This window comes from Furipterus horrens, unplaced genomic scaffold (genome assembly GCF_987537825.1).
Source record: "Furipterus horrens unplaced genomic scaffold, mFurHor1.1.pri manual_scaffold_4, whole genome shotgun sequence".
NCBI classification, from domain to species: domain Eukaryota; kingdom Metazoa; phylum Chordata; class Mammalia; order Chiroptera; family Furipteridae; genus Furipterus; species Furipterus horrens.
The window spans coordinates 26,643,047-27,219,762 of NW_028327174.1; the positions used below are offsets into that span (position 1 = coordinate 26,643,047).

The following is a 576,716-nucleotide window of genomic DNA, read 5'->3' on the forward strand; positions in this document are numbered from 1 at the left end:
AAATCTACATTGTAATGATGTCCCAAATATCTGATAAGTCTAAAAAAGAATTGTTTACTGGTTAAGTAGCACCTGGTAGTCCCATACCTCTTTAACATTAAGTGTGTGTTGGATCATTGGGCACGCCCTGTGGAGGTGGGAAAGTATAATATATAGAACAATTCAGCTAAATTGGAAGATTAATTAAACTGGAACAGAGAACAGATCACAACGGTAACTTTTTATTATCATAACATTAATTCAATTGATCTTTCTAGTTGCCCACTCAGTAACCTATAATGGAGGAGAAGCATCAGTCTTCCATTTTCTATTGAAAAAGTCTTAGTCCTACAAAGTATTAAACTTATAAATTCATAAGCTACATATTCATGTGACTGATTCTTGCAAATAATTCCTAGCTAGGAGTCCTATTCCTATGTCACATGAGCATTAAGTAAAAGCAGGTGGAGGATGAGATGGTTTAAATGTCTTTATACTCTAGAACCTGTGTCTTTACTCTCTACTCTGTTACTCTTAGTGTTCTTTGCTTCCTCTCTCTGTCTTCTCCTGTATCATTACTTTATTTTCAGGAAAATAAATGAGAATCCTAATGTTATACTAGGTGTTTCAGTGTATGAATCCCTAATATGGCTTAATATATCTCCTTTCCTGGTTTCATTTACATGACAGATGAGCAGTTCAGTGCTAAAGAAGTAAATCTGTGTGAGAAGACATTAGTGGGAGAGGGGTAGCGAATGAAAAGGGAAGGTCTTCTCAGGGCCTCTGAAATCACACCACGGACCATACACCATTTGTAAGGCCAGACCCATTCCAGTAGAGCTGTCCACTTTTAGCTGCTTCTCATCCATAAAGAATTCCTTAGACAGGAAGAAGAGTCTCTGACACTCAAGTGAAGAAAGCAAATGCTCTACCAAAGTATTTGGCAGTCTACTGAGTACACATTTTTTATATGGCTTTGCACTCGGAGAGCAAATAATTTATGGCCACAATACCTGGAAACACCTGATGCATTCATCAATAGCACTGCAGTTACAATATTTATGCACACATATATATCATTCCTAACACACCAAGCAGACACATACAAGGTGTCAAGCAATGGCAGGGCTTTTTTTTTTTTTAGAGATATGGGGATTAAAAGAATAAAGTGAGTTTGGGAATAGTTTTTTCCAAAGGCTATATATAGCCCAAACCATCTCGTTATTCCATCCATAAATCTAGAACTAACTAAACCAACCAACCAACCAACCAACCAAACAAACAAACAAACAAAAAAACCCCAAAGAACTCTAGTGGCAGCTAGACAGGGCAGCTTCCTTCCAGAGGAGGATGCGATGTGCAGGTGGCCAGCACACTGCAGTTTTGGTTGCACAGTTTCTTCACCTCCCATGCAGAGTATTCCACCATGGGAAACTTTAGATGGCCACAAAAGACTGGGAAGATGACAGTCACTTACTTATAGAGATGACTCTTATATTATCACACTACACATGCATTTTGGCACTACTGACACCAGCAACATTTAATGGAATCATCTGGGATTTTCTTCCCCCCAATCACAACATGGGAATCCAGCACAGGGGAAGGCACATCAAGGATGTTTCCCGCTTTCTGGCTGAGAATACACAGTGACATACTTTGAAATACAAGATCCACTCTACATGCATCACTCTGAAGGGTTTGCACATTCTTGACTCAGGCAAATTCAAGGGTCAGATTTTCTGAGGTCAGCAGAAATGCTGAGATTTAAGTATCCCACAGAAAGGAGTGATACAGGACAATACCCACCAACCCGCTTCCACAGTGGAAGGAAATGATAGAGGGCAAAGAGACAGAAAGCATAGACTCTGAAGGAAATCGAAATAATTGCTGCTCTTGAGGATGTCTGTGGAGTCTCGCAGTTTTGAATAGGTTGGATCTTTGTCCTTATGTAAAGTAGATGGCACTTACTGATGAATTCATCCTCCTGCATTTTACTGGTTTGTTATTTTGGAATGAAGTAACACCTAGAACTTAATAATGCTCAGTCGCCCTTTCTTTAAGATTTCTTGAGCAGGCCATAAATATCTTATTTGGTCCCAATTCAAACATCCAGTTGAAGAGAGGTGACCAACTGGGGCCAAAGGAGGGGTTTAGAAAAATAAAATCACTTAGCTGACAGCTTTGATGATGGAGGATAGGGGAAATAAAGTAATGTAATCTCTTGGGTAATTGGATTTGGAAATTTCACCCTGTGGTGAAGAAAGAGAGGCTACTGCCGTTCACAAAGCCAATAGTTCACTGAAAGAAATTCTATTTGCCTGGCTATACCAAGGTCAGGTTAAGAACACCTGGCTAGAGGCAAACACCACCTTTCTGATGGCAGAAATGAGGACAGGCAGATATAAAGTCACTGTTGGCACCATTGCTCACACACCTGCCCTTCCACCTCTAAAAACCAACTTCTGCAAAACTAAGAAAATCATCTGGCCACTGAGTTTTGAGCAGATCTGGTAATCTTTTCAGAAAAGCATATAACTTCCCTATATCCAGATATCACATGTTTTAAAAAGTAGACCTAGTGGGAATTTTTTAGGTGTAATCGCAGTTCTGATTTCCAAGGAGGGATGGAGAGGGCAGTGAGAGGGTTGCTGCCCAGGTATTTGGAATAAGAGTCAGAGTGACTGAGATGGTTGTTAAACACCAGGGAGGGCTGCTGGGATATGTCTCAGTATTGAGCTTCCTGAAAGCGCTCAGCCACAGCAGGAACGGCAGGTTAACATGACCTCAATTCTAGTTTAAGCCCTTTTGGGAATCGTTCCTACCCTAGGTTCTGACAGGGAAAATATGCTACCACCAGCTTGACTTTGCATGGAATGCTGATAATCCATAGTCTACTGGACCCGCAGTTTGCTTAGAGCCAAATTGGACCCTGTGCCAAGTAAGCCCAGGCCAATGAGCATAAACGCTTCTCACAGACCAGTAAGACCAATGAGGTGGGGAAGCATAAACACAAATTACTTTTCCTGGCTTTTTCACCACAGTGGCCTCCATTCGCATTCATTTTTTTCCCAGACACCCTGAAGCAAAAGCCATACAAAACAATCTCCCCAGTGGAAAATGAAAACCCATAACAGGACACTTTCCCCCCTTCATTCCCATCCCCACCCCACTCCCTCCAGCCCAACACCCTGAATACTCACAAGAGAACACTTTATCTATACAAAATTAATTAGAAAACAAAATATTTACATGTGAAATAAACACCATCTTGATTTCTGTCAACAGTGGAGACTGACAGAGCCCCCTTTGTTCTAGATTGCTGTTCGCTAGGTTAGTTGGTTTGGTTTTTTATTTAAAAGGGGTGAGGTAAGAGGAAGAGTGAGGTGAGGGGAGGAGCCCCTGACCTTGGACAGAGTCAGGGTGAAGCAATGTTTATATGGCCCTTCTCCTTCTTCCTCCTGGAGACAACTCACACCCTCTGTCCTCTCTCTCTGTCTTCCCTTGAATCTAAAATAAAGCACTCCGTGCTCCTCTCTCCAAGTTTGTGAGAGGTTCAGCCCCTTGCCCCCAGGCTCGTTTTAGAAAGAAAACAGCTTTACAAGGCCTTCTGTTGGCTTTAAAATGAAAGATACTGAGGTAAAAAATCAAGGAGGAAGGTGGGAACAGCAGTCAAGGGTGGGCAGGGAATGAGGAAGGGTAGTGAGGGCAAACAGAAGGCAGAGAGCAGCCCTGGAGGATGTGACTTGAAGAGACATGGCAGCTTCCTTCCAGAGGAGGATGAGCACCTTTCTGGTTTATGTGTCCTGTGTGCAACATGGAGATCCTGCAGTCAAGCTTCCGAACAGACCCGGGGCTCTCTGGGTGCCACCTGTGTAAGGGGAGGATGATGGCAGGACAGCGGAACCGACCCACAGAACACCACTCACTACCCCAAGTTTCAGGACCGGCAGTGACAAATATTCATTTCCCTTCTCAAGTTTCCAACTTTTAGTGAAGGGGGCATCACATCTGCCAGTACCCTCATTCCTGGAGTTTTTTCATATATATATTTTATTCTTGAATGGTACACTCTGGGAGGGAAAGGAGGTGTTGCAGGAAGGTGGAAGGGCTTCTACCGAGAGTGTACACTGGTTCAATGTCACATTCTCAGGGATCCAGACCCAATGGGGTAGCGGAGGTGCCCCTCCCCACTTCCCTCACCACTTCCAAATCTCTTCCCTTCCCTCCATGCCTCCTGAGATGTACTCATGTGTAAGCTCATTTCTCTTACCTGTCTGTGCCCTATCAGTTGTAATAGATTCTGGGGGAACAAGCCTGCTCTCTTAGCTCCAGGTTAAGTAAGAAGGGATCAAAGCATTGGAAACATCCCCCTCTCTCACTTACCCTACTACAAACTACTCCCCTATTTTCCAAAGCCTTACTTAGCTCCTCCCTAAACCTTGACCAGCTGAAGGTCTAAAGCTCAAGAGAGCATTATAGAATCTTTTGCTCTCCATTGTAGGCAAAAGAATCATGGCTAATTCTGTTTCCCTTTGGCTTTCCTGGAAAGTTCTTGGCCAATACCAGTCGAAAGTATTGGTAGCTGGAGAAATGACTTTTGTACATTGCTCTTGTATGATTGTTTACCACCTTTTTGTCTAGGTCACAGAATTCTCTGTCAAGAACTTCCATTCTCTTCATTCAGGAAGGGCAAAGGGATGAGACAGCCAAAATTTTAGATAACATATAACCATCTCTGTTTGTATATAAGCCAAAAAACAAAAAGCAAAAAACCAAAAAAACAAAAAAAAAACAACCCCCCACATTGCTGAAGGATATTGAGAGAAACATATGTCAGGTATGCTTTTCTACATTTATAGGCCCCTAACTATATACATGTATAGATTAGATGTGTGCAAGTGTATTTGGACACACATGCACACACAGCGCATCCTTTCTTGCTTCTAAGTCATCACGAAAGACTGCTATTATGTACTTTTCATCATTCACCAATGACCTTGTGTTCACTACTAATGAGTTTCATGGAATTGAAGCAAGCATTTTTTTTTGGCTTATATACCAACACACATGGCTTCCCCTACCCCCACTTGACATGTGATCCCTAAACAGATGCCATCAAAGCACCAAAAATTTAGCAAAAGCCTGTTTTCATTCACAGGCAAGTATGCTAAGTGGTCTTATTTGAACACTTTTGCTGCCTCACCTAATCATAAAGATTGGTTAGGGAAGAGCTACACTGTGCACACGTGGCCTCCTTTTGCTTCTCCTTGCTTCATTCAAAGTGGGTGACAGAGTCCTTCCATGTTAGGAGGAAGCTCACGAGCAGCCACTTCCTTTCTCCACTTTGGCCTCCCATGCTGAGCAAGCCCACTGCATCCTCTCCTCTAGTGGGAACACGAATGACTGATAGATGCGGGAAGGAGAGGGGAACTGGAAAGGGAGGTGAGATGATGCTGGTCACCAGGGTTGCCCTCCGAAAGAATCAAAACTCCAGGATCCCATAAATAAATTAAAACAACAAGAAAGGATCAAATGGGAACCAAGTTCACCCCCGTCACCCTCAGTGACATGCGCACCGCACGCCCATAGCCCTACCCTCCCATACCCACCTTAACCTCTCTCTTCCCTCACTCAGACATCAGACTCGATACTAGAAAGTTTCTCATAAACATGACCGTTGCTGGAGCCATTGAAAGCCCTGGGGTTTTTGTTGTTAGGCACACAGGGGTTGGACTGGTTCCCTATACAGATGTCTTTCTGGAAACGGCCTGGCACAGCCCCATGAAGGGCCGAGACCACCGGCTTGCTGGTGACAAGGGCGCGGAAGTCCGGCCTGGCTTTCGGCGCCCCTGCCACCGAGGGCTGCCTGAAGAAGTAGGATTTGCTGCCATGGAGCAAGCACTGGTCGTCCCCGAAAGTGGGGATGAAAGGGTTTTGCGTGACCCGGTCAGGGTAGAGCGACTTGCTGAGCATGTAGCCGCTGCCGGGGTTGTTGTGGTGGTGGCGTCCGGCAGTGGGCACCGAGGACTTGTTGTTGGCAAACGTGCTCTCACCAGCTGGCATCTCAAACATGTGGGCGTAGGGGCTGCCATCCACGAACCGGCCCTTGTCTTTCAGGCTCACGCTGCGCGGCGCCAAGGCGGCTTCTTCCTTCTGCAGGTCCACGAAGGTGTCGTACGAGTGCTGCCGGCGGAGTTTGTTCCGGTTCTTCTTCTGGGCCTTGGAGTTAGTCGGGCTCTGGGGGTACTTGGTGGTGGAGGCGTTCGACGTCACCGCCACGGGGGCAGCCGGCTGGTCCAGCTCCTGCAGGGAGTTGTCCTCGCTGATGTCATACAGGTTCCCTGCTTTCTTGCAGGCCTCGCAGCGGATGCATGCCTGCCGACCCGAGTTCTGCCCTGCCACCGTCGTGGAGTAGTTGTGCAGCTTGGAGGGGCAGCTTCGGCAGAAGTTGCCCCCGGAGCGGTCCTCCCACTCCACGTTGGTCAGGTTCTTCTCCCAAGGGGCCGGGACCCCGCTGACCACGCCGTGTTTGTCGCCCGTCCCATGTTTGAGGTGAGACCTGTTGGTACAGGGCCCTCCTCCGCTGATGGAGTCGCTCCGCTCCTTGTAGATATCGGTCAGGTCCACGTGCTCCCATTGGGGTGAGTTCTCCTTCGTGCGGAACTGGTCCAGGTAGAAGTCCCGTAGCCCTTCCTTGTCCCTGAAGTAGCGCTTGTGGTCCGGGGAGCGGGGTGGCCGGCGACGGTAGGCCAGCTCGATCTCGTCAAATTCGCGCCGGGACTTGGCCGAGGCCGGCCGCTTCTTCAGGCTGTCCTTATATTGCTGCTTGCGCCTCTTGGCGGCGTTGCCCTCGATGTTGCCGTAGGTGACCGTGTGGGTGGAGATGTCCGACACGTCTGAGCGGATCAAGTCATCGTGGCCACTGTAGCGGTCGCTCTTGAAGGAGAATTTGCCATACAGGTCACTTAGCTGGCTGTGTTTGGAGGATGGGAGGCCAATGTCCAGGGGCTTCTTGCTCATGGACCTCGGCTGGCTGGTGAAGGGTGGGTTGTCACAGTCGTAGAGCCCGTCGATGGAGCTGGTGCTGCCGATGCTGTGGGGCCGGTGGTGGTGGTGGTAGTGATCCTGGTACACGTTGCTGTCCTTCAGCTGCAGGTTCCCAAAAGTTCTCTCCACCTCACTGATGTAGTCGCTGAAGAGGTTCTCCTCGCAGGGAGGGTTGTTGTAGGACTTGCAGTCGGAATGCGTGAAGCTGCGGCGGTGCTCAGAGATGTCATAGACGGAAGACTCGCGGCGGATGAAGTCCAGGGCACTCTGTGGGGAGCCGTTCACACCAGACAGGTTTGCCATGTTCTTGGCTGTGCGGAGCAGGCGCAGGATGTTGGAGTGTGTGTTATTCATGGTCGCAGTGGGGGAATTCATCACGGATTGACGCTCCTCAATAGCTACTCCGTGGATGCAGCTGTAGATACCCTGAAGGATAGGATGGGAAGCATTAGGTCTCCAGTGAGTCCGAGAAGTGACTATAAACAACCCTAACCCCCACTACTAATGGTCTATCTAATGATAAGAAATGTCAGTGGAAAGATGAACCAAATAGTCTTACGAATTCATAAAAAGATGTGTCTAGACGCTTGCACGATTTATCCCCTTGCATTTAGAAGTCTCATACCCTGAGCTAAGGTCATTGCCTGGCTATCTGAGAGGATGTATGACTATACCAAGTGACTCCAGCAACTAGGATAAAATCACAAGACATGGCATTGTTGCCTTGACTCCCTCACTGAATTGCACTGATTTTCCTTCTATGCCCAGGTTTCCACATCTTAAAGATGATGCCATGGTATCAGCATCACCCAATAGCAAAAATATTGTCAGCCTCCTGGAAATCAACAGTGATGCTCCACAGATTTTAAGACTGCTGTGCCCTGGCTTGCCTTCCATGGCTGGCAGTAAAGCACAGGGTTGCTGAGTAGCTCACAACTGCCACTGTTTTCCAGCTCTGACAAATTTTCAGCTTTTTAGAATTTTGATGACCAAATAAATAACAGCTGAGTAATTCTCTTTTTGAGCCAAGCATGAATGAAATTCACAAAGAGAATTAGGAAGCCCTAGGGTCAAAGATGGATTTTTCTCTTGCTGTGCCCCACACTGCTGGAAGGAAGAATTGGAACAGATATCTTGTACTAATAGGAATAAATAATTTCCTTCTTGAATTCTCTCATTTATTCTCGCTCTAGCTCCTGGTTTTCTTCTTATAATTCCTCATTCAATCTTATAATAAATAATTAATATTTTAGAAAATTAGTATTGGTTGAGAACTCCTGGTGTATAGGGTTTTAAGAACATCATCCAGGAGAGGGGATGGGTTGGGTTCAGGTCTAAAGTCAAGCCAACCTCTGGCTAATATTTTGCTTCCTGTCTTGAAAGCTGGACAAATTTGGAACTTTTCTCCCTGGCAAGGGAAGGTATTTGAAGAGGAGGTAGTCTGAATTTTGTCTTGAAAAAAAGGGGGTTAATTTGAAAAGGGATATTGTCCCACTGGATGGGAATGAGAGGAGAGAAGGTTAGGAAGGAGAATGGCAGCTAAATAGCATAGAAAAATGGTTGAGATGAGGTGAGCCTCACTGTCCCAGAGGACAGCAGCAAGATAGATCTTCAAGGTAGGGTTATTCTATTTTCTTTCTCAGGCCTCTTTTCTAGCCCGTCTTCTTTATGGCCAGGAGAAAATGCCAAGCGTTGTTCCTGGACAGAGGCACTGATTAGGTAGAAGGGCTATGAATAGGATTTCTATTACAGGTCACCAGCTCCCATTGTTTCCACCATCACCCTACCTAGGACCTTAGAGAAGGAACACACAAGGAAAGAACCTGACTCTGGGACTGTAAGTTCCATCCTTCTGCTCCCACATTACTGAATAGCATGAATGAACTAAGAACTGGAGAGGAAATTGTTCTCTAGCACTAAAACACTACAGGAAAATGATCAAAAGATGGAACAATTTAATGAGAAATCCATTTTCTTATGTAACTCCATTTGAGCCAAAGTTGGTCATATCTGAAACCCAGATCTCTATTATAAAAGGACATTTGAGTTCACCTCTCATGAATGAGTCCCATAACCTTATTAACAAACTCAAAAGAAACGCTCCTCTTTTAAAAAACTCTTCCCCTGTGACCTTCTATTCATATTCAAAACTGTTCTAAATCCTCAGTTAGGACTCGAAACACAGAAGAAGCCTAAATAAAGAATAACTTCAGAGTAATATTTTGCACCAATTAAGGGAGCCTCTGTAATGTAAATTTCCTAGAGATCAGGACTTCTGAAGTTTCTGTTAAGTTCTTTAATTTACCATAACTCATGCATGGTTAAAACATATAGGGGAACAATGAAACAATAATATACCTCTGTATGCTAGAATAGGAGAGGACATATTACATTTCTCTATTTAAATAGAAATGCAATTTTTTAAAAAAAGGATTAAATGATTATTATAGCCTGTGCAGAATTAACTAATGGTGATGAAAAGCATTTGGTAAAAGGCCCAATTCTTTATTTTGATAGACTTGCCAGTTCTTATTAAGAATCAAATTCCCAAACCCCACACAGATAGCTATCTCTTAAAGGGAAGAGCCAGTTGTGTTTTGAGCCAGTTGAAATTATATCATGCAACCCTGTGGGGAAACATACATGATGTGGTTCCTTGCTTTAGCAGCAGTCCAGGCTGAAGTTAGTGCCCTCCTGGGTCTCTCCACTTTGCACAGTGGTGGACTAAGCTGCCTTTTACAGGCTTCAGGCACCTAAATCAGTCCTACTTACTCTGCTGATAGAGAAGACCATGCCAGGCTTGCCGGAACAGACACCCATAAAGCAATGCCGGAACTGCCAATAGAAAAGGTGTTCACAGATGAAGGTGATGAGGCTGAGAGCCATGGCTGCCCCCAACATGTAGAAGACTCCTGCCATATTATCAATGTCCAGCTGGCTGCTCATGACCTCATTCTTCTCATTGTGGCAAATGCCAGTGAGCCAGAGAGCTTCCAGTTCCTCCATCTCTCCTGGAAATGGGGCAGAAAGAATAGGTAAAGAGAGAAAAGAGCAGAGGAGTAAAGATGAGGAGAAAAAAAGGGTGTTGGGGGAGAGAGAAAAATATGAGAGAGAAGGAGACAGGGAGACATAATGAAAGAAAATTAATAAAGTTAACAGTAATTTTATTAATAACATTATACATAGTCTTCAATCTATTCAACAAGTATTTATTGAGAACTCAATGATGGTACTGCAGATAATACAAAGATATGAAACATTAACCCTGCTCTCCATTATTTCTCTAGTGTAAGTTAGTATATAAATAATCAATATGCTGAGCTATATGCAGGTAACAAGAGTTCAAATTAGTGAGAGTAACTGTGTGGGTGGGGTGGCCAGTAGGTGTTTGTAAGAAAGATAAGACTTGGAGGTGAGCATGGTGAATGGGTGAATTTTAATTTATATTGTATGAAAAGGCACTCTAGGCAGCAGGAATTGCATGATCAATGGGAGGAAGGTGGGAAAACAGAAGGCTTGTTTAGGCAAAGGCATACAGAATAATTTAAACAGAATACAAATAGGCAAAGGAAGCTGAATAGAAAAGGTTAATGCAGGATTGCTCAGGGCTTGAGCATCAGACTAAGCACTTTGCACTTTATTTTATAGACAGTGAAAAATAACATCATCAAACAAGTGATTCAGAAAAGTGCTCTTAAAAAGTGTGCAAAGCTGATTGGTTGAGGAGAGGAAAAACAGATCAGCAGAGAGATTGACTGATTCCCTAAGGACTCTCAGACTTACTGGTCTTGCAGAGGAAACTATAAACATTAAGAGTAAAGGGGAGTAAGCTTGAATAAAATGAGAGCACCAAATTCAGATCTGCCTCCTTTTAACACTGTAGAAGGGAGCTTTGATGAACTCAATTTATGTCAGGTTTCAATAATCTTTATTCATTTCACTGGATACCAGGACTTAGAAAGATAGAAAACCTAGACAAAAGGAACAGGAAAGAAACCATGTGCTCTGGAATGCATCTAATTCTAGGTGAGCAAAATTCTTAAAATTTTGTGAAGGAAATCACATGTTCCAATAGTTCTGGTTTAATTAAAAATTTGAACTTTGTATAATCTGACTAGAGCATTGGTCATTTTTACAAATCATCTCTACTGTTGCTCTTCCTCAGAGATAGAGCTCCGTTACTGCCTTTAAGTGACAGCTATGCTAAAAATAATAAAAGCTCTTACACCAAAATGTGCCGTTAACACTTCAGCTATCACCTCTCCTCTTTCCAATGTTAATCAAATTACTTTTTATTCATTTCTTTGATCAAACTATGATTTTCCTAACTATTGGAGCAACCAACTTCACCTGGAGTCTGAAAAATCCAGCTGTGCTCTTCTGCCTCTTATCTCATCCCTAACAGCAAGATTCTGCAGATGTAATTTAAAGAACCGCTTGGATGATGGCCTGTGGGGCCAAGTAGACTCAAGTTGCTCAACCATAACTGGATTAGCTTCTGTGAGGCTAACAGGAGGAGGAGGTACATTGGGTAATAAAGTGAAAAGAGATGCAGAAAACATTCTATAATGACATAAGAGATGAGCTTTTCTCAAAGCAAGTTGGCCACTCAGTCTGCTGCCAGAATGGCGCTGGGGAATACCTCATGGTGTCTGCCTCCTACCTCTTCTAGCTAAAAGCAAGAGAGGGGAGAGGGAAGAATGAGTAGATGGCCACAAGTTTATTTCTCTGCCCTTTCTGTGGGCACATAAAAAGCAGACACCTTTCCCAAGTTCCATCCACTTTGGCCACATTAGAGATGATTGTTTGGAACATCTAATAACAGCCTCTCCTATTCCCTAAGGTTTTGATCATAGCCTGCAATTCCAAAACATACCTCCTTAATCAACTACTTTAATCTTCTGTCCCATCTTTCACCTTGTTATAGGTTGAACTGAGTCCCCCAAATTCTTGTGTTGAAGCCCCAACCCCTAATACTTTGGAATGTAAACTTTATTTGGAAATAGGGTCATTGCAGATGTAATTAGTTAAGATGAGGTCATTTTGGAATTGAATGGGACCCTAGTCCAATGTATCTGATGACATTAAAAAAGGGGAAAATCAGACACATACACATAAAGGAGAAACATGCACACAGAAGAGGCTACCTGATCATGAAAGCAGGGATGTGATAATGTGTCTACAGCCACGGAACTCTAAAGATTGCCAGCAACCCACCATAAGCTAGAAAGAGGCATCTAACAGATTCCCCATAGCAGCCCTCAGAAGAAACCAATGAACACTTTGATCTTGGTCTTCTGGCCTCCAGAACTATAGGACAATACACCTCTGTTGCTTTAGCCACAGAGTTTTGTGGTACTTTGTTATGGCAGCCTTAGGAATTAATACAAACCCCCCAAATCTCACAGTATATGGTGACATGTTTTCCTGGAAATGTGGGGGTTAGAGGAATGGAGAAAAAAGAAGGGCTGATGGTTTGGATTGACCATCAGAAGAGGCCAAGAAGGCACTTCCCCCTTTTTAACTCACCATCTCCAAAGAGTTGCAGGATAGCAAGGTCCACCTGGCGCTTCCACCCTGAATCTTTTTGGATGGCAATGCCATAACCGGTAGAAGCAAAGACCTTCCCGCTCCCAATAGTCACCAGCTTGCAGCCTTCATCTCTGCCTGCCATGTAGTTTAGCACTGCTGCATCATAGATGAAGGCATCCAGTTTCCTGTGTGAGAAAGAAGCACACAAACCAAATCCAGTGGAGGAATTTTAGTTCAAAACTACCCATGGGGCCATTAACATGAAACAGCAGGGTCCAGAAATCTATGGGGAGAATTGGTTCAGAGAAAGGCTCAAGTTGGAACTCATACAGAATCTAAAGCCTAAATCCTAGGCTATTCTTTGTGTGATTTCAAGTTGAAAGGAGGAGTTCTTTCCCTCCTACTGGGAATGATGAGAATGTAACTTGGGCCTGAAGCCAACTCGTAAACTGTGTCTGAAAGGGAGAGGAAGTAAAAAGGAATCAATAAAAATAATAACAGAAATAATGAAAAGTAACCATCACAATGATAACAACAAATAGAATGGATTAGATTTATATAACACTTTTCATTTTTCAGTTCATTACAGTCCAGAGTGGGGTAAGTGTGGGTGTATGTGTTTCAATAGAGGTGCAATGCTATTTTTATGGTCAGAAAGGTTTCAATATTCTGTTTTGCCACACAAGGGAAAACGCGTACTTCGGGTGGTGGCAACACAGGGTTCTGTTAAGAGCAAATGTGTGAAACTGACAAGAGAATGCAACATGTAAAACTCATACCTCTCAAATTCCTAAACATGTATAAAGACCTCATATTATAAAGGGGTCATTAAAAGTAGGTTTACAGTTGTTTGTATGGTAAATAATACAATAATAAATAAATAATGCAAAAATAAATTCTGTGTTTTGATACTCACAACTGTAAAATCTACTTTTGCCCTCTTCTGTACATTGTGCTTTGCAAGAAGGGAATAGATAGGGAAGTGAGTAAGACTAAGGGTAAGAGCAGGAAGGCATAAATCAATATTTAAAACCAACATTTAAGCACATCAAAGGTAGAGAAGGAAATTCAGACATAACCACATGAGCAACAGAGAGGTCTTCAAGAAAAGTATGCATTATCCCCTTTACTTACATAAGTAAAATTTAGCTTTATTCCCCCTTCAAGAAAAAAATAAGCCCTTTCTGGTATGATAAGGCACAACATATTTCAAAAGGTCCATGAGTACCCTATAGAAAAGTTACACACCAAAAACCAAAGCTCTGATACGATTGATAACTGTGCATGTACCAAGGGCCAGACTACCCAAAGTAGTCCTACGCCGAAGCTCAAATCTCACTTTCTAAAATCTGTTGTGACTTTCTGGTAATAAGGTAGAGTCATATTATAAATACTGAAATTCTTAAATAACAGTCTTTAGGTAACCAAGCATCTGGGGGGCTTTTCCAGAACTGAAGCCACCAGGAGGTCCAAGTGCTGCTAGTCATCATACAATACAGGAAATCAGCTACAGGACCCTTTGACTGCCACATCCCAACATATATGATGCTCAGCTGTCTGTCTTATTCGACAGCTGTGATTTCTGAAGGCCAAATGAGTAAAGAGATCAGTGTGGCTGCGATTATACAAGACACACATTTGCAGTCTATGAGCTCCTTTTAATGAACAAATACTCCTAGAATATAGAGCTAAATCAAAGAATAACAAAAAAGCTAGAATGGGAGATGGGTCAACATATCCTTATTGTTCGTTGTCTAAAATTGTTTACCCTTTTTTTCTTCTATTTCTCCCTTGTCTATAAGATACTAGAATCATCATTTTCACCTTTTAGTCAATAGGTTTTTATTTATGTGTAGGACATGAACCTTATAATTGACTCTTTGCTTCTACTTTTAAATTAATTTAATTCCTGCTTCATGGTTACATTAGAATTTGTAAAAAAACAAAACAAAACAAAACAACAACAACAAAAAAAACACCAAACATAAAAATAAATAACAGCATAGGAATCTTTCTGCACTGGCCTGAATTATATTGTCAAATTTAACTTGGAAATCCACGAAGAGCAAGTGACATCTTCTTTGCTGTAACTTTGTATGGCACCCAAAAATGGTACCTCTGATTGAATGTACATTTTATAAATGTGAGAAACATCACAGACTCTAGGCTTGAAAGAAGTTCTTACCCTGTTTTCAAGGAGAGCAAGGCATCATCCACACCCCTCTGGTTGAACTTTCCCATGTAGGCATGCATTTCTGCATAGTTATTGCGAATATTCCTCTCTGTGCTGCCATTGGGCACAGTCCCGAAGCGAAAAGGGGGTGAGAAGTCATTAGGTCTCTGGAACTGGAGAGACAGAAAGGTAAAGAAAGAGAAAGAAAATGCTTCAGAAAATGTGAACAGATATTAAGTTAGCATTAGTGGATTTATAATGGAACGGACCCAACCATAGTTCACCAAATATATCAGCCCTCACACAGGAGAAACAATTGCTATCTAAAAGTGGATTTCAATTCAACTTAGTTTAATACATGTTGTTGAAAGCTTTCTATTTGCCTAACCCTGACTTTAATCTATAATCTGTGTGCTCCATTTGTGCATACCACACAATACCAGTGATAACGGAAACATGCTGTTAGTTTAACTGTGGTGCGCTGTTCACCTTTACTTATGAAAATTGTGTAAAATCTTCTTGCATGGCTCTTATCTAGGGGCCTAAATATATTGTCACTGCATTATCAAGATCTCAGGGCATTGATACGTTGTACTCCTAAAAATAACTTGTTGGGTATCAAATATGATTTGCTAAGAAATTTTCTCTTGACCTTCCCTGATGCATTTATAGCTCATATTTATCCTACATAAGTTGCAGAATAAATTTAAAAATCAAATACTGTTTTAATTAGGTTCCTTCCCTTGCTTAAGAACTCAGAGTGGCTCTCTAGTGCCTATCATAATAAAGTGAAATCTCTTGGATTTTCACCCCTTTGACATCAGCTTTATTTCTGGCTATTGCCCTGCAATGACTAAGTCTGTGTGTTGCTCCCTGGACACATAATTTGTTCATTTGCATCTTTATAGTCTGTCTCCTCAGCACGAACTCACCTTTCTCTCCAGGCCAATTCACGTTCTTTGTCTCAAAATGCAAAGCAATTCCTCAGGAAACTTTCCATGAATTCTTTCTTCCATTAAGTCTACCCAAAAGTGACCCATCAGTGCTTAGTGTTCTTGGTTTAGGTCACTGTAATTCATACTACAAATTCAATTACTCTCTAAATGAGCTGGCTAAGTTATGAAAGCTAGTTTCTGATGTAGTCACTAAGAATTTAAGCTCTATGATTGAGACAGATATAGACTGATGACCAGCTCTGCCACTTAACTACTGTGGGACCTTGTGCAAGTGACATGAACTCCCTGAGCATCAGTTTCTCATTTGTAAGAAGGAGACAATAATTTTGAGTTTTCAAGATTGTTGGGAGGATTAGATTATATAATGTATAAGAAATTCTTCACACAGTGCCATGCATACTTAATAAATAGACTCAATAAGTGTTCTTTTTATTATTTTAATTCACACTTATATTCTGTACTCTCTAGAAAACTTAATGCTCTCCAAGCATCTCATTTTGTTGTTATAGCAACGAACAGATAGAATATGACCAGAGTAGCTCTGTTATGCCTTGGCATAGGAAAAAATACAAATATTTTTTAAAGTCTTATAGGTTTCAATATTATTCCATGTACTTTGGAGATACATTTGAAAATCTAACCTGCCAATTCGGGAATACCTGAAACTTTGGAGTAGCCTAGGCTTAGAGCCGTACTCTTAGAGCCATTTTTTATCCTTCCCTTGACCCGAGAAGCTCAAGAGTGTCTCAGAATATGGGTGTTCATGGACCACAACATGGCACAGTATCAGAAACCTTAAATATATCTTAATTGCTCAGAGTTGGCCATAGTCCAAAAAAGAGTCATACAGTGGTATTAAGCAATTTCTAATGCATCAAAGACCACTACTCCAGTCTGACTTATCACTGTGCTTTTGGTCATTAAGAATTTTTGTTTAATTATTTTGAAAAAAGTTGTGATTTTTAAGTGAATGAAGACACTACAAGAGTCAACAAGTTTTTGGAGTTGGATGAGCCACTCAAGGTTACCTAGTCCAAAATTTTCCTTTTACAAATGAAGAAACTGAAGTCCAAAGAGGACAGGTAGTTTGCTAACTGTCACACAGTGGCAGTGATGGCTAACATTATCAGGAATCAATTAGCTTAATGGCACTCCTCCCTGGCTCCAGCAGATAGCAAATTTAAAGAGATTATGGATATGCTTTATTGGAAGAGAGAGACACCAAAATGCTATGTATATCACTGTCAACTGTAACACTTCAGATGTTTGAATAAAGGTATCCTTCAAGTCAAAAGTAGAATAGATACTATGGCAGGCAGCAATGTAACCAAATGAACCCCTTTAATCAGTAATTTTCTGCTTTGCCAGGACAATGACAACCAATGCTCACAATGACTAAGATACTCTAGGGCCCAAAGTAGCTTCTCAAACATCAATGAAAGTTGAAATCATGTTCAATACACTTCCGGTATAAATTATTATATTCTAGTTTTTTGAAAATTGGCAATCCATTTAAGGTATATGGAACACTTTTTGATTAACCAAATGCAATCTAGTACCCAGGATGCCTGACTTCCTGGTGAAGCTAGATTCCATACCACTCTTTAGTAACTTTGAATCTTAAGTTATGTTTAGATTTCTAGATGCTATTTTATAACCATATGCCTGAAAGCTAAAGAAATGATAAAGGACCTCAAATATTCTAGAAAACTTTGAAAAAGGAAAACAAAGTTGAAGGATTTATATTATCTGATTTCATGACTTATTATAATACATGACAGCATGACATTAGCATAGAAACAGTAAAGAGATCATTGTAACAGAATAGTGTCCACCAACAGACCAACACATGTACGTTGCAAAAGTAATTCAGTGGTGATAGGACAGTCTTCAACAAATGCTGTTAGAAGAAAACCCATAGGCAAAAAAAGAACTTCATTTCACACCTCACAAGATATACAGAAATTAACACAGTGGATTGATTATCTAAATCTAAATCCTAAAATGATAACATTTTTAGGAGAAAAATCGTTGTAACCTTAAGTTAGACAATGATTTCTTGAACACAATGCCAAAATCACACACACACACACACACACACACACACACACACCATAAATTGGACTTCATCAAATTAAGACCTTCTCTGAAAAACACAGGGTCATGAAAAGACAAGCCAGTGACAGAGAGAAAATATTTAAAAATAAATTAAAGCAATTAAGAAACTAAAGCAATTAAGTAATAACATAGCAAGACTCTTACGGTTAAAGTACCTTCCATAAAAAATCATCAGAGAAACCAGTCAGCAATGGAGGAAGAAGAAGACACAGTCCTGTGGAAAGCACTGGCCTTGCGGGTAGACAACTTGGATTTGAATTCTAGTTCTGTCTCTGATTAGCTGTATGAACATGGGCAAGTTACTTATATTCACAAAACCCCATTTTCCTGAAGTATTATTTTTAATGAATAATAAGATAGTATATAAGAAACCACTTAACACAATATCTGGCACATGATGGACTCTCAAAATTATTAACTGGTTTTATAAGGATGAAGTTCTAATATCTAAAATTGTCTTATGTTAGGCAATGTTCCCTAAGACTGAAAACTCTTATTCTCTAATTTATTCCTTAAACTAGGCCAGTCTGGGGAGAGTGTGTGTTGCCCCAGAATTAGCCAAAGCAGAAGCAGAAGTGAGCTTGCCTTTTCCTTTGAAAATTCTTGTCCCAGCTAAATGAGGTTTAAATAAGACATAGGTTTATAAAAATAATCTTCCATATACCTAGATGCTTCCAAAAAATGCCTTGTAATAAAACTCACTTCAAGCCATGAGGCATTACTTGGCATTTCCTTAACCTGAGAGACAATCAATGCTCTCTGGGGTTCTGGGAAGGACAAAAATTTAGTGCTGTCAAGAACCAAAAGTCTTAAAATCCATTTAACAGGGAGAACCTCAAGAAACAATAAAAAAAAAAAATTTAAACCCAATACACCAAGGAGACTAGCACTGGATTAAAAAACCCAGTATAATTTTAAAGTAGGGAATTTTATATGGTACTTCTTTTATTTTTTACTCTTCTATCTTTTATTATTTATTGGGGTGACATTGCTTAATAAGATTATATAGGTTTCATGTGTACATTACTATTGTATTGTGTGCCCACCACTCAGAATCAAATTATCTTCTGGTCTCCTTTACTGTTTACTACCCCTCACCTCTCTTCCCTCTGACCCACAGATAAACGAAAAGATTTTCAACTTTACTAGCTATTGGGAAAATGCAAATGAAAACTACAATGAAATGCCACCTCACACCTGTTAGAATGGCTATTATCAACAAGACAAGTAATAACCGGTGTTGGAGAGGTTGTGGAGAAAAAGGAACCCTCATTTATCAGCTGATGGGAATGTAAACTGGTACAGCCACTATGGAAAACAGTATGGAGTTTCTTCAAAAAATTAGGAATAGAGTTACCATATAACTCAGCAATCTCTCTTCCAGGGAGCTACTGAAAACTTTGAAAGCATTTATTCTCAAAGATATATACACCTTATATTCATAGTGTTAGTTCTGGAGAGAGTGAGAGGAGAAATGACAGAACAGGCCACGAGTCTAAAAGATTTATTTGGCCAGCTGCACAGGTGGGCTGAGACCAGGAAGGCAGGAAGGCAGAAAGGCAGGAAGGTGTCAGCAGCAAACAAAGAAAGGCAGGGGTTTTTAACAGGGGAAGGGGGAAGGGAATTGAAGGGACTCTCTGTTGATGGCTTTGAGGAAGTTGGCCCTGGGAACAGAGAGGCTTACTAAAACAGAAAAGTTATTAAGTTCTTGCTGACAAACTAAGATATCTTTGAAGGACACGGGCAGTCACTGTCATCAGCAGTTACTGCGGGGCAGCAGATTTATTGGGGGTTAGGCAGTCCTTGACACCAGCAGTTACTATGGGGGCTTTGCTAAAACCAGACACAGGTTCTCAGAACGCAGGTCTTATGCCTAAGACATAGCAGCATTATTCACAGTGGTCAAGATATGGAAACAACCCAAGTGTCCTTAGATAGATGATTGGATATACATACATTGGAATACCACTCAGCCATAAGAAAAGACGAAATACTGCCATTTGCAACAACATGGATGAAACTTGAGAATATTATGCCAAGCAAAATAAATCAGTCAGAAAAGGCTAAGAACCATATGATTTCACTCATATAGGCCTTCCTTAATCTTAGAATCTTTTTCCAGAGTTACCCAGATTAGGATTATTTTTAAAAGCAGATGTAGATAGGGAAATAAAAACACAAAAAGGAAGGTAACTTAGAGCTCAGTCCCATTTCACAGAGGAGGAAACTGAAGCCCTGAAAAGGCCAAGGTAATTGTCAGAGGCCATGTGGTACAGTAGGAGGACTTGACCCCCGGGAGCTGAGCCTTTCCACTGCAGCTTCAAATGCTAGCCCATGAGTCTGACTCCTGCTTACTGGAGAGTGATGGTGTATTAAATGCCAACTTCCACCCCCCCTCTGGATTCTACACATGGCTTTAAGCACTTACTGCAAGCACACACTTGCACAAGGGCAAAACAATGCCAGAGTGTTAAGAGAACTATTTCTCACTTGATCCTCCTGGAGAGCAGCAGAAAATCAGAGTCCAGCTCTCTGAGCTGTTCAGATCATCATCTCAGCCCCAGTCTTAATGACCTCCAAGTGAATTAGTCTTGGTGGTCATGCTAGACGAAAGGTGGCAGGAGTAAAGGTCCCTGCCACCACCTAAAGATGATCAGACTGGAGGGCTCTGGGCTATTATGGCTGCTGCCTTCTCCCCAGAGAACCTCTTAATACTGCCTGTTACAGAGAGAAAGGGAGAATGGAAGAAGTCGGGGCAGTGGGGATCTGGTCCCTTTCATTTTACTTATTAAATAAATATATGAACTGATTTTCCTGTGTATAAGGCATTATTAATTCAACATCTATGTATATGCTTGGAATAAGTCAAAGTATCTCCTTTAGTTATATTAATTAAAGTGCTTTAACTCATTTGGCAAATATTCACCGAACACCTATTAGTGTAGATGACTGTATCAGGAACTGAAGACACAAGATGAAAAAGACAGAATCTGTTTTTAAGAAGTTTTCTCACCAGAGTGTTAGATATCTAAACATTCATTCAATTTTTTATTCATTTAGTTTTTCATTCATGCATTTTCCCAATCATTTATTATTTAATTCATACAGACACTCAGAAAGTATTTACTGGCATCTATCATGTGCAGATCCTTTTCTTGGTGTTTAGGATGCATAATTACAGAGAAAAAGATCCTGCCTTCAAAGAATTCACATTGAAAAGAAGGGAGGCATACAAGCTTGTTTTTTCATTAAAAAAAATTTAATGTAATGAACTAAAGTCAGCCACAAATCCTTTGCCACTCCTCGCATCAGAAGGTTAGGTCTATGACCCCTTCCCTTGATTCTGACCTGGGCTTGGTGACTTGTTTGACCAAGAGAATGTGCAGAAGTAACACTCTGGGACTTCTGAGGCTAGGTTATGTGAAGCTTTGCAGTTTCCACCTGGGTCTCTTGGAACCTTGCTCTAAGGGAAGTAGTCCACCCTCTGAGAGGTTGAACAACCCCAAGGCCTACAGGCTGGAGTCAGCACATGTAGGTGCTTCTGTCTATAGTCCCAGCTGAGCCCAACCTTCCAGCCCTTCCAGTCAGGGCACCAGACATTAGAGGAAAGCTATCTTGGACCTTTCAGTCCAGCCACCAGCTAAATACTGAGTGACCTCAATAGATGCCACGTGAAGCTGAATAACCACTCAGCCAAGTTTTACGCAAATATCTGACCTACAAAATTGTGAAATACAATGAAATGGTTCTTGCTTTAAGCCACTAAGTGTTGGAGTAGTTTGCTGTGCAGCAATAGATAAGTGGAACACAGATTATTTCAAATGGTGAAAACAAAGTGCTGTAAAGAAATGGAAATAGCTATTATATAGAATAGAGAGTGATTGGTAGGAGAACAAGTTTAGAATCGCTGTCCTGAAAAGGCCTCTCTGAGAAGGTGACATCTGTACCGAGACCTGAACGATGAAAAGGAGTCAGACATGCAAGGATCAGGGGAATGTGTATTAGACCCCGGGAACAGCAAACACAAAGGCCTGATGGGGACAAGCTTGGTATGTGATGGGTGCTACGGAACAAGATGCCCATTGGACAGTGGGTGCACAGAGAAAAGGGTGCTGTCCTTAACAGGGTCACAGAGGCTGTAGCATGGGGCTGAGATCTGAAAGACACATTTTACAGTTAGACAAGAGGAGCCAGGAGGTTTCTTGATGGAGAAAAGAGCCTGTGCAGATAGGACAGTGAGTGTGCCTGGGCATGATCAGAGACCATGAGAGCTTGTCATCGCAAGAGCCTAATGAGGGTGACATGGCTGAAGAGGGAAGCAGGGCGTGCATCACAAAGGGAACTGAATTCTGTACAAAGGAGTTTATCATTCATGCTAGAAGGGATAAGAAACAGCAGGACCTCTAGAGTCAAACTTCCTGACATTGAACTCCAGCTCTGCTGCTTGATAGCTGTGTGACCTGAAGCAACTCATTTAAGTTCTCTGTGCCCCAGTTTCCACATCTGTACAATGGGGCTAATAATAGTGCCTACCTAATAAGGTTTATAGTATTCAACCAGTTAATCTGGACAAAGTGTTAGCACAGTGCTTGGCATATGATAAGTACATTATATTAGCTTTTATTACAGCACTGTCATCATCATCATTACTAATATCAGCATCACTATTATCAGAAGTAACTGAAGAATTCTGGCAATGTCAAAACTGTTTTGTGTGTGTGTGTGTGTGTGTGTGTGTGTGTGTGTGTGTGTGTGTGTGTGTTAGAAAGAGCCCGGAGAAAGAAAACAGAACAAAAACTCTCCTAAATGTTGATGGCATCCAGGCTTTTGTACTGACCACCAGGTGCTAAGGAGGTTAATCAGAGTTAGATCTTGTGATTGACAGCACACAAATGAAAGCAGCTCTCCTACAATGAAGAGGGCAAGGAAATGCCTTCATGGGTAGTTGGTTCCTCTGAAAAATGGCTCTTCTCATTCAGTCAAAGTCCGATCAGCACATGCAGATTAGGACAAACCGGCACAGTGACCTCGTAGAGATGCATATTGTATGTCCTGTTTGCAGGGTCCATCTGCATGAGATATGGAATCGGAATCTGGGGGCTGTTGTCTTCAAAGTTTGACAATTCAACACATAAATATTCATTCTGTTACTCCTGATTTTACATTTGAATCACAAAAAGAATCAATGCCCAAATGCCACTCAATTCTCTGAGGCATCCAAGAGAAGCAGTGGGAAGGCTTAGGACGCAAGGGCTGCTTTTGGTCTGTGCTACCCTTGAGGGGGTGGCAGAACATCACAATTCTGTAGGGACCATTCTTTCCCCTCCCCAGCACCCTCCCTTATCCTTATTATTACCGCCAGTGCCCTCTGGTTTCAGAGTACTTTTTAATTATTAATTTACTACTTTTATGTATAGTTCTATGAGTTCTGTTATTTATCTATATATTCATTCATTCAAATTGTGATAAAATAAACATAAGATAAATTTACCATTTTAAATATTTTTAAGTGTACAGTTCTGTGGTATTTAGTGCATTCACATTGTTGTTCAACCATCACTGACTTCCATCTGCAGGACTTTTTCATCTTCCCCAACCGAATCTATGCATTGACTAAACTCTAAATCCCCATTAATTATATAAATTTTAATCATGTACAGAATCTTGTAACCATTACCACAATCAGGACACATAAGAATTCCATCACCCCCGAAAGTCCCTTGAGCTACTCCCCTTAGAGTCACCTTCCCCCGACCTTTAACCTCTGGCAACCACTGATCTGTTCTCTAGTCCCACAGTTTTGTCTTTTCCAGAATGTCATATAAATGGAATCATACAGTATGTGACCTTTTGAGATGGGCTTTTTCACTTATAATGCCTTTGAGATACATCCATGTTTGGCATGTATCTGTAGGTCATTACTTTTTATTGGGGAGGAGAATTTCATTGTATGAATGTATTAGTTTGTCTATTTACCCATGGAAACACATTTAGAAGGTTACTTTCAGTTTGGGGTAAATATGGACAGAGCAGCTGCCCATGTTCATGTATCAGTTTTTGTATAAACATAAATTTTCATTTCTTTAAGGTAATACCCAGGAGTGGGAGTGCTGGGTCACATGTCCCCCACCCCACCCCAAAGTACATCATGTTTTGTATTTCTTCTATCTTTAGGTCTTCTCAATTTTCCCATGAACTATTAAGTAAGTACAGCAACTACTACCTTACTCTTTCTGCTACTCAATCTTCCCACAATAATATCCTCCAGCCTAACTGTGTGTGTGACTTCAGACTCTGAGCAATGTCTGAAGACAGGAGAAGGTCACTGGAGGAAGTGGCCTCCCTCCTCTCCCATCATGATCCCTTGTTTGCCCAAAGGGGAAAGGAGAAGGTCAGACCAGGATACAAAGAGCAGACTTTTTGAAGACAGGATCTTCTTCACCATTCCATAGCTATAAATGTTTGGAACAGATGGCTAAAAGGAGGTAGTCTATACTTACACTGAAAGGGCAATTTAATGATAAAAACAGTAAGTAAACACATGACTTATGGGTTCAAAAGATCTAAGCTCAAATCTGAGCTCTACCATCTATTAACTGAGTGACTTAAGAAATTTTGAAACTCAATTTCAACAGTGTTCTATGCGGAGACATACAATATAGCATTTCATTACAAATCCTCCATTTTAAAACCTGGGGCCCAGGATAGGCACTCAGAACCCTATCTGTGGAACAACATAGGTTGTGGAGACAGCAATAGATTAGAAAGTCAGACTCTTCCCTTTTATGAAAGTTACGATTGGGGATGGAGGTGGAAGGAAAAATTATGATTTTTACATTTAATTATACATTATTCATAGGAAACAGTATTGTTTAAAGTCATTCAGAGTAGGTGACTGAATTGTGATAACAACAACATTATGGAATATAGTTAGTAGATACAGGTATAAAAAAATATTGACAAAATTTGTTCGGTCCCCTTCCTGGGCTCCTGGAGAATCCGATGGTATTTTGTTACCACCCAAAGTGAGTTATCATAGAGCAAACACTGAATGAACACCTTAGTTATTGCTGCTCTTTTTTCCTCTTAATATTAATATTAGTGTTATGATTGTCCACAGTGGCAAACACACTGAAGTTTCCATGTGAGAAGACTGGTATATCTTCACAACTCTGGGCGCTGTGCTGCCGGGGATGGAGCCCCTCACCTCTCTGAGCTGAGGTGGGATCTGGGGCTCCTCTGACAGGCTCCAGCGGGGAGGAGGTGATGGACGGGATGGAACTTCCTCTTCCCTTGTCACTACTTCTCCTGCTGTGGCTAAAACAAGAGCTTGTAGAAAATAAAATACCAGTTTTCCTCTTAGTAAAGCAATTATTTCTTTTGTATTTTACAAAATTTGGGTACATAGGCCTTAATATTTCCTAAAATATTTCATAAAATCAGATAATGGCATTACAGTTCATTCTAACTAACTGAGGTTTGGTCCTGAGCTAGTAGAACAAGTGGGTTTATTCCTGTATTAACTTTCTAAAGTCTTAGGTGTTTTGAAAAGTCTTACATCTGGCCATAAAATAGCATCATCAACATACATTTAATGGGTATAATCCATGCATAAGTCACTGAGCTCTGAAATGAATATCTGAAATGAAATGAGGCAACAGATATAATCCCTAAATTAGAGTTCAGTTGGAAACAACAGTAATATAATAGCAGCAACAGCTAACACTTCTATGTTAATATACCATACATTAAGTAAATCATTAATCTTCCCACTAACCCTAAGAAGGAGGTATTATTACCCCCATTTAACAGACAAGGAAACTGATGTACAGAGAGGTGTATAATTTGAATAAGGTCATGCAGCTAGAAACCAGCAGAGAAAAAATTCAAATCCTCACACTTAACTGTAAAATACATCACAGAGTTCTTTCTACATAGAACAGATGCTCAACTAACACAGGCAGAATAGAAAAATCCTATGACTAAATGAGTATGCCAAGTTCCAAACAGGGCATAAGGAAAAACAAGGCGATGGAAGTCCAGAGGGAGTAGAGATCACCATGTGAGTACGGAGATGGGGAGGTTACAGACAGGAAGAAGCAGGGATGGAGCTGACTCCTACAGATTGGTGGGGGTTATACAAGCAGAGGTGTGAGCAGGGCACTCAAGGCAAGAGGAATGACACAAGCTAAGATGTAGAGGGACCCAAGCACCATGTCTTAACCAAAGTTGGAAAGAATGTAGATACATGAACGTTGAACATAGTTGGTGCCCAGAGAGAAGCCACACTGTAGGGCATGCTGAACAGCAGGCTGGGAAAGGACGTGATGTGCACACCACAATACTTAGGTATCATTATTCGGCTCAAGCATATGGCTTGAAGAACAGAGAGGCTGAAGCAGGGACATTCACTGGAAATGACTAAGGCTCTGGCCCATTTTCAGGGAGAATATAATGGGAGGAATATATGAAAAAGACCTCAAAATGGGAGCCTGGGAAAAATCAAATTCAGAAGAAGGCAGGAGAGGAAGCAGCAGAGTTGAGCTCATCCCCACAACCTAATGTCCTACTACTCTCCCTTAGTAGCTATACTGGCCTCTTCATAGTTCTAGAAAACACCAGGTAAACTTCTGTCTTAGTCTACTCTCCTCTCTGCTTGGAAAGACCCTCACTAACCTCAGGTCAGACCTGATGGTTTTCCACTGATGCTTTCCCTGACCACACAATTTACAGTTGCAATTCCTCTGCCAACACTATCTCCCTTCTCTGCTTTATTATTTTTTTTTCTGTAGCAGCTAACACCTTCTAATATTGTATATAATTGCCTTTTTAATATGTTTATTTTGTCCCAGCTCCTTCAGAATGTTAAGTAATATGAAGGACAAGGTATTTGTCTGTTTTGATCACTGCTGTCTCTCTAGTGTCAAGAACAGTACTTGGCACTTAGTAAGCTTTCAATATGAATGAGTGAATGACTAAATGAATGAATGAATTTAATAGCACAAATATAAATACATTTATTATGTAAAAAATAATTTAAGGTACCATCCTTACTGGTTACTGCATTATTATGCAACATACAATTGAGCATTAATAGTTCTCAGATCTAGTGCTATCCTGTTATTCCTGGTGAGCAAGGAGTTAATATGTCTTCATGCCTGCTGAGGACATCTTTCTTGGCGCCTCCTCCATTTTCCCTTCAAAAAATATATCAGATCTGAGATCCCAAAAGAGCTTGTCAAATTTAGGACCTGACAAAGCATATGAATATTTCTTTGGCACCAAAAATGTGATAGAGTTGAAGATAATTATGATAGCATGGAGAAGGAATGAAACAGAGGATTAAGGATTAAAGCATTTGAGTTTTATACTTAAGTCACCCTGTGCATTACAGGTGGCTGTGGTTGTGCTCCCTCAACCTGCCCTTAGGTGAGACTGTTCCAAAGATGTGTGGTTGCCATTGAATCCACTCCACTCCACTCCAGACCTACCAGTGAGAGTGCAGAGGTGGTTGCGGGTATTTTATGCAAGCTGTGGGAGCTAGCGAGGAGAAATGGTCTTAAAAGAAGATTTAAAGTAAAGAACACAGATGGATTCACCATGGAAACTGAGATTCTAGCACTTCACGACCAGTTCCAACAGCTTATATACAGTTTTGGGGAGAATACTGAAGCTTACTACCAGGGTTTCCATATGTAAGACGCCCCAGTGAATTTAGGGGTCCTCCAGTTGTTGGCATGATAACCCAAGGTTCCTGTCACAGTGGTAATATCGTCAGAGTTGAGGCAGGAATGCCTAAGATCTCTGCCAAGCAGGGGTAGGGCGAGTGAGGGTCCAGGGAGAGGCACATCAGGGTGACAGGCAAACTTGTGCTTTCCTGGCAATCAGTTGGATCAGTCAACCCCATACTGAGAGATGAAAATTCCAGCCTGTGCACACATGACCACATTGTCACCCATTCGTAGCACAGCAGAACTTCTTGCTCTGGTCAGTAATGTCAGCCCTTTGTCGGGGCACTCCAGTTTACAGAATGTCAGCACTGGGAGGGAGGCTCAGGGATCCCACTGTGTGGACTGCATCCCCTTCTGGGGTTCACAATGGACCCTTGCAGCAGAGGGCTCTGACAAGCCCTTTAGGGGAAAAAACACTTATTTAGACTTGACACAGCATTTCCTCAACAAACTTTACCATATATATATATATATATTTTTTTTTTTTTTTAAGAATATGCATCATGTCTTTAAGACTGAAATAGAACCCTCTCTGCTGTGGCTCAGTGGATTGAGCATCAGCTCGTGAACCAAGTGTCGCTGGTTCGATTCCCAGTCAGGGCACATGACTAGGTTGCACGTCAGGTCCCCAGTTGGGGGCATGAGTGAGAGGCAACCACACAGTGATGTTTCTCTCCCTCTCTTTCTCCTTTTCCATCGCTCTAAAAACAAACAAACAAACAAACAAATAAATAATTTAAAAAAAAGACTGAAATAGAGTTTGAAAAAGCTGATTGAACAAATTTCCTCCCTGTAAGAAGCAGGAAGCAGAGTCCTGGACAGTTCATTGGCTATCCAAGAGCAAGCAGACATTCTCTGTTCCTGTCCCCTCCATCCAGTCACCACACACACACTGAGTGCCACTAGACACCAGGCACTGCACTAGAGTCAGTGACAAGAGAAGGCAGATGCTTTCACACCCCAGTCCTTTTGGGATCATGAAAGTCCAATGTGCCTAAGTCATTCTTATTGGGACTCCAGTTGCAATGCTAACACAATTATTATAAGGTGACAGCCACAAAAGTAAAAGATCAATAACACTATTAGTGGAGGAATGGAATTTAATTTTTCCAGTTGACTGAGGGTTAAGTCTAAAAGTCCCTTTACCTTCAATGCTATTGAAAGTCATTCTAAACGACATTGTTCACATTCCTCTTTAGGCTGACCCTTCATTCCGACATATTCAATGAGCACTTGCTATGCATCATGCTATTGGGATGGGAGTGCTACAAGGTATTCAGATACAAAAGACCACAGATGGTTTAAGAGGTTGTGTTTAATATTTACTTATTCCAGGAAAATATTAGAAACTGTTTTGTACTTTTAATCATTCATTTATATAAGCTTGTTTTATTATTGTTTATCTCTTTTCCCCTCTGAAGATGGAAAGTGGCACCATGATAGTTATTTCAGGGTGGCTGGCTACTTCTTGTTAAATGAGTGACCGGAAAGTAGAAAGCACTCAGTGAACCCCTGGCTGACTGAGAAGCTGAGGTCTCCCACTCAGAGAACTGTGCAGGCTTGGTGCATGGACACGGATAGGGGCCTACTGTACTCTTCTCACACACGAGCTGAGGAGCAATCAGGGGCTATAAAGAAATGAAGAATCTTGCCAAAGTCCTGAAATCACTTTATGATGTAAGATCTGATAAGCTACAATAGTAGTGCAGTTGGAAACCCCATTTACTCAGTATTCTTTTTAAATACCTGCTTGATTTAGAAGATTTAATAGTAGAAACCATAAGCAAATTTTATCTGAGACTATGAATGTCAAATATTTCTTATCTATATTACCTTCTCTTCCTTTCTCCACCTATAATACTCCCATGGCTTGTCAAATTCAAATGGCTAATAAAGAAAGAAAAGTATTGGCTTATACTATGAATACTATATGAATTATATAATTGTCTTCTCACTCACTCATTTATTTATTCATTGACTAAATGGTTCATTAATTCATTCTTTAACAAATATTTGAGCACCTGTATTTGCCAGACTATTATAGTTACTGTGGATACATCAGTAAACAAGGACAAAAATTCTTGTCCCCATGGAGGTTACAGTCTAGTAGGGAGAGGCAAATAGACATTGTAAATATGTTAAGTATTAGTACATCACACCATGTAACATAATTTCCATTAATGCAAAAAAGAGAGAGAGAGAGAGAGAAACAGTGGGATAAAGCTATTTTAGGGTCTCTTCCAGATCTTAAATAAGATGCTTAAACTTTCACCTTGAAAGTTGTCTCCTTCTCCTTTCATCTCCTATGGGCTATCCTGAGCTTTAGACTGTCTTTTAGGGACAATGGCACTGTTCTCTGGAACCTCTTGTCTCTGACAATAAATTGCTGTAAGTGCCTTCCTCTTTGAAACTAGCTCCATAAGCTTGGTCTCATGTGCATTTTCAGTGGGACAACTTTGAGTTTGCATCAGATAAACACATTAAAATTTATGTTTACAATTAAAACAAAAATGAAGGTTTATTTCATCCCAGGTTTGGAAAAGCTACTTTTCCTAGAATAAGCAAATGGCTGAAGAGATAAGATTACCAGCAAGATAGCTTGCCTATAAATTGCAACGCATATTTTGGAAAACAATCTAGGTGAATCCATTTCACAATTATATTTTTAAAATCTTTGTCTAAGTAGACATAATTAGAGGGAACTATGCACAGTAATAGGGATACTTTCTCAGCTACCTAGTAGGACAATTTTCAAAGGCTTCCATAGTGAGCTCTATGATGATTCTTTTAAGATACCAGGCCTCTGGGTCCTTTTAATGGTTTCAAGTGCGTGTGTCATACTTACTTTGTCAATGGGTTATAAAGAAGTTACTCTACTTCAAAATTATTCTATAATTCAAAATAAGGAGCCAATTAACAGAATGAGAAAAAGTCTCTAGTCAATGCCAAAATAAGATGTAAAGAAAAAAGTTTCTCTTTATCAAATAAGGGGCCTCTCTGACTAGGCAGGTGGGACACTTGGGGAAAGGGTGGACATGACCAGCTTGAGTTGGGAGGAGGGGGTAATTATGAAACATGCAGGGAAAGACCTCATTTTCTTTAATAACTTAGATGATGGGATGAAAAACTTGCTCTTTAAATCTGCTCATGACACTAAATTGGATTGGATAGCTGGCCATTTGGGAAATAAAATTAAACATCAAAACAATATGTCTAGCATGATGAAGAGGACATTAAAGGATGAAGTTCAATTAGGAAGAGCACGAAGTAACTCTCACAGGATGCAATATCACGCGGCCCCAGAATAAGAAGAGACAGGCACTGTCTTTGTCAAAAGTGTGGTCAGAAGAGACTGTGGAGCCTTAGTGGACCACTGCCTGAGTGGACAACATGGGGCTGCTGTTTAAATAGGCAGCCTATACGGGGAATCTTAAGAGCAACGTGGCAGGTGGGAAGGACATGGCCAGGCCCTGTACCAGTGGGCGGACTTTCCGTTCACTGTGTGCTCTCTTCTATAACTTATAAAACTCACAACTAAAATTTAAAAAGGTTCAGAAAATAATTTAAAAAGTGGAATGAGTCTTACGGTAAAAGTTTAAAAGGCTTAGTTTAGTAACCCTGAAAGGAGCACCCAAGAAAATGCCTCTGTCACTAGACCTGCCATCTTACGTTTTAAGAACCATGTGTGTCCCCCTCACTGGACTTTGACACTGAGACCTTTCAGTACATCTCCAGCGCCTCACAGGCATGGTTTCCATGAAGTTTCAGGACATACCTTGTAGCAAAATTATATTCATGGTTCATTAGAAATTCAAATTTCAGTGGGTGCTCTAAATTTTTATTTTCTAAATCTGGCAACCACATGTACAAGATAACTAGTAATCATCCAATAAATAGTTGTTGAATTAATTGATGTCATATACTAAGTATTATGCTAAGTGCAGAGAATATAAAAATGTAAATAAAAAGCCAGGCAGATGATATGACAGACGCCTTAGTTAATCCATAGAACTGTGGAGAGGAACAGGGTTATGTTAGGAGGCAGAATCCAGGTTGAACAAAGGGTCAAGAGTAGGAGGGGTTTCTGGAGACACTATTGGTTTTTCAAACTCCAGGGCCTCCAGGCCTTAGCCAGAGACAGTGTGGCAGCTGCTAGGACTCCTGAGATTAACTGTGTGGTTGGACTCTGAGCTCAGTGCAAACAAATGTTTAGAGATAACGTGCTTGCTATCCTATCCTGTCTCAGTAAGTGGTTTATGGTAGCTGTTTGAGGTGTATTTGCTGAGTGAATAAATGAAGATTAGGTGATGAGACTGAAAAGCAATGAAACAGATTATGAATAGAAAACCACTGTGTTATAGTTGTCGTATAGACAGGCAGGATAGGCTCATTAAAACAGTATGTGTTAAGCAGGAATGGGCCAATAGAGACCCTAAATGGCATGGAAGATGGAAAAGAGCTCTCTGGGCTGGGAAGTGAGCAGAGAAGCTTCAGGGACTAAAACCACCGGGTCTCAGATTCCTCCAAACCCACACCTAACTTGACATTCTGGGGACTTCCCAAATGGCAAGGGGTCATCAGGGTGCCTCAGTGTTTCCTTCATCAGTATACAAATTATTATAAAGTGACAACTACTTATCACAATACGAACATATTTTTCTATGGCTAATCAAAATGAGCATTAATGATGAACTCAGAAATGTTATAAATTCTTTGTTTCATCAATAATTTGCAGTGAAGCTAAAGCTCTTTTCTAAGTTTCCAAGAGAGCCTGAAGTAGTAGTTAGGCTTACTTAATCCGGGAGTCTGAAAGGGCGGATAATTCTTTGGCAATACAGACCACGCAGTTTTGTAGTTTGTTCACTGCTGGAATAAATTGTTCAGAGGAGGGCCCAGTAGTAGTCAATAAAAACATAAAGTAATTGTTTTCTATCACAGCAATGGTAACAGATGCAGACTTAGAAAGTTCAATGAGCTCTTACTCTGCACCTAGGAGGATGCTAAGTGCTTTCTCTCAAAAGACCCACAAGGATGGTTGCAAAGAGGGAGCAGACACTTGTTGTCCATGGCAGATACCCTTCTCTGAGCATCCTTGGATTCAGAGCTATTTTAGGGTAATCTAAGCACTGACAGTGACTCTTCCATTTTCCCCTGCACACCTTTCCAGCCCTGACATATTCACATTACTTGTACTCCACACCCCTCACCTTTCCTGGAATCTCACTGAAATAGACAAATGCAGGGAGCAGGGTTGGGGGTGGGGTGGAGGGAGGACCACATGTGGGTTCTAGAGTAGATTAGTAGAAGTTTTTTATGGTTTTCAAGGTACATGTTAATCATAAACTGTAAACAGCATGGGCTTTGTGAGATAGAATTAAGCACAAACTCTGGGTCTGCAGAAAGATCTGAGCCCTAACATTTAATGCCTGGGACACTGTTCAAAGCACTTTGCAGGCATTATATATAAGTCTTTAATAAGCACAATCTATAACGTAAGCAACATTTATCCTCATGTTATAATTAGGAAACTGAGGCACCAGAGGGTTAAGGAGCCTATCTGTATCACACATTTTCAAGTGACTGAATCTTAGTTTTCTCTTCTGTAACGCAAAGGTAGCATCTGCATAAAAGGTTTGGAAGGAGCAGTAGATACAGCAGAGAATGTAAATCGTCTAGTCTAGGGAATACCACCCATTATCACTAATGACTGGTCCACTCTTTGAGACTGTAACTGTTGATGTAGTTTCATATAGTGATTACCATGGATGAGGGCCATGGTTGCTAACACTGCAAAAGAACACATCATACAAAGGTTAATTTATCTTTGGCTTTGGAACTGCAATTTTTAATAGGCAGGCTCCAGCCTATGAACACATTGTCCTCAAGTGTTCATTTATAAATCAGCTGTTCAGAAACAGAAATACATTTCCCCAGAGGAACAATACTGTAAGTGGTTAGCTCATTAAAGGCAGTTGCATCCACAAGAGAGCAGAACTTTTTGTGTTAATATCGAAGTTTATGTTCTGGGAACACTCATTCACTTAACATACTTCTATGAGATGGCAGGCACTGTCCCAGGAGCTGACTAGACAGAGTTATTGTAAGCATGCATGCAACCTCAAGGAGCTCACAGAGCAGTGAAGGAAATGGACATTTGATCAATGGTTCTAGTGGAGGGCGACAGAGGTGGGTTCTGGCTGTTGTAGGAGGATAGGGGTGAGTATCTGGGGACCAGGGAGGGGCAGGGGATGAGCAATGAAGTAATGGAGAAAAGGAGAAGGGATTTTCTGGCTTGGATCCAGGGATGACCCTTGCACTTTACTTTCTATATTAATACCCCAATTCCAGGGCCCTTCTCCTTTCCTAAGATCCTCCCCAGGGCATCCCAATCTGACAATCCCTATTTTTCTACATGACCCATGTCCACAAAATCAAATGCCCCATTTTTTCCATCCAAAGGGATCACATCTACAGAGACAACCTTAAAAAAAAAGTCTCACTGATTTGTGATGGAACCATCATTCAATGTCCCCAAGATATATGCATTTTAAGAAGCGGATAGTTCGATTTTTTTCTGTTTTCTGTTTTTATATAAATGCTTAAACTAGAGGTAGAAGCATATGAAAGCATTCCAAAAGAGCAGTGGCCAGACAGACCAGTCAGCCCGGTTTGGAAACTGCCTGAAGTCCATTTCCTTTCAGTGATTCCTCCTTCCTCACCAAACCACACATCCGTCAGCTGCTGTAAGGATGTCGTGTTCTTCCTTTCATGTGTATACAGTAACCCACGAGGAGTGCTGGTACCAACAACAATGGAGATGGTGGTAGAATGGCCGCTGGTGTGCGTCCTCTGTACCCTAGAGGGACTCCTCACAGAGCACGAGTGTGTTAGATGATGGGTAATTTCAGGACACTCCAAACCGAAAACTGAAGTCACATTATGTAGACTGCCCAATTTCCTAAGACCAAATTCCTCTTAACCCTACTCCGTGTCAATGAGCCCACAGCTGCCAGGCAGAAATGCCCGCACTGCTGTGTGCTGTGCCTGGCTTGTACCATCCCCTGCAGAGAGAATCAGGGTGACAATTACATAATTTTGTTGAACGCCTTTTTTCGATGACTTGAGTTTGAGTCAAAGGCAAGATTTTAATTCCAATGCAAGAGGAGATTCTCAAGTGCTGGGACAAGGTAACAAGGTGAGGCAGGCAAGAGAGAAGTCCTCACAACTGTGATTACTTAGGAGTGAAATAAATAACTCTTCCTTTGCAGATAGTAGCTCCCGAATGAACAAATGGCTGAATGGTACAGGCCTTTTCCAAATAAAATAGTCTCATAATGTGAAATATTAGTGTTCATTGAATTCTGCCTCTGTGCATGTGTGCATGTGTACGCGTGTGCATATTGATTTTTCTGTGCACGCAGGATCACATTGGCCCTTGAATGCAGGTATTCTGAGTATCAGTACGTTTATGGCCACACCTGACCTCATGCTTACAGATGCCTACCACATCCCACAAAATGTTCTTTATGGTTGTCAGAACATAGGGGTATTTTAAAAATCAAGCCATTCTCTCTAAACTATTTGGACTCCCAATGGTCCTGAATCTTATCAGACCTAGAGGTGACCTTACATGGCAGGGCCCAGTTCCCATCGGGTGGCCCATACTTTGGGTCGCAGCACTGACTTGGATGCTGCTCCCATCACCACTTGAAGCCTTCTCAGCCCTCTCTCATCATCATCAGAAGGTTAAAGCAACTCCTCTGGCAGCAGCCTCATATTAGCAGCCTGAAATCACTGCTGTGCTGAAGTATGCATTGTTCTTCAGCCTTTGAATATCAATTTGCATAATGAAGTAGGTGAGAGCGCCTCTTTCCTGTCAGGCAGTCCTGATTGGCAGACAGAAAGGGATTTGTATGTAGCTGGCCATAATTAATTTGACGCACTTTTATAAGGAGAAAAGAAAAAAGCAGAAAATTGCTCAGCGCTCCTGGTCAGTGTCGCATCTGCACCCTCTGTGGTGTGTGCGTGTGTTTGCAGTAATGGGTGGGTGTGTCATGTAAAGGCTCATGAGTGGATAACCTTGTGTGTTCAAGTATGATTTTTTTTTTCTGGGAGCAATAAAAGGCTCATTCCCCAGAGGTTCTTCTGCCTGGGAGGTCCGTGGCTACAGTGTCTTTCATATCGCAATGCTGTTAGCCAGCTTGTTTAACTTGTATTTGAGGCCACTAGGAGACATTGTTGGACATCACAGCATTCTTTCTTTAGCACCAGGATGACGCCCAGCTCAACATCTCTTTTGAACTCAGTCCAAAAAAGGCTGAGTCCCAGCCATCTCTGGGTCCACTGGCAATCAGTTCTTGGAAGAAACGAAACTGGCTTATACTTAACTCAGAATGTAATACAGTGCTAGAGATAAACTGAGAGATTGTGAGGAAGTTTTAAGGAATTAAGCATTTAGTAAATTTAATATTTAATATCGAGGTGGTTTATAGACTTAAGTTACTCATGGTCTCCTTGCCAGACGTACTTGAGAAACATCGATACTGTTCTTGCTTTATTTCCCTAAGATGAAGATGGAGAGACAGAGGAGAGTGCATTTCCCTCCTCTCTAATTCTTTCCTCTCTGTCTTCCTTTCTTTTCCCCTAAAGGGAAGGCTCCTGAGAGTGGGCTCTTTTTCTCTCCAGCTGGATTAAATAAGCCTATTGGTTACTTCCTAGAAAAGAGAAAAGATGGCACCTGACAACATTCCACATCTCTTGGATCATTAATAAATGACTCTTAAATGTGGAAGAGGCCATGGGTACAGAAATGAAGACAATAGAGCCCACGTTAAAGCTACTCTTAGATTCCAATAAACAAAAGTGTCTTCTAGGCTCCTGTGCACTCACAGCACCCCTTTGAGAATCCAAGAAGCCAGGCCAGAGAGGGTCCCTATGATAGGGGGCTTGGCCAACACCTCTAGAACCATGCACCTCCTTTCCGTGTTCACGTAAAGACAGAGGGCTAGAGCAGAGCACTATAGTGAGAGAGTTGTGGGCCATGGAGTCAGCTTTCCCTGGATCAAATTCAGACACTCTCACTTCCTAGTTGTTTTACTTCAGTGAATTTGTTTAATGTTTACATATAGGCTTCATCTGTAAAATGAGGTTAATAATATCCATTTCAAAGGATAGCCATGAGGATTAAAAGTAGCAACAGATATGAAGAGCCTAAAAATAGGTCTGGCACAGAGTATATGTTCATTAAGTAGTTCAGTAAATATTCAGTGATAAGGGAAGAGAAAACCAGGAAGATATGGCCCCAGGAATCCTAATGTTAATCAGCTAGCCAAGAAATAAAAACCAAAGTGAAGCCAGCTCTTATAGATCCTGTGTTCTAGCTGCTCTCCTCCCATTCTCTGGGGTGGGGTGAAAACAGTGGGGGCAGGAGAAGGAGGACCCACAGAGGCAAGAAAGCACTCACTTGAGAGACACTGTAGTGATGTAGCACCGATGCTCTCTAGGCATGGCTGGAGTTCAAAGCAGTTTCTTCTTTCTGTCAGGCAAGTTCATGGGTTCCCCAGAGAATCTCTCAGTGAGGACTTTGGTCTACAACTCCCTCAGTGCAGCTGGTTGCTTACATCAGTCCCTTCAGCTTCTCCATTGAGTGACACCCCTCCAGAAAAATTTGTTTTAGTAGCCTCACCCTGGGCAGGAAGTCCTTTGGGTGGGGTACTTTTAACTACCTCCCTCCACTCTAGGCTCAGAGTTATTCTCTTCTTCGCACGTGGCCTAATCTGCTCTTAAAAAACAGACCTTTCCTGCCACTGACTGGAGTCTGGTTCATCTACTGGGTGATCTGTTCTAGCGAAGACCTGTCAGGCTTGGTCTTCCCACCTATGGGTCAAATGCCATCCCCTTCTCCAGTCCAGCTGCAGGGGGGTAAATACCAAACTCTCCAAATGGCCTCCTCAAAGCCCCATCAGTAGGTTTTAGGGCACTGAGAGAAATGGGGGGATGTCACATCCCTCCAATTTCCTTCCCCACAAAGTACCAAAAGAGTTCTCAAAACTCTTGATACTTTTGGTTTTCTGGCTGCCTCCTGGCAGACCAGCTCTGATGGGAGCTTGCACCACCTGTACCTTTATTTCCAGACAGGTAGACAGAGTCCTGTGTAATTTGAAATGGTTCCCCAGGTGACTTTGATATGAACACTCTGCTCTACCCCACCCCTTCCGAGGCAGCCTCTCCTTCTTGTGTCCCCACAACAGAAAGAACTACTCATACAGACTAACCCTATAATTTTTAAAGTGAGGACATGAAACCCTGATCTCTCTCCTCCTGACTCTTCTTCCTGAAAATCTAAGTAGCCTGCACCCGAGGGAGCTTGCTTGCCTGCTTTTTCCTTCTCTCCACTACTGCAACTCACAGTATCTTGTCCTAAAGCTCATGTCCTTGACCCCCAAGTCAAAGCCCCTGAATAGAACTGGAATAAAATACCAGAGGAAATGCTTGAGACAATAGTGTTTACAGTGTGTGAGTGGTCTTTCCATGGCCCTCAGTGACCTATGCTGAAAGGGAAAACTTGATATCAAATTGTAAATGAAATGGTTGGGTTTCCTCAGGCCTTAGGCACTCAGGCCCTGACTGGCCCTAGTATAGGCCCAACTATGCAGAAAAATTCCAAAAATATAACAGGCTGCACACAGTCCACTGAGACCGTTGTCCACTCTTGCCATCATTACAGAAAGGGGCACTAGAAGGACAAAAAGGCTAAAGATCCACAAAAGCCCAGGGCCAGTCAGTTCATGCCACAATTTTCACTATGAATACAATTCTGACTTTTCCAAAATCTGATTCATTTTAAGCCTGATGACTTTGGCCACATATAAATTTTCATGGATGCATTAATTGTCTCAAAGGACTTGAACTTTGTTGTCCAGAAGTAAAACACTGATTGTTTAAAAAATCCTTAACTCACAAGCTAAGATTTAGTGAACATATAGAGCTTAGTCCCTTTGGATTAAACCACTTATTTCTAATTCTTGTTCTCACAAGAGAGAAAAGGATGTTGAGGAGCTCACTTTTCCTGGTGTAAATAAACTTCAGAATGAAGAAACTGCCTTCAACAGCCAGCTAAATGGGATAGCTCTCTTCTCTGAAAATGAGAGAGTTGGCTGTAAGTAGATTCGAACTGTGGCAGTCCGCAGAGCCACCTGCCCTCCCCAACCTGGGATAGAAGGCCCGACGGGGAGAGGCCCCACAGGGAAGCCACAGGGAAAAGTCCTATGAACCTCCTAGTTTAAAGAAATTCTCCCTAGCTTCTCCTTCTATCAGAGAGCCTGGAGTTCAAGTGTGCGTGCCATGCTATGTTTTGATTTTTATTAACTAAAATTGTTGTGTATTGCTGACTTTCATTTGGGGCTCAGTTCAATTTGATGCAGGTGGGGAAATTGTGAATTTATACTCATGCTAGTTTGTATAATAACATTAAAAATATTTTATGGCTCCAGAAAGGCTTTCATTCCTTTAATGTCTTGCATAATAACACCTTTCTAAAAAGAGTTATACAGAGCTAATTCATCCCAAGACTGGGTTTTGATGCTTTTCTTCCTTCCTCCCTCTCTTACTCTTCACTTTGTTTCATTTCACAAAGATGGTTCCACTGATGTCAGCAGAATGAGGCAAATCTTTCTTATTTTTTCAGGTAAGGCAGACAACTTTCCTGAGGTCCACTTTGTGAAACTTAAGTTCAATGCACATGGGAAACTGGTGTTCTTTATGAAGCTTTGTAAGTACCAAGTTCTTAATTACTCAGTTATCTTGTTATCTTTATGTAGTTTTGGAGGATAGAGATACACATGCACACAAACATATGTTGAGTGTACATTCCTATGTAACATGTTCATCTACATGGAGAGGTCACCTGGTTGCCTTTGATGATAGTGTCACCTCTTCCGGGTAATCAGATAAATTCCCTTCCAGTCCTGTGACTTGAACAACACAGCACAATCCAGAACATGAGGGATGCATTAATAATATTTTCCCTAGGAAAGATTTGTGAAAAAATACATCATAGAAAAACATGTTCATTCCTTTTGCCAGGGACATTACTACTAAGAGGTCTAGAAGAAGGTTGTGTGGGAAGTGTGCAGACAAATAACATGCTATATACTGTGAGAAACTATCATTAATCAGGCTCAAGGACAGAGCAAAAGGGAGCACACAATAGCATTTAGGTTTTTATGATCTCCCTAAAATCAACCATCGTGGAGAAGACTCTTTCTGCAAGTAAAACATGTCTCCGTAAATCTTCAATGTGATGTGTAGGTAAGTTCTTCCAAGCAAATGAGATTGTTGAGAAGAGGAACTGAACCAGATCCTGCTGTAAGAAACACCTACTTTGGAAGGATGGGTTGGGTGGCTGGTGAAGGAGATTGACATGAGTAGGAGAAGCACCAAAGTCTGAAGGATACACCAAGCTTGGAATACAGGTTATAAAAGAGTCAGTATTAGTTAGGGTGGCTAGTTTCCTGTGGCTGCCATAACAAATCACCATAGATTTGATGGCTTAGAACAATACAAATTGATTCTCACAGAGTTCTGGAGGCCAGGAGTCCTAAATCAAGGTGTTGGTAGGGCTGTGCTCCCTCCAGAGGCTGAAGGGCAGAATCCATTCCTTGTCTCATCCAGCTTCTAGGCATTCCTTATAGCCATAAGGCTACTACTGCCTTCTCACGGCCTTCTCCTCTTCTGTGTCAAATATTTCTCTGCCTTTCTCTTATAAGGACACTTGTCACTGGATGTAAGAGCAACCTGAATAACTCAGGATGATCTTATTTTGAGATCGTTAACTTAATTATATCTGCAAATATCTTTTTTTTCCAAAAAAAGGTCCACATTCAAAGTTTCCAGAGGTCAAGATGTGAATGTATCTTTTTGGGAGGCCACCATTCAACCCACTACAGTCCTCAACAGTATAACAGAGCTGGGAGGTGAGTAATCCTATGTGGGAAGTCATAGAATGTCAGAAAGCAAGGGGAGAAAAGCCAAGTGAAGCCAGATGTTGTGAAGGGGTACACTAAAAGGGGAAAAAGAGGATTCTGGGGCCCCCTCAGGAGCACAGTAGTCAACACTGGGGCATCTGTATCCTGGGTCTAGGAGCGATTACTGCTAAGCTCCACTGGATGCTGAACTGAGGGTAAGGATTTCCTGCTTCGGTCAAGACATTATAGGAATTAGGGTTCAAGAGGGCCTGTTGAAGAGATATAAATAGTACCATTCTCAAATAAAACCAGAGAAGTGGTTATACTGGGCTGACCAAGCCCCAGGGCTTTGCTCTGGATCCATTTGGATGGAGGCTGCCCTGGCAGGAATGAAGGAGCCTAGCACTTGGGGCAGTGGTCCATGCACAGGGTCAGATCAGCTCTGCTAAGTAAGAGACAAAGGAGAAGGCGTCCCTTGCCCCACCCATGCATGTTTTGTACCTCATATACTCCAGGGTTAGAAGTTTTCTTTTCTTGTCTCTTCCTCCAGATCTGCTCTTGACCAGCTGTTACAAGATGACCAGTTGCTTGACAGCTCCAGATATAATAAGTCATATCCTTTCATTTTGTTCAACTACCTGGAGGTCCGGCCCAGGCCCTCATTTCTAGCCTCCCCTCAATGCCCCTGCTAGTTAGTCATGCTGGTCGCTTTCCCTAGTAAACTATTTTTAGCCATGTATTCCATGGTCTGACCAAGATGTTCTGGGTCAGGACCAGGTTGTGACAGATCAGGCTTGAGGTCAGCTGTCTCCCACTGGCTTTCAGCCTGAAGTTAATAGGGCAAGAAAAACACATTTGTACAATGGAAAACATGGCCCATTTCCTAACACATGCTCAGATATCATCCAAACATTTCAGTGTAGTTGTAGTGTAAAATGCTGATTTGCTTCCAAAATGCTTATTTATTTATTTATTTATTTATTTGCATGTTGATTAATCAAAGTCATACCCTGCCTATATTCCAAAAGGGTATGAGGTGACTTCCAGACCCTATGGGACTTCTCAGAAATGCTGAATAATCATTACCTAGCACAGCCATGGGGTCCTCACTCAAGTGTCAGTAGACCATCCTAATTGTACTTCCAATGTTGCAGGCAAAGATGGTAGCCCTCATTAGATAAGCACCTTTGTGACATTTTGAAGTTAATAAAGTTCCTCTAGTTTCATATAGAAAAGAACTGCAAAATATAATGTGGGCATATGGCCCACTGGTTGTAGGAATGTATGAAGCAGGACAGAGCCAAAAGACTTGGGAGCCCAATGGCCAGATGGCAACCTCCAATGAACTTTGCAGCCTTTGCCTCTACCGCCTGACCTCATAACTGAACTTGCTCTCTCCTGCTGCCATCCCTTCTTTACCCTCTGACAGTGGCTTTAAGCTCAGGGTCAAAGTAGGTCCAGATTAAAGTCAATTTAAGGGCCATTAGCTTGCCCAATTACTAAAAACCACCATTATTCTCTGTTTAAAGTAATGCCTCTCAAAGACATTATATAAAGTGCAAATGTAAAAATACTCTCTAATTATTAAGGACCCATTAACCAGATAGCTACTTTTTAGTAGAGGAAAAGTACCCAATTTGTTAAACTTTGACAAAGTAGATGGGAGGGTAGAAAAAGAAGGGATTAACTGAAAAAAACCATTGATATCTGAACAGGGTGGCATGCTGCTTAGGGGCTATAGGCGGCCAGGAACACCAGAAGGACAAATGACTTAACCTCTCTAAGCTTCAGTTTTTCTCATGCACAAATGAGGATATTGATAACACCATTAGAGAAGGTCATCTTTGTAATGTATTTAGCATTATTCCTGACTCATAAGAGCTGAACAAATGTTAGCAGAGGTAGTATTGTTGAGGTTATGCTAACAATACTGATAACTGTGATTAGTATCAGTAATAGCAGTAGTAGCCTTGGAAGCGGTAGTGCACTGTGCCCTGAGAAGGGTTGGGTTAAGTGGAACTGATATAGAAGTAAAATAAGAGTCGAGGGAAATAAATGAGAAAGTGGGGGCAGGGGTGTGAATACCAATCCTTAGCTATGCTGTAGCTTTGTGTGGGATTAGTTACAAGGGGGACATCCTGGCAAAGTGATTTTAGAGCCAAACACACAGGCACTCAAACCTCGACTCTGTTACTTGATAATGTGTGACTTTAGGGAAGTCACTAAACTTGCCAAAGTCTCAATGACCTTATTTGTAAAATGGGAGTAATCATACCTGTATGAAGATTATATGTATAACATATATGTAACATACTTAATGTACCCAGGACCCAGCAAATATGTCCCATCTTTCACCTGGCCAAACTCTCTCCCCCCACACCGTGGTTGGCACACTGCAAAAGGGGAAATCCATCTGGACAGGTGAGAAACAGGAGAATTAGCATTGTGGGCTCTTTGCTAAGGGAAGAAAGATGTCAGCAGCTTCCTTACATCCTCCTCCCACTGGGGGAGCTGATGGAATGTACAGTAGGGCTGCTAAATGTTAGAACTCACACTTGTATTTAGTTACAGCAAGTAGTGGAGTAATTTTGAATTCACTGAAGGAATGTGCTATTGCAAAATGGAAGTCATCCAGTAAAAAGCAGCCCCACAATAGGTTTTCATAGAAATTTAATTCTGATCATTCTGATTTTGTATGTTAACATAAATAAAATATGAGAACATTTTTCTGCTATAAAATTGAAGATAATTTCTCTAACATATATAAATGTAATAGTTACAAATATCTTCTCATCATAATTCTAAAATATTTATCATTTGATCTGAGTTAACAGAAGACATGTCATCTGTCACAGTTAAAACAAGTTTAGGAATCTTTCTCCATTTCCCCATTTTAAACATTACTTTCTTTGATTAAACTTTAATTACATTGAGAAAAAAATTTAAAAATCACCTCATATCTATTTTCAAAATTATTGTTTTGAGGACTTTATTTCTTTCTTTCTCTAAATTCACAGAATGTAATTCTTCTCATGCAAAGTCAGTCCCATGGCTTTGTTTTCTTTAGGTGTTTTGATAACTGTTATTGTAAAAAAAAAAAAAAAAAGTACGAATTTTGACATTTTAAGTGTATTTTCAGAAAACTCTCTTTCTGATTTATATGTTCCTGACACTGATATGTAGTTCTATGTCATTAGTTACTAAAATATTTTCTATAATTATGTAAATTATGTTGACACTTTCTGGTAGGATGCGCATACTTTACTATTTTGTCATTTCAAAAGTTCTAAAATGAATCAGACATAATCATTTGAAGTATTTTCAAATTAAACAGCTGTTAAAGGGTCTGGCTCTCTTGTTGCTTTCTTTGCCTATAATGCTTAGTATGCTGCTCTGTATAAGAGGCTCTTAAGTAAATATACCCTCTCTCCCCACAGACTTAAAAAAAAAGATAACTAAGTTATGGTCATGGACATTTTGGAGTTCATGGCCAGATACATACAGGTATAGAACTACAGATTATTACAGTACAATGTAGAAGGCAAGTGTTATAATAAAGGTATGAATGATTGCCATGACAGATGAGAGAATGATTAACTGCCCAGATGAGCCAAGGAAAGTTTTACAAATAAAGTGATCTCTAATCTGGGTCTTGAAGTTTCAGTTGGAGTTTGGTGAGGAGAAGAACATCCCAGGCAGATGCACAGATAGAGACATGGTTAGGGAGGATAAGGGGTCGACAATGCCTAGAATTGTAGGACACAGGAATTTTAGCACTGACTTAAAAGTTAGAGCACATGGGGAATCATCTGTAAAAGCTTTAAAAATACATATGAAAAAATTATCTTTATTCTATAAGCAGTAGGGCCACTTAAGTTCTTTAAGCAAAGAACTGATGGGACCCAACTTTTCAGATCATAAACAACATGGTGTGGAAGACAGATAGGTGAAGTCTTTCTGGTTTAAGCAACCTAGAATGATATGTCTTTCAAGACCATGGGAGGGAAAACAATCTCCCTCCATCTCAATTATGCTTAGTTCAAATAGAAGATCATTCAGTTGTTGCTGGGTGGCCCACAAGGATCTGAGAAAGATAAATACAGTGTCCTAAGCAATTTTCAGAGACATTTGAAGAAAACAACTTGATAAATATGGTGGATTTTTTGCTTTACAGTCCAGAGCCCCAGGGAGGGCTGTGACCCACCACACCTCTACCATGTTGTTTATTGCCATACTCTATGTGGGGACATGACCCACCACACTTCTGCCATATCCTGCCTCACGCCTGACTAATCCACAGGTGGAAACATGCTCTGTCACGCTTGTGCCACATTCATGACTTAGGATGGGCATGGTATACCTCAGCCATGCCACATCCAAGTATGGAGCCCTGAGGAAGTAGCTGTTTGTAGCCCCACCACTGCCCAGGTTACAGAAAATGGCATAAAAGGTAGTGCTTATAATATGGGTAAAGAGAGATAATGACGAAGGGTGTGGACAGAGGAGCAATGAGAGAGAGGTTTAAAAATAAGTTAATAAATGAATGAATATAAATAAATGCATAATAAATCATGAATTAGAAGAGAGAAGTTAAAAAAAAATCTTAAAAATAAGGGAGGAAGAAATACCAGAAAGAAAATATTTTCTGAAATAAGAAAGAAAATTAAAGTAAACAGGAAGACAAATCAGAAAACAAGATAACATGAAGAGGTAAACATAGTGAATGATCCATATATGTACAATATATACCCTGTAGTTTTTTCATTCCCTTAAGAAACTTGTTTATCTTCCTCACATGCTTTTGAATGTTCTTGGTGAGCAGATGGAGATATCAGAATTGAGTCCCCAATAAGAATATCTCCTCCTTTCACTCTTCTCAAACCACGTGTTAAGTCTTTAAAGTTTTATCTTTGGGAAACCTCACCCATGTGATAAATCAGTTACTATCTGACCCGTCTGGTCTAAACACACATCTGTCTGTCTCTAATTCATAGCTTCATCATGGTGGAAGGGGTAGGAAATCAGTATTTCCTAAATTTTAAGGAAACATAGAATAGAAAACTGATTGTTAGTGAAAGTCTCCAGAATTATTCTGGGGTTACCCATGAGATTTATTGGAAGGTAGCTCCTATCACTAGTCGTGGACCACCTGGCTATCATGGTTTCAGGAGACAGAGCTCCTACAGAAACTATGAAGATTCTGGCATACTAGAGAGTCAGATGCATTTAGAATGGGTTTCGTACATCTGCACCCAGAAAAGATGGAAACCAGCAGACACTTTCTTTCTTCTCAACTGCACAGGCCAGCAGGGAGGCCTGCAAGTGGTATGGGAGCAGCCGTTCACCAGCATCACACAGGGCAATCATCAAGTTAAATAGCCGTTCCTTCTCTTCAGGACACAAGGAGAATAACCCTCCTGCTCAGCCCTGGGAACACATGAGTGTGCAGAGGCACAAAGGGAGAGCCCACAGCCAAACCCCTTTGGTGAAGGCCATAATGGGCCAGCGCCCTCAGAGTGGGTTCACAGGCGGCTCTCTAATAACACACCAAATGGCAGCCCTATGTGGATAGGCCACCCAAGTGTGTCCAACAACAGGTACCGTGTACTCAGAAAGCTGCTAATGTACCAAGCCCCTTATTTGCAGCCCAGGGTGTACTTGTGACAATCTTTCACAAATCAGAAGGCGAATGTGAAGAAATATTATTTCTGTAGGGATACTGATTTCTACTCCCATTTAAGACCTCCTCCAAATTAAGGAAACATAAGAAAAAACTGTGGATTCTAAAAATTTAGAAAAATTAACAAGTACGTTTGAACTTTGAGTATAGTTCAGAATGGGATTGAGGGAAAGATAGAAAGCTTTAAATTGTTCTCTTACCTTTTTGTCACTCAGGCCGGAAACCTGATCCACATACTCCTCTTGGATCATGAAGGCAGCTAAGTTGGCAGTGTAGCTGGCCAGGAAGATGACGGCAAAGAAGGCCCACACTGACACCATAATCTTGGAGGTGGTCCCCTTTGGGTTTTGCACGGGTACGGAGTTGTTAAACACCAGACCCCAGAGTAACCAAATAGCTTTGCCAATGGTAAAAGACGGGCCACCTGGTTCTGCAATGAACAGAAGACAGACAGAAAGTTAAGACAGAGTCACTGGTTCTATTGAAACTTCAAATACACAAAGCTGGTAAGTTCCTGCTCAGAGGAGCAAACCCTCCAACTAAAACCCACCCCTAAATCCAGCCCTTTCACAGAAAGCTTTTATAGTTGAGAGCTTGTGTCTCTCTTCTCCTGGGACCCCCAGGAAGACACAAACAAGTTCCTTAAGAGAAAAACCAGAGGCCTCAGGTGTGTGTGGGATCCTGCTCCAATTAATGGTCATGACTCAGCGAGGGCACTGGAGGGGCCAATGTTCTGCCTCCAAGACCATATCAAATCAGAATAACAAAAGCAACTAGCCCATTATAGTCACACACACATGTCCCTATTCCCATTGTTCCTAAAATTTATATTTGTATCTACCAAGAAAGTATTTCCACTTCAAATAATAAGACCCCGAAATGTGTGGGGTCTTTTTCTACCATTGTAATAGATCTCCTCCAATTTTATTCACACTGATACGAAATGGCTTTCAATGTACTTTATCTTAATTTTTCTTAGGCTTCTAGAATTTGGCATTGAATGTTTCAAGGACAACTCTGACCCCACTCCAATGCCAACACTTCCCAAATGGTTTCCTACAGTAGCAGGAAGACCAGATAGGTGGTCATAACCCCTGGCTTTACGACATGTATCTGTGGGCACTGAGGAAGGCTCTCTTTGACCTCCCTCCCCTACCCTTCACACAGATAGTGTCAAGACCTCTGCCGATAATTTTCTTGTGACCTTTCTGCTTTCTCCGCTGGGGGATGATGAAATCTTGCCTGATGTCTGGGTCTGTGTGTAGCCCCTCCACTGCAGAAATGAACATCTGCCCGCACAGTTTTACAATACATTAGCACAGGTCTTATGACACTATCTGTGATCCCGGTAGCATCTGCTCAGCTAACTAAATCGTCGGTGACTACACATGTCGAGCCTGATACCTAACTGTGCGCACACATCTGTGCATATGGACCTTATTTCATAGAACAGATGTGTAACTAAGAAGATATTTATAAATCAAAGTTTTTTACATTGTAAAATGCTTTAAGGATACTTGATATTTAAAGTGGCCCTGCATTGAATTCCTTCGTGAAGACAAGCCTCATTTGGCAAAGTGAGTAATTACAAAGTAAGCCCTTGCTCTGAATTTTACCTCTGAATTTTGGCCTCCTTGATTTTCTTCAAGAGTAGGGGACGGGGCACAATAACTTTAGCTCTTGACATAGCCAACATATGTATATATTCATGTGCTTCTCAGATGTTTCACTTGTTACTGGTGCCCATCAGGATGGGGAGCAGGTCATGGCTTTTGGATGACCCTTTGGCACAGGCAGAAAGCCCTGACTATACCATATTGTGGAGATATCTGAACTTCCACCCAGAATTCACACACCAAATAAGAAGGTTGGTCAGCACCTGGGAATACTTCAGTGCAGTGGTGGTTCACAGCATGGACTGTGAAGTCAACAGGAGTACTAGGGGAGCCATTAAAAAATACAGCATCCTGGCACGCATCTCCAGAGATTCTTTTTAAATTGGTGTGAGGTGGGTGGTTATTCTAATATGCAACCAAGTTGGAGAACCACAATTTTGAAACATACAATGGTCCAAGCCCCACTCTGGACTTAGTGAATCAGAATATTCAAAAGTGAGGTCCATGCATCTTTGTTTTTTAAGGGTCCCATAGATAATTCTTATGTGTTGCCAGAGTTAAGAATCGAAGAATCTTTCATCTTGAAGGCATAATTCCAGGATAAAGCTCACATTCTGAATGGGAGAACACTCAGAAAAGATATAATATTTTCTAACCCTAAGGTTCTCAGGATGTTTTGGAAGAGCTATTTATAAGGATCCCATGCTACCTTTATAAAGCTAGTAAACTTTTTGTGAAGTCTCAAAAGTGCCTCAAACATATGGGCAGTTCTCACACCTCTGGACCTACCCATCCAGGAAATTGGACTGCCTCCAGTAGTGGCTGTGGGAGAGAACTGTTATCTCCTGGCCACTGCATTTCAAACATCCAACTCCTAAACTCCATGGCAGAGCATTAGAGCAGGACACGTGCTTTTGAAATGTTGTACTTTAGTGGTGATCTGTTGGCTATGGAGAACTGTCTTTTTAAAAAAATTAAAAATACATTTACTGATTTTAGAGAGAAAGAGAGAGAGAAACATTGATGTGAGAAACATCAGTTGGTTGCCTTCCATATACATCCTGACAGGGAATCAAACCTGCAACCTAGGTATGTGCCCTGACTGGGAATTAAAACCCCAACTTTTTGATGTATGGAATGATGGTCCAATCAACTGAGCCACACCAGCCAGGGCAAACTCTTTCAGCCACAACTACCCTGCTATACCCTAGGGCAGCCTGTTTTTCCTTATTCTTAATATATGGGTATAGTTTAACTTGTTAGTCTATCTGATCAGACATACTGCTCTTAGCCTAGGGTTATCAATTAGCTTCCTCTTACATGTCTGTGCTATTTTACATGCATCTCCTAACAGCTGTCCTCTCATTTTCCTAGGGCTGGAACTGGGTTTGGGGTCAGGCTTGATCCAGGGAGGGAACACAGAGATTTAAACTAACATCTTCATTGGGATATTTCTAGTGAGTGATCAAGCTGGTGGCATAGAAAGCTGAGGGTTTAAGGCAGATAGCAAATGAAGGGTACAAACTGAGAACGAGAAAAATGCTGAAATGTAATTGTTGTGATGGCCTTACCTCTACCGTCCGCGAGGCACCTGTTATAACCCACAGGGCTGAAGTACTCAAAGACAAAGACAGCCACTGCTGAGACAATGAGCAGCATCACAAACATCATAACCCAGACATCAGCACTGAAGGGCTCTGGGGAAGGAAGAAAAAAAAATCAGTGCTGAAGGTTAAAAGAGAGAACAAAGAGATTCTAATTAATTTACTTATTTATTCACTCATATAACATGTATTTTTTTGGAAAAAAACTACAGAAAAAAAATCTGTACCTCCCTTCAGATAGCCAGGGCCTGAGTTGGGGAGGAGTAAGAGGCTGTGTATCTCCATTTCCTTGAAGGGCATGTCAAGGTTTATTTCCTTTCAAACACGTGAAAAGGACAGCTTCTTGCCTGTGGACTTCTGAGAGTGTAGAGGTAGTTTCTGCCATTGGACCAGAATCTGGGTCTTTTGGTAAGTGGTACAACTCCACTAGCTATGGAGTCAAAGGATCATATTGGACTGATTTTTGGTTTATGGTCTCAGCTATGTGGCCACACCACACAGTGGAGACCCAAAAAAGCTTTTACCAATGCTTCTGAGCCTTACAGCCAAATTGATTCTCCACAGCACTCAGTTACTAATTCAGGCTTGTTATTGGTTCTGTAATAATTATGTACAATGAATATCTTTCTTCCCTTACTTCTCTGAAACTTTCCTAGATTTACTTTTTTGACACACTTTGATGTATATATTTTATTAGACATAATCAGGTTATGAGAATTTAAGTCGGTGTTAAAAAAATACATCCACATTGACTATCAGTATCTACAACAGTGAGAATTTAGCAGATGACAAGGGAACATGCTTTGGCTATAATTAACTAAATGACTACAAACTAGTCCCTATCAGTAAGTCACATCATTGAAGGGACAAGATCAAACAAGAGGCAATAATGTTCCACAATGCTTTCTTTGATTTCTTTAATCATTTTTGATGAATTCTTTCCAGTTGATCTGAATCTCTCTGGCTTAGAGGTGTCCAGAAATTGAACACTATATTCCAGAAGCCATCGCTCTGAGGCCCTATAAAAAGGGACAATTGCTATTCTGTTCCATGATACAATGCTCCTTCAATTGTGTCTCAAAATAGTTCTGGCCTTTTTAGCTATCACATCACATTGTAAACTCATAACTAAGTGAATTAATAGGCTGCTTTCTCTACTTTCCAAATCATTAATAAAGATGAAGTTGAAAAAGGGAAAGATGGCTGAAAATTAGAAAATATTTTCTTACTTGTAATCTTTACTTGTGAACTCCCAAGAGAATTATACAAGCCTGGCCACTTAATCAATTTAAAAGGACTTTGATAAGGTGCATGCCAACTGTGAAATACAAAACCTTTCAGTGGCAGCCAGAGATGGGAGGGTAGAAAGTATAATTCAAAGCCTCTATGTAGTAGAGTGGAGAAGACATCTCCCTGTTTGTTCTAACTGATTGAAATTCTACTTTTCACTTTTATTTAAGATTAGGGAATGCTCCCCCCCCCCTTCCAGTAAGCCTAGGGAAACCTTCTGTATATGTAGAAAAAGAAAAAACAAAAACAAAAAACAACCACCACATCTGCATTGGTCTTTACAATTTAGGAAGTGCTTTCCCCACATATTTTATACAATCCTTGTAATGGCTCTTTCATTATGGGACTACTATATTTATCTAACAGAGTAGTAAACTAAGACTCAGAGGTCAAGGTCCTTTCCAAGTTCATACTCAGTAAGTGGCAAGGCCAGGTTATGAAGAAATCCACTGAGGGTAGAAGTCAGTGCTTTCTCATTGTATTAAATCACTTCTTAGTTTCTGACCACCACATTTCAGAGATCAAATTGTGTATTAGAACACAGGCTCTGAAGTCAGACACATCTGAGTTTTAATCCTGAACCTGCCCATTATTAGTTGAGAGACTGTTGATAAATTGCTAACCTGTGGTTCAGTTGTTAGGTCATAAGTGGGTATAATGAGAGTATCAATGAGATCACATAGTGAAAGTTTGTACAATAATGCCTGACACATCACATAGTGGGTGTTCAATAAATATTGTCTCCTCTCTCACCTGTAATTAACTAACTGCTCCTCCTACACACACACGCACGCGCGCGCGCACACACATGCACACACCCCTGCCTGGCATTTCTATGTCATTCTAGGGCTATCCTAATGTGTGGCTGGCTCTTCCAGTTCAGAAGCTAAGGTTAGATCTCTACCGACAGCGTTAGAATTAGAATGTGGTTTTGTTTGTATATCTTAATGTTCCAATTATCCTTGTAAAGGAAAATGTACATAAAGCTGCTATAAGGATTAATGCATACATAGAGCGCATGATATCTAATAACATTTCATATAAAATTGGCAGAGCCTGAATTTGCTTCATATGAGAAAGAAATTTGGCTGAGAAACTTAAGTAGTTTATAGGAAAATTTCTTCAGAACCTCTAACATCACTTTATGCTGCATTAATTGAATAACTCTCCGCACCCCGCCCCACCCCGACCCCTGGATAGAGCTTAACAAAATGTTATTCACTGCCTATGCCAATACCCTCATAAAAAAATTTAAAAAAAAGATGTCGTTTAGAACAATTGTGACTATCCAACGGCTCACAGCTTGTTTATATCCAAATAAGGCTTCCTGTCTCCTAGCCCCATGCTCTGTTTTCAAGATGACATTTTATTTTCCAAGCTCTTTCTCTCACAACCCCTGAAAAAATATGGGATCTGAGCTCACAAAGGAGCTTATCTAATTGACATCTTGACCTTCACTCACCCAACCTTAAATCATACCTAAGGCTTGGGACATTTAAGCAATGCTGGAGAGTGGGGACGTACTGAGTGGTGTGGGAAAGGATGGAGTGGAATGGCGAGAAGAATCAGATCAGCTTTATCTGACAAAACCTCAGAAAACTCATGTGATCACAGAAAACCCTTTTAGGTAGCACTGAGCTCAATTCTTGAAGAAAATTTAAAATCATAGGTATTTCAATGATATTCACAATTAGAAATTGCTAAAGTAGGAAGGAGCTTCAAAAATCAGATTGTTGAAAAGTCTTTTATGGTTGAGGAAACTGAGTCCCAGGATAAAGCATATTTGCTTAAGGTAAGTAGCAGGAATGGGACTCAAGTCCTGAACTGTTTCTTATAAAGTACCATGCCTTTTTATTTGGGGGGAGGTGTGTTCTTCAGTTTCCATTTTGGAGAATAATCAATGTTGAAGCCCCCCAAATGAAATCCTGGCTGAGCTAAGCTTATAGCAAACCACTTCCTGGCTGAAAGAGCCTGACCATGTGCTCCTTCACTGTGCCTCACTCCATCTACCTGCCCTTGCGGCTACTTCCTTCACACCTGCAAGCATGTCATGTACCTAAGAAGGCAGAAGGTGAGACGGTCCCATTGCTGCGTGACACCATGACACTGATGCCTGTCTCTATGAAGGGCACGGAGAAGTCAACCACCTCAGATCGCTCCTCGTTGATGGTGAGTGACCCCACAGCCATGTAGGCCCTCTTCATGACCACCTGGGGAGAAAGGCACAATAAACCAATTAGAACATTCAGGAAGGCGAGGGGCCTCCATGAGGAAAATAACTCAGAGCCCTACAGTCGTTTCCTTTGTACATGGGAACAGTATATTCTATTTACTATTTTATACTTTCTAAGATTTGTAAAATGAGTGTTTTTGATATCTAAATGAAACAAAAATAATGAAAAATGGAAATGGTCCTTAATTCCTGACACTCACCTCTCCAATCATACCATTCCAGGTTCCATTGATTTTCTTCCCATGCTTGCCATTGGTAACCAGGTAAAGATCATAGGTGAACTTCACAGATTTGGAAATTTTCTTTAGGATGTCAATACAGAACCCCTTGCAGCATTTTTTGATGTAACCAGGCTCTTCATCTGTTTTATTCCTAAGCAGAAACAAACAAACAAAAATAAGGTGTTATATAAGAAGCAAATTACCCTTTGCCATTAAAACTCCAACCGCTTTCACAGATCAGAACCATTTATATCAGACCTAAGTAAGGGAATAAATCAGACCACAGAACTGCAATTCTCTCATTAGCTCACTGCAGTAAACCAGGTTTTCTCATGATCCTTTGAAGTATAATATACATCAGGAAAGGGCATATATCCTAAGGGTTCAGTTGGATGAATTTTTATACACTGAACCCATAAATTAACCAGCACTCAAATCCAGATACAGAAAAGCTACTAGCACCTTAGAGGCCTCTTATTCTCCCTTTTAAGCACTTCCCACCCTCACCAAAGAGAACCATTATCCTGGCTTCTAAATTGTTTCTAAATCTTGAAATTCCAGGACATGCTGGTCCCCCAGAATATATTTCAACAGCAATGTAAACTTGAGTCCCCATAAACTGTAGGTCCTAGTCATTGAGAACAGGCAATCAAAGAAGTGTTAGTATAATGAGCAGAAGTTCTCCCAAGTCATGATCTGGACAGAACCAAACATCACACTGCAGGGCTGCCAGTAATTCCGTTACTCAACGGAAACGGAAACTCAGACACGGGGCTCAATTCATTCTATGCTTTAGGTCCCAGGCCAGCCAGGTGCTAACAGCTGGGTCCAATCTGAATATCCTACGCCACCCGAAGCCACTGGGGAAGGTGCCGTACTCAGAGACTATGCGTTTTTGGCAGGGGACTGTGTTCCTCATGCAGGTTCCACTCAGAGGGTCCACACTTTCCACAATAACAAATGGAGCCTCCTCCAGCGTTACAATGCTCAGATGGTCATCCTCCTGCTCTTCTGTCTCAGGACACATTCGGGGCCACAAGTAGTACTTCATCTGCAGGGACTTGTCTTTCCACTTCCCCACCTGCACAGGGATAAACAAAAGACTCAGGAACTTTTGGTGAAGACATAGCAGCTTCTCCTACACGCACCTAGGAAGATTTACACAAAGGCCAACAGATGCAGGTATTTTGCATAACAGAGAGAAGAATTGTTTTTAAACTATATGCTTAAAATGAGGCCACTGTGTGCAAATCTAAGAAAGGTAATCTATTCATTTACTTACCTACTTACCAAACATTAAAAAGAGGACCTACCATGTGCCAGGCACCTGCTAACACCTATGGCTTATAGAAGCATCATTCTGACTTTCATCAGGCTCACACTGAGTGAGGAGTCAGAAATGTAAACAAATGCTTACAGTGCTCTGTGGTAAGTGCCAAACCTAAAGCCTGCACCAAGTGCTGGGAGGATGCCAGAGTTTCCTGCCCTATGTGGCTGTTGGTTTTTTCTACTTAACTATAGCAAGCAGCACGATAGTGAGAGCAGCAAATAGCTTTGGAAAGGTCAAAGAATGACTGAAACAAATGAGCCAGAAGGATGTGTTCTGGCTTGTAACAGAGGTCCAGTGGGAAGCCATGTGGAGAACTGGGTAGGTCTGAATTGAAATAAAGTGATAAGTCAGGATTAAAGAACACTGACCCAGCTTGGCTGGAGGAGGAAGTGTGGTTGGGCTGGTGATGAATGCCACAGGTCAGTGCAGACATGCACCTGCTGGGATGAATGAAAGCCCCAGGTCTTGCTGTGAGCTGCCACATATGCCCACACAGGCTGTGCACCCCAACTTCAGGGAGCACCGTTCACACAAACTTCAATGTGAAAGGTGGGTGCCCCCTGGAATCACACTTATGGTGGCCCTGCTGCCAATCTTCAGGAAAATGTGTGGGTTCCATGATCTTTTATAAGAGCCATTCATTCCTGTTTTTATAGTAGAATCTGCATGACTTGGTTGGTGGGTTCTCATTCTCACTCTGTCATTAAGTTTATTGAAGAAAGAGGGAATACCTTTTAATTTTCTATAAATGAACATCTTCCATTATTACAGGGAATTATGGATTGCAAGCTCTTGCATTTTCCCAGTCTATAATTTCCTCTATGCAGCAATGCAAATTAGATGCACAGGTAAGATCTTAGGACTATAAAACTACTTAATGTATTAACTCAATGAAATATATTAAATCAGTAAGGAGCAAATAAATGGGCAGAACTTCATAAATTTTCTAGCAGGCTTAGATGAATGGGCTTAGATTTCCATATTCATACAAAACCAAAATTTCATCCTTTGTTTCTGCTTTTGTCTACACTTAGGTTCTATCCAGTACCTCCCTAGGTGTGGTTTGTACCTCCCCTCAACCTGTGTATTTAGCAGGTGCTGCCTACTTCCAGGCCCACTTAGTGCCTACACAGCCACTACCCCCATTGCATTGTCACTATAACACAGGCAGTGACTTGGTGTCCTCGGTGATCTTGTTTGGGATTAACCCTGATGCTAGTTAGCCTTCTCCCAAGTGTGTCAGTCATATCTTGCTCCTGTGCTCAGAATCATACACAGAACCCAATGTTTGCTTTCATGTACCTATATATATAGTCTTTTCCGTACTGTTGACCCTCATTTTAGTGCCATGTCTGCTTTTCCTCTTATTGCTAAGATAACTTATTTCTGAAGCAGAAATGTTCAGATAGCTTCCCAGGCACGTGGAGATATCAGTGTCTTCGGTCTGTGGTTAGGGGGAGGTGGGGTCTGGGGAAGAGAAAACCGTGCCCTGCGGAGCCATGATATGGGTTACCTCCATCTCCAAGCAGCCCTAGTTACCCCAGTGGGCAAACTGATATCCTTTTCTGCATATTCAATGATGTGAAAAAGGTTGGGAGCCCTAAAGTACCCGTATGTATGTATGTATGTATGTATGTATGTATTTATTTCACTGCTGTCTTATTCCTACAATAGTCTGTTTGGCTTTTTTTTCCTTTTAAATCCAAATTTGTTCTCTTCCATTTTTATTGCTACTAGCCTGGCCCAGTAGTCCAGCAGCCCATTCTGGGATAATTTCAGGCAACTTCAAACCTCACATAAGGTTCCTCCTAGAGGAACTGCTGCCAGATGACTCTTCTTAAAGCATCACTACATCATATGATACCTACTCAAAAAATTTCAACAACCTTCCATCACCCTCAGGATTGTGTCCAAACTTCTCATCTAGGTCCATGCATTGAACCTAATCTACCTTGATACAGTTAACTTCACTATTTTGAAACATGAATCTGTTGTTCAAGTTGGAAAGTAAGTTGTTGGTATTGGGAGCGAACAAAGGTTAATCAGGAACAGGTTTCAATAAGCTCATTACATTTTCTTTTCTGATAGACTTTCTATATCTGTGAAACAAAAATGCTGCAGACATAGCATTTTGGCAAAGTTTTTCATGACACCCTTATGAATAAGATGAAATATAATATAGATCATTATATACTTCGCTAGATTTTAAAGGAGGGTAAAATCCTATTTAAAAAAAAGATGTTTTTAATGATTCAATGCCAATATTGAAAGAGGTCTCTAGTGACATGTCAAAGAGCTCTGTTCTTAGAAGTGGCCTGTATAGTGTTTCAGAAAACAAAATAGAAGTCATGATGATAAAACTGCAGATTCAAAGCTAGACAGAATAGAAGATATACTGCATTGCAGACTCAAGGTTGGAAGCAATATGAATTAATTGGCATAACAAAGTAAACCAATTGGCACATGGAATGAAATGTAACAGTATTTATACTTAAAGTCTAGCATTTAGATTTTTCAAAAGCAACTGCACAGTACTGAAAAGGAGATACTGGAATTTACAGCAGATTATACAAGCTATTGCAATAACAAATGGTGTACTTGTAGACTTACAAGTGTCAAGCACCTGTGATGAGGGGAGGGCATAGATGATCTCACTCTGCTCTGTGTTCATCATACCACAGCTGGAAAACTAGGTTATGATCCTATAATTCTATGATCAACTGATTCTTATTTACTATATCATTCTCATTAACCCAACAATAATCTCTTCATGCAGTCCTCTCTAGCACATTCTTCCCCAATTTCCTGTCAAGCTAGCTGGAGCATGTCCTTGCTTGCTTCACTTTAATGCAGTTCAGCCAACAACAACTGTGCGCCAATTCTCTGCCAAGCACACTGGTTATATGCTAGAGGTAACAATATCAAGTAACATTAATTGAGGGCTTAGTATGTTCTAGTCGCTGAACACATCTAGTAATCTCATAAATCATCACAGAAAACTTGTGAGATGGAGACTACTGTTTAATTTCTCCTTTTACAGAGCACAGGAGAGGGGTTTGATGACTTGCTTACAGTCTTGAAGTGAGTGAGTGCTGTGTCAAGATTTGAAGCTGAACAATCTGGCTCCACAGCTTGGGCTCCTACCCATCACACAGTATTGCTTCTGCTGCAATGGAAGAGTAACACACAATCCCTGTCCTCCAAGGACAGACTAGTGGGGCAAGACACTATCTATTGACAGTAATTCAAGTTAGGCTTTGATAGTTACCCAAATAAAAGGTATATATAAAGTACTCTGGGATTCAGAGTCGAAGTGATTATTTCAGAAGGGTTCAGGGCTAAGCTTGACGAAGATCCTCATCTTTGAACTGGGCTTTGAAATGTAAGTAACAGCTCATAATGTGAAGGGTACTTTTATCCACTGAGGCAACAGCAAGAGCAAAGTTGCAGTCCTGTAGGTGCCTGATTCAAAGACCAAGGATGATCCTTCACAGCTGAAAGGCACGATATGTGAGGAGAAATGGTCTAGCTCAGTTCTCTTCCTCCTTAAAGACCTGATCCCTCTAGCCAGACAATCTCTATCACTCTCAAGAGCCAACTGGATTGTACTCATCTCTTCCCAACTTGTTGGCATCAGGTTTGTAGCTTGATATTGGCCCTGGGCACAACTGGCAAACAGAACAACCCAGGGCTTCCTTTCTCCATGCCTGCCTCCAGTTGTTAAACATTCACCAGCTTCCCCTATCCAGAGTAATCAAATCATTCATTATTTCATGATATTTACCATTTTATTTAGTGACTTTTGAATTTGTCTCTTAAATTAAATTCTAAAGATGCCCTTAGTGTTTCTGTGATCAGGGATATGTTTCTAACACTCTCTGAGCCTCTGTTTCCACATCTGTAAAATAAGAGAGTGATTTCTAAGGTGCCTTTCACATAATCTCGTAATCCCAGGATCTCTTCAGGACAGAGACTTTCTACTACACTCCATCTGATTAGAACCAATGAAAAGAAAGGTGTTATTAGTGGTTAATTCCTGATGGAAGAGAAGTATCTGCTTGTTTATACAAAAGGCTAGCTTGTCATAAGTCATGATTCTTTTTTGTTGTTTCTTCATGGATTATTGCAGCGAGAAGAAAACGTAACAGATTCCTTGAAGATTAAAAGCAGAAACAGTTTTGAAAAAGAAGCTGCTATACATACCAGATTCACAATGGCAATACACAGTACTCATATTAAAGAACATGTTTACCTAACTCAAATTAGTTAGCTCGGTTTTTTTATGGGGCAAGACAGTTAGAAACAAGTGAACAACTAAAATTAAATAAAATGAGGACTATTTATGTAGAAGAATAAGGTATGTTTTAAGCAATTTTTCTTTTAGGGGGAGGAAGTACAGTGAAAATATTAAAAATGGGAAATTTTTTAAGAATTATGAAGAATAGTAAATAGAAAAAGGTGAGCCTGAGACTCAAAGGAAAAATCATGAATGCTTTCCTAGGATGTGTGAACTGGTGTTGAGTTTATAATACTGAAAACGCAGAGCATAGTAGGAACTGAGGTTAACAGGAGGTCTTTCAGAGAAAATTCAATGAGAAAAACTGAATGAAAAAGCTATAGTCACAATTAAAATATGATCAGGAAAAAGAAAACCTTAAGAAATAATTAAGAAAGTGGCAGTAAAGTACTCTGAATTCCATAGAGATATGCACTAAACAAACATCATTACCACAAGCACATTGAACAACAACATCTGTCCATAAAAAATGCAGTTATCTGCCGTACTAACCTTTAAAAAGATCTCTGGAGGACTGAAACCATCATTCTCAGGAGACAAAAAAGTATCTCTGCTTAGTTTTCTCAGAAAAACATGGAGTCATTTTAGGGTTTCTGGTTTGGTTTCTCAGTAGAAGCTAAAGACCTGTTCAGCCGGGAATCTCTCCTCAGAAGGAAGCCTTTCTCACAAACCTAGAGCCTTCTCTAAGCCTTGCCTTATGAAATTCCAGAGAACCAAGCTGTGGTGCTTTTAGGCTGCAAAGTCTTCCTGGGAAGTGATCAGATTTTCTCCGTTAGTGGCAGTGAAACAGGCACCAGTTAGCACTCTGACAAGGCCACTCGTAAGAAAAGGCCACAGAGACAGTGTGTCCTCTGAAAGCCCCTGTGTTGGTCCACCCCTCCTGTGGAAGTCTCATCGCAGAGAAGGGTGAGAGGACCCGGGTGGGGCAAGGCTAGTGTGAGTGCTGCTGCGGTCCTTGCACAGGGACCAAAGGACACCAGTCTCCCCAGGCTGCACCTCTCATCTGCACAGAAAGTCATTTTTTTAAAGATCCTGGAATAAAAGCACTCATTAGAGTCTCTTTAGACATCAAAGGTTGTTTTTCAAAAATCAAAGCATTTTTATTTCTTGCCTGAGTTGACATCTGGACTGAACACTAAACATTTGCTGCTTATTTTAAGCCTTCGTCTGACTTGTAAAATGCAAAATTCAAAACTACATGTAATTTTCCTATGTAAACTAAAAGGACAGTCAGAGGCTCTGCAAGGCAGCCTGTACTGCATCCACCTGTCCCACAGCAGTGTCACATCAGACAGCTGACCTGGGCTGGCCACATGTTGGTGTTGCTCATGCTCAGGCCCGAGACTCCCAACAGGGCAGAAATCTGAGGGTAGGAGGGCACTCCCATCTCTCCTCCTCCAAAAGCTGCACAACTTAGCTCTGAGGACTTTGAGAGTTTGGGTGTCTGATAGTACTTCATTTTGCTCAATCTTTATTTTTCCATATCCATCCCCCTATCCCTTGTGTGGCTATTGATTCTCTATATTCATACAAAATACATATGCATATATATGAAGAAGAGGATATGTGTGTGTATATATGTGTATGTCTTTCCAAAATCAGATCATGATATACACATGTCTCTGCAACTTGCTTTTCCCACTTAAGTATACATCATGGGCTTTCTTCCAGTTCAACAGATGGCAGATCTAATCCCTTTTACTAGCTGGATAGTAATCCAAAACAATGAATGTGCCTCAATTTATTTAGTTCTATTCCTACTGATAAATATTTATATTTCAAAAATTAATTAACAAAAATACATAATACACATCTTGGTATTTCCAAAGCATCAGTCCCTAACAATGAAAAAGTAGAATAGAAAGATACTTGTTTTTCAATGTTCTTGATGTTGCCAGAAGACTTTACCAAAGATGTACAGCAATTGAAATTCCTATCAGCAAAGCACAAGAGGGCTCCTTGCTCACATTCTCACCAGCACTAGACTTTTATCATGATTAAACATTTGTCAATCTGAGGGATAAAGAAGTGGTAGTTAATGGCTCTTATTTTCATCTCCTTGACTTGCAGTGAGCTGGAGCACCTTTGCACATCTGTTCACCATTTAAATTTTCTCTTTTACCATCTAGCCACATCTCTTATCCATATCCTATCAAGTTGTTTGTCTTATCTATTCCTATAGAGCTCCTGGTGTAGTATGATAGGTACACTGTATCTATCAGATACGCTTGAAATACTGTTTTCACACTGAAATTTGTCTCCTAATTTTGGTATCTTTTATGCACAAAATTTTACTTTTAGTTTTTTTCTTATGAAGTAAAATATGACTCTTTATATAGAATGTTTGGTTTCTTACCTCACTTAAAAAAAAAGATCCATTCCACTCTCAAACTGCTTATTGTTCTTACTTGTACATAGAGCTGTTTCTGTGCTGTGTGTGACCGACATGCAGCTTTGCTTTGTGTGTGTACACAGTCTTCCCTCTGTCTTCCCCTCCCATGTTTCTCAAATGCTCTGGGTCCTTCTCACTCTTTTTAGGCCTCCTCACTTCCACGATGCTGCCCCTGGCCACTGCTGCCCAGAGAAAAAGCTCTATTTGATCTTCTGTAATCATCTCATGGGTCAACTGCTGCCTTTGGCTATCATACTAAAATGTTAACCATAGTTGATATACAAATCCTGTCTCTGAATATCTTTAAGCTCTTGAGGGCAGGGACTATATTATTTTGCCTTTTTTTTTGTCCCTTATACGGGCGTGAACAAGTGTGTTCTCAGTAATAATTGACTGATGTCACTGGAGGGAAGAACACATCATGCCCTCCACGAAGTCTCCACTAGACATAACTCAAGTGTTCTTTCAAGAAAAGGCCACAGGAGGTAAAGTCTGCCTCACATCCTGCCTCTCTTCATTCTGCCTCTTCAGCCAGGCAGATTATAAGTGGTCCTGGATGGACTCAGTTCCATGTGGATTGCTGTAAGTACAATGGCTCAACCTGCTGCACCAAATATCTAACAATGCCACTGGGGCAGCCTGATGATCCTTCTCCTGATCTTTCACATACTCAGTGATGCTTGAAAATAATTTCCATATCCCAATTTGATCCATGGCTACCTTGGCCTATTACTGCTTCAGCACTTACTAAGCTGGGGACTAATGGCTCTGGGCACACACACAGAAAGGAAGCCCATCCAGCCATCTTGCCTGGCACCTGTGTGGCTCTCTCAGTGACACTAAGACATCGGCTACCTTTGCAGGCCTCAGCTGCTAGCCCTGGTTGACCCCTGCCTCTCCAAGAGAGTCTGGTTGACCACTGGGGCTGTGCAACCTCATTGTTGCTACCAGCCATCGCGCTCTGAGCGACCCCTGTTCTCCACTTGTTTTTTCCTCCACATATCCTGCTCTGCAGGGTAAAAGGATGGGAAAGTAGTGAGCTGGGGCAGAATTGGGTTTCAGAAGTGGAAGTGGATGGCTGATTTGTTCAGCACCAGAGGATGGTTATGGTCATTTCAGCTGACACCGTGAACAAAGATGTGATAATATGAGAGTAACTGTAGCTATTATGGGCCAGGTGTGTCACATAGAATTGTGGTATTTCATTGTCACTAACATCTCAAAAGGTAGATATTGTTATGCCCACAGTACAGATAAATAAAACCAAGGCTCACTGAGGAGTCAGGATTTTATCTTTGAGCTCTTTGCCTCTCAAAGTCCATGTTTCTTTCACCATGCCACGTTATTTAGAGAATATTTCTGACCTCTTTGTTCCTTACATTGCTGTGATCTGAGAGAGAAGTCTTTCTTAGCTCTTGTAGCCTCCTACCCTCACCTCAGCCTCCCAGAAGCTGCAATTGATGGTTGTGTCCAAAGTCTTCATAGCAAGTGGCAACTGAAGTTCACATGGGAGCCAGACAGGTAAGATGGTAGCAGGTGGCAGGAGGAGTCAGGGTGCTGGCAAGATGTGTAACCTTGGTGAGTTACTTCATCTCTGTGTGCCTGGTATATATTAGTTTTATGCAAGTATGTGCTATTTTTTCTCCTTCTCTCCCTCCTGGTTATTACTATTACTCCTCCTATTGAAAACGTCAGTGCAATGCCTAACTTCCTTCCAGAAACATAGCTTTTTGCTTACAAATGGCAAGGGGGAATACTTAAAAAACTCCAAGTTCTCAAACTTTTAAGTCAATTTGTTTCAAAACATCAGGGTAAGCTTCATGCAGTTCTTTCAGTTCTGTGCAACATTTCCATTCAGGTGAAAATAAAAACAGAAATCACAAAAATAAAAATGCTATGACCCTTTTAGATTTACCAAAGGCCTTGAACTGAGTTCCATTGAGCCAGGTGCTCTCTCTCTCCATAAACCCTTCCTGGGGCAGAATGGATGTTTCTTGTAGGCCAGAGTACTTTGTAAATAGTTTGCTAAACGGGCTCAGAAAGGCTGAAAGGTTCAACATGTTTTCTTCCCAAGCTCCCAGCTCCCATCCTTGGACAGAAATACAGTCCCATTCTAGGACTTAGATGAGTTCAATTACTGAGAGCTGAGCTCACCTTTCTTCTCTGATCTACCTTCTTCCAAGAAAGACCCCTCCTCTTGAATACCAAAACTGAGCCCTGAACCATCTTCTGGGATGTGCAGGATGCAAGCAGGGACCTCCTGAACTTGCTCTGAATAAACTTTCATCCTATACAACAGGGCTATAGATGTGTATGCAACATGCCCAGGGTTTCTGCTTGCTCCAGAGCACAGCTCAGCAGGGATGCTGATGAACTGATTGATGGATGTGGGTGGGCTCTAGAGGTGCTATTGTAATCTTTTTTGGGCATCTGGGTCACAGGCTTTTGACACTGACACTGCTCACCATCAGCTTATCTTCTCACTACTCCCTACCTTCATCCTCAAATGACAAGTTTTGTTGTCAGGGTAGAGCAAAAGTGCAAAGTGTCTGACCATTCTGAATGTGACTTCTTGGATCTGAGCACTGGATTGGCAAGGACTTCACTAGTATTTATGTATGAGTTTATGCATGTGTATGTGTTATGTAGTTCTGTATGTATGTATGTATGTATTCACTTACTCCACTACTTTATCCTGCTTTGTCATATTAGTGAAGTGCACAATCTTAAAGTCTGAAAGGCCTAATTTGAATTCTGGCTTTGGCTGTGTGTGACTATGGACAGTTACCTAATGTTTTAAATTCTATGTTGTAGATTCCTGTCATTTTTTCTACCAAATAGCCATCCTCTCGCTTGATAGCTCTTACTCTCCCCCACCATCACTTTTCTTAGCTCAGTCTCTCCTTTTGTGAACTGCCCCTTCCTCAATCCCACCACATGGTACCATGAACGCTGCCATGTTATTACAGCTCCTAGTCCATCTCTGACCCAGCTACAGCGGAGTGGTTGAGGGGTGGGGCACCTGACCTGCAGGGTCAAATCCGTGGGAATTTAGGCCTTATTACTAAAAAAACAATGTCAAGTCAGTCTCACTCCAGTAGCTTAAGCTATAATATGTAAAATTGACAGGCTATGGGTAGCCATGTTTTGTACCCTGTGGAGGAAACTGACCAGACAGAAGAAGGAAGCCAGTGACTAAAGAAAATTATATACAAGTGAGAGTGAGCAAGATAAATGAGAGCATCAGAGTTCTGGCTTGTGGCTATTCTAGAGGCTCAGCAGCATTCTTGTTCTGGATTTTGGTAAGACAATCCAGTATCTTTATAATAAACTTGCCTTTTTCTTAAGCTAGTTCAAGCTGGGTATCTATTTTTTAAAATCAGAGCAGTCCTCTTAATGCACTCTTTATCTCATCTATCAATGGTAATAGGTAATAATTATAACTATCTTCATGGGGTTTTGGTGAAAAATTAAATAAAATAATGTGCACAAACACTTTGTGAAATGCCTGGAATGTGGTGAGCACTGAGTAAATGGCAGTGGTTGTGATGGTATTTATCATCAACTTTCTGTGAACACATTAGGCACTAAGAAGTAGGTTGGATCATCAGTGACAGGCTGATGCTGCAGCCAGTCCTTAACAAGTGCCTCCCTGCACTGGGGCCAAGGGAAGGAGAAGCGGGAGGCCTCCATTCAAGCTCTCAGAGTCTTTGTTTAGGTAGATCCAACCAACTACAGTTTCTGTTGTCAAGTCAAACAGTGACTTGTGACTTCATGCCCTACCCAGCCCCAGGCCTCGTGAGGATCACTTGGATAATAGTCACAGTGTTTATAGTTGCAGCCAGTCTCACTCAGCAGGTCACTTGGCATCTCCTGGCAACTGGATCACAGGCCAGGCCCAGTCATTTCCATGCCTCCCATCTCTCTTTCCACTCCTGTTCACCCCTTTACAAGTCCTTTCCCAAGATTAAGAGCTCATAACAAGGACGTTCCTATACGATCCCTGTGAGAGTTCCCCAAGTCAAGCAAGTAGACTTGAACCCAGGCAATCTGACACCAGAGCTTTTTCTTTTCACCACTCCTCTTATTGTCCCAAATATTAGATGACACATAAGAACAGCATCATGCATGTAGTAATAATTCTCAACATATGACCCAGAATCGCCCACCTGTCCTGTTCTCCTTAGGCAGCCCCATGTGCCTGGGCCTGTCATAGCACTAGTGGTCCATGGGTCTAGAGCAGCAGGATGATGAAAGACATAAAGTGGAAGCAGTACCACCATCTTGAAGTCATCAAATGATCATTGAAGACCCTTGGGAGCCAAAAATGATCATATTTCTCCTCAAACAATGCTTCCTGGACTGATTCCAGCTCATTCTACCTTTTGCCTCTTGATGAGTCTTATTGCATCCTCCTCATGATCCTCCTCTGAATTTTAAAAGTATGTAATATGTTTAAGGACAAGGTTATCTGCAAAAATGTAGGAATCTATCTGTAAATCTTAGACACACCAGGCTAGCATCTCTCTCAAGTGTATCTGAGGACACTAAGAAATATGATGTCAATTGTTGCACATTCAGTAAACCAAACAACCCAACAAGCAAAATCAGGTTCTTATGTAAATTTTCAGGAGCTAGAAAAAATGGCCAGGACTGGAGCAGGACCTCATCAGGTGAGATTGTAGAGAGCTGTTTTTAGCACTTCAGGATGCTCATGCACAAGGGCTGAATAGAAAGTAACAGGAGAATTCTGAAAAAGGGACATATTGAATAAGTATAATGACAGTGTTTTCCAGACCACAAATCTGAATGTAAACTATGATGATTATGAATGTGTTTTCTGGGACAATGAAGCAGCATAGTTGAGAGCATGATCAACCAAGAAATCCAAGGTATAAGGTTGTGAATATATATGAAAAGAAACAAGGCATAAACATTGAAAATACACATAAAAATTACTGAGGCAATAAGGGAGCACAAAGAGAAGAGGTCAAAGTTATTGAAAATACATCATACTTTAGAAAAACTAGAACTCAGGGGAAAAAAGTCATAAAAGATGTGAGGTGTGTCCAAGAAGGGATCTCATAGAACTCATAAATAATTTCCTCACACATCACTAAGGCCATGCAAAAGAGCACTAAATCCCTAATAATAACACCCATCCTCAGATTTCCTGGCATCTATCACCCATCTCAATCACTGACCTTGACATAGAATACTATATTTAATTCCTTATATGGCTGGCCTCCTCTAGTAGGCTATGAGTTCCTCAATGGCAGGGGAATAGTACCACAATAGCACTCAGTAAATGTTAGTTAAACAAATGAGTAAATGAGAGTTCAAAAGGAGAATGTGCTCTTGGCAGATAATAATAAATAATGGCGATTCTATTAATAATGGTAGTTAATATTTATTGAGCATTTACTATGTGTTTGTCAAGAACCATGCTAAGCAATGAACATGCATTAACAAATTTAATTATCAGAATAGTCTTATTAGGTAGATATTTTTATATCCATTGGCAGCAGGTTATATTAGTGGTGCCAAGTGAATCCTGTATCTCAGTATCCATGCCTTGTGTAGTCCCCTCTTCACTGACTCTGGGTTTGACCTTGCAACTTCTTCTAACCAACAGGATAGCAAAACATATGACATATGTAGAGACTTGATGAGTGACAGTGCATTGGACCTTGCCTTCCTGGAATGGTGCTGACAACTCTGAAAAAACTTTGGCCATCCTCCTTGAGGATGAGCAAACGTGCAGATGTGATCCAGCTGATAGCCAATACCAACAGCTAGACACAGGAGTGAGACCACTTTGGATTACCCACCCTCAGTCGAGCCACCAGATGACTACAGCAGATGAGTGACTCCATGTTAGACCAATCCAAGAACCACCCAACTTATCCCAACTCAAACTTCTGACCCAAAGAATTAAGAGTAACAATTATGGTAGTGGTTTCAAGTCACCAAGCAGAAGTTAACTAAAGTATATCCACCTTGGGAAAAGGCTACACATATTAGACCAAACGAAGGAAGAAGAGAAGCAGCAAGGACAAAGACCAATAGAGATAGAATTAAAAGACAAAATAGCTCCAGGGAAGGAACGAAGGTTGTTTTCCTGAAAGATAGCTAGAAGGGACCTTAAAGCACAATGGAAAACCTGAAGGACTTGGAAAAGACAGATGTTTATAGGCAAGGCTGAATGGCAGGTATGTGGCTCAGCTTCTGTGCCCTGAAGGGCAGACTGAAGGTCACCTTAAATGTTCATTGTGTAAGTTCCAGCAAAGCAGACTTAAAGATCATAAGTGATCATTTGCTGCTCTTGTTGTGTTTATGCAAATGAACAGGATAAATTAAAAATGGACTTAATGCAGTCCCTTTAATAACAAGGAGGGTAATCTTATGGAGAAAAATCATGATTCAAGGAAAATCACAATGCCTTGTGGTAGACTATAAAGAAATGCAGCTAACTGTCTTTAAAGTTTATTTTCACTTAAAATTTGTTTTCATTTGAAAGTTAAACTAGGTCTGTGGCATCATCAAAGATGCTTAATTTACAGGCAAGAAGAATGTCAAATGACTTGCAACTGGATGACTTTCCAATAAGACAGTCTTGCAGATTTAGAGACTGGTTTGTGGGTTATGTTGCATAAATTAACATGTATTTTCTGTTTTCAAAGGCATAAGCCTATAATCTCATTACCTGAGTGATTGTCTGTACATATAGGCCTTACTTACTCCTGTCTGCATCGCTGCTTCCTGAGACTCAACAGTTTGGCTAAACTAAGTGGCTGGGTTGGTGAAGAATGGGGTGGTCTGTGGGCTTCACTTTAAAACTGGTTTCTCTTTTCTATCTTAATGGCTTGGACAGAAAGGTCCCAGAGGTCTGAGAGGGGGAAAACCTAAAATATTTCCCTCAGCCCAAACTAAGTATAATGGGCAAAAGGGTTTTGGGCAAGTATGACGTGCCTTGCACACCTTCCTCCAAAGAAGCCCTTTTTTTCCCTAATGTGGGACATTGAAAAATTAATACCTGCTTTTTGTCATCTAGTGGTTATGGATTTAAGGATGCCTTTTAACCCTGTTGCCAGATCTGTTGCCCCCAGAATACAACAAGGATGCCAGCCTGTTAAACCAAGCACGCCATTGTCCGGGGACAGCCAACTGACCTGGAGTCTGCAAGATCCTTCCCCATGTGGGAAGGCCACCCTCCCCCCCACTCCTCCACTCTTATTAGGGATTTCTGGACCAAAGGGTAGGCAGGACGATGACCATGTCCTGCTTGAAGCAGCTAGAGGAGCACGAGACCTTCACCCATTGTCCTTTATAAGATTATAAAGGGTCTTAAGTGTGAGGGGGGCATTGTTATTTTTTATTGTTATAAAAAATTAATTAATTAATTAAAAAATTTTTAAAGAATAATACAGGAAATGGTGAACCCAGAGAACTTGTATGCATGACCCATGGGCATGGACTGGGGGTGGGGGTGGGAGATTGCTAGGGGAGAGGGGGTGCTGGGCAGAGGGGAGCAAAGGGGAAAAATTGGAACTATTGTAACAATATAATCAATAAAATATACTTTAAAAAAAGAAATAAAAAAAGCACAAAATAGCACAAACTTCTTTAGAGCTCTTTAATATAAATAAATAAGTATAGTGCTGACGTAAGTCCTTCTTAATTGTAGTACTATTGAGATAGTGCTAAACATAGAGCTGGAGGTTCTGAATTTCAGGCCCAGCCTTACCACTGACAAGCTCTGTGAATGTGACAAATCACTTAACCTCTTGAAATCTGAGTTTGCTTATTAGCAAAGTGGAGAGATATGTATGCATTTATATATGTATGCATATTTTACTACTACGAGTCTCACAGGGCTAACAGGAGAATCAAACATACATCACACTGTCTAAAAGTAAGTGTTAATGTTATTGATATTAGTTAATAAGTTTGGGTTACAACAATTACTAAGAATTTACCCATGAATCAACAAAAGCTGGTAGGACAGTGAGGGAGAATGCTATAGAATGAGAAATCCAGAAGTTAAAGTGTCACCATGTTTCCATGTATCAAGTAATGTTTCTCTAATAGTTATTTCAGCACATTTAATTTCAATGGTATCTTATCATTTTCTTTTATAAGGTACTCTTGCAATATCTTGTGTAACTTTTTTTTTTTCAGTGTTTATAATCTATTTGCACATCATCCATTAAAGCTCAGTGGAACACCTGGTCTCAAAACAAGAGTACTAAGTCAGGGGTGTGAAGATGAGTTTAGGCTCTGCCTCTAACCAGCCCTGGACCAACCATGTCCTTAAACTTTGATGAGCTTGATTCTCTAACTGTAAGTTACAAGGATAACAGCATTCACCAAAACTCCCTACTGGGGTTCATGAGCGGCCAATGTGATAATGTATGTGGTTGTATCTTGAAAATGGGAATATGGTATCTACTCCCTGCACAAAGGCAAGGTAGTATAAATGCTCCCATTCAGTAAAAAATACCCAGTGCTTAGAGGTATTTCTTTATTTAGTGGTATTTATACTGTTGATGTGCCAGACACTGGGCTAAGTGGTAGGTTTTGCAGGGGAAAAATCGGGAGTGACATTTTGAGATATGAGGTAATTTGCCTGTGGTCACATAATTAATAAATGGCTAAATTGGATTCAAATCCTTATCTGCCTCTCTCCTAAGCCTGGGCTTCGTGTACGATGCTGGGAAGCTTCCAAATGGAAACTTCTCAGCCTGTAGGAGAGCAAAATTATTGGCCAGGTAGTTTACCATTAAATGGGGTCACCAGCTTGTGGTTAAGAAACAGATGATGAAAAAAGTGCTGGAGGAAAAAATACCTGTTTACAAACACAGCTTAATTAATTAGTCAACTCAGAAGAGGCCAAAGAGGCGGGTTTCCAGATGCCTGACGTGTAGAATTAATTAGCAGAAAAGCACAAGTCCTCGGCCTGGGAGTCCTCTCCAGACACATGGTAGAATTAAATTATTGGTACTAAATTTCCACAGTGCCCCTCACCTTACCTAAATTGATCCTCAACTGAACTAAAGTAATTTTATTGGGGAAAAAATAATTTAACTAAAACCTTACTGAGAATGAAAACCAAAGCTAAACGGATCCATCAACTAAAGCTTCAAGTGCCCAGAAAAGAAAGAAAAGAAGTTTCCAGTGTTTCTAGTTCTAGTTACAAAGGGTCAGAATAAAATTCAAATGAAGTGAAGTTATACCCCACTAACCCTGGGAAATTACAAATGTGTACCAACCAAGGGGGGTAAAGTAGAAGAAAACCAAAGCAACACTCGAATTCTTAGCAGGCAAAGCCACCTCCTTCACGTGGGCTTTCTTCGCGGCTGCGGTGGAAGTGCTTGGGACAGCCAAAGTGCCCACACCACTGCCTAAGCTTTCTGGCTCATTTCGCTTTTTAAAGGATAAAAGGTTATTTAGGAAGTAGAAAAGTCCCTTCACCTGAGTTACTTGTTATAAATATGAAGTATGTGTGAAATCTGTAGGCATCACAACAAAATGGGGTTGGGCCAGCCGAGGAGAGTAAATAACCTGGAGCCAGTATTAAATGAAATGTGTGCTGTTCCAGCTTGTGTGACTTTGTATCAAAGTCATTTTCCAGGAATGAGTACCTTCTCTGCTTCCGCAGTTAATATTTTCTGCGGGTTCTAAAAGTACTTCTAGTTTGTTGTTTGTGTTTTTTTTTATCAGTGAATTTCCATGTATTCTGCAGTTGTTTGGGACCTGTCTTCTTCCTAATTAAGCAGAGGAAGTTAATGAGGTATGAAGTGACTTTGTGGCACATGGTAAACAGAATACAATGTGCATAGAGAGAAGTAAGTGAGGGGTCAGGGCAAAGAGTCAAGTGAGACTTGAGGGTTAGACAGACTGGAGCCTGGGCAGAGGGTGGAGGAACAGCAGACAAAGTGGGATTCCACTTGGGTGGGGAGGTCACACATAGACTCTCAGATGCAGAAGTGATCTACAGAGTCCCAGTGGTTTTGCAACTGGGCTCTAAACTAAAATCACCTGTAAATCCCCTAAATGCTGACTCTTGGGCCCGGTTCCAGGACGGTTATGTTGGAATCTCTAAGCAGGATGTAGTATAAACAACACAATTAGAGGTATCTATTTGGTGATTCTAATGGGTAGCAGGATTGAGGACCATTCATCTATGGCGACTTCTTCATTTTACTAATGGGGAAATGAGGGAACAAATTTGGAGACAAAAAAGACAGAGTGTGGGACAATGGTGTTAGGTGATATTTTACTGAATTGCCCTGAGCAACTCTACTCTTTTTTTTTTTTTTTAGGTTTCATTTATTTTTAGAGAAGGGAAGGGAGAGAAAGAGAGAGGGAAACATCATGTGGCTGCATGGCCCCAGCTGGGGACCTGAAACACAACCCAGGCATGTGCCCTGACAGGGAATCGAACTAGCAACCTTTCACTTTGCAGGTTGGTGCTCAATTCTTTGAGCCACACCAGCAACTTTACTCTTGATTCACAGCTTCAATCTGGCTTTATAGGAAAGGGGATCTCACTATCAGGGGTCCTTCACCTTGTCAGGCTGTCACACTTGTGCATGCTTGCAGATTCCTTCATTAACATGGAGTGAGGCTCAAGAGGCTTAGATTACAGGTGCTCACAGTGTGGTCCTGAGACAAGCAGCATCAGCATCACTGGGGAACTTGTTAGAAATGCAAATTCTCAGACTTTACTCCTGACCTACTGAATCAGCAACTATGGGGGTAGAATCCAGAAATCTGGGTTTCAACAAGCGTGATGTATGCCAAAGTTTGAGAAGCACTAGTTTAGATCATCATTTCTCAATAGTGGTCTTCAGAGGCAGGGAGCAGAGTGGGAGGTGATGCTGGTAGGAGCTTCATGAGGACACTGGTCCCTGCAACTGAGAATGAAGGCTGGCAGGGTTTTTCTTACTGGCATTAAAACCGACATATAGGTCAGTGGAACAGACTAGAGTCCAGAAATAAACTCATACCTTTATAGTCAATTAGTATTTTTCAAAGGAGTCAAAAACATACAATGGCATAAAGATAATCTATTTAATAAATGGTGTTGGGGAAATTGGACATATACATGCAAAAAAGAAAAAACGAAGGAAGGAAGGGAGAAAGAAAGGAAGAAAGAAAAAACAAAAAAAGAAAGAAAAGAAGGAAGAAAGAAAGAAAGAAGCTAGATCACCTTCTTTTACCACACACAAGAAGAAACTCAAAATGGATTAAAGACTTAAATGTTAAACTCTAAACCATAAAAATTCTAGAAGAAAATATAGGCAGTAAAATTTTGGGCATTTCTTGTAGCAACATTTTTTCTGATATATCTCCTCAGGCAAGGGAAACAAAAGAAAAATATAAACAAATGGGACTATATCAAACTAAAAAGTTTTTGCACAGCAAAGGAAACTATCAACAAAATAAAAAGACAATTCATGGAATGGGAGCACACAGTTGCAGATACATCTCATAAAGGTTTAATATCCAAAATTTATAAGGAACTTATAAAACTCAACATAAAAAACAAATAAACAAGCAATCCAATTAAGAAATGGGCAAAGGACCTGAGTAGACACTTATCCAAAAAGGACATACAGATGGCCAATAGACATATGAAAAGATGCTCAACATCACTAATCATCAGAGAAATGTAAATTAAAACCACAGTGAGATATCACCTCATATCTGTCAGAATGGCTATCATCAATAAATCAACATAAAACAAGTGTTGATGAAGATGTGTAGAAAAGGGAACCCTTGCGTTCTATTGGTGGGAATGCAGATTGTTGTGGCCACTATGGAAAACAGTATGAAATTTCCTTAAAAAATTAAAATGAAACTGTCTTATGACACAGCAATTCCACTTCTGGGACTATATTCAAAGAAACCCAAAACACTAATGGGAAAGAATATATGCACCCCTGTATTCATTGCAGTGTTATTTACAATAGCTAAGATTTATAAACAGCCCAAGTGCCCATCCGTCAGTGAGTAGATAAAAAAGCTGTGGTATAATTACACAATGGAATACTACTCAGCCATAGAAAAGGAAGTCTTATTTTTTGTGACAGCATGAACCTGGTGAGTATTAGGCTAAGTGCAATAAGCCAGTCAAAGAAAGACAAGTACCATATGATTTCACTTATATGTGGAATCTAATGAGCAAAATAAACTAACAAAGTGGAGACAGACTCATGGCTACAGAGAACAGACTGACAGCTGTCAGAGGGAGGAGGGCTGGGGGCTTGGTGAGAAGGGTAAAGGAATTAGTCAAAGAAAAACAAGAAAGACTCATGGACACACCACAGTATTACCAAAGGGAAGGGAGTGTGTGGGGGGGGGCAGGGGGGAGTTGAAGAAGGTAAAGGGGAAAGGGGGAATGAATGGTGATAGAAGGAGATTTGACTTGGGGTGGCAAACACACAATGCAATATACAGATGATGTAGTATAGAATTGTATACCTGAAACCTATGTAATTTTATTGACCAATGTCTCTCCAATAAATTCAATTAAAAAAAGAAGTATACATGGACATGGACATGGACATGGACAACGGTGGGGGGGACTGACTGTGGGAGAGGGGGCAGGTGGATGGGGGAGGGGAGAACAACAGGAAAATGGGATAACTGTAATAAGACAACAATAAAAATTGAGAAATAAAAAGTATAATAAAAGAAAAATTGATTCTAACATTGAAAAAGAAAAGAATGTCAGGTTTTTTTGTTTGTTTGTTTTTTGAGTAACCAAGGACCACAGGGTAAAAACCATCTACAATGAATATTTTGATGTTTACTACATGTCACCTATCTATGCCTTTTGTTCCCTTAAAGAGATCTGATGTCAAACTGATAAATTCCTGCTATGAAAAAGTTCCATTTTTTTTCCCTAAAATGGGGGTTTATTCAGTACCCTAACTGGTATTAAGTTAAATATTCCTACTGTCAACTCTTGATTATGCCTCAGTTAATAGGAAAGATCCATATAATAGTAAAAAGATAATCAACATTCTTGTTTGCTGTATGTATTCACCACTCAGACCCAGCCAGTGGCACAAGCACCCACCCCCAAACCCACCCCCACCTGTTTCTCATTCTCACTTGGCTCGGGGCCCTTCTCAGTGCCTACCACACAGCTGTTGACAAGAGGAATGTGCCAAAATGATGGAAGAGTGGGTCACAGCAGATAATCCATTTATGGATGACAAAAAATGCATGTCACACTTCGCTGACCATATTAGTTCTGAGCTGCTAAACATGCATAAGTTATCCTTCATACTCAAGATGGATTTCAAAGCAAAATGACAAACCCACATGATTTTGCCATGTTCCTAACTTATGCTTTAACTTACGCTCGAATAAGAGGTAGAAATAAGTTTTCTGACCAGTAACTACTCATGTGTCCTGTGCCAGGCTCGCTGTGAGGCTTGCAGTGGGTACAGAGGGCATGGATGCAAATTCTGCTTTCAAGATGCTTATAATAAAGTGAAGATGAAAGAAATACTCATTTTGAGAAACAACTTATAACCTCTGGTGTATTAATACAGTAGGGTACCTGCTGTATCAGATAGTCTGTAAGATGCATTAGAATTCCAACACAATAGAATTTCCTTTCTAATGTACTGAGGTTGGTAGGACAGCCTCCTCCATGCAGTTTTTTGGGGACCCAGGCCAATGGAGAATGTGCTATCATCAACATGAGTCTTTCAAGGTCCCCATGGAGGTGTCTCCACTCCAGCTACCCAGAGACAAAATGAGTGTAGTTGAGTTTGTGTGCAGCGTTTTATGGGCCAGGCCTGGAAGTGATACCCATCGCTTCTGCTCACATTGTACTGGTCATGCCTAATTGCAAGAGAAGCTAGAAACAGAGCCCAGTTCTATACCTAGGAAGAAGAGCAAACACATTTTGGTAAATAGCTATTGCCTCTGCCAATATTAGACATGGTTGGGGAGGGTATGTGAGACATAAGGGAAAGTTAGTTATCTTATTTTCTATTATCATGTATCACTTCTGTAACTTCTGAAATCCTATTACCTGTACTCATATACTCCTTGATTTTTCCTTGAGTTCTGTGGGAGACTACACTGTATAGTCCACTCCAGACATGAGCGTTATTAGGAGGTTATGAAAAAAAGCAGCAAGAGAGGGGCAAAAACCTTTAAATGATGCTCCTTTGGCCTCTTTCTGTCCCACCTTTTAGCCAATAACTCACTGTTTAATACCAATTCCTGAAAAACACTGTGATGCTGGCACTTATCAGGAAGTGATACATTTGACTCAGATGCCTGGACAAAGAGAGGCCCAGTAAGGTAGGACACCAACTGTTTTACTTAGCGTGAATATTTGTTCCAGGATCTGATGGGGTAGTAATACTAAAGGGAGGCTTAAAAGAATTATAGAATGGGGCAATTTCTCTTCACAGTGAGAAAAGCAGGTTGGTGAAATAAAGTCAGGCATTCTAAATGGATTAGTAATGGAGAGAGGGCCGTTCGCATTTATTCCTTTTTTCTATTAAGAAGGGAACTCAAAAGACCCTCTTTAAGAGCTCCCTCTGGGTGAAGAATAGTTACCTATATCATTTCCCTTCCTCATTGCCCTGCCAGCACTTTCCCAGACATTTTATTAGTTCAGGGAGGAGCAGAGGACGATGGAAAAGCATCATGCATCTGGACTTACAACCCCCCCGCTGCTTTTCTGCAAAGATGATTTTCTAATTGGAATCAACAGACACGCAGTGTCTGTTGGAAACAGCAGATGTAAGTAGTAATCAGAAGGTTGAGTGTGAGCACAGAAGGGTTAGCAAATATGTAAACCTGGGATCTATAACTTGGTGCCTGAATCTAGCCATTTATTTGCTTTAAGCAAGACATCCTGCTTCATTTAGGCAGTTAGCAGCAGTGAGGAAATGAGTATGTGTTTGAGTTCCCACACCTTATGCTGGAAAAGGTATGTTACACCTCTGGCATTTTATGGCACAGACATAAGCTCAGGAAGAACTTTCATGTACTGATACCTGTAATCGGAATACAAGTTTTATTATTTTATTCATTCACTCAACAAATATTATTATATACTTATCAGAAGAAAAGCACTTTTCTGGGTGCTAGGGATAGAGATGAACAATCCAGTCCCTGACTTCCAGAAGTTTACAGTCTCGTGAGGGAGAAAGGTAATACGTAGATATATACTAAAACGTCAGCTAGAGAGCTGCTATTAAGAAAATCAATCATGGGAGAAAAGATGATGTGTTGGGAATATCTGAAGAAGGAGGATTTCAAGCAGAAGGCTCTGCAAAGGCAGAGATTGTGCGATGGGATCTTCCTTGCAGGGTGTGAGGAATAGCATGTCAGCCAGTATGACTGGAGAGGGAAATCCAAGAGAAGAGCGGCAGGAAATGAGTCTGGAGAGGGAGGGAGGAGAGACACCATTTATTCAGTAAGGCTCTGAATTGTTTGTGTTTGCTGGAAAGCCATTGCAGGGTTTTGAGTAAATAACTGTCATGAACTGTTATGTCCTGAAAGTAACACTTTGGCTTCTACATGAAGAATTGCCTATGGGGAGCAAGAGCAGATGCAGAAGGTGAGTGAGAAGATTGTGGTGACTTTGTCATGGTGGCAACAGAGGAAGTATGAATTGGTTAGTTTCAGGATGTATTTGGAAGGTAGAGACAACAGAATTTGCCGATGAAATTAACATGTTCTGAAAGCTAAGAAGGAAAGGCAGGGTGGCAGAGTAAGATAAAGAGGAGCTAACTTAGACTTGAGGGACAGGGAAAGCTTCCTTGAGCAACTCATGTTTAAGTTAAAACCTGGAGGAAGCTCACTGCCCCTCTTTGTAAGCTTTTCGTCGTAACACTCATGGCCCATATCGAGCAGGTTAAAAAATATGAGTACAGAAAAGGACAATGATAAATTAATTGTGCACTGTGTACATTTCCTTCAGAAAAATGTCAATTGGTCTTCTTATGAGATGTTCTGTCTTCAGTAAAGTTCTAGTGTCTACTAGTGAAAGGGAATACATTTTGCATTTTCAGAATGTAAAATATCATTCACGGCTTGGTCATCGTTTTCTCAAAATGATAAAAATAATCATGACACAGGGACCTACCTAAGTAACAAATCATTATCCTGCATAACCTAAATGTAAACAGGACCCTGATGGAAAGGTTTTCTCACTGTTCAGGACATTAGACCCATGGTACATACATAGAAGCTCTCTATATTAATATGTCCATTCATACAGTCCACCAAATATTTTGACACTCCTTTCCCTTTACTTTCTACTTTGTGTACCAAATAAGTAAAGTCTATGCTGCATCAGTAAATTGTTTCAACAACTCAAACAGAGCTTGGTTAAAAATCTAGGCCAAAATGATATCACTGACCTGTAAATAAGTGTTGCAGGTCTGATTGACAAAGGGGATTAAAAAGACACAAGATTAGATTTCCCACTGAAGTGGAAAGGAAGGTTTCTACTCTTCAGAAAGACCTGCTGTCATCTTTCCACTGTCCCAGATGGTGAAAGTTATGTACTCCTTGACCTGAGCCAAAGATAACATAAAAGAAAACAAAGAGACAAACAAGATCTGCTCAAAGAACCTGAGCAAAAGCCCATTGCTAGTGGCTTTAAATACAGAAGACATAATTTCCAGACAAGGACACCTCACCTGACCTTGTTTTCTACGCTGTGGCTTACAAGGTAACTAAAAATAACCTCATAAGAGACTTGTCCAAGGTATCCCACAATACCTGGACATGACAATAATATACTTAAAAGACTTTAACTTTTTTTTTTACAAGGAGTAAACCCAGACCAAGATATGTCCATACACCAGCTTAAGTGCATGCTGAATGACATATGTGGGCAAGTGCATGCAGACAGAAGGAGGTTGCTGACAGAAGCAACAACTGGGCACCAACCACTGATCTGGGGAAAAGTAATATCTGGGGAAAATCCATGCCTTCTTTCTAAAGAGAGTCAGAATTGGAGTTCGTAGTTTTCAATTTGGCCCTCAGTCAAAAGCACATGAAATAGTCTTTCTAATTTGCAAGTTAAACGCATCTCCCCTGTGTAGAACTCCATCTTCATTTATGGGAGGGCACTTGAACTCTCATTTCAAAATGGTCTGTCTTAATAATGTAAGAATCAGAGCACAGATGTCAGCCTTTAACACCACAAAACCACTTGGCAAATGTGGAGGCAGGGATCTTCTAGCAAGTCACCACACTCAGAGAACTCTGTACTCCCAGTGACCTTAGTAAAACAAGCTTCATCCTATCCCTGTCTATGAAATGGAAATGGGTCTGAATTTTCTGGACATAGGACATTACCCCTCTTCTTATCCTAATTAGTCTACTCTTGGCTCTTGTACTTAATGACAGCCCATGGTGAAGATGAGACATTCCCCTCACCTCTGTTGCACCCCATGGGAAGGAAAAGAAAGTGAGTTAACATTTATGGAATATCTCCCAAGCCCTGAAGAAGGTCTCCATACACAGTGAGGTAAGTTTTATTTTCTCCATTATACTGAGGAGGGAATGATGTTCAGGAAAGTTGAGTAACTTGCCCAGAGCCATTGGGCCAATAAGTTGCAGTATCAAGCTTGAAATCCAGTTTTCTCCCCCAAGCCACGTGCTTTCCAGGGAAGACAGTCTGGTTCTGATCATGCCTATCCTACTAAATGTCCCAGCAAAATTTCAGGAACAATGCTTCTTGATTCATACACTGTGGCAGCCAGTCAGGAGCAAACCCTAGTGCCAGCTAATGCCTTGGACAGATCATAAAAATAAAAAGAATTCTGCAGTGGTAGAAGCAGTAAAAGCTGTCACAGTGTTCAGACATTGAGGAGGTGTGCTATCCTATCGGATAAATTCTGCCATTTTCAGCGGTCAGTGTTAATAGCTTTTTCATATGTGAAGACCATTAATAGGTCACTTCTCAATGTTCAATCTCCCATTTTCTTTCAAGTTCCCACATGTGCTCTATTTACTGCCCTTTTAATCATTCTCTTGTTTTCCAAGAGACACTCACTAGGTTCTCTTTAATGTCTGTGAATTCTGCAATTCTCAAGGAGACCCAGTACTCCAGGAAGACTGAAAAATACAGTATGTCTTGGAAGAAAGATGCCGCTATCAACATTCAGGACACTCCTGTCAGAAGCATACTGCGTCCTCTGCTGGGGTTTCACAATTCTTTTTCTTTTACTGCAGCCTTTTATTTCCTCTGTTTCTCACCTACAGCTCCCTGTCATTGTTCCTTCCTTTCTTTCCTTTTATCCTGCCTCTACTCATTCCCTGTCTTCACCTTTCTCTCCCTATAACTTCTTATATTTCCTATGTGCTTTTCCTCACACTCTCCACCTCTTATTTTTCAACTTCTGTTCCTCTTATATTTTTAGAGGCAAATCACTTGAGTTGAAGTCATACAGACCTGGTTCAAATGCTAGTTGTTGTAGGGTGCCCTTAGATAAGTAATCATTCTGCCCCCTTTCTTCAATCTTCCTATCCATAAAATATGGACAACTGCCTTTATGTTTCGGTATGAATATTAAATGAGATAACCTGTGTAAATTCAGTTCAGGACTTCGTGTGAAAGAACATAAAAAAATCATAGGCAAAACCCCTATTCCGTCCTGTCTCTCGTCCTGCTGTTGTTAATCCTACCTTCTCTCTGTTCCTCCCCACAGCTGTTGTGCCTGGTCCTGGCTCAGCACCCAGCTCATGTACCCTCCCCATGCTATGGTCTTTGAATGAATTCACTTCATGGCCTATGCTCCTCTATTACACCCTTATATGGAAGTTATTAGACATTACAGAATTTTTGATGTAGACAAAATGTTCAAGCATCTCAGTGACATGCTGATTTTAAAGACTGGTAATAAAAACAATATTAAGTCCTCTGGACTGTCTTCAATTATCTATTAAGAATGAGGAGCTCAGGGCCAAGAAATGGTCAGGTTGCGCCATACCTCCAGGAACCAAATATGGACTGAAAATGAGCCTACCTCGTAGGTAAGGACCACACTAGGTACAATACCTACTCAGCCAGCCAGAAAACAATGAAGTTTGTTTTAACTGGAAGTTTAAAAAATTTCTGAGCGGTGTTAACTACTATCTCTTACACCAAGTTCCTTTTTTGGTGGACATAATTCTATTGTAAGGAAAACATTTAAGAGGTAAACTTTCCACAGAAACTTTAGTTCTCCTTACCATAAAATTTAGGACTTCAAATACGTACACTGACTTACATTGTTGCAAAGGGCTTCCTCTGCTACATAGTTGCCTCATGTTTACTTTGAAGTCCACTGTAACCCACAATCTTTTGGTAGTTCTCAGCCTGACCTGCCATTTCTATGTCTCAGACTTTTCTTGTCTTTATTTTCTCTGAGTTCTCAACTTCCTTTTGCCCTTGTCTTAACTGAACTTCATCCTGTTAGTTTCTGATTACTTGTCCAATTTGTTGAGGTCATTTCCAATTCTAATTGCATCCCCCAAGGCTTTAGCCTCCACTTTAAATTCAGTCTTGTCTATGAACTTAATGAGTATGCTGTTGTAGCATCTGAGACATTGAAGACAATCTTAACTAGAAGTGAATCCAGGCCGAGCCTTGTGCTACACCATTTTTATGTGTTTACCTGTCAAAAGAAATGTATGTGCAGGTGTTTTTAAACAAAGTTCAGTTTAGAAAATATATGCCTCTCTCTTCAGAATCTTGAATCATTCAGGTAGAATTTCTGACATTTTTGGCAATTCAAGGTTGTAGTTCCATACACATAAAATTAAATAACCAAAGTCACTGTTCAAAAAACAAAAATGTTACATTCTTTTATTTGGAAAAAATATCGCTATTTTTTTTTTTTTTTTTTTAAATATCGCTATTTTGAATGTAAAAGTCAGTACCTATTTTCACCTTTCTTCACTGGGAATTACTCAAATGCACACTATGCTTGACTGGGGCAGGGGCCACTGGTACAGGAGCCACTGGGCGGTAAGGGCAAGGCCCTAGCTTTTAGTTCCATCTCTGCCTTTCAGTGTATGACCTTGGGTGAGTCACCTAACCTCTTTGAGCTGAGACCTTATCCTCATGAGTAAATGAGGAGCTTTAATCAGATGACCACAAATATGCCCTCCAGGTCTGAGAGATGGTGATTCTCTCTTGATTAAGAACCTAATTATTCTCAGTAGCAAATTACTACATGCATTCTTTGATTATAAGCTTTTCCCATGACACTTATATATAATATTAGAACTTTGAACACATTTAAGAAGTAAGAATTTAGACTAGCTCTGCACATTGTCTAGGATTTATTTGCCAAAAATGCTTATTTATTTGCTTATGTATTCATTTTCCATGTATTCTCATATATTTGAATGATAGCTATGTGCAAGGTACTCCGATGCACGTCATTTCTTTGTGATATCACTAACAACCAATATTCTATTTCAGAATCCTCACTTAAAAAGTGAGGAAACAGATGCCCAGACTAGTTTAATAACTGTTCAGGGTCATAAAACTTGCTTGTGATAGAATTGGTGCTTGAACCTGCGTTTCTTGGCACAGAGTTCTGAGCTCTTTCCATATGGCATGTACCCCTCCCTGGTCACCTAACTTACTGTTCAAGCTCAGTATAGCATATGCTATAACAGAGAATACTATCGATTATATCAACAATCAACTAAAATGCCTCATCGCACAATAATGAAGGACCATCAGCTCTACCCCTGGAGACAAAAGTAATATTAAATTTTCTTACATGGGGGATATGTAAATAATTTTCTTTAAGAAATATATAAAGGTTTTTTCTAAAAATACTTGGCTGTAAGTCTGGAAAACAATCATAATACTTTAAAAGTTAAATTCTTGGTACTAATTTATTCAAAAAAATTAAAAATTTCCTCTTCCTCCTCTTGTTCCTTCTCCTTCTCCTTCTTTTTTCTTCTCAAGCCTTAATTTTTCATTTTCTTTCCCACTTCATACTGGATTAGTCCTCCAGGTGGAAGGAATGCCATCAAAAGCCCCCTTCCCTGACCTTTCTCAACAGTTCGACCCTCCAATTAACTGATTTATCTGATTCACTCAAATTTTCTTGCAAAGCAAGCTCTACAAAAATAAATGTTTAGATCTAGTTGAGGAATCTGGGGAAGAGTAAAGAGAAAGACATATATTTGAAACAAACAATTAGAAGAAACTCAAAAGCTTCATTTCACCTCAGAAATTTGTTTAACTTAACAAATTAAGAGACTGAAAGCTTTATTTTTTTCTTTTTTTAACCCCACCAGACAGCACTCACTAATAAACAAGGGAGCAGTTTGCAATAACTGCTACATGAAACAAGGACCTATTACAGCAGCAAATCAGAGGAGGTTAATGATCAGAAGTTCCTCTTTCTGAACTTACACACACACACAATCCAAACAGATATACAGATATGTAAGCTTTCTAATGACATGCTTATGAACAGAGCTATCTGCTTGTTCCTTGTTGTGTTCTTCATTTATTATGCATTTTTCTTCTGTTAACTCTAGCCATTGTTTTTGCCTCCTCTTCTTTAACATTCTCATGACACCTGCCTCGGTGTGTCTTCCAGATAGGAAGAAAGCAACTAATATTGTTTTCATATGTTTTACATAGACTACTTCATGGATCCCCATTGTAACAGATGTTGTAGACATTGTTGTTGTGAATACACTCTAAGGTGACCCCCACTGAGTTCCTACTACATTGTATAATCTCCTCCCTTGTGACTTGTTTCTAACCAATAGAATATGGCAAGGATAATAGCATGCTACTCCCTTGATTAGGTTATACTAATAGCAAAGGTGATGTGATTATTACTCCCATGTTTATATTATTTTATAAAATTTCTTAACAGATTTTCCTACAGGCCTTGAAGAAACAAAGCCATGCTGTCTACTACACACGGAAAGGGCCACATAGCTGGGAGCTCAATGTGGTCTTTAAAAGCTGAGGGTAGCCTCTAGCCAATACTCACACTCAAACAGCCACAAACAAGTGAATTCCGCTTGGGAGCAAAGTCTTCCTCAACCACGCCTCCAGATAAGAACAGCATGACTACCCTTTGATTGTAATCTTGTGGGACCCTAAGTAGAACACCCAGCAAAAGACACGCCTGAACTCTTGATTCTCAGATACTGCGAGATAATAAATATGCACCGTGAAAACCACCAGGTTTGTGGGAATTTGTTATGCAGCAATAGAAAACTAATAAAATTGTTATCTCTATTTCATGGAAGAGGAAAGCAAACTTTGGAGAATATAAGTGTGCAAGCTTTGGAGAATTTAAGTGACTGTGTTCAAGTTCCCATAACCAGTAAGCAATAGAACTTACATTTAAACATAGGTCTCTTTAAAGCTCAAAAGTCAAATGCTCTCCAATATACCATGTTGCCTTACCACACTTCTCTCCTCATTACCTGACATTATGGATGAGATATTACCAGGTATGGGTTCCAATATGACTTCTGGCAGTTATGAACCTGTAATGTACATGATCTTGAAGTTAAAAAAAGAACAGATGTCATGTGTTCCTTCCTCCATTCCCCCCTCCCTGATCATCCAGCTGAAGAAGGCTGCCTACTCCTCAGCCCTGGGAGAAGAGAGGATACAAAAAAGACGGAGTAGAATGGAGGGGGCTGCCTGACTAGTACTGGAGAGAGGTTCTCACCCACTCAAAAGGGAAGGTAAATGAACGTCCTCTAGAAAAGAACTGCACCACCTAGGAAAAAGTTCTGAGGATACAATTATAAGCCTCCCGCCAAGAATAGCCAGAGGCAGAGGCCCAGAACTGATGAATAAGGTTCCATACTTGGGGTGGATGCTGGGCAACAATGAATCCTGCTGCTTTGCTTCAATAAAATTGGTTTGGGTTAGATGAAAGAACACCAGCAGCAGGCTAACTTTGAGCTTGAAAAGTCAAGGAGCATTGGTTCAGTTATCTTAAGAGTTGTCTGTTTGATCTGGTTTATAAAGACTGAAATTTCATTGGTTAGGCTTGGCTGGGCCTGTCTGCTGTTGGGCAGATTTGGACTGTTACTTTATATGCGCCTCAGTTAAATTACTGGAACGGTAATAAACTAGGCATATCAAAATTTTGACATGCCAAATTACATGGGAGCATATATAGGAAGTAGTATAAACCTTAGCTCTAGCTAGTCGATCATAATGCTCAATTTCTAAAGCATAGCTTCAGAAAGAGCTCAACAAACAGTTGAGAATCTCTTCCATGCCAGGCCCAGGGCTGAGTGCTAGGAGGAAAATGGGTGAGACACAAGCCTCAGCCTCCCAGAGTCTATAATCCTGTAAGACAGAGAAGCATGTCCATCAATAACCAACCAGCCTTCCAGACATTTGGAGACCAGGTGGCAGGTGGGAAAGGCCTGAGAGAAAACTGTCATTTGCTATAAGGGTTCCTAGAATTTTAAATCCCCTCCCACTGCCACAAAGGAAACAGCTTCTCCTTTGATGGAAGATCTTACTGCAGTTACTTCCTATGATAACAGGCAGGGTCCAGCTGAAAAGGAGTGTGATATCGATGAACACTTTTCAACTTTATCATCTTTGCCTTTTAAGTAAAAGGCAAGCACAGACAGTGTGGAATGAGGACTTCAGAATACAGATAACAAATCCTGCCCCGGAGGATCCTGCAATCTAGTTAAAGAAAACTAAATTACATGCTAAATTAAATACCTAAGAGGCATGGGAAATGTAGGAGCCTTCTTGTTGCATTTCCTTTAGAGTCCAGTATCTCCCTGAACTTACTAGGATACTGGTTTTAACATTTATACCTTGTGTGGTTGGCATTGCAAGGGAGAGAAGGAACAGGGAAAGGGGTAAGAAAAACGATAGTCAAAAATACTAGCTTTAATTAAACACTAGTTTGAATCTGGGCTCTGCCACTAATTTCCTTGGGCAAGTTACCTACTATTTCTGGACTCAGTTTCCTCATTTGGACCTTGCCAGAGGGTCGTTAGACACAACCAAGATAATATATATGGTTTGCCGATAGTGAACACTCAAAGGTTATTTTTTGAAGGAAGAAATGAAGTCAGGAAGGCAGGCAGAGAAGACATAAAACAGAAGGAGGAGCACTGGCTTTTCCTCTACTCTTTTATTTTCCTTGATTATTTTTAAGGCTTTCCTCTGAAACTTCTCTGATTTATTTACCTTCCTCTTCTTTTAACAAGACACCAACTAGTGCTGAGGACTGATTGCTCATGGTTTCTGGGGGCAGTTCCAGAGGATTATAAGTGATTAATGAGGAAAAAAAAAACCTCAAAACAAGAAACATGATGAAATATGTTTGGTGAAATGCTGCAGAAAAATTAAACAATTTTATTTGCTATAAGAATTTTTAGGTCCTCTTTCCATTGTCTTTTTGTGCCACCATAATGGTGCACATGAATATCCTGGCTGATGCTCTCTGAGTATCAACAACACTGAAAAGAGAGACAAACACCAGGTTCTTATTAGGCTGTGCTCCAAAGTCATTGTCTAGTTTCTAACTGTGTTGAAGCATGGATACATTGGTGAATTTGACATTATTGATGTCAACGGAGCTAGAAAAATTGCTGTGAACCTCACAGGCAGGTTGAACAAGTATGAAGTAATCATCCCCAGACTTGATGTGGAACATAAAGATCTAGAAAAATGGCAGAAAAACCTGCTCCTGTCCTGTCAGTTTGGTTTCATTATACTGACAACCTCAGCAGGCACCGCGGACTATGAAGAAGCAAGGCAAGAACACACAGCAGGGAAAATCCTGGAATTCTTTTTCTAGGAATGTAATACATATGTGCAAATAAAATGCCTCAATGGACAAAAAGAAAATTTTGACCATATATTTCTAAGGTGCATCTTAACTCTTCCAGCTGATAATATAGACAGCATCTCCCGAGTTAACTTGACAGAAACTAGTGTTTCCTACTTGATCACCTGAGGCTAGGGTGCCATGGCACACCCTCTTGAGGAATACTAATATACAGCAAGATAGCATACCAGTTGGCACCAAACTGTCTGCCTGAGGGACTAAGTCCTCAGAAGAAGCTGCTGGGAAAATAAGCTGGTAGAAGAATCCCATGTCCCCCATCAACTAAGCTGCGCTAAGCATTCGAAACCCTCTGGTCCTCTATTTTCTCATTTGTAAAATAAGAGGTTGAAGATACATAATATAAGTATCCTTCTAGTTCTAATAGTTTAACATACCCACGTGGGCATGAACTACATAATTCAGGATTCAAAAAATGTACGCATTACCTTGTTCCTTCTTAGCTAACCAGCAATTCACTCCAATGAAGTCTTCATGGTGTTAACTGGGCACCCACCACAAGCTGTGCTCTGTGATAGATGCTTCACATTCTTTTAAGTTCTTTAAATTGATAATTAATGCAAGGACTCTCCTCACAAACAAAACAGAAATGGAAAGCAATCACTTTGGACTGGCAGTGAAAGCTTGCCAGCGTCTAGCCATTTTATGATCTTTCTCTCTCAGTAATCCTATGCCAACCTTAGGCTCTCACTCCTTCCATTCTTCCATGTGGAAGCTCTCCTCCTGTTCAGTTATGCTATTCATCTTCTCATTATGCCCCATGTATGTACTTTCCTCCTTCCTTCATATCATTATCCCGCCTGCAATACCCTCCTCCTCCTCTGTCAACATAAGTTCTGTCCTTCCTTCAGAACACCAGTCAGATCACAAGAAATCCTCCCTGACTCCACAGGAGGGGTTCTCTCCCCTCCCTCTCTTTCTCTCTCAACTCAACAGACTCTAATGTGTACATTTTCCTACGATGACAGAAAATTCCCTTTACACGAATATTAATTTATCTTCCAATGAAACCCTAAGGATTAGAATTTAGGTCTACCAGCTACCCCCTTTCTCCTCTCAAGTTCTAAACAAGGAAGTGCATTCCATAACCATCAATAGGTAAGTGGGGAGAAAGTGCCCCTTCATTCAGTTCATTCACTCCCAATCCTCTCCTTGATTCCTTAGATATGCCACTCTCTCAGTGAGGTCTTCTTAGACTGCTTACCTAAAATTTTAACACCCTCCCTGCAATATTTCATCCTTCCTTACTTTATCTTCATTTCTTTAACATTTATTTCTCTCTAACATGCTATATAATTTACTCTTTGCCAATGTTTGCTGTCTCTCCAGCTAGAATACATACTACATCAGATCAGAGATTTTTGTCTTTTTTGTTTGTTATTAAATCTTATTGTTAGAGTACAAGATAAGGGCTGGATGGATAGTATTGCTTAATAAAATTTTTGAGTGAATAAATTAATACAGAGAATGTCATTTAACCTAAGGGCTTAATATGGCCTCTTACTCTCTGTTCTTTTATTTCTCACATCTTTCTACTAAGATGAGGTCTTTCCACTAACTGAGAGGAAATTCCACTAACTGAGAGGAAATTCCAGTTTGAAACATATCCACCAGTACCAGAGAAAAGAGAATAAGAAAGACAGCATGAACATATTATTTCAAGGACCTAGACCTAAGCTAGCCTAGACTTCCTAACTCAAGGTAGGAACAGTACCCCAGGCCAGGTTGGCATGTGATAGAAAAGAGAAAGAATGACAAGACCTGATTTTCTTATAAGGAGAAAGGGCGATATGGATCCAGAAATGTAAAAAGAAACCAGACAGTATTCAGGCAGAAGCACAGGTCTTTGACAGTGACTCTGTCCTCCATTAAAACAGGGCATGTGACCAATAAAATTAGCCATCAATCATGTGTGAACAGATGGACCTCCAACATCTTTTCCCAAGCCCAGTGGGGAGAGGAACCTAGGAAGAAATTTAATTTCCTTTGAGGGAAAGATAGAAATGAGAGGGGCCGGGGGAGAAAAATATTCCAATGCAAATTTCTTTAAGAAATGGCAATATTAGTTTTATATTCTCCAAAAGCCAAGTGTATAACAGTGGTTCAACAAATGTTAGCTGATTGGTTGGCTGGTGTTGATTTTATAGGCATTTTTAGAAATTCTGGGACTCAAATAGAGGCCAGCATAAAATCCATCTGTTTCACTGGACTTCACGATCTAGTGCTGATTTTCCTGTTGGCTTCATGTTGACCCTACTATCACTTTCCTAACCATGCTGGAAACCGTTCTATATAAGAAGTTGTTTCAGAGTGCTAGTAGATAGAAGTTAGTCCACTATCCCATGCAAAGTTTCCATGAGGTTCAAATGGACCCACATTACATTGTGACTTGTTATTTGTATGATCTTGAGCAAGTTATTTAACCTCTGCAGATCTTGGTTTCCTCACCTATAAAATTGGAATAATACTTACCCAATGGGAAGTCATATGGATTAAATAATAAAATTTAGGATTTTACTTAGTCATTCATTTAACATTTATTGAACATTTACCATTTTCCAGACTGCATTAAGCACTAAGGATACAGAGAAAAAAGACTGAGTTTCTACTCTTCAGGAACTCAAGAGTCAGGAGAAAACAAGCAAGTACAACAGAGTGTGATGGAGTATGGACGAAGGTATGTATGTATCAGTTGGTTTAGGAACATGCATACTCAGTTTCTAATCTAGCCTGCAGGGAGGTCAAGAGAAGTCCATCAAAGGAGGCGGCATCTGAACTAAACCTTGAAGGGTCATTAAGAGTAGCCAAGTGGAAAAGCTCTGACGTATGAAGAGAACAAGTTGACCCTTCTAGACAAAGGGAAAAGCATATATAAATACAGGGAGGTAAGGATATGGTAGAAGAGAACTGTAATCGATTTCTTATAAATAGAACTTTGGGCTTAAGTTGTGGAATGATAGAAAATGAAAATGAAGAGGCAGGCAGGAGTCTGCAGCCAGAAAATTAAAATCAAAGCTTCTTGGCATGGTTTTTGAATTTTTATCTTGATTTCACTGCAGAGCTGTTGCAGAATTTTAGTCAGGGAACTGACATGAATAATTTTGTGTTTTAGGATGATCGCACTGACACTGTGTGAAGGATAGATTAGAATAGGGCTTGATCATAGTCAGGGAAAGAAGGCAATTGCAGCAATTCATGTAATAAATGACAAAAGCCATAAGAGAGGAAACAAATAGAAGCAGGTACATATAGGAGACAGATAGATGAGAAAGAGGAATCACCTAGAATGACTCCTAGGTTTCTACCTTGGATAATTGGGTAGATGGTGGTGCCAAGGTTAATACAAGAAGAAAAGAATATTGGAAAGAGAGGGGAGAAGATGTGAGTTTAATTTTGAGTTCGGTGAGCTTGGGGGTCTCTTTGGGACATAAAAGAGTAGTTTTTAAGAAGGTGGTTGGGCACATAAGTCCAGGGCTCAGGAAAAAAATCTGGGTACATAGATTTGGAAATCATCACTTTCAGGCATGGGTTGTCCATAAAGTCTATGTAGATAGGTCTATGAGAAGATGAGAAGATTAAGAATGGAACCCTGGAGTTCACCAATAAATATGGGAAGCCAGAGTGAGAATGAGGATGAAAGGAATGAGAAACAAACAAAACAGAGGGAAGTTGACAGAATAGGGGTCACTTATGTCAACTATTAAAGAGAGATCAGAAAAGTAGTAAGTCAATTTCTTGGATTGAGAGCTAGGATGTCAGTGACAGTAGGAAGGGCAATTATAATGGAAGCACACCTGACATTAACTTACTAGGCAACTTCCATTCTGCTTATCAGGTACATACAACGTGACTTTAATCATTTGAAATAAGTCTGTCTCTAAAACTTTTTAAATTAAAAATGTTTTAAATTATTATATGTGGTAAAAACAATTAACATGAGCTCAAGCCTTTCAACACATTTTTAAGTGCCCAGTATAGTATTGTTAATTTTAGGTTAAATGATGTACAGCAGACTTTGCCGCTTATTCATCTGCACAACAGAAACATTTTGCCCATTGATTAGCAACTGCTCATTTCCCACTACCCCCTAGCTCCTGGCAACCACCATTCCACTTTTTGAATCTATGAATGTGACTATTTTAGGTATCTCATGCAAGTGTAATCATGCAATGTTTGTCCTTATGTGACTGGCTTTTTCACTTAGCATATGTCTTCCAGGTTCACCCATATGGTCGAATAATGCAGAATGTCCTTCTTTCTTAAGGTTAAATAATAATCTATTGTCTCACGTAAGTAGGTCTTCATCCACTTACAGTGGCAAGTGTGTCTATAACCATAAATTCATTAAATTAATTAGTCATCTTCTCACTTTTCTGAAACATGGGCCTACAGTTCCTTTACTCTAGAATTTCTTCTTGGGCCAGAGACAGTGCAGCATTCCTCTGCTTTTGGGTCAAAAAGGGAAAGTACTAGAAACACAAGTATGGCTCTTGCATTTTTTGAGAGTCATGGGGAAGTACAGGATGGAGATAGCAGAGTTGTGCAGCCATTTTGGGGGGTGATTTTTGACTAAACCAGATACTGAAGAGCCCTCACTACTACGGGGCTCAATGGGAACCCTCAGATAAAAAGTACAATAGAAGAGGTAAGTGTTATTCCTTGAATGAGTATGATGAGAAATGCAATAAGAAGCTCATTGCAGGGCTAGATAGAAAGTGACAAGAGAAAGAAAACCTTCCCTGGTGTAGAAAAATATTTGGAATGTGTGAACGCTGAGGAGTCAGAAACTGAGGAATAAAAGACCTAAGTGATGGTTAACTAATCCCATGGACTTGTTTGTATCTAAAAAACCAGAGTGAGACTCTTGACATAAAGCACATCTTTTAAGAAATCTGTTGCTGACTCATAGACACAGAGAACAGACTAGTTGTTGCCAGAGGGGAGGGGGGCTTGGGAACTGGGTGAACAAGGTGATGGGATTGGGAAGTACAGACGTGTGGTTACGGGGATGTAAAGTACAGCACAGGGAACATACTCAATAATACTGTAATAACTATACGGTGCCAGGTGGGTACTGAAAACATCAGGGGAACACCTCATGGAGTTTATGATTACTAACCAGTATTCTCTGCACCTGAAACTAATACAAAATAACATTGACTATAGAATGTAATCAAAAAATAAAATTAAATAAAAAATATGTTGCTGATGCTTTACATCTGATGGTCTCTGCTTAAACTTTCAGATAATAGCCTTGCAAGGTAATGCTAATTCGAGGATGTACAGGGCATTCTTAGCACTGGCTCCCCAAACTGCCTGGTGCCAATGAGTCAACCGGTTCTGTTTCTGACAGTTTATTTTCGTTTTTGCCAAGTGCCTGTATACAAATGCTGACTCTGTTCTCTTTTGTAGCTGAAAATGCTAAGAGCTCTGGAGCCCAGTTCTGGCCATGCTGCTGGTGTGTGTTGCACTTCTGGGCTGGGACTATCCAGATAAATAAGGTCCTGACATTTCTGTCCACCTACTACAACGGCAATTAAAGTGAAGTAAAGCTAGAGTTGCCTCCAGTTTTTCAAAGCCCAGTCAGAGGCTTAAGAACAATTAGGTTGAAGATGATGTTCTGCCCCATGTTCTGGCTACTTTCCTGAAAGTTTACAAACTAGAGAAAAAGAGGCTCCCAGAGAGGGTACGAAAAATAAGAAACAATATTTCCACTGAATTATGGAATTGAAATTGTCAGGCTTCCACAGCAACCACCACCATCACCACCCCTCTCCGCCCCCAGTAAAAGAAATAAATTAGTAATTACTTAAATTAGGTCAGTTGTTTTACTTGTTTAGTTTAATGCACTTTTGAGACATCTGGAGATGCTAGAAATTAGTGGGGAGTTATAGCTGCATTATCATTTTGAAGGAATCACCATTCAAACAAGAAAAACCGCCAGGCACAAGATATCCAAGGTATTCAAATGCCACATAATACTCATATCTCTTTCTAGGTACCAGTAAACCTGCAGGCCAAACGCCACGGCTTCACTTGGGTTTGTTCTAACCCACCTCGGCTCAGGAGAGAACCACAAAACCCAGCCTGTGATGACTATACTCAACTCCTGAGGCAAAAGCAGAATGCTGGACAGATTTGACAAACACTGAGCATGAGGCTTGAATTTCAGAGCAGCAAAAATTGATGGGAAAGGGAAGCAGGCATCAGGCGAACTCGGGAGCTAGTGCGCATGAACCCACTCTGCACCCCCAACAGAACGTGCATGGGACCAGACCTTTTCCTACGCTGCATTCAGTGGCATGCCGTGGTCAGTAGAGTCTCTGGAATCTGACTGCACAGTCTAAATCCTGACTCCTTCACCTTCCAGCTGTGTGACCTTCAGAAAACCACTAAACTCCTCTGGGCCTCATGACATTTTTTGTGGGGGGGGGTGTTTTTTCATCTTAAATACCAACATCATAAAGACATTATGAAGATTAATATAAGTTAATACAAGTAATCTGCTTAGAACAGTGCCTGACTTACAAACACTGACCTATTATAAAAGTGGTAGGTAGCTATTACTAACACTTTATTATCTCTCAGCCAGGGTTCCTATTGCTTCAGAGAATCTTCTATAGAAGAAGAATTGGTACTAACTAGGATTTTGACTCCCTATATCTTCTGAGGCCTTTCCTTTCATTTCCCCTGTTTTCTGTCCTAGGTAGAGTCTTCACTGTTCCTCATCCATTTTGAGAAATTTCCCCAATTATGTAGTTTCTCTTGGAGCCTCTTTCTTTTTCCTAATTTTTCTCTCTCCTCATCTATCTGTCAATTTTCCCTCACACCCCTTTCTTGGAGAACAAAAGTCAGCACACTGTAGGCATTAATTAAAAATTGGCTGAACAAATGATAAACCAGAACATGAACATACAATTTACAATAATGACTTCAAATTACAAAGAAGGGGGGAAAAAAAGCCCTATAAATCATTTGTAATTTTTGAAGAAAGGAATCACACAGAGTGGTCATTTGCAAACCAAGATCCAGAAACACAGAATAAAACAATAATAATGAGGCTGCTTTGCAGTGGGCACTTTTGGTGGTCTGTGTGTGTGCACCTGTGACTCAGTGTCTGACTCCAATCACCAGCCTCTTTCATGAAAGGGACACAAGTGATCCACCTGCATAAGGTGAAGACAAAGGTTTTTCTCTGATTGCTCAGTAACAAGGTTCCAAAGAAGGCTGCTCTGGATCATTAGTACTGTAAATTACTAAAACAGCAACAGAAGCGTGACAGTGGAAAAATTCAACCTTCCTTCCTAGCCCCCTTCCTGGAGGGTAGCTGTTAACAAAGCCTATGGAGCCAAATGACTGAGCTGCACCATCTATGACATGAAGTTCTAAAAGTAAGCAATTCTTATATCTAATTAATGGATAAATAGTTGTCATTAAAAATATGCCATAGTCAGAACAGTGTGGAAAATCCAAAAGTGTACTTGAAACCACAGATTGTCTGAACTAGAAGAGATCTTAGGGATTTAATGTAACTATCTCATTTTATATATATATGGAAACTGATGCCCAGGGGTATTAAGTGACTTGCCCAAGGTCACTCCGTAGATTGATGGCAGAGCCAAGACTTGATAAGCCAAGTGGAATGGACTCCCTATTTCTCCAATACTAGCACCAAATTGAATATGGACATCTTGCTTGAGTCATGCAGCAGCAAGGAGAGGCAGGATAGAGAAAGAAAGCAGGGAAAGGGATTGAGTACATCCCTGCCAGCAGACTGGTTACACAGATTCAGTGAAAATTGAGTCCAGGATTGAAAAAGCAACCCAGAGAGGAGATAGAGCAACAAGGCGCAGACACATCATTTGCTGCCTAGAGCGACTGGTTATTAAATGGTGTTCTGGGGAATTGGGGATGTTCCAAGCATTATCTCTAAAGGGCCAAATGGCCTTTTCATGTTCTAAAAACTGCTTGCACTCTCCTTTGTGAAGAAGAGCCCAGGTGCTCATCTATTATTGAGCATGTTTAAAAAGACATTTAGGAAAGAGCACCAAGAGGCAGATTTGCAACTACAACGTCAGTCCCAAGAGAGCTGCACTGGCTTAGGAAAGGAGCAGAGTTCATGTTCAGTGATATGGGGAGAACCAACAGAGGCAGGTGTCCTGGCATTCTCCAGAATGCCTGTTGGTGTTTGTTCCCCGCTCCAGTAGTTCACCAGGAAGTGATCGATACAGAGAGAAAACGCCAACAAAGACAGATCTTCCTCTTCCTACTGCCAACACACTCAGACCAATGAACCATGGCCAAGATTTTGCACCTTGTGCATGGGGATAGGGGTCGGGTGTCAAATTTTATAACATATATACACACATACACAGTTTCTAAATAATAGATAGCACTAAAAATTATGTGGTAAATAAATAATAAGAAATGGATAAATATTTAACAATATACTTTATATCATATTTATATTTTTAGATTTTAATTTCTTATACTTAAAATATACCATTCACAACACTGTTAAAGGAAAATATAGATTATAAAATAATATGTATAATACATCTCAATTTTATAAAATATGTCTTTATATTTATAAAGCACACTTATAATAGATGAGAGCATAATAGAAAAAATATGGGAATGATAGAGACCAAATGTAAACAGAAATTATCTCTGGGTGGTAGAATTTGAGGTGAATTTTATTTTCTTCTTTATGTCATTCTCTATTTTATTACCTTTTTCTTAATGACAAATGACTATACTTTTGTAATCAGACAGAAATGAAAATTATTATTACATAAAAAAGAGGTTTTATTACTCAAGATGGAACAGGAGTCCTCTAGTTCTGAAAAAGAGAGCCTGTAACTTTATGTGTGATACATTTAAAATCACAATTTAAGGCATTTCATCCTCTAAGATGTTATACTTAAGTATAGTATTTTAAGTATCCAATAATCCATGGAGGATAAAAATATAAGTGCAGATCTTTGGGGGTCATCTCGGTGGCTGCCTACCATAATCATATTCTTCCCTGTATAACATCTGTGTAACAAGAGGGTACATTTCTTGAGACAAGGGTGTCTCGTGTACCTTTATTTCCTCTTAGCAGCTAGCACAGGATTCTTCATTCAGAAGCCCATCAGTATGTGTTTCTTGCACTGGACTAAAGCTGTCTGATAAAAGATGTGATAATTCTAGATACAGGAAACAAAAGCAATGCCTTCTGGTGGATTTTGAGATGATGCTTTCACGTGGACAGCAGAAATGCCAATAGGTTTATCTGAGCTCTGCAGAGTAGAAGAAAACGCGATGTACTCAAAGTACTTCTTTGCAAATAGGAAGTTCCATTCTGAGATGGAGTGTTTCCAACTTCTGGAGTTGGGTGGGGTGGGGAGTTGGGCATCTAAAATGCCATTTCTCCAGAACAGAAAGAGACCCGAGCACTCCCCTTACATCCTTACCAGCACTTGCACAAAGATAAAGACACACATGCCCTTACTTTCATTATTAACTCCCTTTCCTTCTATCCTGAATGCTGAAAATTTCATCTGAGTGTGGCTCTTCTCCTACCTGGACAACTTCAACCTTCTCTCTTCTTGACTGTATTTTCCCCTTCTTTCTCTTTCCTCTAATTTAATCAGAATAGTGCAATTGAAATCATCTTGCTCTTTCTCTCCACTCAGACTCCGTCACTCTTTAATTGCTATCAGCAGTCAGTTTTCTGCTCTTAAGATGTGACATTTGTCCTGCCCTCAATTCTAATTTCAGTTTTTCCCATTCCACATCTTTTTCCTTTCATTTGCCTATCCCCTTCCCTTCATTTTCCTGGTCTTCTGGCTGAGTTTTGTTTTTGTCTGCTGAAGCCTTCCTTTCTTTGCCAGGTAATTGCCCTTGAATCACTCAAATTCCTCTTGAAAGGTCATGCCTATGAAGCCTTTCCAGGATATTCCCCCACTACAGAATAATTTGTTACTTAGCCGAGAAAAAAAGAGAAATTCATACCCTCTCTATGCCCAAGACCTTTTAGCGCATTACAAGTTTACATTTCTGTGTTTCACTGTCTGACGAATAGAAAGACCTTTTGACAGGTAGTGCCTTTTGTCTTCTACCATTCTGAGGTGAATTGGGGGTTTCAGTATAACATAGAACTGATTTCCCTGTGTCCTGATGCATTAAGACAGCACATAGAATTCTCATTTGTTCCCTGGAGGCTCCATGGTGAATGATAGCAAGCAATCCAAAGGCTGTGTCTGCTCCATAAATACCTGAATGTACTCATTTCCAAGGTATACATTTTAGATTTTAAGCAGGGACTGAATCTTTCTGAATTCATCGCTATTCTGGGAGTTGCAAACTACAATGTCTATAGAAACCAGGTAGATAATTAATAAAAAGGATGGGACACTGGGGAGCTGTGTTGAACTGGAGAGCACGTACTCCATCCAGAGAAGGTGATGCCCTTCCCCCCAAGCCCCAGCGGAAGGTAAGCCCAGTGTTGTTGCCACTCTCCTGATTTTCAGGAAATCCAGAAGTGTGCAGTTCTAATGCAATCTCTAAATTTTGCAGCGCTAAAAAAGAATTTAATCTTCAATATGTCTCTCTTAGGCCACATAGAACATGTGTGTGATCCAAAAGCAGTTTGAGGACTGCTAGTTTGTGACCTTTCCTAATCGTCTTGACCAGGTCTTCACATTTTGACTCCAGGATCAAGTGGAGACAATTCGGGAAATGAAATAATTGCCACAATTTTTACAAAAGAATGTCACGGTCACTTAAAATAGCAGGTAACTTACAATATGCAGTTCTTACTAAATGACGAAAGTTAATGCTTCTTGATTTGGGGGGGGGGTTAAGTGTAAACATTGGAATGTTAATAGCCTGATGTGTCAAATTAGAAAAAGTCACATTCCTATGTTCTAAAAACTAGCAGAAATGGGAAACGGGGAAGATAAAATATACACACATTTCTCCTGTGGCTCAGGAGTGGGTCTGTAGTCTCTAGATAAAATTTGTGTAAACAGCATCTATATAAAGTTTAAGCAGATAACTTGTGGGAATTATTTTATTTTATTTATTTTTTACTATAAATAAGTTACCAGTTAAAATTCTAACAGCAGCCATTGGGCAAACTCCTTAGAAATTTAACCGGCAACTTACTCCAAATAATAGAGCCATTTCCAAAAGCTCCAGTGGGGGCCGGCATGCCACGGCAGGGAGCCACTGTAGCCTGTCTCACCACCTCAGCAGCACTTGGCGTCCCCTGAAAAGACCGTGTTTATTTATTTGTTGATATGTTTGTTGTGCAACTCTCCTCACCAAGGCATAAACTCCTTGAGGTTATTTGCTTAAACTTTATATAGATGCTGTCTACTTTACAGAAACTTTATATAGAGACTACAGACCCTCTTCTGAGCCACAGGACGGATGTGTGTATATTTTTATCTTCCTCTTTTCCCATTTCTGCTAGGACTTATTGGTCTTATTCAGTACTGTTTCTCCAACACCCAGAACAGTGTCTAGCACTTAGCAAGGGCTCAGGAGATATTTGCTGAACGAATAAACCCAGACAGTCAGCCTAATATCAAGGAGGCTCTACAGCAGTTGCCGAACACCACAGGTAGTTCAGAACCTGCTAGAGTGAGTGAGACAGGCTTTAACTCTTTCTTGCTGGGGTTGTGGCTCTGTCCTCCAGTTCATGGAGGAATAAAGATTCAGTTTTCTTTCAAAGTTAATGGCCAAAAAATAAAATGAGAACAGAGAACAATGACAGAGTGGTGGTCTTAAATATCCATTAAACAGACACTTCTCTTCTCCTCGTGAAAAGGAAATATCTGTGATAAACTATCCCTGCATTTTATAGGTCAAAACTCAGATTGCTGGCCCTCAACCTTAGAGCTTCTGGGGTGGGACCGGAGAATTGACTTTTCATATAAATTCCCCAGTGATGCTCATGCTGTTTGTCCAGGGTTCCCAGTTCAGGAATCATTGGTGAAAACTGTAAAACACTATTCGGGTCTCAATTGTTACTATAATTCACTCTCCATTTCACCAGTCCACCTTGACTGTGACATATTTTTTGACATAAACCACTTTCCTTTATGGGAGGATTTCCTTTAATGGTTGTGGGCCAATCTACCCACCACTCAATAAGGGAGCCATAAACGGGAGATTGGCAGTTCTTTATTTTCAACCACAAAGTTGCGGTTTATTACAATGAAACAAACCCAAGGAGATCAAATGGCACAAAGACACATTACGAGGTTTCATAAACTGTCATTATTGCTTAATTTGTGTTCGGTTGTTATGTAATGGTTACTGAGAACCCACAACTTGCTAAATCTAAGCTGACGTTTTGAATTCCCTGATTTCTGGGGGATGAGCCCAAGCACAGAATGCTGTGCTGTTGTGGACTTTGCCACTATTTTCTTATAAGACAATTTTTTAAAATCCCTGTGGAAAAAGTTGTTCAAAAATAAAGTAAGAAAGCCTGCTCATTGCTAATTTATCACCAAGTACATGAAGAATTCTATTTGCTGTCTCCCAGCTTCTTCCATTTAGTAACTGAGGCCAAAATCCAAGATTGTTCTGTTGTGTGGTCATTTCCCTCTATTTCCTTATTTCTGAACACAATTTCAACTGCATTATCATAGGTTCAAGTGAGCTCCCTGAACAAATGCATAACACTTGCTACATGCTAGATGTTGTGCTAAGAATTTTACATGAATTAAAACTTATTTGATACTTATAGCAACAGTCTGAGGTATGCACTATTATTCTCCTATTTTACAGATAAGGAAACTGAGGCACAAAAAGGAAGAGCCACATCTATTTACACTTCAGATAAATCACTGTGCCTCAATGAACAAGTTCAAGGTTAAAGGGAGAGCATAAGCCATGATATGTAGGCACAAAGTACAAGAGGTATTAGAGAAGGATTAGTTGCAATTATGCTGGCATGTCAGGATAAATGCAGAGAGATGAAGGGGAAAAAGAGGCATGGGTACGTTTGAACACCATGACTTGAAAGCCAGGGTTGGAAGCATTTCCCAAATTTCACTCATTCAAATACCACTGTAACAATTTTTGCCACATCTGTGTACCACCTACACTATTTTTAACTTAATATATAAAGTAACCTTCATTTTAAAAATGTATTTATTTAAAAAATCATATTATTGTAAATGTGAGAATAGTGTCACTAGGCAAAGACAGAAAATGACTATAAAAATAAATGGATGGTTAGTTAAATAAAAAATACTCATCCTTCTTAAATTAACTCACATACCACAATGAAACCCACAATCACACTTAGGGGAACATGGATGTAGCAATGAGAATCACAGATCAGTGTTCCTACTCGCTGAGTTTTGCTCTGACTTTCTATCATATATATAAAACGACACTTCATCCAGTCTTATGAGATTCCCAAAACTCCTCTTTAACTAGTTGAGTTCACAAAATATTTGGCTTGTTGTGTTTTATGAAAAACAAAGTTAAAATTTCACATCACTCTCCTACTAAGATTTAAGAACTATTTTGTAGGTCAGCTATTTTAAATTCCCCCTGGTGTTCCCACATTTTTTCTGCACCTCCAGCAGTTGTCTTGATCAATGGGGCTGTGTGGCCACAGTGCACCAACCATGGTGGCTGCACTTTAGAAGAGCTTTAAGGCAGATGATAACTGTTTCCTAGAGAACCCCCTCTATAAACTCAGGACCTAGATAGCTGTTTCTGTAGGTAGTTATGGCCTTGGTTATTGAAAGAAAGATATTCTCAACTGAAAAGAGAGGGTGTGTGTGTGCATATGTGTGTTTAATAAAAGATAGTGAGAAGGTATAGGGATGTAGGGATGCAGAAAAGCATCCTTATACCTTTGTTGTCTTTCTCGCATTTCTCCCTCCTTCCTTCCCTCTTTCATTTTTCATTTTTGTTAATCTCAGGAAAATGTTACACTGAAACAGCCAGTAACAGTATGGGCTAACTACTCTCCTTGCCCCATGCAGGACCATTTTCTCATACAGAGTTTAAAAACTCTTAAGTGATAGAGCCCACATGTCTTCATGGTGAGATGTCTTCTAATCTATAAACTTATTCCCACTGATATTGGGAATAAGTACTTTCATACTCTGTGTATTAAGGCACAAAGAATACTGGACTTAAATAGAGCTAGACATAAACAACTATGCCCAGCTCAGCCACTCCTCAACTGAGTAAATTTCAGTAAACAGTGAGTCCTCTCTGAGCCTCAGTTTACTTTTTAATACAAATATTGATCAAAGATAGGAACAAGGTGATATATGCTAAAATTCTTCATAAAGCATATTGCCAATAAGGTGTTATGTAAGTGTCAGATATGCTAATGGCCAAATTTTCCTAAAATCCCTTAATCCCAGGCTAGACTATTCTAGAAATTTACATGTTTCCCAACTCCTATCCGGAAAATAGCATTTTTCCCTGTTCTATGAAGGGAATGCTGAGGTGGCTTAAATGTCCACCAGAAGTGCTATCTGAGAGCTGGTATTCTGTTCTTTTGCCAGAAAGCTCCCTTCCCTGTGGGATCAATGAAGAAAAATGGCACATATTATTATAAGAATAGCCAAAGATGATGATCTTAGAAGATGCCCTACACCAAACCCTTGAAGTAGAAGAAAATGAAAAGGTATCTAGAGGAGTTTCGTGTGAACAGGGAATGCTGTGCACCTGGGAAATACAGCAGTGAAGAATGGTTTTCTTCCTCTTTGAGGTCTATCACTGTTCCGACCACGGCCTTCTACATGAGCCCTCTCCTCTTTATCTGCCTCTCCAGCATCACACTTTCCTTCTCACCATTCTCCTGGCACAGAGTCACTTCAAGTTTAACCATTCAGGATAGTTAGCTGATAGCTATGATCTGAAATGCCTATAGGACCAGCAGTGGGACGTCTTTATGGGCAATGGATACCTGGATCCTGGGTCGCATGAGCAAGGTGAGAGCTTCCAAGCCATCTCAAGACTCTCTCTCTCTCACATGTGAGATTATAAATATATGTTTTTAAACAATATATATAATTTGTTTAAAAATATATATATTATAAATAGAACTAATTCTAATAGAAAAGATATCAATAATAAAATAACCCAAAATAATCTGAGTTCTTTGGCTATTGTGAGAGATTTGTATCCATGTTTTTTATTAATGGCTTTAATCCTTTAAGACAATTTATTTTCTTAAGTGGCCAATGCCTCCTTTCAAATCTTTGTACTGCAGGCTTATTAGCAGAGTTAACATGCCAAGATCAGAGCCTTTCTCCCTGCGTACATGAATTACTTTTACACTGTTCCTGGCTAGCTCTTATAAATAGGGATTATGGAGAGAGATTGTGTGTGGGCTAGTACCAATCCATCAATACTGAAGGAAAAACTCACAGCAGAAATCTTCCTGTTGCTAGGTCAATAAAGTGTTGCTTGTATATGAAGGATATTCAGATGTTATACTTTAATGTAAAATTTCAAATCTCAGAAAAAGTCAATATGCTATTAATATATGCACAAAGTAGCTTGTTTGGTGAGAAATACATAAAGGTATGAAAACAGTAGTACGCTGGTATTATGTCCCAGGCAGTCTTCAGGCACATCAGCCTGTGGGTACGGGAGTTAGCCAGGTGCTCTTGCCACTGGTAAAAGAAGAGGGCTGCTCTCCTTTCTTCCTGGGTCACTTGTGGCAGAAAGAATAGAAACAGCACTAGAAAGAATGTCACACCAAGCATAAGCCCTACTAGTTTCTTGAGAACATGGGCCTAAATTTTACAGGGTTCCAACCATTAAGAAGATGATCCCAGTATGATGAGGATTACAGACACAGAACACATATCCAATCCCATTTTCTGTGTGATGTAACTACCCTAGGGAAAAATACTATTATCAGCAAAGTTAGAGGACAGCACATTCAGTCAGATGATCAAAAAGAGAAAACCCTCCAGGACTCCATAAAGACCATTAATCACAAAGTAGAGTCTTCCCCACAATTGCACATGTGTCTATTGGTTGTTAGTGAATTAATATTACCCAAGAAATTCTCAAATTAAGGCTGTCATTTTTTAATGTTTAGGGATATTAGATGACAAAAAAAGTGACCTTGAAAAGCAGTCTTATGGCATCAAAGTTGGACTATCAAAAACTCTGAAGTTGTTTTCATATGATAACCAGAGTCTCTATTTAACAAACAGATGAGTGTCTAATTATGAGGCATCAGTTTAAAGAAGCATGCTATATCCAAATAATGGACTATTAGGCAGTCATTAAGTTTTATGCTTTTGGATAATATTAATAAAATAGGAAAATGTTTACAATATCATAGTAAGTGAAAAAAGCAGATTGCAAACTTCACATATGGGGTGGGGCAAAAGTAGGTTTACAGTTGTTCGTATGGAAAAATAATACAATAATTAATATAGTAGTACTAGAATAAACTCTGTGTTTTGTGAACTCACAACTGTAAACCTACTTTTACTCCACCCTGTATTATATTTCCTGTTCTATTGCATCACAACATGCACAGAAAAAATAAAAGCACTGGTAAGAAATAGAATAAATGTAAATGCTAACTCTTTGTAGGTGTGTATATAGGTAAATTTTATTTTATCCCTCATAAGATCTTTAATAAGCATCAATTACCTTTATATAGTAATAAGAAAATCATAAATGTATTTTAACTTGTTTATTAACATGAGTTCTCTAGCCTCTACTCTCCTATTTATTTCGATAGCACTACTGATAAAATATTATAACCTAGGAAGTAGAAAGATAGTTTAGAGGACTCAGGAGCCAACCACAGTTAACTGTCATGAAATAAAAATCTCAATAAAATGTAAACAAGATGGATGAAAGCCATATTTTGGCCCCAGAGATACTTCCCTCTTTACCGTGTTTCATTAAGCCAGCACTTCAGTGGCTGGGTTCAATTCTGCTTTTTCTCCCTGTTGACATGTGCAGGTTTCAAAATTAAAGTCAACCCATATTATCTTGTTGTTTTATCCTTTCACTCATTCATTTGGCCCTGGCTGGTTTAGCTCAGTGGATTGAGCGTCGGCCTGCGAGCTAAGTGTCGCTGGTTCGATCTTCCAGTCAGGGCACATCAGAGAAGGAAAACTCTGACTCCAAAAAACCTCCGCTGCCTTGTGGCATACCTCTTCAGGGGAAAGGCTAAGGGAGTAAACCCCGACAGAAAATCCGGAGCCGGAGTCCCTAAGGCGGTTTGACGTTGTAGTCAACACCGGCAACTCCTGCGGTGCACCTGAAGCCAAGCTGTATTGACTCCGTCTTTCCCTTGGACCCTTCAGCTGCGAAGAGAGGGGGGGTCTGCTGCATGGGCAACAGCAGACCCTCCATATCACCCTGCCCAGGCTCTGTAGCTTCAGCGTCATCGCAAGATGTCGATTCAACACGGGAGGAGACAGATACCGTGTCACTCCCGAGTCGGACTGCACAGCCATTCTCGGCGGTGCAGATAGACTCTTAAGAAGCTACACCATCGTCTCTCGAGACGGACGGCTGCCGACGATATCCTTTCATTCAGTGGCTGACAACAGGCACATGAAGACAATCAGCCTTTCTGAAATTATGTTTCTGAACTCTATTTTCTCAGTACATCCTGCTCTTCTCCTTAAATTATTTTACAAACATATATGGGGGTAGAAGTTGCACTTTGTGGGTTAAGTCTAACAGCAGTGTTGAGAGTTTGTGGGTTAAGGGCACACCTCCTACTCTGAGGGGCTAGCCCCTAATGGTTTCTTTCTGGAACCCCAAAACCAGTGTAGGCAGAGGGGATGGGCTTGGTTCTTGGAGCTCAGGGAACGAGAAGAATGGAACACTTGAATGTGAGAATGTATCAAAACCACAGCTCAGAAAGATAGACAAAAATATGTAATCTAGTATGCCTATCTATAAATCATTGTCATAAAGAAAATACTTATTAGCAGAATCTTTATTAACCAAGAAATATGAACTATCCACCCAACTGTTATTCCATATCCAATAATAAAATTAAAAATCAACTTAGGTTTAGAAACTTTAAGTGTCACAATAAGAACTTTTCTCCTTGTAATACACTCCCGTCCCCTGCCCCCAGACACTAGAAAAACTACACTGGTGACGTCAATGCTTGGCTCATGGTAGGTGCTCAATAACTATGTGTGGGAGGAAAAGGAAGGGAGGAAGAAAAACTCTCCACGCCATGTACAGTTCGTGTGTTGGCTTTGGGCAGGACTGTACATTACAGAGCGATAAGAATATATACAATTTTTAGGACTTCCAATTTCATCTCCTCATGGTGTTAACAGCTCTGATACTCAACACTTTTCTCTATTATGAAATTCTCCCTATAGCTGATATTAATCCTCTTGGCTTGATCTTAAGCTCCTCTATCTCAGAGGAGCAAGTGAATAGCTGGTCTCAATATTTGGAACAATCATTCATTGTTCATACATTTAAAGAGAGTAAGTCATCACCTCATTGCCTTTTCTTCTTCCCCTTAACGACTCTAATTCCCACAGCCTTTCTCTATAGATCTTGTTTTCTAATCCCTTAATCCAATGATGCCTATTAACACTCAGTTCTAAGTCAGCAAAAATAGCATGTTGTGGGATGGTGGTTTCAGGAGCTCCACAACAAACACCTCTGACATGAGGAGCTTCTGTTTCACCTCCTCAGACCCCCTCTGTAGAGTCTGGAGAGAGCAGGGATACTCCCTGGCCTCTCCTCTGAGGCTGGGAAGTGGGACAGGGTTTGCACAGGCGTGTCTGGGCCACCACCAAATATGTACTGGCTTACTTTACAATCTCACCCTGTCCTGGGCACAGATACATAGTGGAAAACCAAATAAATGTGGTCCCTGTGTTCACGAATAGTCTGTCAGTTTTTGTGTATGCTTGCATGCAAGGTTGTTTTATTTTGTCAGTCAATAGCTTTCAAGGGGACTATGTCATAGCAGTGATTGGCTTCTGTAGTATTGTCACCAAATGGATCACTCTAGTCTTTGGGTGCTAGTACCATAGAGCATCTGTACCTGGAGTTAGTGTGGTCTTCTGGATATTGCTAGCTTAAAATAGTGACTGGAAACCCAAAGAAGAAGCCGCATATAATCTACATAACGAAGGGTATCTTCTGGTAGGTGAGGCAGGGGAGAGGCAGTGGGCTTATAAAATACACATCTTGCCTCTTTGGGGAAAAGACAAGCAGAGATGCAAACCATACATATTTTTCAGTCATTCTGGCCCAGACAGTTTCTTTAAGGCCTGTTTACATCTTATAGCCTGAAAATGCACTATCATCATTTCTTGAAGTCATTACTCAGAACACACCCCCACTGCATTTCATTTTTATTATCCCCATTTTAGGAACGATTAAATGGAAGCAGAGAGCAGTAGCAATGAAGCAAATCATGAGAGGCTCTGATAAAGACAGAAGCCTGAATGCTTGTTGGAACTGCGCCAGACTGTTTTTAATGCAAGTTTATGCAGCTGTCCCCCACTTACAATGGAACCTGCTCTGCACACAATTATTTTCCACCATTCCAACTCGCTATGCTATGCCTGCATGTGTATGTGTCTGTGTTTCCTTTTTAAATGTTCTTCTCCACATTCCTACATACCAGAGAACTGTGCTTGGCTTTCTGTGAATATAATTCTGACCTAGAGATCTCTTTGCTATTCTAACCCCACCCCCATGCCACCTCACTGGCTACTTATATAGTGTCCCATTAAAGGTTCAGAAGAGCAGTTTCCACTTGTTTTAAAAAAGGAGGATAATGAGTTATATATAAAATTTGTATATGCTTGGAGTATTTTCAGAGCAAATACACAAGACATTGGAAATAATAATTGCTCTGGGGAGGGGCCTGGAGGAACAAAGGAGCACAGATGATAAGAAGACACTCTTTTTACCATCTGACTTTTTAAAAAATATCATTTGACTTTATACCATGTGCAAATATTACCTTAAAATTACACAAGGAGGGTGGAGACTACCAACTGATATTTGCTGGATATTGGCTGTATTTCAGTCACTATTAACTGTCGTTTTACTATAAAATCTCCTTTAATATTTATAACAGCTTTATGTAAAACCCTATTTTACAAAATGGAAATAGACTCAGGTGATATCAGTCGCTTGGTTTACCCTGCTGACAAATGACAACATGAACTCGGCTCTTTCTGATTTCCAAAACCACGCTCAGTTCCATTGACTATATGGCCTGGACTGCTGAAAGAAAACTCATGAGTAGCATTGAGAATGCTTTTGAAAACCGTGATGGAATACTATGAAATGCCATCACATGGCTCACACCAACAATTTAATGAATGTTCCTTGGCCTGCTCATTGAAGCTGTTTCAGCGTGCCCCTCCTGGAAATGGAGTCTCGTGGGGGGACTGCCCGCCAGTCCTTTGCTGGCGCTGAGGACTCACTCCAAAGGTGGGAGTTGTACCTGCTCTCACACTCCCTTCAGTAAACTACACTGTCTAAATGGGAGACTTTCAGGTAGAAGTAAAGTGGCTGGTCAATATTCTAAATCTCCTAAGCATACAGACTCTTCATTTATTTAACAATTATCTTTTGAGTGCACACTCTTCTTAAGTGTAAGAATTATAGAAAGCAAGAACAAAGTCCTTCTTCCCATGGAGTGTTCATCCTGGTGTGAAGAGACAAGCAATAAATTAGCAAGCAGGCAAATAAACAAAACATCAGATAATGAGTATATTGAAGAAAATGAAAATAGACTGTTGTGATAAAGTGACTGGGTGGCTATTTTCTCTCAGGTCAACAGGGGGCCTTCTGAGGAGACAGCATTTATCTAAATGGCAAGAATGACAAATGTACCCTGGGAGCTATTTCCCTTAAAAACAAACTCCAGTTTCTTTTGTATGCTCCAGCTCTCTTCTGATTTTCATTCCAAGCACCTATTTGTTTACAATGTGCATTTGTAATCCCAGAAGTTAGAGCTAGAAAACACCCTACAAATGTTCTTACTCTCAGGCCATGATTTTAGGCACGAGGAAAGAAAGATCTAGAAAAGTGAAAAGAGCAGGTCACACAGCTAGTTAGGAGCATGACTGAGAGCTCAGTCTCCTAGTCCATGTTTTTCTATAAATCTAGATTCATTCCCTACTTATCTTCTTTTTTCCTTTCTCATTGAATGTATTGGGGTGACACTGGTTAACAAAATTATACAGGTTTCAGGTGCACAACTCTACAGCACATTATCTGTACACTGTATTGTGTGTTCACCACCACAAGCTACCTTCCCAGTGTTATTTCCTCCCTGTTCAATCCTACCCTCGTAGCTGCCTCTTGGAGTCCACAGACACTAAATCTTCCCTGAACGAAGGGGTGCCTTCTGGAGTGGTATTGGGAATCCTGAGAGTGCAGAAGGGCTCTGGGGCCGGGGTAACAGTGGAAGAAAAGGTGTAACTTCCCACAGTGCAATTTCACCACATCTCAGACATGCCCTGGAGCTGTGCCTGGCTCCTGCCACCCCTTCTAGCCCATAATTAAGCCCTAACAAGGGTTTCCAGCTTTGGAAGCTGTGTGGCTCTGTGAACTCAGTGAACACTAAAGGCTACTCTCTTCAGCAGTGTTCTCTGATTTAACCAAGTCAATATAAAAAATGTTCTATTCTATGATTTCAACTCCTCCCAAAATGCTTTACAAAATGATTAACCACATAATTTCTTTATATAATAAATTCCCTCAGTACATTAGAAAATTCAACCTACATAAAGATATTATTTTCCCCTCACCAAAAAAATAAATAAATAAAATAAAATAAAGAAAAAAATAAAGAGAGAAAAAAAGAAAAGAACAGCTACTGTATTACTGTATCAAGGATAATAGCACACACTTGGATTCTTAATGATGGATTTTAGACTCTTGTTATTATGTAATGGTTCTCACTCATTCAACACCCATCTATTGAACTGCTCTATGCAGCACACTCTTCCCGGTTGCTGTGAGGACACAGCAACGACACAGCCTCTGTCCTCTGGAAGCTCTAACCCAGGCAGGTGTGAGGAGCGCCAGAGCAGAGGTATGGGCAACAGCTACAGGGGACAAGGCAGTGAGAGATTCAATCTCAGTCAAAGGTCAGGGGAGGAGACAGCAACATTTTAATTGAGTTTCAAAGGAGGTTCTGATTGGTATAATTGTACAATTCATCCCAGGAAAACAGAAATCTCATGACGTGCTGTATGGGCATGGGCACACTCTCAGAACAGAGAGGAGTCCAATATAGCTTGATGGGGAGACAGGAAATGAAGAAGAGAAAGACAGGAGTTAGAAGGTGGATCGGAGCCTTGAATGCAAAAATAGATAAAGTTTGGATTCAATCTGTAAACCACAGAAGCTTTGAGTGGGTTTGGGGCAGAAAAAGAACATAATCAGAATTGTGCCTTAAGAGCCTATTCTATAGCCATGTTTAGGACTGATCTGAAAGGACAAAGGTAGGCATCAAGGACATGGAGACACATCACATTGCTCCCCAATCATATAAAAAGTAAGGAATAAGTTCAAGAGCTAGAATAAAGGTAGAACTGATGAGGAGAAAGGGGATCCAAATTCCAAGGGAGGAGGATCTAATTTTGGAAAGGAAGGGAGACCACAGGCCTCAGATTCCAGCCTAAGGCGGAGGAGTCAGCACAAGTGACAGTAAGTGGTGTCTCTTTAATAAAGGAGAGTTTGAGCCTTGGCTGGTGTGGCTCAGTGGACTGAACCCTGGCTTGCGAATGGAAAGATCACTGGTTCAGTTCCCAGTCAGGGCACATGCCTGGGTTGTGGGCCAGGTCCCCAGTTGGGGGCAAGGCAACTTGATCAATGTATCTCTCTCACACAGTGATGTTTCTCTCTCTCTCTCTCTCCCTCCCAACCACTCTCTCTAAAAGTAAATAAGTAAAATCTTAGGAAAAGAAGACATATGAAAGGACAGTTTGAGATGCCCCATACTTGAGACACTAATCATGAGTCTACTACACAAAAGCTACACCAGCTGGACATCTTCTGATCCATGAGTCCTCAGTTATTAATAACTCCTCTTCTGGAGATATACAGAAGTGCCTGTTATACACGAGGGTCCCAGCACACATCTTAAATTATTTTTTCTCTACAAGAGCAGTGAAAATCAGCTTGATTGGGATGAAGAAAAGGAACCAAGTGAACAACCACTTCTGAATAAAAGATAACTCAGAGAAAGGAGGGCAACTTTAATCAAGAACACCAGGCATACTGCAAGCCTTATACTGTGCCCTGAAATGAGGAACAACATGACATGTGGAGGTCTTTCAATGTGAAGAATAAGGTCCTAGGTTCTACTACCTGAGCCACATAGGCCCAGTTCCATAGGTAAGCAGTCACATATTACCTGTCTAGGGTTCTCTGTGACAAGACTGTGAATTTCAAGTTTATCTCTGGCCTCTTTTTCTGGCTACTCTCTCTAGAAATAGATAGTTTGGTTTCCATCCTAATAAGAGTCATGCTGACATCTGAAAGCCTGTTCTTAGCCAATTGGACCATGGAGTCTGTAGAAATTGCTTTAAATCAATGTTTCCCAATGTGTTTCACAGAATATGAATTTCAGGAACAAAGAGGTGCCATGTTAAAATAATTTTGGGAATTGCCAAATTGAGTAAGATTAAATGTTTCTTTGTTATAAGATACCTCTGAACTTTCAAATGCTAATATGCTCTGAGAATCTCTCAGAATAAGAAAGAGTAGGTAGCATCTCCCAGCCTTACTTATTTGCAGAACCATTTTTCAGCAAAGCATCTCAAGGGAACAGTGCCCCACAGAACACATTGAGAAATACCAGTGATGACATTGCTCTCAGGAACCTTTGTAGGTAACTAGGAATCAGGAATAATAATAAAAGCTAAGACCTATGCAGTGCTTACTACGTATCAGGCACCTTTTTAAGGTTTTTACATATAATAATATATTTAATCTTCATAACAACCCTGTGATATTGATGCCATTATTATTCCCATTTTACAGAAGAGAAATTGGAGGCACGAGTAGATAAGAGATCTGTATAAGGTCCTAAGTAGACAAGTTAGTGAGTAGGGGACCTGGGGGTTAAACCTAGGCAGTCTGGCACCTACAGAAATTAATTTCTAATGGTAGCATTTCAGACACTGTGATCAGGTACCAGTGAGACAGACCCCGAGAAGAGCCTGGCATGACAAGCTTCCAATCCCAGTAAATCCATACCCGCCCACTCAAAAGTTGGGCCTCCCCGGTATGCCATGCAGGACACAACTTCTAAATTGTACCACTGACACAGTTTCTTCACCGAATTGTGTTACGTTGTACACGTGTAACCTTCCATTAAAACAAAGTTAAGATTCAGAAACACCATAAATAAAAATGGCAATACATAAAGAAAATAATCTCTTGATTAACCAATGCAGTAGTAAAATGAAGATACAAATTTGAGAAATGGTTTCTCATGTGTTCTCCAAGTATTGGTTTCTTGCTTCCCACCTCAGAGACCAAAACCAAGAAACTGTTTTCATTTCATGTATTGCAAAATTTCCCACCCCTACCCCTCCAGTGTGCTTGAGAATTGCCAAAGAGATATCCTACCCTTTCCCACTTCCTCTCCTTGTTCAGAAGGATTATCACCAGTTTTGGGTGCATCTGGTAGCCATCTTCGCTGAAGGACAGATTCCTCCCCTCAAAAGTGACATTGATCAGATACCTGCAAAGATAAAATAAAATGAAGGTTAAAAGTATGAAGAAGGTATGTCAAGAACAAGATAGCTAGGAAGATAGAGAGAAAGGTGGATGGAGATAAACATGTAGATAGTAAACAAACACCATGTGAAATGTGATACTCCTCCAGCTTCCACTTGATTACTCAGTAGAGCCATCAAATTTTCACATAATAGGAATAATATGAGAAGATAATATAATAATTTAAAATAAAGGCACCAAGTTTGAGTTTAGTATATATAGTTATAACTAAGTCAATTACTTAGCCTTTGGACCATCACTCTTTTTCTCTTTCTACAAAAACCGGGGTCATAAAGAAACCTACTTTATTAGGTTTATAAGCCTTAAGTGAGATAATTTTCCCTGGGGCCTGGTGCATAGTAAACCTTCATTGTATTAACAATATTTTTTTAAACAGCAGTGGATAAAAGGGAAGAGGTGGTAGAAACAAGAAAAGAAAGTGGGAGTGTACCAAAACAACTCTCTGCTAAGAAAGATGGCATATTGGTGTTTAGGATCTCTCCACCTCCCAGAGACATGCAGAGGCTTCTAATCTCTTGCTAAGATCCTGCCTAGCCCATACTTCTAAGAGGTGCAAGATGAGTCCAGCAGTAAGGGTCCTGGTTCCACAAGACGTCTTCTGGGAACCACAGTTATTATGCTGTGTATAGTGAATAGAAAATACTAGGGGCAAAGGAAGAACGAGGGAGGGGAATTTCACAGAGAGGTGTAGGTATAAGCTCATAAATTACCAGGAACTCTGGAAATAACTAGTCAGACCAATGAAGTTGCCTTCCTCCACAACACCTGCACCTCCCACTCACCCCATCTTACTCTGTTGGCTGCTCTGATCTAATGAAGATTTCCCTCATTGGGAATTCCCACAGGCGTGCTCATTACAGCCAAATTAGTGCAACTGTGCTGACGGTAATTAATGTCCCTTTACCATAATGGCCCAAGGAATCAATACTGATTAGCTCTGTGTCCACAAGACATGCTACTCAGGAGCCTTGGGCCGATGCTACTGTGAGATGTCTTTGCTAAGAAGCAAAAGGGTTATCTTGTCATTGCCATGAAGGTCCTGAAGGGCTGAGATGTGACCAACAATGATTTCCTAATACTATATTAAAAGAGAGAAGAAAGCATCAGGAGGCAGCTTAAAGGTTCCTCTTTTAAGTCTTCTCATTCAATGAAACTGTGAAACTCTTCCTTTGTTTCCCCATTTATTTTATTTTACTGTTGTTCAATTACAGTTGCCCCAATTTTCCCCTCATTGCTCTCCCCTGCCCTGTCCATCTCCCCACTCTCAGGTAACATTAGGTTAAGCAACAAGGTTGGTAAGATGCACATCCTTTAGACAGTGATAAAGTTGACTAGGCATCATGAGCCAAACTCTCATGGACCACTTCTAGGGCTGCCTGGGATTTTTAAGCCTCTCATTCTCTGGTCTTGTGTAGCTTCACAAATGCAAACATGAAGAATTCTGAAGATCTCAGAAAGTAGAGATCCCCAGAGTCTCAGAACTCAAAGCAACCTACATAATCAACTAGCTTATCACTTCTTGCAGTTTATACTTACCCTCTACAGAATCATAGATTGGGCCCCTCAGCTCTTCTTTAATACTCCTGCTAATGGGGAGCTTATCACTCTGCCCTTAACCCTCAAGGTAGCCATCTCACTGCTGCCCTGCAAGCCCTTGATCCTGGTCTCCTCCTTGGATATTATACAGTCTTGGTCTAATCCTTCTTTCACATGAGAGCTCTTGATGTATTTGAAGACATTTATCATGTAGCCCTTATAAAATAAAATTTAATCTTTGAAGAAAACTTAAGCTCATTTAAATTGACAATTTCAACTTCATGGACAAGGAAACTGGAGTACAGAGAGGTCCAATTATTTGCCCAATGTTCCACAGCTAACGGGGAGCAGAAATAACATTTTAAGCCACATTCCCAGTCCCATGTCCTCTCTACCATACCACCCTTATCCTCATATGCCACATTGGGTTTAATATCTCCAGTTCCTTCATGTAGTTATCATATGTTTTGGCTTCAATTTGCCTCCCATTATCCCCTTGGCTGCTCTCTCTGGACATTTCCAATTGATAAAACTGTAGCATCCCTAATTCAACCCAATGCTCCAAATGGCTTGCATCTGCTCCATACCCTGCACTGCTTCTCACCTCTCACCCAGTGATGCTTGCTCAAGCCCATGTCTCCTATAGTTTTCAACAACTTCAACACTCCAACCAAAGCCTTGTATCATTCATTTCATGGACTACAACTACAAAAGTATAAAACAAAATATTTTAAACAAACAAACAATAATTAAGTTGGAAAATATGTTGTTAACTACTATACTGAATTGCTTAGAATAATTTCTAGAAGTCTTCAAAGAAAGTTTATGAGACACACACAAAATTTAGTCTCATCTCTTTTTTAGAAGAAAGCAAGCAAGATGGGAGAGGAAGAATGAAGGAAGAAATGGAGGGAAGAAAGGAGGAAGGGGAAAGAGAGAGGGAGGAAGGGAAGGATAATGGGAGAGGGGAGAGAGGGAACGAAAAGGAAGAGGAAGGGAGAGAAACAACTTACCTCCATGGTTCTGAATAATTTTGACTTTATTTAAAGAACCATTAAGAATATTTAAAAGAACGTGTCCATTTCAGAAGGCAGTTATAAAAGTGAAGTTCCAAAAATAACTTAATAGGCAGTATGAATGGAATAAGTATATGGCCTCTCAGGATGATTTCTTTGAAGGGGACAGCATTGAATTCATTGTGTAAGTTGAGAAATTCAAACTGAGAAAATAAACCACACTAATGGGTAATGCAATTGCTCTATAGTTAAATTTCTTTAGTTATCTCTGCTCCATATACTTCTGATTTTCCTTATAAATTTTCTCTTTCTGGGATGTTCACCTTTTTCCAGCTCTACAGGTTCATGTAATTTTACCTACGTACTTCTCACATATTCTATACTTATCAAAAATATTTTAAAAATTTTATGACAATATAGAAAATATTCTTCTCCAAAGTATCCTTTAATGATTGATATCCTTTAGCATTATTTAGATTAATCAATCACATTGTGTTTTTTCTGAGTAATTCCTTCTGACATGCCAACATTTAGCTATTAGTGAAGAGTTTACAAATGTCCACCTGTCTCAAGCAAAGATGCCCGTTGAATAACAGAACAAACCATCCGTTCATTGGTAATGAGAAGTGTGAAAAAAATAATTAGGAGTGTGGTCATTTCTAGACATGTGACCTTGGCACCTGAACCTCAGTTTTTCCTCTTTAAAATAGAAATACCATTTTTACCTCCAATTTATCAGATAAGGCTGTTGTAATGACCACATAAAACAGTGAATAAAAAATACATAAAATATGATATAAAGTTGTACAATAAAAAGATTCAGAAAAAGAAGAGATGAGCATGATTTGAGTACTTGCCTCAGTTTGGGCCTCAGGAAAAGTGTGATGATTACATTTAACAAAACTCAATTATCCATGAAACACAATGGAGGAATGGAGATTGCCTTCCACATATGGAGGATAAACTAGGTCAAGTGGTGATATTAATCAATTTAACTTTCCATAAGACATGAAATTACCCAACTACCTTTGGATCTGACTGAACTTTGTCAATTTGGATATTAATTAAAACCTTAAAGTTCCCATGTGTAAATCTTCAGTAAATGATTAAACTATAAGGTTAAAGGACACCAGAACTCCCTTGTTTTACTTTAAATGTTGTCCTCAAGTATAGAATCAGAAAGTCTAGCCTCAAGTGTCAGCCACATTCAGAAGTTCTGCCCATAATACTCTAATCCCCTAAAAGCCCCATCAAGGTTTGGTATACAAAAAATATTGCTTGACTTGTCTCTGGAATGTAGTTTGACTCACAAGAAACATGATGGCCTGTCTCATAAAGCTCTAATATTACAAAAACCTCAGATTGTTAGAACTAGGAAAAAACTTAGAAACTATCTACTGAGAACTCTCATTTTAGAAAGGAGAAAATAGACCCTACCATAGTACCCAACTCTCCAAGGTAACCTTGACCTGCCTGTTCAGGACTGGAGTTCAAGTCTCCTGATTTTCAGTTCAGTGTTCTTTTTGCTACATCACTAAGTAAACTGAAATCAGTTTTGCAGAGCCTCAGAGGTGCATTTTAGTAATCTCATGTCACATATGCCCTGGACTATGTAGGGTCCCTAGTACAGACTGAATAAAATAAAATCCATCTCATTTCCTGCTTGACTCCTGCTTGTTAAGAGCCTCAGAACCCTGATGGGCTCAGAGCCAATATATTTGCTCTATATGGCCAAAGTCATACTCCAGTGAGTTTAATGGGATCAAGCTGAGGTAAAAAGCCCTTGGGCCTCTTTGACTTTGACCGTGACACTCAGAGTTCATCCACTGTACCGTGTTGATACCTAAAGCAATGATTAGCAGTATGCCCTGTGTGGGAGGTGTCCCAAAGATCTCTGCCAGAATTTTCCCTGCAAACTGAGAGCCCTGGCACCAACAATACTTACTTTGTCCTCCATATTTTTACAAGGCACTAGATATTTTTTTTGTTAATATCTGTTTATGCGGTAATAAGAGAAATAAGTCACTTATCTTAGCCAATCCTTTCATTTTCAGATATAGCAGAGGATGTCCAGAGGGGTTTTGTGCTTTGCTGGAAACAGGATCCGGGTGCCCTCCTGCCCCAGTGCAGCACTCTGTCCACTCACCACCATCCCTCAAAACGGTGGAATTCTTCACAGCTCTCAGTTTCCATTCTCCAGTTATTGAGAGCAAAGTAATAGAGAAACACAGTTCCAGGCAGGAGACTTGAATTCTTGACCTCTAGCTCTGAAAATATATTACTCTGTAATTGTGTCCTCGGTGTGTCGCTTGCCTTTTAAAGCCTTCAGCACCCTCATCTATAAAATACTATCTTACTTGCCTGATGAGGGAAGCTCGGAGATGCTGCTTTGATATGCTCTCGGTTTCTACATTTCATCTGATTAGTACTATGGCTACTACATTATTAGACTCCCATCATCTGAATGGCAAAACCTCAAATTTTTCAAAAAATCTTTCTCTGGTCTCCTTTAAGAAATTACTATTTTCGCGTACATGTTTTCTCTTGAAAGAGTAGAAACAATTTCCTACAGGATTAGAAACAGTGCACCTTACATCATTTGAAAGCTCCCTGATTAGAGATCAGTGCTGGGGGAAAAAGGTAAAGATATTTAAAAATTAGATGTTTGATGTTACAGTTTGGTAGATTAAATAGAAATTTCTCACTTTTCCTAAACTTAGAAATTCATAATTATTAAAATGCAGCCCAAATGACCAACAGTGTAATGTGGCCAATGTGGCAAGGAACAATTCTCCTCTGGATGCACCTGTGGGCTCTTCTGGATCAAACCCAGAAGAAATATCTCATTAGTAAGACATCTTACATTCAAATGACTGACATAGGCAATGCCCCAAAATGCTGAGAAAGCAAATAAGGAGAAACAGAAAAAAAGAAGTTACTGGCAGAGGAAAGGAATGCAGCATGTACCCTGCACACCCTCCATCACCACCACCACCACCAGGAGCAGCAGCAGTCAGTGTAGCGTGCTATTTAGGAACAAGGATGCTGCGGTCCGACCACCTCTGTTCAAATCCTTGATCGACAAGTTTGTAAGTGATGTGGCAATGTTTTCAAGGCACATGAATTATTGTTGCCAATCACAGTTTTCTTCTTGAGAAAAAAGGGATTTTCAGAAGTTTTGAAGGTTCCCCTTGACATATAATGTCATATATAAAACTATTAAATCATGCTGCTGAACAAACTAATTTGAAATAACAGTCCTTTTCTTTTATTTTTAAAAAATGATACTTAGTAGGGAACTTCAGGAAAAACTAATTTAAAGAGCAGATTGTAATATTAATTTATAATTACCTGAGGCAGGTTAAAATAGTTTGTCTTCCAGTGTATTAAAATTTTTCTCGACTTCCGGTCAAGATGGAGGCTTAGACGGACACGCTAGGTCTCCCTCTACAACTAGAGAGGAATACAACTACTTCAAAACAAAGGATAACTAGAAATTCCAGAAAATAAAACTACACGGAAGTCCAACATATGAAGTTATAAACCAGCGGTGTCATTTGGGCAGGTAAGAGTTAAAGAGGGCAGTGCTGTTTGCGGTGGCACCCGGAGCGGCGGGCGGCGAGGAATCCCGGCTGCGCAAGCCCCTGGCGGTGCGCGACCCCGGCGAGGAATCCCGGCTACGCAAGCCCCTGGCGGTGCGCGACTCCGGCGCTGGGGAGAGCGGCCGCCGCATCGGCTTGAACAGTGAGGCCCAGGGGGGCGGGAGGACGGATCCCGGTCTCCTAGCTGAATAACTGTGTGAATCCATCTTGGACCCCCGCCCCCAAAGAAAGCACCACAGGGCTGCGAAATAGGTCGCGGACAGGCAGGCGCCGGTCGCTAATTTGTGACGCGTACACAGGCACTGCCCCCGACAGCTGGCCCAAGAAAACAAAACGCATCTGTCAAAATGAGGCAGACAACTATAGAAATCCCGGTGGCACAGCTCACCAGGCAACAGATAGAGAACCTGACAGATGAACAGATAAGAAACCTGTCAGAGGCTCAGTTCTGGGCCATTGTTATCAGGTGGCTTACAGAATTCACAAAAGAGCAGGAAAAAGATATGAAAGAAGCGAAAAACTTTCATAACGAAAGGAACAAAACCACATACGAGACAGAAGGAAAGGAAATAAAATCCAGAGTTCATTTCAACAAACTGGAATATGGAGAAGGAACAAGCAGTCAACCAATGCAGCGAGAGGAAATGGGAAGCAACAATGAAAGGATCAGAAACCTCTGGGACAGCTATAAAAGGCCCAACATAAGAATCATTGGTTTGCCAGAGAATGAGGAAGATGAACTAGAACTTGAAAAATTGAGTGAAAATATAATAAAGGAGAACTTCCCAGACTTGGGGAAGGGAATAGACCTGCAGGTCCAGGAAGCAAGGAGAGTTCCCAAGAGACTGGACCCAGGGAGAACCACTCCAAGACACATTATAATCAAAATGTCAAAAATTAAAGATAAAGAGAGAATCTTAAAAGCAGCAAGAGAGAAGAAAAGAATTATGTACAAAGGGGTCCCAATTAGACTATCAGCTGACTTCTCAAGGGAGACCCTACAGGCAAGAAGAGACTGGCAAGAAATATTCAAAGTAATGAAAATCCAAAACCTACAACCACGAATACTCTATCCAGCGAAATTGTCATTCAGAATAGAAGGACAGAGAAAGTGTTTCCAGGACAAAATAAAACTGAAAGAGTTCATTAGATCCAAACCACTGTTATATGAGATGTTAAAGGGGCTGGTTTAAAAAAAAACAGAAGCTAGGGAGATGAAACAAAGGCAAACTAAATAGGCAACGAGAGTGGAAGAGGAACTGTGGGTACGGGAAGCATATTGGGGGGAGGTCAACAGGGAGGGGGAATGGGGAAAGGGAGGGAGATGATATAGGAATTGGGGATCAAGGTAGGAGGGAATGGAATAGACGGAGAGAGGTTGGGAGGAACTGTATGCACAACTAATGCACATAATCTAAAAGGGGGGGACAACTGGAGGGAGGGGGGCCACCGGGTGGAGGGGAGCAGAGGGAAGGGAAATTGGCACAAATGTAATAATTTAATCAATAAAACACATTAAATCTGAAAAAAAAATATTGCAACAAAAGAAAAAAAAAAATTTTTTTCTCTGAAATGGTATTATACCATTAATTTATTTTGGTATAAAATAATTCTTTGCAAATCATAAAAGGTTCATGTTTGGGCTAGTCCATATCTGAGTTATTTAAATTCTAAATTCATAGTGTTAAATTAATTAGATTTTAAAATATCTCAAAGACTGACATATAAATTTAATATCCTCCCTCTCTCCTTCTGGTAGTAAGATTGCGCTTTGGCCCCTTAGCAGTTTAGGCTGAGCTGCTTTTGTGTAAGGGGCAAATGGCGATGTGTCAGTTCACCATCTGTTACCAGGAAAAAGCCTTCTCCTGACCCTACACCTAACAATGAAAATTTTCTGGGAGTTATTACCTGGATTCTGTTTCATGACTGAATGCCATGAATTACTTTTATCTGAAATGCAAGAACATAGAGAAGTATTATAGAGAATTTCCCAACAATCTCTGCTGGAATATAAGAAGGTAGAGTACATCAACCTTCCTCCATAAAGATTTTACATCAATGAGAATTCTGAGTGGCTCACTCAGATATGAAGACACCAACTGTGATGTCCTCATATCTGCCCATCTGTATCCTTTCACCAAATGAGGTCAGTGTGGCAGGCCATGGCCAGGGAACGGTTCTCCTCTGAGCTTACCTATAGGTCCACCTGGGATCAAGTCGAAACGCTTGTTCTCATTGATAAGATATATACTACACTCACATGAATGAAAAAGTCTGGACAATGCTTCCAAATGCTCAGTGGTGAGAAGTGAATAGAAAGAAAATAAAAGGGAAAAAGAGAATAAGGTAACCGAAGAGGAAAGGAATGCAGTGTGTATTAAACACACAGAACAAGAATAAGGACAGGCAGTTGTAGTGTGGTGCATAAGAGCAAGGACACTGCACTCAGGTGACCTCTGCTCAAGTCCTCGTGCCACTACTTGGAAGCAGTGTTATCTCACAAGTTATTTAACCTCTCTTAGCCTTAGTTTCTTCACCATGAAACATATGCATAATAACAGTACCTATTTCATAGGATAGTTGTGAGGATTCAGTGATTCTATGTACATAGAAGACTTTGAACTGCACTTATCTACGTCTATACATAATGAGCCTTATGTTTTAGCTGCTGCTGTTGTTATTGTGATTACCTGTTTTTCTTTTAATATCACCTAGATATCAGAGAATGTTAGAGTGTGCAGGAAATTTTGGATCACAATCTAACCTTTCATATTTGGAGCCGAACACACTAAGGCCTACAGAGATGCTGCCAACTCTTTGGTTCACTAAATTTGATTCTCCCAATTCCTAGATCCCCATCTTTCCATAATACAGTACCCCCCCCACCTCATTATCTGCAGTTTTAGTTTCTTTGGTGTCAGTTACCCACAGTCAATTACAGTCCAAAATATTAAATGAAAAAAATCCAGAAATAAGCAATTCATGAGTTTTAAATTGCACAGAATTCTCAGCATCATGATAAAATCTTGCACCACCCTGTCCCATTCCACCCGGGGCTGTGAGTTGTCTCGTTGTCCAGTGTGTCCATGAGCTATGTATGCTCCCCACTCATTAGTCACTTACAGCAGTCGCTTCAGTTACCAGATCGACTGTCACGGTACTGCAGGGCTTGTGTTTAAGGAACCCTTATTTTACTTAATGGCCTCAAAAGCCATTCACATAACTTTTATTATAATATATTGTTACAACTGTTTTATTTTATTATTAGTTACTGTCGTTAACCTCTTATTGTGCCTAATCTATAAATTAAACTTTAACATAGGTGTGTATGAATGCATAGGAAAGAACATGGCATATATAGGGCTTAGTTCTACCTATGGTTTCAGGCATCCACTGGGGGTCTTGAAATGTATCCCCTGCAGATTTGGGGGACTGCCGAACCACTAGGCCAGCACGTGTCCTCTCATTCCCACAATATTTCAAACTATTAAGGCTTGGAAGCATGTGACTTTTCTACTATGATTAGTGACCTCTGTAAGGTATTTTGCAGTAGGGAATCACTTAATCATACTACTTCAATATAAAGTTCACTTCCTGAGGAAGGTGGAAGATGAGCTCATATCCCCATCATTTTAGTCTAGAATAAATGACTCCTCAAAATGACCCCTATTCTGACCTCCCAGAGCCCTGCTTTAAACATTATGTAATTCTCTTTAAAATTCTTTGGAGGGGGCACATTCATCTTGTGTTCCTTAAGGAACTCGCGATTCTGCAATTTTGATGTCAATTAATCAAGTGTGCTGAACACCAAAGTTATTTCTCATTCAGGAAACTATGCACAGAACTCAGTGATGAAAAAGGAACCTTCCTTATCCTCAAGTCCACAACCCTTAGTCACCTCTGCTGGGGGCAAAACCTGCTAAGGTGTTATGGGAAACCCATTTTCTAGAGGCAGTTAGGTAGGTGACTCTCCAAAGTAACTCTTATGCATAATGTTATTGCCACTGGATCGTTTTTCCTTTTAAGTCCATACTTCGCATGCTGTCCATAAGTTAAAAATCACTTTCTTTTAAAAAAGCACTGAATAAAAATCCTCTTCCACACATAAGGTACTCCGTATGCTGCAATACAGTCCAGTACAGGCTATTCAGACTCAGTGGTGGGACATTCCCAGAGAAAATGCCATAAGAGCTCCATGGCTAGCTGATCGCTGAGCATACTGATATTTCTCTTTTGATGCCTACTAATGAAGATTTGCCTTTCTGTCACCCATGTTAGCTCACAGCTGGCAATGCTACTCAGGGGCTAAGCCAAAACCAGTCAAACAATGACTGGCAAAGATGTGTCAAGGACATTCAACTTTTACTGGAAGTCTCTTCCTTCTTGTGAGTTTTCATATTTATTGAAGGAAACCTTGGCCATATACAGGGTGGGGCAAAAGTGGGTTTACAGTTACTTGTATGGATAATAATATAATAATTAATAAATAATAACAAGAATTAACTGTGGTCTGCGTACATGGAACTGTAAACCTACTTTTGCCACACCTTTTATACCCAAGAAGCCCTTGGTCTAGACAGTGGCCTGAACATGCTATCAAAGGAAACAAATAATGGGGCTTTTCTCTCCCTTTTGGCCTTTCTCCAATTTCCTTAATTTGCTTTTCTCTACACTGGGGCCTTCTCTATTCTCTCACCTTAGGCAACCAACAAAATCAGCACACTGGCAATACCTCCGTATTCACAGCTCCTACACCCTCTCTATAGCTACCATATGCTTAATTTCAAAATTCTCTCCAATAGCTCTACTACAGGGTAGCAAAAGAGGTGAAGAAATGAATTAGTGAGATGGCTTCAGTTACAGGAACTGAGTGGATGTTATGAGGAATTGACTTCCAGTAGTAATTACATTGACTGTAAGGAGACAAGGGTCAAAGAAGAAAGGTATTCCAGGGACAGAGGACAGTTTCCAACAGACAGAGGACTCAGGATGCCTGGTTGAAGATTAGGTATTTTGGGGAGATGGGCTTCCCCATCATGCTACAGATGCAAGGCAAAGAGTAGTAGAGGCTATTGACTCATTCAAAAACACATCTCTGTCTTCAGAAAACCCAGTCATGAACCACACCTATCACAGGACTTAAGCCATTTCACACAGGTGATAAAATTATTTATTGAGTCTAGGGTCCAAGGAATGACCAGTGCAACAAAACACAGATGCATCCCAGCTGCAGAGTAGAATATAATATAGGAATAGAGAAGCTGAACTGTCAGGACAGTTAGCAACAAGGAGTTTGTTAATGTAACTCCTGTAGTATTCTGGAGAACAGCTTTCTGGGGCAATAGTTCAGTGAGAGGACCCATCCCTAAAAATATGGGTGGGTTTGAACATACAGGAAAAGTATACTAGTCAGTAATAAAAGGGATATCATCAGCCTGAAAACCATGAGATGAAATGTATATTGAATCAAGGAGAATACACCAAGATGGAAACCATAATGCAAAGGTGCTGGTCAAACGCCCATCCTATGTTTCTAGAGTTTTTGTTTAAGTGTCGCTCTAAATCATGACCCTTTATGGCACTGTTTCTAGACCAGGTTAGAATAGAGAGGTCAGAGGAAGATCAGATCTGTTTGTTTTATTTATTCATTTAATAGATTTTAGTTATTTACTCAAAGACACCCATTGGTCTTTTCTAGTGTTCTAAAATGGGCTTGACCCTGAGTCAGGTTTTAAAAGCAAGGTGAGAGCAAGAGAGTTTTCAGCCAAACACATTTCCCTCTTTCCTGTCCTCAAGAGGACAGCACCGCGAACCCAACTGCATCTTCACAGGGAAGCTGAAAGAAACATGTAATCATCTCTCCCTGCTGTACTGTGTGGGGGTTAGAACTCTGCTGTTCCTTCTTTGTCAGGGAATCCTAGTTCTTTCTCTCTCCCTGTAGGTTGATGTTTCCATGGAAACATGATCTTTAATGCTTCTGAAATTACTGTGCATTCATACCATTAACTCTTCGTTGACCAGGGCAGGTCACAAAGAGATTTATTTTCCAACTTTTGAAAAGTAACTCAATTTTCTACCTCTTTTTCCTACAATTACTTTAAAAAAAAGTAATTGACCCCTGATGCTCCTATTTCCTCACCAGAGCTCACTCCTTTTCCCTCTATCATTCTACTGAAACTGTTATTACAAGGCCATCAATAATCAAGACAAAATCAACAAAAATAAAATCAGTAGCCTTTGCACCATGAGTGTTCTCCTTGGTATTACAGAGCTTCTAAGAGCTGACCCTCCCATGTCTTCAGCAACCCTCCGTACCCTTCTGTATTTGTTGTTTAAAGTAGGATAATTTTTGGTTCTCCTTATAATTTGCAGGCCAGTTCTCTCTCCTTTTTTATCCATTTTACTTGGAACTCCTTAATCTCAGGGAACCCCTAGACTCAGTTTTTTACTCCTGCTCTCTTCCTCTGAGACTCACCTCCACACCAAGGCCTCTGAAGCCTCCATCAGAGGCCCATCCCTTCCCTGACCTTCAGTTTGGTATTTCTGATTAGACCACTCTACCTGAACATTCTGATATCAGGTCACACTGCACATGCCCCAAACCAAGCCAGGTTGCTTTGTATTTTTGGCAATGAGCCACCACTCTTAGAGCTTTCAGATTCTGGCAAAGCTTTGACTTCTCCCTCTTGGTTATAATTTCATCTTTACAACATGAATGAATAGGAGAATAAGCTGGCTGCTCTTTTGAGCTGCACTTCTATAATCAGTCAAATCAGTTAAAATGTCAGCTGTAGTTTAGCTTTATGTACAAAATAAGCTGATTGATATTTTTCCCCTTTTTCAGAGTTTTATCTCCCCAAGGTAAATGAATCTCATAGCTTTACGGCCTAAAAGTAAAATTGCTTGGAAGTTATATTTTTGGTCTGGGTTGCTAAAAAACAAAACAAACAAACAAACTATAACAATGTTATCATTTATCAAGCACATGCCAAGCTCTCTTCTAGATGCTTTGTATTATTTTAAATTCTCACAGCAATGCTATAAAATAACAGATCATATTAAAATGAAAGCCCAAGGCTGGTGGCATTGGGAGTTGATCCCACTCAATTCTGAGTGATTCTAGAACCCATGTTCCTTCTATTGCCTCACTAAGAATAATATTGTCAAGAGAAGCAGTGGTCAGGAGAGAGGGAAACAAAGAAGTTCCAAACTTCTAACATGGTAGAACTAAAATCTAAATCCAGATGTGAATGACTCTAGAACCTGAGCTCTTAAAATCATTATTTATACCATTAACCAGGAGTCCATCATTTCTTTTTAATTATCCCTAATGCTGGCATCATAAGAGAGGTCTACAGGGAAGAGGGCAAAATAAATAGGCTCGCTACAGACCTAAGAAAAACTGGAGGCACATTGGTGGTCAGGAGACATGTTCATAGAAAAACAAGAGAACTCTTGTCTCCAGGGGCAGTTGACCTGTCATATTTCATGGCACTGACCCCCGAAAAGTAAAGAAATTGAATTAATTTGCCTTACAAAAAAACAGGAGACAAACCACAAGCAGTAAGCTTGGCTAGACTTATAGAGGAATTAATTTTCATATCATGTTCTGGGAGGAAGTCAGTTATAAAAGTGTAGGCCTATATTCTTGGATTTCTTGTTAGAGGCAGACAACAAGAGTTAGAATATTTACTTGGCTCAGTTAAGACTGGAAAAAGGTTTATCTTAGTTTGGCACAGAACATTCAAGCTCTCTCTGAACTTAAAATACAGTATCAACATTTTTCTTTGGAGCTACAATCAATTGTCAATTACCCTTAATAATGGAATCCTTATGATCTGGACAATCAAGTACATAATTTGTCTTGGTATTTATCCTGCTGATCTCTTCATAGGTTTACACTATAAAACATCTCCTTCCTTTGGAAATGCTTTCATTTTAGGTCCCACCACGCTACATTATCTTGATTCTTCTCTTTCATCGTAATTTACTTTCATTACCTTCTTAGCTGGCTGCTCTTATTTCTCTTTCCCTTATTTGAGGTTTTTTAGAAAATTCAGTGCAGGTCTGTGTTCATGTCAGCCATTCTCAGGTGACTAACTTTTTCTTTTCTTTTCATTTTTCTATTACAGTTATCCCCCCCCCCATTGCTATCCCCTCCCAGCCCTCCCCCAAGTCAATCCCCACCCTGTGTCCATGTATATGGGTCATTTATACTAGTTCCTTGACTACACCCTTCCCCTTCTTTCTCCCCTCCTCCCTGCCCCCTGGTCACTGTCAGTCTGTTCCTTGCAAGTTAAAACCACAATGAGATACCACTTTACACCTGTCAGAATGGCCATCATCAACAAATCAACAGACAACAAGTGCTGGTGAGGATGTGGAGAAAGGGGAACCCTACTGCACTGTTGGTGGGAATGCAGACTGGTGCAGCCACTATGGAAAACAGTATGCAATTTCCTCAAAAAACTAAAAATGGAACTCCTTTTGATCCAGCGATTCCATTGCTAGGACCAACTTTTCCTTAAAGTGGGTAAATCCCAGTTCTACACATGCAGTCCTGACTTCTTTCTCATCCTGCATTTCCATCCCATTCTAGCCATTTCTATTTGCATTTCTTTCTTGTTATAAACTTTTCAGGTTGGAACTGGATTTACTTTCTTTCCCCTCAAAATAGATGACTTTCTAATTCCCTCTCTCATTGAGTTAATACTTACCAAGGACTTGGAATGGTGCCAGGACATAGTAGACACTCAGTAAATATTAACTGGCTTTATTCCTTTAGTTTTAAAACCTCTCAGGTACCCCTGACATCTTCTGTTTCTTAGTTTCCCATGCTTATCAAGTCTTTCCAAACATTCCTATTTTTACGAAATAATTCTTATACTTGTCCCTTCCTTTCTATTTCCAGACCAGGCCTTTATTCCTTCATACCCAGATATCTCAACAGCCTTCTCCTGGGCCATCTGCCTTACGTCAACTGCCCTCCACCTTCCAAATACCACTTGCACTTAGTCTTACTATATGGCTTCTTAGTGCTGTGTAACTATTGTTCGCAAATCTCTAAGATTTACCTAAAGAAGAAATCTCTCCTTAGCCTGGTCTCATCTCTGTTTGGAGCTCTCTTGGCCTCTATATGCGTTCTTGCTGAAGGCAAGTGGTTTCTTCACTGTCCCCTGAACATTAACTTGCACTTTTCTGCCTCGTCTCCATTTCCTCTTAGTTGAAGATAATCCATATTTTGCTCATGATTATGGACTCGGATAAAAGTTTAGCCTTTGTCTTCAACTTCTTGACCATTCAAGGCCCCTTTCTCCTCTTCTCTCCTCCTGTTCTTTGTAGCTTCCAGTCTACATTTCAGCATTTCATTTAGTTACCAAATGTATGTATGTGTCTGTATCTTGTCCTCCATGCTAGACAATACACTGTTGTAAGGTAAGAATTAAATCTTGTTCTTCTATTGTCCTTTACAGAATACAAATTAATACCTTGCTTATAATAAGTATTCAATAAATGCTTACTGATTTGTTTTGAACTTCAAGAAGACTAGTCTTGAAAGTCTCTCCTCTGCTTTCTCACTTTCCTCCTCCACATCCACCCCTTCTGTGTCACTCTCCCTCTCTCTCTCACTCTCTTACATGCATACACACACACATAATTGACATTATGTCCTGATACCAGTATTAATATCCTGTGGAAGAAGGTGACTCCTCCAATAATTGAGTGTTTAAAATAATAACTTCTAAAGAATATATACCTATAATCTTTCTAAAATATATGAAACAAAATTTGAGTTGACTTTACTCTTACAAAGGCCCCTTTTAAATTACTCCCCTTTGAATGTTGTTCCCATTATATTATCCATAAAAACACGTCTGCCTGAGAGAATTATGCAACTTCCTCAAACCTTTTCCATAAGAAAGAAAAAATAAATAAAACTTCTCAATATTGGGGTTGCTGTCAATAATTTTTTTTAGTTTGAAAAATAAAAACATTGGGGAATTCTGAAGTATATGTAAAAATAACATTTGGATGTTCTTTACCTATGTAAATTCACTTTGTAAGATTAGAAACAGAGAAAAATATAACACTGAACTGAAAATGTCTTTTAAAAAGAAACCAGAAGAACAAAAGGGGAATTAATTTGTTATTTGTTTTCTAGTGTTTTTCAATTTTTGAGAAAAACTAAAATATCCTCAGGGGGTAGGATGGTAACACTTTTCTCAGTGTTCATCTGGTGAAACACATATAAAATTCCTTTTTCACCCGTTCCCACTCCCTAGCTCCTCACACAGCACAGCAAGAGCAGAAGAGAAAGTCAGGGTGAACATTAGATTTTCACACAAAGATCTTGTCTTCATTTGGCCCAACTCTTGCTAACCTAGCATGTCAACATCTGCAGAGATGCCTGTGAGTCACTGCAGACAATTGGACAAAGTGATTATTTCATGGATGGGGAATTAAGAGTTGAGGATAGTTCAGACTTTCTGCTTTGTAGATAACACCAGGACATAAAGAAGCAGTCCTGGTGGAAATCAGAAAAGTGTGGTTAATAAGTCTTTCTGAACCCCAGCAAAGGCTTAATACCTGTGAAAGCAGAGGGAAGTTAATTTCATTAACAGTTGCCTGAATTTCCTTAAATTCTTGAGCATCCTAGCATAATTTAGAGGAATTTAGAATGAATTTACCTCCCTGTCTTTCAGTTATGACCAAGTTGCTCTGATTATATGAAGTTAAAACACACTCAATGTGACTAGGGGAGAATAGCAAAATAGCTTGAAGAAATGCAGTGTTTGATGTTTTCTATTACAAAGGGGGTTAGGGTGGGTGTATAAGACTGGAGAGAAATTAAGAGAGGGAGGGAAGAAGAGACAGCATGCAGCACGCTGGATAACATTTCCATGGCAACCACAGTACATGCACAGGGAACTGCCAAAATATGTCAAAATCTAGGATCCAAGATCCCAGTAAGTAGGTGTTGGTGGAAAGAGTAGATAAGAACTCAGCAATGGACAGAAGGCTCCTAGAAAAGATGAATTATCTTTGTGAGTTTAATTCTTCTTATTTCTTTTTCTAACCATACCCAAAGATCTAGTTTAAGCAAGAATGCAACGGAAGTGTGGCATCTGCCAAACTCAAATTTTACCCAGGAATGTCTTGGGATGATAGGGATGTGGCTTAATAGACCCTAGTAAAACCAAAGGAGAAAAATCCTGAGAGAAGTAAATAATTTCCCTGTAGCTATCAGCTTGATTTCCCAACTTTTTTTCAGCAATGTGCACAGAAAACAAAACAAAACAAAGCATTTGTTTTCCTTTCTTAGATGGCTTAGGGAGGGGAAATAACATTGATGGAGCTATTTTGGATGTGTAAAGACAGGTACAAAGTTTCTACATCAGTGATCTAGCCTGCTTGCCCATTGGTAAAATCTATCGCTGTAATGGGGGCAGAAGCCTGTTTGTAGATATAATCAAAATGTCTCTGGAAAAATTAGATATTTAGAAAGCTCTTCCATAAGACATTCAAAATCACCCAGAAAATAATGTATAGTCCTTCTTTCATAACTTTAGGGGGTCCCATATAAGACTCACCAAGAATGCCAGGATCTTGGTGCTTTCTCATTGCATTCTTGCTACATGGGGCTTCCTTACAGAGGTTTATACCCAGAGGCTGAGCTGGTTCTCTGACACTCACTCGGGGAGCCCATTAAAAATAGAGATCCCTGGGCTGAACCCCAGAGACAGATAGTCAGTATGCCTGGGAAAGAGGCTAAGAATATGCATTTCAAAGCCCCCTGGTGGTCCTGTTGCGTAGACTGACATGGAAACCATTGATGAAGCACACTCTCATCCTCTTCCCGCTCTCTGGTGATTCTCCTACTCTCGGCCTCACCAAAGAGTAGGGGTGTAGTGAGCGTTTCCTCACTCCCCGGAGTGGCGGAATCATCAAGCCTGGCAGAGAGCTGCTCCATGCACACTCACCAGGCCAGAAAAGTGTTATTCTGCAGCGAAAAATGAGTCAGAGGCCAACACTGCTCACCAACTATTCCTGTCTAGGAGAGCTTGCTCTTAGAATCACTCTCTTATAAATAAATGTTGGGGTGGAGGAGGCACAGAGGAGGAGAAAGAGGTGAACTGGGAAGAAAGAGAACACCAGTGGTCTTAGTAGTGAGATCAGTTAGGTCTTAAAGTAAAAAAAAAAAAAAGCATAATTTTGAATGAGAAATAAAAGTACTCTTTTTTATTTTCCTATTGATCCACAGAGGTACTGCCCTGAATTATAACCCTGCCACAAAAATCACATAAGGCTCAAGCGGACTCTTGATATCACTTATCTTAAAACTCAGTTCTCTTACCTTTTAATAACACTATCCTCCTTCTGATTCAGATTTATAGAGCAAACATGAAGACACTGTTCCAAAACTAACTAAATAATGTCTTCACAAAAGTAAAATTTCCTTAGGCGAGGCATCTCACAAGAGCAATGCCAAGTTTATGCAACATATGATCATCGAGCTTTATTATATGTTAGGTGCTGTGACTTGTCATTAAAACTGAAGTCTGTCTGATCTCCAAATTATTCTTTTTGAACCTACCACACTAACTCTTTCCTACAGCTTAGGGTACAAATAAATGTATATTAAAAATTAATAGTAGACCACATGTCTACTATTCTCCCCCTCTGTTTCAATTCCCCAATAGGCACCAAGAACACAAGGAATTATCATGGGAAAAAAACAAATGCTTTCTTCTGTGAAGATTTGGGAAACTTCTCCATTCTTTTGTCCAGGGAGAGGGAAGTGGGGAAAGTGAAGAAAGCCTTTCCATGAATTAAGTAAAGAATTGTCTGTTATATATAAATGATATACCTATTTTTGCCTTTCCTTTCTTCTTCCCCTTTCATAAGACTTATGCATGCTGGCTACTTGAAGAATTACGCATGTTTTCTACTTGAGGGTTTAAAGTTATATCAAAGGCAAGGGACAAGGAGCTTATTTCTTTGTGAAAAGCTGCAAAGGGATCCTTAAGGTTTTTATATTGCCCCACTCAACTCACCAAGAGGAAACAACAGACATGTAATAAGCATTAATTAAGAAAATAAGAAGAACCTATATATATATATTTGTGTGTGTGAACAAACATATATAAGGGGAGACCACCAAAAAACAAAATTATCTTCTGGAGGGCAGGCTCCTTGTAGTTCACACTTCTCCGGCTAAGTGAGTGTTCTAGGAACCCGTCTGTATCAGTGTACCAGCTGGCATTGTTGTGAGAGGCTGCGTTTGGCTTCAGTGAATTTTTTTTTTGAAGACTCTTTTAAAGCATTTGCCCATTTCATGATGGGTGACTTACAAGCACACCTGACCACACCACGCTGAATGTTCAGCAGTTTTTAACCAAAAACGGCATGACTCCCATGCCCCATCCTCCCTATCCATCAGATCTTTCCCTGAGTAACTTTTTTTGTTTCTCTGGATGAAAAAAGTCCTCAAAGGAAAATATTTTGCTGATGTGGAAGAGGTGAAACAAAAAATGGCAGAAGCACCAAAAAGCATAAAAATCAATGAGTTAAAAAACTGTTTTAAGCAGTGGAAAAAACATCTCAATAGGTGTATTGCATTGAATGGAGAGTACTTTCAAGGTGACTGAAGTTTAAATATGTAAGAATAAATACACATTTTTTTTTGTAAATAAATTCCAGTTTCTGGGGTTCCCCTCACATATAGTCAGTATAGGAAACCACTGTATAAAATGTGTATCACTCCACTTACCTGTCTGTCCTTCCCTCTTCTCTGCCTTTCCAAATACTGGCCAGCATTGTTATATCTCTCAGGAACATAACATAGTAATAAGTGACCCAATTAGGGGCACTACTGAGGAGAGGAACACCCTGCAAATATGACGTGTTAAATACTCTAACACAGTGGTCTGAACCTCCAGGCCACGGACTGGGCCACACAGCAGGAGGTGAGCTTGAATGTAATGAGCTTGAATCACCCCCAACTCATCCCTCTTCCCTGGTCTGTGGAAAAATTGTTGTTCACAAAACTGATCCCTGGTGCCAAAAAGGTTGGAGACCACTACTACACAGCCTTATAAGAAAGTGAGAGCACAGAGGATACAAAGAATCTGTGTGGGGGAGGAGCTTAGGGCTTCACAATGGGGAGCTATTTTAGCTGGGCCTTAAAGAATGAGTCGTTAGTTTACTTAGCAGGAAAGAGAGAGATGAATGTATAGCTGCAAGAGAGGCTGGAGAGAAGGAGATAAAGTCCCTGGGGTGGGGAAAAACACTGGCAAGTTTCAAGTTTGAAAAAATAGACTAGGGCCACTTGTGAATGTCTTGAACACGATGCTATGTGCCAGTGGTTTTCAACTTTTTCATCTCATGGCACACATAAACTAATTACTAAAGTTCTGTGGCACATCAAAAAATGTATGTTACATACAAAAAAATAGGTATAATTTTTATTCCTTCATACTGGACAGCTATTGTGTTGGCTGTTGTCATTTTTTCTTTGACAATCTAAGGGAAAAGAGGTCAGAAATAGTATTGAATGTTTTAAAAATTCTTGCAGCACACCAGTTGAAAATCACTGCTATATCCCTATGAATAAGTATCCAAGAAAAGTTTTCAAACAGAAAAGATAAGTTATCCAATTGGTTTTCCTAATTAATTTTTTGTGAAGAAAACTATGCTTTGCAGTAAGACAAGTTAAAGGGCTCACAGTCTAGATAAGAGAAACAATGTGAATTTGAAACATGGTAGCAGAAATGTTGATTCAGTGCTGGAGGACAGTCTAAGAGACTATTGTGAACAGAATGAATGAATATGGAATGTGAAATGTAGTAGATATAACTGAATACATTGCTTCCTCTTAAAAGCATAGCACTGAGTTCTGTATGACACCTTGCATTTATGACCTTTCTTATTTAACTACAACCTCCTTAGCATTTCAAGGTCAGTGGTGAACTGACTGTCTCTTATTAAAACTGGAAGAGGAAGGAGAAGGAAGACTGGGAGAGTTAAGAAGAAAAGGGAGCTTGGAGCATTAATAAAGACCTAGAAGGGGTGCAGCTTAACCATTCTGCATGTTGGAAGAGCATACTGGTGGGGGTGTGGTGAATGACCTAAGGGAACCAGCATCCCAAGTAACTTTTGACATGTCTGACAAAAGTTACTTAATACTTCAAGAGTTCTCCTTTCTTTGGGTTTAAGAATTCTGATTCCTTTCACCTTTTGGAGTCCTTTAACAATCATTAAAAATTATTTTTCTTACTTTTTTACTGATTTTTTTTTTAGGGAGGGAGAGAGAGATCTAGTGTTCCACTCCATTTATGTATTCACTGGTTGCTTCTTGTATGTGCCACAACCAGAGACTGAACCCTCAATCTTGGTGCATCAAGATGATACTCTAACCATCTGAGCTACTCGGCCCTGGGTCCCTTTAACCATCTTCATTATTTTTGCTCAGGCCCTCTCAAAATCACTGCCCTCTCTTTTATATGGTAGGGTATAAGACTACATGATTACCTAAGTAATTTTTCCAAAGTCCATACCCTGATCTCCTTTCAAATGTTATCATGCAGAAATGTCTGTGCATAAAATTTGAAAGAGTTGCCCAGGTGATTCTAGACTCTATCCCACCACACAGTTGCACCCCCACTGGAAACTTTTGCTTTCGTGTGTCATCTATGCTGAATGAGAAAAAGGCTGCATACCAATTTGATACTTCAGTGAACTCATGTGGACTCAGTCTCCCTCTCATTAAAGCATCATATTACAGGGCCATGTTTAAGTCATGGCTCACTGCGGTTCTCTGCTGGATTTGCAGTCCCCTTCTATCCTGTTTTTCTGCAAGTCAACTCTGCATTATCAGCACTAACAGAGGACAAGGAGGACGTACATAACAAAAATCAACAGGTTACTCCAAAACTTAGTGGAGGCAAAGGGTTCAAAAGTCTCCCCTACCGAGTCTTCTCAGAGCTCCTATGATAAACCAAACTTAATAATGCTTTACTTTTTCTCTTTGCTCCTCCACACCTGCTGGTTGAAGTCCTAACAAGCTGCAAAATGACTGAATCTCAGCAGGAGGGAAAAGGGTGAAAAGCAAAAGACCTAGAAACTTCACAAAGTGGATAGTAAGTGACTGAATGATGGGCTTTTGGAAAATCAGGCCCTGGTTGATAAGGTTTATTTATTTCCCCAAATTCAATGAAGATAAGTCATCAAGCAAGTCTGCTCCAAGATGTAAATTCTGAATTGCCATGAATTACTTCCACAGCTCAGGAGAGAGGCAAAGAATGAGAAAAGCCTCAATTTTCACTTCTTAAATGTGCAACCATAACCTTAAAATTCATCCAATTCAGGAAGCAGCTTGTCTCTAAATGTGATGGGAAAAAAAAAAGAAGCCTATTGAGTCTATCAGGGCTGCTGACACACCCACAGATGGTACAATTAACATCTAGCTGAGCCCATTTTCCCACCCTTTCCCCGCCTTGTTACTCTACTAGCTTTGGGTAACGTCTAATTACATCTTTTCTTTTGTTCTATCCCATGTTTTTTCTTCTGTAGGTGCTGTAGTCAGTAGGGCGACTTCATTCTGAGAATAGGAACTAGGGTGGGAAGGCCTGGCCCCCATGCTTCTCATCCCCCAAGTTTTTTTCCAAGATGCCATACGGGTGGATATAGCCACCAATGAAATATTGTCTTTTAAAGAGATCTGAAGCAAATATGGCCAATGTTGGCATCCATTAAATCTGTGCAGTGGAAGCCTAGTATCTGAGGTAGTATTTTCTGTACTTTCCTGGACATTGAAAGAATTTCACATCTTAAAAATGCTTCACTGTATGAAACAAACAAACAACAACAACAAAAAAAGACAGCTAACCTACACCAACTCTATTGTTTCACAGTTAATTAAAGGAGAGAATGTTGATCCTAAGAAATGAATTTGGCTGTTATACATTATTTACCAGTGTTAGAAACTAAGAAGCATCCATACCTCTGAAATATACACCAAAGTTAATAGATAAGATTCACATTCCCATCTCACATGTAGGATGATAAATAGACCCTTCCCATTCTCTTCTTTTAGGTATGTAACACTTCTACATGAGAGGCTAGGATAACATTCAGATGTAACTACAGTTGCACGGAACAGCCCCGTTTCTTCCAGCGTCAGCGTTTAGCTGGAGGTCACCTCCCCACATCATTATCAGCCTCGCTCCATGGTTTATGAGGCAGTGAATACATAATGTGTGCGCTAAGGATGCACATGCACACTGTTCCCTACTGCTGCAGCCCAAATGTCTCCAATCCCCAGCAAAGTTCTACCTTGTGGAAACAATGTAACCCCTGCAAAAGGAGAGTCCCTGTAGAAAAGCAAAGCTTCAGGGAAAAAAAATTCCTTTGTGGAGAAATACAAACATTAGCTGAAGATATTGTTTTGAGAGTATGATTCCACTTTTGTATGCAATAAAATGATATGTCTTCTCTTTATAAAGAAAATATATTTATAACACGTTTTTAAAGCCTGGAAGAAAATACTCCAAAATATAACAATATTATCTCTGTGTGATAAAAATCTTTGTATTCTCTTTATGCTTATAAACATTTCCAAATGCTTCTTTAATGTACATGTATTACTTTTATATATAAAAATATATTTTAAAAATAAAAAGTCTACTTTGGTCAACTGCACTGAATATTATATTCCAATTAAAAATTATTATTATAATATGTAGACCCTTGGAAAAATGCTTATACCTCAAAATGTTGTCTGAAAAATATAATAAAAAATTGGGCATATTGTGGTGGCAATTGTATAAAAATAGGTAGGCACTGGTCAAAGGTTGGCATAAAATTAAAATGCTTGTGTTATGGTGGTGGAGAGATAAATTAATTTTCTTCTGTTTCTAATGTTTCTATTTTTGCTATCTATCTACCTATTATTTTTTTAAAAATGGAACCAGGACCATGATTCATTTCATCAGTTATTAGAGACTGGGACCAAGTGCCTCTAGAAATGAAGGTAAGTTGTCTCTGAGAGGTAAACTTGTAAAATTCAGCTTATGGTGGCTGATATAGGTTTACAGAAAACAATGAGAAGACAGTCGAGTTAAGAAGACCTAAGCTCATGCCCTACCTGTAGGGCAGCATTTATTATGCAGACCTGGGGCAAAGTGGCCTCTGAGCGGTCCCCTCTCCCCAAACACCCACCAGTGTGACGTGGTGCTAAGTAAAGATTGTAGACAGAGTAACACATATACTGTCTGGCACTAATAAGTAAATAATAAAAGGTTGCTACTAGGGTCACCTAAATCTAAGTAGAATAAGCAAAACCTGGACCTCTTATCAAGGTAATCTTAATGGTATAAGAAATCTGCAAAAGAATCAAATGAATTAACATAAACAATTAATTTGTTTAACAAGACTTTCTGAAGAAAGATTCAATTGACAAAAAACAAAACAACTTCCTGTTTGAAACCTGTAAAAGAAGAACAAGTGTATATGAAGAATCAGTAAGTTCTATCACTGTAAAGGTGAGAAAGTCACCTGGAAGAACACAGAAAGAAAACAAAACAAGCAATTTTTTTTTTTTTTTGTCCAAATACATCTGGCAGGCAACACTACTGTTGAGATGAATACAGTATAACTTTAGTGACACCAGCCCCACCAAACACATAATTCACTCCTTTTTCTGTGTTTCTAAATGTACCAGGGAATCTTCTTATAACTGAGCAGTGGCAGCCCAACCATTTCAATAGAAGAGGAGCTCCTCCAAGAGCAAGATGCTGCCTGCCGGTGGGGAGGGCAAGGAGGGAGATTTAGCACACAGTTCCTTTTCTTAAAGCATCACCTGCATAATGAGTGCACCGGTTTTACTTAGACTGCATGTTGATTTACCACGATTTGGAAGGGGAACCTATGGGAATTTCAGCTGAAACCTGTATCATTTTGTTAACCATGTCACCCTAATAAATTCAATAAAAATGTAGGGGGGAGCTAAATATCATTCCCCTCCTCTTGGCCCATGTAATTTGGCTAACTATGGAAATTTGCTACACGGAAGGTAATATAATGAGCAATCAACTTCAGTATCAAATCTTTTTAATAGATATTTTTCAGTGAACATTTGGAGCTCATTAAAATTGGCTACAAATTCTTTATCACTTCTTCCTTCAAGATGTAGTTTCTATTTCTTATACCTTGTTCCCTCTCTAAATCTAGACTGGGCCTGTGACTGCTTTGGCCAGGAGAATACAGCAGAAATGACACTGCCAGGTGAAACTGGCCACCATGCTTTGAGGAAGCCCAAGTAGCTGAGTGGTGAGGCCCACATGAAGGAGAATTGAGTCCTGGTGTCTGTCAGTGGATAGACGGCACTGGTTAGCCAGCCATATGAGTGAGCCATCTTAGAATGAGGTTCTGCAGCTCTAGGTAAACACTCTAATTGATGCCACTTGGAATTAAAATAAGCTGTTCCCACCTATTCCTTTCCAAACTGCAAAACTATTAGCTAAATGATTGCTGTTATTTTAAACCAGTGAGTTTGGAGGTGATTTGTTATGGAACAATGGATAATGGAAACTATGCTAGTAACTGGCATGTGGTTTATACTTCAGTCTCTTGTGGGGTTGATTAGGATAGGTTATAGCCCTGATTCTGACCAACTCTGAGGGAAATAAAATTGAGGTTTGGGGTCTAAAAATTCATAGGTCATCGTAACCTTATTAAAGTAATAACTTCTGTTCCTGTTCTGCTCAAGTAAACACTGGCCTCCCTCTGTAATAGTTTCATTGGTTTATGTGGTTGATCTTAGGCATGAGATCTGGGTTTTGGAAATTCTGGTATAATTTTAACAAGCCCCCAATAAATCTGCTGCTGCCCCCCACCCCAGTAACTGCTGACACCCATGACTGCTTGTGCCCTTCGAAGATATCTTAGTCTGTTGTCAAGAATTTAATAACTTTTCTGTTTTAGTAAACTTCTCTGTTCTCAGAGCCAACTCCCCCAAAACCATCTGCAGAAAGTCCTTTTAACTTCCTCCCCCCTTATCCCCTTTAAAAACCCCTGCCTTACTTTTGTGTGGGGCTGACACTTTCCTGCCTTCCTGGTCTCAGTCCACCTGTCACAGCTGGCCAAATAAATCTTTTAAACTCATGGAATGTTTTCCTGTTGTTTCTCCTCTCTCTCGCCAGACCTAACAGTAGGCTCTGGGGATTCAGTGGCAAACAAAATAGACACAGTTCCCACCAACCCAAGGTTCTCAGTCTAGTAAACATCTAAGTTCATCTTGCCACTGCAGCAGCAGTGCCTGCTCTAACTGAATTTACTACAACTGCACTATCCAAGCCAATCACAATGTAGGGTCTGCTTTGGCGGTGAAGCCAACAGTCCCAGAACTGCACAGCTGAAATGACACATTGAACTGCTGTCACCAGTTCCTGTGGCTTTTCCTCAAACCCAGCGTTCAAAGATCCAGGCAAGTACTCTACTTATTCTCCTGAACACAACTTGTGTTCAGTGTTCTGTGGATGAAAGATAAATTCCAAAGCAAAGCAGAAGTTTATAGGAGCTGTGAGAAGAATCCTTGAATCCTGAAAAATTCATGTGCAACTCCCTACCAATTAAGTTTATAGAGTCTGTGCTATACAAATCAATTTTGGTCAATTCAAACACCAATATATATTTTTTATTTTAATAATCTCTGCAATAACAGAACTGCAGCAATTTGCCAACAAATAATTACATTAATTAAGATCTGTATAATAAGTGTTTTATAATTCATGGATTTCTTTCACATGTATCATAGTTCTTCCATTATTCTCAGGAACAATCTCCTATAGGACCTTAGCCCCATCCCTCCTCAGCTACTACCATTACACCCAGGGTAACAGAATTATAATTGTTCAAATGTCTATAATTTTACTACTTCAAAAGTATGTTCCCCAAGATATTTCCCTTCAAGAGAGAATATCCAGGTGTTTACTTTTTATTTGATAATTTTATGTACTGGTAGCAATTAAAAAAATGCTTAGAGCCAGGAAGAGCTTCATCATATGACAAAACAGCCAGAGCATGCACATGGTGTCTGTGTGCTGAGAGATCCATCAGTTTCCTGGTCTGCTCTAGGCTCTTGACTTCAGTACATCAGAAATGTCTCTGCATCAGCAATAGATGAAAAGATCTAGAATGGAAATCATCATAAGCAGTTATAAACTAAACCAAGAAGCACAGTTGTTAAATGGACATTGTGAATTGAACACAGGAATAGATCCCATTTATCTGCCCTCCATAGGGTATCATTAGCACAGGTCTATCCCCCGCTGGGAGGCGGTTCCTTTATAAACCAGGGATTCAGTTCACTTCCAAGGCCCCATGAGAAGGAGCCGCACAAGAATTAAAGGACAGCTTCCCATATTCTCATAAACACAGAAGACCACAGGCTAGCATTGAGGATTTTAAGTAGAGCTTTAAATTCCCATCCTTTCCTTTCTACTCTCTCATGCCCTGGCCTCCCAGGGTCCTCGTTTTCTTAGTTTCATGTCCTATGTTGCTTCAGGCTGCCCAAAGTTGCTGGATTCAGAGCTCTATCAGACATCTTTTGCAAGGTGTTCCAAATTCATTGCTCCTCTTGTCCTGCCATATCATATAATCAAAATTCCCATTCCTTAGAGCTAAGATCTCAGTCAGACTAGGAAGAAAGCAATCTACAGGCTACTAATTCACACAGTGGTAAAAGGAATGTTGCTCATGAGTGTACAGGAAGGGCACTATACAAATTTAGGAGGGTTATCATAATATGAATATGGTCCATTAGTGTTTTCAATACAATTTTCCAGCACATGGCAGTTTAGTGTTTTGAGGAATGGATATCTTTTTTTGAACTTGCCCAAAGTGACTTGTGGGATAAAATATTCTGTGAATCACTGATAAATCTTTGCCCTCCTGGGGTATTTGTTTTATTATTTTAAATAAAATTCTATTTGGGCAGAACTTTTAGAAATAGATCCTTATGCAGTGGGTGGGCTTTTCTTTAAGTAATCATATACACATAAGGCTGGCTGGAGAAGGAGGGAAGAAAGGCTAATATGCCTCTAAACCTCTCCCTTCTTTTGTTGTTATAGTGGATCTCCTCCTGTGTGTCTCTCTTTGTATTTGTGCTACTCATAAAATAGTGTTTTTGCCTCACAACTTAATTTTTTTATTACTCACATACTACATGTTCATTGTGGCAAATAAGAAAATCCTGTTAAAAAAATAATTGCATTTTCCAGAGTTAACCACATTATTTTAGCAATTTTCTCACATTTTTTTGCAAGCATAAATATGTAAATGTAATAAAAATATATCACATCATAGATAATTCTTCTAACCTGTTTTCACTTAAGATTCTCATCTCTCTGAACACACACATAAAAAATATGTAATATAATAGTTTTGTAATTCTTACTATTTCACTGAATGATTAACCAAAATTTAATCAAACTCCTTGTAGTGGCAATTTACGATGTTTTCAATTTACAAAAACTGGAAAATCACTCTCCTACACACATCTTTATGTCATAATCTTTTCTTTATTTTATAAAGTTGACCATTATTTTGACTTTAATTAATTTACTCCCAGCTGCCTATTCCCACTCAGGGAATATGTATACACATATATAAGTGGGCTCAAATACACCCTTAATTCTGTATGTCCCTTACACCATCACTTCTGTTCACAATCACATTCAGATTCACGAAGAAATCCAATAAGTATACATGTTCATATACGCAGTTTTCTCTGTCATCCAAGTAAAGGGGAAGGTTGGGATGGGGTTAGGGGTGAGTGTAGATGGGAGTGCAGTAGGAAAGGCATTCTGAAGGCTTGGGATGAAAGTCAGGTCAAGATTCATCAAAGACATAAGAAACTAATAAGGGGGTTATGAGGGTGGCATCTCCAGCTGTGGGAAGAGAAAAGGGTATTACAGCCATCAGCTAGGAAAGACATGGTGCCGAGACTGGGAGGCCGGCAGTGATATTCATGCTCCAAGGGTGTGACACAGTCAGGAGGATTTGAGCCAGATAGGAGCCACATCATAACCTTGCAGAGCGAAGGTTGAGGCCATGAGAAAATGGCCTCAGAGAGGCATTAAAGGAGAACAGAATACTAGATGAGAAAAGAGAAAGAATGGAGGAGAAAAGCACAGGCTGACGAAGAGAGACAGATTTGATTCCTGTGAGCCACTTTGTTCAAAAGGCCAATCAATGCACATGTTGCTGCTACTACCCAGCATCTCGATGACTTAAATCAAATACTGACACAAACAACAGATATTTCTTATTCTGCACTCATCTATTTTCAGAAACATGCTCTGATAATGTCTGCAGCATCACGGTCCTTCTTGGTTATCACATCATCCCCCAGTGCCATCCCAGCCCCCGAGAAACATCCACATACCCACCTAATCTAGTTCCCCATCTCTCTAAATTCTACTGTCACTGTCTCCAAGTGAACTCCTTCTCTGCCACTCACATCCACCTCTCCAAGTATCCTCATGAGATTTCTTCTTTCCATTTGTTTCTATATCCATGTCTCTCTTACATGGTAATATAACAGTATGTGCCTCCTGGCACTGCTGAGAGGGTAAACGAATGACTACATGTAAAAAGACTTAGAACTCTCAAATATTGCCAGAGCTCAAAAATGTTAATCTTAATTACAATTATTTCCTTGCTTATAAATAAAATACATATCACTGCTGCTTTCATACCTCATCTCTTATTTAGACCAAACTCTAAGAAGCCAGTTTCCTTCTGCCTGACAAATAGCACCAAGTAACTGATTTCAGTGGCTATCTCCATGACTGAGACCTTCTTAGACTGCTCCTCCTCCAATGCCCAGGTGCCCTACAGTGCCATCCCACAAACATACCTTGATTTGATCATCCTATCCATTTCTTTTCCTTTTCTGTGATGGTAATATGCTGTCCATACCCACCTTTGTATAATCACAGTACCTAACCTAGTGCTTTACACATGGGAGGTACCTAAGGAATGTTAAATTTCATTTCCTTGCTCTCCCACCTTTCCTCATCTCCATTCATTATTATCTCCTTAACGTCTCCATAAACCACAAAGCCATTTCATGAAGTGATAACTGTCATACAGTCTTACAGGTATTTGCAGTAATCATTATGTCTGTTATTTCAGATTCTTTGGACAAGAGACTCTAAAATTAAAGCAAACATTCCTAAATTGATCAGACGAAGAAGAAAAGGACAATATAAGGCATAGAGCCTTGCCTCCTCTAGGTTTATAATTTAAAAGTAATTTCATGGCAGAAAGGCTCAGGACCGTGTCCACAAGTAGTCCAAAGAAATGTAGGTATGCCACATGATATTAAGTGTGTTGAAAAATTTTTAAAAATGCTTTGTGCCATCAACTGTCCTACCTAAAACCTAGTCCTACCACCAAAAATGGCCCAGGAGCTTCTTCACATTGAAAGTCATCAGTGAGGTCTCCCAAAGTTATTATGTACCCAGTTTACATTGCTGTTTGCTTTAGCAATTATTTTAAAATAATACAAGAAACTCAAGTATTTGGAGAACTTTAATAGAGATAGCTAAAGATACAAAAATAAACCCTTTGATGAACAGTGTGAAAAACTGGAGTTGTTTAGTCTAGAAGGAAGGGGTATAAAGGTGATGAGATTTTGCCTTCAAGTTCATGAAGTGTTGTCATTAGCAGGGTAGTGATCATTTGCTATACATGTCCACAGTGGACAAAACAGGAGCAGATCAATGACATTACATCAGTAAGGATTTCAATTAGACATAAGGAAGAGCCTTCTAGCTTTTCCATTAGTAAAATAAACTTCTTCAGGGAGGCTGTCAGTCTCCATCTCCAGAGTGCTGCAAGGAGCCAATAAACAACTCTATCTGAATGAGCTTTGGAAATCATCAACCTATAGGCAAAATGACCTCTAGAGGTCCCTCCCAACCATTTGATTTAATGACTTTCACAGTGTTTACTGGTATCTCGTTCTTCACAGATATATACTGGAACTAGCAAAAGGTTGAGGATCAATAAGGCTGAGGGAAAGTGGGGATTAGCAGTGCTGTCAAGATTTTAAAAATGCATAAACTTATACTTTCTCAGTGGGAGACTAAATGATTAGAAATGAAATAAAGTTTCTTCCAGTGACCTAGGCAGAACCCAATTATTGGAGAAAATTAAAAAGGTCAAAGTAGACTCATATTTAACCATATTTTCCAGTACACCAATATGCCCCCCACCGATCTAAAGCCCAGCTTTATGCTGACTGCTACATGGATAGCAGTATTCCCCAAAGAAGTCTCAAACGCATCCTCCTCTAGCCTGAGCTTGGAATTCCCATCCCCCAACACCCACATCTGACCATCCAAGTCTTAACCACCTTTACTTTAAAAAATTTTTTTAATTTAATCTTTATTGTATATTTTTCCATTACCATTTAGTTCCCTTATACCCTCCTTTCCCCAGCAATCACCACACTGTTGTCCATGTCCAGAGTCTTTTTTATTTTTTGCTCGATCTCTCTTCCCGCTAACTCCACCCCCTCTACTAGCTGTCATCTGCTCTCCATCTATGAGTCTGTCTCTGTTTTGCTTGTTAGTTCAGTTTGTTCATTAGATTTCACACATGAGTGAAATCATATGGTATTTGTCCTTCTCTGGCTGGCTTATTTCACTTATCATAATGTTCTCCACATCCATCCATACTGCTGCAAAAGGTAAAAATTTTTTCTTTTTTACAGCCTAGTAGAATTCTAATGTGTAAATATCCGTAGTTGTTTTATCCACTCATCTATTGATGGACACTTGGGTTGCTTCCATATCTTGGCAATTGTAAATAATGCTGCAATGAATGTGGGGGTGCTTATGTTCTTTCAAATTAGTGTTTTAGGTTCCTTTAGATATATTCCCAAATACATTTGCTGGGTCAAAAGGCAGATCCATTTTTAATTGTTTGAGATATCTCCATACTGCTTTCCACAATGACTGCACCAGTCTGCATTCCCACTAATAGTACAAAAAGGTTCCCTTTCTCCACATCCTTGCCAGCACTTGTTGTTTGTTGCTAATCGCCTTTATATCTCAACCCAGATGCTACCTTCTCTATGAAGATTGACTAAATCCCCCAAGCAGAATACAAATCTTCACACATCACTGCATCTGTATCTGTGTCACTGTACCCATCAGAACTCTGTGATGACTGCTTGACTCAGCTCCAGATGGCTACAGAGACAAAAGACTGGCAGTCAACTACAGTAAAAAGAAAATGTGGCCTGCCTCTTCCCAGACATCTTCCCAGGTCCTACAGCTCCCAGAGTTGTCTTCTCTCCCTCTGATGTAGGCTCCTTTCTCCTCCTCTCAGGAACTTCCAACACATTCATTATTCTTTGTAAAACCTCTTTACTCAAGCCTGGGAGAGTAGAAATCAGTCTTTCCAAACCTTCTTTTCTTGCTGTCCATTAAGACCAGAATATAACTTCTTTCTATTCAAAGATATTTTTCTTAATAACTATGGGCTTAAAGATAAGTGGGAATAAAATTTTAAAACACAAGACTGTAATAAAATGAAAATGTTTTTACTGTTTTGTTTTGGCTTCTTGGCCTTAATTCCCTTCTGAGATAGTAAATGGACGTCTCATTTTGCTTCATTCCAGAAGAACCTACCAAATATCAATCCTGTCACCTCTCATCCTATTAATGAAGGTGTATAGCCCCTCTTTATTCCTAGAGAAATTCATTCAAAGAAGAACAGAAGATCTAACCTAGCATCAGATGGCATCTCAGAAGATCTCCATACTAGACAATACCCAGCTAAGTAGGTCTCCTCACACTCTCTAAAGGATATATATTTTTAAATGGCCTATAACTCTGGAGAAGAAGCATCTGACCTCATTTCCATATTCATTCCCTACATCATCTCCATGAATTCAATAGCTATAATGCAAGGGCAGTAAACAGAGTTGATGATACTCATGGAGATGTCCAGTTGTTATATGTTTATATAGTTACAATACATTAACAGCATCTTCCCATACCCTTTAAATGTTGTGGTAGTCTAAAGAAAAGTTGAAGAGTGTTGTATCAATGAGCAATTAATTCAAGGCAGTCAAGGCATATTTTTTGAACACTTACTGGATCTCTTGCATCAGTGCACAGCAGTCGTAAAGTCTGAAATTGCCATTTAGCACCAATTTGATACTGGGCATGGACTAAATAGAGAATGTGAGGATGTATAAAATATGGATGCTTGGTGGACAGTAGAATGAAAAAATTGGACTAATTTAGGTTTTTGAAAATGTTATTGAGGATATTTCTTTTCAGTGCCTGGACAAAAGAAATGAAAGCGATAAAACCTCTTTGGTTGAGAAATGATGCATTGAGAATTAGTAAGAGGTGAAATATTAAGCAGGGTTATTAGGCAATAAAGTGTGAGAGGAACAGGCTTCTTGGTCTCCCACAGAGCTCTGCTGGGGAGTTGCTCTAGGGTGGATCCAATCTGAGTTTCCAAGCAAAGCCAGAAGCCTGATGGATGTGGTGTTTGGTCTGCAGGCACCAAAGAAGTCATAGGCTTTATGCAGTAGAAGTAAGGTGGAGTAGGCTGTGACTCAGCAGGCAGAGTTGTGTCAAACTTAGCCCAGCTATCCTGGACCAAAAGGCCACAGAGCACAAATGATAAGGCTGCCAATTTACCACCAGAATTGGTTTGGAAACTGAAGTGGCAGTTATAAGATTCTCTTTTTCCCATTCCCCACACACCTCCCTATAATTTTTATCTTGTTATACTTAAAACAGCTCTGTTAAAATAGATATTATTCCCATTTCATGAAGAGAACTGAGCATAACCTGAGGAAGGTTAAGAAAAGTCACATATAAAGCCCACTTAACTTCAAAGACCATGGTATTATCCTTTTCCGTTTGAAGATCATTTTCCTTAACAGAGAAAATACTTTCATTTGTCCTCTGTTTATATGAAATCATGAAATGAGCATATCCTTTGCTTATTCTTTTTGCTCTAAATTTCAAGTTATCTTTATTGTCTCTACATTTAAAGAGGAGTGGAAAGGAAATATGGAATCTGAATCTATGGGGTGAGTTTTTTTTAGTAGCCACCATGTGCTAAATACTTTACATATTTTATTTTCCTCTGTAAAATAAATATCATTTTCTTACATAGAATAAGATGCTGATACACACAGAGAAAGATTAATCAACTTGTACAAAGTCACAGATATTGGTCATTCTAACTGACATCTTTTAAAACTGTTCACTGTACACAAGTGTGTTCTTCCTTGTTTATTATCTTCTTTTTAATTAATTTCAAAACAGTTATTGAATGCCTCTTATATTTCAGTTTTGGACACTGTGCCAAGTACTTAGGATACCTCATTAATATAACAAAGATCCTTGCTCTGTTCCCTGTGAAGCCTAAATTCTAGTGGTGGCAACCAGACAATAAATGATAAACCTAGGGTCATAAATGAACAAATGGGTTTTCTTTTATCTTTTGACATTTAAGCTTGCTGTTTCTGGTTATAGGTAGAATGTAGAAATCACATGCCAACTTTTCTCTCATTTAACACAACTATAAAACCTGAAGAGGTTTCATAAAACAGCTATTTGATGTCTCTGAATCAAATATCAACAGGCAATATGGTAAAAACACCAGAATTCAGAGTACCTCCAGAACAGTGGCTTTAAACAGGGCTAAGAATCTCCAAATATCCAGAATATAATCTAAAGTTACTCAGCATACATTAAATCATGAAAATCTTAACTTGCATGGAGAAAGACAATCAACAGACACCAATAATGTGATGACACACATGTTATAATTATCTAACAAAGATTTTAAATGAGTTATTACAAAAATACTCAACCAAGCAATCATAAACACTCTTGAAACAAAAGTTAAAATAGATAGCAAATGAAAATTTTAGAACCGAAAAATGAATAGCCAAAATAAAAAATGCCTACTGAATAATGGACTCAGCAATCAGAAAGAGTTGGTGACAAAGGTAACAAGAGAATTGGGCGGCACTTACTTCTTGGAGCTCTAAGAATCACACCAGATTCATGGGGCACAACAAATAAACATCTAATCTTCTAAGTTCTGACAACTAGAATCCTAGTTTTAGGAATAATACCTATTACGGCAGGTATTATTTCTCAGTATTTCCTTGTTGTTCTTTCAGGCCTCAATTTTCTATACTATATTCCCTGCTGACTGAAACATTCATATAGTTATGGTGAAATGATATAGCCACTTTGAAAAATGGTTTGGCCATGGCTTAAAAAGTTACACCTATACCTATCTTATGACTTAATAATTCTACTTCTGGGTATTTACCCAAGAGAAATGAAAATATTTCCACAAAAGGACATGAACAAAAATGTTCAAAGCATTTTTACTCATAACAACTAAAAACTGGAAACAACTCAAATTTTCATCAATAGAAACAAAACCCAAATTCTAGTATAGTCACACAATGAAATATTACTTAACTTTAAAAAAGGAACACACTATTGATAAATGCAACCGGGATGATTCTCAAAATATTGTACCGAGCAAAGGAAGTCTGACACAAAATAATACATGTTATATAATTGCACTTACATGCAATTCTAAAACAGGCATAATTAATCTTTGGGAAATATATCAGGAAGTGATTACCTTTGCCAGGGAAAGGGATAAGGGAAGGGCTGACTGGGAAGGGGCATGAGGCAACATTAGACAACGTGGGTTAACCTATGAAAGCACTGGTCAAAACTCACTGAAATATATGTTGAAATACCTAGTGTACTTTGTTTTCATGATAATTTTATCTTTCAAGGATATTTTAGAGTCTCTGAAGATCAGGTCAAGTCAATCTTTTCTATTCGTTTTTGAAACATTTTTCCATAAATTGTAAGTCATGTGTTTTTTAACTTCAAAAATTTAAAGCCTAAATCTAACATGATCAATATTTCCTAAGGTTCCAGTTACCTTCATATCTTCAAACAGTTCTTGGACATAGCTTCTCTTGTGCTTACTTAAAATTCAGAATATGTTAAAGTGTAAATATTTCTTCATTTCAATGTAGTTCATTTCAATAATATTAACTGAGCATATCTGTGTGTAAGGCAAGGTGCTAAGCAGTATAAGAAATCTAAGACAGCATACAGTCCTCCTTTCAAGATGCTTACCATGTAGAGTAAGGTAATGAAATACCAAACCAAAACAGATAGAATGTGAGCAATTTTTAAAAGTATAACAGTTAACAGGAAGTCAATAAGATATGAAACTTTTAGAATACATTTGAGAAATGTTCGGTACTTCTTTTAATATCCTTGGTAGAAAGGCATTTTAAGTTATTAACATGGCTTTTTTACACACCTGCCTCATCCATTTGATATGTTACTTTTATGCTTCTAGCAAGCAAACATAATTAGCAGACACTGATGATTTTATTCCACCAAACCTCCATTCCCATTAATCTTAATAATTTTAGCAAGTAATCTTCCAAGAACATTGACCTAAGTGGCTTAAACCTCACATATTCAAGAAGTCCCCAATTACCCACAACAGCCATTGTGATTTCCCCCTAAAGAAAGATCTACTTCTTTCCCAAAACAATCATGAAATCAAATTATCCTGAAAATTATCTAGGCAGAAATCAGTATTCATATTTTTCCAAAGAAAGAGCAAGCATGAAGTATTTTTTTCCTAGGAACAAGCCATCAGTGTTTCTAACATAGTCTTAATAGAACAATAAATCACATGCATTGATATCTCATTCCACATGTAAATGAAAATTCTGTAAGTGAGCTCAGAATCTGGTTGTAGTTTTGCCTTTTTTTCCCCTTTGGTTTTCAATCAGTGTCATCAATGCTTACATATTTGGAAACCTGGGTTTACAAAACCTTTTCTTGTGGACAAAAGCTTTCCATCGTTACCAATAATGTAAGGTTGCTAGGTTGCCCAGCTGTAGAACAATACAGAGTGTTTAAGATGCTTTGTCACTAGTGTTTTGTAAGGGCTTTTTCCTTCCTCATAAGAACTCATTCTTAGTGCCCCTTTGTGACCTACAGGGTATGTAATTTTTAGTTCCTGTCTAGCATTGACAAGGTGGGTATTATTTCTGGCCCTATATTCCAAAAGCAAAATCCCTAAAACTCCAACTCAGAAATTAAATAGATTTCTAAAAATCGACCTCATATCACTCAACCAAAGTCTGTCTCTCAGAACATGGGTGGGAATAAGATTCTGTCCTTCCCATTGTCCCTCCCCACCCATCACTGTTGATCCATAAGAGATGTCAGCTTGTCAAGTCTTATTGGGTACTACCTGATGTAAGTCCACACTGAAGCAGTAAAAATCTGTTTGCAGTCAGGTCTTTTAATAAGCTCCAGCAAACAGGAGGAAAGCAGATCTATGCAGTAAGATGCTTCCTCTAATACGGGGGTGGGGGGTGAGGGGTGGGGGGAGTCCATGAACAGACACTTGATATGGAGGAAATTTTTAAACAAAGAACAGTTCTTTCTTTGGAGAAGCTGCAGAGAAACAGCTTCCCTAGGGATTTTGTGTTTCTAAGAAATATTATGTTTCTATGCTTATGATTTTAAACCTGACCTAGTCTCCAAGCTCTTTGAAAAGGAGGTCATATCTTCTCTGTAAAATACCTCCATTCCACAGAGTCCTGCTGGGCTCTAAGAATTCTATGGGCTCTGAACTTTAATGAATAACACTGATGCTGCCTCTTAATCACAAGCTCAAGGAAAAACTCTAGGAGGGCACCCAGCTTTCCACCTATCCCAAAAAGAATATGGAAGACTGAGAAGATCAAGTGTTCTGAGGATATACGTTAGGAAACAAAGCCCCTAATTCTTTAGAGAACCAAAGTAAAGTTTTGCCAAGGGATTTTAGAATTCTAAGAAATATGTTTCTATGCATTATAAGCTCATTATTAAGGCAAATTAGGTATCAAGTACTGAGACAGTGGTGCAAACTTTCCCACTCATAGTACCTGGTGCACTGCTGGTATACTGTGGGCCTTATGGATGATGGTGGTGGTGAAGGGATGATGGTGATAGCAATGAAGGAGAAAATGATGCCCACTAACAAGACTAAGCCAACATTTTACCAAGTAACCTGCCATGGTGAACTATCCTAAAGATAATTATTATGTATATATTCATTCATTCCTTTTTCTGAAGCCTTTCGATTGTCATCTTCCATGGTATGCTCCCTTCACCTAATATAATACAAATATGGCACAAAGTGAGTTCCAGGAGCCTAGCTAACAGAATTTAAATTAAACTTATTCATCATTAGGCTGAGAAGTCATTTTCTTTCTGGTTGGACTTAATAAAATAAAAACTACCAAAGCTCTTAATATCAGGCTTTTTAGGGATAGTCTTACACAGAAGGTAAAAGAATGGTCTCCAATCCTCATTCTTTAAGACAAGTATTGTAATATGCAATATTACACTTAGTAAATGTTTAGAGTGAATGAATGCATGATTGTAAAATGAATGAATACATGACTGAGTAAATTAATAAATGGTTCCTGAAACTATATTTATTTGATTATTAGAATACTTATTGTATATGTAATATATTGAGAAATGCGGGGCTTATGTTCTGAAAGAAAGACCTCAAGGAAACTGAAATTTGATCTTTCAAATGAAAAATTCAAGATTATATTGGGTTGGCCAAAAAGTCCATTTAGTTTTTTCCATAAAATAAAAGACATTTTTCATTTTCAGCAATAACTGTATTGACTTGGATATTTTGAGTATGTCTGCTCTCTCCTGCTATTGGCTTCTAGTGGGTAAGAGGTTAGGGGTACTGCTAAATATCTTCCAATGCATAAGACAGCCCCACAACAAAGAATTATTTGGCCAAAATGTCAACAGTACCAAGAAACTTCACAAACCACTTTTGACACATTTGATCAGTCAGAGCACCTTCTCCATACACTGCACAAATCTTTTTTTGGATTTCAGTTGCATTTTTACATTTCTTGAAATGATAATGCATAATATGCTGAGAATATTGCGTATATTCTTCCATCTTCAATATTAAAATGGCTACACAAAAATTCACCGGTTTTGATGTTTTTTTAATGCACGCTGATATGACAGCTGTCACAATACAACCTAACAAAATTGTTTCAAATGAATTTAAAGACAACTAAGCACTACTAGAGCCACTGTACAGAAAAAAACTAAATGACCTTTATGGACAACCCAATATGATCTCCAGAAGCATGTTACAAAATATGAACTAACCCCCTAATGACAAAGCAAAACAAACTGGTCATAATGATGTCATAAGAGTAAGTTCTTTTATTATTATTTTTGTTTATTTTTTATTACAGTCATCGTATTTTTTCCCCCATTTCTCTTCCCTGCCCTGCCCACCTCCCTCCTCTCCCACAGTCCATCCCCATTCAGTTGCCCATGTCCATGTATCATTTATTCTAGGTCCTTGATCAGACCCTTCCACTTCTTTTTCCCCTTTCTTCCTCCCCCTTCCCCTCTAGTCTCTGTCAGTCTGTCCCTTGTTTACATGCTTCTGATTCAATTTTGCTCATTAGTTTGTTTTGTTCATTAATTTCCTGTATTAGGTGAGATCATGTGGTATTTTTCTTTTGCCGCCTGGCTTATTTCACTAAGCATAATACTTTCTAGTTCCATCCATGTTGCCGAAAAAGGTAGGGGTTCCTTCTTTCTTTCTGCTGCATAGTATTCTGTTGTGTAAATGTACCACAGTTTTTTGACCTACTCCTCTACTGATGGGCACTTAGGCTGTTTCCAGCACTTGGCTATTGTAAATAGTGCTGCTATGAACATAGGGGTGCATAGGTTCTTTTGAATTGGTGTTTCAAGATTCTTTCAGTATAATCCTACCAATGGAATTGCTGGTTCAAAAGGCAATTTCATTCTTAGTTTTTTGAGGAAACTCCATAGTGTTTTTTATAGTGGCTGCACCAGTCTGCATTCCCACCACCAGTGCAGTAGGGTTCCCGTTTCTCCACATCCTCGTCAGCACTTGCTGTTTGTTGATTTGTTGATGATGGCCATTCTGACCGGTGTGAGGTGGTATCTCATTGTGGTTTTTATTTGCATCTCTCTGATGGTTAGTGATGTTGAACATTCTTTCATGTGCCTATGGGCTCTCTGTATGTCCTCCTGGGAGAAATGTCTGTTCAAGTCCTCTGCCCATTTTTTAATTGGATTTTTTGTCTTCTTGTTGTTGAGTCATATAGCCACATAATTTTAACCAGAATATTTGTAGAAGCAAAAGAATTTTATTCCTATGCAAAGTGGTGACAAAGGTGTGTTTCTTGACATGTTTGCTTACTTTCTTCATAATATTTGTTTGCAAATATTATGCTGTCCATAATGATCTGAGTCCAAAATGACAGAGCTAATGGCCACAAAATCCCCTCTGTAGTATTAAAAACAACAACAACAACAACTACAACTAAAGTAGCAACGAGTAGCTGGTGAGCTAAACCATCATTAGATTGAAAAATCCTCGGGGGTAATAATTTACCTAATTTACCTCTGTACCTACAGCAAACCTAATATAAAGTTTTGAATGAAATTGCCTCTTAATGAACATCCAATAATTAAATGCAGAAGTGGGACCAGGGTGATGCAACAGGCAATAAATACTTTGCAAGTTTACAGACAGGAGAGTAGAGTGTAGGGAGGTGAAGTCAGAGCTGACTTCATGGAGGACAAAGGACTTAAATAATATATTGAAATAAATGGCTGTGCCATAATCCAGTACTAATATCAGTACCTATCGGCACTAATATCAGTACCTATATCAGTACCTTGGCTCTCAGGGTCCATAGCAGGAAGTCTCACAGTGGCATTTTACCCCAGGTTTTTCTAACATTCAATGTCACTCTTTCCGGGGGTACCATGGCTAACTGGGCCATGGATTTCACTGTCACAGTGGACCATGGCAGATGAAATATGAGATGCTTTGGAAGACCATGCAGTGAGAAACATCACTATATGAGACTGATGCTGAATTTTTCAAGGATAAAAGACAGGCATATGGGATGAAGGTGAAAAAGAAAAGTAGAATGAAAGAAATGCTCTTCTTTTCCCCCAATTCCAGAGGACTAATACGTCCTTTGGGAATGAATGTCATAATATTCTTCAGGAGAATACAAAACAGAAGGGATTTAAAACTGCCAAGTATCTCTGTCATTCTATACTTGTCCTGTCCACGCACTGTGGTGTTCTACAATCTCTGGTCTTTATGACTGAGAAAGTCCTTCTGCTGAACACCTCTGTATACTGTGCCCACCCTGTGCCTAAATATATAATGGCTTGGTTCTTCTATCATAAGAATAAGAACTATGGAAAAGTACTAAATTTTGTGCAATCACAGAAAATAAGAAGAATGGGTTCTCCACAGAAGGGGGAATTTTTAAAAGCGGTCTAGCATTTCATACCCAATAAGGGTGTTATACATTAATCTAGGAGATCTATCTATTGATCCACTCAATCATCACAATAACTCTAAAAATTAGGCATTAATATCTTCTCTTCACAATTGGTAAAGCTGAGGTGCAGATAGTTTTATACACATTAAATAGCTAATTAGTGGATATTATTCCCAGAAGACCTGGGATTCATAATCAGGTCTGGTTGACTAAAATATACTGCAGTTCAGAAAACAGGCAGAGCATAGCAATTCCCGGCTTTAAAACAAAAACTTGATTTGAAATAAAAGCAAGACAGTGCAAAAAATGAAAAGATAACTATACTGAAACTCAGAAAACCCTGCTTGGAATACTATCTCCATCACCAACCACGGGACAAATGACTCTGTTAGCCTCAGTTTTCTCTTCTGTGCAATGACATAGTCACAACTGCCCAACAACCGAGTGTCACAAACTCAATATGTTACAGTACTCTGTGAATACGCCCAACTCTGTAGCTGGTACAATAGGACTGCTGGCACGGAATCTGCACCTCGTAACTATCTGTTGAATGATAGTGAAGTAAAAGTCAGGAAACCCACAAGAGAGAACCACCTGCGTTTTGCCAAACCATGACAGATGCTCAACTTATTCTGAAGGATTTCCAGTGCCTCCATCACCCACAGACCACGCTATCTATGCCTTCACCGTCACAAATCACAAGTGAAAAATTCAAAGGCAGTGGAGCCAGAGGTGAAAGCACAGCCTGGGAATGAGTGGAGAATTCAAAATGGAAAACAAGTCTCCTTTTTATTTTTCTGCACATCACAGTACCTTTGTCTCTTTGTTCCCTGGGGTAGCTTCCCCTATGGCCACAGTTTCCCTTAGCAGAAGAAACAGGCAAACAAACTGCAGAGTTGAGCCCCGGGACTTGGGGTCAGATACTGAGGCAGAGCCCTCAACTAGGAAGGACACTCCTTGGAGCTCTTCCCTTCCGTTTTTTTCTGTAACATCTTTCCCCATCTCTCCTACATGATCTCCTTCATCTGTGAAATCTATATGGTGATTCCCTGCTTCTCCTGATGGAGGAAAGTCTTTTGCCTGTCATGTGCAACCATTTTCTTCTTATGTTTGATACGGTCACGCCAGCCTCCTCTTCTGGGACTCCCCCTATCTCTCTCTCTCTCTCTCTCACTCCCTCTCTCTCCTGCAGCAGCTCCTGTACAACTGTCCACAAAGGTGTGGGAGAACTTCATTTCCCAGAACAGCACCTCCGTTGCCTGCACGCCACACACAGTCCTGCTCTTCCTCCTCCTTTTCCCCCTTTTACGGTGAGGAGGCCAAGTCTCTCAAGCTGATCATTCAAGAAATTCAACTAAGAGTATTTTAAGGAGAGAATCACAACTGTGAAAGTCCACACAGGTGTTCAAGTGCTAGGGAGGAGGTTCCATGGAAAAAAGGGCGAACACCTGGACTGAGGCAGTTTCACGGATGAATGGGTGGGGTGAAGGGGAGAAACAGGGAGTTTTGCTGGCTTATACCCAAGTGTAAATTGCTTGCTTTGGTCTACAGCACTTTATGGTGTTGGGAAGCTTCTCCTGGAAACTCCTGTGGGACTAGAGATGATAAAAATGTAAATAAGAGAAACTATGATGCTGCCTCATGGAGCAGCTTCTAAAGAGGATGCAGAAGCCCCTTTAGTCAATCATGTGACTTCCCTGATAGGCAAACTCTGTCATATGAGGTTAGGCTTAGTAGAGATGAGAAAGTTAATGCACCACAGGGCTATCACTGATGATGTGGTCTTGGTGTATTTAATTTTTTTAAAACGGTGCAATTACTGGTTCCCTTCAGCCATAAGTGGAAACACAGAAGAGAAAATATGCCTCAATGAGTACCTCCCTCCAACTAGCCACAGGCATAAAGACTACAGATGCCCTTATCTACCAAGGCTCCCATTCTAAAATATACAAGAGTATTGCCCCCAACTACTCAGAAACACGTTAAGTTTCAACTAAGTCATGGTGTTGGCTAGAGGCCGCCATCCACCCACATACCTGCTCTCATACAAATCTTCTCCAACAGCTTCTCACACTGGAATCACTTACACACACTCAACTCCACCCATCATCACTCACCCTATTCCATTTCCAGAGGCCAGAGGCTGACCTACACCCATCACCTAACAGTGTATACTGCTGCTCTTGCATATAACCCAAGATTTTTCTCTCTCTCCTGCACACTGACCCACAGCATCCTGAATCAATCCCCTGAATCAATCCCCTGTATAAATATGTGCACAAGGCATTGTGTTTGCTTTCTCCCATTTGAATGAACACTCAAGTGTAGACCTACTCCTTATCTCACCCACACTAATCAGAAAGTATCAATAAATCACCCCTGTACTTTGTTGTAAATTCCAAAGCATGGACATAGTTGGTGTTCAGAAAAATGTTGAAATTCACCAGTACATTTTAACAAATATTCATTCTGTATGGAACTTCAGCCAAGGGAAGCTCTTTCTAACAACCAGAATGACAGTTTGCCACCATGTCACTATAAGAAGTTACACAGGGAAACTTGAACTGGAGACCATCCCTGTATAGTGGGCAAGGATCTCAGTAAAGCCACGCCAAATTTCCGTTCATTTCCTCAGGGTTTCCTTTCCTTGTATAAAACTTGTGATAAGCCCAAAACACAAATATCAAAATCACATCACTGTTTTTGACATTTTTACATCACATATGTTTCAGAAATTTATTCTCATGCCAGCCTGTCCCTTCTGAAATGTCGCTGTCTTAGGGCTACAGAGTCAGGCAATTCTTTTGGTATTTCACGTAAATGGAAGGATATCTGAGGCTCCTGTCCATTAGGATCCTGCAGCCTCTGCTTGCAAGTACCCAAACTGGTTAATCACAGCCCTATGTGTGAACAGTTAAGACTTCTAGCTCAAGTCCCTTTTGCACCTTTGAATGGATAGAAGGCACCATTAACCCAAATCATAGGTTTCCATGTGAAGTCAGGAAAGAGCCTGCCACAAGGATGGTGTAATTCATTTACAGTGTGGGGGAAGAAGTGACACACATAAAAAAAGACGCACCCGAGTCTCAGGCCCTGGTACTAATGGAGACATAGGTAAATGTCAAGTGAGCCTGTTTCTGCCTAATTTAAAAAATGACCTTCTCATGTGAATAATCCCCTGACCTATGTCACTTCCCAGGCACCTGCAGCCTGGCATCTGTCACAGGGCATCTGGCTCCTCAGTTCTGGCATAATTAACCAAGTAGTTTCTTTCCTTACATCCCCAATACAAAATGACATGCCCTTTCAAGCAGTGTGTCTGACTGTCTACACCAGTGAACAGGACTTACAGTGATGGAAAAGGAGTGGCACTAATGTACCTCAGAAGTAAAATTAACTAGGATCAAAGTCATCCCGAGGACTCCTGTCCTCCCAGACATGTGCCCCTGTCTCCCTTCCTCCCCTCCAGGCCAAAAACTAGAGTTGGGTGTGAACAAGTACAGCTGGAAAACACAGTCCCTAGATGGGGACAGATAGCTAGGAGGAAATAGCTGACATACTGAAGGAACTGCAATGGAAGGACCTGGCTAATATAGACCTTCAGAAAGCAGGGAACACTTGTGGAGTGGATTTGGGGGGACTTGGAGTGGTGTAAAATGGGATATAGAGTTTTTCTGGCATGGCAGCACTTTTTTGTGACTTGAGGGCCAAGGTCCTGACAAAGACTCCTAGAGACACTCCTGAGATGCCTCAAGGTTGGTGATCTAGTGAATGAAGTATCAGATAACGGAATGACTTTGACAAAATATTGAAAAAGATGTCAGAAGTTTGGGGAGGTGGGTCTGTTAAACTGGAAAGACTACATGAAATTAAGAATTGACTATTTGACTCTGTTCTGAGGTGCATTTCATAAGGCTCTTCTAGAAAGTGCTGGCGGGATCAAGCACCAGCCCGCGACAGGGGTTATCAGCTCCATAAAGCTCTTTTTAGTGGCTTTCCCTCCTTCCCTCTTGCTCTTCTAGTCCCCTAATTTCTCCTCCCAGAGATTTTTTCTCACATAAACTCCCTGCACAAAGGCTCTGACAGGTTGCTTCGGAGCAGCAGAAATCACAGGCAATCTAACGAATCCTGGAATTGTTCCTGGCCCTACCATTGGCTCCAACAATTACTGCCTGATGCTTCCTACTACAGTGTCTAGGACACAGTGGGTCCTCAAAAGATAACAATTCCCCCCTTCCCTTCTTCTCCCTTCACCTGAATCAGTAAAGTCAGATAGCAGGTAAGGGCAAACAACTATAAGATATAGAATAGTGCAGATACATTATATCAGTTGCAGTCTCTTTTGTTTGTGCGTTCTGAAGCCCCTCTAAACCTAGTCTTCCTGGGGCATGACTCTGTCTCTCATTTCCCAGTACACTGCTTTCCTCCCTTGTCACTAGCCTCAGGATAACTCCCCTGGAGAAATCAGATCCCCTTCTGGGAAAATCACAAGCAGACCAGGAATTAGTCACCAGACTGTCACTTTGAATACAAGGAAGAGGGGAAGAGTGAGGGAGGTTGGGCAGGTGAGAGGGAAGGGGAGGAGTGAGGCAAGAGAGTGGGAGTGCTGTAATTGATGAGTTCACACACTTTATTGTATTCAATCATCACTTATACATTTGCAAGGTGTTCTTGTTTCACACAGATGAGGAAGCTAAGTCTTAGGATCTCTGTTTTAAACAACTGATTCTTAAGCTTAACTGGCAGCTAGGAGTTGCAGGCTGTACCACTGCATGAGTAAGAGACAGGCTTGATCAAGAATGGAGTAAACCAAGACCAGACACACAGATACCTTAGGCTTCTGCCTCCTTACAATGTGGACTTATTTGCGTATACAAATTTATGGGAAACTTCATAGAGCCAGAATGCAGGCAACCATAATATTTTCTTTTTCCGTCTGCTTAACAAATAATCGTCACCGAACAAGCATATATGAGGCAATTTCCAGGGAAGAGGGACCAAAAGCTTGTGAGAAGCACCACCTTCTCTGGACCATGCATTGTGACAGTGTCAGGGTGAGGTAGCCCAGAACCAGGGAAGCTGTGGGAATGGGATAGGGTGGAGGAGCAAGACAGGTGCCCTTAACTACAAAATGAACTTATCAATGACACCTTAGGCAACTGGACCAGAGCCAAGTTTCCTGCACATCTTCAATTGTTCTGTTTTGTTTCTGGAAGGTCCAGAGCATTACACCACCTCCCTTCGCTTCCCTAATAAGATTTTTACCTGTAAATTTCCACCTGTACCAATGGGATAGCTGATTTCTTATTGTATTATATTCCTTTGTCAAGTTTCCTGCTGAAGTCATCATAGCTCTGCCATTTTAGCATTCACCTTTTAAACCACTTCCTTTGTAGGCTATACATTCTTTCCCCATGTCCAGTAATAACTAAGCTTCAAAGATGCATAATACCCTAGAGCAGAAAGGACCAACTTTTTTTAAATTCGAGGAACAATTATAGGGCATTTACCCTAAGCCACACACCTGTTTAATTACTTCAATTTGTTAATTTATTTAATACTCATAACAATTATATAAAATAGGTACTACAGTTATATTGTTAGTTATTGTCCTTTTTTTTTTCAATGAGGAAAGTGAGGATCAAAATGATAAAATAACTTGTTTTAGGTCACACAACTAGAAAGTGGCAGAGCCATAATTTAACCAAGTAATCTGGATCCAAAATCTGTGCTCTTAACAACAGGCACCATTTAATAGACTCCCTTCATTTTACACAGGAGAAAACTAAGACACCAAGAAGCTAAGTGACCTGTGTAAGAATAAGGTCAGGTGTGTACTGGTATGCAGAACTTCTGATTTCCAGTTCAATGTTTCTGCTGCTACAAACCATGGCCATGGTTCCAGAAAGCAGTCTTCACCTCTTGGCTACATTTCAATGGTGATTCCCCATGAGTTCTTCAAATGATCTGTTGATTTACAATATCAAAGTGGATCATAGATTACCAAGGTTGTGTAGAAAAGCATCTGGGATTGTAAGGATCTACACCTAGTCTTTTGGGGCTTTAGAAACAGATGACACAGGTTCTTGAGCTTCCTGATTAGCTGTGAGGTCACAGCATGTTCCTTCACCTCTCTGGAAAGTCTAGTTGGTATATGGGAGGGGAGTGCCCTGCAAACTGTAAAAAGCATATAAATCCTGTTATTAAAATAATGATGATGATTAGTCTTGTTAAAAGCACACAGCTTTACCCATTATTTCTGTAGCTTGTGAAATAATAACATGGATATAGACTCAGATGGCCATTGTTTCTCAAGGTGGAAGGGTCTGGTACTGAGATCACTCCTGGGGATAGTGGAAGCTATAGGTAAAAATTGGAACATTCAAACCATGTTCCTGTTATTAACCTCTCTGGATAATAGTTTTGTGGAACAAAATGTAAGGCTGTTAATAATGGAGAAAGTGGGGGTCATAGAAACATACCTCTGAATGTTCCCCTTCCCCCAGGTATGGAGTAGCATGCCTTCACCTACTCTTTCATATCAGCCCTTACTGTAGCATCACAGGTAAACCTCATGCAAAAAGATCATATTTGGCATTTCAGCTATTTTCTCAGCCACCTCTATCACAGGAGATTGTGAGCCCTTCAAGAGCAGTAACCCTTGCTTTTAATCTTTGTATTGAAAAAGCCAGTAGCGTGGCTGGCACTCAGCAAATGGTGACGGAATAATGAGTGAGTGAATGGATAGATGATTTTAGACCTCTCTGAACTGCAACCATTTTGCTTTCATTCAGGAGCCCCAGACTCAGGATGTCCTCTAAGAACGATATACTAAGTAGTGCTCCCAGGACTATGTTTTGAGCAGGACTAATACTGCAGTGCAGGAGTCAATGCAATTTTCAGGAAGAGTGGGAAGAGATATTGAAGACTGGAACTTTATTATTATATTTTTTAAAGGTACTATCAGAAGGACACTTTTTCTAAAAAAAAAAAAAAGATAGAAAAATGCCCTTATCAGAGGACATGCTTATTGATTTTAGAGAGGGGGGAGGAAGGGAAAGAGAGAGGGAAAGAAACATCTATTGTCTGCCTCTTGTACATGCCCCAACCAGAGACCGAACCCACAATCTAGGCATGTACCCTGACCAGGAATCAAACCCACAACCTTTCAGTTTACAGAACAGTGCTCCAACTAAGTGAGCCACACCAGCGAGGGCTGAAATTTTTTTATATCAAATTCATGAGAACCACTATTAGTTCTCCTACATTGCATCACCCAACCACCAACAGGTGCCCACAACTTTCTATGCATTAGAATTTTTTAATACACATTAAAAAATAAAAACTAAATCAATTTTTTTTTAAATCGCAAGCTAGCATTTTTTTTCTTGTGGGACTAATCCCTAAGGAGACACTCAGAAACTTGTAGTATGTGGATTCAAAGAGGATTTTAAGAAAGTGTGGAGAAAGGCCCAAAACAAAGAGATGTCAATTCAGACTTTCTTTGTGTGTGCATCAATACTGAGAATATTCAGAGTTCCTTAATGTTAGAAAGCAAGTGTAAATTGGGTAGATTTCCAGAGCCCCTGGCACTGGCTATGGACACCGCGAATAGTCAATAAAAATTGAATAGATGAATGGATGGGTGGACAGAATACAATTTTCTATTGCCACCATTACCAACAGTCACCTATAAGCTAGTGTAACTCTGGTCAGAATGCCCTAAATAACCTACCACTTTCTTAGTCCTTAATTCTCTCTCTGGACTTTTCTTTGCTCAAAACTGTAATCTACTTATTTTCAATTCTTTACTCAGTCATTCCAAAGAAAACCCTGTCTCCCTTGTCATCTAATAGTAAAATGCTCTACATACACAAGAGTCTTCTCACACAAATCAAACAGCATAATACAATGATATTTTCATTCAGTGCATTTTGTCTCCATCTGAGAAAGAGATGAAGTCAGAGTAGTTAAAGTCTAAGACAGATGTTTTGTTTTGTTTTTCTGTCATTTATTTGGCACTGGTTATTCTGTTGCTTCAAAACAAGAAACCAAAATATGCTAACAATAACCTCACATTCACTCGCTGCATGGGGGTGGGGACGGGGCCTAATGTAAATTAGTCCCTGTGAGTCATGTCATCTATCATAATTGTTTGTCCCAAAGCTGCATCTGTCTTTTCAGGTCATCTTTATCCCTGTCCAAGCTTCTTCTCAGAGACCTTTATTTCTTCTGTCCCTCCTATTTCTGTGTAGCTCCCTGTCTGTCCTAGCTGTTGAATGATGGAGATTTCCAAGGCCAGATGATTCTTGGGGTGGGAAGAGCTGATTCATGGAGAGACAGTCTTGGAGGAGGAGGAGGAAGGAGAAGCTAATAGGGAGGAAGCTTGGGGAAGATGGAGAAAGAAGAAGATGCCCAGTAAGTTATCAGAGGAAAAAGAAAGAGGGAGAGGCACAATAGATTATGCAGAAAAGACCGTTTCCCAGATCTCTTGCTCACTGCAGGACTTTCAGAAAAGCAATAGCTGAAGTGATGGAGAGTAGGTTTAGGGAAAGTAATCCTCTGTTCTATGACAGGATTCATTTTGTTACTGAAGGGAAATAACCTACAAGAGAAGACAGAGACAGAAAGAAAGCAGGAATAGGGTGGGCGCAACAAAAAGGAAGACATATGGGGAGGGGGGTGGGAGGAGAAGGGCGAGGAGGAGAGAACATGGTATGCAGTGGGAACACTGTTGGAAACATAAGAACCACCCCCAGAAAGAAAATGCCAGCATCTCTGGGCAAAAATCTAAATTGTCTGCACATGCATCTTTGCTCTCAGAAATATACACTTTTTCTTTCAGGATGATTCTGCATTCTGACATCAGTAGAACACTTCAAACTAAGCAACTAAGAGAATTTCATTCCTCCCATCATGTAGCATTTCCAGGCCCCTTTCTCAGCGTCCCGCAACAATGTGCTATCGCCATGCTATAGACAAATCAATCCTGGGAGCCATGGGAGGGAAGATTCAGGAGCAAGTAACTGTCTAGATTCCATATAGATTTATGAGTTACAAAACTAGTGGAATAAATCTGTCCCTCTTGGAAGAAAAATAAGGAAGAAATATAATGTTTAATGCTTACACTTTCTAAATACAGTTTTCTATTTAATTTTAGTTGTTAGTGCCAATATGAGCAGAAACAGTCCCCCCTCCCCGCCCCTCCCGGGGGGGGGGAACTAGTAAAATAAGATAATAATAACAAAAACAATTACCATGGTTTTGGGCATTCTCTTTGGATCAGCCTGTGCTAAGCACTTTGCCTACATTCCCATTTAACCAGCATGAAAACAATAGGACACCTTCACTGTTATTTCTGTTTTTATAGAAGAAGATGTAAGCTCAGAGAGGTTAGGTATCTTGGCCAAGGCCACTCAGCTAACAAGCATAGGGATTGAGAGATCCTTTTGATATTGTACAAAGGGCCCAAATTTTACTTTACCAACAGTGATTACTAAGCTCCTTTCTCACCAACCTTTTCCTCTACCTGGTAATAGGGAGCAAAAATGATTGAATCCTTCCCTCCTCTTTAATTTTTCCCTGTGTTGTTTAAAAGATAATAAAATGATAAAAATAATTAGGCAACTGACTTGAATAATCAAAAAACTAAATAATCAATCCTTGATCAAATAAGAGATAAGCACGGTCCACTAACACCTGCCCTCTCTACTACATTTGACACTATCCCATTTCCTTTCTTTAAAGTTATTTATTTCTGCTTCAATCACCTGCCCCTTACAGAGCTGACCACCACAAACCTCCCTCCCTGTCTCTGCCAGGACTGTGACCTTTGCTGAATATTCTGCCTCCTCCAACTGCACTGGGTGTTCAAGGCTTAGTCTACATTTCACTTCACTTTTCTCTACGCACTCTTCTCCTGAGAGAACCAATCTTTTCTCAGCTGGCCACTGACAGTTGTATCAACACTACACAGATGAATTTCAAATCTGTAACTTCACATTCCACACTGTAGAGTAGGCACTCTAAGACATCCTCACTGACTTGTCCAGCCCTCAGCTCAGAAGTTAACGCATCTTAGTGAAAAACAGGTTCCCACTACAACCTTTCAATTTCTGTAGATCGATCACCATCTTTTCCATCTCAGAACCTAAAACCCTGCTTCAACTATTTTATTTTCTGTATTAGCACCATACAGGACATCACCAGATCCTAAAGAAGCATCCCTCAAAATTCCATTGCAATACTGGAGGCCAATAAATTTCTGGCCCTTGTCACCTCATATCTGGAATAGGTCTCACTTGCCTCCCCACTTTGTGTCACTTTTCCCCCATTCTCTTATACAACGGGACAAGATTAATATTATTAAAATAACCATTTCATCATGTTTTTTCTATGGTTACTTCCAAGGATAAACTCAAATGACATTAATAGAGTTTTCAAGAATTTCCATGACCTACTTGTTAGTAGTGACACTCAGCAGCCCCAGCCAGGGATTCAAGAACTAAATAGACTGTTCCATAGACAGAAGATTCTAAAAGAAAGATATATCAGTGGTGTCAAGTTCTGCTTCTTTATAGAAACATATAATAGTTAAAAGTTGATATAATCCTACCTTTTACTGTTGCATGTTCTTTACCACATTTTTAAAATGAGATTTGGACAGGGTAGATGACTTAAGGTTGCACAATTAGATAGGTGCCAGCTCCCATTATGGTACCTTTCCAACTATAGCATGTTGCCTTTTTAAAAAACAAACAACAACAACAAAAAAACCCTGTCTCACTATAATTCCACATTTATTTCCCATTACTTCTCTAAAATTCCATGCAGATTAAGTTGATCCCAATATAACCCTCATATGAACATTTGGTGTCAAGTGTCAATTCTAAATCTTTGTTCATGCTATCACTCACATTGAGAGAAATGTCACCTTGGACCTCTACATTCTACATTTTTCAAAGTCTAGGTCAGATTTCACTACCTCCAATGTCTCCATGATGTTTCAAGGATGCAACTTCAGCCTACACAGACTGCACTCCTTTACTGTAGCATATGAATGGCACTACCTGTTTGAGGCACTTATTCATATTCTGTTTCATACCTCTACTCAGTATTTTGTGTGTACAGGCTTTGCTTCTTCAACTACATTCAAGTTCTGAGGAATATGAGAACATTACTTCTCTTTTGTTGTTTTTCACACCAAGTATAGCTCTATGCAGGAGCAGGTGATGCACTATTTGTTGAAAATATAAAGAAAAAAAGTCTTAAATGGATAATTCAAAAACCCACAAAAAATCAAATCCATAAATAATTCAAAGTTTAATTTTACAATTAGCTTAAGTTAATTCATGCATTCAACAAATATTGTTGAGTACCTGTTCTGAGCTAATTAAAGTGCTAAAACTAAAATGCAATGGTGAGTTAATGCACACATCATTGCCAACATGGAGCTAATAGTCGAGTCAAAGGAAGACATAAACATTGAACAAATAATCACATACACTGTGTGTATGTGTGTGTGTGTGTGCATGTAATTTAACTAGGACTAGGGAAAATGCAAAAAAAAAGTGGACAGATTTAAAGTATATTTTGCTATAGAACCAGTAAAATTAGAAAATTGATTAGGTAAAGGGATGGAAAAGAATCCAAGATGGCTTGTAAATTTCTGACTCATTCAACCAGGAGGATAACCACAATATTTTCCTAAGATGAAAAAACATAGTGGAAGACAAAGTTTATGGAATTATATCATGGAAATACAACCTTGGACATGCTGAACAATTCCATTAGTAGGGTCCTATAAAATAAAAGCAGTTTGAGGCCCACATTCTGACCTTTATCTTGTTCATCTTCAGGTGGTGTTTCTGAAAAAGTAAATGCTCTACCAAAAACTGCGCCTGAGAAGAGGAAAGTAGAATCAAGGAACTCAGCCCAGAATTGGGTAACTAGACTGTGAATAACTACAGGTTAGTGTTCACTGAGACCAGAAGAATATAAAATACATTTTTTTCAATCAAAGTAAATAAAATCTGTCCCATTTATTTTTCTTTATTAAGTGAATCAAAATCTTGGCTGAATGAAAAGCTAAACGTTAGCCAAAAAAGAATGGCTTCTGGTGTTGTATATATACATATAAATGGTAGGCTTAACATAGAGTCCCTTACTCTTCATTCCCCTTCTAGTGTTTGGTCAGCTGCTGTTTAATAGGAATGAGGCCGAGGTTCTGAATTCAAAACTTACTCAAGTTACTTCAGGATTATAGACAGGAACACAGAAGTTCAACACCTCATAAAAACAAAGAATTAAAAAACTTTAGAATGAGAAGGAACACAGAGCTCATCTCTTCCAAATTCCTTCCAAGAAGCATCTCTCCTAAGACATTATTTTACAGATGAGAAAATTAAAAGTCTGAAGAGGTAAAATGACCTGTAACACAGCTAATTAGTAACAAAGCTGGGAACAGAGCCATGTTCTCTGTCTCCCGGTAGAGTGCCTCTTCCACTATACACACTGCATTGCCTGAATGGTAAAAAGAGAGGTGTGACTAGAAAAGAAGTGCCTTTTGGAAAGTAATTTGAGAACCAGTTTTGAGATCAGTACTTTGATATTCAAGGAGAGTGACTGCCATGCTAAGTTTCAATTTGGCTAAAGTAAGTCCCCCTCAGTCCTTAATCACATGAGTGAAATATTCCAAATGATATTTGAAAAATACAGACTTGGTGAATGGGTAAGATGACATTTGTAATATTAAAGACAAGGGACACAGAGCAGCCTGTTGTAGAAATCTAGACACAAGCTAACAAAGACAGTGACTCTGGAAGTAGAGAGGAAAGAACTACTTAACTTAGGGGCACTGTGCAAGAATTGCTGGAGTCTGACTATATATATATATATATAGAAGGAGTGAAGAGAGTTTAGGAATTATTTCTTAGTACATTGCTGATAAGGCAAAAGACCACGAGAGAACTCTCTGTACAGAAAGCAAATGTGGGAAACATACATTTTACCGCCAATGAATCAGAAAAATCACCTTCAAACATGACAGACAGCATATTTAATTTTCAAAAGAATAATCACCTTTTCATTCCACGTGCCTAAGCCCCACCTGTCATCTTTATTGATTCACTTGGATTTTCATTCAATAAAAAATGTGTGAGCCTTCTGTGCAATGAATCCTGGGGTGGCTACAAAAATGAATTAGACATTCCCAGTCTTAGACACTGCCAGATTTACTTTTAATTTGAACTGTTTGTATATCTAAGTGTTATAATAGAGGTACAAACATAGGCTATGGGAGCACATAGACAGGAATGACTAGTTCTGCCTGGAATTGTTAGAGAAGGCTTCATAGAGGAGGTGACACTTGAATTAGACCATAAAGAACATTCCTGTATTCACCAGGGGAACTGAAAGAGGAGCATCAGAGATTACAGCCCATGCAGAGGCATGGAGTAGTAAAAAATACTGTCATATTTAGAGAACGGCCAGTCACGTCATTTGAAATTGCTAGGTTGCAAACAGTATATATTAGGGCAAGGTGGGGAGCTGGAAGAGGGAGGCAGATAAGACAAGATCATTCATGAAAGTTAGACCCAGTTACTCAAGGTTCTTTTATGGCTTACTGAGAAACACATATGTCAACCAATGGAGCCATTAGAGATTTGTGGGAAAATTAGCTTTCTTCTCTAGATATCCAGTTCCTCATTTTTTGCAGTACAATGAAATCTTATTTAATTCATTCAATAAGGCATGGATTACAATTCTTCTCATCCCCAACTTAATTTGAGAAAGACTACTGAAGCCATTTTGAGGTCTTCAATGACAATGTCTACAATCAGAAAAGTACAGGTAGATGCCAAGGTGATGGATTTCCCATTATCCAGTGCACCAGCTTCCTGGAAGATGTCTGATGCGGCCTTTGTCCTGCTTTTGGAATTGTTCTAATCAGGCCCTGCTTCTTCATCCTCTGTGAAGGGAAGCACAGTATATTTGAGGAATCTTGAGCACACACCCCTTCAGCAAGACCACTTCTTCACACCTGAATTAGGCTCACAGAAGCAGGGTTCCCATCTTCTCATCAGTACACGATGCTATGTGAAGGCAGACTGTTCTCCTGTTATAATGCCACCCCTCCTTCCCAGCATCTCGGCTTTATCGCAATGGGCCAATGCAGCCGGGACCAACGGCAAGTTGTGGGGCTTTGTGATCTGGGGTGTGGTACCTGGGCATTACAGAATCATGTCCTAGCCTTATTTATCTTTCAAGTGTCTCTTTTCCCTCAGATATGTTTTGTTCCTTCTTTACATCTCCTGTCAATTTCTTTTCTTACAGACATATTTCCCTGCTGCTTACTAATAACTAGAGTGACTCACTCGACAGCTGGTACAACCAAGTGTGGAGAAGTAGGATCCTTTCCCAGTGCTCAGAAGGAATGAAGAGACAGGATTTTATTTTATTTTTTTAAGAAAAAATAAGCCTCGCAATCTGAAGCACATGTCACTGCCAGGGCTGACAGACTTAGCATGTGTGTCCTTTACACGGGACCAAAAAGATTTCAAGGCTGAAAATCAAATGCTGCACTTGCTTTCTTTTCCCACTTCCCAATCTTACCTTTCAAGTAGAAAGAGAAATACATCTCAGTCTTCCTGTCACTGAGATATATGAACTATCACCTCCCACAGGAAAGGGGAAAAAGAACATCAGGCCGCCACCCGACGCTCAGATGTTCCCTCGGCTCCCGCAGGAGAGCATGCAATTTCTAGGTCATCCCTTTGAGGTCACATATAAGGGTGGTGCACAGCACGGTGGGTGTCTTGGGGAAATTAACTATTGTGCCCCTTCTCCTGGCTGCCTGGTCCTTAAGATAATACCGAACAGACAGAATGAAATGAAATCAATGCCACTTCAGCAAAGATGAAAACAATGCCAGCAATGGGTTGGAAATCCTTGTAAAGTAGAAGGGACATTAAGAATGGCTATGGCTCTTGGTCACTAAGATTCACAGACCCATAATTACTTGCGGTTTGCAGTAGAGTATCAGAGAAGGAAAACTCTGACTCCAAAAAACCTCCGCTGCCTTGCGGCATACCTCTTCAGGGGAAAGGCTAAGGGAGTAAACCCCAACAGAAAATCCCGAGCCGGAGTCCCTAAGGCGGTTTGACGTTGTAGTCAACACCGGCAACTCCTGCGGCGCACCTGAAGCCAAGCTGTATTGACTCCGTCTTTCCCTTGGACCCTTCAGCTGCGAAGAGAGGGGGGGTCTGCTGCATGGGCAACAGCAGACCCTCCATATCACTCTGCCCAGGCTCTGTAGCTTCAGCTTCACTGGAGAGGACACTCCAGCGTCATCGCAAGATGTCGATTCAACACGGGAGGAGACAGATACCGTGTCACTCCCGAGTCGGACTGCACAGCCATTTTCGGCGGTGCAGATAGACTCTTAAGAAGCTACACCATCGTCTCTCGAGACGGACGGCTGCCGACGGCAGTAGAGTATATACACCTTCTTTCATCCACATTTCACCCCCACTCCCCAATATTGTCTTATGTGCTCCTGATATGAAATCTGGAAAAATCTATATATACTTAAAACAAATAACTAAGCACATAATCCTACTTACAGCACCCATCATTGGCATATGCAAAATAAGGATTTGACTGCCTGCATAAAATATTTTCAATTCAGCCTTGAGGAGCCAGCTCAATATTAGAACATGCTTAATTAAGATCAAAAGAGGAACACACATGGTGTAGCAGTTAATAAATGCTTCTTATAGCATTTAGTTTCTCCTGCATGTTAAGCTACCGGTGAACCAATGCCAGAAAGCTACATGTAAAAGCCCAGACCTGGAACCTGGAGTTTGGGGAAGGACAAGTGTTCTGGATTCATTCCCTCCTGCTCATTCAAGGAAGCCCAAGTCTAATGGCTTTAAGGACATGATGCAAAATTCTATCTGTTCAGTCAGGCACCTTCATGATAAGTGCAGGAGACATGGCTGTGCGGGTGGAAGACAGGGGTTAAAGGTAATGATAATAATCACTTATTTAATAATCACGTACCTGGTAAATGTGTCAGGGGACTGTCATGGTTCTTTCGTACAAATCACACACACACACACACACACACACACACACACACACACACACAAAGAACTTCAATCATCATGTAGCATTTCCCTCTCTTATTATTCCTTTGGACAAACGAAGTTTCCTATGCCATGCAAAGTCATTAATCAGATAGATGGTATTACTCTATTCTGAAAAATTATATCCTTCCTTAATATAATTCCAAAGCTATGCCTTGGCTTAGCTTTCAATGCTTATAGCATTCAGAACCACAATAATGCTATACATTATGAAATTACCTACAAACTCCTGCCAGAACTTTATCAAGTCCAACTCAATTGATTTCCCTAAAGGAGGTCTCCCCCAGACTTCAGGGAAGAGTTTTAAGATCAATGTGGCCCACCTTTGGCCATCACCCTGTTGTTTTCCTGATTCTAAACTCTGTTTTTCTATAACATTTTAGAGAGAAATTCCATTAAATGTAATAACAGTGTATTAATACAAAGAACATCATTTCCTAGTGCTAATAGCTTCCATTGTAAAGCCACTTTTGTGCTCCAAAATTTACCAAATCATACATTTCCATCAAGGCCAGCAGACATAGAATCTAAAGCTTTTGAAGTTCTGTTTCTTTTGGGTTTGTAGTCAATTTGTACACAAGGAAATTAAAATGCATTTAAAGTCATATTTCTTTTGATGCCCAAGCTATCAGCTTTACTGAAAGGAACTCATCTCTCTGCATAAAATAGACACATGGAGTGTCAACAAAAGGACCAAAATTCATGTTAGAAAATCACGAACACCTGCAAGAGGATCACCACTGATGAGATGCCGCATCTTATTCCCTTTTGAGAATTTGACTTTCATAGCACTAATAGGGGTCACAATTTTTAGACTGGTCATCAGGAGAGAATCAAAGGAAGGAATTGTTTCATTAGCACTAAGTTCAAATTTATGCAAATGATAGCATGGTCCTTCACCCAATTCTGTTCACTGGGGCCACAAAAATGACGGCAGAATTGAGAACAATGATTCGCAACCCTGGCCTCCCTTTAGGATCAATGTAGGAGCTTTCAATGCATTTCTTTACTCAGGCCCTTATCTCCCTCTTCTCCAACTAAATCTGACTTTTGCAGGGTGGGACCTTGGGATCTGTATATGGTTTCTTAAGGCTTCCAAAAAATTCTAACACACAGTCAGCACTGAGAAGCACTAACAGGAAACTCAAAACACAGGGAACTAAAGACAGTATGGGAGCAAGTCAGCACATCAACACTTCCCGGAAGCTGTTGAATCAGCATCAGGGGCTACAGTTTAAAAGAGCCCTTTATCTGAAAAAGGAAAATGTTAACTTCTGATGATCATAGCAGACATATTTTATTTGAATTACTTCGTTCGCCATCATACTTCTACCACCCAGTTTCCCTGCTGCTGCTCTCAATATGTGTGGGGTTCAGGTCTTGTTTCCACAGAAACACAGTGAACTCCTGGACTGTGGACCATAGTTTTGAGCATACAGTATGTACCAACTGGTTTGCTACTCATGGCCCATGAGAAACATTCTGCAAAAAGCTGACCACATGGAGAGAATAGTTTATTACACACAAGTGTTAACTTGCCTGGTATGGGTTAATTTTGGAATTGAGCTGACTATTCTGAGAAGGAAGAACTTCCCTAAGGATTGAGCCGCTAGAGGCCGCTCTGAGTCAGATCCGCACTAAATCTTGTTCAGAAGTGAAACCACATCAAAGGGAAAGAAAGGCTGCAGTGTAGCACTAGGAGTCATGGCAACACCATGGTTCCTATTTTTAAACTTGTTGGTGAGTGAGCACACAAAGTGCGTGTGTATACACATGGGGGGCGAACTTCTGACATATTTCAAAAGAATATTCTTTTATGAGTTTTTTGAGTTTGCAGGTGGCTAATAATCCATGACAATGAAATCATAAAGAATTAAGCTAGAATCAGCTATATTAGAATGGTTCTTTTCCCCTTACGTTCACTATCTCGTTCTCTGTCAGAAGGGATCCTTCATGATCTTCTGTCAGAAGTACCAGGAAATTCTAGGTACTTTTAACCAATGTATTCTGAAATTCTGATCTTTTTTCTTAGACTCATACCACTAGCCTCTTAGACAGTTGATTCACCTTGGGTTACAAGAAAAATAAGTCCAAAACCAGTAAATTAAAAGAACTTTCTGTGGATGCCACATTTCTCATGAAACCAATTAACTGGATGATGTGTACTGTCTGAATGCCCAGCATCTAACACAGGGGTCAGTACCTTATAGTGAATCCAAATACCAGCTGAATATGTCACTAAGTCAACTATCAGTTAATGCAATATTGTGAGGTACAGAAAAAGGCTCTGCACGCGTCACATGTCTTTTACTCCCTATAGCACCATTTTTACTTCTCTCTAATCTCTGACTGAGTATCAGCCTTAAACAAATCCAAACTTATCTGACCTGTCACAAAGGAATAGTGGCCCTGGAGGATATTTGTAAATCATGACAGAGCCCAAGGTCTTGCTTTGTTTTATTACATGTCCCTGACATTATTTTCAACGTGCCTATAACCTTCAGGAGCCTCAGTAGATTTCCGAACAGAAAGTGTGCTCTCACATCAGTTCTGAGACTTACTTCCAGGTCTGCAAAGACTACAAGTCATTGTTTTCCCCTATGTAGGCTAAAGGACTTTGGAATATACAGGAATAAAATAAGAAAAAAAAATCCCTTTCAATCAGAAAAGAAAGCATAAGAAAGATGATAACAGGGCTAGTAACTAGAGTGTGACACACTTCAGGGCTGACGGGGAAATAAAAAGGCTAAGTTTGGGACATCCTTAATGTGTGTACTAGATGCTGCTCCCAGGCTGGATTTATCATGGCTTTAGGACAAGAATTCAGCACAAAGTTCAAGAAAAGAAATCTTTACAGGATTCCCTCACTTATCACGTGTACTATGTTCTAGACCACCCCCAGCTCCACAAAGTAGGAACCTTACATTTATTCTACACTCTTAAACCTATGTAACTAAACATACGTATACAGTACTGCAAAATCCCATGATATAGCAAAAAATCCATGATAGATAATTAAATATAATATTTTTTAAAAATCCTGCGATACAGTGAGGCCATGATAAGTGAACTGCAATATAGAGAGGGACTACTGTATACAAAACTGCTTTGTCCTGCAGGTTAATAACATCTTCATATACATCAGAGACATTCCTAATTGACTCAGCCTCCTCAGCCACAAAGAGAGTTCTCAGAAGGATGGACAAGGTGAGGCAAAGCACACCTGGAATTCATGAAGACTTGGGTTTGAAACCCAACTTAATCTGTAAGTAAGGTAGACAAGTGACTTAACCTTTCTGGATCTCAGTTTCTTTCTCTGAAAAATGGAAGTAACAATGCTTCTGTACAGTACTTTTGAGATTAAATAAAGCTATATAAAGGACTTGGTATATAGTATTCACTTAATAACCTTTCTTAAAGTAAATTTTCTAAATTGCTGAAGCTTAGTATTTTTAAGTACCAAGCTTTTTCTTGACTTTAGGAAGCCTTTTAAATGAAAAATTTCAGAAAGTTATTGTGTTCTCTGACTTCTTAAACCAAAGATAGTCTTATTGACGACCTAACAATGACTATGCTGTTTTGCTATATGGGGATGCTTTAAAGGGGGTATATATTTCTGAGAGTATATGGAAATTTTCCCCAGATGGTCTTAGATGAGTATTCCTTCAAGGTCTTCTGTTAGGTTTTTCTAATACTTTCTGCACTTTACCATCCTGTGTGTTATTTCTTAATGCTGTCAGTTTGCCTGCTCGATTCCCATCATGTCTGTTTTTTCCTAAGCTGTTGTCATCTGGAAAATCAGATAATCAAGTACCTTAGGTACTACTAGCTGCCTACCAAAGATAGGGCATGACTTTCCCTAGTTAACAGAACTTGGATATATTTTTTTTTTTGTCTTTACAGTTTGGGACATATTTTTATTAAAATAAATTAATACATAATTGATGCAGTGTATATACATTATGTACCATGTTTTTTAAATATATTTTATTGATTGCGTTATTACAATTGTCCCAATTTTCCCCCTTTGACCCCTCTCCCTGGTACCCCCTTCCCTCCAGCAATTTCCCCTTAGTTCATATCCATGGGTCATGCATGTAAGTTTTTTGGCTTCTCCACTTCCTGAATAAATGTGGTTTCTTTACATCCTTGGTTGTCAGGCTTTCATATAATTCTATTTTCTGACAGTTCTGGGTGTTATTTGTTTTGAGGTTTAGTTGTAATTCTTTCTGTGGTTGCATGAGGAGGCAAAGCATGCCTACCTATGCCTCCATCTTGACCAGAAGTCTTGTACCATGGTTTTGGTCAATTTTTTTAAAGCATGTTGCACAAACCTAAGGAGAAAATTTTTGAACTAGTAATTCACTTGTATTAAAAAAACATGTTGATGGGCCTTGAGCCACAACTTCTTCTCATTTTTTGTCTAATATCTTCCAAATAATCTAGCTTTGTATTACTCAATGTTGATGTAGTGTAAACTTAAAAAAAAAAAAAAAAGAAAAGAGAAGCAAGATACAGAAGAATGTGGATGAGCTGCTCTCATTGTGTAAAAAGCAAGATATGTATGTGCATACACACAGAAGTTTCTTATTCTTCATACCAATAAAAACTCCAAGTGAAGTTCTTGGCATTTCCAGGAAAGGTTTGAGATTCATTTTGAGCTTGGTCATTAATTGAAATTCATTCTCAGTGAGAAAATTTGTGAGAATGAATTAGGTCAGGGTTGTCTAGAGACTGCTATCAGTGGTCTGGAGAGGCACAAAATTTCTTGTGGAGATCTTGCTTCTTCCAGAGCTTCTTCATCCAAGTATCTTTTCAGCTCAGTCTGCGATAGCAAAATACCATAGACATGTGGCTTCAGTAACAGAAATTTATTTTCTCACAGTTCTGGAGGCTGGTGGGATCAGGGTGCACACATGGTTGGGTTCTGGTGGCAGCTTTCTTGCTGGCTTGTGGATGGCTGCTTTCTCACTGCATCATCATGTGGTAGAACAGAACTTTTATTTTTAACTGAGAATATTACTGTCCCAGTCAAAAATTAAAATAAAATAAAATAGACTTTTCAGCTTCCCTTGCAGCTAGCTATGGCCATGGACTGATTTCTGACCAATGTGCTAAAAGCAAAGTGTGGGATTTCTGGGTAATTTTCTTAAAAGTTATTGTCTTCCTTTCTTTCTAAACTTCAATCTGCTGCTTGACAATACAGTTCAGCAGCCACCCTGGACATAGGGATGAAGTCCAGACTGTATAAACAAAAAAGTAGTAAGCTAGCAGAAGTCTGGGTCCTGGTAAGGTACCATGCCAGGTCTGAACAGACCACCTAAATACACTTATGTATCATGTTTAAACTGGGTTACTAATGATCAATGCCATGTCTAACCCAACTGTCCACAAATTTCTTAGAAATATGTATAATATTAGAGTAGATGAACTCTGAGTTAAACTAAATTGGTCACTTTTATTATCCTCATTATTAGCCATAATAATGAACAACTTGAAGTTTTAGATCATCAGGTTTTATGTATTTGATACATATCTCCATCTGGACTCCATCTGTGACCTCTTTCAGGGAATTCTGAAAAGAATCACTTAGAATAAATATGATATTATTTTATGATACAATATGATATTTACAGTATGGCTTCCATAGCTATTTCTGTTGCTTCATCACAGAAAATCTTTCCTTTAGGAAATGAAGACATTAAGGGATTCTTAAAAGTATAGAGAACCACTTGACTACTGTGTCTGTCTCCTTTGCCCAAACAATAAATGTGATAGGGTTAGCAACCATCCTTACAACCATCAAGACTTTAAAAATGGGATCAGATTGGAAGGAAATACCTTGCTAATTACAGACAAGCTATTTTAAGGGATTCCTCCCAACTTTTATCCCATATTCAACTTTTCTCATGCCATCAAATTTAATATGGAAAGTGTTGTTATCCAGTTCTTTCAATAATGTTCTACTCCATTTGATAGATGTAAATGTACATACATAAATATGTGCTGTATGGATAAACAATACATACACACATAAGTATGTGTATGCGCAATAATCCCACATATGGTCATTTATGAACACAGAAAGCTAAAGGCAGGAATGCTTTAAATGAAAGCTGAAGAAAAGAAGAGAAGGGCAGCAAAAGATCAATGAACAGAACACCCTATAGGGAAACAGATAGGAAAGAAGAAAGAAAGAAAGCTGGGGGGTGTGGTGTGAATCAGTAATGAATGAGGAAAAGAAAAAACCTGAGCAGTGAGGGAGGCGGTAGGCAGCCCCCGGCCGGCTGCTGCTGCTGGAAGCTGGACAAGAGGGAACAGATTTCAGCAGCAGGGAGCTCTAATCTGTCAGCAGCAGTTCCTTCATGTGTGACCAGCCAGCCCAGCTTGAGGACCGGTGCCAGTCTAGGCACACTAGCCCCACCAGGCCCTCCCGGAAGAAAATGCGCCACCGATAAAAGCCTGAAAGTCAAGGGAAGGTTCCTCTACCCAGCTCCTGCCGCCACCCTCTTGCCAGCTTCTACATGTGCCTCCATCTGCAGTGCTGGTTCAGATCCCTTAGCAACCACTTCTAAAAATCAGGCAGGCTGAACACCCTGCTTCTTCTAAATCCTTATCAGCCACATCAGATCCTGGAGATTTCTTTCAGCAGATGACCACCTATGCACCTCTGACAGGCCCATTGGAGAGGAAACAAAGGGAAGGGTTCAAACCATTATTTATTTAAAATATGTGAGGTTGTATATATAGAAGCAAAAGCCAGGAAACCCTCTCTGCTCTCAAGAAGCTCCTGTTAGTTAAGCTGACCTTGGCCGGCTGGGTCCAGCCCTCACTCAGGCTTCCAGGCCATGTCAGTAACCATGAGTGACAGCACTCCAGCTTTCTGGCAGCTCGCCCCCATCCATACCCCCACCCAGCCAGCTTGTATCCTCTGGTGGGAAGGGAGAGCAGATGGAGAAATGATCCCACTCAGTTCCTAAATAACACCACCTTCGATTCCCATTAACTGTGAATTTTCACCCTTCTCTGGGTAAGAATCGGGGGTGCAGGAATCATGAGGACATTGCCAAACCAGGGCAAAGGTTAACAGAAAAGCGCTGGCTGCCTGCCGGTCCTTCTGAGGACCTGGTCAAGCAGTTGGGGGGCAGCAATACCCTAAGAAGAGTGCTGCTCCTGCCATGAGGACACCTGGGTTCTGCACCCGCCCACCCTCCAACAGATGAGTGACACTCTGAGATTGTGTTTTCACATTTGTAAAATCCACTCATCATTATATTGTCTATTCTGGGATAATCCATGTATTGAAAGGGTTGGATGGCATGAGCAGCAAGGACTCTTCCAACTCTAATGCTCTGATTTTAAGGGAAGCTGAGATTTTTTTCAAGTTTGACTAATGTGCAGCACAGTAAGGGGCTAAAATCCAGGTCCCCCAGGTGGATTCAGGCCAGAAGCTGTTATCATCACACAGCCTAAGCCTGGGGGTGGGGGTTCTCTGGACCTCAGGTTTCTTAGAAACATATAAAATGGGGATAATGATTCCTATCTTCATCTATGCATTTATTTGACAAATAATTATCAAGGTTCTACAATCTATCAGCCACTGATTTTTCCCCCCTTTGCTTCCCTCTGCCCAGTACCCTCCTTCCCTCCAGCAATCCCACCCCCCTTAGTTCATGTCCATGGGTCGTGCATATAAGTTCTTTGGCTTCACCCTTTCCTCTATTATTCTTAACATCCCCCTATTTTGCACCAACCGATTATGCTTTGTAATCCCTGCACCATTTCCCCATTTCTCCCTCTTCCCCCTCCCAGCTGATAACCCTCCAAATGATCTCCATATCTATGATTCTGTTCCTATTCTGGTTTGCTTAGTTGGATTTTGTTTTTATTTTTTAGATTCAGTTGTTGATAGTTGTGAGTTTTTTAACAGAGGTTAATAAAAGTCTTGCATTCATCTCTCATGGAACTTCAATTCAACCAAGAAGAGTGAGACACTAAAATATTTAAAATTAAAATACATGCAGTATGTCAGGTAAGAGCTACAGGGAAAATAAAGCAGGAGAGAGGCATAGGGAGTGCTTGGGAGGGTGGAAAGTAAAAATTACCCTTTTATTTTTTTATTTTTTAAATAATTTATTTATTTGTTTGTTTGCTTACTTATTTATTTTTATTTCTAGAGAGAGGGGAAAGGAGAAAGAGAGAGAGAGAAACATCACTGTGTGGTTGCCTCTCACTCGCACTCTCAACTGGGGACCTGACATGCAACCTAGTCATGTGCCCTCACTGGGAATCAAACCAGCGACACTTGGTTTGCAGGCCAGCGTTCAATCCACTGAGCCACAGCAGCCAGGGCTCACAAATTACCCTTTTAAACAGGTGGTCAGGGAATCCTGAGGACATTTGCCTGGATCTGGATATTTGCAAGGATCAAATTGGATAGCTCACCATGTAGGTGTGCAGTAAGTACTCAAAAAGACAGTCAATACTAGGGTTAATAACTTCCTCAGACTGCTGACAATGGGGCTGCTTCTGAGCATACACCTCATGACCCTTTTCTTAAACCTTATCATCGATACCACCCCATTCCATTTTGAGGCAAAATCTATTACTCAGAATGAGATGTGTCTGCTTTCCCCACTGAGAGTCATTGCCCTACTCTGATCTTGATTCTTTCCTCTTCAAGACCATCCTATTCCTACAGACAATGTACCTACCACCTGTGTCTTCTCTCCCAGCACTATGTACCTCTTTCCCCCACCCCCCAACAAAACAATCCACAGTGAAACAGAATTCTTTTCCCACTCACAACCCCTCTTTGTCTCCTGCTCTCTTGTGCAAACTGTAAATATTTTTTTAGAGGCAGAAGAAGAAGAGGATGTAAAAGAGTGGGGAGGAAGTGGAGGAGAAAGAAAACAGAAGAGAATAGAAAAGAAACAGCAAATTTGTCATGGGTAACTTTAAAATTCTACAATTCACCCATAAAATCAAATAGCAATTAAGGAAAAAATTATGTAGGTGTCTCAGTGTTAAACATTGAGAATGTTCTTCATAGGTTTCAATTTAAAGGAAAGAAGCAAAAATCACTTACTGAAATCACTATTAATATATCTGATATGAAAAATGCGAAAGACTAGAAGAAAACAGAAGAGTTTGAAAATTCTCACATTCAGTCATTCTTCCATAAACAGTTAAAGCTTGTTTTGCCTGAATTATAATAAGCATCGAATATATCTTTTAGGACAATTATTAGATTCTCTGGTTATTTTCCCCAATTTATATCTCCTTTTACACCACTGAGCAGATGAAGTCTCTCTATATATACACAGGTGTGCCCTCACATTTCATATAAAAACACAGCTTTCCTTAGATTCCAGTGGACTTCTTCAATCAGATGAAGGGCCACTATGCCTGATGGTCCACTTATAACTATGCATTCATACAGTCTCTGACTTGTTCACCTGTGAATTATATTGTTAATCTATAATATATATATATATATTTGTCTTACCATAAATCTGCCTGAGTTTGCCACTCCATGAACATTTAATAACCAGAGATGGGTATTAACCAAGCAGCGCTTGCCCATAGTGTCTAAAAACTAATGGATAGAACTCCTCATTTATTTCTTTACCTGTCAGCACTTTCCAGGCCAAGAGAGTCAAGTGGGCATTCCATGGGAGCAATCCAGCTAATACAACTGTTCCAAGGATGTGGAGTCTGCCTCAAGGTTAAAGGAAGGTTGTGCTTATCACAGATCTTTTCATACGAACCTAATAAGCACCTTTCCTCACATTGGGTATCCCCATCTCTCAAAGCTAGTCCAGGAGGACGACTCTGGCCTGTTGAGATGGCAACTTTAATGGGGAAGGAAGAGTTGGGATGGGTGGATGTAAAACATACTGTAATGCTGAGTAGGAAAACTGAGGACATTGGGGAGAAATAATTAGGCAATATGCATAAGAGATTTGCTATGTTGAGATCCAGCCATTTCAAAGAGCACCTGCTTTTTATACAAATTCAAAAAGTTGCCCTGTGGGAAGAGGAGGAACACTGGATCCTCAGGAGAGATACAGCCTAGAGGGGAGAGGCAGATGCACCACCACCTGAGTGACAAAAACAGACAAGAGGAATGTTGAGAGCACATTGAAAAGGGAAATAATCACTACCTGCCCCACCCCAGAAAGTAATAAAGGAAAAACATAGACGTGTGCCTACTAGTAGCTAACAATCCTTCTCTCGCTCCGGGAAAGGAAGAAGGGTTTAGACAACTGGCCAAATCCCTTTCTCAGTACTTTCAGATCAGCATGTACCAAAAGGTTTTCAGACTTTTCTAAGGACTATGAAGGTCCTTCACTTAGAGAATGGCATGAGAAATTCTCTAACTCTTCCAATCAAATAAAGGCCCAGTTGGACTAAAACTCTCTCAGCACGTCTTAGGCTATGGTATAGGGCAACAGTTTTCAACAGGTGTGCCACAAGGACTTTTAAAACATGCAATACCTAACTGTTTAGTCAGGGCACTGACCTCTTTTCCTGTAAACTGTCAAATTAAAAAACAATCAGAACCAACGCAACACTAGCCATCCAATGTGAAGGAATCAAAATTATACCTGTCTTTTTGTCAGACTGGCAAAAAATGAAATATATTTTTGGCGTGCCACAGAATTTTAGTACTTAGTTTATGTGTGCCATGAGATGAAAAAGGTTGATAATTGCTGGTATAAGGCACTATAGTACATTTACTAAGAAGTAATAAATGAAAGCTGCAAAATTTTAACAGAAAATTAATTCTTATTAGTTAGTGTACAAAGTAGGGGTGTCACATTTAGCAAAAAATACAGGAACCCTATTAAATTTGAATTTCAGATAAACAATAAATTGTCCTTTAGTATCAGCATATCCCATCTGATATGTAGGACAGATGTTTAAAAAATGATTCAAATTTAACAGTTTCTGTATTTTTCTTGCAACTCAGATAAAAATCCTTGTCCAGCAGTCTAAAGCCTATCTTATCTGGTGCTAGTAACCAAGTCTATAGCTGAACGAGCTTCAGGGAACTAAGAAGTAATCAGTAAGGAATTTTGGTTGACACATGATAAATAACATTTATTTAATAGTGAACTAAAATCTCTCATTTTTAAGGATCTGCTCTGAGAATGCTTATATGTTAGTAAAAAAAAATCTTCCTTCTGCAACAAGTGAATCACTTCAAATATGAGTCCCTTTTCATCATTCAGGGATATCACATAATCTCCTGTCCCCATTCCCTAAATCTAGACTTATAAAGTTGCCTCACATGAAAAGAAAGCCACAGTGTGTTCAGGTATGAATGAGAGCATTCTGCCTCCTTAAAATGCTTCTGGGGAGGACAGGACCTGTTAATGCTAGGGGGTTTTCAGGAGGTAAGAGGAAAACACTTTCCTAACTCTGTATTCCTGGTGTCTTCCTAGGGCTGGGTCACTCCCAGACACCTCCTGAGGGGCCTTCCTCCCACTGCTGTTACAGAGAGATGAGCAGCAGGCCAACAGAGGGCCATCCTCATAAAACAACCAACCATTTGCAACAATTTTATTTTGCAAAGACTTCCTGCTGTGGCTAAATGGTGTGACTGCTTGGTTTGTTATTTATAAGAGTGACCCAAGTGAGACTGGAGCTGTGATGGGAGGAAGAGTCTGATTTCAGACCAGGATCAGTAGGAGGAATTCAGATTGAGTGTGCCTAATTGAATTGCACTGATGATTTTGAGTGCCATTCCTGGTGATAACAGCTCAGGCTTTGAGAATAGCTCCTTCTTGTCCCTGTTAGTCAACCCCAATTCTTTCTGGCTCCTGATAGAAAAATATATTAGCATATTTCCAAGAGGGGCTAGGGATTGGATTCAAGGGCCATGAGAAGCTGTATTTGGGAGGAAGGGAAGGAAAAGACGATGGAGATGAGAGAGGGATGTAGGTATATGGACAGGGAGATCGCCAAGAGCAGGTGTTCCGCAGAGGTAGATACAGAATTCTAGAGAAATGGAACTGGGGCAGAAGAGAAAGTTCACAAAGGAAATGCATTAGTGCAGAAGTACACCGATAAGTCTGAAGACATTTTCTACACACTACAGTTGGGAAATCAAATGAAGGTAAACTTTTTCTCTGCTCTATACTGGTATTTGAGGAATTTATGAATTATCTGCACTGAGTAATCCTTGTTCCTTTGAAGACTACTATACTTGAGAAGATGGAAGTTGGGCATTTGTGGCTCTCTTGACAATAAGTTCTAAGGAAGGACTAGAGAGAACCTAGGAGGTCTACTTTTCAGAGTGGCCATAGGAGATGGTAACAAAGATTAAAACCAACTGTGCTTTTAAAGATATAGTGGTTAGAGGCCATGCTTAAGAAATAACACTTATATTCTAATGCAAAGTAAGCCAAATGGGAAATAATAATCTCTGCAGGCCCCTGTTTACTCAGAGGGAATTTTAAGATAAAAGCAGGCATTCCTGGACCATATTTATGGACTTTAAGGTAACACCCACTTGATTTCCTTGTTTTGTTTAGCAAATGTTTTAGTCTCAATAGTCCTTTATTGTTAGCATTTTTAAAATGAACAAACATTTGATAAAATGATCTAAATTGGATTTGAATTAAACACTAAAGGCAGTGGGAGAAAATATGAATGTACAGAATAAACAGTAGGTTTTTAAAGGAAACCTCTATTATATTGCAAAGAGGAGCAGAACAAGAAAGCTCCTGTGGGGTAGGCATGCACTGGGATACACACTGTGCCGGGAGTAGGGGAAATAGAAGTAAGTATGGCAGAAAGGTCACTGCTTTCACAGAACTTACTGGGAAGAGAGATAATAAAGCATGTAATTATAAAAGTCTGAAGAATGGCTTTACTGGAAAAGCACAAGATGCAGTGAAGGCATATTATAGGGTGATGTTAGTCCAGGATGCAGAAATGCCTTCCCAGTGGAGTGATGACAAAACTGAAAGCTGAAGAATGCTGAGTTTGAGACAGGTAAAAGAGCATCTGCATTTGTGTACAGGCGGGAAGGGACACCTGGGGAGTATACCCAAGGTGGAGGAAAGAGCTGAAAGGGAGGAAGTACATGTTATTCTCAAAGAACTCAAGTAATTGCAGCATTGTGGGAATACAATATTTAAGGCAGAGAGTAGATAAGACAATTTTGGAAACACAGGAGGGCCTGTACTGTGGAAGACTTTGTAAACCATATTAAAGAGATGGGACTTTATTATAGGGGCAATAAATAGTCCCTGAATGGTATTGAGCAGGAGAGTGGTGACATCGCATTTCATTTTAGATCACTTTGGCTGCAATGTAGACTGAAAAGAAGCAGAACTAGAAGCCAGAAGATATTTAAGAGGCCCTGCAGCAATGCAAATAAGAAGAGATGATGTGGAATATGGTACAGAGATGAAAATACACGAATGCACTCCAAAGGAAATCCACAGAAAATGGAATAATTGGCTATTAGGTGTCAGGGTTATAGAACCAAGGACACCAAAACTTTTTATTTTAGGCAGCTGGATAATAAAAGGTACATTTTATGGGAGGTACAGATTTGGCTAGAGGAAATGGGAGGAGAAAGCAGGTCAGCTTTGGCTACCGTGTGTTTTAAAGGAACATATCTAGTGATAGAGCTACAGACCCGGGGCTCAAGAGAGAATTTGCAGCCAGAGATATCAATTTGGGGGAATTCACGGACATTATTAATTGTATCCTTGGCAATGGATAAGAAAATAAGAGGGTCTAGGACAGTGCTCAGAGAAGCACTAATATTTGAGAGATGCATAAAGGAAGGAGAGCATGCCAAGGAGCCTGAGATAGGATTACCAGCGGTAATAAGAAAACCAAGACAGTACCAAACAAGCAGTGATAACTAGGGATGGAAGAAACAGCAAAGTTCAAGGTGGGAGAATATTAGAATTGCCTCACAGATATAGCTACACTAATACTAGTTTATTTATTTTATTGTTGACACGATTACAGATGTCCCCCATTTCCACCCTTTGCCCCTCTCCACCCAGCACCCACATCAGCCTTCATCACATTGCTATCTGTGTCCATGGGCCATCCATACTAGTTTTAGTTCCAACTCTGAATTTAGGAGCTTAGCTGAGAGGCCACAGTCCAACTCCCTTCCAGACGTTAAACAAGTATAAGTGGGTACACATTCAATCTCCACTAAATGAATGTCAGTCTCCACAGAGTACACGTTCTAATATTTTATTTCTTAAGCTGGATGGTGGGTACCTGAATATGTATTAAGTTTTTCTGAATATCTTTTTGTGTCCAATATAGTTGATACATTTAAAATCGATGCTTAAACATATTGCTGGGTGAAAAAAAAGTCAGGTTATTGAACATGTATACAGTTCCATTTAAGTAAGATTATAGATTGTATCCACATAGGTATATGTGCACAGGGAAATGTCTAAAAAGATATACACTAATTCTTTCAAGAAAAATTATCTTTCATTAGTCAGTTTTCAGGTCATTTCACTTTTTTGTGTGCTCTTTCATATTGTTTGAATTTTTACAATGTGCACATGTAGAAGCTTTACACAAATAGCTAAACCATAAAAGCATCCTATAGAATGTTCTGCCTCACGCAGTCACATAATTACTCTTTTGAGGATATGCTGCAGTTATGGCTGGGTTGGGAGGGGAGGTCGAGGAAGCAGAACTCTACCCTTATCTTCTTACTGAATAAACCAGACTAAGAGCAACCATAAAAGCTGCCTCTACAGCAGCATTCTCACTCTTAAAGACAGACAGAGGAGAAGCAAAAGAGAGAACAACCAAAGACGAATCTTCTTCACGTGCCTACAAACTCATGTGACCTGTTGTTCATTCTCTCCCAGTACAGCGGCACTCCAAAGGTAAGTGGGCTGATCCGCCCTTGTTTCTGTGTCTATTGCATCTTTCAGAGTGATCAAGTATGTGGTGGCCAGAGAGGGTTCAATTCCAAATGAACCTCTCACTGGCAGCATGACTTTAGATAATTTACACCTATAAGCCTTATTCTCTTGTATTGTAAAATGGAAACAACTTTAAAAACATATTTATCAGAGTTGTTACTTTGAGGATTAAATTAGGTAAAAATGCTATGCACTTAGAGTAACACTTAACACATAGGAAGTGATCGGTGAGTGGGAGCTCTTTTGGATTTCTGAGAACAAGAACACAGCCACAGCAAGTTTTGGATCTGCAACACTCACACCATCATAAACAACTGTCATCCCAGGGGCCGGTCTTCAACTTGTGACATCTTGAACTGCTCTTCCCACAGTTTCTGAGTGTCCAACCCTATTACTGGAAGCTGAACTCTGACCTCCACCAAGAGTGTGTTCCCGGTGCTGTACTCACCTATTTAGCATATTGGACTGGTAGATTCTCTTCTCATGGGTGTTGTAACAACTGCTCTTGGGCTCTGGGATGAAGCTATGTTCAGACAGCATGTCAGAAGCAGCAGTGGTGATTATGGCAATTCCATCCCTCACTCTGGCAGGAAGGCCATAGTCCCACTCATCATAGGACACAGAGATGAGCCCAGTGGGGAACTCCGAGGGCACTGTGTCTGTATCCCCTGCCACCAGACTAGGCACGATCCACGTGTAGCCACAGCCAGTCAGCCCTACTGAGTTAGCCACTTCAAAGATGTAGGTGGCCTCTTCCTTAGTACAATAAAGAAGAATGATGGGGCTTTGAAGTTTCTTGAGCTGGTTCTGGATCTTAGAATCTCCATCATCCAGGGACATGTCCAGCAGGAGGACTTCCTCTAACTCCCAGCCCACGAAGCTATTCTCAATGGTGCTGCGAATCTTGTTCACAAAGTCCTGATAGCCAGGAAAGTAGGTGGTAACAATAGAAAAGATGTACCAGTCATACTCTTCCATGATGTTGAGCATTACGGAAGCTTGCTGTTCAATTGATGGGCCAAACTGGAAGAACATGGAGGATTCATCCTACAATAGCAAAAAGGTAAAAAAATAAAATAAAATAAAAAAGAGAGAGAGAGAGAGAGAGAGAGAGAAATCAAACCAATGATAGTAAGGAAAAATGTGAACCAACTGGATAGAAATGTTTGTATCCATTATTTATTTTTTCATGCAATGCTTTTAAAATTGGATATGTTTAAGTTGCAAACATTTGTAATACCTTTCTTCCTAAAACTACCTCTTAGACTCCAGAGAAATTCAACGTAAGTTTATATTCTCCTTATCTTAAATCTTTGGGGCTACTGCCAGAGCCCAAGGCAGCTTTGTAAAGTCAAATATGCTAATATTTCTATACTTAAATATACGAAGAGTTTCATAAAGTGGGGTAAAGACTCTAAATGGCCTCATGTCAGTTCAGGTCAGATTTTACTGTCAGATGAGTTATACAAACACACACACACATGCACGCACACACACTTCCCATTTTTCAAGCCTTTTGGACTCTTGGTTGCAGATGTATATGACTCAGTCAGAGTGAATAACTCAAAATGTCATCAGCCTGCACTTAAACCTACATATGAAAGTGGTATAGGCACACTCACCCAGCAGGTGGGCAGTATTCAGTTTGGATATTGGGGAGAAGCACATACAGTACAAGAGTTGGTCAATATATTTTCTATAAAGGTATATCTGTTAAATTAATAGCTCAGTTAGTTTTCTCTCTTTCTCCTACTCTGATAATGAGATATGCAAATTAGGTTAAGGCTGAAACAGTATATCTAAGCCACAAGTTAGAATGATTTGTATTCAAGTTCATATGTGATTAAGCTTTATTTTATAGCAACATATAAAAATTATTCTTTCTCTTACATATATAATGTCACAGGTCTTGGTCTGACCTACTTATCACACACATAACCCTCTGTCAAGTCTGAATATCTTCTGTTTCTTCCCTCTTTTTGAGGAAGAAGCCATTTTAAATTTCTCCCATCTGAAGTTGTATTTCTCTTGCTGTTCTGAGAGAGATCTCAAGCCCTGCATTTCATCTCTACCTTATAGACTGAAGAATCTTAAAGCACAAAATGAAGACCCTTTCAGTCTTGTCATTGTCTCTCAGTGCATTCTCCCCTGACTTCTTCCTGGGTAGTGGTCTTATCTTCTTTCTGATGGTTCATCTCCATTTTATAACAATCCAGGCTAACGAAACTGTGAGTTTTGTCCAAGGGGCATTCTTTTTTTTTTTTTTTTTTTTTAATCTCCTAGACTAGACCTTTAAAGTACAGTTACAAGAAGCCAGAGTTTTAAACAAATTATATACTTATTTCTTAGTTTGGGAGCATATTATTGTACAGCTGAGAGACTGCTGAGCATTTCAGTAGCACCCGCTATTGAAAAAAAATGCAGGTTGGGAAATAGCCAGTCAGTGTCCAAAAACAGTGGTTTGTCAATAAAAGCTGCCAGCCCCTCTACTCTGCCAGAGATATTGTTGCTTTGTGTGGCTTGAACTTTTCACATTTCCCACAGGCTATCCAGAATGAAATAGTAGATGCTTAGTCATTTGGTGGTGATTCTTTCTACTATGGGTAAAATGATGCTTATCATGGCTTTCTCCCCTGGCTTAAACAGATGGTCAAAGAGGAGCCCCATAGGACCATGTAATTTAGAAATATATATATAGAGAGAGAGTGGAGAACGAAGAATGGGTGGATAGAAGAGTGGGAATAATTTGGAATGACATAATGATTTTGTGTGTGTCCATTCCAAACTGCAGCCATCCCCTGCTCCTGATTTCCTCCCACTGCAAGACAAGTATTGCTCTTCCAGTGAAGCCAACCTTGTCCTTAGATTATAGAATACAGTGGGAATCTAAAACAGCAATGCTTAAAATTATTCCAAGACTTTTCAGGGGACTACAGAGAACTATGACAACAAGAGAGGATGGCCAATAACAGAACAACCCTCCCAGAATGGCTATCACTTTAAATAAACAGCCATTTGATTTTCTTGTTATACTTCTAGCTCAAAGGAATTTGGGGGAGTCTCAAATGAGACATATTATCACCTGAATTTTCACAAACCTAGTGGATGTAACAGAGACAAAGGCTTCCAAATAGACCTTAAAATGTATAGGCTAGGATGAAAGGGATCCCAATTATAAACAAAGTCTACCCATTCTATGATATAAATGAGCATGTCTTATCACAAGGATGTTCTTGAATACCCACACAATTTCTCAGTGAAACCACAGTTGGTTCAAATACCTAGGGAGGGATAGCCTTGAGAGTAAACCCATGGAGGTCCATAGTAAATGAACCTATGCTAGTGAGATTGAATTTAACAGAAAATCAATCTGTTATATACCAACCTGAACTTCTCCTCTCTTAGTCTTCTGTTAATACCCTCTCACAATTATAAATGAGCTCCTTAATAAAACTGCCAGCTACTCTATGAAGAAAGCCAATGTATGGGGAAAGTAAGAAAAGAGAAAAAAATAATATGGGCCCATGTCACCCCTCCCATATCTTCATCTTACTTTTAATTCTATAATCCTCTATCATTATCCTTTTCTGACCCCTCTGCTCCCACCAATGCCTAGTTCCACCATTTTCTCTTAACAATCTTCACTTAATAAGAATGCCTTATATGACAATTTTATCTGCAGCATCAAGAGAAGGTTAATGAAGCCAAACAGAAATCAAAAAATGATTATAGCTTAGACAATGTTTCCCAGTATAATGAGTGGTCCACTGTTATTAATTTAGTTGATACACCAATCTGGTGTACAGTAATTGGGAATGAGACAGCTTTTTTTCAACAAAGCTTTGGGCTAATTATAACATGCAAGCAATGACAGGCTTTGTGAATTATGGACATAGCCACAGTCAAAGAGTAATCCTCATGTGTTCATGAAGTGGGAAGGACTGGTGGCCACACATCCATCTTTGCAGGCGCCCAGCATGCATTGTGATCACCATGAGAAGTGTCATCTTCTAGAATGAAGGACAGGGATAGAATTCAATTTACTTCTTCACTGACATTTTATCTCCTAATTTCATTACAAAATGGTAGTGTCCAGGGATCCTTGGAGCAGTCTCCTCCTCCTAGTAAAGATTCCCAGTCACATTTATTGCATGAATATACTTCTTCAACTTGACTTGAGAGTATTTTTAAAGCATTCCTGTGTGAAGAGCCATTGAGATGAACAATTGGCACAGAAAAGGTATAACTGTACATTAACCCTCATCAACCTAGAACCATTACCTTGAACCTTTAGCACTTTGATGTTCATGGTGTTTGGTTACTAATAAGAAGAAACAAACAAACAACAACAACAACAACAACAAAATACAGGTACCTTTTCATTGTATTATCTGTTTTAAAAAATAACTGCCAAAAAAATTAGCGGTACGTGATGTTCTTCTTCTGCATCACCAAGATGCCCTACAGACCCACTTCAGAAATAAAGAATTAGATACTCCAGTTGCTGAGAATGACCTGGCAATATGTTTCAGCCATCAGCCCACGTGGGGAATTGCATCAGCCGAAGAGAACCACCTTGCCCAAAGTCACACCCTCTGGCTAGAGTAAACTGGCCCAATGACTGGTTGTCAGGGAATTAAAGACCTGGTTCTTGCTCTAATTCTGGACATCTCTGAAGGATCTGTCTATCTCAGAATTCCCAACAGGGTTGGCTGGAGCTCCCATTTAAAAAGTATCACACCACTACTTCTCCCTCTGTCCATGCCTGGCCAGTCTTCCCTTCCCTTTCACAGTATTGATCTCAAAAGCACTTCCTACGTTCAAGAGCACTTCCTACTAAACTGTCTGTACAACAACACTGGTCTCAACCTCTGCTTCCCAGGGAATGCAGTCTGAAACTATTCATTCCCCTTTTACTCAACATGGAAAGAGATGATTTAGAAAGTCATAGTATCTATTTTCAAGTATGAAAATGACCTATATGGTAGAGAGATGAGTCTCTGACCATTAGCACCAGAGGAGAAAACTGAGACTAATGAATAGAAATATTAGAAGGCATTATTTGGCCCAATATAAGAAATAGGTTTACAAAAATCATAGCTATTTGAAATGGAATTGGCCTCACAATGTAGTGAGCTCTCTCTCTCTCTCTCTCTGAAGCTATAAGCATTCAAACAAAAGCTAGATTATTATCTGAGAAAGGGATTCTCACTAGCACTCTGTCTGGAAAATGTCATGCTCCTCTTTAAGATTTAGTTCAGATGTTAGCTTTTTATGCATATTTCTTTTCTAACTTCCCCAAGTCAGTTTTCTCTCCCTTGTGCTTTCACAATGTTTTGTATGTACCTCTATCATAACATTTATCACACAGGAAGCATATATGCCTGCTTCTTCCCTCTAAAAATATATGTTTCTCAAGAGCAGGAATTGTGCCTTGTTCATCTCTGGATCCCAAGATGGCATATGAAGAAAAAATCTGTATTTGTTGTATTACAATTATAATGAAGATTCTTTTATTAGGTGGGAGATTAACTGAAATGACCTTGATAGTCTCATCTGGTTCCAAAGTTCTATGCTCAAGATACATATCTAATTCTTAAAAATAAACTATGCCTGAATATAGTACCGGCACTTGTATAAAATGTAAGGGAATCCTCCTTGGAGCCAGCCAGCAAGGCAGAAAATGCTACTGGCCACTACTTTACTCTCTTCGCAGCAAATTCCTTAAAAGTATCATCTGTACTTACTCCGTCCAATTCCTCTTCCCATTCTCTCTTACGCTAACTTCAACCAGACTTTCAGCCCACTACTCTATCAAAACTCCTCTTGTGAAAGCAAAGGTGACCCTGATATCGCCAACTCCAGCTTCACTCTGCAGTCATCCTTACCTATAAGCAGCAAGTGACAGGCCTGTTCAATCACTCCCTCCTAGAAGTGCTTTCTTCCCTTGGTTTCCATGGCTTCACATTTCTTGACTTTCCTCCTATCCTACTGGCTGCTGTTACTGTCTCCTTTGCTGCATCCTCCTCTTCCTTCAGAGCTTTTGAAGCTGGAGCACCCCAGGGTCTATCCTTGGTCCTCATATAATTTCTATCAACATTCCCTACTTCAGAGATCTCATCCAGTCTCCTGATTTAAATCATATTTATATGCCAACCACTTTCATACTTTTCTCCAAAACTTCAGATTTCTTTATCAAAGTGCATATTCGACAACACATGTGCTCTCAGATATGTTTAGAAACATCTTCAAGATTTCCAAAACGAAACTTGGCCTTTCTTTTTGCAGCTAAAGGCACCTCTGCCCTTCCAGTTCCAATTGTTTTCTTTCTCTGGAACCCTATATACAATCAATCAGCCTTGGCTGCTGACCTTCAGATTATATCCAGAATACAACCTTTTTTACCAACTCTGTTTGAGACACCATCATCCTTCACCCAATCACTACAAGGGCCTCCTAACTGGCCTTTCTGCCTCTGCCCTAGCCACTTACAGTCTATGCTCAACAAAGTAGCAGGATGATCCTTTTAAAACTCAAATAATAAGATATTATTACCTGCCTTCATCAATGCCCAATGCACTAAAAAGAAAAGCCAATGCCCTTGATTTGGACCCCCGTTGGCCCACAGAGCCTACATCTTCCCACCCTCTCTCTCACTCTGCTCCATGCACTCTGACCTCTCTTGAACATATTCACACATTCCTGCTCCAGACCTTTATTCTAGCAACTTTCTCCCATTGAAACAGTCTTCCTCCAGCTATCCGGGTATCCTCAGGGCTAACACATGCACCTGTTTCAAGTCTTTGCTAAAATCTCACCTTCTCAACAAATCCCAGTCCTGACCCTGCAATGGAATACTAATGCCTGCCAGATTCCCCTTAACCTGTTCCACTTTTTCTTGTTGCCACAGTATTTATCACCATCTAAAAAACCGCGTGAATTCTTGATATATTTATTATGAACATACTGCTTCTTCCCAACCAGAGCATAAACACTATGAGGGCAGACATCATTATTTGTGTGTTACTATAACTGAGCACCTAGAATGGAGCCTGGCCCATAGTGGGCTCTCAGTAGGTATTTGTTGAATTAAATAATGTGGTAATTGATGCTGCAATCAGATAATCCTCAAATCTAATTTATCTTTGTTGGCTATCCAAATGAGATCATATTTTTCTAGTATCATAAAGTCTTCCGCATTATTCAAATGTTAGTACTTTATACCATCACAGGGATTATGATCCTGCTAGGACATTAATGCAGTTTTAGATTAAATAAATCTGGTTTGCCTTATAATCTCTCCTCTTAGTATATGAGTAAAGAAAATCTTTCTGTTCTTCTAACCTCAGTTAGAGGAGGATCTGTGTGTCTAATACAATGCTAGAACCACTAGGCTTTTTCTGAAAATTTTCTCTACTACCATTGGATTTAGAAGGTAAGTGTGGCCCTAATGGGATGAGAAGACAGGATTACCCTGCTGCCCTAAGGAGAATCCTGGGTATTGCTTCTTTAATTCTTCCACACCGAGCATGGAGTAGAAGCAGAATATGGGAGACAAAATCTCTTTCCTCTCCCAAAATAAGGGAAGGATTTTCCCTTCCCACTTAATTCCAAGAGACTCCCTTTCTGGTGACTATAAATTCTGAGTCCACACTATCATTTTTTTCAGGTGACTGAGGCTGGTGTTAGCTACTTAGGCTGGTTGTGAATTGTGTCTGTGTTCTTTGAGCCATGCTTTGCAAGATAGAGAAAATGCCCAATGTTCTCCAGCCTCGTCATTAATCAGAAATATCATGACTAAAACACTCAATGGAAGCTTAATGATGGAGAATCATGATCTTTCCTGACTGTTAAATGCCAGACCCATTCTTTTTTAAACCCTTGAAAACAAAGGAGAACACTCTGGGATTTCAAAACCCATGAACAGGAATTCAAGCAGACTGGGCTAGTTTAAGAGCCATTCTGTATGACTCAACAACCCCCAGCAGAAGCCAGCATTCTTTTTCATATTTGTTCTTTCAGAAGATAATTTTGCTTTCTCCTTGAATTTTGCCCCATTTTCCTCCCTGACTGTCTCCCTTTTGTATGTGCTTCAATCACCAACTTTAAGCCACAACTGAGAAACAAACTAAAGGTATTCACTTTGAGAATGCTTACAAGGCTTTTCCTATTCTGGGTCTCAGAGGAAATTTTATAGTAAGAAGAAAGCTATACACAACAGATAGGGCAATAAAAGGGGAAGAATAAAAAAGCAGATCCCCTCTCACTAGGATACCCAAATAAATTATAGAATTAAAGTCAGGAATCAAAAGGCCTAGAGAATACCAAGAGAACTTCTGGAATGTGTTGGGGCTCCTGTAAGGTATCAGGACTGCCAAAATCCTAACAAGGCTATTTCATTTCATCTTAAATTAAATGGACTGCTCCATTATGCATATCAAAACAACTCTCAAATGGATTGACTTGTATTTTCATTAAGAGGTTCTTTTCTATAAAAGAGCAAGCTGTCAAGTTCAGCAACAATCAAGTTCTGTGCCTGAATAAATGCACTTTTAAATAAACACAAGGGTAGAAGGTAGGGGAACAGAAAAAGTTGAAAACATAAAATGAATAGAGAAATATAGTTTAAAACTGAAACTAACAGTATTAATTAGGAGTAGAATTATCAAAATCAGATCACATTTATTTAGACAAGTTTACAAAGTCAAGTGTGTTTAACACTAATATAGATCTGGGCATTTTATAGGATAAAAAGAAAGCCATCATAAAATTAAACCATATAACCTAGGGAAAACAAAACATTTTTCACTGTGTGTGAAATACTAAATCCAAAACTGCTTATGCCATCAAATTTTTTTCATTTAACTTACACCGAGAGAGTATTTTACAGAAGAATTGCAATAATCATTAAAGAACAGGGTTAAGTACTACAGCCTGTGATGGTACTTGATGTTCTAGCAGCACTTTTCAGAGTAGAGATGTTGATATGTGTCTCAAATAAATTAACATTCCCATCTCTTCATATGTATTTGATCAGAACATCACATTCATATACCAATGAGAATAGAGAAGTGGAGAGGTGCCCATGAGAGGTAAAGGGTAGAAAAGGCATTTTATATCTGATCAAGCTATGAGTACCAGTAGCCTCATTTGTTGCTAAAAATAACAAAAGCACTGTTTCTAGATACTGGTTTATACACACAGGTCTCTGGGAAACAAAGATTTCCTTTTCTTCTGTCCCTGCCCCTTAAGGAAGATGAAGCACTGTTGGATTTAAAATTTGGATCAATCAAGCTCATTTGGCACAGGTTAACAAGTTATTGTCTTCAGTGGCAAAAAGAATTTTCTTGAGAAAGCTTTTCTCACCAAACATCCAGGAGTAGGTTTCCCTAAGTCCCTGAATTTGGAAAACTGATCACCACTTCCTCACAGACAGCAAAATATGGCTGTTCACAATCAATGCAGCTTTGAATCTATTCACATCTCCCAAACCAATTTTGGTCTGGCATCTAAGAGGCAAGACATTTTGAAGGGATCCAAAAATGAAAATAAAATTGCATATAGGCAGATTAAATACACACACACGCACGCACACGTACATACACACACACATGTATCTTCAACAGCTTGTTAGTTCCTGCCTCTCTTGGCCTCATTCAATCGTAGGACTTAAAACTAGCATGTCTTCCTATCTTTAAACCAGGATTCACCAACAACATCCAGAGCTGTTCAGGCTACTCTAAGCCCAGTGTTTGGTATACCTGATGTCCTGATGTGAGCCTGTCTGGGTGCATATATGCCCACCCAGAACCCTTTCATTCTAACAGCCTCACCATGTACCCAAACCAAAGGTCTAAGTTTCTTCTTAATGCCTTGAGTTTCATTCCATCTCTGTTGGATGAGGAACTCTACTGTCTCCCTTCTATATATTTTGCACAGTCCCTGAAAAGCTGCTAATACCCTTAATGTTGGACCCTGCTCCCTATAGCTGCAGATTCCAGCTGAGGTCTGACACCCTTTCCTATCCTTAACTGTAATCTGTAAGATGATTAGCACATTACTAGTGCCAACAGGGTTATGTTGCTCTCTCCACTATTATATCAAATCCCTGCATACCCTACCTGTCTGAATCCCGCCAAATGGGTTATTTGGTCTGAAATTGGTTTCTCACAGCTTGCTGGCCCCTACCCTGTGACAGGCAGCCTCATGGCAAGGGTAAGTCCAGTCTTTCCCAGCATTCTAACCCTCCTTAGATTCATCGTTCAGATACCAGTATGCCTGGCCTCAATAGAGTAAAAATGGTGTCCAATATTCAACTGGTTGCATCTAAGTTTATTTGATATTTTCTTTGTTCATTTTATACTGAAAATGGCTCCCCTTTTTCCGAATTATTAAAATATTGCTTCTGCTATACCTCATTTATGACTGCTTATTAGTAGTATTAAAAATGAATCTTCAAGAGTTCAGAGTTTACAATTGCTTTTCCTCCATTTTATTTCCTTGACTATCAGAGGTCTTGGGTATATAAAGTCTTATTGAGAGTACAACACAGTCTCCTAGGATTGACACCCAGCTCCTAACCTGAGACAGAACCACACTAAAACTATTTTCCTTATCACATAATTTTGACCATATTCCTAGAAAACAGTATATTCTTTATCCATACAAAAAAGGAATAGTTGGTTTAGAAGGTACAGAATACTGGGGATCAAGCTTCTGTCACAGTCAAGGGTCACTCCCCCTGGCCCAGCCTGTCCCCTCTGACTTAGCAGCAGCAACTCTGCCACCACCCCTGGGAGCCATCTTGTCACTGCTGTCATCAGCACTGCAGCCCAGCTGAGGCTTCTTTCTTCTTCATCTCCCTCTCCCCACAGTCCTAGTTTCACAGATAAAGACCCCATTAATATGTTCTAATGGCCTATACCCTTGGCCCAACCAGTGTTGCCATTCTCCCCTCTGGGGGCCTTGGGGAGCTGAAATGCTGTTAATATCTCAACTTGACTCTGGAAGACGGTGAAGCAGGGATGAGCAGCTGCCATCACTCAGGGGAGATATCAGAGTTGGCAAGACCTTTCTGCAAATAAGAATTTGACAAGTAAAGGGATGGCTCATTTATTCATCCTTATTTTGAAGTTTGTTTATGTATTTGTTTTTAAACCACATTCAGTGGTCTCCATCACTTCTACATTCACAAAATTTCACTTCAATACTTTTCCTCTGGTAGAAGCATGCAGCAGAAAAAAGAGCTCTTTAAAAGAAAACGTCAGTTGGCATTTTCAAACAGAAAGAAGCTCAGGGCTTATACTTTCACCCATCCTTATCAGACTCTCTGAGACAAAGCTATGTTACAATCAGATGTAGCATTTACTAATCTCTAATTTGGATCTTTCATAGCGGGGCCTCTGCCTATAGATGAATCATCCCAGACAAGTATGAGTTTTAGACACAGTCTCATTATCTTTAGAATTGGTAGTAAAAACTCACCTGAAGCTACCAGACTCATATTAGCTGGCTGTGAATTCTGATCTATGCTAATAGAACAAAATGGGAGTATCCTTATGGTTCAGCAATGACATTTTGATGTTAATCTGTTACTGCTGAAAAGTGCCAATACACTGATCTTTTATAAGACAGTTTAAGCTGTTAGATAATGCCAGCTCAAGATCTCAAAGAACAGACATTAACTAGAGTGTCTTGGGACAACATTAGTCCAGTTCAGAACAGGACCACAATTAAACCAGTATGGCAGAATGTGAGGTGGAACTAGAACGTGTTCCAAATCCTCAAGGAAAATTCCACTCTTTTCCTCAGTTACATAGACAGATGAGTCCAGCAATCCTGACTTTCAGAACTACTTCCCTCTGTGTATATTGAGTCCATTATGCTGCAGATTATGCCCTTTGGCCCTTGTGTGTCCTTGGTGAAAGACACACAACAGGCCCTCATAACTTTTATGGAACTAAACCAAACTGATGTCAAGATGGGTGGTGGTCTGTCATAATCTAGTGTGACACAACCCCCCCCCCTTTATTTCTCATTTAGGATGGTTCTTATTACAATACTGAGTTGCTTACAGTGTACTAGGTGCTATACATGCATATGTCAACTGGTTCTCAAAGCCCTGTGAAGTAAACCCTATTACTCTCTCCATGTCAGCAACAGGGAAAAGGAGCTTTAAGGAAGTTAACTAACTCACCCAAGGTCACTGCTGATCTGACTCCAGAGTACACACACTCAACCACTGTATCACACATCCTCAGGCCTCCTTTACTCATCTCTACAGCTCCCATCTGAACCATCTACACCTCCTGTTTTAACTGTGAACCACAGAATGATCAGTCATCTAGTGAAAGTCAAATCCCTGCCTAGTAGTACAGAGATGATTTTCATGAGTTCCTTAAGCTTCACTCCTATGCATCTATCCACTAGTGCACTGGCGCTGCTAACTAGTGACGGACTTGGTGCATGTTGTTACCACATAGTATTCTTCTTCTGGACATCATATAACCAGTTCCTATGATCTTATCGTTTGTTAATCAATCAAGTATTTATTAAATGGCTATCAGGGGCTATGGGAGGTAGAGATGAAGTATAAGTAATCATCCTCATCCTCAGAATGAGCTAACTGGGAAATAAGATCAAATTATACAAAATAATTGATGACTTTTCTAAGTTAAATGATAACATAAGGCTTAGAATATGTGTCATATAAATGATGAGAATGAAGGGCAGTATGGCTGGGCAGCTATATTTTTGAAGCTTCTTTCTTTGCTAGTTTTCCAACCAGCTCTATGTAGTGAGGAAATGAAGCACCCATATATTCCAATCCAAATACCAGACTGTGAATAGAAATATAAGTAACACTGGACTTGAACTCAGCCTTATATTTTTCCTCAGGTTGACAATGAGCCTCTGATGGCCACTATCTCACATATTCCACAGACTAAAGGAATTATATATATATTTCTCCTTTATCTACTCAGCCTTTCATTTTCATCTCAAAAGATTAGATTAGTAGAACAGGACAGTCCTTTATGAAGTCAGGTTACCCAGTTAAAAACCTTCTTCTCTTCAACTGATTACAGCTTGATTTTGTTAAGATTTCTTTTCTGTGTTCCTTCAGAGAAGCTAGAGGAATAATAATTCCTGGTCATGCCCTTCTCTCAATGTATTTGATTTCTTTACATCAGCCTTTTCCCTCTGGCCCTCCAACAGTTTTCAATAATTGGTCAGGAGATCAATCAACTATTTTACTGCTCCTTGTATAGAGATGACCTGGGATTGAAATGCAAATCCAAACAACTTACAAAAGTAGCCTGATGCCAAATTTTCTTCAGTTCAATTTATGAGTCCCTATGCCCCACTGATTTAAAAATAAGCAGATGACAACTTAAATGCTATCAGTTATTATCAAAACAATTCCATGTCTATTAACGAAACATAATATTCTTTCTTATTTTCTTACTGATAAATCAAGGGTAGATATTAAGATTTGCTTTTATTCTACGCCCCATGAAATTAAGTGATTACACAACAGCAATGGAATCCCTGCATATTAACAGTTTCTCACCTTTTGCTAAAAAACAAAAAACAAACAAACAACAACAAAAAAAACCCACAATCTAAACCAGAGGTGCTTCCAGATGTAAATGGAGTGGGCCACAATATCTTTGTCTATATGTTGATGCCTATGTTGGTTACATATATAAAAACTTACTAACAAAGTTACTAAAAATAAACAGTTTGTAAGTTATGCTTCACATAAAAAAGAAGAATGTCTTGGCCTATAAAGGAAATATCTCCTTGTACTCATAATTCTGAGTTCCACAATGGTGCAAAGATTATCCAAATAACCCAGACAGAGTCCACAAAAGACCTCCTACCAAGGAACTCCGTCACATCAGTCACATTGTTACAGTAACCTCTTATTATTCAAATCTTTGGTGACAAAGGGTAAGTTCATCTCTCCTTAATTCTCTCAACCTCTTAATTCTTTTCTCCTGTAAAACAGAATAACTTTCAGATGTTTAATTTCCCTTGCATAAAGGCCAAGATTCTTCTGCTTTGGCCACAGTAAAAGTCTTCAGACACCTAACTGGTTTTATTAATTAAATATATTCTAGAATAAGGTTTCCATATTGATCAATGAATGATTCCTGAAGGCAGAATCAGTTAAGCTTCCTTCTTTGTTATGTCTAGTAATCCTATTCATTGTGTTCCAATTTTTCTTTTAGCTTAACCTCTCCTGCCCAGACGCTCAGCTCCTCTCCTCTGCACTGCACAGGTACGGTTAACCACAAGTAGGTGCCTGAAAAAAGCAGCCTGTCCTTAAACTGGCCAGTGCCTGAACTCTGGGCCAATTAGGAAAAAGGAGCCCAGCTCATCAAACCTCTCTCAAGAATCGAAACCAGAATGGGCAAGCCTTTCATCTGGAATGTGAAATTGACTGGGGGCCTTGACAAACCAATGTCATGAGCACTGTGAAACAATGATTAAGAGCAGAAGCTTTGGGATGACAGAGGAAGCCTAGCATAGAAGTCTTCAGAGGCACAGGAAAAATGAAGGACTTTAAAATACAGACCAAGATATCCTGGAGAGAGCCCCAGCAGCTAGCCAGTTCTGGGGAAAAAGAGTCTTAGTTACTCACAGCTTTCCAGCTCTCTCCATACACATCCTCCGAATAAATTGCTTGGTATTTTGTTTCCGTTCTGTGGTTTGTTTAGTTTTCACTTTGAAATAACTTAGGTGGTGTTTGCTCCTACCAATTAAAAGAGCCTGTTTTTTTTTAAAGGTTACCATGAGTTACTACTTTCTTGCTTTATAGCATCATCCTTGTAATTTATTCTACATCTTTCCATTTTCATGAGGAAAATGTCCTCTTAGATGACTTTCACCTTGGTGAGTCAGGCTTAGTCCCTGGCCTGAGACTGCTGGAGCAAAAGGGTGGCTGGACAGAGTTCCTTTTAGCAACACAGAGTCATTCCCACAGGACCTTCCTTGCTAAGGCCCATTCAGTTTTCATACACTAGTTGACTGTAATATTCTTCAAGTGCGGTTTTTTGTCAAACAGCCCTAAAGATGGATGGTGAGCTGGCTGCATTGCTATCCAGAACACACACCTTCCCAGGTTCTCAGGCACATCCCTGAAAAGGCTAGACCACATATACATTGACAGCAGTCCTCCATCTGTCCTTTCATCTATCCAGCCATTGGTATTTATTCAGTGTGTAACACCTGGCTAACACAGAACTGGGTGCTGCAAGTAGGTACAATTTATTTGGAGATAGAGTCAATTTACTTGATGATTTACAGTTTACCTGGAAAAAAAAAAAGACTGTTTGCTTTATAACAAGCTATGTAACAGATGCTAACAAAACCACATCCATTTCACAGGCATAAATCAGAAGATGCTTGCAAATGTGCCCCCAAATAAATAAATAAATAAATCTGATGGATGATGACAGGTACCTCAGAATATATACGGACTGCACACGTACAATGAAAAATGAGCAGAGCCACATAACACACAGCCATGAGACAGCTGCTTCCATGTGCTCTGGGGCCACCGGAGCCCACACAGACCTGTATTGGGCCCTGAGGAAGGTTGTTCCTGCAGCACAAGGTCAACACCCAGCAGTTCAGAAAGTGAGCTATTTATTTTATCTAAACTCCTAAGCTGTTTGGATTTCTGCAAATCTAAATATGGTTCCTGGTTTCTAAAATTTTAACTATTTCTCATTCTTCACAGCTGCAAGAAATAAAATTTCTCCTATCCTGTTCCGCTGTTTCAAGTACTTTTATCAATATGACCGAACGAAGCCAAATTCATCCCAGTCTTCAATTTTTTCAAGTTGTACATAAAGTTGATCTGCACTCTGTTCAAATCATTTCCCATATTCTTAAAAATCTGGGTGGGAAACCTGGCTCTAACCCTCAAAGTGAGAATTCTGTTTCTTCTGAATTACTGGGCATTTCACACTGACCTATCTGTCCTTCAAAAGAACTTAATGTACCTGAATATAAAAAGGTAAAATATAAAGTTTATTCTGTAAAATGGTGGTTGAGTAGTTGCCAAAAGGTTATTTTCTAGAATATTTAATAGATTTCACTGCAATTTGCTGTGTGGGAGGAGGTTATATGAAATTGTTCATTAGTATTAAAATTTAAGGTCAAATAAACATTACTTTAGCCCTTGGGATGGGATTAGCATCTTAACACAAATTAAAAACTTCTCCCTCCATTTTAACCACAAACAGAGGTAGATATGTGTTACTTATTCCTGAAGATAATGGTCTAAAGAAATTCTGTGACAGCTTTCTGTCTGACAAGAATAAGGGGCACTGACCTCCAGACATTTCTACAACTTGTACTCACTGAGTTTCGGCCTCAGGTGCCTCAACCTTCTTTATGATTTTGATAACTTGTTTCCTGTAGTCATTTCATAATGGCCACCAAGTAAAAATCTAAAACTTAGACTTTCCTCTTCATAAACTTACATGGTTTTAAAAGAAAGATTTATAAGATAGCAAAGCAGTAAGTACAAAAAAAAGAAGAAGAAGAAGACGCATATTATGCCTATGGAAAAAGAACTGGATTTTGAATCAGAAATTCTAATTCAAATCTAAATACTTCTTAGCCGTGTGATCTTTAGATAAGTTACTTAACTTATCTAACTCTTATTTTTCTCTACATAGCCAAAGTGCTAATTCTTAATTTATATAGCTGTAAAGAGGATAAGGTGAGACAATACTATGAAAGTGCCCAATATAGTGCCTGGCACATAGTAAATTCTCAGCTTCATTAAGTGTGAATCTACTTACCACATAATGTGGCCAAAAATATAAGCAAGGAAAAGTTTTATTTCATATATACTTACAAATTGGTCAAGTTGACAAATTCATCATTATTTTTACGATCCTCGCTATTTTAGCATAAGTTGTATTTGATCAAACATAGCTTTCAAGTTTGACTGGACAGTAGTTTTTTTTTTTAAAGGTGTAACCCTCCTTTTTACCCAAGCTGATTACTGGTACAACTGGGTACAAAGCCAGTTACACGCATTAGATAAAGATAGAATTGCCTTGGGTCCAATTTAGGTAATTTTTCTAGTGAGTTTTTATCCAAAAGTGAAAAAAAGTAAGTGTAATGAGGTGAAAGGTGAACATCCAGATGGTTAATTAATTATAGCTCAGTTGCTCAACACCCAGAAACCAATGTGGTTCCAAGTCAACTTTATCAGAGACACCCCAGGATGGAAAGTGGGAGTAATATGAATGGAAATAGTGAACTTGCTGAGTCTAGAACAGACATTTAATCTCATCTTACAGGTCTTAATCGGGATATAGGGACATAGAAAAAGGGATTAACACCTGCTGGATTACTAGTCTTATCCACTCAAATGTACAAAGTAAGAGTAAAAAACTAAATAAAGTAGTCCCTCTCTATATTGCGGTTCACTTACCATGGCCTCACTGTATCGCGGGATTTTAAAAAATATTATATTTAATTATTTATCGCAGATTTTTCCCTGTATCACGGGGTTTTGCAATACTGTATACGTATATTGTTAAAGTTACGTAGGTTTAAGAGTGTAGAATATGTTTAAGAAACTAAGTAGTGTTTATAAAAGTGTGGGAAAGGTTAACAAGGGACTGGGAATGGTTTATAAGTGTGTTGGAAGGGTTTATAAATCCTTAAAATATATATAAATACTAAAATAAATGTAAGGTTCCTACTTCACGGATTTTCACCTATCTTGAGGGCGTCTAGAACGCAATACCCGCGATAAGTGAGGGAATACTGTATAATTTTTTTAAATGGTGCCATAATACTGCAGGATTTTGCTTAAATGTGTTTTTTATTTGTTTTGTTTTAAATCAAGAAGTCTAAAAAAAAAAAAAGAAGTCTAGTTGGGGGACATGCTTTATGAATAGCCTGGCCTTATATATTTACCTCTAAAAACATAGCCTGCATTTAATCACTCCTGAGCACACACCACAGGAAAGACCCTGTCCTAGGTACTAAGGAGGATGCAAAAAGTAATGGGAAATGATCCCTAATCAAAATGAGTTTACAGTTCTGACACCTAGAATACACAAGTGACAATAATGCAAAATGTAATGCAATTATCACAAAATGAATAAAAACTACTTATGGGCTTAGAAGAAGAAAGGATCAAACATGATCAGGAATCAGGAAACTTCCATGGGGCAGTAAGATGATGGTGGAAGTGGTAGGGGTGGGGGTGGTGATTATTATTGCCGAGTATCAATAAGGTGAGAGGCCAGTTGAAGTGGTGGGAGCAGTTCAAACAGAAGGGAGGAGTTGGTTCTGAGGACAATAAAGGTTTAGTTAGACTATTTCTTCAGCAGATATTTATCAAGTACCTAAATAACACCAGATGCTGGGTTTGGAGGATGGAGATTGAGACAGAAGATTCTTGCCTAAGCTTTCATGGGGTGTAGCAAAGGAGGAAAGTTAAACAGAGCGATCATATAATAAGCACTATACTGAATTGCAGCATTAGGGGTTAAGAGCAGGAGCACAGTGGTAAGACTTTCTAGGTTGGAATAAACTTTACCAACTAGAAGCTATTTGTTACCTTCGACAAGTTACTTAGCCTCTCTAGGTCACTAAAATGTGTAAGCAATGCACCTGTCTCAGAGGGTAAATGAGATGATGCCTGTAAAGTACTTAGCACGATGGTGGACACAGAGTAAGTGCGCAGGAAATAGTATATATATATATATATATATATATATATTTGTTTGCACTTCTCTGTCTGTACATTTGATGCCATAAAGAGTCTCTTAGACATAGAATTAAGGAAGAATCAGTCAAGGATATCAACTTTTTAAAGTCATTAATACATTTTTAAACATTGCTTTCCAAAAGTGTCATATCACTTCACACTCTTGCAGCAGTGAGTGCTGACCTCACTATATTCCACAGTTAATATATTCTTTAAAAATTTTGCCAATTCGGTGGATCAAAAATGTAATGTCATTGTTTTAATTTCCGTATCTTTCATTATGTTTAGGCTAAACAGTTTTCATGTTTATTAGTCACGTACACTTTTCTTCCTCATTTTGAAAAGGGGAAAACTGGGAATTCTGTTTGTCGAGTTTGGACTTAAACAGGTAAGAAACGTGAAGTCCTTGAATATTACTGAGAGTTAACAAATTAATACAAGTTTATACTACAGTGCACATGTGCCATTTCATTTCTTATCATTTTATTGGAAAAGAACTAAAACCAACTCAATTAATACTAATGAAAGCTTATAGGTTTTTGGAGCAGGAATTAATATGCATTAAACTAGGGAGAAGAAAATTTGAGAATAGAAAGATGAATAGGGAACAAAATAAAGAGGAAAAGTAAAAGACAATGAGAGCAACATGATTATCAAGACAAGAAAAGGAGATGACAAACGAGACCCTCTACTTCTTAAAATTAACATATTCAGTTTTATAGCCTTTCATCCCCTATCTGTGTACTTGAACAAATTTAGCTTTAGTTCTGATGCTTGTTCTGCAAATGTGTGATGATGTGGAGGAGAGGGTGGGGAAGGGTAAGAACGGAAGGAGAAAGCAAGGGCACACTAATGGGAGTGCCAAAGGGGCACTCTTCTCAAAGCCATGATAATCTTGAGCCCCATTCCATTAACCTAGTGGCCCTGTCTTTGCCCTGACCTGGAAGGAAAAAAAAAGAAGAACCTGAGTAAGAACAGCTTCTGGATATGTATGCTTTAGGCCGAGTCACCTTTGGAATACCTCTTTTTGGTTCTAAGAACAAAAAGTCAACACAGAGATAGCGGAGAGGAAAAAATGAGGCCAAGAGTATGAGTGAATTGCAGCCAAGAGCTTCCTCTCACCAACTTTGTTAAGAACACTTTGTTTTCTCAGGAGTGATCACCTAGCCAAACTTCCATCTACATCCTGGTCACTCAAAGCTTCCAGCCTTCTCTGAACTTCTTTTCCATGCCAGTGTTGGCCCACTTCACCTATGCCAGGAAACTGCAGGAAAAACAAGTCAAGTTGGAAAAAGGAAACGGGCAGAAGGAAGAGTTAAAGGCAGTAACTAACCCACTGCCTCAAACTATTTACTCCACAGTACCCCTAATCCTCTTCAGAACATGAACAATCATGGCTGCAAGACCCATAGTGGCCAGGATAAAAGGCCCCTAAATAAGAGAAGGAGCTACATCATTTGCTATCTTTCCGTCACTATCATCTGAGGTAATTTCTCCTCCAAGCCTTAGGATTCATTAGCCTTTCTCCATTGTTCCGCTTCCAAAGAACACTGATATTCAGAACATATTCAACCGATATGTATGGCGCTAAGTATGTGCATGTGGCCACATATCAGCTGGTATCCCCTACTCCAGGGCAGTCCTATTGATTTTGATTCAAATATCAATTCTTAGACTGACACAGTCAAAGATTTTTCCTAACCTTTTTTAAAAAAAGTAACTGTTACTTTTTCTCAATCTCTCTCCAAGTTCTCATGTTTGCCATGAGATTATCTGCTTGTCCGCTACTGTTCTACCTAGACCAATTGAAATTTGAAGTCAAGTCACAACTTTAAAGAGAAAATATCCACATGTTCCATCCATCCTGTGGGCTTAGAAATTTTGTGTTGGGCCCACATTATTGATGCAGTTCACCTGTAACATCTCCATAGCTGTTTCCTCCTCTTCTTCTATTGTCCTCCTATTCTTGAAGACTTTATAGATAGATAAGTAGGTAGGTAGGTAAATGATAGATAGATAGATAGATAGATAGATAGATAGATAAACAGATAGATGTATATAGATGTGTGGAGATGTATATAAACATATAGATTATGTTTTTATTTATATCTCCCTCATGCAGTTCTTCTTATATCAGGCAGAAGAGTTTGTTCCACTCTGAAGTCTCTCAAACTCAACTTCTACTCCAGGCAGATTTTTCAAATTGTTTCTTCTGAAGAATATATTACTCTCTCCAAAAGTTATTCTGGAGAATACAACTCTCTCTGTTCATATTGCATGATGATGCAAATTACATGAAATTAGAGAAGTTACAAGTTATAGTTTTCATTTAAGCATAAATAATATTCAATATATTTAACAATTGGCACCTTTACCAGCCAATCAGAACTGAACGGGTGGAGCAGGCCCCTGTTTTGTTAGTCATTAGCCCTTTAGGTGCTGACTTATGAGAAAGCCTGGAGGAAAGACTGGGTGAACTCACCAGCTTCAGAGAAGCTGCTATTTACCAACTGGTATAGAAGTACAGTTGACTCTTGAACAATGCAGAGGTTGTGGTGCTGGGCCCCTGCACAATCAAAAACCTGAGTACAACTTTTGATGCCCCCAAAACTTTACTAGAGTGTCCCTCAGTATCCTCGGAGCATTGATTCTATGACTCTCGGTGAATACCAAAATCTGTAGGTGCTCAAGACCCTTATATAAAATGAAGCAATGCATACAGTCAGCCTTCTGCATCTGCGTTTTCCCAAACCCAGAAAAAATTACTGTTTTCAATCCATGGTTGGTTGAATCTGTGGATACAAAGGGCCAACCATTAATTTATTGAAAAAGATCTATGCGTAAGTGGACCCATGCAATTCAAATGCATGTTGTTCAAGGGCCAACTGCAGTTTAACAACTGTGCATCCACAGTGGTACTCCCCAGCTGAACCTTACCTAATCTGCACCTCATCAGGAACGATCCTGATTCCATTTACTTGACTATAAAAATTGTTTCATCTCTTTCCAGTCTTCTCTGTTGTAAAAATCATCTGAAACCCATTGTTTTATATCACCCTTTTACTTGATTGTTCACTTTTGGTTTTATACTTTGGACCAAAATCAATGCTCTCTGAGATTTTTGCTGTTCTCTAGAAAACCAATTCATAACTGACCAAACATTTACTCTTAATTTCAAGGAGAAATTAATGACTTCAAAGTTGCCCAAAATTGACTCTGTGGACTTTCCAGGATCCAGGTATAACATACTCTATACATAGCTTTCTTTCCTTATAGTACCCAACTCAACTCAACATGCTGTTCTGTTCTGTAACTTTCTTCATTCCTTTTTAATTTCATGGATGTTACCAAAACTAAAGTTTGCTTGTCTGTTTGTTTCTAAATAAGCACTCAACCGCTAGAATAGCACTATCCAACAGAAATAAGATGTGTACCACTTACGCAGTTTTAAACTATCTAGTAAGCACATTAAAATAAATAAAAAGAAATAGGTGAACTTAATTTTTAATATTTTATTTAACTCACTACATCCAGCATATTATTTTAATGTATCATAAATATAAAAATTATTAGTGGAACAATTCATATTTTTTGTTCATATGAAGTCTTCAGTTCCCAGTGTATATTTTGTACTTATAACACATTCAGACTAGTCACATTTAAAGTGCTTAGTTACCACACGTGGCCAGTGACTACTATATTGGATACTACAGCTCTAGAGCTGGACTACCTAACTCGGCTACTTACTGCTCTACCTCTTCTTAGCTGCTTGATCTTGAATAAAGAATGCCTCTGTGCCTCACTTTCTCATAAGATTGTTATGAGAATTCAATCAGAAGGCACAACTCCTGGAACATGATAAGACTTAAATAAATATTAGCTATTGTTATCACCAGCATTATTTTGCTATTTCATCTCCCAATACTACTATTCATTTTCTAACTCTTTACTCAATATCCAAAAGAACTGACGTTGTCACATTAAGAAACTTTCCTTTCTAGGAACTTGTTGCCAAGCCACCGCCTTTACTCAGTTGGAGAAATAGTGACTTAGAACAATCCCATTCCTTTAACTAAACAAGTTAACACAAAAACATGAATTTATCCAAGTACAGCCCAAGTACAGACACCGTGAGAAGTACAATTTTTATCTACCTGGTATCTAATTCCTTATTCACCAAATAGCTATTTTTAAAACTAGCCTCCTCGTTTCTGTAAGCAACTCCTATCTCTATACCTGAATTCTAGCCAGTATTTTATAAAGGTTCAACTAGAGAAAAGCATTCTCCATGACTTAACCTCACAATTATTACAAAATGTCATTTATGTGGCCTTTCAGCAAGTGTCATATCCATTCCCTTGTGGCTTCATTTCAACGACAAGGAATAAGAAATGCACCATGTTTCCCAAAACTCCTTTAAAAACAATTCTGTAGATGCTAGGAGAACTGGGAATACTAAAGACTGGAGAGAGGGAACTAATGGATAAATGTAGAATGTTGAAAAGGAAATTTAGAGAACACAGTTCTATTAAGAGTAAAATTGTTAAGAGAGAGCAAGAATTTATAAATCTACATGGCAAGAGAATTTATAGAAAACAGAGTCAAAGTCAAGAGTCAGAAATAATCTAAGAACAAAAATGTTTTCAGAGCTACATAGTATAATATTACCTCTGGAGAAAAATAAATTTTGGGGGGCTCAGAAAAGGTATTGTAAGAGCAGGTTTTGCCAAGAAATGTCTGTTTGCATAGTCAAGTGGCATGGTACACAGAACTTGCAAAAAAGGAGAAAAAAAACAAGGGAAGCAATTTGGTACACATAGTATACACCTATATTTTATTTTTCTCAAGAAGAAATATTTTTTGATCACAGATGTGGCCAACTATTTCAGCAGGATGCTCAACAAAGACCCTTACAAAACCCTGGTGAAAGATGGAAAAGCAGCTCAAAGAGATATTGCTGGTGGATAACCAAAGGATTCTGACCAAATCCTGTTTTTTCAGCATTTTTATCAACAATGTGGAGACAAATAGTTCAAAAAAATTATAAAATATGCATATGACAGAAAGCTGGGAGAAATAACAAAAGTGTCAGAGAAAAAAATCAAACTTCAAAAATATAAGGGAAGGCTAGAATGATGAAATCAGCCTAAACAAATAATACTGAACTGGGTAAAATTTAATACCAACTACACAAAGAGAGCACAGGGAAGACTTGGCTTACTTTGGATACTAGATAATTGTAAACTTGGGCTGCAAGAGCAGCTAGTGCAATCTTAACCTACATTAATAGAAGGATATCACGCCCAACAAGGGAGATGATCAATCTATTGTAATCGACAGCAAACAGAACACAATGATAAACTGATCATTGGTAGCTTGATCATTTGATGTCCAGCATGAAATATCTGAAAATAACTGAATTTAAGACAACCTGAAGAAACTTGGGCCGTACAGTTTGAAGAAGAAAACTCAAGAACTGCCCGAGAGTCATCATAATGTACCTGGAGGCAGTCACATGAAAAGAAATGGTTAAAAATAAATCCAGAAGATAGGATATACCTCTCACAATGGCAGTTACAGCACAGTAGGTTTTGTCTCAATAGAAATAAAATCTTTCACAACCTAAATGGAATTGATTCTCCTTGGCAATTCAAGTAAGTTCACTATTACCAGAAATGTTCCAACAGAAAAAGACTCAGGGCCACCTGTCAGGGATTCCTACAGTGAATGAGATGTTGAACTAAATGACCTCTAAGGTGCCCTCTAAGACCTTATTAAATATGATTTTTACATAATAAAGTGTAAACAAAGTAAGTGAGTTCTTCCAACACTATAACACATATTATACATACCCCCATCACATAGTACAGGTGTCATTACTAGAGTCCAACCTTAGCTCATCAGTGTCTGTAGATCAATTATGTCAACAGAGCTACGTGCTGGAGTATGAGATAGTGAGTTTGAACATAAAATGGGATCAGAATTTATTTGAGTTGATGAAATAGGCTTCGCTTTTTCTATAATCAGAAAGTATAGGTCAATCAGCAGGCCTCTCAAGGGAAGAAAACAGACTAAAGAGAAAAATGAATAGTTTTTGGATCTTCTTCCTACATTGGTGACACAGGAGAAAAGAAGGGGGGCTGCTCAAGATCCTCACTCACTCACTCTCTTCTGGTAGCAGCCAGAGACTAGGCTTCTGTGACTGTGAACATTTCTAAGCAGCTTGAGAACAAATGTTCCTCTTCTACATACTGATTATCTTTACCATTGAGATTAAGAACAGTATTATACTTCTCCTCCTCTGGAGGGATAACTCTGTCAGATTGTAAGATACCACTTACCACTTTTGTCTTTGAGTTGAGGCCACAATAAAATACAGAGAGCTTTCTAGATTTTAAAACAAATTTTTCAGTATGGTCCCTTTCTGACAATAACATAATCAGACTTATTTCTTTAGATTTGATAAAAGAACCCTTACTACTTTATAATTCTACTTCGGATATCATTCTTGAACTATCTTTCATTTTGGTGAATCAAATTTAAGAGGCTCTTTGCTCTAGACCCAAGTCACTCATATATTTTTATCAGCCTGTCACACTCCAGCTTCACCTTACCTCTCCACTAAGAGTCAAACCTGAAGCTCAGCAGTGGGTCAGGAACTATAAAGGTAGAGATACGGAAACAGTCTATCCTTTAGTCTGTGGAGATGGAGAGGATTCTACCCAATCTTTGTAGGAAGGGACATATACTGTATGAGAACCAAGAGCTCTCCCACATTTAAAGAATACCAATGATTTGACCCAAAGCTACTGTTGTTCCCAAGAGAAACAAATTTTTCCAAAGAATGAGTATAAAATTTTTAAAATACTACTAATATTTTAAAAACTATCATTCATATATTCAAAATCAAATTTATATAATATAAATATCAAAACATAGGAATACCTTCACTCAATGCATTTACTAAAAATTCATTTAGGTTTCTAATAATCAAAGGGGCAGGATACTGAAAAATAGAATGACTCCTACACTAAGGACAAAGAAGAAAATAAGTTGGTGATTTCATTTATAGTTCCTACTTTCTGCTTATAAGCAACAGGATTCCCTATGTAATGAGTTGCAAACATTTTACTGATCTCCAAAATATAGGACAAGAAGAATACTAACATGAATGGATTTTTAGAAAACTACAGATAGGCAGTGGGGTGAAATGTAGCCCTTTGTTCCAAGCAATAGGCAGAGTTATGTGGGTATTAACAGAGAAATATTTCAAAAGCTAAAACACCATGATAATAAAGACACCATGATTTAGGCACAAAAATCTGGGGCACATGGACTAAAGTAGCTGACTGAAGTCTGTGGATACCTGAAGGGACTGATGAAGGACTTGGGGCGCTTCCATGAGACAAAATATGTTTCATTGTAATAAAGCAAATGATTGGAGGAAAGGAGTGAAATGAAATTATTTTAAATAAAAAAAGAAGCCCACTCCAAGCAGCAAAACTCTAGAAACCTAACTGTTGACCAGACTTGATATAGATTAGCTCAAAAACTAGGACAGGCCAAGTCTGAGGGTTCAATGTCTTTACAATGTCTTTATTGAATGTCAGGGGAAGGCAGGAATGAACTAAAATAGAACATATCCTACCTAGCTAGCCAGCTAGCCAGCTATCTGGGTATCTATCTCCCTACTTAATAGGAAGCTTCCTAGGGGCAAAAAACAAAAAACAAACAAAAAAAAAGAAACGTAGAATAGTGGCTTGAATATCATAAATGCTCAATAAATATTTGTCACGTGAATAGTTCAATGTGATAGTTTCAAGGTACTCATGGTTTTGATTGATACCCTCTCTGGATTGACCTTTTTTGCAATGCAGCTTTGCAAGTTCCTCCCATGAAGAGTATAGTTTATTTCTCTACCTCTTGAAATAAACTTGCCTAATGACTCATTTTGGCCAATATGATGTGGTAGAAGTGTCACTGTGCTAGTTTCAAACTTAGCCCTCAAGAGGCTTCATATTCTTTTGCTTTCTCTCTGGGAAACCTGTCATGATTTGATAATAGGCCCAGGATAATATTTATCTTCAATTTAATTCATATGCTTGCAATTTCCCTCCAATCAAAATCTCATTCAAAGCCACCCACTCTAAGAAGTGATCCTAATCCTCCACTATATTTTTGTGCAATAAAATGATATAAAACAATACTGCCACCAATAATAATATTTATTAGGCACGTACTATGAGTCAGTTAAGCACACTGTATGCATTCTCTTTTAATTACACATCAATCTTATGGCATAGCTATTACTACTATCCATGTGGTATAGATGAGCCAACTGAGATTCAAAAGGGTAGCCAGTCCAATGTCAAATATCTTTTCAGTGACCTAGCTAAAATGTGAATCTATGTCTCCAGAAGTAAATATACTATGCTACATTATGTTTTAATTTGAATTTCCCATATTTAGTGTAATAAATTAAACTAGAGCATGAAGTAGTTAAATGACTTGCCCAAGGTCACAGTTACCAGAAATACTAGATCATGAATCAAATATTTTGAATTCTCTAATTTTATGTTAATTTCGTGCCTTCCAAGAAAATATACTTGCTGAGAGTTTTGCCTTCACCCATGTTTGTCAGTTAGAATGGCTAAACCAAGCTAAGGAAGTAAAGTCATTTTCTCCTGCTGCTGTAATCATCCATAGCTATTCAGCCAGGATTCCAAGAGTAGAAAAAGAAATTAAGTCTAAAACCAAATAAATTTTCGGCTTCATTTGATTCAAATGTCAGGAATAGAACCCCCAGTAAACCTTTTAATATAGAACTAAACTAAATTTCCCATATTCCCAACTGCATTCAATTCTGTTGGGACCACATCTGTAGAACTGATGCCTTAAACATCCTAATCTCATTCTGCCTTATTTTATTGACTTGCCTCCCCCCACCAAAACAAACAACAAACAAACAAACAACAACAACAAAAAGAAACACATAGCTGAACTCGCTTGCTTTTCCATAACTGTACTCCCTTTTAATTACATAAAATGTCAGCCAGGGTAGCCTCTAGTCCTGGTGGACTCACACAGTTAAGAACGCAGGCCTGCAATTGGCTTGTGTTTATTAGTCTCAGAGGCTAGAGGCAAAGAAAGGAATAGTGAAGCGGGAATGGACCAGATTTGCCCACAAGTATCAGGAATGGGGGGAAAAAGAAAGAAAGCCCTGGTTGAATACAGACCCAGGTGAACCATGTAAGCTTAGAAATAGCTCTTTTATTAGCTCAAAGGGGAAGAAAGGGAAACTGACACAGCTTGTTTGGCTGCTGCGCCTGTTGTCCGTTCCCTTTCTTTGTCAATTCAGCTGCGCAGTGGGTGGGGGCCACAAGCAGGAGCAGCAGGGGCTGCAGAGGGAGCTGGAGAAAGGGCCTATTCAAGAGCCCTTCTTCTTCCCAGTTTGACTCTCCACAAAAGAGAGACAATAAATACAGACTTCAAAGGAGAAAAGAAACTGTTTAGAGTGATCCACCTCCTCCAAGGAACCTTTGATAGACAGCTCTTCCCTGCTGCTTTTTATGTTCATCCTGTACCTCCCCAAATTCTGATTCATCTGAGAGGTGTTTTTTTAAAGACCTATAAAAACGGGTATAACAAGTAACTGGATGAAGCGTAGGGTCAGGCCTCACCTAGGCCTGGAAAAGTATCCACTGACTATTATTTTAAAAACTTTCTTGAGTTTACAAGAAGCCCCTTGAGTAGAAATTGTATTCCTCACTGCTTATCTCACATGTATTACAAGAAAAGGTGAAGATTCTGTTTTATACAATCTAGGAGAGAGGGAGTTAATACAAGTAAGATGGGTCTTTGTTGCTAGGAATGCTTTTAAATAGAAAAGAACTCTTCAAATTCTAGGGCTATGCATCTACCTGCCAGGAACATCTACATTATTTCAAAAGTTTTTTCTGCAAAGGCTGACTTAGAATCATTGCTTCTGCCCAGTCCCCTCCCACTGTGCAACATTATAGCTTATTAGCACCTCTGCCAAAGGATGGTCAGTACCAGTGAAATGAAACACAAATAATAGACAATTTAGCTAGAAAAAAGATCTCACAGGGAATAAAAGCAAGAAATAGGAGCTTTCATGACATTTGCAAATTATCTAAGGACTTCATATATCCTATTATTTTTCTAAGGCCTATAACTAAGACTACTAACTACAACACATGTAATAAGGTGGCAAACATTGTTTTATTTGCTCCAGACATGAAAGAGAAAAGAGGAAGGCAGACAACGGCATAAGAATGAAACCCACATTTCTAAGATCTCACCTTCTTTATCTTACTAACTAGGTTGGTCAGTCTCTAATCTACAAATACATCACATTCCAAAAAGTTAGCTCTGTTTTTATTGCTCCAATCCCCCACCCCTTTTTTTTTGTTAAGTTTTTAAATCATTTTTATTATTATTATCATTCTACTACAGTTGTCCAAATTTTTCCCCCTTTGCCCTCCTCTGGCAACCCTACCCCAATCCTCACTCCCATAGTCAATTCCCACACTGTTGCCCATGTTGGTAGGTCATTCATACATGTTCTTTGCTAGTCCCTTCCCCTTCTTTCCACCATTATCACCCCCCATCCCTGGTGACTTTCAGTCTGTTCCATGTTTCTATGCCTGTGGTTCTATTTTGTTCATTAGTTTATTTTATTCATTAGGTATCTCTTATAGGTGAGATCATATGGTATTTCTCTTTTGCTGCCTGGCTTATTTCACTTAGCATAATACTCTCCAGTTCCATTCATCCTGTCCCAAAAGGTAGGAGTTCCTTCTTTCTTTCTGCTGCATACTGTTCCATTGTGTAAATGTACCACAGTTTTTTGATTCACTCATCCATTGATGGTCACTTAGGCTGTCTCCAGAACTTGGCTATTGTATATAGTGCTGCTATGAACATAAGGGTGCATAGGTTCTTTTGAATTGGTGATCGTTCCAAGGGTATATTCCCAGCAGTGGAATCTCTGGGTCAAAAAGAAGTTCCATTTTTAGTTTTAAAAAAAAATTTCATACTGTTTTCCAGACTGGCTGCACCAATCTGAATTCCCACTATGAGTGCACTAGGGTTCCCTTTTCTCCTCATCCTCAACCAGCACTTGCTATTTGTTGATTTGTTAATGATCACCATTCTGATAGGTGTGAGGTGGTATCTCATTGTGGTTTTAATTTGCATCTTTCTGATGGTTAGTGATGTTGAGCATCCTTTCATATGGCTATGGGCCCTCTGTATGTCCTCTTTGGAGAAGTGTCTATTCAGATCCTGTGCCCATTTTTTAATTGGATTTTTTGTCTTCCTGGTGTAGAGTTGTAAGCTATCGTTTAGACTTCCAAAAGCATTCTCCAAATGATCCAATGTAATAAGTGGTGACTGCTATCAGGCCAGTCTGAAAATGCCAACTTATTACACTACAAAGAGTTTTGCCCCAGGCCTGTCTGAGCTATTAACCCATGGAGCCACCTTGAATCTTAAGACCTCTTGGGACTAAAAGTCTGACATCTTTAAGACATATGACCAAGGGAGGTGAAGGCAAGGAAAAAATATCAGGTTGCATCTGGGTCATTACTGTGGCAGTTTGGCAGTGGAAAAGAGGCTCAGGTAGGAGAGCTGAAAAGACAGTACTTCTACCAAAGTCAGAGGACATCAGAGGAAGGGAGATGGTGTGTGATGAAGCTTTGTAATTTGTTCCTAAGAAAAGATGCTGAGTTCAGAGGACAGAACTAGATTCTTGGAACATTAGAAAGATCATTATAGAGCTCAAAAATGTGAACTGTGTAGAAAAGGAAAATTTGCCACCACAAAATTTGTTTCTTTGGCAAGGGAAATATTGTCAGCTGCAAACAATCAAGGTCCAAAAGTCTCAGGAAGAACCTTTGACCTTCCCACTAACTGCCAAAAAGAATTTAAACAGAGGATCTGCTCCAGGAAGGGAGCTATCATCACAGGTAACTATAATCTAATAGAAACTAGTGTGTGACAGGGAAACCTAGCAGGAACCATTGGATTAAAGTCCTCTCTGTGTCCCATTGTTTCTCGATGGCCCAGCAAACATTTCTTTACCAAACATTAACTCTTTTCACCTTCCTGTGAATTCCCTTACTTCCCTTTGAAGTTCTAAACCTCTACCTCCTTCTCTGTAGTCCAGAATGATGTATATACCTGATTTTGCCTGTCTTTGGTTTGGAATCTTTCTCACTTTTCTGTATGTATGCAATTACATTACTTTTCCCTCCTATTAATCTGTCTCATATTAATCAAATTCTTAGACCAGACAGAAGAACTTAGAAGATAGAAGAAATTATTTTCCTCCTTGACAATTGCAAATATAACTATTTTCAGCCAATATAACTATTAAAATAATAATATGTTTCTCACATTTCTATGAATTATATCCATTATATACTAATTATAGAAAGATACAATTTTAAAATCTAAGTATAAAGACCTTATCAATACACTCAACATTTGCCAAGAATTTCTATAGAGTTTCTGCACATTAAAAAAGCAAACAAATAACAACAAAAAAAACCTTGCAAACATCTACCCACAACACCTTCATTTTAAACAGGAGTTTACAAAGAGATGGAAAAATTGAGTGATTTCTAGGCTGCACTCCATCTACTTAGACCCAGAAATCACCTGGTGCTCATAGGAAACACTATTTCATGTGCCTCTTTTAAAACTTTGGTTTCTCTTCTTCGTGGAGCCTTTAATTTCTCTATATTGATGGTTCCTGTGAGAGTTAATCTCTGCTCCCAGCCAGAAAAGTTGTTTATCTGAGAGAAGGTATTAATAGCTTCATCCCAAGCATTTCCCTTTGAACTCTGAGGACTCTGCTGGAACTCACTTCACTGCTAGGAGAGACCATTTCCCTTTTCCCTGAAGAAGGCCAGCTTTGGCCCTGATCATCAGGCCTTTTGTTCTTACAGCCTCCAAGCAAGTGGAAGGCAAAACTGGCAACAGAGCAATAAATGTCCTGCAAATGTTGAACTCACTTAACTTACTGACCAATTGATTAATAGCTCATCTCCACATTTCAAGTTAGCCCCAGCTCAGCTTCTACAGCTTCTTGCCAAAGGCTTTTTAAAGACCCTTGATCCCCGCCCCTCTACATACACTTAAAAACCTCATTAAACAAGAGAGAATGTTTTAAAAACAGTCAATAGTGTTTTTATCTACAGCCTTGCATGCCGGAGGTTGTAAACTCTTACATTCAACAACAGCTTCTATAACCTAGGTAACAAAATGATAAACCACTTACAACAGTACAATAATGGTATCTTGTAATTGAGATCTTAAGTAGCAATAACTGAAAAAGGATGTTACTACTAAACTGAGTGTGTGCCTTCCTCCCATATTCCAGCAAAAAGATTTTAAAAGATGGCTGAAGCTCAAAGAAGTTTGGATGAGGATAAAGGGGCTACAGCTTAGGATGCTCCAGTTCCTTGAATCCCCTGGGTCTGTCCTTCTCGTATTTCAAAACACCCTAAAATGAAGAAGAATATTTTTATAATAAATACCTTGGTGGTAGACTTGAGCATCAGCTAAGATTAGCTTTTTAGCTGCTCTGAATATTTGGAGAAATTGTCTGACCACTATTAAGCCTGAGTTTCCTCAGTTGTCAACTGGTGAGGATAATTGTTCCCTTGTACAAGAATTCCATGATTCAGGGCTATACATTAGAATTGACAAAGCCGTGAGTACAAGTAAGTGCTCAATAAATGTTACCTGCTATTATATTTTAAATCCGATTAAACAGGATGTCTTTTGGTGTTCCCCAAAACCAGTGGTACCAATTAAAATTAATTTGCTATTACCATCACCCAGAAGTAAAATCAGGGAGAGGGGTCACAGTGGTGGTTGGGGAGGCTGTAAGTGGGAGAAGCACTCTTCCTCTTCTCCAGCAGAACTCTTTCTGTCTTTAGGCCACAGAGCTTGATGTGCACAGTTTCATTTTCTAAAATGTGGAGGGGCACCAAAACACACATGACCATAGAGGTGAGCCAAATCAGAAGCAGAGTTTCAAGTTAGTTAGCTTGTCATGAGTTTAAAACATGAAGACATCCTCAACACTCTCTTCATGGAGCACCTGATATACTTGATACTTCAGGTGTCATCTGAGACATGTACCCAGCTTTCAAACTTCTGAACTCACATGGAGCTGGGGGATGCAAAGTACTATCTAGTCCAGGTGCAAATCTATCCTCAGCTCTACTGGCTTCCACCTGCCTGTCCATCACAGACACAGTCCCTCTGCAGTAAATCTCTAACCTCCAGCTTGCAGGGCCTTTGGTCTCTTGTACAATAACCCTGCAGGGACCTGCCTCCTTAGCAGCACCCTCAACTTTCTGTACCAGCCTTTGCACCTGCTCTGTCTCACTTTCTCCTCTACTCCTGGATCCTCAGGCCTCCTTTTCCTATTTATCCCCAAGCCCTTCTGATATGGATTCTCTTTCTCTGAGCTCATTATTGCTGCTTTACTTGAATACACAGATTCATTTAAAGAGAAAAAAAAGGCCTTAATTTTTTAACACTGTTCCTTAATTATAAGTCCTCCCTAACCAAATGAAGATGTTTTTATTTGAAAGATCGAACTGTCTTTATCTATAGCTAGAGACAGCATCATCAGGCCCATAGTTTTCTCATTATTTTTTCCATTATTTTGGGGGTTATTACATTTTATAATAGTCATCTTCCATGAACTCTCTGTGTAGAATCTCTCTCTCTCTCTCTCTCTCTCTCTCTCTCTCTCTCTCTCTCTCTCTCTCTCTCTCTCTCTCCCCCCCTCTCTCTCTCTCTCCCTCTCTCTCTCTCCTCTCTCTCTCTTTTTCTGTTGTGGGCAAGGGTGGCATGGTCACTTCCCATTGGTGCTAGGCAGTGATTTTATTAAATATGTAGTAGGAACCTTGAACCTAGAGAAGGTGTTAGCTCCTGTTGTTCAAGCTGACAAAGTAAAATTAGAACCATTATTAGGACCCAAGTCAGTGCTGAAAGCAGGACCTGAGGTGGGCAGTTTGCTTTGGGTAAGACTGAAGTTGAAATAAGGACCCAGAGAATGGGCCAAGGACAAAAGCCAGAACAAAGTCAGAACAAAGCCAGAGCAAAGCCAGAGCAAAGCTGGAGCAAATCCGGAGGTCAGTATTGGAGCAGGAGTGACAAGGCTGGAGCCCTGTGCCAGAGACAGAATACCAGTTCCAAAAGGACACAAGGGTTAGAGCCCAGGGACCACATCAGGGAAAAAAGGTGGCTCAGGGTAGCGCTCTGGGTGGTCCTTACCTATTTTAGCCACTATAATAGCAGCTATAGAAAAAAATGACATGACAGTGCCGAGAGAATAAAAGGACTTCCACGGGATCTGTTCATAACAACAGGGTTAACATTCCATCTCTTGTGAAAGGGTCACAGAATTTTTAATGACAAAATGAACCACAAGATTGTACCATGAATGGTATACTGCACTCAATTTCTTATTGGGAGTGCCTATGTTTACTTACAATTGAGTTAATCATAAGAATACCACTCTCTATCAGCTTTTTCATTTATCAACAGCTTTCTGAGGTAGAAATCTTTAACTAAAAATGTAAAGATGAGGAAACTGAACCTTGAAGATACTAAAGAACTTGCCCAAGTCTATAGAGCTGGTAGGTGACAGAGTTGCACTTGGAATATGCATTCTGATTCCATTCCAGTGCTCTTTTCAATAAACCTCAGCAGCCTGCCACAACAGAAGGCAGAGTCTCTCACTTCCTAAAGGACAGCCATTGGCGTAGGACCCATGAAGGTCATGTCCCAGAATGAGCCAGCACTGGTGTTTTCGGTGTTTAGGTATGTCTTAGAAACCGAAGGAGTGGTCTCCGCAGAATTCTATTTTCATGAGAAATAAAGGAGTGGGCTGGGGGAGAATTTATCATAAGGAAAGAAGGAATCAAGTAAGTTCAATCTATTAACAAAACTGTAGTCACAGAATGGGAGGAGTGGTTTAGAATCCACTATGATCACTCTCACTAAAAAAACTCTTCTTAGCTTGACCTGTGGCTCTTTCAGGGAATGAGGAAGAAGAAGATGTAAGTAAATTCTGAAACACTGTTTCATTAAAACCTTTAAAGAAATTATGTCAAGAACAGCCAGCTTTGGTATAGGTGGATAATATGATGGGGAACAAGAATCTTCCTCCCAGACACTTCACACAGATCATGTTGAAGCTTAAGGATCCCAAAGTCTCCAGTGCACTTGAGGAAGGTGCTTAGTGGGAAACTGTAATAGCCACAGGGAGACTGTGGTCTCAGTAGGAGAAGACAGCAGGGTCTAAAAGAAGCCATGGTGCAAGGCAGATGTCATGGAATTCAATGGAAGCAGCAGCCACGCAAATAAAACAAGAAGAAATGAGAGTGGTACCAAGGAAAAACCAGAAAACCCACAGAAATGGCAGCCATTCCCAGCCAGTATGGCACCAGAACTGTTTGTGAACCTGTGACACACTGTCCTGAGAATTCCCCAAACCACATCAGGACATGATGACTTTGTGAGGTATTGTGATCTTAAGTGGGTAGGAGGAAGGAAGCAAGTACCAATGTGATTTGAATTCTTACTGATATTTCACATGCACAAAGTGGTAAGGCCTAGGGAAATCAGTGTTACATGTAATATTCCTAACTGCATTTGCGGCGTCTATAATTCAAACTAATCCCAAAGTGGACCTGAATATTTTGGATAAAGTTATAAAACTCACACATCTTTTAGTCCTCAAGAAAATGTCAGGGCACACTTGTCCTCTAACCAGAAATGTTTGGTACCCTCCCACCTTTCCAAACAGCATGCACTAAGCACCGAGAACCTTGCCAACATAGTTCTGTTTTTCTCACATTCTTTTTTGGCCTATATTTTCTCATTTGAATCCTCTCCTCCCCAATTACCAAAGGACTCCATTTACCTAGCCTTAACACCTCTCCTCACTGCCAACCACAGATTGGATACACCCCTTCAGACCTTAGGTTTCTCCATGGTTTGGCCCTTATTTGAATGGTGTGTTCCAATGTGGCTCTTCAAAACCTGTCTCATCATCTGAGCACAATCAGTAAGTTCCTCTTCACCATCAGATTTTTGGGGAGGTAGAAATGAAAGGGGGAAGGTTTTTAATTCCTTTGATGTCTCTCTCTTCAAATTCTTAATGAAAGTGGAAAAAAAGATAAAGCAAAGGAAAGGAGAATAGTTTACATACATATATGTTCCTGAGTAAAGATCACTTCTGTTTCTATGGCAATGGGCTGGTAGATGCTTCTACAGCAGCAGGTCCATTTCAGTGCATCTGCAAAGGAACCTCTCTCCTAAATTAAACACTGAACTAGGATGAGCTATGACCAGAACAAACTACCAGCCCTTAGCAAATTCTATTATTGTGACACCTTCCTCTCCCCAACCCAAGAGGTCACGAAGATTCAGTGACATCCAGGAAAATAAAATATTTTTACAGCAGTACAGCTCCAGCAAGAAATTCCTCTATAATAGTCTGATAGAGATATCATTTTTCTCACGAAGTTGTTTGAGACAATTGAGTAATCAGAAGAAATGAGGCTAAAAATAAATAATGTTAGCCATGGTGTGGGAAGATATAACTCAGCAAAATGCTGGCAAGTGCTTCTCTACTCACCAAGCCTCAGAATATACAAAAGCCCTTTTCTGTTCAGCCGTGACAAGCTAATTCAGGTTTTGTCCTCCCAGGAGGTGATCACTAAGTCCAGATGGACACTAAGCCACCTTGTCTTGCTGGGCACAGAAGCCAGACTGCACTGCAGGTATGTGCTCCATTTCTCCACTGCCAGCTAGCCTGGCCAGGAGCAGAGCTGCCCCATGCCTAGAGCCAGCTCCTGGGATGGCTGGATAAGGCCACAGAGCCCTAGAATTCCTTAGGCCATTCTGATGTTTCTAGATTTAAAAGAGCAATCAGAACTCAGCTCTGCTCACTGATCAGAATTCAAAATGACTGTAGTACATAATCGTGACATGATCAGAACCAAGAGGATAAAGCTAACAGAAACAAGTGCTACTTAGTACAAAGAAGCTGAGTCAATATGTATTGAACAGAGAAAAAATTGAGGAACATTTACTGGATAATAAGCTGAGACAGTGATGTTATGAGGTAAGAGAAAAGTTATATTGGGATATCTAAATTTAAGAATGCAAGGTGGACATAAGAAATTGGTTATCATCAGTAAAACATGGGTTAGATCTTTTTGAGAGAAATTAGGTTGGTGCAGTGGCCAAAAAAAAAAGAAAGAAAGTAAAAAATAGGTTTTACACTCAGAAGAACTGGATTTGACCTTGCTATGTGCTTCCACTATGCCCCCTAGCATAAACTCTCTGAACCTAAGTTTTCCCACCTATAAAATGAATATAACGATACATAATAAATTAGGTTATTGTAAGAATTTAATGAAATAATTCATATAAAGTGTGGCACAGTACATGGCTAGGAGTAAGAGTTCAATAAATGTTAGCTATTAATGGAACGTCTATTTCTGATGTTGCCAAAGAAAGATAAGTGGAAATGTAGAAATACTTAGGGCACAAGAAATGCTTTATATGTTGTAAACTATGTCCTTTTCTGAAAATTTGACCAGCTACAGACCCATAAAGCTAAAGACGGGAACCCCAGACTTTGAGTCCCTGCCCCATTCTATGAGGCTCTGACTAGAGAACCAGCCAGACTTCTTGGCTACCTTTCTCTTTAAATTTACTTTGTTAGTGGAGGAAGCAGGGCCAAAGGGGAGCATAATTGTGACCACAGGGCACAGGCATGGATCAACTGCAGCTGGGCTTGAAAATGACCAGACAAGTCCTTCCCCAATTCAGAAAAGCTTTTAAGGACAATTTGAAATTGAAATGCCCATTAACCTTGAAAGCAGGCAATTAGTAATGCAAATATTAAGTCACCTTATAAAGACAAAAAGAAAAATCAACTTATTTTTAAAAACCTTTGTAAGATAAACAGGATTTCTGCAGCAGTCTAGTCTCTTCCATCTGGTCAGCTACACCTTCCCATCCATCACTCCACCACTTGATTGTTCACTTCCCCGCAGGCTTGGAAGCATGGACATTCGGAAAGACCTTAAAGTCCACCCAATCCAAACTTGTCAGTCTAACAGATGAGGAATTGAGACATGAAGAAACTAAGCTGTTTTCTAGGATACAAATTTAGTGGCAAAACTGGTACAAGAAGACCCTAGTTTTCCTAATTACCTGTCATACCTGCCCTGTTCACTAGCTCTTCAAAGATTTTATTATGACAAGGCATATGAGGCCTTCACTTCTCCTTAGACAGAAAGCTCCTTAAAGGAGGATAAAGCATCCAGCTTTTGTATTTCTCACTCCTGTACATAAATAGATGGTTAAAAATATGTATCAATTGTACCTTTCCTAAAATGACAGTGAAAAGTAGAGAAATCAGTTGCCATTTGGGCAAGGATTAAGGATTGCTGTATTCTGCTTCACTCATGTTAGACATAATTGTGCTAATCACTTTGAAAAAGCCCCAATCGTTCTTAGAATATAGTTAGGACCTGTCTAGCAATTTTCAAATAATCTCAGCATCATGCAGGTAGGTAGAAATCTATACATTTTGGGTAAAGTAACAAACAATTGGTCTCCATTCCATAGAGGATTAAAAGATTAAATAAGATGAATAAGATGAAATGAGAGTTTCATGATACAGAGGTAATGCCCTTCTTTAATAGATATAAAACTTTTAAAAAAGTGACCTGGTGCGATCTTTATTCTTAGAAATCTTACAAAATAATGCTGTCCAACTTGCGTGGTTTAGCTGTTATCCCACGTGTCCTCCTGTAATGCTTTTTGTCCTCAGTTACTTGCTGCTACCTTATTACAATGATATTCTAGCAATGATTAATTCTTTACCATCATTATATCGCCTACCTCTAATAACTTTCAGATTTCACTTTGTAAAAGTCTCCCTACCTACTCAAATACACCCAACCCATTTTTTAAGTCACAGCTGTGATTCAGAAGGTCTGGAGAAGAGCCCTGTAATTTGCATTTCTAATAAATTCTCTGAAATTTTTATGCTACAATCAACTACACCAACATCAAACTGGACTATCACCCTATATTCTCAGGTGTGACTACTATGACTTGGGATGTATCTCTAATCACCTATGCATGTCCATGACCCGCAAGTTTCCTCAAAAGCACACGTGTTGACTGTAATCCACCATGTCTGACTAATAACCCATGTTATTCTTAACTCATCCTCCTTCCTCAGTAACGTCTCTACTAAAATGTTTTCAGTGCTTTCTGTGTGTTTATTGTAAAATGAATGCATGATTGCAATGTTATGAAAAAGACCAGGCAATGTCATTTATTCATTCAGTTTTTTAAAGTGTCAATTGTGCAATATGGCATGCATCATACTAGCCCCTAAGGATTCAAAGACATACAATCTTATTTGGAGATAAATATGTTGGTCTCACAATTTACTAGGTGGCTGACTTTGGGAAAACTGTTAGATCTGTTTGTATTCATTTTTTCCTTAAAAATAATGAAGATAATCATATCCATCTCACAGGGTAGGTGTAAGTATAAAACAGAACTATGTATGTGAATGCACAACTTACTCCAGAATATACTGTAAAAACATTTGATGTGCTTTTTATTATCTGTGCAGCTCCCCTCTTATACTGTAAACTGCTTTAAAATAAGAATTATCACCTTATCTCTTCTACCTAAACTAAGAGTTCAGCGTAGTTCTTAAATTTATCAAATTTAAGTTCTCATTCATTAAATGTCTTATCTGTTTTATTTCTGTTCTTGGACAAGGAATACATCCCAGAACATTTCAACAGGAAAAAATCTGAACCAGATGTATATTAGGAGACATCCTCCAGAAAACCTCTATTTTTAAGTTTATCATTCCAATATTAAGGTCCTCCTTGAATTTAACAAGGTTCTTCATTTATGGGCCCTTTCTCCCATTGATCTCAGAACATTCCCCAAATCACTGGTACTCAATAAATATTCATTGAATGACTAAATTGATATTAGGGTTTGACATTTGTTAAATCCAAGAAAATATTGACAGATTTGGGAACTGGAGCCAGAATCTGTAGCCTTTCTTGCCTTCAGGAACAATTTCCTCACCTTGTGTCAGGGCAGCCAGCCCATCACAACCCCCGGAAGCCGTCTGAGGACTTTACACTGTGCCTTGGAAGCACCTGTGATTTATATACCTGTTCCTTAAGAACCGCGGCCAATGAAGTAATAGACACTAATTAGCCCTTCCCACTCCAGGACTCCACACAGGGCCAAAAGCTAAAAAAGACCAAACGCGCTCCGCCTCTGAGGATGGCGGAGGGTGAGTGACACGCTGTGAGAGTGGGAGAGGAATTTCAGGCCTTTGTCACTGTTCACCCTGTGTCTTCTGCTCTGGTATTACACTGTGCTTACATTTCTAGGGGCTGTCAGTCCAGCACCAAACCCACTTAAGCTGAGGCATAGCCTCCGAGGGGCTGAGTCCAAATGCTTTCGGATCATAGGGCACCTGAGAGATGGCTAAACCGTGATCTCCGGGTAGAACCCCAGAGCATCCCTTGCCCGTTGCTTCTTCTCCAGGTGCTGTTCCTGCTGCCTGGCACAGAGAAGATTAACAAGAAGGTTATATTTAAACTTCCAAGAGGCGCTGCTGTGCCATTATGGGTCTATTTAAAATCCTCCGGGCAGCTGCAGTACATAATAACAAATCAGCAGGAGGGAGGGAGGAAAGGGAGGAGAAGGGAGAGAGGGGGCGGGGTGGTCAGGAGCATACCAGATTGTTTCTGTGAAAAACTGACTGTCAAAAGATGGCAGGGGGTGCAGGCAAGTTAAAGATGCCCCCATGGTGAGAAAGCAGGAGACAGAGTGCATCAGGAGACTGTGCTAAAGCAGGACTAGGGAAGGAACTTAGGATTCTAATACAAAAATCTGCCAGACCTGAGAACTTGCTGCTTTTCTGAAAGATGTCACCTCCAGAATACTCTATTTCTCCCAGGGGACCCTGCTGAACAATACGAGCCATTTATTCAATGTTGATGAAAGATCAGCACCAGAATATAAAGAGCTCTGATAACAGGAACACAAAGCAACCAATGCATGCCATTTTACTCCTCGATTCAGCCTCCAAACACATCACCCAGTAGAAAGTCCAAGTCCTGGTCCCTTAAAGAACCTTCCCTATTGCAACAACTTCAGGACCAAATGACTTACCTACATTGGGCTCAGTTTCACCTTAAAGACCCACCCCACTTTCTACTGCCTTTTTAGCCTCTACTTGCCTTCTTCCATCAAAGTCTTTTGGGTACAATGGAATATTTACAATATTCACTGAGCACAATAATATACATTTTCTTATCCCAGCCCTATCTTCATTGATGGTATTCATTAACTTTAGAGTGACTCACATTATTCAAACATCTGATCATTTTTATCACTGTTTGTTAAAGTTGCTTCAGAGTTATTAATATTTCTCCTGATTTTTCTTCATGTACAAGTTTATTTAAATCTCCACTAGTTGTCTAAACTATCACTCTATGTCCACTCCTGGGGCTTCCATATGGCATAAACATCTCTGGTGTCATAAGCACAGAAATCACAAGGTGAAACCAACATGGAATTCCTGAGCATCACATTCTTAAAATTAAAAAAAACGTTATTACCTAATTACTTGTGCTTCTATGGATGACCAAACTGGATGTCACAGGTTCAAAAAACATTTACCATAAACATTAAGTCATAAGAGTTGTAAGTCTGCAATGATCCAATAAACCAACTAAATGGCAAAAATTCACTTTGTACTACATAGAAAATTTTAAATGGCTTGTTATATTCTGATATAAATACATAATTAAATAATGTAATATGGTAATGTGTATATATATATATATAATTTATCTCAAAGATAATATTCTAGTAGATCAGCAAATTTTAACCATTTATAAAAACTAAGACTATTCAGGGCTTCATCTTCTTTTTCTTTTGTTTCTTGTTGAATGCCTAAAATAGATGGGAGATTTATAAAACTATCTACCCCTGTCCTGGCCAAGTGGCTCAGTTGGTTGAAGCATCATCCTGTACACCAAAAGGTTATGGGTTTGATCCCCTGTTGGGGCACATATGACAGACAACCAATCAATTTCACCATCTCTCTCTCTCTCTCCCTCCTCCCACCCCCATCTCTTTTTCACTATCTCTGAAATGAATAAACATATCCACAGGTGAGGATTAAAAAAAAAACTAACAATCAGCAAACAATACATACAATTTGTAATAAACCAAAACCTGCCATAACAACATATACTTATTGATAGCAAATATGAATGTAGAATTAAGTTCTATATAAAAAGCATAGTCAATATTTATTAAACACATATGGAATATATTGTGCAAATAGTAGCAACATACAAAGACTGTATAAAACACTGCTATAATATGTTCACAACACAATCTGTGATCCATATATGAAAACTCTATAAGAATCTATAAATCATTTGTTAACCTAGTGTCAATGTCCTTTCTTCTTTTTATTCCTATATCTTTTCCTATAAATATGAGGAGCTCCAAAGACTTCCAAGTGAGAAAACAAGAAAGTAAGAGAATATCACCAGGAGGTGCTATACAGCCAGGTCCAACTTCTCAAATGACTAATGGGACAAAGAACTTTGTGGCAACATGCCACAGGAAAACAAATGGTCTTGGCCAAAGGAAAGTGACCTTTTCAATAAACACAACACAGATACTTTATACTCCAAAGAGTTCCATCTGGGTGAGATGATCAATTAGGAAATCAGACATAACAATTTCAGGGTGTCAGACAGGTAGAACTGACAAAACAAAAGAAATGTAGCCCTGTTAGCAAGCTGTTCCTCATTCAGCCTCCAGCTGAGCCTATACTGATCACTCTGCCCATTATTGGAATTTCTGCCCTCTTTACTTACTCTCTTATATGTCATCTACCTTTTGTTGGAGTAAGCCTTTTAGTCTGGTCCCTGGAAGCAGTTCTGAGCTCTTCTCAGGAGCATGGCTTAGACAAGACCTGTTACCTACACTTCCTGACTGTGCTGAGTCTGCGTGAGCATAAAGGGAGGGCTCACTTGGCTCAGTTTCACATACTGCTGTCTACCCTTCCATTTGCTTGACCCATCCATTTACTAATACCTACTAAGTGCTTATTGCATCCTTCTTATGCTGGGTGCTCAGGATAAAAAATAATCAGAGATGATGCTGCCCTGAAGAAGCTTGAAGTCTAGCTGAAGAAACAAACATGTAAACAAAGAGTAATACTTGAAATCAAAATCATAAAAACAGATGCAGGGGGCAAAAAGCTGTCATTTGAAAGTACCTACCAGAATAACAGACAATTCACAAAAGCAAAATAAAAATCAAGCGCCTAGTAAGCACATTTTAAAAGTTCAATCTCACTAATAAATCAACTAAAAAGAAATTTAAACAATAACATTTTACCTTCTTAAATATAAAAAAAAAAATTATTTTCTCCATTGCAGAGGTCAGGGCAATGGATACTCTCATATATACACACATATACAAGCACACATACTAGATCAAAGTTTATGGAGATCAATTTGATAATATATATCCAAAGCCAAAAACATGTTAAAATTATTCAACCAAGTAAATCTAGTTCTACAAATATATACTAAAAAAATAATTAAGGATAGACAAAAAGATTTATCTGCAAGGATGTCTATCATTACGTTATTTGTAAAATCCTTCAGTTTGAAAATAATGTAAAATGCTGAACAATAGAGAATTAAATTGCAGAATTTTATGTAGTCACTTAGAAATGATGTAGAAGGATGTTTCTGAGAGGAAAGAATGATCATTTTATTTTAATAAATAGAAAAGACTGGAAACAAAACAATATGCATAGTGTGACCTCATTTTTATTTTACATAACACACACTGAGAGATGTTTATAGAGTGCTACTATCTGGGGAGATGATGTCTGATTTAATTTTTCCCTTCTCTTCCAATTTTCCACTGCTGTGTAGTATTGTTTTTATAACAGAAAATAATTAAAGTTATACTTAATTTCAGAAGAAAATTAAGTGCATGTCATGTGCTAGGCACTGGGCTGGGTGAGCTCTGTGCATACACCATCTCTAATTTTCACGGTCTTGCAGAGGATGACAGTAAGTGACTCGCCTAGTCCAGGCAATGGGTAACTTGGCAGAGTTGAGATTAGAAAATCATATTCCAAAGCCCCTGTTTCTCTCCCTGTTGCCTAGTCCATAATACTCATTTTCTAAAATTAGACTTTTTTCATCAACTTTACTATGATGTTAAAAAAAAGTTTTTTATATAAACCAAATCAAAACATTCCTTAAACAAATGCAAAAACTAAAATAAAATTTGGGGGATTGTGAACAGGTACAAAAATACTTTAAAAAAATTTCTTCACTTTGTATCTGAGTACACAGCAAAGCATCTGAAAACCTACGATGATAGAGGAAGGGGTAGGGACAGTGGGGAGCGAATGATGAAGACACCTCATGCAGGAACAACAATTCACATAGGATAACCCAAATCAAGTCTCCACTGATGGAGAAAGTAAACCCAGGTGGGCCTTTGTCTTCTGCCTGTGAACCTGCAGCTATGTCTGTCCCAACTAGTGATCTGTGCCCTCTGCTTCTGTGTCAAGTACAGTACATGGAATTATATTGTGTTCAATAGGAACTGTCAATTCACTAAGTGCTTTCTTCATTATTTACCCATTTTCATCTTCTCTGAAACTGCCAAATTATATCTTTTCGCTGGAACATGCATTCCTGGATTGTCAAGTATGAACCTGTCAAACTTTTGTCTCTTCTTTCTAATCTCACTGTATCTTGTGCTTTATTTCAGATTCTTTTTGTTAATGAGATACTATATTTAGATAGGATATTTTAAATGCTGCTTTAATCCTGGATAGCCTGTTCTGTCCAACCTATTCTGTGTATTACTTAGATTTTATTAAACTGATGTTCACTCTCTGTTCTTCTCACATTCCAGGAAAATCAGTGCTTTATTAGTGTTTTGTACTGTTATTTCTAAAATTGTTACTTTTATATATTTTTATGACTTTTAGGCTCTCCACAATCATTTAGTGTTTTCTACAATCTGCTTCCTCCATATTTTTTTAGTCCTTTTTCTTCAATCCTTCAACATAAATTCAAAGAAAGACAACTGAATTCTTCATTCTTGAAAATGATTACACTTCATATTTGGTCATGCCAGTTCTTCCTCCCAGACTGGCCTCCTTTTTGCTTTTGTCCTTACCCATGGAAACCCATGGAATTCAAATACCACCTCCTTCAGAGTGCTTTCTCTGATCACACTAATTAAAACTTCCCTCTGCATTCATACATAACACTTAGTTTTATAGCTCCTGCAGTGCTTCTCATAGAGATTTACATATATACTCTTGGTTATTTATCTCCTCCAATAAATCCTAAACTCCATGAGGTCTTGTAGATTGTCTTGAAGCAATAATGGCTTGCTCATAATAGGCACTGAATATTTTTAAATGAATAAACAAAGGAACCTAACCATGTTTCTCTAAAATACTGGTCATAAGAGCTAGTGCATGTGCACAGTGGTGTCTCAATCCATGAGTGTTTCACTGTGCTAACCTAGAGTTCATGGCTTTACAGGGCATTAAGGTTCCCCCTCTCTTATCTCCAGCACACACACAGCCTCACTTCTTGACTATAAATTTCAGTCTCTTCTGGTTTTGATTTAATTTTCCCTATCGTCGTCGGCGGCGGCAGCCGTCCGTCTCGAGAGACGATGGTGTAGCTTCTTAAGAGTCTATCTGCACCGCCGAGAATGGCTGTGCAGTCCGACTCGGGAGTGACACGGTATCTGTCTCCTCCCGTGTTGAATCGACATCTTGCGATGACTCTGGAGTGTCCTCTCCAGTGAAGCTGAAGCTACAGAGCCTGGGCAGGGTGATATGGAGGGTCTGCTGTTGCCCATGCAGCAGACCCCCCTCTCTTCGCAGCTGAAGGATCCAAGGGAAAGACGGAGTCAATACAGCTTGGCTTCAGGTGCGCCGCAGGAGTTGCCGGTGTTGACTACAACGTCAAACCGCCTTAGGGACTCCGGCTCCGGATTTTCTGTCGGGGTTTACTCCCTTAGCCTTTCCCCTGAAGAGGTATGCCGCAAGGCAGCGAAGGTTTTTTGGAGTCAGAGTTTTCCTTCTCTGATGTGCCCTGACTGGAAGATCGAACCAGCGACACTTAGCTCGCAGGCCGACGCTCAATCCACTGAGCCAAACCAGCCTAATTTTCCCTATATACATTTTATTTTGGAGTCAATTTACTTCATCTTTTAGTATTTATTTAGTACTTGGTATTTGGGAAGAGCATTATATACATTTGTTAGTTATTCTTCTGAGAGGCAGATCAATATTAGCATCTTTATTTTACAATTAAGAAACTAAAGCCCAGAAAGATTCAATGACTCACAGAGGATCAAAGACAATGTCAATGTTAAACCCTACAGCTATTTAGCTTCTTACCCACCAATTCATCTACCTCACCACATTTCCCACCAGAAACCAGGGCTCATGGATGAGCACAGAATAACCTCATAGCAAACAAGATTAAATCTAGAAAAGCCTGAAAGTAAAAATTCCAAATAGCTGTCCCAAAATACAAGATTGGTGTATTTTTTTTCTTCTTCTGTGAAAGTAATACTCTTCAATGCTAACTACAGGACAAGAGAAAAAAAGATGTTTGAATCCCCATTGCAAATTGTTTGCTTCTTTAAGAAATAATAAGCATTCAGGTTATTGTCATATGTTATTAAAGATTAAAAATATTCAGTTCGAACTCTAATTTGAGCAATATAGCTTGTCACTTAACTGCACTAAAAATCTCTTGCAAACTATAATACTTTATACTAATACAAGGTCTATCACTATTACTGTTTATTTTCCTATAAATGCTTAAGCTTCTTGACTTTCTGTCCTGAAATTTTGCTTGGTATTAATTAATAGGGCAGAAGTTACTTTATATTTCTGGTTCTGGTGCTGTTTTAGGAAAAGAGGCAGATGGATTGGAAATTTCTACGGAGTTTTTCTGCCCAAATGTTCGATGGCTGTATGAATCTACATGACTGCTGTGCTCTAATTCCCCAACTGAAACATTTCAGGTCAGCAAGGGGTCGGTCATTATGTGGACAATGGCCTGAATTGCTTCACACCACTTCTGATAAGAGGCCCTCGAAGAATTCCAGTCCTTTTTTGGCATGTGTTCACATTTCACTTCATGTGAAGCCCTTCTTCTCCCTCCCATCTCTCCCCATCTCCTCCCTGACCACAGTCACCTTGCCTGCCCTCTTCTAGCCTCAGAAGTATGCTTCACTAGGCCAGGACAGAATCTCACCACAGCAAAAGTTGCCTCAATTTCAATCAGCAACAGAGAGGGGGGAAAAAAATGTCCAAATGTCTAAATTAAGCTGCTTGATTACGGAAATTAATCTTGTCATTTAGCGTCCCTGTTCTGCAGAACAGGGCCTTTGATTAGCCTCCTTGTTTCAGAATATTACAAGCAGACATTTATTAAGCAGAAGGCTTTTTTTTTTTTTTTTGTAGTCAGGCAAGTCAAAGGAAAAGTAAAGATGCCAAGGGACTCCAGAAAAAAACAGCACCAAGTCGAGGACCCTCAGCCTGCTTTCTCACCCATGTCCTCCCAGAGAAAGACTGTCCTGGAATCAGGGCTTCTACCAGCCCACCCAGCTGTGGACTGTTCCTCTGATGGGAAGCTTAAGAAGCAGAAAGATAATGTATCATCTTTTATCCTTTAAGTATTGCAATGATCCAGCCTCTTGACCTAGTGAGACAAATAATGACTATAGATGACTTTCTACACTGTGAAGTTAAAATCAAATGTGTGGATTAAAAAAATGAATGTGTGGAGAACTTGCTACCTTTACAGGGTCATACACAGCAGTAGCTCTTAATTAAGTTCGTGTCTAGATTGAGAAAGTCATAAAATTGTATGTGTACTTTTGGGCGGGGCACAGGGGTCATTCTGTCCTTCCTTCAGTGTGCATCAGCATTTTTAATCTTGGAAGGTGTGCTATCTGGGAGAGGGCAGTTTGATTAGTAGAACATGTTCCAAATCTCAGAGCTGCTGGGCTCACTTTGAGTTTGGTAGCAGGAGGGAGTTAGCACTGACCTGCTCCCAATTCCCAAAATGTTCTGGCAGAAGGGCTTTTTCCAGTGCCTGACCTACCCCACTCCACAAGACGCCTAGCATGGAACAGTGGGCTTCATGGAGCAGTTCAATGCAGAAGCCCAGGATTTCACTAGACTGGCTTAGGGGTTCCTGGGCCCTGGAATCAAGAGTCTAGGCTGCCATGAACAAGCAGATAAAATGGTGCCAGGAGACAACCATTCCCTGACCAAAAACAAAACAAAAAACAGCCTGACAGCAAAAGTTGTTCTTTTTCATTTGGATCCTAATTTCTTTTTAGAACAAGAGCAAAGAAATATAATCCAAGTAATGATTGATGATCGAAGAAATGTATACAAATTAAAGTTACGGACAGATCAGAAATGCAGAAAAATAACTCTACAACAGGATTTCTGAAACTTTGCACTACTGGGATTTTGGGAAAGACCATTCATTCATTCATTTGGGGGCAGTATCCCCAACTTCTACCCACAAGATTCCAGTAACACTCTCTACCCCAACTTGTAACAACTAGAAATATCACCAGCTGTTTCCAAATGTCACCTGGGCACAAAGTCACCCTCCATTGAGAACCAATGGGTCTTGAATAATACCAGTCTCACAAAAACAAGCTTCCTAACTTTCCCGAAAAAGCTCATTACGTCCTTCAACTCTAAGAGACAGTGTGATACAGTAGGAAGACCATGAAGTTGGAGGTCAAGAGGTCTATGATGAAGCCCAAGCCACCCTGTACTAGTGTGTGGCCATGACTGAGGCACATCATGTCTCTGAAATCTAGTGTCTTCATTTGTAAAATGAGAATAAGAATTTCATTGCAGAGTTTTTGTAAGAATTAAAACATCTGGTTATATAGGAGATATTTTTAAAATAGTGACAATTATTATTACTCAAAATCCTAAAATCCTAATCTAAGCAAGGGAACCACATGAGAAAGATAAAGAAAAACCTCATAAGGTAAAACCTTGCCAGCTTACCTGGTCACCATGAAAGTTTGTTTAAAAAGGGCTTAAAGGGGGAAAGGAAGAAAGAAATAAGCAAGGCCCAGTAGAAGAGGAGCTTCCCAAAGGCAGGGGTCGGTTATGCTGTAGTCATACTATAGCAATACAGAATCATGAGTAAATGGATCTAATCTGGCCACCTATTCCACTGTTTGTGCCCTACCTTCACCACCTAATCTACACCGAGCACTCGGAGTATTCTATTGACAAACAACATAAAGCCCTCTAATTCCTTCTCTGCACACTTAGAATACACCCCAGGTATCTTAGTCTGGGGCCCAGCCTAGTCCTTGACCTCATCCACTGACCCTCCCCTGCTTTGCTCCAGCCAAGAGACCTTCTCACTCTTTTCCCAACTGCCAAACTCATTCCCACTCCAGGGTTTCTCTGTTTATTGTTCTCTTAACTAGAAAGCTCCTCATTCCTTCTCTGTCCTCAGGTCTTCGCTCAAATGCCATCTCTTCAAAGAGGCCTTCCTTACCCATCTTCTCCAATGAACTCCCTCCTCAACCTCCATTATTCTTTATCTTCCACCTTGCTTTATTATCTTCATACTACTTAATTCTGTCACAAATTATATTTTTGTGTTATCTGTTTTCTGTCTGTCCCCCTCATGAAAATTAAGTTTCATCAAAGCAGGGATTCTGTCTTGTCCAGTCAGTTGCCCCAAGGTCTATTGAATACATATTTGTTGAATAAATGTATTTGAATGTATACATGGTCATTCTAAAGTATTTTCTTCACTGGAATGTGCAGCCTGCATACTTTTCCAATAGCCTGCCTCCCATCATAGTGGCCTTTGAGAAGTGAAAAAGTCCCCACTACTACTGAATGAACTTTGTATGTCTTTATCACATTCTGGACTATAAGAACTTGAAGGGCAAATTTTGTGACTTTCTTAAGAGTTTGTATTTTCCTAATGCCTTGCACAGTGTCTGGCACACAGTAAACACTCAAAAATCTCGATTGCTCCTATCAGATGAATCAGAGGAACAAAATACAATACTCTTTTTTTGCTCTGTCCATATATCCAAATCCTGAGCCAGTTGCTCATACGGTATTAGAAGAGGATCACAGAAAGGCCATTTTCTCCTCCTTCCCAGTACTCCTAAAACATCTCTACAAATAACAAGTCTATCAACATGTAGGGAAGTCTGACTATATGAATTGGATTAAGTTAGCAGTAGGCAACAACACATTAGCTACCTGTCACACTGAGTAGGGTAATTCATCAGATCCAACGGTAAGTTTTATTTAGCTAATCATTAATCATTGCCACCTATGGAAACTAGCCAAAAACAGTGGCCTAACTTCAGTAAATGAACATTGGACATTTATATCTGAGAAAGGAGATAATGAGAAAGATGTTAAAGAAAAATAGAGCTGGCAGTATAAAAATCAAATCCTCCATGTTGTCCCATTTCCATTCTGCAAAGGACAGGCCCTATTTACAGATGACCCAGTCTTGTAAAAATTTAAAAAAAAAAAAAAAAATATATATATATATATATATATATATATATATATAGCCAATATTGCCATAGAAACATCAAGAAAAATTATCCCTATGACTGCACAATGACATTTTGGGCGATATTACCTCCTGAGTGCTACAACAGGCATTTTTCTTCATAAAATAATATAAGCTGAACTTAATATATGAAGCTGCAAGATCTGGGAACTAACACACTAGCCTGATTCAAGGGCAGAGAGTGGACACTAAGGCACTAAGACTTCTGGTTTGGAGTTGGGAACCAGGGTCATCTTTGAATGGAGATAAGGAATGGGGAAGACATCAAGGAAAATATATGAATATAGAGTGGAGATGCTAAACCTGGGGTTCATGAATGAGCCTCAAAGGGATCCATGAATTTCCTGAAACTGTGTACAGAATTTGGTATATGGGTACTTTTCTGAATACAGGATATATAGCTTTCTTTAGATTCTTTAACAGAAGTCTTAATAGAATAAAACAAGTATGTCTTGTGACTCTTAAGATATAGTGGTGTTCATAATCAGGGTTAAATTTTTCAGTTAATCAATTTATCCAACCATAATAATCAAATCAAAAAATATTTGCTAAGCCCAAAACTGTGTGAAAGGTACTGTAGCACCATTTCTAGTGGTCTACCTAACAGAAGAAGTTGCAAAACAACGTTAGCATTCTTTTCTTCTATGTGGTAACAAAATTTTTAGCAAAATGTTGACTGAAATAATTTCTGGGGTCAGGCATTTGTACTAAAGTTTATTCACCTATTATTTTGCATTTCCCATTGCTTAGTCTCCCCAATCTCCATTTTTATCTGTACATATCATTTTTTCACTTTTCCTGTTCTTATCTGGTAACTAAATCTATTTCAACTTTGATGGACATTTTCCATGATCAAAATTCTGCTACAGTGCTTTGAATTCAATAAAAAAGAAAAGTATAAAATCCAACAAATGAAAAGTGCAAATAAATAAAGAATTCTGTGTTTTTCTCTATTAAATTTGAGGCAGCTGCAAGGGATTAAATTACAATGTCTGAAAGAGAAGGAAGTGAGGAAGAAAACTAAGAAAATTAACAGTAAGATAGACATGTTGATTGGGGTGTCCATCATGGACACATGGCACTTAAAACCATGAAACCATTTTGCATTAGAAATGGAAAGATAATAGATTTGCCCTTAAGTGACCACTGTGGCGACTGGTGAAGACATTTCTTGAAGCATGGTAAACTGGGATCCAGACTATAATGAGGTAAGCAATTGAGAAGTTTTGGGAAATTTTATGTAAAACTGGAAATCAAGAAAAGTAAAGACCAAGCAATAAAGCTATATAAAGAATCGCCCATTTGAATACTGAATATCAGGATTATGACATAAGGATAGAATAAGAGTTGGCAAAAATGAGAACCAGATGGCAAAGCAAGCATGTGAGAATGTTTGAGATCCCAAACATTACTATATTCCTGGGACTCTGGGTATCAGGAGTTGGAAACTGTGTGAGGACAAAAAGTTTGGAGGCAGCAACAACAACAGCAGCAACAAAATAAGAGTAATAATAATAGCTAAGATTAATGAGCACCTATTATTTGCTGGTGCCTTACACATATTCTTAGTTCACCCTAATGGCCAACCTACCAAGGTTCCTTAACAAATGAGGAAATGGTCAGAAAGAATAAGACTCAGAGCCAAGCCTGCCTAACTCCAAAGTGCTAATTCATTCAATAAGGTGTACACTAAAGGTTGTAGAGAATTTAGAATACATTCCTTTTTTGAAGTGAGTACAACCAAATCAGTAAAGGTGTGTCCAATCTCACAAAACAAATGACATCTTCTTGACATGTTTTCTTTTTTTTTTTTCTCAGCCTTGCTTTAATTAAGCTACTCAGCCTCACCTTTGGGGATGTTTGAAAATTACAAGGCTGACGGTGTTTATGCTTCTGTGTGCATGTGTTCTCATGCACTATCAGTTGACTCAGAGTTGAAAATGACGGAATGTGTCACCATTTCAGGATTCCCCAAAATGGTTCCTTTCAGACAAAATAAGAAACCTACCACAGATAAATAGTCATAAAGAAGGAGAGAGCAGAAGTACAGAGCTGGGATCAAACATTTGAGCTATGTAACATGAAAAGGGTTTGCCTAAAGTACAAAACTCTTTCAAAAGATGATAGCAAATGATAGCATTCCTTTTCTGCACATTCTTCAGTGTGGACTAACTCTCAGCAGGAGGGACCATAAAAGAGAAGAGAGTCAGGTCAGACCTCAAATGTTACATTTAGCCATTAGGGTTGGCTGAGATAGCCAGCAAAGGAGAGAATATTACAAGGCAAGTGTTTTTCTAATGTGATGCTTATTTTATACGTTCTAGGATTTGTGACCAATTTCACTGGGGCCACTAACAGTTATATACAGCCATAAGGCTTAGTACCTAAGAAGAGAACTAATGAATTTCAGTAAATAACCAGAGCCTCCCCCAAGTCACCAAACCTTTTCTCTACCATTATAGATATTCAAGGAAGTTTAAGTTCTCAACCTCTTTTTTCTTCCACAATCAATTTTCTCGATGTTTTGCAGCACTGTTCAACAAAACTTTTGGTGATGACAGGAATGTTCTATATCTGTGCTGTCCAACATGATAGCCAGTAATCACATGTGACTTTTGAGCACATGAAATATGGCTCATACTACTAAGGAATTAAATTTCAAATTTTATTTAACTTTAACTAATTGAAATTGAAATAGTCACATGTGACTAGGAACTACTGTATTGGTCACTGTAGAAACCGAGAAGGCATGGATTCTTATTTTTCAGTTCTTCCTGTCTCTGAACATTACTTCCAACTCTTCGTTAGCTTTCACCTCTTTGATTTTTTAAAATCTATCTTTAAATGTCAATCTTGTTTTTCTAAATCTTTTTATACTGTACCTTTATCTTAGGTTAAAGCATATACACTTGCCCTTTAACATGTCAAAAACAGTGAAATATCGTAAGTCTCATGTGGTTCAGCTTTATATAATGTATTTAGACTTCTTTGGTATGACTGATATATGGCACAATACTATGCACATCTGTGATTGAGTGAATGAAAAAAAGGATGAATGAATAAATAAATGAATGGATATTGGTTGAACAAATGAGGGATAACATTAGATGGGCAGCAAATATTTAAGCATTTACTCAACGTACCTTTCTTCAGATCAGTGAGCAAATACACTGGTATTGATATTAAACCACGAGGCAAAAATCTCTCAAATAAAAACACATGACAGGAATATGTTTCAGCACTGAATCTAATATTAGGAACCATTCAGAACAGAGAATAAATATACATATAGAGGAACTCCTGACACTATAAGAATAAAACAAACACTGAGCACCCAGGGATTCACAAATTCCTTGAGCAAAAAATGATTTAAAATGTTTAAGGGTGGGTTGTTTATTGAGGAGGGAAATGAGGCAATTAGAAAGGGAGGTTTGGGTATACTACAGAAATTTAAAGATATTGTAGAAAAAAAGATGTATTCACAATCTAGTAATGGGCCCTTGAGAATGTTCCTATGTAATATGAGAGCTGGAGAAGTAAAAAAATAAAATAAAAAAGATCACCAGTTTTTAAAGTCTAACAAAACAAATTCTCATTACTGCAAATAACCTTGCCTGGTGGTATTTATTAAAGCCCACTATGCCTATCTTGGAAGTGGGAAGGTGGGTTAAATACTCAGGTATTTTCTATCTCCTCTTCTAAAACTGTGCCTGTAGATGTTAGCATTTTTACTTCTGCTACTTGTATTTATGGGCTTCATCTGACGTCATTTTTTACACAATAATCTTTCCATTAAAAGAAAACAAGCCGATGATAATTGAAAGTATAAATCAACAGCCTATGTCAGGAGATGCAAGACACGTGCAAACACACACACACAACTGCAGTTCTCCACATATAAAGTGATGCCACAAACCCACTGCCAGAAGTACACACACTCGAGAGGCATTTGTAGAGTGAATAAGAATCATCCATGGTCCTTCATCTCATCACCATTTGTGATCATCAGCACACGTACACAAGTCATGGAGGATAAAACCACCATATGTTCTTAATATAAGAGCTGTCTGGTCCCTACAGGGTCAGATGCTGCACCCTCAGTTCTACAGAATATGGGGGGAAAAACTGGTACAAGGAGCTGAGAGCCATAATACTATGCGATTTCACAATGCTATCAAATGAAACCCAGAAAAATGGATGCATATGGAAATGGCAACTGATAAAAGTAAAACCAATTTTTCTCTCTACCCTACTGGAAAATGCACAGAAAATTTAAGGTTTAGCATTTCTACCAGTGTTTTGGAGTAGGTTCCTATTTTTTTTCATATCCCCCCATTTAATAAGAAGCCAGAAAGATAGGTTACAGTGGGGTCACCACAATAAAGTCACAGTTCAGATAAGATGCCAGCAGGCTTTTTGGGAGCCCATGCTATATGAAGCACAGAAATTCTACTCTGGGAAGGAGTTAGCAGCAGAACCTGGTTTCCATAGCACTGTCATGGAAACAGCTCTCTGTGACTGCCTCCGGGCCCTCTGAAACTGAAGCATTTCTCCCTTTTTCCCTCTCACACCCACCTCCATATCACATGCCCCCCACCCTCACAAATGATTAAAGCATGTGCTGAGAAGGTAGGGCCCTAACCAGGCTTTTGCCTGTTTATATTAATACACATCAATGTCCTTGAAAGAAGAGAGGAAAAAATCAGATGTTTCTTCCTCTTTTATTAGGGGGTGGGTGGGGGGGAGGTAGTGAATAAAGAAGAAAAAAAGAAAAATGCAAAGGCCAAAAACCCTAAACTTGAAATTGCAAATATAAATATCTTGCCAAGTAGTAAATCAAAGATATGAGCGTACTAATCCCATACATTGGATCCTTTTATCCTCTTTTGTCTGCCTGGAATGCCAGCATGCAAATATGAAGGATTTAATTAACTATTAGCATGTAGGAGAAGCTCATCCCTCATTTTTATCATTGGTGGTCAATTGGAGGTTTGATAAAAAAGATTTTTTTATCAGTTTCCACTCCTTGATCATGATTTTGAAACTAGAATAAAAGTTTGGAAATGGCCTAGAATCAGGTAGAAAATTCCAGCAGAAGGAAGCATGGGTTATTTAGCAAGCTTTGCGTCCCCAGTGCCTCTTTCTCCAATCCCTCCAAGGGTCTGAGTGACAGCCAGCCAGCGGTTCACTGGTCTGGAATCTGGCTCTGCAACATGCGCTCTAGCCAAGCTGGAGCCATGCCTACTGACCTGGAGCAAGCCAGAGGTCAGGAAGCCTGTTAGCCAACGGAAGCCCGGGGACTTGACAGGGCATATCAGAAAGGCGGCTGGTGCAGCCAGGGACTTGCAGCTAAAACCCTCAGAATCCCATTCCTGTTTTCACTTCTTTCTCTGCCTGACAGAATGGACTTGGGACATTCTACCACATGTGTAATGCACAAATACACAAAAGTATTAGACTTGAGAGAAACCTGAAGCTACAACTGCTGGCAAAATTTTTGAGAGGAAACATAATAAAGGAGGGCTTCAAAAATTCCTGATTTGAAAAAGGTTGTGAATTTTTAGCCTCCTCAGATTAACCTGATGATGCGTGGAGAGTAAGTAGAGCCCACACATAGAAGCAAAGTGGATTAAGGTAGTTCCAGCAGCTCAGGAATGGGTTCTTCTGGGGCAGCAACTAAAATGCTTTATGTCTTTATTTCTACAACTGAAAATTCTCCTCTGCTTGCCTTACTGAGAGTACTGTGAAATGGAAAGCAAAGTGGGATCAGTCAGATAAGGGGGAGTAAAATAAGACAGGAATTCTGAATTATTCATTTTTATTTTTGTATTGTAGTGACAATTGTTAGAGTTTTTTGTTTCTCCTGGATGTCAAAATTGTAAAAAAGAGGGCTGAATAATTCAGCATGACTCAAGAAAACAGAAATGGAGTGCTGTCTGGGCAGTAAATGCCTATGAGGGAGATACATTTTGTTGTTATTCTTAACATTTGTATGAGGCACTTGTTTATAACTTAATCAACAACCTATGATGGCTCTAATGAACATGATGATATTGTAAAGCATTTCAATATTCTAAACATGAAAGAGACTGAATGCTCCCTTTACTTTTACCAAAGGGCAGAAAGGAGGAAGGGACCCAGTGGGAAAGAAAAGGGGACGTGCTGGAACCAAAGGCCATTCCAGGAGGACGTCAGTCAGAAACTATATATGCCAGAGGCACATTTCTGGGTATTAATTTATGCCCTGGTTATTTGAGTACTTGTGCTAAGCTCTGCATGCAATTTTATTTCATACCACTGTATGCCTCGAGGCAAGGCAGGATTTATTTTTAAAAGGGGGTGTTATTTTAGTCTTAGAGTCTAAGGTGAGCTGGGGAAACATAGAAAGTATAAATTTCTCATTATTCCTAGAGACTGAGGAGCCGAAATTCCAATCCAAACCTCATATACTTAAATCTGTTTATTATACCTACTTTACAGAGTCCAGGAATGCTGTTTGAGGAAGTCAACTAAAAAGTGAGGGAAGAGGGTAGAATGGAAAGCTGTTTTAAGAAGAGGACATTCATTACCTAAACATTGCCACACCTCAACTTCCCATCAAGGACAGAACCATTCCCAGAACCATTCCAAGTTCCTTCTTTGGATTCTCCCATGGTGTTTCACACCAAAGGAGTTGCTGGACTTTTGGGCAGACAATTCATAATGCAGGGCTCACTCTTATATTACTACAGATAGTTTAGCACCTCTGGCCCCTTTCCATTAAGTGAGAGTAACACTCAACAGTCACTATAACCTCTAAAAAATATGCTCACATATTTCCAAATACCCCATGGGCATATTATGGGTTCAATTGTGTCCCTCTACAATTCATATGTTGAAGCCTTAATCCCAGTACTTCAAAATGTGACTGTTTGGAGATAGGGCCTTTAAAGAGGTGATTAAGTTAAAATGAGCCCATTAGAGTGGTCCCTAATCCAATCTGACTGGTGTTCTTATAAGAAGAGAATATGTGGACACACAGAGATGCCAGAAGCACACACGAACAGGGGAAAAGCCATGTGGGGACAGAGCAGCAGGCAGCCATTTGCAAGACAAGGAGAAGAGGCCTCAGAAGAAACCAAAACTGCGGACACCTTGATACTGGGCTTCTAGCCTCCAGAACTTTCATTTTAAAAGTTTCTGTTGCTAATGCCACTCAGTCAGTAGTATTTATTATAGCAGTCCTAGCAAGCTAATATAGGGAATTGGGAATGATACTACCTTCCAGTTGGAAACAAAACAAAGTCCTATACAACTTCAATAGTCAACTCCCACCTATCTTGTTCAAAAGTCTTTTAGTCACCTCTGAAAGGAAATATAAATCTACAATCCTTGTCTCTGGCTCTTTTTTTTCTCACTAGTTTATTTTGTTCATTATATTCAAGTTATAAATGAGGTCATATGGTATATGCCTTTCATTGACTGGCTTATTTCATTTAGCATAATAATTTCCAGTTCCATCCATGTTGTCACAAAAGGCAGGATGTCCTGCTTTCTTTCTGCTGCATAGTATTCCATTGTTTAAATGTACCACAGTTTTTTAATCCACTCATCTACTGATAGGCACTTGGGCTGTTTCCAAAATTAGTTATTATAAATAGCACTGCTATGAGCACTGCTATGAACAGGGATGCATAGGTCCTTTTGAGCTGATATTTCAAAATTCTTAGGGTATATTTCCAGCAGTGGAAACATGGAGCAGTTTGAGAGCTGTAGGAGGGAAGGAAGGAGGTGGGGAATAGTGGAAGGAAGGAGAAGGGACTAGTCAAAGAACATGTATGAATGACTCATGGACTTGGACAATGGAGAGGGGACTGACTGTGGGCAAGAGGGGTAGGCTGGGTGGAAGAAGGCAAAAGGGAAAAAAGAAAGCAGGATAACTGTAATCAAATAAACAATAAAAAATAAACTCATAGAAACAAGCCATAAAAATCTATAATCCTTTACCTAAAACTCTAAGAGAAGTATATGCTTGATAATTCAAAATTTTTCATATTTAAAAATTAATATGGCAGTGCATTTACTCAATATTATTTAGCACCACCCTAAGGGTATCTAGGACAAGATAGTATAATCAAACACATAAATGTTTCTCTGGCAAAACAAAAAATAGAAACACTTTTAAGATTAAATTAAAACTATAATTAGCTTCATGTCACTTTAGGTCAGACTGGCTGCCAAATTAATTCATATTAAGTCAGGTTTTAATAATAACTGAACTAAAAACACTATTTGGTTTGTAAGAATTTGTGGAATGGGTTTTTTAATCGCAAGTAAGAGATTGTGGATTCGGTCTGCTTCCCTTAATAAAATGAAATCCAGAACTTCTAGAGTTGAGAATTAAATGGAGAATCTTCTGATGAATAGGAGAAACCAATAGGCAACATAAACTTCCTGCCCTGAGGTTTCACCCTCCTCATAGGATTCTCCTACTGACATTCCTGGCCTTTAGATTCCTTAAATATATGGCCCAAATTTGGACACAGCCTCTCCCTAAGAGAGACCTTATCTCTGATACAATAAGCAAGAACTTTCCAAAAGACTTTGCTAAACCTCAAGGGCTAACAAAGAGGAAACAAAAAGAGCTAGTCTGACGCTACTCTAGGTAGCTAGCTCTCAGGGGCCTACAGCTCCTGATATAATCCACATGAGCCCCAAGAGAAAAGAAGAAACAAGGTCCATAGCCAAGTACCTAGTGCTATTCTAAGCCTCACACCTAGGGACACATCCTATATATTTTGATGCATCCATTTTCAAAACCAAGAGAAAGATCCCTTCTATAGTCTATAATACAGTAGAGAGGTTGTCTTCTTCTGCCCTTAACCCACCCACTCAAGCTCAAATATTTATTCAGTAAATATTTATTTATCAGCTCAACTACATGTTAAGGATACAACCATGAGTTAAACACTGAAACTATGTAGCTTCTTAGAAGGCTTTCTTATCTTCTGTATTCCAACACCACACATGGCTTACTTCTACTACAGTACTCACTGCACTGCATTTTGACTGTTACATGTCGACTTTCTCTACTAAACTTTCAGCTTGTTGTGGACAGAAGCCATGTCTTATTTACTTCTCAAGTATTTTGCACAATGGTTGTCCTGCATTAGTGGGTCAGATACATGTTGATTGAATTAATGAATAAATGAATTCAGATGAGGATAAGAAATTGGTTACTAAATACTATCTATTCTATCTTTCAGTTATATAAAAGGCAATCCTTCTTTCTTTTTCCACATTGCTGGGCCTTTACTATCTCTTGGCTGATTATGCAACAGCCTGGTAACTGGTCTCCCTGCCCAGAAAAGTTCACCTTCTATATTGCTACCAAGGAGAGCTTTCTGAAATACAAATTCAGTCATTCCACTGCTCACAAAATAGGGTCAAAGCCTTTGAATCACACACATGGCCCCTCACAATCCAACCCAACATGTGTTTTTTTGTTTGTTTCTTTCTTTTTGCCTTTTTCCAATCTCCTCCCACTTTCTACCATGTAAATTTGCCTCATTTACCCAATACTTCTCAAAATTCCTAATATATACCCTGCTCTTTTGTCTCTATTCCTCTGCCCATGCTGTTGTTGGATTTTTCTGTAATGTTTTATTGCTGCTCCTCTTTCCACTTCTGTCTACTCTGCCAAATCACCTCTCCACTGGAAATTCATTGCATGGTTAGGGCCCACCTCAAGTGTAATTTCTTACATGGACCTTTTCCCACTCCTGAAGCAAATTCATTCTCTTTCTCCACAAACAAGCAATAATGTAAAGAAATGCATCCGTTACACATTTTATCATACACTATACATTTGGCAAAGACCATTCCTGGCCCCAAACCTGAACTTTGAAATGCATCCCTCTGCACTTCAAAGGATGTTAAATATCTGAAAGATGTATCACATCCAAAGGCTAACCTAATGATCAGTTTCTATTCCACACTCTTACTAACTCTCTCCACTCCAGCCTCTCAAAACCACTTCTCTTGTCATTAGTCATTTCACATTCTTAAAATACCTTTATTCTCTCTCCACCTTTATCAATCTTTGCTTGTTCATTGTGGATATGGTGGTTGTAGTGGTATTTTGTTAATTGTATTTCTAGACCTTCACTATTTTTATGTTTTAAATCTCAAATTCTACTGTTTTCCTTTCCTACTTCATTTTGCCTTCCTCCTGACTTTTCATTTCTTCATTTTAAATTTTAATTTTTCCCTGTTATAGCCTTGTTTTAATTCCTCACTCTAGTATTCTTTCTCCTTCTGTCCTCTCAAAACCACTTATCTTTCCTCTAGACATCTCTTAAGCTTTTCTTTCTTTCTCTTTTCCCTCTTATTCCAATCCACCTTTGCTCTCTTGTTGATATTACTGTAATGGCTTATTTCCCTCAATTTTGTTCCTTTTTTCCCCTTCTTTTCTTTTTTTATTTCTCTCTCTCTTTCTTTCTCTCTCTGTCTCTCTCTCACACACACATTTTCTCATTCTCTCTCTCTTCCCCATATATAAATTTCTCTTTAAACATAATAATATATCCTTCCCTTCTCTTACTCCATTCCATCTTCTTTGACACCTTTTCATTTATGATGTAAAATTTATTCTTTCTCTCTTTGCCCTGTCTCTATTCCCAACTCTTATTATTGGTCTTCCCTCTACCCTTGCAAAATCACTTTTATTTCAGTTAGTGATCTCATATTTATTTTTCCTTTCTTATAATAGTCTTACTTTCTTTAAACCTTTATTAATATTGGCTCATTTGCTGTTGGTAGTGTGGTTGTGGATGATGGGTTATTTCTGTGGGTTTGAGTTTGCTTTCTGCACTGTTTGGTTTTGTTATGGCAGCACTTGTACAATAACATGCAAGATTGAGGGGGTGGAGTGGCTCTCAGTCAGCCAACCAAAGGGAAGGAGCCACCAAAGAAGGACACAACAACAACCAAAACCTAATTACAACCTGAAAGCCCACGTAAATGGCATAAAGGGCATCCCAAGAGCATCAAGTTCAGGACATCAAGGAGACTACACCACTAAATACCACAGGTCTCCTACCACAGAAGGTCACACCATGAAGATAGGGAGTCAAAGCAGATCAATCTAAGATGCAGAAACAAAAAGAACAGTCACCAAAAACGGGGAGACAAAGAAACAACCCCCAATGGAAAGGAAAGGAGAAACCCCCAGAAACAGTGCTAAATGAAATAGAGACATGCAACTATCAGATGTTGAGTTCAAAACAATGGTATAAGGATCCTCAAGGAGCTCAGTGAAAACTACAAAGAACTCCAGGAAAGCTACAGGGAATTTACTGAAAACTACACCAGTGATAAAGCAGACACAGAATCTATGAACAGCCAGTAGGAAGTGAAGAATACAATATCTGAAATGAAGAACACAGTAGAAGGAATTAAAAGCAGGTTAGATGAAGCAGAGGATTGAATCAGTGAGCTGGAGGACAAGGTAGAAAAAAAATTCCCAAACAAAGAAATAAAATGAAAAAAGACTCAAAAAGAATGAAGAGGGTTTAAGGGAGCTGCAGGACAACATGAAATGTAATAATATCAGTATAATAGGAATACCAGAAGGAGAAGAAGAGCAAGGGATAGAAAACCTGCTTGAAAAAGTAATAAAAGACAACTTCCTGAACTTGATGAGAGAAAAAGTCATATAATTCCAGGAAGCACAGAGGATCCTAATCAAGATGAATCCAAAGAGGCCAACTCCAAGACACATCAAAATTAAAATGGCAAAATTCAAAGACAAAGAGAGAATCTTAAAGGTAGCAAGGGAGAAACAGCTAGTAACATACAAGGAAGCTCCAATAAGATTTCACAACAGATATACTACAAGCCAGAGGGTATGGCAAGAAATATGTCAAGTAATGAAAAGCAAAGGCCTGCAATCAAGACTACTCTACCCAGCAAGGTTCTCATTTAACATGGAAGGCAAAATAAGGAGTTTCCCAGACAATAAAAAAGGTAACGAAATGCATCTCCACCAAACCAGAATTGTAAGAGATGCTAAAGAAACTGTTTTTAAGTGAAGAGAGAGAGAGAGATAGAAGCACAGGTACAAAGGAAAAAATGGCAATGAATAAGTACCTATCAATAATAACCTTAAATGTAAATGGATTAAATGTTCCAATCAAAAAACATAGGGTAGCTGAATGGATAAGAAAAGATGACCCACATGTATGCTGTCTACAAGAGACCCACCTCAGAACAAGAGATCTGCACAGAATGAAAGTGAAGTGATGAAAAAAAAAAAAATTCCAAGCAAAGGGAATCAACAAGGATATTACGGCATTTAACAACACTCTAGGTTAACTGAAATTGATATATACAGTACCTTTCACCCCAAAGAAGAAAAATATACATCCTTTTCAAATGCACATGGAACATTTTCAAAGATAGAGCACATGGTAATACACAAAACAAGCCTCGACAAATCCTAGAAAATTGAAATCATATCAAGCCTCTTCTCAGATCACAATGGCTTGAAACTAGAAACCAACCTCGGAGAAAAAACTCAAAAACATTCAAATTCATGTAGTTTCACCTCATATATGCACAAATTCATATTTGGACAAAGACTCAAGAGAAACCTTAAGCATATTTCTGGAGCTCTCTCATTTAGAATATTCTGTCCCACAAAAGTCTTGCTCAGCTTCCAAAATGTCTAATCACTGTTTCCTTGACTCAATGAGATTACAGCTCAGCTTGGGTTATCTCTTCCTTTGTCTCTGGCCTGGAATTATCTTCAGGGAAATAGCCTACGATAACCTTATTTCCCTTTTCTCAGAAATAACAGTCCTGTGCTGTTTCTTTTCCAATGTCTAACATTAGCTGCTTCCTTCTTTCCTTTATAATTTTGTAGTTATTTATGGTGGGATGGTAATCCCAGATAGCTTTATTTCCTAATTGCTGAAAATGAAAGTTTCATACTTTTTATTTTTAATATTAAATCAATTCATATTGTCCCCACTTATAATTTTCAATGGCTTTGTATTACATGTGGAATTAAATCTAAATTCTTTACCATGTTCTATAAGGATATACATAGTCTGATGCCTCTTTTTTTTTCCTGACCTCAACTCCTAACAATTATCCTTTGCCATGTTTGCATTTTTTCTTCTTTACAATTCTACCTCAGAACCCCTTTCCTTGCTGTTAACACCTCTAGGGTGCATCTACCCTAGATCTGCACATAGGTGGCCTCTTGTCATTTAATCTCAGTTCAAACTTTACCTCCTCTGTAATATCTTCACTGGTACCAATTTCTTTTCATTTTCTTTATAGAACTTATCACTATCTAAAATTATTATGTTTATTGATATTTATTATCTGACCACCCCCAAGATTTGGACATGTAAACTCCATTAGACCTTAGGCCTGTCTATTCATCCCTGAATATCCACCATCTACAAGAGTGTCTGTATGTACTAGGTATTCAATAAGTATTTGTTTAAATAATATTGTTCATTTTTAATTAGAATTTAGAACACAGAAAAAGGCTTGTGGTCTAGAATGAAAAGAGTGAGAAAATTAAGCTCTTTTCTCTCTAATTTTTATTTCAGTACTCCCATTCCTGCTTTATTATCTGCAATCCTGCACTACAGAAAAAATTGAGAAGACCTAATGATGGTGCAGATTTTACTAAGTCTTGGTTAAATACTGGAGATTTATCTTTATCCAAATTAAAATTGGAATGCTCCGTGATGATGTCAGTCTCTAAGAAGGAGTTGTGGAAGGTAAAAGAACAGCAGTCCTGGTAAGCTCACCTGTTCAGATTTCAGAAAACTTTCTCTTTGTTCCTCAGATGAGGACACCCCTAAAGTCAGGGGAAAGGATAGGAGGATCACCCTTACAGAAGCAACTGTTCCATGCTTACACTGTGGAGTCCCTGTGACATAGCTCTCCATCTTGAAGAAAGGTGCCACCTCAAATATAGTGTCCTCGCCTTCCTCTTCCCAATATGTTGTGAGAAGGTAAAGGAGTGAGAAAGTGGTGTTGTACACAGTGAGTAAAGGAATGAAGTGGAAGATGAGACAAAGGTATGTGTGGCAGTTCTAATTCACTCTACAAAGCACCTGAGACCCACTCTCCGGTAGACAGAGATGGTGAATCTGTCACTGTGTCATCAAAAATATATGTGAGGTCTCTCAACACAAGCTAGAGCCTTTTAAACTCCCACACACAAGATATTTGACAAAAGGAGAGAATCTTTTTAGGGAGAAGTATCTAAGGTAAGAGACTGTAGCTCAGGGAGTGATCCAAAACCAAAGCAGAACAAAGTAAGTAAACTCATTCTTATACCTTGTGTTATGACCAAATCATATTATTTTTGTGACTTGGATTATAATTCATTAACACTATTGGTATTGCAAAAACTAAAATAAGTAATGTTAACTTACTCATGCTTCTATCTTAAGGAATAAATTTGTTTTGTTTTCTGACATATGACTTCTAGCTTTGTGGTGCTATAAAACACCCAAAGATACCATTTCTTTCATTTCTTAAAGAAAATGAGAGTTGTAGAGAAACTTCAAAGAATATAATTGGAGAAAGAAAAATGAATGCTCTAATCTTCTCTGGAGCATTAGTTCATTTTCACAACACCTTATGAAAGAAAGGAGGAAAAAATGTTAAATATATATGTAACATATTTATGTAATATGTCATACATATTGTATATGATATATACTACCTATTACATGTATGAAACATTACATATTATACCCCCTCCCTCCAACAAGAAACCAAGGTTCAGGATAGTATAAACCCTGCAGATTGAAAGCCTCTTCCTTATTGAGGCAGGATTAAATGAATGTCCCTTTTAAATAAGCTTTCTTTTCTTTTCTTTCTTTTTTCTTTTTTGGCAAGAGGAAGACAAGTAAGGTCTAGCAGGGAAGTCCTAATGCATGTAACAATGTGATCATCACCACCGCCCCACCTATCCACCAGAGATGTACAATGAAAAATACAGATAAGCAAGTTGATTTTCTGGTTCCCTAGCAAACAAGTGCAAGTAAATTCTAAATAGTCTCAAATGACAATGGCTGAGGTGAGAAAATTCTGCGTTTACTAATTGCTGGTGATCCTCCCTTCTAGATCAGGAGCCAACACCTCTTCTGGCCACTGGAGATGCCAGTTCAGGCCCTACAGACATGAAAGCACAGAAGAGGTGAGTGAAGCCAAGGACAGGGAGAGCTGAAACCAGCCTTATGCTGAAGCACAGCAACACTCAATACACACTGAAAGGGACTGAAATTGAGTAGGAGGAGGTCAAAAAACTGGGGACAGGCAAGGAGGGGATAAAGGAGAGAAAGAGGTTCATGTGGGGGAACCCAATGGCTGCTCCCCCACAATTCCTTCTAGACCCAGTCAGCAGACCAATATGATAAGCCCCTTGTTTCTGGAGCAGGCCAGAGAAGGCCAAGCTGTTGCCTTGGTTAAATATTTTTTAGTCTTTTTTCTTACTCAACTTTATAAAGACTGTGTGCTGACATATCCAGAAACAAAAAGCAATCTGACTGAACTTAAGAGAAACACGTCAGCAGGACCAAAATAAATTCAATAAGCAATACTCTGTTTTTCATTAGATTTTTACACAGTTTTCAGGGGAATTTGCTTTTGTAAGAGAAGGCTTTCAAGCATTTGTTCCAAAATACATGCTTCTATATATAGAGGTGGGGTATTTTTCTGATGGGGAGACATGTTTTTGTTAGCTTATTTGTTTGGCCAGCAGAAGCAAAGGGACAAACTTAAAGAGAGGTAGTATTTGCAAATAAAAATAGAGTCCATGAAAATTTAGCAATTTTCCTAAGACCTCTATGTTTCTTTTTATAAATAATTATTCTTATAAGAATATTAGAATATCTAGTAATTATAGAAAATTGAGGAATTATAAAGAATATACAGAACACTTAAAATATCTGTACTACCTTCATTCAGACATAACACTTACTTCTTTGATGTCTATAGATCAACCTTTCTAAAATGCTCATATCTTCATAGTATATTCATTTTTACAAACATACACCACACTGGATATTGTCTCCCAGAGTGTGTACCCCACCCACAACCACTACTGGGTAAAACCTTTAGATTGCATACCCCATCTCTCCTGGATATAACCTTCTGGAGGTTAGGGTCCATCTGTCTTATTTGTACTGCCCCTAGTATCTAACACAATGTCCTAACTCCAGTAGGAACTCAATAAGCATTTGTTGACTAATTATTGCAGCCTGTTCTTTTCATATATTTATGGTATATGACATTTTCTCATTTAATTATTCTTTTCTGCTAAAATGTAATTTTAGTGGCTGTTTATTCTCCATATCATAACTTAATTTAAGCAGTCCATCACTGAACATGTAAAAATGTTTCAAATTACTCACTCTGATAAATAATACTAAAATGGCCATCTTTCAGATCAATCTTTTGGCAATGTCATAGGATCACCTCCTTTAAGTTGAATAGCTGTAATGGGTATACATATTTCTGAAGCTTTTACTGTCAAACTGTCTTCCATAAAGGTCATTCCAATTTATATTTTTATCCTGAATGTATGAGTGTCTATTTCTCCATACTTTCACCAACACTTAGTATTTTAATTTTTAAAAATTATCACTCTGATGAATAAAATATAGAATCTCATTATTGTAGGAATTTGAATTTTTTGATGTCAGTGAAACTGAGCTTTCTGTATTCTTTAAGGGCTCAAAAATACACTGCTTCCCAAAGAGTAAAGTCAATTCTCCATCTTATCATCTTTACCTTCTGTTACTCTCCAATATCTACTTACGAGAAAGCCAAAGAGGATATGTGCTTACCCTCCCAGGAATGCCGTGGCTTTTAGCCTCTACTCTTCCTTCTGCCTGTTTGCCCTCCACCCCATCTCCACTTTCAGAAAGCCAACCCATCCTTCAAGGCCCTTCTTCAAAAATAATACTTTTAACCACTCAAGTAGCACTCACGAAGAAGTTCCTTGCTGTTCTCTACCAGCTGTGGTCTCTCCATCACAGAACTCTGAAAGCATTCTGTAGGTAATGATCAACTCTTGTTTTGAGTCATAGTTACTTGTATTCTTGATTTATGACTCCAGCCACACTGGCCTTCTTCATTATTCAGACTCTCATACTTGCCCTCATATGCACCCTCCCCCAACATGGCATTGCATGTGCTATTTCCTCTCTCTGGAATACTCTTTTCTCCTCTTTGTGCCCAGTTGGTACTACTTATCCTGACACATTCTTGACCTCCCTATAATTAGGTCAAGTCCCCCTAACACCATATACCTCACATACCTAATACTTATTACAGTTGAAATTTTAGGTTGGCTTGTAATTATTTAATGCAGCAATTTTCAACAAGTGTGTTGCAAGAATTTTCAAAACATGCAATACCTGACTATTTAGCCAGGGGCACTGAGCACTTTTCCATTAGATAGTCAAATAAAAGAAATGACCACAGCCAACTCAACAATAGCCATCCAGTGTGAATGAATCAAAATTATACCTAATTTTTGTCAGATCAGCAAAAACTATATTTTTTGGTGTGCCACAGAATTTTAGTCAATAGTTTATATGTCCCAAGAGATTAAAAAGGTTGAAAATCGCTGCTTCAACGACCTGCTCAGCTGCAAGCTACAGGAAGAAAGTGATATTTTGTGTTCCTCACTGTATCCTCAGTGCCTAGAACACTCATAACAGGTGTTCACTGAATAATTATTAAAATTACTAAATTAATGAATGAATGGTGGGAATAAACAGAAAAATGGCTTTGTATACTGTATGGTTTGCGAGTGGTCATTGTTAAAATTGTAGTTCTTGCTGGGGTTGTAAGCTTCTTGAAAAGAGCCTAGCAAAGTACCTGGCATATGGTATGGTGTTAAAAACTATCATCTTCTTGACTTGAAAGTAGAGAGAGAATGTGGATCTGAATTGACCCACAAGCATGCCATAAATCTGAACTTGGAAGATGGCTGACTGTGAAGATACCTCACAATTTCAATCAACCCATTCAGAGAGTGGTAGGCACTCAAATATAAGAATTACTAGGCCTCTTGTCCATATCTGGTCCTCACAAGAGGAGAAACACACTAGAACCTGCCTTAGGACAGCTGTGATGGGACTTAGAGCTTTCTTCCCGTCTCTCGCCTCAGAACCTTGTCCTTTTTCTTACTCTAGGTTTGTACTGTATAGCTTTCCCCTGATTCTTAAGTCCAGTTCTTTAAGATAACAGAAAATGTGTTCTGTTCTAAATTCAGTTTTCTTAAGTGACCCCTGAACCCAAGATACTCCAAATTTGGTATCCTCTCATTTTGCTTATCACTGATCCTGTTCTATAAAGGGACTGTCACCATGTTGCCACCTGATAGGTAACTTGTAACAAATGACAGATGTCAACATGAGACATATGGAAACTATATCCGTACAACTAAAGAGACCCTAATGGCCTCACCTTACTCCCGTTCCCATTCCATTTTACAGATGAAGAAATGAGGTTCCCAGGGGTTAAGGAATAGTTCTCCACAGTATCACATCTTGTTAATGAGAAAGCAGGTATCAGGCCCTCCCTAAATCCCCGTGATTTCTCCCTAATAAAAACAATAAAGAGCCTGCCTGGTGTGACTCAGTGGATTGAGCAAAAGGCCGCTGGTTGATTCCCAGTCAGGGCAAATGCCTGGGTTTCGAGCCAGGTCCCCAGTTAGCAGCGTGCAAAAAGTCAACTAATCAATATATCTCTTGCACACTGATGCTTCGCTCCCTCTCTTTCTCCCTCTTTTCCTCTCTCTCTAAAAGTAAATAAACAAAATATTTAAAAACAATCATAAAGAGAATATATAGATGGTTGTTCTAGTGATGTTTCCTCAAAGTGATCAACATTCTATTATTTGAAGGTTTACTAACTCTGACTCCAAAAAACCTCCGCTGCCTTGCGGCATACCTCTTCAGGGGAAAGGCTAAGGGAGTAAACCCCGACAGAAAATCCGGAGCCGGAGTCCCTAAGGCGGTTTGACGTTGGAGTCAACACCGGCAACTCCTGCGGCGCACCTGAAGCCAAGCTGTATTGATTCCGTCTTTCCCTTGGATCCTTCAGCTGCGAAGAGAGGGGGGGGTCTGCTGCATGGGCAACAGCAGACCCTCCATATCACCCTGCCCAGGCTCTGTAGCTTCAGCTTCACTGGAGAGGACACTCCAGCGTCATCACAAGATGTCGATTCAACACGGGAGGAGACAGATACCGTGTCACTCCCGAGTTGGACTGCACAGCCATTCTCGGCGGTGCAGATAGACTCTTAAGAAGCTACACCATCGTCTCTCGAGACGGACGGCTGCCGACGACTACCTTTTGCTCTACTTGTTCCCACTGCCCACAGGCAAAGGTAAGAAAAAGGCAAGGTGAAAACACAGCTTACCTTATTTGATGTCTGGAACTAAAAAAACAAAACGAACAAACAAACAAAAAACCCGCCGAAAGTTCCACCCACAGCTTTAGGTCAAGCTCCAGAAACAAATAAAAAAGACAACTCTTGCTTCTTTCAGGCTTACCACTAAGAGCATCATCTTTTGATCTCAGTGTGACCACAGCAGTGCTTACTGCCCTCTCCTCACCCCGACATTAGCCACCCCAGCACTGCCTGGGTTCCCATCTTGTTAACCCCTTCTGTTGGTAGACCTTAGTTCTGTAACAGCTCCGGACTATTTACCTAGTTAATTGTGTGATGTTATCCATTCACCTCTTTCACAAGTCAAAGAATGGTCATGTTTCACGAGGACCTCACATTTTCTAAAGGTGATATTGCAGGGAAGGGAGGGGGAGGTTTAAACTAACAAAATCTGGGACTTGTGTGTCCCATTTTACCAAAGATTTTAGAAGTGGCTACTTTATAGCCAAGTGTGTAGAAGCCATGATTACCACCTTCCAAAACCAATCACCATCTAAGCCAGTAAACCTCAAATTCCGTTATACATTATAATCACCTGGAGAGCTTTTAGTTTTAAAAAAATTACATTTAAGTGCATCCTCCAAAAATTATATCAGACTCTCTGTGGGTGGGACTCGGGCATATGAATTTTTTTTTAAATCTCAGGTGATTCTAGAGTACATGAGCCAACGGAAACTTTTCTAATTGACCTTCATATGCTAAGGATGGAACACCAGGAATAAAAGTAAGAGAGAAGTTGAATCTGTCTCACTCTTTATTCTCGTTCTTCTCCCATTTTCATCACAGACTGTAATTCAAGTGGCTCAAAGAGCTATCTATAACCTATGGAGCAGAAATAATCCTGGAGGAAAGGAACCCCCCTTTTTTTTAAGATCTGACCAATTTCTGTGCTTACACTCAGATTATGGAGTTCTCTTGATTTGAAGTTCCTATTTTCCTAGGACCCTAAAATAAATTGTATGGGAAAAGACAAGGGGCATGTATCCTCATTTATCCAAAATCCTGTTTATCAGATGAGCATACCCCAAAATGACTATGTGCTTAGGAAGGTGTTCCTGAGAAATAATCCTTAATATCTAAGCTACAGCTGACTCTTCCTCACTTCTTTCCATTCACAATAGGTGTTCATGAAAAACAGAAGCTCATTTGCTATTAGCCCCACCCAGACATCACAGCAGTCAGGAGCAAACCTAGCAGAAGGGTCTTTCTGAAGACCCCTGAAACAGCACCTGCACAAACACAGCCCACATGGAGTGCATGTGGGGGAGAAACCTCACGAAAGTGCCTCCTTAGGCTGAAGATCTATCCAATTCTAGGGACAGGTACTTAAATTAGCATTCTGGGGGAGAAAGAAAGACGAGGATTTAAGGAAGCAAAGGAGTTGTGTGAGAGAGAAAACATACCACATTTAAATTAAAAAAAAAAAAGGCAGCAGGAATATGTCCTAATTTGGAGAAACAGGCCACATTACCATGGCAACTCGGAATCTCCACAAGGCAGCCAGGCATGCCTTTAAACATCATGTTAAATAGTTCAACTATGAAGAAGAAGAAAGAAGTGGGTTTGAGGGAGAAAGAAAGAGGCCTGAAGCCTGCCGATGCTGCCCAAGGCCTGGCCAGTCTTCAATGGCGATTTCAAACAGTGAAGCTGTAAGTTCTCAATTGGATCTTTCCTCTCTGATTTGGTCAGGATGGGGACTGTAGTTGCATATAGTTAACTGTATCTTAAGAAAGACTGTCCCAAAGGCACACAGATGCTAACCCAGGCCTAACATCAAACTGCCTGCTATGTTCAGGCTTCCTCCCAGGACCCTCAAGGGGCCTGTGGTCTTGCACCAAAGGAGCAGGGCATCCGGCAGCTCTGAGAAATTAGGAGAATGATAATTTGGTCACACCCGTAACCCACTCCACTGGTTGGGAATTCTTGCCTAAGTTTTTAAAAAATTTCATTTATAAACAAATTAAAAAGCCACCTGGAAACTATGCCAAAATGAAGTTATACCATGTGTGGTATTTTGGGATCAAGCCAGTGATGACAGGAATTCAGGAAACACTTTACTGAGTAGCTCTGAACCTTTAGAAAATATGAATAAGAATATAAAACTGTTCTCCCATCTGGAACATTAATTACTCAAATTACGCACTTAATGTTCAGCATTTATTTTACCTTGCAACTAATTCTCAACCATATTGCTTCCCACATTACTTTGTATCCTTTCCTTTTAAAAAGTCTCTCTCCTGATCCCTCTGCCTTCCTGCCCACCCTGCCTGTTTCTCTTCCTGGGGGTCCTGGGCTCTCCTGAGACAGCAGAGTAAACAGAGCAGCAGCTCCTGCAGGCCAGGGTCAAGCCAGAAGTATAGAAGGAAAAGAGAACAGTCCATGCCCGTCTGCCACCACAAAGACTATGGTGGGAGTGGTGTGTGTCACAGGTAACCCGATGAAAATGCATTTTCCTCTTTGCTGAACAACAACAAAAATATTAAAGCAGATGTATATTGTTATTCCCAGGCCTAACCTCTCCCTTTTTTGTTCATCAGCTTACATCAGATCATCCCCTCTGTAGATTTATTCTTAGCCTTTGAAGCTGAAATTTCCACTTGCTCTCCTGTGCTCTACCAGGAAGTTTTCTGTTCTATGCACATCCCACAGCCCCAAATGGGTCCCATCTTGTGTTATATGGAGCCAAGCCTCAAGGCAGAGGCCTCAAAGTCCTTAGGAGGCTTCACTAGATCCCCAGATGGAGGAAATCATGCCTCTCCCACCATAAACACCCTGTTTCTCTACCCTAGAACATGCCTTTCTCTGAGATACATCTTCCTCCATCACTTCCCACATTCATGGCCTGGCTCTAGCCACAATCCGCAAGTCCTAAATCTCTTCACTTGCACAATAATCTCCACCACTCAGGACTGTTGTAAGAACTAAATGAGACACCTGTGGAGGAGTGAGGTCCTGGCCCATATGCAGGCTGAAGTTAAAAGGGTTCCCATCTGGCCAAGCACTATAACCCATTTCCTTCTCTATCAACCCCACAAAGTTGGTATTATTACCCTGGTGTGGCTCAGCGGGTTGGGTGTTATTCCACAAACCGAAAGGTCACCAGTTCAATTCCTGGTCAGGGCACATGCCTGGATGTGGACCAGGTCCCTGGCTGGGATGTGCAAGAGGCAACCAATCAATGTTTCTCTCTCACATCCATGTTTCTTTCCCTCTCTTTCTGCCTCCTTTCTCCTCTCTCTAAAAATAAGTAAAATTGTTAAAAAGTAAAAATTAAAAAGAATTTAAAAAATAATTTAAAAAGTAAATAAAATGAGGAGCCTGGGGTTCTGAGAGGTCGTACAATTGCCTAAATTACGACAGCTAGGACTAGGCAGAACCCAGTTTTGACTTTCAAAGTCATTGGTCTTAACCACCACCGTCCTCTCAGTGGTAGCTCAGGATTTCCACATAGAGGGGCTTGAGGTTGGCAGTCTAGTTGCAAGGCAGGGCTCAGGAGTGTGCTGAGAATGCACTCCAAAGCAAATGGGGTCTTCATTTATTCTATATGTTTATTTGGGGTAACTTATTTGAGAGTGGGGGGGTGTCGCTGATGGAGGTCTGTGAAGGGGCTGAAGGCTCCCACTTTCAGTCTCTCGTGGTGCTGCCATGAGCACACTGCCTCTCTAAATAAATGTGAGTAAGCATTTGTTTAATAAAAAATATGCCATGTATTCTTTGATTGCAATTCTGCTTTTTTCTCCATAGATTACCAAGGATTTAAAGATTGAGAGGGATGATACCAGAGGGGAAACGAAACCATTCATTTTTATGAAAATTAAACAAGTATAAAGCCGCATATCAGAGGGGAGAGCATAGGAAAGAATGAGATGCATGTCAAATGCAAAACAAAAAAAAAAAAGAAAAATCAGAAGTGTTTAACTCACTACTTAAAATTCCAATTAGAACACAGCCTGGAACACAGCCAGCACCTGTGCGGTCCATTTTCCTCCCTTACAGCCCCTGACATTCCCTCGGATGCCTCACTCCTGGAGGAAAAAATGCCCAGTCTATTGGATGCACAGAACTTGCATATCAGGAACACCCCAGTCCCCCAGACTCCAGAGACTGCTTTTCTTACCAAACTCTTCTTCTTCCTTTCTTGCCTTCTTAGTTCTGTCCCCATTTCTCAGTTGAATTAAACTCCATTTTTTAAATAATTGAATTATCCATACATCCTTTCCTCATATTACTCAAATGGCCTCTTGTGATTACCCTGCCATTCCTTGGCTTCCACCTCTTATAAGGTTTATGTCTGTCTCTTCTTCCCCTTACCTATTCCCCCTCCTGTCACCTCTTTAAGAATTAATAGGGTCAAAACACTCTTTCAACCAGTAGTCACTAATGATCAGATGTGACATGGGAGAGTTTCTAACATGGCCTCAGTGCTATTTAATAGATAAAACGTGGAGAGGGGGAGTGGTTGGAGAGGCCAGATGTTTTGCTCAGGAGACAGTGTATTTCAGGGGAGTCATATGGAGGGAACTGCCAGCTTGCCCCTGACACCCCACTTACGCAAAAGGAGGCACGAAGACTGTCTCTTTGTCCCCTTTGATGTTACTCCAGGGACTACAGCACTTACATACTCACCTTCATTGACCACCTGACTTACCAAGAGGCACCCCTCTGGGGTGGGCCCTGGCTGGTTTAGCTCAGTGGATTGAGCGTCGGCCTGCGAGCTAAGTGTCGCTGGTTCGATCTTCCAGTCAGGGTACATCAGAGAAGGAAAACTCTGACTCCAAAAAACCTCCGCTGCCTTGCGGCATACCTCTTCAGGGGAAAGGCTAAGGGAGTAAACCCTGACAGAAAATCCGGAGCCGGAGTCCCTAAGGCGGTTTGACGTTGTAGTCAACACCGGCAACTCCTGCGGCGCACCTGAAGCCAAGCTGTATTGACTCCGTCTTTCCCTTGGACCCTTCAGCTGCGAAGAGAGGGGGGGTCTGCTGCATGGGCAACAGCAGACCCTCCATATCACCCTGCCCGGGCTCTGTAGCTTCAGCGTCATCGCAAGATGTCGATTCAACACGGGAGGAGACAGATACGATGTCACTCCCGAGTCGGACTGCACAGCCATTCTCGGCGGTGCAGATAGACTCTTAAGAAGCTACACCATCGTCTCTCGAGACGGACGGCTGCCGACGAGACGACCCCTCTGGGGAGCCCATTGAATCTGCAGTCATTTAGCAAGGCCCCCAATGCCTGAATCACTTTTTCATCAGCCGCTCACCCATCTACTCTGCCAACCTGTGGCAGAAAAGGTGCCATCAAGGACTTTGCTCAGAACATTTACTCATCACACTCTGAGGTGAAGTCAGCTCTGGCACAGCGAAGCATGCATGTGTAAAAAGGTGAATGAATCTACTACAGAAACAACAAAAAATCCAGTGGTTTCTACAGTAGCCTGATCTTCCATCATTTAAAATTAATTACATGGCGTAATATGCATAGACATCTATGAAACAAGGGAGAGAGAATGAATAAGGGCTAAGAAGTAACCGAGTGAGAGTGATGGGTTCAGTAGCAGCTTTACCACGATTTATTAACACAGAGTAAAGGGTTGGGCTACTACCTTTCCCAGTTGATGAAAATCTGGAAGTGATTCAACCAGGTAAAATATAGCCATGCCTATAACCCTCACAGTAAAAAAGAAATCCCTGATTTTTAAAAATTCTTTCTAATAAGAGTAATAACAGCTAACCCTGGTATAGCGTTTGTAGCTTAACAAAGCATATTCATGTATATTATCTCGTTTTAATTATTACATCATTCATTATCATTTTATGAGCAAAGAAATCTTGGCTCTGAGAGGTTCAGTGATCTGCCCAAGGTCATGCAGCTGGCAAGTGGGAGAGCCAAGTGGAACACCTAGGTGTCAGACAAAGGTCTTGTGACTACATGCCTCAGATTTATGCCACTGTTGTCCACAGTCCTCAGAGAAACAAGGACAGGCAAAATAAAAGCCCAACAACCAAAAATAATGTGCATACTAAAAGCTACTCAACAGAATCAATTAGCTATTGAAAATTCACCTTCTATAATAGTAAGCAGGTCAGAGCTTTGACTTAATTGAATGAACCAGTAGAGCTCATTCAATAAACATACAACATCTCCATAACAGAAAATCTGAAATGAATGGGAGGGGGGAAATCTGCATATGTGTATATAATTATATTATAGAGAAGTATAGAATATTTTTATACTTCAATCTTTCGGAATAAATACAATGTTTGTCCCCACCTCGCCAGAGAAAGAATGAGTTTATCCTCTAATAAAGGACCAAACACCTTGTAATTCCAACCGCGAGATGTGGTTCGCTCTACTTCACTCAGCTCCTCTCAGTTCTGCCCCGTCGCACCCCTCTGTGTTGCCAGGGCCACCTCACACCCTCTGGAACCTGTTCATGTGATAAGAATCCAGGCATTCTAGAAAAATACGGCTGGAAAGGAACTCAGAGGTCATGTCACTGGAAAGGAAAAAAGAAAGAAACAGCAAAATAAGATAGGCAAAGAATTCCAGGGCTAGGAAAGGCATCTTGGACACTTAACTATGCATTAAGAGGTGGCAGTGAGGAAATGTGCCAGTCTCATGGTTGGGAGCCAAAGGTGCCTGGTTTAAATCTTAGCCGTACCTCCTACCTGATGTGCAACCTTGACAGCCACTTAATATTTCTCTGCCTCAGTTTCCTCTTGTATAATAGGTAATAATATCGCACAGGATTATGGTAATATCAGTGATATAATTAAGGTAATATGTTAAATAATATGGTATAATTAAATAATACTATCAGATGTACTAAAATAAAAATAAAGCACTCAGCAAAGGATCTGCTCAGTCCAAGTGAGACCATTTTCCACTTTTGTCTACAAAACACTGGGTATTTCTTTGTGGATTTAATTTTAAAATAATACTACATAGCTGATTTTTACCTTTAATATATAGCATCTTCATTTTTTGTGTTGTTTTCCTAAAACTCGAATTGTTTGTCTTATCATTTTTATACATTTCTAAAAAGAAAATCTATGAATAACCCCCTGATACTTTAGGAGACAGAAGCAGGAAGAACTAAAGGAAAATCATTCTTTGTGATGGATATGACATAATACGCTATATCCAGGTGTTTATTAAGTAATCAGAGTTTTCCTCTTTTTATTAATAGGTATTGGACCAGCATGAGATAACATCAATGAGCAGATATAATGTTAACTCAAAGCACAGAAACATATTTTTCTTCACCCAAACTATCTAGTTGTGGGTAAATAGAAAGTTACTATTGGGCTGTTTGGACACTGAATATAACCTGGTGAACCCCAGGGAATCTTACGGATGAGGAAACTTAGACCCAGAGAATGAAGGGACTCATCCGAGAGCACACAGCTGGCCATGACAAAGTCAGAACTCTAACCTAAGATGTCTAACTCTCAGAGAAGCCTTTTCTCCTCTATACCACAATTTTGAAATAATCTTCCAACCATAAAGTTGTGTATAGATTTTATTTTCTCAGCTTATTGATGAATATGTCACACAGGACAGAAATAAAAGGCTTGCTAGAGTGAAGACAGTGTACATCGATCACTCCCCCAGTCTCTTAGCCTCATCAGTCAGTCACTGGAGGAGATTATGATATCCTGGCAAACCTCCATGCAACAACACTCTCCACTGCACTGCAATTTCTGTCAGAGACCCAACCTGTCAGGCTCCAGACCAACAGTTTAGGGGATGTATCTGGAGCCACAGCCCTTAGAAGTAATGTTCTTGGTAATGCTGTCTCTAGCAAGAATATTTACACCAGTGCTTCCCATGACAATCCATGATAAAGTTATCATGGGTCCACAGAGAAATGAGAAAAACAAGAACAATGCAGTGGTTCTTGATATAGCTAAATATATTCAATTTAAAGGGCTGTCCTTGAGTTTTCTGTTTCCACTTGCTGACTTAGCACCACAGACAGAGCGGCTCCAAATTGGGCCTATAAATTATTCCAGCAAGAGGGGAGAGCAAGATGGTGGCAGAGTAGCTGGAAGCTCCGTGTACTTGCTCCCAGACCCAGACCAGTCTTGAGCCAAAACACAGAGCTGCGGGCTGGAGAGCCCAGCAGAGAGTGAGTGAGTGTGTGTCAGTGTGTACGCAGACGAGAGCCTGGGGAATGCACAGGGCGGGCAAAAGCCTGCCCACCTGAGGGTGCCTGGCAGTCAGCGGCCTGGGGTCTCCAAGCAGAGCCCTCAAGGCTGACCAGCTCAGTACTTCTGGCTGCACAGAGTTGGGGATGCTGCAGATTGGCTCAGGAGCTGTGAGCTGCAGGGGTCCAGAGAGACAACAGGGGAGGGATGGGCTCCAGAAACAGCAGGGCAGGAGAAGGCCCGCCAGAGGCTGAAGATCTCTAAAAGGAGTGGGGTCAGCACTCTGCCACCTCCCAGAGTAATAGTATGGCTATGGGGCTCCTCCCAGCACCATCCCAGAAAGACAGAGAGAAACATTATCTAAAACTGTCAGAGGTGCTAAAAGATGGTGGCCAGCCATGACCATGAGATTCTGCAACTTTGGGGTAGGGAGAGCAGGTAGAGAACAAGTCCCCCAGGGACTGGAGCTGCAGCATGGTGGGACATACAGAAACTCTTAAAAGGGGAACTGAGGCAAGACCTGATACTCAGCAGGGACCCAGGGCTCGTGTGTGCATGGGCCCAGCAGCTCTACTAGCCAAGAACTCACAGGGATAGAGTCACACTGAAGAGACTATAGGACCCGACCCAGCACAGCTCCCAAGCAGGGGGTTGTTCAGAGTAGAGAGTTCAGCAGAACCTCCTGCGAGAGAGTAGCAGGCTGCAGAATGGAAGGCAGGAACTGGACACCTGTTCTTTGCTCATCCAGTCAGATTCCCTCACAGACAACCCCCACCTGTGGATTACAGGCTCTGCATATCAGTGAGGCCAGATTCAGGAGTCTCCTGCACAGTACATTTCCACAGGCAAAAGAAGAAAAAAGCTTTAGAAAGGGCCCTTCATCAGACACTATGTGCTACACTGTTCCTCGGGCCCTGATCCACTAAATCCAGCAGAACAGGGAGAACAGAGACAAGTGCAACAAGGAGGGGGTTCAGGGACCAAACCAGTCTTGGCATCTAGACAGAGCTGTTGCCTGTGCCAAGCGGGAAAGAGTTGCCCCTTTTACACAGATTTCTCCCTCCCATAAGAAACGGTCAGCTGATTCACAAGAAACCATACATTATTGGAAAGAACTTAGGATAGACCTAGACTGTGGCAAGGGGATGGAGAAACACCCCTACCATCTTCCTTGAAGACTGAATAGTGACCCTTAGGGGTGACCCAGAGTTCCTACCCAACCAATCATACCAAAGGCCCCCTCTGGACGAAGGTGGGAAAGAACTGGCAGTCATCTCAGGTCATTAAATGAGCCACTTCTGGGCCCAGGGCTGATGGAAAGACAGCAAGGCAGAACAGTGGGGTCCAGCCAAATCTGAAGGAGACCGCCACAGACTGTGGATTGCTTGTAGTTCTGAACAGGCGCCCTCGGGCCAGACTAGGACACCATTGGACATCATCAAGGGAAAATTCAGAAAGAGGAAACAGTGGTAAACACTAGATTCTACTGAGATGAATTCCACCATGGTCTTCTTTGTGGTTGGCATTATTTTCTCTCCTGGGCAGCTTTTTAACATTCATTTCTTGTCTTTCAAGTTTGTGCCTAATATGTCACCGGTTTTTAAACTAGTTTATTTCAAATCTAGTATTTTGCTCCTCCTCCTTTCTCTTACTCCATTTTGTCTTCTTCCTTCCTCTTCTTATTTTTGTTTTAAATTCTATTTTCTCTCTTGATATGACTTGCTTCTATTACACACTATTACTATTTCTCCCCCTCCAGCCTCTCAAAACCATTTTTCTTGCCATTAGTCATCTCACATTCTTTTCTTATTATTAAAATACCATTATTCTCTCTCCACCTTTATCAATCTTTGCTCATTGGTCATGGATAACGTAGTTATTGTATTTCTTAAATTTTATTTCTAGTCACTATTGTTGTATTTCAAATATCAAATTTTACTGTTCCATTTTCCCACTCTATTTTGCCTTCCTCTGGCCTTTCTTTCATTTTAAATTTTAATTTTTCCCTGTCTTAGTTTGGTTTTCAACCCTCACTCTTAGTATTACTTCTCCCTCTATCCTCTCAAAATCACTTCTTTTTCCTCTACACATCACTTAAGCTTTTCCTTCTTTCTTCTTTCCCTCCATTTCAATTCCACCTATACTAACCTTAGCTCATTTGTTCTTGATATTGCTCTGATGAATCTTTTTCTCCAATTTCTTTCTTATTTTATTTTATTTTTTAATTTTTTCTCTCATACACACACACACACACACACACACACACATAGACTTTAAAATTTTTTCTGTTTAAATATATACTATACACTTCCCTTCCCTTAATCTATTCTGCCATTTGCCCTCCTATTTTTATTTACAATGTAAATTTTATTCTTTCCCTCTTCACCTTGTCTCTATTCTCAACTCTTATTATTGATCCTCCCTCTACTCTTGCAAAATCAATTTTTTTTTCAGTTAGTCATCTCATATTTATTTTTCCTTGCTCATAGTCATCTTAATTTCTTTAAATCTTTATTAATATTCGCTCATTTACTGTGGATAGTGTGGTTGCATTGCAGGTGGGGGTTATTTTTCCAGGTGTGGGTTTGTTTCCTGGACTGTTTGGTTTTGTTCTGGCAGCACCTGTAAAACAGTATACAAGATGTGGTGGGTGGAGTGACTCTCAGTCACTGAAACAGAGGGAAGGACCTACCAAAGAACAACCCAACAACAACCAAATCCTAATTACAACCAGAAAGCCCACATAAATGGCATAAAGGGCATCCCAAGAGCATCAAGCTCAGGAGATCAAGGAGACTAAACCACTGAGTATCAGAGGTCTCTTACCATGGAACATCACACCACAAAGACAGGGAGTCAAAGCAGATCAATCTAATATGCAGAAACAAACAAGAAGAGTCACCAAAATAGGGAAAGAAACAACTCCTAATTGAAAGAAAAGGAGGAATCCCCAGAAGGACTGCTAAATGAAATAAGAGACCAGCAAATTATCATACATTGAGTTCAAAATAATGGTTATAAGGATGGTCAAGGAGCTCAGTGAGAACTACAAAGAAATCCAGGGAAGCTACAGGGAACTTACTGAAAACTACACAAGTGTGAAAGTAGACACAGAAACTATCAACAACAGCCAGGAGGAAATGAAGGATACAATATATGAATTGAAGAACACAGTGGAAGGAATTAAAAGCAGTTTAGATTAGTAAAGGATTGAATCAGTGAGGTGGAGGACAAGTTAGAAAAAAATTCCCAGATAGGGCAACAAAACGATAAAAGGACTCAAAAAAAAAAAAAAAAAGAAGAAGAAGAAGCGGGTTTAAAGGTGCTTATTACATTTCAACATGAAATGTAATATCTGTATAATAGGGATACCAGAAGGAGATAAAGAGCAAGGGATAGAAAATCTGCTTGAAAAAGTAATGAAAGAAAACTTCCCTGACTTGATGAGAGAAAATGTCACCCAAGTCCAGAAAGCACAGAGGGTCCTAATCAAGATGAACCCAAAGAGGGCCACTCCAGGACACATAAAAATTAAAATTGCAAAATTCAAAGACAAAGAAAGGATCTTAAAGGTAGCAAAGGAGATACAGCTAGTAACATACAAGGGAGCTCCGATAAGGCTATCACTTGAAACAAAAACACTCCAGAGAGTTTGGCAAGAAATATTCCAAGTAAGAAAGGCAAAGGCCTACAACCAAGTTGGCTCTACCCAGCAAGACTCTCATTTAAAGTGGAAGGCAAAATAAGGAGTTTTCCAGACAAAAAAAGGCTAACAGAATACATCTCCACCAAACCAGCATTGCAAGAGATGCTAAAGGGTATGCTTTAAGAAGATGAAAAAAAAAGAGAGAGAGGGCAAAATACATGGGGAAAAATGGCAATGAATAAGTACCTATCAATAAAAACCTTAAATGTAAATGGATTAGGTGCTCCAGTCAAAAGGCATAGGGTACCTGAATGGATAAGAAAACATGACCTGCATCTATGCTGTCTACAAGAGACCCATTTCAGCACAAAAATCTTCACAGACTGAAAGTGAAAGGATGGAAAACTATATTCCAAGCAAATGTATATGAAATAGAAAGCTGGGGTAGCAATATTTATATTAGACAAAGAGATTTCAAAATAAAGGTCATAAAAAGAGACAAAAAAGAACACTTTATAATACTTAAGGGAATAATCAGTCAAGAAGATATAACCCCTGTAATTATATATACACCAAACTATGAGCACCCAAATATATAAGGAAAATCTTGAAGGACTTCAAGAAAGGTATTGACAGCAACACACTCATAGTAGGGGATTTTAACACCCCATTGTCAACATGGATAGCAAAAAATCAACAAGGATATTGTGCATTGAATAACACTCTAGAGATCAAATGGACTTAATTGATACATACAGAGCTTTTTACCCCAAAGAAGCAAAATAAGCATTCTTGTAAAATGCACAAGGAACATTTTCAAAGATACACCATGTAGTAGGACACAAAATAAGCCTCAAATAATCCAAGAAAATTGAAATCATATCAAGCATCTTCTTGGATCACAATGGCCTGTAACTAGAAACCAACCTCAAGGAAAACACTCAAAAACATTCAAGTTTATGGAGATTGAATACCATGCTGTTAAATAATGACTAGGTTAACAGCGAGATCGAGGAAGAAATAAAAAGTTTTTGGAAACAAATGAAAATGAACACACAACAGCCCAAAACCTACGGCACACAGCGAAGGTAGTCCTGAGAGGGAAGTTCATAACAATACAGGCCTCCCTTAAAAAGATAGAAAAATCTCAAATGAACAACCCAACATTACATCTACAAGGTCTAGAGGAACAACAACAAGCAAAGCCCAGAGCAAGTACAAGGAAGGAAATTATCAAGATCAGAGCAGAATTAAGTGACATAGAAACTAAAAGAAAATTGAAAGAATCAATAAATCCAGGAGTTTGTCCTTTAAAAATATAAAATTGAAAAGCCTTTAACCAGACTCATCAAGAAAAAAAGAAAGAGGGCCCAAATAAATTGAATAAGAAATAAAAGAGGAGAAATTACAATTGATACCATAGAAATACAAAGGATTATAAGTAATTACTACAAACAACTAGCTCACCTCTTTGACATCCTCTGGGTCTCTCTTTGAGATGAACTGAGGAAGAAAGGCAAGAACCAGTTTCTATATAATGTGCATATATAACGTTGTTACTGCTTCATGGGTTTGTCTGGAGAGGCGCAGGAGGCCGCCATCTGGAGGAGCTGGGCTCCTGAGACTTTACTAAGTGCCACTCTGCCAGGAGACCTCATACAACCACCACCTTGACTCCTGAGAGCTGATCATGCCCAAGCCTTCCACCCATCCCCCTCTGATCAGAATCAGGGAATCAGGTCCTGGAAGGGGCAGGTGGCTCAGACACCAAGTGGGCCATCTCTACTCCTGTAAAGGAGGAAAGAGGAAGGACATCTCTAAAATCAGAGAAGGAAAACTCTGATTCCAAAAAACCTCCGCTGCCTTGCGGCATACCTCTTCAGGGGAAAGGCTAAGGGAGTAAACCCCGACAGAAAATCCGGAGCCGGAGTCCCTAAGGCGGTTTGACGTTGTAGTCAACACCGGCAACTCCTGCGGCACACCTGAAGCCAAGCTGTATTGACTTTGTCTTTCCCTTGGACCCTTCAGCTGCGAAGAGAGGGGGGGTCTGCTGCATGGGCAACAGCAGACCCTCCATATCACCCTGACCAGGCTCTGTAGCTTCAGTTTCACTGGAGAGGACACTCCAGCGTCATCGCAAGATGTCGACTCAACACGGGAGGAGACAGATACCGGTTATAAGCTCATCTGATTGGCGAAGGAAACGAGCGCCAGGGGTCTCCTCTGACGGTGGGAGAGGTCATCGCACCTCACTGGACAGCTACCGCCCGCCTCAAGCTGGGCAGCCCCAGCCAATTAGGTGCCGTCTCGCCATGGCTCGCCTGCCCCACTGGGTGCGTGGGGATCAGAGAGGCGCCTCTCAAAAAGTGGGCCACAAAACACCCGCACCAGTTAATTCCAAGCAAACAACAAGAAAGAAGCCTCCGGCTCTTCGCCTCGCTAGCTGGAACATCAGGACCATGTGCTCCGGACTTACTGCAGACCTTCCGTGGATCAAGGGTGCCAGGAAAACCGCTGTCATCGATAGGGAACTGGCACGACTAAACATCGACATTGCGGCTCTACAGGAGACCAGGTTGGCCGACAACGGAACTATCAGAGAAACCAACTACACCTTCTACTGGCAAGGGAAGTCTCCGGACCAACCAAGACAGCACGGTGTTGGGTTCGCTGTGAAGAACACGCTTGTTAACTCCATAGAGCCACCCACAGGAGGCACAGAGAGATTACTTACCCTCCGATTGTCAACAACTTTCGGCCCAGTCAGCATTCTTAGCGCGTACGCCCCAACCCTCTGCGCCACCATCGAAGAGAAAGAACAGTTCTACCATGCACTGGACGAAGCGTTATCCAAGATCCCCAGAAGTAACGCTCTCTATCTCCTTGGAGACTTCAACGCAAGAGTAGGAGCCGACCACATGGCCTGGCCCACCTGCCTTGGAAACTTTGGGAGAGGAAAGATCAATGAGAATGGTCAGCGACTGCTTGAGCTTTCGTGTCACCACGGCCTGTGCGTGACAAACACATTCTTCAAGTGCAAAGAGATCCACCAGGTGTCATGGAGGCACCCCCGCTCCCGCCACTGGCACCAGCTTGACCTCGTCATCACCAGAAGAACGGATATTGGCAGCACCCTCCTCACCCGCAGCTACCACAGTGCAGACTGCGACACGGACCATGCCCTCGTGGTAAGCAAGGTGCGCATAATGCCGAAGAGGTTGCACCACTCCAAGATGAAGGGTCGCTCACGCATCAACACCAGTTGTGCCAGCAACCCAGTTAAGACTCAGCAATTCATCAACAAGATGGAAGATGCACTCGGCGAGGGAGTGGCGGCAGATGACATTATCGAATCCAATTGGCCACGTCTCCGCGACGCTATATACAACTCCGCCATTATTGCTTACGGGAAGAAAGAGCGGAAGAACGCTGACTGGTACGAGGCTCACTGGGAAGAAATGGAACCCGTGATCGAGGCTAAGAGGAAGGCCCTACTGGCTTACAAGGTCACGCCCACTCCCAGTACACTTCAAGCTCTACGGGCTGCCAGGAACAAAGCCCAGAAGACCGCCCGCCACTGTGCCAACACCTATTGGCTAAACCTGTGCAGAAGCATTCAGGAAGCCGCCGATATAGGCAACGCACGAGGAATGTATGAGGGTATCAAGAAGGCAACAGGCCCAATCCCCTCCAAGATCGCCCCCCTTAAGTCCAAGACAGGTGAGGTCATCACTGACCAGGAACAGCAAATGCGGCGGTGGACCGAGCACTACCTCGAGCTGTACGCAACGAAGAATACCGTAACAGACACTGCTCTTAACGCCATCCCAGACCTACCAGTCATGGAGGAGCTAGACACCCCACCTACTGCGGCAGAGCTCAGCAAAGCCATTGACCGCCTCGCTTGCGGGAAAGCACCAGGAAGCGACGGAATCCCTCCAGAAATCCTAAAGAGCGGGAAACCAGTCCTGCTACAGCCGCTCCACCATCTACTCTGTCGCTGCTGGAAGGAGGGTTACATCCCCCAAGATATGAGAGATGCCAACATTATCACCATGTACAAGAACAAAGGAGACCGCAGCGACTGCAACAACTACCGGGGCATCTCTCTCCTCAGCGTCGTCGGCAAAGTATTCGCCCGGGTCGCTCTTGCCCGCCTGCAGGCCCTTGCTTCCCGCGTCTACCCAGAGTCCCAGTGTGGCTTCAGAGCTGGCCGATCAACAGTGGACATGATCTTCTCCCTACGCCAGCTGCAGGAGAAGTGTCACGAGCAGCATAAACCACTCTACCTCGCCTTTATCGACCTTACGAAGGCGTTTGATCTGGTCAGTCGAAGCGGTCTCTTCAGCTTGCTACGGAAGATTGGCTGTCCACCACATCTGCTTGCTGTGGTCATGTCCTTTCACGACAACATGCACAGCCCAGTGTCCTACAACGGCGCAACCTCTGAGGCCTTCCCAGTCAGCAGCGGAGTAAAGCAGGGCTGCGTCCTCGCGCCTACACTGTTCGGAATCTTCTTCTCCATGCTCCTCCAATACGCCTTTAAGGACTGCAGCGAGGGTGTCTTCATTCACACCAGATCCGATGGCAAGCTCTACAACCTGGCCCGTCTACGAGCCAAGACCAAAGTCAAAGAGGTGCTCATCCGTGAGATGCTCTTCGCCGACGACGCAGCTTTGACATCACACTCCGAAGAGGGACTCCAGCAGCTAGTCACTTGCCTTTCCCACGCATGCAAGGAGTTCGGACTAGCCATCAGCCTGACGAAGACGAATGTTATGGCTCAAGGCACGGGGACTCCCCCATGCATCACCATCGACGGGTACACCCTGGAGGTTGTCAACGACTTCACTTACCTCGGGTCCACCATCTCGAGCTCTCTGTCAGTCGACTTGGAGGTCAACCGGAGAATCGCCAGGGCAGCCACAGTTATGGCCAGACTGAACCGGCGAGCGTGGAACAATTCCAGCCTCACTGAGAAAACCAGACTGCGCATCTACCAAGCCTGCGTACTCAGCACTCTCCTCTATGGCAGCGAGACGTGGACCACCTACGCAAGGCACGAAAGGGAACTCAACAGCTTCCACATGAGGTGCCTGCGACGCGTCCTGCATGTCGCCTGGCAGGATAAGGTCCCCAACACCGAGGTGCTGAAGCGAGCCAATATGAGCAGTTTGCATGCAGTTCTTAGCGAGAGACGCCTCAGGTGGCTCGGCCATGTCAAAAGAATGGATGCAGGCCGTATTCCCAAAGACCTCCTCTACGGCGAGCTAGCAGAAGGCAAGAGGATGACAGGGCGCCCAAAACTGCGGTTCAAAGACATCTGCAAAAAAGACATGACACAATGCTCCATCAATCTCAACACATGGGAAGTTCAAGCAGACGACCGCCTAGCCTGGAGGCTCGCGGTCAGGCAAGGTACGTCACGTGCGGAGGCTGCGCGCAACGAGGAGGCGGTCCAGAAAAGATCGAGGCGGAAGCAGTGTCAACAGCAGCAACAACGGCCATCTGCCTTCACCTGTAACAAGTGTGGCAGGGATTGTCACTCCCGAGTCGGACTGCACAGCCATTCTCGGCGGTGCAGATAGACTCTCAAGAAGCTACGCCATCGTCTCTCGAGACGGACGGCTGCCGACGACGACAAACAACTATATGCTAAGAAATTGGACAACCTAGACATAATGGACAAATTTCTAGAAACATATAATGTACAAAAACTGAATCCAGAAGAAGCAGAAAGCCTAAGCAGACCAATAACAGCTAGTGAAATTGAAGCAGTAATCAAAACACTCCCAACACACAAAAGCCCTGGACTGAATGGCTTCACAGGAGAATTTTACCAAACATTAAGGGAAGAACTAACTCCTATCCTTCTCAAACTAATCTAAAAGAAACTCAAGAAGAAGGAAGACTACAAAACTCTTTCTATGAGGCCATTATTGTCCTAATTCCAAAAGCAGGTCAAGACACACAGAGAAAGAAAATTACAGGCCAATATCGCTGATGAATACAGATGCTAAAATCCGCAACAAAATCTTGGCAAATTATATCCAGTAATATATTTAAAAATATCATATGCCATAATCAAGTGGGATTCATACCAGGGATTCAAGGATGGTATAATAATTGCAAATCAATAAATGTAACACACCACATAAACAAAATGAAAGTCAAAAATCACATGATCATATCAATAGATGATGGAAAAACATTTGATAAAGTACAGCATCCATTTACGATAAAAACACTCAGCAAAGTCGGAATAGAAGGGGCATCCCTCAACATAATAAAGGTCATATATGAGAAACCTACAGTCAAATTTATGCTCAACGGGCCAAGAAGTGGTCCACTTTCACCACTTCTATTCAACATAGTATTGGAAATTCTAGCCACAGCAATTAGATAAGAAAAAGAAATGAAAGGCATCCAAATTGGAAAGGAGGAAGTACAACCGTCATTATTTGCAGACAACATGATAGCATACATAGAAAACCCTAAAAAAAAACTCCACCAAAAAACAACTCGACTTAATAAATGACTTTGGCAAAATAGCAGGATACAAAGTGAAAATTTACAAACTGAAAGCTTTTTTGTACACCAACAATGAAATATCAGAAACAGAAACTTGGAAAAAAATCCCATTTACTATAGCAACAAGAAAAATAAAGTACCTAGGAATAAACTTATCCCAAGAGGTAAAAGACATGTACTCAAAAAACTACAGAACACCGAAGAAAGAAATTAAGGAAGATACAATAAATAGAAACATATACCACATTCATGGATTGTAAGAATTAAGATTATTAAAATGTTCGTACTACCCAAAGCAATCTATAGATTCAATGCAATCCTTATTAAAATAGCAATGACATATTTCACAGGTTAAAACAAATACTTCAGACTTCCAGCCAAGGAGGAGGCCTAGACTGACACTCTCCGTCTCCCTCCACAACTAAGAAGGAATACAACTACCGCAAAACCAGAAATAACCCAAAGTTCCAGAAAATAGAGCTACATGGAAGTCAAACATATGAAGTTATAAAGCAGTGGTGCTCATCTGGATGGGTAGGAGGGGCAAAGCCAGAGCAGAGAGGTCAAGCTGTGCTGGTGGTGGCAGCGGCAGTGATGGCGGCAGGACAGCGGTAAGCACAGACACCCATATTTAAGGGTAGGTGAGAAGCACCTGGGGAGAACCCCCAGCTGCAGACCAGACCCATCAGTTCACGATTCCAATGCCAGGGAAGGCAGACCCCATTGCCTTGGACTGTGAGGCCCGGAGTGGGTTGGGACGGAGGACGAGGCTCCCGGTCTCTCAGCGAACAGTGAACGGCAGGACTCCATCTTGGACCCCCGCCGCCACACACAACACTGCAGTGTGGTGAGAAGGGTCACCCGGTAGCGATGAGTGCACGGGGCTCTGCCCCCTATAGTGTGGAAGGCATGACAGCCCCGCCCAGGAAGCAAAGGTAAACACAAAACAGTCAGGATGGCACAGATCATGATAGAGATCCTGGTGATGCAGCTGATCAGACAGCAAATATCTAAGCTAAAGGATCAGCAGATAAGAAATCTTTCTGAGGCGCAGTTCAGAGCTTTGGTTATACGAATGCTTACAGACCTAACAGCAGATCTTAAACAAGACAGGGAAGGAATGAAGGCTAGTCCTGCTGAAATGAACAAAAACACATACGAAACTAGTGGTGAGGGAAAGAAAACCAGGGATCAAATCAACAAATCAGAGCATAGGGAAGAAACAAACAGTCAACCACTGCAGGAAGAGGAAACGAGAAGTGAGGAAAATGAGGAGAGGCTCAGAAACTTATCGGATAGCTATAAGCGAGCCAACATCCGAATCATAGGGTTGCCAGAAGGTGAAGAAGAAGAACTAGAAATTGAAAACTTATGTGAGAAAGTAATGAAGCAGAAATTCCCTAACTTGGGGAAGGAAATAGACTTACAGGTGCAGGAAGCACAGAGAGTTAAAAAAAAAAACTGGACCCAGGGAGAACCACACCAAGACACATTATAATCAAAATGTCAAAAATTAAAGATAAAGAGAGAATCTTAAAAGCAGCAAGAGAGAAGAAGAGAATTATGTACAAAGGGGTCCCAATAAGACTATCAGCTGATTTCTCAAAAGAAGCTCTGCAGGCAAGAAGGGACTGACAAGAAATATTCAAAATAATGAAAAGCAAAAATCTACAACCATGATTACTCTATCAGCGAAGCTGTCATTTAGAATAGAAGGGCAGAGAAAGTGCTTCCAGGACAAAGTAAAACTGAAGGAGTTCATCAGATACAAACCACTGTTATATGAAATGTTAACGGGATTTGTTTAGGAGAAAGAGAATCAAAACTATGAACATTAAAATGAAAAATGTACCTGGCTGCTGTGGTTCAGTGGATTGAGTGTCGGTCTGCGAGCTAAGTGTCACTGGTTCAATTTCCAGCTAGGGCACATTACTAGGTTGCATGTCAGGTCCCCAGTTGGGGGCGTGAGTGAGAGGCAACCACACAGAGATGTTTCTCTCCCTCTCTTTCTCCTTTCCCCTCTCTCTAAAAATAAAATAAGTAAACAAACAAACAAATAAATAAATAATTTTTTTAAAAAATGAAAAATGTACCACAACAACTAACAACAGAGGCTATGGAATTGAAACAAAGGGAAACTAAATAGGCAATGAAAGTGGAAAAAGAATTATAGGTATGGGGAACATTATGGGGGGAGGTCAGCGGGGAGGGGGAAGGAGGGAAAGGGAGAGAGATGGTAAAGGAATTAAGAAGCATAGTAGGAGGGAGTGGAGTAGATAGGAAGATGTTGAGAAGAACAATATGCACAACCAACGGGCATGGACTAAGGTGGGGGGAACAACTGGAGAGAGGGAGTCACTGGGTGGAGGGGAACAAAAGGAAAAGAAATTAGGACAATTGTAACAGCATAATTAATAAAGCACATTAAAAACATATTTCAAAAATTTATATGGAACCAAAAATGACCCTGAATATCCTCAGCAATCTTGAGAAAGAAGAACAAAGTAGGGAGGATCACAGTACCTGATACCAATCAAACTATATTACAAGGCAACTATAATCAAAACAGTCTGATACTGGCATAAGAACAGACACATAGATAAATGGAACAGAATAGAGAGCCCAGAAATAAACCCAAGTCTCTGTGGCCAATTAATATTTGACAAAGGGTACAGGAGCATAAAATGGAGCAAAAATAGCCTCTTTAACAAATGGTGTTGGGAGAACTGGAATGGTACATGAAAGAAGTGAAACTAGACCACCAACTTACACCATACACCAGAATAAACTCAAAAAATGGATAAATGACTTCAGCATAAGCTGTGACATCATAGAAGTCCTAGAGGAAAACATAGGCAGGAAAATTTCAGATATCCCATGCAGCAATATTTTCATTAGTATATTCCTCTAGGGCAAGGGAAATAAAAGAATAAACAAATGAAATTACATCAGATTTAAAGGCTTCTGCACAGCTAAAAAGAATATCATCAGAATGAAAAGGGGGCGACTTCCGGCCAAGATGGAGGCTTAGACGGACGCGCTAGGTCTTCCTCTACAACTAGAGAGGAATACAACTACTTCAAAACAAAGGATAACTAGAAATTCCAGAAAATAAAACTACACGGAAGCCCAACATATGAAGTTATAAACCAGCGGCACCCTTTGGGCAGGTAGGGGGAGCGAAAGGGGGCGGTGCTGTTTGCGGTCGCACCAGGGACAGCGGTGGGGAGAACAATCCCGGCTGCAGTCAAACCCCCGGCAGCTCGCGACCCCAACGCTGGAGAAAGCAGCCACCACATCGCCTTGAACAGTGAGGCCCAGGGGGGCGGGAGGACGGATCCCGGTCTCCTAGCGGAATAACTGTGTGAATCCATCTTGGACCCCCGCCCCCAAAGAAAGCGCCACAGGGCTGCGAAATAGGTCACGGACAGGCACCGGTCGCTGGATTGTGATGACAAAGCACCACGGCACAGCAAGAAAGGTTGCCGAATGGCGCCGGTCGCTGGGTCATTACGAGTACACAGGCACTGCCCCCTACAGCTGGCCCAAGAAAACAAAACGCATCTGTCAAAATGAAGCAGACAACTATAGAAATCCCGGTGGCACAGCTCACCAGGCAACAGATGGAGAACCTGACAGATGAACAGATAAGAAACCTGTCAGATGATCAGTTCTGGGCCATTGTTATCAGGTGGCTTACAGAATTCACAAAAGATCTGGAAAAAAATGAGAAAGAAGCGAAAAACACTCATAACGAAAGGAACAAAACCACATACGAGACAGATGGTGAGGAAAAAAAATCCAGAGTTCATTTCAACAAACTGGAATATGGAGAAGGAACAAGCAGTCAACCAATGCAGAGAGAGGAAATGGGAAGCAACGATGAGAGGATCAGAAACCTCTGGGACAGCTATAAAAGGCCCAACATAAGAATCATTGGTTTGCCAGAGAGCGAGGAAGATGAACTAGAACTTGAAAAATTGAGTGAAAATATAATAAAGGAGAACTTCCCAGACTTGGGGAAGGAAATAGACTTACAGGTCCAGGAAGCACAGAGAGTTCCAAAAAAACTGGACCCAGGGAGAACCACTCCAAGACACATTATAATCAAAATGTCAAAAATTAAAGATAAAGAGAAAATCTTAAAAGCAGCAAGAGAGAAGAAAAGAATTATGTACATAGGGGTCCCAATTAGACTATCAGCTGACTTCTCAAGGGAGACCCTGCAGGCAAGAAGGGACTGGCAAGAAATATTCAAAGGAATGAAAATCCAAAACCTACAACCACGAATACTCTATCCAGCGAAATTGTCATTCAGAATAGAAGGACAGAGAAAGTGTTTCCAGGACAAAATAAAACTGAAAGAGTTCATTAGATCCAAACCACTGTTATATGAGATGTTAAAGGGACTGGTTTAGAAAAAGGAGGATCAAGACAATGAAATCTAAAATGAAAACTGCATCACAAGAAACAACAGAAGCTAGGGAATTGAAACAAAGGCAAAACTAAACAGGCAACGAGAGTGGAAAAAGAACTATAGGTACGGGGAACATATTGGGGGGAGGTCAACAGGGAGGGGGAATGGGGAGAGGGAGGGAGATGATATAGGATTTAAGGATCATGGTAGGAGGGAATGGAATAGACAGAGGTTGAGAAGAACTGTATGCACAACTAATGGACATGATCTAAAAGGGGGGGACAACTGGAGGGAGGGGGGCCACCGGGTGGAGGGGAGCAGAGGGAAGGGAAATTAGCACAAATGTAATATTATAATCAATAAAACACATTAAAAAAAAAAAGAATGAAAAGGGAACCAACTGTATGGAAAAACATATTTGCCAATGATACCTTGGACAAGGGTTTGATCTCCAAAATATATAAACAACTCATGACTCAACACTAGGAAGGAAAACAATCCAATTACAAAATGGGCAAAGGACCTGAACAGACACTTCTCCAAGGAGGACATACAGAGGGCCATAGGCATATGAAAGGATGCTCAACATTACTAGACAACAGAGAGATGCAAATTAAAACCACAATGAGATACCACTTCACTGGTCAGAATGGCCATCATTAACAAATCAACAAATAAGTGCTGGTGAAGATGCGGAGAAAAAGGAACCTTAGTGCACTGTTGATGGGAATGCAGACTGGTGCCGTCAAGATGGAAAACAGTATGGAATTTCCTCAGAAAACTAAAAATGGAACTGCCTTTTGATTCAGCAATTCCACTGCTAGGATTATACCCAAAGGGTCCTGAAACACCAATTCGAAAGGACCTATGTTCGTAGCAGTGTTATGTATAATAGCCAAGTGCTGGAAACAGCATAAGTGCCCATCAGTAAATGAGTGAATCAAAAAAACTGGTACATTTACACAATGGAATACTATGCAGCAGAAAGAAAAAAGAAACTCTTACCTTTCAGGACAGCATGGATAAAACTGGAGAGTATTATGCTAAGTGAAATAAGCCAGGCTGCACAAGACAAATACTACATATATAATCTCACCTATAAGAGGAACCTAACAACAACAAAAAAAATGAGCAAAATAGAACCAGAGGCATGGAAACAATGAACAAATTGACAGCGACCAGGGGGGAGGGGAGAGGGAGATAAGAGGGGAAATAAAGGGAAAGGTCTAGTCAACGAACAGATGTATAAAGGACCCATGGACATGGAAAACAGGGTGGGGATTGATGGGAGGGGGGAGCAGGGGAGAGTAACAGGGGAAAAATTGGGACAATTGTAATAGAACAACAATAAAAAATGTATTTTAAGAAAAAAACTGTGTTAAATAAATAAATAAATAAAATGCATTTAATTTAAAATTAGGGAAAAAGAATAAAGGACTGTCCTTTATGTCCTACTTTTGCTTAATTATTAATGTCCATGTCTTTTTTTTTTAATGTTGTATAGGGTTTTAAAATATCTTTGACTAGATAACAAAAAGTCACCATGCTACAACATGCTACCACTGCCATTATCATTATCAGTTAGTCTGCAAATCAAGAAACAAAGGAACCTCTAAGCAATGGGCACCAGAGGCTCTCTGCTTGAAATCACTAAAGTCTCTACTGAGACTGGAGAATTCCCAGTAGAAGTAGAGATTCCTGGAGGGACTGTCCCAGCTATAGCCCCAGGGCTTGGGGAGCTTCATAAAACCATACTCCAACACGATATTCACCACTTTAGTGTTTCCTTAATTCAGTCACGTTGAATTTTCATTGTGTTACACTTGAGATTTTTGTTTTCATTTCTTTGCTTCATTTTTCATATTCAACTAACATTGGTGGTAACCACCTACTAAGCACCAACATCTGTATCAGCAGTTTTTACATACAGTGTTTTTCTTAGCCCTGTGCAGCAAGCCTTTAAAGTGTTCATGGTTACTATGCCTGATTTTTGTAGCTCACCACTGAAAACTTTTCATGCTGGCCTCTCAGATCTTAGTTTCTGAAATTCAGCCTCCCTCACCTAATTTCTGTGACATTTTATCCTTTAATGAAGCATTCCGCATGTTATTATTTATTAAATCCTATGTATGTTCACATATTTCGTCAATTTCACTATCGTACTATCAGTGATTTGTACACGGTCTCACACATATTAGCTGCTCGATTATATCTATTGAATGAATAAATTAATCCTAGATCACTTTCCAAGGAGTTAATAGACAATTTGATAAAATTATCAAAATGTTCAGACTTTCTGTGAAACTGGACCTCAAAAGAAAGTTAACTTCTACAGTTCATTATGGAAATAGGGTAAAAGTGTGGTCTAAGAAAGTGATGGGTTTTCACCAGCAAAAATAATTAAGAGAATTCTAAGATAACACATATAAAGTTCTTACATATACCAAGTATTATACAAATGTTGATCTTCTACCATTTCCAAGTCCTCTTCTGATTGGTTGCTCATAGGAAGGCTGAGGTGATTTATTTTTCCCTTAAAAAAAAAATTTTGCTTTTCTGCAGTCACAGACTGCTGTTTTAAAAAACCTATGTAATAGTATCAATATTGGGCCAAGTAAAAACACCTTGAAAATACCATTTCATCATGTTACAGTCCCCAGAACACACACACACATTTTCTCTCTCTCTCTCTCTCTCTCTCTCTCTCTCTCTCTCTGTTTCTCTCCTAAAATTTTGGTTGACATCAGATTGCTAATTACTCTGAATATAATCTTCCAGCTAACTGGGTCCACAACAAATACTTCTAGGGGCCATTCACATCTGATCTGGTTTTTAAATTGCTCCAATTTTTCATGGCTGATCAAATCAAAAGTTTATTTAAAGTAAAGATTAAATATACTCTTTTCTCTTAAGTTGTCTGAACTCTCAGGCTTTCAAAGTATATTAAATCAGTGTGACAGGACTTTTAGGAACACTAGAAAAGCTACTAGAAAGTGAGCACTATTTAATTCTAAGAATACCTTGTAGTTAATAAATATTAAATAACCAGAAGACATCAATTAGGGCCAGAAGCACCAACATCCCAACAGTCACACATATTATGTCTGTTTTTGAAAAAGGCATTTTTTAAAGATAATATGTACAGCCCTGGCTGATGTGGCTCAGTTAGTTGTAGTGTTGTCCTATAACCAAAAGGTTGCAGGTTTGATATCCAGTCAGGGCACATTCCTAGGTTGTGGGTTCAATCCTCATCCAGGCATGCACAATCCCGGGTCAGGGTGCATACGAGAGTCAATCAATCGATGTTTCTCTCTCACACTGATAGTTCTTTCTCTCCCTTCCTCTCTCTCTAAAAAAGCAATGAAAAGAAATGTCCTTGGGTGAGGATTTAAAAAAAGATAATAGGTACAAGCTGCAAATCTATCGAGATCCTATCAGTTGCTAAGTCCAACACAACTCAGGCTTTTATAATTCATTTGCAGCAAATCACCAGATCTCTCTGAAATGTGTCATGTTATACTGATGTATATATCTCATTCTGTTTGTGCCTATGTATTTTATTTACACTGCTCAGTGTAAATGATGTTTAATATCCATTTTAATGCCAATGTTATCAAAATATATTTTAGCCTACATTCAACAACTCTGGAATAGGCCAAAAACATAGTACATTTTCTCCTCATTATCACCTCAGTAAGAGTCCCTTGCCAGGATCTGGCTAGGAGGCTTATATCTGACAAAGCTTAATGAAGTGTTAATGAAGGGAAAATGTCCCAACACACTCTGGGCTTCCTTCATAATAGGTTTATGTGTACCCTGATAAAAAGCTTTAATAGTGTTTCTTTTTCTCCCCAGGAGAGGGCAGGTAAGGTAGAAGGTTGTAGACTTGGGCTTGCCATGTTTTGCTTGAATAGTGTTGCCTTTTGTTCATTGATTCTGAGGTTTAATTCTTGTGTCCTTATTTTAAAATTCCTCTGTATGCGCCTTTACCTCTGAATTCCCCATTCTAGTTGTCTGCCCAACCTTTCTGATATGTCTAGGTTCTTCAGCATGTAGGCTTAATTTATTCATAGCTTCTTTTTCTTCCCTGTAAGTAACTTCTTGATCTTCTCTAGTGCCATCAACTAAAATTTCATTGGCCGAGGTCTACAAAGAATTCCCATGGTCAAACTCTCTGCAATGTGTGTGACTTTCCTGTCCTGACCTGACAGCATAGATTGCTCATTGCCACTAACCACTCTTCAGTGTGGTTTACCTGGTTCTTTCCTCTTGGAGATTAGGGTCCAGAAGATCTAGACTCTAGTATTAGACCTGCCACTTATAATTTCTTGGCCTTTGATATGTCATTTATCAATTCAAAGTCTTAGTTTTCTTACCTGGGGAATGGGGAAAATAATTACAATTATCTTCATATTTCAGAGAGACAATCTAAGGCTCTATTTCCCAGCTTGCACAATTGTATCAAATTAAGACAAAGTACATACATTCACTTTAAAAGTGCCAAAAGTCATAAAAGTTAAGATTTGGTTATATAATTTTTATCTCCAGCAACATGTACTGTGAAGTTTCTTTCTGATCTCTCTCTTGCTTTTCCTCTCTGTTCTTTCCGGAAGCTTTCCTGCTCTTCCAGTATAAATCCCCAGTTGCCTCAAGATGAGAAGTAAAGGAGGTAATCTCAGAGCACCATTTTTGGGGAAAATGAAAGACCTATCTGTAGCCTGTAGGTAGTAGGGAGACACTAGTTTCTAAAGCTTTCTTTGACCACTGAAGATCCTCAACCAGATAAAATTTACTTTATCCAAATTTGTTTTCCATTTGCCTGCCTGTGATTATCATAAATTCATACAATTCCCAATATACAGGTCCTCTAACTTAAGAGTCCAAAAGTTCATTTAATAATATTTAGTTTTACCAAAATCTGACAGAATCCCATATACTTTAAATCAGTTATCTCAGACCCAGGTTTAAAAAAATAAGTCATCCCCTTCCTCCCCATCCCAATTTCAATTTGCCCTTGTCACTCACCTCTAGTGAAGAAAGAAAAAAGAAAACAATTCATTGTGTCATATTATCTGTTAGATTGGGAACTACTGGACAGAATTTGTATTTTGTTGAGGTAAAAGTCCTGCCAAAAACTGACCTGGAAAATTAGGTCAACTCCAGGAGAGAACTGAGTTGTGGCTTCAGAGAAGTCACTTCATCTTTCTTGACCTCAGTGAACTCTACCATGAAAAGGGGGCAGTGCACTGGTCTCTGAGATCCCTTCCAGGACAAATGGTCTTTGACACAGCATAGCAAGATAAAGTGTTCATTGGACTTGTGTGAAGAGGTAAGGACAAGGATGGGGTAAGGATGATAATAGGGTGCTCCTTTTTAGGAATTCCCATTCCCTTCCTCACTGCATGTAAAGAGCTGCAACATTCTCTTAGCTACCCTCTGTATGCCAAACCTCAAAATTTGTCAGAAAGAATGTAGTTTAAAAAACTCAAAATTTGACGACACATTTTCACATTGTGCAACTTGTTCCTCATTTGCTTTGTTTACTTTTAATCTACTCATGCCGACTCCTGTCGCTTTTTTTTTGGCTTCCCTTATTCAATTGCTCACCTCTCCTTCAATCAACACCTTCTTTTCTTAGACATCATATCAGAAACTTCTAGAATAGATTAGCTACAAAAGCTCATGGCTTTCCATAATAGCCTCCCACATCTTAGTTTATCAAATTTGGTCTTCCTCATCTAATTTCTGTGCCATTTTCTCCTTTAGTGAAGTATTCTTCGTGTTATAAATCCCTATCGTTTCATTTTCCAGGTGAATAATATGAGATTAAGAGAGATTAAGGTACTCGGCCAATCAAAACAGTTATGGTTATTTATAAAGCAAGGATGAGCACCAGGCTTCCTGACTTTGTAGTTCAATCTAGGCTCTTTCCACCAAAACCCCAATTTTTCCATTCCATCCCATGAAGTAGCCAGAAGGAAATAAAGTCTCTCCCCACCACCACCACCACCATAATGAGCAGTAGTATCCATCACTATACTGCCTATACGATATTAAATGATTTTTTTAAATTAGCCCTATCGTGGCTTTTTTTTTTTCAGTTCTTTCACAAATGAGATTAAATCTTCTGTAGACATTTTATATCTGCATCCCCATCTCAAACCCACTCAAACTAATCCTTTTCCTCATATCAAATGTTCCTGCTTATACGCTCCAACTCCACTATCATCTAGCCCAGCCGGTGCTGTTAAGATCTGTATTTAAAAAGTAATTAAATCATTTCTGTAATTATTCTTTCATGCTTATAAATAATTAAGAGCTGCACATTCTCCCGGAATCCACGAAGGGCCCAGGAACAGTGAATGACAGGAGGAAATAGATCAGGAAATGTGCCTTGGGAAGGAAGTAAAAATTCAACGAGAGGCTCATAAAGGATAAAGCAAGGAACTAAGGATGAGGGAAAGAGTAAGAGTCACAGAAATGTTTAGAGAAGCACAAAACAGAAAGAAGAGAAGAGGAAAGAAGAAGGGAGTGGCGGGGAGGAGGGAGAGAAGAGATGAGAAAAGAGGAGAGAAGAGGAGAGGGGGGTAGATTTCTAGGGGCATTGGTAAAAATAAAAGGACAATTAAGAAGAAAAACAGTGTAATGGAATAGACCTAGTAACTGAAGATAAAGAGAAATGAGTCCAGGCAAAGGGGGTTGAAAGGAACCAAACCTGTGTTGCAGTTGCTGTTGCTACCCTTATTTCACAGCTAAGGAAACTAAGGCGTAGAAAAGTTTAGTAACTAGGCTAAGGTCACAGAACTAATAAGAAAGAGACCCAGAATCGGAGTCCATGTCTGTTGGGGCCTGAATTCTGCCTACAATATTGAGATCAAACTCTTTTCAGACCTTTAAAAATATAAAATGTGAATCTATGATGATCTCGAAATAAAAATTTAATTTAAACAATATGTATAACATTGTTACTGATGCCCTTTTTTAATTAATAAGTTAGCATTGTTCCGGCTACAGCCCCTTTGCCACACCCCATTGTGGCCAAGGGTGTGAATATGGACGATGAAAGCTGGAGGTCATCTCTGCCGTGAAATGAAAGAGAACTAGCGGGGTCCTACAGGGTTAGGACATATATCTTTAACTGGCCTCATTAAATGCCAGTTCTAACCAACTGAACCAATATGCCAGACTATAAAGCTAATGTGTGACAGCCCCAAAAGCCAAGAGCAGACCACCTGGGAACTTTTAACTATGCCAGGTCCAAAGGTAGGCCATTGAGGGACGGAGCCACTGACAGGATGAAGCATGAAGATGGCTGTGTGTACTACATAAAATGTGAGTCACGTGCAAGAGTGGGTCACGGGAGACAGGGGAGAGGACGAGGTGAGAGAAGGACAGAAAAACATGAACCAGAAATGAGATGATGGGGGAGCAGAAACAGGAGGAAAAGGAGGACAGAGAGAAGGAGAAGTCAGAGAGTCTAAGAGAGGGCAGAAACAAAGAAGGACCCAGACACGGACAGGTTAGGAGTTGAGTCTCTGGGGGCAGTGAAAGGCAGCTAAGAGTTCTTAGGGCAGAAAGAAAGCAGGATTTGAGCCCTCTCTATAGTATGGAAAGTTAAAGCAGTCTAGAGTTCATTGATTAGTCTAGGATTCCCACTTCTACTGGATCCTCTTCTACTTCCCAGAAGCTGCACAAGGCCTTCCACCCTGAGAGCTGTCCTGTGCTGCCCCTGCTCAGCCAGGAATAACCAACACCCTTCTCAAGTGGCTGCCCTTCAGTGTTTCTGTTTACAGCAAGGTCGCCCAGTGCGGCGCACCTCAAGCCAGGACTGATGAGGCTCCCTGAGAATGGCGTGATTTGTGGGAGTCAGGAAACTACCTTCTGTTTTAAATATATATTTCCCTTATGGCCCAACGTGGTATCTAAAATTCCACCAGCACAAGATTTCTTCCTCTGAGTTAAAATATAAATGCCCTTGAAAGGGGTCAAACAACTGCTCTTGTCTTATTTAGATTCTGACAAGGACTTAGTTTTATAGGCTGTCTCCCAGTTTGAAATGAAACAGGAACCGGTAAGAAGGACACACTGGTGGTGGTGGGGTGCATGCAGAACAGACCCAGGATTGACTCACTTATGCTTCTTGGAGAAGCCCCAACAGTGGGGAATGCAGGGAGTTGGGGGCAGTCAGTCAAGGGACAAGAAAAGAACACTGGACAACTAAAGGAGGTAGCAATTGTCAAATGGGAGACAACAACATAAGAAAAGCGAATCGTTAAAATGATTAAAAACACATAACTGCATTAATTTTCCCAGGGCTAATCATAAAGATCAGATGCCAAATATGTTCATGGTTGCTACTTGGAAATCCCAGGAACACAGAAAAAAATCCTATTCAAGTCCTAATGCTAACTCTCAGCAGACACAAAACCAGCTCCTGGTATCTGCAACTCTTAGAAGCTCAGAGGCCTCTGTTGTAATGACTGAGGGGCCTCTCAATTGGATCACAGGCAGCACAAGAGTGGACTATGCCGAGGGAAAAGAAAGTACCCTTCCACTGGAGCAGGTAGAGAGTTAAACCTGCATCCAAAAATCCCCCTCTCTGCTCAGTAGACAAGTTTTCATAATAATCAATGAACTAGTCTCCAAAAAGAACAGAAATGATACCATCACTACCCTATGTTAGGTCCGGTTCATTCACCAATGAATCTTCAGCTTGGGCACAGAAACTACAAGGATAAATGGGAGAATTTACAGAACCCCAAAGGCCCCAGTACTTTCCCTGGTAAAATTGGCCCCCCAATTTAGTCTCAGAGAGCGGTAGAGATCAGAGACCAAAGGATTCACCAGAAAAGGATTCCTATCTCTTAGCTTCTTCTGATATCGTCGGCAGCCGTCCGTCTCGAGAGACGATGGTGTAGCTTCTTAAGAGTCTATCTGCACCGCCGAGAATGGCTGTGCAGTCCGACTCAGGAGTGACACGGTATCTGTCTCCTCCCGTGTTGAATCGACATCTTGTGATGACGCTGGAGTGTCCTCTCCAGTGAAGCTGAAGCTACAGAGCCTGGGCAGGGTGATATGGAGGGTCTGCTGTTGTCCATGCAGCAGACCCCCCCCTCTCTTCGCAGCTGAAGGGTCCAAGGGAAAGACGGAGTCAATACAGCTTGGCTTCAGGTGCGCCGCAGGAGTTGCCGGTGTTGACTACAACGTCAAACCGCCTTAGGGACTCCGGCTCCGGATTTTCTGTCGGGGTTTACTCCCCTAGCCTTTCCCCTGAAGAGGTATGCCGCAAGGCACCGGAGGTTTTTTTTTTTTTGGAGTCTTCTGATATAGAGGGGCTAGTTGTCTCTGGGAAGAGGCATGGCAGGCATGCCTGATGAGAACCAGAATTCTGGCCAATGCCCTCTTTCTGTACCCAGCAGAACAGCCCTGTCTTGGGTCCTGCTGCTCAGCCAATGCCCCTATTTGGCCTGAGAAAAGCTTCTGGGGCTACATGAGTATAACTGGAATTGTTGCTCTTGCTGTCTTTGGTCAACTTCAGCTGATGTTGCTCTGAGTCATGTCTCACTCCTCTCCTGCCCAGTTCTGAAAACTATGTCGTCGTCGTCGTCGTCGTCGTCGGCAGCCTATGTACACACACACTTTCTGCTCAAATTCCCGTATCCCTGGGCTCCAACCCCAGGATACAGATTTTCTCTCCTGCTTTAAGTATTAACTTCGGCTTCCAGAATCATTCATCCAGAGTAGGAGACCCTCTGTGATCTCCATTCAGCAGTGCTGGTGGGGGAAGGGGGTTTCTGGCAAAGATTTCAGGCAGGTGGCCAGCGAGGGCCAAGTGAGAGAATTATTCACAGGATCACAGATGTTAGAGATGAAAAGAACTTGCAAAAACACATCTCACTCATCTATCCCACCTTGCAATGTAGGCACTTTTCCAAGAACATATGGCCTATTCCCATCTGATTGCAAAGGATCTATCATTACCAACAAAAACGTACTGAGTGTGCCTTGTGTGCTCTGCACTGTCTCAGTCATGAGAGGAGGAGACGAAGGGACTCTCTTCCTTTGGAAGGGGCTCTCACATTGCGACATAAATTTGCCTCTCACGTGCATTGTCTGAGCCTATGTAGATATCTGTCCCTCTTCCCTGACATGGAAAACTTTCACACACCTGAATACCACTCTTGCACATAACCAGGCCTCTCACCAACTAATCATTGGGGAGAGGAGGTGCTGAAGGCCCAGCAGCAAGAGAGGTACTAGCAGGAAGGGGCTGAGGAGGGGGCCAGTTGAAGTGCTGGGCACCACCTCTAGGAACTAGTACGTGTTCAGAATAACAACAGTTACAGCTGATTTTGTAAGACTATTCAGAAAGTAGGAAGAGACAATTTCTTCTAAGAGCTAGTCATCCAGAGCAGTGAGGCAAAGATACTATTCCATCTATATCTACATCTCATCTGCTGAGATGGAATTTCAGATTGATGTACATCTGATTTCACTTTCTCCTGATACACAGTAAGCTAGAAAAAATATCCCCCAATCCTACAAATGTAACTGAAAAGTTTGATCTGATCCAGTAGTCAAATTCCAGGGCATCCACTTGGAAGTAGAGGCGTCTGAGGGTGTAAGATCTACTCTTGGATCTTGGGAAGGAATTAGAGCTTTGGTGCAGCTTCAGTCCCAGGCCCCACCAGACAAGGAATCAACCCAGCAGTTTTGCTCATCCCTTATCTCTTCAAATGCTCTTTCCCTTTCTCCTTCTTGTCTCTCATCCCACTCTTCTCTCCTTCAGAGCTATTCTCTTGTAGTGAATATGTAGGTCCTACTTAAGATACAATGGGAGAGGGAAGAATCCACTTCACTCAGGTCCTGCTGGCCACTGTTTGGACAGTTGGGATATTCCCTTCCCAGGCTAAGCAAGATGCTCCAAGGAGATCATGTACTGTTAGCCACACAAGGGGTCCCATTTCCATTCTGCCACCACTAGTATGTAGGCCTGTTACTTTCCTTTCTAATCCTTAGCTGCTTCATCTGTAAAAGAAGAATGAGCCTAAATCCTGGGCTCATTCAAGGGTTACATTGGCTAAAGGCACCAACATGTAGAGAGCACTTACTGTTATTGTTGTCATTGTTGTTTGAGGAGGTAACAAAATGGGCCTAATTCAGAAATTCCAGATCTCACCCACTCTTATCTCTCAGTAACTGGGATTCAAAAGACACTCCAAAGAGTATGTTATTCAATTCTAGACCAAGACTCTTAGCCTGTACTCCAACTGAAAGTCAGAGACAACATGGTCCTTGAACCTGACGTCTGATAGCTAACTGTCCAATCCCGAATTCCACAGCCTATGCTTATTTTCACACTGCCCCTCTTTTCTGTTTTCCTTTGCTCCCATCCCCCTCATCACCTTTAGCTTTTCTCATGTTTCTCCTACTCCTCTTCCTCCTCCTTAATCATTATTAAGCAGCCACATGAATACATTGCACTGGGGACTATGAGAAAGAAAGCCCAACAGATAGATTCTAATCCATCATAAATCTTTATAACATAACCATGTTCTACTTGCTAGTGGTTTCCAAACCACACTGTATCTCAGAATCCCTTGAGGGAACTTTGTGAAAACAGCAATTACTGGGGCTTTACTCCAAACCTATGAAATCAGAATCCTTGGGAATGGGACCAGAGAATCTGTATTTTTTTTAATAATAATAATAGTAATAATAATTTTAAACTCCTCTGTTGATTCTAAGGTCACTCAATTTAAGAATCACTATCCTACACCATACACACCAACTATAGAAACCGTACCAAGCTCCCTTCCCCACTTTCTTGATGTTTTTGAGTTGCTTCATTCTCATCATTCCATCAACTGCATCATGCAGCTTTACTTTTGAGAATTTAAAATACCTGTTTTTATGTGAGCAATGAGAACACTGGAATGGTAAAAAAATGAAAGGCAAAGGGGTTGGAGAGAGCTGCTGGGATTGTGACAAAATGGCTCTATGAGGCAAAAGAAGAAAGAATGCAGATGGAAGGCAGTGGGAATGAGGGTAGGCAGGAAGACAAGGAGAGAGGGGTGGGTGGCAACAGCACACAGGAACTACAGTGAGGCCTGGCTTCCCATGGAGTCTGTTGTCCTAGCAACGTGATACTGAAAGGTTGAATGCTGCTGCTCTCTACAATTCTGAATCACATGTTGTCAAGGCAACAGAATACACCCAAGACACATGGTGGCAGGCCATGAGGACATGGAGGTATGCCAGGAATCTTCAGTTCAAGGAAGGCCACAGTGATTGGCTGTGCGATTACACTTCTCCCTCTGTCAATGTCCATGCCCCTCATCCCCATTATCTTACCCAGGTTACTCTATTCCCTGTGGCACTCATCTCAATGCCATCAACCCCATTTGGAAAGAAGGGAAATTATAACAGGCTGCAACTGCACAGATATAAGTCCAGGAACTGGCCGTGACTCACTGGCGCATGGGAACTCCAAGAATTCAAAAGGAGAGGCAGTTATTCAGTTAGAGTGATGTCAGTCATACTGCTTCTATCTTCCTATATTGCTTGCTAATTGTTTGCAAGTTTGTAAACAAATTTTGTAAAATCAACAAAATTAAAACTGCATAATTCATAGATATAGCAAAAGAAAATGATGCCTGATTCAAGAGGAATCTGTATTTCAATACTACTAGAAATAATAATAGCAGCCATTTATTCAAAACCAGGTGTACACCTGAAAGAATAATGAGTCCCTTAAAGGTTATTGCACTTCATCTTCATAATAGTTCTTCAATGTTGATGAATGTTAACCCCATCATAGAAATGAGAAAAAGCAGATCACACAAGTCGCACAGCATGGCAAGAGGTCACCCAGCTTCTGAAAGGGGGAACCATGAGTCAAAATGGCTCCAAGGTATATATTCCATCCACGATATAAATGGCTTCTATCTAAAAAGATGGTAAATCAAGTTGTATCACTCCCTTCTTACCCTTCTAGAATTAAATTTTAAAATATTCAACTCTGTGCAAGACTCTCAGGTCCCACATGATTTGGCCCTGGAGTGCCTTTCCACCTTACTTTCTGTCGTGACCCACATTGCCCACCACCCTCAACTCTGTTGACCCTCCTGTTACTCATCAAAAACAAAACAAACAAACAAACATACTCCCACTTCAAGGTCTTCACACCTGCTGTTCTCTCTGCCAAAATGCTGCTCCTCAGATCTTTACACGTCTTGATCCTTTTCATCATACAAATCTCAGGTGCTACCTCCTGGGACCATCCCTGACAACCCTACCTAAAATAGTGCATAGTACCCCTTCCTGCTATTTTCATTATAGCATTTACTTCCACTTCAAATAATATTGTCCAATTGATGTGCTTGTTTATTGTCAGTCAAGGCACCACAAGGACATGTCTCTCATACTGACTATATCTCTAGGACCTTAAACAGTTCCTGGTACCCAGGAGATGCATAATAAATATTTTTTGAATGAATGAATAAATAAGTGAGAAGAGATGTTGTTTGCTAAAGGAAATTTCAAAATCTCTTTTTTCTACCTTTGGAAACCTAATTGCATTGATCAAATTACTTACTAATACCTTGCTAGTTAGCAGTCAGATAAATTGTGCATTTTGTCTTTTGAAACTTTTAAAAAAGTTTATTTCTTTCTACTTTCCCATTTGAAAGAGGACTAATTAAGTCAAGAGTATCACTGGCACCCAACTGCTCTGTCTGAAAGAAGTCTTGTTCTGCTACCTCAGACTGCATTTCTAACTTGAGACAGCCCTTTTGCCATGTCCATCGGCCAGAAAGTGGACATGACTGTTGCAGCTTGAGATGTGAGTGACGAGTTGTTTATTGCTGGTATCTGGCAGGTGTGAAGAAAGAGGGTTATGGAGATAGGAGCCTAAACACAGATAAGGAATGTATTTGCCTGTAACCAGAGATTAATCCTACCATTCATTTTCATTTGAGTTTAAAATACCTTCCTCTTAATTGCAACTGACATCTACTGCACTGATATAATTAATCCACCTATCCATTTAATAAATATGTATTAAGGGCTTATGATGTGCCAAGCTATATGTTAGGATCTGGGAATACAAAAATGAAAAAGACATAGTCCCTGCCCTTAGGAAACTTGTAGTCTAGCAGGACAGACAGCTGTAAATAACCTATTATGATTAATTTTGATGGTGATAAGAACTCTGAAAAATATAGAATGGAAGGGAATAAAATGAGAAGAAGCAGGAGTTCTAACTCACGAGTGAATATGAAGAAACATATGACACAAGAGGACTTTGGATTGGGATCGCACCCTCAGGTGAGATTCACCATCCAGGGCACCAGAAAGGATAAAGATACCTACAACCGCATTTGAAAACACACACACACACAAGCACACACAAAACAAAGAGGCAAAAACAAAAACACGGAGGGAAAAGCGCAGAAAGGGAAGAACTACCACTACGAACAGACTTCACTGCCCGGTAGTTCACCAAGGCCTCAGTAGTACACAACAGCGAAACAGAACAGTAACGCTTCGCCTTTCCGCGTTGTACCGGCCTGGGATGGGCCAGGCTGTCAGAGGGCCACATTTGCCGAGAGCTCCCAAACAGCATGCTCAATGACCACAGAACCAGGTGGCTTTAGATCATACTGTTGATGGCTTAGATTTCTGTTTATATCAATCACCCTCCTCAGTTGTTCATTTATCCAATGAAGACTTACTGAATACCTCCCACAGATGCACAACCTACTGATTCCTACTATTTTCCAGGCTTTTTCTAAGCACTTCTAATAAGTTTACTTAAGAAATAGTCTACTTTTATCACTATTTTATAGATGAAGACCTAAGGCTCAGAGAAGTTAAGTAATTTGCCAAAGGTCACTTAGTAAATAGTGGAGCCAGGAAACAACCTAGGCAGTGAGCTTCCAGAGGGCTTCTCTCAACTATGGTGTATGTATTATTTTCCTAGGGCTGTCATAACAAATTACCACTCATTTGGTGGCTTAAAACAACAGAAGTCTGTTTTCTCACAGTTGCGGAGGCCAGAAGCCTGAAATCAAGGTTCGTAGGGTCATGTTCCCTCTGAAGGCTCTAAGTGGAACTTTTCTTTGGTTTTTCTAACTTCTGGTGGCTTCCTTGACTTGTGGCTAAATAACTCCTACCTCTGCCTCTCTCTACAAGGACTTCTCCTTTACATCTACTTATTCTCCTTTTCTGTCTATTATGATATTTGTCTTCGGATTTAAGGCCTACTCAGCTAATCCAGCTAATCCAAGATGACCTCGTTGTAAGATCCTTCACTTAATTTCATCTGAAAAGACCCTTTTTCCAAATAAGGTCATATTCACAGGTTCTAGAAGTTGAAACATAGACATGTTTTTTGGGAGGGGGCACCATTCAACCCACTATGGTGTTTATATAGAGAGCACAGTTTAATAATTACTAATTGTTTAATAAAAGTTAGCTATTACTATACTCCCAATACTATGGCATGGGCTAGGAATACAAAAATCAGTAAATCACAGCCCTGGTGCACAATGAGCCTGCTGAATACCAGGTAAAACAAATAGGTAAACAAGACAATTACAGTAAAAGCATAAATAGGTCACAGGTGGCATGCAAAAAAAAAGTAGTTAATTCTTTGAAGATGAGAGTCAGAAAAGAGTTCACAGAAGTGCTGACTTCTCTCTAAAAGTGAGGAGGTGTGTCTGGGTGGACAAGAAAGAGGAGATTCTAAGGAGAAGAAGTAGCAATAACACAATCAGAGATGTAAAAAGGCCAGGGCCATTCAGGGAGCTGTAAATTATTTTGTGTGACTTGACATGATTGTTCAAGGGCAGGCAGGTTAGGAGAAAACCCTGGAGAAATGGCCTGGGACCAAAGCAAAGAGGGTGGTCAGATTCTAAGCTATAGGAAGCCAGTGTAGAGTTTTCAGTGAAAGTGTAACAATCACATTTGATTTTCTAAAGAATCACACAGGTAAGCTACGATGTGGCAGTGCGGAAAAGAAAGGAGTGCCAGCACAGAGGCCGTGCAAGTGCATGGAGGGGAGAGGGCAATGGAGATAACAAGGCTCCCATACTGGGTATAACCCTTGTGAGGGGAAGGGAGTGGTCTAGGTTGATTCCCAGACTGGTTAACTGCTCCCTTCCTAGACTTCTTCTTGGTTTCTATAATGCCCATCTTTCCTTGTTCTTCTGGTTCTCCTCTTAACTCTCTAATAATTCCATCTTAGCTCCTTTATTATCTCAACTTTTTCTGGCCTTCCCTCAAGTGGCTAGAAAAAATTAAAAACTGGGTTATGTCCTTGACACACTTTTCTTCTCAATCCATGTGTTAGTTCTGAGCCATCTAACCCATCCTCCTGATTTCAGCCACCCCCTCTTTGCTGATGAGATTCATATCTGTATTTCCAGCCCAAATCACTCTCTTTCCTCCAGTCCCAAATCCAACTGCTTACTAGACATTTCCAATTATATGGCCTACCCATATTCTAAATTCTGCTTTCTCATTCCAACTGTCACCAAATTTGTGACAATAATTACTCTTGTCATCAAAATTGTTGGAATAGCACTAAAAGGGTCAACAGTGTTCAATGCTACAGGAGGTTCATAATGACTTGAAAAGTCCATTGGATTTGGCACTTTGTAGACAAAGTGAGAGATAAGGAAATGAAAACAGCAATTTTAAATACTCTTTAAGGAACTGAACTGTGAAAGGAAGGAGAGAAAGAAGGGAGAACTCAGGTCAAGGAGAGCTTTCATGCTTGTTTATTAGCTGAGACTTGAGCATGTTCAACGGAGGCAAAAATTGATATTTAGGGTTTTTTACTGATTTTGCGGGGGACGGGGGGGGAGGAGTAATGGGGGGGGGACATTAATTTGTTGTTCCACTTATTTATGCATTAATTGATTGATTCTCGAATGTGTCCTGACAGGAGATCAAACCCACATCCATGGTGAAAATTGATACTTTGGGTAAAACTGTTCTTGACTATTGAGTACTAGCACACGTATTTCAGGACACTTAACATGCCCTGGTCTTCAGGATCTAAGTGCCAATAGCACACAGACACACATGCAAAAAAAAAAAACAAAAAACAAAAAAAACCAAAAAACCCTCCCCCAATACATTTCCAAACATTTCCTGTGTGCCACAAGGCTGGAGAGGAATAAATTGATAATTAAAGGAAAAAAGTAAATAACTGATGAACCAAGGTCCTAGTTCTGGAGGACATATGAGCGATTGGGCTGAGGGCACAAAAGCAGAATTTAGTGTGAACCGGGGAAAATGAAAGCTGAGAGATATTTGGGCTTTCTAATCACACAAATATTGGTTAAATTCCCAAGCTGTCACTTACTTCCTTTAAGACACACTCCTGACTAACCCCAAAGCTGTCCACAACTCTTGCCACCTTACCATTTCCACCAGAAAGCCTTGCACCCCCACCCCTACCCAAGGGTGGCTATGTAACATTTGGGGGCTTATGCTATCAAGAATATGGAGAAGACTTTTCCTGACCTAATAACCACCTTCTGGCTTTTCCTTCTTTGAGTGTTGACAGGAAGCCTATAGCTAGGGCAGGCAGTTTGCAACCATGACAAAAATGCCAAGAGAATCCAGAGGTCAGCCTGACATCATTGTGTCACTGAACTATCCCCAGCAACCCCTGTCTCCAGGTGCCTTGTTCTGAGATACCAATAAGCACCTATTTGTTTAAGCTACTGTAAGTGAAAGATGCCTTGTCCAATAAGCACTTGTTTAGGCCATTGTGAGTCAATCACTACCTAAAGATCTGAGCAAAACAACCTCTCTGATCTACAATTTCCTCATCTGCAAAATTGAGGCAAAATACATGCCTCATAAATTCAATGAGAGAATTAAATGAAATAACATATATAAGCTCATCTAAGGTGACTAGCTTAGAGCTTGACAAAAGTAAATGATCAATCAATGTTAGTTCTCTTTCTTATTATAACCTCATAACAACCCATGATAATTTGGGTGTTCTTTGTCCCTGTAAAATGGAATTGCATCAATACAAATTTTTGTCCTCAAAAAGTGAAATACAAAGTCTTTAATACTACTCTCATGCATGCTGAACCCTTAAAATCAAATATAATTTTGATAACATTTTTAATTCTATCAGAATTAAAATATAATTTTGAATAAAATACAAAAACTTTTATTCTAAACCATAAAATCAAAATACAATTTTGAATAAATTGTAGACCTAACATCAATAAGTAAGGCAAAAGAATCACAGAAGTCTCAGAAAGGAGAATGAAAATAAACTCTTGGTGTAGAAATCATAATCCAAGGAGTTTCTCAGCAATATCAGTGTAATCTATTAAAAAATGGCGATGACATTTAATTAACTGCCTTCCTATACCTACAACATACTGCCACGTCTTACCTGGTACCTTTAATATCTCTTCCATTTTATAATTCAGTTTTCCTGTATATAAACACTTCTAAATCTAGAGTGACCTTGGATTCAAAAACTATTTTATTTTGCTATGCTTCTCTTGGTAATGCTCTTATCTTCATTGCTTATACCCTATGTATATCAGTTTACTGAATCTCTGCATGTCTCTGCTTTGAAAATCTTGGTGAGTCCCGATCATGTCACAATCAGTATTCAAATCACCACAGGGGTGGGACCCACTGAGCTGCTGTTCATCCACCAGGCCTAAAAGAAAGGGTGTTATCATCCCACACTCTTCCCAGTTAGTCAACAAGAAAACAAAAGGATCCCATTTTCCTCAATGAGTTAGGTAAGGTGTGATATATGAAAAGACAAGATAATGTGTAATGAAGGCCTTTTGTTTACCAAACACTGGGGATGTGCTTCATAAGGCTCACTATGAACGAGGTGTTATTTTGCCCCCATCTTACAAATGGGAATTTTGTGGCTAAGTGTTTAAAGAGCACAACTAATGTCCCATGGGTGGGAATGCACACAGCTCAAGCCTTTTGGCTTCAAAGGCTGCATTCTCTTCACATTGTGCCACAACCTCCCTGCAGACACACCTTCACCTTCCTGGCGGATGTATGAAAAGCGATGGCCCAAGTGTTACTTTCTAGTACCAAGCACCTTTATTTCTATGAATGCCTAAAGCAATTTCTGGGGCCTTAGTTTTTAAGCATTAAAGCTGTACCTGGATTTCAAGTGGCCAGTCTCTTGAAAGTAAACCCAGTTCCAGTTTTTTTTAAAAAAGGATATGTTGGCCAACAAGAAACACATTCCACAAAAGCAAGTGGAAAGACTAAGCTTTAGAAAGACTTGAGGGCTGCATCACTGCAATGTTTACAGTGTCTTAGAACTGTTCACCCATCTTCCCCCAAACTATAGTTCAAGGAAGGAGGAAAAATCGGAAAGGAGTAACTGAACTCCAAGCAGGCCATTCTATCCTAGCTTTTTTAATGATTTCCCGTGTGTGGACTGGGAGGTTTAAAGTCACCCCAAAAAGTTTTAAAGTCAAACATATTTGGAATCAGATCCTAGTCCCAATATATCTCTAGCAACGTGACTTTGGCCAATGTACATAAACTTTGTGATGTAGTTTCCCCATCAACTAAAGAAATACTACTACTTACCTCCCAGCATTGGGTAAGAATTAAAATGGTTATGAACATCATGCCTGGCACAAAGCTGGCATTGTATATTAGCTTCTTTATCCTCTTTCCCACCTCTATATCGTGACTCTCTTCATCTAAGAAATGCTGTAACACCACAGCTTGCTCTGTTGCAAGGAATACTATCTGACAAACTAAAAGTAAGGTTAAAAAAAAGAGAGAACTAAGAGATACCAAAATTGGCAAAAAGGAGCAGAATTATGTGTGAGTAGCACAGCTGGTTTGATTTCAAGATTGTGTTGGATATAACCCTCATGAACAACTGGAAGGCAACAGTCTATTTACAGTGTCACACACTACTGCCAGCTCCTCTCCTGTCTCCAAATACTATGCCATTCGATATGTGCATGGTGACGGGTAGGGTAAGTAAAGCGGAGAAATCGAGAAAAGATGAGGCCCAAGAAGAAGAGGGGTCATTTTCATAGCTCCAGTTGGATTCTGAAATGTAGCTCTCTGCACAGAAAAATAAGAGTGCTATTCAAACACCAAGTCTCAACCAAGCAAGTTAAAGAGAATCATAGCAATAAATTCCCAAGTAAGATTATATTTAACATGTCCCTTAATGAGGAACAAGGTATGGACGATGATGCAAGTGTTAGCTATGGTCGTCGTCGTCGGCAGCCGTCCGTCTCGAGAGACGATGGTGTAGCTTCTTAAGAGTCTATCTGCACCGCCGAGAATGGCTGTGCAGTCCGACTCGGGAGTGACACGGTATCTGTCGCCTCCCGTGTTGAATCGACATCTTGCGATGTCGCTGGAGTGTCCTCTCCAGTGAAGCTGAAGCTACGGAGCCTGGGCAGGGTGATATGGATGGTCTGCTGTTGCCCATGCAGCAGACCCCCCCTCTCTTCGCAGCTGAAGGATCCAAGGGAAAGACGGAGTCAATACAGCTTGGCTTCAGGTGCGCCGCAGGAGTTGCCGGTGTTGACTACAACGTCAAACCGCCTTAGGGACTCCGGCTCCGGATTTTCTGTCGGGGTTTACTCCCCTAGCCTTTCCCCTGAAGAGGTATGCCGCAAGGCAGCGGACGTTTTTTGGAATCAGAGTTTTCCTTCTCTGATGGTAGTACTACTTTTAATTTATTTGAGGTATCTCCATAATGTTTTCCATGATGACGACTTTTAAAATTTTTTTTGAAGTGTTTATAATGAGCACATATTAGAATTGTAATTTTAAAAAGAGTAAAGAAGCATAAAGTCACTTAAAAATAAAAACATAAAGAGTTCTGGCAGGGTAGCTCAGTTAGTTAGAGTGGTTTCTCCATAGCCAGCCAGGGTTGAGGGTTGGATCCCAGATCAAAGCAACCAATGAAATCATGAATGGGTGGAGCCCCAAATTCATGTTTCTCTCTCTCTTCCACTCCCTTCCTCTCTCTCACTAAAGTCAATTTTTAAATGTATTTATATATTGTATTTTTTAAATTATATTTTATTGATTATGCTATTATAGTTGTCCTGATTTTTCCACCTTTGCTACCCTCCACTCAGCGACCCCACTCCCTCAGGCAATCCCCCCACCATTGTTCATGTCCATGGATCACGTGTAGGTTCTTTGGCTACTCCATTTCCTATCCTGTACTTTACATCCCCATGGCTATTCTGTAACTACCTAGTTGTACTTCTTAATTCCCTTACCTCTTCACCCTTTCCCCCATGCTGTTAGGGATAAAGAAGCAAGCCAGTGACTCCCAAACCAGTAGGAGATAATTAACAGATGAATCATGGAAAAGGGGTGAGGAAATGACATTCTGCAGCTCCACACACATATCTCTGGGATCAAAAGGAGGAAGATTTTTGTCACCAAACACAGAGAAATGGGAAGATGTAGTTAGATAACTTTGCAAATAAGTTGGAGATAGACCTATAACTAGATTACCCTTACTTAATCACACCCTGAGTTAAGCAGTTAATTGCATTAGATTGTGAACCCAGATTAATCAGTACTGGAGAAACCGGGGAAAAGGAGAGGGGCGGGGGAGCTAATCGAGTTAGGGAGGGGGAGCTAATTGCATTTGTATAAAACCAGTTTTCTTTGTCTACTTTGCGCACACATTCTCCTGGCTGGTGGTGTGCCCGACTCTGCAGACGCGTGAATAAATGCCTCGCTTTGCTGCTCAAGTCCTGTGTCCTGGTGTTTTATTGTGAGCGTTTCTCACAATACCACCCTCCCATCTGACAACCATCAAAACCCTCTCCATATCCATGATTCTGTTTCTGGTCTTCTTGTTTTCTTAGTTTATTTTTTAGATTCAATTGTTGACAGGTATGTATTTATTACCATTTTATTGTTCATAGTTTTGATCTTAAATAAGTCCCTTTAACATTTCATATAATGGTTTTGTTACAGAACCCCTGGGCTGCTCCAGTTGAAAACAAACCCACGGGCTCTTTAGTTAGGGGCCCGATTGCCCGCCGCCAAAATTATAACTCTCAATACCAGAGTTTGGTGAAAAGAAAAAGAATTGTTTATTTAACAGTTATATAGATTTAGTTATTTGCGGATTTCTGTTGTTAAGTCTTATGCTCTTTAAAATACCCACAAACACATATCCTTGCCTCCCCCCCTTCCAAACCAGGCTAGTTTTCGGAAAGTCAGAGAAACTGTTTCCCTACTTTCCAAACACAGTTCAGCTTTACCAGCAGCTGCCAATCATTCAATCCTGATTGGGGAGGTCCTTTCTGTGCTGTGGTGCCCTCCAGCTCTCAATGCAGGACCGCCTGGATTCTCAGCCTCCTTGCAAACTGCCTTCTTCCTGCAAACCGCGCAGATCTCCTCTCCTCCTCAAAACCGCATGCTCTGTTAGCTATGGTACTTCACTCTAATCAAGCCATCTATTTCCAGACTCTGACTCTTTACTCAACGTGCCCTTTTATCTTCCACTCTTGCAGCATTAAAGAGCGGATCTCACATCCTTTTGCCTGATCCTACTGTAACTTCCACTTTCCATTTTCCTTCCTACCCCCTGCCCAAGCCACTGTCAGTGGTCCTAATGCCAGTAACAGAAGAAATATCAATAAGCTTCTTTCCCTGTTACCATTAGTTATTTCTCTCACCTAAAGTATGTGTTTGCACAGTGCTTTTCCATAATTTTCCACATATTTTATTTCACTTTCTTTTCAAAATGTAAAGTAGGTAGGGAAGGAAAAAATATTTAAATCTTATAAATGGTAAATCCTAAAGCACCTAAGATACATCACTGAGCAAAAGAGCTCAGTTTACCCACATGATGTGCATTTGGTTCATTATTAGTACACAGTTGTAAGAAACACAACAGAGTAGCAACCAACCAATTCAACCAATAATCTCTTATACCAGGGCTGGCGGTGGGATAGGGTGAAGAGGTATTGGACCTAAAACACAATAGGCACTTCTGTGATTTGAATCCTAGGCCCATTGCTCATGAGCTATTATATCCTATATTAACTAATTCATCTCTCTGAGCTAAAATCTAAAAACCCAAGAAAGATTTCAGCAAGTCAGCAAGGAACCTCCTGGAAAGAAATGGTAATATGTCTAGCTTCAATTCATTATTTGGATTTAGATGGGCATCCTAAGTCCAGGATCTCAGGGAGAATAAAATCAATTATAAAAGGGAAAAATAAAATACACTCCTTATACTTAGGTGGGGAACTGCCAAAAATCACCTCAAACATTTTTAAACTGCCTCTGTTACTATTCTAAACAATCTTTCGTTACAAGCGCTTAGCAGTTCCTTCCTCATTAGAGCTTTTCTATAACTGAACGCACCCTTTGTGGCCACCATGTGGCTGTATCACTGATGATCCTCAGCTCCGTGGGGCAGCAACACCATGGCTCCCACCCGTACTTCACAGCCATGGCAGGAGAGACAGGTCATTGACCTGCAGTTCAAAACTGTCTCTCTTTGTGCTAGAGATGTGATGCTATTTGATTCCCATTCTTTTCCTGTATTATGAAACCTTCTTCCTTTCTTCAAACTGCTCCAAACAGCCTTCAGCTTAGCTATTTTGAATACTTATTGAAGTACTTGCTATGCATGATCTCACATAATCTTCAACAACCCTATAATGACTATTATTATCCCCATTATACAAGCCAGGAAACCAAGGTTTAGAGTTGTTGGGGAGTAGTCCAGAACCCCACATCTAGGAAGTTGTGGCTGAAACCCATTCTGACTCCAAATTCTGAGCCTTCAACAGTTCTACCCTACTGGTTCCCAGGCTTCTTTAGGCCATGGTGGTGTGTTGCCTCAATGTGTATACTGGTTAATCAACACAGACAAAAAAGTGAGCACATGCTATTTGACCAGATGCTGAACCTGTGTCACACCTACTTCTGTCAAAAATCTTTATAATCATGCTGTCTTTCTTCCATCACCAACTCCTTGAATTAGGGACTTTATCCCTACAAAGCAATCTTCCACAAAGACACCTAACAAGGGAATTCTATTTGAAACAAACAAACAAACAAAAACTAAGTTAAAATGGAATGGCAATTAACTATCTCCTAGTAGGGGGAAAAAACCAGAAGGTTTTCTTGTCATCTTTCAGATGGTAACTCTGCCTCAAAGATTATGCCTCAAACATAGTGAAGCTGTACTCTAAGATTTTCTGCATCAGCTCCACTTACAAATGTTCTGTCCAATATACCGCCCCATAGTTGATTCATAGTTATCAAACTGTGTCCTCATTCTATGTTTGTAAAACGTGGTCATTATACTTAAAAATAAACTTCTATTTTTAAAAGCTGACCTTAAAGTTTGAGGTGTTTTATTTTTGAAACTTGCCCCAAAAGCTTATGTCTCTGAAATCTAGGAGATTCTTTTTATTTGCCTTCATGCAAATCTGTTAAGCCTGTGAACGGTTCTCTGCCCAGCTCCCTGGAATCCTGGCCCCACTGCCCTCTCAGTCGTGGCGGGTCCTGCTGTGCCCTTCTCTGCAGCCACCAGCGACCCACTCAGGCATCTAACCCCTGTGACTGCGCCTTCAACTTTCTGGCTCCCATGTTCTCAGGACCTCCTTCCTTCTTCGGTTTCCTCTTTTTACCTACCTTTTAGAAACTCTTCTTTTTAGGTCAAAAGTCAGATATTATTTAGGCTATTTTAGGAAACTGCCTAAAAATCATTGCCCATCTCTCTATTATGATGGAGAGAAAAAAATGATAAAGATGGGATATTTGGGTTGGTTGGAATGGTGGAAGGAGTTAGGGGAAAGAGGTAAGAAGGGATCTCACTACAGTGACCTGGAAGAATCCACCTCACTGGCTTCATCCTCCCTGTTCCCCTAGAGGTAGTAACCAACGGACCTCCTATGAATTTGTGTTACCCCTAAGTACTATTCATATGCTCACTTGTTCTCTCCTGTAGTCAGATTGCAGCAATTATGACTCAAGGGGTGAACTACATTTAGTCAGATAACACTCACCACAGAAGAGAAAGCACAGAATAGGAAGGTGAGACCCTAACCGGCCTCTCTATTTCCTTGAGAGGCGACAGAGCATGTGGCCTTTGGAGCCAGGAACCCGTGTTAAAGTCCTGGCTGCCACTTACTAGTTATATCATTTTGGATATGCTATTTAATTTCTCTGAGCCTCAGCTTCCCCACTTGTCAAGTGGAGATAAATAATACCACCTAACTCACCTAGCTCACTGGCTTGTTAAGAATATTAAATAAAATGCAAAGCACTATGTGCCCAGCATACATAGATACACTCAAGTACCTAGGATATATCAGTGAACAAAAGAGCCCAGTCTCTCCACATGATGTGCATCTTAGTTCATTATTATTACACATTTGTAAGAGACACACAGAGAAGTATCCAACCAATTTAACCAATAACCTCTCCCACCAAGGATGGGGGTGGGGTGGAGTGGAGTAGTGGTGGACCTAAGATAACACCAGTTGCACAATAGCCCATATAAGGAAAAAGAAAAATCACTTTTACCTGTCTTACTCTCAAAATAAGCATGCACTTACTTATGTTTCAAAAATTTGACTCATCCACCTTGGCATTTTTCAGTGCTATCCTGCGCTCTCAAAATTCGACTGCTAAAATATAATTTGCTAAGGATAATGTTAACAAAAAATCTACCTGAAGCAAAAACTCAACAGATTTTTGCCATAATCAGTGTATATTCTCCATTCTGCTTAAGTTTATCTCACTTCCCTTAGCATGGGTTTCTCGTGCCAGCATTTGACTCTGACATTTTTACCTTTCAATATCTTTCTCATATGCTACTGAAGTTCCTCCACTTAGTCCTTTCCAGTTGACCTTTCCTGGATTGAACAAAGGAAGCTACGAAACAGACGCTAGTCATCCCTGCCTGCTGCCAACAGATGGCAATAGTGATCGCGCAAGGTGATTTTGCTCTGTTAAGCCCTGCATGTGATGCTTCTCAACTGGCCAAGGGGCAACCAATGGTGTCTGTGCTGGGTTTTGAGGTGGTTACAAACATCATGAACCCTACAATATGTCTTTTAAGTAAAAAACTAATGGCAGTTTTGAAAGTGATTTTAAGTATGAAATGACAATGGAAAGCTAGAAACAATTTTAAAAATCCAAAGTGATAAAAAAAACAACAACAATAAATATGTACTTGTGAAATGAATCAACCTGAGATATAAATAGCTGTGAAGGACAATACATAGTGAGAAGTTCTCTGCCTAAGCAATAAGCAAGAAAGCAAGAAAAAATTACTGAATAAGTAAAAAAATGTGAAAACAAAACACAACCACAATGAAACACTTTCTGCAGTGAGAGAATAAGCATCAATGTCAGATAACAATTAGTCATATGACAATCTAATACTAATGCAGGACAGACTAGGATTTATTTGAGGCCTGAAAGCACTGGTTTTCAGCCTTAATTGCACACTAGAATCATCTGGAGAGTTTTCAAAATCCTAAACCCCAGGCAGTACTCGATGCTGATAATCAGAATCTCTGGGGGAGGGAGCCAGGCATGGGTCGTGTTAAAGGCTCTTCAGGTGATTCCAACATGCAACCAAGGTTAAGAACCATTGCCTTTAAATCTATGCCTGGGGAAAGGCAGCTGCTACTGGTTCTATGGATTAAAATCCTTTCAAGTGCGCAGATCGGTGCATGGTGAGCATGAACACCTTAGCAAGAAGTACTTCTTTATGACATCTGTATCTTCAAGGAGAAAAATTACCTGCCTCAACGGATTTTTCGTTTTATATTCTTGAAACTGGTATGGGTGAAGAATATGTATTACCAAGGAAGAATAGAGCACACCTTATTTTAAAATTTTTAAGAAGCTATTTATATGTATATTTGAAGAAAATGGGTCACAGAGCTACAAGCTTCAATATCTCTTAGTCATTTCCGTGAATCCACTTACAAACAAATGGATACACAAGGCTGTTCAAAACTGCATGGATGCCTAGATACAAGTGTCTTTCCCTCACTTTCATCTCTAAGCAATAAGACTAATCTACTCATTCAGTGCATTCTGGTTACTACCTTTCATCTTTCATAATTAAGTTCACCATTAAAACAAATGGGTCATTTAGTTCTCAGTTCAAACCACCCAGGTTCTTGTCATGAGAGCCCGCTTTTACCTTATCTGCCATTATCATAGAGGATCCCCCGTGGATGCCGAGGATAGGGGTGAGAGTCTGGGCTGAAATGAAGTCAAGGATCTGGGCGATGGCTTCCTGGTCAGTGTCATCAGCAAACACCACCCCCTGGACCTTCCGGTCAGACATGAGATCACAGATACGGGTGATGATGCTCTTTGGATCGGTCTCATTCATGGCTACCAGCTCCACACGGGGCACCACAGAGAGATGGTGGAAATCATCTTTCTCGTGGGCATCCTTGATGGCCACCTCGTCTGAAGTGCCCACGAGGATGACAGCAATGCCAATGCTGGGTGGGCTCTTCTGAGAACGAGCTCTGCTGCCTGACACAGCCAGGACAGCCAACACCAACCAGAACTTGGGAGAACAGCACTCTGCTCTGGGCTTCATCTTCAACTCGTCGACTCCCTGAAAACATAAAGACAGAATGGTTAAATTACAACCCACACTACATGACCTGCCTTTGAAGAGGCTGAATACTGCAAGTCTAGAGCCTTTGCTGATCATCAATCCCAACCTCTATCTTCTAGCCGAGTCTCTTATAATTTCTTGTGTTTGCTCAGAGTGAGAGAAAAACTTTCAAAGGCATCAGAAATCCTTGAGCAAGACAGTAAAAGATGCTACTGCTATAGCTATCAGCAGCAAACAGACAGAGACAAATGAAGGAAAGAGGATGCGAGTGGTCCAAGTAGTAATGCCAAGTGCACAAACGCAGGAGTCTCCAAGAGGGGGTCTCGCTGTTGTTGCATGATCCTTGGCACTCCAATCACAATCCACCCTTGAACTGCTCTTGGGCCCAAAGGATGGCATAGGCTAGGCAAAGAGAGCAGTAATATGGGCTTAGCAGAGGCTAACAACAAAGCATGGTCTGGATAAGCTGGATATAGAGAGCTACAGATATATAAGCCCCACATTTGTTGCTGCATTTATTTAATGTTTGCCTCAAAGAGGACAAGAACCTGAAAGTTCTTCAGCAGCCCTTTTAGTATCTGGCTCTTAATGCTAAATCAAAAAAGCAACCAATATGTGAGTAGTACTTTAAAAAAAAACTCAGCTGATCCTTCCAATAACTCAGTTGGGAGAATAAAAAGAAAGATACTGTTATCCCCCTTTTATAGATGTTGAAGATAAGGCTCAAAGAAGATAAAAAATCTAAAACCCCGAACCCCTTTAAGTGAGAAAAATATAAATCCAGATCTTCTGACTTTTAGGCCAATTTGCATTCCATTGCATTACATCACACTGCTTCTCAAATAATCCATTATTATAAGGAATAGTTTTATTTTCTTTATGCATAAAAATATGATAATTTTGACAAGTACTAACGATAACTTCAGTAATGTCAGAGCCACCTTTGAAAATTTTTCCATGACATCCTATAGTAGTTAGTGACTGTCCCAAAAACAACTCACTCCATGTTTCCATAAATTCACCACCTTTTACCTATAATAAACTCGTACTTTTAACTTCCACTTACGCCCCTAGATCTTACACTATGAACTAGACTGAGGATGCAGTTTTATATCGAGTTTGGTGATTTCTCTTTATACTTCTCATCATTTTCCAAGAGCTCCTTTTATTTAAATATAACTAGACCTGCTTCAACTGCTTTGATTTGTTTTAAATAATGATTTTGCTTTGATTTGTTTTAAATAATGATTTACTGCACCTCTATTATGTGTTATGTGCTATGTTAGGCATTTCCTCATATGGAGTCTCTTCGGTTCTCATTGAAGTTCTATAAACTATTATTTTAACCCCAATTTTCAAATAGAGAAACTGAAGCTTAAAATAGTTATGTAATGTTCCCAAGTTCAATATCAGCATGCCAATACATAAATTTAGCATTTTTATACTCCAAAGGAATATTCTACAAACTGCACCCAAAACCAGAATCAGCGTTTCTTATTCTTCTCTGAAGGGAGAGAGTGTGTAATCAAAAATGAAAATGCCGCCTAATATCTCATGCTTGTTTGAAAAAAAATTAAGATATTAAGGATCTAAAAACTTTGAGTTTAGCTAACAAAAGAAAACAATTATGAGAGTGTTGAATAAAGTGAGATAAGGATGTCAGGCTGAGCAGACTGACTGCAAAAGGGTATTAATGATTTGGAAGGAAGATACTGGGGACATTTTGTGGCTGAAGAAGCACAAAATCCAATCCAGTTCTTGGCAGAAAACACTTTGGAACCCTTGCTGTTGTAGTCATCCTTCCACACTGCCAAGAAGGAGACTTGTATTGATCACTTTGTCTATCTCTTGTGAATAAGACAGGTAGCTCAGTGGTTTGCACCTGAGCAATGTTTCCTCCTGACAGTTTTCTGATCTGTGTCTCTGTGGAAAGAAGGAATGACTACCGGAGCCCTGGAAGTCCATGCTGATGAACTGTGTGTAATCAAGCAGGAGAGCCAGGGCCTGAATTCCTCCTCCTCAAGCTTAAAGTCGTCGGCAGCCATCCGTCTCGAGAGACGATGGTGTAGCTTCTTAAGAGTCTATCTGCACCGCCGAGAATGGCTGTGCAGTCCAACTCGGGAGTGACACGGTATCTGTCTCCTCCCGTGTTGAATTGACATCTTGCGATGACGCTGGAGTGTCCTCTCCAGTGAAGCTGAAGCTACAGAGCCTGGGCAGGGTGATATGGAGGGTCTGCTGTTGCCCATGCAGCAGACCCCCCCTCTCTTCGCAGCTGAAGGGTCCAAGGGAAAGACGGAGTCAATACAGCTTGGCTTCAGGTGCGCCGCAGGAGCTGCCGGTGTTGACTCCAACGTCAAACCGCCTTAGGGACTCCGGCTCCGGATTTTCTGTCGGGGTTTACTCCCTTAGCCTTTCCCCTGAAGAGGTATGCCGCAAGGCAGCGGAGGTTTTTTGGAGTCAGAGTTTTCCTTCTCTGATGTGCCCTGACTGGAAGATCGAACCAGCGACACTTAGCTTGCAGGCCGACGCTCAATCCACTGAGCCAAACCAGCCAGGGTTCAAGCTTAAAGTAGAGCAGCACTTTATAGAGTTGAGTAGCACTGAAGATTCAGAGTAAGACTGATAGGTTTAGCATCTCAAAGAGCTGTTGGCAAAACAATAATAATAATCTGTTCAATTTCAAGGACTGGTTCTCAAGGAGAACTAAAAAAGTTTAAATTTGGCCGGACTAGCAGCTATTCATTCCAATGGGATTCTAATCATTTAGTTACCAGTCACGAAATCAGATTCCTTCACATTGAAAAGTGGTCCATTCTGTCATGACAGTTTATTAACTTTAATGCTCTCTACACTCTCCTATTTAGTGTTTTATTTGCTCTCTTTAAAATATCTCATGTTCCTCTACTTCTTCTCAGACAATATATTACACTTTGTTATGCAATGGTTAGTTGTGACACTCAAAGAATAGAATCTGGTTTTCCTGAATGTCTCTTTTATACTCAGAATAGAGCAAAGCACGTACAAAGCAGTACATTATGGGAGATACCAGTAACAGAGGGACTGTGAGACAAACAAAGAAGCTGCTGTGAATACAAACTCAATTTCACACATTAGAAGGGGTTTAGTTGGGAGAAAGCATGTAGTCCAAGATAAGTAAATTGGTTTTGCTCCCTTCCACAGACAGACCACAGTTAGTCTCGCTGTACTTGCTCTATGAAATTTTGCCCCTTCCTCTCCAATACTTTTTACCCTCCCCCATTTGAATTGAGCATTGTTTCATTTTGACTATCACCATAGTCTGTATGTGTCTATCTAAATACCTGTAAGAGTTTACTATAATTACATGAATATCTTAACTTGTTGGTAATCTCCTGCTGGGCAGGAATGTTCTCAGTTCAGTAAGCATTTATTCAGTACCTACCATCTAGGATACATTGTTATTAGTGTTGGGGATGCAAGTAACACAGGCTCTAACTTCCACATCCACAGTCCAGTAGAAGATACAGAAACACAAAGAAGACCTTGTCTCATTTCTACTTGCACTTTGGGATGTCATCAAGTTTCAAACCAAAGTTTGTCTATCTCCTAAACGCTTGCTCTTTCCATTCTGCTTTATCCCAGTATGAGTATATGAATTCATGAACAAAAAAATTAACAATAAATAAAGTCACCAACCAAAAACAAACTGCACTCTAATACCAGTCAGTCCCACATTAACTAAGTGCCTGAAGATGAACAAATCATTTAATCAAGGTCTCTGTATTCTTACAGGTGAAATCAGGATAATGTACTAACCTACATACCTGAAAGAGTTTTTGTGAGGATCAAATAATAATATGGAAGTGCTTTGAAGAAAGGGATGTTAACTTTAAGCTTCTATAGAAGTTGTTCAAGGATCCTAGCTATTTATGAAAGCACAAAGTCAGCATGTGGGAGGTGGTGGGTGACAGAATGGTAGACAGAGGCTGAGAGGAATGTTAAGAGGAACCTCACAGGAGGCAAGTGATATTCGTTCCCTGACGATTATAACTCCCTGGAAAAGATGTCATATAATGACCTCATAGTAGCAGCAAACTCCACTGACAGCTTACCCGCTATGTAGCAGAATGCAAAAGTCATTCAGGTCAGGGTAAATAATGGGAATCAGTGAAGCTCAAGACCCCCCAAATAAGGCCCTAAATTCAGGCATTAGGGTGCACAAACAGCCAAGAAGAAAAAAAAACAGCTGGGGAGGATGTGGAGAAAAGGGAACCCTAGTGCACTGTTGGTGGGAATGCAGACTGGTGCAGCCACTGTGGAAAACAGTATGGAATTTCCTCAAGAAACTAAAAATGGAACTGCCTTTTGACCCAGCAATTCCACTGCTAAGAATACACCTGAAGAATCTCAAAGCACCAATTCAAAAGAATTATGCATTCCCATATTCATATCAGTGTTATTTACAATCACCAAGATATGGAAACAGCCTAAGTGATGAGTGGATTTTAAAAAAAAAAACCTGTGGTACATTTATACAACAGAATACTATGCAGCAGAAAGAAAGAACAAATTCCTACTTTTTGCTACAGCATGGATGGAATTGGAGACTATTATGCTAAGTGAAATAAGCCAGTCAGTGAAAAACAAATATCATATGATCTCACTTGTAAGAGGAATCCAATGAACAAAATAAACTAATGAGCAAAATAGAACAAGAGATATAGAATCATGGAACAGACTGACAGCTGATAAGTGAGAAGGGTGAGGTGGGAACTGATTGAAAGAAGGTGAAGGGATTAGTTAAAGAATATGTACGAAGGACCTATGGACATGGACAATGGTGAGGGGACTGATTATGGAAGGGGAAAAGTGGAACAACTGTAATAGCATAAACAAAAAAATTTTTAATGAAATTGGAAAATGAAGAAGTAGAAGGGAGAAGAGAAAGGAGAAAGGAGAAGGAAAAGGGAAAAAAAGAAGGAGAAGGGACAAGAAGGAGGAGAAGGGAAAAAGAAGGAGTAGGAGGACAAGGGGAGGAGGAGGAGGAAAATAGGAGGAGGAGGAGGAAGAAGAAGAAAGAGGGATTAGAGAGTCAACTATTTGTCTCTTGGCCCTCTGCCTCCTTGAAGCTTGAGCTCAGTGATCCCCAGATCTACAGCAAGCAAAAGACTACAGTAGCCTATGTTCATGCCTACAATTTGCATGGTAACTATAGCAGGAACCAGTCTACACTTGGCTGCCCACAGTAGACTCCACGGGAAGACACATCTGAGTGAGAAGCTGGGCCAATCTTTTCCTCAGAAAAAAACTGAGTCCTGGGGCAACTCCAACAGAGGGAATAAAATGTGATTTAAATGGGTAATTATGTCAAATTTAACTAGCACTATCCTTTAATGTACTCAGGACACTATCTGGAGTAACCCAATTAAGGACTGTGGTTAGAATATGATAGGCAGTGAGTAAAATGAAGATTAAAAGTGCCAGAACTATGCATCAGATCCAGTTTTCCAAGTTAACAATAAAGACAGAAAGCTAGGATACATAGGCCTATAATTTGCCACTTTAGAGAATATGGAAAAACAAGGAGACTCATACAGTAAAAGTCAAGTGAAGTAAAAAGAGTATAACTTTTTTGGAGGACAATGTGGGAATATCTTCAAATTTTTAATATGAGGACAAAATAAAATTCAAAGGTGAAAATATCAAAAGTGACAATGAGAGATGTTAACATATTAGTATCAAGAAGATACAAAAATCATGAACATATATGAGTTGAAAAATATAGGCTTAACACATGTAAAGTAATATCTAAATTTACCCTGGGGATTAAAAAATAAATCCAACAGACAAAATATAAACAAAGACATACATGATTTTAAAAAATCAAGTTTGAACTAGTTCAGATATCTAGAAATCCATATACAACAGAGACTACATATTCTTTTAAGTACTAAAATATATTGTACCTACAACAATGCCTCAATAAATTCCTAAGAATCAATATAAAGCAATTGCCATTTTTTATAATATGATTATATTACAAATAAATCTTTAAAGGTAGCTAAAAATATCACACATCAAAACATTTTTAAAACTCACTATTAAATAACACAAAGGTTAAGGAGGAATTCATAAGGGAAACTAAACATCCATTGAATAGAATAACAATAAAAATATTAAATATCAAAATTCCTAGCACACAACAGTTTAAAGAGAAACCTATGCCTTCAAATTTGCTTATAAGGAAATTTTAAAATTAAAAATAATTAATTGTAACTAAATTTTCACTTACTGAACAATTAACAGAGTCAAGCCTAAGAAGGAATTAAATAATAAAGATAAGGGCAAAAATTCATGAAATGGGAAGCAAAGAAAGGAAGAAAAAAGCTATCCTTTAAAAGACTACCATAAAGTTCTGACAAGACCACTCAAGATAAAAAAGAAAAATGAAAATGAAATCCAAAAAAAAAAAAAAAAGAAAATGAAATCCATAATGAAAAAGGGAAAATAGCAACATATACAATAAAGATTTTAAAATAATAAAACAGTGAGAATGGTGTTTTTATATTTAATGTATAAATATATAATAAAAATAGCAAAAAAAAGGTTCAAAAGAAAGTCTTAATATAACATTAACTATTAAAGAAAATAAAGTGATTACCAAAGGCCCCCAAACCTAATCCACTGATACTACCTCTCATTCTTACTCCCCACCCAACCATCCCACCTCTGCCAAAATAAAAGAAAGTAAAACAAATACATGTGGTTTTATAGATGAAGTCTACCAAACTTTTAAGGGAAAAATAAGCCTTGCTCATACAAGTTGAACAAAATAGGCAAATAAGGAAATGCAGATAATTGTAGTAAAAGGAAAGATTATCATAGGTCCCTTTCACCTATGAACATAAAGGAAAAAAAAAACTAAATAAAATATTGGCTAACCAAAATAAACAGTATCTTCTAAAAATAAGATGATCAAGTATGACTTATACCAGGAACACAAGAATAGCTTAACTTTAGAATATACATCAAAATAGGTTTCCAAATTAATGGATTAAAGGAGGTATTTACACAAATATCTTAAAATATGAAAGAAACACATTTAATTAAAGAAAATATCTATTAATGACATAAATTTTAAGGTAAGTTTTTTTTTTTAAATTCGATAATAGAAAATGAAAGAGATCATCAACCTTTACCTTGTTAAGATTATATGTGTATACCAAAAATTCTTGATCACATTCTTTTTGACATTGAGAAAAAGGCAAGGTTAGTGTTGTCACTGCTACTGAAGATTCTGGTGAATAAGTCAAGAAAATAAAAGTTTTAAGAATGGGTAGGAAAAGGAATACAGCAATATATGAAGATAATATGGTTATCTACATAGAAAATCAAACAGAATTTTAAAATTATTAGTATTAACATGGGTGGAGCAAGGTTGCTAGATAAATGATACTCTTAGAAAATATCAATAGCTCTCTTTTAACCAACTAAAAATAAAGATCATAATAGCAAAAGCAACTATAAATTACTTCACAATTAACTTGAAGAATACACAAGACTTCTAACAGAGAAAATCTGAAACTCTATTAAAATCTCTGAAAGAAATACCTGAACAATGTAATCATATACCACACTTCACAGATATGACAACATAGTATTTTAGAGTTTTATTTTCCCCTAAATTCACCAGTAACTTCAAGGCAGTTGCTATCAAAATAACATAAGGATTTAAAAAATTTTTTATCAACTTATTCTAAAATGCATACAGAAGAATAAAAGCACACAAAGAACTAACTAAATAAATAAGATGCCCTTGTATGAACCAATAATGAAAATAGGTCATGATCTAAAAAGTATGATGAACTGAACTCTGCAGAAGAGATCCAAAATACTATTTTAATTAACATATTTTTTAAATGTTATGTTCCACATCAATTTTGGTGTTTAAGTTATACTTTCTAAATTAAAATGTATAAGCACAGAGCAAATATTGAACCAAAGAGGTGCTTTTGAGTCATAATGCTTAGCTTAGGCAACAAATATGTTCACCAACCATTTGAAGAAGGAGCGTAAGTATTACACATGTCAAACATTTACATTCTAATGTCATTTTGATGTACAAGACCAATATCTGTTTCTAGCAACTGAAATACAATGCCATCTATATATGCAGGTTTTTTTGAAATCCAATGTCAATCCTCCAAATGTATTGAGGATCTGTTAAACATCATCTAAATCCATGAAAATAACATATAAAAGGCACTAAGCTTTGACTTCAGTTGACTTAGAACCTAAAACTTCCCTTTACATTGTTATTCTCCTCCTCACACAATTACTTCATCCATTACTCTTTTATTAGAGTTCCGAGCTCCCTTGCCTCTGTTCTTTCTTCAGAAAGGAACAAAGTAAGAAACCTGGTAGTCTGGGAAGTGGAGGAAGGTGCTGAGACTGTGTACTTATAAAACCAGTGAAGAAGGAAAAATCTACCTGGACATTTTACAAACATGCTAAATCCATTTTTAAAGTAGTGAGTGATGTGGCAATAAACAGTACTCCTCAATCCTGTTGAGGCATTTACTTATCTAAATGCACTTCTGTGCAAAGCCTACCCCAAGTGCATTTCAACATATCATAACCACAACAACTAATGCAAAGAGAAAAGCAAAGAAAACAGAGCCTTAGAAAGGCACTTATGAGAAAGTTTGATCAGAGAACAGCAGGATAGATGGGAGAGAGGGAGAAGATACAAGTAAAAATTATACAAACCCTTGGCCATCAAGTCCTCCTACACAGTACAGGTAGGGAGGCCCTTTCAAAGACAAGAGTCCCTTAGATCTCTATAAGAAGCTGGCCTCATTGTTACTAAGGCCAATGAGGCATTGAATTCCTTGGCAGAGAGATTCTTCTGCTGAAATAAGAGCCTTCTTGTTCAGAGACCCAAGATGGCAGAGGAGTAAGTTGGGGCTACACTAACCTCCCTCCTCCCAGGACCAATCTGGAATTACAGCTAAATTCTAGAGAAATAATCCTGAATAATCAACTGAACACTAGCTGGAGAGAAGCCTTATAACAAAGGACAGACAGAAGAAACCACTTCACCATAACATGACTGGTAGAAATTGTGGAGGAGGCATAAGAGGACTGGCTGGGCTCCCACAGGTAGCAACTGAAGTTCAAGAGAGATATTTATGTGGCCAGGGGCTTCCCCCTAAGAAGTGTAGGGTCTAAACTCCAAGCTGGACTACCCGGCCTTCAGCACCAGGGTCAGAAAGGAACCCAGATAACATCCAGCTATAAAAAGCAGCAGGATTTCTGTCTGCCAAGGAGAGACAACTGGAGACACAGAGAACCTCTTGAAAGGCCAAGACACAAAATTTCATTTGCAGCCACTTGTCCTGGGTTCTGGCAGAGGGAGAGCAAGTGGACTATAGACACTTGAGAAAAGTCTGGGGTTGGTGGCTCTGGGTAGAGAACTAAAGGAACAGCTGCCAGGATCTCTATGCTGAGTCATTCCCCATAGTGCAAAAGCCATCTCTCTTAGGCAGAGCACTCCTCTCCAATTGGTAACAGCCTGAGGGGAAGCAATGGCCTTGCCCACAGAAATTACTCTGCCCCACCCTGTGGTGTTTCAGCCAGGCTGCTGATTACAGCTTAAGGCTGTATCACTGATTAGTTTAACAACTCAGGTGGAAAATACAAAGAAGCATCCAAAACGGAAAAACAAAGAAAGAGCCCAAATGAAAGAACAAGAGAATTCTCCAGAAAAAGAACTAGATGAAATGGAGACAAGCAATTTACCAAATAAAGAGTTTAAAGTAATAATTATAAGGATACTCAACAGTGTGAAAAAAGACATAGAAACCATAAAAATGGACCAGACAGAAATAAAGAATGCAATATCTGAAATAAATAATACACAGGAAGAAATAAACTATATGTTAGATGAAGTAGAGGATCAAATCAGTGGTTTGGAGACAAGGTAGAAAAAAATACCCAGGCAGAGCAGCAAAAAGAAAAAAGAATTTTTAAAAATGAGGAGACTTTAAGAGACATTTTGGACAACATGAAGTGTAACTACATCCGCATCATGGGAATACCAGAAGGAGAAGAGAGCAAGCAAAGGATTGAGAACCTATCTTAAGAAATAATAACCAAAAGCTTCCCTAATCTGGTGAAGGAAAAAGACACACAAGTCCAGGAAGCTCAGAGAATCCCAAACAAGTTGGACCCAAAGAGGCCTATACCAAGACATACCATAATTAAAATGACAAGATTTAAAGACAAGGAGAGAATCCTAAAAGCTGCAAGAGAAAAGCAGGTGGTTACATACAAGGGAGCACCAATTAGACTGTCATCTGATTTCTCAACAGAAACATTTCAGGCCAGAAGGGAGTGGCATGAAATACTCAAGGTGATGAAAAGCAAAGACCTACAATCAAGGCTACTTTACCTAGTAAGGTTATCATTTAGAATCAAAAGAGAAATAAGGAGTTTCCCAGACAAGAAAAAGCTAAAGGCATTTGTTAACACCAAACCACTACAGCAACAAATGTTAAAGGGCTTGCTTTAAGAAGAAGAAAAAGAAAGAGAGAAGGAAAAAAAAAGAGAGAAAAATACTCTCAGAATACAATGGCACTAAATACACATCTGTCAATAATCACCTTAAATGTAATGGCTTAAATGCTCCAACCAAGAGATATAGTGCAGCTGAATGAATAAGAAAATAGGACCAATATATATGCTGCCTCTAAGAGACCCACCTCTATTTGAAAGATATACACAGACTAAAAGTAAAGGGATGGAAAAAGATATTTCATGCAAGTGGAAAGGAAAAAAAGAGATGGGGTGATAGTACTTATATCTGACAAAATAGACTTTAAAACCAAGGTTATGGTAAGAGACAAAGAAGGACACTACATGATGATAAAAGGAACAATCCAAGAAGAGGATATAACCCTAGTAAACATGTATGCACCCAAAATAGGAGCACCTAAATATGTGAAGCAAATCTTGATGGACATAAAGGGAGAGATCAACAGAAATATTGTCATAGTTGGGGATTTTAACATTCCATTGACTTCAATGGATAGATCTTCCAGACAGAAAATCAACAAAGAGACAGCGACTTTAAATGATACACTAGATCAAATGGATTTAATTGATATCTTCAGAGCATTTTACCGCAAAACAGCAAAATATATATATATACTTTTCAAGTACACATGTAACGTTTTCAAGGGTAGACCACGTGTTAGGACACAAAACAGGTCTCAGTGAATTTAAGAAGATTGAAATCATGTCAAGCATATTCTCTGGCCTCAATGCTATGAAACTAGAAATCAATGACAAGAACACTGAAAAACATGCAAAGACACGGAAGCTAAATAACATGTTATTAAACAATGAATGGGTTAACAACAAGATCTAAAAGAAATTTAAAAATACCTTGAAACAAATGAAAATGAGGGCACAACAACCTAAAATCTGTGGGACACTGGGATAGCAATGCTAAGAGGGGAATTCATAGCATTACAGGCCTACCTCACAAAACAAGAAAAAGCTCAAATAATCTACATTCACACTTAAAGGAATTTGAAAAAGAACAAAAAACAAAGCCCAAAGTGAGTAGAAGGAAGGAAATAATAATGATCAAAACAGAAATAAATGAAATAGAGTCTAAAAAAGATATAAAAGATTAATGAATCCAATAGCTGGTTCTTTGAAAAGATAAACAAGACTGACAAATCTTTAATCAGACTCATCAGGAAAAAAAAAAAGAGATGACCCAAATAAATAAAATCAGAAATGAAAAAGGAGAAATAACAACTGACATCAAAGAAATAAGAAGATTGTAAAAAAAATATTATGAATAACTATACGCCAATAAACTGGACAACCTGGATGAAATGGATTAATTCCTAGAAACATACATTCTTCCAAAACTAAATCAGGAAGAATCTGAGAATGAATAGACAGATTACACCTAGTGAAATTGAAGCAGTAATCAAAAAACTCCCAACAAACAAAAGCCCTGGACCAGATGGCTTCACAAGTGAATATTATCAAACACACTGAGAAGAACTAACACCTCTCCTTCTCAGACTATTTCATAAAATTTAAGAGTAGAGATGGCTCCCAAACTCATTTTACAAGGCCAGCAGTATCCTAATTCCAAAACCAGATAAAGACACTACAAAGAAAGAAAATTATAGGCAAATATCCCTGATAAATATATGGGCAAAAATTCTCAATGAAATATCAGCAAGCTGAATACAGCAATGCACCAAAAAGATCATGCACCATGATCAAGTGGAATTTATTCTGGGAATGCAAGGGTTGGTACAACATTCACAAATCAATAAATGTGATTCACCACATAAATAAAATGAAAGATAAAACCACACAATTATATCATTAGTTGCAGAAAAAGTATTTGATAAAATCCAGCACCCATTAATGATAAAAACTCTATGCAAAGTGGGATTAGAGGAAACGTACCTAAAGATACTAAAGGCCATATATGGCAAATCCATTGCCAGCATCATACTCAATGGGTAAAAACTACAAGAGTTCAGCAACAAGAGAGGGATGTTCGCTTTCACCTCTCATATTTAACATAGTACTGGAAGTCCTAGCCACAGCAATCAGGCAAGAAGAAGAAATAAAAGGCATTCAAATTGGAAAGGAAGATATAAAACTGTCATAATTTGCAGATGACATAATATTGTACATAGAAAATCCCAAAGATTCCACCAAGAAACAACTAGAACTGACAAATGAATTCAGCAAATTAGCAGTATACAAAATTAATATCTAGGAATTAGCTGCATTTTTATATGCCAATAACAAACTAACAGAAAGGGAAATTAAGAAAACAATCCCATTCACAATTGCTACAAATAGAATAAAATACTTAGGAATAAACCTAACCAAGGATGTAAAAGACCTGTACTCAGAAAATTATACGACACTGAAGAAATAGAAGAAGATACAAATAATTGAAAGCACATACCATGTTCATGGATAGGAAGAATTAACAAATTAAAAATGTTCATGCTACCCAAAGCAATCTATAAAGTCAATGCAATTCTTATCAAGATTCCAATGACATATTTCACAGAATTAGAACAAATATTTCAAAAATTTATATGGAACCACAAAAGGCCCCACATAGCAACAGTGATCCTGAGAAAGAAGAATAAAGTTGGAGAAATCATGCTACCTAATATCAAAATATACTATAAGGCCACAGTAATCAAAACAGCATACATAGTACTGCATAAAAACAGGCATATAGATCAATGGAACAGAATAGAGAGTCCAGAAATAAACCTACACATTTATAGTCAATTAATATTTGACAGAGGAAGCAAGCACATACAATGAGCTAAAGATAGTTTATTCAACACATGGTTTGGTAAAATTGGATATGTGGAGGAAAAAGAAACAAGACCACCTTCTTACACACCACACAAGAATAAATTTAAAATGGATCAAACACTTAACTGTTAACTGGAAATCATAAAAATCCTAGAAGAAAACCCATGCAGCAAAATCTTGGACATTACTCGTAGGAATATTTTATTGGATATATCTCCCCAGGCAAGGGAAACAAAAGAAAAAATAAACAAATGGTTCTATATCAAATTTAAAAATTTTGGCACAGCAAAGGAAATCAACAAAATGAAAACCCACAGAATGGGAGAACAAACACACCAATACATCTGATAAGGGGTTAATATCCAAAATTTGTAAAGAACTTACAAAACTCAATACCAAAATAAACAATCAACCCAATTAAAAATGGGCAATGGACCTGAATAGACACTTCTTCAAAGAAGACATACAGATGGCCAATAGACATGAAAAAATGCTCAATATCATAGTCATAAGAGAGATACAAATTAAAACCACAATGAAATACCATCTCATACCTATCAGAATGGCTATCATCAATAAATTAACAAACAAGTGCTGGAGAAAGGGAAAAACTTTTCCACTTCTGGTGGGAATGCAGACTGGTGCAACCACTGTGGAAAAATGTATGGAAATACCTCAAAAAATTAAAAATGGATCTGCTTTTTGACCCAGCAATCTCACTTCTGGGAATATATCCGAAGGAAACCAAAACACTAATTTCAAAGAACATAAGCACCCCTATGTTCATTGCAGTGTTATTTACAATCACCAAGATGTGGAAGCAGCTCAAGTGGCCATCAGTAGATGAGCAGATAAAACAACTATGGGACATTTACACAGTGGAATACTACTCTGCCATAAAAAGGAAGAAAATTTTACCCTTTGCAACAGTATGGATGGACCTGGAGAACATTATGCTAAGTGAAATAAGCCAGTCAGAGAAAGATAAATGCCATATGATTTCACTAATATGTGGAATCTAATGAACAAACTGAACTAATAAGAAAAATGGGGACAGACTCATAGATGGAGAGCACAGATGACAACTAGTGGGGGCAGGGGAGGTTAGGGGGTGACGGGATTGAGCAAAAAGGAAAAAGGACTCATGGACATGGACAACAGTGTGGTGAGTGCTGGGGGGAGGGGGATATAAGGGGTCTAAATGATCATTAAAAATTATATAATAATTTTTTTTTTTAAAGAGCTTTTTTGTTCATAATGGGCCCAGGCAGACCTGAACTCCTCCCTTGTTCTATAACACTTTCAGGGGCTAAATGCAGGCTTTTCTATCAGAGCAGAAGTATCACTTCTACAGTCACCCAAGTTCTTGTCACAATGGATATACAGGTAACCAATAAAGGATTATGAATCACTTCATATATGTATATTTTAACAAATTTGTGATACAAACGTAGATGATTATCTGTACTATCACCAGAAACAGCCACTTATTTTTTTTTCTTTAATATTTTGCAAGAGCAAACACCAAAATAGCTCAAAGTTTCTCTTCTAACATCTGCACACGGTCCTTAATTATAATTAATTTATATGCCTCAAAGGACATTGTGGGCAGCCCTGATGAAATCTAAACCTTTTGAAACTAGATCCTGATTATTGCCATTTGGCAGCAGATTAGGGCAATTGCATCTATTGGTTTTACAGCAAAAGAGCATTTTAAAGTGTTAACAAAAATTATTGTTTTGTCACTGACTATTAAAGGGGGGATGTGCAGTGAAAATGGGTGATGGATGATAAAGAGAAGCTCAGAAACAGGGCAGCAGGAAAATCTGGGATGAGGTCAAAGGAAGATATTGAGAGTGCAATGGTGAGCCAGGTACGAGACAGGGAACACCCAACCCACCCAGAAAACACTGGTGTTCTGAGCTGCAGATAGTCTGTGCTAAAATACATTTAAAATTAGGGTGTCCCCCCAGATGATCTGCTCTACTGCCTAAGTATATTCCAAGCCACTGCAATCCTCAACAAAACCTCTTCTGCAGATCCAGCAATAATAATCATGTTGTGTTTGGTGGAGAGAGCAAAAGTTTGGATTTGAGAACACAGGTTTTCAAATAGGGTACTGATCTTCCCCACAGCCCATGGTTTGGGGGTGGGGGAAGGAGATAACACAGCTTTTAAGGTACTTTGCATATCTATGGTGAGCTGATAGCTAGAGAATAGCTGTGCTACAAGCCCTGGCTGGTTTAGCTCAGTGGATTGAGCGTCGGCCTGCGAGCTAAGTGTCGCTGGTTCGATCTTCCAGTCAGGGTACATCAGAGAAGGAAAACTCTGATTCCAAAAAACCTCCGCTGCCTTGCGGCATACCTCTTCAGGGGAAAGGCTAAGGGAGTAAACCCTGACAGAAAATCCGGAGCCGGAGTCCCTAAGGCGGTTTGACGTTGTAGTCAACACCGGCAACTCCTGCGGCGCACCTGAACCCAAGCTGTATCGACTCCGTCTTTCCCTTGGACCCTTCAGCTGCGAAGAGAGGGGGGGTCTGCTGCATGGGCAACAGCAGACCCTCCATATTACCCTGCCCAGGCTCTGTAGCTTCAGCGTCATCATAAGATGTCAATTCAACACGGGAGGAGACAGATACCATGTCACTCCCGAGTCGGACTGCACAGCCATTCTCGGCGGTGCAGATAGACTCTTAAGAAGCTACACCATCGTCTCTCGAGATGGATGGCTGCCGACGACGAGCTGTGCTACAGCCCCAGGGCAAAAGGTGTACATAACTTTCAGGATTTAAAGAAGGGAGGGTGGCCTTGAGGAAAGGGTGCCATGACAAAGAAGCATGATGGAAGTGTGCCATAATACAGAGACAGGTTGTAGGAGCTTGATATAAGTAGGTCATGATGTAGAAGCATGTCGTAGCAGACATGTGAAGAGGAGCAAGCAGTCACGCAATTTGTAGTCAGGATTTGGCCATGAGGCCTGGGCTAGTAAGAAAGCAGTCAGGCTACTGCATTGATCGTCCCCACTCCAGCTGACTCCGAAGCCATCAAGAATTCTGCCTTGCAGACCCAGATGCCATCTGAACTCTTGGAATTCAGAACATATGAAGAGGACACTCTTTTTTAGGACTTGTCCCTTTCCTGAACTTCGCCATGATCCCGTGTAACATGGCACATGCTTCTCTGGACTATTATATGAAGGCTGAAGACAACAAACCCCACATCCTGAAGGACAGAGATGACAGATAAAGGATGAGGAACTATTGGGCTTGGTTTTGGTTTATAGACTTTTGGGGAGCAAGGGAAGTGCTGGGTGTTGTGGGAGAACAGGGTTCCAAGATGAAGTGCTCCTAGCTGCCCCCATGCCACCCAAGGTTGGAATATTGTAAAGAAAGACCTATTTTTCTCCACACTGATTGTTGGGTCATACACCAAGGTGCCACGTGAACAAGCCTTGGTTTGCTTGGTAACAGTTTTACAATTACTCTTAATTTGCTGTGCAGTCTTGGATCAGTTTCTTTACTTCTCTTGATTCTTGGACCCCTCATCTGTAAAACATTAAATAACTGCTTTCACAGGGTTACTGTGAAGACTGACTCATTTGATAAATGTTTTTTGAATGTTTTCAATGTGCCAGGCACTGAATGGAATCCAGTCTACAAGGAGCCTTTAGCCTAGTGGCCAAGGCAGACAAATAAACAGGAAATTACAGTATGGTGTGATGACTTATAGTAGAGCATGCCCAGGGAGGCCACCAATTCCTGTCAGGCAGATCAGGAGAGGAACAAGCTAAGTGCTAACAGATGAACAGAAAATGTAATGAAAACAATAGACTGAAATTGCAAAAATAACAAAATATTAATCAGAAGGGTAGGACCTAGAAGTCAAAAAATCTAGAATTGAAACTTGGATTTAACCCTTACTTCCCTGAGTTGGGGGGGGTCAGTAGCTTAAATTACCCAGACTCCATCTTCTTCTTTATAAAATGAGGATTATTATCCTCACCTCACAGAATTGTTGTGAATATTAAACAATTTACTTGAAAGCATTTAGCAAATAGCAGGTACCTGATATTTATTCATTGAATGTGAATATACTCTGTTCAGTGACAGATAAGAAGCTTCTCTTGCCTTGAATTACTTAGATGAGATAGACCCCTTCCCTCCACCTCTGTCTCTAACTTTAGTACAATTTCTACTGACTTTAGAGATAGGTTGTTTTAATAAGTTAGTCTATGTGTAATAACCTGATATTCAATATAAACAATTATCAAAATAGATTTTAAATTGTAAAACCAGTCAGCATCTACATCCCACTTCCCCTCTTCCTCACCAGCCACCAAATAGCCACTAAATTTTGTGCAAAGTAATAGGACAACTTCAACTACATCAAAATAGTCATTTATTATCTTTGAAATTTATATCTTCACTCAACAATAGTGATTCTCCCTGTATGGAATAGAGGAAAGGAGAACCCATCCTCACTACTTTGGCTAGTAAGACAGCTTTTCTTACAAGCTCTGATGAAGTAAGGGGAAAGATTACATCTGTTTTCCTTATCTATCTCCAGTACTTAGCAGAGTGTCTGACATATGGTAGGTGCTCAACGAACATTTGTCGACAACATTAATGAATGAACCAATGAATAAGTACCTAAGAATACCAATAATGAGTTGCCTTTCTCCATCACTGTTGACACATCAGTGAAGGCATTGTTTTAGGTCCCACACTTCTAAAGGGTTAAAACATGAAGGGAAATACTATAAACACCAATAAAATTTACAACTTATTGATATTATGTAAGGATCAATCCTAGGTCAATGTTGTTAGTTGATAACTGCCTATCTATGTGACTGTTTATTTGCACATGTACATGTGTATGTAAATCTGCCTATATGAGTGATATATGTCTATGTGTACAAATTAACTCTTTCCCTTGGTCTCTGAGTTCTAAAATGGTTCTGCTGATGAAGCATGACACCCAAACATGGTTCTGCCTTCAAGCAGAGCCTAGGTCTAAAACAAGATTCTGAAGCCATAAAAGACCTCAATGAGAACATGGTAGCAAGGTCAGAATCCATAGGGAACAAAAGCCAAACCATTTGAGTTGCCTGGTTATCAGGCCAACTCTAGATGTAGTCAAACATTCCTTAATATAAAATGCGATCTTTATTATTGGCATCAATATACATATCTGTTAATCATACAATCAACCATCCCAGAATTCTGGCCACTTAAACCAGTCTACTCAGAGAATTAATCATAAGTTGAAACCATCGAAACCTCTCTAAGTTCACTTGTTCTTCCTCCTCTCTCTCCTTCTTCCTCTCAAATTAGTATACAAGAAGAATGCTGTTGTACAAGAGACAGAACTGGGGAACAGGAAACCTCAGGTCCTATTACAATCCTGCTACTGACAAGCCACAGGACTTAGAATTACTCAACCTCTCTGTGGCTTGATTTCTTTGCTGTGAAATAAGAGAAATGAACTGGCTGTTCTCCAAGTCTCTTCCAACTTCAAAATTCTGTGAATCCCTGTCTTTCATTCCCCACCCAAGATCGCTTCTCTGTTCTACTCTGAACCCTGGGAGGCCGACCTGTTTGGAGCACATCAGTGGACCTCTAGGCCTTCGGCCTCCAGTTGGGCTTGACTAATAAGGGGTGCAGAAGGAGCTCAGAGGGAACAAGACGGAGGGTCTCTGTGCTTCCTCCCTGTGGGTTCACTGTGGGTTGGATGTATCACTTGACCAAAGGTCATAACTTCCATGAAACATCTCTCTCCACACAGCTCTCTTTACACAGCTCCCCATACACATTTCAAAAATTGCTCCCACTTTCCTTTTTGCTACTACAGGTGGTGATGACTCCACCAAGTTGCTTCTAGCTCCAGGACACTGTCCCTTTTCTTGTGGTTTCTGTGCATTGCCCACAACTAGGTAGTCTTTTCTCTAAGCTCTCTTCAAATTAAACAAATTGAGGGTGCCATCTGTTTCCTGCTCTGAACTTAAATGATGCAAATTCCACTTGCATTCCACAATATGCCTAGGAGCCTCTCAGGTTCCAAACAGCAAAAGCAGGACCTGAATTCTACCACCACCTGCCTCTCCTGATAATGCTTCCTGCTTATCCTTAGATCCCTGTTTGCAGCATTACAAGCAGTAATGCTCTCTGGGAGCCTGGCCTTCCACAAAGAACGAATAAACATCTGTAGAGTATTTCAAGAGAAAAGCCTTGAGACTGAGGAATGTAAAAGGAATGGGAATCAGACAAACACACCAAGCAATTATCAGAATGACTACAAAGCACAACCCAGAGAAACGCAGAGCATGTTCACAAAGGCAAATGTGTTCACTAAGTGGGACCTCACAGTGCTAAAGGAGCAAACTGGTAATGAAGCTCTTATTTTCCTTCTTTCTTTGATATGATCAGAATCTGCTTCAGGAAAAAAATAAATAAAGGTTTAGAATCAATTTTCACTGTCAAATTATAAGCCAAAGTATAAACAAAGAAATAACAGCAGCATAAGAAAACATAAAGGTGCTATTTGTAAGAAATATATGACAATTAACTGTATTTTTTCTTAGCATGGGGGAAAGAATTAAATAGTGAAAAGGAATAAAAAATATTTGTGAATCCCTTGCTGTAATGATAACAACGTAGTTGCAGTTTGGCCACCCTTCATATTTTATATTGTTTCAAAAAGCAAGTAGCTACTCTTTCTCCGAATCTAGCATTTTTGCACTGTTAGAAGAGCATGTACATTGGTCCAAAATTGTCATGTTCACGTCACAATAGAAATGGTAGGGCAAAGACACCTGGCACAAACTGCACCTCCTTTGTCATGTCCTGCAAGAGCAAGATGAAGCTCTTCCCTGACTCAACTCAGCCACAGGTCAGGCCAGAATCCATGGGCTGAGATTTGCACATCCAGATACAGGGAGTACACTCAGGGTATCTGCTACTTTCTCTTTGTAAATTAGATTTTGACATATGAGATGATTGACGTTAACTATGTGGTAATCATTTTGCAGTATATGTAAGTCAAGTCATGCTGTACACCCTAAACTCATACAGTGCTGTATGTCATTTGTATCTCAATAGAACAGGAGAAAATATAGATTTTGAAAAAAAAAAAAACAAACTAGAATTACAACTTCACACCAGTTCCTATCACTTTCCTCTCAAAAGTCTAAATCCTTATTGAGGGCCCATCATGCGAATCACAGCCAAGTGTTCCAGGGACAGTCCACAGGGCTGTTCACTCCATCATGGAGAGAGATCATACACACCCCAACACTGGACCTTCGGATGGCATGAAGGTGCTAAAGGAGTGGGAAGACGATCAGAGAGAAACTGCTCTGAGCTTAGTGAGGACAACAGTATCTAAGATGAAGAAACTGGCTGGAGCAAAGGCACAGGAGTGACAGCACTGAGAAGGAAAAGCAGGGAGGCACAAAGCTTATCAAAAATGGTAAACAGAGTGGCCTGGCCCATGGAAAGAGTTCATGGAAAGAGCAGTAGTGAGATAAAGTTGAAAAGGTATGCAGAGGAATTTGGGTGCTCAGTCAAAGCCCTTAGACAGCTAGAGCAGCGACAAGAAATGACAGAAGAACAGGAGGGGAAGAAACAGGTCTCTGATCACTGGAACCAGTGTATTTTCAACTTCCAAGGTGAAAGAAAAACTGCAGCTGCCCTCAAACCCTGATCGGGGAATCAAGCAGGCTAAGCTTATGACAGCAGGGAAATTCCTTCAGTGCCTCCTGATAATAGCCGCCGTTGTTGAGAAGTTAAGACCCCAATTTTGTAATGATTAAGAAAGCAAAGTGCTTATGAAATACCATTCACTGAAGTGTTTTTGATTGAAATAGTACTCACAGAAACGACTCTCTTCTCACCATGAACATTTCCCTGTGGTAATGTGAACCTAAATATAATGACCCTGGACCACTGCCTGAAGAAGATGTCCCTTTCTCCTCTCATCTCTGTCCTAAGTCTACTCTATCGGCTCTTCCTGTTTATTACTTTCACTTGCTCATTCAAAGGCTGTCCCCTCTGATAGCTGTCAGTCTGTTCTCTGTATTGAAGACGAGGCTTTGGAAGGTGAACGTACAATATAATACACAGATGATGTATTATGGAACTATATACACTTGAAACCTGTACCATTTTATTAACCAATGTAACCCCAATAAATTCATTGAAACCCTTTATCCTTAGGCACCCTTTTTCTTTCTTGTCTCATTTTGGCTGATGAATATCTATAAGGTTTTGTGCGAGTACAGTTGAATGCACGTGTGTGTGTATGTTAAAGAGAGAAGAAAAACATTTTATTTTCATTCATTTTGCCTCTCCTACTCCATCCTCTGTATTTCATTCCTCAACTTGCTTCTTAAATCTGTCTTCTCCTTTCTTTGAAATTTCCTCTTCTAGAATTATTTTTGAGTGACTTCATACCTTCATCCATTCCATTTTACTAAAACTACTTTGACACAAGTCACTAACAGTACATTCATGAACAGCTCTAGTTGCCTCCCTTTTTCTGCTGTTCTAATTTTCCCTGGCTGTGCTTGACAAGATTTATCACCTGCTTCTTCCCCATTTCACCAACTCTCTCAACATTTAACCTTTCTGCAATTCCTTGGTCTTCTTGCAGCTGATGGTGTCTGGGGATCTGTCTATTCTCTCACTTTCTCTAGACCACTCTTTTTCTTTCCTCATCCTGTCTCTTCAGAGGGTTTCATTTCTGCCCACAGTTTAACCACAACGCCTACACTATCCCCTCCCCCAACTGAGCCAGTGACTCAAATCTTATTCATTCCTAACCTTTAAAGAAAAACCTAGTTTTACATTTTTCTACATCCATTTAGTTGTCTGGCATCATTCAAGGTTAACATGTCTGAATGTTTTCACAGCTCTTCACGTGCCCTTGTCATTTTCCTTTGTCTAATTTATATTCAGGACTAAGTCAGACTTTTTACTTTCTCTATTTTAGTACCAAATTGTCCCTGCATCGACTGATGCAAAGTCCTAATGTTTCCATACAACCATCTTCCCTCTGGCTTCTTCTCTCATTCCACATCAAAATATCCCTCAGCAGAATTATCTTCTCCTGCACCAAACTACATTTTTCTTTCTTTAAAACCTGACATCTTATTTCCTATTCTCCTCTTCCATTAAGAATCTACAGAGAGACATAGTAATGTAGCTTGACAGAAACATAACTGATGCACTCTGAGCTCCACAGAGTTTGATGAAAGGAGATGCTAAGCTCTTACCCTGCTCCTAATTAATCTCACGCCTTGAAATTCACTCATTCTTCTACCAGTTCTCCAAATTCCATCTGTCTCCTCATCTAGAGTCAACAGGTTCTTTCTTACACAAATCTCTCCAAGAGATAGATGAAAATTTATAGAGAGCTCAACTAGTTACACATGACACACACTATAGTGTATATAACGTTTGCCAATTAGAAGAGGACACAATGGGTGTCCTAGGTGATTCTGGGTTTGTCACGAGCATTTTTCCAGGAGATCTACACTTTGGAGAAAATGGAAGAGCTCTGGAAGAGGGTGTGTGAGAGGGGAGGGGACTGAGTGAAGCACCAGGAAGCTCCCTGGAGTTGGTCAGGACCGATGCAGGAATTCCCAGCTAATAAAGGGGAAGAAAGAGCACCCAAATTGGCCATAAGGAAAAACAACTTTTTTTCAAAATTGGGAAATGTAATCTATTTTTTAAAGGCATTAACAGTGGGAAAAATCCTGGATTTCAAAAAGATTTATTATATGACCGTAAGTGCATCACTTAGCCTCTCTGAACCTCAGAAAAGTAGCTTATCTTCTAAATGTGAACAAGAATGCCTATTTCACAAGGTTATGAGCCTAATGTGAGAAAATAGGTACGAATGTAGCTTATAAATTGAAAGGCACTAAGCAAATGTGGAGGCTTGTTATTACTAAATGGAAATGACAAATAAATCATTCATTCATGCATACATAAGTAGGTAAATTTTAACTAATAACAAAATACTTATTTTTAGGTCTAGTTTACCAAGGTGTAATTTACATACACCAATATTTGCCCCTTCAACTATACAGTTCTATAAGTTTTTACAAATGTATACAGTATGTAACCATCACTATCAAGACATTGAATGTTTCCATCACCCTACAAGTTCAAGTTCCCTGTACTCTTTTGTAATCAATCCCTTCCCCATAGAATAGAGCCAAAAAACTGATTTAAGTGTCAACTAAATGAAGATGAAGTCTCTAAATTGAAAGTACAAAAACACATATTTAAGATCTTCCTATCTACCTGGGTGTGGTTAGAAAATCCCCGAACTAACTTTTTCTCCCCATAAATGTGAGAGTTCTCACTCTTCTTCCTTCAATGTCCACACGCTCTCCGCATAGATTCCCTTCTGCTGTGGTGGGGACCTGTGTCACTGCCCCTTGCCTGTGGCCTGCCTCCTGAGCCCGACTTCACTCATCAGTCCTGCCAGCTACAGGGTTTGAGAGGTACTGATAGCAAAGTCTAAAGGGAGACCTAACTAGGCTTTTCTATATGTTGGCTTAGAAATCTACCAGCCTTCCTAAAAGGTGATATTCTTAAGTTTTAAACAAGAGTCTCAGAAACTTACTTTTGGAATACAATTTGTTCGTAAGATAGACTATTCACACACAGAGGGGAAGAAAGAAGGACAAGGTATATAGTTTATGAGAGAACTCATATCTACTGCAGTGTTTCTCCAAATATGATCTGCAGGCAATTTGCCTGAGAAACACCTGATCACTTGGCAAAATCTGCAGATACCCAGGCCTGACCCCAGGTCAAGTGATGCAGAGTCTCTAGAGATAAAGTCTAGGAATCCGCATTTTTCAAAAATGCCCAAGTGGTACTGTTGTGCCCCAAAGACAGAGAAGCCTTGATTGAAGGAGTGCAGAAAAGCCAGTTGTTCCCCAGCCCAATCCACCTGTGCACACAAGTTTCAGTGTTTTCCAAACTATGGTCACAGCTAGCATATTTTAAGGGAATGAAATAAAATAGGCAAGTTCAACTAATGCACAACTCCTCTTTTTACAATGTTTAATTTTATTAGGTTTTAAATTCAACTTTTAAATTACTAATGAATAACAAAATTGGTTTAATTTATATATTCTTCCCTAAGAGCTAAAGACTTCTATTTTAACAAAGCCTAATGAACTATATGTTCTGACCAAAACAATAAGTTGTGACTTAACAGCACTAAATTTTTATATCTCTACTTCCCACAAATGGTAGTTTTTATTTTTATTTTTTCTATATAGAGCTCTTCAAAATCAGTTCATCTCATCCATTCATCTCCTGGCTTTGGAAAGCCACAGAGAAATTCATATAGAAGCTGCCTCGGAAGAAGCACACAATGCATTACCTGTCCCCGCAGCACACCTCACCCCACTCACTCTGCTCACTGAACCAGGGCTGGGTCCCTAACCAATTAGGAAAACTGGAATTTGAATGCAGAGAAACTAAGTAAGTTATCTGTGGGCAATGGACTGGCGAGGTTGCATAGATTGGCAGGCGTAAGGCTGTCGTTTGGGGTGAGTGATTTTGAGCTGAGGGGTGCTGATGAGCAAGCAGGAAGGGCCAGGTAGCAAAAAGAAACAGAAGATTGGCAAAGACAGAGAGGCAGAGACAAGATGCCAGAGTTTCAACAAACAGTGGAGGAAGCAGACAAGGTGTGTACTTACTGCCTTGGTTCTTAGAGGCCGTCCAGTACTATCCCTCAACCCCACCCAGGTTCCTCTTGAGGCCCACACTTCTTGCCGTATTATAAACCCTCTCCCACCCAAGCCAGCTTCAGTCTTTCTCAACCAAATAATTTAGGGCATGACAGTACCATAACAGAGGTACAGAGAAGAAATCCTCACTCCTTAACACCTATATAGTAGTTACTGTGCAACACACATGCTCCAAGTGCTTATATGTAGTAATTCACTTAACTTTTACCCAACCTGATGAGGTAGATGCTATTATTAACCCCATTTAATAGATGAATAAACTTTGATACAGAAAAGTTAAGTTACTGACCCAAGATTACACTGTCTCTAAATGGAGGAGCTGGGATACAAACCTAGGCAGATAACTAGCATTTATGCTCTTAATCACAACTCTATACAGCTACTCAAATGCCAGTATAGGAAAGCAAATTAGATTTCAAGTTGGAAAGTTATTACAAAAATAAGCTGAAATGCTTTTGAAAAAAACTTTGAATGATACAGAAGAAACAAAAACACGAATAGAAAACACATTTAATAGATTTAAGTGTCACTTTTTAAAAACTTTTTTTAAAACAGGTAACATTGCCCTGGCTGGGCGGCTCAGTTGGTTGGAGCATCATTTGGTACACCAAAAGGCTGTGGGTTCAATTTCCGGTCAGGGCACATACCTAGTTGCAGTTTTGATCCCCAGCTGAGGCATGCATGGGAGGCAACTGATGGATGCTTCTCTCTCACATCAAGGTTGCTCTTCCTTTCTCTTTCTTTTTTGTCTCTCTATCTCCCACCTTACTTTCTTGTCTTTCTAGAAGCAATGAAAAAATGTCCTCGGGTGAGGCTAAAATTTTTTTTTAAAGATAGCATGAATGAAAGCAGAAAAATTAAATTAAAAATCAAACTCCTAAAAGAATAATTGAATTCTTAGTCAATGTGACCTGCTTTCAGAACACTTTGGGGATTTATTTCAGTCTTAATTACACTTACCCACTCATCTAGGACAAGTAATAATTATGCAAAGTGAGTAATGAAGACTGGGAGTTAGTAGATCTCATGTATTTTATCTCATTGGAGCAAAGCTGAAAAGGGGAGAAGGCCAATAAATGCTTCTCTGGACCAATTGCTCTTAGGCACTTACTTCTGAAGCCTGCTTTGTGGTTGGGAATCATATAGCACCTTCTTCTGAAATGTGAAGGAAATCATGTCATGTCCTCAAATGTATGGTGACAATGTCCCTCTGAGTTTCTGTGGGCTTAGCCTCAGACTGATAAAGTTCAGTCCACCTTCATTCACTTTTACAAGGCTGTTGACTCTGCCATCCCAATTCCAAGTCAGTTGAGCAAACAATAAAACAAGCTGAATTGACACTGGAAATAGAAGGCAAAGACATGAGAGGGGAGGAGGGATTACGTGAATGAGTATGAAAAAAAGACAAAGAAACTGTTGTGTTTAATCCAAAATGAATCTATATAACATCTCTAGCAAAAAAAAAGTACATAAAAAAACCATTGATATTCGAGTCTGCTAAAGAAATTTTAGGTAAGCACAGTGTAATCACCCAACTTAAAATTTAATGCCTCATCTTCCAACTGCTTTAAAACCTGTATCTAATGAATTTTCACAAAACCTCTGTAAAGTAAGCATGTATTAAATACCCATTTTATAAGTGGACAAACCAAGAGCAAGAGGTTAGGTGACTTAACTAAACATGAAGAGAGAGGCTGGAATGTGAAATCGGAAGGTGAAGAGCAGTAAAGTATTTCTCTTACCCGAGACCATGTAGAACCCGTATTTTTCCAAATGGCTTGTGTTCTCAACCTCTCGGGGCTTATGGAATGGCACCAAGGATGGATCTGGGCACTAGTAAAATGCACATACACCTAGCTTTCATTCCAATGACAATAAAAAAAAGTGCATTTCTCACAGTATGAGCCTGGGAAGCTAAAATACCCAGTAATAACAGGCACAGAGATATACAATCAAGGAAACAAAGCTCATTATCACTCACTGTCATTCCTCAGCCTTGTTGGTCAGCAGACTTCATGTTTTCTAAGCTTCTAAGCAAAGCCTGATTAAGGCAACAGTTTGGGACTCTCCACTTCATGGGGACTGAATAATCCTCCTATGCTAACTCTGTCATAAAGTAACATTTACAGAGCAAACACGAGAGTGTTTTGTGTTTTATCTAGAGTGTAGGAGGTCTGTCCAAAAAAAGTCCAGCCATTGTTAATATAATGGTTTGCATGACATGGATGTTACCTGGCAGCCAAGGAGAGTAGATTGGAATTCGCATGTGTGAACAATGACTTCACTGCACTAATCTGTGGGGATGGTAGATGCCGTTGAGTGAGCATGTGCACTATGTGGCTGTCACATTCAAAATGACTGAGTGAGTAGAGCAACAGATCTGCACCAAACTTTGAGTTAAGCTTGAACATTCCTCTACAGAAACTATCTGGATGATTTGGAAGGCTTTTGAGGACAATGCAATGAGTGTAGCACAAATACAAGTGTAGCACAAACACTTCAAAGATGGTCAAGAATCTATTGAAAGTGATCTACATTCTGGAAGGACTGCAATAAGCAGAACATCTGAGAATGTTGAACGTGTATGAGCCACACTCAACAATGATCAGTGACTGACAATGTGAGAACGAGAAGCTGATGTGGGGATTCCAAAAACTACTGCATTTGAGATTTTGGCACAGGATCTTGGTGTGAAACGTGTCGTGGCATAATTCATTCTGTGGCTTCTGCTTTCAGAGCAGAAGGAACATCATGCTGCAGTTGGGAGAACTGTGTGAGGCCCCAAGGCGCCTACTTTGAAGGGGACTGAGGTGTCATTGTCCAATGTACAATGTTTTTGCATCTTGTACCTTTTTTAATAAAAGTCTCTATTTTTCATAGTATATGGTTGAATACCTTTTGGACAGATCCCTATGTTTATTGAGAGGGGGCGCTGTCGGAGGGCTTGTAGATATTACAGGAGTATGTTTCCCCCACATCACTTCTTGGGCACCATGCAGACTTCCCAATATGGGAGAGAAGCAGTACCCTGGGCACCATGGTCTCTGAAGTGGCAAACTCCATGGGTCCAGGACCCATCCGAGCAGGCTATCTCTCGGGGTGAGGACACTCAGGGGCAGTGGCTTTCCCAATCTTGCACTCCAGCAGAGCCAATCTCTGCTCCCTATCAATATTGCTGATATGCAGCCACTTTTAGCTGATTGACATCTTTCATCTTCTGAAATGTGATTTTTAAACATGTTATGTATTTCATTTGTGCAATGCCCCAAAGACTGAATTGGAACACAATTGCAGCAGATTACACTATTTATTTTACATACTTGAAGATAGAGCCCCTTGAACTCGATATGCAAATACATATGAATAATATGCAAATCAGTGTTTTCTGCCAAGACTCTGGCATTTTTCTTTTAATGGGACTGTGATTCCTATTCAAGAAGAAAGAGCATCTTCCTTGCAATCCCCTGCGTCAATGCTCTCCCCTTTCTCTTTTTAAAATCCTGACCAGCTTGCAACTTCACTAAGCTTCAAAGCCCTAAGAAAATTACAGGCTCCACCAAATTACATTTAAACCTATAATGGTCATTCCAAAACATTATTTATTGCCTTTCAACAGGTGAGCTACAAATGTAATGAGGGTTACACTATTTCACTGTCAGCTTGGAATTTTATCCTTAACCTCATGGAATCTGATAGTCTCCTTAGTAGTCCTAAATTTAAATGTCATGCTGCCATACAACCTTTCTAAAGAAAAAAAATGCAGTTTACAAAGCTTTTTAATGGAAAATTTACAATGATTCTGGTAAAAGGTATCAGACTGGCTCCTGGAGAACTGAATCCTCTATTTAGCCTCAGAATAATAAATTGCATGCATCTTACATGTGTTGTCAGAGCCACCACCACTATCACCATAACCATCAAAGCTACAAGAAAAGACGTGCTTGGACCCAAGACAAACTACTGAAGAAACTAATCAAATCCAACAATTATTGGCCTAACATATATAAGGCACTCTTTTAAGTTATCAAAAATATAAATATGAGATAAGCTTTGTCCTTTAGAAGTATACAATCTAATAAAAATGATAATAATAATAACTGATGTTCACTTAGCACTTACTTTGCACCAGGTACCATGCTCAGTACTCAACATGGGCACATCACTGGTTCCTCATGACAGTCATACTTGTCCAAGATCTTACAGTTAAAATAATAGAGGCCAGATTCAAACACCAAGAAACCATCCTAGTGACTCATGTATAAATAATTCTAAAATGAAATGAATTGATATTTCCTAAGCTAAACACAACTGTCCCAAAAAACCAAGGTGAGATCCTTAAACTAACTCTCAGAAAAGGTTTTCATTCAGGGCTATAATAACACAGGGGAAGAAAGGAATCAGAAGTTCCATCCCCCAATGGCCCAGTTCTAATTTGTATTTTATGCTTATAGGTCAAATTCAATAAAATATGCCCATGGTTTTCTAGTCCTAATCTCTTTTTAAAGAATATTATTTTTAAAAGCTATTTCAAATTCTCATAATGAAGTATCACATGGGCTAGAGCATCCCTCCTATGTTGGGAATAAAATGAATGAAACTCTCTAAGTGATCCAGGGAGCTGGTGAGGGCCCAGGATGCCCAGGCACTGTGAGCCAAAAGAGCACCCTGGCAAGAATGCAGCCATGCCTCCTGTTCTCTCTACTCTCCAACCACTTGTGCATTCCTCTTGGTTCTGGAGATGTGGTAAATGCAAGGCAGAGACCACCACCTTGGACAAAGACACTTCTCTTGGTTAAATGCAGAACACTCTTGTGGTACATGAACATATGATGGGGCACCAGAGCTTCCAACAAGAGTCCCAAGGGCTAGCTGTGGCCATGTTAATCACATAGTTCTCTTGAAGGCTCTACAGGAGTGAAAGTTATCTAGAGAATGAATCCTAAAACTTGATCCAAACTGATTTACCTGACATCCTGAAAGTGCATTCTCTTTCATGGAACTGGTAATTCAAAGTTCAGAGCAACAGTCATCAGGGATAAATCAGTTGAGCTGTGACCTGACCAAAAACATCTCACCCCCATCCCTTAGGAATCATTCAGTTGGTTCTGGGCTTTGTTCAATATTCAAATGACCTGATCAACGTTGATTAATAACTAGCACTTAGCCCGTATCTAAGTGCTTCTATACAAATAAATTTGATTAAATTATTTCAAACAACTTTTGAATTACATAGGAGCAGCCGTATTTTAAAAAAAGCAAGCACACTCTATTTCACCACTGTTATCAATAAAATATTCATGGGGCCTGTACATACACTGATTTCTAATCATATGGCCAACCACCAAAGAAATGTGTGTTCTGTTTTCCTAGGCTGGTGAAGAGTGATGCAGAAAACAGATGGCAGGGAATGGAGAGTGGGAGCAGCAAACATTAAAAATTATATTTCCAAAACAGTTTTTAGTAACACAGGAAAATACTTAACTTGTGACGTTAATGAAAAAATCAACATGAATTCCAAATCAAATAATCCATAGAAATAAAGGAAGAAATATACCAAATTATTAAATGAAAAAATTCATTAAATTATTTATTTAATCAGTATTAACTAATGTCAAATTGCAAAAACTTAAGAAGGCTTCAGACTCCACTCATGAGCTACCTGAAAATCTGTGAAATGATATGGAGAAGCACATCTCACTTTATTTAATAAACATGTACCTGAAAGGCTACACATAAAACTCAATTCTATAAGCTTATTCCACAAATATTTGAAAGGCATTTACTCAGAAGCACATCATGACAGCTTGCCATTTAAAACTATAATTTTGAGAAACTAATGACCAATGGAAAAAAAATCAACCAAAACAAACAAAAAAGCAAGTAAATGTGATATTTTTAAAGGAAGAAAGACGTTTGCATTCATCCGATTTGTATACTGATAACACAAAGTTATGTTCACAATAAAAACCTTAAAATATATTGCAGATTTGAGCAGGAATTTCACAAAAGAGAAACTACAGATGATTAACAAACATGAAAGATTGTTCAATATCACCACTAATTACAAAAAATAAAAATTAACACTGCAGTGCAGTACAATTTTTACCTATCAAATCATAAAGAATTTTTATTTAGTATTAGAGAGGAATAGCCAAGGAAATGGTAGAAAAAGGCACTCTCACATATTGCTATACGGAGTGTAAAGTGATTAAAAAAAAACATTTTGGGAAAGCCGTTTGGCATTATAGATCAAGAGCTTTAAAAATGTTCATATCTTTGACCCTGTAATTCAATTTCTGGGAATCTATCTTAAAGAAATAATGTAAAATACAGACAGAAAAGCTTTATACACCAAAATGTTCACTGCAGAATCATTTATAATAGTGAAAAATTGGAAGTAATTAAATGGCGGACAATAAGAAGGTGGTTAAGTAAATTATGCTATAGCTAGCTGTATGGCAGAATGCTAAATAACCTAAAAAAGTATGTTTACCAATAATTTTAATAACATTAAAATACTCTTATGCTGTGATGTTCAATGAAAAAGCAGCACAAAGAATAGTATTGTTTCATCTATATAAAAATGCAGAAAAAAATTATGAAAGGAAATATACCAAATTGTTAACAGCAACTGCTTTGTTAGAATTTGAGTGATTTTTTTTCTTGCTTCAGCCAACTTTTCCATTTTTTTCCCAAACATTCCACAATGAGCATATGTTACTTTTAATGATCAGAAAAAATCATTGGTTATATATTACATATATTTCAAGTATTTATACCTGTAATTTAATAGAAAAAGATAAAGGAAAAAAGGAAATTGAACTAAAGCAGAGAAACAGATTAATGGAGTATTAGCTTCTTCCTATCCTCTTTTAGGTATTGCCACTAAATTTTTTAAGGCCATCTCGTGATTTAGCAATTGCAAGCATATGAAATATTTACCCCATTAGCTGAATAAAATTAAGTTAAGGGCATAAATCTGTCTAGAGTCACATATTTCCTACTTCTAAATCACATAATGAATCATTTTGGAAAGAATCATTTCTGTAAAGTATGTCATGATCTAATTCTGAGTTACCGAGTTTATTTAAAGTGCTGCACCCTCGTTTGTGTGCATATAAAGGCATGTGTATTTTGTATAAGTATTATGAATGTGTGTACATCACGTAGACACATACTAAAGAATATAAGAGAAACTAAGAGTCACTTGGGTTTAGTTCAGTCATCTCTCTTGCTATATGAAGAAACTGAGACCCAAAGAAATTATAAGGCTAAAAAATTTGTGCAGGGTCATTTGGCCAGACAGTAGCAAAGCCAGTGTGGCCATACTACCTGATTGGAGGTTTTCTACTAATTTATATTGCCAAGTTTATACCACAGTGCTATGACTGTAGGAAACTGAAAAGTTAAAATAAAGTTGCAGTAACACTCAACTCTTACCCTATTTAGGAAATGAGCACTTCAACTTTAACCATTCTGCAAAATGAAGGGACTTCAAAAGCTGTTGGAAGTGTGTAGCTGAGCTCTTAGATTTGTGTTTAATGGTTCTGAGTGGTCACTAATCATTCAATTAGCAGAATAAACTGAAAGTAGAGGCTAAAGCCTTTCCAAATTTGAAAGGTCAAAAATTATGTAAGTTCTTGAGAAATGAAAAGTGGGTTAATAATGTAAACTGAACTCTGAAGATAATAAATATTTTACTATCTCTGCTTTGTGATTCTTGGTGGCTGTGATTAGCATGTGTAATGTTTCAAGGTGACTAGATAACAAGAAAAGCTTGTTATCTGAGGGCTTCAGAAAAAATGTAGATCCTTAGATCTTTATTGACCCTGGCTGGTTTGGCTCAGTGGATTGAGCGTCGGCCTGCGAGCTAAGTGTCGCTGGTTCAATCTTCCAGTCAGGGCACATCAGAGAAGGAAAACTCTGACTCCAAAAAACCTCCGCTGCCTTGCGGCATACCTCTTCAGGGGAAAGGCTAAGGGAGTAAACCCCGACAGAAAATCCGGAGCCGGAGTCCCTAAGGCGGTTTGACGTTTAGTCAACACCGGCAACTCCTGCGGCGCACCTGAAACCAAGCTGTATTGACTCCGTCTTTCCCTTGGACCCTTCAGCTGCGAAGAGAGGGGGGGTCTGATGCATGGGCAACAGCAGACCCTCCATATCACCCTGCCCAGGCTCTGTAGCTTCAGCTTCACTGGAGAGGACACTCCAGCGTCATCGCAAGATGTCGATTCAACACGGGAGGAGACAGATACCGTGTCACTCCCGAGTCGGACTGCACAGCCATTCTCGGCGGTGCAGATAGACTCTTAAGAAGCTACACCATCGTCTCTCGAGACGGACGGCTGCCGACGACGACGAGATCTTTATATGCTCTGTCAGTTCCTCTAACTTTGGGTTGTAAGGGGGTGTCTTTTGGCTTAAGATCCTTGTGCCTATTAAGCAGGTATTACTGTATGTAGCAGAGGTTGACTAAATCATGACTTTGGCAAGACACCCAAACTCCCTTTGTATCCAATGGGCTTTTATTAAATATATGTTTATGCATATTATGGCATGTACTTTATATTTCATCTATACTATTTAGGCAAATTTCATATGCCAGTATTTACTACATATAGAAACTCAATATTAATACCATCGGCAGCCGTCCGTCTCAAGAGACGATGATGTAGCTTCTTAAGAGTCTATCTGCACCGCCGAGAATGGCTGTGCAGTCCGACTCGGGAGTGACACGGTATCTGTCTCCTCCCGTGTTGAATCGACATCTTGTGATGACGCTGGAGTGTCCTCTCCAGTGAAGCTGATGCTACAGAGCCTGGGCAGGGTGATATGGAGGGTCTGCTGTTGCCCATGCATCAGACCCCCCCTCTCTTCGCAGCTGAAGGGTCCAAGGGAAAGACGGAGTCAATACAGCTTGGCTTCAGGTGCGCCGCAGGAGTTGCCGGTGTTGACTACAATGTCAAACCGCCTTAGGGACTCCGGCTCCGGATTTTCTGTCGGGGTTTACTCCCTTAGCCTTTCCCCTGAAGAAGTATGCCGCAAGGCAGCGGAGGTTTTTTTTTTTGGAGTTAGAGTTTTCCTTCTCTGATGTGCCCTGACTGGAAGATCGAACCAGCGACGCTTAGCTCGCAGGCCGACGCTCAATCCACTGAGCCAAACCAGCCAGGGCACATCAATATTAATAACACAATAGAAAATAATGTACGCAAACAGAGGATCATAGTGGGATTTCAGAGGAGATGAGAAGTGTGTAACAGAGGGCTCTACCAATGCAAAGGCTCCTTTAACTGGCAATAAACTCCGAGCTGAGAACAGCAGGACCATGCCAAGGGAAATGAGTAATAGTGAGGAACACTGGGAGAGCAGTACACAGCTGATGAAGTATGGTGCAGGATGAGCTTGGCTATGACAAGTCCATGGAGGACTGTAACTAAAGATCAAGTCAGACATTTGGAATAGAATCCAAAAGGGGACAGGTATCCACTCAGAAAAGCCAAGAAATAGAGTCAGTCCTTCAGACGGTCTGCAATATCTCCACTGTCAATCGAGGACATGCAAAGAATCCAGAGGTATGAAAACAGGGATGATTTAAGAGAGCTATCATTCCAGCCATAGTGGTGTGTGTAAAATTTGAAACACAAATCCAAAATGAATGTAACGTATAACTACATGGCAATGATGTCCATATGTCACACCATGGTGATCTCATGGCTCTATGGACAGTGAAGTCCTTGAAAAAGAAAAGTCCAGAATATAAAATGTTTGGGGGAGCTGTTACTGCTTCATGGGCAAGGTGAGTTATATACTACATATTTCACTCTCTAGCAAGAACTATGAACAGACTAGCTGAGTAACCTTGAGTAAGTTGTTTAAACTTTCTGAGCCAAAGTTTTCTCATCTCTTAAGTGGAGATAATAATACCTACCTTATAAAACTTGTGTGAGATTTAAATGAGATAATGATACAAACTACCCCTCAAAATGCCTGGCATATCTGCCTCCATAACAGATACTATTTATGTTAATGATTATGATAATTAGGGTGTTATTTAAAATATTACAAACATTTAAATTTCTCCTTTCCTTCATTCATTTCAATTGTCTTAAAAATAGGCATTATTTCTCTGACTTTCCTCCTCCCCCAAAGTCTCTGAGAAACAAACAAGAACTAGGGAAAAGCCTGATGTGTTGAAAAATGTTTCACCACCAGACCATATTTCCTCAGAGCTTCTCACATAAGCCTCACTCACGCCTCTCTCATACAGGGCAATCACAGCCTCAGAACAGCTGGAGATTTGCTGCAGAAATTATTAGAAGACTCCCTACCCCTAAACCCAGTGTCCTGGCAAAGCCAAAAGTTACAAATGAGCAAGTTCAGAGGAAAGAAACACCATTGTATAATGAAGAGTACAGTTAAAAGACCCCCATATCTTGAATATTTGACAAGAGTACAAGTTAAAATATTAATCTCCTTATCTATCATTTCCCAAGAAAGGTCTCCTGAAGCCTTCAGCATTCTAATTCTGTGTGCAGTCTATAGGATTCATAGGCTCACCCATTAAGTCAGGAGCCCTTATACCTTTGCAAGTAACTAGTTATAAGATAATACACAAGGCATTAATCTCTCTGGGCCTTGGACTACCCCTCTAGAAAACAAGAATGTAGTATTGGGTAATCTTACAGGACCAAGATAGATAGGTAGATACAAAGATAGATAGATACTTAGATTTATGATTGATAGATGACAGATATATAATAACAGCACATATTTATGGGGAAAATCACTATAATTGAGTATGGCTTAATTACTTAGTTTTACTGGGGAATTAGTCCTGGGCCCAGATTATTTTACTAATTTGGTCCTTATTGGAAATGAAAATATCACATGCTAAAACTTATAGGAAACAGTAAAAGCAGTACTAAGAGAGAAGTTTATTGTTTAAACACTTAAATTAAAAAGGAAGAAAGACATCAAATAAACCCAGCATTACATCTCCAAAAACTAGAAAAAAAAGAACAAACTAAACCCAAAGTCAGCAAACAAAAGAAAATAACAAAAACTGGAGCAGAAATTAATTAAATAGATATTTTAAAAATAGAAAAAATTCAATAAAACTAAGAGTTAGTTTTTTGAAGGTATCAATAAATTGAGAAACCCTTAGCTAGACTAAGAAAAAATAGAGAAGGCTGAAATAACAAAAATCAAATGAAAGAGAAGACATTATAACCGATGTCACAGAATTAAACATGATCTTTAAAGACTATTATGAATAATTATACACTAACAAATTGGATAATCTAGAAGAAATGGATAAATTCCTAGTAGCGTTCAACTTACCAAGACTGAATCATAAAGAAATAAAAAATATGAACAGACCTATAATTAATAATGAGACTGAATCAGTAGTGAAAACCTCTGAACAAATAAAAACCATATGGCTTCAGTGGGGAATTCTACCAAACATTTAAAGAAGAGTTAATATCAATCTTTCTCAAACTTTTCCAAAAAACTGTATAGAGAACACTTCCAAACTAATTTTATGAAGCCAGCATTACCCCTACACCAAGACCAGACAAAGCTACTGAGGAAAAGAAAACTACACACCAATATCCCTGATGAATATTGATGTAAATATTTTAAACAAAATACTAGCAAATTGAATTAGCACATTTAAAGGATTATACACTCTGGCAAGCTGGCATGTTGGTTGGGTCATTGACTAGATGCACCTGGGTTATGGGTTCAGTCCCTGGTTCCCAGTTGGGGCACATGCAGGGAGCAACCAATGAATGCATGAGCAGGTGGACATGGTTTTTTCTCTATTTCTCCATTTCCCTTCCTCTCTCTCTCCAAAATTAATTTTTTTTTAAAAACTATTATACACCACGACCAAGTGAGATTTATATCTGTAATTCCAGGATGACTGAACATGCAAAAATCAATAAATATAAGTCAAAACATTAACAGAATGAAGGGCAAAAGACATATGATCATCTCAGTTGATGCAGAAAAGCATTTGACAAAATTCAACACTCTTTCATGATAAAAAAACTTAACAAACTATAGAGATAGAAAGTACTTCAACATAATAAAGACCATATATGGAAAGCTCACAGTTAACATTATACTCAGTGATAAAAAAAACAGAAAATTTTTCCTCTAAGATAAAGAATAATGCAAGGATGCCTACTACTACTACTTCTATTGAATATAGTACTGGAAGTTCTAGCCAGAGCAATTAAGCAAGAAAAATAAATAAAAGGCATCTAAATCAGGGAAAAACAGATGCAAAATTATCTGTTCACAGATAACACGATGTTATAAATAGAAAACCCTAAAGATTCTACGGAAACACTGTAACAACTAATAAGCAAATTCAGCAAAGTTGCAGGTTACAAAATCAACACACAAAAAGCAGTCGTGTTTCCATATACTAACAATGAATAATCTGAAAAGGAAGTAAGATAACAATCTCATTTATAATAGCATCAAAAAGATTAAAATACTACCGTGTGGTCAGGGAGCTCAGTTGGTTAGAGTAGCATCCTAATATGCCAAGGTTGCAGCTTTGATCTTTCTGGTTGGGGCACACACAAGAAGCAACCAATGAATGCATAATAAGTGGAAAAACAAATTTCTCTCTCTCTCATAAATAAAAATATTAAAATACTTAGTAATAAACAACCAAGGAGGCAAAAAAAAAAAAAAAAAAAAAAAAACTAATACACTGAAAACTACAAAATATTACTGAAAAAAATTAAAGAAAAAAACAAGTAAATGGAAAGACATCCATGTTCATGGGTTGGGAGATTTAATATTGTTAAAATTTCCATACTATTCAAAGCAATCCACAGATTCAATGCAATCCCTATCAAAATCCCAATGGCGTTGTCTGTTTGTATGTTTTTGCAGAAATAAGAAAACCATCCTAAAATTCACATGGAATCTCAAAGGACTCTGAATAGCCAAAAGAATTCTGGGGGGGCGGGGGGGGGAGAGAGCTCAAGGCCTCATAATTCCTCATTTTGAAACACATTACATAACTGCAGTAATCAAATCAGTATGGTACTGTCATGAAGAAAGACATATAGATCAATGAAACAGAATAGAGAACCTAGATATAAATCCTCATATAGATGCCAAGTGATATCTGACAAGGGTACCAACACTATACAATGGAGAAAGGACAGTCTCTTCGACAAATGCTCTTGGAAAAACTAAGTATACACATGGAAAAGAAAGAAGTTGTACCCTTACCTTACAGCATGTACAAAAATTAACTCAAAATATGCTGCATTTTGATTGAGATTAAATTCAAATCTTAAATAACTCTGGGGTGAGTTAATGTATATAAAATCCAGAGTCTCCAATATGTGAATATAGGATACCTCCCTCTGTTTAAGTTTATAATGATTCATATTATTTTGTATGGTCTTAACAGATTAATTTTTGTTAGATGTATTCCTAGGTCATACTTTTGATGGCATTGTAAGTGACATATTTTAAAATTTCATTTGTAATTATTGCTGGTTTAAGAATATAATTTGTATATTTTATTGAACTAAAATGTTAAATTCTCTAATTAGTTTTAGTGCATATATTAATATTACTTTTATTTCTGCATATGCAGCCATATCTGAAAAAATCATAATTTTGTTTCTTCCTTCCTATTTTTTTGTTGTTTTATTCTTGCTATACTGCACAAGCTAAAGACTACCAACAGAGTGCTGAATAAACTGGCAGTGTGGTGCACCTTTGTCTTGTTCTTGATCTTAAAGATAATGCATTCCATGTTTCACAATTAATTATTATGTATGTCATAGGTTTATTTAGATATATATATCAAAATAGAAATGAACTCATCTATATCTGGTTTATGGTTTATCATCATCATGGATGTTGAATATTTTCAAAACGTTTTAGTACATATATTTAAATACTATAAATTTCTCCCTTAAACTGCTAATATTGTGAATTAAACTAATTGATGTTATAATATTAAACCAATATTGCTTTCCTTGGAAAATGCATGGTCATGATATAGAAGTGATAACAAAGATTGTTGGATTTGACTATTATATATAATAACATATATAATATATAACAATATATAGTTTTCTATTGTATATAAATAAAACGTATGTATGTCTATGTTTCAATTTGGCATTTCTGTCATGAGTGCAACAGGCCTGTAATTTGCTTCTTATAGTACCCTTGCTGAGTTTGGCTACTGAGATTACATAAGCCTCATCTAAAACACACAGACACACACACAAACACACACACACACACACACACAAACTAGGGGTTGCCGTCTCTTTTTATATTCTCTAGAAGTTATATGAGTGAAATTTTTCTTCCTTTAATAGTTGACAAAACTGCCAATGAAGCCATCTAAGCCTGGCATTTCTTTAAAAAAATTTTTAACTACCAATTAAATGTATTAAAGGTTATCATAATCTTTAGGTTTTCTACTTATTTGTGAATCAGTATTGGTAAATTATATCTTCCAGTAATCTTTCTATTTCAAGTAAATTTCATATTCACCAGCACAGTTCTTATAATAGCTACTTATTTTTACATGGCATTTATAGAGTTATCCTCTTTATTAATCCTTACATTAATTAAAAGTGCCTTTTATCAGTTTTCATGGCCAGCCTTGCCCAATGTTTTTAAGTGTGTAAATTATTTTTCAAAAAAACTTTAGACTTTATGAATATTTTATGTTAAATATTTATCATCAATTTCTTTTATTTATACTCTTATCTTATTTCCTTCCTTCCTTCTACAGTCTTCTAGATTATTTTCCTTTATCTAACTTTATAAAATACATGTGTAGCTTATTAATTTTGAGTCTTTTTCTTTTTAAATATAAGCTGTAAAGACTATAAGTTTTCTCCTAAAAAATGTTTTAGCTGCATCTCACATATATTGGTATGTAGCATTTTTGTTGTTGTTCAATTCAAAATAGTTTGTAAACTTCTATGATGATTTCTCCTTTTACGCAAGTTATTTACCTAAAATATATGAGATCTTCTAGTTTTCCTTTTGTTATTGATTTCTAGCTAACTACACCGTGATCAAAGACAATAAGGTCTTTTTGACTTTGATTTCAGTTCTTTGAAATTCATTGAGATGTAACTTAAGTTCTAGTAAATTATCAGTTTTCTAAATGTTCCACATATGCTTGGGAAAAAAATGTATTCTGCAGTTTTTTACTGCAGTGTTCTGTGTATATCTGTATGTCAAGTTTTTTAATCATATTAGTCAAACCTTCTATATCCATACTGATTATTTGTTGGCTTGTTCTACCAGTGATTGAGAGTTTTTCTTTAACATCCCATCATAACTGTAAATGTTTCTATGTCTTCTTCTAATAACCATTAAGTTTTATATCATATAATTTGAGGTCATGTTACTAGGTTCTAAAGTCTATTTTGTCTAATATTAATATAGCTATATCAGAATTCTTTTGGCTAATATTGCATGGCTTATATTTTCCAGCTTTGTATATTAGATATGTCACTTATTAATAACATATCATTAGATTTTTAAAATCCAATCTGATGATTATTTATTTAATTAGAGCATTTTTAGTTTCTGTAATTAATGGACTTAAATTTATCATTTTTAAAAAATTAATCTTGATTTCAAACTTTATTCCCAGGCTTCTTCAGCTTAATTTGCTGCAAAGAATGATTTGTGTATAAGCAAAAACTGAAAAGAGTTGTAGTGTCCAAGGGGCTATGGCTTAAAAATATTAGAGATCTAGATTTTATCAGATCCATAAACAAAATTTGAAAAAGCAGTCATATTATAAAATAGCAGCTCCCAGTAACTTCTTCAAGTTTATCTTCTTCAGAAGTTGACTCAATTCAGTTTGCTTCATTCTTGGAAGCCTCATCAAAATTCTCCACAAGATCTGGAACTTCATCATCATCATCCTCTCCTGTAGCAAGTGGTGCTTTTCCAGCCACAGATTGTTTGGGCAGAGCTTCAGCTAGTCTCCTTAAACTGGTCAGACTGTCTTCACCAAGCTAGTTTAAGATGCTGGGCAGCATTTCTGCCAGCTGCTTTGTCTCAGCGTGGCCTGTCATGGTGAACGTGTTTGCTGCCAGAGATGCCTGAACTTTAGGGTTGTTAAAGTGGATCCCTGTTCCTTGGTTTGTGAACATATTTACCTCTTCAATGCCAGAAATGTTGTTTACCCCCAACTTCTTTAAGGAGAACTGAAGTTTTTTATTATCTGCTGTAGCTGTTCTGTGAACCACCTTCTTCTTCCTATGAGCAGTACCTTTCCCACCAATGCGCACTTGTGCCTGCAGTTTGGCGAGTTTCTCTTGGTTCATGATAGTTTCTTTCATCTTGTTGGAGAGAAAACAGGGCCACGCAGGAGACTAGGGTTGGTGCTCAGGGGGGTCTTTGGCAGACCAGCTGAAAATAAGCACGCACACACTAAATTTATCATCTTATTTTGTGGTTTCTATTTGTTCCACCTTTCCTGTGTCCCTGTTTTTCCTCTTTCTTTGACTTCTTTTAAATGATTGAATATTTTTATCATGTTCATTTCCCATCTTCTAATTGTAAGTAACACACTTAGTTTTTATTGTTTCAGCCATTCTCTTAGAAATGAAAACATGTCTACTTATCAAAGTTTAAAATTAATATATTTACTCTCATCTCAGAAGTATAAGAATCTTAAGACACTTTAACCCCATTAACCTCACTACTTAATTTATACATATTATTATATATATCCCCTGGCTGGTTTGGCTCAGTGGATTGAGCGTCGGCCTGCGAGCTAAGCGTCGCTGGTTCGATCTTCCAGTCAGGGCACATCAGAGAAAGAAAACTCTGATTTCAAAAACCTCCGCTGCCTTGTGGCATACCTCTTCAGGGGATAGGCTAAGGGAGTAAACCCCGACAGAAAATCCGGAGCCGGAGTCCCTAAGGCGGTTTGACGTTGTAGTCAACACCGGCAACTCCTGTGGCGCACCTGAAGCCAAGCTGTATTGACTCCGTCTTTCCCTTGGACCCTTCAGCTGCGAAGAGAGGGGGGGTCTGATGCATGGACAACAGCAGACCCTCCATATCACCCTGCCCAGGCTCTGTAGCATCAGCTTCACTGGAGAGGACACTCCAGCGTCATCGTAAGATGTCGATTCAACACGGGAGGAGACAGATACCCTGTCACTCCCGAGTCGGACTGCACAGCCATTCTCGGCGGTGCAGATAGACTCTTAAGAAGCTACACCATCGTCTCTCGAGACGGACGGCTGCCGATTATTATATATTCTTGACCCATTTTTAATTTTATCATTGTTAGTTATTTTTATTGTTGTAAATGGTTAATATTCATTCAGATTCAGTCAAATAGTCATTGCTTGTTCTTCACTCCACTTTGCATCTCAGACCTTTCATCTTGGGCTCATGACTCTTCTACTTATAGTATAACCTTAGGTAGAAACTTTCTTCAAAATAACCATGATACTTCAAACACAGAAGTGCCTTATGCATATTACCCATTTCATCACACAAAATATTTTTTAAAAACACAAAGGCAGGGAATTAACAAAATTAATAACATTTTAATGATTCATCAAAGAAAGTGAGTAAAATTAGATTTTTTTAAAAATTTTCAGTGCATGGTGATGACTAATATAAAAACTACTGGTACAATTGGTACCATTTTCTTGACTTATACTAAGGTATCAGTTTACCTACCATTACTTTTGTATCATCAGTGCAACTGTCAGTATAGTGAAAATGCAAATAATATTTTTGCATTATTATTAGTGTTGACTACTAAATCCATGAGTCTCTGGGAAACCCCAGGGGACTGAAGACTACAGTTTGAAAAGTGTTATTCTAAAACAATGCTTCAATTTTTTTAAGTACACATTTATACACAACACATATAAACGTATGTATGCATGTACATACAAACTTGGATTAGTCTGTATTAAAATCCCAGATCTATCATTTGCCAGCTCTGTGACCCTGAGTGAATTATTTAACTTCTGTGAGCCTGTTTCCTCAATGATGAAACAAGAATAATAACAGTGCCTACTTCATAGGAACATTTAAGAATTAATGTATAGCATTTAGAACAAAGCCTTACAAGGATTAACAATTCACTAAATATTAATTATCATTAACTATTACTTTTTTGCTTAAGTTTTTAAAACTAAACTATAAAGTATGTTTCAGAATAAAATGCTGCAATAGTATCTCAACAATTTTCCCAATTAAGAAGTAGGAACACTTGGCCCGATTTACAATCTTAAATATTCAATAATTTGCCATTATGCAGTGTTCGTTCCCTATTATATTTTAATTCATGTTTTGGTAGTTTTCAACACTATATCAATTTAATTTAAGGATATTACCTGGTTTATGAACAGGTTGAGCAGTTAGTTCCTGGTTGAGCCATCATAAAGATGGTGACAGTTTCTGATACTCATTATGGTTCTACTGGATGACTACCCACTATTAACAGGGTATTGTTAATAGTGATAAATAAAATCCAGTGTATTCATGAGCTGAGTATGTTGTTCCAGAAACACTTACAGCTTTACACAGAGACTGAACAATAACAACGATCTAATGATCTAGACTTAAGGATGAAAACTTACTGGCCAGGTAGCCACCAAATTTGATGTTGGGTTCACAATTGATTGTAGGCTTCAGTGCAGTAGTAATACCTCCACTGAGTGCACAATTCTTTTATTCCCCTCAAATATTTGAAATTGGGGGGTTTGAACTGATGCCTCTCCAACAAAGATGTGCTCATCCTCCTTGTCAACCTCTTTTACTTTCTTCTGCATGTTTACAGCTCTTCTTCACTTCCCGTAAAAAGTTCTGCTACTTTTTGAATTATTTTTTGGCTGAAAAGGGTTGTCAAGTTGTAGAGCTGACTTTCTCTAAATCGTTACCTAAATGCATGTGACTCCAGACAAGTCAGCAAGTTATAGCTCAGTATTCCTTTCTTTTCTCTCGATAATCTGTCTTTTATCAGCTTATTTATAGTCCCAGGCACTTAACTGTGAGCAGATCAGATCCACCTGACCCAGGCCTGAAAAGGAGCTAAAAGAGCGGGAGGAAAACTATACAGCGGGAAGGACTGCAGCTCCGCAGCGAAGCGGGCGGCGGAACCCTGGGAAGATGTTGGTTCTCGCGGAGCTGGCGCTCTGCCTCCTGGGTAGACTCTGGGTCAGCCTCCGGGCATCCGGGCTCCCTTTCTGCTCCCAAACCAGAGGCAGACACAGGCATGCGCACAACGTCGCAGACCCTGTAAGGTCAGAACACCAGCCACAGCCCGGGTCTGGTGTGCACCGCGGGTGCCCGCCTGCTTGCTGGACAGCCTGGGGAGTAATTCTGAAATCCCTAGTTGGTTCTTCTACAAATCTTCTAGGATATGTTTTATACAATCCTCGTTCCTGGAGATATTTTTAAGCTTGCCTTTTACTTCTTTGGTAGTAAGTATGCAGCTGATCTTTGAACAACAGAGTGTTGAACCGCATATGTCGACTTATATGGGGATTTTTTTTCATTAAATACTTATAGTACTGTAAGTGTATTTTCTCTTCCGTATTTTCCTAATAACATATTTTTCTTTTCTCTAGCTTCCTTTAATGTAAGACCACTGTATGTATAATATACAAAATATGTGTTAATCGACTGTTTAAGTTATCAGCAAACTTTCTAACAACAGTAGGCTATTAATAATTAAGTTTTGAGGGTGTCAAAAGTTACAGGTAGATTTTCCACTGCATGGGGGTCAGCACCCCTAATGCTGGTGTTGTTCAAGGGTCAATTGTAGTCATTTTGTAATATACAAGAGGACCACCCCCAAAAAATGGAATTTACTTATTTAAAAATCGTCTTTATTCTTTTTTAAGTGTATTTTATTGATTATATTGTTACAATAGTTCCAATTTTTTACCCTTTACTCCCCTCCACCCAGCACCCCCCTCCGCCAGCAATCCGCCCCCAAGTCCATACCCATGGTTCGTACATACAAGCTCTCCCGCTTCACCCTTTCATATATTCTTCTTTTTTTTTAATAAATAAGTGATTATTTTAACAATAAATATAACAGTCCCTCCCTCTCAGATATTAAGACCCTTTATAATCGTATAAAGGACAATGGGCAAAGGTCTCAAGCTCCTCTAGTCTTACATATTTAAACTCCAGTCACTTTCAAAGTACTCTCCATTTGATGCAATGTACCTATCGAGATGTTTTTTCCACTGCTCAAATCAGTGGTAGAGTTTTTGAACTCTACCATTTTGAAGCCTTTTAGTGCTTCTGCTGTTTTTTGTTTGTTTGTTTGTTTGTTTGTTTGACCTCTTTCACATAGGCAAAACGCTTTCCTTTGAGGACTTTTTTTATCTGAGGGAAACAAAAGAAAAGTCATTTGGGGGGAGATGAGGTGAATAGATAGGAAGGGTGTGGTATGGGAGTCATGCCATTTTTGGTCAAAACCTGCTAAACACTCACAGCAGTGTGGGCAGGTGCATTCGTAAATCATCCATCATGAAATGGGTAAACACATTTAAAGAGTCTTCAAAAATTTTTACTAAAGCCAAACCCAGCCTCTCACAACAACACCAGTGGGTACACTGGTACAGATGGGTTCTTAGAACACTAAACTAGTGAGGGAAGCCTGTACTACAAGGGGCCTGGCCTCCAGAAGGTAATTCTGGTTTTTCTAGGGTCCCTTCTTGTATCTCTGATGGAGATATTGCTCTTCTGTCTCTGTACTCTGTTGTTTCTTCTAGTTCATGCTGGTTTTGTTGTGGGCTGGTTATCTTGACAGTATTGCTCATCTCCCTTGAAAATGGAGGTGGGAGGTAGTTCCTAGTAGTCTAGGCTAAAGGTGTCTTCCTCCGAAGAAGTTCTGCATTTGCTTTTGCCAGGTGCTTAAAGAGTACTTCAAACTGAGAACCACCCCAAACTAAATCCCCTGCTGGAGGGCTCTTGACCATTTATGAAAATATGGATCAAAAGTAATCTGATGCGCTGAGACCCAGGTGTGGTGACAACTTCTCAAGGACAGGTTTTATTTCATTTCCCCACCACAACCCCCTTCTGTGTTGTTTCAAGGCACCTCTCCATAGAGTTCCGTAGGGATATGATGCAGGTTATTTCTGGTTCAGATATTCCAGCTGAATTTGGGAGGGTTTTCCTAGACTCCCCAGATGGGCTGAGTTCCAAACTTTGGCTTCTGCTCTCTCCTGCCAGGCCATCAAAACTACAGCTCCATTTCCAGGATCAGCAAAACCACTAGGTAAATGGATCTCCAAATGCTTTTCCCTCTCTTGAATTTCAGTCTCCTGAATCCTCATTTTCTTATAGAAATTTTATGCTTTTAAAACAACATCCTTTTTATCCAGTATTTTAATTTATTTTTAGTCAGAGGGTTAGGCTGAGTAGCCAGATTACCATATTCCCAGAAATGAAATGGCATTTCTTTGTACTTCTATCACTTGAGGTATTCCATCTTGTATCTGACCTCATAACTACAAACAAGTGCACAGTCACTCCCAGTCTTACCTCCTGACCTCCAGTATCAAAGCTGAGAGGGCACTGCCCACTGAAGGGCAATTATTTACCACTTTTATTATACAGTTTAATATCCTCCCGTGTCCTTCTTATAGACCTTTGCTACATTTAATCAATTCTAAGAACATCATTTTGAGTTTCAGAAACAACAGGGTTGTGCAGAGACGATTACCCACTTGATATAGAGATAAATGGTTATCTCAGACACCATGTTTATGACTCTCTCTGAGAATAATGTTTTCAGTAGACCTATCTCCACAAAGACATAGCATTCCATGGTACTTGGCTATTAGTTAACTTTGCAAGTTAATAAGTTAATATATTTTAGTGTTGAATGCTTCCTTTGTAAATCAAAGCACATAGACATAAAGTCGAGTAAGACATCTCTGGCTTCATATTTCTTCCAAAGATTTATTTGTAATGTGGAAAACCATTTAAATATGAGAAGCTTTTTGTATAACCTAGTTACATGCAACAACACAAATGAATCTCACAGACAAGATAAGATGTTAAGTAAAAGCTGCCAACCACAAGTACATACTGCTTGATTTCCTTTATATGAAGTTCAAGAACAGGCAAAACTTACCTAAGGCTGACTGAAGTCTCCATTAGTGATTACATCGGAACAGAGGGTGGTATTGACTAGAAGGGGGCACAAGGGAACTCTCCGGCTTGTTGGAAATGTTTTATATCTTTATCTGTGAGGTGGTTGCGTGGGTGTATACATATGTAAAAATTCATTGAGCTGTACACTTTCATTCAGATTTGTTCACTTTACTATGTGTGTTGAACCTCATTTTTAAGTGTAAAAACAATGACTCAAGAAATTAAAAATGACATTTAATATTCAAGATAAAACAATTCTTCCTTTCCTTTAAAACAGTACGTATAAATGGCATTTTATTTATCACTGCCTATGAATGCCTTAGTTGGAAATGTGTATGACATTTAAAAATCCTAAAACTTAACTCTTTTATTTAAAAATAATCCTATTTTAACTTTCACCACGTCAGAATGGCATCTTCAGTCATCTTACCCCATGTACCAGTTATTTTGAACCCATGACACTGTATACTTTCCTCTTCCTAAATATCATTTAAATTGTTCTAGAAGCTAAACTTTACCAGTTCTCCACTAACCCCTCTCAGCCAAGGACAAAATAATAAAACCACACATAAATATTCCAAAGAATTCCAAATTTGAAAAAAAAAATTCTAATGCTCAACTGTAATAGGAACTGCTGGAAACTGTTGTATATCCATATACAACTTAAGACAGTCAGGTTGTCAATAATTGCCAGCATTATCAAGCACTCACTGTACAGCTGAATAAGAGCATTTAACTAGCATATGTCATCAGATAACCATAACAAGTCATGAGATTGATACTAATATTATTCCTATTTTATGGATGAGGAAACTAAAGATTAGAAAAGTTAAAAATTTTTCCCAGTTTCCTGTGGCCAGTAACTGGCAAATGGTGGGTTTAAACTCAAGAAGTTTGATTCCAATGCAAAAATTCTTAACTATCACCTTGAAAGTCCTTCTATATAATGAACTAAACTCTTTCTTTATCTTTTACATAGTCCTCTTCCATGTGACATTTCCAATGCTTAAAGAAAACTGTCATGTCCTGTCAGGACCTTCTCTCCTGCAAGTTAAATACCCCCACTTCTTTTTTTATATGATTTGTTCCAAGTCATATCATCTTGCTTGAGACTTCTCACAAAATGGACCGAGTGTATTCAGTGATTGCCTGGGACTGAAGAAAGTATATTCAATGTTATCTGATAAGTGCACAACACAACGCATACCACTGGTCTGCTCCAAAAGAAAAAGGCAAAAAAGGCCACTTTAATGGAATGCTTGGTAACTGCTGGAAGTGATCAGGAGAATGAGCCCTGGGATCGTGTGTACACACCATGCTTAGTGTAAACAGGCAGTGGCACCATGGCCTTCTCTCCATCCATCTTCCTGAAGCTGGATCAAAGCCATTGATCCTTGGACAGCAAAAAAAAAAAAAAGCAAAATTTTGGAGCTTCAAATGCCATGACACAGGCAGGCCATGGTAAATAAGGCTTCACTTAAATTGGACTTACTACCTCTTATAAATGAAAAAGTCCATATGAAAACCTTGGTCTGGCTGTGAGGACAACCCAAGTACAAAAAAATGAACACTACACACTTTTGATCACTTATTTTTTATAAGCACTACCTGGATTCAACACAGAGAGATCAAAAGTCTATTGTTCATATTGCAATGCTTAATAATAATAATCCTCAGGTTTTGTGTTAACACACATGGATATGTGCATGTCCTTTATATAATGCCCAAATGTAGGGGGAGGGCAGGAAACATTGAACTTTTATTTTTAAATCCAGTGAAAATTTCTCATCAGGCTTATCAGAGTCTTGGGGAAAGATATGAACTGGACACCTTATAACATATGCGGCCTCAGTATAGTCAGGTACCCAGCACTGACTCATTGAGAAAATACATTGTATACAGCAGCCCAAAGGCTGACATATTCCTGGTCATTAAATTGAAAAAGACTCAGGAAGAGGCTTCTGGTCAAGGTAGAGGCATAAATAGACACGCTTCACCTCCTTGCACAACCATGGAAAGAATTACAACCAGGTCTCATAACAAATAACATCCAGAATCATCAGAAAATTGAGCTGTATGAAAGTCCAAAAACCAAGGATTTAAAGAAACCACATTTGTCCAAACAGGTAGGAGGGGCAGAGTCGTGGAGACATGAGGAGAGGCAGTGTGGCACGGAGAGGTGGCAGTGGCAGAACAGAGAGTCCCACATGCATGTGTGGTAGATACAGATCAGGAGGGATACCTTGGGAGCAAGTGATCCCAGCCCCAGGCCAGACCACACAGCCCAGGGTTCCAGCACTGGAAGATAAATACCCATTACCTCTAGCTGTAAAAACCAGTGGGGGTTGGGGCAGCAGAAGAAACTGTCAGATTTTTGCTGCTTAAAGGGCCTGCATGGACTTATAACATATGCAAATCCACTCACTCTGGGTTTTACCACTAAGGCAGCAGCTGAAAGGGCACTAGTCACATACAGGAAGTGGGAGAAGTGACTGGAAGTGGAGCAAGTGCCAGGCAAACCTCCAGAAGCCAGGCAGCGGCACTGTCCCCTCTCCAAGCCCTCCCCATACACAGAACCACAAAGTGGTGAAGTTGGTTGCCTTGTCCTGGCAATTTCCTAGGACTCCATCCCACACAATTTATAAGTGCCTTTTCTACACAGGCCATGCTACTAAGATAGGGAGTGAGAGCAGCTCTAGCTCATATACAGAAACAAACACAAGGAGACTCCCAAATTGAGGAGACAAAGAAATATGGCTCAAATAAAAGAGCAGAACAAAACCCCAGAAAAAGAACTAAATGAAACCAAGATAGCCAACCTCAGATGAAGACTTCAAAACAGTAGCGATCAGGTTGCTCAGAGAACTCATTCAATACAGCAACAACATAGAGGAAGAAATGAAGTTTACACTAGTGAAATAAAGAAAAATCCACAAGGAACCAATAGTGAAGAGAAGGAAGCAAGGATTCAAGTCAATAATTTGATGAGGAAGAGCAAGAAACTGAAAACTTATTTGAAAAAAATAATGAAAGAAAACTTCCCTAATTTGGTGAAGGAAATAGATATACAAGTCCAGGAAGCACAGAGTCCCAAACAAGTTGGACCCAAAGAAGACCACACCAAGTCACATCCTAATTAAAAGATAAAGAGAGAATCTTAAAAGCAGCAAGAGAAAAGTAGAGAGTTACCTACAAAGGAGTTCCCATAGAATATCAGCTGATTTCTCAAAAGAAACTTTACAGGCAAGAAGGGACTGGCAAGAAGTATTCAAAGTGATGAAAAGCAAGGACTTACAACCAAGATTACTCTATACAGCAAAGCTATCATTTAGAATGGAAGGGCAGATAATGTGCTTCCCAGACAAGGTAAAGCAAAAGGAGTTCATCACCACCAAGCCATTATTACATGAAATGTTAAAGGGACTTATTTAAGGAAAAGAATATCAAAACCATGAACATTAAAAAGGCAACAAACTCACAACTATCAACAACTGAATCTAAAAAAAAAAAAAAAAAAAAAGAAAACCTAAGCAAACAACCAGATCAGGAACAGAATCATAGGTATGGAGATCATTTGGAGGGTTATCAGCTGGGAGCAGGAAGAAGGAGAAATGGGGAAATAGTGCAGGGATTAAGAAGCATAATTGGTTGGTACAAAATAGACAGGGGGATGTTAAGGATAATATAAGAAATAGAGAAGCCAAAGAACTAATATGCACGACCCGTGGACATGAACTAAGGGGGGCCAGTGGGATTGCTGGGGGAAGGCGAGGTACTGAGCAGAGGGGTCAAAGGGGGAAAAATTGGGACAACTGTAATAGTATAATCAATAAAATACATTTAAAAATAAAAAGCCTCGGGTAGAAAAAGGAGATGAAGAAGGGGCTGTCAGTTATGGAGGAATGACCGTGAGTAATAAAGATAAAAGTGACAAGGAAGTGACTACAAGAGCGAAAGGATGTTGCAAATAAGACAAACTGATGGTGGCTATTCTGATCTATATAAATATCAAAAAAGGAAAAGGTACCAACCATCTTTGTAGAAAGCTCTATTTCAAAAGAGACATAGACTGATTGTCAGAGATTATGGAACAACAAAGAAAACCACCTCTTATATTTTAAGAAACAATCTACAATTAAGCCACTTAAAGTATTTACCTAGGAAAACCAAGAGTGATACCATTTTGTATTATAGTTCAGGAATGGGTGTTAGTAGATTCAAAAGTTCAAATCATTGTGATTTTTCTTATAAAATTTAAACTTTCACAAGCTGCTTCCAAAGCTACTTATTCCTTCCCTGACAAGTATAATAATGCTCCTGGGCTCAGATCTTATTATTATTAAATACTTATTAAGTATCCCTGGCATGCTGAATGCTGCACATAATAGATGGATAAATTACATTGTGTGCCTTTTCTGGAAGAGCTTATAATCTTTTAAAACTGATAGGACAGACAAATAAACACCTCCGAATTTCTTCCAGAGAGTATTTACAAGGGTCAATGACATTATAATGCCTTTACGTTAGGTGCAAGGATGAAAATTGAATTGGACATGTTGGATGAAATGGGAAAACCATGTGGACATAATTATTCTAGCAATATGCAGCCTCTTCTCTTTCTTCTCTTACCCCTTACTTCCCGGGGAATGTGCAGCTCCTCCTGCCCATAGCTAATCCGTTTACCCAAGTCCCCCTGGACCTCATCTCCCTGCCGCTGCTCTAGCTCACACCTTCACATTTTGTGGCCGGGATCACTGTGAAGGCCACTAACTGAGCTCTGCCACCAGTTCACAGGGCCCCAAGCAACCCTCCTTCACACTGTTTCCCAAGGAAGTTTTTTTATAAAATGTAAATCTCACTGTGTCACTCTTCTGTTTAAAGATTCTTCAGTGGATTCCTGCAGCTCTCAGGATGTAGTCTGAATTAATCCCTTGGCGAGATGGAAAATGATCTTCATGGTTTGTATCTTTCATAGATTTTCACTTTCCTCTCACAGCATGATCCCTCAGGAGCCCATTCACTCCTAACCCATTACCCCTTACTTCAAGGTTTCCAAATTGGTTGTGTATTCTCACCTCTCCACGCCTTAACTGATAATGAAGGGAGCCTGGGACACTTCCTGTTCTCTTTATGTAGCCTGTTCAAACATCCCCTTCACTTAACAGGCATTTCCAACCCTCCCCACACTTCCCTGGGTTGGCCCTTCCCCAGGCCCCTATCTGTTCTGATATCAGGTAGCTCTAGACACCTCCAGGCCCCTATAGATACTTCTGCTGTGACACTTGGTGCCATGTTGAATCTTGTTTGTATCCTCAACTAGACCAGAAACCAATTGTATCCCATTCCTTTTTATATCTCTAGCATTTAGCACAGAATTTATTAGAAAAAAATTAAGAGATAATGAGCCTGAAACAAAATAAAATATTTTTTTAATGAAGGAATGAATGAATGGTCACTTGGGTGATCTGCCTTCAAGGACACCTCAAGGAAGGATCGGATTCTCTAGCAGATATTGGAGGTGGAGAAGAGGAAAGGGGCCTCAGCCAGCAAAATGAATTATCTCAAAAGTCTGCTTGACCTCGCCCATGGGAAATGAGAACCAACCCACAACCTTTTTGGAGTTTCTATCAATATTTATTATTTTGTACACAGTTCTCCCTGGCTACCTGCTCATCTCAGACAATAAATCAAAATCCTGTCTTCCTGGAGGGTTCCTTGTCTTCCTTGGCTTTGAAGGAAGATGATCTCTTCTATCTCCCTTTGTCAGGACTCCTAATCTAAGCCTGAGGCTCCTCATTCCCCCACCCCACCAGGCGCACGTAATGATAGGGTGGTGGCAGGGATTTAACAGGATGCTGGGGGTCAATCCCTGTGGTCTCTCTCTGCCTTGCAGGAGGTGGAGGAGCTGCAGACACAAAGAGGAAGATATTCAAGTACTGGTTCACTTCAAGCTCTCTCACTCTCCTCTGTTTTTTCCATCTCCTCATGAAGAACGCTTGTAGCTGGAAAGCGGCAGACTTGACTGCCTATGCTGTCAGGACAGAGAAGCTTGGCCACTGTGTGCAGAGCAGACATGCAGAGAGGAAAACAGCCCCAACACAGAGGGCCTAGAGGTGGGTCTCCAAGGGGGCAGGGACGCACCAAGTCCCACATCACCTGCTGCTCACTCATTCCTTCAGTGACAGGACCTGACCAGGGAGGGCACCTGCCATGGATGGCTCCTAGTGCCTCCCACCCCAGGAAGCATAGGATGGTCAATGACATGGAGCTGATGGTGCAGCTATTCCATCACAGGCTGACCTTCACTCTAGGTGCAATTTAACAACTGTATGTGGCAAATGATAACCAACTGGGGTCTCTTGCTACTCACAGAGAAAGGGAAAAGCAAAAGAGAGGGAGACAATCAGAGGTTAAAGAAGAAAGGAAGAAATGAGTAGTAAATGAGGTGAGAGGGGCAATGAATTACTTTTCACATATTTAGCATTTATAGGAAATGATGCATGAACAATACAAATAAGGAATTAATACTCCTATGTATTTAATATGATTGGCAGGAAACTGCCTTTCAGGTTTCAGGCAGCACAGCAGACCTATGAGGGGAACAGGCTCACCTGAGCCTCCTGCTCAGACTTTGTTCTTGTTGCCACAGGATGAGGATGGGGTCATATTAAGGTAGCCTAGATCTGTCTGAATTTGCCCTGCCCTCCACAAGAGTCAAGGCAACTACAGTGTAGAAGGAGCACGGCCTTAAGATTTGGGGTACTGGGTTCAAACTACTTTTTCCTACATGACTTGACATCTGTCTCTGTTTCCTCATCTGTAAAATAAGCTGAATGTAATATCCTTTACAGATTTATTTGGGAAGAGTTAATGCATGTACATTTTGTGAAGTGCGTCAGTTTGGGTGCCTCCCAAGATGGAGAAGCAAGAGGCCGAAGAGAAAAAGGATCAGGATGTGCATTGTAAACCCCTGGGTCCCTCCCCGTGGTCTCTGCTTGGCAGAAGAGGCAGGCAGGCTCTTGTTCCTCTGGGCTAGAATCCAAGCCCCATGCCTCAGTGGGCTGTATCTCACCTCAGTCCTCCCATTAGAAACAAATGACAGAGCCCTCCAAACCAGCACTCTACTTCCCACCTGAGCTGAGAGTGACAGAGGCAGTAGGTATCAAAAAGCCCATGTGAACAGAATACAAATTCAATACCCAGAGTCCATGGCCTGGATGGATCCCAGATACATCTTCAGTCCTGAAGGAGCCAATGTTGACTACTTTTCCTTTTCTTTTTCAATGTTGGTTTCTTCAAGCACAGGAAGAAACCAGCATTGAGACATGGTTTTAAAGACTGGTATCTTCTCGTCAACACCCCTGATGCCCTTCTTATATCAATTCTACTCCCACACAATCTAAGGCACATATGAAATGGCTGAAGGGAAATGGATGATAAAAGATGGTCTTTATACTCTGACTCACATGAGCACCTTCTGAAACTTCTAAGCAGTGTCCCCTTTCAGAACCAGCTATCCCAAGAAGCGGTTAGACTTGCAGTATCATAGCGGCAAACTCTCTGCCTGTCTGCAATATGCCACCTGCAGGTAAGTTTTGGCTGAGTGTCATAGGTGTTGCTGTTGCTATGTAATGGGAATATGAAACACCAGACTGAACATACACTCCAACTATCCACTGTTCCCCACTGCATTACATTCAGTGACTTAAGCATTTCTATCACCCACCTTGTCCCAAGGCCATCTGAGTTGGCCACAAATTAACATAATGGTTTCTAAGGTGCCACTTCCTCACTTTGTGACCTTGGACAATTTACTTTATCTCTCCCAACCTCAGTTTCTTCATCTATAAAGTAAGAGTAATAACAGTATCTACCTCATAAGGTAGTTATGGGGATCAAGTCAATTAACTTAATACAAAATACTTAGAATAATATCTGGCATAATTAACAGCACCAACTACATAATAATTATTATCATTATTATTATTATTATATTTTAGTCTTTGAACCTAGATCCAGAAGATCTCTATTCTATTCATTAAGCTTCCCATGGTGGGGGGAGGGGGGCGGAATCCACCTCAGTATCAGTCCAGGGCAACAGACCCTCACCAGGTAGTTGAGCACTAACCAGGCTCCAAGGGATTCCTGGATAGAGCAACCAGGTTGATATCTTCAAACTAACATCTCTTTGCCCAACTGTACTCTGCTCCTTTCCCATCCCTGAGCCACAGAAGCACTGAACTTAAGAAGCATGAGGTTCCCACTTGGACCGTGCCACTGTGTGGCCTTTTACATTTGCTTGGTGCCTCTGAGCCTCTCTTTTCTCATATATAAAAAGCAGGCGAGTAGCCCCTATCCTAGAGACAGAAATAAAGTCACAAAGGTTAAAGCAACCAGCCTAGGTCCTGGCACACATTCGTCACATAGTAACTTAGTTGGACTTCAGTTTGAGTCTAAACCACTCCATTTCTTCCCACTTCATTAGCTGTGTCTCAAATGTGCTAGTTGTACCCAAGGGCATCACCCAACCCCTGGCCACAGGCAAACCAGCACTATTCCTCACCTCCCTCTCTATTTTAAGCTGCGCCTTCCGGGACTGCTCCTGGCCATTCTGGAAAAGTCAGGCATCTTGCAGATGTAAAGTTAGAGGCTTCTAGGTCCTTCAAGCAGCACAACCCAATAGGACTTTCTGCAATGACGGCAATTTATATCCGCAGTGTCCAACACATGTGGCTGCTGAGCACCTGAAATGTGGCTGAGCAACTAAAAAACTGAATTTGTTTTTCATTTAATTTTAATTAATTTAAATGTAAATAGCCAGATATGTTCTGTGGCTACTGTATCCCCTCCTGGATAATACACAGCTTTAGAGCCACCCCCAATTGTTGCCCAAGTGCTAACTCCAGCCACTCTTCAGAGCAAGACGTCTGAACCTTCCAACCAGCTGGCTGCCATCTGCATTTGGACTTCCATCAAGGCCAGCTTGGTGAAGCAGGAAAATGAGGTCACTCAAAGGCTATTTCCATTGCCCCTTCAATCACTAGGCAACTAGAAGACTCGTTTTTAACATACAGGGAAAATCAACACTTGTTCTGGGTCACTGCATTTGGAGGAATGTATGTAAGTTGCAGGTATTTTTTTAAACAACTTTTAAGGGTTTTCCTCTGCACTGGGATTACTTTGTGGGGTATCTCAGCAAAGGGCAGAGCTTTCAAGCTAGCAGGTAAAAGCCTGTGCACTGACTGAAGATGAGGGGCAAATCGCTGGGTACCTTTTGGAAAATAAGATCCCTGACATTTCAATTTCAATCAGTCCAAATTCCACGAGAATTTCCTTACTTCACAATATTTTATACAGTAATCTTGCCAAAATCAGATTCCAAGAAGCAATAAAAAATATTAAGTTAGCTTTTACTTTAAATTGGAAAGTTTGTTAGGTTTGAAATCATACACAAATTATCATTTTTGCCAAACTGAGACTGGCCCTAAGGGACTGAGCGAGAGAGGATTCATTTTCTCATTTGATATTCATGAGGCTTGCGTAGTTTTATGACTTTTATTCTAGGGTGTAAGATGTATTGTATGGGTTGTTCTCAGCTATGTACCCTAGACCAAAAAACAAAAAAAACAAAAAACCACCCTGGCCTAACATTGGGACCAGAGGGAAAACTATCTGCTCATTTGATAAATACCTATCAAGTCTTTACTATGCTCCAGGAAGACACCGATGACAATGGGACTCCAAGCTCAGTTAAAACAAATCCATAAACAAGTAAATAGCACATACAAGGTATATGGTCCACACAAGCTGCCTGAGAACATAGAGAATGGAGCAGTACACACCACAGGAAAGTCAAGGAAAGCTTTCCCTAGGGAAGGCTTCCACAGGAGCTGGGACTGAAGAATAGACAGAAATATGCCGGGTAAGGATGGGAAAGAGGGCGGGCAATAGCATGGAGGGTAAAATGAGACTTCTGCACTGGGGAAAAGCATGAAAACTGTCCCCGTTTTCATTTTGGAGCCTCTCAGTCTCCCTGGTCTTTCCTGGCCCCCTTGGTTGTCTTCCAAATCCATGCAGCCAGTCTGAGAACATCGTGTTCCCCTGAGTCACACCCCATTATCAAAAGGCTCTAAATCGGGCCCTGTAAACAAAATCCCATGATCCTACTATCAAGGCTACTGCTTCCTTTACAAAGCCCCAGCAACCCACCAAGTACGTGGACAGTGTTCATTCTTTCCTGGAAGAGATCCTACGCTGCTACTGCCAGTAGCCAGCTTGTCATAGATGATGATCGAAAGATTTGAGAGGGAGCTGGTGGCCGTTAGAATGGTCGGGCAGTGTTGGGAAGTGCTGAGAAGAGATGCTGAATGACAGTTAATTTAATGAGTGGAATGTCAGGAGGCTAAAAGCAGCTGTAAAGTACAGCACAATAGAGTGATATAGAAGGGGGGGAAAAAGGAGACAGCAATGATCAAAGTAATTGTGTGTTTAGGGAATCAAGTTTTAAGAAGGTACATTTATCCCAAAGTTGCAGAAAGAAGCTTAGAATATTCATGGGAAACTAATATTCCAGATAAATATATATTCAAAACTAGCCCATAATAGTTGGGTGAAAAACATTTGAATCTGTTATGTGAGAATATAATACCATTTTAAGTGCCAATTGCAAAATATACAAAAATGCCTCTTTCTGTTTTCTTATTATTCTATATGCTAAAAAAAAAAAAAAAAAAAAAATCAGATTTTTAGTAGGATTTTGTTTTTGGATTTGGTTTTGGGTTTTTTTGGTATCCTCTTATAAATTAGGTCACCTCACCAGGATTTTTGGACATGCTGGGTGGATTTTCCCAAATAAAGACATCACAGCGGTCAGCTGGCAATATCAATGATAGAATTCAGGTCCCCAGAAACTGGGACCAGGTAGGGTGGCACTGTGAAAAAAGCATTGGAATTGCCACATCAGACATCACCAAATTTAGTTTTTGCTATCAGGTCTGCCCTTTTCTCCTTGTGTGCACTTAAAAAGACAAGTCTCTTAACTCCTCTGGACCTCGATTTTCTAATCTGTAAATGGGGTCTAGCAAAACCTCAAGGTATTACTGGGAAGATTAAATACAATGATATAAGTGAAAGTACATGAAAAAGGGTAGTTAATAAATTTTAGTTTAAGTGAAACTGACAAATGTCATGCACATATTCATTAATAGGAGTTTGATGGTCTGAGATCTGGACATGTTAAAGAAGTAAAATGTTCACATAGCTATCAAAAATCCTAGTTTCTGACCCCTTATCTACTTATCACTCACAAACTGCACAGACCAAACCCAGATCCCTTTCATTTTCTCTTCATTTCACATTCTTCAATGAGATGCTGATTAAAGGAAAAGAAAATATTTAAAGAATGGTTATACTTTATTCCCTCCTCTTAAAAGCCTGTGGATAATTGACTCATAAACTACCCATTATGAAGTTGGGGTCTCCTTTTTTTATACAGGACTTGTAGTTCCAAAATGAATGATTTTATCAAAATAAAGCTGGAAAAGGATTCCTTAGTCCCCTTCCTATGATGACTTTTTGGAACAACTGGCTTGCAAGTCAGCTTTCTTTCTCCAGAATTCTTCTCAGTCTTTCTACCTACTCGAAATTATTGACTGTCCAACAAACTTGTTTCTATTTCACTTAATATTTCACTTGTTCCCAAAAGGAATAAAGACTTCCAACTCTAGGTGATGGTAAGAGATCCGCCTGCTTCCAAACCCCCATTCTGTGGAATTCCTAGAATGAGCCTGCGATCCTTTTTCTCCACATGCTTTACATCTGCCTGATTTTAATGAATTAACACACATATAAGCAAATCTTCCCATAAATAGGCATGTAGACCTGGATGTCCTTACCTCCAATCTTCTGAGTCAGAGTATCTAAGTTTGGGACTTGGCGACCTTCTGAATGTAGTTTTGAGCTTATAGTTCTAGGAGTTCCAATATATACGCCATACAGAAAGCAAGCAAAGCCAAGTTTAAAATTATAAACTATTATTTTTCATAGTTTCTGTTCAAAATATTGCAATGAGATACTCAACCCATATAATTTAAATCACTTTTTTCTCTCACAACTTTTCTAAAATTCAAATGCTTTTATAAACTAATATTCCCTAATACACATTTGGGAACATTCCCAACAGTTTGGAAATAATGGCCTTGTCAGACATGAAAGATGCCAGCCAGGTAGAGGGCCACAGGGCTTTTTTTTTTTTTTTTTTCTTACAGGCTTAATGACAACTCTAAAAATAACAAAAAGCATGGTCCGTCAACTTAAACTAATTCATTTGAGCAAAAAGTGATGATATTCATTTACAGAAAGGCAAGGATGCACCAAAATGAACCAAAGAAAGCTTTTGGCCAAAATCGTGCTTGAAAACTGAGAGCTGGAGAAGAGAAGTCTTCTTGGAAAGGAATGGAAGGGTCCTTCACTTTGACTGTTGATGGGAACTCAGGTACTAAAAGAATAAAATAAGAAATAAATAATTTTTAAAAGAGCAGACCTTCTTTGGGTTGATATCAGAAGCATCTTGAAAATGAGATTAGCGATGTTGCAGACAAACTGGCAGGAGCATTTAATTCTCTTTATCACAGGAGGAAGATCACATTCCCACCGAGGAACCACTATAGATCCTTTCAATCAATTCAGTTTTTCACCCCGAGTTTCCCCTAAAAAGCTTATCTCCAAAGACTCCTAGGATAATAAAAAGCCCTGAGAGGAATTCAAACACAGTCCTGAGCCGAACACCCCTTCTCCTCCCTAAAAGAAGGGAATGGGAGAAACGAGAAGGTGGAGAGTAGCAAAGTGAAATAGAAAAGGAGAGTCAATAAAACTAAATTTACCCAACTTTGCTATGACTGTCACTGAAACACCATTCCTTGGCACTTCAGCTTCACAAGGAGAACCATTTAAAGGGATAGGATTGAGGTGGGGGTCAGGGATGATTCTGCCTTATCTTAGGCCAAAATGACATATTGTAATAGTGCAAGATATTGTTTGTTGATACTCAGCACCATTCTCATACCTCTTAGTTCTTCCCTGCATGCCAGGTCTCTGAAGGCTAGAAACTACCTTTCCTGGATGCTCTTCCTGGCAAGTTTCTAATTAGATTCCACCAGTGAGAGGCACTATAGTAGGATGGAGAAGCAGAAGAGAAGGAGGAGCCACTACACTCAAGGTACACCTGGAAGCAAGTACCTGGGCATCAGCACATGACAAAAGTGGGATTGTTGCCTGTGACATCAGGCATCTCTGGAGGCTCACTCACTTGCTTCACTGTAATCCCTGCACTTTTTTTTTTTTCCTGAATGGGGCTTCCTTGGCCTTCACTCCCCCAGCCTTCCCAAGGTTCTGAAAGCCTCAAATCCACACTATTAAACCACTTCCTATTCAAAATATCTATGATGGATTCTGTGAATTCTGACTGAATCATTGGTCTATTCTATGCTTCTCAAATCAGAGTACATGTACCAACCCCTGAGGACACTGGGGATTTATGACAGCACAGAGAAACATGGTACATATGCCTGAGTTGTCCTTTTACAATGTCTATTTTTAGGAATTCATTTAAAATAATCATTGGAATACTATAAAGAAAAGGATAATTTAAAATAAAAGTTTAAAAGGAACTAAATAGAACAAAGAGCAGAATAGCAGTCAATAGGGGGGAGGGGAGAGGGAGAGAAGGGGGATAAGTAAGGGAAGGGTTTAGTCAAAGAACCCGTATAAAAGACTCATGGACATGGACAACGGGCAGGGATATGATTGCGGGAGAGGGGGTGGGTTGGGTGGGGGAGAGAAATTAGGGGAAAAGGGGACAACTGTAATTGAAAAACCAAAATAATAAATAAATAAATAAATAAATAAACTCATTCTAATTGTGCTTTGGATAAAATTATGTTTGTGAAAAAAGAACTGATGACTACTTTTATGATAAAAGAACATATGTTTAGAAAATATTTGGTTATTACTCAGTTTGAAATATACTTTCAGATATTTGAGGTTACTTGATAAGTGGTTTTCAGATAGATGAAACATTGCTGTATTCTCATCCTCAAGCAGAGTTAATAGATGGTATGCTTTCTATTTAAGAATAGTTGCAAATTTATCATATATATAATAGAAAAAACTTGAAAATAACTAAAATGTCCCAAAGATAGAGAATTGGTAAATAAATACTAATGTATAATGTTCAGACATTGGAGTACTGAGAACTTAATATGTTCCAGATTTGTATTTGTTGACAGAAGAAAATGTGCATGATGTATTATTCAATGAATGAAATATTAAAAATAATATATGCAGTATGATCTAATTTATAATATAGATATATTGTGAGTAGAAAAATCTGAAAGGCTATATACCAAGGTGTCAGCAATAGTTATTTCTGGATGGTGAAATTAAAGGAGATTTTTCTTAGTCCTAATTTTTATACGATGGCCATATATTGCTTATATAATAAAAATGATACACTATTAAAGGGAACTGTTACAGAAAAAAATAAAAATAAAATAAAATAAAAGTTTAGTATAAAATTCAAAACTTACAAGCAAGTAACTCTTGCAGGGGGCTGCTTTGCACTGCACTCTCAGAACCTGAAGGATGTTTCCAACCTCTGCAATTATGAGTATCTTTGTGGAAGAGTCAGGGACACAATATACATTTATCTATCTATCTACCTATCCGTCTCCGTGTCTTAGAGCACCTAAGCTTCTCTTGCGTTCCTGTTCCAAAAGAAATTCTAGATGGTACAGCAGCATCGGGCAGGATGAAAGTCTGTACACCCTCGGAGAATGGTACAGTCAGGTTATGCAGTGCTCAATAGATTGAGTTTCCATAAACTCAACGTCTAATCAGCCATATCTTCTGCACCATATGCCTTCAACAGTGCTTGGCCCACAGTTAGCACTCAATACATATCAGTGAATTGAGGAATCAGTGACTAGTTGGATAGGTGGATAAGTATTTACCAAAAGCACAAGTGACAACATGGCGTAGAGGTGTAAGTATATAAAATATAGATTATTAAATGTGTAACCTTGAACAAGTTGTTTTGCCTCTAAGTCTTAGGTTCTACATCAGGAAAATTGTAACTACTTCATAAAGTTGTTAGAGTGAAGGTTCAAGAGAGATGATATAGGCAAAGCATAAGTTGTCTGGCACACGGTGAGCTCCCCATAAATACTAGCTATTATCATTACCAATTTTCCCTGGATTTGAATAGCCTAAGACAAGCTTAGGTTACACAACTATACTGAGTCTAATTCAATCTTTCCTCAGTGGCTCAGAGAGCATTGAAGGGCTTTGGCAAGTCATCTGAAATAGAAATGACGTCTCCAGTTCATCAGCCAGAGTGGCAGGCAGCAGAGTGGCCGGGATGTCCTAGCTCGGGCCCTTGCTCACACAACGGAAGCTAGCTAGGAAAAGTTGATGTTCTGGCCAAGTCTTCCAAAGTGAACTGTGATTTGGAGAAGGATTACAAGATTATTAGAGAGGAGCACACAGTCAATGAAATAATACAGTTTGATTCTAAGAAGGAAACTGATTTAGCACCTCATGAAAGTTTAGCCCCTTACATGAAATTCAAACTGGCAAGAGTGTGAAGCTCATCACAGAGGCTAAAACCTGACTAAAGGCAAATGAACAATTATGAATGATAATGTACATAGTCAGAGGAATGCCTGGGGGGGAGCCTGTGGCACCCGTGCTAAGTCCAGTTTTATTTAACATCTTAGTTAATGATCTGGAAGAGAGATAAACAGAAGACTAAAGAGAGATGCTAAAGTGGACATCTGTCGGCTTTGCCTGCCAGGCACCCATTCTCCTATGGGTGGTAACAACATCCAAGTGGTGATCTGAGAAATAACCCCTTCCCTCTCCCAGTGGATAAACTCTCCAAGAGATTTTCAAAGTGGCCTATGCTGGACCAAAAAGGTGTTACCTCTCCCTGTGATTTGAATCTTAAGCAGAGTATCATGAACACTTTAGAAATCAAAGAACCATCAAACATCATTTGTACAAGTAGTATATACCTGGGAACAAAAAAATAAAAAAGCAAGTATTTATTAATTCTTACTACTAGATCCTTGGAAGTATTGTGACTTTCCTTTCCCTTCAAACTTAATATATTTCTTTGTCTTTCCCCCTTCAATAAGCAATATCATTTTCTGTGGACTGCAACCAAAAAGCTCAACTAATGAAGATGCAGCTTCTACTAAATCTGTAGTACACATTCTGTTTATTTGACCCTTCAGCAATTCTAAAAATACTTTTTAGATATTAGCATAAGAAACAAATCAAGTGATTTAAAAGTCAGAGTGTTTTGGTTCAACTTGAATAAAATTCACATTGACATTTTTCTGGGGAAAAGAAATGATTCTTCAAAAGAACAAATCACCTCACCGTAGAACAAAACTGAAAGCAGAGGATCAGACATGAGATTGCAATGAGACAAGGCACTTTTTAATGCCATTGAAGTTCTATATTGCTTAACGTGCAACACATTAGACATTAGCAAAGTACAACCATGTTAAGTGACCTCTATGGGACATTGTCTGAATGATTAGGTACATACTTACTTTAAAGAGGGAGGAAAGAATACACCCAATGGAGTTTGGAGAAGTGTAATAAAAATGAATCAGACTATCTGGGGCAAAGGGATGAATGCTAGAGATACACTACCTTTGTTTTTCAACAGCCCTCCTGTGCTGAGCGGAGAGCATGTAAGGAGCCCAGCACCCTCACTTGAGGCTAAGAGCCTCTTCAGTGCCATGCCTTCTGATTTCCAAACACCTCAACCACCCAGGTTCAAAAAAGGAAGTGAAGACTAAGAGTGATGCCAGCTTAACCTTAGCCCAACTGCCTCCATGACAACTTGCTGACACTGCTTTTGGGTCTGGAGAAGAAGCTACCTTGTCAACAACTGAAAAGACCACTCTCTTGCAGGGAGAACTTGGAAAAAAAGATGGAATTTTCTTCTCAGTATTGGAGAAAGTGAAGACCCATTACCAAGCCTACAAAGAATAGGAAATCTGACCCTTATTGTGCTTTCATCACAGAATCTCTGAGCAATGCCTCTGGGGGAACTCATTAGTGCCATATTGTGGTTAGTGTTTTAGAAACACCTGGGAATATACTGCATACAGCATATAAAATGAATACACAGTAGTAGGTATCTTATAGCTAGGTATAAGGTATCTAGTGTTGTATTAGCTAGGATCTCAATAAAAAAGAGATGGTTAATCCCAAATGTAATATTGGGGAGAGTATAACGAAGAGACTGTTTATAAGGTGTGGGCAAAGTCAAGAGACACCAACAAGGGTGGTTACTAGCTAGCCCTGGATCCCAGAAGAGGCAAAGTAATGGGAGGAGGACTGTGAGAGGGGACCACCCTAAGGGAGCTGTGGTCTTTGGGAGAAGAATGCAGCCATTCTCTCAACCTTCCTGATGCTCTCTCTTGCCATGCACCTCATTGGCCAATCCTAACCAGATCAGTAGGGACGCACGGATCTGGTACACCAGATTCAGCCTCATAATGGTCAAAGCAGAGTGAAAGAATGGGCAATGAATCTGGAGGGACAAACAGAGGAATATCCATCTCTGTATTTGTGTTGTTATTTGTATCTAATCTCTCACATCATGACAACTTTTCACATATTCTTCCAAAGCACATCACGTTCCTTTCAACCCTTCTATTTCTGTGGAAGGTCTTCTTACCATCTCTAAATGCTAACCTATGTTTTTTCTAAATTTTCACAGTTATAGAGTTAGGGAAAGGATACAGAAGTAATATTTCCTCTTTCTCCACCATTCATACCCAGGAATAGACACAGACAAAATCTTCCTTAAGATGATAATGACCAATGAAAATGAAGGTGATGATAGAAATGCTTACTCCCCACGCCAAAACCTCAAAGGAAAATGGAAATCTTTGCTTTAACAACATATGAAGGGCAGAATGTACACCTAAAGCAAAAAACACCTCCACACTAAAAAGACATTTTTGCTTAATGGCTGAAACAGCAGCATTGCTTTGGACTAGCATTCCTCAGTTTTTTGTTGTTGTTTTGGGTTTTGATTTGTTTTGTGTTGTGTTTGCCTGGCTCCATCTTAGAAACAGCTCTCAGCACCTCCCAGTCTCTGACCATAGACTTAAGTTCAAGGCCTCCTGTGTGATTTGACCCACCCAGGACCCCAGTTTCTGCAAAAGCCCCTCACACAGCACATGATAGAGCAGGCATAACAGGAAGGCATTAAGGTGCAATTTAGGAGTACGGTGTTGGAAAAGGCTCTAACAAAATGAGAGCTGTTATGTCATGAAAGGACCTCAAAAGAAAATGGGACAGCTGTCATTTTTGAGGTGTTTGCTGACAGAATCTTCAAAGCAAGGCTCCGTTTCTGATCCCCACCATTTTGAAAAGGAATATGTGGATGGCTCAGCAGGTCATATTTCATCCACTTTATCGCTGGCCTGACAGTGACACCAGGAGATGTTTTATGGGCAAACAATCCACCACCCTCCATAACGTTAGCCTCACACTTTTTGAAAGAACCGCAGACACCCTGAACTGCCCTTGGTACCTTAAAACCAAGAGAGTCCAATGGCCATTTGCTCCACCTTTAATTTCTGACTGAGGAGAGCATTCTGAAACAGTTTTCAAAGCTATTAAAGCTATTAATAGTGAGATTTTGATGAGCTGGTTCAAAGTCAGAACTAATGACCTGTTGATGATTTTAATGGTTCTTGCAATAAGTACTGTGAATGACCTGTTGTTGAAATACAGAATGACTGGCTTTTCCATTAATCCATTAACTCTTCTCATAATTCTTTTTCTGACTAAAATATTTTCTTTTCTACAACACATCATCTGTATACTGTATTGTGTGTTCACCAGCCCAAGTCAAGTCTCCTTCCATCACCATTTACCCCCCGTACTTTCCTCAACGTCCCCAAACTCTGAAACCAATATAATTTTCTGAACCAATGTCACCCCTATAAATTCAATAACAAGGAAAACAAATAAAAATAAAATATTTTCTTTTCTCAATTCGAAGAGTTCACGGATAAAGAAAACTGAGGTACACAATACAGTAGAATAAATTTTAGTGACTGAGAATCAGAGGAGGCAATAAATAAGAGCAAGCTTCTGGCTCCCTGTTTGTACGAAGCTGTGGTTTGGGGAGGAAACAAATCCGGCAGGGGCACACTCAGGGGAGAGGGAAGGGGAGGCATGCAAACAGAAGGCAGAAAATGGGAAGCTGATGGAAATGGACCAACTGGGTCAGGGAACGGCTAGGGTCTAGCATTTTAAAGAAGCCATGTCACCTGCAAAAAGCAATATCCAATTCTGATTTGTACATGTTAACTTTCAGGGTCATCTCTCTTGTCTGGATCTTGCCTGTTGATGTCCTCCTAAATCCCCATCCACACCTAAACAATGTACACAATTCTTTCTTCCCAGGTAGCAGAAGCATCTGCTCTCCTGGATAGTTTCTTCTTTCTCCAGTTGACACCATATACTCTGAGACCATCTTGTGCAATGACCCTCTTGCTCCCGCTCCTCCCCAATACCACCCTGCCCCATGGGTGGAACCTGGATGAGAACAGGAAAGGCTGTCCAACAGCAGAAGCAATAAGGAGCAGAGTACGGCTGTGGCAAATAAACAAGTCAAGAACTTTACCCCCTACCTGGCTCTGCCTGCATTTAAAAAAGAAGACAAATGTTTAGGGAAGGCATTTAAGGAGGTATAGACTTATATAAAAATTCGTGAACCAGGATACATGTCTGAGAGCATTTGGATGAAAGATTTTAAAAGACAGAAAGTAATATCATAGTAAGAGCCGACCACCAAACAACTTAGACTGACAGAGGATATTGAGAATATTTCCTGAAAGAGATCACAAAACTGGCAGAAAGGCAAGATGTGTTAGCGATACGAGATTTCAATTATTTAGACATGCTAGGAGTTTAATTCTTTTAAAAGGGGGCATCTGATTTTTCCTTCTGACAGCAGTATTTTCCAGAAAGTTAAGAAATCTTTGAGGAGAACTACCACAGGGGGTTTAATGTTCCCATCAAGAAAGCCCTAGTAATGAGCCAGCCAATTTTTTTTCTGTAAAGTAACAGATAGTAAATATTTTACACTTTGTGGGCCCCATGGTCTCTGCCTTGGTCACAGCTATTCAATTTGCCCTTGCAGTGCAAAAGCAGCCATAGACAATAAGTAAACAAATGGATATGATTGTTTCCAATAAAGCTTTATTTACAAAAACAAAGAGCAGACCAGCTTTGTCCTGCAGGCTGTAATTTGTCTGTCCTTGTCCTAGTTACATAGACAGAAATGATAGTCCTGTGAGACAATGACTACATCCTACTGGGATTTATACCAGCTCAGAAAGAGGACACTATGGAGAGTAAGATGTGTAATTTAATAACATTTATGAAGGAAAGTTAAAAGTTGGAAATAAAAACTTGAGCCTATGAACATTTCCAAAAAGTCCATGTGATTTAAAAGAGATGCACTGCTTTAAATGATTTGATTCTGGCTGTATAATAACAAATAATCCCAATGCAGATGATATTTCAAAGACACATATGTTGGGGTGGTAAATACACAATACAATATACAGCTGATGTATCATAGAATTGTATACCTGAAACTTACCTAGTTTTATTAACCAATGTCAACCCAATAAATTCGATAAAAAATAAAAATAAAATAAAATAAAAGACACATGGACATCCAGAAAGTCATGCAATTAAATCAGATTATATAACAAAATGTATAGAAGATAAGGATGTACTTATAATGTATAAAAACAGGAAAGTTATAAAAATATAAGAATAAACATGTAAGAAAAGCGGCTAAAGTTTAGGAAAAAATGGTAAAAGACTTGTTAAAGCTGTGTTCAAAAGGAACGATCCAAGGGGGCAAAGAAGGGGAAGGGTCTAGTCAAGGAACAAGTATAAATAACTCATGGACGTGGACAACAGAATGGGGATTGACTGTGGGAGTGGGAGGCGGGCTGGTCAGGGGAGGGCAATGGGGGAAAATTGGGACAACTGTAATAGAACAACAAGAAAAGAGAGAGAATGATCCAGGAAGTGATGGAAATAGCTTTGTACAAGATGCAAAGTTAAAAGGATGACAGAGAGAAGGCAGAGGTACTCAACTTTTATCTTGCTTTTCATGTCCTCCACCAAGGAGAGTGATCTTCAAACTAAAAAGGGCAAGACAAGCATGGCTAAGATGAAACTGAAACCTTATATGGGAAACAGTAAAGAAACAGTCAATGATTTAAACTCATACATCAGGTACTGACCCAGAACAACTCAACAACAACAGCTAATATTTGCTGACTTCTTAGAATGTGTCAGGCACTGTGCTAAATACTTGATGTGCATTAGCTAATTCAGTCCCCAGGACAATGCTATATATAGTATACATCAACATTTTCCCCACTTTATGGATGAATAAATAGGAGGTTGAACAACTTGTCCACATTTTCAGTGAATAAATACAGAGTTAGGACTTAAACTCAAGTCTAATACCAGAGGCTTGATTTTAAGGATACTTAAATTGGAGACTGGCATATGATCAGCTCTAACTTGCACACAGGTTCACAGAAAAGCTCTAAAGCACAAATGGTGTAGTTACTTTTAGAATGGAAGTGAGGGAGGGAGGAAAGGAAGGAGGAAGGGAGGAAAGAAGGGAGGAAGGAAAGAAGGAAGGAAGGAAGGAAGGAAGGAAGGAAAGAAGGAAGGAAGAGAGAGATCAACAGGATCACCGCTGGTCCATTTGGCTCTAGCTCCGCCCCTCTGACAGTAATAATAGCATCCTAACAACACAATCTCTGCCTGGCTCCAACTCTGAGTCTGAGAGAGTCGGGCCCAGGATATGCTAAAGAACAGCTCTTCCACTAGCAATAGATGTCTGGAAACAGTCTTCTGCCACATACCTGGTGTTACTATGCTAGGCCTGAACAAAGCCCTGAGTGTCCACAGGAAGCATCAAACTTCAGCTTTCCTCCACCTCCCGTCACCTGTGATCAACAGACTGCTTCAATGACCTGCTTAGGTCCCCATGTCCAGGCTCCCATGTCAGTGGTTTGCATCCTAGTTTTGCCATTATAAGCAGTCACGAAAACTAGAATAAGCTACTTCTTTGATACTCAATTCTTTATCTGCAAACTAAAGCATCCTAGGTAACACTAGATAATTATAATGGTTAAATGAAAAAACACATTTAAGCATTCTGAACACCAGAACATGGTAAATACATATTAATTAGTACAAATTATTATTAATCTTTTTTTTTAATAGAACCTTACAAACTTTATTAATACAATTGCTAGGCAGATGAGTCAGAGAAATGTAAATATAAGGAACCTTGATTTTAAAGAGGGTATTTTACCAAGTTTCCCATGAGATCATTGAGGCCATGACAGAGAAGGGCGGGGCGCAGAATAATGGTACAGTCAGGGAGGTTTGCCACTAGATGAGAGCAATGAACCAATCCACCTTGGAGAGAGCATGGAGGAACTGGTGTAGACACATCCAGGGCACAACAGCATCCACCAGCTCAGATCTTGAGCAAGTAAGAACCAGACCTTTGGATTCTGTGGGGCCTCCCTGACTGCTGAATTGTGTTTAAAAACAGCCTTTGGCCTATCATCATTTACATTTACTGGTAACTTATAATTTATACTCACCCACTTCCACAAAATATGTGAAGCAACTAACATGTTTATTAATGACTTGGTTGAAGGCATTGGAACCTGCTTATAAAAGGATGACATCAATCCCTGAGTGACAGCATTTGGACCCAAAATAGACCTTGGAAATCCAAATGAAACAAAATAAAGTGCAGTAGTGACAGCCATTAGGCCCAGCACTTGGATTTTTTTTAAATGTCTATATAATAATAGAACGGAGAAGTAGTTTTGAAATAGTATTTGTGTTAAATATTTAGAACTCTTAGGTGATAACTTAATATCAAAAAAAAAGTTCAATGTGGTTGTCAAGAAAAAGGAATGCAATCTATCTCAGGCTGCAATAATAGACATACACACAGAAAACTCAGAAAGAAGGAGATCGTTCTCCTGATGTATTCTGCATAGGACAGGTCACATGCAGCATATTAGATCCAGTTCGGGGCCTTACCTAGAAACTCTTGAGCTCATTTAGAAGTGGTTTGACCCAGGGGAATTGAAAAAAATCTAAGAAGTATACCTTGCTAGGAACAGCTGAAAGAACCAGTATGTATCACATACTAAAGAAGACGGGGACTGCGACATTCATCCCCTCATCCTCGCAAACTGTTTGCTCACATTCCGTCCTTCCTTTAACCCTCTACTGAAATCGCTTGTATAAAGGTCACCGACGATCCCCGTATCACCGAATCCAATGGTTAATGTACCCTTTCATCTTCCCCTCTCATCTGCATTCAGCAGAGCTAACTGTCCCCACATTTGTGAAACACTTGTGTTGCTGGCTTCAATAACACTGCAGTACCCTGGCTTCCTCCTCCCTCAACGGCCAGTCTTTGCTGGCTCCTTTCTGCCACTCCTCCTTTCCATAATATCTACAAGTGGAATGAGCCAGGATCCACTATCTGACTTCTTTTCCCCCAGTTTCCTAGGCTCACTCCCTAAGTGAGCCCATCCAAATTCATGCTTCAAATACCATCTCTCTATGCTGATGGCTCTCAAATTTATATTTCTAGTTCTGACCTCTTCCAACTTTAAGACTCATTTAGATTTCTAAATCAGAAATACCTCAAAATAATTCAGACCAGGAAATATTGCACTTTTTCTGCACCAAATTTACTATTCCTTATGGATTCCATATCTCAGTTAATAGAACCACATTTCCCCAACTGTGTAGTCATCCACAACTCTTCTCTCTCCCTCACCCCCTCTCCATATGCAATCCATCTGCAAGTTAAGTCAGCTCTGTGATGAATATATATCTAGAATCCAACACTGCCCACCATCTCCACATCTACTATATTAATCCCCATCATTTCTCACCTAGACTATGGAATAGCTACCTAAACATCTCTTGCTCCTTAAAGACTGTTCACACTGCAGCTAGATTAAAATATAATTAGAGCATGTCCTCTGATGACTCTCCGTCACATGGAATAAAAATCCAAGTATCTGACCACAACCTAGAGGGCTCCTCATGATTTAATCCCTACCTTTCTTCCCAATTTCAACTCTTAATATCGTTATATTCATTACACTTCAATCACATTGGCCTTCTTGCTACTACCCAGATGTCCCAAGCATGTTTCTGCCTTTGGGCATTTGCCCTTACTAGTGGTTCCTTCATGGACCACTCACTTTGATTTGGCAGGTATCTGCAAATGCCACCTCCTCCAAGAGGTCTTGCATGACAACATTAGCCAAAAGAACCCTGAACCCCCTTTGTTTAATTTGAGGAACTCAACATTTTCTAAAATTATATCATGTTTTCACATGATGAATATCTATGCTCTCTGCTAGCAAATCAGTTCTACATAGCAGAGCTTTGTTTATTTTCTTCATCTCTGTATCCTCAGTGCCTATAACAATGCCTGCCACTTAGTAGGCAGTAATAAATGTCTGTTTGATGAATGGGTACCATATATAAAGGGAATCAAACTTATAAACTCAAGGGCCAAATTCATTGATCTGGTAATTTTCTAACATCTTACCTGAACTTTAACTGCTTCCTTGTTTGTCTTTCTCCTTTTTGGAAAAACCTAAAAAGTCCTTTTTGGAATCTTGGTATTTATGCTCCTTCGAGCACATAGCATATTGTATATAACAGGCACTCAATGTTTGTAAAAGTGAACTGAATTTAATTGGATGAATAACTTATTTTATGTAGAAGAAGAGAGCGGAACCAGAATTAATGAAGAAGTTGGAAGGAGGCTGTTTTGGCTGCATGTAAGGAAGAATGTTCAAGTAGTTACTTTCCCCTCACCAAGCAGTGATCATCCTCGGCTGTATTTGAGAGGAGGCTGAGTAACATCTGTGTGAGATACCATTACAAAGGGCTCTTGCATCAGGAGAAAGGTGATAGCAGATGATGTCTACCATCCAAGCTGACCACTGCTTAATTCTCTGTAGGATGCAGAGGTGGAGAGGTGGAGGGAGAAGAGCACTAAGACAGTGCCAACGAGACATGGGGAAAAAGAGGACAACAATGACAGCAAATTCAGTCTCAGTAAACTGATGGGAGCTGCGGCTAAGTGATTGTCAGCTGTAAGTGATTAACAGGTGAGTGGATATTGTGGAAATAAGTGGAGCCAAATGTAGGTGTTTGTTGGTGAGAGAGAGCAGAGAAGAAAGATGACAGCTCAAAAGGCAAGGTCGGGTCTCTGGGAGGTTTTTAGGAGACATAAGCATGTTCAGGAACTGCAGAAGAGGGGAAGCTGGTGAAAAGGGGCAGCTAGAAGTGCGAGGAAGGAGCGTGGGCTCAGAACTGCTGGCAGAGGATGAACCAGGGAGGCCTGGACGCTGAGACTAAGATTTCCAGAGCAGAGCTGTGTTGAACTGAGTGGGAAATGGAAATCCCCGCCATGAATCTCTGCAAAGGTTTTATTTGTTTATTTTTCAATTCATTTTGCTTTAACAAAGCTCCCTATTTTACAGGTATTATTCATTCAAAAAATGGCTGAGAAACATGGAAGAGAAGTCCTGAGGGAGGGAAGGCAGAGAAGTCTTTCTTGGATGCTTATCCTAAGCTTCTACCAGAGCGAGTAAGCATTGTTTAGGAAGCTTTCCAGAACTGGGAAGGATCCAGAGAAATCTGAGTCAAGACTCAAAGGGTTGGGAGAACTTTGGTTTCGGATGCAGTAGAAAAATCAGGAATGGAGTAGAAAGTAGTAAGGCATGAGACGATGAAAAGCCTAATTTCTGTGCTGTCCTGATCTAGGATCAAGTGAATAAAAAGGCTGCAGTTAAAATTACTGATGTACTCTAAGATGAAAGTAAAGTGGTATGTGCATGCAAGGGGGCTCTCTCTGTGTGTGGTGTGTCGTGTGCGGTGTGTGCTGTGCATGTGTGCATGCGCCCACAGCTCCTGCTAGGCAACCCCTCTCCTGTAGCTCCCAGCAGCTTCCTTAAACCCTCCTTTCTTCCTCCAGCCTGGGGAGATAACGGCTTTCAGCTGTTGATAGTCTCTGGACTATAGTTACTCCTCAGATCACATTGAGTCCTTTATTTCTTCCTCTACCTCTGTAAATAGTCCCTTTCTCAAACTCATTTCAATTAAACCCTTTGAGTATGCCACTGTCTTCCTGCCAGGATCATGACTGAAGCACTCGGTAAAGCCTGAAAGGGGGCTACCTTCCCTGGGGCAGTACTTGGTACCCAATCAATCTAATATGACAGCCTTTATCTCCTTTACTGGTCACAACTTGAACTCCAAGACCAGCAGATTACCTTAACAACAATCTGTTTTGGTTTCCAGATAATTACTCATGGAATCACTATTTCCCTACCTAATACAGCTCTATCCAAATATCCTTTCATTTATCATTCTATCCTAATTGCACCCTCCGCTTACCTTGGCACCCCAAAGGCAACTACAGTTTTACCCTTGAACAATGCAGGGTTTAGGGGTGCTGACACCCATGCAGTCAAAAATCCATATATAATTTTTGAGTTTCCCAAAACTTAACTACCAATAGCCTACCATTGACCAGAAACCTTATTGATAACATAAACAATCAATTAACACATATATTGTATTTTGTAAGTATTATATACTGTATTCTTGCAATAAAGTAAGCTAGAGAGAAGAAAATGCTAGTAAGAAAATTATAAGAAAGAAAAAATACATTTACAGTATTTTCTGTATTGAAAATAATCTACATATAAGTGGACCTGCGCAGTTCAAACCCATATTGTTCAAGGGTCAACTGTATGTCCATTCCCTAGAACAGCTCAGAAATTGCTGGTACTGCCCTGACTGGTGTGGCTCAGTTGGTTGAGTGTCATCCCACAGAGCAAAAGGTCACAGGTTCGATTTCCAATAACGGCACACGCCTGGTTTGCAGTCTGGTCTCTGACTGGGGCATGTGCAAGAGGCCACCAATCGATGTTTCTCTCCCTCTCTTTCTCCCTCCCTTCCCTTCTCTTTAAAAATAAATAAAATAAATATTTTTAAAGAAATTGCTGGTACTTCTGCAGAAATAGTATCATCCTAGCCAATCAGCTAAGGTGCAGAGATGGGCTCCTGGCCCTGCAGAAGAATTGGAAATCAAGAAAGCAAAGTAGAAGTCCCATGCTCGGGCTGGACAGTAAATGCGGAAGGAAGGCTTATAGGTACTTGACCCAAGTCTGTTCAGTTTGTCAGACCACAACCTTGGAGTAGCCCAATGTGTGCCAGACCCAACCAGCTGGAGAGCATGGAACTACTTGCCCTGGAAATCCCAGCATGGGAGAGGAACGGATTGAAGCTGACGGAATGAGGTTCACTCTGCTTGAAGGTGAACAGGATTGGTAAAGGTAACAGTGAATATTTACCTCCTCCTCGAACCTTCCCTTTACCCCTCAATATCTCCTAGTCACTAACATACTCAAATTACTGACTCCCCGGAAACATCTGCTACCATCATCCAGTCTTACCTCTTGAAGAGACTATATGCCCAAAGAGACTATAAACTCTGCCTTCTATTTCTGCTGTGTACTCCATGGCATCTGGCACAGTGCTGAGCACTGGGGGACTTCACAAAATGTGTTCACTCACTGCCTCTTCTTGGCAGCCTATTTCAGTTACTCTCACAGACTCAAATCCAAATACTCCTTGACAATCCATGCCGACCCATGCCCTTCCTCTGTGATGTCTTAATCTCCCTGGCCAACTGGTTTCATTTTTATGTTTCTTCAAAAGTCAGAAAGTGCACAATCACTAAACTGCCAAAAGTTGCATGCCATTGACTACCTTACTCTCAGAAATTTGTTTACAAGCTAGGTTAGATAATATAGTTTTCATATACATTATTTCATTTTCAATAATTCCTAAGGTTAGAGATAACAGGCATTATAATTCCCATTTTAGAATTAATAAGACCAAAGTACAAAATGGTCATTTACCCAAGATGACAGGCCTTATAAGTGATTTTTAACTCAGATTAGAACCCAGGTCTCGGTGTGCTGCCCCACACTGCTTCTCTGTTAGTACATTGCTTCCCCCACCCCTTGCTTAACACTCCCTGTCCGCCAAAGGCTACTGAATGATTGTAGCATGATGGGGACACATAGCAGGGCATATGGCCATAATTCCCAGTTGTATCCCTGGTGCTGAGCCAAGACCCCAATATACATGGCTGAGTCCTAAATCTTGGCTTGCCCTTGCTGCTGCACACACTTTGAAGTAATGCTCATGAGCACTCTATACGGAAAGCATGGCTCTCAGTTCTGATGAAACCAAATCCCTATGTGCTCACACATCCCTGTCCCCTGGTCATCTGTCTCAGAAGCTGTAAACAGCAGGCAGAATACAGTGTCTACTCTGGTTCTGGCGCTCTCATATGTCCCCAGCTAAAAAGAAAAAACCCAAACACAAGCAGCAGCCCGATAGTTACTTATCCTGTTCTCTCCTCACCTGAACAGATGAAATGTTTGTTCCCATTTGCTCTCTAAAAGAAAACCCAAGATGCCTAAGAATGGACAGTCAGGAACTCCTAGGACTTTCAAACAGAGGCGGCAAAAGAAACAGGTGATCCATAGTTTCAAAAAAGCATATGAATACCCAAGTTTGGGGTTTTTAAGAGCCATAGCTGAGTGAGTTTGGCTCCACCTCACCTATTCAAAAGACTTGTGTGTATGACTAGGAAGAAATTATAAGCCTCTTGTAACATATAAATCTTGAAAATAAGCAAAAGTTACCAATTGTCATACTAAATAGGACTCACAAAACTATCATGCTTGACAACTACACATCAAGTTCAGAATATAACATGGCTAGACCTTCTTTTAGGGTTCTGATACAAATGATCATATTTAATAGTTATTAAACACTTCATCTCATTCTTACAGGAGGAAAACAGAGTCTTGTGGTAACAATCACAATAAGTGATATTCCCAATGTATTGGCTATCATCAAGTCAGAGAGTATATGGTTTAAAATTATGAACCATTAAGTCAGATGGTCTGGATTTTAATCAGGACTCTGACATTTGCTAGTTAGATTTCTTGCACAACTATATTAACTCTCTGTATGTAAATTTTCTCACTTATAAAACTGTATAACAATAGTACCTACTTCATGGAACTATAGAAATACTTAGAGATAATGCATATAAAATAAATAGAAGAAAAACCTACATAAGGTTCATATTCAATAAGTGCAAGCTACTATAAAAAATAAAAGTAAATTGAGGGTTTCTGTTTTTTGATGAAATACCTGATGTCAGTCTAGCCCTTCTGCTGGAAACAAGTAAAAAACTGGAGAAAATATATATGTCAACTGTTTCCAGAAGGTGGACAGAAAACAGCCTAGGACTTTAACACCTGTGGAAAGGGAAACTCATGAGATCAGCCAGTGATCACACTGGCTCTTTGCATAGAGACCATTTCCTGACTACAGTACAGAGAGTTGAAGTCCAAGCACAGTACAGTGGTCATACTATGCTGAGGAGACAGAGGTGAATATTCCTGGCAGCTAAAGAGTCTGGAATTTGCAGGGGGAAGTATCAGAAATGAATGTACAGAGAGGGACCCTGTAAGTTCAATTTGAAATCCCCTATGAGTCCATGGCAAAGGGCTGTGTAAATATCTCAGGGAAACACGCTCAATATTTTCTAAATAGCAGCTACGACAGTGTTGAAAGTAAAACATACATACTAGAAGTTGAATACTGGTAGGGAAGATATTCTGAGCTTGTTTGAAAATATAGCCCGGCCAGAGCGGAGATTCCAAAAATGCCACTCTTTAGGAGTAAGGACCACATCTTAAAATAAGATGTTCTCTAGTCTCATCCTAATAAAGACTAAATCCAAATCCCTGTGAGATCTACATGGAGACAGAATTTAGAGACTGAGTTTGAAAAATAATAATCAAGAGTCTCTGTAACATATTATTCACAATGTCCAGCATTTAATTAAAGAATCACTTATACATACAAAGAAAATAAAAAATTTGATCCAGATTGTGATCTGAAAACTTTAAAGTAGCTATGAGTAGCTATTATAAATGTGTTAAGAGATATAAAGAAAAATATGTTTAAGTGATTAAAGAAAAATATGGTCTTAATGAGTCAACAGATAGGGAATCTCAGTAGGAAAATAGAAATTACCAAAAAAAGTTAAAGTTCCAGAACTAAAAACTACAATAACTAAATGGGGAAAAAAAAAAAAAAAAAAAAAAAAAAAAAACCACTGTATGTGCTTAACAGAAGATTGGAGGTGGCAGAAAGTTGTTAAACTTGAAAACAGATTAATAATATCCTTTACTTATTCTTTCCCTTTTTTACTCTGGCTCTCTGCCTCAAGACAATTTCCTGATGGAGTAAAGAGATCTACAGTCCAAGTACAGCACAAAAATAAAGAAAGTGGTGAGGGTGGGATTGAATAAAAATGAAGGAGCTGCATATTGACATTTGGCATAATATCAAATGCTCTAGCTTACATATAATTGGAGTCTCAAAAGATAAAGAGAATGAGCTTGAAGCAGAAAAACGAAATAAGAGCCAAAAACTTCCAACCACAGTCATGTGCTACATAACAACATTTCAGTCAACACTGGACCACTTATACAATGATGATCCCATAAGATTATAATGGAGCTGAAAAATTCCCATGGCCTAGTGACATTGTACCCACAGTTATAGCAAAGCATAATACATTACTTATGTGTTTGTAGTGATGCTGGTGTAAACAAACCTACTGCACAGCCAATTCTATGAAAGTATAGGACACACAATCATGTACAGTACCTAGTACTTGATAATGATAAATGACTATGTTACTGGTTTTTGTCTGTACTATACCATACTTTTATTATTATTTTAGAGTGTATTCTTTCTACTTATAAAAAGGTTTGCTATAAAACAACGTGCTATGTTAGGCTGGCAGGAGCCTCATATATCATGTGTTTGTTGTGTGTTTTGATTGCATCATTTTCTCTTGTGCTCGATTTAATCTTGTGTAGTTTTGTTCAGTAACATGTTCTGCAGGGTTTTAGCCTAGGAACGATAAGCTATACTATATATCTTAGCTGTGTGAAAGGCTAGACCATCTAGGTTTGTGTAAGTGTACTCTGTGATGTTTACACAATGACAAAATAGCCTAATGACACAATGATCAGAAGGTAGCCCCATTGTTAAATGGTGCATGACTGTACAATGAAAAACACTGAGTTATAGTTCCAGAAGCTCAACAAACTTCAAGTAGGATTAACATAATGGGAATCACATATAAATACACCATAATCAAACTCCTGAAGACCAGGCTAAAGAAAATGACTAGCTAACAGAAGACAATGGAACAATAGCTGTAAAGCACTAAAAGGAAGAGGGGAAAACTGTCAACCATAATTATATTACCAAAAATATCCTTCGAGAATAAAGGTAAAATAAAGACATTTTTAAATAAATAAAAGCTGAATGAAAGAATGGTCTTCGGGCTGAAGGAAAATAATACCAGATGAAAAATCTCATATCTTCAGGAAGAAATGAAGAAGATAAGAAATGGAAAATAAATGAGTAAATATAAAAGACTATGTTGCCATTCTCCTAATTTACATAAATAGCACTATTTATTAAAGAAATAATGATCACAGTATAAGGCAAGGTTTACAGTATATGAAAAAGTAACGAAATGGGGACAGACTCATAGATGGAGAGCAGGATGACAGCTAGTGCAAGGAGAGGTGAGTGGCAGAGGGACTGAGCAAAAAGGAAAAGGACTCATGGACACAGACAACAGTGTGATGATTGCTGGTGGGGTGGGGGTGGGGGCAGGTAGAAGGGGATGAAATGGGAAAAAATACAATAAAGATTAAATTTTAAAAAAGAAAAAATAGGACAACAATTTTACAATGGACAAAGAGGGCAGTTAAATGAAGTTTTGTTGCTGTGAGGTTATTACAGTGGGAAGTGGGAAGCATGTGATGGATTACCTCAGTGTGCTTTAGGATTTCTGGATGAAAACAGGGAGTGGGAACTGGGAGGCACCAGGCATGTAATATCACATGTGAAGTGTGAAGAAATACATATGACTCTAAGTTAACTATTATGTTAACTTAGAATGTATAATGTTAGCCCTAGAGCACCCACTAAGGCATAAATTAAAAGTCAACAGAGGAAATAAAATGGAAATCACTAAACAGTATTTTATTAACCTTAAAAAAGATAAGAAAGAAGCAACAGAGAAACAAAGAAAAGCAGAAGAGACCAATGAAATCCAAATTGCTTGACAATAGACATGAACTCAACATCAATAATTACATTAATTATAAATATATTAACCCTCCAATCAAAGGGCAGAGACTGTAATGCTAGATAAAAAAGCAAAACCCAACTATATGCTGTTTATATAGAATGCCCCTTACATATAAAGGCATATTTAGGTTGAAAGCAAAAAGGACAAAAAAATACCTATACCATGCTACTATATGACCAGCATTTCCACTTCTAGACATATGTCCATAAAAAGATTCAGACATGAATGTTCTTACAGATTTAGGCATAACAGCCCAAAACCAGAAATAATCCATATGTTCATAAATAGGCGAATAAGTAAATTATGGTATATTCATATATAAAATACTACTTGATAGAAAAGAACTACTGATAAATGCAACAACATAGATTGATCTCACAGGTATTTTGCTGAGCAATATAAAAAAGTATATTTAAAGATTACATAATGTTTGATTCCATTTATATGAAATTCTAGAACAGGAAAAACTAATCTGTAGGGATTACAAATCAGACTTTTGGTTGCCTTGGGTGGCGGGCAGGGGGCTAAGGAGTGAAACACACTGCCGAGGGGCACAAGGGAACTTTCTGAGGAGGTGGAAATGTGCAGTTTCTTGATTACAGCAGCTACATGGTTGCAAGTGTTTGTCAAAAGTCATCAACCTGTACAATTAAAATGTGTGAGCTTTATTTTATGTAAATTTTGCTTCAATAAAGTTGACTTAAGTATAGGTAATGAAATGTCTCTCTCCCCTTTTTTGCCATTACTATCAAACTTGACCAACTCGCCTCCATCAGGACAGAAAGAAGACAGAAGTAGAGGGTTAGAATAAAATAAAAATCTCAAAACAGCTGGACTTCTCCCCACACTCTCTGCGTGTTCTAAGTGCAGTCTTTGAATTACCACCTAATAATATTATTATTATTACTACTGATCAACTTTATTGATCTATAGTAGATCTTGGTTGCCTAAAATCCAGTTTCTATTAAAAATCCTTGTGGTTACAGAGCAGTTCAAAAATACAAAATGTGCTTTTTTTTTAATAGTTCATTTTTTATTGCATTTTTTCCATTACCATTTATCCCCCCTCCCGCCCCCATACCTTCGTCCACCTCCAAAATGTGCTCTCAGCCCAAGAAACATTCCCACCCCAGATGAGGTGCACACAATACTAAACTAGAAAGGGTTGAGGGTGCCTCTGTGTTAGCACCAGCCTTGAGGGATGCAGGCTTATGTCCAGTAGAATGTTCATTGGAAGTATATGAATCTGTGGAGAAAGAGCTTGAAATTCACAGATTGTATTGCTACCTTTCACCAGTCCCCTGAGACATTCACTGTCCCACCATTGCACATGAAACCAAGACTTAACTCACTTGCAATAAGGCCTGCCGTCCGAGCTGTCCCACTCTGAGCCATGCGTGCCCACTTGTGTGCATGCGGTCACTCAGACCCAGTGTGACGGATCCACCTCCGACTGCTTCAATGATTTATGGTAGAGCAGAACTCATGTAGCACAGCCGGAAGGCATTTCTCCGCAGTATTTTTTTTTTTTCCCTCACCTTTCCATTCACCCTCCAACCCATCTCCCAACCTCCCCATTCACCCCATCCACACAGAAAACAGTTAAGGCTCCAAACTACCAAAATGACAAAATGGGAGAAGAGACTGATTTATGAGGATGGTACAAGGGGTATAACTAGGAGATAATGGGGTGAAATTGAGCAAAGGGAAGTATAGGCTGAGTATCAAAAAACATTTGAAACTCAAGAGAGTGTGAAGCAAGCTCCCAGGAGAAAGCAGGGAAGCCCTATGGCTAGAGATCATTACACACTCAACAATGGGAAATAATGGCTTGTGACCTGGCTTGGTAGTGAGAAGGGAGCGGAGATGAAATTCACATTTCATAATATCCTAGAAACACTTGGCTAAGTATGTGATTCTATGACAAGTGGATGTTACACACGCATACCCACACCCATCCCACAAACATCCATCCTCGTCCCACACCTTCCAGCACAATGACTGGAACTTGGTGACATACCATGTGGTCCACAGGACCCATGAGGCTCCAGTGCAACCCTGACCCTTTCTCTCCTAACCACCCGCCACGTCATGAACAACTTCACCACCCAACACTCGCCCTGCCTACCCACTCTTTCTCATAGTTTTCCTTCATTTCTTATGTTTTCTTTCATGAGCCATTATATTTATTCTGGTGCCCCTCTGTGGGTACCACTGGCCAGGCATGCCCACAGTGGGTGGGTTAAAATGGGTGTAAGTAGGAAAGAGATGTATATTCTTGATTCTGTGACTCCTGGATTAAGCTAAGGCAGTTACCTGAACGATCAGCACAGTATTGCTAGATATTGAGAATTATTGTATATTCCAAAGGCTTCTCCTATTTTTAGTACTGTAAGACCACATTATGTTCCCATATTGAGCCTGGTCAAAAGCAAAAAATGCCTACAGCTAGCACACAATTTCCCACTTGGGGTCAAAAGTTTCTCTCAAAGAAAAGCCTGATAACCATAGTCATATGCAAGACAAGGCAGGGCCAGGCCACCACCAGATCTTCCTGCTGTGAACATGGACAAAGGGACGAGGGAAAAAACATCCCAACGTACTGCTGCTCTCATTTCAAACCCTGTGTAAGGCGGGACACTGGGTAGGAACTTGTTTCAAAGTGTAAGATATAAAGCTGTATAGTAGGTAAAAGGATATAAACATGATTTGCTAGTCTAGAAAAGTCGGGGAGAGCATGGTCACCTCAATGGCTGCGACAGAGCTGGGAAGTGGCACCAAGGGAGGCAGCACTCACAGCATCAGACGCAGCAGAGCATCACTGCAGATTTCCAGTCTGTTAGTATCCTATGAACGGATGTCGCCTCCAGATCTATGTGTGTGCAGACCATGGGAGCCAAAGGTGAAACAACTGAACAGAAGACTGAACATTGATCAGGTGAAAGTGAAAGGGAGGCACAACTGTGACTAAAATCTGTACTGCTCCTTGCAGTGTCTATTAAGGACAATTGGAAAAGCTTGAATGTTGGCATGTTACTGCCCTCTCCTGGGCAAAAGGTCAAAGATGGTACAGATGTGTGAGTCACACCTGGTACAAGTTCCTGGGCCCCAAGGTGGTCCATCATTGATCCAATCTTTTATAAACCTTGGAAAAAGTGCAGCCTTTGACCATCTTCCGCACACAAACCTCTCTCCCACAGACTTCATTAGTGGATCGTAGGTGGTTGTAGAGAGGGACCAGAATTGTCAACTGAAACAGCAGATATGACAAGGGGTAGGGAGGACAGCCCAGAACTTGAGAAAGTCCTACAAATCTACTTTTTAAGCATCAACCCCTTTCCCTGTTTATTGTCCTGGAATTGTTCACCTGGGCCTAAGAAAAACTCTTCTTCCAACCCACAGCCCACCACCCACCCTGTCAGCTCTTCAGCTTTATGATCAAGCACTTACTATTTTGGAACCTAACTTGTACAACCGAATAATGTAATTAAATCTAATTCATTTGCAATTTTTAAGAGCTAGAATATCTTATCAAAATTAATGAAAACTCAAATCTTTTGGAAATAATTATTTTATGGCTTTTAATGACTATACAAATAACATTTTAAATGAAGATACATATGAATAACAAGTAAAATAAAATGAGGCAAATTAACAATGTGCTGATAGGCCTAAACTAGGTAATATTTTATTTTTTATAAAGTCCCGGAGTAAGTCACTTCCAGCTCCTCATTTCATACAAAGGATAAAGATCAGATTTGAATTTATATGAATCCAAGGAATCCAAATTACTGGGAATTTACAATACAATAACTTTCAATTGAGATGATAATCACTTTAAAGGATTCCCATCCTCAACAAATACTTACCCAGGGCCTGTGGCACACACAGCACTGTACTTGGGGATAGAGCACAGCCTCATTACCGTGTCTTCCCATGAGGATATATCACCGAGGACCCTGAGAGCCACTGTGGGAGTCACCTTGCTTAGCTTGCACTTTGATCAGGTCCCCAATCCCTCAGGTCCCTGCAGAGACCTCCCAGTCACCACCCACGGGAAAAGCATCTCATCAGTGACAGGCGGTACGGAGTGGTGGCAGAGCAGGGATCAGGAGGGCTGATGTCTCATCTTAGAGCTGCTACTTCTCCTCTCTGATATGAAAAGCAATGGCCACCCTGCACTGAGCAGGGCTCCATGCACGGACCTGGCCACACACCGGCACTTCAGAGATATTCCTTCATTTAATCCTCAAAACAGTCTTGTAGGTAGATCGTAGTATTATTCCACCATTTTAAGAATGAGAAAAGAGAAGTGTACCAAATGTAAACATTTTTTCCCAAAGTTACAAAAACCTTAAAGAGTCGAGTCAAGGATTCAAGTGTGAGTCTGTCTGAGCTTAAAGGCCATGCCACTACCTACCTGCTGGACTCCATTATTTCCTTCATGTCTGAAATGGAACCATCCAAACAGGCTTGCTATGCAAATCAAATGATCATTTATAAGACGGCACTTTCTAGATAATTTGTTTATTACATAAAGGATCATTAAGTCAGACCACATTAAGCCCTGCTCAAAATTCTCCACTGGTTTCATTTAGAATAAAATGTCAAGTTCTTGCCATGGCCCACAAACTGCTACACAGAACTGACCCTTGACTACTTCTGCGACCCACCCTCCCTATTTGTGCCCCATTCACTGCCCTCTCTCCACAGCCTCCTTGCTTTTTCTTAAACAAAAACACGTATTTCTGCTTCACTGTTTTCACTTTTGCTGTTCACTCTGCTGGCACTATAAAAGCTCATGGCACATAGGAGACAATAAATAGCTGCTCAATTAATGCATAAATGAATTAACATGAATTCCTTTATCTATACATCCAGATTTGCCTCCTTTTTAAAAGTTTTCATTTGAAAAGAAAACCTAGAAAGCACAACCTCAATTTTATGCAGATGAGCCTATTCATTACCCACTTTAATTTGCTCCATTCCCATCTAGGTCTTCTGACATCATTCCTCAAAGCCAGAGCATCATGCTCTGAACTGCCACGCACCCCTTTGCCATACATGCCTTCAATGATCTCCTAAAACCTTTCTCTAACCACATAGTTGAGGAGAGGTGGCAATTTCAAGGCCACTATCTCAGTCACACAACCCAACATTTCACAGCCTAAATAACCAAATGACTATCATGTGCCACTACAAGTGGACTGTTTGCTTGTTATAGCTTCCCAACAGTAGCAGAGCTGTGTAAATCAACTTTAACTTCATATAGCTGAGTGGTCTACTGTCCACCTCTTCATACCAACTTCTAGCACAGCCCCAGGTACAAGGAGATACTTACCCAGATGCCTTTCAGGAAAATGGTAATAATGTCTCAGCACCTACTCTGCATTTCACATTCAGTTTCTCTAGTCCTCTCAACTACAAGGGTAGACTTTGTACTCTTCCTGTTACAAATGATAAAAATGCATTATCAGGAAAATGAAATAATTTGCACAAGGTCACAAAGTTAATTAGGGGCAAAGATATGAATCCAGATCTGACTTGAGTCCATAAAAGAAACCTTTTTTTTTTTAGTTATAAGAAATAAATGTTAAGTCTTTTACCTAATTATTCAAGTATTTTTCAGGCAGTGCCTACATGTCTTGGGCCAGGATTAGGTAACCTAGAACACAAAAGAAATGTATAGGTTCCCAGTTGAGCGGGAAAGTTGTGGGCCACCAGTCCGGATACCTATGTACTTACATGTTCATAGCTTTAATGTTCCCAAGATCTGGATTATTAGGTAAATTAATGTGTGTGGTTCTTGTAAACCATAAATTGCTTCACTTATCAGATGGCTATGGTTAGGAAAATAAAGTGCATTTCTGCTATTATGTGCTTTTCAACAATAGAGGGACTCAATGTAAGTTCCTAAACTGACACATTAATAATAAATATGGACTTAGAGGTCTAAGGTCTGAAACAAATCGGGGCAGGCCAAAAATAAATAAATAAGTAAATAAAGGCTGCTGGCCCACCAAATAAAAATGCAACTAAGTACCTGCTACTCTTTGTGTTCCAGCTGCTTAATCCGTTGAAGATGTCATTGTTACATAGGAAAGAGTGTGAAGTGGCAGGGTAAGCATTTTTATGAGGTGTTACAATTTTTAACTAACCTACACATCGTTTCTGAAGGCTGTGCTTTCTGTATCACCAGAGAGCCTCCTTGGATTCCTGGGTGTTACTGCCGAAGTCTGGCTCTGCCTGTGTGATTCTATCTAGAGAAAGCTTTTTTAGGAACTAACACTTGCTAACACCTGAACCTTTGTCTTAACTGTTAGAACAGTGCCAAGTTCCTGTGAACCCTAGGACAGCATGTTTTCTATACACCGCCTTCACTTTTCTCTCCAGAATTCCCTTTCCCCAGGACACAGTAGACAGACAACACCAGTGCCTACAGGTGTGGCAGACCTAGTCAGACGGGCGCTGGAGATTCCCGTGAGTACTACAGTAATCTACTCGTATTCTGTCAAAGGGACAGGACCCGCAGTACAAGGGCAGTGGCAAAACAAGTCAGTCCAAACTCAGTGGAAGTCTGTGAGATTAGGTGACATAAACACCTGACTGTCATTTTAGATGCATTCCGTTAAGCGCTCGTACTGGAAAGTAAACCATCTATCACTAGACTTAATTCCAAGGAATGACTATGCAGAGGCCAAACCACTGCCCATATATATGATAATGCAGAAACACAAGGAGGTGGATGAATAAGGGTAATCTGCGGAACTTTGCAGAGAATGATGCAGACTACTCTATGGAGATACTGAGTAATAATATTGGGGGGTCAAAAGAGGATACAGGAAAAGCCATGTTTTGAAGTTAACATAAATACATAAAAACTGGGGGGAGAGGGTTTGTGTGACTAACGTCTTCAAACTTTTTTGTTCAGTTACTCACTAAAAGAATTCTTTAAAATTATGCATCCCTGTGCTTATTTTTAAACTAACATTTAAAATTTTTTCACCATGATCTAAGCAGTTTCAAAGGATACAATCTTTGGTTTATAGTAAATATTAACATTTTAAAATAAACTGTAACATCACTCTTTCAAATGTATCCAATGAACTATAAATACCACAGTAGCTTTATATCTACCACCACTCACTTTTTAAATATAAGATTAAGCTCTTCTTTAAATGTCATAAAGTTTATATCATTCCTTTTTTTCCTGAGATTATATTTCCCTCTCATTTTCCCCACAAGATCCCGTGGTAAATGAAACTGCTTTAAAGATCACTGTCATACTTCTCTGCAACCAAAATATATATACAAATTGAAGTTTATGATTATTTTATATTACCTGTAATCATAGGTTCTAAGTGTTTAATTGTTGCTTTCCAAATTGAGATAGTATTACAATTATTATTTGTAAACCTTTAGTAAACATAATAAATACTTTATAATTTTTGACAAATGAGTATTAAACAGGCTCTTCTCCATAACGTCTGTGGCCCTCACAGTCAGTTGAAGGCCTGGGTAGAATAAAAAGACCAGCCTCCCCAGCCAGGGGGCATTCTCTAGCACACTTCCTTCAGATTTCACCTGCACCACTGGCTCTCCCGAGTCTCCAGCCTGCTGGCCCACACTGCAAATTTGAACTTGCCAGCTACCATAATTGGGTGAGCCAATTCCTTATAATAAATACATAAATAAAAACATAAATAACACAAACACATGCATAGCTATGGATACATCTCCTGCTGGTTTTCTTTCTAATTGGAGAGTCCTAATACATCACTTGAATCCAAGGATCAAAGTCAACATCACCAGTAATAGTAACTGACATCCATATCCTAAGGTAATATGGTGAGAAGCTTACATTACTTATGTTGTATACCTGCCAAGGGTGGATATCCTGAATCTAATCATGAGCAAACAACAAGACAAACTCAAACTGAGGGACATTCTACAAAACTAGCCAGAAGGCTTAAAAAATGTCAGTATTGTGAAAGACAAAAAGAATGAGAATCTATTTCTGATCAAAGTATGAGCCTTTCAAGAGAGAATCTATATATTTTTATAGCTCTGTATTACCCACTTTAGGCCCTGGCTGGTTTAGCTCAGTGGATTGAGCGTCGGCCTGCGAGCTAAGTGTCGCTGGTTCGATCTTCCAGTCAGAGCACATCAGAGAAGGAAAACTCTGACTCCAAAAAACCTCCGCTGCCTTGAGGCATACCTCTTCAGGGGAAAGGCTAAGGGAGTAAACCCCGACAGAAAATCCGGAGCCGGAGTCCCTAAGGCGGTTTGACGTTGGAGTCAACACCGGCAACTCCTGCGGCGCACCTGAACCCAAGCTGTATTGACTCCGTCTTTCCCTTGGATCCTTCAGCTGCGAAGAGAGGGGGGGTCTGCTGCATGGGCAACAGCAGACCCTCCATATCACCCTGCCCAGGCTCTGTAGCTTCAGCTTCACTGGAGAGGACACTCCAGCGTCATCACAAGATGTCGATTCAACACGGGAGGAGACAGAATTCGAATACCGTGTCACTCCCGAGTTGGACTGCACAGCCATTCTCGGCGTGCAGATAGACTCTTAAGAAGCTACACCATCGTCTCTCGAGACGGACGGCTGTCGACGAGATTAAACATAAATAGTAAATCTTATTAGATTTTATATTTTGTATATTTTACAATTAAAAGATAAATACAGAAATCATATTAGAAGTATATCTCATAATGAGCTGGATACAAGGGTAGTTTATGGTTTCTTAAATAAAAGAAGTTTCTCCTAATACTAATATTTCTAATGATCCCTTTATGTGTCCCCTCACCCCACCCCACCCACACACACTATAAGTTTTATCACCCTAGGGCAATGCACATAGTAAAATTCTGGGTAAATGAGAGACATGCCTTTCTTTTGCAAAGTGAGAAAAGGGCAGCCCTGAAAAGGGAAGTAGCATTTCATCAAGCAGATCAGTTTTAGAAAAGAATACACTAGGAAACTGGAGATCTGGAAATGAAGTGCCTTAAAGTTATCCATGCCTTTATACTCCTTGGAAAGTCTTCATACACTCACAAAAGAATCTATTCTCCACTTTGAAGGATGCTGTTTGAGAACTTCTAAATTGCTACAGACCTGCTGCTTTTCCCACTCTGGTCTGGTCAGTGTAGCTAATAAATCATAGAGTTACATATTAATATAAGTATCCCCTCACTGTCTATATCCCCACAAAGCAGGTAACGGCTGCGATTCACTACGTGAATTATCCTGGGATTACACCAATCTAGGCTGCATGTTGCTTTCTTCTCCTTATTATCTCCCAGCAGGTGACCGTCAACAGCTTGGCCCAGCAAGCAGCAAAGCCCAAACCAGCCTTTGCCAGGGCAGCTGTGACACAGCTCAATAATCACACTTCCTTGCACTGTGGACAGTGGTCAATGACGGGAACAAGGACAGCCACAACCCCACACACGTTTTCCCCACACACCCAAGAGCAATCCCATCCCATGTCCTGCAACGTAATATCTCGACATCTCCTTGAATATTCTCCCTTCTGCGTTGTATATTTTTAATAATCCATTCCATCTGTCCTTCTCAACTTACAACCCTAACATAGAAAGTGGCCTTTGATTCTAGAGGACCCCACCTGTAGCTGTGGCTCTTTTCCCAGCTGCAGCCCAAGTCTGCTGCTGATGACACCAAAAACATCACCATGGCAACCATCACTGACATACAGCACAAGCCTAAGGATGAAGCATGAATTCTCCAAATCGCTTCCGCATTATTAAACTCATGTCATCTATCACCCTCTGGGCTTACTGGCCGGTCCTAGAACCAAGAAAGCAGCATGTTTTAAATTGAACTTGTTCTTTCACTCTCTGCATATCTCTGCCAAAAAACATGGCGCAAGTAGCATGGCATTTATTCATTCAAAAGCTGACTAGCAGTTAAATGGAGGAAAAAAGTGCTATTGGGGGAGAAGAAGATGATATCCAAAAGTAGCACCTGGGCAAATAAAATACAAAATGCCAAATTGTTGTTGAATGGAGACAAAAAAAAAGAAGGTTCTGGGGCAAATATAGCCACATTGCTTCACAGCAAAAGCCTAAAGAAAGTCTCTGCCAGGGGCGATCCTTCACAAAAACGTTTTCTTTTCATTAGGATCAATCCAACCCTGCCCCATATGTCTAAATGCTAAACTCGAAAATGTACTGCAATGAAAGAACAACAAATCTTTGTGAGCCCTCTGGGGGACTAAAGATGCTGAAATGTGTGCCTTGCTAAGACAGCACTGTAAATAGCAAAGAAGCCCCTGCTTTGATTTGTCCACAGACAAAGCACAGTCCTACGGATTTGGGTCTTAGATTTTATATATATATATATATACACACACACACACACACACACACACACACACACATATATCCTCTCAAATTCATTTTTATCAGAGTCACCCGGTTCTGCTCTGAGGCCAAAGATTGTAACACAGTGTGGGTGGTGGCACAGCTAACACTGGTGACTTAACAAACACTGTTTATTCAAAAAGTCATGTTTCTGAAAGAAAGAGGAGCTCAGACTTTAAAGACCTGGATTCTGCAAGGAGCAGCTGTACCTCTAGTTATAAAATTTTAAATGCTTCTGAACGTAGGTGACGTCAGTCCATCAGCATACCAATGATGCTGTGTCTGGACACAGTAAAGACTGAGGAGGCGTGCTTCTCAGATAGGCGTCCTGAATCTAAGATAGACCATCAGTGACTAATGGGAATTTTGTGGACAGATGGATCATTTGGAGTCACTGGCATTTGGGCCCCTCTAAACTGATAGGCAGGTATTCAGGGACCACAGCACTCACCAGACCACTTTTTCTTTGAAGGATTAAGTGTTTGGGAAAGGAGGGTTTGGCTAGATCAGTATTTAGAAGGCTCTCTGTGGTCCTACTACAATAACTTTCCCTATATCTCAGGTTCCCAGCAGAGCAGGCCATTAGTCCCTGCAGCAGGTGATGGCAGATATACCTGTGTGGTTGCTGGACATTGGGGGATCCTTGCTTCAACCCCAAAGTACTCTGGGATACAAGTCATGGCTGAGTCTACTGGCTAATGAACCCAGAGCTCATGGAGAGAAATCAGATGCTGGTCTGCATTTCAGCCTGGAGAGCAAGCAAACTCCAGCCAGAGGCAAGTTACAGAGGCAGCTCAGGAGTTCCTGGCTGATATGGAGAAATCTCAAAAAGAGAGGTGCCAACTTCCCCAATTCCAGGGCTCTCACACACCTCCAGACCCTCTGGGATCAATGGCAAAAACTTTTCCTCTCTTTTTTTCTGTCTTTTTTTCCCCCAATGCTACAACAGGTTTCCAAGACCATCAATTTGAACCGTTAGCCAGGGAGAAAACAGGGCTTCTGAAGGTCTGTAAAGCACTTAAAGTGTGAAAGCTGCAATCAACTCAAAGCCACTGACATGGCTGCTTCCACTGAGGGGAGTGCTATGGTCTTATGATCATACTACATATGACATCTACACTGTCATTGGCCCATGTACCAGAGAGAGGCATCCTATAATGGACACAACATCATTAACAAACCCTTTTATCCCTGATATAATTGAGTAAGATCATAAACCAAAATATGAAGAAGAATTTATATGCAATATAGTGCACATCGATGGGCATAAAGACAAATGAGAGATAGATACACCTTGAAGGAAATCAGCAAAAACAATACCTACCTTTTGCTATGTACCTGACTACTCTGTGCTTGCAGTAGAGAAGTCTGCAAAAAACAGACCAACCAAATCCATATTTATTATGCACTCACTACATGTAATTGAGAAGGAATTCAAAGGAGAGCACAAAAGAGTGCTAAACATTAGGAAGCAGGCACTTGAATCATCTTTGATCATGATGTTGATTACAGAACCTAAGAGGAAAGACTGAGAGAGGCTGCTGGAGGAGAAAGAAAAGTTGCCACTTTATAGAGAAGATCAGTTTGCTACTTTTTAAAACTCTTTTTTATTTATTGATTTTAGAGAGAAAGAAAGGAAGGGAAAGAGAGAGAGAAAGAGGAAGAGATTGGTTTGTTGTTTCCATTTATTTAAGCATTCATTGGTTAATTCTTGTATGTGTCCTGACCAGGGATTGAACCCGAAACCTTGGCATAGGCAGATGACACTCTAACCAACTGAGCTACCCAGACAGGGGGAATTAGTTTGCTCTTTCCACTGATGTTAAGGAATGGTTTTATACTGCAGAAGAAACACATTATATTAATATATAGAAGAGTAGCCTGTCAGAATAGGATATCACACATGAGAACAAGTTATTGAAGAGGTTGTAAAGGATCCTTCTTTGTTAGAAATCATTAAAACACAGTAGGCAAATCAGATCACAAGTGTTTACTGAGCTTCCCCCAGCCCAAGTCCAACCCTGCACAGTGTAGCATTGTGGTTGAAAGTGGGAGCTTTATAATCAGACTACCTGGGCTCAAATCCCAATTCGGCCACCTACTGGCTAGACCACCTTATGCAAATTATTTAACCTCTTTAAGCCTGTTTCTTCATTTGGAAAATGAGGGTGATAAGAGTACTTACCTCATTGAATTATTGTGAGGATTAAGTAGGAACATGTATGGAAAGCATTCAGTAGTGTCTGGCAGGTACAGCACGCTCAATGAATTGTTAGTGATACTACTTATATTTGACACCTTGCCTACCTAGAAGTTGCTTGCCCAGGGATCTAGTTTACCAGGTCACAGTCAGCAATGAAGAAGTAAACAAAGTGGATTTCTGATCTGTCAGCTTGGTGCCTCAGATCCCTGCCTGACAGTTAATGCCCTTTGTTACCTGAGCCAACCTATCCTCTTGCCTCTGATTCACACTTTAGGCTCAATCCCTTATAAAGAGTTTCTACTTCATGTTTGGGGAACAAAATAAGTTTTAGGTACAATATCACTTTGGTAGAAGCCGTTCAACCAAAGGCCAGATTTTTAATATCACCAGAGTCCATATCAGAAATAAGCTCAGCACTGTTGCTCTGACTGACAGGCCTAACCACGTGCAACATAGAAAAAAACCTAAGCTTGACCAGGAAAGAGGACAATCGGGGTCAAAATCTCCACTCCAGAAATGGTGCTTCTGGAGATAAAAGTTACGAATACTTCCCACTCCCTGTTGAACATTCCAGGAAGACTGAGGCCAAAGGAGAGGGGGTCTCCACCTTTCCAGATAAAATACAGGACGCTCAGGTAAATTTTAATTTCAAGATAAACAATGCATACTGCAATATTTGAAATCTACTTACACTAAAAAGAATTCTTGTTGATCATAAATTCAAATTTAACTGAGTATTCTGTGTTTTAATTTGCTAGATCTGGCAACCTAAGGCACAGGATAAGGGACCTCCTGTATGCAGACTGACCAAGGTCAGAAATGAACTAGATACACTGAAAAACCAGAGTGGACACTGGTCTCTCTGCCTGCTAGAGAGAATTCATTCCAGGACAAGATGGGAACCCTGCAGCTGGAAAAAGAAAACCCAATGTGAAAAGCATTTAGCCTGAATGTAAGGGGTGAAGAGCTCCCCTTGGGCAAATTAGCTTGTCTCATTAACAGGATATTCAAGTCAAATAATCCAGTCTGTTTACAGAAAGCTCACTACATCCAAAGCCAACCACATGCAATTTGGTTGGGAGGGCTAACTGCCCCTATTTGTCAAAACTCTAGGAAGACTTCATGGAAACCAAGTGTCTACCCAACCTGTTCCCAAGCATACTATAGCCACTTCCATCACAGCACTCACCACACAGATTATATTTATCCATTCTTCTGTCCATCTCTCTCTCTAGAGTGTGAACTCCCCAAGGACAGGGACAGAGGCTAATTTATCTGTGAAATCACACCCCTAACAGTGGCTGACCGCCACACATTACAGGCAGGATTCCTATAAGGGAATTCATGATAAGAAGGTAATAAATAGACTTTATTAGGAATAAGTCAGAAGAGAGGACAAGAAATACATTTTTTAAATTAACTCCCCTCAATATGCTCAATACATTAGATATGTTTATTTATACAGATGTTCCTATATTAGTATACTTTATGTTAACAGTAGATCTGTGACTATACAGCAGTAAGAAAGAAAAACTCCAAAGACCTTTGTTGAGTTTTGGGTTTGTTTGTCTGTTTGTTTGTTTTTTGAGGGGGGGCAATGAAGGGAAATAGTTACATGTATACAATGATGTAAGAATTAAAATGTACATAAGGACATATATGTCTCTATGTGCATATCATATGTATATGAGAAATACATTAGAGGTTCCTTAAAGAGAGTAAGAGATGTTAGAAAAAAGACAGCCTGATCTCTTCCTAAAAATATTCAGATCTCTGAGACATTCAAGTCTAGAATCGCTCTCAGTAATAGTTCCCATTGTGATAAGGAAACTGTCACACAACATCCCTGTCCACTAACCATTGCACGGTACCCATAGGAATCCACACTGGGACACGGTGATGGTCCTCATGAACAGCATCACAGAAATGAAACTGAATCCTCTCCAAGCTTAACATTGCTTCAGGACGAATCTCCACCCTGTCTGGAAGTCCTAATTTCCATCTCACACAATCTATCCTTCACCTACATTTACCCATCTCACTCCTGACTGTACTTTTTCCCTGGGCACCTCCCCAATATGTTCTTTTCCTGTCACTGCCCCCCAAATACTTCTTCCTCAGAGACTGTTAAAGTAGTCACTGGCTATTTAGAAGACCAGAAATATCATAGTCCATCTTCTTCTTGCTATGTATATAATGTGTAGAATAATGTGTAGTCTTTGCCCTGGCTGGTTTAGCTCAGTGGATTGAGCGTCGGCCTGCGAGCTAAGTGTTGCTGGTTCGATCTTCCAGTCAGGGTACATCAGAGAAGGAAAACTCTGACTCCAAAAAACCTCCGCTGCCTTGCGGCATACCTCTTCAGGGGAAAGGCTAAGGGAGTAAACCCCGACAGAAAATCCGGAGCCGGAGTCCCTAAGGCGGTTTGACGTTGTAGTCAACACCGGCAACTCCTGCGGCGCACCTGAACCCAAGCTGTATTGACTCCGTCTTTCCCTTGGATCCTTCAGCTGCGAAGAGAGGGGGGGTCTGCTGCATGGGCAACAGCAGACCCTCCATATTACCCTGCCCAGGCTCTGTAGCTTCAGCGTCATCGCAAGATGTCGATTCAACACGGGAGGAGACAGATACTACCATGTCGCTCCCGAGTCGGACTGCACAGCCATTCTCGGCAGTGCAGATAGACTCTTAAGAAGCTACACCATCGTCTCTCGAGACGGACGGTTGCCGACGACGAATGTGTAGTCTCCAACACCTCCGAATATGAGCAAGATTATTCATTAGGTATGAGAAGAAAATGTTAGACTTCTATTCACATTTAATTTTCTCACTTATTTTTAATTTCTGGTTTGCTGTGTGCTTTATAATGGACTCAACATATTAGATAGTATATACATATAATTACGTACTAAATAAACATCTTGGTCATCTGTGTTCCAGTTATATATGGCTACATAACAAACCACTCTAAAATTAAGTAGCATAAAATAACAGCCATTTTATTATGCTCACAATTCTGAGGGTTAGGAGTTTGGATAGGGTATAGCAAAATGTTTGTCTGAGCTCCACAACTTTTGGGGCCTAGTTGGGAATTCTCAAACAGCTAGGAGGTGACTCCAAGGGCTGCATGCTGGAGTCATCTGGAACTTCTTCATTTACATGGCTGGCACTGGGCTCCACTAGGACCATCGACTGCAGCACCCAGTAGACAGTGTCTCTCCATGTGGCCACTCCCCAAATGGCAGCTGGGAGGTATAGAGGGCAAGCATACCAAGAGCAAAGTGGAAGCTGTGTGGCCCTTTCTGATCTAGCCTCAGAAGTCACCTAAGTCCCTTCCTCCACACTTGATTGGTGACAGCAGTCATAAAGCTGCCCAGATGCAAGAGGAGGGGATGAGGCTCCACCTGCTGATGCAGTGGCCAGGTCACATTGCAGAAGAGCATGTGGGATGAGAGATACATATTGCAGTCACCTTTGGGGAAGAAACCTGCCTCAATTTTCCCATTGGCTCTAAGAACTGTCCCCTGAGCCCAGCCCACCCCCTCTTCACTGCTCTGTATCACAGAAGAAAAAACCTTGCAGACCACATTTCCCAGGCTGTGTGGTCAGACTCTGGCTAGGTTGAAACAATGATGATAGTGCCAACAGAGTGAGAGGATAGGATGCCAAAGAGAGGAGAAGCTAGGATATTCTGCTCTGCTCAGCATCTTCCCAGTGGCCATATCTCCTCCATAGTTTCCATTCTCAGCTAAGCAGCCACCACTTGTTTCAGTTCCCAATGGACAATTGTGACCCAAAGGTCAACACTGATTTAATGCTGTGCTCATCTGAGGGTGCATATGCGGTTGGTTATTCCCTGTTTAGCTTCTCAGCTCTTCCAGTCCTTTTGCAACTAATTCTCAATATTAGATTCTCTCATTCAAACTAACTGATATGATCTTTGTTTTCCTGACTATGTAATAAACACATACACATTGGGGATAACTATTCCAAATTGTTCTACCAATCAAAATGTGGGATCAATAAAGTATGTAGACATTTGATACAGCTTCAAAAGGCTTGGAACAAGAGTCAGGTTGCCTGAGTTCTGGCCCTGGTTCAGGCATGCCCTGTATATTCTGAAATTTGCTTAGCCCATGACCTTGGTGTTCTCAACTTCACAATGAGTGGTCCCATTCAGCATCACATTTGATAATTCCAACTTTCAGAGAGAATTTGCCTACTAGATCCAGGCCTGAACGACACTGACCTTGAATTTTGAATGTCTCACCTCAGCACTTAAAAACAAAAAGGAAAGAAAAAAAAAAAAAAAGCCAGCGTGTGTACCAGTGTGCACACACGCACATGCACACACAAACATAACTCTGCTACATGTCTCAGCAAAGGGAACTGGCAAGGCTAGGCAGCAGTAGAGCAATGACCATTTCCTGATGCTGCACTGATGGTGAGACTTGAGAGGATATAGCCAGGCACCGGGTTAGTTACCGTGAGCTCTGTTACTGTGCTCAGGGCAGTTCTGGCTCCTCAATGCTGTGTGAAAGCATGACAGTGTCTGTAACTGGACCCTTAAAAGTAAGCCTGGCCATCTGCAGACTAAGCCCCATCCAACCACAAAGGAACAACTTGGGGACATTGAAACCACATGAAAAAAGAACTCTTTCTTCAAGGGAAAAAGATCTTAAGAAATCAAAGATGCACAGTTTGTTGCAAAACTGAAGAAAATTTGTAACTGAGCCTGCCAACTACCCCATCACAGGAGAAAGCTTCTATTTTAGAGAATGCCTTCATGATAGAGCTGATAGAGAGAGGGACAAAGGCAGGTTGGCACTTCTTATTCTTTCAGGTGAATGTGAATGGTTCTTCCTCCCAACTCACCAATCCCCTTGTCTCTTTCCCATCCTAGAAGAAGACAATTTAACAAAATTGATTATAGATTTAATAAAACATCTTTAAAATATTTGAAGGACATAAAATATTGTAATAAACTGTAAACAATTTCACCATAAATATTTAACCCAAAAATTCTTTCCATTGAATATAATTTGAAAAAAAAAATGAGTAGTAGAGAGATTTTCATTTTCAGGCTACTTCTTATAACAGGATTTGACCTGTAAATAAGTCTAAATACTATTCAGGAACATGAGTGAGAAAAATACACATTCAAAACCAATACCCAGAAATAGCATTAAAGGTGCTAAAACACTAACAACAAAAACTGAAGTCTCACCACTTGTCTGCAGTGGGCTTAGAATCTGGCCTAAGTCAATACCCTGGTTCTGTTGTATGAGACATTCAAGTTTGAAACTTTACTTTGATGATTTGAAAGAGTGAGAAAAGGGTTGAACTAATTGTAATGAAAGCAAAATGTATTTATTCTTCTTAGCTAAAATTCCTTCTGCATCCAAATTATTTTGAGAACTGGGCAAAATTCATCATGTACACAGGCACAGGCTTCTTCCTTATCCATCGACACATGGGTCTGCATAGACTAAACAACACTTCGAAATGATGAATCGGGTATAAAAGCAAATGAAGAGCTAAAGGTAAGTAGCTGGCAGTTCCAATTAAGAAATAAGGGACAATTCCATTCAACTTGCCTACTAGACACAATGTACTTTTCCAGATTCCATGCAGAATATGAAAATTGACAAGATGAAGCCTGGACCTCCAGGGCCCCACCATCAAGAGGTGAAATCAAACATACACCCTAATCATTGAAATAAGACTTGGCAGTGACAAGCGCGGTGGAAAATATAGAGTGATACATAAAAATGCAGGAAGTAGAAATGTGCCAGCTGTTTGAAGGATAGGGGAAGGCTTCCTAGAGGAGGTGAGGTTGCAATGGGACCTTGAAGAGTGGCTAGAATTCTGACAAAGCCAGGATGGAGTAGTGGGGAGGATGAACCTGACTGAAGGAATGAAGGAATGGTCTAAGTAAAGCCAAGGAGGTCTGTCAAGGGTGTGTGCTGAGTACCCAGATGACGAGAGCAGAGTGCGGAGACTGCGGTGTGGTGAGCGGGAGGCTGCACAGGCACATGGGAGCCAAACCTCGGGTGCCTGGGAACACCGGAGAGGGCCAGCAAGGACTTCATTCTGCATGCAATAATGAGCCATTAAAGCTTTCAGAGAAGGCAGATATGATTAGATCTCTGATTTAAAAGACAACTTATGGCCATTTGAATTATGTTCTTAAAAATCCATATTCCCCAGAGAAAATTTTGCAAAAATCTCTTATCAGGGCAATAACTCTCTCTCTCTGTCACGACTGCCCTGAATGCTCCTATCTTCACTCTGTTTTAAAAGCCTCAGTCTGAATACAAGTGCCTTTTTCTCCAAGCCACTGCCTCCAAACTGTTCACTCCATATGGACTCTGGATGCCACGTGTGGCATCACATCTGTCTGCCCAACAATAAGCTTCAACATCATGAGCAAAACCTGGAGTGTCTCCTGAGGGTTCACCAGCAAGTCCATGAGCTGCAAAAAAGCAGACGTCCGTGTTCCTATAAACGTGCATGGCAATAAAGAGCAAAAGGATAAATTTTTACGTGGATGAGTAGCATCTGTGTCTGCTAAACAGTTAATGTTAAGATTATCCAGTTCCATAATTTCTCTGGATACAAAGAATCAGAGCTCATAATCCTCCTTCTAGTCTCATAATTAAAGACTGACTTTCTAAGGAAAGTTCTTTCTTCCTCTATCCTTCAACTCCATGAGGAAACAGACTCAATTTATCTAAGAGGAGAACTCACAGTGCCTTATATCCCATAGGTTACAGAGCTCAGTATATTTTTTCTTGTAGGCATAAATAGTATATTACATTAAAATTCAAGTTGAACAGAATATGTGAACAAGAAAGGAGGAAGGAACAGGTAGAGAGACGATCAGGCCGTACCATGCCATACCATCAAACTATCAATTTTGTTAGCTATACACTCTTGGGGGGTTGTCATTTTCTGATGCATTCACTGGACTCAACAGTAACAAGTATGTCATTGGGAGCCTCGGGGAAGACAGTAATGAACACTTTTGAGGCAACACACGATATGGTAGGAAAGATGTGTATGCACTGACATGGACACACACAAACACACAAGAGAGTGACAGAGAGGGGGAGAGAGCTATGAAGAGAAGCTTCAACCACAAGGTGTTTTTTAGTGGAAGTTAAAGACAGAAGCACAAAATGAATTCCTTCACATTTCCTTAACAACCTCCCACTGGGCCACATGGAGAAGATGCCACCTCAGAACCCCGTCCATGATGACCTCTGAGAAGCAGTTCAGCTCCCTTCCTCAGCCTGTTTCCTATGGGAAGAGGCTGAGGCGCCCACACGTGGAGTGTTGGGCTCTCATGAGGCTGCTGGGAGGGAAGACGCCCAGGAACTGGCTGTTTCTCCCCCACAAACTCTTCCCACCCAGGACTGCAGTCAGCTTGCTCATCTCTCTTCTCTCTCTTGCTGAGGATCTGGACTTTGATGATGCCAGTCTCCCGTGAGCTGCCACATCTGGTTCCTCCAGGTTTACTGTGCCCTCCCAGTGAAAAGGGAAGGCAGATGAGGTGAAAACCCAGATCAGGAAAACTACTAATTCTGATAAGTATAAGAAAACAGTGAGTCTAGAGCTGTGGTATCCGATATGGAGACCTTCAACCACATGTGACTATCTAAATTCTCTAGTCTCACTGGCCACATGTGGCTAGTGGCTATTGCATTGGAAAGCAAAGCAACAGAACATGCCCATCATGGCAGAAAGTTCTATTGGGCAGCACTGGTCTCAAGGTTCCTGTGAAGAGGTCTACTTGAGCCTTGGAGTAGGAATCAAATGTAATGTTGGTGAAAAAGTGAGAAGAACACTAATTAGGAGTTAATTCGAAGCCCAGGTTAACTCATCAAGGGCTTTAATGCCACCAGGGAATCACTTGGCAGCCCACTCTGTAAAATAAGGGTATTGAAGAGTAACCCTTAAAGCCTTACCTTATGGAGTAAGACGAGGTAGCAGGGTACAATGGGGAGAACATTGACTTCACAACAGTCGTGAGTTCCAGGGGCAAATCCCCTAACCTTCCTGGCCTTAGTTTCCTCAACTGCAGAATGGAATGTGATCATCTACCTCATAAATTAAATGAGATCATGTATTGAAGATTGCCCTGTTTGTTGCAAAGTGCTAGCCCATAGCTAGATCTTACCCTCATAAATGCAAACATCCAGAGTGCACAGTGTTGTGAGATTCCTAGTTCTCTCCTCCCTCCCTCTGAAAGATTCCCATTAGCAAGTGCCCAGGCTGTGGCCCCAGTGTGTTTTTCTCACATCCTTGCTCCCGCTGGCAGGCTCTTTAGTAGAGTCACTTTGTTACCTGTGTTTGGCAAACCCTGATTTACCTCCTTCTCCTCCTCCTCCTCCCACCCACCACCAACACAACCACAAAGAGAAGAGCAGGTCACTTTAAAGTTACCCATAAACTACACCCTTGGAGTTCCTCCTGGGCTTTGAGGAGGGATAAAAAGACAGTTACAGAAGAGACAGCATCTACTGAAGCCCTGCTCTAACCAGTGCACTTTATTTTGGCTGTGGGTATTAGCTTTTATTTTTTTTTTAAGAGGTACCAGCAAAAGAAAAAGTGGGGGGAGTGAAACATACATATTTGAAAAAGCTTTTAAAATACTTAGGGATTCTTTATACACATCAGCAGGAATAAATTAATGTAGGTGAAGTCTAATAAGTACTTAAGACCAAAATGAGATCTCAAGTAACAGGACAAGGAGAATATGATGGGTTGGTTAGTCTAAACTGAGCCAACTTTTGAAAGGGGTGATGGACATAGTTTGGCAAAAAGGAGAGAAGAAGGCTTTCCAGGGAGGGAAACTATAACACCCCGAGGCGTAAAGACAAGGACAAGAGGAGCTCAGACAGGTGAGCACCCAGAGACCTGGAGGGAGTAATACAAAGGCTGGTGGCTGCTTGAGGCGGGTCACAAGACGAGAGGGAGATCAGGCCATAAAGGGCTTCATGGGGAATTTCCTTTCATTAATAAGTGTTAATGGAGCTTCAGCGTGGATTCTTGAGAAGAGGAAAACAGTGTTTAATGAAGATAATCCCAGCAGCTATGCGGAGGATGGAAGCGAGGAGGGGAGACAGGGAAGCAGGCCAGAGTCCTGCACTAAGCAGTAGCCATGGAAATGGAAATGAGGATGGGAGGAAACAATGCTGAGCAAGAACTGGCAGCAACTGGTGTAGACTGGAGGTGCGGGCTTGGAGACAGTGCCAGTGGGAACCAGAGCCAGAAAAGTGTGCCATTAGCAACAATGGAACTGTTGGGAAAGGGTGGCCGTTTGAATGGAGATGGAAGAGGAACACTGGTCTTTTTTTTTTTCCTTTCACATTTTCCAGTATCAAGAAAAATGTGCCAGGGGAAAACCACTGGAGCCATAACCAGGAGGCTGGAAATGCAGATTTGAGAACCATCAAAATCAGTTTGTAACTGAAACTATGTGATAGAACAAGCCTTCCAAAGAGTTGAAGACTGAGGGAAAAAAGATAGAAATGGGCGCTAGGTTACACCTTGAGAAAGTGGTGGCAGTTCCTGGGGCCAAGAGGTAGAGAAGCGTTTCTCAGCCTCAAGCCCACTGCCATTGGGGCTGCATAGCTGTTTCCGGGGACTGTCCTATATATTGTAGGAGGCTGAGCAGAATCCCTGGCCTCTCCCTGCAAATGATAGTAGCTCCCCTTTCCCCTAGTCATGGAATTCAATAATGCCTCCAGACATTGCCAAATGTCTTCTGAGAGGCCAAGTGATTCCCGGTTGAGAACCACTAATGGTATAGGTAATAGTAACACCTAACATATATTGAACCCTCCACAAGGTGCCAGACACTGTTATAAGTATTTCACAGGCATTCATTTATTTAAGCCTCAAAAGAACATTTTGAACCAGCTGTACTATTATTAGCCCTATTATATAAATAAGAAACCAAGACTCAGAAAGGTAGGTGATTTTTCAAAGGTCTAACCACTAGGAACAGTTACCCTCAGGCAAGGTCTGTGACTTTACCACAAGACACTACTGACATTTTGTGGAAAGGAGGACCCGTATGCAGAAGCACTTGAAGACAGATTCCATGGAATATATTGGGGGCTGGGAAAGAGTATTAGGAAGATGTACAAGATCCCTGGATACCAGGACTGAGGCACTGGGAAAATGCTGGTACCAGCCAAAAAACAGGGCTCTCAGAAAGAGGGGTTGGGTTGGAGGGAATGAATTTCACTTTGGGTAAATAAAGGTTTTGAGGATGACTACAGTGAAAGCAGCAGCAAAGAGGCAGTAGAAAGGCAGGTTTCATAATGTCATGAAAGGTGAGGGGCCCCGAGTGTGACAGCAAAACTCCTAATGAGAAGATAAGCTGAGTCGGGAACAAAGACTGTCAATGTTGTGAAAGATGGGACACACTTCTAGCAAACAATGAATGTTTAGATTGAAAGAGGATGATTATGGACATGCACACCAGAGAGCGTTGATTTTCTCAGCCAAGTGTAATGCAGCCATCTACCATGAGCAGAAGCATAGAGGAGAGGATACATGAGCTCAGGGAGGTGATATTTAAAAACGAGGCAAGCACGTGACTGTGGAGATCATCAACAAAGGCTGGGCACCCTGTCTCTCGGTGATGATGGTGTTCTGGAAGGAACAATACTGAAGCGGGCCAGATGAGCTCCCTTTTGGGACTTTCTTCATCTGCCCTTAGGAGCATGAGCAACAGAGCAGAAAAGCAGGTATGACTGTAGGTTGATGGGACAGTAATGGAAAATTAAATTAGAGGGTGGTAAGACATAAAGTGGCAGAGTAGGGAGGGGAGGGAAGAACAAGGGACTCTATGCTGACAAGTCAAGGGTCAGTGATCTAGAGAAAGCAAAACCTGGAGGCCACTAGAGGGTGAATCCGGGTCTTCAAGGGGGAGGCTGAGGAAAACACTGGAATTTAGGGAAGGAGTTTTGCTGGAGACCTGAGTGGAAGGGCCATGCAGACGAAGTGAAGGGTGCGTTTCAGCCAGTAAGTGGTTGACGTACAATGGAAATATGCAAGAAGTCATGATCCCAACATACTAAAAAGTTTCTTTAGTGTATATTTGGCAATAAAGCAGAAAATGGAATAAAGAGTGAAAATGTTGACTACTTTAACTGAACAGCTAAATAAACATTTGTTATATTAAAATTAGAGAAAGTTCTTTCCCCCTGTGTAATCTGAACAATCCCCTCACAATGAAAAATCTAAGAACAGTTATTTTCCACAGCATGAGGAGCTGTGTGCATAAAATTACAGGGTTAAGAGCATTTATTCAATCAATCCACCGTATCTTCTAGAAACATGGGTCCACTGGTAGGCAGACAAGACAAGTCAGGGGCTGCCTTCCTCTCTCAGCGTGGCTGCTGCGAGCACACCGTCGGCGGTGAAGCATAGCTATGCACGCACGAGACAAAGGAGCAGGTGTGGGAGAGCCAGCGCAGAGCGTCTGCAATCGCCGTGCCGGAGCCTGGCTGTACATGAGAACCACCTGGCCGCGTTTCAAACGTGCTGGTGCCGCGTCACAAATCACAGTCTGTGCCCTTGGGAACATTCTCTAAAGTTTGCTGTACCCTGCGAAGGAATGATTTCTCATTCATATTCTGATGTTCTCATCGCTTTCTCTTACACACACACAGGACACACACAGGCACACACACGTGCACCGAGCTGGCATTTCCACACAGCGAGCAGCAGGGTGCACGGCTTTTCTTGGCAGCAGCTTCGTCCTCCAGCTGCATCTGGGCTGGAGCCCAACGGCACCGAGGAACAGGCGGGAGCAGAGGGAGGCTCTTCTTGCCTCCCCACCCACCGCATTCCCACCCCTGATTTTGATACCAAAGGGAGATCGGGACCCAGTGCCTTAAAATATATTCCGTTCCTTCTTTGACTGAACTGGAAGGGTTTCCCCCCCAAGACCATATCCCACCAGCCTGCAGTTATTAAATTCATATTATAGCAAACTGCATTTGTTTGGTCTAAAATTAACCCTAAATTGCCGGTGATGGGCACCATAGTACAAATGCCGTAAAACCCAGATAAATTCAAAATTGATTTATATTTGCCGTTTGAATATTTGACAGTCTGTGAACTCATAATGCTTAATTTAATTCCTTCCCAAAATGTCTGTTTGCCACCATTTAGAGGAGGAATCAGACAAAGAAATGTACATAGAACAAGTTGGAGACATCCCATATCTGCTGGGCGGGTGGGCTGGATTGTCACAGGGACTGTAACAGCCAAGTGAGCCAGGAGGGGCTGGCAGGCGGGCAACCGGCTGACCTCCACAGAGGGGTTGCAACAACTCCCCAGTCCACACAGAACTTCCTGGGGTGGCAGAGCGGCTCTGAAGTGTGTCAAAACTGCTGATGACTCCCTCATGGCCAGGCTGGAAAGGTGAATGGGGCAAGGGTGGGTGCTGCCGCTCCCAGAACCACGGTTAGACAGGCACTCTGTTGGCACTGGTCGACCTCCATTGTCTGGGAAGCAGAAACCTCCTGACAGCCCCCTGGCCCTCTACCTTTTCCTTTCCATCCTCCCTCTTCCTTTTTCTCCCCTCCCTGTTTTTTTTTTTTTTTTTTTTTTTCTCCTCCACACACAAAGTGGAGGAAAAGCCACAGACCTTGATTGAAGTTGATTTCCTGGATAAGGCACTTGTCTTTCGTCATTTCTTTTTTTTCCCCTCTCTTTCTTTGCTGCTGCCATTGCCTCTAGTAACACAAGGCGCTCAGCCTCCTGGGCACTCCAGATGGCCCCCTAGACACACCTAATAACACTCCCCACTCCCTGAGGTCATCCTGGACCACCACATTTCATACACTTCAGTCTGTCTCCCTCACGTGCAGAAACAAACACACCCAGCTTCTATGTTTCTTCTCCTTTTGCCCCAGAGCCATGGCAGAGGCTTGCTGAGGAATAGGGTGGGGTGGGCATTTAAGTGGAAGAAATAGAAGATGGAGACAACCAGCAAGGACCATCCCTTTCTCTTGTTCCTGCCCTTCTGAGAACTCAGCAGCATTGCTCACACAGTGAGGATGGGAGAGGAAAGGGAGCTAAGTTCCAGACACTTTATATACTTTTCTGCATCTGACTTTCACATAACCTGCATTTTACAGAAGAGGAAAACTGAGGGCCAAAACATAAGGTGCCTTACCCAAGGTCATTTGGTGGTAAGTGGCACACTTGGGATTCTGAACTCAAGTCCCTTGACATCAAGGACTTGGCTGCTTTTGTGGGCAATGGTACTGGGGCCTGTCTGTATTTCCAGACTTACACTGTTCAAAATCTAGGTTTGCCTTGGTTTAAAAGTCACAGCAGTTCCAGCCTAGAAATCCTGAGGAGGCAGGGACCGAGGCACCCTGGAAAGGCTCTGCCTGATACCCAGCAAAAAGTGGAGACCAAGCTCCCATTTTGAGCAGGGTAAGGAGGAGAATCAAAGAGGTCATCTCTACCGATTGCCCACTCCTTTGGAAGAGAAGGAGATCCTAATAGAAATCTAAGAAATTCTCACTCTGGAATCACCCAGGAGAATTCATCTCTGGCTAGAATTTGTTCTCAGGGCCTTAGTCAAGAGTCAAGGACTCAGCTGGGGTAGATTGGGAGAGGATGGGCATAGTAGGGAAAGTAATAAAACTAATGTTCTTTTACGCCAGTTTCATCTGAATTACATCCACCCCTTTAAAGCACGTGAATCTTCCAGCTTCCAAGTGGCTGAACTGGCTTGTTCAGGCTCACGTCTAGGCCAGAGGGCCAGTGCCCCTACAGCACTAGGTGCAGGCCACCTTTAGGTCACTTTCATTCTGCCTCCTCCTTCAGCATTTTCTGCCCAAGCCTAAGCTGCTGGTCTGCCAGCTCCGAGGACAAGCATTACACCTGATTGCATAGCAGGGAGATCCCGGAACCCTGCACTTGGTGGCAAGCCTTCACAAAGGCTCTGTAAACGAAGCCATGAAGCTGGTTATCCCAGGAAGAACAAAGGAATTGGGCTATCAAGTAAAATTCTTCCCCACAGTCCCCACCTTCCAGAGATAAATAACGGGGTGTGCCTTAGCCACATGGTCTATTGCCAGATATATTAACCTGACATCCACGGATGACCTCCAGAGTTCCTAAGCCCTGTGATACTTTGGGTGGAATTTCTGGAGTTTGCGTAAAACTGGGCTTGCATAAACGTGAGCACACATTTTAGGAATCGCTGATGACATGCATTTGTGGACTGGGAGTGGGAGGGGTGGCAAAGATAAAGTGGGAAGCAGGGTGGCAGCATGGTCTGCAGAGGCTACAAGCTAGGCTGTTTCCACATCCCACAGTCGCAAAGCCAACTCTGGCAGGACACCTCCTCCCCCTCAGCCAGGAGCACAGCCCTTCTTCATTCGGCTGTGAGAGGCAGGCACAGTACTTCACTGTTCCCACACTTCTACAGCATCACCCCAGCCGGCAGCCGCTGCCCGTTGCTCCGCTTTGGGCTATTAACCCACACCATTTTCCCAGTTTAAAAGGTAGAATCTCAGGGGAAGTCTGATCTCAAATTTTCATGACTTTTCTTAATTACATGTATTGGTTTCCTACAGCCTGCCAAGCCTGTCCTTCTCCTCAAACCACAGATCTAATAGGGTTTGTTCTTTAAAAAGCCATTTTGACAATTACTATGCCCTGGTCTCTTCAAGGGGTCGGTAACTGACTATTAGATTCAACATTTTTTTCCAACTTAACATAAATGCTTAAGAGTTTGTAATTTCCAGCCATCCTCTCTTCTTTAAAAAAGTTATAAGCTGACCCTCAGACATGACATCTTTCCAGTCCTCCGTGATTCCCTCACATGGCAGCCTTTGGCCCTGCAGTAACCACTTCCTCGTTGAAGGCATTTTAGAATCTGTCACTGAGATTATTTATTCTACTCTTCTTAATTAATGTTTTAAAAACCTCTCCAATTTTAACGTGGTTTTGTGTTCCCTAATCTATGCTAGAATCCAGATTATACATACACACACACACACACACACACATACACCCACAAACACACACACACATGCACACGACTATATGTTAGTAACCAGTTCTCAGTTATATTTCTAAGAAAGTAAGGATACACCTTTTACCCTTTCGACTTTATCTAATTTCTGATATAATGAAAGTTATTTTTTTATTTCCATATCTTTTCTCATTATGAAAATAATTCATTTTATTGTGAAAATTTTGGAACGTAAAGAAAAATATAGAGAAGTAAAATATGATTCTCTTGCCCCGAATCCTAATATCATTCACATAATATGTTGACTTTTCAGGTTTCACAACCTTTACTGCTTCTAAATATACTCACTGGCCCACCAAACGCATTTTTCTTTTTAGAGTAAATTCTTTACATATCAATTGAGGCTTCCTCTAAGCTTTCTCCAGCAACATAAGCCACTCTCCCAGGCTCTCTCAAAGCAGAAACAAAGAAAAAGCGTGGACTTGAGATTCAGAAAAGCTGTGACTGAGTTTCATCTCTTCCTTCTTCTTGACTATACAATTTTGAAAAATCACTGGAACTCTCTGTAAAATAGGGATAATAGCTCCTGCCCGGAATTCCCCCAGGTGGGTTCTTCAGAAAATCAAAATATGTGTGGGAAAGAAAATACATGAGAAAGCCTTTGGTGCACTATAAAGCATTCCAGAAATGTAGGTAATTGTTATTATTACATCCAAGTTGGCTTGTCTTTGTGTCTGTCACCTTCTTTCACTGAAAACTTTCCTTTCACCCTCAAAATCTGTTTGTTCTTTACAGGTTTCCTTACTGATTTTCATTTTATCCTGTGTTTGATTAATTCATCGTCACTTTGTCGAAAGCTCATTTCAGCCTTTAAGTCCTTAATGAATTGGTTCCGATTTGTGGGTACTGTCTGCATTTTTTGTACTAAGAATTTACATTCTCTCAATAGTCTAGGAACATGTAAAACATGTCAGCTCTTGGCCATACTTTCTTCTCTTGTCAGCTATGTTTTGATGAAATACTCAAAGAAGTCAGGCCAATCCTGATCTGGAAGCCTCTGATTCAGGAGCAACTGCCCTACGCATGGGACAAGTGTGCGTTACACCCTTGCCACCCAAATTGGCCCTGACAAGGTTAGGACCAGGGGCCATCATAGTAGTGAATTCTTATTGGATACTTAATCTGTGATAAGTACTGTTCGAAATGAAATAACTCAATTTTCACAATAACTGAAAGACCAGAATTATTAATAACTCACATTTAGTAAAGATTCAGGGGGTACAGAGAAGTGAAGACATTTGTCCAGTTAACTAATAAGGGGCAGGACAGAAACCTTGGCTGTCTGACTCCCGATTTCTTGCTCTCAACCACTGTTTTTAGAGTAAATTCTAAAAGGAATTTTCCTGACAGTTGCCACCATTTTAGTGGGAAAGGATCAAGGAGGATGTGGGCCAGTATGCACCCCAGCACCCCAAAAATGCTACTAAAAAAATATAGCCAAGAAAACTTAAGGAACCTAAAGGTGACAGCAAGCAGTTAAGAAATACAAGTACCAGAAATACAACCCACTTCATCCTCTCCAAAACTCAATAATCATTATACTAATCACATTCCCATGCATTTACAGAAGACAGCCCTGGGTGTGTCCTATATCCAACAAACACACCAGGAGAATGAAGTCCAAAAAATCCGTCCAAGCCCAAGTCCTAACCACCCCTCAAATTCTGCTGTGCACTCACTTCTCTTCTTTCCACCATCCTCATTACATAGAACTCACACACAATACACTTCTTCTAAGTCTCTAACATTCAAGTCAATCATAAACATTTACTACAAAGCCATAGAGCATAAAGCTTAAGAGAGCGAGCTTGAGGCAGATGGCTGAGTTCAAATCCTGGCTCTGCCACTTTAGCTAAGCAAGCTTTACCTTCTTTGGGCCTCGGTATCCTCATCCACAAAATGTAGGTGATCATTATGCACACCTCCTAGGATAGTTAGGACTGTTTAATTCGTTAATGTATGTAAAGAACTGAGCACAGGACCCGCAGATGTACACACCATGTTAGCAGCTATTTATTACATGTCCACCATGTGCCAGTACTCTGTTAGGCACACACAGGGTACAGAACAGAGGCTGTTCCTGCCCTTGAAAAATCCACATCGTAGGATGGGCAGGATAGAGACACAAGAGTCATTTCCAATCAAGGGCTATTGGAGCACGAAACGGCCAGTGACTCCAGACTGGTGGGACCAGGAGGACCTGGAGCAGAGGATTCCTGAGCTGAATGTTGAAGGCAAAATAGGAGTGAAGCAGGCTAGGTAAGATGAGGAGGGCCCCCCGACAGAGCAAGAGGCGTGAGCAAAGGCCTGGAGTGCAAAACAGCATTTCACATCATCCTTTTCCTCGGCTTGAGGCACCATCTCCATCTCTGCTCTTCTTGGGTCACATAAAGATAAAAAATGAGCTTGGAAAAAATAGTTCTACATAAAACTAGAAAGATTAGTCTTGCTCTCTTTTCTGACAAGTATTTATCTAGAAAATTAGATAAATACTGTGAAAGAGAAACTGAGAAAGAGACATAGACCACAGATTAAAAACCACAGGTCACAATGCCTGGGTGCTGCTCTGTGTTCTGAATGCTGGTGACTGCCGCTGCTGCCGTCTTTCTCATCAATTATTTTCTAACTCACCCACTGGGCATGTGTGTCCTGCACTGAAGGCTAAGGAAAACTGTTATTTTGAGCAGGATGGAATTATTAGTAATAAGCATTTGTGTATATTAAACTTACAGTTTGTGTGGGTTCTTTAAGTTTCCTCATTTGATCCACAACACAATAATTGTCTCCCCTAAAGATCTGATTTTACAGATGAGGAAGTAAGTTCAGTGAGGTTGAGGACTTTACCTGAACCACACAGAGCCGAGGGGACACTGAGATTGGACCTGGTTTCCTGTCCCCTTGGGCAGCTTTTTCCTCAATACCTCTTTGCCGCAAATTACAGAAAGTAGTTTAAAAATATGCATGTGGTGAAAAGCTAAGGCTCCTGAACTCTGTGGGGCACCAAGAGATGGCCTCTTTTCTTCAAAAAATAAAGATATAAGAAAGTTAACTTTTGTATTATATGTTTATTTTATGCAATTGCCCCCTGAGTCCATAGTTGATGCAGATATTTGAAACAAAACTAGCTTCCTTGTATCCTTTTTGGAATGAGTCAAGTATAACTCATAGAATAATAACAATGATTACTGTTTATAATAAAACCCAACACCAAAGCAGTATTCCTGACTACCATTCTCTTACTCTAACCATTAATTTCCCTCAAAGTAGTATTTCACAAATGGGTTTGGAAAAGAAACAGGTACAAGAAAATGGGTAATATTCAAAATGGCCAAGATTAGAGTAGAGAGAAGAAAACTGTTTCCTCCTAAAAGAAGCAGAGTATTAAGTTTGAAGGTGAAGTATATTTACCAAATGGTAGGAATAAGCTAAAAAGATGGTGCCCAAGCCTCACCATTATGTAGAATAAAAGAGATGCTGATTGCCAGTGCCATGAATTTCTCACCTTTTGTTTTCACTGAATTAAATTAAGGTCCCAAAATTTGCTGTTTTGTAGACATGCATTTTTTTAACTTAAAAAGAATTTTACCTTTACAAGAGTAAATCCCAAAGGGAAGAGATCTAGAAGAAAGTTGCTTTTGCTGAAGTTTCAAAGTAAGTGCTGTTTACAGGTTCCTCTACACACCAAATAAAACCGTTCTCTCCTTTTACATAGAGGTGGCTTGATATAATTTAAAGAGTCAGGGGTTAGAATTAGAGGACTCAAGTTGAAATCCTGGCTTGCTGCTTACAGCTGTGTGACATTGAGCTCTAATCTTTACTCTGTACATCTGAGAAACAAAATAATGTCAGCCTTGTGGTAAGGAGTAAATGAGATAACATACGTTAAAATATGTTAGAACACAAAGGCCATACCTTATATATCTATTGCCAATTCAAGGCCCTATTTCAACAGAAAATTAAGCAAAGGCAAAGCAGTTCCTTTTGGGGTGGCTGTTCAATATCATATTTGGACTAATAGCAATGATTCTTAGCACTTTTATTCCACCATTTATTTCTAAAGTGGTCTACAAATTCTGGCTACCTAATTCCAGGATCATCTCACTCCCTTCCCTAACTCTTTGTCAGTCGCCTAAATGCAGGTTTATCAATAAACAGGATTCCCTGCTATGGTGACTGAAAGACCATTCATACATTTAGAGTCAACCTTGAGTTTTATGTTGAAATCAAAGCATCATTGGAAATAAGTACAAAATAAAAAGGAGAGGTTGAGAGGGTGAATAACCATCATCCTGTTTATTCCAGGAAGTCCAGCACAGTGAAGACGATTGTGAAATACAAGATAAAAAGCCCATAAGAAATCTGTCCCAAAAGCTAGCATAAGAAAAGTGTTACAAGCACAGGAAAAATAAAAATAGTATGTGGACAAATGACTTGGGAGGGCTTATTTTTAGCTGGGAAAATCAAGCAAGACTTTGAAGGTGAGATAATCTTGGAGGTGAATGATGGACCTTGAGGGATGGCCAGTATTTACATGGAATTTGAAGGGAAGTGGAAAAGCATAATTAGTGATGAATGAGAGCTTTCAAAGAAATACCCTTATTAAACACAATGTAAAACGAAGCTCAAAGAAGTGAGGCACTAATAAACGGGACCAGTTTCATTCTGTCAGCCTATAGCTAGCACTAAAGATATTCTCATCTATTCAACTCTAGTAAAATTCAACCAAAGCATCAAGAGGTGCTTGGATGACAAGGAAGTAGAAATATAAAAGGCATAAATATGCCAACTTCATCCTCAACGCACATTCATTTCCATTATCATCTTGATCAACAACCAGCTTTTTCTGAACACTACCCATAACGCAGAGAGTATTCTGCTAAGCAGTGAGGACATAAAGTAGGATAGCGGATGAATTTTGTTCTCATGGAAAAATGACAAATTACTCAACAAACAAATGACTTCTCTTATATATGCAGGTTCTAAGAAAACCCATCCAGTATTTTTTTCTTCAAAAAGCCATGGAGTCAACATTCTCCTGCTCAAGAAAGACCCTCCAAATCTGAGCACCTATACTTGGCCAGGGTAGGATTTCTTCTGCAGTCCTTCCTCCTATGGGGCCAACCAAGAGATATTTGGAAATTCAAATCAATGAGTACACTTCCTAAATTTCTGCTAAATATTTAGTGCCTCGCACCTCTGCATATCCTACCAAACACCAGCGAGAGTCCAAACCACACTCATGACCTTTCTCTCACATCTCCAACCACTCTTAGATGTCCACAAAAAGAACTAGCATTTTTATTTTCTTACCGTTTGTCTATTTTAAAGAACACAGATTCATAACTCTGATTTTTCCTCACCTTTGTATGTTTAGGCTCACATTTATTTTAAAATGGGGATGGGAGGGAACCAAAAAGGAAGAATGTGAGAAAACTCTTAACCTGGCCAACCTAATGATCAGTAATTAAAGTCACAGTCAGAAAAGAACGAAGCTTAATGCCTCCTACCCTCTTCCTCCTCTTCATGCCTTTAATATTCCACTTCAGGCACTGAGAGGGAGGGTAACATGGTTAGTGAATTCCAACCAGCACTAAGATAATTGCACCATTCACACCCCTCACCAGTCAATCAGGGTCTGCTTATCCAGCCCCACTTATTAATAGTCTTCCTACATTTACAGGGTTACAAAGGAGTGAGAAAAGGCTTCCTCTCCAAAACAAGAAATGGGGTGCCCTCAATAAATCTAAGTAGAACAGAGGATGTTTGCAGAACCAAGGGCCACTTGCCCTATTTCACAGCCACACCCGTTTCAAGACTGTCAGGGAAAGTGGCTCCCTAACATCCCTTACTTTCAACACCAGGCCTTTGTCAATGTTGCTCGAGGTCAGGAACACGGTGCATACAGCTCTGCTTTTAATTCCACACCAGTTCCACCTCTTGTGTGCACTCCGCACACTGAGTCCCCTCATATTCCAACTTCCTCTGCTAGCCATGTAACAGTTTAACAGTGACAGGGTCTAACTCTACCTGTTAAAGTACTGGGCCTGCATGATGCTTAGAGCTAATAGGTGCCTTGTCAATCACCTTGCCCAGTGGTTCTCAAACATGGCTGTACATTAGAATCCCCTGGGGAATTTTTAAATGACCACAGTCTAGATGCCTCCCTGAGAGATTTTACTTTAACTCTTTGGGGTACAGCCCAGGCAAGGACACCACTGCTTTTGTTGTTGCTGTTCTTGTTGCTGCTGTTGTTCAGGGGGTGTTTTTTGTGTTTTTGTTGAAGCTCTGCAGGTGATTTTTGTTATTGAACTTGGGGAAAGAACACTGCTTTAGCCTGCCTCACTGTTTCAGAAAAGAGAAAATCAAGGCCCGCAGTCAATGGCTCGCACATGGTCACAAAGTAAAATAACACAAGCAGAAACCAAGAAACGCTTCTGACTGCCAAGACCACCACCTCCTCTGTTATTATCTAGGCAGCTCCCAGATGCCCTGGAAACACTTGGCATTTTTAAAGACACATTACATATCAAGGGAGGACCCTGGGCTCTGAAGACATGCAGAGGAGGAAACACCCCAACTTAAGGGACATGCATGCCATAGGGCCTCGTGGGGCAGGGCGGGGACAGGAAAGCACTGAAGGGACACTCAGTGGACATGGCTCTGACACATTTACGAGCCTTTAGACCAGGTGGCAAACCTCAGATATAGTTTCACAGCTCTAAAATGGTGGTTGTGGAGGAGGATAGATAATTTTCAAGGTGCCTGTCAGCATTAAAATTCTTAATTTCTCTCTCTCTCTCTCTGTCTCTCTCTCTCTGTCTCTCTCTCTCTCTCACACACACACACACACACACACACACACCCCATATGCATTACTGACTACTGTATTTGGTATGTAAGTTACTGCAGAAACATACCCATACATACACAAGAGTGTGGGGGTACACACACGGAATACACTGATCCAAAGACATCAGTAACTGTGGTAGCTGAGTGACCAGACTAGGGCCCCCAGAAGGTGAGAGCATTGCCTTTGAACATCTTGGCATCTTCAGAGAGCACATCAGCTTTGGGAAAAGGATGTAGGACACCACCTAAGCTCAGGTTCCCTCTCAGACTCTCCTCTCCGCTCCACTAACAATGTGGTGCTCTCATCCAGCCACACTGCTCAAAAAATAATAATAAGATCTGACTTCCTAAGAAATTCTAACCATTGAAGCCCTGAGAGGGGCTTTATAAAATCTAAGTAAAGACTAACGAGAAATTTAAACTTGAATTTCTTTCAAAAGAAGGAAATGCACGCTCTGAGTGAGGCAATGAGCAAAGTCATGGGGTGCGGCATGTGTGGAGCACAGTTAGGCTTTTATGAGCCAAGCGCGTTAATTAGTCGAAACTTTAAATTGCCCCCATCTAGGAAGCTGTCTACTGCAGCTGTCCTTCTCCCTGTACAGACGGACTCCAAAGGCTGGAGCTTCTTTCTCCTTCCAGGTCTGCCGCCCCCTCAGGTCTGCCTTCGCTTCTCCTTCTCTCCCCTCCCCTCATCCCTCTGGGCATGACCTTGTCCCTGCGCCTCCACCACCCTGCCCCTAAAATCACCTTGGAATAAATGCCCTTCAAGTCAGCCAGTGGTGGCGTTTGCTAACCCACATACCTGAATACCAAGGATACTCTCTTTGTATGTAATGGAGCTTTAAAGTCTTCAGGCCAAGCTTAGGTTCCTTTTGCTAATAAAATGAATATAAAACACAATGCACAGAGAAATGATGAAAGTGAGGGAAGGGGGGAGAGGGATGGGGAGCAGAAGAGCTGCAAATAAAATTTAGAGGAATCTGCATTTCAAACCCATCTTCCCTTAGGCACCAATGCTACAGTTTAATCAAGTGGTGCCCAAGCAGTCTTTTCATAATCTCTACACCTGAGCATCCCCGTACAGACTACTTCTGAAACATCAGGCCATCTAATAAAGGCTACCAGAAAGGATTCTGTGAACTCCCTAGGAATGATTGAGCCCCTCTTCTTCCCTCACCCCCCCTTTGCCATTAAAGAAAGCAGCTAGTGTCTGAATGGCATGGCAACTCTCTATCTCACTACTCTAGGAACACATGGGGCTAAGCTGGTCCTTCATTCTGAGTAGCTTGGCCTGGGCTAGGATCCAGCCCTTTCCTTGGCCACAAACCAACTAGCAGCTGTCCCTTTCTTTCTCATGGCATGGACAAAGTCAGCTGCAATCCAGTGGTCTAAAATGAACATTGTGTCATTTGTTCATTCCAGAGGCAAGCCTAACAAACAGGGTGAGGAGTCGTTAAGGGTAGAATCACAGTAGCAGAAACTGGAGTCTCTTCCCTCTCCTTTTAAGAAGACCCTGATTTTATTCTCTGCCTCGTCATTTGGAATCCAACATTCCTAATAAATAAACCAATGCACAGAATCTGAAATTCCTAATAAATGAACCAGCAGAATCCTGTATTGTTCTTATCCCCAAGTGAAGGAAAGCAAGGAAGAGCAGGAGGCTTGCCCTTTTACACCAGCATGCCTCTCTAGGTGCTCTCCATCCTCTGAAAATGACCATTCTCTCCTTCTGCAAAACGCCTATTTATTCTTAAAGATGTAGTTTAACTGTCAACCCCTCCATGAAGCCCACCTCATTCTCCCAGGCTTCTCTTGTATAGATTGTACCTAAATATATGATGATTTCTTTACACACCTTCCCCATTAAATCATGAGCTGCTGAAAAGTACCGACCAGAGCTAATTCTTTTTCATAACACAGTCTTTGACAAATATTGGTTCTTAACAAACGCTTGTTGAATAATTGAGCAGGAAAAAAATGGCATAAAATAAAGTTAAAAGAAGAGAGTGTGAAAGAAAAGAGACTAGGAGACATTAATAAATAAACCCAGAAGCAGGAGAGCATAAAAAGAAAGTGATGAATCAGTTATGAGAAGGACCAGAATAAAAATGAATAGAGGATGAGAGGGAAAGAGGCAAAAGATGTACATGGGTGGAAGAGCAATTATAGAGAGGAGATGGGTGAACTTAAATACATAGGCTCCTTTCTGATTTTTCTTTTTTTACTTTTAAGAATAAAGAATAAATGCTGGGAGTCCCAAAAATAGAATATGTATGTGGAGCTGCCAATGGTAATGATGATAGAATTGGGTGCAGGATTGATATAGACCCATGACGTGTGGTCCAGCAACTTTGGCCTCACCTCGGAGATGGCCAGAAATGCAGAACCACGAGCACCACATCAGAGCACCTGGATCAGAATGTCCAGTTTAACAAGATCCCCAGGTGACTCCTATATACAATCAAATTTGAGCAGCGCTAATGTAGGTATTTGAAATCCACAGTTAACATCCACATCTCACGCGAGTCGGTGGTGTGGGGCACAGAGCACTGGCACTTCGCAGCTCACACAACCTAAAGCAAAAAACTCAAGTGTCCCTGGATCCCAGCTTCTTCATCTATTAAATGAGAAGGTCAGAGTAGGCGCTTTCTAAAGTATCACAGAGCTCTGATATTCTTGATGTCATCTAGCATCATAACTTCAAACTGTTCCTATACCCATGAGAACAAACAACAAATAGCATCATCTACTAATTAAATATTTCACTTCCTCTCTCCATTCATTCATTTAATATTTTTAACTATGTATGATGTGCCCAGTCACTGTGCAAAGCCCAAATGATTCCAAATGATAAAACATCCCTCCCTGCCTGTGAGAAGCTCACACACTCCTTAAAGAAACAGGGCATGTAAACAAAATTAGGATCAAGTGTACTAATAACCTCAAACAGGTGCTAGTGATGGACATAAGGTGGAGCAATTACTTGCTTGGGGCAGTCATGGAGGATTTCAACAAGGGTTCAACATGTGCTCTATCTAGGTCCTGTCTCCGTCAACCTCAGCTGAAAGCGCTAGAAAGTGAATAGAGGAAAATAAGGTTGGTTGAAGAACAACAAGAACCAATCAAAGTTCCTGAACACACATTTCTGGGTTCACAGAAGCCCAGGAATTCATCCACCCAATGCATCTTGTGTAATAGACACAGACATATCATTAACAGCCACAGGTAAATCTCAGAAACCTACCTCCCTGGAGTGAGGCCCTCTCCCTCATCCATTCTTCTGTCCTCTGCATCCCTCCTAAAGACAGTATCAATTCAACCACTAATATACTCTCCCTGGGGACTTCTTGTGGTTGCAAAGAGAGGATGCACTTTAATAAATGCAAACAATTCATTAGACCAGTAACTCTTTTGATCTATATTTATTTACAGAGATCTGACTATATGCACAGTGCCTGAGACTGAGAATGTAGTTTACTGAAAGGATGAAGTTTCTAGAATTCTTAAGGAGGGTGTAGGATGACAGTGATAAAAGGGAACTTATTCACTCCTGACCCCAATAAGTTACAGGAGGTGAGTTGTTCTGTCAGCCCAGGCTTCCCTGTTAAGGAGAGAAGGTTATCATTCAGAACAACAGTTTTCCTACCTTTAGAATTGTATTTCACCCTGGCTCCTTTCTCATCCCTCGCTTCTATGGGCTGATAGATAGATAGATAGATAGATAGATAGATAGATAGATAGATAGATAGATAGATAGATCTATACATGTATATAGATAGATAGATTTTTTGCTATGGTTTCTTCATAAATATCAATGACATTTTTGCTTTAACCTGTTAGTGGTAGTGGACATGCCACCTTCATTTTTATATTCTTTAACATGAAAATAGAGGGAAACCCTACATCCTGAGTTCATCATATTCATGAAGAAGATGGGAGAATGTTTTACAAGGTAACAATGATATGACCAAGGGCTGGATCTGCTCGGTCCTTTCTCCCTGTCAAGAACCACTCATCCCACCAACAAATTTCAGTCCATGTGTCCATCTCCCAGGTGCCCACTGTCCTTCCACACAATGTGTGGAGGTGTGTAGACATGAAGGTCAAGGAAGATTGTCAAGGTTCTGAAGCCATCTTTCTGGAGGTGAAGCAGGAATACAAAATCAAGGTGCCTGCTGTTCCTCCCTTCACCAGAGGAAGTCGCTCTTCTCGCCCAGCCTAAGAGAAAGGCACTGGGTGTGCAAAGTAGTGACTACAGAAATTTTTTTCTTCCTTCTCCTCTTCTGTCATATTGTCTCCTTTCTTATTCTCTTTGCTTGTATCCACCCCTGTCATAAATTACACACATGCAGTGACAAAGCAAAACTCTGCTTAGACAGGCTTGCTAGGAATGGAACCAATAGAGAGAAGAAATTAGACAATCCAGGGATACCACCCTGCTCCTCTCCTTGCATTTTAACATCTGTCTCTCAGATGCCACATCATTCTGTGTTCATGGGTCCATCATGCTTTGCTACACTTGAAACACGGAGGTAGAGGACAACCACGCTGTTCTGATTTCCTTGAAATCACCAATCTAACATCCTTAACCGTGCTTTCCTGGGAAGTCTTTATTTTCCATTAAGTTTTTCTTAATTGTACATCATGAAGGCTCCCCGATTAAAATTAAATTTGCTCTTTCTCCCTCCCACCAGCAGCCACATCTCTTTCCTATGGAACCCACACTGTAAGGGGAGGAGGGCAGAAAGAGAGCAGACAGAATAGAACCCAGTCAACTCTTTGTGCTATGAGGGGAAAAAGAGAGAGGAATGGCCCTGAGACATCCCAGAACACCATTGAGTAACATGAAATCTGCTCAGGAGGACAGGAACACCTTCCTCTTCCCCGGGGTCTCTAAAATGGCTTTCTGTAGGGAAAAAGTACAGACCACCTGTGGTGACTCCTCCTAGAATCTTAACAAGCCCTTTCTCATTGGCATTCCATTCTTTTCTCTTTGTAGCTTTGCCATTACCTGGTCCTCCTCTTCCTCAGCACCATCCCCTTTTAACCTCTTGTCCTTTATCTAATCTTGGAGTCAACTAATGGTGGTCTGGAACCTGGCTTAATCCCATTAGCAACCAAGACAAATGTAGCTGAGACTCTGTCAGAAGGACTTCTGTCACCGACAAACATGACGAAAGACCTACTACTCAGGGTAGGTCACTCTCATAGGCACCAGGAATGCAGAAGAGGACATGTGCCCTTTGATCCCCACCCTGCCATGCTCATCTGTACCTATTAAGTCATCACACATGGAGCTCCGCTTCTCAGCCATGCCTCTGTGCTATTTTAAAGTAATTTTAAGAGTTCATCCTCCCACTTGAAGGAGTAGAAGCAGATGGGGAACCAGCTCAGGTGCCTCTAAGGTGAGCGCACATCGGGTAACCTCAGCTATTTGTGGACTTGATGAGAACACGGTTCAAAGTGGGATCCCACCCTCTCACTGTGAGGACACCATGGTTACAGATTAGTGGTTAAGCAATAAGTATTCAAAATAATAAAACCTGGGGGAGGGGAGTAGGGAATGTGGATCATATCCATCCTTTTCGGACAATGAAGAACTACCTTCTTGTGTGATGCTGAGAAACACGGACCTTCCGCTACTTCCCCCATATCCCTTCAGTAGTTCAGATAATTTCAAAGTATTGTAAAAAATACCAGGAGAAAAAAAGATTTGGGTGGAGAATACTTTAAGAGAGAATATTGATGCTAATGATTCTGCTACATTATTTTGAAGATTTTTACCTCAGCCTGATTACTGCACTTGAGTGCCTTCAGAGTTTGGGGCTATATGGCCCATGGACCAAGGAGAGGAGCATCCAGCTCACCATCATGGCCCTCCAGCACATGGCTATTCTCTCATTTCCTTGGGAGTTGTCTTGGATTACATGAGTGACTAGCTCAAGAGTCATTAGCTAAGTCTTTTCCATTTCTCCTGTTATTTCTCTTTTCAGGTACATGAAAATACTACCAAACCACATTTCACATATTGTGAAAAAAGATAAGAGGGAGAAAATTAAAGTATCAATTCTATTCTGAGGGTACAAGACTAACCCATGCAAACGACACATCTCTTTGTTTAACACAAAGGCTCACGTGTCGAATTCTGCACCCCTTCCACATGCACAGCATTTTAGAACTCTGCAAGATAGCCATTTTGCAAGAGTGTGGAAGTAACAGTTTGCTTGGAGGATGTGAGGGTATAAATAGATGTGTAAACAGGAGAAATTTACAGCTCAAAAATAATAGCACACACAAAAAATACAAATTAAAAGCAGAATATTGGCAGAAGTCTTCCTCTCCAACCTTCAGATTTAAGTCCTCTTAACCTGCAGCATTCTTCAATGCCAGGTGTTCTTAGACCACCTGGATTCCCCACCTAGACCTGTCCCTCTGCAGTAGGCCTCCCGGGATCTCTGGGCCCAGTGTCAACCCCTTAGACAGCAAGTGGACTTCAGGGCAGTGACCACAGTCATCTCAGTCATTATCTTCATTTTTTAAAGGGCACAGAAAGGATGCCTAGGCAGGTAGAGACAGGAGAGAGAGGCATGCAAGTGGCAAGGGGAAAGCCAGCCTGGGGACAAAAAGATCTCTAGATTCCCATAAAAATCAGAGCTTTAGCACTGGGTGAATAAAATGATATTTAACTCTAAAATCACACAGGTTTCCCAGTCATGTCTGCATATAAAAAAACCTTATGCCATCCAATGTACCTGTTCCTACAGACATCCACCCCCCACTGCCTCCAAAAAACCCCAAACCTGTTTGATGAGGAAGGAAAAGAAATAACATGGGAGATTTCCCCCTTTGTAATAAGCCTTTTTCCCGAAACAGAATTATTTTAATATCATGTTACCTTTTCCTCCAAAAAATCCACTTGAGGGACTTGAAGAGATAAACAAGGAATCCCTTACCCCAGGTGAGGAGGAAATACAATAGAATGTGCCTTACCTTGGTTTCTAGAAGCCAAACCTCTAGACGGTTGGATTAAGGGAGTGAGCATGTTGGGTATGTCCAGTCTCCTCTTCTCGCTTGCATATCCACATAAGAAAGATGAAGGATAAATAAAAGGAAGATAATTTAAAATCCAATTTAGCGTGAATTTTGTTTTAATCTTGTGTCTTGAAGAGATGTCAATTCAAAGGAAAAAAAAGATTGAATTCAAAGGTAAGTCAGAGTATGGAGAGCAGCTCACAATGCAGAATCCAGAGTAATTATTCCGTTCGCATGTGAGGTTAGTGGCTGGACTATTTTTTTAATGATTCCTCCGGCAATTACGGTTTTTGTTGTTTTTTTTTGTTGTTGATTTTTTTTTTTTTTTTTAATTTTTGGAGCTTTAGTGGAGGAGGCTCTGTGTAGAGAAGCTGGGGGCTGGCTCTGTCCCTCCGTGGAGCATGGTCATTCCCAAAGCGTCCCCTTCCTAAAGGGGGAAAAAGAGCCGGTCAGGATTTGATTCGCGTGTCCCCCAGAGGGTGAGAAAAATGCATTCTGAAAAAGATATCAATTCGTTTTAAGGAAAAGGGGGTTGGCAACCCCGCATTTCCCACAGAGTGAACATGAGAGGAATTGAAAACAGCTGGCACTGGTCTATAAATAATTCAGAAAAGGTCTGGCTATACCATTCCTGGGACAGGCATGGATGAGAGGTGGGAAAGCCAACCTGAATGGAAGCGGAGAGAGGGCGGGAGGGAGGAAGCAAAGGAGGGAAGTGGGAAGGAAGGAGGAAGGGGGAGAGAAGCGGCACCACATAGCAACACACGCTCACACACACGCAGAAACACCATCCCCACTTAACTCGCCAGCAAGTGCGGCCCCCAACCCCATCTGCATTGCCGCTGACATGTCTGTCTCGCTCTCCCCATCGTCTGCAGCAGCAGCAGCGTCCTCCCACCCCGGGCTAGTGCCGAACGGGTTCTGATTGTGCACGGGGTGCACACTGGGCATTTCTTGGAAGGGGCACACTGACACGCGCGCGCACACGCCCCCGCCGCGCACGCGCCCCCGCGCGCGCACTCACACTCACCCCCCGCGCACACTCACCCCCGCGCACACTCACGCCGCTGCCGCCGCCGCGCTGATGTGCAGCACACGGGGCTCCACTTCACCTGCAACGTGTCGATTGGACGGATGGTCGCGGCGCGTGGCTCCGGCCCCCGGGGCACCGATGCCCAGCCTTTTGCTCGGGGAAGGTTAACCCTCCCCCACCCTCACCCCCTCACACAAAAGACCAGAGAGAGCCCTACCCTTTCACCCTAAAAAGAAATCTTTAAAAAAAAAATCGCGTCCAAATTAGCAAGTGCCGGTTTCTGCTGGATTTAAGAGCTTCACCTTAAATACCACGTTTTGTAACGGTGCCACTGCTTCGACCCTTTATCTTCCCGACATCCCAAATCCCAAAATTGACACAAGAGACTCCAAAGCGAATACTTACATACCGGCTGTGAGCGTCTCAGAGATTGCAGAGGGGTGGTCGGTGGCCGGGGATTGAGGGTTTTCCTTGCCTAACAAGCAGGATTAAAATTCCGTCTCGAGGGTTTTGAAGTTCACGACTCTTCTTTGCAAAGCAGAAGAAAATGCATTCGGATACCAGCACTCCTGGATTGTAGTGATCAAAAATCACCCAGAAGAGCACTTTCGATAGAGCAAAGCCCCAAGATTTCCTAGAGGTGAAGAAACCGAAGGAAGTGGTTTTTGAAAGGGGGTGGAGGACCTTCCTTTCTCAAAAAAAGGGGGGTGTGGGGGGGAGAAAGGCAGGAGCCGAGATCCCAGTTGGTGATGATCGGAGCCGGGGGAGGGGAAGCGGGCGGGGGCAGGCTATGCAAGTCAAGCGCAAGGCAGCGGGAGAGGAAGAGGAGGAAAGGAGGAAGAGAGAGTGTTTTAAAAAAAAAAAAAAAGGTTATTAATCACCGGGGACGGGGTGAGGGGGGCGCAGGGCGCGAGAGATCACAGGTTGCCTGGTCTGGATTTGGGTCTCGCACTTAAAAACATCACACACACGCGCGCGCACACACATACACGCACACACACACTCCCCTACCTACCTCTTACACACTGGCTCTGGTGGGAAGAGAAACCCACGAAGATATGGAAGGTGTTTCTGCACCCAGGGTGTGTGGGTGTGGGCGCTTGTCCTCGTTCTCCACACCCCCCACCCCACCCCACCCCCAAACCCCTTCACCCCCTCACTCTTATTGCTAAGACTCTGGCAGAGGCAGCTTCCCACGTCATATGCTAGGGGAAATGGGGTAGGAATGGGGGTAAGGTTTAACCCGGGGCCGTGGCGCCTCCTGCTGGCCGCAGTGAGGAACAGCAATGGGGAAGGGCGGCTTAATGGTTGGGGGTCAGAGACGGTGTTGTCGGTGGGGGTCCTCTGGGCTGCAGAGCCCATCTCAAAGGCAGAGGTGCAGATTAAACTGTTAAGGCTCTTGCTTTACGTTGCATAAATCAGCCTTTACTCGGTACGTGCATCCAAGTATACTGAGCTCTGTTTTAAAACCAGGTTCTTGCCTTCAAGGAGCTTAAGATCTATTTTGAACATATGAAGCTGACGCATAAAACAATGGAAAACAAAGCAAGGCAACTGTAATTAAGGGCTGCATTGTATCATACAGATCATATGTGTGCTTCGCTGACTGCTAGGGAAGGTTTGATGAGCTTGGAATTTTTTTACGGTTTTTTAAAAAGATTTTATTTATATTTAGAGAGAGGGGGAGGGGAAAGAGGGAGAGAAACGTCAGTGTGCGGTTGCCCCTCGCTCGCCCCCAACTGGGGACCTGGCCAGCAACCCAGGCACGTTCCCTGACTGGGAATCCAACTGGCAACCCTTTGGTTCACAGGGTGTCACTCAATCCACTGAGCCACACCAGCTAGGGAGGAAGTTTTTATTAAAGTAGATTCTGTCATTTAAAAATCTTGAAGATGAGACAGGTGAATAATCCCTAAGTGAAACTAGATTTCATGACATTTACAGCCCTACCTACTCTCCTGTAAAAGGGAAACATCCATTCATTCCTCTACCTCTTAAACTGTTTTCTATCTTAAAATCTCTCATCACCACCTGTAGTATTTTTTTTTTTAGTATTAATATTGTGCATGCCTTATTTTTATTTGATGCATTGTCTCTTCAAAGAGCCAGAATATTTCAATGGTGGAGCATTTCAGATAAGTTATGAGTTTCTCAACAACATTCCTGGGAAGCAGCCATATAAATGCACAGGTAACATTCCTATGTGAAGTCGTTTTACCCAGTAGCTTGGCATTTTGGTCTGGGATACATCAGATATATATAGTAATTCTGTAGACCAGACAGCAGTCACAATGCATCTGAATTAAGTTTTTCATGTTTCCTATTTTTTGTTAGTCTTAATCTTTGAATCGAAGTTTTTAAGACATACGCAAATACATTAGCATTACATAATAACACAAATACAGTATTCACATGCAAATTATTCCACCTCAGTAATGGTGCTGCTATTATATTTTTCTAAGATGGGGTAAGGCAGGTCTTCCACCTCTTTGGAGAATGGCAGAACCACCCCAGAGTTGCTGGACCTCTTGCCAACCGAAGCCCCTGTGTGTGCAGACTTCCAGTTGTTCAAACATGAATTCCAGGAGGAGTAAAGGATGCAGAAAGCAAGGGCCTCGTGTTTCCTGAAACACTTTTTCCTCAGCTTCCAAGAATGCCCATTACCTTTGGAATAAAACCCAAGTCACTTCATGGGTTGACCTTTAATCCACATTTTTAATCTCATAGCTCACATTCCCCTTCCTATCCCCAATTCCCTTCACCAAAACTGGACCTTTCTTTTCTATTTTCTTTTCTTTTCTTCCATTTCTAGACCCAGCGATTCTATTCCAGCCTATTCACTTTTGCAAGTGTAGAGGAAAGAACGCACTCTCAGATCCATCTCCCTAATAAAGCCACACACTCCTTTAGTTTCCAGCTCAAGTCCCACTTCCTTGAGGATATTTTTCAGTCAGCCAAGCCCTGAATTGATTTCTCTGACAATTTCAAGGATTTTTAAATGAAGTATGGCACCTCACTAGCATCATCCTGACTCCCAGCCCCTGCATTTGAAAATGTGTAGAAAAATTTACATGATCAGTTATCAAATGACTGGGTGAGGCTACTGGCATGTATGGTCCAAGCACCAGAGACACTACACATACACACCCGCATTATAAAGAACTGGCCCAAAAGAAAAACAATACTTCCATAAACTGTTAATGCTGAACAATATGAAACTACTGGTTTTCAATCATATGAAATTGCCAATCATATAAAATAACCATTATTGGCTATAATAAAATGGCAACTTCATAAAATTAAAATCAAAATTGTGTTTTTATGTATATAAGATAGATAGATCTGCTAGGCTGTCTATCAATATATTCCCAGCAACTAGCTTTTGGTTCTCAAATGCTGAAGTTTCCAGGGTGAAATTTTAAATTGGCCTCCATACACAAAGGGCAAGTAGAGACCAAAGAAAGGACATCCACTCTAAATTAGTTGGTGGCAGTGTTAATAGGCAAGGGAGCTTACATACAAAGCTTGTCTGCATGGTTGTAAGACAAATGCACTAGATCTCTGTACCCACCCACAAGAATCTTAAGAGTTTATATAGAGGCCTTAACAGGGTTCAGTCACATATATAGTCAGATGGTCTCAGCAATACCTTACTTTCTCAAGGCTGCATCCATGAAACTGCTTCTACTACAGAAGAAACACTGGGCGGAATGTACATTTCAAGGACAGGGAAGGGGGTAAGGAGCCTCAGATTGTCTGGGTCCAGCTCTCGGGTCAACAGATGATCACGTCTTTTCAATGACCTCCTCTAAAACTGGCACAATTCCAGACATGCTGTGGAGGCTCAGTGAATATTAAGGCTTTTAAATGACTAGTAGACACTACTTTCCCAAGCAGTCTTTCTGATTCTGGAAAAGCTAATTCTCAGGACCACACAGCCTGTGAGTGGAAGGTGATAGCTCTTCTCCATGGTATCCATTGCCTATTGCCCCTTCCATGGAAGAATAGCTCTCTCCTTGCTTCTCACACTCCTATAACTCACTTGTACTTCTCATGAACAAACTTTGCCTCCAAGGACCACAAACATTTCAATAAAACTGTTTTCAAGGATCACCCAGATTCATGAAATTGGAAACATCATTTATCAATATTGCAAATATGTATTTTTAACTTCTAGTCAGTCATGACTAAAGGCAATATTCTAACAAGAAAGGATGTTAGATTATATTTCACAGCATTATTTATTGAGGTAGAAGCTCTTATGCAGGCTGCAGGTCACACTGGTAGAGGTATTCTGCTAGCTCACTTGACCCAAAGATCTGTGGCCCTGCCCAATCAGCAGCTGCAGAGCCCATGACTTGCTCAGCAAAAAAAAAATAAAAATAAAAAAAATAATACACACACACACACACACACATATATATATATACACACATATACATACACACACATACACACTTTTTTCACATCTTTCAGATCGAATACTGGTACCAAAGAATAGAGCCTGAAACTTATAATTTGGGGCCCCTCTTTAAGGAAAAGAGTAGAAAATTTTATTTGAAAGTGAATATTTACTTAAGACTATAAATAAATCACAATTACAAAATTGTTTGATATAAATGCTACAAAATTTTTAATTAAATAATTAAAAAAAATTGTTAGTTACTGCCTCACTCTTCTTAATACTTGTTTTTCTATATTTTTTTACTTCATACTCCTTGAGCAACTATTCACATTATGATTAATATAATTTTCTATAGAAATAATAAAAAGAATCTAGGTGGTTTTTTATATGGCTGCTCAAAACTGTTTTTCATTATTGATAATTTAGAAAAATATCTTAACTTATTGGTAATAGTGCAATGTTCATTTTTAAAAATTGTTGTCAAATTAGGGAAAACCTTTATCAAATTTCTGTTATATATAAGTAGTAAGTTTTCAAGGATTTTAACTTTTCTTATATAGTGACTAATCTTAAATATCCCCTCAATTGAGGACAGTCATTAACCAGTTAGCAATGTATTATAAGTTTTACATTATCTTCATTAATGTCAGGGTGATATGGAGGGTCTGCTGTTGCCCATGCAGCAGACCCCCCCTCTCTTCGCAGCTGAAGAGTCCAAGGGAAAGACGGAGTCAATACAGCTTGGCTTCAGGTGCGCCGCAGGAGTTGCCGGTGTTGACTACAACGTCAAACCGCCTTAGGGACTCCGGCTCCGGATTTTCTGTCGGGGTTTACTCCCTTAGCCTTTCCCCTGAAGAGGTATGCCGCAAGGCAGCGGAGGTTTTTTGGAGTCAGAGTTTTCCTTCTCTGATGTGCCCTGAGTGGAAGATCGAACCAGCGACACTTAGCTCGCAGGCCGACGCTCAATCCACTGAGCCAAACCAGCCAGGGCTCTGTAGCTTCAGCTTCACTGGAGAGGACACTCCAGCGTCATCGCAAGATGTCGATGCAACACGGGAGGAGACAGATACCGTGTGACTCCCGAGTCGGACTGCACAGCCATTCTCGGCAGTGCAGATAGACTCTTAAGAAGCTACACCATCGTCTCTCGAGACGGACGGCTGCCGACGACGACGACGACGACGACATTAATGTCAGAATTTGTCTCCATCCAGAAATGTAAATCTTTTCCCAATATGTTTATATGATTCACTCCTTTTCTTTCACTGGACTACCAAACAATCCAGGTGAAGCCTATTCATCACTTCTATTCAAAATTTCTCTTTTCTTCTTAAAGAATTATAGTTTGGGTATAATTTGGGGAGAAAAATGTTGCAATTTGCCCCTCAATATTGGATTGATTTCTACTTATGTCAGTGTTACTCTTTATCTTTTTTTGTTTCATATTCCATTAATTATTATCTGAATTTCCTCTTGGTTCTTTAATACATAAATGTAGATAATAAAGAAGGAACTCTTCACATGTGTTTCAAGCAACATTCTGTATTGTCTCACTTGTTTTATGAAAATGTACCAAAATATATTTTCCCAAATTGCACATAAAGTGGCACAATCAAGCTTTACCAACTCTTTGAATATACTTTTTCACACCTCTGTGAAATCTGCCTATGACAAATTTCAGAGCCTTAATGTTGATGTGTTCATGTTACAAAGCCTGAGCAGCTTTCCGATGGGAAATATTACACTTTGATTCTTTCAAGAAAATTCCAAATTGACATGTACTCTATCTGTGAGACAAATCTGAAAGGGAAAAAAAGAGGTGTTACGAAAATACGAAAATGGTCAGCAATTTCAGGTAAGTTGGAGGTAGCTTTTTCTCTAACTAGAATAAGGGGAAGCCCCACAGAGCACATGTTCTGTGATACTTTCCTGTCACAATGCTGGGTAAGCAGGCACAAGGGGCAGGTGGAGTTTACTGGGAGCTTTCCTTTCATTGGGTCAGCTGGCAATTTCTTCACTGTACAGGAAACTGATGGCAAGACACATAGATACATCTTACTAAACCCAAATTAAATTATTCCCAACTCAACTTCCATTTAGCTTCATCTCAAAAAATGCTCACTGCCACTCTGGCAACACCCAGTGTAAAGGGAAATCGGAGAGAATGAGTTGGAGTGGAAACAGCAATTGTAAATGATGGCAATTAAAATAGATAACTTTTGCAGATTTTACTAAAGCATTTAGACACATTATTAGTGCCTCTCCCATAGCCCTAGAAAGAGCTCTTAGAGAGGGGCTAGGAATCTGAAGCGGCATTAGCTTCAAGTCATTCTGTCTCTGCTTGTTACCTAATGTAAAAAAGGCTTCCTGGTTTCCAGAGAAAATATTTTAATGTTCTTATCTTTGAAAAAAAATAATTTGTTAAAGTCTCAGTTGACAACATGCATATTAATGCCTTCTGCTGAATCCAATCCATCTTCTTTTGCTTGCAATTCCTGGAGTGTACAGGAAACACAGGCAGAGCATTCAATTTTAATAACTTTTGCAAGCATACTAAGAGTCTACCATCATTACTCTTTTAAAAGAATCTCTATTTTGTTCTTATCATAATGATATTAATTATTCAACACAGGCAGTCTTTTTTTTCAAAGTTAAACAACCTCCATCCCCTTGTCTGAAGACCTGCTTATCCCCCAACAATGAAAAAGTCACCATTAACCACTGCATCTTACTGAGTCTGTTGTGTACATTGTAACAATACACACTTCTAGATATTTATATTGCGTACTCAGAAGATCATTTCTCTAATACTTCCCCAGATATGCCCTCTTTTTTTCAAAATTATACAGTGGGGACAGAAGGAAGGAAAAAGAGATGAGAGGAATAAATAAGACTTTCAGAGAAAAAGAGTTATGGAATTTAGACAGTAGGAGATATAAGATGTGATGCGATACTGAATGTTCTCTGGAAGAGAGAAAGGGAGGAATCTGCATCACTCAACCCCTTCAGGAACACATCCTGAATGGAAATAACCCCCTATTCAGCACAGATAGAGTTGGCACTGCCTCGTTGCTTTTTTTTCCTCCCCAAAAATAGCAGAGATAGAAAACACTGTATCTGCCCCAGCTGTTTATTTTTTTAAGGAAATCTTTTAGAATCTTGGTTTTTATCTACCTGACTAGGTCTTCTCCCCCTGCCTCCCCACCCCCAACCCATGTAAACACTTTGGAGGAAAAACTCTTTAGCGGCACCATTGTGATGTAGAGAAGATGCACTCTTCTGGCTTTTCACTGTCAGCTTGTTCAAGATTCTTGAGAAAGGTGCCCTAATTTCTTTTACTACGGACAATACGGATGAGAGACTCTGTCTCTATCTGAAAGCATTCTGAAATACCTTATTTCTAGCGGCAGTCGGATAATGATTCAAATGGTAAAACAAAATGGAGATCAATTTTGAATCTATTTTCTCACTAGTTCCCTTCTCTCTCATCACTTCATGCCCATTCCTGAGAATTTTTAAGGTTTTTCTTTGTGAACCATGTGTCAGTGTCCCCAATATTATTCTTCCACTCTGCCTTCTTCCGTGTGGACTTTTGCTCCTGGAGCCGTCACCCACGTCTCCAGGGAAATGCCGCCGTTGCTTCATTCTTTCTTCAGCGTCCTTTAATCTTTCAGAGTAGCTCTTATTGCCCACTTCACATCCTATCACCCTGCACCCTTCCCGTTGACGGCCAAGAGACCTTATGTGGACCCGAGTTAAAGGAATAAGAACAAAGCAGCATAGGGACTGCTTGCCTAAGTGGAGAAAAAGCAAGAGCTGGCAGAGACCTCGGCAGGCTGTTGAGAGAACATGGAGTCACAGGGCTGTGTCACAATCGCGTGTGGAGATGGTGGTCCCACAAAATAAATGTGAAACTGTGAGTTAAGGTGGATTTCACTAGGGTGCGCGTGCGCGCGGACGCACACGCACACACGCGCGCGAGCTTGGAGGGAATTCTAAGACACTCAGATATCTGAGACAGGGGATGGTTATTCGTCACCTGTCCCAAATCCGCACAGTTGCTCTAAGAGGTCTATAATGCTGCCCTCTCGGAGGGCAGCAGCCTGGTCCCTTTCATTCACTGCTACAGTCCCAATGGCCAGGGCAGTGCCTGAATGAATAGCTTCTAAGAGGATCTAAAGAATAAGGTCAGTAAGAATTTAAAGGAAGATTTTCCCTGCCTCTCTAAGAGCTGCGTTTTGATGACCCTGCTTGAACTTCTCCACAGGATCCCCACTAATGGGATTCAGTTCAAACTTTCCCTTGACCTGCTGTTGCCTTCAGGGTCTGGCCTCACCTTCCCTTTCCTCTGTATCTCTTCATAGCCTGCACTCACTTGTTATTTCATTTCTAAATTGAGGTTTATTTTCTTTTTAAAGTTAGATGTTAGTTTTATCAAAGTTATGTAGGCAAAGAGTTTAAAACAATCAAGTAGTTAAAAGCAGCCACCACCGTTTCCGTCCCCTATAGGCCCCCGTTTTCAACTCTTCTAATTGTCACTGCTGGCACTCACACTCACAGCTCCAAATGACACACTAACATGGCTAATTTTTCATTTTTTTAGTCCATTCATTATCTTTTGACATCCTGCTATGGAGTGCCAGTTCCACAGGTAGGTCTCAAGGAGCCTGAGTATTTCTGCTTGAGCCCTCAAACCTCTGTCATTGCCACAAAAAGAGCATGTCTAGGTCAATGTGCTTTCCTACGAGTAGAAAGAGACATGCAGAGCAAAATGGAGTGACCCCAACTGAGCCCAGCCTGCTTCAAACAACCTCCACTCGATCTGTAGATCCGTAAGAATATACACGTGGTGTTTTAAGCCACTGAGTTTTAGGGTGGCTTATTGTGCAGCACTTTTATGGCAATCGCTAAATGGTATTCAGAGGGATGAAGGAGATCTTGGACCTCAGAGGATGTGGTACTACTTCTGAACTTAGTAGTACACTTTTTATTGAGATATAATTGACATACAAAATTATATTACTTTTAGGTGTACAACACAAGGATTCGATATTTGTATACATTGCAAAATGATCATCACAATAAATGTAGTTAACATCTATCACCACACATACTTATAATAGCTTTTTTATAATGAGAACTTTTAAGATCTACTCTCTTAACAACTTTCAAATATACAACCAACCAGTAATATTAACCAAAGTCACCATAGAGTTAGACCATTCTAAGCTGAAGGAAAAGCATAGGCAGAATCTCAGAGACACAGTCAAGTAACAGCAAATAATGATATACAGAGTCCAAGGAAGAATATAATACAAGTATTGAAGCAGGTTTTGGAGGCTACTGAATTCCATACTAAGGAATCTGTGTGTTATTTGATACTCCATGGTTCTAGAAGAGAAGAGAAATTTGATCTGGCTTTTACTTTTGGAAAATAATGCTGGCAACAATTTGGGCCAAATGCAATGGAGAAAAAGTAGTCAAATTAAGAATGGTTAATTCTTGCCCTGACTGGAGTGGCTCAGTAGATTGAGCGCCTACCTGCAAACTGAAAGGTATCCAGTTTGATTCCTAGTCAGGGCACAGGCCTGGGTTGCAGGCCAGTTCCCCAGTTGGGGGCATGCTGATCTAGCTCTCATACACTAATGTTTCTCTCCCTCTCTTTCTCCCTCCCTTCTCCTTGCTCCAAAAGTAAACAAATAAAATCTTTTTTTAAAAAAAGTTTAATTCCTGACTATGTCTGAGTTCTTCATTTTAATTATCTCATGAATCATTTAACAATTCTATGAAGTAAATGGTGTTCCCTTATATAGATGAATAAAAAACATGATGAGATTAAGTAACTTTCTCAAATTCCCACAGCAGGCAAGAGGTAGAGCTGGGGTTCAGGGTCAGCTTGTATGACAAAAATATGTGCTGTTTCTATTATGATCATTCTGCCTCCCCAGTACTGGATGCAGGCTCACAAATTAGAAAACTATTGTTAAAGTCTAGGCAGTGTTAATGAGTTATGACAGTGGCAGTGAGAAAAGAGAGGAGGAATATATTTTAGAAAGATTATACAGTTGTATTTATTTATTTATATTGCCAAAGTAAAATTACCAGGATACAGCAACTGGCTGAACATGTGTGGTGTCAGAGAATGACAAGAAGATTCCACATTTTTGAGGATGATTAACTAAATTGTTGCAAGCCCACTAAGACAGGAACACCAGAAAAAGCAGATTTGGTAGTAAAAAACCACTGACACTCATTTTTGTTATAATCTTGAGAAAACTTTCTGACCAGTAAAAATAATAGCAATAATAACTCTCATTGAGCACTGTTCTAAGGCACAATTCTCAGTGTTTCACATTTATTAATTCATTCAGCCATACAACAACCCTATGTGGTAGGTGCTATTATTATCCCACATTATTGCTAAGAAAACTGAGGAACAGAGAAGTTAAGGAACTTGCAATGGTGTTTGGATAGGAACACAGACATTCTGGCTCTAGGGCTACACTCTCGACAACTACGCTCTCGCATCAGTTAATAAAGGTTCTTCCAACATGTCAGGCCCCTGTCCCAATAACTTCATTAGCCAGAATAGTCAGCGTTACAATGAAGAGCTCCCAAACCACAGAGACTTAACACAACAAAATATTACTTCTTCCTCTCTCAAAATCCACTGCACAGTCAAGCACCTCTTCAAGACAGTTCTCCATGTGTTGACTAAACATTCTCTGTGGCTTCAATCTCACGCCACTTCCACAGTCACATGTGCTACCAAGATAGCAGCCATGAAGGAAAAAGAAGGATGGCATTTCTTGAACTGGCATTTAAATGTGTTGCCCCCTCTCCAAGAAAAAAAGATACACCTCATTTCTGCTCACAACCCATCAGTCAGAGCTAGTCCTGTGACCAAGCCCAACTTCATGGGAGCAGGGAAGCTCAATCCTGTCTAGAAGTGGACCCATAAATATTGTTGAGTGGCAGTGATAGCTGCTTCCTCAACTCTATGGCCTCTTATAACATACCAGTAATTATATATCTAGGTCTTAAAGCTCAAGGTCAATGCCCTTGTTTGAAATGTATTTGGATAAGCACATGTATACTTATATATCCTAATCTCTACTTTCCTTCTCAATCCAGGGTCTCATATTCTGTTCCTTGTCACCACTCCCATTGCTGTCCAGGGAGATTAAAAAGATCAAATGATAAAATTTATATGATTTGCAAACTTCAAAGCACAACATGATTATTCTATTTGATGCAAGTATCTTTACCCTCAGCTATATATTAGATAGTCATTCGATAGTCATGGAGGGATTGAGCAGAAAAAGAAGAGAAAAAAAAAAGAAAGGAAAAACTCATGAACACAGACAATAGTATGGTGATTGTTGGGGCTGGGGTGTAAAGGGTGGATAAAAGGCGATGGAAGGAAACCTGAATGGGGTGGTGGACACACAATACAATACAATGTACAGATGATGTATTGTGGAATTATACACCTGAAACTTAGATAATTTTATTAATAAATGTCACACCAATAAATTCAACAAAAAGGAAAAAGTAATCATGAAGCACCTAGATGAAAGACATTTTACAAAGAAGATTGGAGAGGCATGGTCTTCAGAATCTCTCTGCTGTCCTGAGAAATTTTGCCATGGGAGGGTTTGCCTGATTTAGTAAAACTTGTGTGTATTATGCTAATATGTAGGGAACTGAAACACATCTTGCTCAAAATATCACAAACTTCAACTTAGGTCCAAATTAGTGAGGTCTTTCTGTACTTTGAAAACATATTTGATGGCATGATAAATGTTAGAACAACTTAACGACTACCTGGTAATGTCATCGTCTACAGGAAGAACAAGGGTAGAACAATTAACTAACATGATTGCAGAAGGAACAAGATAGCTTGGCTTAATTAAGACCTTCCAAAGAAACATGCTATTGCACTATATTTTCTGAGTTTTTTAAAGAGTGTACATTTACTCTCGACACCAAGACTCTTATAATTTGTATAAGCAAAACATTCACTTTTATGTTTTATCTTGCCCTCTGATCCCTAAAAATATTTACCATCCCATTAAATCTGAAAGGAACCTTAATTTGAAACTATTAATGAAGATTTTAAAATATTTTCTTTTGTACTAGTATGTTTAATTATTTTTAAAGAACTCTCTAGCCTATATCTTAATTTTAAAACACTAGCTATTTATAATTTGTTTTGTATTTTTATGGGTATTTATGTATATATTTAAATTTTATGTACTTGTTATATATGTGATTATATAACTTGCATTCTTTTTCCATTTAAATCTGCTTTTAATATAATTTTCCAAGTACCTACATAGGTTATATACTTAATCAAGATGAAGGTTGTGATTTGCTAATCCATCCCTTAAACTTTGTTTCCAGTTTTTCAATATGATTAATAATTTGCTATTAATACATTTGGATATAAAAATGCATTTTTTTCTCTTAAAAAAAAAGTGGGATTATTGATCATTTAGTAATATTATATCTATTCCTTTAATTTCCAGTTTTCTTTTCTAAGATTTTATGACTTTTCTAAATTTTACTTTCACCTCTTTCTCTCCTGCCCTGTAAATTTTGTTATATATATATATATAAAACATGTGAATTGGAGTATCTCCTATGGTCTTTAGTGTATTTTCCTATAGCTATCATCAACCTTATTGATGCATGCTTTCTTGTGTACCAATAATTTGCTCCTCTTATTTGGCTAATCATTCTGTGATAAAGAAATATAATTAATCTCTTTATATTTGTATATTCAAATTATATCCATCGCATTAATTTTGTGTATTTCCCCTAATACAAAATCTTAGTTTTGAAGATTTTTCTATTAAAAATATGTAAAAATACTTACCTGGCAGGGGAGATACCATGATCACGAAGGTGGTTTTCCCTAGGGTGAGGCTTATCCATTGCACTCCAGATGTGCTGACCCCCGTGATTTCCCCAAATGTGGGAAACTCAACTGCATAATTTGTGGTAGTGGGGGACTGCGTTCGCGCTCTCCCCTGGAAAAAAAAATATGTAAAAATATCTATCACAGAAGCACTTAGAGAAACTCCTAACTGCCATATCCTAACCTCCCAGGAACTTAATTCACATTGGCCTAAGTTAGTCTCAATTCAGTGCTGAAAGTTTGAACAATTTCAACTTTTCTTGCAATATCACTTTAGCATTTAACTGCACGAATTACCCAGGCAAACAAGCATTATAGATGTTGAGTAAGGTTGGACCTGATACACAGCCAGACTTCATGATTTTGTAAAGTTGGCAAATATAGTGTAGAAAAGGCATGTCTGGGTAGCTTTCCAAGGAGCAGAGATCATACAGAAATCATATAATTAATGATAGCGCAGAGCAGCCTAAATCCACACCATTATTCCAGGAATACATTATTGGGCAATACTTCCAGAAACCACTTTAGAAGCAACCTGGCCAAGATCTCAATGGAAGTAGAAATAAATAAAAATTCACAATGATTGAGCACAGTTGAGGAAAGGGCCATATTCCTCCTTGCAACAATATTAACTAGCTCTCTTTTTTTCTGACAGCAATAATAATATACCACTTCAAAGTTAAAAGAGCAATGACTTCATCTTGAGAAACTCCCTGAGCTTTCTGAAGCTTCATCCCCATTATGGGGAAAAAAAAAATACTACATCAGGAAATTCACTGAAGCAATATTACCATCTTTGAATAAGAATTCATTTCTTATTAATCTCATTTACTCCCATGGTTTCAAAAACCAACTGTACGAGAAAATTCGCAAACCTGTATTGTAGGCAAAACCTTTCTTCTAGACTTGAGATCCACATTTTCATGTTACTAGAGATTGCTGCCTAGGTGGCACTTGAGTTTTTCAGACACTGCACACTCAACACAACCCATAGTTATCCACGTTCTTTCTTCTGTTGCCAAATCTGCTTCCTCTATTATATTCCCTACTCTGTGAATAACATCAACATCAACCCACTTATCCATGCCAGAATTTTGGGAATGAATCTGACTTGTCCCTCTCTAACACTTCTCACACTTAAATTCATCTCATCCTTTGCTTTCCTACACTCACTATTTCATTCCAAGCTCTCTATAGCTTTTCCCTGAATTATTACAAGACTCTTAATTGTTCTTCCAACTTCCAGACTCAACTCTCTCCCATCTATCCAGCACACTAGATCCGGAGGGATCTTTTAGGAATACATATTACCCAAGACAATTTCTACTTTAAAATCCTTTAATATCTCTCATTACTTGCAGGATAAAGTCTAAACTGCTTAGCATGGCACTCACATAAGATGTTCTTTATTTGCAAAATCCTTTTTCATTTTACCACCCTTCTTCCCTCTCCCTTCATAGAATCCTGTTTCCTGAGAACTCTAAGAATTTTTAGCAAATATTTCTGCAATATTTTCTTCAATTCTTATTTTAATCTCTAAGTAGTGACTTGAGGCTCAATTTTTTATGAAGATGTAATATAAAATTGTATCCAAAGCTGTAGGTATCTTTGAGGCCAAAGGTTCTATTTCCATTAACAATGTGTAAATGTCCATTTAGAATGTTGTAACTATCCTGTAGTCCTCAACATTATTTTCTGTAACTTAAAAAAATGTATTATCTTGGGCCGGGGAATATTATCTTCCTGGTAATTTTTACCACTACACAGATGTAAAAAATAACTAATACAAAATGTTATAAAGTCTTCTACAAGCATTGCATACTCTACATATACTTAACAATTTTAATATAATTCCTGAACAAAAGTTTATGGTGAGAAATGAGGATGGTGAACACACAATGCAATATACAGATGATGTATTATAGAATTATATACCTGAAACCTATATAATGTTATTAACCAATGTCACTCTAATAAATTCAATTTAAAAAATGAAACACACATGCTTTTGCACAATCCCAAAGCCTGAAAACCAACTGTAATTTAAATGTAATCAAGACCAACAGAAATATTAATTCACATGATATATTTTATAAATTCTCTCCTTATAATAGTTCTCTTTTTTATTTATCCATTTAATAATAAATGTTGATTTCATATATAATTATTTTTTATACTCACCCAAGGACACTTCTTCATTGTTTTTAGAGAGAGAGTAAAAGAGAAAGAAGGAGAGAGAGAGACATTGATGTGAGAGAGAAACATCAGCTGGTTGCCTCCTTGTATGCACACTGACCAGGGATCAAACTCACAATCCTTTGGTCCATGGGATGATGCTCCAACCAACTGAGCCACATGAGCCATGGTATTTTATATTTAATTTTTAAAATGGAAAAAATGCAAGTAACAAAAATAAATCAATTGGCAAAAAGGACAGCTCTGGGCTTATAAACTAAATAACAAGGTTTCAACAAGGTGTTCAAAAAGGCCACAAATTTAGGATTGTGACTCATGTTCAATTATTAAGGCCATCTTTGAAAAACAAAAAATAATTTTTAATAATAGAACAGGGTATTCAATTTTTTCAAACAACTCAATAGAAAATCTGGTTCTGCCCTGGCCAGTGCTCAGTTGGTTGGAGTGTTGTCCTGTAAACTGAAAGGTCACGGGTTCCATTCCCAGTCAGGGCACATGCCTGGGTTGTGGTTCAATCTCCAGTCAGGATGCATATGAGAGGTAATCTATGGATGTTTCTCTCTCACATCGATGTTTCTCTCCTTCTCCCTCCTCTCCTTCCTCTCTCCCTAAAAGTAATGATAAAAAAGAAGTCCTCAGGTGAGGATTTAAAAAAAGAAAAGAAAATCTGGGCCTGTCCCTGTTTTAGTTCATTGTTTGGGAAAGCCATTTTGCCTACTTTTTCTTCTTGGATGTTTTCAAAAGAATTGGCTAGAACCACCTGGGTTCCTTTCCTTCTAGAAAAGTGGAGCACTGGCAAAATTGTTTCCTCCACTCTCTTGTACTATCTTCTGAGCCCCAAAGTTATTCAGACTCGAGGGGAGGAAAAGAAGACAAGACTTTTACATAACAGCTTTAAAGGCCCTTCTCACTTTGTGAACCATTTTCATTTCTATTCACCCTTCCAAGTCCTCTCATACACTTCTCTTTTCTCCTTCCGCTTTCAAAAAGGCCCTGGATGTAAGAATACCATACAGTGACTAAGAGAAAAAACAGAAAGAGAAAAGTCAACAGTTCCATGGTCATTGTTTCATGGTACTTGCTATGCCTCTTGCTCTGTTGAGAGATGGACAATACAAAAACCATCACCAGGTTATAATGCCAGCTTTGAACTGGGAGCTTCAAATTCCTGCCCAGTGGTGGGTGTGCCTCACTAGTCCATCAACTCTACTGGCATTCCTAATTGGAGACAGGTAGATTGGACTAGCTGTGTTCAGAGCTTCAGTCAGTTCCAGATGAAGAGATACATTACTTTTCGCCTAATGAATGATGAATGGTTCTCTCATTCTGTGTGCTTTAGCCTAAGCCTCTGAGACATTTATAGGACCTAGAAGACATGTCTACAGATGGCTTCCTCTTTATTCCTTAGAGACATGGAATTAATAAAAAAAATTTGCGAAACTCTCAGGTTAAAAGCATGTAAGACTCAATGTTATCTAGCATAAAATAGCCTTTCCTAATATCTTATTCTCCCTTTTGCAGAAGAAATAACGATTTTTTAAATTATATTTAATCCAGAATGCTGTAAGACAGGCTAGATTTTTTTTTCTTTGATTTATTCCTCCATGTCTTGCTTGTATCAGGCAGGTCACATTATGTTTTGTGAAGACAAAGAAGACATAGAATACAGTAAGCGAGACAAGCTCCTCAAAATAATTGGTTGTTCTAAGTATTATGTTCATTTTAAAAAACCTATTCATTGTGATTGAATATAAATAAAATTCTGCTCTATAAATAAAAATTACACAAAAACATTCATTAAATTTTTTAACTGAAGAAATACCACTCTTGCTCAATAGCGTGTATTAAAAAATGTTATGATTTAAGAAGCTGGGGTATTTGATGGGTTGTTACCATGTTCCAACATGTGTAAGTTACTCCTGAGCCATGAAACAAGCACTCACTGAGAGAAATCTCTTGCAATAGCAGCAAGTCGCTAGTTAAGGGTAGACGGTACAAAGTGGAAGCAGGAGAGAGGTCATATTCTTGTTAATATTATTTTACAAGAGCAATAGGGAAGCTTCAATAGCTTTATGGTACCAAAACATGTTTTGTGATCTTTTTGAACTAAGAAAAAGCTTACAGAATATTCAAATGGAAGGAGAATGTTAAAGTTAACCATAAGGAGTTGAAGAATATGGTATTTAGTTGTCATCAGAAGTAGATTCGAACACACAGTCCCCCGTACCTAATGTTTATATCAACTTCTCATTCTTTTAGGGAGGAAAGTGACTATACTCATGTTCTTAGGGCTGTTTTGTCACCTCTTCCATATACATCCCTACTCTTCAGCAAATTTTTCATGTAATAGGTATGAGGACAACTTAGTGTGGACAGCTACCAAGCTATCAGAACTGGGTTGATCCTGAAGTGTGAAAACACAAAATTGTTCCTCCCTCTCTTGTTCCTCCCCTGCTCCTCAGTTCTGCTTAGGACTATCTGAGTCTTCCAGTGGGCATGTATAAGGAAAGACAATGCCTTTTTCTCCTTCCGGTTGGGATCTGGGGTCCAGAATATGTGGCCATTGTGATATTAATGTATTTCTCTTTCAGATCACTTTGCCCTTGTTACATAAGCACAGAGAAAAATTCAAATGTATAAACCATGGACTAATTCTTAATAATTCCCACCAGTGTAGCTGATCCTTCTTTCCCTTTTTGGTATGCAGTAATTGTGCAGAACTGAAATCATGGTCTGTTCATTTCCACACAGATTTAAGGGGACTTTATCACTTGGAATATATCCCCTTTTTGAGAAAGTACTACTGGAACTAAAGTCTTTCTGAAGAGCAAAGTATTCCTAATATTAAAACTAGTCAAAGATATTAAATCACAGAAGTACATTTGTATAATGGAAAATGTACTTGAGCAGTAACTAGAATGTAATGTTACAAGATAATAGTCCTTCACTCTGGTTTGCTTATCAGTGAATGCCACATTCCATACATTGTTGAAGCCAGGAACCACTTTTCACTTCAGAAAAAAATGCCAAGGTTTTAAGAATCTTTAGGTTTTCAGTGTTCTGAAGTGCAAAGCAACCCGATTTTATTGTTCTGTTAAAATGTTTTAATTTTATGTTTTCTACTTTTCTATTAAATTTATTGGGATGACATTGGTTAATAAAATTATATACCATTCTATAACACATCAACTGTATATGGTATTGTGTGTTCACCATCTCAAGTCTGTTAAAAGTTTTTAGTGTTTTTAAAATATTCAAATGCTATCTGGCATGTAATATGGTATTTTTATTTCTGTAATCATTTTAATATTTAGATAAGTAAAATAATCTCCTAGCAATTCCTGGTGATGAATAATCTTCCTTCTCTATTCTACCTTTTAGAGCTATGTCCTGAAATAGAAAACCCCACTTTTGCACAAACACCCCAAAAGTTGCCATGAATTTGACAGTATTCCCAAAATGAGATTATTTCACATTTAAGAAACAGGATGAAGGCAAATGAAAAGAACTAGATCATTATGGCACAGTAGCAGACTAAGAGACGGCTTAGTATCAGTATTCAAGTATAAAAATGTTTCAGTCTAAGAAAGATGATAAGCTTAACTTCATTCCACTCAAGACAGGGCAAAAGAAAATGGACTTTAAATTACACCAGAAAAATATGTTGTATATGCATAAATATTTACATGCACACACACATATTGGACATGTATGTATGTATACATAAATATATGCTGTTGCATCTGAGAGCTGAGGTTCTTTACAACCCTCTCATGAAAAAGAGAGAGAGTTTCACACCAAAGAGCTCCAAAGCATTGTGGATTTTACTATTATGTCTCTTTTATTTTACACACATATCCACTTGCTCTCAGAGTACACCCACCTTTCAAAGAACCTAAATGGGATAGTTAATATGTCAACTTGGCTAGGTTTTAGTACCCACTTGTTCAATTAAATATTAATCTAAATATTGCTATGAAGGTATTTTGTAGATGTAGTTAATATCTATAATCAGTTGACTTTTAAGTAAAACAGATTATCCTCAATAATTGAGGGGTGGGGGCTCCTTCAATCAGTTGGAAGCCCTTATAAAACAACTAAACTCACAGCTAATGTCATACTTAGTGGTAAAAGACAACATGCTTCCCTTTAAGTTCAGGAATAAGACAGGATATCTGCTCTCACCACTTTTATTCACTATATTACTTGAGTGTCTAGCTATAACAATTAGGCAAGAAAAAATAAATAAAAAGTGTCCAAATTGGAAAGGAATAAAACTACCTCTACTCACAAACAACATGATCTTATATATAGAAAAATGCTAAGGAATTCACTAGGTAAAAACTAATAGAAGTAATAAATGAGTTCACCAAGGTTGTAGAATGCAAAATCAATACATAAAAATAAATTGCACTATAAAAATAAATGAATAAATAAACTAATTGCATTACTATGCACTTGTAATGATCATCTGAAAATGAAATTAAGAAAAATTATGCTCACAATATCATCAAAGACAATATAATACATAGAAATAACTTTTACAAAAGAAATGTAAAACTTATACTCTGAAAACTGCAAAACCTTGTATGGAGAAAGTAAAGATCTAAACAAATGGAATGGCATCCTATGTTTATGAATTAGAAGATTTAAGATTGTTAAAATGGCAGTCCCCGCCCCCCCCCCCAAACTAAACTACAGATTCAATGCAATCTCTATCAAAAATCCCAGCTAACTTGGTACAAACTGACAAGCTGATTCTAAAATTGATACGTAATTACAAAGGATTCAGAATGGCAAACTAATCTTGAAAAAGAAGGAAGGAGAACTCATACCTCCTGATTTCAAAATGTATTTACAAAGCACTGACATATAAGAGAGTATGGAATAGAAATGAGTGCCCCAGAATAAACTTACATATCCATGCTAAACTTACCATTCAATTGGAAGGAATAATTTTCTCAACAAATGGTACTGGAACAACTGGATAATCACATGCAAAAAAAAATGAGTTGGAACCTCATCTCACACAACATGCAGAAACTAACTCAAAATGAATCAAAGACCTAAATGTAAGGGCAAAAACTATACTTTTTAGAAGAAAATGTAGGGAAAAATATTCATGACCCTGCATTTGTCAAAGGATTGTTAGATGTAACATCAAAGATAAAAAACAAAAATAAAAATAAATCAGACTTTATCAAAATTTAAAACTTTTTTGTATCAAAGAACACTATCAAGAAAGTGTTATCCTTGTGCAGGGGCCATGCTAATCTTCTCTGTATCATTCCAATTTTAGTATATGTGCTGCCGAAAGGTTCCTTGTGTATGATCCAGCAAAGCAGACTTAAAGATCATATGTGATCATTTGCTGCTCTTGTGTTTATGCAAATGAACAGGATACATTAAAACTGGACTTAGTGCAGTCCCTTTAATGACAAGGAGGGTAATCTTAAGGAGAAAAATTGCCATTCAAGGAAAATCACAATAAAGTAGTGCAGCTAACTGTCTTTAAAGTTTATTTTCATTTGAAAGTTTAACTAGGTCTGTGACATCATCAAAGATGCTTAATTTACAGGCAAGAAGAATGTCAAATGCCTTGCAACTGGATGTGTTCTCAATAAGTCTCGCAGATTTAGAGATTAGTCTGTGGATTGTATTGTGTAAATTAACATGTGTGTTCTGTTTTCATAGGGCATAAGCCTATGATCTCATTACCTGGGTGATTATCTGTATGTATAGGCTTTACTTAATCCTGTCTGCATCACTGCCTCCTGAGACTCAATGGTTTGGCTAAACTAAGTGGTTGGGTTGGTGAAGTATGGGGTGATCTGTGGGCTTCACTTTAAAACTCATTTCTCTTTTCTATCCTAATGGCTTGGACAGAAAGGGCCCAAAGGTCTGAGAGGGAAGAAACCTAAAATATTCCCCTCAGCCCAAATGAAGTATAGTGGGCAAAAGGGCTTTAGACAGGTACGACATGCCTTGCACACCTTCCTCCAAAAAAGCCTTTTTTTTCCTAATGTGGGACATCAAAAAATTAATCCCACCTTTTGTCATCTAGTGGTTATGGATTTTATAATGCCTTTTAACCCTGTTGCCAAATCTGTTGCCCTCAGAATACAACAAGGATGACAGCCTGTTAAACCGAGCACGCCGTTGTCCGGGGACAGCCAACTGACCTGAAGTCTGCAAGATCCTTCCCCATGTTGGAAGGCCACCCTCCCCTCCAATTAGGGATTTCTGGACCCAAGGGTAGGTAGGACGACAACCATGTCCAGCTTAAAGCAGCTAGAGGAACACAAGACCTCCGCCCATTGTCCCTTATGAGATTATAAAGGGTCTTGGGTCTGAGAGGAGGGAATTGTTACAGAGTGGGGGTCCCCCACCCAAAATTAATTAATTAATTAATTAAAAATTAAAACAAGCAGGAAAGTGAAAAACTCTATATAATGGGAGAAAATATTTGCAAGTCACACAACTGATAAGATACTTTATATGGTTCATAAAGAACTTTTACAACTCAATAACCAAATAGAAATGGACAAAGTTTCTAAATAATCATTTCTCTAAAGAAGATATATAGTGGCCAATACGTATGTGAAAAGATGCTCTACATCATTAGAAAATTAAAACCACAATGAGATACCACTTCACATATACTAAGATGGCTAGAATAAAAAAATCAGATAACTATCAATTCCCAGTCAGGGCACATGAATAGGTTGCATGTCAGGTCCCCAGTTGGGGGCATGAGTGAGAGGCAACCACACAGTGATGTTTCTCTCCCTGTCTTTCTCCTTTCCCTTCTCTCTAAAAATAAATAAACAACAAACATAAATAAATAAATTATTTTTTTAAAAATTCAGATAACCAGCAAGTGATGAGAATGTGAAGGAACTGGAACCCTCATACAGTGCTGTGAGGATGTAAAATGGCCCAGCCACTTTGGAATACAGTCTGGCAGGTCTTCAAATGATTAAACATGAGTTACTATATCATCCAGCAATTCCACTTTGAAGTATATACCCAAGAGAAATAAAAACTTATGTCTACACAGAATATTATACACAAATGTTTACAGCAGCATGATTTATAATAACCAAAACATGAAAACAACACAAATGTCCATCAATAGGTAAATGGATAATTCATCTGACAATAATATGGAATGTTACTCAGTCATAAAAAGGATTGAAGTATTAATTCATGCTACAGAGTAGATGAACCTTAAAAATATATGATAAGTGAAAGAATCCAGTCACAAAAGTCCACATATTATATGAGTCTAAGTATGTACATGTCCAAAATAGGTATCGTAGAGACAGAAAGTAGATTAGTGGTTCCTTAGGGCTGTAGGTCAGGGAAAGTAAACTCAGGGAATGGGGAAATGGAAAGTAATCGCTAAATAATATAGGGTTCTTGTGGGTTTTTTTGAGGTGATAAAAATATTGTAAAATTGAGTTGGTGAAAGCTGCACATATGTGTGAAAATACAAAAACCATTGCCTTCTACACTTTAAGCAGGTGAATTGTATGGCAGGTGAATTCTAACTCAATACAGCTGCCTCTGAAAAAGAGAAAAACTGGTATTTCTCTGAGGAAGAAGAAAATCTGTCTATGGACTGCAGCTTCAGTTTCTGTCAGAGGGTTTCTAGCCAGCTGACATGCCCTACAGATTGGGACTTGCTAGCCAGAACAATTATATAAGCCAATTCCCTGAAATAGAAGATAGATAGGTAGGGAGGGAGGGAGATAGATAGATAGATAGATAGATAGATAGATAGATAGATAGATAGATAGATAGATAGAGAAATATGACAAGATTTCTATATTTCCTACTATTTCTGTTTCTCTGGTAGAACTCTAATACAGATTTTGGCATTGCAAAGTACGTTGCAGCTGGAACCACTACCTAAAAATGTGGCAATGGCTTTGGAATTGGGTTATGGATAGATGTTGAAAGAATTTTGAGATGCTTGACACAAAAATCCTACATTGCTTTGTGGAGATGATTGGTGGAAATGTGGATGCTAAAAGTACTTCTGATGAGATGTCAGATGGAAATGAGAAACATGTTACTGGAAACTGGGAGAAAGGTGACCTTGCTTTTAAAAAGTGACAGAATATGGCTGAACTGTTTTCTACTTTGGGACAGAAGAATTTATAAGAGATTCACTTGATTATTTAGCTGAGAACATTTCCAGGCAAAGTGTTACAGGTATTGTTATTGAAGGTCCTTATTGCTTACAGTAAAATGCTAGAGGGAAAAAATGAATTGAGGAAGAAATTGTTAACCAAAAGGAACCAGTATTTGATGATTTGAGAGGGTCTCTGCCTATTCATATTGCAAAGGATGCTAAAGCTATGAAATTTACTGTTGAGAAAGCTTGCTCTGGAGGAAAAAAAAAGTGTAGCAGGATGTTTTGTTGAAAATATTACATGCGTCACTCAGTTTCCAATCAACCATCTTAGCAGAAGCAAAGAATAGAGATAAGGTTATCCCAGAAGAATCTGTGGAGAATCCTTTGTCTGGTGGTTTGGGCACATAGGAGACACACAAGTTTTTGATAATACTTTGGTGCAAAAGTAATATCCAACTTCTTTAAAAGAAATTTTTAGATAGTATTTATTAAATTTGTGCCTCTTCTTATAATTTTTTGATGTCACAGTGACATCAAATAATTTATACCTTATTTTTTCAGATTATGGAAGTATTGTTCAGAATTGTCCACAATATTTGCACCCATGTTTGTCCCATCTAAAGACCACATCAGAAATGTTTTACTCTATGAGTTTCATAAAGGTGCCAATGCAAGTACAGCAGCAAAGTCTATCAGAGCGCTTATGGGGATGATGCAGTGACTGATAGAAGTTGCAGGAGGTAGTTTTCCCATTTCTGAAGTGGGGATTTCAGTTTGAAAAATGAGCCGAAATAGGGTCATCAAAAAAAAAAAAAAAAGAAAACTTGATTCTGAAGTATTGGAAGCTGTTGTCACAGAAAACCCCACCATTACCTCTAGGGAACTTGCAGAACAATTTAAAGTAGCTCATACAACCATGCTACACCAACTGAAAACATCGGAAAGGTTTCAGTAGTTGGAAAATGGGTCGCACACGAACTGTCTCCAGAGAATCTGCAACAGCGTGTTGCTTGTTGTGAATCATTGCTTTCACGACACCTTCGGGCACCATTTTTAAGTAGGCTTGTGACAGGTGCTGAGGAGTGGATCCTTTACCATAACATTAAACACCACTGATGGTGGATCAGTTGAGGAGGAAGAAGAGTTCAACAACCAAGAGGAGGACTTCATCCAAAGAAGATCATGTTGAGCGTATGATGGGATATGGAAGGAATTTTCCATTATGAACTGTTAGACAACAATCAAATAATTACTGCTAATCTTTACTGTGAACAACTTTGTCATTTGAAAGCAGTTTTGAAACAAAAGCAACCCTCCTTAGTCAACAGAAAGGGTGTCATCTTCTATCACGATAATGCTCGACTCACCAAAAATTTCTTGAAAGAGCTTGGTTGGGAAATATTGCTTCATCCTCCATATTCTCCTGACCTTGCTCCTTCTGATTGTCATGTATTTTGGGGACTACAGAATCATTTTGATGGTCTTAGGTTGACATCAAGAGAAGAGGTTGAAAATGAGTTAGATTCATATTTTGCTTCAAAACCTAAAGAATTTTACAAGCGTGGCATTTATAAACTAGTTGGCAGATGGAATGAGGTTCTAGAAAGCAAAGGAAGTTATGTTAATGAATAAATATTTTCATAATCATGGGCTTTTTTATTTTTAAAAGACCTCAAAATCAGACATTATTTTTGCACCAACCTTATATTATACCAGCACAAACATTGTCAGTTTGAACTAATAGGAACAGAGACTAGATAAAATGAAAGAAGGTTGTCTACTCATAAATTTCTAAAGGCAGGAAGTGGTCTTATTGAGCTACTCAGCTGCAGATATATGCTACCTTAAAGGAAAAGGAAAAATGATTCAGAAAGTGGAACTGCCATGGGCCCAGAGGCCAAGGACAATGGAGCCATTGCCAACAACACAGAGCCCAGTAGAGCTGCCACTGATAGTTGAGGGGATGAAGAAGCCATAGACACAGAGGGAGGAGCCTCAAGCTTCAAATATTATTCTCAAGATCTGAAACCTAATGGAATTGACCTTGGTAGATTTCAGACTCACTTGGTACTGGTGGCTCCTTAATTTCTTTCAATTTCTCCCTTTTGTAATACAGATGTCTATATTATACCTGTTCCACCATTGTATTTTGGAAGAAAATAATTTGTTTTCTAGGTTCACAGGTTCACAGATGAAGAGAAATTCTGCCCCAGGACAGGTGATATCATTTCACTCATACCTGATTTATATGATGAGGCTTGGGCCTTTGAGCTGATGATATTTACATGAAACTTTTGGACTAAGAGTTGATGGTATAATGGGTTAAGGCTTTGAACAGCACTATGATAGAGTACATGTATTTTAGAGGTGGCATGGACATAAATTTTGGGGAGCCAGAGGATGGACTCTAGTCAGTTAATAGTAGCCCCCCAAAATATAAACTACGCAGAGTCTGGATATGTGACCTTATTTGGAAAAAGGTCTTTGGTGATGTAGTTAAGGATCTTAAGTTAAAAATCATCTTGGATTATGTGGGTTCTAAATCTAATAACTAGTTCTTGTAAGAGAATAGAGAAAAAACAGAGAGAAAGAAAGCCATGTTAAGACAGAGGCAGAGACCAGAGTTATACTGCCAATGGGGGCTGGAGCAGGCAAGGTAGGACCCTCCCCTAGCGCCTTAATGCTGGCTCCCAGGTCTGTGAAAGAATAAATTTCTACTGTTTCAAGCCACCAAAGGTGTGGTAATTTGTTACGGCAGCCCTAGGAAACTAGTACACTGGGCAAGAATAAATTTTATGCCAGTCATCACTCTACCTAGAACCATCACTCCCTCCTTATAACCTATATCTAGACACTGAACCCAGTTCTCGTTGTAGACCCACAGTCTACGTTGTGCAAAATTTATTCTGAAGAGTCCCATTTTCCTGTCCTGCAACCAGCCTCAGAGCCACCCCCATACAACAGGCAGGATTTTATATTTTTGGACCTCAGTTAGAAAGAGTGGTCAAGGTACCAGCCAATCTTTTCCTAAAAGAACCTCTACTCTTCCATAAATTTATGGATACAAAATAGATTTGGGTAGAGTACACTGGTTTCAGATGCCAGAGGCCCTAAACCCAAATAAATGGGTGGGTTACTCTAATCCCTACAATATCTGAATTCCAAATGTCCTGTGATATTAGTATAAGAGCTTATATTTAATTGTATTTTCATTTATTTTTGACATACTATGATTATGATTCTTATAGGCCAATGGCTTGGGCTATACACTTAAGACATAGCTCTTCTCTTCTGGGAATTAATAATCTGGTTGGAATAACTGACATTATCATCATAATTTTTAAATAAATAAAAACACTAAAATATACTAGGCACTGTGGTAGGCACAAATAATTCTTTGAATAAGATCTGAACTAATGTATAACATGATGACTATAACTGATAACACTGTATAATATAATTGACATTTGCTAAGAGAGTAGAACTTAAATATTCTCACTAGAAAACAAAAGGTAAATACGTGAGGTGATTGATATGTGAATTAACTTGATGTGGAGAATCCTTTCACAATATATATGTATACCATATCATTATGTTTTACACTTTAAATGTATTACAATTTTGTCAATTATACCTCAATAAAGCTGAAAAAAATTTTAGTTATGATCTATAGAACAGAATAGATGGTGGTTTTCACAGTTTAAATGATATCTTCTATCTTATTACTGTTCAGATTTCTTATTATGGATTACTTTTGAACAAATAAGTAGCCCTTCCTTAGGAGAAGAAGCATTAAAACAATTGACATATGGCAGTATGGGATCCATTTTGTGGGTCAGAATTGCAATTTATTTAGCATTGTTCTTAACAAAGGCTGCAGGAGATACAGCATGGGAAACAAAACTGTGCTCTCTGACTTCAATCTGAGAGGTTTGGTATTAAGCCCAGCTTCATTTCAGAGCCATTTATGACTCTGTGATTCATAAACATAAACATTTATTTTTAACTAATATTTGAAATGCTTCAGATAAGCTGAATGTTGTAACAGCTGCTCTTTTGAAATGTCATTTCATAATGGGGACCATTTCTGCATCAATAGAAAATAATCAGGTGCTTTATTCTCCTGCTATCAGGAATATTGCATCTTCCTCTTGTGCTCACCAAATGTATTTTTTTGAAATAACACTTGGCTATGTATTCCAGAAAAAAAGCAAAAAGTCTCTTAAACAATATAGACCTTTGTTTCTTTCTTAAACCTGTAACTCATAGACACAGACAATAGTGTGCAGAAGGCGTGAGAGAAAGGGGTGGGGGCTGGGTAGAAGAGGGCAAAGGAGGGGAAATGGGACATCTATAATAGCATCAACAATAAAAATAAAGAACAAAAACAAATATTCCTGACAAAAATTTTTTTTCTAAGATTAGTGGCATCAAGAAAAAAGAAAAAAGAAAAGAGTATGCAGGCAGACCACAGCTACTATAGTGACCCCTCAAAGTCTTTAGGGCCCCATACTCATTGTCTCTTCCTTCTCAACCCTCCTAATGCATGGTTTCCATTCTTAAGGCTTATTCATAAATCCAGTATGACTAATTAATTCCAGCTATTACACCCTCATGAAAAAGGAAGGGGGGGGGGAATACTCATCCTCTCACTTTTAAGGAGCTTTCCTAAAAGTCTTCTACTTATATCTCATTGGCCACTTCAATGTGCAAGGAAGGCTGGGAAATGAAGTTCTCAGATGAGCCCATTGAAACAAGTAGGTCCCTAAGGAACAAAGGGATAAGAGACTTGGAGAAGCAAATAGCAGCCTGTGACAGCAGAGTTTCCACATATGTTCATAGGTCAGTTTCTGAAGGTCAGACATAGCATCACAATAATTGTGCAAAAGATACCCCTCACTGTGACACAAATGTATGTTCTGTTCATCATCTTGCTTGAGCAGCCACAATCCAGAAAACAGGAAGAAATTCTTCCACTATCAAAATCACAAATAATATTTTATAAAATAACTATATTTTAAACTTCTGATATTTAAATAAAAATAATTCTAGCAATGTAAAAAGAAACAATAGGCTCAAGAGTTTTTTTTTTTTAGAAAGTCCATTGTCTGGAGAGCTGTATTGGAGCCTTCTTAATAACAATGGTCAGGTTCCAAATATTAGTAAAGGTCACTGTTGAGCCATTGTTATTGCTGTGTTTTCAGACACATCTGACTGTGCTTGTCAAATTGAAGAAGCAGCTTGATAAAAGTCTTTTTTCAGGAGGTCCTAAAAAACTAGTGGCAAGGAAGGATACAGGCATGGTAAGACTTACCTCTCAAGTCAGAGGAGAATAAGGATTCAGAGAACCGCATAACTGAGATTATGCAAATCTGCTCCAAACACCGCTCCCTTGGTGCGGGTCTGGAGCCTAAGGAGAATGAAGGTTCTCAGTAAAACTAAAGATCTCTCCCTGAACTCTCTAACCCTTTGGGATCCAAGCAGCCTTGCCTTAGAAAACATCTAACACAATGCAACCCTGAAGGTAGATAGGCATCTTTTCCACTTCCACATTAGGGCACCTGAGAGCTTGGTCATGCTAAGAGCTTGGTGCAGACACCAATGTAAGACGGACATGACCATCTCCCCAATAGTGGGGCAGCACAGACTGACACAGTGCTTCCTTGTAGCCACTCTGCCAGGCCGAGTTGCTTTATACAGATTTGTGGTGCTTGCTTACAGTGTGACAAAGGGCCAGTTGAGAAGAAGCCCCATCTGCCATACCTGGAAAAGTAAGAATAGCCACAGGCAAAGAAACTACTCTGTCCAGAAGGGCAGTGAGGATATTAGGGGTATGAGCAGTGCTTGAGCACATGTGAAATATCCCCTGGGCTACTAGGATTTAATAGAGGGTGAGAGACTGCAGGACTTCATAAGGGTCTTAATACTTGCATGGTTAGTGGTCCATAGCCAGGATAATTTGAGTCATATAAGGAGTTTTCTTGGCAAGAATACTCAAACATCAAACTGAAAAATAAAATTTAAGACAATATTTTGACATTGCAATGCAACTTCAGATATTACTGAAAAATGGAGTGTGGCTTTTGCTGCATAGTAGCTACCAAAAATTATAGTTTCAAGATATCCTTATTTCATGTCATTCAAAAAATATTTATTAAGCATCCACTACATGCACTGTGTTAATTGCACTGGTGAACCACAGAGATGTGAAAAATAGAGTCTAGTTTGACTGTCCCAAGAAATTCACCAATATATTTTATGTACTTGAAATTTGGTTACTGTGGTAGGTTGAATTACTGTTCAAATTTTTTCACTTCCTTATTTTATAATTATACATTTTATACTCTTTTTCATATGACTTTTTAACAGGTGTCTTGATGTGTAATGTATATATCATAATATTCACCCATTCTAAGTGTATGTTTCAACGATTTTTGGTAAATTTAGACAGTAATGGAACTGTCACCACAGTGCAGTTTTAGAGCACTTTACTCCAAAAGTTCCCTCATGCTGCATGCTGTCAATCCCTTCTTCCATTCCTGCCCAATATATAGTCTTTCGTGTCTGTTTTTTCCCCACTAAATATAATGGTTTTAAGATTCATTCATGTCATTGCCTTTTTATTGCTGGGTAGTATTCCATTAAATGGATATACAAACATTTTGCTTATCCATTTCCTAGTTCATTAACATTTGAATTGTTTTCAAATTTTCCCTATTAAAAATAATGCAGTATAAATGTTCACATGAAAGTATTCATGTATCTTCATTTCTCTTGACTAGATACAGAGAAATGGAAATACTGGGCAGTGTGGTTAAGTGTATGTATAACTTGTCAAGAAACTGCCAAACTTTTCCAACATAGATGTAACGTTTTACCTTCTCATGAGCATTGTATCTATCATAAAGATTTCAGTTTTTCTGTATTCTGGTCAACACTTGATATTATCAGACTTTTTGATAATAGCCATTCTACTGTGTCTATGGTGATATTTTATTATAGTTTTAGTTTACTTTTCCCAAATATTTTCATCTTTTCTTATTCTTATTAGCCATTTGGATATATTTGATGAGCATCTGTTCAAATCTTCTGCCTACTTTTTAATTGGGTTCTCTTTTTATTATTGAGTTTAAGAGTATATATTTTGATCCTAAGATCACAAAAATATTTTCTTATGTTTTCTTTTAGAAATTTTATAGTTTTTATTCTTACATTTAGATCTTTCACCCATTTTTAATAATTTTTGTGTACAATGTAAAGTAAGGATCTGAGGTCATTTAAAATTTTTTACATGTAAATATCCAATTGTCTTAGCACAATTTGTTAAAAATAGTATTCTTTCCCTGACTGAATCACACTTGCATCTTTTTTAAAGTCAGTTCACCATAAATGGTAGATATTATTTCTAAACTCTATTTTGTTACATTGATCTATATGTTTATCCTTATATCACACTGTCTGATGACTATAGTCTTAGAGTATGTTTTAAATCAACCAGTTTAAATTCTTTAACTTAATTTTCCTTTTTAAAATTTTTTTGATAATCTAAATTATTTGAATTTCCATATAAACTTTAGGATCACCTTGAGAAATCCTATAATAAAAAACCTGATGGAATTTTGGTAGGGGTTGTGTTAAATCTATAGATCATTTTGGGGAATATTGTCATCTTAATAATACTAAGTCTTATCTATAAATATGGTATATCTCTCCATGAGTTTAGGTTTTCTGTAATTTCAGCAATGTTTTCTATTTTAGTGTATAGCTTCTGTACGTCTTGTGTTATATCTATTCCTAAAATTTTTTTTTCTTTTTAATACTTTGGTGAATGGAATTTCTTTCTTAAATTTATTTTCAGTTGTCTCATTTCTAGTAAAAAAGAAATTAAATTGATTTTTTTATCTTGCAGCTTTGCTAAACTCACTTATTAGTCTTAATACATACATACATACAATCAATCTCAGGATTTTCTATGTACAAAAAGATTTCTCTTGCTTTATTACATCAGCTAGAACTTTCAGTAAAAATGTTGAATACAAGTGATGAGATTGCACATTCTTGCCTTATTCCCAATCTCAGTGGAAAAGCTTTTAGTTACTCACAATGAAGTATGATGTTACCTGTAGATTTGTCATACATGTCCTTATTAGGCAGAGGAATTTGTTGAGAGTTTTTATTATAAATGGCTGTTAGGTTTTGTCAAGAATTTATCTGTATTTATTGAGAAAATTTTGTAGCTTTCGCCTTCATTCTATTAATATAGTACATTATATTCATCGATTCTAAAATGTAAAATCATTTTTGCATTCCAGGCATAAATCCTACCTGGTCATATATATCTTGCTGGTTTCAATTTACTAATATTTTGTTAAACCTTTTTGCATTTATGTTCATTAGAAATAATAACTTTATAGTTTTCTTGTGATAACTTGCCTGGCCTCGTAGAACAAGTTGGGAACTGTGTCCTCCTCGTCTTTTTCCTGAAAACACTTGTATAGTTTGATATTGTGTCTCCTTTAAATGTATAATAAAATTTACTAGTGAGGCCATCTGGACCTGGGCTTTTCTTTATGGGCAGATTTTTAATTACTAATTCAATCTTTTTAGGCATTTTGGGTCTATTCGGGTTTCTATTTTTTCTTGAGACAGTTGTATAATTTTATCTTTCCAAGGTATTAACCATTTCATCAAATTGTCTAATTAGTTGGCATAAAGTGGTTCAAACTATTCCCTTATCATCCTTTTAATTTCTGGAGGGTCTGTGGTGATTTTCTCCTTTTTATTCCTGATTTTGATAATTTATCATTTCTCTTTTTTCCCCTCTTTGTTAGTCTAGCTAAATTTTACTGATATTTTTTATCATTTAAGTAAACCAATTTTTGATTTTTATGGATTTTTCTCTACTTGTTTTTTCTTGTTTTTATTTCCCTTATTTTATATTTGGTCTTTATTATTTCCTTCCACCTATTTACTTGAGGTTTGATATGCTCTTCTTTATCTAGCTTCTTGAAGCAGAAGCTTAGATTATTGAGTTTAGATCTCTCCTGCCTAATATAAGCACTTAAATAAATTCCCCTCTAAGCACTGCTTTAGCTATATTTCATAAATTTCCATATGTTATGGTTTTATTTTCATTTAATGCAGAATATTAACTATGGTACCTTGTGATTTCACCTTTGACTCATTGTTTTTCCAGAAATATAATGTGAAATCCAAAATATTTGAGAAGTCTCAAGCTACTTTTGTTGTTGATTTCTTATTTAATTTTTTATAGTGAGAAAACATACTTTAAGACTCATTTTATGTCCTGTAATATGGTGTGTCATGTAAAGTTCCATGTGCACTTGAAAAGAATGTATCCCTGTCCAGGTAGCTCAGGGGGTTGGAGAATCATTCCAATATGCCAAGGTTACAGGTTTGATCCCTGGTCAGGGCACAGACAAGAGTTAACTAATTAATGCATAAATAAATAAATAGAACAACAAATCAATTTCTCTCTCTCAAAATTAAAAAACAAAACAAAAGCAAAGAAAAGAATGTATATTCTGCAGTTGTTGGATGGAGCATTTTATGTTATGTTAAATTGGTTGCTTTTTCAAGTGTTGTTCAAGCCTAGATTATCCTTACTGATATCCTGTCTAGTTCTTCTATCAATTACTGAAAGACAAATATTGAAATTTTCAACCATTATAATACAGAACTGTCCATGTATCTTTTAACTCTATCTTTGCTGTGTGTGTTCTGGGACTGTTGCTAGATACTTACACATTTATAATTGCTATTTCTTCTTGATATAGTGAAAATTTTATGAATGTGAAATAGTTCTTTTATTTCTTGTCTTATCATCTATATTGATAAAGCCACTACAGTTCTTCAATGGTTACTGTTTGCTTTTCCAACCTTTTACTTTCAAACTACTTGTGCCTTTGAATATAAAGTGTGCCTCTTATAGAGAGCATATAGTTGGATCTTGCTCTTTCTTATTAATAGCTTAGATATATTTTTTAAAAATTATTTTCTTAATAGTTCATCTAAGGATTACATCTTTCACTTATCACAATCTGCCTCCATTCTTTTCTTTTATTTCAGTGCTAGTATTGTCATACATATACACCTATAAATGCAGCAACCTTGCCCCCACAAAAAAGATAGCATTATAATTGTTGCTTCGAGAACTCTTTGGTTTTTAGCCCTGACCAGCGTGGTTCAGTTGCTGGGGCCTCATCCTGCAAGGCAAGGGGTTGCTGGTTTGATTCCTGGTCAGGGCACATGCCTGGGTTGCGGGTTCAGTCCTGGTTGGGGCACATGTGAGGGGCAACCGATTGATGTTTCTCTCACACATTGATGTTTCTCTCCCTCTCTTCCCCTCTCCCTTCCCCTTTATCTAAAAAAAAAAGAATTTTTCAAAAAAATAAGTCTTTGTTCTTAAAGAAAGTAAGAGGAAAAAAGAAAACACTGTATATTTCTACTTACATTTTGAAATTGTGGTTTGTTTCTTTAAATTAATTTTCAGCTTGCCTTACTAGAGCTTACCCCTGTGTCACCAACATCTTAGTGGTCAGCTAATAGTTTATGCAGAGGCTTAAACGCCTCAAGTCCAAAGCACTTCTACCTTCTACCAATAAAAATGTGTAAACTGGAAAGTGCCTTCAAAGCTCAGCAAAGTTCTCAAGTATGGTGTGGTTATTACTTTCCACTAGGTTCTTTTTAGTCTGTCCTGGGCATGTGTATAGTACACAATCCTAGTCAGCCAAAAATGTGTGGAAAGCTTATTGCGTGCTTTTAATGTCTTTCTCACTTCCAAGATCACCCCATTAAGTTACTAGCTAGTCTGCCACTTTCCCTAAACAGAATCAGAGCCTCAGGCCAGCAAAGCTGTAGGTTTTTTTCTCATTTGTTTCCTACTGAGTTTGCCACTTTTAGATGACAGTGCCATGGCTTTTTGTCTCTATCGCCAAGTTCAGTCTCCCCCTCCAGAAGCGAACCTGCTGGTGTTCATAGCCAGTGCTACCCTGGCAAAAGTACAGTCTTCACCAACCAGCCTGGGCTGGGGGAGGCATGGAAGCAGCTCCAAGTGAAAAGCTGCATATTCCCACATTTCTTACCAAAAATTCTTACCTTTGCTTCAAGAATAAAAACTTCTCAATTATTATTTACCTTTGGCCAATTTCCACAGCCATGAAATGGTTATTATTATTTTTTAATTTCTCTAGCTTTACATTTGATTTTATTTTGCAGAGGGGATTCACTGACTTCACACTACAATAACTGGGAATATCTATATTGTGTGGTGTTGCAGTAACTCTCCCTAGAGTAGCAGGGGGATATTTCTTTGCCCCATTGATTTTTGGCTTGGTCATACGACTTACTTTGTCCAGTGATATATTAGCAGGGGCTATAAATGTACTCTCGCAATTTGGCTTGGTTTTTGCAATCCTGTGATTCATCATCAGAAGAGCATAACTCAGATAATCACTGGTCCTAAAATACAGAAGCATACAGTAGTAGATCTATATCCAATCTTGAGCCTAGAGCCAAGCCCAGCCGAGCTTAGCCAAGTTCAGCCAAACCCTAGCTGAAACCCACCTGTTCTACAGACACATGAATTTAAAAAATTATTATTTATTATAATACATAACAGAGACTTTTTGCTTTGTTTTCTGTGCAGCAATGTTGATTATGCAGTCACCTAAAAATGTATGGTGTCCTGCCTAACTTGTTCCACATTACCAAGGAAATGAAGTAGTACCACACCTTGCTCTGTACAACCATTAAAATGGATCCAGGCTGAAGGAAAACATCTAAGTTACAGCATCATCAAGTGCCATGGGGAGATAATGAAACAATTGTCATGGATTTATCATGAAATTCTTTAGAGAGAGCAATAAACTGATATACACCTAAAAGAACCATGTACTTCTGGCAGTTGTTGACAATGAAGTAGAGAAGTACATGTGAAATGCCATTGTGTCTTTTATGATCCTGAGAGACCAAGTTTAAAGCTAACTCAACATTACCCTCTTACTGTAGCATTATGAAATGAGGGTCCATAGCAAGAATACATTCTAAACCTTTGCCTGGGTGAAAGCGCTGTATCTTTTGCACAAACCACACATGGTTTCTTAACTAGTTTCATCAGTTCAGTCAACATCTACAACTGAACACCTATAACATTACCTAGTCAGCACAGGGCATCCTAGAATCCCTCGCTCAAATGACAGAACTTACCAATCGATTTGTACAATGCAATATTATCTGGATCATAATAGATGTCTATGTGTTAGGGAAAAATGCCACCTCCCGGATCTAAGAATGTTAACTTAAAAACCAGATTTCTCCCCAACATCATAAGAAATCTTGTCAGTGTTGGTACTGAAATAGTCCTCATACTGATGTTCCCCTCAAATGTGTGTATGCAGAAAATGGAAGACAGCAGGACACTCAAGGAGCTATTGTATAAGACAGCTGATGTCGGAAAAATCACAAGCAAGGAGAACAAGATAAATACTATAAGAACATATCAAAGCACAGCATCAAACAATGCAACAGAGCTTTGGGTTGCTGGGAAATAGCAGCAGTACACAGCTATCCCTAGCTGCAACTCTAAGGCAAGTAAAGAAAACCATCAGGAGAATAGCTAAACAATAGGCTACAGCTGCTAACCCAGGTTCACATTTCACAAGTATATAGTTCTTTCCACATTTGTCTGCTTTGCCACACCTGAACATAGCAATTGTGGCTGAGACCAACATCATTGCCTTAAAAGAACAGAAGTCAACAGAAGAAGTTTAGCTATTGCCTATTACCTCCTATATATTTTGAAGTGGTTTTTCTCAACAATTCTATACATGGATTCCAATGTCATTGAAAAATGCCACAAACTGCAGGTAATAGACTGGTAGTTAGACTTCTGGCAGCCACAGATATCTCATTCATAAGCACTAATCCAGAAGCCTAAAATATGTCTGCCTTGCAAGAAAACCAGCTTTAATAAAGCTCATGGACTTTATTTACAGAAGAAGCAGAGCCTGCCATGGGCACTAAGACCTACAAATCTGAAAAAGCTTACCAACCTCATAAACTGCTCCACCGTTCTCTCTAGAAAACTGTTAGGTTTTCTTAAATTATAAAGGACATACATGTTGTATTGGAAAGGGCATAAAGGTATGCTTAAGAAGCAATTAAAAAACAATGGGGAAAACAGTCAAATTCCCAACTATCATCACACACCACCCAGGGGCCATTTTATATGAGAGCAATAGTTCTATAAGCTTCACTAACTCATGAGAACATCAATAAAACACAATATTTTAAAAATTGAGGCTTCATAATAATGACATTGACCTATCACGAAAATGCTATATTGAGTTGATTTCTCTGTTAGGAAGGTGCAGAAGTATAGTACATTTAAAAACGCTTTCACAAAAAATAATTGACACAGTAAACATTTTAGTTTTTAAATGTATCTGGAAAATATAAACATGTAAAATGCTTCGTTGCACAATAGCTCGAGATCACCGCTGTTAAGTAGAAATATAAATGTGAGCCACAGATGGAAGCCACATACATAGGTTCAACTGTTCCAGCAGACACGTTAGAAGTTTTTGACCCTTCCCCTTCTTTCTGATATAAGGTTTGCTACCCTTGCTTTCTTTCATGTCCATTTGCTTAGAATATTTTTTTCACTCCTTTATTTTCAGTCTGTATAGGTCTTTTGTTCTGAGGTGGGTCTCTTAAAGACAGCATATATGTGGGACATGGACAATAGGATGAGGACTGACCGTGCGAGTTGGGGGGTCAGAGTAGTCGGGAGCAACAGGGGAAAAATTGGAACAATGATAAAAGAACAACAGTAAAAAAAGGCCAAAAAAGTTTTTGAAAGTAAAATTAACTCTAATACTAAATGTATTTAACTCAATTTAGTAAAAAGTGTTCAACACATTAATTACTAATGAGATTACTACAATTTCTTTGTACTAACTCTATGAAATCTAGTGTGATTTTCACTATGGCAGATCAGTTCATATTAGCCACACATCAAGTGCTCAATAGACACATCTGGCTGATGACTACTATATCGGACAGAACAGCTTTACTAAAGAACTTAAATGAATGCAATATGTGACCATATTATTCCAATCCAGTATTCAGAACTACAAGAAGAAATACAGATATCCAGCCACATCAGTTTCCTGAGTTTTTCCGAAAGCTCAGTACTAAAGAATGAAAGAATATATGTCTGATAACCATAACCAAAAGTTTAGTACTAATTCCCTAACCATAACCAAAATGGTCAGTACTAATTTCTGGTTATGAGAAAGGAAGAGTTGAAAAACTTGCAGAAATTTAGATTTAGGAATAAACTTTCTCTGTAAAATTTTCTTGAGCACTCAGAAATTAAGTATGATCTCTGATACCATAGGTCTTTTCTTATTTGGAGAAGAGGAAGGAGAAAAGGGAGCACTTAAAGCCATATATATAGTCACTTCTGAGATTAATAAAAGTTTAATTTTCAAAACTATAACACTAAAATAAGCAAATTTTCAAATATTAAGTTTCAATCTATGTCTAGGTTACAGTAAGAAAAACTACTAAATAAATCTAATAAAATTATTTTAAACTAAAGCTTTATTATTTTTTATGCAAAATATCTATTGATTGAGTCATTTGACTATTTATATGATTTTAGAATTTTGTGGAAACTTGATATTAATATTTAATAATTATAATTTGGGGCTATTAAAATTACATGTAGATTTCCTTGTATTTAATTATATGCTTTTAAAAATAATAATAAATGAAAAATCTCATAATGCAACATTAAAATTAAATTTTTATGCACAAAAGACAGGAAATGTAAACAAATTTTTCTTAGGGAAGTATGCTTTCTCTTTGAGATGAGTAAATCTCTCTAATTCAGACCTTGTATCATTCCAAATTTTTCTGCAAGTCCTGGTCTTACTGAGAACTGTGCCTATGGAATTCATTGTTCATCTCCTCTCTTACCTCCAAAATGGGGTGGGTAAACCCCTTCTTTCTCTTTGGATGAGAACTAGGATAAAGTTTAGCAAGAATTAGACAAAGAGGAATGATGGACCTAAGCCAGAATAGGCTGTGAAAAGGAAAATTCTTAAATGTCAGGTCTTAAGAAGCAGATGGAGAACAAATCTGTGCTCTTACTCCACAAGGTGGTTTAAGTACCATTGGAAGATGGACGGTTTCTGGGAAGTAGAAACTGGAGGCAGAGTACTTTAGAGAGCAACTCTTGGAGCAAATTGAGGACTCAGAGAATGGAGCTTACAAGGATATTACAAAGTTTATTTATCATAAATTTTATTTGTTTAAATACACTAATGTTTAATGAATTATGGAAGTTTTCTAAATATTTCTCTGATAATTAATTTTATTATTTTCTTAAGCATAAGTGATTCTATACATTTTCATCTTTCTCCATGACTGTCATTGTACTCTGCCAATTACTCTTATTTGAACTTTCTCTTCAGAGTTGTTGAGTATTTCAATACAAATTACAACACATATTAAAGTCTAGCTATAACTGAATGTAAGAAGAAGAAATCCCAATTGTTCTAACATTAACTTGCTCTTACAAAAGATCTTTGTGTTACAGGTTGACCTCTAAAATAAAACTAATACATGCTATTTTTTATCTGTTTTTGGCCCTCCTTTATTTCATATTCTAAGCTTTGGAGGACCCTTTTATGATCAGAAGTATGAATACACTACATAGTAGCCAGGTAAAGTAGATTGATGCTATTATTCATCAGTTAGTTGATAGGGGAAAAAAATGAAATGATTGCCTCGTCGGCAGCCGTCCATCTCGAGAGACAATGGTGTAGCTTCTTAAGAGTCTATCTGCACTACCGAGAATGGCTGTGCAGTCCGACTCGGGAGTGACACGGTATCTGTCTCCTCCCGTGTTGAATCGACATCTTGCGATGACGCTGGAGTGTCCTCTCCAGTGAAGCTGAAGCTACAGAGCCTGGGCAGGGTGATATGGAGGGTCTGCTGTTGCCCATGCAGCAGACCCTCCCTCTCTTCGCAGCTGAAGGATCCAAGGGAAAGACGGAGTCAATACAGCTTGGCTTCAGGTGCGCCGCAGGAGTTGCTGGTGTTGACTACAACGTCAAACCGCCTTAGGGACTCCGGCTCCGGGTGTTCTGTCGGGGTTTACTCCCGTAGCCTTTCCCCTGAAGAGGTATGCCGCAAGGCAGCGGAGGTTTTTTGGAGTCAGAGTTTTCCTTCTCTGATGTGCCCTGACTGGAAGATCGAACCAGCGACACTTAGCTCGCAGGCCGACGCTCAATCCACTGAGCCAAACCAGCCAGGGTGAAATGATTGCCTAAGGACACAGAAATATGTGGTAATCTGAGGTCTTCATTTTGATGTCTACTTTTAAGATCCACTTATCTCTCAAGTAGTCCAGATAATTCCCCTGATTATCAGGCCACCAGGACAAGTATTTGGAGTCCAGAAATCATCATTATTTTCCACCTGTCACTCAAATAATAAATAAAGTTCCAGCTACCCTTCCTTTTGGATATATTGGTGAGTATACAGGCATTGAAAGTAAATAGAAGTTGGGTGACAAACAGATCACCTCACACTAATTAAATAAAAAGTCCATGAGACAAAAGCAAACATCAAAAGGCTGATGTGCTAAGTTATAGTGAGAAATATAACACCACATGCACATTGGTCTGATCAAAACATTTTTTCTCTTGTGATCCAACCACATGGAAATCAAAAGGTGATTTTGTGAGTATGACTCAAAACAATGGGAGGTAGATAAATCAAATCTTGAAGGCATCAGTCCCAAAAATGTCTTATGTGCTTGCTGTTAAGCATTTCAATAGATCTTTCAACAACAACAAAAAGCTTCAGTAATTAAAATAATTTGGGAAACACTGGATTAAACTGAGTTAAACAGCTTTCAAAATTGCATATTTCCTTTGGTCTGCAGATGTATATTATGAATCTCCAAAGGCTTAGATGGGCAGCTTTTCTAGAATGAATCTGACTCTTGTTTGTATAGAACACTTATCGATATGTCATGGAACAATATTATTCTCAGATAAGAATTCACTGTCCAAATTCCTTAGCCTGATATACAATCTTAGCATCGCTCACCAAGGGGCCTAGAGGACCTGAAATGCAAGGACTAAAGCCCTGCTCATTCACTCTTGAGGGGCATATTTACCATGAGAACTGAAATAGCCAAGGTCTAGTATCTGAGTCTCCTTTTTTCCCTTTTAGTGTTTGAGTGAACGCTGCTAGTATGTACCTATCCTATTCCCCCTTTTCTTTAATTTGAATTAATTCTACCAGTGATAAAATGAAGGCTAACTTGCCTACAAATAATCTCATCTTCTTCAGATGATTTTGCGTCCCTTTATTGTAAATTAGCTGTTGATTTTAAAATGTGGTTTTAATGACTCTATTTTCTTTAATTTCAATTTTTAGAGTCCTGCCACACTATAACCACTAAATGCTTATTAAGAGTATATAACCTTACTAAAAGGATATAGCTGTGGTAGACATAATAATGCCTCCACCCAAAAATCTACATCCTAATCTCCAGAACCTGTAAATATGTTACCTTAAATAACAAAAGGGACCTTGCAGGTAGGATTAGGTGAAATGGAGAGATTATTCTGGATTACCTGGATGAGCCAAGGTAATCACAAGAGTCCTTTTAAGAGAAGAGTCAGAGTCAGAGAAGGAGATGTGACATGGAAGCAGTGTTCAGAGTGATGCAATCACTAGCCAGAAGGGGCTATGAGCCAAGAAATGTAGTCAGCCTTTAGAAGCTAGAAGGGCAAGAAAAGAAATTCTTCTTAGCATCTCCAGAAGGAATGCAGCCCTGCTGACACCTTGATTTTAGACCCATGAGACCCATTTCAGACTTCTGACCTTCAGAACTGGAAGCTAATAATTTTGCATTGTTCTAAGCCACTAACTCTGTGGCAATTGGTTAAAGCAACAATACTAAAGGAATACAATAACCACAACTTTGGGAGATACCTGTCCCTTATCCATCTAGTCTGTTGCTACACATATCCAAAATATAATCCTCTGGGTCCAGCCTTAACTAATACTTTGAGCTACAGTGTCTATCTGTCTTTTAATATCTAGAGATTCATGTGAATCTCACTTTACAGAGCAATGGCAACTTTAAGAATCTCAAGAAGTTTAAATAAGCATTAAATAAGTTGTTAAATGTCTCAGAAAGAGATCACATAGTTAGAGAGCAAAAAGATGAAAGCTATTAACTGAACATGACAGCTATTTGAGAAATGTTAGTTTTTAGAGCCCTTTAGGGCAGAATAAACCGAGGAGAACTGACCCATGCTAAACAAACTCATAAGAGACTTGACATAAACTGTATCAGTCAAGGTTCTCTAGGGAAACAGAACCAATAGTATGTGTATATAAATAGAGATTTATTTCAGGAAATGACTCATGTGATTGTGAAGGCAATCTGCAAGTTGGGCTCTCAGGCTGAAGATCCAGGGAAGAGCCAGTGTTGGAGTTTAAGTCTGAGGTGTGTGGGTTGACAGAGTGACTTGCTTGGGGAAAGGTCAGTCTTTTGTTCTATTAAGACCTTCAGCTAATTAGCTGAGGCCCACCTACTCTATGAGGGCAATCTGCTTAACACAAATTCCATCAATTTTAATGTAAATCTCATTCAAAAACACCCTCACAGAAACATCCAGAAATATATCTGACCAAATATCTGGGAACCAAGGCTCAGCCAAGTTGACATACAAAATTAACCATCCCATAAACCAAACTATCAATTTATTAATTTATGTTTAGAAGATTTATTTCTAGTGATTAAAGTATCTATGTCCACTAGTCAGAAAACCTTAATATCAGAGCATCTGGTAGATTAAGTTAATAAGCCTGAAGTTATTTGTTGAGTATGAATCAGAACAAAGTTGTGGGGAATAATTCACTGTACTGGTCTGCTTCTACTAGGTGCTACCAGTTTTACAACCCTCCAGAGAAGTTTCCAAGGTCTTGCCTTTTGAATTTCCCCTATAGGTAGATTTTCATCCTTTGTTTCACTTGACTCTGTAGAGAGAGGCCACCATCTATATTAGATGGCAACTTAGTGAGAGCATTTCTCTTTGAGATTTTGAATATAAAACATATGGGGAGGAAGAGAGAGAATATGAATAAGGAAAATCCTTAAGACATAACAATATTTTAGTAGAAACAATGATACAGAAAAAATGGAGACAAGTTATTTTGACAGTGAAGAACACGTACAGGTAGAAAAATAACCAATGCCAGAGGCACTAATGCACCTAGAAGACCAGTGGACTGAGAAACCTCTAGCTCATGAGACTCATTCTGATGTCCTGAGTATAAACCACCTACCAGTTTTACCATATATCTAACAACAAATCCTATTGGTTGAAATAACTTGTGATCGTCTCCTCTATACCTTGTATCCCTAAAGTCAAATACATTCACCTAGGCTCTAGGAAAGCCAGATAAACTTTTACTACCCCACCAGAGAATTCACCTTTCGCAATATCCAAAAATATTCCTATGCCTTAGATCCAATGTCTCGGTCCTAGATTCCTTGGACAGTATTGGAGACTTAAACTCCCTCTGTGGGGTTTTACCCCCTCTCAATAGCATACAATTACAACATACAAAATATATATGCCCAGTCCTGGCTGGTGTGGCTCAGTGGACTGAGCTCTGGCTTGAGAACCAAAGGGTCGTTGGTTTGATTCCTAGTCAGGGCACATGCCTGGGTTGCGGGCCAGGTCCCAGCTCAGGGCCCACAAGAGGCAACCACACATTGATGTTTCTCTCCCTCTCCTTCTTTCTCCCTTCCTTCCCCTTTCTCTAAATATAAATAATAAAATTTAAAAAAATTATATATATATATATATATATATATATATATATATATATATATATATACACACACCCAAACAGGCAGCAAACAATTGGTCAATTAAATACCTGACCTTGTTATTACTGTAGAATATGATTCAGTTTTTTATCTGTTTCCTTTCATTGTTTGGGTTATATTTCCAAAAGTGTGGTACCATTTCATCTTCGTAAGACTATACCTTTGTCTTGCTTTGTATACCATAGTGTTGTCCTCTAGGCACCAATTTCTTGATCATTCCAAAGCGTGTGAATTTTAAACAGCTGATCTCATCTATATATGTAGGTTTTTTGAGTTTTATTGTCATAAGTTAACCTTCTCTTCAATTTCCCCATGACTCACCTCATTTTCCCTTTTTGTGCTGACAACAGTATCATGTGTATTCAAATCTACCAATGAAAAATTAAGAGTTTTAACATTAATTACACAATAAACATTAGATACAGGCAGAATTATTAGAAATCCAAGCTTATTCAATCAATTTTAGTGTATTCATATCAAGGGAGGAACAATAAATATAGGAGCTGATATCAAGGAGTTCTCTAACCTTTGTTACACTCTCCTGGTTTGCAAATAGGGGAGCAATACCAGAATCCAGCAGGCTAGATGAGGCCAGAGTTGGTGGTCTCTGAGTTGAAGCAATCTGGCAGCTCCCTCTGGCTGAAACCAACAAATCCTTAGGACCAAGTGTCAAGTCATAGAGGGAGGACTCAGCAGATGCTATGGGCTCAGGCAGCAAAGAGAATGAGAGCCACATGTCAGAATAAGACTACAGAGCAACCTGTCAAACAACCATGGGTCTTCTTGTCCCAGCACAGTGGCCCTTTGTCCCCTGCCCTGCCTTAGGGCTGGTTCCATAGACTGCAAGAGACTCTGAACTTCTAGGGGTTGTCTCTCCCTAGAAAGAAAGTGTTGGTCTACAGTAGATCCTGTTCCTGAGTGATGCCTGGGCAGAGGGCAGCTTGCCCCACTTTCTTGTCACAGGAAGCAAGCTGCCACAAAAATTCTTTGGAACAGTGATTCTTTTTCTAATGCTTAGCAAAAGAACCTTTTTAAGGGTTTGTGTGTGCATGTGTGTGTGTGTGTGTGTGTACTGTCAAATATATAAAAATAGTTGAAAGCATATCAGCCCTGAACAGCCCAGAGCCCAAACACAAGGCCTCCCCACTGTGCCCATCCCCACTGGCAGCCTCTGCGGCCCCCTCCGCGGAGCTAGGGGACTGGTGGGACACGGTGTGAAAGCCACTGCTGCAGAATGCCAGGTAGTCTGCCTGTGAAAGCCCAAAAGCACAATTCAGGGAAACATGAAAAATATAAACAGCGTGTCACACCTCAACTTAAAACAACTATCAAAGTTGAATCAACTGGCACCCAGGAAACTCTAAGTGCTGAAGGCATCCTTGAGTTGTACCACATCGGCAGGTAGCTGGTAGAAACACTCTTATTGGACAGACACCTAAAAGGCCATGCATTGCCTTAGAACACGTCTTTTTGAATCCTAAACCCTGAATTCGAATCTCAACTCTGTTACTTATCAGCTGGGTGACGCTGAGAAAATGTCTTAAACTCTCTGAGTCCTGCTGTCTTATCAGCAAGGGAAGGATAACAGGCTTCTTACTCACTTTACATGGTTATGAGGATCAAATGAAAGAATGCATTAAGAACATATATAAACTGTAAAGCTCCATATGTGTGAAAGTTGTTGACCTCATAAAAATCAGCTGTTTGTTATGTCATTCATTCACTCTGTAAATTTTTATTTTATTTAATAATACGCCATATACTTTAAGACTAATAAATTGAGTTGACCTGGATATGACTTATCTGTATCCTCCTGAACAAGGCAACAGTAAAGAGCAGCAGCAAGCTCTCGGGAGCAGCGATGGGATCCACACGGCCTGTGAGGGCTCCCCCGCACTTTCTGCCCTCGCTCCCTGACAGGCTTTTACAGCTTTCTCATGACAGAGTCTACTCTTCTCAGTCACTGCTACACTCACCGTCACCTCCCTCAAAGCCAGGGCCCTGAGGTTCCCAGCCAGCTGACCTGGTCATTCATTCCATGACAGATAAACCTGACTTTCACCACCACCAAGATTCTGGCAGCATGGCCCAACAGCACTTTCTGCAGTGAGGGGGATGCTCCATGTATTCACTGTCTGGTATGTGACCACTAGCCACAAGTGGCTATTGACTCTTGAAATGTGACTAGTATGCCTAAGGAATTAATGTAATTAATTTAATTTAAATAGCCACATGGGCCTAGACAGTGGCTCCAAAGGGATGGAACAGAGGCCAAGAGTGACCTTTTCAGTAAAAGTTGGGAAAACACATAGTAGTGGCATCTGTAGCATTTTAAAATATAAAAGCATTGTTAAATAAACAAATAATGGTTACCATATTTAAATGTGCCGTTTAGAGCAGATTGAGTTCCCTGTCCTAATTCAGTCTCCAACCATGTTTCTCCTTATTACTGAAAGTTGTAAGCAGAAGCCAAGGTCTCATGAGAAGACTGAGCATATATCAAAGGGATTTTTACATTGTGATCAAATGAAACAATAAAATTAATCTGATACCTATTAATGATGTGCATAATATCTATGGTGCATGTAGTAATTAGTTATAAAAAGTAAGTCATTCTCATAAATTATAAAGTTAGCATAATTTCTATAATGTTTTTTTCTCTAGTATTAACAAATTATACCCATATTCTCAGCTTTTGTGAATTCTTTGTAAATATTCATATACAGCTCATCCCCAGCATCATTAAAAGAGCTATTGCTCCAGGTTGTTCTGTCTCAACGTTCATTCCTTATTGGTTGAGGTATTAGGTGCTCGGGCCAGATTGCCAAGTTCTCTCTGCCCCACCCTTAAGATGTCACCAAGCAGGGCAATTTTCACTCTTCCTTTCTTGAAGTTTCTGCCCTAGGGTGCCAGTGGCAGAAACTTTGAGGCAAACCGTGAATAGACAGCTATGCCTGATCACCAAGTATCAAAGAAAAGGGAGGGGCGGAGAGAAGGTAAGAAGAGCAGGGAAGAGTTTGGACGCTAGCCATCTGAGGTGGCCAGGGCAAGTGCTGAAGATGGACTCTGGGTAATGACGGATGGCAGTGTGGGGACGTAGGGGAACAGCACAGAGTAAAAGAAGACAGTGCAATAGTAAGATGAGAGGAGCTGCACTCGTGAAGAATGGGATCCTGGTCCTGAAGCCAGACCTGACAGAAGACTCAGGGCATGTGTACTGCTAGGTAGCCTCTGGGCACATATGTTGTTCTCAACTGTCCCTGGTAATATGCTCCTAGTGGCACTACCTCTGACACAACTTTCACACTGAAGAACAAAAATAACATCACTGAGGTCTTGGTCTGTTGGAAGACTAAAGAAAACACAGGAGCAATAAGTACCTGCAAATAAGTAAAGGGTAGGATGATGGGGAAAGCTGGAAAGCCCAGGAAAATGAAATTCATGGTTCCCCTTGGCTGGGAAAACTGCAGATGTGCTGCTGCCTTTTCAGGGGCTATTAATTACCTGCCAAGTGTGAGGTTAAAGATACCTGAGACAAACCTGAACAAACCCTATAGTTGATTACATGCTCTCTGGGTTAAGGAGGTAAGGACTTTGAGGGTAACTAAATAGTGCAGCTTTCTCACTGAATTTTCTAGACAAGAGGTGTAGACATATCCTGCTCAAAATATGTTTTTTCTAAGGTAGAAGCTGTTAAGTTTTGGTTTATTATTCCAAGGTCTCCAAAAAAATAAAGAAGGAGGAGGAATTCAGCAAGGTTGTACTAAACACAACCTTTTCTCTTCAAGGACCCTCTCTACACGGTTTTCAGTGTGACTGCAATGAAGTATCAGTAACAACAAACCACATCTGTTGAGGGATTTGTATAAGCTGCACTCAACATTCCTACCTCTAAGTCTCTCTTTCTCTTTCTCATCCTCTCCCACTCTCTTTCTCTTCTTCTTTCCTCATCCCCCATCTCTGTCTGACTTGTCCAGCCCCCTATGTGGCTACAGCTCTTGACATCTTCTGCATTCATAGAGCCAGATTGGCTGGAAATGATCAGTCCCCTTGGTCTCACTTGAAACTTACTAGGAGGGAGAATTATCTATCCCAACTTGAATTAGAAATCGACTTTGGTTCATCAATGAATACCAGAAGCTCAGGTACTTTTGGAACAAGCATGAAAAGTGGGGACCCATCTGAGGGAGAAGGAGGGTGACAGGCCTCAGAAAAGAGAGATGTGAGCTGGACAGACACTTGGCAATGTGTTTACTGCAGTGCTTTCAGTATTGACCTTCCTTGACCTTGTGGAAACGTGATCATCCCTGAAGGTGAGGGGGAAAAGCTGAAATAGGGACCAGGGAATGTCTTGCATTTACATGGTTTTACCTAAGACAATCCCAATTACCTCCAACCAAGCATGACAAATAAAACCTGTGTACGATGGAATTCGGCTCTGCCTGATCACATGTACACGGGGGCCTAGAGTCCCAATCTCTTGTTGATAAAGTGCTCCTTTTGATTCCTTAGAAGCTCAGAGGTCCATTGGGAGATGCTATTGATATTAAAGTCCTTGAGCTGAGAGATTATTGTGCTCCCTTCCTTTCAGAGAATCTGAGTAAACCTGGTGGGAATAAATGGCTCAGAAGGTAGTGGGTAGGACAGCTGTTTTAGAGATTACATAGAAGGGCATGAACTTATGACCTTCCAGTGGGTCTACTGTTAAAGGCTCCCGACCTAATGATTGGTAATGAAATAACTAAAATATCTACTGCAATTAGTATGATTAGTTACTTTTATTAGGCTCCAGCATAGAAAGGTAGGACCAAAGACCAAAAGATCAGGCTCACCTTGAGCAGCTGCTGATTGCAAGCAAGTCTGAGTTGCTTTTCTGATGGTGAACTCCTTATGACTAAGAAGACACTAGCACAGAAATCTTTCTGTGGAAAAACTTGAAATAAAAAAGAGCCTTATCTCCTAGGAAACGAATTTACTCCTCCTCATTCTGTGTTCAGAAAGATGGCCAGCCCTCCTTTTTCCCACCCCTAAACCCATTACCATTTCCTTCTTCAAAAGCTCGCAGTCTAACAAAGCAAGCAGGCATTCTGGATGAGCCTGTCTTTTTTGAATCAATTACGTCCAGCCAAGGTCCAACACCATTTCCAAAACCAGAATCCATTTGAAAAAATATTTGGGATATAGGAATACAGGCAGCTGCCGAATAATCCCTTAATATGACAAGGCTAAATCGAAATACAGCTGGAACCTACCTTTATAACCCTGTTTTCCATAGTGCAGAATTAAGCAAATAGTGTCTCTATTACAAGATGTCTTGTTCCCCATATCTTTTGTAAGCAATTTCACTGGTACTATGGCCTCAAGGTACAGTGCCTTATAGAATTTTCATCTACTGAGTTATTCCATGTGAATTGAGCACCTATGATAAGCCAAACACTAGGCAGACAGGGGACTAAGGGGATAAAGGGAAAGAAGAAACTATTAAGGAGCTCAAAGCATAGCAGAGGAGGCAGGCGCATAAATGAATATTGTAGCTACTAGATAAAAAGGTGAGTAAATAAAAAAGTGAGTGCAAGGCACGATACTGGTACAAGATAGGGTCAACCCTGCTGGGGATAAAGAAACTACCCAAAAGAAAAAAACTTTGCATTGGGGTCTTAAGAATAAACAGAATTTTTCCATGAAGACCACTGTGGAAGCTAGGAGAAACTCCAGGCCTGAGAAACAGTATATGTGCCAAGGTATTGAGGCATGAAATCATGAAGTACAGTCATGAAGCTACAAGAAAGTCATTCAATAAGGATGACACAAAGGAAGAAAGGGCAGTGAGGAGAGGAGATTGGAGAAGTGGGAAGTCACTGGTCCATGAAACACGTGGTTCGTAATGAGTTGAGCAGTTTGGATTTTATCCCATCAGTGATGGAGAGAGAATGTACCAGATTACCAGTGGGCCTCAGAGCCATTTCCACTCCTTCTGTGCTCTCTCCTGTATCACAGGAGCTGGATATCACAGATCTCTTGTCAGTAGTAGTCCAATTTAAAATTCATGAGTTTAGAATCCTGCCAGGTTCAGAAGGTCCAAGAAGGAAATCAAAGGCCACCATGACTCCACCGATAGTAGCAGGCAAATGTATGAGCTTCAGCTCTCAGTGCTCTACTGTAGGTGAAGTACCCACTTCGGTGCTATAGACAGCTATAAACTTCAGCAGTAATTTCATGAAGTCCTAAACCAGGACTATAGCCATTTTCTCGTCCCTGGAAAGCTTAATATCATGTTGTAGACCTACTGCAAACTTCAAAGCCATTAATGACCTTCTCTGACCTACAGTCCTACAACTCTTCCAATGACTTATAAGCACCATTTAGCAGTACTAAAATCCATCTCTCCTTAAAACTCTTCATGTAGTTTCCATTTTTCTGATCCAAACCGTGCCTGGGTATTTTAGAAGATGAACCTGATTGCTTTGTGGAGAAAGAAATGAATGGGGAGAGACTTGGGGCAGAGAGAGCAATAGGTGGGTTATTTCAATAATACAAAGGAGAGAATGATGAAGCTTAAAATTAGGACAATGTTAGTAGAAATAGAGTAGGAGAATGGCTTTAAAAATATTTAGATTAGGGAGGGAGAGAAGGGGGTAAGTAGGAGAAGGGCTTAGAAAAGAAACTAGTATATGCTGTGGCTCAGTGGATTGAGCGTCGGCCTGCCAGCCAAGTGTTGCTGGTTCGATTCCCGGTCAGGGCACATGACTAGGTTGCATGTCAGGTCCCCAGTTGGGGGCACGAGTGAGAGGCAAACACACAGTGATGTTTCTCTCCCTCTCTTTCTCCTTTCCTCTCTCTCTAAAAATAAAATAAATAAATAAAATTTAAAAAAATGACGCATCAAATTGCCTCACTCATAAGTCTTTTTTTAAAAAAAACTAGTATAAATAACACATAGACAAGGAAAACGGGGTGGGGAATGACTGTGGGAGAAGGGGTGGGCTGGGTGGGGGGTAATGGGGGAAAATGGGACAACTGTAATAGAAAAACAATAAAATTAAATTTAAAAATAAATAAATAATAAAAATATTTAGATGGAGGAGAAGAATCAAAGGAGTTTAAGAATATTCCTAGACTTCTGGTCTAGGTGATTGTACTGATGGTGAAAAAGAATACAGGACAGAGAAGAAGGGGAGAAGGAAATTTGGTGGGTATTACAGGTGATGAGTTCAACTTGGAATGTATTAAATTTGTGGTCTAGATATTAAGTAGGCAGTTGGGTAAGTAAATCTGGGGGTGAGAAGATTAGTGAAGTGAAGGTATTGATTCATTTTGTAGACCAGAAATGGTCATTAAACCATGAGAGTAGGTGAAATTGAAAAGAAATTGTATATCATGAAAAAAAAAAAAGAAAGAAGGAGAGAAAGAAAGCTAAGAAATGATCCCTGGAAAACGTAACAGGTAAGAGCAAATATTGGAAGGGAATCTAACAAGAGAACAAAAAGGAGTACTCAGAGAGGTACAAGAATCTAGATAGTGTGGTATTACGCAGGAGGAGGTCAGCTGAAATCGTAAAGACAGGAAGACAACATAAATTTTAACTGGTGGAGGACATCGAGTTTTTGGTGCTTTTACACATGGGTGCAGTTTTATGCAATGTGAAATGGAGGGATGTTCTGCAGTTCTTGGCATCTTCACCTTCTCAGTGGGTTTTCCTCCTTCATTATAAAGGCAATCTTCCCTTTCCTCACTGCTTCACCCCCTCATTTCATTCCCTTTGTTCTTCTCCAAATGGAGCTAATGCATTTCTGCATTTACAGATAAGAATTCCTGCTCACAACTCCCAGACACCTAATCTGCTTTTCTTTGGCCCGGCAATCTGGACCAAAGCCTTGTGGACCCTAGCCCATGCATTTGGCTTGTGGCCACGCACAGACCTGTGGGTTCACAACCTGGTAAACAAACCTCTAGGGCTGTGCTGAAATCAATCAATCGGTCATGAGCAGACTATGTTTTAAATGAAATATAAGAAAGTAAAATGAAGTAGAAAATATAAGTATATGGGGGTTTTTTTTGTTTGTTTTTTGTTGTTTTGTGGCATACTCGTATTATGTTTTATTATTTAAAGAAAGGTAAAGTGCAATTGAAATGCAAAAAAAAAAAAAAAGATTTGTGCAGTGTATGGAGAAGGCCTTGTGGCTGATCAAATGTTTCAGAAGTGATTGGCGAAGTTTCTCTTTTTCTTTTTTTTTTTTTTCAGCCTACTATATCATTTTATTTTTATTTAATCTTCATTGTATTTCTTTTCCATTATGATTTAGTCCCCTTATACCCCTCCCCCTAGCAATCCCCACACTGTTGTCCATGTCCGTGAGTCCTTTTCTGTTTTGCTCATATCCCTCTACCCACTAACCTGCCCCCCCCACTAGCTGTACTCTGTTCTTCATCTATGAGTCTGTCTCTGTTTTAAATATAGATCGTCAGCAGCCGTCCGTCTCGAGAGACGATGGTGTAGCTTCTTAAGAGTCTATCTGCACCACCGAGAATGGCTGTGCAGTCCGACTCGGGAGTGACACGGTATCTGTCTCCTCCCGTGTTGAATCGACATCTTGCGATGACGCTGGAGTGTCCTCTCCAGTGAAGCTGAAGCTACAGAGCCTGGGCAGGGTGATATGGAGGGTCTGCTGTTGCCCATGCAGCAGACCCCCCCTCTCTTCGCAGCTGAAGGGTCCAAGGGAAAGACGGAGTCAATACAGCTTGGCTTCAGGTGCGCCGCAGGAGTTGCCGGTGTTGACTACAACGTCGAACCGCCTTAGGGACTCCGGCTCCGGATTTTCTGTCGGGGTTTACTCCCTTAGCCTTTCCCCTGAAGAGGTATGCCGCAAGGCAGCGGAGGTTTTTTGGAGTCAGAGTTTTCCTTCTCTGATGTGCCCTGACTAGAAGATCGAACCAGCGACACTTAGCTCGCAGGCCGACGCTCAATCCACTGAGCCAATAGATAAACATATGTTAATGACAGCAAAAGTAAATGTTATTTCAGAAAACATTTATTTCAGTGACAGGTTATACGTGTGTTTCAGTTTTATGTATGGTATGTGTGATGAGTCACAAAGTAAAATAACAGAGCAAAGTCTCATAAAGATAACATGAAAAAGAAATACCAAGATTTTCTATCTTAGTTTACACTTGGAAAGTGATCCTAGGAACCCAAAGTGAGGGAATAGGGAAAGAGAGAGAAGAAAGAGCAAAATCCAATAAAGTGTTAATTAATGTGCTATTAACTACTGTGGGTAACTGGGTCTCCATCTTGCTGGGGACACTCTGGGAACCATGTAGAATATGCCTCAGAATTGTCCCACTAGATTGGAGGAAGGCAAATATTTTCTGTAAAGGGCCAGATACCAAATATTTTCCTCTTTGCAGGCCATGCAGTCTCTGTCCTAACTACTCGACTCTGCCATTGTAACACAGACAATATGTAAACAAATGCACATTGGCTGTATTCCAATAAAACTTTATTTACAAAAGCAAGTGGGCTGAATTTGGCCCATGGACCAAGGATTGTCCACTCTTGCACGGGAGCACAGGGAGGCTGGGCATTCCTTTTTCCACTGGTTCCTATGCCCAATGGCTGAGGATTGCCCTAGGGAATGATAATGGTCCCCTCATTTCTGGGTCGGCACAGACACAGAGAAAGCAGCACAAACGATGTCCAGTGTCTGTGTGATGAAGGACACTGCTGGCAAGGATAGATTGGACTAAGGGGATGTGATGAAGTACATCACGGATGTCTGCTCTAAAGGACTAATTGAGGTTACAAAATTCTGGAAAATATATTTCTATTCTCATTTACTTGCTAAAATGACCTCATAAGGCTTTTCTAAGTCTTCACTAATCCCTCCCATACCATCTTTTTTATCTGGAAATACTAAAATCCAGTGTTTTTTTATTCATCATGATCCAGTCCCTAAAGAAATTAGTTTTTGTATTTTAGAGTTTTTTCTTTTATTTCTTCAAAGTTAACTGTATGCTCAGCTCTCATTCCTAGTTTGGCACACATGCTACCATTTTAAATCATTTTCTCTTAAAGCTGTCCACACAGAGGATCTCATCTAATTATTCTTACACAATCTAAAAGACAGTCTCTGTTAGGCTTTTAAGCTCATTTTCTTTGTCACACACTTTCCTTTTTTTTTCCCAAATGGATACATCCAATTACTTTACTATTGGATGTTTTAATTTCACACATTTTTGTACATTTAGAAAAACCATAGATTATACTACAGTCACTGGCAAATCATCCAAAACCATTTAGATAAAAAGACATTTTTTGTAAAAGCATGTCTTTTGTAGCAACATAGGCCTGAGAGCATTCCATGTTTTCAACCACACACAACTAGAGAAGAGGAAGAAAACAAGGTATCACAGTTTGAATTCTTCTTACTGATTTTTCATTTGTATAGCGTTTTACATCTCACAGAGCTCTTTCTCGGGTAAATTGTGTGATTTATACATTTTCTTATTTGATCTATAGGGAAACTGAGGCTCAGAGGTAAAGTGTTTTATAAAACTTACAGAAAAAGTTGGTAACAAGACAGGGTCTATAACCCAACCCCCCTTCATCTCAATCCAGTATGCTTTCGGATGTGCATTATCCACAACTGTCCCATAAATACAGAAATCTTAAGACTCATCTTTTTGGCTACTCACTTCTCACAGGGCTTTAAGATACCACATCATTCAGCTTTCCCAGGGTTCATATTGGCTCTAAATGCTTGAGTGTTTTTTGTTTTGCTTTTGTTTTAATGTAGTAAGTTCCAAGCATGACAGGTTGCAAAAATAACTATACTAAATGTCTTATCCTTGTATACTCATGATTTTGCTATACTTTTTATTGAGAGACAACAGTCTATTTTGCCTGTTCTTGAGTCTGGACTGGCCTTGTGACTTGCTTTGAGTAGAAGAATGCAGCAGAGGTGACATAGTGAAACTTCCAAGACCAGGCCTCAGGATGTCTCTTTGAACATGATGATGCCAGTATTATGTTGAATAAGAGTGGTGAAAGCGGACACTCCTGTGTTGTTCCTGATCTTAAGGAGAAAGCTTTTAGTTTTTCCCCATTGAGTATGATGTTGGCTGTAGGTTTCTCATATATGGCTTTTATTATGTTGAGGTAGGCTCCCTCTATTCCCACTTTGCTGAGTGTTATCATAAATGGGTGCTGGATTTTATCAAATGCTTTTTCAGCATCTATTGATATTATCATGTGATTTTTGTCCTTCATTTTGTTTATGTGGTGTATTACATTTATTGATTTGTGAATATTGCACCATTCTTGCATCCCTGGGATGAATCTCACTTAATCATGGAGTAAGATCTTTTAATGTATTTCTGAATCCAGATTGCCAGTATTTTGTAGAGGATTTTAGCATCTATGTTCATCAGAGAGACTGGCTTATACTTTTCTTTCTTTGTTGTGTCTTTACCTGGTTTTGGAATTAAGATGATACTGGCCTCATAAAAAGAGTTTGGGAATCTTCCCTCTTCTTGAATTTTTTGGAATAGTTTGAGAAGGATAGGAGTTAGTTCTTCCTAAAACGTTTGGTAAAATTCACCTGTGAAGCCCTCTGGTCCAGGGCTTTTGTATGCTGAGAGTTTTTATATTACTGCTTCTATTTCACTAGTTGTTATTGCCCTATTCAAACTTTCTGCTTCTTCTTGATTCAGTTTTGGAAGACTAGCTGTTTCTAGAAATTTGTCCATTTCATCCAGGTTGTCAAACTTCTTGGCATATAGTTATTCAAAGTAATTTTGTAAATTCTTTGTAGTTCTGTGGTATTTGTTGTAACTTCTCCTCTTTCATTTCTGATTTTATTTATTTGGGTCCTCCCTTTTTTCTTTTCTTTTTTTCCTGATGAGTCTGGTTAAAGGCTTGTCGGTTTTGTTTATCTTTTCAAAGAACAAGCTCCTGGATTTATTGATCTTTTGAATTGTTCTTTTAGTCTCTATGTCATTTAATTCTGCCCTGATCTTGATTATTTCCTTCCTTCTGTTCACTCTGGGCTTTGTTTGTTGTTGTTCCTCTAGTTCTTGTAGATATAAGGTTAGGTTGTTTATTTGAGATTGCTCTACCTTTTTTAGGTAGGCCTGTATTGCTATGAACTTCCTTTTCAGTTCTGCCTTCACTGTGTCCCATAGATTTGGATTGTTTTATGTTCATTTTCATTTGTTTCCAGTTACTTTTTTATTTCTTTCTTGATCTAATTGTTGATCCATTCACTACTTAATAACATGTTATTCAGTCTCCATGTATTTGAATGTTCTTGAGTTTTTTTCCTTGAGGTTGGTTTCCAGCTTCAATCCATGAGCACATGCTTGATATGATTTTAATTTTCTTGAATTTATTGAGGTTTGTTTTGTGTCCTACCATGTGGACTATCTTTGAAAATATCTATTCCACGTGCATTTGAAAAGAATATACATTTTGCTTCTTTGGGTGAAAAGTTCCATATATATAAATTAAGTCCATTTGATCTAGTTTGTTGTTAAGTGCCACAATATTCTTGTTGATTCTTTGTTTAGAAGATCTATCCATTGTTGACAGTGGGGAGTTAAAATCCCCTATGATGATTGTGTTGCTGTCAATATCTTTCTTGAAGTCCTCCAAGATTTTCTTTATATATGTAGGTGCTCCTATGTTGAGTGCATATATGTTTATAAGTGTTATATCCTCCTGTTGAACTACTCCTTTAAGTATTATGTAGTGCCCTTACTTGTCCCTTTTTATAGCTTTTATTTTGAAGTCTCTTTTGTCTGATATAAGTGTAGTAGTGGAAGTTCTAGCCAAGTGATCAGACAAGAAAAAGAAACAAAAGGCATCCAAATTGGAAAGGAGGAAGTATAACTGTCATTATTCACAGATGACATGATGGTATACAAAGAAAACCCTGTACTCTCCACCAAAAAGCTACTCAACCTAATAAGTGAATTTGGCAAAATAGCAGGATATAAAGTCAAAATTCAGAAGTCAATGGCATTTTTGTACACCAATAATGAAATACCAGAAAGAACAACTAGGGGGGAAAAAAAACATTTACTATAGCAACAAAAATAAATTACCCCGGAATAAATTTAACCAAAGAGGTAAAAGACATATACAGGGAAAACTATAGAACACTGAAGAAATAAATTAAAGAAGATACAAATAAATGGAAGCATATACTGTGTTCATGGATTGGAAAAATGAATATCATTAAAATGTCCAACTACCCAAAGCAATCTACAGATTCAATGCAATCCCTTTAAAATACCAATGGCACATTTCACAGATCTAGAACTAATATTTCAAAAATTTATATGGAACCAAAAAAAGACCTTGAAAAGACTCAGCAATTTTGAGAAAGAATGAAGTAGGAGAGATCATAATACTCAATAACAAACTATACTATGGAGCCATTATAATCAAAACAGTTTGGTATTGCATAAGAACATCGATCAATGGAACAGAATAGAGAACCCAGAAATAAATCCAAGTCTCTACAGTCAATTAATATTGACAAAGGTGGCAGGAGCATACAATGGAGTAAAGATAGCCTCTTCAATAAATGATATTGGGAGAACTGGACTGGTATATGTAAAAAATTGAAACTAGACCACCAACTTTCACCAGATACCAGATAAAAGACTTAAACAAGTCATGACACCATAAAAGTTCTAGAGAAAAAGATAGGCAGGAAAATTTCAGATATCCCACCTAGGGCAGCAGTACCCAACCTTTTTGTCACCAGCGACTGGTTTTGTGGAAGATGGGCAGTGGGGGTGGGGGTGGAGCTCAAGTGAGCTTTGCTTGCTTGCTCACTCAACATGAATGGGGGGAGGCTTGGCTCATGGCCTAGTTACTAACAGGCCGTGAACAGTTGGCCCAGGAGTTGGAGACTCTGTCCTAGACAAGGGAAATAAAGGAAAATATATACAAATGGGACTATGTACATCAAACTAAAAAGCTTCTTCATGGCTAAAGAAACCATCATCAAAATGAAAAAGGCACCAACTGTATTGGAGAGCATATTTGCCAATGATACTTCGACTCAACACCAGGGAGATAAAAATCCAATTAAAAAATGAACAAAGGATCTGAATAGACACTTCTCCAAGGAGGACATAGAAACGGCCCACAGACATATGAAAAGATGTTTAACATCACTACCCATCAGAGATGCAAATTAAAACCACAATAAGATATCATCTCACACCTGTCAGAATGGTCTTCACTAATAAATCAACAAACAAAAAGTGCTGGTGAGAATGTGGATAAAAGGGAACCTTAGTGCACTGTTGGTGGGAATGCAGACTGGTGCAGCCTCTGTGGAAAACAGTATGGAATTTCCTTAAAAACTAAAAATGGAACTGCCTTTTGACCCAGTGATTCTACTGCTGGAAATATATTCTAAGAATCCCAAATCACCAAATCAAAAGAACCTATGCAACCGTATGTTCATTGCAGCATTATTTACAATAGCCAAGTGCTAGAAGCAGCCTAGGTGCCCACCAGTGGATGAGTGAATCAAAAAACTGTGGTACATTTACACAATGGAATACTATACAGCAGAAAGAAAGAAGGAACTCCTAACTCTTGCGACAGCATGGATGGAACCAGAGAATATTATGCTAAGTGAAATAAGCCAGTCAGTGAAAGACAAATACCGTATGATCTCACCTAAAAGAGGAATCTAATAAACAAAATAAACTAACAAACAAAATGGAACTATAGGCATGGAAACATGGAGCAGACTGACAGTGACTGGAGGGGAAGGGAAAGGGGCGAGGAAGATAATGGTGGAAAGAAGGGGAAGGGACTAGACAAAGAACATGTATGAATGACCCATGGACATGGACAACTGGGTGGGAATTGATTGTGGGAGTGGGGTTGGGATAAGTGGATGAGGGAAAAGGAGGAAAAATTAGGACAACTGTAATAGAATAACAATTAAAAAATGATTTATTAAAAAAAAAAAGAAGAAGAACATGATGATACCATATGAGGAAGCCTGGCTTTCTTGCTTGAGAATGAAGGACCATGGGAAAAGGGGCCCAGGCAAATGCCAACACTAAATGGCAAGTAAATGAATGAAGCCACCTTGGACTATCCAGCCCCACTCAAGCCTCCATGTGATTGAGCCAGTCCGGCTCATCCCAAACTACTGACCCATAGAATGATGAGCAAGTAAAAACAGTTGTTTTAAGTCTTGGGGTAATTTGTTATGAAGCAATAAGTAACTGACACACTAATGATGAGTAATTTCATAGTCCATTCTTTTTTGGAAATAGTGGAGTTCCCCAAAAACCTGAAGCCATCTTTCATGCCCCAGAGAATGATGAGTTTTCCTTTCTACTGAATGGTGGCCGGAAGGAAGCTGCTACCCAGGAAAATACTCTCACTTTACAATGAGATCAGGGAAACTGGCATCTTAAATTTCTTCATGGTTTCACCTACTGCAGAGATCAGTGCTAACATCAGATATAAGCAAGTCTCTGTCAATAATGATTTCACTGGTGAAAGCTCTCCCTGTCCCTACAGTCCTACACTCTTATCACACAGACATCAATTCTGTGCTGTCAGAATCAGCCTGGTGGTGGCAGCAAGAAGAACAGAAAGTGTAGACCAGTGATTTTCTATCTCATGGCCCACATAAACTAACTACTGAAATCCTATTGTACACCAAAAAAATAATTATTTTTGCCCATCTGACCAAAAGATAGGTATAATTTTTATTCATTCACACTAGATGGCTATTGTTGCGTTGACTGTTGTCATTTTTCTTATGTGACAATCTAAGGTAAAAGACGTTAGTGCCCTTGACAAAATAGCCATGTACTGCATGTTTTAAAATTTATTGCAGCAGTGATGGAAAAATCACTGGTGTAGACGATGATACCTATAATTGACTTCTCAGAAAACTGGGTGTTTGGTGGTCTGTGGCAACAAGTACAAGGTCTTTTTCCCACTGTCCTGGGCAGCTTTGGCCGTTATATAACCTTGTTCCCCGTGTCATCAAAAATTTATAATCTTCATCCCTAGCTGGGTAGCTCAGTTGGTTAGAGCATCATCCCTATACACCAAGGTTGCCAGTTCCATTTCTGATCAGGGCATTACAAGAATCAACTAACGAATGCATAGATAAGTGAACCAACATAACAATCTCTCTCTCTCTCTCTCTCTCTCTCTCTCTCTCTCTCTCTCTCTCTCTTTCTCTCTCTCTCTCTCTCTCTCTTACTCAAATAGATAAATAAAAAATTATTTAAAAAACTCTATAATCCTTCACAAACTACCATATTGTCCTAACTTTATATGAGAAATCTTAATTATAAGAGGTGGAATCTTACATAATTACCACAGTTGAGGACCCAGAAAAAAAGACTGCAGGTAATAGTTATTTTCTATTGTATTTGCATAGGGAAAGGTAATGCTGCAGACCTGCTCCTGGGAGCACCTTGTTTACAGTAAGAGCTTACACAGTCACGGGGCTAATTTCTATCTATTTCATTCAGAGCAAATTTGGAAATTGATTTGGTTTTGTTATTGAAAAGGAAAAATGTTTTTAGTAAGTGTCCAGCAAATAATGATTATAGGACTTTGTCATGAGATTCTTGCTAAGTATGAATCAAAGATTAAATTAAGTGTCACTGCTAGATGTCATTGCACTTAGGTCTCTTTTCGGTTCTCTAAAAACTATGAATAAGACCTCTGAGTGAATTTAGACGAGATCGGGCGCGTTCAGGGTGGTATGGCCGTAGACTGAGTGAATTTAAATTGAAGGAAGTTAGTGTATTTTAGTAAAATTCCAGGTTGTAACTTGAAGATTGATAGTGAATATTCACCTTTGGGTAAGAGCAAAATCCCTCGTTCTGATCATATTAGAATTTATTCCTCCATTTCAGAAATCAAAAGGTTATGTTTTTCACAAAAGTTACTGGTCTAAAGAAACACATACTTTTATTCTAATTTCTTGGGAAATGGAGAAAAAGTGCAGAATTATACAAATGTAAAATTAAGAAGTCTCTTTACCCTGCACTGTAAGTCTTGATGTTTACAAGAAAATTTTTGAAGCTAAATAAAAACTTGCATAGGTTTTAGTTTTAATAATCCTAAAGAGAGAATACTGCATATGTAAAATCTCTATTCAAGTATAAAAACAAAAGCAAACAAAAGTGTCTAAACTAAAACTACTCATCTAGCTACTATAATTAAACTTAGAAACATTTCCTTTAAAAGGAATGATGAGCCCTGGCTGGTGTGGCTCAGTGGATTCAGTACTAGCCTGTGACTCAAAGGGCTGCTGGTTCAATTCCCGTTCAGGGAATATGCCTGAGTTGTAGGCCAGGTCCCCAGTTGGGGACATGTGAGAGGCAATCACACATTAATGTTTCCCTTCCTCTCTTTCACTGTCTCTAAAAATGAATAAATAAATAAAATCTCTTTTTTTTTTTAAGGAATAATTACATGCTGATATTAAAGCCTTGTGTATATAGTATCTAAATGTCTGTGCTTCACTATCATGAACAAAGAGTACAGAGATATCAAAATATTCCAAAAAAGGAGAAGTTTGGTCAATGGCAACTGCTATTCTTTCAACAACCTAAGCTTATAGCCTGGGAATATTTTTCTTTCATTTATTTATTTATTCACTCGTGCACTCCTTCATTCATTCATTCATTCTGAAGTATTTACTAATGGTTGCAGTAAACCAGGCAATATGCTAAACACTGGAGATTAAGAGAATTAAAATACAGCTGTTGCCCTGTATTTTAATACAGGTAGCTCAGCTACTTAGAGCATTGTCCCAATACACCACGGTTGTGGGTTCAAGCCCCAGTCAGGGCACATACAAGAATCAACCAAGCAAATGTATAAATAAGTTGAGCAACAAAACAATGTTTCCATCTCTCTCTCCCACTTCCTTCCTCTGTCTTAAAAAAAAAGTTTTTAATTAAAAAATACAGCTCCTGTCCTCAAGAAGCTTACACTCTGATGTCAGAAATTTTCCAGTCTTTTATCCCCTACCTCCAGTCATGAAAATTGATGTTAATGTCTTTTCTTTCCATCTCTTCCCTTGCCTCCACCATGATCAAGGTCATTACTTGACTTCTAAATGACTAAAGCTGTTTCCTAGTTGGAATTCCTATGCCTCGCCTCTTCTCTTTCCACAAATTCTTTATACAACTGCCTCATTCACTTTCCAAAATGATTGCTTTGGTTGTGCCACATCCCTGTACAGATATCTTCAGCAGCTTCCCATTTCCCCAATTAAAAAAAAAAAAAAAAAAGATATATTCCACAACTCCATCATTATTATCAGGATTACTAATAACTGTTGCCACTTACTAAGGGCTTACTATGTGCCAGGCACTGTGCCAAGGGCTTATCTTTATCATTCTTCATGAAAACACTTCCCACAAAATCATTACCTGCATTTTATAAAAGAGAAAAATGACACGAAGAGGTAGTCGCTAACTTTCCCAAGGTCACAAGTAGTATGTAGCAGATGGACTTCAAAGCCCACATTCTGAACCATTGCACTAAGCCATTCTTCTGCTCTTGAGGTACTCCCGACCCTATCCAGCCTGCCCTGTACTTTGCTCCTGCTGGATCCCCCATGTGATAAGTCCTTTACTTTCTCCACGCCTTGAAACTCTACCCATACTCATTCAAAGACCAATTTCAGTCCCCTCTGCTCTGTGAACTCTTCCTAGACCCTGCTAGTGTATATGGATCTCTCTCTCCTCTGAGTTTTCTCTACCACTCATTGAGAGCTATTTGTAACATTTTTATAGAAAATCTCATGTGTCTCAGACACAACAGTGAAAACCCCTTGAGAGCACATAGCCCTCATAAATACCTAATTAATATTTGTTTGTTTTGAGGGGTTATGCATTTAATAGGCACTAAATAAATTAATGTGTGAGTGAATGAAGAACTTAGACATTAAACACTAAGGGAAGTCTGTCACTAACTACCAAGTCATTAGGATGCACAGACATTCTCCAGCCATAATTGGTGAAAAGGGATCATATCAGGGCTGCATCTTCCTGTCGCAGCATACCATAGAGAACAGAAACACCCAGGGAGTTTCAGGGCTTCTCCAAATCTTGCCTGAGTCATCAGACCAAGGAACATTATGAAAATCCCACTCTGATTCTCAATATGAATAAGATCCATGTGGAACTTTAGCTCCAGAGTTTTAGCAAGCTCCAGGGAAAAAATGGTGGACTTCCCAAACATTGGGCAGCAATGCAGACTAAAAGTAGGTCGATGCTTTGGGTTCCTACAAAACACACACACACACACACACACACACACACACACACACACAAAGACATGGTTTTAATTACCACACTCAAGACCTCTAGGAATGACAGAGCTCTATAGTGCACTAGCCAAATCCTTCCATACTGACCCACATCCCACCCAATACATGGCAGAAGGGATGACCACCCTACATGTCATGCATGGGTGTTGGCCAGAGTAACACTGTCAACTTGACAGTAGCCTCCAGTGGAAAAGCCTGGCTGGAGGCAAGTCGCCATCAATTGCCTGATACTGTCTTTATCTTTGAAAATTAGTAGCAAAGTAGGGTCCATACCTTTACTTCTTGGCTAAGCATAAAATGGCATATGACTTGACAATGGAAGAATCTGAGCAGAGCCTCGGATGTCTTAAAATAAGCACTTTATTATCTGAGGAAGGGGAGAAACAGAGAAGCTGAAGGAATGTTAGATACACATTTCTCTGGAAAAGAACTGAAAATGTATCATGTTTTAAATTAGCCTTTTCTGCTTTTAATGTGCTTCACTGTAACTTAGCCCCTCATGAACCCTAGGAGGTGGCCTGGGCAGCTGTAAATAGCCTCGGAGACTTGCTGGAGATCCCATAGCCAGTGATGGGCTCAGCCACCCCAGACCCTCTCTACCAGCAGCAGGACACAACGTTCTTTCCCACGACTGAGGGAATTGAAGTATAAAATCGCTTGCTTTCATTTCATTGGCTTTTCTTTTTTTGCTTCCATTCCTATTTTGATTCTGTTTCTTTTTATCCCTTCCTTCCCACTTTCATATGCTTCCTCTCCCTTCCCCCACACACTCCCTCCTTACTGGTTTCAGGTGCTGCTTCACTTGCCTGTTAGGCTGCAAACCTCCCAGCTTCACAGTCAACACTTTGGGCTCACAGATTGCAGAGCTGTGTCCTCAGACTGCCTGTTGCTTTTTCTAAGGGTTGGAAGGATGGTCTTTTTTTTGTTTTGTTTTGTTTTTAATTGATTTAAGGGCAAGAGAGAGGGAAAAAGAAAGACTGAGTGACAGAGAGAAAAGGGCATCAATTTGTTGTTCCAGTTATTTATGCATTCACAGGTTGATTCTTATATGTACCCTGGCTAGGGATCAAACCCACACCCTTGGCGTATCCAGATGATGTGCTAACCAACTGAGCTACCAGACCAGGGCTGGAAGAGTAATTTTTAATGGGAGGGGGGTGTTAGAGAGGGTGATGGGAAGAATGGAATAATTACAGAATGTACAGTGATTGCTCACCTAATAACCCCATTAAGACCCCAAATCATCTCAGTCTAACTCTTCAGGTTTGTGTCATATAATTTAGAGACACTTACAGAGTAAATATTCCAGGGATAAATGTTTCCAGTGTTAACAGCATTTTGATCTACCAGACTGGTCAACATCTTGGCATCTAATAATCAGAACGATTATAAACAGAGCTCTCAAGTGATTCTCCTCATTTACTGCCAAGCTGTGAGAGACATCGGACAAAGGGCAAGATGTCTGGGAGCTGGGAGCTGTCAATTCGGCCTCTCTGCCTAGCACTAAATTCGTGTTTGCACACAAAGCACAGATGAGCAGCGAAAAGGGAACAAGGGGAAATCTGAAGGCTAAATTGTCATTCTGTTCAGAGGAAAAAGAATACTGAAATTGTCAAAGTGAAGATACAACCTAGTCCTCTCTTTTTTCCACAGCAAAATTGTTCAGGCAACTCTCTCGTCATGACACATTTCCACTGAGCTTCTGAAGGGGAAACAGCGACCTGGGCCTCTTGCGCTCCGGCAGTAATAAGGATTTTACCAGCACACTGACTGTTGCTGTGGAACCCAACTATTGCTGTCAGGTTAATAAGAGAAAAGACTCACTGTTGTGAATCAAGTAAATAAACATGCCTGGGAAACGCTAGGGTAGCAGATAACTCTGAGAAAAAAGAAACTTGGTGCTATTTTTAGTGCCAGCTTCCTGATTATAATTGTACTTGAACAGCAACTAGCATGAACAATATAAAGGCAAAGATAATTTCAGATCCTGAGCTTCCTGCACAGTTCTTAGATGATTTGAAATGCAATGTGATCTACAATCATTTTTCAACCGTGTGATGGGGAAACTTAAAGATATCTCAGTTGCTGCTGGAAGGCTCATGGAAGTTGAGAAAAGTTGATTACAGAAAGATTTTTTTTACCTCTTGCAAATCTTACATAGTGTACCCCATTCTCCCCTTTGAGCTAATACTTACTGAAGACTTATAATGTGCCGTGTATTGTGTTCTAATGAGAATAATCTCATTTAATTATCACAACAACCTGTTGGGGTAGCTACTGTTATTTTTTTCATCTTATAAAAGCCATACAACTTGTAAAGATGGAGCTAGAATTGGAACCCAGTCTCTCTGACTCTAGAGCCAAATCATCATGATATTGTAGATGAAGAAAGGAAATAACTCAACCTGCCACTTTCAATCTTTTATTGAAAAAAGAAATCATGTCCCACTATCTGCATTGTTTAAACATCCATTACTAAGAACAGGCCCCAGGATTGCTGATAGGAGAAAAGCTACCCTAGTAAGCCAGAAAGGGAAGAGGCTACAGCCTTCCCAACAAAGTCGGAGCACCTCCCTCTGTGGATGGACACAGCTGGGACCCTCTCCCATGTTGACTTCAGGCCTGGATGCTCTCTGCTGAGCCTCTCAATGGAGCTACTCTTATCCCTCTCCCCAGATCAAAACACTGGGATGCAGACACTCAGGTCCAGCTTTGAGCCACTGCCCTTACCATCATCTAAGGCAGTAAAATGGCTCCTACAGTCACTGTCACTGCCCAACAACACTCACTCTTTCCTTACTTCTTCTGCCCTTGAACTACAAAGTGGCCAAGTTCAGACTCACTAAATGTGTGCATGAGAGCAAACAACCTTCATTCATATAAACTATACCAAAGGCTGAGCTTACATGATCAATGAAGTGAGGAGCCAATTGGCTCTACATGAAGTGATGTTCCAAATGCCAAGGTGTACATGTTCATGACAATATGTACAGATGAAGTGCCATTCTTAATCACTGTAAGTCTTCAGACTAAAGAAAGATGAGACTCAGATCAAACCATAAGCATAGGACTGAAGGGAGAAATCCCTATTCTCTTCAAAGTACAGCATGCTTGCTGAATGACTGCAGGGTCCTGTGATGCCGTGTTATTGATCTCATTTCCAACAGTCTGTGGAAATACTTATTTTTAGGGGAAACTTTATAATATTGTAACTTTATAATGGAAGTTAGTGAACAATGGTTTGCTCTTAAGGAAACATCTTATATAGATAATTTCACTAGAATACATTTGTATCAGTTTAAGAATAGCTTTTTGGTTTCAAGTGACAAAAGATCCAACTCAAACTAAATAAGGAACTTGAATAAAAAGTGAATGTGTTAGCTTATGTCACAGACCAAGAGCTGGTTCCTGGAAAAGACTAATTTAAGAATTTGAACTCTGTCACCAAAGCCTGTCCTCTCTCCACATCTGGGTTCTGCTTTCCTCCATGTTGCTTTCATTGTCAATGTCCGCTTGGGGCAGAAATGACTGTCAGCAACTCCTGTCCTTGACTCTTCAGAGTTTAAGGGGAATTTGAGGAATAAGCGCTCTGGGTTCCACTCTGATTGGCCCAGCTTATTTAAGGCACTCATTTTAATCACCTCTCTGTGGCCAAGGGGATTGAGTGTACTCTTGGCCAAGCTGAGTCACATGCCCACCTACCAGAAGGGCTGAGAGAGGAAAGTTAAGTACCCAATGAAATTCAGGGAACTAGATCCAAAAGAAAGGGAAAAGGAGGCCTAAAATCAACAGATGTCCTCTAGAGCATCTCTTCTTAAAACAGAAATACTTGCATTCATTTATTAAAGGTATTCAGTGCCAATACATTAAAAATTTAACTGTGAGTATACTTAAGCTTTTCTTCCCCCCAATGTAGCACTCTTAGATAGACTTAAAAGATTAGCACATATTTTAAAAATTTGGGTACCCATTGGTATGAATACGCATGCAAAAATTACATAGGTCTAAAATTAAAATCAATGATCAAGACCAAAGACTCTTATATTTCTATCTCAGGGTCCTTCCTCATAAAACATTACCCTGTTTGCCTTCCTCTTACAAGGAGTATGGCTGCATGTCACATTGCTTCTCTGGGCCCCTCCAGATCCACTCTTGATCCTTCTCCAACCCAACCCCTGAGAGATTGACTCATGTGCACTGACTGCATCAACGGGCTCTGCTATCCTCCTGATTCTGGTTGGGTTCCATCAGTGGGCACCTGGGGGCAGATCAGGACAGAAAGAGAGAGTAGGAACAGGCTGTGTCCCTCAACCAAAGGTCGTAATGCCTATCAAGGAAGTCCTATTTCATGACTCTCCCTCTGAAAATTCCAGTAATTGTTCCCTCTTCTTGCCCCTTCAGGCCTGGGGCTGGTAAGGGAGCCCTTGGATCCTACACCATCCACTCTGGTTCCCCTATACCTTCCCATGCTATTGTAAATAGTCATTTTATTAAACTCTCTTCCATTTTCCTAATTTGAAGGTACCATCTATTTCCTACAGGGATCCTGATTAATGCAGTCTGCAAAATTTTAATGGAGAAGGGAAGCAGAAAAGAATAGAAATGGTGACCAGGGACTGTAGATCGAGTAGACCTAATTAAGTATCTGATAAACAACAACATATTATAAATAGCTCCAACCAATTTCATGTTTGGATTAATTTACTTTACATTTCAATAAATCCTTTAAAACCCCCACATTAGAAATGGAAACCACAATACTAGTAATGATAGTCATTGGAAGTTTTCCATCTCAGAGGGAGTTTTAACCATTCATACATCTATCTCTTAGCTACATTTTTAGTGAACCAAAGAGGTGAACAAAATGAGGTAAACACCCAGGAAAATGCTAAGAAAACCAAGATTTTGTTTTTGAGCTCTTTCTTTCAGCTCACTTCTTTCACAACTACCATTCACAGTTCCCCACATTCATTCCCAGCTCAGAGGAGTCAGCTGCTTCTATCGGAATAATTTGTGTTTTTCAGAGTGTTTGTTCCCATTGCCCAAGTTCAGGCATGATTGCAATTGCAAGGAAAGGGCAGCAAAGGAAAGAGAACATTCTAGAGGAATAGAAGAGGGGTAACAGGAAGTAAGAGAATGAGAAGACAGGGGATGAGACCACGCATGAGAGAACCTGATGGCAGATGAGAGTGGGGCTCTAAGAAGATGGAATAGACAAGAGAGAGGAGCAAAGGGACCAGACACTGGATCACTGGATATTATGCAAGGAGTTTAACTTGCAGGGCAGGGGGACAGGCAAAGACTTGATGGTTGTTCAGTAACCAAAGAACAATAACCTACAAGCTATTTAGCTTACCTTCTATCAGAAACAAGGGTCATGGTTGCATTCTGTGAACACAATCTAAGAAGGGCCAACTTATCCATACTGTCCTGCTCTTTGCCAGATCAAAAGACGTTTTATCTTTCTAAATAGAGGGAGTTGGACTATTGCCTTAGATGACCTAATGAACAATAAAAATAAGGTAAAGGAAAAAAATCAGAGGTTGGCTCTAATGATTCTCCACCCCCATGCCTGTAATTTGCATCAATTTTCCTATCAGTAGTTCACTCTTCCTTTGCCTTAGGAAGTGGAATCACTAATGCTTAGCCTGGTCTGCAAATCCTTGTTGCTACTGATGTTGTTTGATTATTGCTTTGTTTTTAGTTTTTGGTTTTTTTTAAAGGCATTGGTAAGAGAACCAAGGAGTAAGAGAACATATTCACTTCTTACCACCTGTTTGCCTTTCTTAAACCCATGGGTTTTTTTTCTGCTCCCATAAATTGGCAGCTGCTTTCAGTTGCCCAATTGATTCTGTATTTTAATTCTCTTCCTATTCAGTTTAGGATAATTGTTGCCCAGGCAAATCATTATAATTATGTACAATTTAAAAGTGAGAATCCACCTGCAACCATATGTTAACACTGCCTTTGGATAAGAAAGTTGGTATTTTCACTTTGTACTAAATGCAAAGGTGTGTAATGGTAAGAAATTTTCAATGGAGATGGTTGAAGAAATGTGTCTCTTTTTAAAATGATTAATTATAATTCAGATGTGTCTGAAAAGAAATTACCTGACTCTTAGAAAAACATTTTCACTAAACACAACTACCATTGAGCAGACTTCTATCAAGAACATTTGGTATTGATGCATAGAAATAAAGTAATTGAGATGAGAAAAAATAATAAGGTGCTTTCAGTAGATATATGAAATGAAACCAAAACATTGAGGTTCCTATAGAGAAAATTTGACATGGTTTGGCTCCCCAACATCTTTATGCTTCCTGAATGTGTTCTAAATTTCCTCTGCAAAGCTATTTTCTCATTCTCACCCAGAGTTTTGGAGGAATTAGACCCTTCCATGGCAGGGGCTGGTGTGACTTAAGCCAATCCACATATTCCACTCCCCTGGCCATAGTGATCTGATCAGGAATCAGAGTCAATGAGATGTTTGCTGAAACTTCTGGGAAGAGGAAAACTCCTCTCCCTTCTTCAGGAACTACTTAAAAAGCATTCTTTTCCCAAGATGAATAATTTGAAGATGCAAGATGTAGAACTGCTGCAGCTGTTTTGCAATCCAGAAGGGAAATCTAGGGTGGCAGGGAGCTTTGACATGAAGATATTATCTAACAAGGCAGAGCAATGTGACCATCTTGGTGACATCATTTGAGCCATTAGATCAAGCAAGTGCCAACTCTGGATTTCTTAACCATGTATGCCCACCTTTATGGCTTAAGCTCATTTAAATTGAGTTTTCTGTTGCTTGTAGCCATGGGAGTCATAGAGCAGTGAGTTTCCTACCTGTACTGAGGCAAAGTCAGATGACTCCCACCCTGACCCCAGTCTGTGAGGCAATAGAATAAATAGCAATTGATGCTGGAAATCAAGACTTCTGATTTGAGGTATGTTCCCGTGCCCCTCGGTCCAGGCGTTTAATGATCCGAGCAGTGAGCTGGACTCGCTGGTGCCGACAGTCTCTGACTGCTCAGGCCTCAGGATCTTAAAGACATCTTGTGACTTAAAAAGAATCTTGCTGAGTACTCCATCTTCCCTGATGTTGATAAGGAAATCAAACAAAACTAAGCACAAATGGTGTTTAACCTTGATTGCTTTCTGTTAGTGTTTAAGGAACAGTGCATTCCTTCCAGAGCCTTGAAATAATAGATGATTGACTTTATAGATGCTATACAGACTGTTTATCAGGAAGCGTTCTCTTCAGTTAATCCTTTAAGCTTCCTCTGTTGTAAGTTTCAAGTACATTGTAATCATTCCTGGAATGTGCCTGTGACCTCATTCTTGGACCCTCCCTGTTGATTAGCATATCTGCAAAATCCAATAAAAGGAAGGTGCTTGCACTGCTCAGTGCTGACCTGCTTGAGCGTGTGGTAGCCCTCTGTCTGTCCCATTCTGTCTGCTGGAAGTACTTGATTGCCTCGACCACAAAGTACTACAACAAGCAATGCCTGCATTATTGGGACATTGTGTTAGATCTGGGGTTCCTGGAACTGGCTGATCATCTGAATTACTGGAAAACTTGGCAAAAATTCTTGTAAAAACTTGAAGATCAATGATTTTAGGAAATTAGTTTTAAGAAATAGGTGAAAGGGAACTATGATAAACCTAAGTAATGAGCTATATCTAACAGAAGAGGGAGAGAATGTTAGAAGATATAGACAAATTTCATTCTCTTATTCAACTATTATTCACTTAGTGTCATTTAAAAAATAAAGTACTATGATAGAACTTGATAGATATAATTACAAAACTGCATAAAAAATTCTATCTGCTCAAAGAATTTTTTTAATTTGATAGGAAGATAAACATGTACAATTATAAGTCCGTTGCAACTCAGTACAAGGCAAGTGCTGAGAAATACTTTCTTTAGGCTTTAACAGCTTACTAAGCATATTCACACTCATTATATCATTGGATTCTCACAACAGCCCTTTGAGATAGGCAGTTGCACTTCCCTAGTTGGCATAGATAAAGAAACTGAGACTCAAGGTATGCAAAGATAAATGTAAATGAATGTCACCATGGCATTATTTGAAAGAGAAGAAAGCTGGAAACTGCCTAAGTATCCATCAATAACGCAATAACTAACTACATTCTATTTGTCCATGCCAAGGGATGGTAGGCAGTTATTTAAAATAATGAAGTCAAGTTCCTGTTCTAGGTAAGATGAAGTAAGCACAACCTACCCTGCCTCCCACTGAATTAGGATTGTCAAATTTAGGAAATAAAAATAGAGAATGTCACTTTGTAATTGATTTTCAGATAAGCAATAAAATTTTTAAGCGTAAGTATGTCCTGTGCAATATTTGAGATAAATTTTTACTAAAAATTACAGATGTCTTGCATTTTATATGGTAAACCTATATTGTATATAAGTAAAAACCTAGACAAAATGTGATTAGAAGTTAAATGAAGGCTCTGAAAAGTGGATGGTAGCAGGCAAATTGAGGAAAGAAACTTGAATGACAAATGATTTGGTGGTAAATTTCCTAGGTTGGTTTTTTTTTTTCTTTTTTTTTTTCTTTCCTCATCTCCCACCCTGGGCTGAAAAGCAACCCATATCCAGAGATGTGGACCCCATACAGGGAACAGCACCTCCAAAGCAGCTTTCTTTCTGGTCTGAGGAGTGAGAGGTGGGGAACTCTACAGGACAGAGAAAATGGAGAGGATCCTCTGCTTTCTTTCCTTCTTCCCCTCTCCCTCCCTTCTCTCCTTTCCTTTGTTCTCTTTTTTTTGTTTGTTTGTTTCATTTTAATTTCTTTTTTCCTGTTGAAGGCCTCAGACAAGCCACAGTCCCAAAGCATCTGGGTGGTAGCTGGACAGTGGCAGGAGCAGTAATCCACTGCTTGAATGTGGAGGTGAACTCAGCTTCAGGACCTAGTGTGGCTGCGTAGAGTGATCAAATACTCTGCTTTCTAGTCAAAAAAACAGAAAGAGGCACCTCTGAGTGCCAAAGACTGTTGGGAGACTGAGTCGAGGAAGCTCAGAAGAGGATCCCATGTAGCGCTGGTGAAGTCCTGTGCTCATGCTTGGAATGTGAAATAGTCCTAAACAGTATGCCGAAGCTAAGAACTGAACTATGGGGGAGATCACCCCTCAAACCCTGATTGTGCACTGAGTGATACACCATGAGATGGATTCAAATAGTATTGCAAAGGCTTTGAAATTGAACTAAATTGGGAATAGAGCCCATGGAAAGCATCAATATAACTGTAGTGAATGCCTAACATGATAGATAGCCAGCTTAGATGATGGCCCCTAATGACTATACATCCTCATATTCACTGTGCTATTCTCTCTCTCATTGTACCAAGGTTGGTTTGTCTTTGTGACAAATAGAATATGGCAGAAGTGATTATTTGCCTTTTTTCTGAGGTTATAAAGACTCTAGGTCAAGTAACCCTGGCTGGTTTGGCTCAGTGGATTGAGCGTCAGCCTGCGAGCTAAGTGTCGCTGGTTCAATCTTCCAGTCAGGGCACATCAGAGAAGGAAAACTCTGACTCCAAAAAACCTCTGCTGCCTTGCGGCATACCTCTTCAGGGGAAAGGCTAAGGGAGTAAACCCCGACAGAAAATCCGGAGCCAGAGTCCCTAAGGCGGTTTGACGTTGTAGTCAACACCGGCAACTCCTGCGGTGCACCTGAAGCCAAGCTGTATTGACTCCGTCTTTCCCTTGGATCCTTCAGCTGCGAAGAGAGGGGGGGTCTGCTGCATGGGCAACAGCAGACCCTCCATATCACCCTGCCCAGGCTCTGTAGCTTCAGCTTCACTGGAGAGGACACTCCAGCGTCATCGCAAGATGTCGATTCAACACGGGAGGAGACAGATACCATGTCACTCCCGAGTCGGACTGCACAGCCATTCTTGGCGGTGCAGATAGACTCTTAAGAAGCTACACCATCGTCTCTCGAGACGGACGGCTGCCGACGAAAGACTCTATTTTCAGTCTTGGGTTCACTTTTTCTTGGATCATTCTATATGAGGGAAGCTATGTCACAAGCAACCCCAAGAAGTAGTAAAGAACAGAAGTCTTCTGTCAACATCCACGTGAGTTGGAAGAGGATCATCAAGACCCAGCCAAGCCTTGGATGACTGCAGCCCAGGCCAATACTTTGACTGCAGCATCATGAGAAGTCCTAAGCCAAAACCACTCAACTAAATTCCTCCCAGATTTCTAACACCCTGAAATTGTGAGTTTGCTGTTTTAAACTACTGAGTTTAGAGTAATTTGTTATATATCAGTATATGACTAATACATATACCAAAACAAGCAACAAAAAAATCAACATTTTTCATAGGATTCCAACAAGACATACATTCTCATAACGTAACAGTCAAAATGTCAATGATGTAATCCAAATTACTTGACATATAAAGGACTGAGAAGAAACTCAACAATTTGCAGGGAAAAAACAATAAGAAACAAACAATAGAATTTTAAAGTGCTGGTAAGTATGCTAGACTTATACCTAAGTATTTCATTTTCATATGAACTATTGTAAACTATATATTTCATTTCATTTTCCAATTGCTAGTTGCTAGGATATAGATACATGATTGTTTTTTATGTTGAACTTGTATCCTGTAATTTTGCTAAATTCTTCTTAGTTTTAGAAGCTGTTTAGTAGATTCCTGAAGATTTTTCACGTAGATGCAATGATGCTGAGTGAAAGAATACAGTCTCAAAATCACACACTGCATGATTCCACTTATATGACAGTCTGTAAAAGGCATAATTATTGGCATAGTTGCCAAGGTTATTGGTGGGAAAAGAACTTACCTACAAAGGGGCAGGAGAAGAAAATTTTTGTAGTGATGTAAATGTTTTTTATTCTAAATATGGTGTTGGTTACACAATCTATGTGCTAAAATGCATACAACTGTACACTCCAAAAAGCTCAGTGTGTATATCTTTTTAATTTAAAGTAATAAAAACTTGAAAAATGAGAAAAGATGTCTGTAATAAGTATTGCTTACTATAAAAACATATACAAGATATATAATATGAATTTATTATTACAGGAAAAATGTGTGTGTATGTATGTAGAAATATCTTTTTTTATTTTTAACAAAAATGAGTATATAAATATATTTAAGGATCCAAAGCATTAGAAACTTTTACTTATATAGAATAACTTTTTTTTATTTTTTTCAGTGAAAATGGGAGACCTGTTTTCAGTATTTGCATTAAAATGAGCATATATATCCCAAGATAAATTAAGATCCCCTGCACTCCTGTGATTCTAATTAAATAGGACCTAAAATGAGGTCTGAGGGATAGTAAGGTTACCAAGAGGTCCAGGTCATAACTAAATAACTGAAGTTTTGTCAATTAAATTTTAACTTCCTCTTGGTTTTACTTTATCTCTTATGAACCATTTATTATCTCATTAGTTCGAGGATAGACAGTGGCTAGGTGTAATTTCAAGAATAAGTAGGATTTTCCTAAAAATGTATTTTAAATTTCAGCTGGGTTTACTTGCAGGGAAGCTCATGTTTGGTCTATTTAAACATTTTTACATGTTTAAGGTTTAAAGAATCTTTCGCACTGTGAAAATTTATTTACAAGTGTCCTGACATTATCTTTCTCATCAGTTATTTAGCAATAACCTCAGCTGTTCTGGAATGCTTATTTCCAGAGCCTCCTAGTGCATAATCATAACCTTTGGCCCACACTATGCAAAAAAAGTTAACTAAAGATAAATAGTCCTTTTTAATCATGGGTCTATTAGTTGTTTGGTGGCAGGATGCACCAGCCTACCAGCATTGTATACTAATTATAATTGGATTTATGATTTTTACTTGGTTCTCCTGGAACCAGGAAGTTTTGACAGTTAAGTCTGAATAAGATGCTTTGTATACACAATATTGGTGGTTTAAGACCTGGAGACAAAGCATGTCTTATTCAGCCCAGCAAAGGATATACTAAGAAACTTGTACATGAAATCTTCAATTTAAATGTGTATCCTTTTCTTATTGTTTTACTGGATCTTTTGTATGTTATGAAACTGTTCCATGAGTATAAGTGATTTGAGTCCTCTGAGTCTTTTCAGCAATCATTATTAGAACTCCTAGGATAATTAATGAACAGAGCAAGGAGGATAGGAAGGAAAGAAGATCTCTGAGGGAAAAGCATGTATATTCAGCTTTTATTGAATTTTATGGGTCTAAAATCTCAATAGGCAATTGGCAGACAGAAATGACTCATGCATGACCTTTGATCTAAGAGGTCCACATTGTGAAGAAAAATATAGACATCCAAACAAAACATCACAACTAGTTATAATAACTGCTAAAATAGGAGTGTGTGAAAGTACTAAGGGAAGGAGTAAATCTTTGTGAGAGAGTTTATTAGAATTTTGTATTTAAGCTTAGTCATAAAGAATGGGCATGAGTTATCAAGAAGTAAAACAAGAGAGAGAGAAAGGCAAAGGAGAAATGTGTTCAAAAATAGAAGTATGATATTGTTTATAAAATTAAGACAATAGAGAGTTATTTCAATAAACTATAGCAATGCTTATGAAACTGAATACTATATAGCCATTAAAAATAATAAGAAAATTCTCTAGCTGCTAATAAAAATATCCGCCACAATGTAGTATACATCTTTATATTTCTAATCCTAGAGGAAGACTATATCCAAGACATAATCAAGATAATGTATTCATGATCAAGACAATGAGGCAGAAGAAAAAGTTGAAGAAACATTGGTGGTAATTTTTAAAACAGATAAAAGATATAAAACCACACATTAAGAAATCATAAAAATACAAAGCAGAATAAATATAAAGAACCACACTGAAATAAAGTTAATGAAAACAATAAACAAATAAAAAATTTAAAAGCAACCAAAGAAATCAGATTATCTTCAAACAAGTAACTATTTGATTTTTGCATAGTTCCCAACAGATATAATAGAAGATAATAAAGTTTCATCTTCCAATTGTTGAGAGAAATAAAGAGCAACCAAAAATTATATAGCCAGAAAAATTATCCTTCAAAAATTCAGGTGCAATAAATTCATTAATAACGACCCAGAAATAGTAATATGTAATCAAGCTAATAGAAAGAGGCAGAATAATAATAGGTATTCAATACAAAAAAAGTCAAGAAAGAAAGGAAAAAGGAATACAAGATAGGTGAAATAAAGAGAAAAGTAGTAGCAAGATTGAATAATAAGACACAATATATAACCATAATTGATTAAATGTAAATGGCTTAAATATTTTAATTTTTTCAAAAATAGTTTTTTTAGCACTGACCAGTGTGGTTGAGTTGATTGGAACATCAGCCTATAACCAAAAGGTTGCCAGTTTGATTTCCGGTCAGGGCACATACCTACGTTGTGGGTTCCATCCCCTGTCCAGGCGCAGACAGGAGGCAACTGATCGATGCATCTCTCTCACACTGATGTTTGTCTCTCTCCCTTCCTCTTTCCCTTCCTCTCTAAAAGCAATGAAAAAAAAAATAGTTCTTTTAGGATAGATTTAAAATTAGCAATTTACAACTAACACATGTAAATTATAGTTATGTGATAACTAACCACCAAAAATATCCCCCTTAATGGTTCCTACCTGCCAGTATTAAGGCCTTTTGTAGTTTCCCTCCTTTGAACCTGGGATAAATTTGTGCCTTGCTTGAATCAAGAAAATGTAACATAAATGACACTTTGTGGCTTTCAAAGGTTGGTCAAAAGAAGTCTTGTACTATGCAACTTAATTTCTTGGAAAATATGTTCTGGGGAAAGATAGTCACCATATAAGAAGACCAAACACTCTAAAATTATCATGATTTTAAAAAATTAAATTAAATTAAATAACCATGCTTTCAGAAATATAGATTTTATAAAACACTGTAACCAAGTAAAGTACCCAACAAGCCTCATCTGTACATGGACATAATACAGATGATGAGATCCTAGACTTTAAGACAGAACCTAATGCAACAATGGAATGAGACTTTGGGGACCCTGATGGAGGAGTTAAAAATAATTGCAGGCCAGAAAGCAAATTGTGGTAACTACATTTTCTAAAATAGTATTCCAGTGAATCACACCTCCCAGTATTTACACTTCTGTGTAGTCCCTTCCTCCTTGAACCTGAGCCAGCCTTCTAACTCACACTGAATTCATAGAATATGGCAAAGTAGTGCCACATGACTTCCATAGCCACATCACAAGAAGCCTGTAGCTTATGCATTAGTCTCTTGGAATATGCACCTAGAGGAAGCCAGCTCCCATGCAAGAATTCAAACTACTCTGAGGTGACATGCTGTGAGGAATCCTAAGAAACCCATGTAGAGAGGTCCTATGGAAAAAGAAGATGACTGGTCATCCCTCAGCTACTTCAGCCATGCAAGCTGACATACTAAACAAGTGAAGAAGAAAAATATTTTGGACATCCATCCAAATCAAGCTCTCACATAATCCCAGCAACAGCTACCAATGTGACTGCAACTGCATGAGGAATGCCCCTTCCCAAATGAGAGCACTTGCACAGAGCCAGCTAAACCCACAGAACCATGAGAGATGAAAAAACCTTGCTGTTTTAAGTCGCTAAGTTTTTCAGTGGTTTATTACATATCAGTAGATAACTGAAACAGAATTAAAAGGTTTAAAATAAAAGGACCCAAAATAAATATGTTATACAAACACTAGCCAAAAGAAAGTTACTGTAACTATATTAATATCAAAATAGACAAAAAGTAAAAAGTATTATTATAGATTAAGAGGTAACTTTCATAATGATAAAGTATTTAATTCATTAAGAAAATTAAAACTTTAGCCCTGACCAATGTGGCTCAGTTGGTTGAGCATCGTCCTGCAAAGTGAAAGGTCACCAGTTGATTCCCGATCAGGTCATATGCCTGGGTTACAGGTCTGGTCCCTGGTCAGGGCATGGACGAGAGACAACTGATGGATGTTTCTCTCTCACACTGACGTTTCTTCCCCTCTCTTTCTCCCTCCTTTCCCTTCTCTCTAAAAAAGAAATAAACATAAAATATTGTTTTAAAGAAAATAAAAATTTTAAATGTGTATACATCTGATAATGAATTCTCAAAATATATATAGCTAAAAGTGATATGACTCTAAGGAGAAATAGACAAATCCACAATCACTTTGTGTGACTTTAGTAATCTCTTTCATTGTCGTTGTCGGCAGCCGTCCGTCTCGAGAGACGATGGTGTAGCTTCTTAAGAGTCTATCTGCACCGCCAAGAATGGTTGTGCAGTCCGACTCGGGAGTGACACGGTATCTGTCTCCTCCCGTGTTGAATCGACATCTTGCGATGACGCTGGAGTGTCCTCTCCAGTGAAGCTGAAGCTACAGAGCCTGGGCAGGGTGATATGGAGGGTCTGCTGTTGCCCATGCAGCAGACCCCCCCTCTCTTCGCAGCTGAAGGGTCCAAGGGAAAGACGAGTCAATACAGCTCGGCTTCAGGTGCGCCGCAGGAGTTGCCGGTGTTGACTACAACGTCAAACCGCCTTAGGGACTCCGGCTCCGGATTTTCTGTCGGGGTTTACTCCCTTAGCCTTTCCCCTGAAGAGGTATGCCGCAAGGCAGCGGAGGTTTTTTGGAATCAGAGTTTTCCTTCTCTGATGTGCCCTGACTGGAAGATCGAACCAGCGACACTTAGCTCGCAGGCCGACGCTCAATCCACTGAGCCAAACCAGCCAGTTAATTAACTTTCATTAACTGATAGATTAAGCAGAGAAAAAAATTATTAAGGATAGAAGATTTAAACAATAAAATTAATAAGTTTGACATACTAGATATATAGAACACTGCACTCAACAACTATAAAATACATATTCCTTACAACTGTGCATAAAACATTTGTAAAAAATAGATTATAAACTTGGACACAAAAAATAATAGATCTCAAAAGAATGATATGGTATAAAATATGTCCGGTATCACAGAGAAATTAGGCTAGACATCAACAATAGAAAGATAGCTAAACACCTTTGGAAAGTAAGAAATATACTATAAGTAAGATATGTGTGAAAATGTCATAATAGAAGATATTTGAACTAAATAACAATTAAAATGCTACACTTTTAAATGTGTAAAATGCAGTTAAATCATGCTTTAAGAGATATTTAAGCTTTAAGTGTACGTATGAAATTCAATTACCTATCTAAGCATCCATTTCAAGAATTGGAAAAATTAGAAAAATAGCTGCAATTTATACCTGAAAACAGCTGAAGAGAAGAAATAGTACAAGACAGGAAATTAATGAAATAAATTTAAAATGTACAATAATGAATCCAAAGCCAAAATGTGGTTTTCAGGAAAAGCTAAAAAAAAAAAAAAAAAAGGCAAAAACCTTACAAGATCAGCAAGGTTGCAGGATACCAGATCAATATACAAAAATATATTGTATTTCTAGTTATAAACACTGGAAGTTTAAGAAAAATCAATATACAATAGCATTAAAAAATAAAATACTTAGGAGTAAACTTAACAAAGAAATACAAATGTTGCACACTGGAGACCACAAATTTAAAGAAGCCTTAGATAAATGGGAAGGTATTCCACTTATGCCACTTTGCCTGGTGACTTTGCATTTCTCAAGGTTTTAGCCATGTGACATGCTTTGGCTAATGAGATGTTAGCAGACGTGACATAGGCATAACCAGGAGAAAGTGCTTGTGCTCTTACGCTTCTGCGGTTGGCACAAGAACATGCGGAGGCTAGCCCACTGCAGCATGGCAGCCTGGTGGCCCAGTTGCCGCATTCACCAGTCAGGTGAGGGAAACCAACTGAGATCAGCAGAATTGCCCAAACACAGTCTCTAACCTGTGGACTCATGAGCTAAGTGAAGGCTCATTATTTGAAGCCACTGAGTTTGGGAAGTTTGTTATCATGGCAGGAGTTAAATGACACAGACTCTCACAATGAGAGGAAGGGAACACAGACTCTGGGAAAGTGGCCAGTCAGTCAATAAACAGACAACTTCAGAACACAAGGTAGATTCCAACCGCATTTGAGAACAATCAGAAAATAACCTCTAAACTTAAAGCAGATTAAAACAATGGAAATACATGAAAAATATCTACAAGCTATGCCATTTCTCCACTTTCTAACATCTCCTTGAATAACAAAGATGGTGTAAGGACCAGTCTCCACTCTTGTCACTAAAAATGAGCCCCTCAGTTTAGAATTCCACCCTATCCTAAAAAATTGAAAAGAAATTATCCCTTGCACAAAATTAAACATAATTTTTTACTATAATTATACATGAAATTGCCAGCAGCTTTTCAAAGAAAAGACCTGGGAGCATCATGTATTCTGGAAACAACTGCTACGTTTGATAAAAGCCAAAGTGAACACGGGACACATTTTTCTTCTTTCATAATAATAAGAAGAAGAATCACAAAGTTTCGAAAGGTGTCTTGGGGGAAAAAGCAAATATAGCCTGCACATTTTAATTAATGGTGAGCAACCGTTTGCCATGGGTCAAGCATCAGAAAGACATGTGGGATGCGGGGCCACGGAGATCAGTGAGCTATTGTTCTGAAGCACAGCAATGCACCGTCCATGAGGGAAGACAGATGGGTAACCTGCCAACTGTAACACAAGGTCACATGCACCAAGTACTTTGTCAGGTTACAATCTGTGGAAGAGACAGAACAGCTAACCAAATTTATACAGATATTAGGAGGGAGAAAAAAGGGGGGGGCTATTTTAAAATTTTTAAATAAGAAATCAAATTTTGTTCAAATGACACACTGCTTCTTCATTGCATTATGTACATCTTGGCTTCTAAAAAAGTAAAACATTCAAGGAACATGTATAAATGATCCATGGACATGGGCAACAGGGTGGGGATTGACTGTGGGGTGGGGGGGGCGAGGCAGGAGAGAGCAATGGGGGAAAAATGGAACAACTGCAATAGGAAAAAAAAATTTTTTTTAAGTAAAACATAACACATTAAGAATAACTCTAAATTACCATTATTTTCATGTCTGGGTCTCCCTATGAGGAAATTACATAAAGTTGTGGGTTAGAAGTAACTTCTTTTCAATTTTTCAGGAGGGAGATGGTAATCTAATCCTTCCTCTCCCCTAAATTGTGCATTCTATGAGGAAGTAGAATATGCCTTTTATTTTATATTTCCCAAATGCCAACATTGTCTAGCATGTGAATAATTTTTGAGTTCCTAATGAGAGATTAATATTAAATATAGACATGTCCTAACTTATAAATTAGCTGTTTTAGAGGTGCTGTTTAAAGTCTGGTTTTAAACTCGGAATGCACTTTCCCACAGAAGCACACTATAATTGATCATAATTCTTAAGTTAGAGATCCTCCACACCCCATTCACACACAAAAATCCATCAATGTGGCTGCAACATAGCCTTGCATTGGACAAATAGCACCATAAAAACCGTCCACTTGAGTACCAACATCTTTCTGCCAGCATTTGGATCACATGCCTCCTTGCCATTTTCCCTCCTCCAGTACTACCTACTGAGTTGTACAAATGAACAACTCTGCTAAATCCAAGTCATTCTTAGCAGATTCCAAAGTATAGGACAGGGGGGTGACAGAAGGCCTAGTCCTCACTCATTTGTTTATTTATTCACTGAACAAATATTCTTGAATGGGTCCTTTATACTTGTTCCTTGACTAGACCCTTCCTTTTGCTTTTATCCCCCATTATCCTCCTCCTTCCTCTCCTCTGGTAGCCATCAGAGGGATACAAATTAAAACCACAATGAGATACCATCTCACACCAGTCAAAATGGCCATCGTTACATAACAAACAAGTGCTGGCCAGGATGTGGGGAAAAGGGAACCCTAGTACACTGTTGGTGGGAATGCAGACTGGTGCAGCCACTGTGGAAAGCAGTATGGAATTTCCTCAATAAAACTAAAAATGGAACTGCCTTTTGATCCAGTGACAAGTCATTTCTGGATCAAGGCAGCTAAGTGTCTTTGTGCCTCTTCCATCCCTGTGTCCCCCTGTTATGGGGTGCAGGAAGTTCACTTTAAATGCTTAGATTTTGTGTAAACACAAATAAAACCATTACTGGGTTAAGGTGTTGAGATGTAGGCGTTAATCTGATAGCAGAGCTAGCCCAGCCAACTGCACCATAGACAGGGCAGGTCTGCTCTAACTGGCAGTGCTGTAAGCTGGCATCAGCGCTCTCTGGGACTGGCAGGTATTTAAGACATTTCCTCTCATAGCATTTTCACAAGCACATCAGAGATGTTCCCACACACCACTGGAAATGGGTTATCTATAGTTTCTCTGAAGCAATAAATGTATCTACTCAGATGGGTCACTAACGTTTCCTCCTTCAGCAGCTGGACACCTGATGTTACGCTTTCTGCTGTGGTTTCCTGCCATTTGCAGGGAGCCCTCTCAGACAGTACAAAAGATAAACCCCAGCCAGCTTTCTCTCTCAGCAAGGCCTGTATCTGGTATACATATGACTCATAGAACCTCTGCTTCCCTCTTCCACCAAGCCCCTGACAAGCCACCTCTCCTTGCTCTTCCTGCCCAGTAAGCGCCCCCAGCCACAGCCACTTGCGTTTATGGTTCATAGACAGGAGGCAGATAAATGCATAGTGTTTCCATTGAAGACCCTAACAAGGCTTGAGTGGAGAGGACATGTCCTCACTCCTCCCCACAGCCCAGGTGTGTGGGTGGCTGTTAAGGTGTAGAACACCAGGTTTTAGGCCCTCTGCTTAGGTGGCTGAACACTTTATGTTAGAATATGGAGATACTTTTCACCTATTATGTTTTTAAACCTGTTATCGATCTACTTTTTTTAGGCCTCGGGTAAAAGAGACATTACAAGAGTTCTATTTGCATATTCTGTTCTACCATGATGGTCATGAATACCATCTTTCTAGGTTGGGACTGGATCAAGGTCAGAAGAAGAGACTGGGCCCTGTGGGGAAAAAGGCAAAGCCACATGCATCTGTTCATTCAACATATTTGTTGAGATGGATGCTGGGTGCTCATCTAGATGCTGATACAGAAGGTGAATAAAGCAGACAAGATACCTCTGTCTTCTCTTCACTTTAAGGAAATATAAGAGGCAAATATAAATAAACTAATGACCAAGAGAGGTTTTCAGAGAGATGAGTAAAACAAAGAAAACAAAAACAGAGCAACATACTAAAGAGTGACATGAGGAAGAACAACAGGTCAGCTGACTTGTCACTAAGTATATATAGGTCAGCTTGCTCCAAGGACACAGCAAAGAAACAGACCAGAAAGAGGACACACACGCACACACAGATTTATTGATTTATTTCAAGGAATTGTGGTTATGGGGACTGGCAAGTCCAAAATCTGTAGGGAAGGCCAACAGGCTGGTGTTCTCAGGCAGGAACTGATGCTGCAGTCTCGAGGCTGAGGAAGTAGAGATCACTTAAGAGAAGCAGACAGGGCTTTATGATATAGGGCCTTGTAGAACATTATTTGAAAATACATTTTATTCTAAGTATAATAAGAAGCCTTGGTAAATTCTAAAAGGGAGTTATATTTGGATTTTATTTTAAAGATCACTCAAATTGTCAATGGAGGATTGATTGTAGGCATAGCAGAATAGAACAGCCAGACAATGGTATAGAAAGCTATTAAAGTTGTTCAGGCAAAAGATATAGCTGGATTAGATAATAGTCAAAATGGGAAAGAAGTAGATAGATTAAACTGTGTGTTGGTGGTGGAACCCACAAGACTCAGTGATGTTTAGGGTATGGGAGTGGTGGAGGTGGGAGGCAACTGCATATATGAGTCTGGAGTTTTAGTTTCTGGTTCAGCATGTAAGGGGCTTGGAAGTCATTGCTATATTCTAATAACAAGCAAAACATTGAAAGAACTGAAAAATCAACCATTCTCTTTATAAGCATCAGAGAAGTGAAGTTACAGTGTTAATTGCTGTTCCCTAACTTCAAAAGATAGACAGGTAAATCTGGAGAATCACAATTTATGAGAGCAGAAACCCACAAGCAAAATTCTATAAGAATCAGTGCTATAATTGACAATTTGCTGGAGGCTCAGTGTGGACAAGTCTGAGAGTTAAAAGTACCAGGGATACAGTCATGGGGAGCCCCTAAACTAAAGTTTTATGTCCAGGGGTTCTACCAAATTCTTGCAATAAATATTGGGGGGAACCCTGGCTGGTGTGGCTCAGTGGATTCAATGCCAGCTTGCAAACCGAAGGGCCTCCAGTTCGATTCCCAATCAGGGCATATGCCTGGGTTGTGAGCCAGGTCTCCAGTTGGGGGTGCATGTAAGGCAACCACAGATTGATGTTTCTCTCTCCCACTCTTTCTCCCTCTCTTTCTCCTTCTCTAAAAATAAATTTTTTAAATATAATTATATATATATATTTATAAATAGATGAATAAATATGCAAATATAGGGGGGAAATCCCCTTATACTTCTGACAGCGGGAGGAGAACACGCCAGAAGATTCGGTTTTTGACAAGAGCTGCCTCCAAGAGAAATTATTTAACCTGCTAGGGTTTCATCAGAGCCTAACCAATCTAGAAGAAGGGAAATACCCAACTCTATCCCCTTTAGTCATCCTGTCCCACTTTGAAAGGGAGGTGGGAGAAAAGAGCTGAGAATCGTTTGTGAAGTTCACAGTGTAGGGGCATAAGATCCCTAAAAACTGAGACATAATCATAGGACTAAGGATACCTCCCAGCTCCCCATATCTTAGGTCTATTTACTGCAGGTCTTTTTATTCAGTACATCATGTCCAGCTATCAAGAATAAACTGCAAAACATACTAAAACGGAAAAGCAAAATTTGCAGAGACAGCGAACGTCAGAATGAGATCAATATGGCAGCAATGTTGGAATAATCAGACAGGGAATTTAAAACAGCTATGATTAATATGCTAAGGGCTATAGTGGATAAAAAAGACAACATGCAAGAACAGATTGTCATAGAAATGGAAATTCTAAGAAAAAACAATTTTTTAAGTGAGAAATCAAAAACACTGTACCAGTTCTACCTGGTTCTTTCTCTCTCCCCTCCTTCCTCTCAAAATCAATTTAAAAAATACTGAACCAGTTGGTGGGAAAGCAGATTGGTGGAGCCACTGTGTAAAGCAGTATGGAGAAACCTCAAAAAATTAAAAACAGAACTGCCTTTTGACCCATTGATCCCACTTCTGGAAATGTATCCAAAGAAACCCAAAACACTAATTCGAAAGAACATAAGCACCCCTATGTTCATTGCAGCTTTATTTACAATCACCAAGATATGGAAGCAGCCCAAGTTTCCATTAGTAGATGAGCAGATAAAACAACTATGGGACATTTACACAATGGACTACTACTTGGCCATAGAAAAAAAGAAAGTTTTACCCTTTGTGACAGCACAGATGGACCTGGAGAACATTATGCTAAGTGAAATAAGCCAGTCAGAGAAGACAAATACCATATGATTTCAATCCTATGTGGAATCTAATGAACAAATTGAACTAACAAGCAAAATAGAGACAGACTCATAGGTAGAGAGCAGGTTGACAGCTATTGAGGGGGTGGTTAGGGGATGGAGGGATTGAGCAAAAAGGGAGAAGGACTCATGGACATGGGCAACAGTGTGGTGACAGCAGAAAGCAGGGTTGTAAGGAGGGCAAATGGTAATGAAAAAAATACAATAAAAAAAAAAAACAAAAGAAAAAATAAAAATAAAGTTAAAAAAAGTACTGTACCAGAAATGAAAAAATGCTTTTGGTGGGTTTATCAGTAGACTAGACATGGCTGAGAAAAGAATCTCTGAGCTTGAGGCTATGTCAACAGAAACTTCTAAAATGGAAAAGTAAAGAAAAAAAGACTGGAAATCACAGAATAGAATATTCAAGAACTACAGGAAAACTATAAGAGGTGTAACATACAGATAATGGGAATATCAGGAAAAGGAAGAGAGTAAGAAATGGAAGAAACAGGGGCAAAAAAAAAAAAAAAGAAATGGAAGAAACATTTGCAACAATAATGACTAAATTTTCACAAGTTAATGTCAGACATCAAGGCAAAGGTCCAAGAAGCTCATAGAACACCACAGAAAACACTGTGGCTACTTCCCAACCATGCTAGTAAAAGCCAAACGAGATGCACAGACTTCCACCCTCTGTGGGCTATAATAAAATGGCCCAACACCCCCACTGAGATGGTGTCAGAGAAAACCAAGGAGAGACCTAGCACTTTCGTCACTACCAGAAGGTAGCAAACTACCACCATCTTGGGAAATCAAGACATTCTTGGATGAAGGAAAACTAAGAGAATTTGTTGCCAGCAAATATATTCTAAAAAAAGTTATTTTAAATGAATGAAAATTATTACAATAATAAACCTGAGAATATCAGGAAGGAAGAAATAACACAGTAAGGAAAAAAATGGGCAAATACAATCAACTTTCTCCTTTTGATTTTTATAAATTATGTTTAATGATTGAAGCAAAAATTATAACATGGCCTGATGTGTTTTATATATGTATATAAAAAATATTCAAGAAATTAATATTATAAATGGCAAAAGTAAACAAAACAAAAGGGAAATTAAAAAAACACCACTCAAACTGATAATATCATGATACCAGGAGACTGTGATAAGTAGTGTTTATGTACAATTTAATACATAGAATAGCCACTTAAAACTAAATACAAAGAGATATACTCAAAAAACATTACAAATAAATTAAGCTGAAATTCTAAAATTAAAAAAAAGCTTAAGTAGCCTATGTGAAGGCAGAAAAAAAAGGAAACAGAGGGAAAAAAGCATAAAATGGTAAACTTATAGCTTAATTTATCAATAATTTTTTAATCCGCAGCAGAAGACTTTTTTTCATTGCTTTTTAGAGAGAGAGAAAGAGAGAGAGAGAAGGAGAGAGTAACACCTCTGCAAGAGAGAAGCGTAAATTGGCTGTTTCCAGTACATGCCCAGACCAGAGATCAAACCCAAAACCTAGGTACGTGCCCTGACTGGGAACTGAAGCCGTAACCTTTTGGTTATGGGATGACACTCCAACCAATTGAGCCACACCTGCCAGGGCAAGTTTATCAATAATTATTTTAAATTTAAGTGATCTAAATGCACCAATTAAAGGATGAGAGATTAGCAGAGTAGACTTAAAAAACTTGATAAAACCCTGTGCTCTTTACAAGAAACTAACTTCAAATAAAATTATATAGGCACATAGAAGTAAAAGAATGGAAAAGGAGGTAACATGCAAACATTACTCAGAGGAAAGCAGGAGTGCCTCTATGAATATCAGGTAAACTTTAAAGCAAAAAAAAAAAAGAAAGAAAATTAAAAGATAGAGAGAGATATTATATAATGATAAAAGGGTCAGTCTATCAAGACATTGTAATCCTAAATACGTATGCACAAAATAACAGAACTGTAAAATGTATGAAGCAAAAACTGATAGGACTGAAAAGAGAAACAGGTAAGTCCAAATTCAGTTAAAGACTTTAATACCTTTCTCTCTCTCTCAATACTGATAGAACAATTACACAAAAAATCAGCAAGGATATAGAACTCAATAACATCATCAACCAATAGGATCAATAAACATTTATGAAACACTCCACCAAACAGCAGAATATACCTTCTTTTTTAATTACTCATAGAACATATACTAAAGTAAAACAAATCCTGGGCCATAAAACAAATCTCAATTCATTTATTAAAAAATGAATTGAGGGTGTGTCCTCTTCTCTGACCAGAATGGAATCAAACAAGAAAGATAAAAATTTTTAAACACTTAAAACTCAAACAGTACTCTTCTCAATAATATATGGCTTAAAGAAGTCATGCTAGAGAGAAATTTATAGCATTAAATATATATTAAGAAAGAGAACAGTATCAATCAATCACCAAAGCTCTCACCTTAAGAACTAATGAAATAAAGAGCAAAATAAACTCAGAGCAAGTAGAAAAAAAGGAGATAATAAAGACAAAAGCAGAAATCAATGAAATTGAAAACAGAAAAACAATACAAAAATCAATGAAAAGCGACTTTTTCTTGTTTAAATCGATACAATTGACAAACCTCTAGCAAGACTGACAAAGAGAAAGAGAGAAGATACAAATTACCAGCATCAGGAATAAAACCAGGGCTATTACTATATATGCTGCAGACATCAAAAGGATAACAAGGGAATACTGCAAACAGCTCTACACACATACATTTGACAACTAAGTTGAAATGGACCAATTCCTTTAAAAAACACACACACAAAAAAAACTACCACAACTCACTCAAAATAAAATAAATATGTGATTATCCTTATTATCCTTATGAAATTTGAATACATAATTTGAAAAAAATCCCCCAGAATGATGATGGTTCACTTGAAAATTTAGCACACATTAAAAGAAAAATTAAGATTCTTCGGGTATAATCCTAGTAGTGGAGTCATTGGTTCAAAAGGCAGTTCCATTTTTAATCTTTTGAGGTAAGTCCATACTGTTCTCCATAGTGGCTGCACCAGTCTGCATTCCCACCAACAGTGCAGTAGGGTTCCCGTTTCTCCACATCCTCGCCAGCACTTGTTGCTTGTTGATTTGTTGATGATGGCCATTCTGACTGGTGTAAAATGGTATCTCATTGTGGTTTTTATTTGCATCTCCCTGATGGCTAATGATGTTGAGCATTTTTTCATGTGTCTATGGACCTTCTGTATGTCCTCTTCGGAGAAGTGTTTGTTCAGGTCCCTTGCCCATTTTTTAATTGGGTTGTTTGTTTTCTTGATGTTGAGTCGTATCAGCTCTTCATATATTTTGGAAATCAGTCCCCTGTCTGTGATGTCATTGGCAAATATGTTTTCCCATATGGTTGGTTTCCTTTTCATCTTGCTGATGTTTTCTTTTGCTGAGCAGAAACTCTTCAGTTTGATGTAATCCCATTTATTTATTTTTTCCTTTATTTCTCTTGCTTTAGGAGATGTATCCGTGAAGAGATTGTTACGTGAGATATCTGATATTTTCTTGCCTATGTTTTCCTCTAGGACTTTTATGGTGTCACGAAGAATATTGAAACCCCAATTCAAAAGAACTTATGCACCCCTATGTTCATTGCAGCACTGTTTACAATAGCTAAGTGCTGGAAACAACCTAAGTGCCCATCTGTAGATGAGTGGATCAAAAAACTGTGGTACATTTACACAATGGAATACTATGTAGCAGAAAGAAAGAAGGAACTCCTGCCATTTGCAACAACATGGATGGAACTAGAGAGAATTATGCTTAGTGAAATAAGCCAGGCAAAGAAAGAAAAATACCATATGATATCACCTAATACAGGAAACTAAAGAACAACACAAACAAAGGAACTAAATAGAACAAAGAGCAGAATAGCAGTCAATAGGGGGGAGGGGAGAGGGAGAGAAGGGGGATAAGTAAGGGAAGGGTTTAATTAAAGAGCCTGTATGAAAGACTCATGGACATGGACAACGGGGAGGGATATGATTGTGGGAGAGGGGGTGGGTTGGGTGGGGGAGAGAAATTGGGGGAAAAGGGGACAACTGTAATTGAAAAACCAAAATTAAAAAAAAAGATTAAAAAAAAAAAAAGAAAAATTAACACCAATTCCACACAATCTTTTCCAGAAAATACAACAGAGGGAAACAATTTTTATTTCATTTTATCAGGCTAGTATTAGCCTGATGCTGAAGCCAGAAAATTACAATTAAAAAAAAGAAAATGAAAAACCAATATCCAACATGAATAAAAGAAATACTCAGGTGTAGATCTAATAAAACAGGATAAGGCTTGTATGCACAAAACTAGAAAACACTGATGAAAGAAATAAAAAACCTGGGGAGATATATTGTGTTTTTGGATAGAAAGACTCAACATGGTAAAAATGTTAAGTCTCCCCAAATGAATATAAAAGTTTAAAGTAATTCCCATCAACATCCCAGCAAGATCCTTTGTGTAGTTATAGACAAGATTATTCTAAAATATGTGTGAAAAGGCACAGAAACAAAAATCAGTAAGACAGGTTTGACTTAAAAATTAATGTATTTAAGGTTTTTGAAATTTGTATATTAGTCTGGTAGGGCTGCCATAGCAAAATGTCACATGTTTGGTTCCTTAAATAACAGATATTTATTGCCTTATGGTTCTAGAGGCTGAAAAGTCCAAGATCAAGATACCAGCGGGGTTCAGTTTCTTCGTAGAGTTCTCTTCCCGCCTTGCAGACAGTGGCCTTCTCATTGCATCCTCACATGGCCCTTCCTCTGGGTGTGCTTACAGAGAAAGAGAGAACTCCCTGGTGTCTCTTCTTATAAGGACACTAATCCTATCAGATCAGGCCCCACCATAATGACCTCATTTAACCTTAATTGCCTCCATTTAAGCTCTATCTCCAAATACAGCCACACTGGAAGATTAAGGCCTCAGCATATGAATTTGGGGAAGGGGACACAAACTTTCAGTCCAAAACAGTGGGAGAAGTCAATTTATCTGATTTCAATATTTATTATCTAGCTATGGTAACCAAGACTATGTGGTATTGGCAGAAGGACAGATACATAGATCAGGAGAACAGAATAGAGAACACAAAAATAGACCCACACAAATATGCCCGACATATTTTTGACAAAGGTGCAAAAGCAGTGCACTGGAGGAAAGATAGCTTTTCAACAGATGGTGCTGGAACAATTGGACATCTATAGGTAAAAAATAATAAAGTTTGGCCTAAGTTTCACTCCTCATACAAAAATTAACTCAAAATTAATCACAGTCTTAAATGTAAAACATAGAACTATAAAATTTTAGGAAACAATATAAGGGAAAATCTTCCGGATCTAGGGCTAGACAAAGAGTTCTTACACTTGACAACCACATTATAACTCATAATAGGAAAAACTGATAAATTTGGCTTTATAAGAATTAGAATTTTACTCTGTTAATAGGATGAAAAACAAGCTATTAAACTGGAAGAAAACATTTGCAAACTGCATGTCCAACAGAGAAATAGTAGCTAGAACATGAAGAACTCTCAAAACATAAACAACCACATACTTATTACCCAAGTAATTGGATATTTACATTAAAAAAAATAACATATTCACACAAAACTTGTATATGCGTGTTTATTGCGGCTTTATCCTGAATAGTCCCAAAATGGACACAAGCAAGATGTCCTTCAGTGGATAAAAGGTCAAACTGATATAACCATGCCACAGAATACGACTCAGTAATAAACAGAAATAAACTAACAGAAACTAACTTAAACAGAAATAAACAGAAACAAACTATTGGTATGCATAATTCTTCAGAAAATTATGCTGAGTAAAAAAATACAACCTCAAAAGGTTATATACTATATGGTCCTATCTATATCACATTCTTGAAATGGCAAAATTATAAAAATAAAGAACAGATTAATAGTTTCCAGGGATTACATAGAGGTGGAACAGAAGGATAGTAAGCATGGCTATAAAAGGACAACATGAAGGATCTTGTGGTTATGAAAATATTCAGTGTCTGGACCATATTGATGTCAATAACCTGATGGTCATAGTCTGCTATGTTTTTGCAAGATGTTACCATTAAGGGAAACTCAGTGAAGGATACACAGGATTTCTCTGTACTACTTCTTGCAACTGCATGTGAATCTACAACTTTCTTAAATTTAAAAGTTTAATTTAAAAAGTGTTCAGACATTTCTAAAGGTCCTTCTGAACCTGACACTCTAATTGTCACCATAATTTGTGTGGATGCCTCTATGACAATATTTTTCAAAATATGATCTATGGAACGTGGGTCTACCTCAAAATGCTAGTAAGGAGCCTGTAGTGAAGAGGGCTGATTCTATGGTCAAACAAGTGTGGACTGAACATTAGCATAATAAAGAAAACAAAAAATTTTAAAAACCTATTTAAATTGAAGCCATAATTTCTAAAACATAACCACAGAATCTTTTCCTTTCCCCTTCTTTCCTTTCCTTGCATCTCTTTTCCTTTTTCCTTTTTCTCAGAAGCACCTAGTAGCATCCTGTTGAAGACCGGGATCCCCCAAACCCAATTTGGGATATGATACTGTATAGACTACCGGTTCCTTTGACATAGGGTACAATTTTCAGTTTTAATTTTCAGTCCTCTCTCAATTCCTGTCTGGTTGTGTATGTGCATTTTGACAGATCCCTGCAACTCTCTACCTTTCTTTCTCTTTGTATTCTTAGTCCTTTCTGCTGCATTGTCTTTGTCCTCAGAGTCGATCAAGCACTTGCCTGTGCCTACCTCTCCTTTCCCCAGGCACTCTTCTGGGTGTCCTGGTGGGACTATCCTCAGTTATTCATCTGGAGTGAACCTGTTCTTTCTTCCTTCTGCTGCCATTCCACCTTCCTTTGGGGACCTGATCCTCCCCGACTTGAAACATGTCCTTCTGGTGACTACCCATCAGAGACTATCACCTCCCTAACAGGAGACACTATATGATCAATGATAGTACCCTATTATTGTGGCCCAAGTGATCTAGTCCAGGGAGAGCAAAAGACCCAAACCAAGCTAACCAAAACCTTTCTTTCTCTGGAATTTTCCAATTCAGAGTTCAAAGGGTCTTGCCTCTCAGGTCATAGAAGTTGAAAAGCTGTAAATCTGAAACCAGGTTACCAATTTTGAGAAAACCTGTCTGTGGTAGGTGAGGATAAAGCTACTCAGAGACAAGCAGGAGTTAAGGAATAGAAAGAGTTCTGATGGTAGCCATCAAACCTCTGGAATCCCTGTGGAAAATCCACTCCTGACTTCTTCATTTACTTTAGCTAATGTATTCTTTCTTGCTTAGGTGAGTTTAGGTTGGGTTTCGATCACTGCAACTAAAAAATGACTTCTAATACACTCCCATTGAGCTTCTCATTCACACCTGATTACCCTAATAAGCAGTAAAAATTGGTGCTTTTCATGTATTATTTTAACCCATTTGGATACATGGAACACAGTTTTACATTTTGATTGAAAGCTGATTAGCACTCCAGGCACCTACTGCGCTCTGTATGAATGGAATAGATGACAGATGTGTTTTGATGAAAAGGAGTCTTGAAAGGCCTGAAGTGTGGAAGTGAGCCATGTGGGGACAGAAGGCTGCCTTGTGAAGAATGAGCACAATGTAGAGCTGGGTAGAAAAAGATCTTAGGATCTGGATATGGGTCTATGTCAGAAAGGAAAGAGCACTGGCTTTGGAGGCTAATAGACCTGAGTTTGAATCCTGTATCCGCCACCTCGGGCTAATAATTGACATTTTTTGAGCCTGCAGTGTGGGTGTAAGAAATAGCACACCTAAAGCAGCCAGCACAGTGTCTAGCATGTAGTGGGCACTGAATAAATGTTAATCCTTTCCACTCCTTCCTGAATTTCCCTGTCCATCCTTACCTCCTTCTCTCCCTGCCCCTACTATTGTAGGTCTCTGGTTATCCATTACAGGCTCACTTCCAGATAGTGTTTTGAAAGAGTTAATATATATTTGAGGGGTTATCCTCTTCTCTATCTCTTTTAAGTTCACAGCAGCAGAACCAGGTCTGCTTCAGAGTGATTCAGCTGGCTCCATCAGCACACAGGACTGCCTTTCTAGTCTCTGGAGCAAAGGAAAGTCCCAGTGGTCTCCTGGTAGAAGGGGGCGGGGATTGAGGGGGCTGACTGCTGGAGCCTAGGTCATTTAGGGACGTGATTGGATTTGGGGGGAAATATTTCTATGACACTAGGTTGTCAAAGATTGGGAAAGTGCTCAAGAAAGTCACTACTGTTTGTGAAGATGGGTCCCCAACAAAGCCAATGACTCTAGGCTGTTGGTGGGGGGGTGGTTACAACGGAATAGCATTTTCATGAAGAATGGTTGACTTCCGGAAGTAAGGAATCTGGTCCCATATTATATAATCTAAAAATGCCCTCACCACCTACCCCCACCCCCACGCACAAGAGAAGGAAGGGGGGGGGGACCTCCCAGAAATCACGCAGTCAAGGCAAATGCAGCGAAATGGCTCATTGGTTACTGTGGCAACCGACTCTTCCTTGCTCGGGCTGCTTATCCCACGATCCCTCTGTCACCCTATTTTTAGACTGAAGACAACGAGTGAAAACGGCTTTAAAATATTTTTTTTTCCTTTCTGTATGTTTAAAACATGCTTAACCTTTTGAAAAAGGCTCAGAAGCCCACGCTCCAGTGTGGGAGCCAGCCCCCCTGTCTTAAGATGAACCGACCCTCATTTCTCTGAGACCCAGACCACCGAGCAAGGAGGGTGCAGGGTTTCTTATGAGTTAAGTGGCAACAAATAAGGATGAGAAACCTGGAGAGATTGAACAAGGCATAAAGACCACAGCTACATAGGCAAAGTAAGGTGCGATTCTGGTTAGGCGTCACTTACGAAGCTGCAATCAGATGTGAGCTGAAGTCACAGACACTTAAGGCCTGTCCAAAGCTGGAGGATCCATGCCCAAGGCCACGTTCTCACACAGCTAATGGACCGATGGTGGCAAGTTGGTTCCTCTTCATGTGGGCTTCTCCATGGGGCTTCAGGGGTCTTCAGGACATGGTAACTAGCTTTCCCCAGAGCAAGAAATCAAAAAGAACAGGAAAGAAGTTGCAATGCCTTAAGCCTCCAAAATTACACTAATACTTCTGACAGTATTCTGTTCTTCACACAAGTCAGCCCTGATTTGTTGTGGAATAATACTACACAAGACCATGGATACCAGGAGGCCTTCTGAGGGCTGGTGACCACACCTCTGTCCTAGAAAAGGAAGTTTGAGTTGTTTCCTGGGGTTTGGTCAGAAGAACAAGGAAACTTCTTTCCTAGAAATCTCCAGAAAACTTTCTTCCTCTCTAATTGGCCCATCCTCAAACTAGAAAGTGTAGCTAGGACTTGGGATGGGGCTAAATTAAGGCCAAGCTACATGTCCCACTCTTTTGGCTACATGGAGTAGAAGGGTATGAACACTCCGATCAAAATCTGGGTAGACACCAAGAGAATGGGGAATGTATTCAGAAGGCTACTTTAATGTTCACTAATTTGAGTGGCTTGACTCTAGAAACTTCTATTTCAGTAAATCCCCCAGTACATATGTCTGAAGAAATAAGGACTTCTTTAAAACCATATTGTAATACCATTATCATGGCTTTAAAAATTAACATCGTCATCAAATGGATTCAAAAGGAGTCTCTTTTAAGCTAAATATATGATTTTCCTATATAATGTTTATATTGTTTGATTTTTAAATTTAGTTTTAATCAGGATCCAAATAAAGTCTAAACGCTATATTTCATTGATGTCATTACAGTCTCACTTAAACCTGTACATTTTCCCTTGTTTCTTTGCAATTTATTTGTTGAAGAAACTAGCTTATTAATCCTGTAGACCTTCTCACAGTTTGGATTTTACTGAGTGCATTCCCATGTGTCATTTACCATGTTCCTCTGTCTCCTGTATTCCCTGTAAACAGGCAATTAGATCCAGAGGCTTCATCAGACTTGGACTTTATTTTTATTTTGCCAAATATACTGTTTAGATAGTGCTCTGCATGGCGATATGCATTTTAACAAATTCATACTTAACAAATATGCCCTTTATAAGTAAGTTATTCCTTATTATCAATATTAATGGAATTAATACTAGCTATTTATATGGAGAGGAGAAAGCTTTAGAATGTGACTGTAAAATTCTAGCATAGATCAGAATCCACTGGGAAAACATTTAAACAGATTGCTGGGCTCCATTCCAAGAGTTTTTTATTCAGTGGGTATGAGATAAGGCTCAAAATCTCCATTAGTGACAAGCTCCCAGGTGATGCCGATGCTGCTGTTCTTCAAGTCACATTTTGTGAATCTCGGCTTAAAAACCTAGTGGTTTAGAGAGAGGATTCTGACATCTGAACACCTAAGATGAGATTCTGGTTCTGCCATGTGCCAGAGGAGCAGTATTGGAAAACTACTTAACCTCTTTAAGCCTCGATTTCCTCATCTGTAAAATAGGGTTTATAACAATATTACCCACCTCAAATATAGTATTGTAAAAGGATTAAATGAGATAATACATATAAACCTTAGATTGAGCCTTATGAGTCCTCGATATTCAATAAATGGTGATGGTGGTGGTAGTATAATAATTATAACTATTATTATCAATATTATTATTCTTTTGCTGGTTTTATACCTGCAATCAAGGCATAAGAAAGCATTGCCTCATAATGGTAATGAGGAATCTGCCTGTGAGATCTGTAGCCCTGGAGACAGGAGTCTTTGATCAATCTGTGGCTGTGAATCATTTCAAAGTAGAAAGTAGGAAGGGCAATGGAAGAACATTATCTATGTAGCATCAGAGACGTTCTTCCAAGTGAAGTAGTCTTGCCTGCCACAAACACCAGGTCTGCCCTGTAGATGACTCAGTACCTTTCCCAGTGTCACAGATAAAGGGACTCATCTCTCAAACATCAACAGACTAGTTTTAACATTGTGCAGGGTGTGCAGACACAAAGGCAGGTAAACCAAAAAAAAAAAAAGTCAGACAAAGATATTTAAGAGAAATTAATAAGAAGAGGATCAGCAATGAGCATTTTGAGGTTAGGATTAAGAATGTTTTCTTAACTTCACCAGCCATTATGAGTAATGCTGTGGATTCCCTGGGTGACTGTAACCTCCTTAGTTCTATCCATTACTTGACTACAGCACCAACCCAAAACACTGAAGGGGACTCAGGCCAATTTGGGTGAGAAGAGCACTGAAGAAGGAAGATGATACAGGAACAGCTATGAGACTTGAGCGGAGATTAAGAAGAGGTTGCTGATCCCTCACAAAGAGGTATAAGGGGTCAAAATAAGGACTCTACTTATGAATGAAACAGCACTGGAAACTGCTGTTAAGGAAGAGTAACGCAGAACAACGGCTGAGAGTCAGTGGGCCAAGTTTCTGCTGCGGCTCGGCTGTGTGACCTTGGAAACACTGCACAATCTCTCTGAGTCTCAACTTCTTCGTATATAATAATGATGCAAAGATTCATTGTTACTAGTATTAGTATTATTACTATTACCATTTTTTGACAGGAATATTTATGGACTGTATGTCCTACCCAGGTCTCTTCTACTATCACAATTCTCACTCAAGGTGAAGAATATAATTCTCTGTCATTGTGGCTGTGAATAAAGTAAAGAGAAACTAAGGTTGCCTGTTGGAGAAAACACTCTTAGAGGTAATGAGGATAATAAATCTTCCTCAAAGCAGCGGTCTAAAGAAAAAAGGAAGATTAAGGCACAATGACAGGGAAAGCCAACAAAAGCTGTAACGAGTCTGAGATTTTCCCCTACGTGTAAACTAAACAGGTACTCAGTCTACCAGCATTCCACAGATGGAAGACAAAAGATTTTTGGGTCAGAGACAAAGGACTTCATTACCACAGAACAGTGGGGCCTTATAAGTCCCAGTCAGTCTGCCAGGTACTTTATTGATATTTTTGCAGGTTTTTTTTTTTTTTTTTCATTTGTTCAGAGTTGGAGAGGTTTACCATCAGGATAAGAAGACAACTCAGAGTCTTTAAAATGTATAATAAAACACCAACTTACCACATCGTAAAGGATATGAATATTATTTCAAACAACACAGGACACCAGAGGTTCAGATTCCCACCAGTGTCTTTCATAAGTCCCTAACCCAAACCCAGCGAAGACGGATGCTTAAAAACAAAAACCATGGTGATTTTAACTTTTCAGTCTTTTAGAATTTCTAAGTTCTAGTATGTCATCTCAACAGAAAGTTATGTACTGAATACTGCTCTCGTTCTTTATGGAAATAGTTTCACAAGTTAGGATTTAGTACCATTCCCTCATTTTTAAAAATAAAATCAGGAAGTTGTTTTTATTTATTTTTATTGATTTTAGAGAGAGGGAGAGGAAGGGAAGAGAGAGAGAGAGACATTGATTTGTTATTCCACTTATTTATGTATTTTTTGGTTAACTCTTGTGTGTGTCCTGACCAGAGATCCAACCAGGACAACGCTCTAACCAACTGAGCTACCAGGCCTACCATGCCCTCATTTTTAGGTTAAAAGTTTGTATTCATTGTAAGGTATATAAATAATGAATTACTATGTTATATCTCTGAAAGTAACATAATATTGTATGCCAACTATACTTTAGAATTTTTTAAGTTTGTAGAGTTAATACTAAATCGTCGTCGGCAGCCGTCCGTCTCGAGAGACGATGGTGTAGCTTCTTAAGAGTCTATCTGCACCGCCGAGAATGGCTGTGCAGTCCGACTCGGGAGTGACACGGTATCTGTCTCCTCCCGTGTTAAATCGACATCTTGCGATGACGCTGGAGTGTCCTCTCCAGTGAAGCTGAAGCTACAGAGCCTGAGCAGGGTGATATGGAGGGTCTGCTGTTGCCCATGCAGCAGACCCCCCCTCTCTTCGCAGCTGAAGGGTCCAAGGGAAAGACGGAGTCAATACAGCTTGGCTTCAGGTGCGCCGCAAGAGTTGCCGGTGTTGACTGCAATGTCAAACCGCCTTAGGGACTCCGGCTCCGGATTTTCTGTCTGGGTTTACTCCCTTAGCCTTTCCCCTGAAGAGGTATGCCGCAAGGCAGCGGAGGTTTTTTGGAATCAGAGTTTTCCTTCTCTGATGTGCCCTGACTGGAAGATCGAACCAGCGACACTTAGCTCGCAGGCCGACGCTCAATCCACTGAGCCAAACCAGCCAGGGATAATACTAAATAAAGAGCATCTTATTAGTTGAAGCTATGCTCACTATCTTGATCAACAACCCCAAAGATTCACAACATAAGTATTTCTTTTTAGAAATTAGCTCCAGAAAGACATTTGTCCAATATGCCTATTCATATTAGCTCTGAGAGATTTGTAACCCAGTGTGCTCTCTTTCTGCCTTGGCTGTGGGAAAATCTGGAACTAAGTCTTGGATTTAAAAGTAGACATTTCCCTCAGTCCAGGTTTTCTATAATAATTATTCAATGCCCTTTACTACTTTGACTTTATCCTTGTATTTTTATTTTAGTGCTTTAAAAGAATTATGATACATTGTCTCAAATAACTTTTTGAAATAGCCAAAGTAATGAATAAATGAACAAACAACCCACCTCTGGGGTCTTTAAAAAATTTGTTATTGTTAATATTTGCCAAAGTACCCATAAAGCTTTTCAGTTTAAGGCATAATCCTTAAATTAGTTTAATACTTACAAAATGTAAATTGAGTTTCCAAGAGTTAGTTAGCATGTCTTATACTATGAATTTTCCTGACTGTGCTTTTATTGTGGTTTAATGAGACCATTGTAAGAAATTCTAATCTGGGTTCTAAGTATTTGACATTGTTAAACAACTGAATGAAAGAGAACATAAGAGTTGCAAAGTGGAAAATACATTTATTTTTTAACTGAGTAACATTATGAACGCAACTTCATTGAAATGCTAAGAAGCATTAGACTGCTCCACCAGTTCCTGCTTCATAGGTCTAAATGAATTGGAGAGCAATTTCTGAGAAGCCAACAGGTTAAGGATCTGGCATCCATTCTGGGCATTTCACAGGAATAACAGGGCAGAAGTTCCAACGTGCAAGTAAAAGACTGTCTGAGGGTTATGCTGCTGGCTGCTGGGTTTGCCCAAAGCACATCAGTGATAATAGGTCGACTATGGGCCAGTCATAGCACAGACATGCTCTTCACCTTTGGAAGGCCTAGAATGTGCCTGGAATTACTAAGGTGAGCCATGAAGGCCCCCTTGGAAGACCACATCCAGCCCAGTACACCTCAGCTAAGCCCTAAGCTAGGCTCTTTCTGAAGCCCAGAGGAATGAACTATCGTGAGCTCAGCCAGCGAACACCCTGCTCTGTGGATGGCCTAAAAGACAGTGAAGACTCAGCTGTCAGTCTGCAGGGCAGCATACACATCTACCTGCGACAAGGAGAGCAGTCAATATCTATCCTGTCTCCTGACATCACACTCCATCTGTGGATTTAGGAGCTGAAAATTAAGTTCTCAAAAACAATTATAATAATTTTAACCTTTAATTTATAAAGTAAACATGTGCTGTCTAGTATATAGCTTAAACCCTGTGGCGAACCAGAAAAAAAATTAATGAACAGCTAAATTGAGAATGCTTGAAAATAACCAACCTTTACAGTGAGGCAGGTTGCCAGCAGAGTACCCTCTGCTGAGCAAAAGGGGTCCCTGAACCCTTACCCCGCTGTTAGAGCTGTGTGCTAGAGAGTGACCCTCCAGTCTGCCTCAGTCACCAAAGAAATATAGCCAGTGGCAACTTCAGGGCTAATTTCCCAGTTTTGGGTGTAAACTCAAAAAACATACATGAGAAAAAGAGAAGACCAGGAAGCCAGAACAATTTCAAGAGAACAAAAAGCATTGTTCTGCTTTTCTCTCCTATCTGTACCAGCTGCTGCTCTAAGGGCTAGATCCGTGAGGAGGGCAGGCCTACCGTGTGTGTTTGCTCTTCTCACCTGCCCTTTCAATATCCCTCTTCCCCATGTCCACTCCACACTGAGGGTTTCATTCTATCAGGAATCTGCTTGCTCTTCTCACTCTTTCTACTGAAATTTTAATCCAGCAAAGGTGCCAGCAGATGGAAGACAAGTTACAGCCTCTCCTTGAGACATCTGGATTCAAAAGGAGCCTCCTTTAAGCTAAGTCTAAAATCCCTAATGAGAGAGGATGACAGCATCGGTAAACATGACTAGCTTCCTGGCACAATCACATCAAAACTACAAGTAAACTACAGAACAACTGCCATTGAGAACAGCCAGAAATCAAGCTGAATGGAAGTCCTACAACTCTGAAATTAAAGAAGAAACCACATGGAGACTGGTAAGGGAACAGAGACATGAAATGGGCTGGTCCCACACCCGCATATAGCGGATAAAAATCAGGAGGGATATCTCAAAGCGAGCAGTCTCAGCCCCACACCGGGTACCCCAGCCCAGGGTAACAGTGCCAGGAAGATAAGTCTCCATAACATCTGAGGGGATTGAGGCTGTGAAAGACAAATTTCTGGAGTCCCAGGCAGTTTTCCTAAAAGAGCCCACACAATAACTTACTCAGACTCACTTCCTCTGAGCTCCAGTATTGAGGCAGCAGCTTAAAAGGCACCAAGGACATACAGTGATGAATTGAATTGTTTGGCATCAGGGTGAGAATTGGAGGGGCAGCTTTCTCCCTGAGAGAAATGCTGGCAGAGGCCACTATTCCTTTGATGAGCCCTCCCCCAACCCCACCCCCGCCAAGGAGCTTGCAGGCAGATGCCATATCTGAGACTCCATCAAGCTGGCTCACATTGCTTCCCCTACCCAGATGATTCCCTGAGGCCCTGCCCCACCCAAATTTTGGGCACACCCAAGCTGCTTCCAGTGGCTTTTCCATATAAATGGTTTGTCTTGGCTCATGCTTCAGATTTTCCTAAATTCTCTCAAACAAGCAGCATCTATCCTCAAGTAGCCCCACACCTCTAGCTAAGTGGCCCCAGGCCCAGCACTAGCAGCAGATGCCTTGGAACGATCACTATTGGGAAGAGGATACTTTGATCTAATATTCAAAATGACATAAAGAATTTGTTGGGTCAACTTGACATATATGTCTGGAGATCCTCTTAGGAGCTGTACTACGAGATACTGGAGTATACAAAAAAAAAAAAAAAAAAAATGTAAGACACAATGCCTACCCTCATGGTGCCCAGTCTGGCAGAGGAGGTAAGACATGTGAGTAATGCAATGTGGTGTGTGCTGTAATAGCTTTACATGTGATGTGCCCTCATCAGAGAGGGAAAAGTGGAGAAGGCTGCTTCAAATATTAGTAAGTATGAGAGAGACATCTTTACTGTAGAAATGCTGAGATCTCAAATAACTTTTTTAATGAGGCTAGTACTAGATAAGGGGAATGAATGAAGCAAAAATGAGTCCTGTAATTTAAATAGGACCCATTGCAAAAAAATTGGTTTTGTTTTTACCTTTTAAACTACAAGTCATTGTAGACACATGATTATGAATTGTATTATCAGAATAAAAAATAAACAGAGCATGGAAGATGATAGCACAAGTTAATATTAGAACTTAATGAAAACTTGGCCATCAGCACACTCAAGGGCTAGAGCCAGGGAACCAGAAGGTGAACAGAAAAAAAACTATAATATAGAAGTAAAACTAGATGAAAGCATTTCTGAATATTTCAATAGAAGTGGAACCAAGGCAATGACACAAAAGGCAGAGCTACAGAGGTAGGTGATTTATTAACAGAGCTACTGAAGTCTGTGTCAAAGATAATTCTAAGTTACAAAGACTGAAGCTAAGAGTGAAGTGAAAAGTACAGAGAATGGGGAGTTTAGATGCCAGAGTCTAGTCTTAGCTCCACTGCTAATAAATCAGGAATCTTTTATGGACCCTGGTTTCCATATATGTGAAGAGGTTTCCATATACTAGATACTCTCTAAGTTTCCCTCCATCTCATATAAAGAAGCATAGATAAAGTATAGTACTCATTCATTCATTTTGACAGTTTTGAGCACACGGCCAGGTGCATGGGATGTAGTGGAAAAAAAGGAGCTCACACTCTGGCACAGAAGGCAATCAAATTAGGTGACAAAGGGTAGGAATAGTACTTGAGAATATTCTTAATTCTTCTGTTGAGCTCTGTGGTACCCAGCCTCCAAAATGGCCCCCAGTGATACCTGTTTCGGATACTCACACCCTTGTGTAATTTGTTCTCACATTGTTGGTCCATGTGACCAACGGTATAACGCAGAAATGATGGTAGGTCACTTGTAAGATTATTCGGTTATAAGAGACTACAGCTTCCTCGTCTATCTTTATCTCCAGCTCCAGCTTTCATGGATCTCTTGCTCTGGCAGAAGTCAAATGCCAGCATGTGAGCAGCCCTGTGGTGAAAAACTGAAGCCTCCTGCCACGAGCCACTGAGGAACTGGAGCCTGTGAGTAATCATGTGAATGAACTTAGAAATACAAGCTTTGCCAGCCCCAGTGAAACTTTGAGACACTGGCTCAACAGCAACCTTGTGACAGACTCTGAGCCGGAACCTCCCAGAAACTGCATGAGATCATAATTCTTTGTTTTTTTAAGCTGCTAAACTGGGGGGTAATTTGTTATACAGTAATAGATAACTTATCCAAGCACCACTCCCCCCTCCCATATACACTTGCATGGTTTTGGTTTGAATTATTTTAAGGGTTAATATACATAGAATTATGCAACTGAGGCTTAGAAGGTCAAGATGATGCCATTAACTGACAATAGAGCATGGATTAGAACCAATGTCTTGATTTATATTCAATGCTCCTCTCACTATATTGTGCTGACTCTCCATAATGGAGTAATGTCACAGATAAAGAAATAAGGTCCAAGTGGATTAAGGAATTTGCTCAAAATTCTACAACAAGCAAGTAGCTGAGTCTCTGCACTAACCTACTGAACATGATTCTATTCTTTATAATAATCTTTCCTACTCTCAAGCTTTGCTGACCTTGATTGAGATTATTAGCTGAGGAAAGATTAAAAGAAACAGAGCTGTCCTTAAAAGGTAAATTGAAATGCTTGCCCCAGGCCTCTTCATTCAAGGCTAGCTTTATATTGGTGTTTGGTATTTAGCAATATATTCATTTGCTCAACAAGTATATATTTTTTATATCTGCTTTAAGCATAGCATAATCTATGAATTATAAAGAATACAAAATACTAGGACTTAAAAATCTAATTAGGAAGAAAAGACAAATATGAAAAATCCCAGTAAAATCAGTGTACATTCTCCTGCTGAATGAACAATAGGAGCAATAAAATAATAGACTAAAAAAAATAAAAGAATAAAAAAGGTCCACTGTTTCCTGGTAAAATCTACCCTACCCTTAGGCAATGTAATCTAGACCCAGAAATGCCTACTCTTATCCATTAAAAGTCCCTTTCTCCACTGGGAATATTCCATTAATTATGATTGCAAATACCACCAGGCCTCTGGAGATACTGCTTCCTTCTTCATTGTTTTGAGTGTGACTTGGTTGTCAGCCTAAGGAATTTAAACTCCATTTCTATAATTCTTGAAGGTTTTTGAGCTAAGGGTACATCCGGGATGAGAACGGAGGAGGTGTCAGAGGCAGCAGGATTAATGTAAACACCCACACTTTTACAGGGGGTCAGTTGAGCAGGTCTGCCACCTGCGACAGGTATGGGCAGCTTGCCCTCTGAGGTGGAGGCTGGAAACTGGAAGGGGTGGTGGGAGCCTGTCACTGCCTGACTGGCCCGCTGCTAAAGGCTTTTTCATGTCCCGCTTAAAGAGACCTAGTTTCAGCATGATAAAGAGAGAACAGAGACAAATGTGAGCCTTTTAAGAAGATCAATATGGCCCCAGGTTCTCAGTATTTTTAATTATCTGGCTCTCTTGTCACAAAGTCAGAATAAACATATCAGAAACTATATATTTCCCCAACCAGGCATAGGTTTATTTTCAAAGAGGACTGTGAGAAAAGAGCTGGCAAAAGGAAATAGGGTAAATTGTGAGCAGTGGAGAAGAACTTTGACCTATGTGTGTTCTTCAAGTCCGCAGATGATCAAGAGTCCCTCTCTACTCCTAAAAGCCCCAAAGACACCTTAAATTTAGTATGTCTCAAAGTATATTATTTATATTCTCCTTAGTACATGTTCTTCCTTCTTTACTCTGTGATTTGGTGAATGACACCTTGGCTCAAAGCCAAGGAGCCAAGCTAGATGCTGTCTGCCTCCCTGCCTCCCAGTCAGTCATTGTGCACACTCAGTTCTGCTTCCTGAGTGTCTCTCCAGTCTTGGTTCAAACTCTTATTCTCACTGCCCCAGATTGAGAATACTCCTTGAAACAGACAAGAGAGAGTTTCACAATTGCATTAGTCAGGGCCCCAGCAGGAGGCAATCACTCTCCAAAGTGGTACCTGGAGACACTCAGATGAAGAGCCTATTTACAAAGGTGTGAGCAGGCTCAGGGAATGAGCAAGGATAGGATGCTCCTCCCCTAAACTAGCAATAGAAAGAAATCATTGCCATTGCTGGGTCTGAAGGAATAAGAGGAAGGAGAGAATTGTAGCTCTGGAACCCAGAGCTGTGAGTGTAGGGACCTCCAGAGAAAAACTCTGGCCTCAGATAGAGCCGCTGGCAAACTGAAGCCCAATGGAGGATGTTGGAACTTTTCTGTCCGGTCTCTCTGCCCACCCTGTAGTCTCCTGCTGGTGACTTCCATTGACGGAAGCCAAGAAGACAGCTTGCAAAGGACATTTTCGGAAGGTCAGCCTCCTAGAGTCAGGGTAGAGAAGGATGGAAAGTGGATCTGGAGGGGCAAAAGGGAGAACACCCACAACAAAAGCACTTCACAGTACTCATTGGCATGTTAAGATATTTTTAATAGACTCCTGGCAAAGAAATCCCTTCTAATTTGTTTTATTCAGTGTTTCCCTGATCTTTCTACATCTAATCGCGCACAGCTATATCTACCGATTGCCACCAGATGTAACTTCTTGAAGCATAAATCTTAGCAGGTTCCTCTCTTACTTATAAGTCTGTCAGCGGCTCGCTCCCATCATCCATAGAACGAACCTCCCTCCTAACCTTGTACCATAACTCCGCCTCCAACACACACAAGACAGCACATCACCACTGACTCCTACCCATCTCTCCAACTTCATCTCCCTCCCCAAAATTTATACTCCAGGCTACTGAACTGCTGTGTTCCCATGATTCCATGCTGTCCTTCCATCTGGAAGGCCCCCAGTGATCCCAAGGCCTGTGTTAATGTGAGCAAGTGAGTCCTCCTCCCAAAACAAAAAACAAAAAGAAACCTTCTGTGATGCACAGACTGGATGACACTTATTTTTGTGCCCCTGCTGAACTTAAAGCCTATGTCTGTTACAACACTCATTCATCACACAGTATTAATTATTTGTATGATATTTGTCTCCTCAGTTAGGCTGAAGAGTTTCTCGAGGTCAGGGGCCATGATAATATAGCTCTTTACCCCAGCACTTGGTTCAGTGACCCGCACACAATAGGTGCCAGGAAATATTTGTTGAATTAAATTCTTTTTCTATTTAAGAACCACATGGGTGGTCAGCAATCAAGCATAGAAAGGGATCTTTCGATGACACACCCCAAATCCTAAACAGACTGGTAAGCATTCTGAAAAAAAAAAAAAATGCCTGCAACCAACTTGGGTTCCTTGCTTTCGGTACTATCATTCTTGCTTACAGACACTGAGGCAACTCCTGAGAAAAGATGTCTCAATTCATAGGGAACTTATTTCTGGAGTAACTTCTAAGTACCTGTCTGCAAACACCAAACCAGGAATTATGGTAGGAACTCTCCTCAAATAGGTCAGAACACAAGTTCCCTGAGAGAAATTGTATTTTTATAATCTCCGCCTTTCTCTGAATTTCTTGAACTAGACTAATCACAAGCTCAGGTAAATTTCCTCAGGTAAATCTGTACCATGAAACAAGGGATTGACAGAGTCAGACATTGGTCTAAATGTGTTCAGATATTCTCTGGAAGTGTGACTCGCTTGTTGCCGACACAATTCCAGACATGTTCAGAGAGAGCGACGTGGCTACAGCCGCCACTACAGGCCTCGTGCGATGCAGAGTGATGGCGAAAGCACAGGCAGGCAGGAAAAGGGCAGAGGAAATCTTTAAATCCGACCACTGCCCCTTATTAGCTGGGTGACTTCAGCCAAGTTACTCTATGCTTCTGAGGATGTTTCCTCATCTGCCAACGGGAGTTAAGACCAACCACACATACCTATTGTCAGGATTGAATGAGATAACATCAGACAAAGATAATTAGTGAGATCTCAATAAATATTTCCTTTTTTACTACTTTAATCCTCACCCAAGAACATTTTTTCATTGCTTTTAGAAAGAGATGAAAGGAGAGAGAGAAACATCAATGTGAGAGAGAGGCATTGATTGGTGGCCTCTCATACACACCTGGACCGGGGATCACACGCACCTGGAACAAGGATGGAACCCAAAACCCAGGCATGTGCCCTGACTGGGAATAAAACCCACAACCCTGCCCTTCAGCTATAGGATGACATCTCAACCAACTGAGCCACACCGGCCAGGGCGTTATCTCCTCCTTTAAGAGGCTGCCTTTCTAATTTTAAAAGAGGCAGGTGACTTGGACAGGTGCAGTAAGGTACACTACCTGGTTTGTTTAAATTTTTTTTTAATACTTAACTTCAAAGCTTCCTTATGGCAATACTGTGACAGAAATAAAACTAGGCAGTTGTTGCTATGCAACATCAGTAGTTCGCCAAGGGACTAGATATATCTTTGCTGTTACTTATCTTTAGTTGAATTTTGAGCAACATTTTTCTGACTACCCAGCATTATACTGTTCTTATTATGTAAGGGGAAACTGCTGAGACCGGAGATTGGGGGGTAGTGCTGAGCTGAGGTTCACTGGGTAATGCCTGGTCCGCAGCCACCTCATGCTGGACATTTTGTGTCCTTTTTTCACTTTTGTTCTTTTTCCTTATCTGTTTTGCTTCCCATTTTCTTCACTTTCATAAAAGAAGATAATATTCTTTTAGCCCTTTTCTTGACAGCAGTTTTGTTGGGTTTTGGACTTTGCCCTTTTGAAACAATAAATGTTAGAATGTATCTAAAAACATTATTCGTAGGCCATTTATCCAATAAATGCCTCTGCTTTTCACTTGATTAAATAAATATCAGAATTAATACAATGCCTTTTTAAAAATATTTAACATTGTGCTCTTGAATTCCTCTTATCCTCATCCTGTGCTGGCATGCAATCCTCATACATTATATTTACTTTCAGAAAGCTCCTTCATCTAAAAAAAAAAAAAAAAAAAAAAAAAAATGGGAGGGATCTGCACTACAACAGATCTGCAATAAAATTCCTAAATGAATCTTGTTCCCAAGCCCTCCAACCCATCACTGACTCTCCCTGTTTCTCCACACCCACCTTTGAATCTTCAGGTCTCCCTCACCCTGCCATTTCCAGGCCTCTTTGCCGACTCTTCTGCTCTCACTCCACATAGGCTTGGATTCATCCTACCTTTTAGCTGTTTTCTATTCTGATCTCATTGGCAGCAACTTGAAATTCTAGGGAGGTGCAGGAAGGTTCTCAAGAATTCAAAGGGGTGACCAGGCTTTAGGAAAAACTTGGGGATAGGGAGCCTCATGGGGAAGGGGTAAGCATTCTGAAGAAGACGAGTTTTGAGCTAGGCGGGCTTACTCTGTGCTGGGAGAAATGATGGACCAACAACAGTGCACTCTAATTTGAAAGGAATTCCAGGGCTTGCATGCAGTTGCCCGTCCTACCCCACTGCCACCCTGTCTCCAGCCAGTGTGTCTATGGTGTATCTCTCTGCCCCGCCTAAAATATATGGACCTCTCATTTGTCTCACTCAGTTTTCCTAGGGTCAACTATGTAGACAGTAAGTGGTCAGAACTGAAAGGAGCCCCTGAGAATATGTAGCCTAAGTCCCTGATTCCAAAACCTGGAGCCCAGAGACTAGGAGACATTGGCTAAAGTCGCAAAGCTTGCTCGTGTTATAAGAAAAGAGGGACCTGATGTCACAAGCCCTGGCTCTCCAAATAATAGACAAAAAGAGAGGGCTAAAGGGTGGAACTTTAAAGCAAGGCCTTAGTTTATTATCTAATTCATATCTAATTAAGCGAGTGATGAAATCTTTACAGTCTCAGACAGAAGAATGGAAGGCCCAAAGCAATAAAGGGCAGAGTTCTAAAGTTATGGGGATTGTCGGTGAGCTTTAAATCAAGACAGTCCAAACAAGTTTCTGTTTCTCTTATCAGCATATCTTGCTCTGTGGTTTTCAACAGACATTCATGTAGCAAATGGATTGAGTGCACACCAGCTGTTTGTACACATGGGCACCAGGGTATAGCACTGCACAGGGGTAAGATTCTGGTCCAGCCCACAAAATACTTGTGCACTAATGGCCAGGCAAAACCTCAAATGAAACAGGACAAATTAGGAGACAGATCACGCAGGAACACCTTTTTTCTCACAGAGAGGGAATAATTAATCATCGCTGTGAGGAAGAAGAGGTCAGAGATGGTTTCGCAGAGGAAGTGGCTGTTGAGCAAGGTCATAAAGGACAAACATGAAAGTGGCAAGTAGGCAGCAGGAGGAAGAAGGGCACTCCATGCGGCTCAGGCCTTGACAAGCAGGGCATCTGTGGCTTCAGGTGACAGGGACTTTGGCGGATGGCTGTGCAAGAAAAGGAGGAAGGATATTAGGCTGAAAACACAGGTAGGAGCTGGACCATAGTGGGCCTGTATGCTCATGATAGAGTTTTGACTAATAAATTCATTACATATTTATAGTCCACTTGGATAGGAAAAAGATTTGCAGCTAGGGCCTTTGGACCTTATCCTGTGAGCCACGGGGAGTAGAAAGATTTTAATAATAGGAGCATCGTGACTGGATTTGTGTGTTGAAAAGATTTTCAGATTTTCATAACTGACCCTTTGAATACTAGGTGAAATGAGCAAATGTTGCATCTTTCCACGGGTGAGAGAACTGTAAAAGCTAAGCTATATTTACAAAGTGGGGAATATTTCAAGAAGACTTAGCTTGTTGTGCCTGTTGAATTCTAAATAACAATGCTTATGGGTTAGGATAAGACCGGAGGATGACATCAGCTTTTACTCTGTGGGAGTCCTTTGAAGCTCAACTAAGCTGTTAATGCCATTAAACCTTATAAAGTCTTATTTATAATACACAAAGTGACCCCCTACCTAGACAACCTGATAATAGAATAACTAACATTTGCATAACTCTATATTCACAAAAGACTGTTATTTCATTTTTTGTTTTGGTTTGTTTCCACAGTTGGATAGATCAGCATTCTTTTTTGTCTCCATTTTACAGATAAGGAAACTGCAACTCAAAAAGTGACTTGCCAAGATTTCTGGTCAAGATGAAGGCCTACGTAGATAAGTTTCACCTCCTCGCTCAGCCATAAGAAGGACCACAACTAACCTCAAGACAAAAAGCACCCACAACTGCCAGGAAATTGAACTGTATAGAAGTCCAACAACCAAGGATTTTAAAAAGCCATATTCATCCAGATGAGTAGGATGGGGGGAGCCAGGGAGCCAGGGTGGAGAGGATGCGTTTGTGGTGGTGAGGAGACAGGAGTGAGACAGTGGCCATGAGGCAGGGGCAGTGGCATCCAGCAGAACAGGTGGCCCCACTTTCACATGTGGTGGATCAAGGGATCCCAGCCCCAGGCCAGACCACACAGCCCAGGGTCTAGCACTAGGAAAATGAAATCTCATAACTTCTGGCTGTAAAAATTGGTGGGGACTGGGGTGGTGGAAGAAACTGACAGTCTCACAGGAGAGTCTGTTTAAAGGGCCCACATGGTCCTAGAACATACACAAACTCATCCACTCTAGGAACCACCACCAGGGCAGCAGCTAGAGGGGCACCAGTCACATACAGGAAGTGGGTGAAGTGACTGGAAATGGGGAAAGTGCCAGGCAAGCCTCCAGCAGCCAGGTAGTGGCATTGTGCCCTCTCTGACCCCTCCATTACAGACAGAACCACAAAGCAGTGAAGCCCTGGTGATTACCTAAAGATCCACACCATAAAATGTAACACGTGTGCGAAGACAGGGAGTCAAAGCAGCTCTAATACACAGAAATATACACAGGAAGGCTGTCAAATTCAGGACACAAAGAAATATGACTCAAATGAAAGAACAGAACAAAACTCCCCCAAAATAACTAAATTAAACAGAGATAGCCAACCTATCAGATGCAGAGTTCAAAATACTAGTGCTAAGGATGCTCAGAGAACTCACTGAGTACAACAAAAGCATAAGGGAAAAAATGAAGGCTACACAAAGTGAAATAAAGAAAAATTCACACAGAACTAATAGTGAAGGGAAGGAAGCTGGGGTTCAAATCAATGAATTGGAACATAAGGAAGAAATAAACAGTCAACAGTACAGAATGAAGAAACAAGAATTCAAAAAAACAAGAAGAGTTTAAGAAGACTCTGGGACATCTCCAAAAGTGCCAACATCCAAATCATAGGGATGTCAGAAAGAGAAGAGGAAGAGCAAGAAATTGAAAACTTATTTGAAAAAATAGTGAAAGAAAATTTCCTTAACTTGGTGAAGGAAATAGACATACAAGTGCAGGAAGCACAGAGAGTCCCAAACAAGTTGGACCCAAAGAGGACCACACCAATAAATATCACGGTTAAAATACCAAAATTTAAAGGTAAAGAGAGAATCATAAAAGCAGCAAGAGAAAAGCAGAGAGTTACCTACCAAGGAGTTTCCATAAGACTATCAGCTGATTTCTCAAAAGAAACTTTGCAGGCAAGAAGGGACTGGCAAAAAATATTCAAAGTGATGAAAAGCAAGGACCTACAACCAGGATTACTCTACCCAGCAAAGCTACCATTTAGAATGGAAGGGCAGATAAAGTGTTTCCCAGACAAGGTAAAGCTAAAGGAGTTCATCATCACCAAACCATTATTATATAAAATGTTAAAGGGACTTATTAAGAAAAACAAGATAAAAACTATGAATATTAAAATGACAACAAACACACAGCTATCAACAACTGAATCTAACAAATAAAAACAAAAACAAACAAAGCAAACAACCAGGACAGGAACAGAATCATAGGTATGGAGATCATTTGGAGGGTTATCAGCTGGTAGGAGGAAGGAGGAGAACAGGGGAAAAGGCAGAGGGATTAAGAAGCATAGTTGGTAGGTACAAAATAGACAGGGGGATGTTAAGAATAGCATAGGAAAGGGAGAAGCCAAAGAACTTACATGTATGACCCATGGACATGAACAAAAAGGGTGGGACTGCAGAAGGGAAGGGGGGTACTGGGTGGAGGGGGACAAAGGGGCGAAAATTGGGACAACTGTAATAGCCTAATTAATAAAATATACTTAAAAAAAATAAAAACATACAATAACATTTTTAAAAAGTGACTTGCCTAAGATAACAGTCAGTCAAGGATAGAGCAGGTAATTGAACCTAGGTTCTTCTCACTCCATATTTTGATGTCCTTTCCACTGCAGATGGCTAGTTTGTTGGTTTTCAGTAACCAGCCAGATCACCTTCAGCAAGTTGAGGGGCTGTGATCTGCACCAAAAGCTGCAATCAGGTTACTGCATATCTTGGTCATGTCCTCACCCAACAGGAATAAGTCACGCCTGCTCACTGATGGTCAGGATGTTGTAAGAATATGATAACACTTTGTAAAGTGTGGAGTGCTAAACAAGGTAGTGCTCATCTGTTTACTTAGTATAATAGCCCAATCCCCATAAGCCTAGAAACCATCCATTTTTTAGAGTTGATGATAAAATATTTTCCCCTTGAATCTGCCTCTGTCACATAGAGAAGGGAAAACAGAAATAGGTCCTATCACTAATGTGTTCCTCTTCCAGGTTACTTTTGAAACTATAATGACACATAGATAGGGTATTAAAAAATCAGTTTTAAACTAGCAAAAGAGTGGGCAAAGTTACTTCATTTTGTAGGACCTATAATACCTTCTCTGTAAAATGGAGTTGGATCCAATGAACTCTAGGGTCAATTCCTGTTCTAAGGAATACCCCACTTTGTGGGGCTCCCAAAGTGAAACAGGTTTGTGTAAGATCTGATTAAGATCTTTTTTAGCTTCTAGGATGTGAATACTGGAAACATGGTTTTTAAAGCCTACTTCTTATTGTGAGCCTCATATTACTGCACCCCACCCACAACTTCAGAGACAAGAGACCCTGAACTGATTTATCAACAAATAGCCATAAGAGGAAGACCAGAGGCATACGAAGGTGATCTCTTGGATAATGCAGCAGCATGAAGAGTTCTCCTCTTCCTTCTCTCCCTGTGGCAACTGCAAGAAGGGAAGAGCACAGCCCCAAAAGATAAATAACCTGGTTTAAAACAGTGGGAAAGGGACTTGAATAGACATTTCTCTGAAGAAGATATACAAGTGGCCAATAAGAATGCAAAAATATGCTTTACATCATTAGTCACAAGGGAAATGGAAATCAAAACCTCAATGAGATATGACTTCATACCTACTAGGATGCCTCTAATCAAAAATGTGCACAATAGTAAATGTCAACAAGGATTTGAAAAGCCTTGTACATTGCTGGTGTAGATGATGGAAAACAGCTTGGCAATTCTTCAAAAGGTTAAACACAAAATTATCATATGACCCAGCAATTTTATTCCTACACATATACCGAAAAGTAGTGAAAACAGGAACTCAAACAGATGCTGTTGTTCTTTGCAGTATTGTTCAAAACAGCCAACAAGTATGGACACACAAAGTGTGGTATGCACAAATACATACAATGGAGTAGTCAGCAATAAAAGAGAATGAACTTCTGCGTACATGCTACAACATGGATGAACCATGAAAACATTATGCTGAGTAAAATAAGCCAGACAGAAAAAGAACACTTATTTGAAATATCTAGGATAGGCCACTTCATAGAGGCATGAAGTAGATTGAGGTTACCAGGGACTGAGCAGAAGAGAAATGGGGAGTTTTTGTTTAGTGGCTATAGAGTTTCTGTTTGGGTGATGAAAAAGTTGTGGAAGTCATTAGCAGTGACTGTTGCACAACATTCTCAATGTAATTGAGGCCACCGAATTAAACACTCAAAAAGGATTAAAATGGCAAAATTGTGTTTATATATGTAACTACAATAAAAAAAAAAAAAAGAAAAAGAACAGAAGAGGACAGAGCTTCCCCAGTTGCAGGTCTGAGACCTGCCCCCAGGGCAGGAGAAAGCTCCACACAGGGGCACAGCCAGGTTGGGAGGAACAAACGGTCCTCTGGTCCCCATGGGTGCCTGTTTCCCAAGGCATGCAAAAGATAAAGTCCTCAAATGGTTGCAGGGCCTGAGTAGGGAGCCATGGAGGGTAGAGAGCCATGAAACCTACAAAGAGTTACTAATGCCAGTGGGCATGCATGATGAATCCCCATGTCTCCCACTGAGCCTTCAAGCAACCAGCCCAAGAGCAGTAGAAATGGCCAAAAGGAAGTTAGGAAGATGCCATCATGTGTGTCCCTTGCCTTGTCCCTGACTCAGTCTCAGGGAGCTGAGTAGGAGGAAGATGGAGGTAGATGAAAGCGAACAAGTAACACCAGGTGCCCCTTCCCACTAGACCGCTGGAACCGCTACTCTAACCTTAACAGCGGGGAGAAGGAGGAGAGCTTTGAATTAAATATACTGTAGCTGTTTTTAAATAAAGAATTTGGGGCTTACAAAGTGAAACAAGACTGTTCTGAGTAGCCCAAAGTGACCAAAGTATAAGGAACCAGACCGAAATATCATTAAGGGAGCTGGCTCTCAGGAGGAAATGGTGGTTTGGCAAAGTTGGTAGAAGTTATTGGACAAATGCATCATATTTATATTACGACGAGTTGCATCTGTTTAATACACAAGTTACATATTGTGGGAGACGTAGGCCAATGTCCCCATACATTCTCCCCATTCCTTCACAGCAAGAGGACTTGTAGTTCTAAGCTTAGCAAATTTCCGCTCCACAGAAAATACATTTCCAAACCCTCACTGCAGCTAGATTTAAATATGTGCCTAAATTCTGGACAATAGAATAAACATGGAAATATGTGGCGGTTCTTAGAGATCTCCCTTAAAAGGCTACTGCCTTGTATCACTTGACTCTCTGATGCGCTTTCTTTTTCAAGCATTCTCAAGATGTCAATTTTGATGACCAGAGCTATAGGCAACATTCTAGATCATGAGGATAATGGTCACAGACTCAAGGTTGCAAAGGGGTAAACTGTAAGGATTCTGGATTCCTGGAAACTTTGTGGAATACCAGCGCTACGTCAGCCCTAGACATCCTAACTTTGATATGGGTAAGCAAAGTATGTTTTTAAATCCACTGTTGTTTTAAGCCTCTGTAACTCACAGATGAACCTAATTTTATATGAAACATATGAAAAATATCACAAAAATAATCTATAAATTCAAATGTAGAAAAAAATAAGAACTAAATGATACCCCTTTACCTTGATTTAGTCAAAATAACATATATACTAAAAAACAACATTTATGGAGGCGTTATGCAATGAATTTTACCAAGAGCTTCATAAGCTGAGACTTAAAGACGTTAAATAACTTGTCCAAGGTCACAAAGTATCTGTATGGGCTAGCATTTGTAGAGCCACGATAAAAATCCAGTCTGTCTTACTCCAGAGCCACGCTCACTTTACATCACACTGGCCTAGAAGTTCCTCTGGCAAACATCTATTTTTATGGAGCTCTGGGATAGATTAAATTGCAGCAAAGTTTCTTAGAATTTTTATAATATATAAAAAATGACTTGTTGGTATTGGGTATAGATAATATTTGGTAATTAATAAAATAACAAAAAGCTGTAGAATTTGCTATCTTAGCTACTATAACTCTTATTGCCATTCTACAATAATCTTGTTTAAATAAAATGTAAATAATTAATTCTCAATTTGCTTATAAATTGGCTAATGCTGTACTATAATGTGAACCCAAATATATGTTGGAAAACAGCCACCAAAAGATGTATAACACTGAAAAAAAATGCTGTGACAACAAACCTACAATTCCGGCCAAATAAAGCACATTGTTGCTATTTGTGATAAATCTGATAAAGCAGATTATTTGAGTTCATTTGTATTGTTATTGTAGAAAGTAGAATTGCTCTGAGAATGTATTCAAGAAAGGGTTTTTAAATTTATATACCTTTGGTAAAGAAGCTAAAGCAAATATAAAATATGGCCATTAAAATAAGACAGTTACCTTTGGTGACCAGTTAGTTTGTATACATTGACTAAATATGTTCAAAAGAGTGGTGATTCTAATTCACAGGCATTACTTCAGAAAGTGGTATTTAGGAATATTCATCAGGAAACTAATAATCCCTTATATTAAGTCCATACACACAAATTGAAATATTGCAGGTATTTAATAAATATTTGCTAAATGGAAGAATAGATGGATCAAGGTGGATGGATGGGGGCTAAATGGATGAATGGATGGACGTTGAATAAATGAATATGAATGGTGCTTTACCAGTGTCAAACAATTTCTCTCACCTGACCTGACCATTGTCTTGTGAGCAAGATGGCTAAAAAGGACATCTCTCATTTGTGTCCACCGCTCCGCAACAATTTGACATACATCCATGGACAAAAATGCCTCTGTGGGAGCTGTGTGACCCAGCACCCATATGCCAAAGGACCCTGCAAGAATGCCACCCACCCATGCAGGGGGTAACAGGCACGCATACCCTGGCTGTGGAACCTTCAGTAGCCCAGGAACTGCCTCCAGCCCCTCTTGACCATAGTCCAGTTGTCCCTGGAGAAGTCTTAGACAATCACCCACAGATGAGAGAGCCTTTGTAGAAGTTGAAATATGCATCAGAGAAATTCCAGCACACTACTGGAGCAAAAAATAATACAAATTTAGGTGCACCAGAGAGGGTAAGAGGACAATTTGACTTTACCCACATCTGCTGTCCCCACAGCTCAGTGCCAAGAGAAACCTTTCCTTCCCTCCTGTTGGGGAAAGAGTGTGTGGATGAGCACCTGGCTTCCCCAGCTGTGCAAGACTCTGGCAAACAGGCCATTTCTCTCTCGCCCCCCTAAAGGGTACTGGGCTGTGATCTGCATGACTGAGAGGGTGGGAAGAGGCTGGGAGAATGTCAGAGAGGCATCTAGCACGGCATGAAAGAGATGTAGATCCCACTAACAGTGCCTTGGACTCATCAAGAAGCCTGCACGTGAGCCACAGGGGCACCTTGCCCATGGGTCACCCCAATTATTCAACGGGCACCCCCAAGGCTCCCACACATACCCCTAAACTGTGGCTGGTTCCCTGGGCACACTCCTGAGGGCAGCAAAAGTGTGCTTTGGCAGATACTTAGTAAACACACGGTCAACGTGAAACTGTGGGCCAGAGAGGAACCACAATCTTGAGGCTTTAGCATTGCCTTTGGAAAAAACCACAAGGAACACTATCAAATCAACAGCCTAACTTTACATCTCAAGAAACTGGAAAAAGAAGAACAAACAGCCCAAAATTAGCAAAAGGAATACAATAACAAAGATCAGAGCAGCAATAAATGACGGAACAGAAAAACAATAGAAATGATCAATGAAACATAGAGCTGAGTTTCTGAAAAGATTTTTTAATGCCAAACCTAAGAGAATAAGAGAGAAAACTCAAAACATAAAATAAAAAATGAGAGAGGAGACCTTACAACTGATACCACAGAAATACAAAGGGTCATAAGAGATTACTATGAGCAACTATATGCCAACAAATTGAATAACCTAAAAGAAATTGATAAATTCCTAGAAATACACAACCTACCAAGACTGAATTTTGAAAAAACTAGAAAATTAAAACACACTAATAATTACTAAGGGGATTGAATCAGTAGTCAAAAACTTTCCAACAAAAAAATAACCTAAGATGAGATGGTGAATTTTACCAAATATTTAAAGAAGAATTAATGTCAATCCTTCCCAAGCACTTTCAAAGAAATAAAGAGAAAGGAAAACTCTAGACTCATTTTACAAGGCTAGCATCACCCTGGTACCAAAGCCAGATTTGAACATTATAAGAAAAGAAAACTACAGGCCAAAATCCTTGGAAAATATACATGAAAAATTTCTCAACAAATATCATCTAAATGAATTTAACAGCATATTAAAAGGATCACACACCATAATCAAGTGGGATTTATCACTGTGATGCAAAGATGGTTCAACATATGCAAATCAATAAATATGATAAACCACAGTAATTGAATAAAAGAGGAAAACTCACATGATCATCTCTGTAGGTGAAGAAATAGCATTTGACAAAATACAACATCCCTTTACAATAAAAATGCCCAACTATTTGGGTATAGAAGGAACGTACTTCAACATAATAAAGGCCATATATGACAACTAACATATACTCAGTGGTGAAAGGTTGAAAGCTTTTCCTCTAAGATCAGGAACAAGACAAGAGTGGGTAGTCTCACCACTCCTATTCAGCATAGTCCTGGAAGTCCTAGACAGTGCAATCAGCAAGAGAGAGAAATAAAACACACCCAAATTGGAAGGAAAGAAAGTAAAACTATTTGCAGATAATATCACCTCATATATAGGAGATCCTAATGACCCCACCAAAAAACTATTAGAACTGTCATAGGAAGCAGAAACGATACAAACCAGCATTTAAGTGAACTGTGAAATGGACCCCACAATCAACCACCGGATCAGAATACAAGACAAATAATGATTCCGATGAAATTTGGGAAGAACACTAAATGAAATTTAATATTGTTCCCTGGCTTATCTATATTTATAGAGGACAAATTGTTTTTCATCATCCCATGAGAAAAAGAATTAGAGGAGACAGAAAGAGGAAGAACAATTTGGTTCTCAGTGAATTCTCAATAAATGATTGGTTCTGTTTCTCCGAAGAACCCTACTATAACACCTTCCTAGACACAGAAGGAAATAGTCGCCCCATCCCATCTTATCCCATGTCCTGTGATCCAGGAAGATCTAGCCTCAGCCAGAGGTTCATCTACTCAATAAGGAATGAAAGTAAAAGGGATCTACAAACTATAAAGTACCGTGTACATGTGCGATAACATAACAGGTATTATCATCCCTATCATCATTTTAGAAATTCTATTTGAAACACTAGATACAAGTAGGTATGCTCAGTATTATATAACGTGAAAGGCTGGAACCTTTAAAAGAAGGCAGACCACACAGGGCAGGGTGATATTGTGCTCTGCTTCCACAACCCACCAGCCCAGCCACACATCAGATTATTAAAACCACTCCTGGGAAAGAACAGAACTCGTTGATTATGCATTCATCCCACATAGCTCTTGGCTCTAGCAATTCTCTACACCTCCAGAGACCTCTCATATTTCTCTTCATCTACATTATCCAGAAAAGAAAAAAGGCCAGCTGTCATAGGGAGTGATCTTTTTAGCACTTTTCCAATCAAAACCAGCCTTTGCTGACTTCCTAGAATAAATCCTGCCCTTGTCTCTAAAAGCTTATGATGGCTTTTTAGTGCACTAGCTCCACCTAGTGACACTTTGGGAGAATGCACCCAAATTTTCTCCATCAAGTTTGCAGAATTGACAGCTAAATATCGATGTATTTAAAATGGCCAGACCAATATCTCAATTCCAGAGATTGCCAGGTAATATTGTACATTGCTCATTTAAGGAGTACCTAGAAAAAGGTTAATAATATGAACATTGAGTTCAGACACTGCAGAGCTCAAATACATACTTTATTTCTCACTACTTTTTCCTGTGTGACTTTGGACAAGTCATTTACCTTTTTTAAGCTTTGTTTTTTGTAAAAATAAGAGTAATTATCATTTAAGCTTTATTTTTAATTAGGATAATTTTTAATACCTAATAAGAATTTTCTAATAATTAATATAGATTGATAATAGCTACAGTGCTTAGTAGACTACTTAGCCCTTCATAAACAAAACAAATCAAAAATACCAATATCCTAGACCACAGGAATAGAACAAATAACCTTAAAATTTATATGAAAGGACAACAGACCCCCAAAAGCCAAAGGAATCATGAGAAAAAGCAAAGTCAGAGGTATCATGCTTCCTGATTTCAAACTATACTACAAAGCTATAATAATCAAAACAGTATGGTACTGGCACCAAAGCAGACACATAGGATAGAAAGCATAGGGGGGGAAAAACATGTTTGTATGGGCAATAAATCTATAACAAAGGAGGTAAGACTATACAATGGGGAAAAGACAGTCTCTTCAATAAATGGTGTTTGAAAAACTGGACAGATAATAGGAAAAAAATTATATTGGACCACTTTTGTACACCAGATACAAAAGTAAACTCAAAATGGATTAAAGACTTAAATGTAAAACCTGAAGCCATAAAACTCCTAGAAGAAAACATAGGCAGTAAACATCGCTTTAGCAATTTTATTTTATTTTTTATGTCTCCTTAGGCAAGAGCAACAAAAACAAAAATAGACAATGGGACTACATCAAACTAAAAAGCTTTTGTACAGTAGAGGAAACCACCAATACAACAAAAAAGACTGAATGGGAGAAGATACTTTTAAATAAAACATCTGACAAAGGGTTAATATCCAAAATATATAAAGAACTCATACAACTCAACATCAAATAAAACCAACAGTCCATTTTTTAAAATGAGCCAAGGATCTGACTTGACATTTCTCTAGAGAAGATATATAGATGTCCAACAGTTACATAAAAAGATTCTCAACATCACTAATTGTCAGGAAAATAGAAATCAAAACTATAATGAGATAATTCTTCACACCTGTCAGAATGGATAATAACAAAAAGCCAACAAATGACAAGTGCTGGTGAGGATGCAGCGAAGAGAATCTGTGTACACTGCTGGTGGGATTGTAAACTGGTGCAGCCACTATGAAAAGCAATATGGAGGTTCCCAAAAAAGTTAAAAGTAGAATTGCCATTCAACCCAGTAATTCCACTTCTCAGTATTTATTAGAAGAAAACAAAGACACTAATCTGAAAAGATGTATGCACCTCTGTGTTCATAACAGCATTACTTACAATAACCAAGGTATGGAAACAACCTAAGTGTTCATTGATAGATGAATAGAAAAAAGAAGATGTGGTACATATATACAATGGAACATTACTCAGCCATAAAAAGAAATAGACAATAGGATTACAAATGGCAACAACATGGATGGACTTAGAGGGTATTTTGCTAAGTAAAAAAGTCAAACAGAGAAAGACAGATACCATATGATTTCAGTTATACATGAAATCTAAAACAAGCAAACAAAACAGAAACAGACCCATAGATACAGAGAATAAACTGATGATTTGCCAGACAGGATGGAGGTGAGGGGATGAGTGAAAAGGGTAAAGGGAATTTGGAGGTAAAATTTTCAGTTATAAAATAAATAAGTCATGAGAATGTAATATACAATGCAGGTAATATAGTCAATAATATAATAACTCTGTACAATGACAAATGGTTAGTAGGCTTGTCATAGTGATCACTTCATAAGATACATAAATGTCAAATTATATTGTACACCTGAAATTAATATAATGTATGTAATATATGCTTCAATAAAAATGATAATAATAAATCATAGTTATTTCTATTATTAACTACTTGAAGGACTCCCATAGAATATCCATTTTTTATGGGTTGCTACTCCCTACTCTTCAAACTGAACTAAACACGAGATAATAATCAATTTTTAAATGCTTACAATAGCACAGTTTGGGTCTGATAGATGCAGGTTTCCCTGCAGAAATTATACATTCTTTATTGTGCTGCTGCCTAGAATAAATATCCTCATGATTTTTAAAAAGGCACTAAATTTTTTTTTAATTAAATATGTGTCACATCTGTTCCCTTCTTTGGTACTGGAATAGAAGTTTGAAGTTCATTCTTAGATCTACAACCTTGGGAATGTAACCTTTTCAATTATCTTTAATACCATCCTCAAAATAAATCTTCAACACTATATTTTTGGATCTGTCTCAATTTTAAAAACACTAAATAAATGAGGAGGATTTTTAAAGCACAACTATTTGTGGTTAATTGGCCATAATGTATCTTTGTTCAATTTTATAACGAAGTCTTACTTCCAGAATCCCTTAGCTTACAATATCATCATTAAACTGAAGGACCTAGCCCTGCTCCCAGCCTAGTTCTTCCTTTTCTTTGGTTCCTTAGATATACATATTTTATATCTGGTCCCACCTTTCTCTATACTTGATTCTGGATATTTTTTTTCCACACAGGACTTCTTTATGATGCCAACAAAAAAGCACTGGACTAAGAGCCATAGGATTTGCAAGCTCGTTTCAACTGAATTCATTAAGCTCACGAGACCACATACAACTCACAGCCTCAGTCTCAGTTTCTGCATCTGAAAAATGGGGATACCCACCTATCTTACCCTACAGAACTATGGTAGGTAGAAGACCTTTGTACATTATAAGGTACTATACAAATACAAAATCTGGAAGCATTCTCAATCTTTCAAGTATAGAAACCCTTAAGTGTTAGTAACTGTATTTTTACTGCCTATTAATTAAGAAAATACAAGTTTTAATGTAGATTTCAAGTTCTTTACAATAATTCCAAGGCCTCCCAGAGGGCCATGGCCATACATTTAGAACAACCATCTAAAGCATTAGATCAACCAAAGGCGACCACAACCCACCGGATTGCTTTAGTCTTGTTTTCAGCTTCCTCTAAACCAACTACTATTCTTTCCCAAATTTTCTCTGCTACTTGCTCTTACTCATAGTCTCCTTTCTTCTCTGTTGGTTCCCAGGAGCCTAAGCCTACCTATCATTACATCCATCACTAATGATTATAAATTCTTCACAATTACTCATAGTTAAGCCTATATAGGCACACACCTCAAAAGAAAATGAAATTGTTATCACACATGAGAATGGAAAGATTTGAGTCCAAAGTACTGGTAAAAATATAAAAATACTTCTATCCCCCAACCCTTGAGTTATTAATCATCTTGAGGTTGCAGTGATAAGACATCTGTTGGATAAAAGAACAGATTAGAGGGAGGCAAGGAAATCTGCCAAGACCTGAGGCAGATGCTTCCTCTTGGATTTGGACCTAGTAACAATGCTACATGTTCTGACTCTTTTCCACAGATTTAAGTTTTAATATCACATTTCTCTAAAGTATCAAAACAACTCTAGTAGAAGTAGAACTTTAGCATAAGAAGTCCCAGGCATTATTGGACCACTTCAATCATTCACTCAGAAGCATTAGTTGAGAACCTACTCAATTAGCCCTACGTTATTGCAGGGCCAGAGATTTAGAGGTAAAAGACACTTTCTGCTTTCAGAGTGTTTGCCATCTACTTAGAGTCAGTTCACAGTATGGTGACTTCAATAGTGAAAGAAATCCAAGGTGTCCTGGAGATTTAAAATATAAACAAGTACATCCAGTGAAAACAGATAATTTATTCCAGGTTAATTAGCAAGGGTCTGAGGCTGGAAAAGAAATGGAACATAAGATACAAATTTGGGGAGCTAAGAGATAGGAGAAAGATTAGCTGAAGGCCTTTGAATGAAGGGCTTTCTGTGCCTAGCTGATGAGTTTATATTGTGTCTGATGGCAACAGGAGCTGCTAAAGGATTTTAAGTGTGAAGGGCAGCATCATGGAATTTACCTAAAATACATCAAGCACAATCATTCTGGGATTTGTATTCTTCTTACACCTCTTTACTCCCATCAGAACATTACTATAGTCTCCCATTTCTTATTCTACCTTTGCCAGCCCTCAGCCTCCCACTCAGCCCACCCCACACTTTCCAGAGTGGTCTTTCTAAAATACAATCAGTCATGTTATTCCCTTGTTCTAAGCTCTAAAATAGATCCATGCCTAATTTTTCACACTCATTTTGCCACACTCCTCATATCTTAAGCTCTGGCAAACCTATTACTTCCCCAATACGTCATGCTATTTCATCCCTCTAATCATGCTTCTATACTTAATGCCTCCAACACCCTACCTCCATTGTCTTGCTGATGGATTTTTGCTTATCTTTCAAAACCCAGACCGTCTGCCCCCATATGCTTCAGCATCCTCTCCTTTGTGCCAGCTTCATATGTTGCACAAGCTTCTATTAGTGCATTTATATTCTAAGAGAATAGTCTCTGCTTTCTAATTCAGCATCACTCCTCACTTTTGCCCCATGAGCTCCTTTGCATCCTCAGTGCTTGGGATTTAGTTAAGTGCTCAATACATAATCAGTAAAGAAATAAATCAGTGAATGAATGTTCCTGGTTAGAGAAAGAAGAAAGATGACGCCAACTGGTTATGGGAGAATAATCTTTTGAATTCCAAGAAGGTGTCCATGTACTTGAAAAGGTCCAAAGTTATGTTTGTTACTATGACAGAATACTGCAGTCAATTTCTTTATATTCTACCTCCCAATGTCTCCTTTATGAAGACATGTACAATCTTGGAAATGCATGGGTAGACATGGGTTGTGTAGCAATATTCTTCACATACACTGAGAAACTGTCCCAGTATATAGATATGTGCATACTCAGAGAAAACTTACAGTAACTTACCTTCTTTTTCTACAAGTCTATCTAAAATCTTTACAGCAGTAAAACTATCTAACATGCTCTATTGAAATAATGAAGAAAAATGAGACTAACTATATAGCAATATTTTCTTTTCTGCAAAACATATCTCAAAAGATTCAGCTTTTGGTAACCCACATCGAAGTAATATCAAGGTATTTGTGGAATGTTATTGGAAACTGGACTTAAAGCACAGGATCCAAGCCTTGCCAAAGAGTCCTAAGAAGATCATGTTCCTTGGACCCTGCCCCCATTTTAACTGGTCGGGATCAATAATAGAGAATCAAAGGGGCTTCTCTGCTATTTACCTTGCATGTGATCCTGCTGCCAGGGCACCACATGGAGACTAGGGTAAGTGAAAATGATGGTGAGTGAATTCCCATGATCTTGGTAGAACGGGAGTTTGGAGCTGGAACTAATTTAATGTACCTTAAGAAGAAAAAGGTAAAAGAGCAAATTAAATATCTATCAATAGAGAGCTGATAAAATAAAATTTATGGTATATTGAACTATTGGTCTCAATTCCACTCCTTGTAGTAATATTGAATATTATACACCCACAACCTTGTCATGACCTCAAGGTTGGTGAAGTCTGCTTCCTCACTTCTTATAGATTGTTTTGGCCAATAAGATGTTAGGAGATGCAATGTGAACAGAGGCTTGACATAAGCTTATGCCCCTCCACATGGAGCAACTCTACTCACCTGATCTGCAGCCCTGTGGGCTAACACAGAGCCGCCAAGGCTACCTATGCATGGTCTGAAATAAATGCATGGTGAGGGACATGAGAGAGAAATAAATGCTTATGGTTAGATGCTGCTGATATTTTGGGATTGTCTGTAACCTAGAAAAAGCTGACTAATGCATTACTCATCCATATAATGGAATATTCTCTAGTCATTAAATGAGGCAGCTATTGATGAATTGATATAGAAGGATCTCTAGAATATACTTTTAATTAAAAATAACAAGGTGCACAGTAGTATATACATTATGCTATTATTTGTCTGAATAGTTCTAGAATGTCTTTAGAAGAATGAATAAGAAGTTGTTAACTGTAATTGTGCCCAGAGAAGAGAACTGGGAGGGCTAAGGGTCAGAACTGAGAGTTACCAAGCAGTAGAAAAGTATTTCAGTATTTAATAAACAGTGTGGTTTCTCTGGTGTACACCAGCTGAGTATTCATCCTGGATAGACACATTCTAGAAATAGCTTAGGTTCCCTTTCACAGTTCCCAATATGGTCTATCCAGATTGAAGAAGTGATAGATATCAAGATCTAAAGAGAGTTGGATTTAGTTGAGTTGATGGGGATCAGAGTGGGAAAATGCAGGAGGAAAAAAAGAAAAAAAAATGTGTTGAAATGAGTTTACCACATATATATATTTTTAACAACCCACCTCCTTTATTCTCTGCTTTTCTCCCTCACTTCCCCAAGCACCATTCCTAAATTTGACCTCATAATAGTCCACAGTATGTAGATCATTGATTCAACTACTTAGGATAAATACATATAGAAATATGATAAGGCAGATAGAAATACTGTAATATAAAAGATTTTCTCACAATGTGGGAAGAAGTGGGTTGTTTTTTTTTTTTTTTCCTTTTTTCACAGAATCCAAGAAACACTGTAAGAATAAGTGCATGTTGCCATGGAAACTAGATGTCATCATTAGCATCATCAGCATTCACTAAATGCCTGTTAAGTATTGTTTTTTTTAAGTTCTCAAATATGTCTCAAATTTTAATAAGATGCCCTATATACACATTCATTTCCTACTAAAAATTGAAATAGCACATGAAAAAGTTTGTTGCAATTCAAATTTTTGAAAACCAGAGTATCTAGTTAATACACCCTGCACTAATTATGCTTTAGCCAAATGACCCAATGTTTTCTTTTTAATTCCTTCTGCACAAGTTATTTGCTCCTAATTCTTTTTTTTAATGTACTTATTGTTTTTCTATTACAGTTGTCCCAGTTTTTCTCCCATTGCTCCCCCACCCACCCCGCCCACTCCTTCTCCCACAGTCAATCCCCACCCTGTTGTCCACGTCCATGGGTCATTTATATTAGTTCCTTGACTAGACTCTTCCCCTTCTTTCCCCTCTTCTCCCCACTCCCCCTCCCTTGGACTTGCTTCTAATTCTTGATGTTTGGTTTCATCTTACCAACTTTAGGTTTCTACAACACAGCGATAACACTCAAGACCTATTAGGGCTTCTTTGGGTCAAATAAAAGGGAACTGAAGTGTATTGAAGTCATTCAAATGCAGGCTACATAGATTCCCTATAAGTCACTGGCATCAAGGTAGACAAGAAAAAGATGCAAGGAAAAGACATCACAGAACTTCTGTCATGGGTTATCAAAATATTGGTCTACAGTCTATCCTAGAATAGTCACTTTCCCAAGCTACTGCATAATGACCTTAAAATTACCAGAAAGAAACAAAAAGTACAAGAATAAGGTTTATGGCTAAATTGACTCCATGTCATAATTATTCTCCATGCCAATAGTATCAGAAGGATATCCGTGGTATAGGCAGTAACGACAGCCACATCTAAATTTTCTGGATCTTAATTCAATTTCAAGTTTTCTCTCCTGTGAGTCTTTCAGAAGCAGAGACAGGGTGCAGTATCTAATAACTTGCAGCATCCTTCACATCCTTTCTTTCTGAAGAGTCGCCAATGTCCTCACTCCACGTCTCCTCTGGTAGAGCTCACCTTGACTCAGCCCCGGGCCCAGCCCCTGGAAGCATATTCCCTACTGTTGGGATGAACATTCTGGTAGAAGGGAAGGGAGTTTGGTACTAGGGTTGAGAGTCAAGTTACCAAGGTTCTTCGCTGGTACTTTTGAGACAGCTTGAGTGTCAGCTGAATATTCTTCACAGGACATCTGACTGTCAAGTATTTTTTGGGTTACTCCCTACTTACACTAGAAAAGAAAGATAAAATTTGCTATAAGGAAATTTCTAATTTAAGGCACTTTTGAAACAGCACACAGTTGGTAAGAAAGGGATAAAACCTTTTATCATTCATCACTGCTAGGTGCTAGGGATGCAGCGATTAAGAAGACTTGCTTCCTATCCACAAGAAGTTCAGTCTTGTGTAAGGAGACAGATGCATAAGTGATTATCAGACAATGTGGAAATGCAGTGATAGCGATGTACATGAAGTATTGTGCATAATTCCCAAAACAATCAAATGCTGACACTAGGAGAAGCACATGCTTACTCAAGAAAAAGATAAGCTGCTTATATATCTATGTCTTGGCTCATTATTTGTCCCTGAATATAATGTTTTAAGTTTTATAATGTCCAGGGGAAAAGACTCCCTGTATCCTCTCCCTAAATTCCCCTCACTGTTCCTAGTTTTAATGTTAATCAGTAATACCTCTCATTCACATGCGAAGTGCCTATAAAAACTGTAAAGACTGGAACTGTGGTTTCTTCAAGTTGCTAAGTCAAAGACTGCATAAATAATTTAGACTCCACCAACTGCCAATGATCCTGTGTTCCAAAACTCTGGATCAAAGGAGCCAATAACAGGCAGGGCACCTGGGAGAGATAATACGGTACCCAGGAGAATGATTAATCTTTACTTCCTCTGTGTTGTCAACAAGCCCTGATGCAGAGGGACGATTGCCTGTCTGGATCCGCAGTACTCTTGGATTGCTCTCAGGGGCCCCATTTGGTGCCAATGCTCCACTTGTTACTTCTTGTTGGGCCTCCCTGGCATGGCCAAATGCCTAACCTTCTACACACCATCTGCACCATCTACCAAAGACTTTTTTTTGCCTGCCAGCCTTCTTCTTTTCTTTTGCAATAGACTCTGCCTTCAAGCTTCTGTTCTGCCAGTAAAATATAGAGGTCTAATATTCCAGAGACATCACAGCAATGGAAATCAGACTTGCTACATCTAGTGGCCAAGGGCATGGAGTGTAGCACCCTAATCAATTCCAGAGGGTTAGGGAGCTCTTAAAGAGCTTCTCTCCTGAGTGGATTATGGCCTTCTAAAGCTTCAGCATGTGTCTCCCTTCCAGGCAATAGCATAGCGATGTGTAAGGAGCCTCCAACAGTTACTTCAGTTTCAGGACGAGAGAGAACAATGAAAGGAGTTTACAAATTGCAAACAGTGGCTACAGGGACAAAATTATTATTGGGCTGGCTGAAGGGTTGCTTGTACGTCAGCCTGTACACCCACTATTATGTTCAATACGTGATCATTGTCCTTCTTTAATCCAGCCTCTGATTATTTGCCTCTTTTTAAGGCTTTTACACATGATCTAGTCTCCCTCCCCCAAATAACAATCCCTTGACCTTGCAACCCCTTCAAGCACTGTTCTCTCTCTCCCTGATGCCTGCATATCCCACCCAAGCCCCTTCCAGATAAGTTTCCCAATGTTTTTTGAGTGTGAACATTGCTACATGTACACCAGAAATCTTTAGTTTCTAGACTGCACTGTGTAGTTTGTGTATTTAATAGGGTGTGAGTAGAAGGAGAGCTGTATTGGAGGTGTGAATCTGTAAATATCTGAGATCACATTGCTTTGTGCTAGAAGCATGGGTGTGGGTTTGTGAGGAACTAACATGAATATGAGTCTGGATGTGGATGGAAAAATCAGGGTAGGTAGATTTAAACTGGGTCAGTACACATGTCTTCACTCTTAAGAAGGAGGCAAGTTGCTTTCCAGTCTCTCGGTGACCTCAATACAGCTATTTGTCTTCTCATACAGCAGCCTCTGATTTCTACCCCAGGAACTCCTTTCTTCCTGCTTCCCTTGCCTGAGAATTCCCTGCCTATTCCTTTTACTTCCACCTCAGTGAGGCCAAACCCATGCCATGCTTCTTACATGGCCCCAGAGCAGGTTTGCTTTTTACAAACTAGTTAAAACAATAGGAGAGGAGAGGGAGGAAGATGTGGGACTGATACTTTCCTCTTGATGCCCAGGGGAATCCAAGGTCTGACTCTCCTCTAAGTGTAAATGAATGTCATGACAGTCTTTTCTTTACCTGAAGAGTCACTCCTAAAATCTCTACTACTCAACCTACTCAAGAAGGTGAGAATACAAGAGAAAAATGTCGGGAGGAGGGTAGCTTATCATTTGTTTGTCATTGTTATGAACATCAAAATACAAATCATTAAAAAAAATTACAATGAAAAATCCCAGAAGTACTTCAGGATCAGGCAAATTGTGAAGAAGGTTTTAGATTTTTTTTATGTGGGTTCTGTATGTTTCTGCACAGCAATGAGCAAGGAAAGATGCAATACCATGGGAGAGGGAAGCAAGGGGCAGACCTGAGGCCGCCCCCGCCCCTTTCCTATTGTTCCTACTAGATTCAAAAGAGTGAAGCCTGCTCGGGGGCCATGTACAATAAGAAACAGGGCGGGGGTTTTGGCCTCACTGAGGCCAAGTAAAAGGAATAGGCAGGAAATTACAGATAGAACATTATCACCAGCTACAACAGCAACTGGCCTAAAATAGGTATTGGGACTGAGTCCCCAGCAGCTGTTATCTACCAGATTATCATATAAATCATGATAATGTCATTCTCTTTGCTACTGCTCATTTTAGAAATGGACTAATGACCAAATTCTGGCCAATGAGACATGAAGGGAAGTTTGCTGTGGGAATTCTGGGAAAATTTTCCTTTGTGATGCTACCAGCTCAGAAATGAAGTCAACATCTGGAATAGCAGAGCATAAAAATTGGGCATCTGGGTCCTGGTTAAAATAATTAAGCCACTGGGATATCACTTCCCTGGACTTACTGTTATGTGAGATAATAAAATTTCTTAATATTTAAGATCTCTGAAGGCATCCAGACAGAGATATGCTCCTTTCTCATAATAACCTGAAACTGTCACTGTACCTACCTCCTGTTCTGCCACAGCCTTAGGAGCTACCACCAATGAGTTAGAATTGGAGAGTGTCTCTTACTATGTCCTCAGAGATAAAGTAGAGTATAAAAGGGCTGCATCATGGGGCACAGAGTTGTTAATAAAGCCAAGTTCAGCTGTAGTAACAATATATATCAAGTACATCAGCAACAAAACAAACTTTTTTATTACTAATATATGATATGATTTTCATAGAAAATGGATTTTGTTTGAAAAAACTGATTTAGAGAACACAACCCATGATAAATTTGAGATTGTATATGCATTCTAGTTTTAATTGAAGGCCTTAAATGAAGCATAACCTGGCCTGATCTAGATGTTTGGAGATTGTTATCATAATATTAAAGATTTTAAAAAACACATATTTGACTCCATGCCATTCCCTAGGTGGGGCTTCACTTGACACACGTATATGAGGGCAGGGACTGGAAAGAAGAGACTGCAGAGGCCAATCTCATGGCATGAGTCCCTCTACATGCCAGTGTTGTTATTCAGACAAAATAAGGTTGAAATGAACATTTATTTTTATATCCCACATATGAATTTTCTGTCTTATTTCACTTAGCACTGTCACAGATGGCAGTGTTTCACCTTCTCCTATGGCTGAGTAATATTCCATTATGTCGGCGGCGGCGGCGGCAGCCGTCCGTCTCGAGAGACGATGGTGTAGCTTCTTAAGAGTCTATCTGCACCGCCGAGAATGGCTGTGCAGTCCGACTCGGGAGTGACATGGTAGTATCTGTCTCCTCCCGTGTTGAATCGACATCTTGCGATGACGCTGAAGCTACAGAGCCTGGGCAGGGTAATATGGAGGGTCTGCTGTTGCCCATGCAGCAGACCCCCCCTCTCTTCGCAGCTGAAGGATCCAAGGGAAAGACGGAGTCAATACAGCTTGGGTTCAGGTGCGCCGCAGGAGTTGCCAGTGTTGACTACAACGTCAAACCGCCTTAGGGACTCCGGCTCCGGATTTTCTGTTGGGGTTTACTCCCTTAGCCTTTCCCCTGAAGAGGTATGCCGCAAGGCAGCGGAGGTTTTTTGGAGTCAGAGTTTTCCTTCTCTGATGTACCCTGACTGGAAGATCAAACCAGCGACACTTAGCTCGCAGGCCGACGCTCAATCCACTGAGCTAAACCAGCCAGGGCAGATTCCATTATGTATATATATATATATATATATATATATATATATATGGTAGTAAAGGTAAAGAGGATCAAATACATGGTGACAGAAAAAGAGTTGACTTTGGGTGGTAAACACACGATGCAATATACAGATAATGTGTCATAAAAATGCACACTAGAAACCTATATAATTTTATTAACCAGTGTTACCCCAATAAATTTAATAAAAATTTGCCTCTCTGAGCCATATGAGAGGATGACAAAGAGGTGTCTGTCAGCTTCGGGCCTTGGGAACTTTTCTACCCTTGTCCAGTTCACCACAGGTACTTCAGAAAAGTAGACTCGGATTTCCAGTCAAGAGGCATAAACAGACACACTTTGCCTCCTTGAACAACCATAAGAAGGGTCACAACTGACCTCAAAACAAAGAATACCCAGAACTTCCAGAAACCCAAATTGTATGGAAGTTTGACGACCAAGGATTTAAAGAAGCCATATCCATCCAGACAGGTAGGAGGGATTGGGCCAGGGAGCCAGGACAGAGAGGACACAGTGTGGTAGCAGGTGGCCAGTGGAATGGGTGGTCCCACGTTCACACATGGTGGATAAAAATCAGTGGGATACCTTGTGAGCAAGCAATCCCAGCCCCAGGCCAGACCATACAGCCCAGGATTCCAGCACCAGGAAAAATAAAGTCTCATAACTGCTGGCTATGAAAACCAATGGGAGTTGGGGCAACAGAAGAAAATGCAGGTTTACTGCACAGGCCGGGAACATACACAAGCCCACCCACTCTGGAAACCACCACCAGGACAGCAGCTGGAGGAGTGCCAGTCACATACAGGAAGTGGGTGAAGTGACTGGAAACAGGGCAAGTGTCAGGCAAGCCTCCATAGGTCAGACAGCAGCAGCATTGTCCCCTCTTTGACCCTTTCCCAATACACGGAGTCACAAAGTGGTGAAGTGGGCTGCCCCACCCCAACAAATACCCAAGGCTCTGCCCCATACAACTTAACAGGTGCACTAAGACAGGGAGTCAAAGTGGCTCTACCTAGCATGCAGAAACACATACAAGGAGGCTGCCAAATTGAGGACACAAAGAAATATGGCCCAAATGAAGGAATAGAACAGAATCCCAGAAAAAGAACTAAGTGAAGCAGAGATAGCCAACCCATCAGATGCAGAGTTAAAAATATGGGTGATCAGAATGCTTAGAGATCTCATTGAATACGGCAAAAGTATAAGGAAAGAAATGAAGGCTACGTAAAGTGAAAGAAAGAAAAACCCACACAGAACCAATATTGAAGGGAAGGGAATCTGGGTTCAAGTCAATGATTTGGAACATAAAAAAGAAATAAACATTGAACCAGAGCAGAATGAAGAAACAGGAATTCAAAAAAACAAGGAGAATATAAGAAGACTCTGAGACATCTCCAAAAATGCCAACATCTGAATCACAGGGATGCCAAAAGGAGAAGGGGAAGAGCAAAAAACTGAAAACTTATTTGAAAAAATAATGAAAGAAAACTTCCTTAATTTGGTGAGGGAAATAGACATACAATTCCATGAAGCACAGAGTCTGAAACAAGTTGGACCCTAAGAGGACCACACCAAGACACATCATAATTAAGATGCCAAAGGTTAAAGATAAAGAGAGAATCTTAAAAGCAGCAAGAGAAAAGAAGAGAGGTACCTACAAGGGGGGTTCCTATAAGACTATCAATTGATTTCTCAAAAGAAACTTTGCAAGCAAGAAGGGACTGGCAAGAAGTATTCAAAGTGATGAAAAGCAAGGATTTACAACCAAGATTACTCTATCCAGCAAAGCTATCATTTAGAATGGAAGAGCAGATAAAGTATTTCCCAGACAAGGTAAAGCTAAAGGAGTTCATCATCACCAATCCCTTATTATATGAAATGTTAATGGGACTTATTTAAGAAAAAGAAGAAGATCAAAACTATGAACATTAAAATAAAAACAAAGTCACAGCTATCAACAAGTGATTCTAAAAAGACAAAAGCAAAAACAAACTAAGCAAACAACTAGAACAGGAACAGGATCATAGGTATGGGGATCATTTGGAGGATTATCAGCTGGGAGGAGGGAGGGGAATAATGGGGGAAAAGGTACAGGGATTAAGAAGCATAATTAATAGGTACAAAATAGATGGGGGGTTGTTAAGAATAGCATAGGAAATGGAGAAGCCAAAGAACTTATATGCACCACCCATGGACATGAACTTAGTGTGGGGAAGATTGCTGGAGGGAAGGGGGGTACTGGGCAGAGGTAGGCAAATGGGGGGGAAATTGGGACAACTGTAAGCGCATAATCAATAAAATATACTTAAAATTTTAATAAAAACCTAAAAAGGGGAACATTTAGGGATGTCTTGAAATTAAAGAGTCATAAAAGACTAATTGTTCCCTCTTGAGAGTCCATCTCCTACTGCTGATGTGATAAAAGAAATGTACAGAGGCTAATTACATGTGTATGAATATTAGATATATCTTTAGAAACCAGTGGAAAAATCCTTTCCTTCTTTGCCTGTCCTGTCTCTGCCCAGGATAGCAGTGACTGTGAGTAGGAGGGACAGTTTGTGTGGCTGAGTCAACCAATTATCAGTCTACAAAGAGTGAACTAAGTGGGAAATAACCTAATTTTCCCATATTCCTCATAACAAGAATTTTTCTTTGACTAAATTATTAGACAGTGGAAAATATGTCTTAATAATCTTTGTATTCTTACATGCTTTACCCCAATGTGATAATAATAGTCACCTTTAACTAAATACATGCAAGGCACCTTACTTACATTATCTCACTTAATCTTCATACCAACACTGCAACATAGTTATTGTACTTGTTTAGTTTCTTTTTATTTATTTATTAATTTTTTTTTCTTTTATTGATTCTAGAGGGAGGGGAAGGGAGGAAGAATGACAGGGAGAGAAACATCAATATGAGAGAGAAACACTCATAGGTTGCCTCCTGTATGCAGCCTGACTAGGGAGGGACCGAACTCGAAACTCAGGCCTGTGCCCTAACAGGGAATTGAACCCGCCACCTTTCAGTTTGCGTGATGTCGCCTAGCAAACTAAGCCATACCAGCCAGGGCAAGTTGTGCTTGTTTTAAGTATGCTGAAAGAGAGGAGCAATTTGGTTAACTAACTTGGTCAAGATCACACAGCAAATTTTAAATTCAAGTATGAAACCCATCCAAACAATCTCAAAGTCCATGCCTTCATCATGTATCGGTGACTAGGGTCCTCAAGACCACGCTCAGGTTCAATGATTCACTAGAAGAACTCACATAACTCAGAACAGCTGTTATATTCATGATTACTGTTTATTGTAGTGAAAGATTACAGAGTAAAACCAGCAAAGGTAAAAGGTACATAGGGTGGAGTTCAATGGAGACCAGGAACAAGCTTCCAGTTTTCTTTTCCCAGTGGAGTCATATGGACAGCACCTCTATAGATAGTTGCTTCTCCCAGCAACAGTGTATAACAAGTATAGTATATTGCCAACCAGGGAAGCTCACCTTAGCCTTGAAGTCCAGGATTCTATTAGGGATTAGTCACGTCAGCGTAGCATCCCTTTGCGACTGACCTAACTCAGTCTCCCATCCCTCCAGAGGTCAGACTGATTCATCATGGCCCATGGCCTCCAACATAAATCACACTGTTAGCATAAACTATGTGGTGTGGCTCAATTTTTTACTTTATTGACTTGAAGATCAATTTGGGATCAGTTTACATACCCAGGGCCTTGGTCAATAGGCTGGGCAATTATATTTCAGGATCATTGCAGTTATTTGCCATTTATGTCAAAAATCATAAGTGAATTTTATAAGAAATATTAAAGTCTTCTGAGTGCCAAGTAATTGAGAAAAAAATAAGACACTAGACCAAAAACTAAGAATATTTTTTTAGATAGATAACACAAAAGAGAAAATGTATTTAAGTATTCTTAAAAACAAATGCGCTTTTTAAAAATTGTAAGGTTCTCCGACCTTACAAGCTGTATGACTTTGGACTTAAGTGAATTTCAGTTTCCTCATTAATTAAATCAACAATAATAATGCAATTACACACATACACACTCACACACTTTGCTGAGTTTTTGGCTGATTAAATTGTACGATGTTTACTGACAGCCTACCAATCACTGAACTAGGCTATGAGAAATTCAATAAACAGCTTCCTGCTCTCATAGAACTTAGTCTTGTGGGAAAGACAGAAATCAATTCATTGATCACACTGATACTTAATTACAAATTTAGGTAAGTACCCCAAAGTGAACTAACATGGTTGTGTGGAAGTATATACCAATGAGTTAAGTTGGAGGTGGGAGGAAGGGAAGCAGGTCAGAGAAGACTCTCCAGAGCTGAGATCTAAAAAGGATGAGGAGGAGAGGAAGGGATGGGCAGGATGGAGCATTCCAGGCAGTGGGGACAAGCAGAGACAGGACACATATACAGGGGCTGGAATAAGGTAAAAGAGGTTGTAGTAGAGAGAATGAGGGAAAGCAAGCAGCCTTATAAGAAATGAATCTGGAGAGGTAGACAGGGCCAGAAAGTTCAGGTTGTTAGAGGCCAAGAGTGATAAGAAGTTTTAGGATTTAAAGCACAGAAGCGACTGAAGCAACTAATCAGATTTTCATTTTTAAAAGATCATTTTGACTGTCATTTGGAATTAGTGGTGTGGGAGGGGAAGAGGTGTTGGCTGGAAAGAATGTATGCAGAAGATGAGATAAGATTTTGAAGGTGCCAGTAAATTTAACAAAACATAATATAGAACAAATTAAACTAACATTAATGAAATATTTGCTATGTTGGTCATTTTATATACATGAACCATCAGCCTAACTCCAACACTCACATTTTTTTCTACCCTATTACGCACCTTCAGCAAGTGTTACATGCATCCGATTTTTAACAATAGAAGGATCAAGTGCTCAGTGTCCTCACCAATACAATTTTATAATATACTAAATTTTGATATAACATAGGGAAGGGATGGGAGAAAAAGGAAAAATATTCTAGATGAGGTTTCCTAAAGGAAATGGTTCTTAACTCAATTTATTTATAAGGTAATGGGTCAAAAATACTTTGTGCATTAGTAGTTACTCATAAATTTTAAAGATTATACCTCTATTTTAAAAAAGATAGCATAATTAAATAAAAATCCTAGCTCAGTTTCTCAAATGGGAGCTAAAATGGCCCATCAGAGTTATCCCATATTTACAACTCCACCTTGATCAGTCACTGGGTGCAGGCTGCCCTGTGAAGGGTGTGACCTTGGCTGAGGCAGTTCTTTGCAGGTGAAGTGATCCCTGAAGACATGCCAGCAGAAGCTGTCCACTGACAACATTCCCAGTAGCTGGAGCAACAAGTCCTCTATTGAAGGGGGATCTATGCAATATATCACCATTCTGCTATGGTTCCACAAAATATTATTGTATCCTTGTAGAACCCCTTCATTTTATTCCTCTCTACTTGGAGGAGAGGGAAATCCCATAACTGGTTGAAGGAAACAGGTGATAGACTAATTCAACAAGAATTTAGTGAGCATCTATTTGGTACATAGTGTCAAAATCCAGTACCAGAGCCAAGTCAGATACATAAGCATTTACTACAGAAGACAGTGTGACAATACTTCTTGAGTGCTACAGACTGAAAATTATAAGAATCCAAAGTCGGAATCAGGGGAGAGATTACGGAAGATGAGGCATACTGGGGAAAGATAAAAGAAACAAAGGAAATAAAAGGTCCTAGTGGTAAAATGCACTAAATGTATCCTGCCACACCTCCTTGCTCTGTACCAATCCCCTTTCTGAAACTGTTGGCATTAATACCAGAAATAAGGACTCTGCTGAAGTAAGCCTTATGTAGATAGATCTCAAAAAAGCTTTTTCCAGTCAAAACACTCCTAGGGTCTAATTTCTTAAATCTGTAACAGTAATCTTATTCTATAGCAACCTTGCCACCCATTATTGCCACTAAAGGCACATTAAAGTGGAAGGAGCCTGGGTTATTAAGAAAATCCTGGGGTTTATATTCAGAGCTGGCCACTTGCTGAGGCAAATTATACACTGTATGTGCTGAAAAATTGCCATAATTATACCTATATCAAATCTTAAGTGTACTAAGTAAAAATACTTAATTCTCAATGTAGGCGTTCGATGGATATTTGTTCCCTTTTTTTCCTCATATCCCAATTACACCTACTACTCTGGAAGACTGAGGCTATGACTAGAATCCCCACAGACCAGTCTTTACAAATTGACCACTTGTGTAGGTTATGTTTTCACATGCCCTGCTCATGCCAGTTATTGGATGCAGAGAATACGAAGTTGAATAAGACATGATCTCACGCAGCTTACAGTTTGATGAATAGGCATGAGGGCAAGGTGCATGTGCCAACCAGTATGTCAGTAATTAGAATACAGCATGGGTACACCTGAAACCTATATAATTTTATTAACTAATGTCAACCCAATAAATTCAATTAAAAAGTTTAAAAAAAAAAAAGGAATACAACATAGTTAGTGTTAGATGTACACCAAGTAGGAGTTCAGAAGAGGGGTGCCAGAAAATAGAGGTGCTGAAAGGCCTGGAGAGCATGAAATGCATCACATATTTTGGCTCAAGGTCAGACATCTACTTATTGGTAGAGTCTGACTGAAACCAAGAATGTCTAAGCCCAACCCAGTGTGCCCTTTCTGTTTCTACACACTTTCTCCCTCAAACCTAAGAGGTTGGGGAAGGCTTTCCCCACTGCAGATAATTTGTGTAAGTGTCTAAGTCCCTGTCATCTGCACGTGGTCAAAATCCCTCCCAGAACTTATGTTCTCTAACAATACCACACTTTCATTCCCACTATATACCCAGCCAAGAGATCCAAGTGAGAAAATCCTAGAAAGGCATTCTTGAAGAAAGAATGTATTCAAAGTCTTTATACTTTGGGCTCTATATTCATTGTGCTAACCAGCAATAAAATCACTGGGCTCCAGGAATAAGCTGTAATTTTCAAGCCAAGAATTTAAGGAAATCTCTTTTTTCCTTTGCCCAGTTAACTCTGAATAGTGGTAGCACTAAGAGGGGTGTCTAGGTCTGTGGTAGTGGTAGTGACTGTTTATGCAAACTCTGCTTCAAGAAGGAAGGACAGTAGCAAACCATCTACATTTACAGCACAGCAATTGAACAAGGCTTGACTGATTTGTCTCATTAGTTTAGTGTTACATATTTCATAGGAGAGGCATTTAAAAATAGGTTTCATTATTTTTCTTAGTTTGGAAGTCAGAGCCTTTAGAATTCTCTTTGCAAATATGAGATAATAACAAAGACAGATTTTATGCTAATTCAAATATTTAATTAAATAGTAAAATAAGAATAATAAACTAATTGAAATTGTGAAATTGGCACAGCGACTTATGACACAGGTATTTACATCTGCTGAAGTTACCTCTGACATCTACTTCTCAGGATTACATTCATATACCTCACCTAGATAAATTTAATATTCTGACTTTAACAGTGATCCACAGAAAAATAAATTAGATATTTTTCCTGGCTATAAGGGAATATATTTTCACTGTAAGAAATGGAAAATATTAAAAAGTCAGAAGTAAAAAAAAATTACCCTAATCATACCACCAAGTAATAACCATTTCAACAGTATAACATATATCTATATGCATTTTATATGAACATACATATATCTCAATGATTATTATACTATACATAATAATTTCTAACTAATTGGTTTTTATTATAGTTTGAAATTCCCTGAGGGGAATATCAGAGATGGGTGCTAGCATCAAAAACTTGAAAGGTTCTACAGTAATGATTCCTATTATATTATCATTTAACTTGCCTATCTGGATGTATTCAAAAGACCAAAGTATCTTGGAGAATGACCATGGATTATCATATAATTAATTAAGTGGTGACTTCAATTTCAGCTACTATTTCAGATTTGGCTTCTTTAATGGGGTGAATCAATATAACCCCTGCCATCTCGTATGCACCTATTGACATGTCACATGCTTATTTCTGTATAACAATGTACAAGGATAACCAGGAACAGTTTGCTTTCACCTGGTAGGGTCAACAATATACTTTCATGGTTTTGCCTCAGTTGTCTATGTCAATTGACATAATGGCCATCAGCAAATTGCAATCCACAGGCCAAATCTAGCCTGCCATTTATTTTTATATGGTCCAAGAGCTAAGAACTGTTGTTATATTTTTAAGTGGTTGACAAAATTCCAAAAATGAATACTTCAAGATATGTGAAAATTGTATGAAATTCAAACATTAGTGTTTATTAATAAGTGTTATTGAAGCATGGCCATATTCATGTGCTATCTAAGTGTTATCTATAGCTGTTTTTATATTACAATCACAGAATTGAATAGTTGAAACAGATTTTGTATGGCTCACAAAACCTAAAATATCCACTGTCTGGCTCTTGGCAGAAAATGCCAACCTCTGATCTAGTTCACAGAGACCCTGATAGTCTTAAGATACCACTTAACATCATGCCAGCACACAACATGGATGACATTGTGCTGAGTGGAACTGAGGAGCAAGAAATAGTAAGTATTGTATCTGCCAGAGTACACACGTGCAACACTGGATGGGAGATAAGGCCCAGTAAATTCAAGGGCCATGCTACTTTAATGACATTTCTAGGGATTAAGTAGTCTTGGTCATGTCAGGATAGCTCCTCTTAAAATAAAGAACAAGTTGCTGAACACTGTACTTTCCACCAAGAAAGAGGAGACACTTTGGGAATGTCTCCTGATTTAAAGGACAATAAATATATATTTGAGTGACCCACGAGTTTGAAGGGGCCAAAAGCAACAAAAAAATCTGAATACAATGAAGCTGTTCTGCCACTTAGGCCTTAGGGCCTAACAGATTCAATGATATTCAGCTTGTGCAGCAGATTGGATGCTATTCAGAGTCATTAAAAAGTGGCAGTAGAATTATACGTAGCCATCTAAAGTGTTGGAGTAAGCCATGCTTTCTTGTGGAGATCACATCTCTTTGGAGAAACATGTTCTGGAGTTCTACTGAGACTTGGTAAAGATTAAGTAACTGATTATCAGCCCTCAAATAATGAAGGGAACTGAGTTGCCCATCACAAATACTGTGTTGAGCAGGCTAAAAGGTCATTATGTATATACAGTGTAGGTCTCAAAAGAACACTGAAGAAATAAGCTAGTTGCTTCAACAGGTGACAACAGATTTCCAGGGCACCTACTATTGCTTCATTGTCTGTATCTTCACATCTCTACAGATCTCTGTCCAAATTTCCTCTTCTTAAAAGGACACCAGTCATATTGGATTAGGGTGCACCCTAATAACTTCCTTTTAACTTAATTACCTCTTTAAATACCCTGTCTCCAAATACAGTCATGGTCTCAGATACTGGGGGTTAGGACTTTAACATATGAATATGACAGTGGTTGGGGTGGGGAGCACACAATTCAGCCCAAACAGTTGGCTGTTATTTTGTGTGTGTAATCCTATTTATTTGAGTCCATATTAACAAACTATATAATGGAGATGCTGGGCATAAACAAGTAGGGAAAAATACACGTGCGAACTTTTGGGTGTTTTTATCACCACCAGGAATGATATCCCTATCAAATGGTACAACTCTCTAAAGGTTGGTTTAAGGGGGTGCATGCCTTCAAATACATGGTTTAGTTCACAAATTGCAACTATTCTGTTATCTTACCAAGCATTTTCTAAAAGCATGTTTATAATTTGTTCAATGGATAAGCTTTTACCATTATGGTAAAATATTCATTGGTGACCACAGATAAGAGTAAGATTCCCAATCACCCGTAGGAATGACTAGTGCAAAATATAATATTTTAGGCATTTTTTAATCAAGGAATTCCCTGACACTAAGGAAAGCTGCCATATTTGGTTATCACTTGGTGTCATATTTCTTTCCCTTAGAATTTTGTAGACCTAGATGTCTTCTGGAATTAACTACTGGGCATCACCACACTGTTGTCTGTGTCTATGTGCCATGCATATATGATCAAAGGGCCAATCTTTTATTTGCTTTCCTTTTAAGGGACTTTTCTAAGGGAGCTGGTTGATTAAAGAATCACCTCTTTTTCTTATGTCTAATTGTTGATCACTCTATATCAATTTTTCTTACATAGTATGAACTTTTGATCTGCTGATTCAGCTATTTATTTATATCAGGAACATTTTCTCTTTTTTATCTCTGAAATCTTTTCAATAAAGATATTTCAGTATAAGTATTCCATTAAGGGAGCCTCTAACTCTAAAGGAATAGCAATTATCCTACTATTAAATCATCTTTGTTTTCCATCATTATAATTTTTTTATTGAATTTATTGGGGTAACATTGGTTAATAAAATTATATGGGTTTCAGGTGTATGATTCTAAAATGCATCATCTGTATATTGTCTTGTGTATTTACCACCCAACCATCATCATTTATCCTTCCTTCACCCTTTTATACATCCTCCCATCCCCCTTTCCCTCTGGTAATCACCATACTATTGTCTGTGTCTATAAGTTGTATTTTCTCAATCTCTTCACCTTTTTCACCTATCCCTTCCGATACCCTCCCCTCTAACAGCTGTCAGTCTGTTCTCAGTATCTATGACTTTGTTTCTATTTTGTTAGTTAGTTTATTTTGTTCATTAGATTCCACATATAAGTGAAGTCATGTGGTACTTGTCTTTCTCTGACTGGCTTATTTCACTTAGCATAATACTTTCCAGGTCCATTCTTGCCATCACAAAAGGTAAAATTTCCTTTTTTATGGCCAGTTGGTATTCCATTGTGTAAATGTATCACAGCTTTTTTATCCACTTATCTACTTATGGGCACTTGTCCTGTTTCGAAAACTTGGCTATTGTAAATCACACTGCAATGAACATAGGAGCGCATGTATTCTTTCAAATTAGTGTTTTGATTTTCTTCAGATGTATTCTCAGAAGTGGAATCATTGGATCATTAGGCACTTCTATTTTTAATTTTTTGAGGTAACTCCATACTGCTTTCCACAGTGGCTGTACAAATCTACATTCCTACCAACAGTGCACAAGGGTTCCCTTTTCTCCACATCCCCACCAACACTTGTTTGTTGATTTATTGGTAGTCATTCTGATAGGTCTGAGGTGATATCTCATTGTGGTTTTAATTTGCATTTCTCTGATGATTAGTGACATTGCGCATCTTTTCTTATGTCTATTTCCCATCTTTATGTCCTTTTTGGAGAAGTGTCTATTCAGGTCCTTTGCCCATTTTTTATTGGATTGTTTGTTTCCTTGGTGTTGAGTTGTATAAGTTCTTTATAAGTTTTGGGTATTAATCCCTTATCAGATGTATCATTGGTTAATATGTTATTCCATTCAGTGGGTTTTCTTTTCATTTTGTTGATGCTTTCCTTTGCTGTGCAAAAACATTTTAGTTTGATGTAGTCTCATTTGTTATTTTTTGTTCCCGTTGTCCAAGGAGATCTATCAGAAACAAAATATTGCTATGAGAACTTCCTGAGATTTTCCTGCCCATGTTTTCTTCTAGAATTTTTATGGCTTCAAGTCTAACATTTGTCTTTAACCCATTTTGAGTTTATTCTTGTATATAGTGTAAGAAGGTGATCAAGTTTCATTTTTTTTGCACATATCTGTCTAATTATCCCAAAACCACCTATTGAATAGACTGTCTTTACCCCATTGTATGTTCTTGCCTCCTTTGTCAAATATTAATTGATCATAAAGGTATGGGTTTATTTCTGGGCTCTTTATTCTCTTCCACTGATCTATATGTCTGTCTTTATACCAGTACCATGTTGTTTTGATTACTATGGACTTGTAGTATTAATTTGATATCAGGTAGCATGATTCCTCCAACTTTGTCCTTCTTTCTCAAGATTGTTGTGGCTATTCTGGGTCTTTTGTGGTTCCAAATAAATTTTTTGGAATATTTGTTCTAGTTCTGTGAAGTATCATTTTTTTTCCTAATTGCTCTTATTTTTATATCTTTTCTCAGCCACAAATTAAGCGCTAGTCAGGTCTTAACTTATTTAACCTTTAAAATACAACAATGGGCTAACTGCTATGATTATTCCCATTGTTTTAGGTTAAGGGCCCAACAGAAAACATCATCAAGCTGAAATATTTAAGAAATATTTTTTATTTTATTTTAATTTTTAGTTTTTTAATTGAATTTATTGGGGTGACATTGGTTAATAAAATCATATAGGTTTCAGGTGTACAGTTCTATAATAAATCATCTGTATATTGTATTGTGTGTTCACCACCCCACGTCAAGTCTCTTTCCATCACCATTTATTCCCCTTTACCCTCTTCTACTTTCCCCACCCCCTTTATTTAATAAAAGAAATATTTAATATGGGGTTTATTTACAAAGGTATGGGCAGAATGGAGAGAAACCACAGAGGACAATGAAGTGCTATAGGTTTTATAACACCTAGGTACTCTTACCCTCCCTTAGCCCTGAAGAATACAGGGAGGAAATGATTACTCCTTCCCGGAGACAGAGTGAACTATTTTGGAAAGGGCTCTTGCCAGGAGACATGACCTTCAGTTAGGGGAAAGGGTCCAGTGATTTCACAGGAAGGGACTTGGGGAATCAACACCCCAACTCTCTTCTCTCCTCTCCTCTCTCCCTTTGATTTCCTTTGCTTTCTATTACCCAGATTCAATTAAAAGTTAAAAATATCAAGGAAGCCTGTTGATACAGCCTCTGCACCCTAAGAAACAAACCAGAGTAGGAGGGCAGATAATTGATCTAAAGGGGCAAAAAGAAGATATTTAGCATACCCATTTTACACCCTAGAACTATTACACTCATGTGCCACAAAATGACACTTCAGTCAGTCATGAACCACACTTATGACGGTGGTCCCACAAGATTATAATGAAGCTTTAAAATTCCTATTGCCTAGTTACACTGTCATAGTGCTACACATTGTTCACGTGTTTGTGGTGATGCTGGTGTAAACAAACCTACTGCACTGCCAGTTGTATACAAGTATAGCACATACAATTACATACAGTACAAAATACTTGATAATGATAATAAACTATGTTACTGTTTTATGTTTTTACTATACTTTTTACTGTCATTTTAGAGTGTACTCCTACTTATAAAAAGTTTGCTGTGAAATAGTATGCTATGATATCTTGTCAGCAGCCTTATATGTCTTGTGTTTATTGCATTTCTTGATTGCATCATTTGGGGGTGCTTGATTTAATCTGTATTGTTTTATAAATTTAGTGTGGCCTAAGTGTACAAGGTAATAAAGTTTATAGTGGTGTAGTGTCCTAGACCTTCACATTCACTCACCAGTCACACACTGACTCATCCAGAGCAACTTCAGTCCTGCGAGCTTCATTCATGGTAAGTGCTCTACACAGGTGTACCATTTTTTATCTCATACTGTATTTTTGCTGTATTTTTCCTATGTTTAGATACACAAATACCAGTATGTTACAATCGCCTACAGTATTCGGTACAGTAACATGCTGTTCAGGTTTATAGCCTAGAAGCAATAGGCTATACCATATAGCCTACCTGTTTAGTAGGCTATAGCATCTAGGTTTCTGTAAGTACATTCTATGATATTCACACAATGCACAACCATATAACAATACAGTTCTAAGAATGTATCCCTGACATTAAGCAACCCATGACTATGTACCATTCTGTCTCCTGCAGTAGGTGGCAAAGAAGGTAGGTAGACAGGTATTTTATGGAAAAAAATAGAAGAAAATATATATCCAGGCCTTTTTCAAACTAAACAAAAGAGAAGGAAATAAAAATATATATATGAAGGCTTCTTTTACAGCTACATCACATTACTTTTGGAAACCACTATGAACTATAAGTTGCTTAAGAGCCTCCAGGAGATGGCAGCATTGGTAAAGTATAACACTAGAAATGTTCAAATGATTTTTTCACAATTATCACTGATAATTTCCTAAATGGAAACAACTTTTTAAAGCATGATTTAGCTTAAATTTAAAAATGCAGAAATACTGAATTATTGTCTCTAGACAGGTGGCTATTCAAGAATACACATATCCTAGTACCTTCCAGATAAAATCCTCAAATCCAAAAGATGCATATCTATAAATATACATAGTATTAAGTAGTCCCCTCTTATCAATAGGGAATACATTCCAAGACTCCCAGTGTTTGCCTACAACAGAGGATAGTACCAAATCCTATATATACTGTTTTTTCCTATACATGTACACCTATTGTAAACTTTGATTTATAAATTAGACACAATAAGAGATTAACAAAAATAACTGATAATAAACTAGAACAATTATAACAATATACTGTAACGAAAGTTATATGAATGTGGTATTATTAAATGAAATAAGGGTTACTTGAGCACAAGCACTGCCATATCTTGACAGTTGATCTGATAACCTAGATAGCTAATAAATGACCTATGGACAAGGCATGTAGGTGGCATGAATATGCATGATTTATGTCCTGGGTTAGATAGAGCAGGGCAGCAGATTTTATATCATGCTATTCAGAACAGCACACAACTTAAAACTAGCAATTTTTTATTTCTAGAATTTTCCATTTAATATTTTTGGACTGATGCTGACCATGGGTATCTAAAACTACAGAAAGCAAAACTGCACATAAAAAGGGCACTACTATATATAGTTTTTAATGACTTGCATAAATTGGTAAATTTCAAAGGCTTGGGTTGTAGATATGAAAGACATAATCTATAAATTGTATTCAAAAGCAAGTTTAATAACTTCAGACAGCTATTTACAAAATACTATATACTAAGTATAACATGTCAGATGTAGTGACAAATTAAAACCTAGATATAATAGACATCACATGCAACATCTAAACTTGTAAAGTTGTGAAGACGCACATAGATATTGCCAATATTTGGGGCTAGGTACTTAGCTAGGTCAGAGAAGGAAAACTCTGACTCCAAAAAACCTCCGCTGCCTTGCGGCATACCTCTTCAGTGGAAAGGCTAAGGGAGTAAACCCCGAAAGAAAATCCGGAGCCGGAGTCCCTAAGGCGGTTTGACGTTGTAGTCAACACCGGCAACTCCTGCAGCGCACCTGAAGCCAAGCTGTATTGACTCCGTCTTTCCCTTGGACCCTTCAGCTGCGAATAGAGGGGGGGTCTGCTGCATGGGCAACAGCAGACCCTCCATATCACCCTGCCCAGGCTCTGTAGCTTCAGCTTCACTGGAGAGGACACTCCAGCGTCATCGCAAGATGTCGATTCAACACGGGAGGAGACAGATACCATGTCACTCCCGAGTTGGACTGCACAGCCATTCTCGGCGGTGCAGATAGACTCTTAAGAAGCTATACCATCATCTCTCGAGACGGACGGCTGCCGACGACTTAGCTAGGTACAGATGAGAAAATGTTAAAAAGCAGTCTCACCCTCTAACCCAGCAATTTTCAACTCATGTGCCGCAGTAATTTTTAAAACATGCAACACATGACTATTTAATCAGGGGCACTGACTTCTTTTCCCTAGAATTGTCAGATTGAAAAATGACAACAGTTAACACAACGATAGCTGTCCAATATGAGTGAATCAAAATTATACCTATTTTTTGTCAGATCAGCAAAAAATATAATTTTTGGTGTGCCATGGAACTCTAGTAATTAGTTTATGTTTGCCATGGGATGGAAAAGGTTGAAAATCTCTGCTCTACACCTTTGGTGTGATATGGGAATAGGCAAACCCAACAAATGAGAATACAGCTGGGTCTTGCTCTGATAGAGCAAGGTGTTATGTAACCGGAAGGGTCAGCTCACCTGCCTCCACCTTGAGAGTTATGGAAGACTTCTCCAAGGAAGGAGATATTGAGGGATATTGAGGGATGAGCAGGTGTTTGCCAAGATGATCACAGGGAGATAACTCCATGCAGAAAGAAGACATGTTATATTCCAATGTTTAACCAAAAGTGAGTTTGTCCCTCGGGGGCTATTTGCCAATGTCTGGAAATAGTTTTGTTGTTACACTGGGAAGGTGCTTTGGATATCTAATGAGTAGAGGTCAGGTAAGCAGCTAAATAAACATCCTACAATGCACAAGACAGCCTCCTGGAACAATTAAATTATCTGACCCCAAATAGGGTCACTGTGGAGAAGCTCTGCTCTCACTGCAAATTGCATCTCTTCATCAATGGCCAGGCTGCAGGGAGGGGCAGGAAAGAAGCAAGGATGAAGCCAAAGTGATAGAGAGAACACAAAATTGGGGACGACTCACTGGCAAAAAAAGAAAAAGTTTCGATTTTATCCTAAATGTGAGGGAAAGCTGAACATAATCAGATTTGCATAGGAGAGAAATTTTGGTGGCTGTAGAAAGACAGGAGATTATTAGGTTTAGAAATGGCAAAGAAAATAGAAGTTAAACTATTTCACTTATATTTTATTTATCAATGGGAATATCTTCAGCATGAAGAAAATAGGAGACTGGAAAAAGTATATGGAAATCCAAGATTGATGACAAGACTGAGAGAACAAGTAGCTGTAAGTTCAAGTTTTCTGGTGCAAATAAATGAAACGGTTACATCTGCACTGCATTTCCTGAGTCCTGGCCTCCCCTGGGCAGCCGGGCCTCTTCTCTCTCTCTTGCTGGGCCTCATGCCTCAAAGCCCTTTCCTTGGTTGCTTAGCTTGGCTGCCTTTTTAAAAAATTTATCCTCCTAGTCTAGCAACCTCGATCTGACTTGTTCTTCTGGTTCTGACTTGGAAAGAATGCACTTAGTCTTTTGTGCCACTAAGGAAGGTTAAAGGTACTCCACCCCTTAGCCTCAAGCATGCTGAACTGACTCATAGAGTGGTAGAGAGGGGAAAGAGAGGTTTGACAAGTTACCTCCCAAATAAAAAGAGAATTTGCAGGTGAGATTAGCAAAATGATTTTGTCGGTTCAGGGAATGAACCAAAACCTTTTCAATTTCTCATGGTATCACACTTCACCCACTCTGCCCTTACCTCTCACCTCCACTTCTACTAGCCTGTCCCTCAGTCTCTAACTGGCCTCCTTCAGCCTCAAAGAGTTTGCATTAGCTGTTCCATCTAGTTGAGAAACAGAATCCCCTATGGAGCTTGTTAAAAAGAAACAACAGGCCCAAAATGGAGTGACCTGTGGTAAGCCCTACAAAGACTTACTACATAACCTAATGGCAGTTTCGGCCTCTCCCAAGAGTGGAATTTTGAACCAATCCAGAACTTCCCCTCAGCACTAGTGAGGTGATCTGCATGATAAGCCCCCAGTGCCTTCCCCGAAAGGAAGGTGACCTTGACTGAAATAATCCACTCTTTTAATTTTCATCCCGCCCCCCTCCACAACCATCACCACTGTCAGCCTATAAAATCTACAGCTCCCTGGAACTTTCTTCTGTTTGCTAGATGGGAAGCTGCTCAGTTCAGGAATCATTTTGTAAAGCCAATCAGATGTTCATATTCACTTGGTTGAATTTTTTTTTTAACAGGAGCTTTAACAAAATGCCCATATCCAAACTTTAGATCTTTTTTTCAAAACAGATATATTTTTCTTTCCGAGTTTGGCTCCCCTTTTTTCCTTCCTTTGCTTTCACCTCTATCAATACCTCCACCTCACCCCTTCTCCACCATATTCCACATCAACAACCTAGTCAGTATCTGCCATGTCTTCTCCATAATTATTAATATTTAAGTAAATAAGAAAACACTAAGCAAAACAGAAACAGGAGGATGACACTTGACTCTTACTCTTCTCCCGCCCTCCCATCTCCTTTGGATGGATATTCCTCACTAGCTGGACCAGTTAGAAGCCAAAGAGCAAGGAGGCTAGTTAATGCAGTTCATGTAGGTCAGCCTCTGCCGCTTAGGGCACACAGAGGGTCAGAGAAGGGGACCTTGAATCTAGAGATGAAAATAGAGATACTCAGCACAACCTTTTTTCAGATCACCGTACCTGTGCTCCACCATGCAACTTCAGAACTAAAGCATCACAGGTGTCACCAAAGCTCCCAAGACTCTGCTCAGATGTGAGTTCCCTTCCTCCCTCTCAAAAGACAACAACTATTTTGAAGTACAGTATTTGCTTCTTATTCCCAAAAATATTTTCATATGTCTTGTACAAATGCACATACCAAGAAATGTACATATCATTTTTACGTTTGTAAACTTTATATAAATGGTTGTGTAAGAAACAAGGAAACAGTGACTCTCAAGCCAGTAGAAAATCATTAGTAACAAAGGACAAATGTAATTAGAGGGTCTCAAGGGCAAATGTAATTAGAGAATCTCTGAGAAGGAAGTTGACAGCATTAGCATATTTACAAATCACAAAAGGGGCATTTAGAAAATCACCTTAGATTGTAACTCTGGAGTAACCAGTAATGGAGAAACTGGGGAAGAAGGAGAGGGGAGGGGAAGCTAATCGCATTAGGGAGGGGGAGCTAATTGCATTACTATAAAACCAGTTTTCTTTGTCTACTTTGCACATTCTCCTGGCTGAGGGTGCGCCTGACTCTGCAGACTTGTGAATAAATACCTCACTTTGCTGCTTAAGTCCTGTGTCCTGGTTTTTATTGTGAGCATTTCTCACAGTTGTATATAATAAAATTTCTCTGCTTTTTTTTTTTCTCTCTGTATGATTTTGAGAACAAGCTATGATATACTTGTGTAAGAAACAAGGACATAGTGACTCCCAAACCAGTAGAAAGTCATTAGTAACAAAGAGCAAATGTAATTAAAGGGTCTCAAGGGCAAATGTAATTAGAGAATCTCTGATAAGGGAGTTGACAGCATTAACATATTTACAAATCACAATAGGGGCATTTAGATGATCCCGTTAGATTGTAACTCCCGAGTAACCAGTAATGGAGAAACGGGGAAGAAGGAAAGGGGTGGAGGAGCTAATCGCGTTAGGGTGGGGAAGCTAATCAATTTCACTTTAGAGTGGCAATTTCACTTTAGGGTGGGGCATTTTACTATAAAACCAGCTTTCTTTGTCTACTTCGCGCACACATTCTCCTGGCTGAAGGTGTGCTGGACTCTGCAGACTCGAGAATAAACGCCTCACTTTGCTGCTCAAGTCCTGTGTCCCGGTTTTTATTGTGAACGTTTCTCACACGTGCATCTT

General features: G+C 39.6%; 2 protein-coding genes, 2 non-coding genes and 2 pseudogenes across 5 annotated transcripts; 2 read left to right on the plus strand and 4 right to left on the minus strand.

The window, feature by feature from the left end:
* Positions 1–5,551: 5,551 nt before the first annotated feature.
* On the minus strand, positions 5,552–111,597 carry LOC150011430 (glutamate receptor ionotropic, NMDA 2B). Its single transcript, XM_090275110.1, has 11 exons — positions 111,593–111,597; positions 110,640–110,754; positions 54,027–54,229; positions 53,128–53,299; positions 52,751–52,904; positions 49,372–49,497; positions 46,385–46,614; positions 14,747–14,907; positions 12,559–12,746; positions 9,802–10,040; positions 5,552–7,455 (listed from the first exon to the last, which is right to left on the minus strand). Exons 1-11 carry the CDS (start codon positions 111,595–111,597, stop codon positions 5,614–5,616), a joined length of 3,435 nt encoding a protein of 1,144 aa, XP_090131236.1. The 3' UTR covers positions 5,552–5,613.
* LOC150011431 (small ribosomal subunit protein uS8 pseudogene) lies at positions 85,600–85,988 on the plus strand (annotated as a pseudogene).
* A 72,380-nt stretch (positions 111,598–183,977) lies between the features above and the next one.
* LOC150011432 (glutamate receptor ionotropic, NMDA 2B-like) lies at positions 183,978–427,040 on the minus strand. 2 transcript variants are annotated; one of them, XM_090272875.1, is made up of 4 exons: positions 426,758–427,040; positions 425,274–425,742; positions 303,540–303,968; positions 183,978–184,580 (listed from the first exon to the last, which is right to left on the minus strand). In XM_090272875.1, the coding sequence occupies exons 3-4, from the start codon at positions 303,948–303,950 to the stop codon at positions 183,978–183,980; spliced, it is 1,014 nt and encodes a 337-aa protein (XP_090129001.1). In that variant the 5' UTR covers positions 303,951–303,968; positions 425,274–425,742; positions 426,758–427,040. The 2 variants fall into 2 exon arrangements, with proteins under 2 accessions (XP_090129001.1, XP_090129000.1); XM_090272874.1 differs by having other exon boundaries at positions 426,754–427,040.
* Positions 344,866–345,486, minus strand: LOC150011433 (transcription factor BTF3 pseudogene; annotated as a pseudogene).
* Positions 427,041–439,626: 12,586 nt separating the features above from the next.
* On the plus strand, positions 439,627–439,791 carry LOC150011434 (U1 spliceosomal RNA). The gene has a single exon (XR_016510893.1). It is a non-coding gene; the product is annotated as a U1 spliceosomal RNA (small nuclear RNA).
* A 7,290-nt stretch (positions 439,792–447,081) lies between these two features.
* Positions 447,082–447,193, minus strand: LOC150011435 (U6 spliceosomal RNA). The gene has a single exon (XR_016510922.1). It is a non-coding gene; the product is annotated as a U6 spliceosomal RNA (small nuclear RNA).
* Between the last annotated feature and the right edge of the window lie 129,523 nt (positions 447,194–576,716).

Bases quoted from the DNA above. Each gene is read 5' to 3' on its own strand.
- LOC150011430 (XM_090275110.1), bottom strand. The intron at 12,747-14,746 runs GTAAGAACTTCT...TTTCTCACACAG, and splicing joins TTGCTCTCCTTGAAAACAGG to GAAACTGGATGCCTTCATCT. The intron at 10,041-12,558 runs GTGAGTTAAAAA...CCCCATTTCCAG, and splicing joins CCTGCAACTCTTTGGAGATG to GAGAGATGGAGGAACTGGAA.
- LOC150011432 (XM_090272875.1), bottom strand. From the start codon at position 303,950: ATGAAGCCCAGAGCAGAGTGCTGTTCTCCCAAGTTCTGGTTGGTGTTG. The intron at 184,581-303,539 runs GTAAAAGCGGGC...TTGCTATTGTAG, and splicing joins CTATGATAATGGCAGATAAG to GATGAATCCTCCATGTTCTT.